Source organism: Ambystoma mexicanum, chromosome 6q (assembly GCF_040938575.1).
Source record: "Ambystoma mexicanum isolate Mex_15411 chromosome 6q, UKY_AmexF1_1, whole genome shotgun sequence".
NCBI classification, from domain to species: Eukaryota; Metazoa; Chordata; class Amphibia; order Caudata; family Ambystomatidae; genus Ambystoma; species Ambystoma mexicanum.
This window is the reverse complement of record NC_090937.1, coordinates 1,476,884,790-1,477,461,505: the sequence shown is the minus strand read 5'-3', so window position 1 is coordinate 1,477,461,505 and position 576,716 is coordinate 1,476,884,790. Positions and strand designations below refer to the sequence as shown.

Sequence of the window (576,716 nt, the reverse complement as noted above, 5' to 3'; positions counted from 1 at the left end):
ATCAAATTAAACACACAACAATGGGAATAACAAAAGAAATAGTCCATGTCCAATAAATAATGAAAATCAAGAAAACATAAGCAAAAGAAATCTAAAAAGAAATGTTGTCCAAAGTCACAGTTCAAAAAATCAAATCCAAGGGAAAATTAAAAGTAAAAACCATTGCTCCATGGTGAACACAAAAAAAATATCAAAAAAGATGAATCCAATGTAAAACTATGTACAATTGAAGAATCCAGGTTCCATGAGCCCAATTTAAGAAATGAAACCTACCAAAAACTACTACCTAATAAAAAAACTATATACAAAAATGTGGTCCATTGTCCAAGTGGTCCAAAATAAAGAAAAAACCAAAGGAAACCTAATACTAACTAACTAACTATTTACAAGGGCAGCAGGCAAGTCCAACGGCTCACATGTTGTGGCGGTCCTCTTCCATGGCCCCGAGGGTTCGCAGGGACAATGACATCTGGAACTCCAGGTCCCTGCGAATGGCCTCGAGGCACTCGGCCCACCTCAGGGCCTTACGCATGGAGTTCTCCGCCCTGACCATCGCGAGCTGTGCCTCTTCCGCCCGCTGCCACTCCGCATCTATCGCATGGCCCAACCGCTGCCACACGGAAGACACTTACCGTCCAGGGTCCTCCTGCCCTCCGGCCGATGCCTGCCCCTCCGATTTTGATGGCGCTGAGCCATCATTGCTCCCACCTACAGCCTGGTCCTGCTGCTGCTGCTGCTGTCCATGTGCCCTGTCCGATGATGCCTGCACATCCTCCATCTGCTGGTCTCCAGTTGTGGTGCCCACCCCTGCTGGACCGCCAACTCCTGACTGTGGCAGGGATGGGATCTCCACCAAGCTGGCTGTGTTGGTCAGGCCAGGTCCACAGGGGGCCCTGGTGGAATCTGGGCCAGAAGACGATGTGGAGAACGACCGGCGCTTAGCCTCCACAGAGGAGGAGAGGTCTGCCAGAGTGCGCATCACATGTATGAACCCACCGACCATGGCCCCTCCTAGCAGTGCCACGTCACGACGCTACTCTTCGTGATGGCGTGCGTTCTCCCCCCAGGAAGAACGCACGTCATCACGAATGACACGCGTGCATAACGCGACACCAACCAGGACGGATCCCATATGGTCACGGGACCCCTCGCCCGCAGGTAGTGGAGAGGCAGGTGATATGGCACTCTCCCCTACCTGCGGACGGGCCTGGGACGGGGCCACCCTGCTGGTGCATGATGGTGCAGTCACAGGGTCAAGGACAGCGACATGCACAGGCCCCTCCGTGGTGACCTGTGCTGCCTCCTGACCCTGGCCCTGGACTGCACCACTTGCACCAGTGGTACTACCCCCACCAGGCCCCATGTGCGGCTCAGTAGCTGGCTCCTCCTCCTCTGTGGAGACCACCAACCTGGATGTCTCCACACCGTCTTCTGCCATTGGAAGCCCCTGTGGGGGCTCACCCAGCCCTTCCGCCACAGCCATTGTGGCAGACGCAGCACCAGCCCCCTCGCTCCCGGATGATGGTAATTCCTGGGAGGGTGGCTGTGCTTTGCGTCGCCGCCCAGTGGAGGCATCCCCGCCGCTTGGCTCCACAGCGCCGTCTCCGCCCTCTTCTTCACTTGACGCTGCATAGAGGGAGACATAGAAACAAGCATCAGGGTACAGTACAAAATACCCTAGACAGGAAGAAATAACACATGAGTGGCACTGTCAAATGTCACTTCCATTATGTCATTCCACAACACATGGGTGAATGCACACAACACACATGCAGAAACAGTCCTGGCGCCTGCAGTCAACATCAACATCCATGTAGAAGGGCCCCTGTAAACTAAGATGTTGCCTTAAAAGACACATGCATCCATGGCGTTTCAAAGTCACACACACACTTCTCAGGCACACACACACACGTGCACCATACATGTACATGACATCAGCACCCATTCCTCACCCCCCCTCCATGTCCAGGAACAGAGACAGCCATGCTTTCATGTGTGCATTCCACATAGAGCTCCCCATGTTGCATTAAAACACATGCACCAACCATGTGGTTCACACATAACTGGTCTCACATGCATGACCATGATGTCCCTGCACACACACATCCATACATGGCCTATGTCACACATACAGGCAAGCATCAGACTACCAGCACACTGCAACATGTCCTGTCTCACACAGCAATGCTTGGCCACTTACCGCTGAACTCCAGACGGGTCTGCCTCCAAAGGATCTGGACGTGGATCGCTGGGCCTACGCATTCCAGGACCCTCATCTGGATGGTACTCAGGCGTGCCCGGCCTCCCTCCGCGAGGCGCCGGGCCTTGTGGAGGGTCCTGGACCTGAAGTCCTCCCAGCGCTTCTTGATGTGCTTGATGTCGCGGGTTGCCACCCCCTCCGCCTTGATGTCAACCACTACGTCGTCCCAGATCCTCTCCCGTCCTTCCTTGTTGGCGCGTGATGTTCCGAAGAGGGCATCATAATTCCCCAGGACATGCTCCACCAGGACACCAACTTCGGTGGCAGTGAAGCTGGTGGCCCTCTGCCTCTCTGGCTGGGGGTTGCCAGTGGTGCCAGATGGAGATGTGCCTGACATGGCAACCTCAAAGGCAGGAGTGGGTGGGCAACTGGGTCCTGGGGCTGGGCTGTGGAGCGATGGAATCCCAGTCGGGAGTCTCCTGTTCCAGCAGGGGTGGACACAGCAACTGGACCCCTGCAGATGGCTGACGTGCAGGCACCAAATAGCAGGGCACTTGGGCAGCAGGTAGACAGGCAGCAGCAGATGGCTGGTGGGAGCGTGCTCGGGGCTCTAGGAGACAGGAAAATGGCCTTCTGGGCAGGAGCGTGGTCTTCCGTGTGTGTACGCATGGCCAGCTTGATACGGAGTGATTTGGCACGTGAAAATCTTGCACATCAGCGTGTAATTCGAGGAAAGGCCTTTAGTGCGTGAGCGCGTCAGCACACGTACGCGATATCATTGGATCAAAGGCCCTTAGCGCGTAAGCGCGTCTGTGACGTATTGTGCACGGGCGTTGCCCTTTCGCATGTAAAACTTGCCGCGCACCCCTGAAATTCACGTACTCCCTCGACCAGGGCCCTTTCGCTTTTGAAACTTCACACGAACCCCCGTAATACACGTACCCTGCTGAAATCACGGGTGAAACTTCACGCGAACCCCGTAATACACGTACCCTGCTGAAATCGTGGGTGAAACTTCACGCGAACCCCAGGAATACATGTACCCTGCTGAAATTGCGGGTGAAACTTCTTGCGAACCCTGTAATACATGTACCCTGCTGAAATCGCGGGTGAAACTTCACGCAAACCCCAGGAATACACGTACCCTGCTGAAATCGCGGGTGAAACTTCACGCGAACCCCAGGAATACACGTACCCCGCTCGCTCGCACAGGGCCAATATTTGTTTCACACGCGATTTAGCTGTCAGAGCGGGGTACGTGAATTTTGGGGGTGCACAGGGAGTCCTACACGTGAATTGGCAGTGTGGGTCCTCCCAGGTGTTCCCTCTACACCCTCCACGGCCCCTGCAGGCAGACCACACCACAGGGGACTACCCCGCACCCCTGATCATGTCCCGCAGGCAGCCCATCCACCATGGCCATGCACCCCAGACAAGCCACCTGTCCGCTTGCACCACTGATCACCAACTCATGTCCCCCTGCACCCCCACACCCCCAGCAGTCAGGGGCACCTGCCAGCAGGCCCCCACTCATGTCCCCTTGAACCCGCACCCCCCCAGCAGTCAGGGGCACCTGCCAGCAGGCCCCCACTCATGTCCCACTCATGTCCCCTTGCACCCCCACCCCCAGCAGTGCAGGGCACCTGCCAGCAGGCCCCCACTCATGTCCCACTCATGTCCCCTTGCACCCCCACCCCCAGCAGTGCAGGGAACCTGCCAGCAGGCCCCCACTCATGTCCCACTCATGTCCCCCTGTACCACCACCCCCAGCAGTGCAGGGCACCTGCCGGCAGGCCCCCACTCATGTCCCACTCATGTCCCCCTGCACCCCCACCCCCCAGCAGTGCAGGGCATCTACCAGCAGGCCCCCACTAATGTCCCCTTGCACCTCACTCCCCAGCAGTGCAGGGCACCTGCCAGCAGGCCCCCACTCAAGTCCCCTTGCACCCCCACACCCCAGCAGTGCAGGGCACCTGCCAGCAGGCCCCCACTCATGTCCCCTTGCACCCCTACCCCCCAGCAGTGCAGGGCACCTGCCAACAGGCCCCCACTCATGTCCCACTCATGTCCCCCTGCACCACCACCCTCCAGCAGTGCAGGGCACCTGCCAGCAGGCCCCCACTCATGTCCCACTCATGTCTCCCTGCACCCCCACCCCCCAGCAGTGCAGGGCACCTACCAGCAGGCCCCCACTCATGTCCCACTCATGTCTCCTTGCACCCCCACCCCCCAGCAGTGCAGGGCACCTGCCAGCAGGCCCCCACTCATGTCCCCTTGCACCCCCACCCCCCAGCAGTGCAGGGCACCTGCCAGCAGGCCCCCACTCATGACCCACTCATGTCCCCTTGCACCCCCACCCCCCAGCAGTGCAGGGCACTTGCCAGCAGGCCCCCACTCATGTCCCCTTGCACCCCCACCCCCTGCAGTGCAGGGCACCTGCCAGCAGGCCCCCACTCATGTCCCCTTGCACCCCCACCCCCCAGCAGTGCAGGGCACCTGCCAGCAGGCCCCCACTCATGTCCCACTCATGTCCCCTTGCACCCCCACCCCCCAGCAGTGCAGGGCACCTGCCAGCAGGCCCCCACTCATGTCCCATTCACGTCCCCTTGTACCCCCACCCCCCAGCAGTGCAGGGCACCTGCCAGCAGGCCCAGACACATGTCCCCCAGCCAACACATCATCACAATCTAGATCCCTGGCCCTTATGGCCAGCCTCCACATGCCAAAGACCCACCCAAGTATTGCATCCACCCACATAGAAATGCCAATTACATGATACAACCCCAATGGCAATTATGTAATCAACACATGTCCGTCACACACACACAATGGGTGCAAGTGAATGTCAAAACCCATATCATGACATGCATGAAACCAATGAGATAATACCACACATGGAAGTATGAAGAAAAAAATGTATTAAAAGCAACATGAATAGAATTAAAATCAAACAAACAACAATGGGAATAAAAAAAGAAAAGCTACATGTCCGTAAAAAAATGAAAAACAAGAAATCATAATCCAAAGGAAAGGTGTCCAAAGTCACAGTCCAACAAAGCAAATCCAAGGGAAAAACAAAAGTGAAAACCATTGCTCCATGGGGAAATCCCCAAAAAAAAGATGAATCCAATAATGAACTATATACGGATGAACAATCCAAGGTCCATGATCCCAACTGAAGAAATGAAACCTATCAAAAAGACTACCTAATGAAAAACTATATACAGAAACGTGGTGCATTGTCCAAGCGCAACCAAAATAAAGAAAAAACCAAAGGAAACCTAACAATATCTAACTATTTAGAAGGGCAGCGGGCAAGTCCAACGGCTCACATGTTGATGTCCCGGGCCAGGGCATCATCGAACTCCTGCTCGATGTCCCGGAGGCGGTCCTCTTCCATGGCCTCAAGGGTTCGCAGGGACGATGACATCTGGAACTCCAGGTCCCTGTGAATGGCTTCGAGGCACTCAGCCCGCCTCAGGGCCCTACGCATGGAGTTCTCCGCCTGACCATCGTGAGCCGTGCCTCTTCCGCCCACTGCCGCTCCGCATCTATCGCATGGCCCAACCGCTGCCACACGGAAGACACTTCCCGTCCAGGGTCCTCCTGCCCTCCGGCCGATGCCTGCCCCTCCGATGATGAAGGCCCCGAGCCATCATGGCTCCCACCTTGTTGCTGCTGCTGCTGTGCCGCTGCCTGTGCCCTGGCTCCTGCTGCCTGCACATCCTCCTCCAGCTGGGGTGCAGTTGTTGAGGTGGCCACCCCTGCTGAACATCCGACTCCCGACTGTGGCAGGGATGTGTCCTCCACCAGCCTGGCCGCAGGGTCAGAGGCAGCTCCACAGGGCACCCAGGTGACACATGGATGGGAAGATGGAACAGTGGACGACTGGCGCATATGGGGTTCAGTTGAGGAGGGGGTCGGAACAAGGTCCAGAAAATGGAGGAATCCGGCCCTGGTGAGCTGTCCCAGTGGGTCAACGCGGTCAACGAGCCATGCGAGAAGACGTGCAGTCTCCTCATGAAAAGACTGCAGGTCAGCTTGCATGGCACGTTGACGCAACGCCACCCCACCCAGGACAGGCTCAACCCGGTGCCGGATAGCCACATCCGCAGGGAGAGGAAGGCCAGTTGGTGTAAGCCAATCCCCTCCCTGAGAACGGGTCTGGACGTAGGTATCCCTGCTGGTGCAAGATGATGCAGTCACAGGATCGCGGACAGGATTACACACAGGCACCTCCGCGGTGGCCTGTGCTGCCTCCTGTCCCTGTCCCTGCACTGCACCACTAGCACCAGTGGAATCCCCACCTCCAGACCCCGTCTTTGTCCCTTGCACGGCCTCCTCCTGCACCAAACCCCCCACCAACCCGGATGACTCCGTGCCATCTTCCTCCGTCGGGCCCTGTGGGGTCTCAGCTGCCCCTTCGGCTGCCGAGGAGTCCAACTCCAACCTCCGCCTCTTGGACCTCCCTTCGGCAGCTGCGACCTGGGACGCGGCACCGGACTCCTTACTCCCCGACGAGATGACAACCTGGGAGGGGAGCCGGGCCTTGCGTCTCCGGCTGGTGGTGCGATCCCTGCTGCTGTGCTCCACAGCACCTTCTCCGCCCTCTTCATCAGTTGACGCTGCAGACAGGGAGAGATAGGAGACAGGCATCAGGGCACTGTACAATGGACTCATACACACATGACAGTTGTACATAAGTGGCATTGTCAAACTTCAGACATGGCATAACAATCCCCAACACACATGTCATTGCAACTCACACACATGAGCTATTCCACAGCCATATTGCAACAGCCAGTACCATCCATACACATACAACAGCATGAGCAGCCAAAGGTGAGCCAGACATCACATGAAACACAGGGAGTGCACTAGACATGCACACACGCCACCAGAATTACATGCATGTGTACACCTCCGCCGCAGTGATGAGATTGGCATCCATGTCACATCTGGCAATCAGTCTTCTACATATCAGTCTCACGTGCATCCATGTTGCATCACTGTTGCACCCATGTCAAATACACACACATGCACATGTACACGGTGCAGATACATGCAGCTGGAACTAACATCCATGTGTGACACCACAACCATGCCAACTTACATACACAGTAATCCAAACATGTGTGCTCACACATCTGCATTTGGCCTGCATGCTTACCCAAACATACACCATCCATGTGTCTCACACATGAAAGGACTTGCATGTGTCAGCCTCACAGCCCTGTACATAAACATCCATACATGGCCCTACAAAACCACATGTACAACCTGCACACTACTGGCACACCACCACACGCACAGCTTCCAATCAGTATGCATGTACACTTACCGCCCGACTCCAGATGGGTCTGCCTCTCAAGGACCTGGACGTGGAGCGCTGGGCATATGCGTTCCAGGACCCTCATCTGATGTTCCGACACGTGGCCCCGGCGCCCCTTAGCATCCGCTGCCTTCAAGAGGCGCCAGCCTTGTTGAAGGTCCTGGACCTGAAGTCCTCCCAGCGCTTCTTGACATGTTGGAAGTCGCGGACTGCCACCCCCTCCGCGTTGATGGCAGTCACGATGTCCATCCAGATCCGAGTCCGTCCTTCCTTGTCGGCGGCCGACCTTCCAAAGAGGGCATCATACTGCCCCAGGACTTGATCCACCAGGACACCAACTTCGGTGGCAGTGAAGCTGGTGGCCCTCTGCTTCTCTGGCTGGGGGTTGCCAGTGGTGCCAGATGGTGTAGTGCCCAACATGGCAACCCCAGAGGCAGGTGTGGGTGGGCAACTGGGTCCTGGGGCTGGGATGTGGAGCGATGGAATAGCAGTCGGGAGTCTTCTGTTCCAGCAGGGGTGGTCTTAGCAACAGCACCCCGGGCTGACGTGCAGGCAGAAAATGGCAGGGCACGTGGGCAGCAGGCAATCAGGCAGCAGCAGATGGCAGGTGGGAGCGTGCTCGGGGCTCTGGGGGGCAATAATTCAGCCTTCTGGGCAGGAGCGTGGTCTTCCGTGTCCGCATCTGTGACGTGCGCTCGCGGGCGTTTCCCTGAACCCGGGTGCATGTTACACGTCCAAGAACTGCATGTCCGAGTGTCAGCTTGTGTAATTGGAGGATAGGAGCTTAGCACGTATACGCGGAAGTGACGTTGGACGTGTGGGCCGGTTCAAAAGGTACGTGTAGGACGTCATTTCCTTGTACGTGCTTTTCGTGGAGAGTGAGTGGGTGAATTCTGTACTTCTTGTCGGTTCACACGCGATTAACTTCACAGCGTTTCTAGTTCATACTCCCTGTTACCTCTGACAGCTTTTTTCTGATTTTCTGTTGGGCCTGTTTCCTCAAACAGCGTTCACTTCTTCTTTTGTCCTGTCTCCTCAGGCAGCGTACAATTCTTCTTTTGGCGGGGGTGTTGCCAACGCGCACACGCGCGTATTTTTCAGGCTCTTTTTACAGGCAGACGGTGAGTCGCGCACATATTTACCAACTGTGCTTGCCCCGTGTGTTGCGTACCCCTTCAGAGGTCATTGTAGGCTGCGTGAAACACGCGTACGTTCATTTTTGTGTTTCTGGGTGCCACAGCGTAGTGCGGGTTCATTTTTCCACGCACGTGGTCTACGAGGGGTTGCGCGCATGTTATTTTCTGTTTGGGGTGCCTGTGCGTTGCGTGGCCCGTCATCTTTCCCCAGGGGTCACATACAGCCTTGCTAGAGCACTAGGGTACGAATTCCATCTAGGACCCTACCCCTTTGACCCCAATTGCCCAGGACAATAGTTTACTGCAACTCCCATACGCACAACAACATCAATGCCATGGTTGGGAGGCGACCAAGCGGTAACAGTGGCAAAGGTGGCCGAGCCTCAAGATGTGGGCGTGGTAGGGGACGTGGCCGGGATTTGCAGGGTACCCCTAGCCCCCCATGTGTGGAGGACCAGTCAGGGACACCCATCCCCCCCATGGTTGAGGGAAACATGGCTGACACCATCTCTGCTCAGCCCTTGTTGGACCGGCCCATTGTGGCACCTGACCTGGCACAGGGTGACTCCCAGGCTGACTTCCAAGTCGCCAAGTCTAGGCCACGTGTGGCGGTGCAAGTTGAGGTCACCAGGCCACGTGGATCAGGGGCAGCTATGTCATCTGCTGCCCGAGTAAGCAGGGTGGGGAGGCTGCAGGGGCAGCTGCAGCTCCATCCACCCCAGCTCTGACTCTCCCAGCCAGGGCAGTGTTGGTCCCAGTCCATCTTGCTAACGTTCCTCCTGACTACATCACACTTCAGCCAATGCCTGCACCAAATCCCATGCTCAGTGTGCATTCCCACACTCCAACTACCCAGTCCACCAATGCTCCTGCCCCTAGTGGCCAGAGCGGTGTAGGCCACTCAGGATCCCCACCACCTTCCAAAAGAAAGAGGAAGTGTGCTCGTCCAGTACAGGCTGATACCCCAGACACGGCTACGCAGTCCGGCACGCCAAGGAAGCCTAGCTTCAATGATGCCGAACGTCATGCACTTGTGCAGTATGTGTCTGCACATGACAGCGAAATGTTGATCACTTCAGGGTGCAAGACCACACCTGCTCGACATCAGGCACACTGGCAGACTGTCGCGGACATCATAAGTGCCCTTGGATTTGTGAGGCGCACAGCTGGTGAGTGCTACAAGCGCTGGAATGACCTTAAGCGCAGGCCAAAGAAAAAGCTGGTCTCAAGTCATGTCGCTACTCTGGTGACTGGAGGTGGGTCTCCACAAGAGGACATTGAACCCACTGTACATGAGTCTGTTGCTGGGACCTACGTCACAGAGGAACAGATCCAAGGTGTGGGAGAACTGCCAGATTACGAGGCATTGTACGGTGAGTGCACATGCATGTGTGTGTGATCCATGTGTATGTTGTGTGTGTGAGGGGTTCTGATTGAGTGCCAGGTGAGAGTGTGTGTGCCTGAGTGGTTTGGGTCACCCATGTGCTTCATCCAAAACATTCTGCGCCCCTGGATTTGGGTATTACAGTATCCCTTCTGCTCACAGGAGACATTTTGTGCAACATCACGCCAGTTGCCCTTTAAGTGGCATCTTGCAACAACATTGTTCTGTATTTCTCAGTGTTCATTCAGGCTGATTGTTTCAATTCCCACACTTTCACTACGCATTTCTCAGCCCTATTGTCAAACAATATGTGACATGCCTATGGTACATACCATCTGTGTGATGGCATGTGTCATGTATGTGGATTGGACATGCCTGATGGCACTGCTAGCCAGCATGCAGCTAATGTGTTGCTCTTCCATCTTGGTGTCATCAGTGTCTGACATTTTCCTCCCCTTCAAACTCTGTGACAGTGCATGCATGGGAGGGTTATAGTCATGTGGGACATGTGTCAATCAAGTACTGGTTCTGTAGCTTGTCAGGCCTAATTGTGTGCCATGGTGCTAATGCCTGTTTCCATTTTTTGTCTTTCGTGTTTTTGCAGGGGACGACGCACTTGATGCTGTTGAGGGTGAGGAGATGGTGCAGACCTAGGAGGGATCTCAGGCACGACCAGGCACCAGTGGGGGACGGGGTGTGGTGGTGGGAGAGAACCCACTCTTGCTGCAGACCGTTCTCTCCAGGGGTGTCTCTGGGTGCACCTCCCCAGACCTCTATTCAGGTGTTGATTCGGATGATGAGACCTATGTGGCTTCACAGGTAGGTGTTTCTGGAAGGGATTCTGTTCTGTACGACCCACCTGCACCAGGGGTACAGTCCACTATGCGGATGTCAGTGTTGGTAGGTCCGCCTTTGGTGGTTACGGATGCAGGGCCACACTCTGCAACATCTGATCCCGTTCCTGGGCCAGCAGAATAGAGGGGGAATGCAGTCCTGCAGCCTCAGGCAGTGCCGACACAGCAAGGCACAGTTCGCCTTGCCCCAGACAGGTGTGGTACCCGCCAACGTGGTGGCCGTACGCCACCAGGCAATACCACATGGGAGCATTCCATATACGGTATGGCAAACCAACAGGCAGCATCATCTGAGATGATGGCTCAAGCAATGGAGAGGGTGGCCACTTCCATTGTCCCCCCAGAAAGACAGATGGAGCAACTACAGCAGGCAACAGACTCCATTTGCCAATCACTCAGGGAGGACATGTTGGCATCCAACAGGGACAGACGGGTGGCCCTGGACACTCTGCGGGAAGCCATTTCTTTAGAGTCCCAGGGCCAGAGGGAAGCCCTGAGGGTAGAAGTCCATCACCTCAGGCAGACTCTTGTGGACCTTGAGGCTTCCACTGTCACGAGGACAGAACAGCTGCTCGAGCGGGTCACACGTACGCTCTCAGCAGAGATGCAGGCAACTCGGGAGGAGGTCCGGGCATCACGTCAGGTGGTGCATGGGGATCTCCACACCATATTCCTCCAAAACGAGACCTTCCACACCAGCAGGCTTGGTGCCATGGAGGACCAGACTAGGGCTTTGCGTGGGCTGCCTCCCATAGCACCACCACCTCCTGTGGCGGCAGCAGCACAGAGTGATGAGAGCGACCACAGAGATTCTGAATCTCTCACGATAGCGTAGCCGTGCACGCCATGAGCCCATGGAGGTGTTTTTTTTTCACAACATCCACACAGGTGGCTGTTGGTGTGCACTCTGTCCTCGGACCTCCTGGGTGGCCTCCCCCAACCCCCTGGCCATTTTTCGATTTTTGATTTTTTGTTACAGTGTGTTGCCTTGTGTGGCTCCCGTGGGCATCCACTGTATTCCGGCTGGGCACATGCAGGCTTGTCCTGAGTTTGGGTTAGATGCTTGGGTTCGTGAGACACACACCCCTCCTGCTTCCCATTTCCATGGGCTTGCAAAGGGTGTGCCCAAGTGACAGTGACTCACACAGTGACGTTGGACTCCCATGACATGTGTGGGCAGTCTGTAGTCAATACTGTGTATACATTCCTAGTGCATATTGTTGTAGTATTGTACACTGCATGGTGTATTGATGTGTGCTTGTGCATCCATGTCTCCCTCCTAATTTGCAGGTTCATTCCTCATGTCTTCACAAGGCCGTCTACTTTGGAGATGGAGTTCATGTTGTAAGCAGTGCACTTCCAGATTTGCGTGGCACCAACACTGTACAGTTGGAAGTGGTTGATGTGCTAGCATCACCAGGTTGTAAGACTACGTATCCTTTAACTTATGTGAATGCTATGTTTGGGGTTGGGTAGCTGCACTGTAGTTTGGTAAGTATTTGGTCATGTGTGTTGTCAGTTCTACATTAATGGGATCATATTGTGTGTGGCCAGTTTCCCTTCGGACACTGTACTTTGTGACACTTGTGTCATGTTTTGGGGATTCCTTTGTTTGCTCTCACATAGCATGACATGCCATGGAGTGTTGGGTGGCGGTGCTGGGGAGGGGTTGGGTGACATGGCACTGTTGTCATGTTGTATCTTGCAAGGGGGTAATGATTTTAGCAGCATAGAAGTGTGTCTTTTGATGACACAGCATTGGTGGTGTATGTGTAGGTAGGGATGCACACAATGGAACACTTCCAGGTGAACAATCTCAGGCTGGCATGGTTGTGACAGTTGACTGTCACTTGACTCATCGTCATTGATAGTCAGCTGGTATGTGCCAGGGCTGTGTGCACTCCACAGGGGTGTGATTTTAGGTGAAGTAATTATCCACCAGCTGCGTATGGGCTACCTCACCCCGTGTCCTTTCCCCTCCCATGTGCAGCGGGCATGCATGTGGTTGGGGATGTGGGGGCACCACCATGTCCACAGCCAGGCCCCGGCGTGTTGCAACGTTGTGCAGGACACATGCTGCCACTATGATCCTGCACACTACTGGGAGAGCGTATAACAGCTGCCCGCCAGAACGGTCAAGGGAGCGAAAGCGTGACTTGAGCACTCCGAATGTGCGCTCCACTATGCCCCGGGTTGCAATGTGGGCTGTGTTGTATCTTACCTGGGGTGGCGTGGTGGGGTTCTGAATTGGCATCCTCATGTGGGTGCTCAGAGGGTAGGCACTGTCCCCTGGGGAGGTGGTGATGGGTATCATTAGTGGGGTTGCGACATTACTCAGTATCTGACATGCATGCAGGTGCAGTGGCATTTATACTCACCAAGCAGCCATGTATCGCCATGCCGCCCAGCTTCTAGGTCTCGGATTAGGGTTGACATTCTGTCAATGAAACTGTCGTGGGTGGACCCTGGATAGTTGGCATATACTGAGGTGATGATTCCCTTGGCATCACATACTACCTGGACGTTGATGGAATGGCAGTGCTTGCGGTTTCTATAGATGTGCTCAGATGCGCTGGGGGGACGTAGAGCCACATGGGTGCAATAAATGGCACCTAGCACTTTGGGGAATTGTGCCACCCCGTAGAAATCCTGGGCAGCAGCCTGGCTTTCTGCAGGTGTTCTGGGCCTGATGGGCATGTAGTGATGATGGCCAAGACCTGGTGTAGGCACCGTGACAGCGTGGCCTGTGACACCCCCCCCATTATGGCACTTGTCCGCTGAAATGATCCAGTGGCCAAGAAGTGCAGTACATTAAGGACCTTCTCCAGGGGGCTGAGTGCTTGGGAGCACAGGGTGGGTGATGTGAGGTCATCCTCCCACTCACTGACCAGGTCGAGTATTATGTGAGGTGGAAACCTGTACCTCCCATACACGTGGTCATCAGGCATCCCAAAAAGGCTGGTTCTGGGTGTAAAAATTCTGGACCTGACTATCCTCCTCCTCCTCCTGCGGTATCCCACGGCCACTGCTGCTAGGAACGGTATATTCATCCTGGCGTCTGAGCTTGTTTGTTGTTTGTGCGCACTTTTATAATGCGCGGGTCGATGTATGCCTGCTTCCTGCTGGCCTACGTGTTTCCGTCTTTTTGGGCGCATGCCTTAGCCACGTTCGATTCCATGAATACGTGTTGTAGGCGAGCGTATGAAACTTCCCGCGCACCCCAGTAATACACGTACCCTACTCGGCCAGGCCCAATCGCGTGTGAAACTTCACGCAAACCCCTGAAACACACGTACCCAGGACAATCGCGTGTGACACTTCCCGCGCACCCCAGTAATACACGTACCCGACTCACCCAGGCCCGATCGCGTGTGAAACTTCCTGTGCACCCCTGGAATACACATACCCCACTCCCGCAGGCTGATCGCGTGCAAAACCTCCCACGCACACCCGGAATACACGCACATGCTATTTTTCACACAGCGGGTGTCGCTGTTTGTCACGTACCCCTTTGCACGTCATTTGTCCTAGGGGGCCACAGTATGGGGCATTCATCAGAGCTGTATAGTCGTGATTTTTGTTAGCGCACATTTTGGTGCACATTTTTTTCCAGCGCAGGGATGCTACCGCCTGCCTTTGTGTGGTGGACGGGTTTGGGTCTGTGCGCGTCTTTGCTCGTGCGTTGGTTTGCCCTATTTGATTCCATGAATACGTGTTGTAGGCGAGCGTGGAGGCGTTCCGCGCACTTGCCTCCTGTACTTCCCCGGTGACGCCTACATTTTCACGAGTTGTTCCCCATTCCGAGCGTTACGCCCCATGTTCCGCCTACTTTTGTTATGTGCGCCGCGCTATGTGCGCTTTCGCTGTGGCCTTAGCGCACGCCGTTAGATGACCTGTGCGCCGGCGTGCGCCGCGCACTTTTTCAGTGCACATCCCTGATTTTACTCCTGCACTGACTTCCATGAATAGATGTGTGCTGGTTTCCCTGCAATATTTGCACTTGCACTGCGATTTTCGCTCTTTCACTGCGAATCGCACGTTTTCACACGCTTGCGCCGAAATTTTCAGCGCACATTAATTCCATGAATCGCCCTGTTAGCGTCTATCTAGAGCAGGGGTCTCCAACCTTTAAATTGGCGTGAGCTACTTTCAGTGGAGGGCCAACAGTGGAGAGCTACTTGTGGGCGATCGGGGGTGGGGGATGTTCATAATCATTGGAACTTGTATGTATTTTTTTTTATCTGTTCATTTTCTCTTTATAAATAAACATATGGCTTCACGATTATGTTAATAAAGTTCAAGTTCTGGTCATTTCCTAAGTGTCGCAGGCTAAAACAGTGCCTGTGTGCAAGACGGACACCGTTTCAGCTTGACACACTTAGGAAATGAGCAGATAGTCACTTGTTCAGGCTATGGTACAGCCGCGCTATAGCCAAATATTATTCAAAGTGCAGTAATTTTCATTTGCGATTGCGCGCCACTTTTTCTTTGGTGCATGTGTCGATTTTGGGCCCTATTCATTGAATATTTGTCCAGTTCAAAGTGAATTTGCATTGCTGTAAAGTGACTTTGCACTGCCGACACAAACCCTGATTCATGAAACTGCAGAGACTGTATTTTTGCAATACAAAGTCAGGGCAAAAATGACTAGGCGCTGACTTTGCCCGGACTTGCACTGCAAAATTATACTTTGCACGGTGCCAAGAATCAGGGTTTGCAGTGCAAAGTCACTTTTCAGCAGTGCAAATTCACTTTGAAATGTGTGCCCTGCTGGTGGGAGACTTTACATGCCAGGAGACTTCAAAGTGCAGCCGCCGCTCATGTCAGCGAAGAGATACAGATGAGTGATAAGAAAGGCAGGTAAAATATGCTTTCTAGAATCTTGAAATGAAATAACAGGTTAACAGCGCTGAATAGCATCAAAGTGGAATTTCATAAATATGTCAATAAAGCCATGCTATGCACCTGTTGCATAGATCATGCCAGCAGAAACGTGTGAATCTTTGGGATAGCAGAAAGTTGATGGAAAACTTTTAGGATGATAGTAAAAACCCTGAAGGGAGCACATGCCTTATTTGCGAGGAATGAGTTTTGAAGAAAATAGTGAAAGTAAAAGAAAAAGTAACTTGCTGGAGAATGCAGGCATCGATCCCACTACCTCTCGCATGCTAAGTGAGCACTCTTTCATGTGAGCTAATCACCCTCCAGTTGAAACGTCCTTGATGCACAGCTCCAGAACTAAAGCACAGTAGACAGCGCACACTTGTTTGGCTGTTCAGGCACCCGTAGTGCATAAAGTCGCTTCTCTGTCTGCCACAGGGGAAAACTCAATTGCACCCTTTTGACCAAGACAAAATACCCATTACCTTGTTTTCAAAAGTCCAAATGGGGCTTATGTAATGCAAAATGAGCTCAGAGTCGAAACAAGGCATGCAGCTATCATGCTGAATGTCTCTGCTTCACTCTGGGCTCATTTTCAATCAGATGAGTTACTATTAGAAACGGCAGGGCTCTGGCGAGGAAGTCCTGAGGGGGCTTGCTCGCCAGAGCCCTGTCATCTAAAAGTAGCTTACATGATTGCTAATGAGCCCAGGGTGAGCGGAGACAGTAAGCATCATAGCTAAATGCTCCATTTCACCATGGGCTCTCTGCCGAGCGGCCCACCCCTCCTCCTATGGCACAAACCGATGTGCACACATGAGAGGAGGGGCCGCAGTAAGGCACACAGACACACAAAAAAACAATAAATCAAAATCACCACCTCATCCGACCCACCCAACCTCACCTCAAATTCGGCTTTAGGCAGCCTCTGTCCACACTTTAGAGCCCCAGGGCAGCTCCAACATGAAGAAAAAAAGTGTACCACGGCCCAGGGTGCTTTTAAAAGAGAAAGCCTGGGCTTACCAACAAAGCACAAAAGGAAACAACTGTGGCCAATGGCAGAACAGCGTGCAGCAGCAAGGAGCTTGCTCTGGCCAATCACAGGACGCATTCCTTATGCTTACAGATTTGCAGGCCTGTGATTTGTCAGAGCACTTCCTTGCATCTTTTTTTTTCTTTCTGAAAGTCGAACATGAGCGACCTCAGAGGCTCCATCGAGCTACCGGTCGCTCGCGATTGACCGTTTGGAGACCCCTAATCTAGAGAAACTGTCGGTACCGACTCAGAGGTAGATTGAGGTTATTGAAAAATAGTGGTTTTCAGCGGGAATTGTTAGAGCGCGCTCATATTTGTTGTTTTCATAAAAGTATTTATGTAAATGTTGGTAAGCATTGACAGTCAATTGAGAATTGTCACAATGGAAGACATTACTCCTCTGATGCATTTATGCAAGACATTGCCAAAACACATGTCAAGCTCAGTGCAGAATGTGTGAAAGGCACAGCAGATAAGATGTTAATGCCATGGCCACAAGGGGGATCATTGTAGAAAGCAATATCGCGAAACATGACCACATACTTGCACGCTGCGTACACAGGAATGAAAAGGTTAGCTATTTTAGAGCTTTGGAAAATGTAGCAAAAAGAGAGAGAGGATCTGCCACCTGAGGAGTAGATGCTTGACCAGTGCTAAGAGGAAGGTGTCGAGCTTTCTGCTCTCCTTGCCTTCTCTGAGGTAAAAGGCTATAGTATAGAAAACGTAGGATTGTATCCGTTAAAGGAACTGAAATCCGATATTCGAATTGCCTGCTTATAGTAGTGATGATAGTCCAGAGGAGACAAAGAGAAAAGAAGAGATATTTAAAGTCTTACAAACAGGGAGGAGAAAAGCGACCAATTGAATGTATCAACGGGCATAGAACAAGAGATCAAGAGATGGAAAGGAGACAAGGATAAAGCTGATGAAGTAACGCTCGTACAGAACGGATATATGGGAGGACAGATATTAGTAAAGCTAGATGAGAAGAGCATTGAGGAAGTTAGGCAAAGGGAAGATCAAGAGGAACAGGATAGAAAAGACAGGGAACGAGAGAAGAGATTGAAAGAAGTCGAGCATAAAAGGAAGAGCAGACAGCAGCGAGAACAGACGTATCATGAGGAGCAACAAAAGAAAGAAGAAAGGGCAGAGGAGCAAAGGAAGTATGACAACACACAGAGAGCAACAGAAGAACAGGATAAGCAGGAAAGGAAGAGAGAAGAGAAGGATGCGCAGAATTAAGAGATAGAGGAATATAAAGATGAAGAGAAGAGGTAGAAAGAAAAGCCGGGTTAAGGAGAGATGAGATAAGACAGGAAGAGGAAAGAGTTAGATGGGAAGCAAAAAAGCAAAGAGAAGCAGATGAAGAATTAGAACGAAAAAGGAGACAGCGGGAACGCGAAATGGATTGCATTCAAAAGGAATACCAAGCCAAGTCCAGTAATACAATGGAGCAGTATAGAAGAGTTCCTGCCATTGCAGGGAGAACTTCAGGGCCACCTTGAGTAACCCTAGAAGATGACTTTGATATAGGGAGCATCGAAGATAGCATTGATAAAGCCTATCAGGACTTAAGAGAAGGTGGCAAATCAAGAAGCCGAGGGAAGGGAGATCAAACCCTAGTCTTCCAATCATGAAGCAAAGAGAACAACCCATTCAGTCCTGATCATAGAGCCTTGTCTTTAAGTAGACTGAGTTTAGACAAGTGTGAAGGGGATAAGAGTCACTCTAGTTGGGGACCAGATATGTCAGACGAGGAGAAAGAATACTTCCATGAGGAAGAGGGAGGAGGTGCAGGTGCCCCTGAGGGAGACCTGCAGGCAGATAAGGGAGTAATATGGACTGATCTAGAGCAAGCTAAGGAAAGGACATCAGATCCTATAGCATATGCAGAGGGCCCTAAAGGACAATCGAACAGCCAGAAGAGAGAGTCACCACCATGTGTAAGCAGGTTAAGGTCATTGCCAGGAAGAAGGCGATCAGGAACCATTGTTCCCACTATGGATAGGCAGACAATGGGAGCCGATTGTGAATTGAGATTTATGCAGTTTCCTTTATTGGGAAAAGGGAAAGCAAGACAATAGTATATTGCATGGCCACAGATGGTTAAGAATAATTTAAGGTGCAAACTCCCCAGTTCAACAGCGGGTGCGGAAAAATGGATTCACGAGTTAGAAAAATGACAGGAGGCAATTCCTTAGAAATAGGAGATATTAAGGTTCCTAGCAGCCTTTTTTGGGGAAAGAACTGATGACATTTGGAAGCGAGCAGGCTATTCAAGTGTCACGCCACAAAATACAGTGCACAATGGAACGCCATTTAATCATTTCACAGCAGATGTCTGGCGAGCTCTCAGAGTACAGCATCCTGATGTATCTGACATGAAAGATGAAGGAAGACGATGATCTGCTTCCTTACATTCGGGACATTCAGGAATGGTGGACTCTAGAAATGTGCGAGCTGTGGGGAAAACGGGGCAGTATTTTACCACATTTTCAGGCCGATTCATGGAATAATTAGCGCGGCGCAAGTGGGCAAAAACGTGCGAATCGCAGTGGAATAGCGAAAATCGCAGTGCAATAGCGAAAATCGCACGAAAAGCAGCGCACGTCGATTCATGGAAGGCCGTGCGCGAGAAAACCAGCGGATGTGCGATAAAAAAGTGCGCGGCGCACGTTGGCGCACAGGCCATCTAACAGCGTGCGCCAGGTCACAGCGAAAATCGCACAGGCCACAGCGAAATTCGCACATAGCGCGGCGCACGCAACAAAAGTAGGCGGAACACGGGCGTAACACTCGGAATGGGGAACAACTTGCCAAAACGTGGGCGTCACGGGGGAAGTACAGGGCACAAGTGCGCGGAACGCCCACACGCTCGCCTACAACACGTATTCATGGAATAGAATAGTGCAAAAAAGCGCACGCTCAAACCAGCGCACAGGCACAAACATGACCGCCACAAGAAAGCAGGCGGTAGCGTCTCTGCGGCTGTAAGAAATGTGCGCCAAAAGGTGCGCCAACAAATAGCACCTATATACTGCCATGATGAATGTCCCATACTGTGGCCCTCCAGGAAAAATGACGTGCAAAGGGGTACCCACAAACACGGACACCCGCTGACTAAAAATACGTGTGCGTGTATACCGGGGTGCGCGGGAAGTCTAACACGCGATTTCAGCAGGGTACGTGCATCACAGGGGTTCGCGTGAAGTTATTCACGCGATCGGGCCTGGGGCAGCGGGCTACGTGTATTACAGGGGTTCGCGTGAAGTTCCTCACGCGATCGGGCCTGGGGGAGCGGGCTACGTGTATTTCAGGGGTTCGCGTGAAGTTTCACACGCGATCGGGTCTGGGGGAGCGGGCTACGTGTATTTCAGGGGTGCGCGTGAAGTTCCACACGCGAATAGCCTGGGCGCGTGTATTTCAGGGGTGCGCGGGAAGTTCCACACGCGAATAGCCTGGGGGCGCGTGTATTCCAGGGGTGCGCGGGAAGTTCCACACTCGAATAGCCTGGGCGCGTGTATTTCAGGGGTGCGCGGGAAGTTCCACACGCGAATAGCCTGGGCGCGTGTATTTCAGGGGTGCGCGGGAAGTTCCACACGCGAATAGCCTGGGCGCGTGTATTTCAGGGGTGCGCGGGAAGTTCCACACGCGAATAGCCTGGGCGCGTGTATTTCAGGGGTGCGCGGGAAGTTCCACACGCGAATAGCCTGGGGGCGCGTGTATTTCAGGGGTGCGCGGGAAGTCCCACACGCGAATAGCCTGGGCGCGTGTATTCCAGGGGTGCGCGGGAAGTTCCACATGTGATTTGACAGTGTGGGTCCTCCCAGGTGTACCCTGTACACCCTCCACGGCCCCTGCAGGCAGCCCACACCACAGGGGACTACCCTGCATCCCTGGTCATGTCCCGCAGGCAGCCCACCCACCATGGGCATGCCCCCAGCAAAGGCACATGTCTCCTTGAACTAATGAACACCAACTCATGTCCCCTTGCACCCCCACCCCCCAGCAGTGCAGGGGCAGCCTCCACAAGGCCCCCACTCATGTCTCCCAACACCCCCACCCCCCAGCCACCAGGGGCACCCTCCACCAGGCCCCCACTCATGTCTCCCACCACCCCCACACCCCAGCCACCAGGGGCACCCTCCACCAGGCCCCCACTCATGTCTCCCACCACCCCCACACCCCAGCCACCAGGGGCACCCTCTACCAGGCCCCCACTCATGTCACCCACCACCCCCACACCCCAGCCACCAGGGGCACCCTCCACCAGGCCCCCACTCATGTCTCCCACCACCCCCACCCCCCAGCACTGTGGGGCACCTGCCAGCAGGCCCCCACCCATGTCCAACTCATGTCTCCCACCACCCCCACCCCCCAGCCACCAGGGGCACCCTCCACCAGGCCCCCACTCATGTCTCCCACCACCCCCACCCCCCAGCACTGTGGGGCACCTGCCAGCAGGCCCCCACCCATGTCCAATCCATGCCCCCCTGCACCTGGGTCCCAACATTCCCCAATCATGTCCGTAATGCCCATCCTCCACTGCCAAAAGGCCCAACCAACTATCACACCCACCCACATATCAAAGGCAATTACATGTTACACCCCCAATTTAAATAATGCAATTGAACACATGTCTGTCACACACAATGGCTGCAAGTGAATGACAATACACCCAACATGACATGCCTGAAAGCAATGAGATGATACGACACATTGAAGAATAAAAAAAATAATGTATTGAACAGCAAGTAGAATGGAAATGAAATAAGAAAAAACACAAAGCAAATCAAACAAAACAAGATGAATGTCCAGGAAAATAATCTGAAAAATAAAAATAAGCCAACGAAGAACCATGAAGAAGATCATCCTGGGTCCATGAGCCCAACCAAATTAAACCTAACTATGACTACTAACTAAAAACTGAACTATATACAAAAAAGTGGTGCATTGTCCAATCGCTACCAAAAAAAATCAAAAAAACAAAGGAAACCTAACCCTAACTATACAACTATATACAAAGGCAGCGGGCTATTCGGACGGCTCACTGGTTGTTGTCATGGGCCAGGGCATCATCGAACTCCTGGTCAATGGCTTGGAGGTGGGCATGTTCCCTGGCCCCGAGGTCCCGCAGGGATAACGCAGTGTCAAGCTCAAACTCCCTGCGAAGACCCTCGAGGCACTCAGCCCGCCTCAGCGCCCTCCGCATGGAGTCCTCCGCCCTGACCATCGTGAGCCGTTCCTCCTCTGCCCGCTGCCGCTCTGCACCTATCCGCTGGCACAACCGCTCCCACACGGAAGCCACTCCCATTCCAGGATTCTCCTGCCCTCCGGCCGATGCCTGCACCCCTGATGTTGATGGCCCCGAGCCATGATGCCTCCCACGTTGAGCCTGCTGCTGCCTCCGACGCAACTGCCTGTGCCAGCACGACGGCATCCAGGCTGATGGAAACCACCGACGCCGTCGTGCACGTGCCCTGCCCGATGATGCCGTCACATCCTCCATCTGCTGGGGTCCAGTTGCTCTGGTGTCCACCCCTGCTGGATCACTGACTCCCGACTGTGGCAGGGATGGGATCCCCACCGAGCTGGATGCATTGGTCGGGGCAGGTCCACAGGGGGCCCTGGTGGCATCTGGGCTGGAAGACGGCAAGGAGAACGACTGGTGGATAGCCTGCACAGAGGAGGAGAGGGCCGCCACATTGGCCAACACATGCAGGAAACCCCCGAACATGGCCGATCCCAATTGGGCCACGTCGGCACGGTGCACTTCGTGATGCCGTGCGTGCTCCTCCAGGGAAGCACGCACGGCATCACGAATCACAGCCGTGCGCATTGCGACCCCAATCAGGACCTTCTCCGCACGGCCAGGGGTTCCCACGTCCGCAGGTGGAGGGGAGTCAGGTGACATGGACATCCCCTCTACCTGCGGACAGGCCTGGGACGGGGCATCCCTGCTGGTGCATGGTGGTGCACTCACAGGGTCAGGGACAGCGACATGCACAGGCCCCTCCATCGTGACCTGTGCTGCCTCCTGCCCCTGGCCCTGGACTGCACCACTTGCACCAGCAGGGATGCCCCCACCAGGCCCCATGTGTGCCCCAGTGGCGGCCTCCTCCTCCTCTGTGCAAACCACCAACCTGGATGGCTCCTCACCGTCTCCCACCGTAGCAGGCCCCTGTGGGGGCTCACCCACCCCTTCCGCTGCAGCCGTGGGGGCATCCCCGCCGCCTTGCTCCACAGCGCCGTCTCCGCCCTCCTCTTCACTAGCCGCTGCGTAGAGGGAGACAAAGAACACAAGCATCAGGGCACTGTACAATGGTCCCCTAGACAGGAAGCAAAAGCAGATGAGCACCACTGTCAAAGTACACTTCCATCATGTCCCTCCACAACACATGGGTCAGTCCAGGCAAAACACACACAGTAACAGGCATGGTGCATGCCATGGACATTTCCATGCATGTCCAATGGACTCTTGGAACATTCAATGATATGGAACTCACATGCATCATGGCTCATGCCTATCACATGCACACACTTCACCTCAGTCACATCCATCTGGCCCCAAACACACCAAACACAGCGGATACAAGGGTAATTTGGCTGCTTTACTGAATCTGTGCATTGTCACACACATGTGTCATGCATCCATGGCATGCACAAGTCACAGACACGCAGGTCAGGCACACAGACATGGCTACCATATATGTACCTGGCATCAGCACCCATCCCTCACCCCCACCCATGTCCAGGTACAGAGACTGGCATGCTCTCATGTTCTAAATCTGCATAGGGCTCCCCATGCGGCATTTCAACACATGCAACAACCATGTGGGTCACACATCACTGGTCGCACATGCATTACCATGATGTCCCTGCACACATACATGCATACATGGCCTATGGCACACATACAGGCAAGTATCATAGAACCAGCACACCGCAACATGCCCTGTCTCACACAGTAATGCATGGACACTTACCGCTCAACTCCAGACGGGCCTCCCTCTCAAGGATCTGGGCGTGGAGCGCTGGGCGTACGCGTTCCAGGACACTCATCTGGATGGAACTCATGCGGCCCCGGCCCCCCTCCACGAGGCGCCGGGCCTTCACAAGGGTCCTGGACCTCAAGTCCTCCCAGCGCTTCTTGATCTTCAGGACGTCGCAGGTTGCCACCCCCTCCGCGTTGATGGCAACCACACAGTCGGCCCAGATCCTCTGCCGTCCTTCCTTGCTGGCGCGGGACGATCCAAAGAGGGCATCATACTGCCCCAGGACATGCTCCACCAGGACACCAACTTCGGTGACAGTGAAGCTGGTGCCCCTCTGCCCCTCTGGCCTGGGGTTGCCACTGGTGCCAGATGTGGAAGTGCCCGACATGGCAACCCCAGAGGCAGGTGTGGGTGGGCAACTGGGTCCTGGGGCTGGGCTGTGGAGCGATGTAATCCCAGTCGGGAGTCTTCAGTTCCAGCAGGGGTGGACACAGCAACTGGACCCCTGCAGATGGCTGATGTGCAGGCACCAAATGGCAGGGCACGGTGGCAGCAGGCAGGCAGGCAGGCAGCAGCAGATGGCACGTGGGAGGCTGCTCGGGGCACGGGGGGCAGTAACTCGGCCTTCTGGGCAGGAGCGTGGTCTTCCGTGTGTTTTCGCGTGGCCAGCTTGATAAGGAGTGATTTGGCACGTGAAAATCCTGCACGTCAGCGTGAAATCCGAGGAAAGGCCCTTAGCGCGTAAGCGCCTCAGCACGCATACGCAATTCTATTGGACCAGAGTCCCTCAGCGCGTAAGCGCGTCTGTGACGTGACCCGCACGGGTGTTCCCCACTCAGCACGTGATGACGGGGCACACGTGGAGATACTGCACGTCAGAGTGTCATCGCGTGTAATTGGACAAAAGTGCGCGTACACGCGATTGGCCTATGTACGTGTATTTAATGGGTGCGCGGGCACTTACACACGCAAGTACGTCAGCGAACCTGTATCCCGTGGTGCGTGTGAATTTCCACACGCTATTGGACTGGGAACTGGATTCCAGGGGTGCGCGGGTCACACGCTGTATCCCGTGGTGCGTGTGAATTTCCACACGCTATTGGACTGGGAACTGGATTCCAGGGGTGCGCGGGTCACACGCTCGCCTACAACACGCGCAAAGCATACATTTGCGGACTTTAACAATAACAAGCTCAGACGCCAGGATGAACATACCGTTCCTAGCAGCAGTGGCAGTGGGCTACCAAAGGAGGAAGAGGAGGATAGTCAGGGCCAGAATATTCACCCCCAGAACCAGCCTTTTCGGGATGCCTGATGACCAGGTGTATGGGAGGTACAGGTTTCCACCACACATTATATTGGACCTGGGGAGTGAGTGGGAGGATGACCTCACATCACCCACCCTGTGCTCCCAAGCACTCAGCCCCCTGGAGAAGGTCCTCAATGTACTGCACTTCTTAGCCACTGGATCATTTCAGCGGACAAGTGCCATAGTGGGTGGGGTGTCACAGGCCACCCAGTCACGCTGCCTACACCAGGTCTTGAATATCATCACTGCACGGCCATCAGTCCGCAGGCACATATACCTGCCCAGAACACCTGCAGAAAGGCATGCTGCCGCCCTGGATTTTTACGCTGTGGCACGATTCCCCAAAGTGCTAGGTGCCATCGACTGCACCCATGTGGCTCTACGTCCCCCCAGGGCATCTGAGCACATCTATAGGAACCGCAAGCACTGGCATTCCATCAACGTGCAGGTAGCATGTAATGCCAAGGGAATCATCACCTCAGTATATGCCAACTATCCCGGCTCTACCCACGACAGCTTCATTTACCGAATGTCCACCCTAAGCCGGGACCTAGAAGCTGGGCGGCATGGCGATACATGGCTGCTTGGTGAGTATGTATGCCACTGCACATGCATGCATGTTGGATACTGAGCAAGGTCACAACCCCACCAATGATACCAATCACCACCTCCACAGGGGACAGTGCCTACCCTCTCAGCCCCCACATGATGACGCCAATTCGGAACCCCACCACGCCACCCCAGGTAAGATATAACACAGCCCACATTACAACCAGGGGCATAGTGGAGCGCACATTCGGAGTGCTAAAGTCACGCTTTCGCTCCCTTGACCGTTCTGGCGGGCAGCTGTTATACGCTCCCCCAGTAGTGTGCAGGATCATAGTGGCAGCATGTGTCCTGCACAACGTTGCAACACGCCGGGGCCTGGCCGTGGACATGGTGGTGGCCCCACATCCCCAACCACATGCACAGCCGCTGCGCATGGGAGGGGAAAGGGCACGGGGGGAGGCAGCCCGTACACAGCTAGTGGCTAATTACTTCACATAGAAATCACACCCCTGTGGAGTGCACACTGCCCTGGCACATTCCATCTGACAATCAATGATAACTCAACCTGACACTGATCCTGAATGTCTGGAGAATGAACCGTCAAAACCATATCAGCCTGAGATTGTTCACCTGGAAGTGTCACAATGTGTGCATCCCTACCCACACAGACACCACCAATGCAGTTTTGTGAAGTTACACATTGAAGCAGCTAAAATGAATACCCACTTGCAAAATGCAACAAGAGGACAGTGCCATGTCAGCCAACCCAACCCCAGCACCGCCACACGACACACCGTGCCATGTCATGCTAATTGCAGGTAAACAAAGTAATCCCCACAACATGACATCAGTCTCACTATGTACAGTGGCACTATTAGAAACCTGCAACACCTGAAATGCTCACAGCAATGCCGGAACAACAACATACTTGAGCACGTAGTAACATTAACATGACATCACAAATGTTACATATTAGTAGTCTCACCACCTGGAAATGCCTGCACTCCCACCACTACCAACTGTGCAGTGTTGTCGCCATGTAGAGTTGTAGGTGCACTGCTGCCAACATGGACCCCATCTCCAGACTAGAGGTCCTTGTGTGGACATGAGGAAGGGACCTGCAAATTGTGAGGTAGACACAGAAGAAGAGTTACACATCAATGCAACATGCAGTGTACAACACAACAGCAATATGCACTATGAATGTATACACAGTATTGACTACAGACTGCCCACACAGCTCATGGGAGTCCAACGTCACTGTGTAATTCACTGTCACTTGGGCACACCCTTTACAAGCCCATGGAAACGGGAAGCAGGAGGGGTGTGTGTGACTCAAACCCAAGCATCTGAACCAAATACATTACAAGCCTGCATGTGCCCAGCCACAATGCAGCGTATGCCCACAGGAACCACGGAAGCCAACAGATCGTCCCAAAAAATTGGGAATAAAAGAAATCAAAATAAAAATGAAAATAAGAAACAATCAAAAATGGCCATTGATGGGCCCGGGGGGGTTGGGGAGGCCACCCAGGAGGTCCGAGGACAGGATGCACACCAGAACCCACCTGTGTGGATCCTGGGAAGATAAAACACCTCCATGGGCTCATGGCCCACACGGCTACCCTATTGTGGGAGTATCACTGCTGTCGCTATTATCACCCTGTGCAGCTGCATCCGGAGGTGGTTGCACTATGGGAGGCAGCCCACGCAAGGCCCTAGTCTGCTCCTCCATGGCTGCAAGCATGGGGGTGTGGTAGGTCTGGTTCTGGAGGATGAGTGTGCGGAGGTCCCCATGCAACAACTCACGGGATGCCCGGACCTCCGCCCACGTTGCCTGCATCTCAGCTGAGAGCGTACGGGTGAGACGCTCCAGCTGCTGTTCTGTCCTTTGGTGTGTTGAAGCCTCAAGCTCAACAAGAGTCGTCCTGAGGTGAAGGAGCTCCTACCTCAGGGCTTCCCTGTGGCCCTGGGACTCAATGGAGATGGCCTCCTGCAGAGTCGCCAGTGCCGCCCGCCTGTCCCTGTTGGACCCCAACATGTCCTCCCTGTGTGACTGGCAGATGGAGTCGGTTGCCTGCTCTAGTCGCTCCATCAGCCTTTCTGGGGGGACAATGGAAGTGGCCACCCTATCCATGGCCTGAGCCATCATCTCGGATGATGCAGCCTGTTGGGTTGCCATACCGTAAATGGATTGCTCCCATGTGGTATTGCCGGGTGGCGTACGGCCACCACGTCGGCGGGCACCACACCTGTCTGGGGCAAGGCGAACTGCGCCTTGCTGTGCCGGTACTGCCTGAGGCTGCAGGACTGCATTCCCCCTCTGATCTGCTGGCCCAGGAACAGGATCAGATGTCGCGGAGTGTGACCCTGCATCCGTAACCACCGAAGGCGTAGCTGCCAACACTGACATCCCCATGGAGGGTTCTGACCCTGGTGCAGGTGGGTGAGACAGAACAGAATCCCTCCCTGGAACACTCACCTGCGACGGCACGTAGGTCTCATCCGAATCAACACCTGAGTACAGCTCGGGGGAGGTGCAGCCAGAGACACCCCTTGAGAGCACGACCTGCAGCACTTGTGGGTTCTCCCCCACCACCACACCACGTCCCTCACTGGTGGTTGGTCGGCCCTCGGACCCCTCCTGGGTCTGCACCATCTCCACAACCCCAGCAGTATCAGGTGCGTCTTCCCCTGCAAAGACATGAAAACAAAGAAATGGAAACAGGCATTAGCACCATGGCACACATTGAGGGCTGAGAAGGAAGAGAACCAGTACTTGATTGACACATGTCCCACATGACTAAAACCCTCCCATGCATGCACCCTCACTGCATATGAAGTCCAGGCAAATGGCACACACTGATGACACCAAGATGGAAGATGAACACATTTTCTGCATGCTGCCTGGCAGTGGCATCACACATTGGCCTGTGATTGGCAGGTGAAACACACATGCCATCACACAGATGGCATGTACCATTGCTATTGAGTGAAGATGGAGAGGAGGGCAGCACCTATTCATTCAGTCCAGTTCCCGCATGTAATAGCTTTTCTAATTCTAACAGGTCAGATTTTTCACCTGGAGCTGCCAGTCTGAAATGGTCCAATTGCACAGGGACATGTGTGTACAAATGATATCCAGGTAACAGAGTCACTCAACTTTACCATACCCATGTCAGACATGTGACTAGTGGACAGCGACATGCCTAGCGAAAGTGGTGGAATGCAAACAAACTGACTGAATGAACAGTGAAAAAGAAGCAAATATGTTGTGGCAAGGTGACACTTCAAGGGCAACTGGCGTGCAGTTGGGCTAGATGTCTACTGTTGGCAGAAGGGATACTGCTATGGCCAAATGCAGCTGCGCAGGAAGGATTGCATGAAGCACATGGCTGACCCATACGACTCAGGCGCACACACTCTCACCTGGCACCCGAACAGAAGCCCTCACACACACACCATGCACATGGATGACACACACATGCATGTGCACTCACCGGACAATGCCTCGTAATCAGCCAGATCTCCCACGCCTTGGATCTGTTCCTCCGTGACGTAGGTCCCAGCGACTGACTCATGTGGAGTGAGTTCCATGTCTACTACTGGAGACCCACCTCCAGTCACTAGAGTTGCGGCATGACTTGAGGCCAGCTTACTCTTTGCCCTGCGCTTTAGGTCATTCCAGCGCTTATAGCAATCATTGGCTGTGCGCCTCACAATTCCAAGGGCACTTACGATGTCCGCAACGGTCTGCCAGTGTGCCTGGCGTTGTGCAGGTGTGGTCTTGGATCCTGCAACAATGACCATCTCGTTGTCATGTCCGGACACATACTCGACAAGTGCATTCAGTTCGTCATCCGTGAAGCTGGGCTTCCTGGACGGGCCGGACTGTGTAGCCGTGTCTGGGGCATCAGCCTGTGCCGGACGAGCACTCTTCCTCTTCCGCTTGGAAGGTGGTGGTGATCCTGAGTGTCCTGCGCCACTCTGGACACTAGGGGCAGGAGCCCTGGTGGACTCTGTATCAGGAGTGTGGGATTGCACACTCAGCATGGGAGTTGGTGCAGGCATTAGCTCTAGTGTGATGGTGTCAGGGGGAATGTCAGCAGCATGGACTAGGACCGACACTGTCCTGGCTGGGTGTGTGAGGGCTGGGGTGGATGGAGCCGCAGCTGCCCCTGCAGCCTCTCCGCCCTGCCTCCTTGGTGCAGCAGATGACCTTGCTGCCCCAGATCCACGTGGCATGATGGCATCAACGTGCACCAGCGCACGTGTCGTAGCCCTGCTGACCTGGAAGTCAGCCATGGAGTCAGCCAGGTCTGGTGCCACAATGGGCTGGTCCAACAAGGGCTGAGCATGGATGGTGTCAGCCACATCAGCCTCAATGGGGGGGGGGGGGGATTATGGGTGCCCGTGACTGGTCCTCCACACATGGGGGGACAGGCTCACCCTGCAAGTTACGACCACGTCCCCTACCGGATCCACCACGGCCACCACTTGTGGCTCTTCCACCTTTGCCACCCTTACGGAATCCTCGCCTCCCAGCCATGGCACTGATGTTAATGTGCGTATGGGAGTGGATGTAGACTATTGTCCTGGGCAATTGGGGGTCAAAGTGTTGGGTACCAGATGGTAATTGTACCCTAGTGCTCTAGCAAGGCTGAATGTAACCCCTGGGGAAAGATGATGGGTCACGCAACGCACAGGAGGCCCAAAAAAGGGAGATGACGTGCACGCAACCCCTCCTAGACCACGTGTGCAGAAAGAAAAACCTGCACTACGCTGTGGCACCCAGAAACACAAGAATGAACGTATGCGTGTCACACGCAGCCTAGAATGACCTCTGAAGGGGTAGGCTACACACGGGGCTAGCACAGATGTTAGATACGTGCGTGACTCACCGTCTGCCAGGTAAACGAGCGTGTAAAATGAGCACGTTTGGTTGGCAACACCCCCGCCAAAGAAGATTTGTCTGCTGTCTGAGGAGACAGGACCACAGTAGAAGGGAACACTGTTTGAGGGAACAGGCCCAGGTAAACCAGTAAAAGAGAAAAAAGAGAAAAGGCTGTCAGAGGTAACAGGGAATACGAACTAGAAACGCCGTGAAGTAAATCGCGTGTGAAACGACAAGAAGTACAGAATTCACCCACTCGCTCTCCACGAAAAGCACGTACAAGGAAAACGTGTTCTACACGTACCTTTTATACAGGGCCACACGTCCAGCGTCACTTACGCGGCGTGTACGCGCTAGGGCCATTTCCACCTATTACATGCTTTGTCACTTCTGCGTGTAGGGCCATTTCCACCAATTACACGCTTTGTCACTTCTGCGTGTAGGGCCATTTCCACCAATCACACGCTTTGTCACTTCTGCGTGTAGGGCCATTTCCACCAATCACACGCGATTACACTCTGACGTGCAGTCTTTCCACGTGTGCTCTGTCATCACGTGCTGTGTGGGAAACACCTGTGCGGGTCACGTCACAGACGCGCTTACGCGCTGAGGGCCTTTCCTCAGTTTTCACGCTGACGTGCAGGATTTTCATGTGCAAAATCACTCCGTACCAAGCTGGCCACGCGTACGCACACGGAATACCACGCTCCTGCCCGGAAGGCCGAACTACTGCCCCCCAGAGCCCGAGCACGCTCCCACCTGCTGCTGCCTGACTGCCTGCTGCCCCTGCACTGCTGGGGGGTGGGGATGATAGGGGACATGAGTGGGTGCCTGGTGGAGGCTGCCCCTGCACTGCTGGGGGGTGGGGGTGGTGGGAGACATGAGTGGGGGCCTGGTGGAGGGTGCCCCTGGTGGCGGGGGGGTGGGGGTGATAGGGGACATGAGTGGGGGCCTGGTGGAGGCTGCCCCTGCACTGCTGGGGGTGGGGGTGGTGGGAGACATGAGTGGGGGCCTGGTGGAGGGTGCCCCTGGTGACTGGGGGGGTGGGGGTGGTGGGAGACATGAGTGGGGGCCTGGTGGAGGGTGCCCCTGGTGACTGGGGGGGTGGGGGTGGTGGGAGACATGGGTGGGGGCCTGGTGGAGGGTGCCCCTGGTGACTGGGGGGGTGGGGGTGATAGGGGACATGAGTGGGGGCCTGGTGGGGGCTGCCCCTGCACTGCTGGGGGGTGGGGGGGTGGGAGACATGAGCAGGTGTGCAGGGGAGTCCCATGTTTTGTGGGCTGCCTGCAGGGGCCGTGGAGGGTGTACAGGGAACACCTGTGAGGACCCACCCAGCCTAATCGCGTGTGTAACTTCCCACGCACCCCTGTAATACACGTACCAAGCCAAATCGCGCGTGAGAATTCCCGCGCACCCCTGAAATACACATACCCTGCTGAAATCGGGTGTAAAACTTCCCGCGCACCCCTGAAATGCATGCGCCCAGGCTATTCGCGTGTGGAACTTCCCGCGCACCCCTGAAATACACGCACCCAGGCTATTCGCGTGTGGAACTTCCCGCGCACCCCTGAAATACACGCGCCCAGGCTATTCGCGTGTGGAACTTCCCGCGCACCCCTGAAATACACGCGCCCAGGCTATTCGCGTGTGGAACTTCCCGCGCACCCCTGAAATGCATGCGCCCAGGCTATTCGCGTGTGGAACTTCCCGCGCACCCCTGAAATACACGCGCCCAGGCTATTCGCGTGTGGAACTTCCCGCGCACCCCTGAAATACACGCGCCCAGGCTATTCGCGTGTGGAACTTCCCGCGCACCCCTGAAATACACGCGCACAGGCTATTCGCGTGTGGAACTTCCCGCGCACCCCTGAAATACACGCGCCCAGGCTATTCGCGTGTGGAACTTCCCGCGCACCCCTGAAATACACGCACAGGCTATTCGCGTGTGGAACTTCCCACGCACCCCTGAAATACACGCGCACAGGCTATTCGCGTGTGGAACTTCCCGCGCACCCCTGAAATACACGCGCACAGGCTATTCGCGTGTGGAACTTCCCGCGCACCCCTGAAATACACGCGCCCAGGCTATTCGCGAGTGGCACTTCCCACGCACCCCTGGAATGCACGTAGCACGCTGGGAGACATGAGTGGGGGCCTGGTGGAGGGTGCCCCTGCACTGCTGGGGGGTGGGGGTGGGGTGGTATACATGGGTGGGGGCCTGGTGGAGGCTGCCCCTGGTGACTGGGGGGGTGGGGGTGGTGGGAGACATGGGTGGGGGCCTGGTGGAGGGTGCCCCTGGTGACTGGGGGGGTGGGGGTGGTGGGAGACATGAGTGGGGGCCTGGTGGATGGTGCCCCTGGTGACTGGGGGAGTGGGGGTGGTGGGAGACATGGGTGGGGGCCTGGTGGAGGGTGCCCCTGGTGACTGGGGGGGTGGGGGTGGTGGGAGACATGAGTGGGGGCCTGGTGGAGGGTGCCCCTGGTGACTGGGGGGGTGGGGGTGGTGGGAGACATGGGTGGGGGCCTGGTGGAGGGTGCCCCTGGTGACTGGGGGGGTGGGGGTGGTGGGAGACATGAGTGGGGGCCTGGTGGAGGGTGCCCCTGGTGACTGGGGGGGTGGGGGTGATAGGGGACATGAGTGGGGGACTGGTGGGGGCTGCCCCTGCACTGCTGGGGGGTGGGGGTGGTGGGAGACATGAGTGGGGGCCTGGTGGAGGGTGCCCCTGGTGGCGGGGGGGTGGGGGTGATAGGGGACATGAGTGGGTGCCTGGTGGAGGCTGCCCCTGCACTGCTGGGGGGTGGGGGTGGTGGGAGACATGAGTGGGGGCCTGGTGGAGGGTGCCCCTGGTGGCGGGGGGGTGGGGGTGATAGGGGACATGAGTGGGTGCCTGGTGGAGGCTGCCCCTGCACTGCTGGGGGTGGGGGTGGTGGGAGACATGAGTGGGGGCCTGGTGGAGGGTGCCCCTGGTGACTGGGGGGGTGGGGGTGGTGGTAGACATGAGTGGGGGCCTGGTGGAGGGTGCCCCTGGTGACTGGGGGGGTGGGGGTGGTGCGAGACATGGGTGGGGGCCTGGTGGAGGGTGCCCCTGGTGACTGGGGGGGTGGGGGTGATAGGGGACATGAGTGGGGGCCTGGTGGGGGCTGCCCCTGCACTGCTGGGGGGTGGGGAGGGTGGGAGACATGAGCAGGTGTGCAGGGGAGTCCCATGTTTTGTGGGCTGCCTGCAGGGGCCGTGGAGGGTGTACAGGGAACACCTGTGAGGACCCACCCAGCCTAATCGCGTGTGTAACTTCCCACGCACCCCTGTAATACACGTACCAAGCCAAATCGCGTGTGAGAATTCCTGCGCACCCCTGAAATACACGTACCCTGCTGAAATCGCGTGTAAAACTTCCCACGCACCCCTGAAATGCATGCGCCCAGGCTATTCGCTTGTGGAACTTCCCGCGCACCCCTGAAATACACGCGCCCAGGCTATTCGCGTGTGGAACTTCCCGCGCACCCCTGAAATACACGCGCCCAGGCTATTCGCGTGTGGAACTTCCCGCGCACCCCTGAAATACACGCGCCCAGGCTATTTGCGAGTGGAACTTCCCGCGTACCCCTGTAATACACGTTCCCTGGACAATCGCGTGTTGAACTTCCCGCGTACCCCTGTAATACACGTTCCCTGGACAATCGCGTGTTGAACTTCCCGCGTACCCCTGTAATACACGTTCCCTGGACTATCACGTGTTGAACTTCCCGCGCACCCCTGAAATACACGTACCCTGGCACCCTGGCTAATCGCGTGTATAACTTCACGCGTACCCCTGATATGCACGTTACCCGCTTTGCGTTCCTTGTTTGGCAGCCCTGTAAACTGGTCCAGGGTTAGCGCAGCCCTTTGCGATGATTTAGCGATTTTGATGGCTTTTCCTTGCGCGAGGGCGTTCTTGGGGGCGTTACTGGCGCTGCTGCAGGGTCGCTGCGATACTCTGCGCCACGGCTGGTTTGGGAGCCTAAAATCCATGAATACGCTGTGCGCGGAAATCGGTTTTAGCGCACGTGCCTGGCGCAGACAATCGCACGCGGACACTCTGCGCCAGCCGCTTGCGACACTTTTCTGCGAAATTCTATGAATTACCCTGTTTATGTCATGGATTGCCTGAGCAGGTACAGAGACAACTCAAGAAGCTTGTGGGAATAGAAGCAAAGCTATGGGTTAAAATACAGTTGACTATAGTGCATCATTTTTGGCTGTGAGAAGAGAGAAATAGGAAGAAAGACTGTGCTAGACCAATTGTGGAAGCCAAGTAAGTGCAGAAGAAATGGTCAAAATATGCCATAGAAGGGACAGTATTGACATGCAGAGAAGGACTAGGAGTACAGCAAGCATTGGGAACATCACAGGTGAATAATCAGCGCTCGATGGACCAAGGAGTGCGGAGTGATATAGCCCTGAATACCATAATTACAGACCGAAGTCAGGCTCCTCAAAATGAAAGGCCTGCGCTGGAGTAATGTGCAAAATGAGGCCCTGCAATGTCAAAGCAAAAAGTAGCAAAAATAGGCATCCAAACTTGGAGACGCCTAAACATGTTCATTGCCTCATCAAAGGGAAAGGGACAAGGCTATGTTTGCAAAAAGTCTCATATGGCTGAAGTGCTATTGGCAGAAATGGCAGTCTACAATATGTAAGTGAAAGTGGCAAGATTGTTTGAAAGCCTGCTCTGCAGAAAGGAGCTTCCACTGTGACAGAAATCATTATATGTAAAAATATGTTTTTCCCTTTCAATTAAAGATATGCTTCTTAAAAATGTGTGCAAGAGGTGCAAGAAATGAACTGGAGTTCTGTTCATGTGGAGCTCATCACAAAAGAATCCTTTAAATTACAAGAATCTACAAGGAAATGTGAAATTGCAACCGAATTGCAATGGCTGGAACTTTTCCCAGTAACATTACAATTGTGCCTATAACATTAACATTCTAAGCATTCAGAGGTGCAGCTAACATCTTGACATATATATTTATGTTGCCCTTCTGTCAGCAATGTTTCCAGGTAACCACTCTGCGAGGGTCTTACATGTTGAAATTGCACAATTCTAAGAGTTGATTTAAGAAGTAAAATGCTGCAGTGGGATGAAAATCCATAGTCTTGGTTTCAACTCGGCTGTGGGTTTTTCAAGTGTGAAACTAAATTCCAAAGGCCCCGTTGTCAGGGGGATGAGATGAGGAATCCTCCTGCTCCTGTGTGTATGACCAAAAGCACTTACGCTGTTAAAAAGCTGGCCATCAGCCTTTGAAGCTTTGGGGCTAACCTAAACAAAAGCCTCCCTCTTGATATCAGAGCTAAAGCCAGATATCTTCCGTGGGTAAGGAGGAGTTTCACACCTATTGCACAGAATATGAGATATGTTGTTTAGGGGATAACTTGGGAAATATTTATCGCACACACCATGGTCAGATTTCTGGAAAGCGGACAGTGAGCTGCTTCTGGTGAGTCAAAAATGATTTTGGTGACACCAACACACCACACGTTACAAGGTAAAACTTGGTGCTGGTCCCTGTTTAAGTGTGAGAACCATAAAGGTTTGAGGAAATGTGTAGATTACTATTCATATTCCGCCCAGCGAACGCCAGATTTTTCATTAATATAGATCTGGCATAAACGAGAAAATACTGTAGCTGCTCACCAGTAGGTTGCACAGACATCAAACAAGGTTTATGTGATTCACTGAAACATTGAGTATTCAAAAGTGCTAATATATGTGCTGTAATATGATGAGAAAAGGCATTTGTCATAAGTGAGATTTCCATGTAAAAAAACAGACCCAACCCCTCGTCTAAGTAGATGATGGATGGGGTAGCCTCCCCTGGCTTTCCAAAAGACGCCCACTTTATCTGCACCTATTGGCCCACAGATGGGAGGGAACCCTTGACCACTGCCCTATCAATTCTGCTAGAAATATGGCAAATCAATTATGTCATTTGCCTTATAAGTAAGTCACTCTGCCTCAAATCAGGATTCTCACAACCATATCCTGAGGTGTGCAGCTGACCAAATATAAAACCATCCTTGTAGAGTTGGGCCTAACTCTTGGAGAGAAGCCAGGAGCCGTAGTAGGTGGAGCAGGCCTCATGTGGGACAGAGAGAGGCCTTGACTGATCCCATGATTGTCCCAGCAGTGAGGCCCTAGTGCTCCCCCCATCAAGCATCAATGTATAGACATCCCCAGAAATAGATTAAATTAGCCCTCTATTCTTCAGCATTGCCATAGAGATTCCCCCATGGTAAAACCCCTTATCTTCTTGTGTTTGTGTACTTCAGTCATTTTCCCATTGAAAGATATTACACTTGTCTGTGCATTATATTAATTGTTTCCATTAAAAATCTGTTGTTTACCCGTGCATTTCTGTCATTTCCCATTGAAAGAATTCCAGTTGCTTGTGTAGATCCCTAGTATATTTTTCAATAAATTAATTAATTTCCACATTATTTCACGAGATCGGTATAGTTGGAATTCGAAACTAACGATTCCTTCCCAGTGTCCTGTGAGCCATTATAAGTATAAAATGCTTCCCCAAAGAATTAAATTCAGTTCGAGCTAAAAAACAAATTGTCTGCATGTTTAAATGGAGTTTTGCAAAGTGAGTCCTATTTACATCTGTCAATTTAAACCCAAACCGATTTTCCTATTGTGGGTAATCCCTTTGCCCTGAGCCTAAACGTTATGTGCCTCTGTCATTTTAACTGAAAACCGATTTTCCTATGTGAGTTTCCCATTGCTTAAAGCTTGTCTGTCATTTGAAGCCGTAGTAAAAACAAGTGTCCTTTGCATTTTCGTTTTACTGGAAGTTTCGCTTAACCTGTCTAAAAACATTTTATCCCTCTTCCCCTACTATATTCTGATAAAGGATTTACAATTGCATTCCCTTTTTATTTTTTTCATGTGTTACATGTACTAAAATCGAGTTTCCTATTGTGTGCTAGCTAGTCTGTTCTGCAGCCCTATTTGTCTACTAAAAACCAGCAGCACAAAGTGCCCTTGTGTGCTGGCCCATAACAGTTGCCCTAATAAAGTAAAAACCCATTTACCTGGTGCAGAAAACAAATTGTCCCATTCGTTGGTGGCCCCCTATTGTTTCTGAAAACCCCATTTTAAATCCGATCTGAACCTGGTGTTCACAGTCCTTGCCACTGTCTTCCCTTCAAAACTGACAGGCCTAGTCAAGGTCTAGGGGGGTGGGGGGATGAGGGTTGCTGGGACTCAAGAATCCAGTTGGGTGTGAATGCACTTTCCTGTGGGTTGCATTCCTTTACATGGTGTTTTGAACTGTTGATTGTAGTGGTGAAATCAGTAAAGCACATCTGTGTGCCATCCATGTTTGAGTTGTCAGTGTGCCATTTGACTAAGAATACTCTGAAGCTTGTGTTGCTGCCCCCTGGTGGTCGTTGTAACTGTTTATTAAATCTTCCATTAAAATCATAAATAGATAAAATATTAATTTTAACGGCCTGGTTCCTGGTCTACTGACCTTGAGGGGCTTGGGGAGGTGGGTGTGATATGAGTTGGAGGCCTCCTTAAAAGAATCTGGTAGTGAAAATAAAAAGCGATTTTATTGTGCACACACTCAGTGTGGGGGAAAGAGATCCCTGACTTGCTTGTGCTGTATAATAATATATCATGGTAGGAGGTAACAGGTTTGTACCACAAGTTAGAGGCATGGGCTACAGAGAACTGGTGGATTTCAAAACACTCAAGGTGGGTTTCAGAATGCACAGAATAAGAATCAAAGGAGGGTTCAACCAAGCAAGACTTGTCAGAAGGGGTCCTCCTATATGTTGGACATGTGGGATGACAGGGCACATGTGCGGAAGCCAAGGGTATGTACAAAATGACCAATTCTCAAGAGGGGGGACAGCTTATCCTCCAGCATATAGCTCACAGGCTAGGGAAGGATTTGCCCAAGATCAGACAGTGTACCAGACACAAGGGCCACAAATGCAACAGGCACAGCAACCACCATTGAATCCACTGCAAGGGCAGTTGCAGCACACCCCATGCAGATACAGAAGAATGCAAACACATGACAATTATTGACACCTAGAATAGGGTGTGTCACTGTAGTAGGAGGGAATCCTTTCACAGGTACTGGGGTATGCATGTATCCATAATAGCACAGCTCACAGGGTGACTTGATGTGTTCAGTACTATGTGTGACACCAGACCCCCACAAGGAACCAAGGACGATAGGAGGCAAATTGTTTTCGTTTCTAGTAATAATAATAAAATAATTTTGCATTTATATAGCGCTACGAACCCTCAGGCATCTGAGCGCTGCTTATTATTACCCACGCTGTGTGGTGCTCAATTATCAACCTCTGAATGATGAAAAGCTTGGTTTGGCCCTGCCGGGATTCGAACCTGCATCAGCAGGCTCTGAACTGATGTCAAAGCGAGCAATCTACTCACTGTGCAATCTGACCAGCTAAGTAGACACTGGTGCAACTCGTTCATGTATACAAGAGGTAAAATATCCAATGTTGGGAATGCCATGAATGCTCAAGGATTCTCTGGAGCTATAAGTCAAGTTCCTTTTACTGATGAATTACCAGTCTCTATAGGAGAGTGTGCCATGTCTTTTCCATTGCTGTATTTATGACTGACACCAGTTAATATTTTGGGAAGAGACTTAATGACAAAACTTAACATGCCGATTTCCTTTACTGACGAAGGTATAGTATGCTCCACTCTTGTGATACAATATATGAATGTGGGCACATTTATATTGGCATTTTCAGGGCAAATGGCTCTGCGGGATGTGCCGATGGAACCCAAAGTTTTCCTTTATGGGGTGAGCATTCTGTTAACATGGCTACCTGGCTTAGTGGGAAAAACTACGAGGATACCTGATTAATTTTTATTTCAACCACAGATACCTATGGAGGAAGAGGGGGGACAGACTATCCCCCTAGAGTTAGATGCAGCCATAGTATGAGGGGAAATGGCAATGCTCGAAGGAACGGATGATGAGAACAGTGTTTGCAATTGGGGAAGGGTGCAGATTGAGTGACCTCACTGATGATGACATGTTTGGGGATGACCCAATAGATGATGCAGTAGTGTTCTTTATGAGAATTACATATTGGGCCTCATCACGAGTCTGGCGGTAACCCTTAAATGCGGCGGTAGCACTATTACTGCCGCATTTAAGGGACTGCCAGATCATGGCCTTGGCGGATTTCCCCCCAGCTTTAAGCTGGGGGGAAATCTGCGGCAAAATTGCCGATTTTTGGCGCTATTACCACCGGCGGGAAATCCGACCAGCGGTAATAGCGCAAATTTTCCCCATTGGGCTCAAAGGGAAATGAGGAATTCCCGAATGAGCCCAATGGGGAATGGGCAATAACTCTTCCACCAAACTCATGATCCGGCGCTCATAGCGCCGGGGGGTTTGGCGGTAGGGCTATTAGCGCCTGCGCTAATAGCGCCGGCGTTACCGCCCAACTCATGATGTGGCCCATTGTATCCAAATAGAAAAAAGGGAGATCCCATAGCACTTAGCACATGGCAATAATGAAGCAGCACCCATCATATTTTTGACATTTTACGGACTGGTATCCTCGCCTCAGACGCATTGCGTTGCTACTCTCATTCCGAGTCTGGTTACGCTCCGTAAGTATGCCTAACCTACTCTGTACAACTATCTTGGAAAACCTTGTTTACCTTCTTTCCCGCTATTTCTTTTCACGTCTTACCCATTCTTTTCCTTTAGCCGAACTGCCATCAACTTGTTTACTTCCATTCGCAGAAGCCGTCATCCCAAACTGGGTTTCGACGGAAGGCTTTAGGTGAGCCGCGCGGCAGTATGCTTTATTGCTTTTCCTGTTTCGCAATCTTACCGTTTGTGCTGCATTTCTAGGCGAGTTCACTTTAAGACTCAGACACTTCCAGCGTCTTTAAGAGATCCGCTACCTTTAGTCTTCCGGTTTGGCATCCTGCCGGTACGTTCTTACAAAGGCTCTTTAATCCATCCTGCATAGAATAATTAGAACTCTCCATAACTAATAAACTGACCTCTTTACTACCTCGGGTATTTTCCCAGTGATTCCGTCTCCTCCTCCAATGGATCACCCTTTCTTTGTATCCTATGGTAAGCCTTCTTTATTCAACTCCCTTTCAGTTTCCATCCCTCTTTATTTCTATAATTAACCCTCTTACTCTCTGTCCATACCATCCCAGATTTCATCCTGGTAATCATCCTCATCAGGATACATTCACGAGTGAACAGCATCCCAGAATTCCAGCTGCCTTCCGGAGTCCTCGTACTCAAGCAGCACTTCACAGGGTTTTTTCCCCTTCGGGGGTTTTCCCTGGAGACTCCACTCTGTTCCCGGTTCATCGAGCGGGACCATTGAGGGTTTTCTAGGCGAAACCTTATTACTTAAAAAAAAACACAGACCAGGCCTCCGTGTGAAAGAAAGAAGCACGAAGGTGGGTGTAAACTTGCATGCTGAACCCTGAGCCATATTGTTTACTCCTTAACGTATGACAGACCTTACAGCTAAGCGCTTTATGGACTACAGGCCCTTGTGATGTAGGCCTACTAAAAGGAGTAGGAGAGGTTAAAATAAAGCTGAAACCAGTAGCGATTTTACCTCGAGCAAGACAATACACAATGTCTCGAGAGGCAGATGAGGGCATTTTCGAGACTCAACACTGATGGTGCAAGGTATTCGGGTACCGTCAGAATCATCGTGCAATAATACTGCATGTACCCTGTGAAGAAAACAAAGGGAGGGTTGCGGCGATTCATACAAGATATGAGACCGATAACCAGATTGTAGAGGCAGAGTTTCCTTTAGTTCCTAATCCAGCGACGATATTATGCAGTATCCCAGCAGAAGCGTGATATTTTAAGGTGATTGATTTGAAGAATGCTTTTTTCTCAATCCTGTTGCATAAAAACTCACAAGACTTGACTTTGTTTACTTTTCGTCAAATTCGCCTGAAACACACTAGGCTGCCTCAAGGGTACTGTGAGTCCCCATTGATCTTTAACAGAGTCCTACAGATGGAGCTAGACAATATTGATTTGAATAGCACTGTGATACAGTACGTACATGATATTTTGATTTGTAGCTCAACAGAAGATGAGCGTAGACACGACTCAATCCAGTTAATGACTATTCTAGCAGACAAGAGATACAAAGTAGACAAAGGAAAGTTACAATATTGTCAAGAAGTGTTGTACATAGGCCAGTTGATCTCACATGAGGGAAAGAACTTCACCTGAAAGAGCAGATGCGATCATGAAAACTGCAAAACTGCAAACGGTGAAGCAGATGCAACCATTTTTGGGATTATGTAATGATGTGAGAGTATGGGTGTTTGACTATAGTTCATACACAAGAAAGGCTTGAAAGAGAAAATAGAATGGACTGAGGAAATGGAGGGAGGTTTTAAAGAATTGAAGAAAGCAATTTGTTCAACTCCTGCTTAGGAAGTCCCAATTATGCTGGGCAGAGTTTTTCTTATTTTCACATAACAATGGGACAGGTATGAAAGCAGTGCTTACACACAGAATTTCATTAGGATACAAACCTCTGGCATATTACAGTGGGATTTTAGACCTAGTTATGAAAGAGGATTTTCCTTGTGAACAGTCATTGGCAGCTGCCGTGTTTGCAATTGAGAAATCTACATGTATTGTAATGGGTTGTTCTATGCCGCTTTTTGTCGAGCAAGCTTGATTACAAAGTAATGTCCTTTCTGTCCATATGTAAATCATTTATGTCACACAATTCTGAGACCAACATTCAGCTTTGATGTGGGTCCTCATTTATATGCATACTGCCTTTGTCTTTCATTTGCATAGCTAAATGAAATGTACTACTTTAATTGTCTTAATATAATGTTACTTTATAACATGTAATTAAATTTGTGTACCCTTTTTGATACCTATGAGACTATGAACAGGATTGTGATTTATTCCAAACTAGCCTCAGCACTTGATTGCATGTGAGGACTAGAAGAATACTCTCATGTTGGGTTTTTGGTGATTTTGTAGAACACTGATCTAGCTCTATCAAAATACTATAACATACATCATTAAAGGTATGTTCTAATTCAAAACCGGCAGCTACACCCGCCCCCAGTTATACACTTTTGTAGCTAACCCAGTGGTGGAGGGCGAGCATTTGCATGACTGCGCAAACTATGCATACTTTTATAACGATATACCATGCGTAAAACATAACGCATTGTCAGGAGGGAAGATTCTCTTCATTGGTGGTTTTTTGAGAATTTATCAAACAAGTGGAGAAAGGCATTCTGGCGCAGATGTAGTGAGGCATAGAGCAAATGGTGAATTTGAGGTTGTAGCAAGTGCAAAACTACTGTCTCACATTTCAGCGCAAGCGGCAGAATCGGTAGCGTTTATTGTCATGCTCGGAAAACATGAAGGGCAGGAAGTGAAGGTGTACAGTGACTCCACCTATGTGACGTCAACTGTACCCGCTGGGGTAGCACGTTGGAAAAGGAGGGGCTATCTCCGAGCGGACAGCACTCCAGTGCAACACGCATCATTATTGGACAGACTTATTAAGGCACTACAGCTCCCAGTAGCCATAGAAATAGTTAAATGCGCAGTGCATACTTAGCAAATTGACTTTATCTCTTGCGGGAATGAAACCGCAGATGCAGAAGCCAAAAGGGTTGCATATTCTTCAGATATTTCATGTTTTGACACTCCAGATGTTAAGGAGAAGGTAGTTACGATTATTGTAGTGAATGAAGGATTTAATCATTTACCAAGAGCCCAGTTAATTTCAATGCAGCGCGAGCACCACAGGAAGAGCAAGAATTATGGAGCGAAGGGGGTGTTCTCTATCCCTGACAGAAGCATTGAGGTGACAGGACAGCACTGGAAAACCAGTGATGCCAGTAGCATTGTTCAAGGAAGAGCTTGAACAGCTGCACTACCCTGCGTATGTAACTAGGGAAAGTCTTGCTGCAAAAATTGCAGAAGACCGGTATGTACCAAAACTGTTACAAAATGTTGCATTTTATGTAGTAAACGCATTGTATGTCAAAGGTTTACCACTGGGCATACACTGCAATTAATAAGAGAAGTAATTCCTCGACCAAATGGTCTTTTTAAGCATTCACATATTTATTATGTTGATATGCTGCAAGTATGCAATGGATAGAGATATCTGCTAGTGGTGGTGTGTCCCTTCTCCAGGTGGATCGAAGCAGGTCCTTGAACAGTCCCTGATGCCACTTGTGCGGCGAAGTTTTTATTACGTGAAGCCTTTCCAAGATGGGGAGTGTGTGAAGTGAAGAGATCTGATAATGGCCCACATTTTGTTAATAAAGTATTTTAACAAATAGGATTAATGCTGAATTATAAGCACAGGTTTTCATCTGCTTATCACCAGCAAGTGAACGGAGTAGGTGAGAGACTCAATGGCCTTCCAAAGGAAAGAGTCACCAAGCTTAAACTGACACTGAAAAAGGGATGGCTATATTGCCTACCTCTAGCTTTATATGCCCTAAGGAATCAGCCCTGGTCTGACCACCACCTCACACCCCACAAGCTAGTGACAGGAAGATGAATGAGAATGCCTTTAACTCCTCCATCGAGGAATAGAAGTAATGCCCACAGCACAGCAAAAATGTTAGCAAATGAATTAAATGAATATTTGAAATGTATGACCGCTAGTATCTCTGTCATTTCAGATCAACTCAAAGAGTCAGGGGGGTTGATCTCAGAACACAGATGAAAACCATTCAGCAACTGGATTTTCTGAATTATTATCAGCACCAAAACTGTTTGCTGGAAACACTGTGCTATCCCATAACTTTACTAGGAAGTGGCATGAGCCAAGATTCATCGGACCGTACATAGTGGCAGATGTTGCTCCCTCAGCAGTAAAAGTTCAAGGCAGACAAGCTTGGATTCACCTCAATGACATCAAGCTCTATACCAAGTGAGACTGTTGCACCCCCAATGATCGATCCAGAAGCAAGAAAAGAAAAAGAATTTCAGCATGTCCCGATTCGATTGATGACGAGTAAGAAGGACGATAAACCAACGGATTGACAAATAAATGCAGATTTGAATTTTGGGCTGTGGCTCTCACTGGACACTCCTTATAGATACTAATTTCTTGAGCCAAAGAATTCTTTGAAAATTAACTCTAGAAAGTTGTTGATACATCATAAATATGCCTGAACTAGATTTCCAATTCAGTTTTGATAATTAGAAACATGAGCAGTACACCGATTCACTTCTTACTGAATACCTGTTTGACTGAGTTTATGGTTCTCCCCGAAAGTAATGTGCATCGTATTGTGCTTTCAATTTTTGTTTTTATTCTTCAAGCTTATCCTGCACTTGTTAGAAGAGATGTGGATATCCACACGTTTTTACGGGAGCCTAAAAAATACCCTATAATAAGAAGTCTGCTTATAGAAATCAAGGAGGAGCTACTACAAGTACCAAATATACTCCAATTGCCCGGAGTAGTGTTTTTCACTTCCTTAAATTGAGCATAGCAAAAATGAGGAATCTTGAAAATGGTACAATTTCAGAGAATGAGCAAGCTCAAGAGATACCAGAATGGCACAAGTGGTGGGGACTAATATGTTGGTTTGCAATGTACATATGCACAGTTATGCTTTGTGTCCTTTTGTTTCTTATGATTCTTCTTTTCTATTATTATGATCTAGACAGAAGTTCCTTTGATTCTCCCCACTCCAGAAACTAATGTTGATTTACCCATTAACAAGGAGTTAAGGTCTCAATTGTTTTTTGCCCAGAGCAGAGCTGCTTTAGAGTTTTTTCCATGGGCTGCTAACATTTTAAGGGGAAGGCACAGGAGAAGTGCAGAGGAAGATGATAATGGGATTAACACATAAATAGACTGTACAGCACATTTGGGTAATAACATGTGGTATCAGCACATGCTAAAAGGTGGAAGAGAGAACTTCCAGGGAGAGTTGCTAGGTTTGTGCTCATATACCGTATGCTCTGGGGACCTCCAAGATATTCATAGATACAGAGGTACCAGTGCAGAAAGCTCATTGCTTAACACATCTCACACTCTGCCAGACACAAGGGGCCTCATTACGACCCTGGCGGAGTGGGTTTACGCCAGCGTTATTCGCGGCGGACCCGTCCGCCCTACTACGAGTTTCCGTAGCGCCATGGAACGTAATCCATGGCGCTACGGGACCTTGTTGTTAATTACGCCACCGTAGTTTACGGTGGCGTAATTAACGCCTTCCCCACTCCCATTATACCCTATGGGGCAAAAATGGGAATGGGGAAGGGTAAAATGGGGAATGGGGATTTACCGCCCCGCCAAGGTCGGCATGGGGCGGAAAATCCGCCAACCTCCATGGCGCTATCGGCAGCTTTCCGCCGTGCTCCGCGGTGCATTTAGCACCGCGATTTCCGCCAGGGTCGTAATGAGGGCCAAGGACAGTTCCAGGGTCGAAAAGCATCCTTGATATGGATAACTGAAAAGGCATCCCAAAGAGAAGATAACTATGTGCAAGATTTGAAAACAAAGGAGAGACCAGAAACACAGAATTTAGTGATGAGATATGAACAGCCTGGAACAAACAGAACAAGAATTAGAAGAGAAGAAAACAAGATACTAGATTTCCAGGGCAAGAATAAAGAAGAGATTTGGAGATAGAAGGAAAGAGGTCAATTGCAAATCAAAGGAACCGTGTTGACTCCAGAAGGGTGGTCGGAAGGCCTGATTGTGTGCAACGCAGCAGCACTAACAGGATATTATGAGCCTGTTATAGATAGTGCAGAGAAAGAATGCAAGCACCACTGGCCGAAAATTGTGACGTTGTTGACATGGGTCGACGATAAAGGAGGACCGTTGCAGATAGTACCTCTGGCCTGTGTAGCTCTGTGTTTCAGAAACAATGTCACAAGGAAAGTTGTAGTTAATCATCAGTGTGGCAGAATGTTTGATGTACCAGGCATGAAGGATGGGACAGTAGTTCTAATGGATCACTATTGGGCCTGTGAGTCCAGAGCTTACATGAAGCTTCCTAAGGATTCGGGAGGGATGTGTTTATTCATTCAAGTGTTTGATTCCTCAAAGAAACCTGAACATTGGAGAGTTTACAAAAACTCTGGTCAGATAGCACAGCGAGTAGAGCACTCGCTTTGACATCGTGCAGAGCCTGCTGACGCAGGTTCGAATCCCAGCAGGGCCAACTCAGCCTTTCATCCTTCCGAGGTCGATAAATGAGCACCACACACTGTGGGAAATAAGCAGCGCTCAGATACCTGAGGGTTCGTAGAGCTATATAAATGCCCAAACAAAACAAACAAACTAACAAAACAAAAGCAGATGCCCATTTGAAGAGGAGATGATCACTTGAATTCCTCAATCAAACAAGGAGGGAAAATTATTTCTCTGCTAAATTGATGGAAGCCTTTGGTGCTATTCCGTATGAGCATAGGCTATTCAGCAAGACTCTCTTGGTCTTCGTGACTATCTTCATGCTAGGGATCCATATGATGGCCAATCCAAATTGGTTACAGATTACCAGATGGGAACTCATGCAGAATATCAACACTACCATAAGTGGATTCAATGCGATCAAGAAAGAATTAAGGGCTATAAGGCTGATGACCCTAAAGAACAGATATGTCCTTGATATGATCACAGCAATGTATGGAGTTGATTGTGCCAACATTGGAGAATCATGTTGCATGTTCAAACCTTCTCATGATGATGAGAATGAGACCTTGACAGAGGCCATAACGTTGCTAACAAAGCTACACAACAAGTTGGAAGATGTGATAGAAATATTGCAAATGACAGCTGGATTGTGTCTATCTTCTCATGGGTTCCACAATGGATGTTGAATATCTTCAAATTCCTGGGAGCAATACTGGTGATGAGGATGTTTTGGATTCTGTGTGATCAGGATAATAATCAAACAGTGTAAGAAGACAACAAATAAGGCAGTAGGAATGAAGATTGTGATCGATGATGGATCAGGGTTTGGACCCAAGGAGTTGACAGATGAAGAAATCATTAAATATATAGAGGACAGCATCTTAGCACCAGAGGGAACAAAGTTCCTGCCTCCAAGAAATCACAGGAGGTATGTGGGATGATGGATCTACTGTCATCCGAATGGACAATGCAGCCATATGACCTGGAGCGTTGATGAACAAGTAAAATCAGTAGGAGTGGTAAAAGTCTGGACTGCAAAGAAGTGCTTTTTCAAGAGAAAAGACCAAGATGTGCAGACTGGTGAAGGAGTGGTCGATAAATCAACCAGTGGGGGGAATGTAGAGGTGCAGCTGAATGCCTCTGCAGGAAGACCCACCCCTATTCTGCCTATATGTTGGAAACCGGAAACTGCGACATGTGCCACACCAGTAATGGTACCTATACCACGAAAAGCTTTTGAGACGAAGTATCCACTGAGGAAACCCTATATGATGTAACCCGGAAGAGATGACGGCCACCTGAGGGAGATCCCTGAAGAAGTGTGAAGATGTGAAAAGGAGAGGCTGGTGACATCACAAGAAATTACGCTCTGAGAAGGATGACCAAAGAAGAGAATGCATAGACCGTATAGAATCTTATGGCGAAGTAAAGAATCGAGAAGATTTTCATGTGCGGAATGAAGATTGCATGTGTGAAAATGTACTGCAGAAAATGCAAGCTGTTTTATAACTGTACAGATGCTGTAACGCAATCTATATATATGAAATCTGGACATTCGATGTCACAATTTTAGTAAGCTCATCCCATGGAGAAAGGAGGATTGATAGCTGTGTGTGGGTCGCAGCAAAGAAATAAGCTGAGGCTCGAAGATGGACAAAAGAAAGACTGCTTGGCCTGGTGTCAAAGGCTAAGGCAGCCAAGACTGGTTATCAGTCCCTAAAGAACAGTGAATGTGAGACGCTGAGGCTTCCCTTGTTAAGTTGCAAAGAGAGAACACTGTGAGCATCAAGTTTCTTTATTCAAGACAATTAAATTCTATAAAATGGGCTGATACATGGTCTCCTGTCAAGTGAGTCCAAGATGGCAATAGAAGTAAGCATGCACGCCTGAACCTTGATAAGAACATGCTCACAGTCCTTTATATTCCCAGAGAAGAAAAGCTATTACAAGTCCAAGTTCAAAGACAAAGGCATGAGTAATGAGAGATGATGGACGAATTGGGTGTGGAGGTATGGTCAAATCCATCCACTAGCACCTGGGATAACAGCTTACGTGCTGCTAGAGAATCGAATGTTCCAGAAGGGTGCAAGTGTGCCAACCAATTGTAGAGGGCCTTATAACGAAAGGGCCTTATAGTTTGAGAGCCAATGATGTATTGTGTTTCTAATCACTGTCGAAGATGACTTGTACTAAGGGAGGGCATAAGATGCCCGCCTGACTATAAGACCGAATCACAATCCAATCCCTTATAAAAAGTATACTTAGATACTCCCCTTAGTCCAATCACAATCCCGGATAGGTTTTTGTAGTTTTCCATGTATTATGACGTCACATATGATGCGTTTTTGCTATAAAAGTAATGTTTTTTATGAAATGCATTGAGACCATCCTGTGCGATGTCCGTTAATGTCCGTTGTACTCCCTGTTTTAGATAACTGAGAATAAAACAGACACTTTGCCAACTTCCTGAGTCAGTCATCTTATTGGTGTGAGAGTTATTCTCCATCCCATCCATCGTACGATGTGCTATCTTAATTGAAAGGACCATAAGGGTTCATAGAGAAAAGAGATTTTAGAAGAGAAATAATTAGTGAATTCATATGCCGAAAGTGGAGAGAAAGAAGCAGGGTCAGTAGGAGATGGGGAAAGGATATGATTGAGATTACAGAATAGGTGGCACAGATGAGGTGAAAGAGAGGCAAAGAGGTTATTAAAGTATTGTTGTTTGGCAGAGAAGAGCAAGGAATCATGTAGAGAGTGACGAGAAGAGAAGTGTTCCAGATCAGAAGTAGCCTTTCATTTACACCAGCGTTGCTCAGCCCCATGCTTGGTACGGCGTGTGGAACATACATTGTGGGTCTTCCATGGCTGGCAAGGTTTGTGAGAGGGAAAGAAGAGAATGGGGGGGTAGAGAAGATCAAGAGTATTCACAAGGCTGGAGGAGAGAACTGAAGCAGTGACAACAGAAAGAGAGACAAACATAATAGTAAAAGGGAGACGAGAGGTAAGTGCAGAAGAAAAGGTAGATACTTGAAATGCCCGCAGATCATGGCAGACAAAGGTAATGGAGGAAGGGGGATGACAGAGGTAGGAGGGAGAATGAAATAGAAAGAAAGAAGATAATGGTACAAAGAATAGTAGGGTAGAGCTGAGACTGAACAAGAAATAGGAATATTGGAAAAGATTAAGTTCAGTGAAGATCTGGGGGCATCAGAAAACAGAGTAGAGATTTGTAATAGACGATCTGAGTCGAGAATAGATAGCTAAGGCACTGCAGAGGGCGATTAAGAAAGATATAGATTAAAGTTGTCCAGATGAAATAACTGAGAGTCTGAAGGAAGAAGGGAGGAGAGAAGTGCATCAAGATCATCCCAGAAAAAAGACACAGGACCCGGAGGACGATAAATATGCAGGAATGCAAGATGAAAGGGTATTGATTCTAAAAAGGAAGAAAACAGTGGCGACTAATAAAACCTTGGACAGGAGCCAGAGAAAAAAAAGTATGCCAATGCCAGCACCAAGACCAGATGGTTTGGGATGTGTGCAAGAAGAAAGAAGAAGATAACACAGCAGGAGTAGCTGTATTAGAAAGTGTGATCCAATTTTCTATCAGAAAGATAACATGAAGGTGGAAGTGGGAGAATATATCTAAGAAAGAGTGTTCCAGAGAACAACATTGACTGACTTAGAGAGGTCAGTTAGGGGGGGTAGATAACGTTGTCAGTATTGCAAGTGGACATGTGGTTAGGAGAATGTAACTGGAATAGGAAAACATGTAGGGTGTAAAGATGAGCCAAAGACCGGATGAGAAAAAAAATGTCCGGCTGACCGGCTGAATATGGAACAGGGCAGCAAGGTTGCGGAGAAGAATGGGAGAAGATAGCATAGTGAAGAAGGACAGAATAAGCTGCTTCCAACTGCGGACACCTGTAGACAGCTAGAGACTCTGCTGGACCTAGCTTGGGGCTTTGTCCCTTATGTGATGTTCAAGCTTCCGAGGGTGGTGGGCAGTTTGGAGGGGGCGTGGTTAACTTCCAAGGAGGTGGATGAGGAAGGAGACAGTCCACTGAGAAGTCGGCCCGCTCTGAAGCGATGGGCAGCTCGTGCCGGTGTCAATGTGGGAGCAGACACAGCAGGTGAGAAGCAAACATTCTTGTCTATGTGATGATGGTTACACAGGGAAACTCCAATGGATGCGACAGTACACAGGGCCAGAGCCTACATGAAACCACACCACGCTAGTCCTAGCAGGCAGCTAGAGGCTTTGCTGGATTATGTCTGGGGCTTCGCCCTGGATGTGATGTTAAAACATTTAAGGATGTTGGGGGTTTGCCGAAGGGCGTTGCCAAATGCCAGGGCAGGGGAGTGAGGAAAGAGAAAGTCCACTGAGAAGCACGGTAACTCTGTAGTGATGGGCTCGATAGGTGCAAGCGTCACTGTTGGAGCAGACACAGCAAGTGAGATACAAACATTCTTGCCTATGTGATAATGGTGACACAGGGAAACTCCGATGTAGTTGACAGTGCACAGGCCCAGAGCCCACACGATACCACACCACGCTAGTCCTAGCAGACAGTTAGAGGCTTTCCCAACCTACGTCCCTGTCATGGTTGGGAGAGGTGGTCTAGGCATCAGCCTGAATCCAGGAGACCATTCAGCATCAGTACATTTATAGTACTGGTTTGTTGTAGCCAAACCTATGCAACTCTGATATTCATCATATAATATATTAACAGGCCAGATGTATGTCAGTGTTAGGGAGAATTCTCAAGATGTGCTAATTTCCCTTACCTTTTGACACCCCCAGCAACTTTGCTGGATTTCTAGGATTTGATTTTTTACCTGGGAAGAGTGTGAGCTTTTTTTTCCACTCTTCCATGTATTTTGATGTGTGTTTTACTTTTGTGTTCTTTGGTTATGGGGGTTTTAAAACAACTCCATAGGCATCATCTTTATCTCATGTGTCACACAGCACCTTCAGTGCAGTGGCACATGGATGTCTTTCTGACTTCCCAAGGTTTAAATACCTTCTCTGGGACTGACTACTGTCTCCCAGAGCCTGTAAAGTTAAATTGACTTTACAAGCATTTTAAAATGTACAGACCCAGCCCACACTATCTTACTATAGAGTGCTGTAGGGGTTGCCTATCATCCCCAGAGTCTGAACACTCAAGTAACAGTCAGATGTTACCCTTTCTACTTTAAATGGCTGGTGGAAGTGGTTTTAAACAAAATACCATGTTTTTCCCAACTGCGAACACTGGTAGCTAAAAATCGGGTCAGCCATGTTTTCCAATATGGCGCCCAAGACCTATCTGTAAAAACATACTCTGGTTGACTTTTTCGCCATTTCTTTTAGGAAAGGTCCTTCTAGTGTCCAACTCTGCACGCCAAACTAAGTTTGGTTCCTTTGTTCATTGGCGGGCTTTAGTGCTGAAGCCCTCCTCTGGCACCTGAGTGTCTGGGGTGGACAGGATGTGAGGGAGGTGCCCGAAACTCCCTGTGCTTAGTCTTCTAGGGGACCTGAATGCACTCTGGCGTGATTGACTGGCTGGCTGTCCGTCATGGACAGCCACCCTGCTGTGTGAGTGACAGCCAGACTGGAATGAATGGGGGAAAACTGTTTAAAAGCAGGCTTCTGGGGCTTGGACAGAGTCGACCACTGGAACGAAACAACCGAAGACCAGCTGAAGGAAGACGACTGCTGCAACTCCTGGTCCACCGGTGAAGCCCTGCTTCAGGTCCGAATTGCCTGAAACTCCATCGACAGCGAAGCTCTTCAAAGTTAACTTCTTCCCTTGAGTTTGGTGGGAACAATCAACTCATAAACCGCCTGACACGGTTCTCATACTAGTTGAAATTTGCTGTGGGAAACCGGATAGCCAGTGGGAAGCATACCAGTTTGCGGTTTTTAAGGCACTCACACCTTAAACCGATGTTTTGCCAAGCTTGTGGCCTCTTCCCTGGGCAGTGCAGGAACCGCCCAACGTCCTCCTTCTTGTCCCCTCGACTGAAGCTCAGTAACAGCGAGATCTGCAGGAACTGCCAGGAACAACTGCCTCAGCTACAGCTCTTCTTCACTTTAAAGGTACTGTGCAAATGCGGTCAGGAAATCTTTTACGGCCGCAGTGAAAGTTTGTGAAACTTTCACAACTTTGAAGGCTTGTCCTTCCCTAAACCAATATCTAACTTTTTGTCTGACCAAATTCTTCTAAGATCCGTGGCAAAGACTTAACCGTTTACTACCAGAACTGTGCTATCCTATACAAGACTCTGAACCATTGACTTTGGCCTAGGCCTATTGAATTGAATTGCTGGTTGTAGTGAACTGAAACTCTTTGCCCTGCCTATGAAAGTTATTGTGCCTTGATTTCTTTTAAGCTTGTCTTTTTACTCCTTTTAAAAGTAATTGAAGTGCCATTTTGCTCCCACTTCAGGGGAGCTGAACTTGTTCAATATCTTATTGGTTGTGTATTTGTAGTAGATTAGTATATGATATTGAGCTCCTTTTACTAGTTTAATGTTTTCTAAACGACTGTGTAAATAAATGTTTATTCTTTTACCAAGAAACCTTGAGTAACTGGTTTTTTGAATCATTGTAATTGCTGGTCCTTTGTGTAATCCCTTGTACTGCTCAATTTACTCTTGAGATAAGTCTGGCTGATCAGCCACTGCTATCACAATACTGTGTAGTACAGGCTTGTACCAAAGGTGAAATTGTACTGACACTTGTACAGTGGTGAGGATAAAAGTATAGTTGTTACATTCAGAGTGCTACTCTTACCTGTGTTCAAATAATCTTTGCAAGGCTAAACAACACTAGAGAAGTGATTGTTTTATCATGCCTGACATGGAATGCTACAGACAGACGACCCTAATCACTTTAACAGTTGATCAATTGAGAGAAATGTGTAAAGTTAGGAATCTCACTGTAAAAGGCAAAAAGGTTGAATGGATCGAAAAGTTGTTGGAATACCAAAGTCTGAGGAGTGGGTCTGAAACCCCTACAGCAAATGTAGAAAATGATTATGAGGATGATAATATGTCTGAGCCAAGCTCTAATGTTATTGATGAGTTAGATGAGGCAGAGGAGTCTCACAATGTAGGCCCTGTTTTACCTCTACCTGCTCATAGGCCTCAACCTTCGACCACAGGGACCCCATCAGGTCCAACACTAAGTCCTGAATTTGTCTCACTGGAAATAGTGAGACTTGAATTGGAATGTAAAAGAATCCAAGCCCAAACTGAAAGCAAACATCAAGAATTTAAGCTCAGAGAAATGGAATTGAATCATGAACTTGAAATGAAAAGAATTTTCTCTTGAGAATGGTTCTCTCCCAGAGTCTTCTAGATCTTGCAGTCCTAAGAGGCCTCGCATGCCTAAAGAAGCAGTAGGTATGTATGTGGTTAAGCTTGATATTTTGGATTGGCTGGCTACATTTGAGTATAACCAAGGGATTCCGAAAGTTTCAGGGAATCAGCCTATATCCTTGGCTCTTTTCTTGCTCCCTTTATTGCATCTGCTGTTGTAATGGAATTGGTGAAGTGGAGAGAATGGAGTATGAAAGTGTGAAACTAGCTTTGATAAATAGGTTTGGGAAGACCCCTTCCCAGTATCTTAAAAGGTTTAGGAACCTCAAAAAGCATGATGGTACCCCTTGGGCTACTTGGGTGTGTAACTGTTTCAAGAACATAGATGATTAAGTTAAGGGTTACAAAGGTGACACTTATGAAGGTATGCGAAATCTGTTTATGTTAGAAACTATCTATGAGCCCTGCTCTCCTGAGCTGAGACAGCACTTGGCTGACTCTAAGGAATTACATCCAAAGAAGTTAGCAAGGGCTGCTGACTTGTGGGTTGCCAACAGGGCTACTCCCAAGGATTCTGGGGTAACTCAGAAGAGGAATGAGGGAAAACAGCACAAGAAAGATAACAAGTAGAATTCTAATACCCCAATCCAAAAGAGGGCCCCAAGCATAACAAGGGTAAGCCACAAGGAAAACTGAATCAGGCTAGTGTACCTCCTGGTGCCATACCAGAAGGAGGTCAGAACAAAGCCCCATTCATAATGACATTTGGGAAAAGTTTTGCTTGTGGGTCAACTGACCATGTGAAAGGGGATCCCAGGTGTAAGGGTAAACCTTCAGGGGTCCACACTGTCTCCTCAGCCTTTTCCTCAGAGGATGAAGTACCAATGACAAGTGGAAACTTTCACTTACTGGCTGAGGAACCCATGAAAGTCTCAGCCAGTGTTTCTTTAGTATCCCTGGGTCTGTCGGAAACTACAGAACTTAGATGTCTACAATTCTATTCCTGACAATACTAACGAGTAATACAAAAACAGTGTTCTTGTGAATGGTCAGGAGACCCCTGCCATCAGAGACACTGGGGCCAGCATTACTGTAGTTGATTAATCTTTTTTCAAGGTAGAGGATGCTGCTAAGGCACCCAAATACCTTACTAAGCTTGCTGGAGGCCCTGTCCAAATGCTTCCACAGTTACCAGCTCTCATCCAGTGCAATGACATGACTGTCAGATACCTGTAAGTGTGCAGAGTGAAGTACCTGGGAGAGTCCTGTTGGGGAATGACTTAAAAACTCTTGGAGTTGTATCAAGCACCCCCAGGCCTCCCAGAAAAAGGAAACATGAGCAGACTAGGAAGGCCAGAGAGAGTACCTTAAAGGGCTCTCAAGAGGCGATTATAGAGGAAACTATAACTCCCAGTCCACATGACTTACTGACTGCAATCTCAAAGAAGAAGGAGGAAAAGAGGAATCCTAAAACCTCCAGAAAGAAACCAGACAGCACTCCTGTACTACCAAAAAGAATATCCCCTAGGGGACTGTCCAAAATCACACCTGTGACTCTTCCACCAGCTGAGGCTGAGTATGTGGAACAACCTAGTGTGGTTGAATCAGCTGCTGAGGAATCAGAGCTGGAGGACGATCTTGCTCCTGTTGGAGATCTGGATCTTGCAGACCATCCTGAGCTGCAGTCTTTACTTCTGCCAGTAGGGTAGACTTTAGCAGAGATCAAAGAGAGTGTCCTACTCTTGAAGGTCTTTGCCAACAGGCAACTTCCCAGCTGGACGGCAAGAGCCAGGGAAGCATATGGCCTCTTCTACAGTGAACCGACTGAGTCTATCCCAAGGGACTACAGAAGACGTGTAGTGCCTCTAGAAAGCAGACTCCATTTCCTACAGTTTGCTCATGAGATACCTTTGGCTGGTCACTTGAGCTTCAATAAGACCAAGGAAAGGCTCTCCTTACACTTCTACTGGCCTAAATTGGAGTCTGATGTAGGTAACTTCTGTAGGAGCTGTCACACTTGCCAAACCTCTTGCAAGAGTGGAGCCAAGAATATGGCACCCTCGGTGCCTCTCCCAGTGGTGGGAGTCCCTTTTGAGAGGGTAGGAATCAACATTGTTGAACCCTTAGACCCTTCAACATCTTCAGGAAACAGGTTTATCCTGGTTGTAGTAGACCATGCTACTAGGTATCCTGAAGCAATACCTATGAGAACTGTTACAGCTCAGGCTGTTGCTAAGGCCCTACTTGGTCATTTTACCAGAGTAGGTTTTCCTAAGGAAGTTATCTCTGACAGTGGATCCTATTTTATGTCCCACTACATGCAGGCCATGTGGAAAAACTGTGGAGTAATTTACAAGTTCTCAACTGCCTACCATTCTCAGACAAATGGATTGGTAGAGAGGTTTAATCGTACAATGAAGAGCATGATAGGTGCTTTAGAGGAACCCCTTAGAAGAAAGTGTGACCTTCTACTACCATGCCTTGTCTTTGCTTATAGGGAAGTCCATCAGGAGGGAGTTGGATTTATTCTCTTCAAACTTCTTTGTGGTCATCCAGTTAGTGGTCCCTTGGCCCTAATAAAGGAGGGGCTGGAGAGTGCTCCTTCCCCCAAGCCAGATAGAGTCACTGACTATGTGATAGGACTCCGGAGGAGAATGTCACACATGATGGCAGAGCCATCAGATAACCTGAAAGCAGTTCAGGCTCTGGTGAAACATTGGCATGGCCAGAAGGCCAACATGGGTGAGTTTACTCAAGACCAGCTAGGTCTAGTTATGGTACCTACAAGACAGAGGGCCTTACAGGACAAATGGATAGAACCCTTCAAAGTTATGGGTAGACTTGGAGAGGTCAACTATCAGGTGGATTTAGGCAATCCTAAGGAGGCTCCCAGAGTCTATCACACCAACCGTCTAAAAGCTTATGTCTCGAGACCAGAAGTATGAGCTTTGCTTCTAGCTTCAGCTCAAGAGGAGGAGGAGAGTGAACCTCTAACTGACGTACTCAGAGGACAGCCTTTAGATTAGAAAATAGAAGGAGTTAATCTCACTTCTTATTTGACACCTGAACAACAGGAGAAGTGAAAGTTTCTGTTAAATCAGTTTGCCTCCCTGTTTTCACTATCACCAGGCTTGACCCCTTGGGGCCAGCATGATATTCTCACTGGTGACTGTTTACCTGTTGAAAGCAGAGGTTACAGGACATCAGATCATGTAAGATCCCACATAAAGGAGGAGGTCAACAAGATGCGTGATCTCGGGGTAATAGAGCCCTCTACCAGTCCATGGTCTAGTCCAGTTGTACTAGTGCCAAAGGCAGGATCCGAGGAGTTGAGATTCTGTGTGGATTATGGAGCTCTTAATGCATTCACAAAGACTGATGCCCACCCTTTACCAAGGACAGATGAACTGGTGGACAAACTCGGTTCAGCCAAGTACCTCAGTACATTTGATCTCACTTCAGGCTATTGGCAAATAGCCCTGACCGACCATGCCAAGTTGAAAACTGCATTCTCAAACCCAGCAGGCCTCTACCAGTTTCAGGTAATGCCTTTTGGACTAAAGAATGCACCTGCAACATTCCAAAGGATGGTTAATCAGGTTCTGAATGGAATGGAGGACTTCTGCATGGCATACTTGGATGACATTGCAGTGTTCAGCCCTACTTGGAAATAACATGTTGACCACTTAAGATATGGTTTGCAGGCTCTTGAGCAGGCCCATCTGACCGTAAAGGCGAGTAAGTGTCAAATTGGTCAGAGTAAAGTGATCTACCTTACCTTGGACATGAGTTGGAGGAGGTGAAATGAGGCCATTGCCTAGCAAGGTACAAGCTGTACAAAACTGGGCCACACCTACTACTCAAACCGTGGTGAAAGTTTGTGAAACTTTCCCGACTTTGAGGTCTTGTGCTTCCCTAAACCAATATCTAACTTTTCGTCTGACCAAATTCTTCTAAGATCCGTGGCAAAGACTTAACCAGAACTGTGCTATCCTATACAAGACTCTGAACCATTCACTTTGGCCTAGGCCTATTGAATTGAATTGCTGGTTGCAGTGAACTGAACCCCTTTGCCCTGCCTATGAAAGTATGTGTACCTTGATTTATTTTAACCTTGTCTTTTTACCCCTTTTAAAAGTAATTGAAGTGCCATTTCGCTCCCACTTCTGGGGAGCTGAATTTGTTCAATAAAGTATTGGTTGTGTATTTGTAGTATATTAGTATATGATATTGAGCTGCTCTTGCTAGTGTAATATTTTCTAAATGACTGTGTAAATAAATGTATATTCTTTTACCAAGAAACCTTGAGTAACTGGTTATTAGAATCACTGTAATTGCTGGTCCTTTGTGCAACCCCTTTTACTGCTCACTTTACTCTTGAGATAAGTCTGGCTGCTCAGCCACTGCTACCACAATACTGTGTAGTACAGGCTTGTACCAAAGGTGAAATTGTACTGACACTGAGGCCCATATTCTCATCTTGACGCAGTGAAGGTGCTAAACAGCACGATTCACTGCGCCAAAAGACGATGCCCAGGCTCTACTACTATTCTCAAGTGGGCCTCGGCGTCCTCAGAGAGCACAACAGTGATTTATGTGGATTGCGCCTGTTTGAAGGGGTTACAGACGCAATCCAATCTTGGCTGCATTTTTCTAAAATAACGACAGATTTGTTATTTTACGAAAATGCTGCCGAGAAATCACACGTACCACTGTTTACAAATAGAAGTGAAAGCTTCCATTTGTAAAGGCATGAAAGAGGTGAAAAAAAAACAGAAGGCCATAAAGGACAGAGCAGAGGCTCATAAAAGGGATGCCAGAGATCTGGCAGCAAAGCCTGGAAGTGTTGTTGTGGACACAAGGCCATATGGTAGGGAAGCACATGAAAAATCACATGATTCTCTGCAGATAACAAACACAGGAGAAAGCACAGGGCAGATAGTGGAACGTGTGAAAGGCACCATTTTGTTCTTGCTACATATCTTGTTCTACTTGTAGCCTGTGTGTTTTGTGGACATTTTCTGCATTTAACATTACATGTGTACTGTGTGTGTGTGCACATGGTACTTTCTGTGTAAACTGTGCAGTCCAGCAGTGCATTTTTTGGCACTTTTGCAGTAAGGGAAGAGCAAGGAGCTGCAAAGAAAGGTGCGAGTAAATTAGATACTGTCATGATGGCTGAGCAACATCTGGATGAGCACATTGGAGGCCGCAAACGTAAGGCGAAGTTCACAGATGCAGCCCTGGGGGTACTAGTGGACGAGGTACTTGCCAATGAAAGGGTACTTTTTGGAGCAATGGCACACCGGACACCACTTTCTGTGAAGAATAGCCTTTGGGAAAGCATTGCAAACAAAGTCAATGCTGTGTCCAATACGCTGCGTACAGTGGATGAAATGAAGAAATGTTGGTATGATGTGAGGCGCAGAGTTCGGGAAAAGTACATACAGAGTAAAGAACACAGCAAGGGCACTGGGGGAGGATCGCCCTTAGAGCCTAATTATTCGGCCATTGAATTGAAGGTGCTTGCAGTCATGGACTCAGGGAGCCTTGAAGGCGTAGGTGGCATGGACACACTGACCACAGGTAAGTGGAAAGTCTTGTGACATCTGGGCATGTGCAGAGGATGTGTGTACATGTTCCTTGCAATTGCATTGGCCCTCCAAAATGTTGGGTAAATCAGATTGGTAGTGATCACTTGTGTAGCAGGTATGTCCAAGTTTGTGCAGGTGAAGTGCAGCACAGGTGCTATTGGCGGGGACGGTGGGGAGGGCTTGAATGTGGCATCGAAATCTCCGTAACTTCCATGGTAGGGTACAGGTATATATGCTGGTCAAAGCATGTGTAACAGTGAGAAGGCAGACAGGGGTAGCGGGGGTTCACTGCCTCTACAGACGTTGCTATGTAAAGCAGGTCAAGACAACCACTCATCCACCACTGTACTTTTAGGACAGGAATGAAGGAGTGGACAGCATAGGTGTGCTAATGACATGCATTGTTGTAGAATTTCAGCATGCAGAGAAGGCCCTGTGTTAAATTATTTTTAACAACATGTCTTTTTGTGGACAGGAACTCAGGCATCAGGGACTTTTAACGACTTACAGTATTCTATCCATGAGGAAGATCACACTTTGGCAGCATCAACTGACTTAGAAGGCGAAACTGAAATTACTCTTTACGAGTACTTTGAGGGCGACAGCACTGCAGTGACCATGCCTACTGTAGTGGATGATGTAGGCACTGAGTACTCTTTTGTAGAAGAAACACAGTTCACCCAGCTGCCACTGACGGTTGAAGAGCCAAGTGTAACAACAGGACAGGCCATTGATGATGACTGTTGTCTACTGGCTGCCACAGAGAAGCAAACTGCGGCACTCATGCAAATGCGTGCTCACTTCAAGACGTAGCTGAGCATTCTTAAGAAGGGAAATGCAGTTGCACATGCGGATATGGCATGTGCAACTTGTGGCTTAAATGACATCCAAATGAACGTAAGCACCCTGTGCACATCGATCATTAGTGTGGCAGAAGTGTTAGTGAAAAGTGTGGAGATGACCATTGAATTGCAGAAGCAGAATGGGGAAATTATGAAGGTGTTGACGCAGGCAGTGGAAATGTCCACCGACACAGTGAAGGCCAATGCATTGTGCTCGCAAACATTGACAAATCTGTTGAGAGTGCAAGAACAGGAATACTCCCTGTTTTCGGCCAGTATGGTTGAGCCAGTTGCAGTGGAGGCCCACACAGGAGATAAATCCTTCACCATCATTCAACCATGCACTTCCAACATCAGTGAGGTGCATGTGGCTGCACAGCTCAGTCGGCCTCAGAGACAATGTAAACGTAAGCATGAACAAACCAAAAAATAAGTGCATCTTGAGAAATGTTCTAGTGGTTGAGTTGTTTGTTTACAGGTGAACATTTCACATTGTATGTTACGGTCATGTTGACCATACTTTAAGAAGTGCATAGTTCAAGAAGTTTGAGGAAATGAGGAAACAAATGTGATGTAGATGTTCAAACATTTATTCCTTGAAGTTTAGTGTGTTACCAGTTGTGAATAAACATTTAAAAAGCATGGCGACAGTCTGGCTTCCACTTAATACAAATATTTAACATAAACACGTAACATATGCATACCCATAAATACGTTGTGAATTTGCACTCGTTGGCAATCAAAATGTCACAGGAAGAAACTGTGAATGACTTCAGTGCGAAATTTCCATCCATCATCTGCAAGGTCGTCATTGTGGACATGTACTTCGTCCTCATCTTCCTCCTCCTTCGATACTGCATCCTCTGGGTCCGGCAGTCGCTGCTGAATGGCCATGTTATGCAGCATGCGGCACAACACTACAATTTTGCAAACTTTGTCTGGAGCATACATGAGGTCACCTCCAGACACATGCAAACACCTGAATCAACTTTTCAGAAGCCCAAATGTACATTCAATTGTGTTCCTTGTCCTTATATGTGCAGCATTGTACTTTTGCTCAGGTGCAGAGCTTGCATTCAAGACTGGTGTCAGTAGCCACGGTTTTAAGGGGTAGGCGCCATCTCCAAGTAGCCAGTTTCTGTCATTAACAATCCACTCATTACCAACGGCAAACTGTTACTACGTAGAATGAATGCATCATGTGCAGATCCAGGGAAGTTGGCATAGCAGTGCGTGATTTTCAAATCCGCAGAGCAGGTCATTTCGACGTTCGATGAATAGTGCATTTTGCGGTCCCTAAATATTTGCTCCCTTTCACATGGGGGAACTATGCACACATGAGTGCAGTCTATGGCCCCTAAAACATTTGGAAAGCCAGCTGGGGAAAAAAAGCCAGATTTTACTTCAGGAAGTTCATTTGGCGCAAGTGGGAAAGCAATGAACTTGCTTATGTGCTGCAGCAGTGCCGCCATTACCACCTGCATAATTTTGCAGAAACTTGCCTGCGACATACCAGCTGCCATTGCAACAGTGCTTGGAAGGATCCACTAGCACAGAAGTGCAGCACAGCCAGTACGTTCACTAAAGGTGGTATTGCAGTACTCTTGTTGGTGCTTCCTTCCAAGTCCCCTTTTATAAGCTACATCAAATATATTATTGCATCACAATCCAAACGGTACCGCTGAATAATATGTTCGGCCGACATGTTAAACAAATTGACCCTAGTGTGGTATATACGCTCTTTATTTGTCCGCCTTCTGCGTTGCCTGGGAGGTGTAACCTCAGACTGCGCATTCCCCACTAGGGGTGGCACGGGTACCTGACCATTGGTACGCTTGTGACGAGTTAATGCGTATGCTATGGCAGCAGTTGATATAATTCTTGAAACTGCACGACACACTGCAATTATTTGAAGGTGACAATACTATTGATTGTTGTTGTCCAACTGTCGCTGTTCATGTAGCACCTGCAGAGTAGAAAATCAAAATTTCAATTACACCTAACAGAGAAGTTGTTATTAGAAAGTATGCAGGTAGGCATAGATGCAAGATGGCAGGTGCTGCCATCTTTTCATGTTGCCCTGTGTGTTTGTCCTGCGCACTTTTACTCCATTTTTGCCTCAGGGTCCATCAGCATTGCTTGTTTGCATTGTTCTCGCCTTGGAAGCAAGATGACACGGAGCAACAAGGGGTCGATCCCCGGGTCCGCGCTTACAAACCACAACCTATCATATCATATCCCCATAGGGCTGTGTTACCTGTGCCTCTTCTTTGCAGCAACCTATTTTGCCCACACATGTTCCCCAAAGCAGAACTTTTGGCCCATGCTTCCATTTTTCCTTTACTATTAGGACACCATCACAAGTGTTTACAGTCCTCCGTCCACCCATGAAAACCCACGTTTATCCCATTGCATGAAGCAGGTGCAGAAATGTCTCTATTAGGATATGTTTCAATATTGAAATGTATCCTAATAGAGACATCTGCAATTCCTTCACATAGCTTTGCATGGGTGGACAGCACTGCAGATTCCCTGCCTTCCTCAAGCTGCTCACCTGCACTGGCTCCGACTTTTTTGTGGCACTCTTCCAGTTTAACGGCACCGAAAGGGTACCGTATTTGTGCGCATGTTTAGCGCACATATTAAACTGGCGCAGTGCCACACAAATAGGCTTCCAAAAAGCCAGTTTCCGAATGTGGCGGTTGCTAGGTTGATTTCCAACCCATCTCAGCAAACACCACATATATTGCGAAATTGGTGCATTCCTTCCGACTTCGGAGGAATGCGCCAACTTCAGAATAGGTCTCAAGTACCGAAAAGGTCGTTAAGCCTTTTAACGTCCTTTTTGGTACTTAACACCTACATGAGTATAGGGCCCTGATAGTCTTAATTGCATGTAGTGGTCCCAAAGGCCTAACAGTCTGTCGGAAGCCGTCCTGCCCGCTTTGCCTGATATGAAAGCCAGAGGGAGCTGTTGCCTTATCTTTACAGGCAAACAAAATGTGTATTTCATGTTATCACCGATAAAGGGAGGTGTTGCCTTTCGCATACAAAAATAAGACTTCAAGTTCATCTTCCAAGCAAACAAAATGTCTACTTCAACAATGATGACATACAATTAGCAGCAGAAAAGGCCCAAGACAGGATGCATGCAGTAAGGAAATATATACATTTTAAAAAGAAACATATACACGGAAATTCATTTGATTAAGCACTATTCCTCTAACAAAATAAATCACTTTTGTAATGTACTTATCTATTATGTAATTATTCATTGTCATATTTCTTAGTATGTATTATTATATCAATAATATTCTTTATGTACATTTTAAACTTTATTTGACTTCAATTTACTTTATTTTATGATCTCATGTCTACTTCGAGTCATGCTGCATGTGAATTGTATTGCTCTGGCATCCCTCAACATTATATATGTGAGCCCAAAACCCCTAAGTGGAACCCAAGACAATGAGGAGCAGATACAACAATTGGCCATATGTACTATGTTGAACTTTCAATGTATTCTGTGAGATTTTGTTTGAGGTTACTGGTCCTCCACGTAAAAGGAGAAAGACTCTTAACACATTTCTTTTCTTCTATGGCCATTAATTACGTTAAAATACACCACATAACATATTTACACTCTGAAAATGTCTTCCTTTACGCACATCAGCCTGTTTACACAGGCTTTCCACTAGTTTTTAATATTTCAGATGACATACTCCTTAGAATTTCACCCGGCTTTCTGTGTAGGTAAGCTGGTGCCCAGGTCCAGCACAAATAAACTTGAGGAAATGCAATTTTAAAATGTAGGATTTATGACCCTGATCTGAAAATGATCTGCTAAGAAGGGGTGGAGGGTGTCTTGCCCACCTAAAGGGGGCTCTCAGATAGGATTGTTGCCCAATTTGGCAGTACCTTGTTTTAAACATAAAAAACTGGTGTTCTTGTGGCATCATTCCTGTCCACTTTCTCCCGGTTTCAGTTTAAGTGGTGCTGGGAATCTGGTTCAGAAAGGCAGAGGAAAGTAAAATTGCATGCATGTTGCATGCACCCAGATTTTCTGTGGAGAAATGTATGTGTTCTTGCGAGCTCTGGTTTTGATTTCCTATGATTATCCTATTCGCTCCTCTATCTCTAACTCCTCGGGGTCAGTCGTTTTTCAAAGAAACAAGCTGGGGGTTGATCTTTATCTTCGGCTGGGCCTCCCTCTGGAACAGCCTCCCTGCCACTATAAAACTTGAGTAGAACCATTCCCGGTTCCGGAAGCACCACCAGACCTCCCTCTTTTCTTCTGCCTTTGCTCCCTCTCTCCCCTGCTGATGTGTTCTCTCTTGACACTGTGCACCTGGCCACCATCTGTCCTCTGTGCCCAGGTACAGGCTCACCCTGCCACTCTCACACACTGCCTCCGGGCCACCCCTTCCGCTGGGGTATGTATCTGTACCCATACAGCCCCCCCTACTTTTTCTTCCTGCACCTATCAGACCTACCATGTCTGCTGCCTTAAACCCAGCACTTGCTGGCTGCACTACCACTGCTTGTTGCCGTTATTATTTATGTATTATTATTTATCTGTTTCTCCTTTGCTTCGCACTTTTCACTTCTCCCCCTTCCATGCACTTTTGACCCTCCCCCTCTCCCGTGATTGTGAATAATTGCTAGTCCACAGATTGTAGCACTAAATTTTTGGCTGCTGGGACCTTTTGCCTTATGAACCAAGGATCCAGAGATTGGTGATGTGTCGAGAGTATCACATGTTACTGGGTTTTTGCTCTAGGCCTCCATTTGGATTTTTTCAGACAGCTGTGATGTGTTGCAGCATGATAGGCTACCTCGCCTGGAGCGGATTGCGCGGCAAATTAGTGTTAGTGATCAGCTGACCTTTAGCAGGGATTTGCTCAAGAGGAGACTTCTTGGGCAAAACCTTCTGTGCCTTATATTTTTTCTCAAGCAACTGTCGTGTGATAAAATCTGATCTTGAGGACCAACAAGAAAATTGAACAAAGACAAGTACTAACTTGCTTATTTTCTGGGTTGCCCGAGGAACACCCCTGCATTGGCTAATGAAAGGGGAAAAGATGTTTCATTGTGATGAAGTGCACTTATCCAAAAAAGGACATTAGGAAGAGTGCACTTCTCTGTAGGCTGGCCAGGTTGTTTGTGGTTATATTACTAAGTTTACTGTCACTGTTCACCTCTTCTCTGATCCCCATAGTTATTTCACCATCGTACACTGCTTCTGGGCAAGAGCTGGCTTTTGGTGGCGGCCCCATTAGTTGTAAGTTGGGCAATGTTCTCAATGTCTGTGGGCCTAGTAAGATCGTTGTTTTTGATCTCCCCTGTTTCCCCTCCCGTTCCTGGTTGCGCTCTGAAACACTTGTGTACGAGCACGATATAAATAAAATATCATACCATATCATATTATTACCCCAACAGCTGGCACTGATCTGTTCTGTCTATAGGGGTGAATTGGGTTTGGGTTCTGTGACCTTATTTTCCCCCCTGCATCACCACCGCACCTCTCCTATGTGGTCCTATGTGGTCCTACGCATAATTCAATTGTCTTACCATCCCAAATTATGAGGTGTTGGTAAGGAACACCCTGATCGCTTTTTTTTTTACAGCATTCTATAAGATCTATAATGTAGAACAGATAAAATATGTGCCCTTTTTTTGCAATAAATTTGGTCATACGTTTACGACTGCCAATTTATGTATGTTGTGTCTCGGTCCTTCAGTACCATGTCAAGTTTATTTTAAAATGTTTATCTCTTTATAGATTTCAACGTAAAAATCGATTATTTTAATGAATAATAATGTTAGTTAGCATTTAGAGGGGTGTTGCAAAAGGCTTTTGGGATGGCACTACACGCAGAAAGAGCATGAATTTTGTGCAATGCCAATCGCAAATTCGCCCTTAGTGGTTGCACATGCAAACACATTTTTAAAGTGACGTTACCTCAACATACCGCCAATTTTTCAATTTTCCACATACATTTTCCGGGCTAACGCTCTGTTTTTGTAAGTGACGTAACAGTATATTATCGTTTGCACTAAGCAACAATAGTGTTGTGGCTAGCGCCACACAATATAGATTGTCTTTGTGCTGTGACTGCCACAAATCCTACTCTAGTATTACCTAGATTTCTCAGTATATGTTGTTAGTAAATCTTAACTCATATGCATATTGAAATGAATTCAGATTCACAAGCTTAAAAAAGAAAAGTAGATTTTGGGACCTTCTTAAAGAACAACTAAGGCATGTGACGAAGTGCACTGTTTTTCCGAGTTAGTAGATGGTGAGGCGGCCCTCAAAACGGGCACTTCGTCATACGGTGACGGTCACCTCTATGGCCCCTTCGAGGAGCGTCCTTCTCAAGGGGCCTGCAGCGATGATATGACCAGCTAACCTCGTGCGGGTTCTGAAGCTACTGCAGATTCCATTTAAAGAGCGAGAGGGGATTGCAAATTCCCATATGGCAGATAGTGTTCTCATAGCCGATGTCCAGATTCATCGAGACCCATAGAACTACGATTCCCAAGCTTCCCATGCAAAATCGCCACACCTGATACCTATTCCACCAGAAGGGCGCTGGTAGGAGGGGCAAAGCTCTATAAAACCCGAAGGGCTCCGTTAGAAGGTGATGGTGGTAGGTAGGAGGAAGAGCACCTTCGGTTTTGGCAGCAGATGCTGGGGAAAGAGCTGGAGGCTGTAGACTGGAGAAGAGTCTCTGGAGCCTGGGGAAAGCCGAAGGCAGAAGGCTGGAGGAGAAACCCAGAAGGCTGGGGTACGGGAGAGACAAAAGTCCTCAGGGATGCCCTTGTAGACAGGCCCTGGAAGTTGGGGAACAAGTGAATCAGTGGGCTGAAAGGAGCAAAGGTACGAAGGCTGGGGAAGAAAAGGTCAAGGGGTGGGGAAAAGTGCGACCTACAGATGCAGGTGAAGGAATTACGAGAGGAGTGGATGAGAGAAGATACCCAAAGGGGTGATGAAGAAGAGAACTTGAGACTTGATATACAGGCAGTGCCAAAAGGGGTGAAGGAAGGGCCCAGACCGGTGAAGAAGGTGAGCCAGCAGAGGAAAGCGATCAACCACCTGCCTTCTGTTTAGCAAAACGCTTTACACACAAAGAGTTGGTGCCAGAGGAGCACAGGGGTCTGGAGTGGGAATGTGTAGTAATAGAGAGTTGCAGATAGTGTAGCCCCCAGCCCCAGACAGCCTTGTGGATGATACAGAGAGATTTGAATTTAACCTATGAAGCAACCGGGAGCCAGTGAAGGCTTTTTAGGGCAGGAGAGATGCAGTACCTGGGCTTGAGGCCAAGGATAAGTCTTGCTGCCCTATTCTGGATTAGCTGGAGAGGTCGCAGAGTGGAAGAGGGGAGATTCAGAAGGAGGCTGTTGAAGTAGTCAAGCCTAGAGAGAACGTGGGCTCGGGTAACATTGAGCTTCTGGGGGAAAGTGAGAAAAGGTAGAATTCCTTTGAGAAGGAAGAGCTGAAAGTGGGACTTCTTGGCAATGTCCTAAGTGTGAGGGAGAAAGAAGAGAGAGGAGTCGAAGATGACTCCAAGTTTTCTGGCTTCTGAAATGGGAGCTGGGGGAGAGCCCATGGAGGAAGGCCAGAGTGAAGGGAAGAAGTCGGGAACAGGGAGCCCAATGGGAAGGATCTCCGTTTTGCTGGCATTTAGGCAGAGATCATTGCAGGTGCACCAGACCTGGATGGCGAAAAGGCAATCCAGGATGAAGGAGGGTGTAAGAGGGTAAGCAGGGAGTTTGAAGAAGAGTTGTATGTCATCAGCATAACTAAGTTGGGGAGGAGGAGATGAGGAGTGCCAGCTGAGAGAGGTAGATATTAAAGAGCCAAGGTGAGAGGATAGAGCCCTGGGGGATGCCACAGGTGGAGAAGGAAGTAGGAGACGAGAAGGTGCCCAAGATGACTTGAGAGGATCGATCAGTAAGGAAAGAGGTCCGTCAGTGCAGTGCCTGCTCCGAGATACCAAGGGTGTCGTGGAGCCTTTGTATGAGGTTGGAGTGGTTGACTGTGTCAAATGCAGATAGAGATCAAGAAGGATGAGGACAGCTGGTGAATTGGAATCAAGGAAGCATGAAACCCTAAACCCTTAAAATCCAGAACTGTGAGCCCACAAGTGTTCGGGGTATTTGCTAAGGACATGCAGTCCCTGCACTTGTATAGAACTGGCAGAACTATTGTTTATACATTTTACTTTCACGCGAGACACTTTTTTAAAATAGGTTTTCCCACAGCTCTACCCCACCAAGATCTGTCCCGAAAATCTGGAGTTTAATGCAGATGTTATTTGCTTATTTTGTCCAAGCCTTTGCGCTTTGGTAAATAAAACCCTTTGTTACCTTTATTCCCTTGCCTGGCCTATTTGTAGATCAATGTCCGTTTTGTGACACAGAAATGCAAAGATGGTGGAGTAAATAAGACTTCAGGACCAGACAGGTACTGTGCTATACCGTCTGAAACGGGCATTCTTTTTTGGACTTGTACAAGTACAGGCAAACTTCCAGGCCATTTTAGTTTGGTTGGGTATTGACTACTGGGACCATGTGTGTTGACACATGATATGATATGATATAATAGGATATGTCATTTATAACGCGCCTATACGCAAGTGTTTCAAGGCGCGACGAGGAAAGTCACTCTGATCACAGTGAGCATGGGGTCCACGGCTGGAGGACCCTAGGAAATCTAGGGTCACTAAACCTAAGTTCCTTAAACAGTCCAAAAATAGTCAAAGGATCCCCTCTGCAAGAACAAACTCGGCTAAATGACCTGTTCTTTGGGAAGGTACCCACTTGAAGGTTTGCAGTCAAACTTTAGCTCACTGTAGCTTTCACAGAAGGGAAATATCCATTTGCATATCAGTCTTTGTTTCCGCACACATGGGCACTCCAGCACCGAAATGCTATGGCAATTCCCTTCTGAACAAGAGTACCAACAGCAACCCCATACACGTGTTTCGCCTTGTTGGGCCTCAACAGTGAGGCCCAACACTGATGCCTGGTCCCTGGGCTCTGGGTTAGCTCCTCCTCACTTGGAAACGTGAAGCAGAGATGGAAATGTATTGGCAACTTACCTTCCTCAGTTCAGCCTCCGCCCAACACTCTGAAGGTCATGAGTGCCACTTGGAACTTGATGGAATAGAGGCTTTCAAGGTCCCATGTATGATTTTGCACATCATTCATAGGGTACTGCAGGCACTCGCTGGTGCTGTCATACAGAACACTCCATGTCCTATTTACTGATGGGGGGGGTGCTCTGTATAGCAGGCAGTGATTCAACCTCGAAATGGGAGGGAACTGCCCTCTCGCCCGTTATAGCTGGTGAACCGCTTTCCTCTGTTTCTCATCATGCACTGGTAGGACAGTCAAGAGTGTCATCTTCCCCAGAGTCTTCCAGGAACATTGTAATATTGTGTTCTTGCCTCAAAGCTGTGTCTAAACATTACATTAGAACCTTGTACAATGAGTCCTAGACTACATTCACATATTAAGAAAAATGCCTTCTGCCGGGATACTGTGGCTTATTAACGCTATGCTAAATAGCCACGCTAACACCGCATTAGCACCCCCAAATGCAGTACTGCACATATGCATATATGAGGACATGGATGCATGGAAGATGGACCGCACATCACTCCAATCCCAGAAACACAGCCTGCAACTTCAACCAGGATCTATTTTAAAGACGTGAAGTCTGGAATTCCATTTTGGCAGCAATGCCTTACCTGGCCATGATGTTAGTCATCTTCATTGGCACTTCCTCCACTGGAAGCAAAAGGATCACACGCCTATAGATGCAACCTTTCTACTGTTATCTGCATAATTTACAAAACTGATTATGTATTTAGACACAAACTTCCGAAAACCCATAGATACCTACCTAGGTGAACTGAATCCAACAATGGCCAGTTAATAGTACAGCTCTATAAACTCGGGAACTATACTGTTTACAGCGACAGACCATACTGACCCCTCTTCTTGCTACCGCTATCCTCTATAATGTACATTTTCTATACCTGTTAAGGACCCAGATGCCTTTTGTGTTATTAGTTGTGCTGTACACCACTGTGAATACATGCCTTTGGTGTTTTATTTGTCAGGTGGTGGAATTAACATATACTTTTTTAGATTTCCCTAAGTCTGTATGTATTTCCTTTTATTTCACAAAGTGTTCAGCATGAAAGGTAAGTTGTGCAACAGTTGAGCCTACCATGCATGCGCTGTATTTTCCCAAAGACCATATTGCATGTGTGGAGAGACCACACCCTCACAGACCTTCTGATAGAAGCTTTGAGGTTCTGAGATTTCCTTTTTTTATGAACATTTGCATTTATTTTCATCGGGACTGTTTTTGAAAGAACATCTTTGTGGTTACTGTATTTTTTGATGGCCTTATTTTTTAGGCAAAAAGTATTCCTAACATGCTTTTCTCTAGAATTTAAGAGGAAGTTAGTAAAGGCGTGTGTCCATTTGTATGACTTTGTTTAGGCTCTTGAATGCTTTATTCTTTTAACTCTATGGCTTTTTGTGTGATCGTCCTTCCATGCACACCCAGGATTTCTTATCAGGGTAAGCTTTGAGCTCAGCCTGCGCTACTCAAGGTTCAGCTAAAGGAACTTACAAGGTGCAACTCTGGAACCCGGCCAGGATATTGTCTAAACTTTAACATGTTATGTCAAAAAGGTTTCTGATTCTTCTCCCGACAGCGTACTTCCTGACAAAATCAACACTATTTTGTATCTATTAAAATCAAAAGATTCTCAGTAGGGCAGAATATTGAAGTCATGGATAGGTCACGGGGGATATTTATACTCATGTCATTGTGGGCACAGTTTTTCCAAGAACTCGATTTAAACCAGAGTTTGAAAATATTCATAAGGAAACCACAAGAAATGGAAAGCCAGCCAAGCATTCCAAACTCCTCACGGTAAAAAAAGGTAGTGACCCAGGAACACTGCATGTATCTGAGAGGAAGAACGCCTAGCACATGTGTAAGGGTGTTGCTTGCATTCATTTTCACTGTTTGACTCCACCCTAATGTTGCAGGGTTTGCAGCATATGACATAACACCTTTTGACTCTCATGTGCAATCGTGCACCCCCGATTGTGCTGCTACCACAAACTATCACTGCCAAATTACCCAATATGTAGATACTTGCAAACTCCTCCCGTGGTATGGGGAGGGATTCTGTGTGTCCTTGGATTTGAGGTGGCTAAAATTTCAATGGGATTACTGAGCCCAGTACTGGGAGCCTCTAAGGTAATGCTCACATAAGGCGTATTCCAACTCTGTGAATGCCATGTTTTGGCAGCCTTTGTTATGTTCAACACAGCCTAACTGATCTTCTATTTCCCATGTCAGGGGGTTCTTCTCCTCCTCAATGGAGCATAACCCTCTTCTGGGCTTTAGGGGGTTCTCGTTCCTTTACTGGAGCACACCCCCTCTTCTGGGGTTAAGGGGCATCTTCTCCCCTCACTGTAATACACCCCCCCATCTGGGTTCAAGGCGTTCTCCTTCTCTGGTGCTCGCCAGCTCCCTCCACAATCTCCTCTCCTCAGCTCCCAGCTCATTGACACTATCTGTAGCTCTTAGCCTCAGTCTTTAAAGCCCTCACCATCCTCGAATTGGCTGAGGCAAAAGATGTACTTGATTGGTTAATTGACTTCCTATTCCAAGCCAGGGACAGACGTTTTAGAAAGGCTTGCAGCCATTTTGGGTAGCCTGCTGCTCTGCACCTACCTTGCCTTCTGAATATTCCTCTGCATATAAGTTGGTTTTGTGTTTGTTTGGTGTTTAAAGGCCTTCACAAGGGACACAAAAATCTGTAGTAAGTACGCACCTGTGCAAAATTGTTTTCCTTTGGGGAGGGAGAAGGAAGAATGTCTTGCCTTATTGGCTGCAGCTGCACGTGAGGGAGAAAACCATTCTCTTTCACTAGCACTGCTGTCTGAGGGGGGGTTGTTAGAATTCTTCACTTCGAGGATCCAGACCTGTTGACTAAGAGGTCCCTCTGGATGTGCCTATAATCTTCTGCATACCTGAATCCATATGATCTTCTGAATCCCTGAAAGATATTCCGGAATCCGCTCCCAGTTTTGTATTTCTAAACCTGATTCCTCTTGGCAGATGCAGTCCCAAATACACTGTTTCTTTGGGACCTGTTAATTCCTAACTAGTTTATTCCTCGGGGGTTTCGGTAATAGTTCAGGACTGGTCCAGCCACTCCCACTCTCAGGCAGATAGTGGGCTGCATGCAATATTGGCATTGTGACCTTGGCACAGTATCGTGCAGGCGTACTTTGCTGAGTAACATATTGACACATGGTGACCATGACCACATTAATTGGTGTGATTTGTCTGAAGGTGTTGCTACATAGATGCATAATTTACCTCTGAACTTCTTCTGGCATTCTGAGGCTCATATCCCCATCTGTGTTTCCACTGCCATGTTGGCAAGGATGTCCAGCTCTCAGTTGTGAGGGTCTCTGGATTGAAATCTGAAGGTCCGACTTGTTACTCTGTGCCCTGGTAGGTTGCAGAGTTCCCTGCTGTGCTACAGACCTAGTCGCTGCTTCCATGAAGTTGGCTTCTTCTGGGTATCCTCTCCACTGGCCATCATGAAATGGAGGAATCACCATCTACTGTGAGCTCTGTCTTAGGGAGGGATTGTGGGAGAGGGATGTGTGCACTTGCTAGAGATTATGATTACACGTGATCTTCATCTGGTAGAAATACCATGAGCCACTACTGCATGTCTGCATTAGTTGTGCACCACTTTTTGTGATGCTGTTACCATTTCAACACTAGGTGGCTCCTTGCCATCGAAAACAGTTGGGAGCGCCTGCTCCTCCATATCGTTGCCCTGGCTGCAGGTTCCTTGCAAATGGGAGAAGAAGGTGACGTAGGTGGGAATAAACTCCTACCTAGTGTACCATGAATAATGGGGGCCTAGAGTACAAACCTTGTGTGGCCTCCTAAATTGGGAAACTGCCTCATCAATTGGGTGCCCCTTAATCAATGGATGCAATCATTCAAAGTGTTCGTAAATCCATACGTTTTAAATCTGTGGCATTCATTGAGGATGCACTGAGTTTGCGCTCCTGGCTTTGAGTTGCCCCAGCCTTTTTGAGTGTTTTTTCTGTAGAGATTATTTTCTTCTTATTGTTTGTATTAAAATTGCTGTGGGGCATCAAAACAAAGAACCAAAATACATTTATAAAAAAAAGTCCATTCTACAGGGCGTGTGGGCAGAGGTGGGAATTGAGCAGAGCTCTCGCCGCTTCACAACTAGGCCTGTGATGATTACGCCTGGAAAAGCATCCTTACATGTCATGAAATAATCCACCACAAAGTGTCAATCACTTTCCAGAACTCGGTTTTGTGTTATGGTACAGTATAGTGTACACTCCAACCCCCCGCCCCCCACGCCCCTGCCCCCACCATCACACCGGCAACACATTTAGCACAATTTATGGACATTTTGCTTCATTACATCACACCTGTTTAGGGTGCAGACATTTGTGTCTCTTGTGACTTGCTATCCCGCCCACCCTGCATTTGCATTTCCTCTAATCGCCACTTCTGTCTGCTCCCACACTAGACCAGCTTATTCACACCTGGCGCTAAACCACTTGGCTACTCTCGGTAAGGGCGCTCTACCAGGACCCTTGTTAGTGAATGAATGTGTGTCAGGCACCACTGATTTTGGCCCTCCATTTTGGAGCCTTCACTTGGAGTCTCATGAAAGCCATAATTAACATTGCTACCCTTGCCCCCCCACCCCCCACAGACCTTTAAGTTGCACCGACTGGCTTTTAACTCCTTGATGTGCAGTTGGCAATATTTTAACAAAAAATGGGAAACCAGACTTAAGACAACACAGTTCACTTGCATTACTCATCCAAGAAATGTTCTGTGCTCGAAGAGTCACTCATAAGAAAACATAAAGGGGTGTCTAATGTTTGTCAATGTTTATTACCAATACAGTGAAAGATAAGTACATGTTTTTATGACAAAATCTAACAATTGTGAACAATATTTATAAATTATGTGAGATAAAAACTATACCAATAATAAATGAGAGAAAATATAGTAAATGAAGAAATAAACAAAAGAATGCATGATTCTCATAAGTGCTCCTACGTAGTAGACTTCTTTCTACTTCGGGAAACCGTCAGGGTCCCTATTTATGTACTCCTGATTGTTTGTTTCTTTATATGTATTTTGCTGTATTCTGAAAGTATGATCAATATATGATCATGTTTCTTAAGCTGCCAATGTGCATTTGGCGCCTGCTCCCAACCGGCGCCTGTGGTCGCTGATGGAGTTGGGAGGGGCGGGCAGTTGGGGAACAGATATTTCCAAGCATGCGTTCATTGCAACATTAAATATTGAGCTGTAGATAATACCATTGTTTTTTTAACGGTCTTTATCACATTACATGGTAGCATGAGCAATGCAATACTAAACGCTGAAAGCCACAGAGTATGTGATGAAGAGCTGAGATCTTTTACACACAGCTTCTGTTCCATCAAAGGATAAGATTAGCTTGGGTGATTCCAAAGGGAAGGTTTCAGTTGCTGTATATCAGAGTAGGAAGTTAGTCAGGGTTCATAAAACCTCAGCATTCACAGACTGGAAGAGTACACCTGAGAGCATCAAATGCATACCATTCTAGGGAGCTTTCTTGCAAGTGCACCCATCATACCTCTATAACCTTCCCATCTCCAGATGCTATTGACTGCCACTCGCAGTCTCAGCCAGCATGATCAATGGGGAGGGTTCATGCGAGCTGTATTACAAAACATTCACTGAGGCACAGGTTGCAGCTCTCAACTTGTACTGCTATAATATGTGCTTACTGTACAGTCTATACGCCAGATATCCGCATTGAAACCCTAGCTCCGGTGCCAGGGGTCTCCATTCTGGCATTCCCTAGCTGGGATCGGCAAAATATAAAGTTGTGTGTACACAGCATTTCTATACTGATCTGTGGAAGGCGCATACTAGCATATGCCGTCTAAAGGGCTGTAAATAAACCTACAGTAATGTGCTATGGCCTGCCTGCATGCGTACACTGTTAAAAGGTCATGCCTGTTCAAAATGCATCCACTTCCTGCGCCTGTATATAAAATGAATGCTGAATGCTGAAGGTTATAGGTCAAGGTACTCCATGCTCATACTGGTGGTGCACCTGTCCATCAGGCAAGAAGGCCACAGCACATTGAAATGCATCGGAGGGTTGTTGCTTGCGTCCAGGGCAACGTTGCGTGAGGCAGGTTAACTAAGGTAAACTAACGTAGCACATCTAATCAGCACAGTACCTCTGCAACTACTTGTGTATTGTAAGTTGTACACTGTTAATTGGACTGTAGACTCTGTAATCTGCTTTGGAGGATATCTGAAAGTGTATCTCGCATGTAACATCATTTTCGCACACACGCCCTGTGAATTTTTCAAAGCAGCGTGTTCTGTAAATGTGCGTATTCCTAGTTATTGCTAGTGTTATACATCCGCAGTGTATGTATGATATATATGATAGTTTAGTTATATAGCGCCTATACACAATGTGTTTCAAAGCGCTTCAAGGCAAGGGAGGGAACAAGGGAAAATACAATGACATTCTTACAGGCCAAGAACAGTAAGGATGTGAAATTAACTTTTCGTACTCGGCCTGACGACATTTCAGATAGTGCAAGAGCTAAGACATAGATAAGGAAGGGTGGGGGAGATTGGGAAGGAAATGGAGACAGACAGGCGACTACCGTACTAGGCCTGATGACATTTCTGGTAGAGCCAGAGAAAAACAAGAGGTGATGGAGAGGGGTGCCGAAAGGGAGGGGAGGAACAAAACAAGCGACTATCATACTAGGCCTGACGACATTTCAGATAGTGCTGGAGGGGTGGTGGGGAGGAAAACCCCAGTAAGGGGAGGGGGGAGGAGACAGACGAGGCTACTATCAAACTAGGTCCACAGATGATTCTGATAGAGTAAGTGCATAGAAGAAAGTAAGGGGAGGGGACAGGAAAAGGGAGAAGGGAAAGGAGGAGAGAACAGGAGCGTTAGCAGTCAAAAGAGTGGAGAAGCAAGAGAAGAGAGTGAATACAATTGCAGAAGTCAGTAGTAACACATAATGTTGCAAGCCAGGATACAAGATGAAGATGGGAACAGCATGATTCAAGGCCACCATGAGTACAAGATGCAAAGGAAGTCCAGCATGAGAGTTGAGAAAGGGTGACGCACTGTGAGTGAATGAAGTCCATAAAAGACAAATCCAGCATTGGTCACAAGACGGTGATGATGAAACCAGAATTTATCAGTACAGACTCCTGCAGAAGTAGGCTTGAGGGGACTAAGGGGAGAGCAGGGTAGAAGAATCAAGCAAAATAAGCAACACCTGTGTGCGAGAATGGTGGGTGCACAAGGGAACATCATGGGGGGACCAGAGGGGGTGGGGATGGCCTGTGGGGACAGAGGGCGTAACACATGTTGGTGCATGCTTACCTGCTGTCTGAGCAGGGGGTCGGGCCCTGGGTCCTCCTGGTCCGGACAGGTCCAAACAGGAATTGCCCTTTTCTTCGTCTGCCCTTCACTTAGGACGGCCGGGCGAGAGATGCCCTTGATCTAATATTTAAGAGCTGGAAGTAAGAGGCAGAGCTAAGCAGGTGGGTAGTGCTTGGGCCAGGTGACCTAGATCCACTTGCACCTGCTCCCCATCTGCAAAGGAAAAGAGGCTGAGAGCTCCTCAAGTAGGGAAAAAGAGCGGCAAGCAGGAAGGCACCAGGTGGGCGGGGCTTGCTAAGTGGTGAAAAAGAGCGGCAAGGAGGAACACACCAGGTGGGCTGGGCTTGCTAAGTGGTGAAAAAGAGCGGCAGGCAGGAAGGTACCAGGTAGGTGGGGCTTAGGCCAGGTGACCTAGATCGACCTGCTCCCCATCTGCAAAGGAAAAGAGGCTGGAGGGCTCCTTAAGTAGGGAAAAAGAGCAGGAAGGCACCAGGTGGATGGGGCTTGCTAAGTGGTGAAAAAGAGCGGCAAGCGGGAAAGCACCAGGTGGGCGGGGCTTGCTAAGTGGTGAAAAAGAGCGGCAGGCAGGAAGGCACCAGGTGGGCGGGGCTTGCTAGGTGGTGAAAAAGAGCGGCAGGCAGGAAGGCACCAGGTGGGTGGGGCTTAGGCCAGGTGACCTAGATCCACTTGCATCGGTTTCCCAACTGCAAAGGAAAAGAGACTGGAGGGCTCCTTAAGTAGGGAAAAAGAGCGGCAAGCAGGAAGGCACCAGGTGGGCGGGGCTTGCTAAGTGGTGACAAAGAGCGGCAGGCAGGAAGGCATCAGGTGGGCAGGGGTTAGGCCAGGTGACCTAGATCCACTTGCACCTGCTCCCCATCTGTATCATTCATTAGCACGTGAACTGTGTCTTGGTTCATGGCTAGCATTACCATTGCACCGGCAGCGGTCTGAATGAGGCAGTATCCCTTGTTGAACAAGAACTCCAGGTACTTCAGCTCCCAGAAGACCCGGCTGGCTATAAGAAGATACATCAGGCGCTTCAGCGCCGGTGCTTCAACAGCCAAGCCGGTCTTCGCAGGTCCTCGCCGTCCACTGCGTTGTGGACCAAAACCCTGGTCTCCCCTTCTCAGCAGCCTAGCTCAGTCGTAGAGGTAAGAATGGCTATAAAAAACACAGGGAAATCGCTGTTCGAACTTCAAGGCCTCCTTCGCATGCGGACAGTGCAGCATATAGTGCTGCAGGCCAGGGAAAAATCAAGTCCCAGACACATGATACTACTTACTGTATTATGCACATGGCACTACACTCTATGGCACGGACTAACGAAACAGATAACCGCCATGCGCAGAGAAACTCAGTTAAACATAAAAAATCTACCAAACCTGTCACCGCTCCTCAGGGAAACATCAAAAAAGAACTTAAAATATGTCTACTGAATACCCGCTCCATGAATAAACATGCATTTTGTATCCATGACCTCATATGCGAGGAAGAGCTTGATATCGCATGCATTACCAAAACATGGCTGCAAATCCCCATAGGCCCCACTTGCGCCATCGCAGTACACTATTCACTATACTAACCGAGAGATGGGTCGGGGGGCGTCGCCATGATAATCTAGGATTCCATCCACATGTTATCGTTCAAAACGAGATGTACTGGCTGTGAAATACTGCATTTGAAACATACTCTGTCAGATAATTGCAGCATCAACATAATACTAATACACAGACCCCCATCACTTGTATCTGAGTTCAATGAGGACTTGTGCAACAGCTCAATCTTTTGATGGGCCCCAACACCGCCACATTGGTGCTATGGAAATTTCAACCAATGGCGCAGTAAGTCTAAAGACAAGGAAGCCATTAATCTTGAAAAGTCCTTGAATAACATCCATTTAAAAGTCTCGAATACAGACCCTACCATGGCAAATGGTAATCAACTTGACTGGATTGTGATACATACCCTAGAGACGAGCAGGCATAAGACTATGCTGTGCATCTGGACAGATCACTACAAAGTGTCATTCTCTATGAATATGATACACCCAAACAGAAAATCACCAATGAGATGAAGATGTTGCAAAGCAGGAACTATAAGAAGATCGAAAGGGTACATCTAGAACAATGCATTAACGAAATGTTGAGGCAACACAAGGAGGAAGACTTCTGCAAGGCGCTCATTGCTCGTTACTCCCACCATGTTAATATGTTGCTTGACCAGAGGACACCACTAAAGACAAAATCCGTCAGACAAAACAGTAACCATCAAAAATGGTTTAACACTGAACTAACAGTGCTAAAGAAAGAAAAAAGGAGGCGAGAAAGCAGATGGCAAAAGAAACCCTTGCCGACCAACAAGGAAAGTTGGAGGGAAATTGAGAAGGAATATAAAGGGAGAATCTGTGAGGCAAAAAGGAATTACTTCAACGATCAAATTAGATCTGCTGCAAACTCCACCAGTAGATTATTTGACATTTTGAAATCTATTGAAAAGCCCAAAGCACTTACTGGTACATTTGTACCATCTCAGATAGAATGAGATAAGGTTCAGGCAGACATTTCAAATAAAATAAAAAAGGCAAGGACTCGATAATAGATGCACAATAAACATCTAAGGCCAAAGCCAACCCATCCATAACAAGAAAATCAATAAGTCCTCCGGAATCTTTTAGCTTCCATGACATCACGACTGAAGACATGGTGCTAGCATTGTCCGCAATGAAACCCACCTCATGCGCCGAGAATGTGCTGCCACCTATAATAATCTTGGAAAACTCAAATATATTTGCCCCTCTACTCATGAAGATTGTCAATGCTTCATTTCGCGACAAGTTTGTGCCATCTAGTATTAAAAGGGTAACCATTACTCCCCTGTTAAAGAAACCAGAATTGGACCAAAGAGAACCCGGAAACCTAAGGCCAATCACTAACTGTAACTTCCTCCTTAAGGTGATGGCAAGGTAGCTACGGCCCAGTTACAGTCCTACGTCGAAGCAAATGAGATCCTACACCATCAACAGTCTGGCTTCCGTGCAGCGCATAGCACGGAAACGGCTTTGTTAGATCTACAAACACACATGCTGAGTATAATAGACAGGAGAAACACGGGACTTCTCATTCTCCGCGATCTAAGTGCAGCATTTGACCTCCTCGACCATTATTTGCTCCAACGGGCACTTGAGAAAGTGGAGAATTGCTCTTAGGAGGCAACCAGATGGTTGGCTTCCTTCTTAACATATAGGAAGTCCAGGGTACACTGGGGAGACAAATTCTCCAGTTAAATTGAGATCTTATGAGGCGTACCGCAAGGAGCAAGTTTGTCACCACTCCTTTTTTAATTTATATCTCAGATTCCTCTGTACAGTTCTGGATAACATCGGTGCATATTTTGCTAACTACGCCGATGATAGCTAATTGGGGGTGGACCTGAGTGGTGATTATACAAAGGACAGCACCACAGTAAAGAGATTGTACAACACAATTGAGTCCTGGATGGATAATAATTGGATAGGCCTAAACGGCAATAAAACGGAACTGATGGTTTTTGGTTCCCATCAATCTCGGGCCAAACTATCCTCCGAATATGAGTCTTTTACTACCAAAGACTCCTCCATCCAGGTTGTGGACAAGGTGAAGACCCTAGGGATGATATTGGAACCTTCAATGTGTGCTCAAGCACAGGTTATGTTCATTAGCAAAAACTGATCATACTATCTCAGGCTCAGCAGAGCAATCAAACCCTACCTGAGTAAGGAAAACTGCGCAACAATCGCCAGAGCGACTACACTGTCACAGTTAGACTATGGGAATGCACTTATGCTAGGAGCCAGTAAACAGTGCATTGCAAAATGCCAGCTAATCCAGAACAATGCAGTAAGAATAGTGAAATAAAAGTCTAAGAATGAGCACATTAGCAAAGATAGAGGAGACTTGCACTGGCTGACAGTGGGCGACAGGATACATTTCAAATCCATGACACTCGTCCACAGATACCTTTATGGTATAGCACCAGCGTACCTAAAAAAAAGGATTGTGAGCTACCTACCAGGGTGAGCCCTGAGATCAGAAGCCCTCGGACAAATATCAGTGCTTCCACACAAAAGAACAAACGGTCTTGGCAAAGCGTTCCCTACGGCAGCAGCAACCAAATGGAATAACTTGCCGTTACAGTTGAGACTAGAACCTAAATACACCATATTCAGGAAAAAACTCAAAACCTACCTATTTAAGTAAATAATTGATTAGGTTAATCAGTTAATCGGGTAGCTTTTATATCATGTTTATGCCATGTGTCCTGTCTCACGTTTTGTCTATTTTTCTGCATTTTTATCTTGCGCCCTGAAGCTTGCAGGCTATCGGCGTGGTACAAAAAAACAAATACATAAAAAATGGTCTCCCTTCTTGCATTAGACAGAGCACAGAACACATAATCGAACAATATATAGCCACTGTCCTCACTCGTCTCCCCAACCAAAGATAAAACAATGGTCATTTAGAAAAAAAACTAAAAACTTTTCTCTTCAGATCTGACCTCATGCCATAGTTTTGGTGGTTTCTTTGTTTGTTTTATTCATATTTATATAGCGCACAACAGCCCGTGAGCATCGTGGCACTTGTTACAAGACAATGCTTAGTTACAGAAAAATATGAAGTCGGCATTTGTTACATAGTGAGCAGTTTGAGTACAGTGGGATTACATTTGTGATACAATATATATACAAAGATTACATTATAATTATATTACATTTGTGTTTATATTACAATATACATGTCATAGTTTGTTAATTTAAGGCATGTTAGGTTGGGGAAATGAAACAATTTATAAATATGTAAATTGGATGTAAATATATTGTTCATTGTGTAATATGTAACAAAATGTCTATCATTTAGGATCTGCAAACCTGTAACCATATCATTAAGCAGTGCACAGCGCCTAGTTGCCTTTGGGCTTTGTGCGCTCTACAAATGAATAAATAAATAAATAAAATAGGACAGTCATTCCTTCTTTCGACCCCCAGCCATCCCAAATTTAAGGAAAACCATATTTATTGCACCGACATTCCTTGCTTCGAAGCCTCCTTGCTTAGCACCTCACTTTTGGCTCTGCTCCCCTTTGGGTGAGGAGGGGCAGCAACTGGCATAGGAATGACACAACATCCCAGATAACGGCCATAGTGTGCTTAAAAACAGCGTCGTACTGGGGCATATAATTGTCTCGAGCACCAACGAAAAATTGGCTCACAGTTGCAAATGGGAATTCATTCCTTTTCTGGCGCTGTTTGAATAGTACTCAAGGGGGAGGCTTTTGATAAAATGTGATGCAAATTGTACATTTTAAAGAATATTTAGTCAGCAACACTGGTCCAAACTATTAGCCGCATAATAAAGTAACTCATCAAACTGGCTCACATTGGCCAAATAAAATGCACCACTTTGGCACATAAAACTGACCCACACAAGAATGTTCCGTTTTGGTTCGGTCTTGGGCCGATTGTTCTATATGGCAGTCTGAGCCCGATTAAAAAGCCAGGCAATATTCCAAAGCATCGCCGTTCTTCTCTGTATTGAAATGTACAACGACCAAGAAAGTAAAGTACAGTTAAGAGGCTTGTGCCCTGCCATGCAAACTCTGCTTTGATTGCCCAGAATTTGGAAGACCACTACTACACCCAAAGCCCAAACAAGCCCCGACGCCCAAACATGCTGAGAAGCCATTGGCTAAGGTGGCATGGAAGAGCAGGGTGCTCAGCACTGAACAGAGTGATAGGCACTGTACTGCTTTCTCCTCCTCTTTACCGTTACTGTTCAGTAGAGTGTGGTATGTTACTATACAGTGTATACCGCACAACATGGACAGTGCCAGTTGCAGCCAATGTCCATCACCACTGCGCCCACTCTCTACTTCACTATCTCTCCCTCTCGCTCACACCTTCTCTTTCATTTACAGTAACCCAGTGTTTTATTGCATACAACATGGCTGCATTACAGTATGCCATGTCACTATGTGTTACTGTGCATTGCATTCCGCACCCTGTCACAATGCCAAGAGCTGCCAATGTCTTTCTCGTACTGACGACCTGCTACTCTCCCTCACTCTATCAATCCTTCTCTCTCTCTCTCTCTCTCTCTCTCTCGCTTCACTCACTCTGGCTGACCCTTTCAATCTTGATCCCACAATGTTACTTGTTACAGTATATTTTATATTGTGATGTGCCCAAATATTGAAATATAACAGAGCCCCCCGCCCCCAAAAAAGTGTCAGCAATCTCCTGCCTGCAGAACCAGGACATTGGCTTCACCATCACCCTTCTGAGACACTGTAAATGGTACAGTACAGCCTTCCTTCATGTATGTTCTACTACTGTAGAGTATGTTACTGTGAGTTATACTGCACACATCTCTCTCTCTGCAATACTGCCCTCTCTGCTCTCCCTCTCTCGGCTCTCTCGCTCTCTCTCTTTCTCTTGACGTTGTTAGACTGCACCATGGAGTGAAAGGATCTCTCACACACACTGCTGAGTGGGCCAAAGCTGCAACTTTCCCACCCGAACACCAAAAACACACCACTCTGTATGCAATTGATACTCTCTGAGCTGGAGGTCGACAGGGGGGGGGGGGGTTGCAAAGTGGTGTCCGCAGTGCGCACTGCATCCTCCCACCTTTGAAATAGAGATTGCAGAGGAAAGTCAGGAGGGTCGGTATGGTGCCCCCATCCTGTACCCCATGCCTTGTCTTCACAGCCACTCTTGGAATCTCTGCCTTCTCCTCAACAACACCCCCTTTGCAGACTCTCTTTCTCCTTGCCCACGTCCACCCCTGATGATCCGGCCTTCTCCTTACCCACGCCCGCCTTCACATTCCCTGCCTACTTCTCACCCACAACTATGCTGGTCCCACTAGCTCCTTTGGCAGTACAGAATTCCACCTCCTTTCCCCTTTGATGCCCTGTACCTGTCACGCTCCCTGCTGCCACTGTGTGGCTCAGTGGAAGAAGGGCAGTGGTCTGCCCTTGGCCAATTACACGCTGAAAGTAATTTCTGCACCAGATGAGCAAGTGATTATTAATAAATGTAGGCACTGCCCGAGTGATGTGGCATGCACACTGTTCAAACGCTTAGACACTTTTGAGCACTATTAGCAGTGGTGCAGAACAGTGAACCTTGATGGACCGGACAACAAGGCGGGACTTCCTCTTTTTCAGAGGAACAGTATTTTGCCTTTGTGCAGACAGTGTTCGAGTGGGAAAGTGTTGTGAGGTATAGTGGATGAGTGGGGTGAGGCAGAGTGGGGTGTGGTAGAGTGAGGTGTGATGTGATGTATAGTGCAGTGATTTTGTATGAGGTTGCGTGAGGTAGAGTGTTGAGAGTGGATTGAGGTAGAGTGGGTTGAGGTACAGTGGATGAGTGGGATGAGGTAGAGTGGGGTGAGGTAGAGTGGATGAGTGGGGTGAGGTAGAGTGGGGTGAGGTAGAGTAGATGAGTGGGTTGCTGTAGAGTGGGGTGAGGTAGAGTGGATGAGTGGGGTGAGGTAGAGTGCATGAGTGGGGTGAGGTAGAGTGGGGTGAGGTACAGTGAGTGAACGATACAGTAACTGATCTCCACTTCCAGCCCAGAGACCATCGAGCATGGTAGATGTCACCCATGTGAATATCGATCCTGTGATAAGGCAACAGGAGTGCCTTTCGCTGCCAAAGCATCTTCTGTGGTGTTGTTGCAGTAGCTCATTTATGATCTTACACCAACGCACCAAGGAAAGGATCGAAAAAAAAGGAATGTTAAGGTACAGCACTGTAGCCTAAGATTAAAATACACTTTCATTAGGTAAATGTCTGACAATGTTTATGGATGTTGGCCATGCATGTACAGTACCGAAGAGTAGAGTTCTGCAAGGGATAGTCGCTACTTCAAGAATGATATATTTGCTTTCAGAAAGGTTTGATTTTTTTTTAAGTATTCAAGAGTGCCGAAAAGAAGGAACTCCCTGTCGCAATTCCCACATAAAGCCAGATATATAGCACAGAGAGAGGGAGTTACAGGAGCGACATGAGCAGGAGGATAAAGAGCAGAGCTGGAGTGGAGGGAGCCAACGAAAAAAGACAGAGAGAATCAAGGAGAGGCATCAGAGACCTTGCACTTTGAAGGTCCCAAGTGGCAAAAGGGAGCACCATACAGCCGTAACGACATGGCGCCTTAATCACATTTTAAATCTTTCAGCCCCACATAAAAATATCACCATTTCAAAAAGTGGGAAAATCTTGCAAATGACCAAAGCCAGTGGCAGGCGTTCCATAGAAGGTTGACATCTCCATATCCGAGGGGCGCCCTTACCCCAGTCCGATGGGAACAGAGGACTCACTGGAAGAAATGCAGCGTGCCTTTTAATGAGACAATGGGCCTCATTACGACCCTGGCGGAAAGTGACTGACCGGACCGCAACAGCGTAAATAGCGTTTCCGCCATTGCACGAAGGAGCAAAGTGCGGCCAATCACGACCCATCGGGCACGAGCATTACGCCATGGCGGAATCCGAAAGGCTGCGATGGCGGAAATGACCCCAAAACGGCCCTTACCGCCGCCGTACGCTGCACCAGGTGCAATACCGCCACCCATCTTAGCGGTCACCGTAATGAGCGGTCACCGTAACGAGCGTGCACCGCAAATTACGGCCACCGTAAATATACGGAAACGGAAGTAAAAGCATGTGGCCGGAACGGGAAACAGCACGCCGCACAACTATAAAATCCGAATCCCAACACAACCATTAAAAATCCGACCCTGACACACATCCCAACCCGTTAGCAACCCCAGTTAAAAAAATAAATATGGGAAAGGTAGCCAAGAAAGCGTGTGACCGCAAGCGGCAGGTACACTTCTCCCGAGAGGAACTGACCGTGCTCACCGAGACCCTCCAGGAAAATTCCGCCGTCGTCTTCTCCAGTCAAATGACCAGGACGGCCCTTGCCAACAAGAAGGCCATATGGGCCCTGGTGGCACAGCGCGTAAGTGCGGTGGGGACAACACCCCGCACGCCACAGCAATGTCGCAAGCGGTGGGACGACCTGCGGATCCGCGTACGCAGCATACTTTCTGCGAACAGGAACATCGCCACAGCTACCGGGGGGGGTTCAGAGTCGCCCATCAAGTTGACCCCCTGGGAGGAAATCTGCGCCTCCACCATAGGAATGGAGAGCATAGAGGGAGTCGGAGGGATGGAGAAAGGAGTGCCGACATCCGGAGAATCAGGTAGGTTGGCCAAGAGAAACAATGCGAAATCCACAAACCACGAACATGTGCAGTACCATGTGACCCCATAGTGCAATACATACTTTGCCCTGACAGCGCCCTCTAAAAGTCAGAATGAACAAACAAATCAATCAAGAAGCCATAAACAACCCCTACATGTGCAGCATGCACCCCCTAACTGCAGGCAGCCAAATGAATGCATCCTCAATCCACACGAAAATGAGACCACCTCCAAGGCCCAGTCCCAAATCAGCCTCATGTACCACCCCAATGCATTTGATACGTTGCCATTCCAAATCCGACAGACCCATAACTAACGCTCGCCCCTCTTTACTCCACCACAGGGTCCGATACCAACGACGAGCTGCAGGACACCCCTACCAGCACGCCTGCAAAGAGGGCCAGGACCAACGTCCCAAGAGCCTCCACCTCAGGTGCAAGGATCAAGACACGGCAGCAGCAGGAATCAAGTGGCAGCACACTGGAGGGGACTGCAACAGGCACCCCAGCAGCCAGCAAGTCCACAACCCCAGCACCACAGGTCCCCCCCAAGAACGTATCTGATGGCACTGCCTCTGGTGGTAGCAGCACCATAGGTGACACAGCTGTCATGCCAGCATGCTCCGACACGGAAAACAGTGCTGGCGACGTAGGTACCATCCATGACCTTTCCCAATCCCCCTGCATGTTCCATCCCCTACACCATGACGAAACCACGCAGGGGCACCCTGAAGACGACGACTGGCCAACCCCCACTAGTCCTGTGCCAAGGCAACATGTGTTGAGCAGCCCCCCTGTCACACCACCGCAAATGTCCATGGCCCAGCAGAGGCAACAGTCCCTCGACCTGCTGATCGAGCAACAGCAGGAAGCGTCCACGCTACTCAAGGACCATGCAAATGAATGCGGGGGTTCCAGGGCAGCCATGGAAACATCCACCGAGACACTCAGGGCACAAATAGAGAAAAGTAGTGAGAGCCTCAGGGGAGAAATGGAGAGAAGCACCGAGAGCCTGAGAGCACAAATGGAGAAAAGCACCGAGAGCCTGAGAGCACAAATGGAGAAAAGCACCGAGAGCCTGAGGGGGGAACTGCATGCGACGTCCAAAGACGTTTGTGCTGAACTTGCTGCTGTGCGCCGTGTGCTCTCGGAGCTCTCACAAACCCTCAGAGACATGCATGGACGCGAGCAGGCAGAGACATCATCCGTGGCAAGTTCCGTCCAGGGCAGCCCCCAACGCAGATCTGGCAGGAACCTGCGCTCCACGGGCAGGGGTGCCCCTGATACCCGTAGAGGGGGCTTGCAATAGCGTCTACCCACGGACAGCATGCATATTTGGACACTGGTGTTGGGGGGGGAGGTAGTAGGGTGGAGGGGGTGTGTTGGGCTTCACTGGGTGGCGGGTCCATAGGGTGTATAAATCAAATCACATTAACAATACAGCACCTCATTATCATCCAATGACATGTGTGGACATTGATATTTGCGTACGAGGCCTTCATAGGCGTACAGTCCACAATGTGCCTGTACTACACACACACAGTGCCACAGGTCCCCTTTCCGTGTAATAGGCACCATGCGTGGTTGCTAGAAGCATGCATCTATGATGCTCTGTCGGATTGCACGTGCATCCTGTGCCTCATGGACTCCTTGAGGTGCCTCCACATCCCCACCCTCATCATCATCATCATCTTCAGGTGCATGCAGTACAGCGTCAGGGGGCATGGGCACATTCCTACGTATGCACATGTTGTGCAGCATGACACATGCCATGACCATCTTAGAAACCTTCTCATGGATGTACATGAGGGCCCCGCCAGACCTGCTGAGGCTGCGGAAACGAGCCTTCAGTAGGCCGAATGCCTGTTCAATGACCACACGGGTACGTGAGTGGGCATGGTTGTAGTCCTCCTCATGCTCGTTCTGTGGGTTCCGGATTGGTGTAAGGAGCCATCTCTTCAGTGGATACCCGGCATCACCTGTATGAGACGAATGAAGGGTGTCAGTGGAATGATAGTGCTAAGTAGCCCCCCCCCCCCCTGCAAGGTCATTGACGCATCAAATGGGCCACGATGTCATGCATGGAATGAGACTCACCGAGTAGCCAGGATCTGTGCCCTGCGTGTCGCTCCATGTAGCGTGGTATTCTTGTGTTCCTCAGGACCATAGAATCATGGGTAGATCCTGGAAATCTGGCACAACAATGCGTAAATATCTTGTTGTAGTCACACACCATTTGCACATTGATTGAATGAAATTGTTTCCGGTTGCGGTACTGGACCTCCATGGCATGTGGGACAACCAATTCAACATGGGTGCAGTCGATGGCACCAATGCAACCCGGGATGCCGCCAAGTGCATGGAATCCCACTTTAGCGTTGGTAATCTCCTGGTACGTGCGTGGTAGTGTGATGTGGTCGTCGGCGTGCTTCAGGAGGGCATCGTGCACTTGGAAGAGTGACCGTGAGAACAGTGGCTGTGAAATGCCATGCAACTGTCCCACTGTGTGCTGGTAGGTGCCTGTGGCCAGGAAGTGGAGTGCAGACACCACCTTCAGTAGGGGTGGGATGGCGGTTGGGCTATCTATCATGCTCACGAGGTCAGCATGTGTCATGTCCACAATGGCGATTATGGTGTCCCGGTCCAAACGGTAGAGGGTGTGGATCTGCTCAGCAGTGAGGTTGAACGGATCGGCTCGGAGGCGTGGGATTGCGGGCCGCCTGCGTGGTGGTAGTGGCAGTGCTTGTGGGCCTTGCTGACCCTGCCTTGCCCTCCTCCTCCTCCTTCTCCTCCGTCTCCCCTGTGCGCCCGGTTGTTGTACCTGTTGTTGTTCGTCGTCTTCTTGTAGTTGTAGCACTTGCAGTGCTATCTGGTACCCCAGGCCCAACATCGCTAGTCCTGCCGGTAGCATTTTGGAGTGGGAGTGGTTGTGGGAGGGGTTTGGGTCTGCAATATATGTGCTGTCGGCCTGTATGGCCTCCACCTGTGCTGATTGAATGAATCTGTGGCAGATGCAATCCCTTCTGGTCGAGCACGTCCCGCACGTAAGGCTGCATTTGGCCGCATGGCATCTTGGGATTTGAATCATGTATCTAATCCCGATGGCAGTGTGATGTACTTTGACTGATTTTCATGCTATGCTCCCATTGTTACACATGCTATGATTGCAGCCGCTTACATACCTGTGAAGAGTCAGTGGTATGTAGGGCTCGATCGATGGCCGACCCTCATGCAGCACAGTAACGTACTTCACCGACGGGCGTGGCGTCCCATTTGTGATTGCAGCCAGTTAGCATCATGACACACAGCCGCACTACATTGATGTAATTGTGAATGCAAGCGTTCACAGAAGCCTTTTCGACGTAATGTTGCAAGTGAGGAATTCGAAGGCCAGCATTTTGGGTTTTGAAGTAGCGGCGAGGATACGCCCACAGGTCTGGCTGGAAATGTAACGTTCTATTGTAGAATGTCCTTGGGACATGGCCCATAACGAGCAGGCAATGAATGATATGAATTGAATGGGATGCGCAATAGCGTAGTGGACGATAAGGCAGGACGTTCCCAAATCCATCTTGCTTCACAACACTACAGATCCGGCCAGGGGCACAGTGGTTTTTGCGGACTGCATTACGCACAGACGCGATGGAAGTTTCACATATTATGTGAGTGAATATTCATGCGTTTTCATTGCGGGATGAGGGAATGATGTGTGGATGCATGGACTGATGATTCCGTTTAGGGTCTGCCATGTACATGGGTTTTTTGATTCACTCCCCTTCCCCTGCGTTATGTGATGCAAGGCTGCCATAGTGGGACATACGTCTATCTGCCCTTGTCGGATCCTCCCTGTCTCGACGCGCCTTCATACACTTGTGTCTAGGCACGTTACTAATCCCATGTCATGGGTTCTATCTTGACGGACGCATGCACAGTAACCGACGTTGCCAATGGTGTATTTAGCTCGATTGGTTTCGTTATGATTCGATACTGATTTAGGGGTGTGTATATTCCTTTGGAGTGGGCTAGCATGCATATGGGTGTGGATTTGGTGTGTTGAATGAAGATTGTAATGCATCATGAGTCCCGTAATGCAATCGGTTGATTTGTGTTTCTTTTGGGTGACAGGTATCTCCTGCCCTATTGCAGATGCCATCTCTACGCCACTCCTCCAGATGGTTTTTACTCTCGACTCCTGCAGCTTCGGGTGAATCAGTGGAGCACCATTTCGATCATATGGGACGATCGCCAATGGGCCACATGCCCTTACGCTGTACTGGTGGCTAGGTGCAACATTTCGGCCTTTCAGCTCGACTAGTGCCTGCCTCATGGGACGGACCTGCGGTTCTTGCCGCTTCCATGTTGCCTTTTGGAACGTTGATGTAGGCCCTGTGTGCCATGATGGTACAGGGCGTCACACAAGTGGAAGCCGGTCAATTGTTGCAGATGCAGCCCTCGGTGATGATGGTTGTTTTGGTGGTATTTTGCAAATTGCTGTGGGGCCTTTGTCATTTGGGTGTGCATTTAAATTGTATTCCGATATTTGTCGTGTTGCGTTGTTCTTTGCAGGTGATGTGGCGATTTTCGCTTTGGGGCGGTATGTATTGCGTGATGATCTGCATTGTGTTCCGCCTTCTGAGTTGAGTTGTGTGGTACAGTACTGGCCGCGTTTGCCTACGTAGCACAGTATGGTCACGGATAGAGGCTGCCATTGTGACTGTTTACATGATGTGCTGTTCAGGGGCGGGGGATTGGCTTTTGGCCGACTGGTGCCTGTCAGCCAGGTCGATTGGTGGAATGATGGGTTGTTCAGAATGTGGCTGGTCACAGGTGACTGTGTTTGCGTGCGTTTGTTGGAGGGGGACTGGGGTCATGTCCATTGGAATAGCTTCTGTATTGATGCCATCTGTGCCCTGCAGCTCCCATCGGCCCCTCTTGGGATGAGCCTGGCTGCTCAGTCACTCTGCCGACTTGTGTGGTACATGCTTCTGCTGATGGTTGGTTTGTTTACTGGCATGAGTACAGGGCTGGTGCAATCCCCCTCAGGATGCTGTTTTGGATGTTGCCTTGCGCTGGTGGCAAGCGATGGGGGACTACTGTTGTTTTGTGTCATGTGTTCTTGATTTTCATTTTGATGTGTTGTACCTTCACATGCCTGTGCTGCGTCAGTACGGCTATGGTGACATGCCGTACATGGATGCCCACTCACGGGGCGCTTTGAGCCCCTGCATGCTTTTCTACGTTGGCATGCATGGGTGAATTGTGGATTTCACTGGTTGCATAGTGTGAGTACATTGCGCCTGCCAGGAGTTGTGCAATGAGGCCAGGGAGTGGAGTACAGGCACTCAGTGGGCCATTTACGGTTGGTTCGCGTTGCCGTATTTCTCGCCATGGCGGAATGGTACTTTACGACGTGCTTGATGGCGTTCAGTACATGTCCGCTAGGGTCAGAATTCGCGTACCGTTGCGCCATGGCGGTGATTCCGGTTTTGCAAGGCGCGCGTGCGCGTACTTGGTGCAGTTAGCGTTGCCGTTCACTGCGGTGTCGCTAATGGCATCGTACTTTACGGTGACGGGTCATGATCGCAACGAGCGGTGTTCGATGGCGGTATTGCATTTCCGCCATCATTTTTCCATTTCCGCAAGGGTCGTAATGAGGCCCAATATGCGTATTGTAACCATTGATGATACACAAGGGATACCAGCCTTGAAAATACCACATGGCCAGAAAATCCCAGCTGGACCATGGCAGCTGCAATACAAAGCAAGAACACGTTGTCTTGCATGTGGGGATGGGCGGATGCTCTTCCAGGCTTCCCTTGGAATTTGCCAGACCGCTAGTGTATTGTAATGCCTATTTTTGTTTTTTTTCATTGTTTCAAGCACGGTCCTAGCTCGAGAGAGCTGTACAGAGTGTGGGTCACCAGCATTTGGGCTGGAATCTTTTGGCTGGATTTTCCCGGACCTGAGATTCGGCAGAAAATGTCTCCCTGGATCTCGGAAATGTACTTGTGCTCATTAGTGTTATCGATCTGTTTTGCAGGCTGAAACTTGTGCTCGAACTCAGCTCCTCAGGGCCAAAGTCGGGTGACTTACCCACTCCACTACTGGAATATCTTGTTAGAACACGTGTCAGTCAGTATTCCTTCCTAGACTGTACTCTGCAGAAAATATTAAAGTACAGCTTGGTACGTTTCAAAGATGTGCACCTTTTCTAATTTACTTTGAACATTATAGGGAAACCTCCATTTTTTTAATACTTTATTAACCAATCTCTTGAAATGTAAATGTAAAGTTTTATTCATGGGAGAGTTGAGAAAAATCTCCTGAGTTCCTCTCTCCAACTAACTTACAGCCCCCCCCCCCTCCACCCCCCACTCCCATGCCCTCCTGTGACTGGTGGGATCCCGCAGGTATGAATTCCCACTTCCAGCAGTGACAGTAGTGCCGTGCTGTGGTTTGAGGCCTGTGCATCGGTGTGTGCCTCCTCTGGAATTAGTCCTTAGTCAGGTGTTGTTGAAAAAGCCATGTTTTGAGAGAGTTGCAAAATTAGATAATCGTTCAATGCCCTTGGAGCGAGCGAAAGTGTAGATATAGGAGAGCGGAGTGTGACTTAAGTCTGGAGAGTGGTTGAGAAGTGTAGATATAGGAGAGCGGAGTGTGACTTAAGTCTGGAGAGGGGTTGAGAAGTGTAGATATAGGAGAGCGGAGTGTGACTTAAGTCTGGAGAGTGGTTGAGAAGTGTAGATATAGGAGAGCGGAGTGTGACTTAAGTCTGGAGAGTGGTTGAGAAGTGTAGATATAGGAGAGCAGAGTGTGACTTAAGTCTGGAGAGGGGTTGATGTTCCGCCATTCTCCCGGCCTTATCTATAAAATCAAGCAGTGCAGCCCGTGCCAATGTTTGCAGAGTAAACTTTGACTTTTCAAAAGCAACTGCATTATTAAAGCAAGTACAATATTGAATGGCGGACAGAGGGTTTGACATACGATGGACACCATAGAATGCAAACTAGCAGGCCGTGCTGGCCTTTTCCCCTCGGCCATCCAGACTGCAAGGTTAGCTGCAGACTGCACTGCCTGGCATCAGTCTGCTTATTTTACGTCACCACTCACATGGTCTGGAGGACAAAAATGTCAGCATGGGCAGTGTGGTTCCCGCCAAGCATCCCTCCCTGGTGAGAGTGGAAAGGTGAAGTTACTTTCTTTTTGGGCATATCGATGACAGAGGTCTTACGACAAGACAAGGGGTTCGACATGGAACCAAAGGGTGCATCATATGCAGGCCCACATGTTAGTGCATGTGGACAGTCACTGCACGTGTACCCGGCACCCGCACAAACCTAGAAAACCGGAATTTGGCCATGTAAGTAAACATATGACAGAAATAATGTTCTCTTTATTGACAGACATATGGAAAAGGGCAAATTGATGGAAAATATACCTCGGTGTTATGATTTTAAAGTCATTAATATGTTTCACTGCTATTTCAGCCTTATGCTATAGATTTAAAAACTCTTGATTCTGCATTAGTAACTGATGTAATACTTATTTGCCATTTAAGTCGCATAACATATCAGTAATCCATTATTTGATACACATCACTCTCATATTTACAAACTAACTGGCAAAATAATACTTTTATTGCCCTTGATCTTAGCGTCCTTCTTTCCGTTTTCATTTTCAGAACCATTTTTTTTACTATAAAAGCGATTTCAAATGTACTTTTCACCATCTTTTCTTTTGCAAAATAGAGATTGCGTTAGAAAGGGAGATTGTGAGGTCCATTTTGACAATCGGAAGATTTGAAAATCATGATTTTATTTTTTTTTGTTTTTTTTACATTTATATAGCGCACAGACAGCCCAGGGTCATTGTGGCGCTGTGACTTGTAGGAGACTTAGTGACAGTAGGTACATGTTCAAAGCATTAGACAGCATGGATGTTATGCATTGAAGGCATACACAATCGCAGTACCCCTGGTGAAGGGACGGTAGTCATGTCAGAAGGTAGGGTTGATCAGGCGAACAAGGTGGTTTTCATGGCCTTACGGAAGGCAGTGAGTGATGGTTCGGCTCGCAGGGTAGTGGGGAGGGCGTTCCAGTGTAGGGAGGCCTATTATATATTAGATATTGGGCCTCATTACGAGTAGGGCGGTAAGGGATACCGGGCACCAGTAAGGAGACCGGTGCCGGTAATCCCTTACCGCCCTACTACGAGTTCCCTTAGCGGATCCCTCCTTTAATGCCTGGTCTGACCAGGCATTATGGACGGGACCCGTTAAGGGAAATCAGAGCCAATAACGGTACCACAAATTGCGGTTCTGTTATTAGCTAATTCCCCATTCCCATTGAGCCCTATGGGAATGGGGAATGTTTTTTTCAATGGGGACTTACCGGTCCCGCAAAGGTCAGACTACACCGGTAAGTAACCTTTGTACAAGACCGGTGCAGGTACCAGTGCAAATAGCGCCATGACTACCTCCAATCTCGAATGAGGCCCATTGTCTTTAACACCAAAACTGTACTTTAGTATAATTGGGGCATTAACCCACAGTAGTAGCAGATATGTATGTCTCTGCGGTATTAACTTTACAAACATTGCAGTGTGTTCCCAAAAGGAACACACGTTTAGTGGCCAAGGGACAAAGGTCTCTGGGCACCACACTGTGGACAAAAGGTCAGATTTTAATAATAATAATATTTATTGTGTTATAGTTTAAATTGTAAACTTTACACAAACCCTTTAAAATCACAATAACAATTGATATATAATCTACAGTACAAATAAGGAGTACAAATAAGGAAATAAATTACTTGCCTAAAAAGAAAGAAAGAAAATTTAACATATGAAAAGAAATCTATCCACATATATTACATAGATTCAATTTGCAGTGTTCTATACAAAGTTAGCCTAAAAAGTTATGCCCAATCTAACTTCAACACTCAGCCAAATGGTATAGAGAGCTGTCAACAGACGCATACTGTTCGAGTTCATACAATGGTGATATACTCAATTTCATGCACAAAGCTGCCAAGTAGGGGGGTAATTGTACTAGCCATAACAGAGCATTCAGTCGAAAGGTGTTTTGCCGTCTCCAGTTGCTCTTGGATTTTACATATACGACAAGTTCGCAACTCAACAGCAATTCTTGTCTTTTATCCCCGTGATCATAATTGTGGGTAGTTGCTCCAATCTGAGCAATAAAATGAACAGCCTGAGTCTGGCTGATGGACAGATATTTAAGTATCTCTGAGGTTTCTTAAACTCATCTAATCTATGTTGGACAAATTGATAGCTTCTCAGGCCACTAAGATGTTCAAAATTCTCGAGCCAGTCCCAAAGATCTATATGTTTGCTCAGAGCTCTATTTACTTCATCTGAGAAGCAAACCTCCCTGGTTTGCCAGCCTATTTCATGAAACAGATTGGCCATTTGTTCAATAGTTGGACATATCGAATTCTCTTTGTCCATTTCCTGATGGCCCGTTGTTAACAATTCATTTTTTGGAGTGCTGGTCATTCTTAGATACAACGAGGCCCGCCTCTTTAATACTAATGCCTTCAGAGAAGTCAAGCCAAGTTCTAATCTAATAATGGCCATGGGGATACAGGGTGGTAGACCAAGAATGCAACGCCAGAATTTACCTTCTATCACCTGTGACCACTTTAGGTCAATCTCAAGGAGAGCTTCCAACCCATAGATTATTGCCGGGGAAATAGTTTGTACATACAGTTGGCGTGTGTCCCACAATGTAAAGCCACCCTGTTTAACAGTAAACCTATGGAATAGGGCAGTCACTTGTGCTGCTCTGATGTTGCGAGATTGTTTACAACCCGCATAATCACCAGAAACTTCAAAATCAATGCCCAAGTATTGATACTGAGGGGCGTAGGAGATGTTCACCAAACCCACTGTAAGTTGGACACGGGATACCTTCTTTTTTGTAAATCTCATGACCTTCATTTTCCCTAGATTGATACTGAGGCCATTCAGCTCTGCATACTCCCATAGAGCAGCCGCAGATCTTCGCATCCCACTGATGGTATAATTGAATATCACCAAATCATCCGCGTATGCTAATACGGGACAGGTGGCTTTGCCAATTTTGGGAGGGCAGTTACTTGCTGCAATTATTGCTTCGCCGTGACACAGCCTTGTTTTACTTCCCTGTTTTGGGGAACGCTATCAGTCGTATGCCCTTCCTGGTCTGTTATGTTATGTTACACCCACTTGTAAAGCACACGGTCGCCAAAGTCATCATGGCGCTGGTGTGGAAGCTGCAAACTGAGTGGAGGCAATATAAACAGAGAGCTAAAACAGAGTGGTCTTTAAAGCTTTCCTGAAAGCCAAATAATTAGCAGAGGATTTAAGTGATAATGGAAGAGTACTCCAAAGCTTGGCCGTGGCAATGGAAAAGGCTCTGCCACCAAGTCTTTCTCGGTTAAACCTGCGGACGGTAAGAAGGTTGGTTGTAGAGGAGCGGAGATTACGTTCCGGAATATAACGGGAAAATTTAAATTGAAGAAATTCCGCTCCTAAGCCATGTATTGCCCGGTGGACAATACATAATGACTTAAACTTGACTTTCTGTGCCACCGGAAGCCAATGGAGTCGGTGAAGCACTGGTGAAATATGGGCACCATAAGGGGAGCCAGTGGCCAGTCTGGCTGCCAGATTTTGCATACGTTGGAGCCGTTGGAGCAGGCCAGTTGGTTGGGATAAGTACAGGGAATTACAATAGTCCAGCCGTGAGAGGACCAATGCCGCTACCACGGGGTGCGCATGGCTTCTGGAATCATAGGCAGGACCCTTTTTAAAACCCTGATCTGATGATGAGCGGACTGACAAACAGCCGAGACCTGGTTTGACATGGAAAGGGAGGCAGAGAGGATAACCCCCAGGTTCTTTACCTTGTTGACAGGACAAGGTAGTGGGCCTAGTGAAGTGGGCCAGAAGGCGGGGGTCCATAATGAAGGATTAGGGGGGCAGCCAACCAGCATCACTTCCGTTTTATCGCCGTTGAGCTTTAGCCAGTTTTGGTTCATCCAGGCACCGACCGCTTTAAGGCAGTCATGAAGACAAACTGAGACCACAGGTTGATCCTGATCAAGCCGTATCAGGATTTGGGTGTCATCAGCGTAAGAATAACAATTAAGTCCATAGGAGCGAATAAGGCAGACCAGTGCCCAAATATAAATGTTGAACAAAATCGGGGAAAGAGAGGAACCCTGAGGGACACCACAGGTAAGGACACAAGGGGCAGAGAGAAAGGGAGGCATAGAGAGGGTCTGGATGTGGTCTGAAAGAAAGGAGATAAACCAGGCAAGAACAGGACCGGAGATCCCAATCTGTGCAAGGTGTGATAAAAGGATAGGATGGTCCACCGTATCAAATGCGGCAGACAAATCAAGTAGAATCAGGGCCCCTACTCCACCCGCATCGACTGATCTAGACATATCATCTTGTACTGAGACAAGCACACTTTCCGTCCCTCTCTCTGGCCTAAAACCTGCCTGTGCATGGTTGAAAATATTAGAGGATTCCAAGAAGGAGGACAGAAGAGGCGTGACCAGAGATTCCAAAAGTTTAGCCAAAAACGGAAGTAGAGAGATAGGGCGGAAATTAGCAGGGATGGTGGGATCAAGTGAAGGCTTCTTGAGGAGAGGAATAACTCTAGCAGATTTCAGTTCCGGGGGGACCAGTCCGGATTGGCAGGAGTTATTAATAGCCGTGGTAATTTCAGCCAGAATGTCAGGGGCGATCGTTTTCATGAGGATAGCAGGAAAAGCATCCTCAGGGGAGGACGATTTAATCTTTAATATGGCTGCCAAGACTTCTACCTCAGTAAACAGAGGGAAAGTTGACCAACTGAAAGAAGAATCAATCAGGGGGGGTGGCATAATGCTGGTGGTGTCAGGAGACAGTGTCGTCAGAGATTTAGCAATGTTTAATCTAATCACATCAATTTTAGTGGTGAAAAAGGAAGCAAGATCATTGCACAATTTTTGTGATGGCTTAACCATAGAAGTCAGCGGTTCAGAGGAAGCAAGGGAGTGAACAATAGAAAATAAAGCTTTCGGCTTGAGCAAAGCATTTTCGATTTTTTGGGCAAAAAAGTGGATTTAGCAAGCTTAACCCTAGCTAGATAGGTAGAAAGACTGGTCTTGTAGAGGTCTCTAAGCGTCGGATTGTGGGTAAGCCGCCGCTTACGTTCGGCTTGTCTAAGTTGAAGATGAGCGTTTTTTAGTAAATCAGTGAACCAAGGCTGAGACGGTAGCCTGCGGCCTTGAGTAAGTTTCAGTGGAGCAAGGCAATTTGCAGCAGACGCCAATGACTGTGAAAGTGTAGCAAGTGATAGGGGCCTCAGGGAGGTACAATTGCAGGCTATATGGGAACTAAGTGCCTTGGGATCAACAGAACGCCAGGAGCGGAGTAGTGTCTTAGAAGGAAGAACCTTGCAGGGGGGGGACTGACTGAAATGAGCACATGACCAAATAGTGGTCAGACCAGGTCACTGGCTCAATCAGGCCAGGGTCAAGCAGAGCATCTTTGGCAAATGCCAAGTCAAGAATATTACCATGAAGATGGGTAGGGCCTTGAATCAGTTGACAAAAGTGAAGATCAGAAAGGCTATCGAAAAAGGAACCGAGTTCACCTGATCTCGGTAGATTGAAACGTAAATTAAAATCACCCAGTATCACAAGGTCTAACTTCAGTTTGACTGAATTATTGTGGTGCAAGAGTCTTAGATAATATATTAAACCTTCCGGGCATCTCATTAGTTGTAGTTTACTCCACAGACAGCTTCTAGGTATGGAATCAAAAACGCTGTGAAGTCAATATAAAGGGCATATAATGGAGGGCCCCCCCCCCTTAGTGCTCTGGTTTGTAAAATGTCCATCACCATTATATTATGGGTGGTAGAATATCCTCGTCTGAACCCACTTTGAAATTTAGACAATACACCCGAGCCCTCTGCCCAAGATTGTAACTCGTTAAGCAAAAATTAGGCAAATATCTTGCCTGTTGCGTCTAGCATAGACAGCAACCTATAGTTACTAGGGTCGAGTCTATTTCCCTTCTTAAACATGGGGATTAGTATTGACGTTTGCCACGAGTAGGGTATTTTACCTGAGTTTAAGACTTTCTCAAATAATATACCCAGCAGACTCGCCCAAAACTGAGGGTATGATTTCATAATAATATTGGCCAGTCCGTTCGGTCCCGGTGCTCGTGAGGATTTTAACTCTTTAATTTTATTCAGAATGAGTTCATGTGATATAAGAACCTGGGCCAATAGAGGGGGACTACTCAGTACTGTTAGTTTGTTATCCTCTATGTTCCGATTATCCAGGAAATTCACCCAGACTCTAGCCTCGATGAGATTGGCAGGGCTCCCTTCTGAACACCTCGCACCTCGCCCAAAAGGGACCAGATGTTACGGGTCTTTCCTTCACATATGGTCTTAATCAATCTTTGCCAGGAAAGTCTTATCCACCCTTTTTTTGCCTTAATGGCTGACCTGTACCTATTTTTAATCTCCCTGATTTTTACAAAGTATCTTTCTCCAGGGGCCATAGTTTTTTTTAGCCTTTCGTAGCTCTGCTCTGAGATTCCGTTTCATATCTCTGATCGTTTTATCATAAGGCAATTTTTTCCCCTTCAGACCCAACATTGCCCCCATGGATGTCACTGCATGTTTACCTACAAAGGCATAGATCCAGTATTCTATGGAATTGATAGACATCACACTAAAATTAGGCAACTTGTTGGTTTCAACTGCCCCCAGAGCTTCAGTGGCAAGTGATATGTTTTTATCTGACCAGGAAATCCTGGTACCTGCTTTATTAGTTTTCACCATGCCTATATTACTGGGTAGGGACCGTACTCCGGACCAATTAAACACACATTTCAACATTGCATGAACACTCCATTCGTTAGGTATAACTATCATATCTTCTCCCTGTTGTTGAGACCTAGGACATACAAATATATAATCCAGCGTGCTATATGAACTACCGTTTGACCATGTATGTTGCCCAGGATAGTCACTGTTAGTTCTGCCGTTGAGCATATCCATGTCCCAGGACTCAAACAAGTATTCCCATGCTCCACCCTCAATGACATTTTTATTGTGGACCATCGCTCCCCTTTCTTTCAATTTAGAGTTCGACATTTTACACTCCCGCCCTGTCATGTGGCAATTAAAGTCTCCAACAACAATTATCCCAGCATCAGTAAACCTAGACAGCCAATTTGCCAATAAATCCTGGAGAGCGTCCTGAAATTGTTCTCTTAGTATCGACCCAGGTGGATTATATAGGGTCACCAGAAGAAATGATCCCATGGGGTCCTTGTTATCTAGGATCACTTCGACTGCAATCATATTGCTTTCAAGGTTGCAGTCAATCTGCCTCGAGCCCAAAGAATTAATCACTCCTGTGATTAAACCACCAAACGGCCTGCCTTTTTCACCTCTTTTGGCCGCTGAATAATACAACCACATAGCCGTCTAAAATTAGGGGATCTATAGCCCATGTCTCTTGTAAACAGAAACAGCTGTATTTATCAAGCAATTTAGTGGAGCCCTCCGATGAGAGGAGGTGCGCGAAACCCCTACAGTTCCAAGATAGAATGCATAGATCTCATTGTTTAGGCTAAAATCTCAGGAAGAACATCTACCAACCATTTTAGAACTTGTTGGACTTCAGCTGCGTCCACCTTCTTTTCATTTGATACATTTGAACAGTCTACTGTTAACAGAGGGATTGCTGCCTCATCCTCCGGGCAATTCAGTTCAATTTCATTTAAATCGGCATTCCACTTCGATGTCTACTGTTTTTAATTCCTCTTTATAGCTTCTAAGCAGTTTGGCAGTAGCTAGGAACTTACAGTGTAATGCAGATACTTTAGGATTAGGGCCTTTCAGAGGTTCCACAAATTGAAAGTCGTCTGATTTGAGAACCCGCAATTGTGGAACTGAGTAGAGTCTTATCAAAAGCTCGGAGTGTGATAGCCATTTGTTGACCTTACCCTGATATAGGTTCTTGATCAACCATATACAGCTTCCTTTTGTCTCCCTTATGTTGTCCGTGGTGGTAGCTGCTTTAATTCCTGGATCTTCCAGCACTATGGGTTGACTTAGAGCCATATCCAAGTCGGTGGTCTCACCATTGCGTACTTCCTTCACCTCCACGGTCTCTATGCCCTCTTCTGACTCATGGTCAGCGGCTTGTTCGGGCAGAAGCCAGCTAGTGAGATAACCATCACTGGCTGCCTTCCTTTTCTTGGCTCTTGCTAATCTTTTCCTGCTCTTCTTGGTGGGCATTCCCATCACACACTGCTCTGAGGTCGTTGGTAGCGTAGAACTAACTCTTTTGCCCTTGCCCGCCCTTCTTGCAAGCCTCTTCTGTTTTTTGGAAAAGAATGGATCAGGACTCGCCACATCTTGTTCTCTCTCCAAGTTTTGCTGCTCTTCTGTGTCGTTTGCAATATGGATAGCTACAAATAGATTTGCTTCCGCATCTTCTGCAGATATCAATCTCCCCTTCTTTTCCATATTTTGTGCCTCCGTATTGGCTAAAATGTGCCCCGACATTTTGAGCAAAATCTTGAGCGCAAATTGTAGCGATGCTACTAAGGATTAGATCTCAGCTATCTCCTGGGTGAGGTTTGTCTAAGCACTCTGATTTGACCTCGGGCTCATCCTCCATTGAGGCCATTGCTAGATTTGGTGAAATCGATAGCCTATCCAAACCTCCTCCCGCTGTAGCTGGCCCTGGCGGTGAGGTCATCAGCATGTCTGCCTGTATTCCGCTATTATTACTCAGCCTTACTTCAGGATGTGGGGTCATACTTCTTTGAATATTTAGACATAGATCTAATAATGAATTATTATCTATGTCATCAAAATTAGATGCACTCAATAAAGCATTTCCACATTGATCTGGTATCTCTTCCTCAATCGCGGTGGAATTTATTTCCCGAGGTGGATTTAATGGAATCACACCTTGATTGACAGGAGAGGTTTTCTTTGCTTTTGTTTTAGACCTTGCTTTTTCCATATCAACCTCCTTATTCACAGGGCCGCGGGTAATTGCCCTCGCTTTGGTTTTTCTTAGGTTGTATGTGGTATGATTCCGCTCCTTTGCTGCTTGCATTGAGTGATCCACCCGATGTACCCCTTACAGTGGGATGTTTTAATTTCCCAGGCAACTCAGTACCTGCAGGCTTTCGCTCTCAGTTAGACTAGATTCTGTCAGCGGCTCTCACTTTATCACAGCACATTTCCCATCAGGATCAAAGTTACGCCAACAGTCTCCTGATGTTGTTCTGGTACCGGGTAATTCCACAGGTGTAAATTGCGGCCGTTTCTTAACTAGAATCCCTAACGCCCCCTCCCAGTCACTCTGACCGCTCCCGTGACCAGATTTTAAGCTTTTGTGTATGATGTGATGAAATTACTACTGTTCGCAGGATGAATAGTGCTTTCGAAACTTATACTTAGCCATCAGCAGTGATCTCAATCATACAGGTGAAACAGCAAAACCATATATTGTGGTCACTCATTCATGAACTGTTTCAAAATGCAGTGCTGGCATATATTGTGGGTACAGTGATCATTAAAATGTTTTAAGATGCAATGTTTGCATATATTGTTGGCACAATGGTCATGAAAGTAACTTTATCTATGGAGTTCCCTTGACTTTATTTTGTCGACTCACATTCTGATGAATTTTATTTACCGCTTTTACCATAAAATGTCACAGGAATCATGAACATTTCCTCAGTAACTAAGAAATCTATTGGATTTCTTCTTGTTACCACACCAAAACAATTGTAAATTGTATCATTTTTTAATACATCATTTTCTCAATTATTGGGGGTCTTTTCCTACATTTCATGGAGATGTGCATATGGGCGCCCAATTCTCAAAAGGCTGCAGGTTCAGAATGCACGAACGCCGTTCCGGTTGCTTAAGAAAGAGAACATGCCCGCAGGAGTAGCAAATGGGTGCAAGGGCAAGAGACGTGTAGCCAGCCCCTTCCTAAGCAGTCATTCAGTGTGTTCCTGACAAGTACACATATATTGTACCACACACTCGTGGCTGCTGGATGTGCGTTGTCAGTGATCGTTTGTTTTTCAGAGGAGGAAATTGAAAAATAAATGGAAATGCTCATGCCAAGCATGAACGTTGCTATTTGGGACCAGTTATTGAAGGCAGTGGGTTGAAATTATTCTTATCTACATTGTATTTTCCTGTGTACCTGGCCTCCAACCGGGGAGACCAAGCTCATAGAAAAACAGAGCATTGCATCCCTGACGGTATCGCACTGTGACTCAGGAGTGCACTTGTGCATGCTGCAACTACTACCCCAGAAGGGCTTCCAATTAGACAGTTTACGGATGGTGCAAGGGACTCTAGTCAGCAGTTTTGACTGTGTAAATCACACAGCCGTAAAATGTGGTATTTTTTCACACTTGCACGTGCACTTATTATCACATGGTAAAATACATTTGTGAATTGGCACCCATTGGGTCTGTAAAGCATGTGTACATTTGAATTCATTAATTTACCCTGTCTCAGGGTCCACGATTACAAAATGTGCAGAAAAGGAGGTTAACTACATAGTGCTGCATTACAAGTATGGCGGTGCGATAGAAAACAGTGGAAACTCCATTACCACTGCATTACTGCCACATTACCACACTACTCTGCTACAACATTAGTGGTGATGTAGAGGAAAAACCTCCAGTCGAATGCTGGAGTGATTGTGCTGCCTTACCGCCAAATAGGCAGAATTACCACTGATGGCAGCGGTAATTCCACCAGAATCTCCATGGAGTCTAAAGGACTGCACAAATGGGTACTAAGGGACTCATTACGAGTTTGGAGGCTGGCTGTCTCCAAACTCGGGTCCGGGTTCCCTGAATGGGGAAATACCGGACCATTCCGACCTTGAAGGGCCCGGTATTTCCCCATTCAGGGAACCCGGACCATCTGCCTTCCCATTTGAGCCCCAATAGGGCTCAATGGGAACGGGGAGCATGCTAACAACGGGCCCGTTAATGCTGGGCTGCTCGCAGGACCCGCTAAGGATGCCTGGTAAAGCCAGGCGTCCTTAGCGGGTCCTGCGAGCAGACCTCGTAATAGGGTGGTAAGGGGTTAACGGCTGCGGCCCCTTTACCGGCGCCGTTAACCCCTTACCGCCCACCTCGCAATGAGGCCCTAAAACTGCCATAACACTTCTTGTAATCCGGTGGTAATCCTGCTGGCCAAGTAGCAGTAACAGTAATTCCGTGTGGCGGTACTGCGGCAGATTTACCACCGGAATTGTAATGAGGCCCTAGCGCCCACCCGGGGGTCTCTGAGCTATGTCCCCATCTGAACCTGGTGCGGAAGAGGTGGGGAGCTGTAGGTGTGATGACCCTCGGTTGCTACGTGGGATAATGTAACCTGCCATCAATACTGCTCCCCCTAGGCTGACGTTTGCACTTTCAGCAAATGTCTTCTCACGTTTCCGCTCCATCCCTCAGCACTCTGACCCCGAACACCCCAGACCGCCTGCAACCCCCGCGAGTGATTACGATCAGCCTCCCTGGATCGCGTGCCCAGGCCATGCCACCGTGAAAATGTCCCAAGTGAGGAAAGGACTTGCACGGGCAGGGCCTGCAAGTCCCACGGGAAGTGGAAGCCGCCTGCCCCTCCAGCCCAATACACAATGGCCGCCGACGTGGGCCCAGTGATCGCTCACTGACACGTCCCGGGCACGGTAAACAGCGCGGCGCGCGGGCCAGGCCCGCTGCAGAGTGATGAGGGGCAGGGCAGTCATCGCCCCCCCTCGAACTGCTCACCTCAACGCGGCAGCTTTGCAAAGACCCCGCAGAGGGGAGTTCCTGGAGGTCAAATGTAGGACTTCAACCGTAGCTGCGTTTATGCACATGTTCCCTTCTGTTTAAAATCGTGCACGTCGCCATAATACATACTTACTGTGTAACACATGCGGAGTCTCATTACACTGGACAGATGAGGAAATCCCGTTCGCATATAGAGTGCCATGCCGGATTCCTCTGGCTTCTAAGCACTGTATCAGCTATTATTATCTAATGTAACGATGCTCGAGCGGGCCTGAGTTGTGAAGGCTGAACATGCATTACTGGGGAAACTCCATGAGCTTTCTTGCCGCAAAGAGTTGTTATCTTCACAAATAAAATAGACATTTACTCAGACTTTCTAAGAATTGCAAAACAATAAATACACCCCCAAAATGATTCCATACAAATGACGTGTATTCGTGGAAGGTGGTTCATTAATCCATGTATTCTTCTCGTCCGAGTAATGGATCACATTCTTGGGCAAAAGAGACCAAATGGAAGGAAACACGTCTCTGAAGCTGTGCCCGTGTCATCACTGTCGGCAATACTCTTGGGAAACCATTACGAGTTTGGCGGTATTTCCTTTGGAAACACCGCCAAGCTCAAGTATCAATACCACGTGCATGAATGGGGCAGTAACAGGAAGGTTACTACAATTGAGAGTCATGGGGTCCCCATGACTCTGAATTGTAGTAACCTTCCTGTTACTGCCCCATTCATGCAATGTGGTAATGATACTTGTTACTCAGTTATTCCCCCATCTCTCACTCTCTAGCCCTCCATTCTAGACAGGTGGGTTCTTCTATGTCACTCCATCATCAAGTAGTTTTTTTTCGTGGAGTTTTTTATGCTGTCGATTTGTGGCTGAAAAAAACTCATTGAATGTTTTGTTTTAATTAGAGGAGGGTTCCGGGGGGGGGTCCCCCTAAACCAACTTTCCCATTTTTGTATTACCTATTGCTCCTCCCCCAATCCCACCTCCCCCATATTTTTCTATACGTTTTTTCGGCCAAGAATCAGTGGCAAAAAACACTGAGAAAAAAAAAAACGCTGGCGGGGAAGGAAAGTAGTACTGACATGTGTAGTGTACTGCGCTTGTGTGGAGACTGCTAACTCCAAACAAAAGTAGGCAGTTTGTAAGAGTTTCTCCAACAAAGCGGTAATTTGGCAGAGTTGTTAAACGGACGGTGTTTCCAAATACCACCTGTTTTACCACTACCACAACCTCTCCACCAGGCTGAAAATCATTTCTGGTTTTCAGACATTGCAATGCTTGCTGTAGAGACACGCAAGAAAGAAAAAATGGGCGGATCCCTCTTTTTTTGGGGGCATGACTCTAGAGGGTTGAGAGATGCAGTAATAAAGGGCGGGGGGTAGAGTCAAGTCATATGTTAATATATTGTGACTGTGAACAATGCATGGAATAGTTTTGTCACTTACTGTACTAACCCACCAATATGCAGACTATAAATGTACTTTAGCATGCATATACCATGTGCTACGGCACATAAATTCTGTAAATATGTCTTCTTAAATATGTTTTCTAGTTGAAATAAACCTTCCTGTTCTTTGTGCTTTACGGTGATCTCTTTTTAAGCTAGTAGCAACCTAGCTCCCCTGCAGGGTTTTGTTGACCCCCTGTCACGCCTTTGGCCAGGGAAGCCTTTGACTCTACCCCCCCCCTTTATTACTGTAGAGACACGCATACACAATCTCCTAGATGACATCACTAGATTGCCGTTTCCTATGGGGATTCATATATAAAAATAAACATGTTTGTTAAAGATCAACATAGAAGTTGTGTGTGGATAGATTTCTGTAACATGACTCTTGCTAGGCAATACGTTTGCCACCTTATTACAATCGTGGGTACACCCCCTTTCGGCGCCGCCGTTTCGCCGCGGGCCGGTTCGGCGCGGCCAGTTGGCCGAAGCGGCCAGTTCGCCGCCCCCATTTCGGCGCGGGAGCCTTTCTGGCGCCGCCGATTTGGCGCGAGGGACGTTTGGACGTGGCTGACATTGCAGCCACGTCTAAACTTCCTCACGCCAAATTTAAAAGCATAATTATTTTCAAATGCAGCACGTTGACAGGAACTGTGCCTGACAACGTGTTGCATTTGAAAATAATTTGGGGTCACTGGGATATCAATCCTAATTTAACTCCTATGATTGAACAGTCTAATAAAAAAATAATAAAGCATTTGGGCAAAGAACCCCCTGCCCACTACCACCTCCCCCCTCCCACCACCTGCCAGCTACCACCTCTAACCCCCTGCCAGCTACCACCTCCCCTCTCCCACCCCCTGCCCACTACCACCTCCCCCCTCCCACCACCTGCCACCTCCCCCCTCCCACCACCTGCCAGCTACCACCTATAACCCCCTGTCAGCTACCACCTCTCTCCTCCACCCACTGCCCACTACCACCTCCCTCCTCCCACCACCTGCCAGATACCACCTCTAACCCCCTGTCAGCTCTCTCCTCCACCCCCGCAAGATGCCACGAACCCCCTGCCCACTACCACCTCTCGCCTCCCACCACCTGCCCACTACCACCTGTAACCCCCTGTCAGATAGCACCTCTCCCCTCCACCCCCGCAAGATGCCACGAACCACCTGCCCACTACCACCTCTCTCCCCATGCCAGGGATTACAAGGATTCGCTGGAGGTAGTGGCCTTGCGGTAAGTTCTCTACCCCAGAGTCTTGCAGGCCATGGTTTGTGGATAAACTGAACCTTTCTTTAATTTCCCCTTTTAAATAAAAATAATGTGATATTTTGCAAATACAATCAAATTAAAAGCTTTAGCCCAGCCACGAACCATGGCCTGCAAGATTGTGAGGCTTGGAACTTAACCACAAGACCAAACTGGCCTTGTGCCTGGGGCAGCAAAAGTTACATATTTAACTCCCATGATTGAACAGTCTAAGAAAAAAAAATAATAATAAAGCATTTGATATGATATGATAGTTTATTTATATAGCGCCTATACACAATGTGTTTTATGGCGCTATATAAATAAACTATCATATCATATCAAATGCTGTATTATTTTTTTTGGGCAATTCACAATAAAAAATACTGAACGACGCAAAACAATGACAATTCCCACCCCCCCCCCGTGCCAAAACATCCCCGCGCCCAAATGTCGCAGCGCCTAACTGGGCGCGCCAAATTGGGCGCGCCCAATTGTCTCCTGCGCCGAATCGGTCGCGGCGAATCGGCCCGCGCCGAACTGGCCGCGCCTAATCGTCCTGCTCCGACAATCGTAACTAACAGTTTAAAAATCAAGGCGGCCCTGCCACCTAGTGTTCTTTTGTGGAAAGGACTCTTGAAATGCTTTCTTCGAATAAATGGCGTTCATGTAGCGTGCTGATTAGGGGTTCTCGAACTTTCCAAAATGTGCCCCGCACGAGCACTTTTCTGGGTGAATTCGATGCACTCTGTGGGATTTCTTACGGGTCAAACCATGCCGCAGGTCTCGCAGGAGGGGTTTGAGGCCCGAGACTCCAGAGACGAGTTAGACCAGGAAATCAGAGGCCCTGAGCTTTTGTAAAATCGGTTTGAGGGACTTTGAATGGCTGAGCTTGCGCCTGCTTCCTTTGTGGGTTTTATTTTCCCGTTGAATTAGAGTGGACAGGCCAGGGTCACAAATGAACGGTTGGGGAGAGTTTGAGTGTTGTGGAGAAGTTTGCTAGTTGTAATTGGTGTGTTTGGTGTGTCTTGATCATTGTTGCATTCTCATTTGTCTGTCTGTGCGTGCTCTTTAGGCTCTCCCTCAGCTTTCCTTTTTACCAATTTTAAAACAAGTAATAGAAAACAAAACGTATCTTTTATGTTCTGCCCCCTTTGTACCACCGAAACATTTTAGAACCCAAACATTTCCTAACACCTTTACGTGTGAACCCAGTCCTGTGTGTACTCCGTCCCCTTCCCTATTGTTTCAAGAACCCTTTCCTATTGTGCAAGTCTTGCAAGAATTCCTTTGTCTTGGTCACTTGTTTTGTTAATTACAGTTTAATTCCCTTAGGGGCATTTGTGTTTTGCACATTGGATGGGACCGTAGGCAGTGTGTCCTTTTATTTGGAGGAAGTGCGGAGTCCGCCAGCACGGGAGAGACATAGCGTGTGGAGAAGATGCTCCTGAGGCTGAAATGAAGCGCACTGTGGTAGATGTGGTGGGTGAAGAGGGAAAGATGGTTGCGGAGGTGGAGAATGAGAAGAAAGAGGATCTGGCTACCAATCTGGAGGAGTTAGAGGCAGAAACCCTGGGAGTACCTGCAGAACATGGGCGAGTACCTTGAACTTGGAGTGGTAAGAAGGAGGAGGTACTCCAGGAGCAGCAGGGTGAGGTTAGCCGCAGAGATGAGATCCGGTGGTAATTGTGTAGACCAAAAAAACAAGTTGGAGGAGCCAGAGATTGTCCCAAAGCAGATGGCTCTGGAGGAGACTTGTACCTCTGCACAATTGACTAATTGACTGCCCATGCGGAGGCAAGGTAGGTTTACGCTTTCCTCAAGAGGGTGAAGTTAGGTTCGAAGACATCCTCAGCCATGACATCTCTGCACTGCTGGTCATGTGGGTGGGAGTACTTTAGCTTACTGGGGAATGTGTCATGGGAAGACAGTGTAATGTGCAACCTCTTAAAGCAGAACATTGATCAGTATAACCCAATTAAGAGACTCTTGGCACCTCCTCAAGGTGCAAGCACTTTAGGCTGTGGCACGTGATGTGCCCAAGGACTACACATCACATGCCACAGACGCAGCTAGAGCAGGACCCTCCTGCAGCAGTGGCAGGTGCTGCAAGGGAGGGTCGGATGACATTCCAGCTCATCTCCAGTCATTCGGTAGCAAGAAATCTCCCTTCCACACTGACTCTAGGCCAGCCAAACTGTCCACTGCACTATTTCTGTTCCTGCACAGCCTAACCAAGTGGCACTATTGACTAACAGGGCCACGTATCACCACTATCAGTGCAGCATCCTGTCGGTGATGGTATGATCCAGGACTTGGTGCCATGTGGGTTGAAGAGGTGAGACAGGGCATTGAGGAATGCAGGCACCTACTGTGTGCATTGTATGTCTGTTGACAGTCAGTGGGAGCTGGATGGCAATCCAGTAGCGGATGCCACGGAGAAGCTCATGTCCCTGTACTGATCCACCCTCTCCTAGATGACTGGCAATGAAGATAGGAAAAGGGAGGTAGAAAAAAGGAATTAGTGTCTTAGCTGGTTGGAAGAGCCACATAAAATAAGACAGAACGACGAGGAATCCAAGGTTGGTGTTAACTGGACTGAATAAGTTAAGAATGTAACACTACAGGATGTTGTTTGGCTCCACTGGCTGTAACACTAGAGGATGTTGTTTGGCTCCACTGGCTGTAACACTAGAGGATGTTGTGTGCCTCCACTGGCTGTAACACTAGAGGATGGTGTGTGGCTCCACTGGTTGTAATACTAGAGGATGATGTGTGGCTCCACTGGGTGCAACACTAGAGGTCGTTGTGTGGCTCCACTGGTTGTAATACTAGAGGATGGTGTGTGGCTCCACTGGTTGTAACACTAGAGGTCGTTGTGTGGCTCCACTGGTTGGCAGAGCTAAACAAATTGAGGCAAACCTCCAGTTTAGGAGAGCGGTACTAGGACGTGGAGAGTGGCCGGGCTTTTATGTAGGGACAACTGCAACGAGGATGCTGGAAAAACAAAACCCTTTCTTTTGCAATGAACTTAACCACCACTATCAGAGTCAAAGTCTCAGACATCTTTCTACATGTCATTCCATCCGCATGACCGTAGCTGGCACGCATACAAACTGCATCTGAGCAATCTGCTGTGTGGTCTTCCAAGTGATGGGCCAGGTGTTTCCTTCCACCCAAGTCTCCAGCAATAAGGTGCTCGTTTCATTTTCATAAAAGAGAGCCCTCTCACATGTGGGTCATTGAGGCACCTCGGGTCCTCTGAGACAATATCCTCAGCAGCACTTAAAACCTGCTCATACTGCACTCCAGTCGAGAGGCAGTTTAAGCTCTCCACGGCTAAATGAACAAGAACGGATCGCCGGACTGACCACTTGCCGAACCACAACTGAAGCACATCTTCCACCTGAATCGCTTTAGAGAAAATAGGGATCAACCATCTGGTCTGCAGCGGGCCCATTGAGTTCTCAGAGGGATCCTCCTACATATAGCAAGCCAGATGATGGGGAGGAGTCTGTCCTACAGCCTCGTATCTTTTACCACTCTCTGAAAGGGCAGCCTGCTGCCACCTGACATAGTGCCAGGAACAGGGTGAATGAGTGGGCACTCTTTGCTGAACATCCTTGCTGTGGCTTGTGTGTCACGGTCAGGGGCCTGGCCCTGTCAAGGAAGTGTGAGGACCCCTCCCAACATGGTTCAGAGACCACCAAGGGTGTTTTCCATACCCAGTCCTGCCCTAGAGATGGGATGAGAGAGTTTAGAGGTACCCCGTCGCTGTCTCCTCCACATGGGGCCACAATTGCAGATGATCACTTTTGATCATCCCATATTTGCCGCACAACATGCTCATCACTGTTTCTTTCAGCACCTCCGAGACCAGAATTCCTGTCAGCAGAAGACAGAGCATACAGCCCAACAGCGAGAGATGTGGCGGCGACCATCAAGCTTGTAGAATGTGGTTTACTGCAGACCGGCAATCCAGCCGTTTATATGCTGCTGAATAGGAACTTGAAAATTGACTTTGATTGCAGTGGGCTGCCATTACAAGACACCAGCTGACCCATGTTCAAAAAGGGGGCATGGTATAATGGCCACTTTATGGTTTTCCATCTTTGTGACCTGACCCCTGGAGGATAGCAACGCAGAGACCCACTTCTGCAAAAACGTCCCCTGGAGGAAGGCAAGGAACGGGTTAGCCTATGGAATCAGCTGAGCATGAGGGCCTATGGAATGGGGGAAGAGGATAAAAAGGCATAGGAAGAATGGGGATTGTGGGCTATTAAAGTGAGGACAAGGGAAGAGAAAGCGGACCAAGAGACACTGTGCAGGAAAGATGGAGAAGAGCAGCATGGACGAGACTTAAGAAGAGCATGTGGAAGGTGCGGTGTTGGTTGTGAGAGAACGTGGCCATTGGGCGTGAGAGTGCTGTAGGGTAGGTATGGCGGATGAGTGAGACTAAGAGGGAGTGCTGGGTAGTAAGTGAAGCTGAAAAAGAGAGTGAAAGGAGGCTGACTGTAGGAGAAGGGAAAATTGAGTGTAGAGTAGAGTGGGAGGAGGGAGTAGTGGATCATGGGAGGGAGTAGTGGAAAGTAGTGGGAGGTGGGAGCAGTGGGAGGAGAGAGTAGTGGAGTGTGGTTATGGATGCGAGACAGAAGAACATTGGAGGGGCAGGGAGAAGAAAGGAATGGGAGAAAAATAGGAGAGTAGGAATCGGAGAACGGATAGTAGAAGGAAGAGAGGGGTAGGAAAGAACATCAGTGCAAGGTGTACGAGAGCATGAAAGGTAAAGATCAAGTGAAACATGGGTGGTTGGAAGGCACCACTGACTGATATCATTCTTCTTGTGGGACCCCAGGATAGGATCCACCTGGAAGATCCAGGAGGGATTAAAGTGATAAGGCAATTGCCTTTAGGTCCTCACCACTAACCAGTCACATTCTAGATAGTAGCTGGTTCCTGATCTCTAGTGACCACCTTGGAATTTAGGGAATTCTGCTCTAGGTTAGAGGGGGACACAGGGAAGATGAGGGAGAGCCTTTAGCTAGACCCATTCAAAATCCTTAATAGAAACTCATGAACCATTTTTGAAAATTAGTGTGTTTTGAGGCCATCTGTGACAGTTGTTGAACACTGACCTTCTCCTCTCTCTCCTTGTTTCACCTGGGAATTTAAACATCTCTTTATTGCATCCTAACACATGATAGCACATCAGTTTGCATTTGCAATTTAAATATTTCCGCATTGACTTTAAATCATGGGCCAAGCAAGGTTTCCAGGAGATACTTAATTCCCTTCATCCCGAAAATGTGTCAATCCTGTTGGAATGTTAGGAGCAGATCCGTAGCCAGTTGCCGCTCAGCTTCTGCATCACCTGGCAGTACGTGCATTATGTTGGCTACTTTTATATTGAACAGATACACCAGTGGTGGCCCCTGGCTGGCTGATGTAGCATACAAGCTAACCCCCTGGGCTATCTCTTCAAATGGCTGCAGTAAATAACAAACATTGGCCAATATTTGCTACTGTGTAAGTATTTAGCAAGCACCATCCATTTGCCAGCTTTGTCTACTGCACTAATCGGTCACTACCTTGCACTGTTCTTGAAGATGCTCCAGCATATGGAATGCTGAATTTCACTGAATCAGCATTGCCGTTTTTAGCGCGTTGCAAGGGAGATGGTAGCGTGACTGCAATTTTCCTAACATATTCCGGGTACTACAGGAGGACTTAAATAGACGCAGATCTTGTGGGCCTCGCTTACAATCTCACCTGGTGGCAAATTCTGGTTTATACAGCGGGCCACCGCAGGATGTAGGATATGGACAAAGTGGGGCCTGAGCATGGTGTTGCCTATCCTCCGGCAGCTGATCCGTTATTAGCTGCCTCAAAGTCCACATGTAGTCCATGGGTGTAGCCAATGTACCTCAACCTTGTTTACCTTCTCACAGAGATCGATCCCCTTGTGGGACCAGCTTTCATACCCTATGATACACAAGATGGCGTGCTGATGAATGACATGTAGGTAGCAACTGCTGACCTGGGTCCTGCTAACAAAGGTATGTTGCAAGATCACCCAATGTCTTAATGGCCATGAAATCTATGCCTGAGCACTGGTCCACATGTCCATTGTAAGGTGGACTTTGTAACTACACAGTGGTCCTGTGCCATTTCCTCTGCTTCCACAATATGGTCAAAGTGTGTTACTGAAGTTCATGCAAATTACTGGCAACTTAGAATTTCCAAGTTGAGATCAATGAGGCCAAGGAGTCGTCTGATTCCAAGATTTCCAACAAAGGGTAAGGAGAGTGCACCTATTGGCAACATTACACTAATGTTGCCATTGAATCGACAACACTTTCATTATCCTTTGCAACATTTTGTGACACTATCAAAAGCCTCAGCAATAGTGGGCTGTCACACTGAGGGGGAAACAAGTTGTCCGCATGCCATAGATCTGCAAGCAAAGATGGGTTTCCAACAGAGCTTGTGAAAATCTGTTAATCAGCAAGATTCTCTGGTGTGGTGGAGTGGGATGGTGGTGCAAATGTGCCCATTGCCTGCTTTTGAGGGATGTGTCTCTGACTCCCTTTCGTTTTGCCAAGTATGCAGATGTTGCCATCTCACATGGGCCCTCAGTATAATTGACCCCAAATGGGTACTCGGCTTCCCTCACAAGACACTATTCTTACATACATGGCATGTGGGAAAATAAGTGTGTTGCTTTTATAATCTAAAATAACGTCACACTCCTGATTTTCTGGCAGGGCAATGCACGTAGGTTTATAAGTCATTTGGCCTTCTCCCACCCTGAGTAAAGGCATGAGGGTTTCTATGTGGTTTGTCCTTCTCCTCAGCCTTTGATCTGCTCTGGCCTTTCCTATACCTAGTAAATAAACATTATGGTTCTCAGTGCTTTGATCTTCTACTATGACTATTAAATGCACAAGGGGTTCTCAGGGCTTGGACCTTTTACACCCAGCAAATACATGTGGGTTCTTAGGGCTTTTGGATTTCTACTGTACTTAGTAAATGGGCTTGAGGTCCTCAGTGCTTTAGCCTTCTCCCACAACTAGTAAATACAGGTGGGGTTCTCAGTGCTTTGGCCTTCTCCTGCATCTAGTAAATTAATGGTTGGTTCGCAGTGCTTTGGCCTTCTCCTACATCTAGTAGTTTCAAATGGGGTTCTCAATGCTTTGATCATCTCCTACTACTAGTAAATACACATGGGGTTCACAGGGCTTTGACCTTTTACACCTAGCAAAAGCATGTGAATTTCGTAGTGCTTTGGATTTTTACTCTACTTAATAAATGCACTTGGGATTCTCTGTGCCTTGGCCTTCTCCTCAAACTAGTAATTTCACATGGGATTCTCAGTGCATTGGCCTTCTCCTACATCTAGCAATTGCACACAGGTTTCTACATGCTTTGGCCTTCTCCTACAGCTAGTAAATGCATGTTGGGTTATTATTGTGTTGGCCTTCTCCTACATCTAGTAATTGCACATGGGGTTCTCAGTGCTTTGGACTTCTCTTACATCTATTAAATGCATGTGTGGTTCTCAGTGCTTTGGCCTTCGCCTACATCTAGCAATTGCACATGGGGTTCTCAGTGCTTTGGACTTCTCTTACATCTATTAAATGCATGTGGGGTTCTCAGTGCTTTGGCCTTCGCCTACATCTAGCAAGTGCACACAGGTTTCTCCATGCTTTGGCCTTCTCTTACATCTGTTAAATGCATGTGGGGTTCTCAGTGCTTTGGACTTCTCTTACATCTATTAAATGCATGTGGGGTTCTCAGTGCTTTGGACTTCTCTTATATCTATTAAATGCATGTGGGGTTCTCAGTGCTTTGGCCTTCGCCTACATCTAGCAATTGCACACAGGTTTCTACATGCTTTGGCCTTCTCCCAGAGCTAGTAAATGCATGTTGGGTTATTATTGTGTTGGCCTTCTCCTACATCTAGTAATTGCACATGGGGTTCTCAGTGCTTTGGACTTCTCTTACATCTATTAAATGCATGTGGGGTTCTCAGTGCATTGGCCTTCGCCTACATCTAGCAATTGCACACAGGATTCTCCATGCTTTGGCCTTCTCCTACATCTAGTAATTGCACATGGGGTTCTCAGTGTTTGGACTTCTCTTACATCTATTAAATGCATGTGGGGTTCTCAGTGCTTTGGCCTTCGCCTACATCTAGCAATTGCACACAGGTTTATACATGCTTTGGCCGTCTCCAACATCTAGTAAATGCATGTTGGGTTATTATTGTGTTGGCCTTCTCCACAGCTAGTAAATGCATGTGGGGTTCTCCGTGCTTTGGCTTTATCCTACATCTATTAAATGCATGTGGGGTTATCAGTGCTTTGGACTTCTCTTACATCTATTAAATGCATGTGGGGTTCTCAGTGCTTTGGACTTCTCTTACAGCTATTAAATGCATGTGGGGTTCTCGTTGCTTTGGCCTTCGCCTACACCTAGCAATTGCACACAGGTTTCTACATGCTTTGGCTTTCTCCAACATCTAATAAATGCATGTTGGGTTATTATTGTGTTGGCCTTCTCCTATATCTAGCAATTGCACATGGGTTCTCAGTGCTTTGGACTTCTCTTACATCTAGCAATTGCACGTGGGGTTCTCAGTGCTTTGGACTTCTCTTACATCTAGTAAATGCATGTGGGGGTCTCAGTGCTTTGGCCTTCGCCTACATCTAGCAATTGCACACAGGTTTCTACATGCTTTGGCCTTCTCCAACATCTAGTAAATGCATGTTGGGTTATTATTTTGTTGGCCTTCTCCTACATCTAGCAATTGCACATGGGTTCTCAGTGCTTTGGACTTCTCTTACATCTAGCAATTGCACGTGGGGTTCTCAGTGCTTTGGACTTCTCTGACATCTAGTAAATGCATGTGGGGGTCTCAGTGCTTTGGCCTTCGCCTACATCTAGCAATTGCACACAGGTTTCTACATGCTTTGGCCTTCTCCAACATCTAGTAAATGCATGTTGGGTTATTATTTTGTTGGCCTTCTCCTACATCTAGCAATTGCACATGAGGTTCTCAGTGCTTTGGACTTCTCTTACATCTAGCAATTGCACATGGGTTCTCAGTGCTTTGGACTTCTCTTACATCTAGTAAATGCATGTGGGATTCTCAGTGCTTTGGACTTCTCTTACATCTATTAAATGCATGTGGGGTTCTCAGTGCTTTGGCCTTCGCCTACATCTAGCAATTGCACACAGGTTTCTACATGCTTTGGCCTTCTCCAACATCTAGTAAATGCATGTTGGGTTATTATTGTGTTGGCCTTCTCCTACATCTAGCAATTGCACATGGGGTTCTCAGTGCTTTGGACTTCTCTTACATCTGGCAATTGCACACGGGGTTCTCAGTGCTTTGGACTTCTCTTACATCTAGTAAATGCATGTGGGGTTCTCAGTGCTTTGGCCTTATCCTGTGCCTAGTAAATGCAGTTGGGATTCTCAATGTGTTGACTCCCCCTATGCCTACAAAATGCAAGTGGGCAGTACTGCCTGTCCACCCACAATTCACAACCCACCCACATATCATGTGCGCTATACCCAAAAGAACTGCAACCTAACTCTATTTTAGCAATCCCTTCCCTAACAAGCCTGTAGAATTCTGTGGGTACAAGTATTGTCCAAACCGTCCAATCATATTTTACTTTTATTTTTTGTGGACTTGTCTTTACCTTGTGGCTATTCTTGAATTAAACATGTTTTCATTTTGCAACAATATTTTTGTCTCTTGAATTTTAGATATTTAAACAATTTCTATTAATATTAATGTAATAGCTTGTGATTGTTGTTTATCAGCACTGTAAATATTGGGTATTATTATTACTCCACTTTGCAATTCTCAATTTAACAATCCCTGGATAGAGACCCACAGCAGTGAGCACTTCACACAGTGAGGTACATGCAACAAGCACCAACAAATCAAATAGTTTTGACTTTTGAATAGGCATTGGTTAGCCATTTGTCAGGCACTGCCATCATGCACCCTACTACTCACACCATTTGCCAGCTATTAGCATCTTTGGGCATGGTAATACCTTCCATTTTCATGAATTGCTGTGAAATAGCCAGCCACCCATATCATACATCAGTATGGCCGGTTCGGCTATCACATACCAGGCATTGACATCAAATGCTCAAGTACTAACATCATTGGCAGTTGTTGTCTTTGAAAGCCTGATACACACAGTATTGTAACCAGAATGGCTCAGTGTGCGTTCATGTGCACCACAAGTGTACTGGGTGCTGTCGAAAGACTGTATTGTCTTTTTCTTGTACAGGCTTGGTCTTCAATTCCTCATTGAAGTTAATTTCACATCCTTACTGTTCATCGCCTGTAAGAATGTCATTGTATTTTCCCTTGTTCCCTCCCTTGCCTTGAAGCGCTTTGAAACACATTGTGTATAGGCGCTATATACATGAACTAACATATCATATCATTAATAGGGTCACTCAGTTCACCACCCCCAAGACATTTTAAATCTTTCTGTAGAACTTGCTTCCATAGTTGGCCTTCTTATCCTCTGCAGTCACTTTCAGACATGGGTCTTTCCTAGAAAACCACTCCCATAACAGCTTAATTAAAGGTCTTCAGATTGCCTTGCTGCCCTTAGACGTTGCTTTTTGGAGAAAGCGGTGTCTCTCTTACTCCCAAGCCCTAAGAGACTACTTTTGTAGTATTCAAGCACTGATAGAGAGAGGTAGAGTCAAAGGCTTCCCTAGACAAAAGCGTGACAGGGGGGTCAACAAAACCTTGCAGGGGAGGTAGATAGCTGCTAGCTTGAAAAGAGATCACCGTAAGGTACAAAAATTAGAAGAAGGCATATTTACAGTAGTCTGCATATTGGTGGGTTAGTAAATATAGTGACAGTTTATTTCATGTATTGTTTAAGACCTTGTTAAAAGAGATGGGTGTCTTAAAGTTTAAGAAAGGGGGGGGGTGGAGACTGCGTTAGTTGATGGTGATCAAAATAGATGCCAACTAATGGAAGAAGCTGCAAGGTTGTCAACCCCATTCTGCTCGAGTGTTGGTGGGACGGAAGACTGGGAAGAATGGACACTGGGAACCTCACACTGTACCCCTGGTGAACTGTATATGAACTTCATGACTGGTCTGCTCTGCTTGCAGCACGAGCATCAATGTTCTTATCCTGAACCGGCTGAGGGTCATCTCATGCAACAGTATCTCTTTCTTTCAGCAGTGTTATGTGAAGGGATGATGGATTTGGGTTCTGGACAATTCTCAGTGAGGTCTTGCGGGAAATGGTAATAGGTTCAGGTCCTTACGGGAGTGTATGGACATGCAGGTTTGAGAATCTACACCTTTGACGACAGATCAGGTGACTAGCAATGCCACATTGATCGCTTTCCACATTGGCGGCATCTGCTTGTAGATGGCCTTCCACTGGTCTCGACATCGAATGATCTCTAGCTTTTGGGGCTTAGGCCAGCGTGGTGTCGTTCCGATCTTCAATGCAGATTCACTGCAGTCTGATCACAGGCCGAGTGGATGACAGCTCCACAGCCTTCTCGTGATATAGTGACCTTGTCACTCAATGGGGGCATGAGATTACATTGCAAGGTCTTGAGGCTTCTTACTTGTCCTTCCTCACACAGGCAGTAGACTGGGAGCTCACCCAGGAGATTCCCTATAACGAATGGTTGAGTCTCCAACTGTTTGCCAACTTGTTTCCTCTCTCTTCTACCCAGTCTGCGGGTCAACACATGATCATCAGGCTGAATGCCGTGGAACCTAATATTGGCATAATGGAAGAGTTTGCTACTCTATTGTCTGTGGCAGCCCGGGCAAGCTAGTAGGCTTGCTCCAGTTGTTATTGTAGCCATTTCACACAGCTTGCATAGTTATCGCTGTCTGTTCCATCTGCAGACACCCGAATACACAGGTATACATGCAGCAAGGCGTGTGCTACAAACATCATGTACTGCAGCTGAAATCAAGGGACATCATTCTTCATACAATCATAATCATGGGTGAGGGTAGCCACACACTGACTCCACCTGGTCTTCTCCTCGGGAGCAGGTTGCCGGTATCTCCAGGAGAGTGTGAATGAGCCCTGATACCTATGCCTGAGTCATAAAGGTCTTCTTGGTACCAGCCAGCTCCAGAATCTGATAGAAGATTGTCATCTCAAAGTCTGTTTCTTGATCTGTAGAGTGTATTCTAGCAGGGCAACCGTAGCACACAAAATAGGGACTCTTTATGTTGTTTTTTGTTGTATGTCCTGTGATCGCACTGAGGCCTTCGGGGGAATGGCACAATATACAAATCATATAAAAACAGAAGTGATGTAGTGATCTTTGGTGGGAAACATTTGCATGTGCCATGCAAAGAGGTCTGCCACCACTAGGATGTTCTGTGCTGTCCCCATTGCTGATACATCTCCAAGCAGAGGAAGTTGTTGCATGCCATGGGCCTGGTGCTCTTCAGGTGACAGAGAGGCTGCAAGACAATACGATGTCTTCCTGGTGACACAGCTGGGGCATTGCTGGCAACAGCACTTCATGTCAGTGGATAGTTAGGCCAGAATACCGTTGAGTGGACAAACTCAAGGAGTTTGTCAGTGCCCACATGTCCAAGCTCTGTACAGTTTGGCAGAATTGCTCTGGTACCACCAGGCTATGTGATGTCCTGTCTCAAACATAAGGTTCTTGGTACAGCCTTCTGTAGGAATGCCTTTCACTCTCTTAGCAACTTAGCATGTGCAAGGTTTCATGGGTCATCTCTGGGCGCATCCTCTCCTTTGGTCTTATCTTGAAGGAATGAAGAGATGCCACGAGATGCTCTTTGGGATAGTCATCTCAGATCAAGGGCAGGTGCATCCAGACTGGTGATGTTGCAGTACAAGGCTTGTAGAAACCTCAGCCAGTGATCATAAGAAGCCCATACTCCTGCCTCTGTCTGGTTATTTCTGACTTGCAAACTGGTAGAAAGCTCTATCTGCTGTAGACTGGTCCTTCTGTGTTTTTGATACAGATGAAGTTTTTGGGATCACAAGGACACATAGAGGGCATTGATGTTAGTGCACCCACATCAATACTGAAGATTGAAGTTGTATGTGTACATTGCTTCGAGCCATTGGTGTCCCGTAGCATCCATCTTCAACAACTTCAGAAATATCAGGGCATTTGTTGTCCATCCTCACTGTGATGGCAATACTGTAAAGGCTATCTAGGAACCTCTCTTTCAAGGCCTTCTCCAATGCCAGTACTCAAACCTTTGAACAGGGTAATTTGTTTCTGACGCATGCAGGCCTCGGCTGTGAAAAGCGTGAGGTCTCATTGCTTGTCTCCTGATACAGGATTGCACCCAATCCTTCAAAACCTGAGTGCAGTGGTGTAAATCTGCTAGAGATCCATGTAGGTCAGAATTTGTGCTGTGGTGAGGATCTGCTTGAGCTACTCCAAGGCTGCTGGAGCACTTCGAAGGCCTGCAGGAATTGGTCTGTACATGTCTCACCAAAGGTGTGCAGGGGATTATGTAGATGTTCCTTGGGACTGATGGTATTCCTCCTCCTCCTCCTCCTCCTCCTCCTCTTTTATGTTTTCTCATATCCACACGTTGTCCAAATGTGGTTGGGCAAGGTTGGCAAATCCTGCAGGAAACCTCCCGTAGAAGTTACAGAATCTCAGGAAACTCGGCAACAATTTCAGGGCCCGAGGTCAAGGCCAGGTGTGGAGAGAATCTTTGGCAGTTCTAGCTATGTGTCACAGTAGGTGGAGTCATGGTAGGTGTCCTCTGGACCTGCATGGAGTGAGTGGCCTATCTCAACTCCTCTACATAATGTCTCAGGTAGTACTCATGGGTAGTAGATGTGGTCATCAGGTGTCTGGGTAGACTGTAAATCATACCCTCCATCTCTCCCTCCAGGAAGCGAACCCCATAGATCAGTTCCTGAAAGGATGATGGCTTTTGGGTCTGTTCCCAGAGTCCCACCTGCATCAGCGGAATGAATCTTGCTCCAGGAATAACTTGTTGCAGCATGACCAGGTTCAAGCTGTTTGGATCTCTCCCCTTATGCTGAAATGCAAGCTGGAGCATGGGTTCAATCCTAAGTAGGTACAAGGTAATCTGATAACATCTCATTCAGTTGGAGGGGTGTGTGGCTCTAAATACTTCATCAATTGTATACATGATGTCTGCAATGTGGACTGGATGAGTGGCACAGAGTGCCAGGATGACACAAGAGTACAGAATCTCTGACTTGACACCGCTTCTCCTTGTCAGGGGATTGTGGGGTACATTTACCAGCCCTAGCAGAAATTCCCTTCACCACAAAACCGCATTTCAACATTTCACGCAAAAACAGTGGTGTTGTGTTCTCCTTGGCACATGTGTGGCGAGCTTTGAACACTGCCTCCACAGAGAATGGCTGAATTTATTTAAACACCACCAAGTTTTGCTCCATTAAATACAGCGCTGCATGGATATTTCATCTGATTGTCATGAAGGGAGGCAATACATTTCCAGAACGGCATTATTTTCACTAATAAAGTCCAGGAAGAGCAAATAATGCTGTTTTCAGTCAACACAGCTTTGATTTCCTTTTGAAATAAACCGGTGCACTCAAATACTGCTAAGGAAAGCAATAGTGCCGCTTTCTCTCTTGTCTCTTGTCAATTACAATGAAACTCTTTGCAGTATCGCTTCGTGTCCATGAACCTACAGTCTAAGGTATAAGCCCTCCAGAAGGTTAATTAACAAGGAACTGTGTGCTGCATAAACCACATTTGTGAAATTGACATGAAAAGAAATAAATACACGTGCAGATCTGGATAATGCGGTTTTAAAACTAAATGCTAAATGACACCCTGTGCTTGCACAGAAACATGATTGTATATGTGGGTGGAAGGGCTGCAAAGCCATGTACATTATGCTCCCCCCCCCCCAAAGACTTCAATCAGCCTGGCTTAGGCCCAGGAATTCCAGTCAAACCAGTTTGGCAGGAAGGCTTGCCTCCCACCTTCACACCTACAAGTGAACTGATGCTGCAAGGCCATGCGCTTGGACTGACAGTGTGGATAATTGATGGTTCTGCTAGGCTAGCAGGCAGAACTGCCCAAAAGACAAAGGAAGGGAGTGAAGCCCTGTGTTGACCCAGAGGTGTGATTTCCTTCAGCACCCCTCTCCCAGGAAGCCCTTTGTTGCAAACCAAGCCTGGCAGAGACAATTTGGCTGTGGGGGCTTTGCCAAACCACCCACACAGTGACTCCTCCTACCCATTGATTTTAAAAACTGTTGAATATTAAGACATTTTCGATAAGTAATAATTCAATATTATGCCAGTATTTCATGGGATTTTTGGACCAGCATAAAGAGAGCCAGTGCATGTTCCTGGCACGTGTTGAACTGGAATGGAAGGAGAAATGCAGTTCGGGCTGGATTATAAATGGCACAGACATGAAACTTGGAGAAAATATGCCAAATACTAGTGGGCATGTGTGCAGAATTTTAAATAGTATGATTTTCATGAAAATGACAAAACTGTGCCAAAGGACGATGCAACATCACACAGAGTTGGCGATCAGACTTTCCAATTACCTGTGACATATGGAATCTGCATAGCTGCTTATTATGATGGTGACAAGTATAGATTTGAAGTGTTGCTCCCTAACTCATTTTGTCAAGAAATAGGCTTTGTGAGACAAAGAAAGTCATAAATGCACACACATAAAATGATGTCATTTCCCCTGAATCAATCAACCCAGGGAAAGGAGGGAACACAGGAAGACTTTCCTATTACAGCACAGGGGTAAATCCAGGGTACACCCCCCCAGATTGTAAAATTCTATGATGTCACTTTGGCTATATAAGCAGGAGACAGAGAAACACAAGGGATATTCAGACTAAAAAACCAGAGGCAGCTGATTCCATCCAGATCAAGGCAGAACCATCCATCCAGATCCAGGCATACCCAAGCATCAAGGGAGAAAAAAGGAAAGGCAACTGATCCCTTTAGGAGAGCCAAGTGACCAGACCTTGCCCAGCTGACCCATCCCGCTGTCCACAGTGACCAGAACTTGCCCAGCTGATCCCATCCAGGAGAGCCCTGCTGTCCCAGGGAACAGATCTCACGTCCCACTGTCCCAGTGACCAGTTTCCTTGGCCCTGCTGTCCAGAGACCCCGCTGGCTGTCCAAATTCCCACGCTTACATTGTAAGTATCACCTCACCCAGTCCCAAAACTGTATATCCAGCTCTTTTAATTTTGCATCTCATAGAAAATCCCATTGAAAGTCCCATATTGCACACCCATCTCTTTTGAATCCTGCATCTCTTAGAAAATGTTATTGAAAATCCAAAATTGCCAGTATCATCGGTTTGCTTTTCCATAGAAGAATCTGGTTAGTCTATGCCCGTTAGCGCATTCCTTTTCTATTTCTTTCAGTTATCTATGTAAGTCCCTAGTATCATTTGAAGTAAATCAATTAATTTCCACATTGAAAATTGGCGTTCATTATTGTTGCCCTTCGAAAGTAACAATTTTGTCGAGTGTTTTTACTAATGGTAGCCATTAAAATATAGTCTTAAAAGAACTAGTCATTGTGCTAAAAAAAATCCAAATTACCTGTGTATTGCGCTTTTTAAAAAAATCCGATTTGCATTTCCCATAGAAAAACCCACACCATAATCCTATTAAGAGTAATCCCTTCTCCTCAGAATCCTATCTGTCATGTGCCTGTGTTTCTGATCCACAAAACCGGGTCTCGATTTTGACAGTCCAGCCCTTCTCAGTGGCTGCCTGTCATCACAAGCCTATGTAGAAAAAAATTGTAATTCTGCCACGTGTGTTTCTTTTGCATTCTGTTTTACTTCCCAAAATCGATTTTCTTACCTGTGTTCACATTGCATTGGTGCCCTGCTCAGTAGTCTGTAAGCTTCCTTATCATTTAAGTTCAGCCACGCACATTCCTGTCCTAGCTATCCCACTGCATTTGTAAACTGATGTACAAGTAAAGAGGCCCCAATTCCCTCGACACATAAACAAGCACTGTATTAAACACACTGGCATGGTAATATCTACATGTAATTATACAGTCAAAACACTGACCAGTTTTGTCTGGTGTGTTGAGCTCTTCAGTGATTACTTTTCTCTGTCTTGTCTCCACAGGGGCTCAATGGGAATGGGGAGGTCGGATGCACCGGCACCATTCAGAATGGTGCCGGTGCATCTGACATGCTGTGCTCGCGGGTGCCGCTCTGCCCGCCAGGTCCGACCTGGCGGGCAGAAGGGCACCCGCGAGCACAACTCGTAGTTTGCTGGTCCGGGAAATACGGTACCGGCAAGCTTACCGGTGCCGTAGTTCCCGAACCGGCAAACTTGTAATGAGGCCCAATGAAGCTAAAACCATTGTCATTCTGCATAATATGATTTATATTGGAATATGTGATTTGCATATTTTCCAAGTCAGTTCTATGTAATGGGATTATTTTAGTTCAGGGTAAGAACTAGAAAAGAAAGTGCTAAAGTGCAGAAATTGCAGAGCGGGTGAAAATCCCAGCTTTACCTCTTAACTAATGTGTGATCCCGGGTATCTCATTTAATCTTGTACTTCCTCACCTGTCAAAATTGCCAGTCTCTAAACCTTTCAAAATTGTCAGCCCTTCAGAGTGATTTTGTTCTCAGGGTATGATCTTTAATAAGACTCACTCATGGTTTAACTGGCTGTATAACACATTGCTTCCTCTATAATAAAAGAGAGCAATACTTCTTGAAAACCATGTGCCTCTTCTAATCTCAGTCTGTCTGTATACACACACCTTCCTGGTATCTTCAAATTGTCATCCACTCTCTATGCTATGGTATGTGTAATGTTCTCCTTGATTCTCCTCCGTCGCCTGTATCCATGCTTGAGCATTGCTGTCTGTGAGGCAGCTAATCTGAGTCATGTGACAATTATGGATTATGTGCACCTGTCAGAAAATCTGTGTCCTGCAGTTATACTATGTCCGGTATACCTTCCTCGTAGCTGATATTGATGAAATGTTTGCTGTACCTATGATAGAACACAAGTACCCACGCCGTAGACTGCTAATGTTGCCCTTGAAATGCTACTTGTTTACATGGGCCAAAGTTCAGGTTTTGATTTAACACAGTAGGACCACTATACATCCTAAGCCAACATCGCTCTCTAGCTGTGACAACATGCAAAGCTATGCAAATTGGCATTTTCGCTATATATCCTAAAGCAACAGCTCCCTCTAGTGGTAACAGGCAAAGCTACTGCATTGGACACACATACAGGGACAAACATACATCTGCCCTTTTATTATATTGTTAGATAAGACACTTTAATACAGTCAGAACATGTCCAAAGGAGATGACAGCTCTAGCAGCTACACCAGCACCAGGTCATGCTCCAGCTAGTGAAGAAGCGGACATTCCATTCCGTACCCTCAAAGCTCTAATGAGTTCAGACTCAAAAAAGTAAGAGGACATATCCTGATGCTACTCCACTAAATGTAATTAACTTGAGGCAGCATGTTCTCTACTCGCTTTATAACAAAGACATAGATCACATGCCATGGTCAGCCCAGCAGGATGCAGTTCTCCTTTGGAAAACTGCGATAGCTGGGTTTCAGTTTTTAGTTGATTATATTTGGAGCTGACAGGCACTCCTTCAACACAACATTAACCAACTTCAGCTCTGAGCCTAGGGTTAGCGATAGATAGAGGAAAATATCAAATGATAAAAGGGAAATAATGCAATTCCTTAAAGGAGAACCTACTAGACCAGAAGTTGTAAGGGTAATGACTTTACATCCTAATGAAAATGAAAGGAAGCTCACATGTGGAGACATTGGGCCTCTTTATAAGTTTGCCGGTCCGGAAACAAGGGTGCCGGTAAGCTCACTGGCACCCTTGTTTCCGGACCGGCAAACTCTGTGTTTGCCTGCCGTGACCACTGTGCCGACAGGTCTGACCCTGCTGGGTGCAGCGGCCATGGCAGGCAAACACTTCACAGCACTCTATGGGAATGGGGACTTGCATTTTGCCGGCGCCTGAATTGCCAGGCCACCAGAGTTGCAATCTCCTGATGGCACCAGGAAGTCAGGTGCCGGTAAAATATTACGTGTCCGGTGGCAACCCGCCGGTAGCACCGGCAGGGTTACCACAGACCCTTAATGAGGCCCATTGTATCAGCCACATATAAGTCACTAGATTACCTGTGTAGATGTTCAGGAGCAGGATATACAAAAGAAAGGAGAAAGGGGAATCACCACATAGTCAATTTTAAAAAGCCAGGACTACCTTGCAAGCCTACCCAATATAGCAGAGGAGGATTGCAGAGCTAACGGCACCAACCCTGGCACAAGGGGGGGATTCATGCATCAACCAGTATGCCCTTAAAGACAGCACTGGCTCACCCCAAGATAAGTGTCAAGTCATCACAAGAACACAGCCCCGTGAACTGTCATTAAATTCTACACTCTGCACCATGAGTGCAGTAGGGGTTTAGAAATGTGCAAGTAGATTTTATTTGATGCCCGAAGACTCCTTCATCGTCCAGTTCAATACAATATTGGGGCTCATTATGAGTAGGGCGGTGCAGTAGAAATTGGCATTAATGGAGTGGTAACTCGGTTACCGCCCCATTACTGCACTACAAGTTAGGCGTTGATGTGGAGGATTCACCTCCAGCAGAAAAAGGCAAAATCAGCTGAATTAGATTCAATTGGATTCATTCTCCAACTGCCAGGCAAAATCACCTGAATTACCATTGCCGCTAATTCTGCCTAAATCCCCATGGAGTCCCATGGCCTCCAATAAATGGGGACTTACACTGCCTGCCACCACTTATCTAAATCCGCCAGACCAAGTGGCGGTAATGGTAATTCCGTCTGTGTGGTATTCCAGCAAATTTACCGCTGGTATACCACCAAACTTGTAATGAGGCCCAATATGCTCTCTTGTGCCTTGGAGAGGGTAAAGCCTGATCAGTGTCACCCATGTGGTCAAGTGTTGTGGATCCATTCTCCAACTGCCAGTTCAGGCCGAATGCAGTGAGCCAAACTCAGGCAACTCTAGTTTAGTTTGCATGGGTGTGGCTGAATTTGGCACATCTCAAGAACGTCAAGGTAACAGTTGCCAGCACAACTGAGACATGCCAAGAAGCAACTCAGAAAGCAAGGTGCCTGAACAAATCCGCCTGAAAGGTACAGAAAACCTGATCTTGTCTTGAACCTCTTCAGTTCATGGAGAAGTCACATATTAGGTTGAACACACTGTCTTCAGCACAGGAGCAGGAACTTCCTGTCAATTCTGGGCACTGGCATTTCACTGTTAACATAACTGCAGTTGGAGTAATCATGGTTCTCCTCATCTTTGTCTTTAGGAGCAGAAAGTGACAGAAAACGTGATTGCTTAAATCTTTATTGGTTTAATGGTATATAAAACTGAAATGCAACAAGGCAATACTGATGTGAGGTTAGCTACTTCTGCAAAGACTCTGGAAAATGTCTTCTTGCTGTAATCACAGCTGCAGAGACAAAGTAAGACCAATCTCGACATTCCTCATCTCTAACTGGGCAAAAACCAGCAATTGGCAATCCTAGTAAGAAGACTCGAGTGACACCATGGCTGCTAATCTGTTGTGCCTTCAAGACATCACAGCTCCTCCTGTATGTTTCCTACAGAACACACTGCGGGAGTGCTTGATGCTGATTGCAGACCATGGGACTGAACAGCTGCACAGACGGTACCGCTGGACACGTTGTTACGCAGACTGAGGAAGACGGTATCTACCTGGAAATGGGAACAGTCCATCATGCACACAGGCATCAATAATGGCTGATGAACCGTCATCCTCAAACGTTGGTTCCAGAGGTATATAGCAGGATGTGCCTGACAATTTTTACTTTGTACATGGACAAGCACCAACACGCAGAACAAGATCTCTTGGCCATTATGACTCTCCTAGGGGTCTGAGCCGGGGAAATCTGTCAGGATCATCTAAACAGTAGGCTGAAATGGTTATCCTATTGTGAAGTCTACATGCCACCATCTTAACAGACCTGCTTGCCACCATCTAAACACAAGGTACTTTTTTGGTCACCTTCGTTTGCACGTACAACAAAGGAAGATACATTCCTGCATACTTCCTACAGGGATACAGCTCCAAAGTGGCCCAAAGAGAGGCACTGCTTCATGCCTTCCTATGTAGCTGATAGAAAATATCCAAGAATTTGCTACAAAGTAGTTGATCATTCCCATGTTTCTCTCTACTATCACAGATGACACAAAAATCACACAAATTCTCAGAGGTGGTTTCTAAGGTTTTTATTGAAAAATCAGTGAACCGTAGGACGGTCCTTCTCTCTTCTTGCCTCCAAGTACCTCCTTGCTAGCCCTGACGTCATTAGTCCCAGATTAGTAAATAGTGATTGTTACTCCCTCAGTATGCTAATTGCTAAATAAACTAAGATGCAAACATAAAGGCCTTCTCTCTCTAAACTACCTCAGGGACTTCCTAACTTTCCCTAATCTAACCAATGGTTAGTCTTCTATAGGGATGTGGAATAATGCCTTGCACAAGGGGGGGATTCATGCATCAACCAGTATGCCCTTAAAGACAGCACTGGTTGATGCATGAATGAAAACAGTATGCCCTGTTTGAGTCAAGCTATTCCTTTTATGCTCACTCTCCCCTGTCCCTCTCCTTGTCCGGTCTTCTCCTCTCCTGCCTCTATTCACTCCTCTGACTACGCTCCTGTCCCTCGTATCTCTTTCACTCCTTCTGGTCCTTGCCTCCACCCTGTGATGTTACTGCCTACTCTTTGTGGTTACTACTCCCTCATTCCCTACTTCGACTCACTCCTCCACTGTATGACTCCTTGTTCCACTCTTTTACTTCCTCTTCCATTCTACTACTACTCAGACACCATCCTTTCCCTCATACACCTCACAGTCACTCCTTGCATTATCTATCCTAAACCCAGCCAATACACTAACATGAACACTCACACTGCAGTACCACTTTTAAGCAGTAGCCACTGCCTCACATTTCCCTTCCACCCTCCTGCTTGTCATCAACCTCCTCTGATCTCACCCAAATAACCTCCTCTTCCTGTGGTCCATTTTTATTTCCCTCCCTGTCTCTCGGTTGGCTCTCTGTCTGAGTGGGTCCTCTGCATAACAATGGTAGTGTGGGAGGCTGAGTATTCAAATTCATATGTGGGGGCTTTGTGCCTTCGGTCCTGAAGGTAAGTTCCATAGTCAGTGGGGTTTGTATCCTTAGCTTTAGTCCCAAGTGGTCTACCAGGCAGACAGCAGTGATTTGCGGCTCTGCTTGTGGCTGCATAATAACTGTACTTCTGGTACATTAGCTGTCTTTGGTCGTTCTCCCTCCTGGCAAGGGACGCCTGTAGTGTGGAAGTGCAGAGGGTTGCTAGTGCAAATGCATGTCTCAGTCTCCTGCGGTGTCTGGGAAGCGGATGGTGCTGAATGGTTTTTCACTCCTTGCTGCTGCGGCTCCTGGTTCACAACAGCTTTGCTAACTCTGCAATAAACTGAATGAATCTGTCGAGCATGTTCTATATGAGGCCTGGTGTGAGACAATTGTGGACACCATAGAAACAGACTGGCACTAGGGGTGCATGAATTGGTTCACTCTGAACTGCCATCCTCCTCATGGTTAGGACTGACTTCAGAGGTCTGCCAGATAGGTCTTCCACCCCTCCTTGAGAAGAGCTTCCCTCCATTTTTTACAGGCCCTGGGTAGTGTACTACTCTCAACTTTCGCAGGTACAGGATATTTTAACTTTCCTTAGAGTGTTTCACTGTTCATGATGTGGTGTCAAACTGCATAAATATGCTTAAGAAGGAAGGGGGATGGGTCCAGGCTACCTCTTCCTCTGACACACTTACAGGTGTGGCACAATAATCATGCAGCAGATCCTAATACATAAGATCTGCGTTTTTGTTGTAGCAGAACACAGCCTTTTTAAGGTACAAAAAGCATTATTTATTTACACAGACAGGTAACGTGAGGGATCTACAAGTAGACGACGGTGCACATTTTTTATGTACCCACAGCTTCTCCGATCCCACGAGCAACATGTGGAAGATTAGACTATACTCTGCTTAATTTAGTCCTGAGGAAAGCTTCAGAACATAACATCATCAACACACTGTTATGTTCCTAGCTGGAAACACAATTTAGTGTCGACTCGATAGATGCATGTTTAGGAACATTGCATTCTCAGTCACCATGTACTAATCCTCACCTTGTTTATGTCTCTAAAACAGCTACATTATATGATGTTATAATATAATGAAAACATGGACTTTTAGTGAATTTTCTATGTTTGTATGTTAAGAAAAGAAAACAATTCCTTGTGTGTAAATAAATAATGCTTTTTGTACCTTAAAAAGGCTGTGTTCTGCTACAACAAAAACGCAGATCTTATGTATTAGGATCTGTTGCATGATTCTTGTTCCACACCTGTAAGTGTTTCAGAGGAAGAGGTAGCCTGGACCCACCCCCCTTCCTTCTTAAGCATATATATCCTCCTGATTCAGGCCCCTCTATAAAATAAAAGAGGACCCTCCCCCCCCTTACAACCCAAACTGCATAAATATACATGCGATTTGAGAATGTCTCAATCCAAGACAAGCCATACAGACCTGTAACCTTACCTTTTGCATGCATTTTACTTTGTGTGTTACAGTTATAAACCTTTCATACAATTACTACAAAATAAGTCAATGTAGAAAAATAAAAAGCAATTTAAAACATCAAATATCATTACTTCATAAAATACACACTAACAACAACACTAATACATATAGATACACATCAGAACACCCACTATGCATAACAAACTTCCTACAACAGGATTGGTAAAATGCATGTTGAGATTCATTCTAAGCTATTGACCTTTGATATTTTTTTTCAAGTGCAAGTGAAAATATACAGACCACTATTTAACCCCTTCAAATTGCCTGATAAACCAAACATTTTCACTACAAGTCACATGAGAGGGTCCTGACTTAAATTTAGACAAGCAATGTGGATGTAATATACATTTTGTTTATGCAAAAAGCACAGAGATGGAGATATTACTAAAAGGGTAAAATAGACGTGCATAATAACTTATCTTTTAGTCACCTCACTTCGTAATGGAAACACAAAGAACGCGCCGATTGAAAACAGCACAGCTAACTGTTAAACACAAGATTTATTCAGAAAAGTTTCCTTATACGCTGTATGAAAAGTATGTTTACATTCTTGCAAACAGCATGGTTTTGTAAATTGTAAAATAGTCAGTTAAATTCTCCTTTTAACAGATCCATGTTACACACATTCTGAGAAATCCACCATATTGAAATGTGACTCGTGCACACCGTCAGTCATAAGAAGCAGATGCTAATAGTCTTCAATTATAATTAGAGATTGGACACGTCCTAATTTGAAGTTACTTATGTAAACATGTAGCAGACTTTATTTCATGTATTGCATTTATCGGTACGGGTAGTATAGCTCAGTGGCAACGTGCTCGTCTTGGAAGCAAGAGGACGCAGATAGAAACCTCATTGGTATTAAGCGTGTTATAATAAAAATAATTATAATTATAATGTCCGCTGCACAAAACCCAGAAAGTGCATTGTGCAGTTAATAAAGTGCAGTCACGCGAATAAGAGTTACAAGGTATGTTACACAGTCTGGTGAAGCCACGCCTCATCAGGTGTGCAAACAAGCATAAGGTCAAAATCAGTGGGTGTGCAGTCTTGTAAAGCCTCGCCTCATGGTACAGGGGTTACGTCAGGCATGCAAGTGGTCAAAGAAAACAACATTTTAAATGGCACACATACTGGTGACAGAGGCGCTGATGCCATAGATATCCCCCTGAGTGGAGAGTTGTAGGGGACATGTTAAGAGTTACATAGTAAGATTGGAGTAGCATAGTGTAGTGCATAATGACAGCTGTAGAGCAGTTAATGGTCAGCAGATTATAAAATGCATGCAAGGCAAGATTAATCATTACTTAGATGTGACAGATGCATGTTATAAACGTAGTGGTGTTTCGGATAAATGTCACACAGAGGGCCAAGAGCAACTTCAGTAAGAGATGAAGTCGTGCATGAAGTGGCAGCATAGACGATTATAGACGTACTCCAGGGATTATTGAGAGAATAGTCAACACATTCAAAGTATATGTAGCTGGAGTAAATGCACGAGACTGTAAGCGGCGCAGGCGTATGTGGAGCAGAGAGTCAAAGTCAAGGTCTGGGAAAGCCACACTCAATGGCCAGTGAGATGCTTCAATCGAGGGGAGTGAGATGCTTTCCTGTTAGTTAATGAGAAGTGAAACTGAATGGCACAAACATTGAAATTTATTGATTGATTTATGTATAATAAAGTACAGGGAAAGCAGTGTTTTTTCAGGCACAAAACTGCTTGCAGAATTTACCATTGATAACAGAGCGGAGGACATTGGTCCTTTACAATGGGATGATAGAATGTGATTTGATGATCAGATGTTGCAAGGGAAGGTCAAAACATAAACCAGGGATGAGAACAAAACAGATTGACATAGGAACTGCATGGTGGAGAAAGTGTTCAATTAAGAATGGAGGTTGACGGAAAAGTGTTGTAGGGTTATCCATCAAGTAGGGAGAGAGGAACACAGGGTGATACAGTAGCGTACAGTGCTAGGAAACAAGTTCATCAGAAAAAAGGAAAGCTTTGAGTTTGGATTGAAATAGACGCAGACTTGGAGAGGAAGAGTATTCCAGAGTAGGGGAGGGAGGTGAGAGAGAGCACATGGAAATGAAAGGAAGCACAGGGGGCTCAGGAGGTGGCAAGGAGGTGAGCTGTGGATGCAAGCGAGGAGGAGAGTAGGGAGTGAAATGAGCAGATAGGTGGGGAGGGGAAAGTCCATGGATAGTTTTGAAGATGATGAGAAGAAGTTTATACTTATCTCTCTGTTTCTTAGATAGCCAGCCAATCTGGCAATGGGCAGAGGGGTAGAGATAAAGAGAGACAGGTTGAAAAATTTGCAGAAAATGAAGTTGAGGACTTTGTCCAGCAGACGGGCACAGTAGTCAGATCTAGAAAGGACCAAGGAGGAAATTAGCTGATTAGCTGTTTAGCAATATTGAAAGAAAGAACGTGTCCGATATTTCTCATATTGAAGCGGTTGAGTCTGGCTTCAATGGTAGATTTGGAGATGAAGAGCTAGAAGTTGTGTGAAGGTTACGAATGGAATCAGAGTAAGATAGGTAGTCACGAGAGAAGACGAGTATGGAAGAGATAGCCTGTATGGCTGGGAAGTAGAGAACCTCAGTCTTAGTGGAGTTGAGCATGAGCAAGTGAGATGTTATCGAATATTTAATGGCAGAGAGACAGTTTGAAATGTTTGACAACAGCTCCTAGGATAAGGTGCGAAACAGAAGCACACCTGCATGTTGTCAGCAAATAAGTGATAGGAGAAGCATTAAGAGGAAATCATGGCACGAATAGAGGAAGTATAGAGACTGAAGAGAAGTGAACTAAGGACCGACCCTTGGGGAACTCCACAGTAAGGGGGGTGAGTGGGGAGATATAGCTTTTTCCAGGCCACTTGAAATTGTCTGGGGACAAGGTATGAAGCAAACCAAGAGAAGGCCTTATCTCTGATGCCAAGGAGAGAGAATGTAGAGAGAAGGTCAGAATGGTCGCAAATATTGATGGCAGCAGGGAAGTCGAGAAGAATACGAATAGAAGAAAGGTTTGTATGCCGAGTGGAAGAGACAAAGTTGCTGACGCTAAGGAGAGTTGTCTCAGTAGAATGCAGAAGTCCGAAGCCCGATTGAAGAGGGTCCCGGAGGTTGCGAGTATCAAGGAACTCAGTGAGATGATTGAATACCACTTGCTCTAGGATATTGGAATAGTGTGGTAGAAGAGAGACAGCGCAAAAGTTGGCAGGACAGTTAGGATCTAGATGCCAGTGGATATGTTTTTCAATGGACAGCAATGCTACCGTTCTGTTCACTTTATTGAGGACAGTCGATAAGAGACTTGGGCTTCCATGTTGGAAGATAAATTATCCTAGCTTTCTGGGCTAAACACCTAAATAAATGTGTGAAACTGACAAAGTAAACTTGGCTTCAATTCTTTGAAAACTAACAGGAAGATTAGTGCAACTGATTGAATGAATGACACCCACTTGTTCTGATTTGATTTGCTAACAAGGAAACAGGGATGGACCCGATCAGTGAGGTCCTACTCCTTTATAATCCACCTGTACAAGACATCAAGGAATCACTTCATAGAAGCAGCTAGAGACCACATCACTTCACATCCAGATGAGGGCAGAGTTTGGAGGGCCCAGTTTATACCACAAGACATGACTGCCTGGGTAAGAGAGCAAGCAGCTAATTTAATTGTTAGGGTACGATTGTAGTTCTAGTCTATGGGCCAAAAACTGGCATTTTGCTATTTTTTCCAAATCTTATTTGTAATACTTGGAAGTAAACTAAACTAAAGAGCTAAATCATCCCATAGACAGTAAACATGGGGCTAACACTTGACACGTTGCTTATTTAGAAAACACATCATACAGATAAGGTGAATCTAAGCTTTACTTTGCACATAACTTGCCTGAATATATTTTCTGTGTGCATTTGTTACTAGTAAGTCTAATTGGATCCCGATATCTACCCTTGAACGCCTAGGCACATAGCTAGATTGAATCCTTATGCTAGCCACACATCTGTATTGTTTATTACACTGCTGCACACAACCTAATCCGACTCACAGTGTTTTGTCTGCTTACCTAACACATAGACATATACAATAATTTGAATGTATATGCACACCATAACTGTCTAGCTTGTGTAATCTGTCCATGAACACCTACCACTGAGTCATAATGAATCCTTATGTTGGCTGCACAGCAATTTTAATTGGTGTAACTCACTATATTACTGACCCATAACTCTTAGCTATGTTGACCCTTGTTTTTGCCTGACATTCTAGCAAAGATCCTGACTTATTGTGTTAGACGGCATGGCTAGCAATTGCCTAAACTGTACAGCTAACTACATTTGCTGCATGCATACCTAACACATAAGCTGCTCATCATTGAGTTAGTCATCACAACAATTTAGCTCCTCACCATACATATTTCCCACTGTAAATGCCTGCATACCAAGCACATAGCAGAATAGACTCTATTGGTGTGTGCGCACACACACACATACACACACAAAATACAGACAGAATACAGAGCTAGAAATATTGTGTTGACTCCACACTTTTACGGCTCTTTTATGCTACAACCTGCATATCTTGCATATAACTGAATTATAGTCAACACATCTGCTAAGTTGACTCACTACATTGCCTGCTAAATAGATTAAGTTGATTGCTTTTATACATGCATTCATAAACAAAGGTTAACCTTCGTATCGAAACAGGAACACCTAGTCCCCAGCCTGATTTGATCCTTTGCATATCTTTGTAAACTAAACTCATTAGGAGTCTTTCTCATAATGCTTTGCTTATTACATCTGTATCATAGCTTTACACAATTGTGCACCTCTTAACTATTACATAGTTCCATTATGTGCCTGCATCCTTAGCATTTAGGGATGTTGAGTTGGTGTGTGTGCCTCCACAATAACTGCATACTTATTACAGCTGCCTGTATAACTAGTACATAACAAGTTTACTTTTACGTGTGCCTACGAAATAAACACATACAGTAACTGGATACCAATCGCCTACAGACCTTAACTCACTATGTTATCCCCACAATAACAGTGTAGCTCATGGTATCGCTTCTACACTCCAAACAAATAGATGGTTTACCAGAGCAAGCAGCACCAAGCTAAATCAACCATCTTTACCTATTCTGTTGTATTTAGTCCTATCTCACTGAAAGTAGGCAGCTGATAAATAAAGTATCATACACAAAAAGATCCTCAAAAATTTTGGAATCGGGAAACCAGTAGGGGGTGCCGACAAATATGGCTGCTTGACTGAAGAGCTGCAGCATGCACAAAGGAGGGTAAAGCAGCCACTACCGGTGCTACACCGGAGCCTTGTCAGTGGGGGCAAACACTGGAAGAGTCAGGGAATGGCGTAGGAGGCTTCCTGCCAGCGACAGGACTCGGGGGTGGTGCTCCGCTGTCGGTGCTCCCTGGTTGGCGACGGAAATGTGCTGTATGGCCTTTGGTGTGCTGGGCCAGAGTGCGTAGAGCGCCGGTGTCATGACCGCCGAAGGAGGAGGGTTGGAGGTTGATCCTGGCAGCTGTAGGAGCCCGTGAGAAGTGCAGCTGGTGACAGAAGCTGAGAGGGGGTGCAGAGCTGAACCATGCACAGCGGGCCGGTTATGCAGAAGAGAGGAAGGTTGTGGAATCCAGGCCTGTGGCACGGCATAGGCATCTACTGGCGGGGATACAGTGAGAGGCCCAGAACAGAGTAATCGCAATGAGGGAAGTGCAGCGGCTAGCGGACTCAACTGGAAGGCTGACAGCGGGTTCACCGGGCGGGAAGAGTGAGACCCCTCAGGGACAGTGGTGCTGCCAGATCCATCTGAAGTGCATCCTTACCAGCAGATGAGCCTAAAACACACATGGGCACCACATCAGTGGCGGGCCCGGGGAAGGGTGCTCTGGAGACCCAGCGCATGGAAGTCACGGTAGAAGAATAACAAGGAATCAGCAGTGGTGGGGGTGGGGGCCACTGCCCTGCTAATGTGTATGGATTAAAATGAAGACTGACCTGGGGTAGGGGAGTGGTGTAGTCATGCTGCTGAGCAAGACAGGGACTTAGATGTAACAGCCAGACGACGCTCAAGATGCTCTGAGGTGGGAAGTAGGGTAGCATCACATGTGAGGAGGGAGGTCCAACAGTGATAATATAGTCAGCGCTCAGAGGCCCTGGGTCCCATGCAGTGAGAAGGAAGAAATGAGTGTGGATGAATGTGCTGCAATGGAGGCCTGGGAGGACATTAGGACATTTAGAGCATTCTTCTGGAGCTGAGAGTGTGTAGGGCAGAAGATCAGACATCTTTGGGAGCCACCCGAGAGCGAGTTGTCAAGGTGGAGGAACGGGTGGAGGCCTTCAAAAGCAACCAGCTCACGACAGACGTACTGGAAGCAAAGCTGAAGATGAGGATAAAGAGCTGTAAAACAGGAAAAAAAGAGTCCAGGAGAAAATTCAATGATGTCAAGAACAGGGAACAGAGAAATAATTTGAGAAATTTGAGAACTAATTGGTGAATATGGGACCTCCCAGAGAAAGACAGAGAATCACTTAATGATCTGGAAACGCTCCTACAACAGGTCCTGGAGAAATCCGCTTTGATAGGCTGCACAGAGGGACGAGAGCCAAGTGCCACTACTACAGTGATAAGGAGGAGATACTCCAAAAAGCACAAGTGTAACGCTCACCTGACTCCCACGGAGGCGCTGGCCTGGTTCGCGCTGCTGTGACCTCTTCTAAGGTGATGCGCAGGGTTCAGAAGACGGACTGGACCGGGCCCCCAAATCTGGCTTGTCTGGCTTGCAGAAGTATCCTTCTGTAGGCGAAAATAGGGGATTAACTGTCTGCGGGGTAATGCAATCGGCCTCCCACTTTCCCCTCACCCTCCTCGAAACCCTTCTGTGATTCCTCGTAGCGTCTCACCTTAGGGTCTGGAAGGACGAGCTCTCCATCCTGCTTCTGATGCAGGGGCACGTTGGTATCCAGTTACTTCACCGGATTTTCGGATTGGTGAGAACCAAACTTGCTTGGCTTCCAGGTAAGTTTTTTTGATAAGAGGTTCCCCTTGTGTCCATGCATTAATGTACTAAGCTAGTGTCTTTTTCCCAATAGGGGCCGGGGTACGGAATGCCGGGGAACAGGCACCGACCCGAGATGAGAGGTGAAATCCTTGTAGAAATCAGGTAAGTCTTTAATGAGCGTTTTTTGGTAATGTCTTTTCATTCGCTCATTAACGCTGATGTCTCCTTTTCCCCTTAGGGGCCGGGGTCCGGAAATGCCAGGATGTGGCGCGGACCCGAAATGGAGAGGGAATGAATCAGCAGGTAAGTCTTAACATGGAGATTTAGCTTTCCTTATTCCCTTCTCTCTCTCACCTTTTGTTCTGGTCTTTTTCTCCCTAGGCGCTGGGGCGTGACTGCGAATCCGGATGATCGCTGCTGAACATGGAGGTGGCCTGTAAAGGTGAGTGGAATGCGGCGATGCAGCAATCGACGCGATGAGCTTTTAAATAAAAGTCTTCCTTTTCAGGATTGTCGGCGAGATGTCTCCGGGATGCGGTTTTAGCAGGTAAGGACTTTTCCTTCTTCTGTTCTCTTCTTCTCTTCCTTTGCAGGTGATTCAGGATGCTGGCAGGCGTGGCAGAAGTCAGGATGCAGGAGCAGACATGGTGAGCGTCCAGCTGCTAGATGCAGAACAACGCGAAGCACGTGTGGCTGTTCGGGTGGGGTTTAAATAGCCTTGGAAGAAGTTCCAGGTATGTATCCTTCCTCCAATCAGGTATGTATCCTTCCCCGACCACGCCCGGATGGTAAATTAGTCCCACAGGTAAAGTAGTTCCTTTCAGGCCTCAAGGAGGCCGGGATCCTGCAGCATGGTCTGCATCAGGTAAGTGCACCCAAGCACTCCCATAATGAGCCTGGCGCCTATGGCGCCAGGACTGATGTCTTTTATGAGCCTGGCGCCATAGGCGCCAGGACACTGTCCAAAGTGCCCCTATATGGGGTTGCTGGGTCCTTCCTTGGGGACTGGATGTCCGCTTTCTGGGACGCAGGGCTTGATCCGGCTCCCCGGGAGCGGGCATCATGACAGCACTCCCCCCCAAGGCCCCTCCCAAGGTTGTTCCCTCCGGGGGATTTGGTTTGTCTGGGAAGAGTCGGTGGAATTTCCTGACTAATCGAGGTGCATGCACATGGTCGCTGGGTTCCCACAACCTCTCCTGAGGTCCGTACCCCTTCCAATCAATTAGGTAGAACAGTTTTGACCTAAACATTTTTGAGTCTAAAATGTTCTTCACTTCGAATTCGGGCTCCCCATCTATTAGAATAGGTTCTGGAGGTTTGAGTAGTTGGGTTCCGGGTACCACTGGTTTCAGAAGTGACACATGAAAAACAGGGTGAATTTGCATACCAGCTGGTAAATCAAGTTTAACAGCCACTGGGTTAATTATTGCCGTGATAGAATAAGGTCCCAGATATTTTGGGTTAAAAGTTCGGGGCCCTTTGAGTGGTAAATGTCTGGTAGCTAACCACACTTGATCCCCAATCTGATACGGAGGTGCTTCACTCCGATGTAAATCAGCATTCTCCTTGTATTTTCTCTTGGCTTGTTGTAAATGTGTAGTTGCCTCTTTAAAGGCTTGGGTAATTGTAGAATGCAGATGTTCTACTGCAGGCATTCCGAGGTTCTGAGGTGAGTCAAGGTTTGAGGTTCGAGGGTGATGCCCAAACAAAGTATAAAAAGGACTGTGGCCAGTTCCAGAGTGCACCGAATTATTATATGCGTATTCAGCTATCCAAAGAATGTCTTTCCAGTTGCTTTCAGAGTGCTGTAACATACACCGTAAGTACTGCTCAAGGGTCTGATTTGTTCTCTCGGTCTGACCATCGGTCTGAGGGTGGTGACTGGTCGATAATCTTACGTCGATCTGCGCCATTTGACAACATTTGCGCCAGAAGTGGGAAATGAATTGGCTTCCCCGGTCAGAGATTAGTATAGATGGGAATCCATGTAGCCGAACAATATTTTCCAGGATTTCTTTGGCTAGGACAGAAGCTGAAGGTAAACCTTTCAAAGGAATAAAGTGGGCCATTTTGGAAAACAAATCCACAATTACCAGAATAGTATTGTACCCCGAACAAGGAGGCAGGTCCGTAATAAAATCCATTGATAGGGTGTGCCAGGGTGCTGGCGGTATGTCTAGAGGTTGAAGGAGACCGGCTGGTCTTTTTTTTTTACTTTTATTTTGGGCGCAAACACCACAGGACATCACAAAAGATTTAACATCTTTTCGGCAAGAGGGCCACCAATATTGTCGTTTCACCTTTTCCTCTGTCTTGGCAATACCGGGGTGTCCCTCTATTAATGTATCATGATAACCGGAAATAACTAGTTTGTGTAATTCCTTATTTGGCAGGAATAAGCGTCCTTGGAAATAAGGTAAACCATTATCTATGGTAAAGTCTGATCCCTTTTGTATCCAATCCTGTAAGGTTGTAGGATCCAGGAGTTGTTTCACTCTGGCTTGAATGTCTTCAAGCGTCTGTAACAAAGTCATGCCTAGAATCCTCTGTTCGGGAATTATTGGTACTGGTTCTGAGTTTGTATCAGATTCTCCCATTCCAATTTGGGATAAGGCGTCTGCTTTACCATTCTTGCAGCCAGGTCGATAGGTAATCACGAAATCAAATTCAGCGAAAAACAAAGCCCATTGGAGCTGCCGTGATGACTGAGCCTTGGCGGTTTTCAAATACTGTAAATTCCGGTGATCAGTGATCACTGTGATGGTATTTCGAGCGCCAAGCAGATAATGCCGCCAGGATTTAAAAGCGGACTTAATGGCTAACAGTTCTTTGTCCGTGATTGCATAATTAACCTCGGGTGCCGAGAATTTTCTGGACCAAAATGCTACGGGATGCAGTTGGTTGGTTTCGGGATCTCTTTGGGACAGGACAGCTCCCATGGCTAGGCTGGATGCGTCAGTCTCGACGACATAAGGGAGATCTGGACGCAGGTGTTTCAATATAGGTGCAGAGGTAAACTTAGCTTTTAAATCCTGAAAGGCCTGTTCGGCTTCTTCAGACTATTCAAATCGTTTATTTTTCCTCAAGAGTGCAGTAATGGGTTGTACCACGCGTGAAAATTCCGGGATACACCTGTGATAGAAATTGGCAAAGCCGAGCATGCTTTGAACCCCTTTTACAGAGCTAGGTGATGGCCATTTGAGGATGGCATCCACTTTTCTTGAGTCCATTCGGACTCCTTTGGGTGTCAGGATGAAACCTAGAAACTCGACTTCTGTGGTATGGAAAACACATTTCTCCAATTTAGCAAATAGTTTGTGTTGGCGCAGTTTTTCAAGTACTGCCCTGACATGTTTTCTGTGATCAGATTCCGAAGAGGAGTACACCAGAATGTCATCGATATATACGACAACACAAACATCGATGAGTTCCCAAAGGACATCATTCATGAAGTATTGGAAGGCCGCCGGCGCGTTACACAATCTGAAAGACATCACCTGGTACTCGAATAATCCGTATTTAGTACGGAAGGCAGTTTTCCATTCGTCGCCTTCTTTTACTCGTACCAGATGATAACCCCCTCGGAGATCTAACTTGGTGTATATGCAAGCGGCCTTCACCTGGTCAAGGAGTTCAGGGATCAGAGGCAGAGGATAATGGTTTTTAACTGTTATCTGGTTCAATGCGCGGTAATCGATACAAGTTCTAAGGTCGCCTCCTTTTTTGGGCACGAAGAACAAAGCCGAGGATGCCGGGGACTTTGACGGGCGAATAAAACCATTAGCTAGGTATTGATCCAAATATTGTCTCAAATGCAGATTCTCACTTTCGGTAAGGGCATAAATCCTGCTACATGGGGGTTGTGCACCGGGCACCAGATCGATTTGGCAATCGTACGATCTGTGAGGAGGTAACGTGTTGGCCTGTTCCTTTTGGAAGACGTCCTGAAAGTCTTGGTATTCCGGAGGTAGTTGCATGGAGGCTGAGGTTACAGATGCTAGATTAATCTTCAAGTTTTCTGGGTAGCAGGTTTGTGTACCATCCGGGAAGGTTATTCTCTTAGCTCGCCAATCAATTCGAGGATTATGTGTCTCTAACCAAGGGATTCCAAGAATAACCTGAAACTGTGGAGCCTTGATTACATCAAACACAACACCCTCCCGATGGCCGTCGGGACCAATAAGAGTCACCTCAGTAGTGGAATGTGTTACCGGTCCAGAGGCAATTTCAGTTCCATCGACTGTGGTGATGACATCTTTGCTGGTTTTAGGACGGAGAGGGAGGTTAATCCTAGAGACCAATTCACGATCCACATAGTTTCCAATAACCCCACTATCGATGTATGCCTTTATTGCATGCAACCGCTTAGGCTGTTCTGGATCTACGAGAACAATTGGCACAATGAAATGCGAGGTCTGAGAGTTCGTTTTCAAGCTCGGCAAGCGGACCCCTACACTAGTCGGGCGGAGTCGTTTCCCGAAACAGAGTCTTCATGGTTTTTATCAGCGGCTCCTACCGCCTTTCGGGGCGGTTTTGCCAGGCAATCTCGTAGAAAGTGTCCAGAATTCCCACAATAAAGACATAATTTTAACTGCCGCCTCCTTTCACGTTCCTTTTGAGTTAAGGGTCCTTTAACCCCTCCAATTTGCATAGGCTCAGAGACATCAACTCCCTTGGGATTAGCATGGGTCTTGACCAACACCCGGATCTCAAACCTGGACCGATCTGCTTTTCTGTTTTGAAGTCTGTGATCCAATCGGACCACTAAGTCTGTATACTCTGTGCATTCTTGGGGCGGATTTACAACTTGGGCCAAGACATCTTTAAGTTCTCCACGTAGGCCTCAATAAAACAACGTGACTCTTTTATCCTCTGGCCATCCCGTTTCCACAATTAGTCTATTAAAGGTTGCAATATGGGATAGGAGGTCCTGATTGCCCTGTCGCAGGGATAGAAGTTTGCCATCCAGCGCCTGCCCCTGAGAGTGTCGAGCAAATAACCTTTCATGCTTGCTTGAAACCTTTGAAAATCACGGATAATCAGGTTATCTTGAGTAACCAGTGGAACTGACCGATCGGCAGCGCAGCCGCTGAGATATGACAATACAAAGGCTACCTTGGTCTGATCATTAGGGAAGGCCCCAGGTCTGCATAGGAAGTGCAAACGACACTGATTCATGAATACGGCGAATCGTTTGGGGTCCCCAGCAAAGCGTTCGGGTGGGGCCAGCGGCATGTTTCTAGGTAGATTAATCTGCACAGGGTTACTGGAAACCACAGGAGCGGGGTTCCCTCCGGAACCGGGTAGAGGAGTTTGCCCAGCTTGACCTTGCAAAAGCTGTCTGGCCAGGTCATCAGTTCTTTCCTTTGATATTATTAATTCCCTCCTGAGGGTATTAGTCTCTTGACGAGCGGCATGTACTTCGGCCCGTAATTCCCCCAGTAATTGGGCCAACTGATCAGTCTCGGAACTTTCCATAGCGTCTGGGTGGGAATTTGTAGGAAGGCTTCGCGTTCTGTAACGCTCACCTGACTCCCACGAAGGCGCTGGCCTGGTTCGCGCTGCTGTGACCTCTTCTAAGGTGATGCGCAGGGTTCGGAAGACGGACTGGACCGGGCCCCCAAATCTGGCTTGTCTGGCTCGCAGAAGTATCCTTCTGTAGGCGAAAATAGGGGATTAACTGTCTGCGGGGTAATGCAATCTGTCTCCCACTTTCCCCTCTCACCCTCCTCGAAACCCTTCTGTGATTCCTCGTAGCATCTCACCTTAGGGTCTGGAAGGACGAGCTCTCCATCCTGCTTCTGATGCAGGGGCGCGTTGGTATCCAGTTACGTCACTGGATTTTCGGATGGGTGAGAACCAAACTTGCTTGGCTTCCAGGTAAGTTTTTTTGATAAGAGGTTCCCCTTGTGTCCATGCATTAATGTACTAATGCTAGTGTCTTTTTCCCCATAGGGGCCGGGGTAGGGAATGCCGGGGAACAGGCACCGACCTGAGATGAGAGGTGAAATCCTTGTAGAAATCAGGTAAGTCTTTAATGAGCGTTTTTTGGTAATGTCTTTTCATTCGCTCATTAACGCTGATGTCTCTTTTTCCCCTTAGGGGCCGGGGTCCGGAAATGCCAGGATGCGATGCGGACCCGAAATGGAGAGGGAATGAATCAGCAGGTAAGTCTTAACATGGAGATTTAGCTTTCCTTATTCCCTTCTCTCTCTCACCTTTTGTTCTGGTCTTTTTCTCACTAGGCGCTGGGGCGTGACTGCGAATCCGGGTGATCGCTGCTGAACATGGAGGCGCCCTGTAAAGGTGAGTGGAATGCGGCGCTGCAGCGATCGACGCGATGAGCTTTTAAAAAAAAGTCTTCCTTTTCAGGATTGTCGGCGAGATGTCTCCGGGATGCGGTTTTAGCAGGTAAGGACTTTTCATTCTTCTGTTCTCTTCTTCTCTTCCTTTGCAGGTGATTCAGGAAGCTGGCAGGCGTGGCAGAAGTCAGGATGCAGGAGCAGACACGGTGAGCGTCCAGCTGCAGAATGCAGAACAACGCAAAGCACGTGTGGCTGTTCGGGTGGGGTTTAAATAGCCTTGGAAGAAGTTCCAGGTATGTATCCTTCCTCCAATCAGGTATGTATCCTTCCCCGACCACGCCAGGATGGTAAATTAGTCCCACAGGTAAAGTAGTTCCTTTCAGGCCTCAAGGAGGCCGGGATCCTGCAGCATGATCTGCATCAGGTAAGTGCACCCAAGCACTCCCATAATGAGCCTGGCGCCTGTGGCGCCAGGACTGATGTCTTTTATGAGCCGGGCCCCATAGGCGCCTGGACACTGTCCAAAGGGCCCCTATATGGGGTTGCTGGGTCCTTCCTTGGGGACTGGATGTCCGCTTTCGGGGACGCAGGGCTTGAACCGGCTCCCCGGGAGCGGGCATCATGACAACAAGAAGTTTGCATGATTGAATGGGAAGGTGCTTCAGTAAGAATATATCAAGAGCTCTCTTCCAACACACTTGACTAATGATGAAAATACAGGCTCTTAACTTCATGGCTACAAGCAGAGTGTGTTAGATACCAGTGGACGATTACCTTTACCCTTTCCTTTTAATATAGAGGTGAACGTTATGAGGTGAATCAGGGGGAGGAAGCAGAACATTTACTTCGGATACTGCCGAAGGAGGGGGAACCTCAGGATCAGAACGGTAAACGTCAATTGAGGGAGCTGCTCAAAGGTGCGTTTGCCCAGTCTGTTGGGTTTCAGAAGGATAGCAGAGCCAGGAGGTCCAGAAAGAGTGCACCTTTCCAGTCGAAAAACCACTAGATGAACCCTCAGACTGGTGTATAAAGTGATGGATAACTTTAGGGGCTGCTGAAGTGTTGTGATGCTTATTGATATGCCCTATGGACTGGAAGTGGAATCTTTACTAACCCAGCGGGCTGGAATTGCCCGGGCATGTCAACATGTTGGGGGTTTGAGGAATGGAACAGTGTTGGTTAATGCTAATGTTAATGGAAGTAAAGGAAGGGGGACAATAGGCAAAGGGGCCTCTTTCACACACGTTTTTGAATTGTTTGTGTGCAGAATGTCATACTCGCTTAGACGGAAGCAGAATTGGAGAATGGTTAACATCAGGGTAGCAAATATAGATGTGAAGGGGTGGAATTCCACCAACAAGAGATTAATGTTCTGCAGAATGCACCTTGCGATTCTCCTGCTGCAGGAGACTCACTTTATGAAAGGGGGGAATGGCGGATGAGATGTGGAGGGACTGGCAAATGTTTTGGGCCTCACACAAAGACTGTAAGAAAGAGGGGGTAGGAATACGGCTGGCAAAAACCTTCCCAATGAGAGGTGTGCAAGGCAAAAGGGAACAAGAATGGACCTCCTGCTGGTCCCCCGGGAGCAAGATCATATAGCCACAGACCCAGTGGTAGAAGCAGTCATCTAGTCATACCATGAGATGGTAACAGCAGGGGGTGGCACTTGGAGACACGCAATGGGGGTACCCCGAGATATAGTGTAACTATGTCCTCCTCAGCGATACGTTTTTTAAATAATTTGTCAAAAAGGAGCTTCAGAACTACTTTGAAGCTAACGATACGGGGGAGGTTTTCCAGAAAGACGTGTGGGAGGTGGCTAAGGCAATGGTGAGGGGACTTCTCATCTTGGAGGGGGCATGGAAAAAGACGGATCGCGGTTTGGTAGTAGCTAGGCTACGGGAAGAGTTCAAGGGGTTGAGACTGCCGATGACTAGAAGAGAAGGGGAAAGGGAGGACATCATAGCGGCTATTAGAGACAAGCAGCAGGATTGACACTCTCTTTTGGGAGGGGAGGTGGTTAAAAAGATGAAATGCACAAAGAAGAGATACTACAAGAAGGGGTATCCGATGTGTACGCTTTTGGCTAACAAAGTTAGGAAAGTCGGAAAGGAGGGTGGACAGTATTAGGAATGATAGCGGGAGCTTGGTAGAGGCTTGACAGGGTATACCGGATTACTTTGCAGACTACTACATGGGCTTATATGACCAGGGATCAGAAGCAGACGAGGCTGCAATTCGGGATTATCTGGATGGGCTTCCCCTTCCCAAGCTGATGGTGCTAGAAAGGAATAGGCTGGAGGCTAGCATTAAGACAGAGGTAGTAATACAAGCTATCAAACAATTAAAGCCAGGAAAAGCCCCCGGGGAAAATGGATATACCTCAGATTTCCACAGACAATTCCAGGACGTCTTGGTGGGACCCCTGGTCAAGGTGTGCAATGCTTAATGTGGATGTTAAGCTGTTCGCTTGGATATTGGTCTCCAGGCTGGAACTCTTTCTCCCAAGGTTGATTCAGCCCGACCAGATAGGGTTTATTTGTCACAGGCAGGCCTCAGACAATTTGAGGAAAACCCTTCATATATTGACCTCAACAGCTTTAAAGGAGAAGGGAGCTTTGATGCCATTGCTGGATGCTGAAAATGTTTTTAATAGAGTCAGCTGGGCCTTTTAGAGGGGTGTTCTTCTAACAGTCGTAATGGGGCTACGGTGGATGAGATACATTGCAGTTGTTTATTCTGCATCTAGGGATAGGGTGGTGGTGAATGGGGGGGAAACTTACAAACTTTCCCATTGAGACGAGGTACAAGACAGGGGTACAACCTCTCGCTGTTTCTCTATGCGTTAGGCATGGAGCCATGAGCACTAGGGGTGAGGGAAGACCACGGGATTAGGGAGGATAGGTTGGGAGTTTGTGAATATAAGCAGAGTGTTTTCACAGATTATGCTCTGCTTTCCATCACTGAGCCGAAGGGAACCATACCATGCCTGCTTAAGGGACTATCTAGGTATGGTGAGCTGTCAGGATTTAAGATAAATATTGCGTTTGCAGTGGGTAACTTGGGGCAGATTGACTGGGAATATGTTGATAAGCTTTCATTCCAGTTTTAGCGAGGGGCAGTTTAAGTATTTGGGTTTTGGATTTTTAGAGATTTTAAAGAAGCATTTGTCAAAAATTTCTCCCTGCTCCTCTGGTACAAGATAAAGTTAGACCTGCAAAAGTGGGAAAGGCTTACTATATCGTGGATGGCAAGGATTAACACTATATAGATGATGATCCACCCAAAATTATTTTTACTGTTACAGATGCTTCTGGTGGTGGTCCCTCTAGCATTCTTTGTGGCAATAAAAAGAGATGTGGTGAAGTTTTTGTGTGCAGAGGCTAAAGACAGGATAACCTATAAAAATCCAGCAAGACCGTGTGATGAAGGTGGGGTGAGCTTCCTGGATCTGGGGCTATAACATAAAGTGGCACAATTGTGAATAATGATGGATCACCTCTTCTTCATGTCCCGGAAGCAATGAGTTGACATGGACAATGCAGTGTTGGCACTGGTTTCACTGGTGTAGTGGTTCTGGGTTCCTCACAAAAGAGTGCTGCTACAACTCTATTGTGAAAGTGTTCTGGTCGATCTGGAGGGAAGGGGGAGGCACTCAATGGTTGACCACATGGCCCGTGCCCCTTAGTTGTTTATGGGCTCTCCCACTAAGTGATCATATAGGGGAACCACTTCAATTCCAAACATGGTACGAGGGGGGCCTCAGTAGAGCGGGCCAGCTGTGGGAGGAGGGCAGCCACTGGAAAGGTTAGCGGAATGCCTACAGATAGGCTGACTTTCACTGTATTGATTTTTGCAGCTCAAGGGGGCTCTCACGTATCTTAGATGGGGGAAAAATCTCCAGAAGAGGTTACTCCAGGAGATGAGTATGAGGGGCCTAATATCAGGGCTATACACAGAATTGCTCTGTGCAGATGTTATGTTGGGAGTAATACTCACAGACTTGGGTATATATATAAATGAGTCACTTTATTAAGCTCAAATGGACAGAGACCCCCAGCCGGGGCAATACTGCCTTCAACTGATCCAACATAGAATTTCAAACACATACATGGTTCTCATTCTATTGTCTGAACATTGGAATGACTGTATATGGCAACAGTAACTATAATAACACTGAACATTCATATTTTAATAACTATGTACACATAACTTTGCTCATGTCACACATGAGATTAATTACACACTGCTAACACCTCCCTTCCTTCTTATTCTACACAATTCTGAATGTCATCATTCTGCCAATTGCCAAAACAACATACAGCCCTAACACTACTAACAACATACCGTCCTCACACTCCTCACACCTCCCTTCCTCCTCCTCCTCTTAAGGTAGTCAAGATACCTCTCCTGAGCACAGCTACTCTTTCTTTATTCCACACTCCTCCACCTTTAACCAAAATGGAAGAACCCAAATCTTTACCAACCTCCATAGGTTCTGAGTAAAAATAGGAACCCTTCCGCACTTTAATAAGTAACTTCACTTTTATCCAATCACCTTCTCTCACCTTGAAACTCCTGCAACTGTGTTTCTGATCATAGCGTTCCTTAGATTTGACACCACTCAGCTGTATCTTCTTTCTCAGACCTTCAACATCCATACTCACTAATCTTGATTTCTCCATCCACCCCGGACACATATGCGAGTTGGGCTCCCTTCCTCGCAAAACCTCACAAGGAGACATTCCAGTAACACTGTGAGGAGCTAATAATACTGAAAAGTCCTTTCCATCACAGTGTGTACCAAATCACCTCCTGTAGCCACTGCTATCCTGATGGCCTCCATAAGCGTCCTGTTAAAACGTTACACACATCCATTGCTCTGGGCATGATAAAGAGCCGTGGTAACTTGTGCCAAACCATATTTGTCCAAAAAATCCTTGTACTCCCTGGACACCAATTGAGAGCCATTGTCTGACAGACATTTCTTAGGGAATCCTTCCCTCCAAAATAACTGTTCTAAAAAACGAATTATACTTCCACTTGAGATGTCCTTTAAAACACATACCTCAGGCCATTTTGATAACAAATCAACAACCACCGACAAATAAACATCTCTGGCTCCTCTAATGTTAAATGGTCCCAAAAGATCTAAGGCTACTTCATCCCACGGTACTCTGGGGCAACTTCTTACTACCATTGGGACTTTCGGCACTGTGAGTCCTTTATCTCTTTCTACACACTCCATACATGCCACCACCAGCTCTTCCACATCTCTATCTACACCAGGCTACCAAAAATCAGACCTCACTAGTCCTTTTGTCCTGGCAATCCCCAAGTGACGCACATGGGTTAAAGTCCACCACCGCCTTCATCATCTTGCATGGTACCACCAACTGATGTCCTCTATACAAATAATACTTTTGTACCCAGAGTTCGTTTTTCACTTTGCCATATCCCTACATAACAGCATCCTTCTTTTTGATGTCATTCTTAAGACTATAGTCAATTATTTTTTTTAAACTGCTGTGCACCTGAAAAATCTCTCCTGCCTTATCGTCATCTTGCACAGACTACACCGGATTCTCTGAATCGTCTTTCCTCTGTTCCACCGACCTAGACAAGGCATCCGCCACCACATTATTTTTGCCTCGCACATGACACATTTAAAATTGTAACCCTTGCAACGCACTCACCCACTTCATGATGCGCCTGGATACGCCTTCCAATCCTCCCTTAGAAAAAATGCTTACTAACGGTTTATAATCCGTACAAATAATGAACTCCCTTCCCCATTGATACCTCTTAAATTTCTCTACACCCCACACACAGGCTAAGGCTTCCTTTTCAACTACAGAATATCTACACTCGGCATCCTTCAAAGTTCTAGATGCAAATGCCACTGTATGCAGTCCTAGTTTATCCACTTTCATCAATACCGCTCCCAAACCATAGTCACTAGCGTCCACAAATAACAACATTTTCATGTCCTCCTCAAACTTTTCCAAAACCGGTGCATTATATACTGTTCTCTTGACCTCTTCAAATTCTATCCTGCCCTCCTCATTCCAATAAAAAACCACCCCACTTACAAGTGAGTTTCTTCATGTTCCTAGTTTTATCTGAGAGACCTTTTATGAACTTACCATAAAACTCCACCAAACCTAAAAACGATAGTACATCACCTTTGCCTTTGGGCGCTTTCATATTCCTTATTGCTTCTATGGCATCCTCTTTTGGTTTCACACCTTCCCCTGAAATTTCATGGCCAAGATAGACCACCTTGTTGGCCTTAAAAGTACATTTTCCCATGGCTATTGGCAATCCTGCTTCACTCAGGATTGTCATCACTCTCTTCAGCCGCTCATCATGCTCAACTTCATTTCGTCCACACACCAACAAATCATCCTTATAGCACATAACTCCACTTTCACCTCCCAACAACTTGTACATTATACTCTGAAAAACACTTGCGGCAGAAACTAACCCAAAACGCATTCTTTCACACCAGAACAAACCTTTTGGAGTAATAAAGGCTGTAAGATCTCTTAACTCCTTGTGCAGTTCAATTTGATGGTATGCTGATTTAAGATCTAATATTGAAAACACTTTCGCTCCAGATACCCCTAGTAACAAATCATCAATTCTCGGTAGTGGAAATCTGTCCGCTATGACCATGCTATTCAAATGTCGGAAATCAATAAATAATCTGATCAGCGCATTTGATTTCCTTACCACTACAATGTGGCTGACTCATTCTGATGCCTGTACTCTTTCAATAATTCCATCTTTCTCCATTTTCTTCAATCCATCTTCTACTTCCTTTCGTAGGGCTAGAGGTTATGTAGTTTCAATACTTTTGGCTCTGCTCCCTTCTTCAATCGGATTTTGTGTACAAAACCTCTCAAACAACCAAGCACATTGGCACTTTGTTTACTTCTACCCTTCTCCCCGTTCTGTTTTGTTCCTACCCCTGTCACCGTCAACACCTGATCTGGATGATTCACATCCATTTTTTTTTAATTTGGTTAGATGTTAAAAACAACTTTTCAAATCTTTAACATTTTTACACAAACAAAGAAAACATATGACAATCTATGAACCTTACAAATTTACACTATAGTTAAATGTTTCCTCTAGCAAAAACAAAACCTAGACAATACCACAAATAATAAATCACTAAATCACAAATTGATCATATGTCCTCAACATCAGTTGGTGGTATTAAAATAAATAAAATAAAACATTGTTGTGAGGATGAATAAATGCCATCTATTGTTAATACATCTCTCTTTCCGGAGAGGATTTTCTCTCCTTGACACTATATTCCTTTATGTGAATGCAATTTCTGGGGCGACGGCCTCCAGAAAATGTACAATCGCGACCATTAGAGCCAGTCTTGGGCTTGTTAAAAGTAATTTCCATAGTGTGGTTTCGTCCATCTCGGAAAAGAGTATCAAAACATTTTGAAATAGTTTAATGCACATAGAGTTTAGGCAGGGACATACAACAACCAAATGTTGAAGAGTTTCTATTTGTTGTTGATCTAGACAGTATCGGCAGACATTTTCATTTGGGGCAATTCATTTTCTCCTCTGTAATACTTTGCGGGTGTGCCATAAATTGAATCTAAATTTCATATATTGGCGTTGTATGTGAGGCGAAGGGGATATATTTAAGTATTCCGCCAAGACTCTCTATCTTTGTGACCCAAAAACTGCACTGTCAAAGTCCTTGTATGTCTGACAAGCTGCTAAATTCCTAATCCAATCACATTGAAAGATTTTCTTTTTTGCTAAATCTGGGTTGGACACCAGAATCTCGATGCTTACCGCAGCCTCAGCCATTTCATTATATAATAATGTGCACCACTTATTGGGAAGTCCAATTGCATTTGAGAGCAAGTACTGTGCTACTATGCCCAGTATGTTCGATACATTAAGACCCAACAGACACTTCCGCAATAGGACACACATTTTCCACAATGCCTGTAAATACAGGGATACTGCGCCCAACTCAAAACTTATCATAGGGAGTGGTGTGCAATTAGGTCGTTTTAACACTTGTCTCCAATATTTGGCCTCTATTTTTCCCAATATAATCGATTTCGCGGACTTCCGGCTTCAACTCCATATAATAATATTGGGACTGCCTTCATGTGATAAAAGGATAGTGCATGTTTGAATGATAAATTTACCAACTCTAGCAGCAAGAATCCTAGTCTGAGAGGTCAAGGTTTGTAATTTGTCACGTAGTTCCCAAGTCTCAATCTTTGATGTAATGGAATTAGTAAAGATGAAACCTAAATATTTGTATTGTTCCACCACTGCAAGAGCCTTGCCCTGAATTGTCCAAGTTTAAGAGAGTTGTGACAAACTAATACTTGTGATTTGGTTGGGTTTATTTGCAAATGATTGACTCTCGTATACTGGTTTAGCCTATGTAACATTTGTTGAAGGCCATATGGTGTTTGAGACAGCAGTACGAAATCATCTGCGTAAAGGAGGTACCTAACTTTATCGCTGCCCAGTTTTGGAGGATCACAGCAGATGGTGGTAAAGATGTCTCCCATATCAAAGATGAAGAAATTAAATAAACTTGAGGCCAACGGACAACCCTGTTTCAATCCTCTCATAGTCACAATGGCTGTGGATAATATACCTTCAAAGGTTAGGCGTACCTGCATCGTGGTATTTGAATGTAATAACATCAACAGAGTTAGTAAGTAATTAGGACAGTTATGCCTTTTGAGTTTCTCATAGAGCAGAGCCCGATCTATAGAATCGAACGCTGCCCGAAAGTCGATAAACGCCAGATAAAGTGGCTGTCCTCTAGCTGCATAGTGCGTTTTAATCAAATTCAGGCACATTATATTTGGTATTGTACCCAAACCGGAGAAAAAACCAGATTGATAACTGCCTCTTACTTGAGCCTGAATGGTCCATGCAATGAAGTCCTTCAATAGCACTCTACAAAAAAATGTTCCTGGAACATCAAGAAGGGAGATCGGACGATAGCTGTTAGGCGCTTGCCGATCACCCTTCTTGAATATCGGAACAGTGATGGAATGTGTCCATGTTTTTGGAAAGACTTGAGCTGCATTAATTGCTGTGAAGATAGAATGTAATATCGATGCCCACAACTCTGGCTGCAGTTTTAGGATGTAGTTTGAAAGACCATCCGGTCCAGCTGCTTTGGAATTGGATGCTGTTTTAATTAATGACAGTATGTCCTCATAATCAAACTCCAGGTTAAATCGTCCACTCAAGTCAGAGGCATCAAATGAGGTAACACCTTGTGGAACTGAGTATAGGTCAGAAAAGTATTGTACCCAAGTTTGTTCAGATACCGCATTAGATTGAGCCGCATTTTTGCAGTATTCTTAGTTGCTAGTGTACTCAACATAACTGCGCCATCGTGATGATACATCTTTGCACGATGACCTTTTACCCAGTTAGTGTATTTCAACTTGATTTTCCTTACAAGTAGGGCTCTGATGTCCGGAGGATGCCTAGCAGCTTGCCTCAGTTTGGCGCGCTTTTTCGGTTTTCCTTAATTTCATATCCAAATCAAAAGTATGCAGATGTTTGGTTTGTGGTCATGTGTTCAATTTTCGTTTCTGGAAGAGTTGCATTGTGTTGCTATACTGCATACCCATATTATTCACATCAGTGGGGTTTTGTTGAATTGATTTTTACTAAGTATTGATTAAATTGATATAAGGCATCCTCCGACCATCAGAGTCTATTTCGCCCCGAGTTCACAATTAGAGCATTTTGAGGTTGACCAGTGTGATCAATTTTTCTAAAGTCCTTCTGCCACCATTTCATTGCTAAGATGTTATTATCACTTTGTTTAGCATCAACAATCTCAAAACTCAATCATGGAGAGCAAGGAAACACTCAAAGATATAATCAATGACTGATTCCATTTGACCATTACGCCATGTTGCCCTTGGGGGTGTGACTTCTTTAAACATACCATTAAGCATATGCAAGTCACAAGATTTGGTTAACATATGCCATCTATATGTTCTATCTCCACCTGATAAGTTTTTCTTACTAAGGAGATTGATGTTTAAATCTCCAGCAAGTATCAGGTGAGTGACTGACTTATCTAGGGCAACCAAATCAAGTAACATTATGACATCGTCAAGGAATACATTATCACCTATAGCAGCAGTATTACAGTATACATTAAGGACAACATACTGTGTCCCATCAGCTCTGACCTTTACCAGAAGCATGTGTTTATTTGGGCAGGCCCATAATTCCAATGTCACTCCCTTTCAGATTTTAATGGTTGTAAGAAGACCAGAAGATGGTCTACCAGAGGAGGGTCTGTAGGCAGGATTAATGTGAATATCAAAGCCATTCCAAACTGGAGGATCTATGAGCCAGGTCTCTTGTAAAAGAATTAAGTCATACGTTCCAAGCTGATTTGGGTCATTATTCAGAAGGTGAGTATACCCTCTGGTATTCCAGCTCAGCAAGGAGATTTGTTCCTCAGTATGGTCAAGATCTAGTTACAGTTGCTCCTGTGAGCATTTACAGTGACATGTATTAGTTTTTCCAAATTCCCCCTTTCTTCTCTGCTTCAATATTCCCCGTTTGTGTCACTGGAGGAACGTGGTGATTGGTAGAGTGTCATTTTCTATGAGTTCAAATCCTAGGCTAAACAAATGGGCTTTTGTTGACCAAATTAGATTTTGCACCACCCCTGAGTTCAACCACAATCTCACAGTATTGAGATTCTGATCACTCATAAACTCCACATATTCAATAACAGCTGAGTTAATATCCTCCAGCTGCACTATCTCAGAAAATATGGCCATGACAGATCTTCTATTAAGGTCATATTGCTTACAGGGTGCTTTTCTGCATGCCAAAATTAATGAACATGGTGCCAGTCTTTTTTTCCCCTGTGACTTTGTCATGGGGAGTGAGGATGTCTGATTATTACTGTGGTTATCTCTCAGTGATTCATTTTTTTTTTCACCTGAATTTGTTTTAAGGCAATCTCTACAAAGCCCATCATCTATGACGCCATATCAATTCCCTGTGGATGTGGGGCTTGTGTTGGTAAATTCTGATGCCGACTTTCCCTTGAGTCTAAATCAACTCCTGGTACCGTGGCAATAGATGTCACAGGCGGTTGTGCTATAGGCAAGTTCAGTTGTGTGCCACTCCCTCTAACTTGCGGGGGGTCTATACTTTTTGAGATGTTTTTAATCTGACTCAAACCTTACCTCCTTCTCCCCCACTCTACTAGGTACAGAGACTTGTGTTGTAGATTCATTACCTAGCCTTTATGCAATTGACAAGCAGTGATCAGACATGTATGCATCAACTGCCGTTCTGATTTCATGTCTGTATGCCTTCTTCATTTCTCAATTGTGTCAGGTTAGCCATGGATCTATTAGAATACTTCAATGGCACCCTCCTGTTGCTTTCTGTTGGAGTGAAGCACTATGAAGGTTCACTTCCTCCATCAATGCATTCAGAGGTGCATAGTCTGCAGTCTGAGATAAAGTATTAGACTGGATAGATTTGACAAGCATCTGTTGTTTATATTTTTTCCTTATTGCTTGTGATGCCACAATCATACTTTTCTTGAGAAGTGCGAGTGCCTTATAAAATAGCTTAGAGCTTGAATTTGGGACAATTTTGGGAGCACTCTGGTTTTTGGGTAACTTACCATTGGGTATATTTTTGTTTGTTTGCGGGGGCAAAGATGGTATAAACCTTTTTTTTTTGTTGATGTAGTTGTGGGAGCCACCAGATTGACTTCAGGAACACTCTCAGGGTCGCTAACAGGCAACGAGTTCCCCTTTGTGGTGGTCTCCACAATAATCCCGTCAATAAGCGGAATAGCAAAATCCAGTTTTTGTATTATTGTAGAGGTTTGGGCAGCTACTGACAGCATCGTTTTCATGTTATGTTTAGGTATACTTGGCATGTGCAATTCAGCGCTAATTGCCATCCCAGTGGTATTTTGCCAAATATACATATGTTCCAACATCACAGCTTGCATCGTTAATTTAGTGTCAAGTGTCTCAAATAATTTCCCTAATGTTTGTATGGCAAAATTCATGGCTTGCAAAGTGGCTTCTAACATCCGTTCATTTTGCGAACCTGATTGAGCCATACTCTTTTTAGTTAGGGGAGATGTAGGTCTTCTTGCAGTGGGTCGCATAAAGGTGACACTTATAGGGGAGCTTGTATAATTGGGTTCCGGTGTTTCAAACAGAACTGGTGACGCCGACAAATTATCAGGTAATGTGTGCCCAGAGAACCCAGACCCCTCATCCTCAATGTCAATTACCTGTGCATCCTGTAAGCTTTTCCCCTCCAAATGCTTTGTATTATTTAATTTTGCAGTAGGAGGAAGGGCTTTTAACATAACGCTATTGCTTACAGACAGAATGTTAGATAGCAATTTGACGTCATTAGATACATTAGAGTCACTCATATCATTCAACTCAGAAATGGAAGAAGCCGGCAACTTACACCTCTCAGCCTCATCTAGAGGGTCACGTTTTGTGTCCATATGCGCCTTGGCAGCCACTGTAATTGCAATTGCAGTCTTGGGAATGTTCACCATTAACTTGGCAGATTCTCTTGGTGCCAAATGTTTAGTGGTTGCACGAGACCTTCCCGTGATGTCCTTATAGAAAGCATGAATGCCCGCGTCCCTTAATACTTTGTCACTGGAATGCAAGGTTTTATTGTTAGTACACGCGACTAGCTTGGAAGACAGAGGAGCGGTTACAGGCGAGCGCCCATTCGGCATCAACATGCCTCCCCCTCTAGTTGAATGGAGACCTATACCGGGCTGCAATAAATTATGTTTTGACGATCGCTGCATCACACGATTCAATCACGGAACGCCAGCACTGGAAGCACCTCCGCGCCGCACCGCCACAACTCAGCGGCGAAGAGGCAAAGCGGTACTTCCGGTACTTCGCCTGGTGCGCGCGGACATCTGATTTTACCGCTTCCTGCCAAAAGGGGCAGAGCCACTGCAAATAAAGCCTTATAACGGCAATTTGGGCACTAAAATGAGTAAAGGAAAATGCTATAAGCAATTATAGATATTGGAAGGTCCAAACAAACGTCTTCAGTGTTGTAGCGATGATATATACCAGTAATTGCAACAAAGTCAAACACGGCTTCCAAGACGTCCAGAGCAGCGTGGGAGGCAAAGAGGTACTTCCGATACTTCGCTTGGTGCGCGCGGGCGCTGGTACACGCGGACAGCTGATTTTATCCGCTTCCTGCCAAAAGGGGTGGGGCCACTGCAAATAAAGCCATATAACAGCTATTTGGGCACTAAAATGAGAAAAGGAAAATGCTATAAGCAATTATAGATATTAGAAGGTCCAAACAAATGTCTTCAGTGTTGTTGTGATGATATATACCAGTAATTGCAACAAAGTCAAACACGGCTTCAAAGACGTCCAGAGCAGCGTGGGAGGCAGAGGTACTTCTGGTACTGCGCCTGGTGCGCGCGTACAGCTGATTTTATCTGCTTCCTGCCAAAAGGGGCGGGGCAACTGCAAATAAAGTCGTATAACGGCTATTTGGGCACAGTAATTGCAACAAAGTCAAACACGGCTTCCAAGACGTCCAGAGCAGCGTGGGAGGCAAAGAGGTACATCCGGTACTTCGCCTGATGTGATTCACATCCAATCTAATTTTTAGTTCTGCCTGATCATTCCAAGAGAGGTTTGCCTCCTCTTTTTGCCACATAGTGCCTATGGCTTTCCTTCCTTTGAACTGCAATTCTCCTTCAAAGTTTCCTATGCTGTCTATTGGCACTTCACCATATGCATTAGCCTTTACTCCATCTTCCTATAATGTACAGCATTGAAATGTTTTCCTCCACACCTGCACACTAATCAAAGTATAGTCTGCTCCACTATCAATCAGCATGGATACAGGCACACCACGAATCATCACCACTGCGTACGGCTTAGGCTTCTTCACTTTCCTACTAACAGCATTCACAGAATTCACCACCTCTCTCCCCACATCATGATAATACTCATCATCGCAATGCATAGTAACTTCATGAGCTTGGCCACTTGCAAAATTGAAATTTCTACATCGAGCGAGATGTCATTTTCTACCACTCACGACATAGTAAGTGAACCGCCAAACAATCTTTGTCAAATGCTAGGTGTGACAGGCTACCACATCTATAACATCTCTTTCCAGGTGCTCCTCTGACATCTCTAGAAGACCCTAAATCTCTTGAAGGAACCCTCACATCTTTCAAGGTAGTCCACTGTTTACCCATGACAGCCTGAAAAAAGGCAAAAGGAAACTAGAAAACAATGGCAAAAAAAAAACAATCTGAAGAAAATAAAAAGAAATGGAAGGACATGGACACCCAGTACAAAAACAAGCTTATAGGGGCTAAAAAAGACATCTATAATAAACAAATATCTGGGGCTGCTAACTCAGCAGGAAAACTTTTCAAAATTTTAATATCAGTGGAAAAACCCACATCCCTTTCCCCCTCCTTTTCAACCCACTCAAGTTGAATGTGACAGGGTTCAACTCGCCTTTTTCGAGAAAATACAAAAAGCTTGCAAGCCCATCGACCTCTGGCAGGTATCTAATGAAGCTAAACTAGCTGTGAACAACCTTGAAACCTCCACTTCACGAGAGGACAAATTTAAATGTACTCCCCTCACCATAGAAGAAATGAAGAAACGTCTTTCCTCTTTGAGACAGACATTCTGTTCGGCGAACATTCTACCCCCGAAAATCGTGCTAGAAAATATTGACATTTTCGCTCCATTGTTCTGCAGAATCACAAATGCCTCATTCAGAGATAAAATAGTCCCTAAAGCTATTAAAGTAGTGACGGTCACCCCACTGGTCAAAAAACCACGGCGAGACAAAAAAGATGCCTCCTATCTCCACCCAATTACTAACTGTAACCTCCTACTAAAAACTCTCGATAAAGTAGCAACCAAACAGCTACAAATCCATGTGGGCAATCAAAATCTACTTAACCTCCAAACCAGAATGTTAAACATCTTGGAAAAGGGAAAGAATGGCATGCTGATGCGGTTGGATCTGTCAGCAGTGTTTGACCTGCTGTACCAATGCAAACTCCAAGAAGCCCTGGGATCATCAGGAAACTGTTCCCAGGAAGCCATAGATTGGATTTATTGCTTCCTAACAGACCGTAGTTCCAAAATACACTGGGGTGACAAACTCTCAAAACCCATAGACATAAACTGAGGTGTTCCACAGGGGGCCAGCTTATCGCCTCTTCTTTTCAACTTATATCGTTGCCGCCTGTGCGCCCTCCTAACCAACTAGGGCGTGCAATTTACCAACTTTGCTGATGACACTCAGTTCATAATAGAATTGAATGGGTGTCACAACAAAAACAGCTCCGAAATCACAAATATTTCCAACATAATCGAAGCTTGGATAAAAACAGACTGGCTCTGTTTAAACAGCAGTAAAAATGAGCTCATGATCTTCGAATCTCCCTAGGCCAGGGCTAAACCTAGCCCAGATTATGCCAAATGTAACATAAAAAACTCCAGTATCCCAAGTTCTGATAAAGTAAAAACATTAGGAGTGTACTTGGAATCTACACTAGGAACAAAAGCACACGTAGCCTACCTAAAGAAAAACTGCAGATACTACCAAAGACTCCTTAGGCACTTAAGACCGGTCCTAAATGAGAATAATTGCACAACCATAGCCAGAGCCATTATTCTGTCAAGACTCGACTATGGAAACGCCTACTTCTGGGAGCCAACAAAAGCAGCATATCCAAATGTCAAGTCATACAAAATGATTCAGTGAGCATCATTAAGAACAAAACTAGAAAGGATCATGTCACAGAGGACAGAAAATCCATACACTGGCTGGCCATCGAAGATCGTATCACCTTTAAGTAAGTTTCAATAGTTCACCACTGATTCTAAGGCACTGCCCCAGCATACCTAAAAGAACAAATATCATTGTACCAACCAAGACGATCCCTATGTTCAATGAACCAAGGCTTAGTGAATACCCCTCGTACCAAAAAAAAAACAATGGCCTAGGAAGACCCTTTCCAGTTAAGAGATGCTACTAGCTGGAATAATCTTTCTGCCATGCTCAGACTTGAACCAAACTTCACGGCATTTAAAAAGTAACTCAAAACACTTCTTTTCAAGTAGTTACTTAGAACATTACCAAATGTTGGCCATGCCCTGTCCTGTCTGTACCCACTATTATATGTTCGTGCCCTGATGCCTGCGGGCTACGGTGCGCTACAAATAAATAAAATAAAATGACCTTGTTGCCAGAAACTCTGCTCCCATTATGTTCATCTGCCCTCCTATCATACTTCTCGTATTTTTTCACAGGACCACTTGTAGATTGTTTTTGCACAGATCTGGAAACTTTATGTATAGCCCCATCCTCCACTTTTAATTTGTCTGAACTATGTTCACTGCTCCTATCCAGTTGAAGCGTTTTAATGCATTTTTCTGTATGTTCCACAGTCTTTGCTATTTCTATTGCCCTATCCAAAGTGGGGTTTTGTTCCTTCCACAATTTATTCCTAATGTTGTCATTAGAACATTTAATCATTAGCTGGTCTCTTAAATGTTCATCATGACAATGTGTAAATCTGCACTTCACAGCTAATCCCCTGAGCGCAGTTATTAATTCCTATATGCTTTTCCCAGGCTTCTGCTCTCTGGTGGCAAATTTGTATCTTTCCAGAATTACATTTTCTTCTACCTGGTAGTGTTTATCTAGTGTCGCTCATGTTCTCTCATATGGACCAGCCTCATCCATGTCACTCGGTTCTGGCAGCTTTCTCAAAACATACGGCCAGCTGGCCCCAAACAATGGAATAACAGTGCTTCCTTTCTCGCATTTGAATAATTGGCACCAAACATAGCCAGCGCATATTTTACAAACCCATCCTTCCAGTCAGACCAGTGTACTCTAGGTTCCCCTGCACTTGACACGAAGAACACTGGAGCCGGAATGTTGGCCATGTTCCTGGTTAACACAAACAACCTGCTTGCAGTAGGAAGTAACAAATCCTTGATATCCGTCACTGTAGAACACACTGTGGTGGTTCTGCACTCCCAAAAGGAGAAGGTAACCACTGCTCTGTAATACGCCCCAATAAGACAGTCACTCACCAAATGCTTGGATGAATTGTTTCTGATGGGCACTCCACGGATCAAGTATGGGTAACCCTGATGAAGGATCTACCCCTTCATATGTGTCATAGATTCACATGCTCCAACAAAGCACTCACCATTTGTGTCAGTGTTCGCTTTAGTTAATCATCGCTCCCTGCATGTCGGTATCCGTCCAGGTGATCACTGCTTTCAAGTTGTTGCAACAAACATGTAGCGTACAGAGTGACGCGCTTTTCCTATGTCCCGTAATATCGGTCACCAGTACGACCAATGTCAAAGATGGCCGACACGTAAGGCACGTTGCCAGGTGCTTTCCTTTAGTATATTTGAGAGGCTCCAGCGTTGTCTTGGAAAAGCGATGCGAAGCAATGTGTCCACTTCCACAAGCCGTGCATTCGCCACCTCTGTTGCCTGGGACACCGGTGCTTCCAAGGTAAACAAAGTGACATGTTCACTTCCGCGAGCCTTGTGTTCACCGCCTCTGTTGCCTGGGACACCAGCGCTCTCAAAGTAAAAAATAAATGACCTGGTCTCACCGGCTGTTCCGTAGCCTTCCTTTAATCGTCTAAATGCCCAATCGTCCACTTGTTGGCCTGCTTTTCCACCAGCTTCCGCGGTCACCTGTATTCAGGTCCACTGACAGGGACCTTCCGCTTGTTGGGAACAGCAATTGCTCTCAATCCAAGGCCGACCCCAAGGGCACACTTCCCGCAGATTCTACTCCACTCTCAGCTCCACACAGAGCACGCTGGGGGTCGTTAGAGAGGCTGCTTCTTTGTCGCCAATTTGTTATGTTGGGAGTAATACTCACAGACTTGGGTATATGTTTAAATGAGTCCCATCATTAAGCTCAAAAGGACAACGATCCCTAGCCGGAGGAATACAGCCTTCAACTGATCCAACATGGAATGTCAAACACGTAAATGGTTCTCACTCTTTTGTCTGAACATTGGAATGACTGTATATGGCAACAGTAATTATAATAACACTGAACATTCTTAGATTCAGATAACTACGCACACATAATTTTACTCATGTCACACATGAGATTAACTGCACACTACTAACAGCAGAGCACCTGGACAAGTTGCTGGCTCAAGAAAAATGGGCAACAGATCTCGACAGGCACTTCTGGGATGAGCTATGGTCTATGATATGCAGGAGCGTGTCCCACTCAACAGTTCACTTCAATACTGGTTGCAAGCGCTGAAACCTATTCACAGGTGGCAATACCCGCCCGCTGAAGTGGCAAGAATGTTCCCAGGGGTGGATTCACATTGCTTTGTTGGTAGGTAGATAGGACTACTATCACGTGTGGTGGGGATGCAAGTAAGCCCAGAAATACTGGAAAGGGGTTTGATCATGGATAAAGGGACAGATGGGATCCAAAGGTCAATCTCCCTGCGTTGATACTGTTTATCATAGAGGAGAGGGTAGAAGAAGAAGGGAAAAATATAGGGCACATGGTGAGGACCCTTTTGGTGGCCCCTATATGCTTCCTGGCACAGTTCTGGAAGAGAAAGAGAAGTAATGGGTGCAAAAGGTGCAAACAATTTATAACATGGAATTCTTGACGCACCTATTGCATGAATCAAGATCAAGTACTGAGGGGGCATGGCTTCCATTCTTTGATAAGTACAGCGATAACTCCTTCTACAGGCGAGACCACAATGTAAGCTTAGGTTTGTTGTAGACATTTGTATATGGTTTGATGAAATAGAAAATGTGTTGGGTGGGGTGGGGTGGGGACAGATGAGTGGACTTTGTGGGTTACAAACGGAGGCGTGAAAAGGGTTTCAGGAGGGAAGATTGGAAATGTAAATCTGTTATGTTGATGTTGACATGAAATAATGTGCAATGGGTGTTCTTATGATTACAAAAATGACAGTAAACATTGATTCTGAAAATAAGAAATTCTGGAATTACTATAACCATAGCCGCATACACTGCTACACTGAAGGAACCCTTTTCTTTCCATAACCTTCCCCCTAAAAAATCATCACATCTGTATAGTCTACAAGGCAATTTACACAGTATTCTTGGAAATGTACCATAATCTCCCAACTAACCATCGTCGCAGGTATAAGGAAATCTTTAAACAAACCAACCACTAACTTGTGCCTGAAGAAAAGCAAATGGTAAACATCACACCTCCCATCTCTCCCTACCATATCACCCTCTCTATCCGATCCTCAACAACTACAGGGTGAAAACACAGTGATAAGATACCTAGAAACTATGAAGAAAGCAGAATCAGAAAAGAAGAAAGAACAAGGAGAGACCCCTAAAGGCATCTCACCTCCTCAACTCAAAGGACCATTGATGGTTTTTATCTCCAGATACCTCCTGAAGCACCCCCCTGCACCCCATTACTTTGGCCTAACATTGCTCCAGGAAAAAGGAATCATCAACGACTGAACATCCTTGCCTGCATTTACCCCGACAGCCATTCAACCAACCACGTGACGGGCCTGCAAGAAACAATACCTGATACTACATTCACCACTAGACACTGGGCACCATCAACCTCAACCATGCAGCAGGCACTGAGAGATATGCCAGACTCCCAGAAGAGCCTGCTAAGCGTCATTGAATCTGACAGTCTTAACCTGGAGCCCCGGAAAACTAATGAAAGCAACTTTGAACAATTCAGCAGCACTGATCAAAGGAGCCAAACTTTTCCACTTCCACTTTTCAGCACATACAACCCTGTGAGGTCCTACATTCATGTTCCATATGTAAGCATGCTTATGACATTATCCCATCACTCTAGGCCTGTATTATCTGTACTATTATGTCTGTGTCATGTCTCAGCCCCACTTCATGCCGCTTTGGTCTTTGTCCACATCATCCAGTCACTCTAATTGAAACATACTCCAGTCTTTATTTGTAAACACATCCTACTCTGGGGATGGCTGTGCCTTCTACTGCTCCCTATGTCATAATTTATGGTCGAAATGACACACCAATATTTCAATAAAATGAATAAATGAGAGAACTTTGGTGACAGAGTAACTCAGAGTAATATGTTGTTAGACTATAAGATAGCTCTGTTATTACTTTTCAGGGCAAAATAAACTATTTGTACCACTTCTGCAACCCATTAGATTGAAAGAAATAATTGCAATGTATGATATCAGAAGTTAAACAGCCAACAGCTGCCTTCCTCATCTACTGATAACATGAAACTTTGTTTAACTCTCTCTCTCTCTCTATCTATCTCTCTCTCTTATTGTGCAGAGGATAGTTTGAATGCTACCCCTCTACTCTTCATAACAGTAGTTTTGCATACACCACACTCTTTAAACGCCTGTGTGGTGAGTGCGTGGAATTTCCCTTCCAGTGTATGGGGTAGTTAATGGATTGGTTTGAAATGTATCCCAATTACTAGAGTTGGGTTGGTAGCGAGGTACACACCCAAAGTGTAAAACGTCTGGGTGGGATTTCCCTTCCGATCTATGGGGTAGTTAATGGCATAGAGCAACAGCGCACTCTTTAAACACCTTGTAAATGGTGAGAGTATGGGACTGATACTTCCGGTGTGTGGCATAGTCATTGGTAGAGTAACACTGTGCTCTTAAAACATCTGTGTGATGAGAGTGTGGGACTACCACCTTCGTTGTGTGGGGTAGTTGATGGATTGGTGGGAAATGTATCCCAATAACTAGCGTTGTATTGGTAGAGGGGTACACACCCAAAGCGTTTCCAGAGCAGCATCACTCTCAAAACAGATGCACTGGATGAGCATGTATGTGTGTGTAGGTGAAATTGTGTCAGGAGCATGTTTGTGTGTGTGACATATATGTTGCAATGTTGGGCAGTATGTGGTGTGGACTGTAAAGTAGAGGATATGTGTTGTATAGTGTTGGATGGTATGTGGGGTGGCCTGGAAAGGTAGGGATATGTGTTCCATAGTGCTTGGATAGTTTGTGTGGAACCTATGATGCAAGATGGAATGTTAATTCTGGAGTGAGTGTTAGAGGTGGACGTTCTATACTGAAGCAGTTAGAGGTAGACAAGCCTGGGTGATGGGAGCCGGTGAGCTCCTGAGCTATAACTTAATGTAACCTAACTAGAAGCAATAAAGAACTTACCTGTGTGTTGCCTTAGGTGTGTACCGACCTGCTTCATTTCACTAGGTTACACTGAGGCAGCACCTATGAACCACAACTAACAAGGATATCAGAACAAAATCATACAGACCTGTACATTGATAGAGATAAACCAGGAAGAACCAACACACATCATACAATACATGTAAGTCTTCATCAGAGGAGTATAATGCCAGAGCTGGTAACTGAGAAAATATGACATAATGAGGAACATGGCTAGATTTATCTGTTGAAGACTATTTGTCATGGACTCAATGATGATATTGAGTGGAACCAACGGATTATGTAAGTGGAGACATTAATTAAACCATGAGCTGTGAAGTTATCAGCATATGATGTTACACAGGGATGTTATTTCCATGCAAGTGAACCTATAAATTGTACACACTAACATTCTCCTATACCAAACTAAGCACTGTGTTTCCTGAATGAATCCAATCACGAGTGACTCAGAGTGGAAAATGACACAAATGGGGTGATGAATAGAACCCTGAGTATGTCAGCAGCGTATGTGTTCCAAGAGTGGCAGTCGAACTTGTGAGCTAAAGTATGAATGTCCGGTGGAATTGTGATGTAAGAAATAATGAGCTACCAGCTGGTTGCAACTGCCCGACATCTTCATTATTTTGCATATGGTCTAAGCTTGTGGAACAAACACTTTGGGCTACAAATGCAAATAAATAGCATTGATGATGTAACATAAAATGTTGCCTCATCAAAATTCCACCTACAAAGATGAGGATGGACGCAAAGATAAATACATTTTGCAGTGGCTGGTATGCTAGACACAGGAAAACCACATTCATTGGAGATGTTATTGTGTGGGATATTTGAACAAAGATTAAAACAACAGATCAGTGGGCTACCTTTCCAAACAGGACTTTCATAATTTAAACCACAGTCATACATATCTCCATTAAGGTTCCTGGTGTAGCTCAATTTACCATGAACAGCCTGGTTGTTTACCATGAGTAATGTGCCAGTGGTGACCTAAAAATGATCTTGCTTGACCACCATCTATGAATACTTTGCACTATTCGTAGAATCGTCTGAGAAGCGATGTGGAGGAGGAAGGGTAGGCAAATATTAGTTTCATTTAGACAGGTTGTGAATTTGTATTTGCATTTATTGGAGAAAGCTGTGAAATATGTATTATTTTAGAAATATGCATTACATAGGTCAATAAATGATGGTAGCAACCCCAGCTTTACAATTTGAAGACATGTTGGGGGTGAGAGGAAACAAATGGTGGGGAGCAGGTGGGTGAACAAGACTTATCAATTTAAAGAATCAGGGAGAGACCGAATGGGGACACACATGACCAGCCAGTGGTTTGGGGGTGGGGTTGGTGGTGACAACCAGAACCAGCCAGATGGTATTGACTCTGCCACTTACCAGAGGAGGCAGCTCAATGTTTTCTTGTTCATCTGGGTTTAGTTCAACTTAGACGCAATGTTTGCAGGCAGACGTGAGAAATCAATTTTGACAATGTAGTACCAATCTTTAATTGTTTCACATAGTTTTCAGAGCTTTTTATGGGATAAGTAATAATACATTTTTGTTCTTGTGTTTTATATACAATTTATAACCTGTCCTTCAGATGAAATGCATCATAATATCTAAAAGAGTTTATAGTGATTTTTTCGAATGCCATATTTTCGAATGCCATTTTCTCGAAGCAATTTTACCGACATTTGTTTTTTAATGTTTATTTTTTTTAATTTTCTTTTTGAAATGGGGAGTTCCCCCCAAACTCCTTGTTTTTTTTAACACTTTTTTTTACTTATGAAACAAAAAAAAACGTTTAAAATAAAAAAAATAGAACATTCGAAGAAAAACAAATTCGGCAAAATGTTTTCGACAAAATGGTGCTTCAAAAATAAGTTTTCGAAAAAATGACCGGACACCATCTAAAAGTAATGTAACTGCAATGAAAACACTGCTGGACAGTTTTGATTGAGTATGCGATCAGTCTGCACTCAAACTCATTTTCTATGTACTGCTTAATATCTCGTGCAGAAGGGATGTGACCAAGCAGCTCGGGCTAGACTGCCCCTTTTGGGGTGGGACCAACCCTGATTTGCATATGGTCTTTCCCCTTTTGTAATAGCTTGGCAGGTGACGAACGATGGTCTGGAGGGTCGCCCAGAGCAATGACAGAGGTTAGGATTCATTCCAAACCTTCCAGCCATCACCTCTTTTGTTTTGTGTAAGTCACCCCGAGTGGGACAGGTATGCCCAGAAGTGGGTATCGTGCCTGCTGGGTCTAGAGACCCAAGCTACTCCTCACTGATGAGGCCCAACAATGCCAGAACGTGGCTGGAGATGCTTGTGGTCTCGTGCAGAAGGGATGGGACCAAGGACTTTGGGCTGAACGGCCCCTTTTGGGTTGGAACCAAGCCTGATTTGCATATGGTCTTTCCCTTTTAGTAATAGCTTGGCAGGCAAAAAACGATGGTCTGGAGGGTGGCCAAGAGCAAAGTCAGAGGTTAGGATTCATTACAAACCTTACAGCCATCACCTAGTTTGTTCTGCTTAATATGACATAATAATGTTTTAAAAGAGAAAAGAAATAAACATAATGATAATTAAATAAGATGTTGCCAGATTTGTGAACCTTTTGTAATTCACTTTAAAGATTATATTATGTTAACAAGAAGCAAAGATATATATTTGTTTGAAAGGGTTTTCTGTTTGACGCTGCCGCTGGCATTTTCAGTTTTTGCAAAACATGGTGCAAGAGAAGTATGTATGAAAAATTATAGGAAGAAGAAAACGGTGGCTTTGATGGTGTAACTTCAGTAGAAGCACTGGTGCCAGGTTGTTGGAGAGAGTAAAACAGTGCATGTTGCTTGGTGTGTCACTTCTCCCCTGGGGGAAGCCACCCTGTGAGGCTAGCTAGGTGAGCGCACTGCGCAATATCCTCCCTATGAGTAGAGGCAAGCAGGAACTCACTGAGATAGACACCCCACATGGGTCTGAGTCACATCCCACTAAACCTTCTCCCAGAACATCTTGTGAAGAAAGTGAAGAGGAATTCCTCAAAATGTGTTATTGTTATCCAAAAACTATGATGGTACCTATAAAGGAAATCTTGAAACATACTGAGACAAAGAAAAACAATGGACAAGTAATGATCATGAGTCAAAAACAAAGGAAGGACTTCAACCCTACGCTGGGGAAGACCAACTGTAGCATAATAAGAGGAGGCGGTGAAATACACAGAGAGATCTCCTGCGATCGGCTCGAAATGAGAAGCAGAATGAAGATCCAGCATGCATCATCCAATGCATACCAAAGCCCAGGTACATCAGTAGAAGCCTGGCCACGAAGAGGAGAAGAGAAGCAAATTATTGATAGAGATAGGAGGCATCCCTACCTAGAACGAGGAACAAGTTATGGCATGACCAAAAAACACGCTGTGTTGGAATAGTCAGTCCATTACCTACGTCTACACCACTTTCGCCGAGAGAGAGTGAAGCAAACTGAGGGAAGAAGTGGCAGAGAGCCTGCACAAGAAACTGCAGAGAAACCGAAGAGCTGACCTGAGAGCTGACGACAAGGTTGTACCACCCGGTGACTTTATTCCTGAAGAGCTCAGGTAAAGGGGAACAAGGGAGACCCGGGAAGGTGACCAAAGAAGATATTGAATGGAACATTCCTACTCGTCCAAGTCCACATAGGTTTTAGAGAATGTATGAAAAGAAAGAGAGTTATTATTGGGATGCTCATACTCGTCCAGTTGAGATATCGTATCAGGAGTCTGTGAAGAGCGTAAGGAGCATTACTTGAATGCTCATACTCATCCCAGTTAAGATAAAGTATCACAAATCCACAAAGAGAATGAGAATCACCACTGGAATGCTCATACTCGTCCCAGTCAAGACGAAAGATTAGGAACATATGAAGAGAGGATAATCATTATTTGAACGCTCATACTTGTCCTAGTCAGGACAGAGTATCAAGAATAAGTAAAGAGAGTGACAAACATTACTGCAGTATTCCCATTCCAGAGAGTCAATGTAATGGGTGGACATTGAGTAAAACAAAGCCTTTATGTCAGAAAGAAGAGAAGAAAAGAGAATAAAGAACCACGAAATAAGACAGGATAAATGTGTAAAGGAGAAAAGGAATAGTCAAAGAGGAAGGATACGTGAAACTTTCATAGATCCATTGTCAGAACTATGGGATTTGATAAAACCTATAACTACTTAAAGATCCGGCACTGAACTGAACATGGTGAAGAACCAGCTCACAGGAGAAGAGTCATTCTCCTGTGCTTTATGTTGTGCTGTTCTAGTAGTGATAGGGTCAGAGTAGGGTAGATTTTGGACAAAGGACTGATATTGATTTTGGACCGACGACTGACGAGGACCTTAGTTAGTGGGAATGTTAGGAGTTTTTTTCATTTTTATCTAATAAACCTATACTGAAATAGCAGACCAGCGTCCCTGTCCATCTTCTGACCCGCCACAGCACTTTGATTTTAAAATGAAATATTTTGCCATAGAAAGGTTCAAGAGTAGGCAGGTTAAGGATACCAGGATGGCACTACAACATTTTGATCTAGAATATGGTGGCTATGCTAAGCCACCATTGGTAAATGATTCAGATAAAGACTGCCCTGGTATGTGCATGGGGGATAAGGTTGACTGCTATTCGTACAACTAACATAAAAACACATGGAGAATTATTCTTGGCATCCCCATGAACCTCATCACCTCAGTGCACTTGATTTGGAGGGAGATAGGACTTGGTTCTAGGCAGGTGGCAGATAGCAAAGGCTTTCTTCTATTCCATTAGGCAATCACAGGGGAAACATATTTGATATTACAATGATGTATTTATGGAGAGTATGGTGGTTAATATGAACTCTACAAAGATTGATGGAACAAACATGCCTTTTCAGATAAATTCCACATATAAAAGTTCAATACTTTAATTGAGAAGAGATAACCTAACTAGTTGGATGCAAACTTGTGAACTATTACCAGGTTTGTTCAAGGCGTTAACTAAATCAAAATGAACACGATAGGCCATAGTCGGGGAAAACCAAGGATTTACACATTACCCCCAGTTAAAATTTGTCGAAAAAATGGAAGTTGATGATAGGTGCTGTCTGTAACTCCCATTTGCTAGGTATTCTTTTTTTATTACGTTTTTCTTTAATCAGACATGCACCCCAGAAGTAGAAGCTAAGTGGCAAGAGAGTGCTAGACACGGGACATACAAGGCGAGAGAACATATTTCCCCTACTTTGTGAATGTGAAAATAGCGTTCGTTCATGCAGCGAAAGATCTGGTGTTCGAAAGAACAGATTGCATAGTAAACTATACACTCCCAGCAAAAACAACTGTTTATCCTATCTGCACATCCAGCAAAATACTACTTCCACATCCAGCAAAACACAACTCAATGTATATATCCTACCTGCACATCCAGCAAAAAATAACTCACTATGTCTATCCTACCTGCACACCCAGCAGAAAACAACTCAATGGGCCTCATTATGACTCTGGCGGTAGGCATGGTGGTAAAAATGGCACGGATGCCGTCGGAGTAATTTTTTTGCCGGCGCCTGGCAATGGGGACTTACCGGCAATGGGGACAATGGGCCTCATTACACGGAAGGCGGTAATCCAGGGTGCTATTAGCACCCTGGACCATGCCGGTAAATTACCGGCACCGCCTTGGCGGAAAGGGGATTTACCGCCCCATTCCAAGGTTGGAGGGGCGGTAAATCCCCTTTCCGCCATTGCCCTTCCCCATTCCCATTTCTGCCCCATAGGGCTCTATGGGAATGGGGAAGGCGCTAATTACGGCACCGCAATTTTGCGGTGCCGTAATTAGCTCCGAGGTCCCTTAGCGGGTTGGTACTTAACGCCTGCAAGAAGCAGGCGTTAATTCCTCCAACCCGCAAAGGGACCTCGTAGTACGGCGGTAAGGGTTAACGGTCACCGTTGCCATTAACGGTGACCGTTAACCCTTACCGCCGTCCGTGTAATGAGGCCCAATGTGTCTATCCTACCTGCACATCCAGCAAAAAACAATATCCTACCTGCAAGTGGGGAATGATTTTATGATAAGACATGTGATGCACTGCACTCTGCATGGACATAAATCTCACCTGTAATGTCAGAGTGACATTGTAAACTGGTTTGCAAACATGTCGAGCTATTGTTAAGAATCTGTAGCTCTCACTAACTAACACTGCTTTACTGTTAAGTAAGAATTAATATTGTGTTTATTTACATATGGTTATGCCTTGTAAAATCCTTGCACATGGTGGAAAAACATGTTATTTATGGAAGGAGGATAATTGTGGGTTAGGGAAATGAAGAGGTGACTAAAATGGACAAAGGACATTTTATCTATCAAATCCTATAAAAAATGTTATTCATCAAACCATGTGCGCTGAATTTGACAATAGTGTCAAATTGAACAATCTGGAAATATTGTACTTATTTATTGGGCTTATGTACAGTAAATATGTGAAAAGTACATATTCATGTGATAATAACATGATAATGTATTTGGTTCATAATACAAGCGTTATAAATGAATTACACATTTATTATTTTATTTTAGTAAATTGAAAAATCAACTTGCATACTATTGTGGCTTTCATAAGTTGCTATGCAAATGTCTGGGCCTTCTTATAAACACAACATGGCTTGCCACATTGCTAAATTGGAAGGTAACCTTTCACTAAACATGGCAACAACACCTGAGTGGAAACGTCACGATCAGCAGCGCAAACCCAATGTAAGATTAAAATACACATTCTAAACTCTCAAATCAGTCACACGGACCACACCATTCTTTAATGATCCAATGTATGTCTGAGCCCACCTCTCATGTTTTATGTGGACAGACTTTAATAACGTGAAGACAGATGGCCAAGAAGTATATGAAGCGCCTTCTGCATGTAGGGGTAAAGAAATGGCAGTAAGGCGCATACATATCGGGCATCCTTCGCCCAGTCATGGCAAAGCAACCTTTGCAACGGTAAGACATGGAACACAGAGATGTGTACACTGACCTGACCAGCCTGACACTCACCCAAGGTCATACACAGACACCCACACCACCCACGATCTCAGGATACAAGACATCTTCCCATTTTATATGGAAAAGAAAAGAAGCTGGCACAAGAGGTGGAAGCAGGAACCGAAGTGGCAGGGCTCATGAGCAAGGTCCAGCAAAATAAAAATCAAGCAGAAGAAATCAAAACCTGTCTTCATGGACTAGCAAAGAGGAAAGGTAAAAAGAAGCATAGGGAGAAGGAAACCCATTGAAGACGGAGGGTCCATGACACTTCAACACAACGAGGGAAAGCAACTAACACAGTAGTAGCGTGGTGCTTGCATTGAATATAGCAATGCAAGCTTTGGAATGTACAGCAGTTGTGGAACCCTGGGCTCCCTCAGGTTTCGGGAATGTCAGTTAGGTATTCAGGGTGGAAGTCACAGCTAAAAGGATGACATTACCTGATCTCTCTACCTCCTTCATATCCTGTAACTCAATAAAGCTCTTCTACTTTTGTGCTCACTGGCTTTAGCATCTTCACTGCACCTTACCTGTGTATCCTGTGACCTCAGACACTATAAATTGGCGATGAGGATGAGAGAGACACCAGGAGCCCCAGGAGCACTTGCCAGGTAATGCTGCCTGTGATGCTTAAGTTGCGTGACCCCGTGCATAAATTGGAGCATGGCCGAAACTCCTTCTGCTATTTCTACATACTTTCTCCAACCTTCCCCTTCCCCTCCCTCTCTAAAATGTACTGGCACGAGGAAGAAGATGGCCTGCCCTCATGAAGATTACCTTCTAAGTACTGAAGATGACCTTGTAAGTACTGGCCTGAGGGAGAAATACAGAGGAATGAAGATTACCTCCAGGAAACATGCTGAGCATTCTAGCGGTTTCCAGTTTCCTATTGGTTCCTCCCAGTAGGGTGTCTTTATCGGAAGACACTCCCAGTACAGCAGAAGGAGGTAAGCAGAAGGCAGGTATAGACTGACGTACAGGCCCCATACACCTGCCACACTCCCATTCTGCCATACACGCAGGCAGGCAAGGCATGCTACACCACAGACGCTAGCTAACACTGTTTCGATTATACATACGTGTAGGTTTTGCTTTTTCAAACGTTTTGATTTGACATTTTAATTACATACAATGCGGACGTTCTCGTTATGGAATGTGTGGTCCCTCCTTCTGTTTGCATGGCAGATGCCCCCTGCGATACAACTCCAAAATCAACATTTCTCTAGTGAAGTAATGCTTAATAAAGACTTTATGTCCAGTGCCATAGAGCCTGCAAGTGTGCAAGCACTTTCTGCAATCAATAAACATAAACACAGAAATCAAAGAAACTATTTATATGATTATATCAGTTGGAAGAACGCATGCCTGAATACAGTGGCAATGCTCAGGGCCTTCTTCTAAGCGTGTCCTAAATGCACCGAAAAAACTGTCGAAAATAACACGAGCATGTGAATCCACGCCAGGCCCCATGCTGGAGAATTAGGTAAAATCCTTCCTTATAAAAATGAAATGCATTCATTTTCAAGTCAATGGTTCTATTTTGGCAGTGATTGTTGATCAGCTCTGAGCAATCCACACAATTAGAACTCGTACTAGGCCTGCCTTTTATGGTAAATGGCCTCAATTTTGTCCCTCAGTGTTTGTTCCCAGTCCTCCCCTCTTTCCAGCGAGATTGACCTGGTTTCCATGTTTTCCAGTGCCTGGATCTCCGGGGGGATTTCTGGAATCAGCTGGGCTCTCCGCACCACATGCTGGAACTTTGCTGCCGAAGCAGGCGCCAAGCAGCACCTGGGGCTGAACGAGAAGAAAAGAGCATTGAAAAACGAGTAAGCAAATGACCTTTCATGCAAGATAAAGGAATGGTTACTGATGGATCTTGGGCACAGCAGGCGCAGGAATCGCTCAGGTAAGAGTCGGGACCCAAATAAGTAGAAATAGAACGGCTTCTTTAATGTTGCAGGTTACAGTTAGAAAGATAAAACAGGAGCAACAGGTAGGTGCATTTCATGGTCAGTGCTCCCATTCTGTAGTCCCCAATCGATATCCCTGGAACCCTCAGGGCCCTGCAAATTCCCCATTCCATTCATTCTATCACTCACGCACACACACGCTACAAGATAGGGTCCAAGTCACAACGGCTACCCAAGTAATTGCAGCGCTTCTAGCGCCCAATTCATAAAGAACAGTTGGAAGTAGGAACATGTGCTAATATTGCAGAGCCAAGTATTTAGAATTGCCCTGACTGGCTGCAGATCAGCTTAGGGATGGATGGGGAATGCCAAGGCACAGGATGAGTAAAGACTCAGGCCATGAGCATCCAGTCTAAAACATCCAGTCTAACAAGTGGACGTATTCTCTACTCAGATCTACCACAGCGATCCGATGCTCGGTTTGCAGCCTGGGCTGCAAGGATCAGACAGGCATAAGACTCAGGCCATGAACATCCAGTCTACCAAGTGGACGTATTCTCTACCCACACCGATCTGATGGTCGATATGCAGCCTGGGCTGCAAGGATCAGACAGGCATAACTAAAGACTCAGGCCATGAACATCCAGTCTACCAAATGGATGTATTCTCTACCCACACCATCCGATGCTCGGCATGCAGCCTTGGCTGCAAGGATCAGACAGGCATAAGTAAAGACTCAGGCCATGAACATCCAGTCTACCGAGTGGACATATTCTCTAGCCACACCGATCCGATGCTCGGTATGCAGCCTTGGCTGCAAGGAACAGACAAGCATGAGTAAAGACTGAGGCCATGAACATCCAGTCTACCGAGTGGATGTATTCTCCAGCCACACCGATCCGATGCTTGGTATGCAGCCTTAACTGCAAGGATCAGACAGGCATGAGTAAAGACTGAGGCGATGAACATCCAGTCTACCAAGTGGATGTATTCGCTAGCCATACCGATCCGATGCTCGGTATGCAGCCTTGGCTGCAAGGATCAGACAGGCATAAGACTCAGGTCATGAACATCCAGTCTACCAAGTGGACGTATTGTCTAGACACACCGATCCGAAGCTCGGTATGGAGCCTTGGCTGCAAGGAACAAACAAGCCGGAGTAAAGACTGAGGCCATCAACATCCAGTCTATCAAGTGGACATATTCTCTAGCCACACCGATCCGATGCTTGGTATGCAGCCTTGGCTGCAAGGAACAGACAAGCATGAGTAAAGACTGAGGCCATGAACATCCAGTCTACCAAGTGGATGTATTCTCTAGCCACACCGATCCGATGCTTGGCATGAAGCCTTGGCTGCAAGGAACAGACAGGCATGAGTAAAGACGCAGGCCATGAACATCCAGTTTACCAAGTGGACGTATTCTCTAGCCACACCGATCCGAAGCTCGGTATGCAGCCTTGGCTGCAAGGATCAGACAGGCATAAGTAAAGACTCAGGCCATGAACGCCCAGTCTACCACGTGGACGTATTCTCTAGCCACTCTGATCCGATGCTCGGTATGCAGCCTTGGCTGCAAGGATCAGACAGGAATAAGTAAACACTCAGGCCATGAATATCCAGTCTACCAAGTGGACGTATTCTCTACCCACTGTTAGGAAAGATTATCTTTACTGCACCTTTCCTTCCATCTTTATGGAACCCCCAAACCTTTTGCTTTTATTTTTCAATATGACCTGTACATTTTGCAGTGCAGTGGAGCCTTAAGCTTCACTGTACTGGCATTTGCTCACATGATATGGGGAAACTGATATGTCCTTAAGGCTATCAGTACTGGGAAACAGTGTTTCCCTTAGTCTTGTGACTATGTTGCTACTTGTGGTTACTTTTGTATCACCTGTGGTAACTTTTTATCATTGCACACAGCAGCGTACACTGCAGTGCAATGGGGTTCATTTTTGTTTTGCCCTAGACTAACACTCAAAGGATTTTTTGGTTACTCTAGAGGTGCTTAAAAGATGGGCTGTTGGCAGCAGTGACTTTCCCCCCCCTTTTCAGGGAATTTTATTTTAGCTTAGCCACATTTACCACGTTTGGCTACTTACTGTGGCTACTAGTCAAACATGGCTGTGCCACGAGGATTTTCGCCCATTCTTTTTGCATCTTGTTCTTTAGCCTTCTTCCTGGCATCATAGGCCAGAAAGATCCTTATAAGGACTTCCAGTGCCCGGGACAGCAGCAGCGTTTGGAGGGCAACTGGAGGGCTTTGTGTGTTTGCAGGCAGGATGTGGACTGGGTCAGTCTGACCCTTATACACATCCTGGTTTCTGTGTGTCTGAGTGGTATGCATGAGTGTTCCCGCCAGTGGTCCTGATTGGACCACTGTGGTCCTGATTGGACCACTGTGGGGTGTGTGTGTGGGCTAGTTCTGCCGTTGGCTAGTGGGAGTTTCGACTCCTACCTGGCTTTTAGGATAAGAAGAGGGCCCCAGCATGCATTTCTCAGAGATCCTGGAAGAACCTGAAGGAGCCAAGAATCCGTCCAACTGAGAAGACCTGCAAAGAAACCTGTAAGGAGGCCTGGCAACCAACTTCTGCTGCAGTCCTGCTGGAGCCCTGTCTGTCTCGTGATCTCCAGAAGGCCTGCGAAGGTGCTACCACCCCAGGGGTGGAGAGACCATCCATTCCCGAAGCCTACTCGGTGCCCAGCACAAAAACCGTCTTCGGAAGTGCCCCGGAATCATCCTATGGCTGACCAGCTTCGTTTTTGGCCTACCAAGTTATCTTTGTTTCCGGAAAGTCCAACCGCGGCTACTGAGCCATGCTGCATCGCTGTGCGTTGTGGGATGTATTTACCCATGCATCCGGGCCCTACCTCAAAACTGTGCAGTACTGGCATTGAAAACATCATAATGGCCAGAGCTTCCCAGAAAATGCACAGGGAAATGCATGAAGAATAGGCTGCCATTCATTTTTGCCGATGTTATGGGCACAGAAGGAAACTGCCTAAAACCACCATTGGACTACCCACACAGTAGTCTGAAACCATTGGGAATGGCAATGCTGATTGCCAAATGCAACCTAGAATTGTTGGGAATTCATTTTCTTAAATCCCAAAAATGGGTGCAGTACCAGTACTCACCACTATCCAAAAGCCGGCAATTTAAAACCACACCAGATTTTACTTTTTTGTGTAAAACTGAATGAACCCAAAGCAGGCTAAAGAAAGACTTACTGAGAGGTGGATCCAATGTAAAGTTATATTCTGAAGTGACTTGAAGGTTTATAACAAGACTGGCTGCGCTGTGGATTTCAGCAGTTTAAGTAAATTGGGACTGAAAGACACTAAAAAAAAATCTAAATGTTTAAATTGACTGAGTGACCTACTTTGGAGTGTCACATAGGTTGCAATTGTTTAAATGTCATAGTTTTAAACTTAGAATCAGCCTTCTAGCTGCATATGTGAAAATGTTTAGTTTTATTTGAATGCAGAAACTGGGGAACAGAAATGACAGCTTAAAGAGATTCCAATTTGCCTGGCAACTACCCCCATCAGGAGTGAAACTTGAGTCACAGCTGTGTTCCCAGGCCTAGCTGCCCTTTTGCTGCTCACACTAAGGATATGCCATCTATCTGATAATTGAATTACCTGTGCTCTGCAGGAGAGTGAACAATGCAACTCCCTTCACCCAGGCAGAGGGTTTATTGAGAGGATCATAAATGGCTTCCTCTTGAACAATGAGCCTCTCCTGACTCAGGCAAAGGTTTTATTACAGCAGTCGTAAAATGTAGCTTCCTCTTGGCAGAAGCTGGGAGGAGCACTGCCTGTGAGAGCAAGCTGGCTTGGCAGAACTGGATAAACCAGTATTTCTACCTTGTGCTGAGAGGAAACCACACCCCTTTGGAGCCAGAACATAACTTTAAAAAGATGGATCATTCATAGAGCGGACATGTGAAAATTTTATAAATGATACCATAATTCTTGTGATTTTTCTGCCCACAGTTTAAGAGGTTTTTAGAACCGGTGGTATGTTCAGGGGGGTTTTAGCGGAAAAGTGGATATTACTCTAAATGTATGCATGTTAAAAATCTGAAACTTCATCAGTTAATGTCCATACTCCCTGCACACATGTATGTAAAGTTGGGTCAATGTCAGAAAGTGAAAAATCAGTTAAAAAGTCAATTATGTGCCATTTCTGAATGCAAGCTCTTAGAAACAGCAGATTTGGACAGAGACATGGCTAAATTCAGCCACACCATGTATATGTAATTTCAAGCAACTGTGTAACTGTGAAATATGTCTTTTATTATCAAATATAGAATGTGTGCAATCTGACAGAGGAGTGTCCTATCTGCAAGCCATAAAATGACATCCCTCTGACTCACAGTTCATTCCCCAATCAAATGATAAATGGAAGTTTGACCAATTAGAAGCTGAGAGAGAGGTAGGGTCAGTGATGCTAGAACACACCCACATTCTAAACACATAAAAGCAGACAGACAGGACAGATAGGGACCTTCAAATCCATCTGCCGCTGGAAGCTCTGCCGGAAAAATCCATACTTTACCTCCATCAAACCTCCAGAGAGCCAAACTAGAGACTTCAATCTATCCAGAACTAGAGACCCAGACCAGAGAACCAGAGAGAGCTGACCCAGATCACTGTGAAGTGCAGAGACCAGAGGCGAATTTAAACCCTGACCAGATCCGTGATGAGGCCCATTTCACTCAAGAATATAGTGTGAGTACCTAGAAAACTGTGCAGAACCAATCTCCTAGTTAAAATAATATAATTCAATCTATTTAATCTAAGTAGAACTGCCTCCTAACTGTCACCTGTCATTTGTAAAGCTGTCACTTGTCATTTCCTAGTTGCAAGCTGCACTTGTCTTTTTGAACTTTAAAATTTCAAATCTGAAAAATGACCTTCACAAAATCGCTCATATCTCCGCAACCGTTTGTGCTAGAGACTTGCAATAACTTTCATCTGAAAGGTTAGAATCGTGGCTTTCCTAGGAACCTAGAACCGCATTCCTACCCCTTATAGTTTTACCGCAATCGCGGAACACGCATTCGCGAATTTTACCGCGATTTGCAAATTTCTTCACATGTAAAAACTGCTGCTGCTTGCCTTCCATTTGCCAGAAATTCGTTTAACCTGCTAACTATCCCTGCATCATTGCTAGTGTGAGCCTGGACTAATATTAACTAGATACCACTCACCCTGAACCTCTGAAAGGGAATTAAAAGCATTTCCAGCATATTTCTCATCCATTGCTAGCACATATCAAAGCATTTTGCCTGTGTTTTCAAAACTCCTATCTGTTTTCTGTAGTGTAAGCTTGCTGGGGTGAACTGATTTACATTGATTGCATTTCTGAGAACTGTGTGTTTTCCTTCCATTTCCTTGCCTTGCATCAAGGGGGGGAGGGGATTGCCAGAGAAAAGTGATTACATTGTTTGGTTGAAATCATATTGAGTATTTTCTGTACTGCATTCATTGAATATTGCATCCACCTGAGCTTACATAAAGCATCCTCTACCACATTATACTTTTGTTCCTATTTACCAGTGTGCTATCTTATCCATTTCATCTCAACTCATTAGTGATTATAAAGAAGCGTGCTAGTGCCAGATTCTCCGTTGTTGATCTTTATCATATCAGATTAAGTGTGCTATTCAATTATTAATTTATTATAAAGTGTGATATATATATATTTTAAATTATCAAATAAACCTTTTCAACTTGCAAAACAGAACTACTTCTTGGCTCAGTGGGGTCAGGGGGATTCCAAGAGAGGGGTGTTATATAGGGGTAGTCATCCAGAACGCATGAACTGGACATAAAGATATATCAATAAGGGTTTTCATTCAGTATTCTAGACTAGGCGTTAACTTAGCTGTAGTGCTGAATTGAATCCTCTTACAAATTGGGGGCTCGAGCCGGACGTTTGGGTTAGAATACCACTTGTGCAGCTTAATACAGTGTGCTAACTGACGGGATACATACATCCAGTCGGATCACCACGCTGCATTACGCTGTGAAGCATTCCTTAAAAGGGACGCTCTAGGAAACGGTCTGTTTTGCAAGAATAAAATACAAACTTCTGTAAGTCAGGACAGAGACCAATCTCTAGAATGACGACCCTAGTAGACATGAAAATAGCCAGAGAGCACTTCTTACATAAGTTATTTGTGAGAGGTGAGTGGACTCACCAGGACCAAACAGTCTGGTTGCAGGCCATCACGCGACAGGTCACTGAAACAGGGTCAGACTGATGGAGAGATCAGGGTCCATTACATGTGGCCCTGAGTGAACTATATATGGCTCCTAAGGCCAAAGATGAACACGACAAGATTGTTAGGATAGCGGCATACCTGTACCTATATATGGGAGACATGCAGGATAGATGTGCTGAAAGCCAAAATCTGGCAAATAGGCAACAGATGGCGTTAGAGAAGGTCCAATCTGACCTGGTCTCTTCTGAGCAGAGGCTGCAGAGGAGCCAGGAGTCAGAAGATGATAGTAGGCAGCACATCATTAAAATAAAGAAGGATATGGATGTGCTGCAACAGGAAAAGGTAGAACGGGATACCAGATTTCTGGCCTTGCAGAAGGAATACCAAGAAGGTTTGGACTCCCTACTGCAAAACCAGAAAAAGCTGGAGCAACAACTGGACTTCAACAGGGTATGTGCTGAGCAGGTAGTCACCCTGCAAGGCCACCTAGATAGAGTGAAGGCAGAGAGCAACAAACTAATTCTGAAAGACCTGGATTCCCAGGCAGAGTTTGATCAGGAGCGCCAGAATGCTGGTGCCTTCCAAAGGCAAAGGGACGACCTGGCGGCACAGATGCAGGCTCTTAGTCAGGAAAGGGATACCTTAGGCCAGGAAGTCTGCCATTTAAAAAGAAAAATGGAAGAAAATCACCTGGCCCTCCAGGGGCTGGGTGACCTCCAAAAAGAAAACCAGAACTTGTTAGAGCACACCAGGAGGGTGGAAGAGGCTCTGGCAAGAAAGGAGCAGGCCAATAGGGACACAGCTCAGGAGGTAAACCTCCTGCAGCAAAGACTGGCCCAGTTCTCCAGGACCAACCAGGAAGCACAGAGGGAAAATGAGGCCCTCTGTCAACACAATGATAGGCTCCAACAACAGGTAGCGATGCAGGAGAGACTGATAGAGTCTAGTAAGGCCTTGACTGAGGAACTGAAAGCACAAATGCAGGCTCTTGCATTGCAACAGGGAGCAGGGGCGGATAGAGATGAGGTCCGCTGGGAAAGAGAGACTCCTGACCATAACCGCAGGAGCCCTAACATCAGGGGCCTTCATCTCCCCCAGTCCCTGGACTCTACCACCCCCATGTCCCCTGGCGCACATGAGCACAGGGCCACAGGGATGGCAGATTACTATCCAGCTAAGAGTATGGGGCTCATAGGCCAGTACCACTCAGGAATGGAGGGGTGGGCATCCGGGTATGGGCACCCAAGTACAGTACAGTTCAATGGGGAACCCCAGGAGAGTAGGCCCATTAAGGGCATCCTGAAAACCTCTGCCCAGTTAGGTCAGTGGAGGGGGTACCCATCAAATCCTGGCAGCAAGGAGGAATCTGAAGACTCCTCTGAACTGCGCAGGACACAGGAGACCAGGTCCCCACATTCTGCCAGCCATTCCCAGGCTCGCAGAATCCGGGAAAACCTGGAAGAACAGACGGGAACCTCTGGGAGCAGTGCCTCTGAGTCCGAGGAAGAATGGACAAGGGTTACCCGAACCAAAAAGGCCAATAAGGCAAAAAGGGCCTTGCTTAAGGACCCCTTAAAGCAGATTAAGGCGATCAGGAGCGTCATCACGCCTTACCATAAGAACGCTAAGTATTCTGTTTGGGAGCACTTAGAGTTGTTTGAACAAATGATGGAGACGTTCCATTTGAAGGACAGCCAAAGCTGTATTCAATATGTAAAGTGGACCTTCTCCCCGGAATACTCCAGTTTCTTTGCGGGGCTGGAGGACCAAAATCATTTAAGATGGTCCACCTATAAGGCGGCCATCTTGAAACATTTTTCTGTTCACAGAAATCCTCAAGAGGCTCGCAAGGCAGCCTACAATTTGCAATGTGGGGAGGATCAGGCCCCACAAGAATTTGTGCAGGAGTTAAAGCGGGCTTTTGCACAGACCACAAGAAGGGTGCGCACGGATAGCAGGGAATTTATTAATACGTTTTTCCATGCCTTGCCCAAATATATCATGACCCAGCTCGTGAGGGATTTTCACGAGAAAAGATCTTTAGACTGGGTCATTGAACAGGCTACCCGGATCTATGAGGTGCAGAAACCGATAGATAGCAAAAGTAATGCCCAGAAAAACCCCAAAGCCAACAGCACCCCTGCTGCTGCCAAGGTGGCAGAGGTAAAGGTCACCCCCGTTTTGGATTTGGAGATGGGGGGGCCTAAAAACCTACCTGCACCTAATAATGCTAGGCCCAGAAGGTCTTCGGGCCAGTCACAGACAGGGAGCCAAGGAGGCAGCCCCACAAATGGGGTCCCTCGCTCTCCTGATTATGTAAGTCCCCGTTACAAGGGAAATCGACCCATCCTGGGTTATGTGTGGACTCCTCCAGCCCAAGGGGGGGGATCCAGCCAAGCACCTAACCCAGGGAACTTCCCTCCAAACTTCCCACAGGAGGGCAGAAATTTACCAAACCCTGGGCAGAACTTTTTCCCCAGATATCCACCCGACTTTCAGCCCCAAAACCATCCATCCTTCTTTCCCCAATTCCCTGAGCCCAGACCACTGAATCCGGGAGAGGGGAGGCCAAGGGTGGAGGGGTACCCAAATCTTCCCAACCAGGGGTACTACCAGAGGAGGGACAGCTACCCTTCCCGGGATCAGCCCAGGGGAGAAAACAGGGCCCCGTATCAGCCTGAGCGGGTTTCCCAGTTAGAGCGCCAGGTTCAAAACATGGCGCGGGATCTGGGTCACATACTGAGGGCTCAGCAGAACCCTCAGATCGGCGTGCCGGCGCAGAACGCACCCAACTCTGGACCTGGTGCTCCAGAACAATGACGGGGGCAGCACCCCGATAACTCACCGGTTCCCCGGGAGGAGGCACAAAGGGAAGGGGGGTGTAAAGCCTTGGAGGAAGCTTCCTTCCTCACTTGTAAACAGCCCCTGGAAACCCGTCGAGGGGACGGCAGATTTGGACATTAAAATTGGGCGACATAAGTTGAAACACCCGGTCATAGTTGTGACCCCAGAGGGCACCCCTTGTTTACTAGGGAATGACCTCCTGAGAAGGTTGTCACCCCTAATAGATTGTGTAAACAAGGTCCTCTGGACCCAGACTAGCAGACCAATAAAATTAAAACAGAGTGTCAACCATGTTAGTTTAAACGGCACCTGCCACATGGTTGAACAAAAATCTGACCAAGTAGAATTTCACTTCCAGAATAACCAAATTCCAGACGTGACAGTAATAGCAGTAGGACAACAGACTGGTGATGGGGGGTCCTCTCTATTTCTGAAAATTAACCTTCCTTCCAGTCTAAAGTGGTATTCCACGCTGGAAGGAAACACTCTGAAATTCTATACTAATCCACAATCAGAAACTCCCACTCCTATAGTCCAGAAAGATGTGAAATCAGCTCAGAGCCTGGCTGATATTCAGCAAATTGGAGAGCAGTTGTTCATCCCTGTTCAGTTAAATGATGGGAAGGACTCTGTTCTCGCTCGAGTGTGTGTGAACAACGGTAAGAGCTTCATCAGCGAAGCCATGTTTCGCCAACTCCCAAAAGATCCAGCCATTCCCACATTCAAACTGATAGACAAATGGGAAATGGACCTGGAAGCACCTAATTCCAAACATCTCCTGCCAAGCAGGTGTATGCTCAAAATCTCCATTGGCAACAAGAGCATAGTCCATAATTGTTGGGTCGGGCGAGACGTCACTGCCGCCTTTTACTTAGGCAGTGACATTCTCAATCGCTTTGCCATTAGTTTGGACCTAATAAACTTCAAAGCTTGGTCCCGATTAGTGGATAATCCCATGAGCTTTGATGATCCAGAAAAAGCATTTAGGTCAGCTCAATTGCTACCTTATGCAGTTAAAATTCAGGTTAAAGAGGAAGTCACCATCCCAGAAAGGACCCGACAATTCTCCCTGGAAGTGAAAGTTAAAAGGGGACAAGAGTTGAAAAACCCTGATGCTTACATACATCTAAATGCTTCTCTCCAACAGCAAGGGTTGGGGGTAAACCCAACACCATTAGTCAACATAGAACATGACACCATTCCAATAGAGGTGGATAACAGCGACTTAAAGAGTATTACTCTAGCCGCAGGCACCATTATTGGAATGGCGGTTGATGACCGACATTTCTCCATTGATCTTAGAAATGAACTGTTAGGACCAATCCCCAAGGACTGTTTTGACAGTGACAGTGATGACAATACAACACCAGACAGGATTTTTACCCGGCATGGGGGGAACTTCCTGGTGTACACTTCCTGCCCCTATGGTAAGGAAGATGTGACGTGTGACTTCAGGAGGGATGAGGTGATTTTCCAGGTACATGAGGGCTGCCTTTCCCACCTGAAGCCTCCGGTCCAAATCAACACTCTGACCAGGGACTTCTCCACCCAGCTGGAGGAGGCCGCTGAAATAGCCAAACCAGAAGTCTTTCCAGGCTTCAGGCAGATGGTGGAAGAGAGAGTCAACCTAGCTGATGCCTGTGTGACTCTGGAACAAAAGCAAAAGTTGAAACAAGTTTTCTTGGATTTCCAAGATCTCTTTGCGGTAGACTCATATGACTGTGGTCGCACTGACATCCACACAACAACAATCCCCACGGACCCTGGCATGACTCCTGTGTTTGTGAAGCAATATCGCTTGCCTCTCGCATCAATGGAGTCCCTTACTGAAATAATTAAGAACCTTGAGTCCCGGGGAATAATCCGTCCAGTCCACAGCACCTTCAATAATCCGGTGCTGGGGATATTGAAGCCAAACGGCCAGTGGAGACTCTGCGCCGACCTCAGGGAGCTCAACAAACGGGTCCATACTTCCCGATGGCCTCTGCCCTACATTGACCAAGGGCTGGCCCAGATCCAGGGGTCACAGGTATTCACTGCAATAGACCTGACCAATGGATACTGGACTGTGCCTGTCAGTAGGGAGGACCAATACAAGCTGGCTTTTACCTTTGGGGGCCAGCAGTACACATGGACCCGGACTCCCTTCGGATACCTCAACTCCGGCAATGAATTCAACATTTTTCTACACAAGGCCATGCCCGACTTGGGTGCAAGGGGTAACCTGGCTTATGTAGATGATGTCCTCATCAAAAGCTCAACTGTTGAGGAACACATAGCGGAGATCCGTTATGTTCTGACACAGTTGAGGGCCGGAGCAAAACTTTCCTTTCAGAAAGCACAGTGGTGTAAAACCCGTGTTAACTTCTTGTGGCATGAGATTACTCCTCAGGGTCTTTGTCCCCAGGAAAAGAAAGTGGAAGCACTTCAGAAACTGAAAGACCCCACAACGCTGCGGGAACTAAGGAGCCTCCTTGGACTGACTAATTACAGCAGAAAGTTCATTGAGGGCTACACAGAGATCACCAGACCCCTGATTCATCTCCTGAAGGGGGGGTCAAGTGGGAATGTGGTCCAGAACAAGCCGAGGCAGTAAAACAACTCAAAAGAAGCCTCTCACAAGCGCCTTGCCTAGCTTACCCGGTCAGAAACAAGGAGTTCTTCCTGGAGACGGGGTTCTCTAATACGTGCTTGACGGCAGTATTATACCAAAAGCATGACAAGGTCAATAAAGTAATCTCCTATGCGAGCAAAACTTTATCCTCTGTGGAGGAAAAATTCAACGATTGTGAGAAGGCACTCCTGGCAACGGTGTGGGCATTGAAGAATTACCGCCCGTTTATCCAGGGGGAACACATCATAGTGGAGACTCCACACCAGCCTCTGCAATATCTCCAAAGTGACAGAATCCGGGCCGGAAATGTGAGTAATTCCCGAATTACTTCCTGGATTCTGTCAATGCAAGGCTTTCCTGTGGAGGTCCGATATGGCCAAAACAAGAAGAGTCCCCTCGCGCAAGGTCTGGCTGACTTGCATGATTGTGCCAGAGAAAACTGTCTCGAGGACGAAAGTCTAAAAATCAAGGACAACATGGAGGCATACCTTAATTCCCCCCACAAAGTCTTTGAAGAAGACAAGTGTGAGGGAATGCCCACTGTGTATGTGGATGGATGCTCTTACCATGTTGACAACAACGGGGAGAAAGAACTGGTGGCTGGCGTAGGGAATGCATGGGGGAATGAGTCCCCAGAACCCTCCGCTGGATACAAAATTGGTCCCCGAAGTAGTCAGGTGGCAGAATTGATGGCTGTGCATCAGGCCATCCTCACTGCTGTCCAGCATCAACTCCACGAACTGGTCATAATCACAGATTCGGATTATGTACGGAACGGGTTCGTGGAGCACCTGGTTAATTGGAAAACCAGAGGCATGTTATGTGCTAACAACAAACCCTTGAAACATGGGAAGTTAATCCAAAACATTGATGATCTGGTCACCTCGAATGGGATGACCATCTATTGGAAAAAGATTAAGGGTCATTCCAAAGTAGAGGGACCAGACAAAACTGGAAATGACTTAGCTGATCAGCTGGCCAAAACCGGGGCCATCCAAGGGGGTCTAATTGAGATTGAGTCCCTGTTGGGGGAAATCCAGGTCACTGCTATCACTAGGTCCCAGACAAATGCTCACAACGACCTTTCAATTGCACAATGGAGTAAGGAGACCCCTGATGCTGATTTGATTACAGCTCAGAAGGGGGATCCAATAATTGGTAAATTTTACCAGCACCTTGAGGACCCTGAGAACTTTCCCCTGACGGATACCGATTACATTGGGAAAGAGGACCTAAGAGTGTTGATGAAATGTCCAAAAATGTTCCGAATCCAAGACGGTTTGCTGGTAAGGAATTCCAAAGCTGGCCACGATCAGTGGGTGGTTCCTACCTCATTCCGAAGCCTGATGTTAAGTCACGCCCATGATGCGGCCACTGCCGGTCATAGGGGGTTTCACACAACATTGGAAATCTTAAGAGAGGTTGCATACTGGCCACACATGGGGCAGGACCTCGACCAATACTTGAAGGGGTGTCTTGTGTGTGCACAATTTCAGCCATCATCCCTCACGCATCGTGCACCTCTCCAAAAGAGGGGGATGACACTGAAAATGGTCAGATTTACAAATCGACTTTGTAGGCCCCGTGATTCGCTCTGCTAGGGGGAATAAGTACATGTTGACCGTCACATGCTTGTTTACCAAGTGGGTGGAATGTCTCCCAGCCCCAAATTGCAAGGCAGAAACGGCAGCTGCCTTGATGATTAACCACATCTTTTCCCGTTTTGGTCTACCTCAAAGGATTGAGTCAGACAGAGGTAGCCACTTCACCAGTGAAGTAATGACAAAGATGTGGGAGATACTGGGGGTCAAGAGAAAGCTGCATATTGCTTATAGACCAGCTTCTTCTGGGGCAGTAGAGAGATATAACCGGACAATTGTGAGCATATTAAAGAAGTTTGTGGCAGATTCTGGGCCAAGTTGGGATATCCGATTACCTCTGGTCCTAATGGCCATCAGATCTACCGCTTCATCTGCAACCAAAATGTCACCATTTGAGTTGATGACTGGGCGCAAGATGGTGCTTCCTCATCATTTGCTCTATAGGACCCAAGAGCAGACACTGATAAATGCCTCCACTACTCATGAGTATGTGGAGAATTTAAGGAAACACCTCCAACATGCTTTTGCTTATGCTCAGCGGAATCTAGAAAGATCAGCTGATAGCATGAAGACCCATTATGACCTGAAAACTTCCAGGAAGGAATATCAGGTGGGAGACCGGGTCTATCTATACAACTTCCAAAGGAACCAGGCCAAGCAGCGCAAATTTTTGCCTACATGGAAGGGACCCTTTGAGATCGTCGATAAGATCTCCCCTGTGGCCTACAAGATCCGCATCCCCAAAGGCGGTTCGGCGGAGGGGGAAGACAAGTGGGTCCACATAAACCAGTTGAAATGTTGCCATCCCAGGCACACTCTGCAACAACTGGAGGAATCCTCTGGAATCCTAGCGGGTACTGTATCAGACTAATTCAGTTCCAATCATAAAACATACCACATCTAGTCTCTAACATACTGTGATTTGTATGAAACTGTCTCTTAGTCATACTGTTTTTATTAAAATAAGAATGTAATGTTTCGTTATGATAAAATGCATATGCTGCCCCACTATCTCAACAGTGGTGGGAAAAAAAAAAAAAAATCGTCTATGAGTAGATATTGCCGCTTTTGCTTTATCATCCTAGGAGAGATGAAACCATGAAGAATGACCAAGAAGGACGATCCGGAGACCGGGAACGAAGATCCAATGGGCCCAGTGGACCGCCCAATACTCCCATCAGGACCGGCGAGGAGAACCGATCGATCCGACCGGATGGAGGAAAAGATACTGAACTGTGCCATTTATCGGAAGAAGAGGAGAACTACATCCCAGATCTTGCGGGTCCCATTAGTGAAGGATCAGATGGCCACCGCAAGAAGGGGGGCTTGTGGGATGTATTTACCCATGCATCCGGGCCCTACCTCAAAACTGTGCAGTACTGGCATTGAAAACATCATAATGGCCAGAGCTTCCCAGAAAATGCACAGGGAAATGCATGAAGAATAGGCTGCCATTCATTTTTGCCGATGTTATGGGCACAGAAGGAAACTGCCTAAAACCACCATTGGACTACCCACACAGTAGTCTGAACCATTGGGAATGGCAATGCTGATTGCCAAATGCAACCTAGAATTGTTGGGAATTAATTTTCTTAAATCCCAAAAATGGGTGCAGTACCAGTTCTCACCACTATCCAAAAGCCGGCAATTTAAAACCACACCAGATTTTACTTTTTTGTGTAAAACTGAATGAACCCAAAGCAGGCTAAAGAAAGACTTACTGAGAGGTGGATCCAATGTAAAGTTATATTCTGAAGTGACTTGAAGGTTTATAACAAGACTGGCTGCGCTGTGGATTTCAGCAGTTTAAGTAAATTGGGACTGAAAGACACTAAAAAAAATCTAAATGTTTAAATTGACTGAGTGACCTACTTTGGAGTGTCACATAGGTTGCAATTGTTTAAATGTCATAGTTTTAAACTTAGAATCAGCCTTCTAGCTGCATATGTGAAAATGTTTAGTTTTATTTGAATGCAGAAACTGGGGAACAGAAATGACAGCTTAAAGAGATTCCAATTTGCCTGGCAACTACCCCCATCAGGAGTGAAACTTGAGTCACAGCTGTGTTCCCAGGCCTAGCTGCCCTTTTGCTGCTCACACTAAGGATATGCCATCTATCTGATAATTGAATTACCTGTGCTCTGCAGGAGAGTGAACAATGCAACTCCCTTCACCCAGGCAGAGGGTTTATTGAGAGGATCATAAATGGCTTCCTCTTGAACAATGAGCCTCTCCTGACTCAGGCAAAGGTTTTATTACAGCAGTCGTAAAATGTAGCTTCCTCTTGGCAGAAGCTGGGAGGAGCACTGCCTGTGAGAGCAAGCTGGCTTGGCAGAACTGGATAAACCAGTATTTCTACCTTGTGCTGAGAGGAAACCACACCCCTTTGGAGCCAGAACATAACTTTAAAAAGATGGATCATTCATAGAGCGGACATGTGAAAATTTTATAAATGATATAAATGATACCATAATTCTTGTGATTTTTCTGCCCACAGTTTAAGAGGTTTTTAGAACCGGTGGTATGTTCAGGGGGGTTTTAGCGGAAAAGTGGATATTACTCTAAATGTATGCATGTTAAAAATCTGAAACTTCATCAGTTAATGTCCATACTCCCTGCACACATGTATGTAAAGTTGGGTCAATGTCAGAAAGTGAAAAATCAGTTAAAAAGTCAATTATGTGCCATTTCTGAATGCAAGCTCTTAGAAACAGCAGATTTGGACAGAGACATGGCTAAATTCAGCCACACCATGTATATGTAATTTCAAGCAACTGTGTAACTGTGAAATATGTCTTTTATTATCAAATATAGAATGTGTGCAATATGACAGAGGAGTGTCCTATCTGCAAGCCATAAAATGACATCCCTCTGACTCACAGTTCATTCCCCAATCAAATGATAAATGGAAGTTTGACCAATTAGAAGCTGAGAGAGAGGTAGGGTCAGTGATGCTAGAACACACCCACATTCTAAACACATAAAAGCAGACAGACAGGACAGATAGGGACCTTCAAATCCATCTGCCGCTGGAAGCTCTGCCGGAAAAATCCATACTTTACCTCCATCAAACCTCCAGAGAGCCAAACTAGAGACTTCAATCTATCCAGAACTAGAGACCCAGACCAGAGAACCAGAGAGAGCTGACCCAGATCACTGTGAAGTGCAGAGACCAGAGGCGAATTTAAACCCTGACCAGATCCGTGATGAGGCCCATTTCACTCAAGAATATAGTGTGAGTACCTAGAAAACTGTGCAGAACCAATCTCCTAGTTAAAATAATATAATTCAATCTATTTAATCTAAGTAGAACTGCCTCCTAACTGTCACCTGTCATTTGTAAAGCTGTCACTTGTCATTTCCTAGTTGCAAGCTGCACTTGTCTTTTTGAACTTTAAAATTTCAAATCTGAAAAACGACCTTCACAAAATCGCTCATATCTCCGCAACCGTTTGTGCTAGAGACTTGCAATAACTTTCATCTGAAAGGTTAGAATCGTGGCTTTCCTAGGAACCTACCCCTTATAGTTTTACCGCAATCGCGGAACACGCATTCGCGAATTTTACCGCGATTTGCAAATTTCTTCACATATAAAAACTGCTGCTGCTTGCCTTCCATTTGCCAGAAATTCGTTTAACCTGCTAACTATCCCTGCATCATTGCTAGTGTGAGCCTGGACTAATATTAACTAGATACCACTCACCCTGAACCTCTGAAAGGGAATTAAAAGCATTTCCAGCATATTTCTCATCCATTGCTAGCACATATCAAAGCATTTTGCCTGTGTTTTCAAAACTCCTATCTGTTTTCTGTAGTGTAAGCTTGCTGGGGTGAACTGATTTACATTGATTGCATTTCTGAGAACTGTGTGTTTTCCTTCCATTTCCTTGCCTTGCATCAAGGGGGGGGAGGGGATTGCCAGAGAAAAGTGATTACATTGTTTGGTTGAAATCATATTGAGTATTTTCTGTACTGCATTCATTGAATATTGCATCCACCTGAGCTTACATAAAGCATCCTCTACCACATTATACTTTTGTTCCTATTTACCAGTGTGCTATCTTATCCATTTCATCTCAACTCATTAGTGATTATAAAGAAGCGTGCTAGTGCCAGATTCTCCGTTGTTGATCTTTATCATATCAGATTAAGTGTGCTATTCAATTATTAATGTATTATAAAGTGTGATATATATATATTTTAAATTATCAAATAAACCTTTTCAACTTGCAAAACAGAACTACTTCTTGGCTCAGTGGGGTCAGGGGGATTCCAAGAGAGGGGTGTTATATAGGGGTAGTCATCCAGAACGCATGAACTGGACATAAAGATATATCAATTAGGGTTTTCATTCAGTATTCTAGACTAGGCGTTAACTTAGCTGTAGTGCTGAATTGAATCCTCTTACAGCGTGGCATGCATGGTCCGAAACCTGCTTTTCTGACTCGCCTCCAGTTCCGAGAAAGGGTGCTCCATCATTTGTTTCTGCATTTCTTCATCAAGAGTCCTTGCACCAGCAAAAGATCCTAACTGGAGAATCACTCGAACCTGCAACCTGTGAAAATCGAGGACTATGGAATTCGGCGGAAAAAGCAATCCAGGACACCCTTCCTTTGTTCTGGAAAGTCTTGGGAGGATTCGGAGTGAGGGGGGTAAGTTACTGAGCTTTTAACATACCCCTACACCCCCATTATAAGTCAATGGACTTATAATATCCCTTATCCTAAACATATTGGCTTTGCCAAAACTTGCCTTGGCAAGACTTCTAACTGTTGGGGGGTAATTCTGAACACTTGTCTATCTTGAACCCTGGCTCTAAGAATCCATCACTGGACCCCAGAGACCCTACCTACATTTTCTCCTGCCTCCTGAGTGCTGTGTCTTTGTATCCTGAACAATAGGGCACAAGGCCCCAAGCAACTTAGGGTTGGACAATATTAGTTAGGGACCATATCTGTGGACCTTTTTGTGTGTGATACTCACCTATTCATTCCTTTACAGGAGTATTTTGATTTGTATTATGCACTTGAACCTGCGACTGCATATATGTATTTTAGTTTCATGGTATTGCTTGATAAGTCTACCTGCTTGTATTCATTTTTCTTATAGCGTGTTTGGCCATAATTAAATAACTGTAGTTTTATACATCCTGTCTAAGTGTAATTTGTGACTCCCATTGTGTGACCTCATTGTGGACCCTTTACACTCTCACCCCTCTGAAGAACTTAGCCTATACCGCCTGACACTGCTACCATAAACTAGTTTGGCTACAGCTTTCCAGAGTTGTCCCTGTCACAATATAGGTTGGCCTTCTATACATCTGTCCACCAGGCCGGAGTATAGGAAATCAGTCTTAACAATTTGGTGTGCAGCGGTGGGATGACCCTCTCCACATAACATCTGGGTGTTTTGTGAACAGGATCAGTATTGGGTACCACAGTGTAGATCACTGGTGGTGTGTCCAGATTATACTTACACAAGACACTATAATAGTTGATTGCCTTGTGGATATAAGTCACCTACTAAACTAAGTATCATGGAAGCAATCACTTTCACCATTTTGAGTGCCTTAAAAGTAGAAGAATTGAGAAAGTTATGTGTTGATAGAGGCTTGACAGTCTCTGGCTTAAAAGCTAAATTAATAGTAGAAATTCTGAATTTTGAAAGAAAAAAAGTTGTGCCCATCTTAACTAATGGTCCTGATAGTGGAGCTTGGGGTAGACCCAGCACCAGTAATGTCCTTACTGTCACTCTAGTGACTGGTGTTGAAGATGAGGAGGGAGACAGTGCTTACTCCGAACTTCTGGTTGAGGCCTACTCTAATGCTGAGGCATTGTTCATTTTGAAGAAAGACACCCTCAGGTTCAAGGAAAAAGAACTTGAGTTTGCCATGGCCAAATTGGAAATGGAGAGGGTTGAGAGGCAGAAAGACAGGCATCACCAGCTGGAGCTTGCCAAGATTCAGGCTTCACAAGGTTCTTCCAGAGGATCTGGAGATGGTTCTGGGTCCTCCTCACATCCTAAGTTTCCTAAAGACCTCCTCAGTATGTATGATGAAAAGAATGATATAACTGACTGGCTTGTAACTTTTGAATATGCTTGTGAGGTACAAGGAGTGAGTGATGCTGACAGAATTGCATGGTTGATGAGCAGATTGCCCCATTCTGGCTGTGGTGCCAATATGGAAATGTAAAAGGCTGATAGGGTAGACTTTGTAAATCTTAGGAAATCTCATGTCCTCATTTTTGGGAAGACTCCTGCCCAAACTTGAGGAGGTCTAGAGAATATAGAAAGAAAGAATGTATGACCTATGTAAGTTTTGTTGCAGATTCTCTGAAAAACTTGAGTGGCTGGAAAAAAGGCTATCAGGTAACCACCTTTGAGGGCATGATTCATTTGGTCATGCTTGAACATATTGTTGCCTCTTGTTCCCCAGAGCTTAAGCAGCATTTGGCTGACTCAAATGAGTTAAATCCAAAGAGGCTAGCCATTGCTGCTGAATTATGGGTTTCACATAGAGTGTCTCATAAGGACAAGCCTGCTTCAGGTAAGCAGGAGGAGAGAAAGAAGCAGAAAGAGAAAGAGGGTGGGGATACTGATAAAACTATGTCCAAGAAGACCCACAAAAAGGTTAATAAGGGGAAGTCATCAGAATCAGGTTACGGTAGTGGGACTAACCCTCCCAAGCAAGTAAGTGCCTACTCTAAGCATCCCTATGTGTCAAGTGCCAGTGGGGCTTGTTACACCTGTGGAGCAAGTGACCACAGGAAGGGGACCCCAAATGTAAGGGTAAGACCTTAGGGGTCCACTCTGCCAGTCTGGCCTTCTCTCAGTAGGAGGAAGTAGAGATGGTAGGGGCGTCCTTCCCTTTAGACTCCATTCCCTCAGAGGAAGAGTCTGAAGTTTGTCTAGATTCCTTGGAAACTAGCAGTGCTGGATCCCTGGCTCCCATTCCTGTCGTATTGCATATTGTCAATTCTGTTAAGGATAGTGTTCAGGTAGTAGGTGTAAGTACCTCTACTGTTAGGAACACTGGGCCCAGTGCAACTGAAGTAGCTTCCTTCATGGCAAACCCACAGGTTCTTGCCAGAGTTCCTGTGGGTGATACTCAGTTGCCCAGTGGGCCCTCTCTTAATTTTCCAGTAGCACCTGTCATTCAAGCTGTGAATAGAGAAATGGTCAGGGCATCTGTCAATGTCAGGAGAGTGATTCCTAGAAGAGTGCTGGGTGAGTTGAGCCTTCAAGACTTAGGTCCTGATAGGCCCTCGCCAGACCCTTCAAGCACTATGTCTCAAAATCAGGCTGTTTTAGCCAAGCCTAAGAGAAAGCCTAGGCCTAAGGGGAAACCTATGGCCAGTGGAGTCAGAAAAACAGGCAGAGGAAAGGAGAATATTCCCCCTGCCTTACCTCCAACCGATGTTGAGGTAGTTGAAAGTGTCCCCAGTCCTAGTTTGGAAGAGGGACCCCAGAAAACCTTGCATCCTATGGGCCTCCTCAGCTGCCTAGTATACAGGTAGAGGAGAGTCCTAGGAGAACAAGAAGTATGGGCCAACAGAAAAGGAAACCATTATGGTTAGGCCTATGGAGAAAGGCCTGCTTCCAATTGGAGGATTCTCTTCCAGTGAAACAAAGAATTCACCAGGAAGGTGGGTTACTGCAAAGTAAGCCCACAGAGCCCACCACAGAAACCATGAGAGGTTGGTGGTTACTCAGGTTATGAGGCCCTTCCTCCTACAGTTGGTGTGTGACATTCCCCTTGTGATGCATCCTAGTGTCAGGATATCAACTGTGTGGTCTAACACACATTCCTGCTGGCCCATGATGGGGGTCCCAGAGGAAAACCAATGTAGGGGTCTCACTCTCTATAACCAGATTGACAGAAATTAGACAGGAATTCAATTACTCGAGAGTTCACTTTTAGGAGTGAACGCATTGTTACCAGAAACAAGGGATAATTGTATTAGCCCGTTGACTCTGGAGACCTCAGGCAATAGTTTCTAATCAGGGATTACTGATCATAGTCCCATATGCCCTTATGCCAACCCACAGGGAATGACTGCCAAGTCAGTCATTGACACCAAGTTGAATGACAGCTACAGAGGTAGCTCCTCTGCTGTCATCAGAAGTGGTCAGACCCAGTGGAGAGATGGTGAAGTGACCTGTCAAGTGTCACTGAGCTGTCATCCACAGGATGGTCTGACAGAGAGATCTGTCAGATCTCTAAGGAGTTTGATTGGAGCTCTCTGTGAGCCCCAGAGAAGGAGGTGGGACCTTCTCCTGTCAAACCTGTTCTACAAATCCCTGACTACCTGTCAGCAGTCTGGGACTTGCCATGTTTCACAACTTGGCAAGGTAAACTATTCTCAAGGCTTTGGTGAACCTGGACAGGTTGCCATACAGTTTCCTGTGAATAGTATGGTAGATTATATCTTGAGAGATACAATTGGAGCCCTGCTTATAGCTATAGAGTGGGGGCCAGAGAAATCTGTGGTGTGTCTACCTACCCTGTGTCAAAGCAGCCTTTCAAATGGCTTCAGTGAGGATCGCCTAGTGTCTCCTCACCTGACCCAACATCAGAAAGGCGAGCTGGAGAGTTTGCTGCGGTAATCTCCCCTCGTGTTGTCACTGACACCCTTTATAACAGGATGGTGGGAATCAGACTGTATACTGGAAATAAGTGAACCCACCAAGATTGAGCATTATGGTGGTTCAGAACCAAGAGAAAGTTCTGATAGTTGGTGTGAGAACCATCCTGTGTTGGAACAAAGAGTGTCAGATCATTCTAGCTCTCAAGAGTTCAGTTCGGAGGAACTGGAGGGATATACATCCAGAGCAAGGCCCTTCCTGCTTGCCCCTGTTCGCCTCTGGAGTCACTGAGCTAACACTCCCTCACCGAGGCCCTCCCTGGACTCGAAGGCTACGTGAGTAGAACACTTCACACCAAGACTGCTCTGCATTGCCCCCAGACTCTGAATTGTGTAAATCACAATATGATTCTATCTTGTAAGCCACCCCGTGTACAAGTACCTTTGCCTACGTTTGCACATGTCGCAATGCAATGCTAAAATCTCATATTCATGATTCAAAATGTCTCATTACGTACTTGTAGACAGTGAATGCTTTTTGCACATTTCTGCCATCTGATATCCTCTAGGCAGTTAGCGTTTCGCACGACCAGAACCACCGCTGCTCCATCCCGCCTCCCTGCATGTGCACAACAAAGTACTCCAACATGTTACCAGGGCTGCACCACCAGATTAACACTCTACTACTCATAGGCACACTTCTCGCCACCGCAATACATGGACGACAGTATCTACACTCTTGCTTACCTAGCTCCAGCATCATGACACAGTCCAACACAAACTCCACACCCTCTCACTCTAGTCCCGACACCACGCATCCTCACACCTCTATACCTAATAGTTGCACCAGACTGTGCAGACGGAGGACGCGCACGCTACCCAGGTCCTTCTCCTCGCAACACACTCCAACATCACACAGAAACCACAGACTAGGTTCCTGCACATCCGTCTCTCACAACCTTATGCCCAGCATTCCTCACGTCTTCACACCATGTACTAGCTTCACACCCACTCCTAAATCATCCATCCCATCCAACTTCAAGCAAAAAAAACAAACAAAACAGCAGCCTCCTAACAAAAGTCAGGTAGCGCCAATACTGAAATGTGCATTACTTAACACTCGATCGCTCACTGCCCATGCCTTAGAAATCAATGAGCTCATCTCCAGTCTCGACCTAGACCTGCTAGCCATCACAGAGACCTGGCTACATGAAGCTTCAGGCCCCACCATTACTTTGGCCGTGCCAGAAGGCTACTCCATCCTTAGGCAAGACAGACCAACAAAATCAGGGGGGGGTTGCCTTAATCTATAAAGACATCCATCATATCAGACCCACACCCCGCACATGGGAAGGGAATGCAGACATACTATTGGCCAAACTACCCCTCTCTCACAACAACACCATTAACATCCACATCATCTACCGGCCCCCAGGACTCCCAGCTGAGTTTCACGGGCAAATCACGCACATTCTCAGCAAAAACTTAAAAGAATCCTCCAAAACCTTACTCCTAGGTGATCTTAATCTAGGCTATAACGATCCCAAGGACAAAACAGCAATCTCCTTCCTTAAGGACCTCTCCAACTTAGACTTCACACAAAAAATCGTGTCACCCACCCACACCAAAGGCAGAACTCTAGACTGGCTAGCCGACCATAACTGCAACTCCTCTATCACATCCAATACATTCCTCCCCTGGACAGATCACAGCTGCATACAATTCTCTAGCCCCACGATACCTACCAAAAAAACACTAGTGCATAAATCTGCCACCTTAGCCAGAAGCTCCAAAAAATGAACTGCAGACAACTTACGCCCCCTTCTCAACACCCCATGCCTCGCCCCACCTTTCGCACAAGATCCTAACATTCTAGCAGAGTCCTCAAGGATACGTTCACTAATGCTATAAATTCCATTGCTCCTACAGAAGAAAAAAAAAAAAAGTCTTTCCATTCCAACGCAGGGCTCAAAGAGGACATCCAAGCTCTGCGTAACAACAAGCGCCAAGCACTTAAAAATTGGCAGGCCAACCCATGCGACATCACCAAAGACTTATTCAAAGACATCACAAAAAAATACAAAACTGCCATCTTCAATGCCAAATATGAGTCATACAACTGTCGAATATCAGACTCGAAGTCGCACTCAAGAGAACTCTTCTCCATCTTTAAAGAGCTCACAGTGCCTCCCACTTCCACTGACGAGATCATTAAGGATGAAGGCTGGTGCAACAGTATCCAAGCCGCCATGCTCAACAAAATAGACCTCCTACAAAACAAAATCCGTGACCACTACAATTTCCTGCTGAAACAGAGTCGGCACTAACATTCTCAATCCTCTAGCAAAACCATTAACATCCCCAAATTTGCCTTTAACGAAGTTTCAGAACTGGAAGTCCTGGACATTCTGAAACATTTGAAACCATCGACCTGCAAAGGTGATACATGCCCACCAAAGTAAATCAAGGACTGCGCTGAACCACTTGCCCAACTCATTACCGCATTCATTAATGCTTCATTCAAGACCTGATCCGTCACAGACAGTCTTAAAGAAGCTTGGGGGCGCCCACTTCTAAAAAAGCCCACTCTCGACCCCAAGGTGCCCAACAACTACAGACCTATAACGACAGTCCCTTTCCTTCTCAAGATTTTAGATAAAGTGGCACACAGCCAAATCCAACTATACCTTGAAATTAACTCCATCCTAGGTACCAGACAGTCAGGCTTCCGCAAAGGTCATGGAACAGAGACTGCTCTGCTGGACCTTAAAAACCAAATAACTAAGATACTGGACACAGGTAAACCCGCCCTTCTACTTCTCCTTGACCTCTCAGAGGCATTCGACATAGTGGACCGCAAGACCCTCACTTCACACCTCTCCCATTCTGCACACTTCTCTGACCAAGCCACCTCCTGGATAACATCATTTCTTGAAGGGAGGGCCATGAAAGTCTTTTCTAACACTTCTAACGCAACACCATCCATAATACACTGCAGTGTCCCACAAGGCTCTTGTACAACACCTACGCTGTACAACCTATTCACTAAGCCCCTTTTCGATAAACTGGATGCACTTGGGATTGCCTACACCAACTACGCAGATGACACCCAAGTGCTCCTCCCACTAACTGGCTCATACCACACAGACGCCCTGGCTCTAAAACATATATACGCCACCATTCAAGCCTAGATGGCCACTAAGGCCTATGTCTTAACGGGGATAAGACTGAAATCCTTATCCTCGGCCAAAAATCCACACTGGCCAGGCTAGATAGTCGCTATGCCAATTTCAACATTGACAACTGCACTATCCCAGTCCTATCTTTTGTGAAAACGCTAGGGGTCTACATTGATGAAACCTTGTCTATGGACAAACAAGTTAGTGCCATTGTCTCCGCATCTGCACTAAGCACCAAATTCATCAACGCCATCAAACCATTCCTCTCCAAAGAAAACTGTCTATCAATAGCAAGAGCTACCATAGGCGCTAAACTTGACTATTGTAACGCACTCCTAGCTGGCACTTCTGAAAAAAACCTAAACAAACTTCAGGTCACTCAAGATAATGATCTAAGAGCAGCCTTAAGCATCTCCAAAAGGGACCACATCTCACTTGCAAGACAATCTGTTCACTGGCTCCCTGTCAAAGAACGCATCACCTTCAAGGTACTGACTACTACCCACAAATGCATCCACCACACTGCACCATCATATCTCTTAGACACTATTCTCAGACCGACCTCATCCAGACCTACTAGACTTTGCTACACTAACCAACTCACGGTACCACACATCAACAAGATTACAGTGGGAGGTCGGGGTTTCCCCTACATAGCACCTAGACTCTGGAACAATCTCCCTCACGCTCTACAAGCAGACTGCTCCCCTACCTACAGCCAAACAGGCACACATTACTAATATTGTTATTGTCTAAACCTGTATGCTTGTATGCCTCTATGTTGTAACTAAGTCGCGCTATTTCTGTAACCAGCGCTATTTCTGTAACCAGCGCCACGATGCCTCAGGGCTGACTCTGTGCGCTTAACAAATACGAACAAATAAATAAATAATAAATAATACATGTAAAGCCAGTTTTGGATTATGTATGGACACTAGAGATCAGGGTTCTGTCCCCAAGACAGAAGCACACTCTTCACTAAAGGGTAACACCTTAGTGGGTCAGCTCTGTATTGAGAAGCAGAGAGGCTGTGATGATCTCTCTGCAGGGTATGGCAACATATCCCTGTCAGTCTGTGCTGAGGAGGCGACAGCAGTTTTGGCCTTTTCAGAGCCCTACTTCAGTGTAAGGTCTTCTGGATTGGTGGCTGCAACTGACACCTGTCAACCGAGTTTAGCCCCTGTTCTGAATAGTAAAATGGATCCCAGCAATACATGTCTGGATGACATGGCAGATTCAACCCCCACTTGGAAGGAACTGGGTCTGACTCAAGAGACTGTGTGTCAGGACCTTCATCAGGCCAACTTGTTCAGGAAGACAGCCAAGTGTCAAAATGAACAGGAGCCATTGGCCTTCCTCATGCATGAAGTTGGTGTATGTGGGGACAAGATGCAACATCTTGTCAGTCAAGTGCTTCATGTACACAACTGGGCAACCTCCACTACCAAAGCCCAAGTGAGGACTTTCCTGGGCCTCACTGGAAAATACAGGAGTAAAGTGGCTGCATATAGAAATATGGCTGTCCCTCCGACTGCCCTCACTGCTCATAGGGGACCTAAAGAGTCTTATGGACTCCTGAGTGTGAGAAGGCCTTCACTGGCCTGAAAGAATCTCTAGGTTAGGCCCCTGGTCTAAGGGCACCTGATTAGAGAGACCTTTCATAGTGCAGACAGATACCTATGACACTGGGTTAGTTGGAACACTTTCACAGCTTAATGACAAAGGTGAGGTACACTCTATATGTCTAGTCAACTACCAGTTTAGGAGTGGGCTTTTCCATTGTATGGTGCCTTAGGAAGTTGAGGTCCTACCTCTATGGGACTCACTTCATTGTGTATGCTCCCCCTCAAACCTTGAAGTGGTTGATAGATGTTAAGGGAGAGAATCCAAAGAAGCTCAGGTGGTTCATGAGTCTTCAGGCCTTGAACTACACTACTGGGCATAGGCCAGATCCCAAATTTAGCAATGTTGATGGGCTGTCCAACAGGGTTAACCGACTGGAACAGAGGACCCATCCAGGGGTGGATTAGTTTCCCCTGTCCCTTAGTCTAGGGGGGCGGGGGTCGTGTGCTAGGAAAGATTCTCTTTACTGCACCTTTCCTTCCATCTTTATGGAACCCCCAAACGTTTTGCTTTTATTTTTCAATCCAACCTGTACTTTTTGCAGCGCTTAAGCTTCACTTTACTGGCCTTTGCTCACATGTTATGGGGAAACTGATATGTCCTTAAGGCTATCAGTACTGGGAAACAGTGTTTCCCTTAGTCTTGTGACTATGTTGCTACTTGGCGTTACTTTTGTATCACCTGTGGTAACTTTTTATCATTGCACACAGCAGCTTACACTGCAGTGCAATGGGGTTCATTTTTGTTTTGCCCTAGACTAACACTCAAAGGATTTTTGGTCACTCTAGAGGTGCTTAAAAGATGGGCTGGTGGCAGCAGTGACTTTTCCCCACTTGTTGGGGAATTTCGATTTAGCTTAACTGTGTTTACCGCGTTTGGCTACTTACTGTGGTTACTAGTCAAACATGGCTGCGCCACAAGGTTTTTTGCCCATTCTTTTTGCATCTTGTTGTTTAGCCTTCTTCCTGGCCTCAGAGGCCAGAAAGATCCTTATAAGGACTTCCAGTGCCCGGGAAAGCAGGAGGTTTCGGCTGGCTACTGGAGGGCTTTGTGTGTTTGCGGGCAGGATGTGGACTGGGTCATTCTGACCCTAATACACATCCTGGTTTCTGTGTGTCTGAGTGGTATGCATGAGTGTTCCCGCCAGTGGTCCTGATTGCACCACTGTGGGGTGTGTGTGTGGGCTAGTTCTGCCATTGGCTAGTGGGAGTTTCGACTCCTACCTGGCTTTTAGGATAAGAAGAGGGCCCCTGCATGCATTTCTCAGAGATCCTGGAAGAACCTGAAGGAGCCAAGAATCTGTCCAGCTGAGAAGACCCGCAAAGAAACCTGTAACCTGTCTGAAGGAGGCCTGGCAACCAACTTCTGCTGCAGTCCTGGTGGAGCCCTGTCTGTCTCATGATCTCCAGTTGGCCTGCGAAGGTGCTATGACCCCAGGAGTGGAGGGACCATCCATTCCCGAAGCCTACTCGGTGCCCAGCACAAAAACCGCCTTCGGAAAAGCCAGAGAATCGTCCTGTGGCTGACCAGCTTTGTTTTTGGGCTACCGGGTTATCTTCATTGCCGTTCCGAGTTTCAGCCTGGCACACTCTCAGCTGCCATTGCAACGACACCCTCTGCGAAATTTTGGCGTTCTCTGCAGAAACAGTAAACCAGGACACCCTTCCTTTGTTCTGGAAAGTCTTGAGAAGATTTGAAGTGAGGAGGGTAAGTTACTGAGCTTTTAACACACCCCTACACTCCCATTATAAGTCAATGGACTTATAATATCCTTTATCCTAAACCTATTGGCTTTGCCAATACTTGCCTTGGCAAGACTTCTAACTGTTGGGGGGTAATTTTGGACACTTGTCTATCTTGAACCTTGGCTCTAAGAATCCATCACTGAACCCCAGAGACCCTACCTACATTTTCTCCTGCCTCCTGAGTGCTGTGTCTTTGTATCCTGAACAATAGGGCCCAAGGCCCCAGGCAATTTAGGGTTGGACAATATTAGTTAGGGACCATCTCTGTGGACCTTTTTGTGTGTGATACTCACCTATTCATTCCTTTACAGGAGTATTTTGATTTTTATTATGCACTTGAACCTGTGACTCTACATATGTATTTTAGTTTGATGGTATTGGTTTATAAGTCTACCTGCTTGTATTCATTTTTCTTATGGTGTGTTTGGCCATAATTAAATAACTGTATTTTTATACATCCTGTCTAAGTGTAATTTGTGACACACATTGTGTGACCTCATTGTGGACCCTTTACACTCTCACGCCTCTGAAGAACTTAGCCTAGACCGACTGTCAATGCTACCATAAACCGGTTTGGCTACAGCTTCCCAGAGTTGTCCCTGTCACAATATAGGTTGGCCTTCTATACGTCTGTCCACCAGGGCAGAGTATAGGAAATCAGTCTTAACACCCACACCGATCTGATGCTCGGTATGCAGCCTTGGCTGCAAGGATCAGACAGGCATAAGTAAAGACTCAGTCCATGAACATCCAGTCTACCAAGTGGACGTATTCTCTAGCCCCACTGATCTGATGCTCGATATGCAGCCTTGGCTGCAAGGATCATACAGGCATAAGTAAAGACTCAGGCCATGAACATCCAGTCTACCAAGTGGATGTTTTCTCTAGCCACACCGATCCGATGCTCAGTATGCAGTCTTGGCTGCAAGGATCAGACCGGCATAAGTAAAGACTCAGGTCATGAACATCCAGTCGACCAAGTGGACGTATTCTATAACCACACTGATCCAATGCTCGGTATGCAGCCTTGGCTGCAAGGATGAGATAGGCATAAGACTCTGGCCATGAACATCCAGTCTACTAAAAGGATGTATTCTCTAGCCACACCGATCCGATGCTGGGTATGCAGCCTTGGCTGCAAGGATCTTCTATTGCTAGTGAATTTCCCAGATGGCCAATCTAAGTAATTCTGGAGAGCCCACTCGGAAGGGAATTTGAAATTAAGTATCTGGACTAGAATATCAACTTCTGCTCTTATTCCTTTGTTGTTCCCCAGCATTTACCTTTTGGTCCTTTGCTTTTCCATTTATAAACAATCCCTCTGACAGACATGATAGCTTCTTTCGCTTTTCTTTCACTTTCTCATTCGGATAACTCTTAAAAGGATCACCGTTGCTTAAATTACTCCCGAATTAACTGCTCTGGGCATATGTTTTTACTAGAATGTGCATCAATATCACTGAAAACTAAGTTGTTTGAGCTTCTGCCTTATTTTCCTCGTGCTTCTGGAGAATTTTGTACAGTGCCTCGACGACTATTATTCATGATTGTACCATTTTGTGTAAATCCTGCTCAGCGTTTGGATGGGAGCACTACATAAAAAAAATAAAGAATAACATACAGTGATAGGGATAGGATCAGATAGGGATAAGTAAAGACTCAGAACATGAACATCCAGTCAACCAAGTGGACGTATTCTCTAGCCACACCGATCTGATGCTCGGTATGCAGGCTTGGCTGCAAGGATCAGACATGCATAAGTAAAGACTGAGGCCATGAACATCCAGTCTACCGAGTGAACCTATTCTCTAGCTACACTGATCCAATGCTCGGTATGCAGCCTTGGCTGCAAGAATCAGACAGGCATAAGTAAAGACTCAGTCCATGAACATCCAGTCTACCAAGTGGACGTATTCTCTAGCCCCACCGATCTGATGCTCGATATGCAGCCTTGGCTGCAAGGATCAGACAGGCATAAGTAAAGACTCAGGCCATGAACATCCAGTCTACCAAGTGGATGTTTTCTCTAGCCACACCGATCCGATGCTCAGTATGCAGCCTTGGCTGCAAGGATCAGACCGGCATAAGTAAAGACTCAGGTCATGAACATCCAGTCGACCAAGTGGACGTATTCTATAGCCACACTGATCCGATGCTCGGTATGCAGCCTTGGCTGCAAGGATGAGATAGGTATAAGACTCTGGCCATGAACATCCAGTCCACTAAGAGGATGTATTCTCTAGCCATACCGATCCGATGCTGGGTATGCAGCCTTGGCTGCAAGGATCTTCTATTGCTAGTGAATTTCCCAGATGGCCAATCTAAGTAATTCTGGAGAGTCCACTCGGAAGGGAATTTGAAAATAAGTATCTGGACTAGAATATCAACTTCTGCTTTTATTCCTTTGTTGTTCCCCAGCATTTACCTTTTGGTCCTTTGCTTTTCCATTTATAAACAATCCCTCTGACAGACATGATCGCTTCTTTTGCTTTTCTTTCACTTTCTCATTCGGATAACTCTTAAAAGGGTCACCGTTGCTTAAATTACTCCCGAATTACCTGCTCTGGGCATATGTTTTTACTAGAATGTGCATCAATATCACTGAAATCTAAGTTGTTTGAGCTTTTGCCTTATTCTCCTCATGCTTCTGGAGAATTTTGTACAGTGCCTCGACGACTATTATTCATGATTGTACCATTTTGTGTAAATCCTGCTCAGCGTTTGGATGGGAGCACTACATAAAAAAAATAAAGAATATCATACAGTGAGCCCAGGCTGCACACCTTCTGAATGGAAACTAGGGCTTGCTTCTTTGATTTATAGAGAAAGAAATGGAGTCTCAGGACGTCTTGCCTGTGTTTTCCTCATGACGGTAGAATATCAAGAATGCACACTAGGGGCAGTGCACCAATATGCTGAGAGCTTTCTAAGACATTTTCAAATAGCTGCCTTCTTTATTAAAAGAGTTGGTAATCCTGGCCTGGGTATTGGCGGGTTTTCTATCCCTTTCTGTTATTTAATACACAATACAATGCACCATATACATAAAATGAACCTCACCTGGTCTTAATTGACCAGCTAAACAATACTGAACATGTGGCACTTTTCAAATACACATTAACCTTGGCTTCTTGGTTACCAATAATAAGGATTTCAATCAGGCGACACACACCTTGGTCTCGGCCTAGTATGCAGCACACGACAGAAATGCGTATCTCTTTATATTATATAGATTTAATACTGAGATGGTACACAACTCGGATCACACCCCCTTTTCAAATACCCAGGGTCACTATGGACCATGAACCAAGCTAGTTGGCAAAATGCAATATTTATTTATTTTAAAATTCAAAAGAAATCATACATTTTTTTATATGGGGCAGCAATCACTGATGGGGTGATAATTACAATGAGAATGTGTGCAATGCACGGGGTTTAACCTTTTAGAGGAACATATACACAGCAGAGCGGAATAGGAGAACTTTTTGATTTAGGAAATATAGCACCCAAGTTATAATTTCCCCCTGCAATGTTCCCTCAACCCACAAATAATCAATTATGAGTGAATAAAAAGAAGCAGGTAATCAGGAATAATAAAAAGGAAACGGAATCCAAATCTGACCTCCCCTCCCCAAATAAGAGAGAACCCCTTGCAATGTTATGAAATGACACTCGCAAATGGACAAATAAATAATGAATGGGTGTTAAAAACGTTGAAGCAAATATAATTCCTTACTAAAGCAACAATGCAAAGACACTAACAATCACAAAGAATGGATTACCAAAAGCATACATTTCGAAAATGAGTGGAAAGTTTAAAACAGATTGCAGCAAAATGACACGTTGGAAACTATGCAATTTTTTCAATTCCAGCCTGGAATTACCCAAACGTTTTTTAATAAAATCGGGTGAAATACACTGATTTGGAGTGCGTTTTTTGGGCTGGGGAATAGGGGTATATCCCAGGGATATTCTAGAAGTGAACGTAGGCCTCTAGCTATGAAACTGGATGAGTTATGCAAGATCTAAAAAGGTGCGCTTTGAGTAAAATGAAGCTGTGAAATAGGAAAGGAAATCAATTGTGACAACAACAGTTTTACTTTAAACTAGAGTATTCATGCTAGGCCATCAAAGAAGGACACAGTAGGATCCAGGGCTGATTCGTGATTTCAACCCTGTCACTCCAGCGCCTAACCCTGGCGGAAACTAGTCCGATCACTCGAAATGGATAACACAAGACAAAATTACTAAAGAGATGGCGCTAGCACTAGAAATCAAGGGCATGGTTGCAAGAACGAGTCTGACAGTTTCAACAAGTTACCAGGATAAGGATAGGATGACTTAGAGAGTGCAATACTATGGATTTCTATGGGGTGGTGATCTATACTCACAGTCCACCTTTTAGTTTTGGGATTTTTGGATCATCAACAGGTTCTGGTAGTCACCACACGGCGGCGCGCCTGGCAAACAGCTGGGCAGTTCTGGTCACTGGATGGCACTTCTGGACTGGCAATTCTGGTCACTGGATACTAAAGGTCAGCTGGATGGCACGATTGCAGTGGGCATGCAGTTAGAGGGCAGCAAGCCAGGCTAGTTCAGGATGCAAAAAGGACCACAGCTCTCCCCTTTTTCATGGGAGATTAGTGGGTTTTCAGAATTGAGGCCTTGCTGGGATAGGATCAGCACTGCTTGGGTTTTGCAGTGGGCCCTGGAGTAGGGTTGGCCTTGTTGTTGGGGTGGATGGAACAGGAATGCAGCGCAGGAACATCAGGAAGAGTGTGTGTCTAGAGTCTTGTCAGGGACTTTTATTTATAATGCATAGTGACATCATCAAAGAATATGGCTGGGGAAGGCTTAACTAAACACGCCTCTAACAACGGGATTGGACAAGGGTGATAATCTCCGCCTCGCTCTCAGCCGGTTGGATTTCAGGAAAATGATGTCAGATTTATGATGTGAGTTTTACAATGTCCAAAACCTCCCACAATTACTTGACTTAAAATCAATTTTTGCCCTAAATGGCACCTTCATACAGTGGAAACATCTAAACACTTACATAAGCAGGTTACATATTTTATGCAGCACATAGCAGTTCAATCCTCCAGTTTGTGAGACCTTGGTTTGCCCTTCTACCAGTTTTTCACGTTTTTCAATGGGATTTATATTACTTAAAATTCTATAACTTTATACATGGGTGTGGATGAACATAAGGGATGTATGTACAAAACTTTGCATTTGCAACATGGATGCTTTTATTGTAATCCGCAACACTTTACCATTTCTGTCCCCAAAGTGTCAGTGTATTCTACCATGACTTAAAATAAATCCCATACAATCACTTTTAAACTACGAAATTGTTACATTTTTACAAAGTCTTGCTGCAGAGATAAAAGTCCTTGGAAGCAAATGGCAATCCTTTGTCACTGGACCATTTTTGTTTGTCTTTAGTAGCCACCAACTGTCGCTTCAGCCCTGTGTGGGGAGGAGGGTCCCAGTTTGATTGAAGGTTTTATGGCCCCCTCTCCTTTACAGGTTAGTGTCCCAGAACTTCTATTGTCCCAGCCTGGAGCACAGACGAATGTCTGTCGAGCGTGTGAACATTCTTTGTCTTGGTCCATTCAAAGTTTCTCAAGCTAGCAATTATCACTTTTGTGTCCTGAAAGTTTATGATGGCTCCCTTCCTAGGGGGAAGCTTTAACTCTGCCAACCAGAATAACCTATTTTTGACAGCTTGCAAATCCAGCCAAGGCGGTTTAAAACCTTTATTTTCTGATATTTGGTTGTGATTTAAAACTAGCCTGTGGAATAAAATAGCCCATGTGTGTATTATTACCAGCAACAATCCCTTTACCTTTGTAGATAAGGCAGGCTTTCATTCAACAGTTTACATTTTAAACAGGCATTTTTAGACAAGCCCATTTTTACACATGTGGTGCAAGCTGCTAGCATTTCTCTTTAAATTCAGTTCTGCATCTCCATCAGATTCCTCCTCTGTCCTACAGCTATGATTTTTTCTTGTATGCAGGAGTTTGGTTTGAAGTACAGATGCATTGAAACTGACATGGCTCAGATAGCTGGAGTCTCTTTTGAATTACTGAGCTTTGATACATTTGTAAAGAAATGAACGCGTTTTCCCATGCGGAAAAAGTGAAGCGCCTTGTTGATTTTTCTCAAAGGGCCTGTCATTCAGAAATCATGCCCGGTTTTGCTGAAGCACAATGCGATATCCTGGGCATGGCAGGTCCTTATTGATCACAGTGGTTTAAGAAAGCATAGATGGAATTAGTGTCAAAGCAGCATTTCTTTTAAAGGTGAAAAAGTTTCTTTTTCAATGGGGATTTTGGGGTTTTCAGTAAAGCAGTGCTGCCTTTTCACTTTCTTCCTTTTGTATATGTCAGAACACACTGGCACGGTCTTTCACTGTGTCCCCATGTTCCATCCTGCCCAATGAATGCTTGGCAAGAAGGTGCAGCCATCTTTTTATTGCTTCAAAATGCAGTTTTCAGGCTATGGCGCTCACAGGATCCAGCACAGCCATTTTGCTGTTTCTGCGCAAATGCAGCTTGGTGGTGTGGGGAAATACTGTTGAGTGGGTCAATATATCCCACACCAACCTGGAAAAGATAAGACAATAGACGGAAGGGATACGGCTTTTTCCACTTGAATGTGGAAAAATAGTGCTCAGGATCTTGCATTTGGCATATTTACTTAGAGCAGATGTGGTCTAGAGGGCAACTTGATGCTTGATATCAACACCTGGAATCCTGGATTCGAATTCCAGTTTAGGAAATCGACCAAAAATAGTGTAATTATAGGAAAATCATTGAATCTCTCTTTGCCTCAATTGCAGCCATGTCTGCTGTAAATACTGAAAACTACCTTACACCATTCTGTCCCACCCTCCTCTTCCCACTGCATTCTGGTTGGAAATTGTGAGTAGAATATCTATGCTGAAGACTTCCAAAAGTTTGAGACTGACGTCTGATATTAGTTAATGCAACAAGTGAAACTTAATACTGCCTTAAATGGTGGGAGGAAGAAAATCACCCTCCCACATATAATTGCGTAGATATGTGCACTTCGGAATTCAGCATTTTTGAGTTTGGCATTTTTTGCTACAAAAGTATAAGGCGATAGCTAGTGATACCTAATCCGCCTTGTGGTCTTTCTTTTGGACCTTGTTTGGCTAGTTTAACATAAGGTGAAAAGATGTTATTATACAATGGGACACAGCCAAGTTTCCTGTAAAAGAATGATGCCATAGTCAGAGAGGTTAACAAGAACCTTCAATGTTGCTTAACCAATGACTATGGCCTTAGATGTTCCACAAAAAAAAAATGATGTTCCTTAAACTAAAAGCTGGCCTCTTGGGTGGGCATGGGCTTAGTTAAGGTTAGAATTGTAGGTAACGACGGCCGATCGTCTAAATTGGAGACAGCACTGGTTACATCTTTAACCATAGAGAATCGTCTACACCCACTTTTCCACTGCTCACATGTGGTTGGTGTAAGTGAGATTGTGGTCTACTTTCAATGTCTTGGTTTAGAGTTCTTTTATAATGATGAATCATATCAGATTTAGAGTATAGGTCAATACCCATAGCACTAAAACAATTAATTTTCTCCCAAATCATATGGGCTACGATTTTTGAGTGGAAGTAAGCAACTATTTTAGAAAATTAATGAATTCATCTTTTGTAGCGCACTAATTACCGAAGACCAGCCTCTAAGCGCGGGACCAGGAGATTCGAACCTGTGATGTTCTGCATTGTCTTGCTTCCAAAACAAATGCATTGCACCTGAGCTACCCACATGGCACAATAACAACTCTCATTCTGAAATTTAGCCACATCGATTTCCAAAGAGTTAATCAATCGGTAAGGCAGAATAAGTCAGCACATTTGTAGTAGTTTAGTGCAGCTTAGAGGATAGTAGTCCCTATCTTGCAGAATCTCCTCTCCCTTTCCTTAACTCTGCTACTCAGCCTTCTAGAGTGCCTCTGGTAGAGATAACCAATGTTAATTTCGATTTCTCTGATATAACTATGACTTCTGTATTAAGCATTGCTTGCTCTCTCTTCTTCAGTACTTATAGCTGTTTTATTCATGATTTCAGAAGCGCAATTGGGTCAAAAAACGTTCATTCTGTTTGGTATTCCTCTGGGGGAGTTCTTTTTTAATTTTGGTTATTAGGTGGCACTAGAACACCACTTATCAGACAACAGTAATGTATTAGAGTACAAATAGGGAGCAATGGTATAAGGAGGGACAGAAAACGTGTATGTGCTGTTTGATTATTTACCCATCCATTGACTGCACATGGCTATGCTAATCCCTATAGCCATTCCCATCCACTTACCGGCCCTTCCCACCCAAAACATATCCTCCTAGGATCTGTTTGAACAAGCTTTATCAAGCTTTAAAATCAAACCTTGTGCTCAAATTGCCTGCCAGTGTTTTTTCAAAGCAGTCTTCTGAGTGTTAAATGCACTACTGGTGAGATAGAAATGTCTCCACTAGGTCTGCCTTCAGCCTGTCAATTTATAAGCACTATGCATGTCCTTCACTTAACACCTGTTAAAAACAAGCATTGGCAAAACCAACAATTCTGGCTCGCGTACAAGTATTAGGCATTTGCCAGGAACTGCTATTATATGCCCAGGTACTCACACCATTTTGCAGCTGCTACCATAAACGGCCAGATAATACCACTAAGCCTGGCAAATGCCTTTCCTAGGCCTACACAAAAGCCAAAACTGTTGTCATTGCCAATGCTTCTTATTTTTAATTTTCCTGTGTGGCTTCCAGTGATGTTGGCACTATGTGAGTTGTTGGGTGTCCTGACCCACGTTTAAGCTATCATGCCACAACATTTGGTGCTGTGGGCTTAGAAAATTCAAGATGGCGGAAAACCCACATGTGCGCCGAAATCCAGGAAAGCTGCGCAGTTTGTGCGCCCACCAAAATGGTTGCCTCACTTGCCACCCACCAGTGCGAGAATGAAAGGCCGGGTTGCCATGAGGGAAATGGGTTGCCAAAGGAAAAACAGTAGCGCCGGTTAGCTTCAAAGCGCTTTAAAACCACCATTGGACTACCCGCACAGTAGTCTGAAACCATTGGGAATGGCAATGCTGATTGCCAAATGCAACCTAGAATGGTGGGGAATTCATTTCTTAAATCCCAAAAATGGGTGCAGTACCAGTACTCACCACTATCCAAAAGCCGGCAGTTTAAAACCACCCTGTGTTTCTCTGAAGGCAGGCTCAAACTGTCTATTTTCAAACATTGCAATATGTGCAAAATATTCACTGAACACCAGCAGACATTTGGCAGAATGGAGTTTTGTGTGCTTACAAAATCGGGGAAATGAAGAGCCCAAAACAATGCTTATGACAAAACTGCTATGGAGTCAGCAGTTTAAGTTGCACTGGATTTAAAGACACTAAAATCGAAAATGTTTAGATTAAATGAGTGACCTATGTTTGGTGTCACATGCCTTTGTAACTGTTGAAATGTCATAGTTTTGCACTTAGAATCAGCATTCTAGCTGCATGTGTAAAATTGCAAGTTAATTTAAAAAGCAACAAAAAACATGACAGTTAGCTGAAAGTCTGGCTTAAGGAACTTGATTCTGCCTGGCAACTACCCCCATCAGGAGTGAAACTTGAGTCACAGCTGTGTTCCCAGGCCTATCTGCCGTTTTGCTGGCCACACTAAGAATATACCATCTATCTGATAATTGAATTACCTGTGCTCTGCAGGAGAGTGAACAATGCAACTCCCTTCACCCAGGCAGAGGGTTTATTGAGAGGATCATAAATGGCTTCCTCTTGAACAATGAGCCTTTCAGGACCCAAGCAAATCTTATATTGCAGGGGTCGTAAAAGTGGCTTACTCTTGGCAGAAACTGGGAGGGGGAGAAACTGGAGACAGAAGTTGGCTTGGCAGAACTGGATAAACCAGTATTTCTACCTTGTGCTGAGAGGAAACCACACCCCTTTGGAGCCAGAACATAACTTTAAAAAGATGGATCATTCATAGAGCGGACATGTGAAAATTTTATAAATGATACCATAATTCTTGTGATTTTTCTGCCCACAGTTTAAGAGGTTTTTAGAACCGGTGGTATGTTCAGGGGGGTTTTAGCGGAAAAGTGGATATTACTCTAAATGTAGGCATGTTAAAAATCTGAAACTTCATCAGCTAATGTCCATACTCCCTGCGCACATGTATATAAAGTTGGGTCAATGTCAGAAATTGAAAAATCAGTTAAAAAGTCAATTATGTGCCAGTTCTGAATGCAAGCTCTTAGAAACAGCAGATTTGGACAGAGACATGGCTAAATTCAGCCACACCATGTATATGTAATTTCAAACAACTGTGTAACTCTGAAATATGTATTTTGATCATATATAGATTTGGGTGCACAGATGACAGGGGAGGTTTTTCAAGAGATCATAAATGGCTGACATCACTCTGACACAACTTAGTTCCCCAATCAAGTGAGGAATGGAAATTTGACCAATGACAAGGGAGAGGGGCAAGTTTAGTTATGACCAACACACACACCCACTTGCAGAACATATAAATGGACCACTGAAACTTAGGTAGAGACCTTCAAATCCATTTGCAGCTGGAAGCTCTGCCGGGAAAATCCATACTTTACCTCCATCAATCTCCAGAGAAAGCTGTGCAGAAAGATCCAGACTTTAAATCCCTCAATCTTCAGAATCCAGAGAGAGAGCAGACCCAGATCACTGTGAAGTGCAGAGACCAGAGTCCCGTCTAAAACCTGACCAGATCCATGGCGAGGCCCATTTCACTCAAGAATATAGTGTGAGTACCTAGAAAACTGTGCAGAACCAATCTCCTAGTTAAAATAATATAATTCAATCTAGCTTAATCTAAGTAGAACTGTCTCCTAACTGTCACCTGTCATTTGCAAAGCTGTCACTTGTCATTTTCTAGTTGCAAGCTGCACTTGTCTTTTTGAACTTTAAAATTTCAAATCTGAAAAACGACCTTTATTTAATCGCTCATATCTCCGTGACCGTTTGTGATAGAGACTTGCAGTAACTTTCCCCTGAAAGCTGAGAATCGTGGCTTTTCTACGAATCTAGAACCGCATTCCTACCCCCTATAGTTTTGCCGCAATCGTGAAAAACGCACCCGCGAATTTACCGCGATTTGCAAATTTCTCAACGTGTGAAAACAGCAGTTTTCTTGCTTCCATTTGCCAGAAATTCGTTTAACCTGCTAATCATTCCTGAATCATTGCAAGAGTGAGCCTGGACTAATATTAACTAGATACCACTCACCCTGAACCTCTGAAAGGGAATTAAAAGCATTTCCAGCATATTTCTCATCCATTGCTAGCACATATAAAAGCATTTGGGCCTGTGTTTTCAAAACTCCTATCTGTTTTCTTTAAGCGTGCTTGGGGGGGATTGAACTGAATTACATTGATTGCATTTCTGAGAACTGTGTGCTTTCCTTCCATTTCCTTGCATTGCATAAAAGGGGTGGTGAATTGTCCAAGAAAGTGATTACATTGTTTGGCTGAAATCCTATCAAGTGATTTTCTGTACTGCATTTCATTCAACATTGCATCCATTTGAACTCTATGAAGCATTCTCTATCACATTATTCTTCTGTCCCTATTTACCAGTGTGCTACCTTATCCATTTCATGTCAACTCCTTAGTGATTATAAAGAAGTGTGCTAGTGCCAGAGTCTCCGTTGTTAATCTTTATCATATCAGATTAAGTGTGATATTCAATTATTAATTTATTATAAAGTCTGATATATATATCTATTGTTTAAATTATCAAATAAACCTTTTAACTTGCAAAACAGAACTACTTCTTGGCTCAGTGGGGTCAGGAGGATTCCAAGAGAGGGGTGTTATATAGGGGTAGTCATCCAGAACGCATGAACTGGACATAAAGGTATATCAATAAGGGTTTTCATTCAGTATTCTAGACTAGGCGTTGACTTAGCTGTAGTGTTGAATTGAATCCTCTCACAAAGTGGGGGCTCGTATCCGGGATTCTGGGTTAGAATACCACTTGTGCAGATTAATACAGTGTGCCAGCTGACCAGATACACATATCTGGTCTGATCACCACGCTGTGTTACGCTGTAAAGCATTCCTCAAAGGGGACACTCCAAGAAAAGTTCTGTTCTGCAAAAATAAAATACTAACTTCTGTAAGTCAGGACAGAGACCAATCTCTAGAATGACGACCTTGGTAGATATGAAAATAGCCAGAGAGCACCTCTTGCATAAGCTATTTGTGAGAGGTGAATGGACCGAACAGGGCCAGGATGCCTGGTTGCAGGCCATCACGCGACAGGTCACTGAAACAGGGTCAGACTTATGGAGAGATCAGGGTCCATTACATGTGGCCCTGAGTGAACTATATATGGCTCCTAAGGCCAAAGATGAACACGACAAGATTGTTAGGATAGCGGCATACCTGTGCCTATATATGGGAGACATGCAGGATAGATGTGCTGAAAGCCAAAATCTGGCAAATAGGCAACAGATGGCGTTAGAGAAGGTCCAATCTGACCTGGTCTCTTCTGAGCAGAGGCTGCAGAGGAGCCAGGAGTCAGAAGATGATAGTAGGCAGCACATCATTAAAATAAAGAAGGATATGGATGTGCTGCAACAGGAAAAGGTAGAACAGGATACCAGATTTCTGGCCTTGCAGAAGGAATACCGAGAAGGTTTGGACTCCCTACTGCAAAACCAGAAAAAGCTGGAGCAACAACTGGACTTCAACAGGGTATGTGCTGAGCAGGTAGTCACCCTGCAAGGCCACCTAGATAGAGTGAAGGCAGAGAGCAACAAACTAATTCTGAAAGACCTGGATACCCAGGCAGAGTTTGATCAGGAGCGCCAGAATGCTGGTGCCTTCCAAAGGCAAAGGGACGACCTGGTGGCACAGATGCAGGCTCTTAGTCAGGAAAGGGATACCTTAGGCCAGGAAGTCTGCCATTTAAAAAGAAAAATGGAAGAAAATCACCTGGCCCACCAGGGACTGGGTGACCTCCAAAAAGAACACCAGAACTTGCTAGAGCACACCAGGAGGGTGGAGGATGCTCTAGCAAGAAAGGAGCAGGCCAATAGGGACACAGCTCAGGAGGTAACCCTCCTGCAGCAAAGACTGGCCCAGTTCTCCAGGACCAACCAGGAAGTACAGAGGGAAAATGAGGCTCTCTGCCAGCACAATGAGAGGCTCCAGCAACAGGTAGCGATGCAGGAGAAACTGATAGAGTCGAGTAAGGCCTTAACAGAGGAACTGAAAGCACAAATTCAGGCTCTTGCATTGCAACAGGGAGCAGGGGCGGATAGAGATGAGGTCCGCTGGGAAAGAGAGATTCCTGACCATAACCGCAGGAGCCCTACCACCAGGAGCCTTCATCTCCCCCAGTCCCTGGACTCTACCAACCCCATGTCCCCTGGCGCACATGAGCACAGGGCCACAGGGATGGCAGATTACTATCCAGCTAAGAGTATGGGGCTCATAGGCCAGTACCACTCAGGAATGGAGGGGTGGGCATCCGGGTATGGGCACCCAAGTACAGTACAGTTCAGTGGGGAACCCCAGGAGAGTAGGCCCATTAAGGGCATCCTGAAAACCTCTGCCCAGTTAGGTCAGTGGAGGGGGTACCCATCAAATCCTGGCAGCAAGGAGGAATCTGAAGACTCCTCTGAACTGCGCAGGACACAGGAGACCAGGTCCCCACATTCTGCCAGCCATTCCCAGGCTCGCAGAATCCGGGAAAACCTGGAAGAACAGACGGGAACCTCTGGGAGCAGTGCCTCTGAGTCCGAGGACGAATGGACAAGGGTTACCCGAACCAAAAAGGCCAATAAGGCAAAAAGGGCCTTGCTTAAGGACCCCTTAAAGCAGATTAAGGCGATCAGGAGCGTCATCACGCCTTACCATAAGAACGCTAAGTATTCTGTTTGGGAGCACTTAGAGGTATTTGAACAAATGATGGAGACTTTCCATTTGAAGGACAGCCAAAGCTGTATTCAATATGTAAAGTGGACCTTCTCCCCGGAATACTACAGTTTCTTTGCGGGGCTGGAGGACCAAAATCATTTAAGATGGTCCACCTATAAGGCGGCCATCTTGAAACATTTTTCTGTTCACAGAAATCCTCAAGAGGCTGGCAAGGCAGCCTACAATTTGCAATGTGGGGAGGATCAGGCCCCACAAGAATTTGTGCAGGAGTTAAAGCGGGCTTTTGCACAGACCACAAGAAGGGTGCGCACGGATAGCAGGGAATTTATTAATACGTTTTTCCATGCCTTGCCCAAATATATCATGACCCAGCTCGTGAGGGATTTTCACGAGAAAAGATCTTTAGACTGGGTCATTGAACAGGCTACCCGGATCTATGAGGTGCAGAAACCGATAGATAGCAAAAGTAATGCCCAGAAAAACCCCAAAGCCAACAGCACCCCTGCTGCTGCCAAGGTGGCAGAGGTAAAGGTCACCCCCGTTTTGGATTTGGAGATGGGGGGGCCTAAAAACCTACCTGCACCTAATCATGCTAGGCCCAGGAGGTCCTCGGGTCAGTCACAGACAGGGAGCCAAGGAGGCAGCCCCACAAATGGGGTCCCTCGCTCTCCTGATTATGTAAGTCCCCGTTATAAGGGAAATCGACCCATCCTGGGTTATGTGTGGACTCCTCCAGCCCAAGGGGGGGATCCAGCCAAGCACCTAACCCAGGGAACTTCCCTCCAAACTTCCCACAGGAGGGCAGAAATTTACCAAACCCTGGGCAGAACTTTTTCCCCAGATATCCACCCGACTTTCAGCCCCAAAACCATCCATCCTTCTTTCCCCAATTCCCTGAGCCCAGACCACTGAATCCGGGAGAGGGGAGGCCAAGGGTGGAGGGGTATCCAAATCTTCCCAACCCGGGGTATTACCAGAGGAGGGACAGCTACCCTTCCCGGGATCAGCCCAGGGGAGAAAACAGGGCCCCGTACCAGCCTGAGCGGGTTTCCCAGTTAGAGCGCCAGGTTCAAAACATGGCGCGGGATCTGGGTCACATACTGAGGGCTCAGCAGCAGAACCCTCAGATGGGCGTGCCGGCGCAGAACGCACCCAACTCTGGACCTGGTGCTCCAGAACAATGACGGGGGCAGCACCCCGATAACTCACCGGTTCCCAGGGAGGAGGCACAAAGGGAAGGGGGGTGTAAAGCCTTGGAGGAAGCTTCCTTCCTCACTTGTAAACAGCCCTTGGAAACCCAGGAACCGGAAACAAAATCTCTTGCCCCTGAAAGTCTGCCTCCTAAGGAGCAGAGGGGGGGTAGGAGAAACAAAAGACCCAAACAGACTCAGTTTGAGGAGGAGGTACAGATCTTCCAATTTGAGGGAGAGGGATCCTCAGAGGATCCTGGGAAAAGGATCTTCTCCTTCAGAGAAGGGGGAACTCCTCCCAAAGAAAAATGGGTCCCTAGGGATGCAAATCCAGACTGGGGAGATGTGGAGACTGAGCTACCGCCGCCCACCATCTCATCCCAGAACCAACAGCAAGAAAATCCCCGGGTTCAAACCCATACTGGGGACTGCCTCCAAAAAGGGGGGGGCGGCCCAGAACTGGAACCAGGGGAACCCACAATGGCTCTGATCTCCAGTTGCCAAATTTTTCTTTCAGATTCCCAAGGCTCTCCACAGAATTCTGCCCAAATCTCTTCGCTAGCGATGTCCAAAACCAGAAAATTAGCCCATCAGTTGTCCAAAAATGTACATTATCTGTGCCCCCTTGAGGAGAAGGAGGGAAGATATTATGCCCCGGTACAAGTACAGGGGCAGGGTACAATCTTGGCACTGGTGGACACTGGATCTCAAGCTACCCTTCTGTCCAGAAGGGCTTTTGACGAACTGAATGCAGGAAGGGGAGAGAATTACCAAATTCCTCTCACCTCTCTTCCTGGACAACTACAGAACTTTGACGGGAAGGAAATTCCCGTTGAGGAGACTGCAGACTTGGACATTAAGATCGGGCGACACAAGTTGAAACACCCGGTCATAGTTGTGACCCCAGAGGGCACCCCTCGTTTACTAGGGAATGACCTCCTAAGAAGGTTGTCACCCCTAATAGATTGCGTAAACAAGGTCCTCTGGACCCAGACTAGCCGACCAATAAAATTAAAACAGAGTGTCAACCATGTTAGTTCAAACGGCACATGCCACATGGTTGAACAAAAATCTGACCAAGTAGAATTTCACTTCCAGAACAACCAGATTCCAGATGTGACAGTAATAGCAGTAGGACAACAGACTGGTGATGGGGGGTCCTCTCTATTTCTGAAAATCAACCTTCCTTCCAGTTTAAGGTGGTATTCCACACTGGAAGGAAACACTCTGAAATTCTATACTAATCCACAATCAGAAACTCCCACTCCTATAGTCCAGAAAGATGTGAAATCAGCTCAGAGCCTGGCTGATATTCAGCAAATTGGAGAGCAGTTGTTCATCCCTGTTCAGTTAAATGATGGGAAGGACTCTGTTCTCGCTCGAGTGTGCGTGAACAATGGTAAGAGCTTCATCAGCGAAGCCATGTTTCGCCAACTCCCAAAAGATCCAGCCATTCCCACATTCAAACTGATAGACAAATGGGAAATGGACCTGGAAGCACCCAATTCCAAACATCTCCTGCCAAGCAGGTGTATGCTCAAAATCTCCATTGGCAACAAGAGCATAGTCCACAATTGTTGGGTCGTGCGAGACGTCCCTGCCGCCTTTTACTTAGGCAGTGACATTCTCAATCGCTTTGCCATTAGTTTGGACCTAATAAACTTCAAAGCTTGGTCCCGATTAGCGGATAATCCAATGGGCTTTGATGATCCAGAAAAAGCATTTAGGTCAGCTCAATTGCTACCTTATGCAGTTGAAATTCAGGTTAAAGAGGAAGTCACCATCCCAGAAAGGACCCGACAATTCTCCCTGGAAGTGAAAGTTAAAAGGGGACAAGAGTTGAAAAACCCTGATGCTTACATACATCTAAATGCTTCTCTCCAACAGCAAGGGTTAGGGGTAAACCCAACTCCATTAGTCAACATAGAACATGACACCATTCCAATAGAGGTGGATAACAGCGACTTAAAGAGTATTACTCTAGCCGCAGGCACCATTATTGGAATGGCGGTTGATGACCGACATTTCTCCATTGATCTTGGAAATGAACTGTTAGGGCCAATCCCCAAGGACTGCGTTGACAGTGACAGTGAGGACAAAACAACACCAGACAGGATTTTTACCCGGCATGGGGGGAACTTCCTGGTGTACACTTCTTGCCCTTATGGTAAGGAAGATGTGACTTGTGACTTCAGGAGGGATGAGGTGATTTTCCAGGTCCATGAGGGCTGCCTTTCCCATCTGAAGCCTCCCGTCCAAATCAGCACTCTGACCAGGGACTTCTCCACCCGGCTGGAGGAGGCCGCTGAGATAGCCAAACCAGAAGTCTTTCCAGGCTTCAGGCAGATGGTGGAAGAGAGAGTCAACCTAGCTGATGCCTGTGTGACTCTGGAACAAAAGCAAAAGTTGAAACAAGTTTTCTTGGATTTCCAAGATCTCTTTGCGGTAGACTCATATGACTGTGGTTGCACCGACATCCACACAACCACAATCCCCACGGACCCTGGCATGACTCCTGTGTTTGTGAAGCAATATCGCTTGCCTCTCGCATCAATGGAGTCCCTTACTGAAATAATTAAGAACCTTGAGTCCAGGGGAATAATCCGTCCAGTCCACAGCACCTTCAATAATCCGGTGCTGGGAATATTGAAGCCAAACGGCCAGTGGAGACTCTGCGCCGACCTCAGCGAGCTCAACAAACGGGTCCATACTTCCCGATGGCCTCTGCCCTACATTGACCAAGGGCTGGCCCAGATTCAGGGTTCACAGGTATTCACTGCAATAGACCTGACCAATGGATACTGGACCGTGCCTGTCAGCAGGGAGGACCAATACAAACTGGCTTTTACCTTTGGGGGCCAGCAGTACACATGGACCCGGACTCCCTTCGGATACCTCAACTCCGGCAATGAATTCAACATTTTCCTACATAAGGCCATGCCCGACCTGGGTGCGAGGGGTAACCTGGCTTATGTAGATGATGTCCTCATCAAAAGTTCATCTGTGGAGGAACACATAGCGGAGATCCGTTATGTTCTGACACAGTTGAGGGCCGCCGGAGCAAAACTTTCCTTTCAGAAAGCACAGTGGTGTAGAACCCGTGTTAATTTCTTGGGGCATGAGATTACTCCTCAGGGTCTCTGTCCCCAGGAAAAGAAAGTGGAAGCACTTCAGAAACTGAAAGACCCCACAACTCTGCGGGAACTAAGGAGCCTCCTTGGACTGACTAATTACAGCAGAAAGTTCATTGAGGGCTACGCAGAGATCACCAGACCCCTGATTCATCTCCTGAAGGGGGGGGTCAAGTGGGAATGGGGTCCAGAACAAGCCGAGGCAGTAAAACAACTCAAAAGAAGCCTCTCACAAGCGCCTTGCCTAGCTTACCCTGTCAGAAACAAGGAGTTCTTCCTGGAGACGGGGTTCTCTAATACGTGCTTGACGGCAGTATTATACCAAAAGCGTGACAAGGTCAATAAAGTAATCTCCTATGCGAGCAAAACTTTATCCTCTGTGGAGGAAAAATTCAACGATTGTGAGAAGGCACTCCTGGCAACGGTGTGGGCATTGAAGAATTACCGCCCGTTTATCCAGGGGGAACACATCATAGTGGAGACTCCTCACCAGCCTCTGCAATATCTCCAAAGTGACCGAATCCGGGCCGGAAATGTGAGTAATTCCCGAATTACTTCCTGGATTCTGTCAATGCAAGGCTTTCCTGTGGAGGTCAGATATGGCCAAAACAAGAAGAGTCCCCTCGCGCAAGGTCTGGCTGACTTGCATGATTGTGCCAGAGAAAACTGTCTCGAGGACGAAAGTCTAAAAATAAAGGACAACATGGAGGCATACCTTAATTCCCCCCACAAAGTCTTTGAAGAAGACAAGTGTGAGGGAATGCCCACTGTGTATGTGGATGGATGCTCTTACCATGTTGACAACAACGGGGCGAAAGAACTGGTGGCTGGCGTAGGGAATGCATGGGTGAATGAGTCCCCAGAACCCTCTGCTGGATACAAAATTGGTCCCCGAAGTAGTCAAGTGGCAGAATTGATGGCTGTGCATCAGGCCATCCTCACTGCTGTCCAGCATCAACTCCACGAACTGGTCATAATCACAGATTCGGATTATGTACGGAACGGGTACGTGGAGCACCTGGTTAATTGGAAAACCAGAGGCATGTTATGTGCTAACAACAAACCCTTGAAACATGGAAAGTTGATCCAAAACATTGATGATCTGGTCACCTCGAATGAGATGACCATCTATTGGAAAAAGATCAAGGGTCATTCCAAAGTAGAGGGACCAGACAAAACTGGAAACGACTTAGCTGATCAGCTGGCCAAAACCGGGGCCATCCAAGGGGATCTAATTGAGATTGAGTCCCTGTTGGGGGAAATCCAGGTCACTGCTATCACTAGGTCCCAGACAAATGCTCACAACGACCTTTCAATTGCACAATGGAGTAAGGAGACCCCTGATGCTGATTTGATTACCGCTCAGAAGGGGGATCCAATTATTGGTAAATTTTACCAGCACCTTGAGGACCCTGAGAACTTTCCCCTGACGGATACCGATTACATTGGGAAAGAGGACCTAAGAGTGTTGATGAAATGTCCAAAAATGTTCCGGATCCAAGACGGTTTGTTGGTAAGGAAATCCAAAGCTGGCCACGATCAGTGGGTGGTTCCTACCTCATTCCGAAGCCTGATGTTAAGTCATGCCCATGATGCGGCCACTGCCGGTCATAGGGGGTTTCACACAACATTGGAAATCTTAAGAGAGGTTGCATACTGGCCACACATGGGGCAGGACCTCGACCAATACTTGAAGGGGTGTCTTGTGTGTGCACAGTTTCAGCCATCATCCCTCACGCACCGTGCGCCTCTCCAAAAGAGGGGGATGACACTGCCATGGTCAGATTTACAAATCGACTTTGTAGGCCCTGTGATTCGCTCGGCTAGGGGGAATAAGTACATGTTGACTGTGACATGCTTGTTTACCAAGTGGGTGGAATGTCTCCCAGCCCCAAATTGCAAGGCAGAAACTGCAGCTGCCTTGATGATTAACCACATCTTTTCCCGTTTTGGTCTACCTCAAAGGATTGAGTCAGATAGAGGTAGCCACTTCACCAGTGAAGTAATGACAAAGATGTGGGAGATACTGGGGGTCAAGAGAAAGCTGCATATTGCTTATAGACCAGCTTCTTCTGGGGCAGTAGAGAGATATAACCGGACAATTGTGAGCATATTAAAGAAGTTTGTGGCAGATTCTGGGCCAAGTTGGGATATCCAATTACCTCTGGTCCTAATGGCCATCAGATCTACCCCTTCATCTGCAACCAAAATGTCACCATTTGAGTTGATGACTGGGCGCAAGATGGTGCTTCCTCAGCATTTGCTCTACAGGACCCAAGAGCAGACACTAATAAATGCCTCCACAACTCATGAGTATGTGGAGAATTTAAGGAAACACCTTCAACATGCTTTTGCTTATGCTCAGCGGAATCTAGAAAGATCGGCTGATAGCATGAAGACCCATTATGACCTGAAAACTTCCAGGAAGGAATATCAGGTGGGAGACCGGGTCTATCTATACAACTTCCAAAGAAACCAGGCAAAGCAGCGCAAATTTTTGCCTACATGGAAAGGACCCTTGGAGATCATCGACAAGATCTCCCCTGTGGCCTACAAAATCCACATCCCCAAAGGTCCTTTGGCAGCGGAGGAAGACAAGTGGGTCCACATAAACCAGTTGAAGTGTTGCCATCCCAGGCACGCTCTGCAACAACTGGAGGAATCCTCTGGAATCCTAGCGGGTACTGTCTCAGACTAATTCTGTCCCAATCATAAAACATACCACATCTAGTCTCTAAAATATTGTGATTTGCATGAAACTGTCTCTTAGTTATACTGTTTTTTTTTTCAAAATAAGAATGTAATGTTTCGTTATGATGAAATGCATATGCTGCCCCACTATCTCACAGTGGTGGAAAAATGTCTATGAATAGGTATTGCCGCTCTTCCTTTGTCGTCCTAGGAGAAAGAAAACCTTGAGACTGGCCAAGGATGACGATCCGGAGACCGGGAACGAAGATCCAATGGGCCCAGTGGACCGCCCAATACTCCCATCAGGACTGGCGAGGAGAACCGATCGATCAGTACCGGATGGAGAAGAAGATGCTGAACTGTGCCATCTACAGAGTAGGAAGAAGATTATGCGGACAGACCGGTGCGTGGGTCAAAACCCTTGGGCACGCGACTCCCCATCGACTCAAATTCAAAGTGCAGTCGCGTGGGGGGGCTTGTTGGGTGTCCTGACCCACGTTTAAGCTATCATGCCACAACATTTGGTGCTGTGGGCTTAGAAAATTCAAGATGGCGGAAAACCCACATGCGCGCCGAAATCCAGGAAAGATGCGCAGTTTGTGCGCCCACCAAAATGGTTGCCTCACTTGCCACCCACCAGTGCGAGAATGAAAGGCCGGGTTGCCATGAGGGAAATGGGTTGCCAAAGGAAAAACAGTAGCGCCGGTTAGCTTCAAAGCGCTTTAAAACCACCATTGGACTACCCGCACAGTAGTCTGAAACCATTGGGAATGGCAATGCTGATTGCCAAATGCAACCTAGAATGGTGGGGAATTCATTTCTTAAATCCCAAAAATGGGTGCAGTACCAGTACTCACCACTATCCAAAAGCCGGCAGTTTAAAACCACCCTGTGTTTTCTCTGAAGGCAGGCTCAAACTGTCTATTTTCAAACATTGCAATATGTGCAAAATATTCACTGAACACCAGCAGACATTTGGCAGAATGGAGTTTTGTGTGCTTACAAAATCGGGGAAATGAAGAGCCCAAAACAATGCTTATAACAAAACTGCTATGGAGTCAGCAGTTTAAGTTGCACTGGATTTAAAGACACTAAAATCGAAAATGTTTAGATTAAATGAGTGACCTATGTTTGGTGTCACATGCCTTTGTAACTGTTGAAATGTCATAGTTTTGCACTTAGAATCAGCATTCTAGCTGCATGTGTAAAATTGCAAGTTAATTTAAAAAGCAACAAAAAACATGACAGCTGAAAGTCTGGCTTAAGGAACTTGATTCTGCCTGGCAACTACCCCCATCAGGAGTGAAACTTGAGTCACAGCTGTGTTCCCAGGCCTATCTGCCTTTTTGCTGGCCACACTAAGAATATACCATCTATCTGATAATTGAATTACCTGTGCTCTGCAGGAGAGTGAACAATGCAACTCCCTTCACCCAGGCAGAGGGTTTATTGAGAGGATCATAAATGGCTTCCTCTTGAACAATGAGCCTTTCAGGACCCAAGCAAATCTTATATTGCAGGGGTCGTAAAAGTGGCTTACTCTTGGCAGAAACTGGGAGGGGGAGAAACTGGAGACAGAAGCTGGCTTGGCAGAACTGGATAAACCAGTATTTCTACCTTGTGCTGAGAGGAAACCACACCCCTTTGGAGCCAGAACATAACTTTAAAAAGGTGGATCATTCATAGAGCGGACATGTGAAAATTTTATAAATGATACCATAATTCTTGTGATTTTTCTGCCCACAGTTTAAGAGGTTTTTAGAACCGGTGGTATGTTCAGGGGGGTGTCAGCGGAAAAGTGGATATTACTCTAAATGTATGCATGTTAAAAATCTGAAACTTCATCAGTTAATGTCCATACTCCCTGCGCACATGTATGTAAAGTTGGGTCAATGTCAGAAATGGAAAAATCAGTTAAAAAGTCAATTATGTGCCATTTCTGAATGCAAGCTCTTAGAAACAACAGATTTAGACAGAGACATGGCTAAATTCAGCCACACCATGTATATGTAATTTCAAGCAACTGTGTAACTGTGAAATATGTCTTTTGTTATCAAATATAGAATGTGTGCAATCTGACAGAGGAGTGTCCTATCTGCAAGCCATAAAATGACATCACTCTGACACAACTTAGCTTCGCCAATCAAGTGAGGAATGGAAATTTGACCAATGACAAGTGAGAGGGGCAAGTTTAGTTATGACCAACATACCCACCCACTCTCAAAACACATAAAAGCAGACAGACAGGACAGATAGAGACCTTCATTTCCATCTGCTGGCGCTGGAAGCTCTGCCGGAAAAATCCATATTTACCTCCATCAAACCTCCAGAGAGCCAACCTAGAGACTTCAATCTATCCAGAACTAAGAGACCAAACCAGAGAGCGAGCAGTTCCAGAGACCAGACGCTGTGCCCAGAGAGAGACCAGAGCCCAGTCTAAAACCCTGACCAGATCCGTGATGAGGCCCATTTAATTCAAGAATATAGTGTGAGTACCCAGCAGAACTGTGTAGAACCAATCTCTTAGTTTAAATTCATCTAATTCAATCTATTAACCTAAGTAGAACTGCCTGATAGCTCCAAATCGGTCACCTGTCATTCTAGCTGCAAAATCTGTCACTTGTCATTTTGAGCTTTTAAAATTTCAAATCTGAAAAACGACCTTTATTCAATCGCTCATATCTCCGCAACCGTTTGTGCTAGAGACTTGCAGTAACTTTCCTCTGAAAGTTGAGAATCTAAGCTTTTAATCGCACTAGGAACCGCATTCCTTCTCCCTATAGTTTTGCCGTAATCGCGGAACACGCATCCGCGAATTTTACCGCGATTTGCAAATTTCTTCACGTGTAAAAAAATCGGCTGCTGCTTGCCTTCCATTTGCCAGAAATTCGTTTAACCTGCTAATCATTCCTGAATCATTGCAAGAGTGAGCCTGAGCTAATATTAACTAGATACCATTCACCCTGAACCTCTGAAAGGGAATTAAAAGCATTTTAGCATATTTTTTAATTCATTGCCAGCACATATCAAAGCAATTTGGGCCTGTGTTTTCAAACTTCTGTAGTCTAAGCTTGCTGGGGTGAACTGAATTACAGTTGATCGCATTTCTGAGAACTGTGTGCTTCCTTCCATTTCCTTGCATTGTATCAAGGGGGGGAGGGGATTGCCAGAGAAAAGTGATTACATTGTTTTGTTGAAATCATATTGAGTATTTTCTATACTGCATTTCATTCATTCAACCTTGCATTTCCTTGAACCCTGTAAAGCATTCTCTACCGCATTATACTTCTGTACCTATTTACCACTGTGCTACCTTATCCATTTCATGTCAACTCCTTATTGATTATAGAGAAGCGTGTTAGTGCCAGATTCTCCGTTGTTAATCTTTATCATATCAGATTAAGTGTGATATTCAATTATTAATTTATTATAAAGCGTGATATAATATATATTGTTTAAATTATCAAATAAACCTTTTAATTTGCAAAACAGAACTACTTCTTGGCTCAGTGGGGTCAGGGGGATTCCAAGAGAGGGGTGTTATATAGGGGTAGTCATCCAGAACGCATGAACTGGACATAAAGATATATCAATAAGGGTTTTCATTCAGTATTATAGACTAGGCGTTGACTTAGCTGTAGTGTTGAATTGAATCCTCTTACAGAGTGTCTTTCTCCTTGTCCTCAGGAAGCAATACAGGAATTAAAAGTTTCCTTGAGGATACTATCCCTTTTAGTTTGGGCAATTAGGTGGCGCTGAAAGCGCTACCTTTAAGCTGAAACTATTGTAATTAAAATAATAGCTCTAGCATATGAGCTTCAAATATGGGCATTGAATGAGGGTCTGTAATAGTTTTCCAATGGAGATGGCATTTGAGGAGGGATACACAGTTTGATTATTGAATCTCTACCATTCCCTACCTCTAGCCAAGCTAATTCCTATGGCTAATCCCACCCATGCCTGTCCATATCGGAATTCTTTGAGCTCGTTGCTCTTCCATGGAGGCAGCTAGCTTGGATGACTCTCTCTAAGGACACTGTCTGGAAACAAGTCAAAACTAGCAGCTACTGAAAGATACCATACATCATCCTGTACTTTTGTTACCTCTAGGTATCACCACCTGATCTGTGTCTTCCACACAGATCAGAGGGGCACGGCCTCCAATTCTTTTTTATCAGAGTTTGCACAACAACTAATTAATTTTCTGATATTGCCGCTGGTCCACGGTAGTAACTAAGCACTTCTAGAGCTTCCTTAGAAACTATTAATTGGGCCGAACAGGGCGATACAGGGACTCCTTCACTTAAATTCTATGGTCCTTCTTTTATAGCCTCGTTCTTCTGCTGTACATGTGACTGTGTGTTGTTGCGTCACTCACAAGTCGCTTTTCACTTTGTGTCCATGGGGAAGATGGTGTCTCTTGGAAAAACAGCTAACCGTCCCCTGCCATCTGTACAGTGGCTCACAGACCTGGGTGTAGAGGAGCACCGCCCAGCGCCGCAGACCCGGCCCCAGGAGGGGAGGAGCAGAGAGAGGCAGAAGCAGGCTGAGTGCACAAGCTTAGACAGAGCTGCCATTTCACAGCAGCCTGACCTTACTGGTGTTGTGGCCTGGGGAGGCCCCGTGGTGGCGTGCGGGCTCCCCAGGGTCTGAGTACCAGCGCGCGCGGGCGGGCGCGCAAGAACGCACGCCGGAGACGTCTGTGTGTTCCGGTGCTCCGGCGCGAACTGCCCGGGCACCGCCTTAATTAACCTAGCGCACATGCGCCGGCCTGGCGGCCGCGCATGCGCACTTCGTGTACCACGTACACAACACCTGGCCTGGTTTTACACAGGCCGTGACTCCTCCATCTATATTTGTGCGCCAGATGGTCTGTTGTCCGTGGGAACAAACCAGGCCAGGTTGGATGTGAGTCGATTGCTTTCCTCTGTTTCCTGTCTCTGTGTCTTGTTGCTTTGTGGTAAAGAAGAGGCAGGTTTGGGTGGCAGGGATGCAGTACCTGGGCTTCTCGCATGCTGCCGCATGCACGGCCATTTCCAGTCTGCACCTGCGACCGCTGTTATCTGTGACCAAGCTGCACTGTGGCGATCGGGAGTCCCCAGTGCCTAGAGCAACCACTGGCCACAGCCATTGCCTGCTTATGATTCACTAATGTGAAGGGTCTACCCTCCAGTGGGCTCGTGCCTTTTTAGGAGGGGTGGGGGCAGGAAGCTCTTTGTGCGTGCTTTTATTACGCAGCGATGGGTTATTAAAAAGTGCTTATGGTGAATGAAGTTACGCAGTCCTGTAATTTCTGCATAGGCTCTGGTATTAGTCGTGTTTCCTGGTGACCCCCCTCACCCGTCGGCCCCTCTCCTAACAGCGCAGCTGACTGTCACATGCATCAGATTCCGAGAGCAGCCAGTGACAGCTCACCTTCTTTTTTCCTGAACAAAGCTCACTGGCTACCCTCTGAGAAACGGACACAGGTCCCTGCCCTTCCAGCTGCACACCTGCACTGCCTCCTGGCAAGCCTGCACTTGGGGCTGTATCTGCAACCCTTCAGTCCTCCTACTTGCACTTATCTTACACTTGTTGTCTGCACCTACCCCTGCACTGCCACCTGCTGGCCGCACTTCTTTTTCTAGGTCTTGATCCTATGTCTCGCATTTCTCCTCCCCTTCCCCTGGCACTTTTTCCCTTCCCTCTACCCTGGACTTGCGCGTTCTCAATGTCACTTGGCCTAGCAAGATCGTTGTCTTGTCCTCCCTTGGCTCGTGCCTTGAAACACGTGTGCATAGGTGTGCCATAAATAAAATAAAATATTTCATATCATGGGTTGCTGTTTGTGCTCGTGTTGTATGTTTTCGTGTAAATGTTGTAAGCTCTTTGTATAACGTTCATGTCAAACTGAGCCAAAGTCTAAGGTCCTGCAAGCCTTTGCAGTGACTTAAGTGCGTCCAAACGTATATAAAAGGGATTTGCGCCTAATCGTGTTTATTTTAGGTGTGTGAAATGGCTGTTTTTTATTTTTATTATTTGATATAAAACCTAAATGGGTTGTGGGGTTTATTAACCGTTCTGCTGTGGAATATGTTATGGCGCAAAATATGCGATTGCCCGTTATGCTTCCACATAAATACTCTTTATTTATGCTTCAGCTGCTAATTTCGAGCTCCATTTGCCCTCTAGGATTGATTCTACAATAATTTACATGAATAAATACCCTGCTGCGTTGTGAGGCCACGTTATTTTTATATGTAATGCCTACATCAAAAATGTGTTCTTTAATTGACAAGACATCTGGTTGGGCGTTTTTCATAACTGCGCAATGATAACATTGCTGAACCTTAACCCAATCAATAAGTGTGATGTGCTGGAGTGGTGATTACACACACGGCCAGCTTGCCGGAGACTCTGTTGGGCTTTCTTGAGACTACTGAAGCAACATTAGGTGGAATGAACTCTCATCACCCCCAACATCCCCAATGGAACATGCGTTATAGTACCCTATCTTAAAGATTTCGAAGCAGTGTAATCTTGTGTGAATTCTGCTAATAGGCGTTTTATTTTGTGGCTGCTTGTGATTGACTAAACTTTAACCTATAAAAACGGCAACGTGTGTGTCTGATCGCCACTCTGTCAATATAAAATTCATGGAAATATTGCGATACTTGTTTGACAAAAACCTTAGGAAAATATCATTATTCCAGGTCGGTTGGCAGGAATTTCTGCATTTTGGACGTTAGAACTCCAGTGCATAACCTGATTTGTATACGTCTGAGCTGTTCCCGCTAACGGATGCTGTGGACAGACCTCCTGACTTGTTCGGGTTGTCTTGGGCGCCATCTGAAATACGGTATTTGGAGATCACTATAGCAGGCCGCCTCACAGCACCACTAGGGAGCAACTACACAACATATCTTACGTGCCAAGATGGGTCGTGGGGGAAATAGCATTGATTAAAGGGACAGTTTTGCCTGAGATTCTTTACTTCTTTCAGAATATACCACTATGGGGGGGGGGTTCTTTGCAGACTTACAGGCTGCCATCAGTTCTTTCCTGTGGCATTCAGGGGTGGTGTGCCTTAAATGAGATACCCTTCCACTGCCTTATACCCGCAGATGGTGTGCGGCCCCTGACGTCAGGATTTACTGGCTAGCAGCAAAGACACAATATGCTGCCTACTAGTTTGCGCCAGAGGAGGCTCTCCCGCATGTCAAGCTGGAAAGACACTCTGCTGGTAGGCGGGAGGTTAGATCCCTGGTGGTGGCCACCTGTTTGCTGACCCTTGCCCATTTGATCCGGCGAGCACCACTGCCCGGGACTGGTGTATGGTGTGGAAGTTGGGTGGTGTTTCACATCCTTATCAGGAGAATTACCTGTTGTGGAATTGTACTCTGACTTTTCCCATTGTTGATGTGATGTCAGAGCGACACTGGGTGCTTGAGCGAAATGACACGTTGGGGAGCATGTTTCGCGGCGGGAATTTGTTTCCACAATTAGATGATCCAAATCTTTGCACTGGTTGCATTTTTTGGGGGTACTTAAAGTCTTTAAGAGACGATGGGTGTGTTTCCCGACTAAGCCGGAGAATGATTCTTAGTTGGGGTACATTGTGGAGGTTCACGAAGCATGGTCCCTTCTTTGTATAGACTAATCTAGTATTGTGCATTGACGTCCTTGTCCAAACTCCTCACGAAATGGGCACATTATTTGGATTGAGACATCACAGATGAGATGTGGGGTGAAATGTGTGCACAGACCCGGGAGGTCTCTTATAATTCCCGGTTTTGTCTCATTCAACTAAAGGTGTTGCTCAGATACTACTATACACCTGCCCGCCTGAGGCGCCTACAAACACCGGCCCGAGATGTGGTGAAGATGATGCAGGATATTACCATATGGTGTGGCGGTGCTCCAAACTGGATGAGTATTGGAGGGATGTATGTAACATGCTTACAGACATGACTGGTTACAGGTTGGAAGCTGCTCCCATGCAATGCCTTTTTCACGTATTTGATGATCACATTGGCATATGAGTAGGCTAGTGGGTGTAAGTTTGGTACTTGTAGTGTGATGTCTGTTATTGCATTGGTCACACCCTTCTGTACCTACTACTGACCAGTGGTGGCGAGCCATGACATGGCCCAGTGATACGGAAGAGATCTGAGCCACTATGCAGCCGGTGGCGGCCCGCCCTAGAGACATATGGCAGCCCTTCAGGGACTATTTTGCACGCGCACTGGTTGATCACACACAGACTAATGATGGGCTACGGAAATGGGACCCTTCAAGGTATCCCACTCCCGGATGTCAGGAGTTTCACCCACAATGCCATGTGCCCCATTGTTCAGTGCGTAGTGCTCTTTGTCGTTTCACTTTTGTATCTTTCTCCGTATGTACATTCCTGTTCACATGTTTATACGTGTGATATGAACAATGCTGATGCTTTCCACACTAATGTGTATAGATTATGTATTGTCTTAACCAAGTGCTTTAATAAAGAAGAACATGTTACTTACCAACTGGGAACGTTCTTTCGACTGGATGTTCCGCCAACGTATTCCAAATCTTTGACATGTAATGTGCACAGCTGTGGACATTACATGTCAAAGATGTGGAAGAGACCCATTTCGGGATTCAAATCATCAATACAAGAACGCATCGACGGCGCTTCACAAAAACAAATTATAGGTCAGGTAGCGCCTAATTGAGCACTGAGCCGCCTCCAGGTGGTACGTCAACAAGACGGTACCTCATATTGAATTATGATAGGTAATGCGTCATGTCAGTTGCTCCAAACGGACTATTAAAACACTTGATTACATCAATGTCTCCTCAAAATTAATTCCAGCTTTGAGGAAGGGGGTGGCAGCTCCTGTGTCATCACAAGGAATTCTAGTGTAACAGATACTGTGCGCGTGGAACAGGGTGTGGAGGGTTGGTGCGTTGCACAAATTCACAACCCACAAACGCACACAAGAGCGGGCCAGCCTTTTAGTGTTATCTATAGCACAGCTTCAATCAGGACAAAGCTAAGGATAAAATGTATTGTACTGACTGGATTGAAACCCGACAATTGTGCTTGCAATATAAAAACATTGACAGCCACAGATTTCCGCCTAAAAGCTGTCGCACTATGGAACAATATCTCCTTAAATCTCCATCTCCAGAGTTTCGATCGCTTTCCTACGCCTAGGTTAGAAGTTCAAGCAATACGGAAACTGATAACTGCCCATCCAAATTTTTGTCGTTTTTGTCAAAATCATGATTCGAAAGAATCTCTTGAACATTTGATTTCGTGTTTCCCAGCTCTAGTTGGAGCCAGATGAACTCATTCCTCGAAGCACTATACTTATGTGAGCTCTATGGATGATAAGCAGAGGTGGGCATACATTTTATGTTCTTCTTAAGTTCCTATTCAAATTGCTACATTCAATTTATTAAAAATGTTGAAACTAGATGTAGATACATGAATGCCATTATGTGAAATATGTTTTAGGATGAATTTTGTCTAGACATAGTTTTGTAAATTTAATTTTATTCTATGTAAAAAGATGATTTAGTAAGTTTTATTTTGTATGCAGTATTGAAAAGTTGATTTAATTCAGCTACATCAATAAAAAATGTTTTAAAAAAATAGCACAGCGTGTAAGATAGAGCAGTGCGTCAATGCACTTATCACAGAGATGTTGAAGCGCTTTGACTTTCACCAGCCGCATCTAAGTAATAAAGTGCAGCGAAGCTTGCACTCCCTGTGTACCGCCTACTCGGTACGTAGCAGCACGCACTAACTATTGTGTTCTAATGTGCCGACTTTGAATGTGCTACACAGCATAAAACTCACAAACAAAACACCAAACCAGTATATTTTCTAGCGCTCTAAGAGCTGAATCGCCTCGAGGACCTATAGATATGATGCAGGCTTAAACATTGTGATCCCTTTAGTTTGTTCCTTAAAAGCGATTGTGCCTGATTGTGCAGTTTCTTTTTCCAATTTATTAATGTGTTAAAATGGCTGCACATGTTTACTGGTCTCTTCGTGCAGCAGCAGGTCCATCCTGCTTGAATTTACAAAACTGAAACGAGCCACGAAGTTGGAAAAAATGTTTTAGGCCCTGTGTCCCGCTGTTTTGGCTGTCAGGAAGTATTCTAATGTACCTTTTGCTACAGATCGGAGTAAAATGGGCCTTCTCCGTTTCTGTTGTTTTCTTTGCTTGGTTAATCTCTTCTCTAATCTCTAACCACTTCTCCTGGTGCTCTGAAAACCTCCTACCTTTTGAGGGCGCTATTGTGGCATCCGATACTTGGACCTTTTCTGCGACGTGTGGAATGGAGTGACGAGTCCTCCTATGGGTGGCAATGTGTCAGCCATCACGAGCTGGTTGTGCCTTCATCTGAAGGCTCTACTTGCCCCCATGCCTATGAATTATTTCAAGGCAACAATAAGCCAGAGGCAGGAAATACAACTGTTCTTTAAACAGCCAGACCTCCTCCCTACACTATACTTTACCTATCCTGATCTCCATCTTAAAAAAAATTGTAACTTCTTTTTTTTGCCACCCCCCTTTTGTACTTGCTTGTTTTCTCTTTTTTGTATTTTTGTTTTGTTTTTGGGCCTGAAACCACTGATTTCATTGTTGAGTGACATAACTGTATAGCAATTGGGGACTCTGCTCTAGAGTGTCCTGGGCCAAATTAAACTCTTCTGGAGTAAAGATCAGTCTGGCTTGGCAATCATCTTCATTGTCAACCTCGACTACTTCCCTCCTTTTAAACGCCCATAACGATGCTGAATTTGGTTGTAAAGGCCATTCATTGATAGTGTTATCTTCCAAATCAAAAATGTATTTCATATCATGAACTTTAATAGGAAGTGTGACACCTTTGTCCTGAACCCGTACAGATAGAATTTAGTAAGCTTGAATTGTGTTGGACTGCTTTAATATTGTCATATAACTGGACAAGAGATTGTAGAACTAGATGGAGAGCAGATATTGACGATGGCCCCAAAATGTCCAAGAGTCGAAGATCAGTAAAACTGTCTCCCTCCTGAGGACTCCTAATGGGGGTTTCTCCATTTGCTTAGAAGACATGGAACAAGTTACTTACCTGTAACTGTTGTTCTCCAGCATGGGTCTGGCATGGATTCACATGCTCATGAATATTCCCCGTCGTCAGGCTGGGAATCCTTGGTAAAGAAAAATCAGTATCAGTTTAGTTTCTGATCTGTCTTTCGTAGTAGTAACCAATCACTGATCTCTGCGTCATACTGACCACAGCCAATGACTGCCCTCTACCTAAGCCCCGCCTCTGGCAGCCATCTTCAGATTTGGTAGCACGTGAAGTGGCAGTATGACCAAGTGAAGAGCCGCAGAGGGGTAGGCAGGAGGGTTCGCATGTGAATCCATGCCAGACCCATGCTGGAGAACAACAGTTACAGGTAAGTAACTTGTTCCTTCTCCAGCATGGGGTCTGGCATGGATTCACATGCTCATGAATAAAAGAATACATAGCAGTACACACATGCACAACCACGGGAGGTGGCAAAGGCTCAACATTAAGCATTATATCCAAACTCAACATTAAGCAATTCTTACCTCCTCACCAGTCTCACCTTAGGCGAACAGGTTGCGCAGCACTGCTTGGCCGACCCTGGACTCCTCCCTGAAATCCCGATCGACACAGTAGAATTTCGTGAAGGTGTGCATCGACCTCCACGTAGCAGCCCTGCAGATGTCCAGCAAGGGCACACAAGATAGGAACGCCGTGGTAGCTGCGATCGCTCTGGTGGAATGGGCTCTCGGACGGCCAGGCAGCGGTCGGTTTGCCAACCGATGACAGTACATGATACAGCCGGAGAGCCATCTGGAAATGGAGGCCTTCAAGAGAGCCTACCCCTGATTGACAGGTCCAAAGTTCACAAAAAGTTGTAACGTCTTCCGAAAACACTTCGCGCGGTCCACGTAGAACTTCAGCGCTCTAGCCACATCCAGCGAGTGCAAAGTCCTTTCAGCCGGCGACGAAGGCGACGGGAAGAAAACAGGCAACACCAAGGGTTTGTTGAGGTGGAAGTCCGACGGCACCTTGGGCATGAAGGAGGGGTGCGTCCTGAGCACTACCCTCATGTCGTGAAAAGTCAAGTACGGGGGCTTGCAGGAAAGGGCCTGGATCTCTCCCACCCGTCGTGCGGAGGTGATGGCCACAAGAAACGCTGTTTTCCACGACAAGAACTTCAATGGAGCCGAGTGCAGAGGCTCGAACGGAGGTCCCATGAGCTTGGTCAGCACCACGTTGAGCTCCCACGCCGGGACCGTAGCCTTCACCGGCGGGAACGATCTGAACAGGCCCTTCATGAATTCTTTCACCAGACGATGAGACCACAAAGACGTCCGTCCCGTGGTTCTGGTGTATTGGGAGATCGCAGCAAGATGAATCTTGATGGACGCGTGCGCCAGTCCAGCCTTGGCCAGCGTCAGTAGGTACGGCAGTACTTGGGGAGCCGTAATCCGTAGAGGGTTAATCTTCTCCGCGTGGCACCAGACAGAGAACCTCTTCCATTTGTGTCCATAGCATTTAAGAGTTGAGGACGCCCTGGCCTTTGCAAGAACCTCTCTGCAGTCGGCCGGTATGTCGTAGCCTTCAAACTCTAACGCTGCAGGAGCCAGGCCTGCAAGTTCAGCGACTTCGGGTCGTGATGGAGGATGGCGCCTCCTTCCCTGAAGAGAAGATCCGCGTCCACTGGCAGCTTGATTGACGGGGACGCTGACAAGTCCAGAAGGTCCGGGAACCATATCTGCCTCGGCCACGCAGGTGCGACGAGGATCATCCTGCACCGCGACCTCTTGAGCTGGTTGATGAGCCGGATCAGCAACGGCAATGGAGGGAACGCGTATAGAAACAGGCCCTCCCAGGGGAACGAGAAAGCATCGCCCATGCTCCTCGGCTGGGGAAACCTGCTGGCGAACCTCCGGCACTTGGAGTTCGTCGCCATCGCGAACAGTTCGATCTGGGGTGTGCCCCACCGTCGGAAGAGGCGGTCCACTAGATCCTGTCGTAGTTCCCACTCGTGGCACGAGCGCAGCTCTCTGCTGAGCGAGTCGGCGATGGTGTTTTTTATTCCTGCCAGATGAAACGGCACCAGAAACATCCCTTGGGCGACGGCCCAATGCCACAGATCCTGCGCCTCCATGGACAGGGCTGGGGATCTGGTACCGCCCTGCTTCCTGATGTAGAACATGGTGGTGGTGTTGTCGGTGAAGATCCTCACCACCTTGCCCTTGAGGGACGGAAGAAAGGACCTGAGGGCCCAAAACACCGCACGGAGCTCCAGGACGTTGATATGGAGGGACTTCTCCGTCGGAAGCCAAAGGCCTCTCGCGTGCAGATTTTCGGTGTGCGCTCCCCACCCTTCCAGGGAGGCATCCGTGGTCACTGTCTTCTAGTGGCTGGGGGTCTGGAAGTCCATGCCCGCCGTCAGATGCGCGCGGGTGCCCCACCACCGGATCGCTCGTCGGAAACTCTCGTCGAGTGTGATCCTCTCCTCGAAGCTGCCCGTCGTCTGGATCCAGCGCGCGTCCAGGAACTCCTGCAACGGGCGCTTCCGGAGCCTGCACAGGCGGATGAGATAAACGCAAGAAGACATCATTCCGAGGAGGGACTTGATGGACCTCACCCTGGCCGCGTCCGCAACCAGCATCCGCTGCACCTTGCCCAAGATGGCCCTCGTCCTTTCCTCCGACGGAGAGGCCAGAAGCGACACTGTGTCGAGCTTCGCTCCCAGAAACAGTGCGTCTTGCGCGGGCACCAGGTGGGACTTGGCGTAGTTTATGGAGAATCCCAGGTCCGTGAGTAGTTGGACGGTCCTTGCCGTGTGCTCCACGGCGAGCTCCTTCGTCTTCGCTCGGATGAGCCAGTCGTCCAGGTAGGGGTAGAAGTGGATCCCCTCTAGGCGCAACCGCGCCGCCACCGGTGCAAGGCACTTGGTGAACACCCTGGGTGCCGACCTCAATCTGAAGGGAATGGTTCTGAACTGGTAGTGACGCCCTTGGACCACGAATCTGAGAAACTTTCGGTGTCCCTTTAGGATGGGGATATGGAAGTAGGCATCCTCCAAATCCAACAACGACAGGAAATCGCCCTCCTCCAGTTGACCCAGGATATGTTGGAGGGTGACCATCCTGAACTTCTGTGCCTTGATGAATTTGTTCAGTCGTCGTAGGTCCAGGATGGGACGCCATCCTCCCGTCTTCTTCTTCACGAGGAAGTATCTTGAGTAAACTCCGGAGCCCCGAAGCCTCTTTGGGACGAGCTCGATGGCGCCCTTCCTGAGCATCGCCCTTACCTCCAGAGAAGTTGAGGGACGTGATGTTTCCTCCTGGCCACAGGGGGGACGCGCGGGCACCTCTTTAGAAACTCGAGCGCGTGACCCTGAGCCAGGGCGTCCAGCACCCAACGGTCGGTGGAGATGGACTCCCACACGCTGACGAAGCTCGCCAGCCGGCCTCCCACCGGGGTGCTTCGGTGGGGGCCCGACCCCACGGCCGGTTCAGTCCTGCTTTGACGAGGCTTTGCCGCCTTGTCCTCCTTGGCGACGACAGCGGGGTCTGCCCGACTTGCCTCGTCCCCTGTAGGCTTCCTGTGACAAACAACGGGCCGCTTGACGATAGGTGGAAAATCCGCCGCTGGAAACTTTGGAGGCACCCTGTTTGCCTCTGCCGGTCCGAAAGGGCGGTCGTCGTTGCTGGAGAACACCAAGAGCCCGGGCCGTCTCCGTGTCCGCCTTGATGGCTTGTAGGGAATCGTCCACTGTTTTCCCAAACAGGTTGCTCCCGTCGAACGGCATGTCCAAGACTCTGGTCTGCACGTCCTTGACGGAAGTCAGTAGCCTTGAGCCATCCACGCCGCCTAAGGCACACGTCGTTGCCCAACTGGCGAAATCCAGTGTCCGCGATGTCCGTCGCTATCGTAATGGCGTGGTCCGACGCCACTTCTCCTTCCTGCAAGATCTCTAGGGCCTCCACCCTCTTGTCGTCTGGTAGGAAGTCCAGCAGGGGGGCGAGTTTGTACCACAACTCCCTGTCGTAGCGGGCTACGATAGCCAAGGCGTTGGCAGCCTTAATCGTCGTCGCTGCCAATGAGATGACTCTGCGTCCCATCGTGTCCAATTTCTTTCCCTCGCCGTCCGGCGGGGAGGTTGACGTAGAGGCCGCGCCCCCCCCGCTTTCTTCCTGGCCGCCGCGGAGACAACCGAGTCCGGGGTCGGCTGTGCTCGAAGGCACAAGGGGGCCGCGTCTCTGGGACCCGGTACTTCTTCTCGTACCGATCCCTTCTAGCCGGCGTTGTGGATGGGTTCTTGAGGAGGGCGAGACCCTCATCCCAGATATCGTCCAGCAGAGGTACAACGAGGACCGTCTTCCTCTTGGTCTCGCGCCGTTGATGAAGGAAACCTTCCTTCTTCTTCTCTTCCAGGCAGAGCTGGAAAAGCTCGGATGCCCTGGCGATCAGCGCGTGAAACGATCTCGTCGGGCGGGGAAGCCCGGGTGGGAGGTGACGATGGGAGATCCTCGTCGTAAACCTCGTCGTCAGTACCCGTCGCGGCCGTGTCAGTCCCCGTATCATCCCCACGTGTGGTGGACGGGGAGGAGGGCTGAGCAGGGCGCGAAGGTTGAAAAGGAGGTGGAGGATGAATCCTTCTTCTCTTAAGAGGAGGGCTCCCAGAAGGGCCTGGCTCCGGGTCCCCCGTCGGGAGCGGTTCCTCCGTTGGTGGTAACGGCAGTCTCGTCCTTATCTCCGAGCATAAGGACTGTATAGCCAACAAAATGGCCGCCGAGTTGTCTTGCGGCACTGGTTGAGGGGGTTCCGACGGGCGATCAGGAGCCCCGTCGGCACCCTCAATGTTCTCGTCGTCTCCCACGTCGGGATCCCTCCCGACAGGATGGTCTTCTTCCATGCCAGTGCCGTGGCCTAAGACTTCGATCAGCTCCTCCTCAGAGGTTGAGGCCGAATCCATGACGACCTCCTGCCCCCCCTTTTTCTTCTCCGTCGGAGGTTTCACGGGGGTCCTGTCGATGGGCATGAAAGAGGACTCCCTCCGCGGTGGCAGGGAGATTCTGGGCCCCGAGGTCGCCACCACTGGTGTAGCCTCCACAGGCTGAGCCAGGGCCGCCGCGACTGTCTCGATAGAGGCCTTGGCCGGATGGATCAAGGCTTTCACCACCTTAGGTGCGCTCACCGCCTTCTCCTTGGGGGGAGGGTCACCACCTCGCTCCCCCTCCGATGGGGCCTTCGAGCACGACCGGGGTCTCTCCAGGAGCTTCGCCGGGTGCTCGGCCTTCCTCTTACCCGAGCCAGAGCGTTGGCTCGTGGTTGATGGCGCCGGGGAGGATGCGCCCTGCCTGGCGCCCGCAGAGCCCGACCGTTCGGCGCGCCCTGTGCCAGCGGACTCGCGGTGCTTGGCCTTCTGTTGGACCCCCGTCGCCGGGGTGCCCTCAAAGGTCTTTGAAGACCGCTCGGACTTAGAAGAATCCGACACGGGTCCCCGTTGATCGGATAAAGAAACGGTGGAGCTTGAGGCTCTTTTGACCGAAAAAGAGAAAAATTTTCCTAAGAAAAAGCGCGAAAAAAGCACTAACGCTCGAGAGCAATAGCACGAGGATCCCAACACTTGAACGTGCGGTAAAAATCTGAAGATGGCTGCCAGAGGTGGGGCTTAGGGAGAGGGCAGTCATTGGCTGTGGTCAGTATGACGCAGAGATCAGTGATTGGTTACTACTACGAAAGACAGATCAGAAACGAAACTGATACTGATTTTTCTTTACCGAGGATTCCCAGCCTGACGACGGGGAATATTCATGAGCATGTGAATCCATGCCAGACCCCATGCTGGAGAATAGCTTTTATACAAAAGCCCCCCATTGGTCATGTTTGGATGTTTTAAGGTATAAAAATGAAGCGTCCAGCGGGTTGGATTGGGTACTTAATTATTCACCGCATGAACGTAAGAGAGTATTTGGAGAGCATGTTTCTTCTGGCAGAGGTGACGGAGATCTATCCCTCTTGTTTTTTTGACTCTCCATGTGTAATCACTTCCACCACTTTTGTCCCGTTGTCCCCACTGCCCCCTCAGATTGATTATGCTTGTTCCCTGGGCAGTGCCAGTACTCACCAGTCTAGGTTTAAGTGGGTGGGGGATCAGCATCAGCAGGGTCCAAAAATTGCTTCCATGCTGCCATGGCTGTAAAGAAGAAAACGGATCAGCCTAAGAAACAGAGATGGCGCTCTAGGTGGATAATATTGAATCGATTGACAGTTGAAAATGAATTCAAGATGCTGCAACTGAGGGATGCCACAGAGGCTGACCTGAGCTCGGAAGACTGAAAAGGGAAAAAGCTCTCCTGTCGCGCTTCTCAAAATAGAATAATGACACTAATGATGAATTACAACAAAACAATTTTTTAATTACAAGTCATTGGATTTAAGCATAGATGGAATGGACAAATCTGGATGTAGAAACAAAATCAAAAAAATTATTTTTTGTACTGGTGCTTGGGCAAAATCCAGTTAGTTTTCAAATTGTGATGTCCTTAGTTGAATGCACTAAGTATTAAATATTGAGGTAAAGATCCTGGTACCAAAAAGTTTCTGGCGTAAAGACTTCGAAAAGAAATGTGCTCATTGGCTGAAACTTGAAGTGTGCTCAGTTATCGTCACTGAGTTCACTGATGCGATGTTGTAGTCCAATTAAATTCCAAATTGTAATATCCTTAGTTGTATTCACTAGGTATTGAAATAAAAGTTCTGGTTTCAGCAGGATGATTTGTAAGAGTGATTGAGGCTCGGAAGGTTGTGGTTTTGGCAGAGCGAAGCTATATGGTTCCTCAATCCAATTAAATTTCCAAGTATTAGTGTCCTTAGTTATATCCACTAAGTGATGTAGTATGAGTCCTGGTTGAAGCAGTGTAGTTCCACTTGAAAGGTTGTGGTTTAACAAAATGGAAACAATATGGTTCCTCTTGGAGGATTGTGGTTTGAAAAAGCGAAAACAATATGATTCCTCGACACGTGTTTCCCCGCCGCTGATGTGCGGCGGTTCTTCAGGAGGATTGTGGTATAGAACAATTGTGTTCAAATCTGAGAGAGAGGAGGAAGAAAAGAGGAAAAAGAAAGGAAACAGATAACGATCGGTGGGAAAGCAGTATGGTATCTTGTTTAAAATATCACATTGTATCTCAATACGATGTCACAAGTAAGGCAGGATGAGTACTTACTTATGTATAAGATCAATGGTGTTGGTATAAAGGTTCTCACTCTGTGGTAGAATACGTTGTTTGGTCTGTAGCACAGGGTCTTATCTGTTGATAAATGGATATATAAGAATACTTGTGTCATGAGATTAGTGTAAAAATATGTGAGGTTATATGGTACAAGTACAGGTTAGACCCAAAAAGGTACTGAGTTGAGAAAAGATTTAGGTGCACTTGTATAGAAAAATAGTGTGGGTGTGCATGAATCAGATGGAGAAGAGGGGAGGTAAAGAGAGTTGTATGAAGGAAGTAATTTAAATAGTGTAACAAGGGTGGAGGTAAATCCAGTCTAGCTTGATTCTTAAGAGAGGTGAAGAAATATAAGCTGCTTACCACTGAGTGAACAATGTCCTGCCCGTTCGGTTTCTGCTGCCGTACTGACAGCATACAGTCTTGGCGAATATATGTGTATTCGCGGGCCACCGCAATGAAAATTTTCCATATCTGTAGTGCAGTAGGATTCCTTGATTAGTTAACGCTGCGAGTTTCTCTCGAATAAGGGTGTATTGTGCTTGTTCATTGCAATTTTTATTTATCCTAATACCCAGGTAGATGGAAGTATCCACTACTTCAAGTTTCTCTTGATCCAGCATCCATATCTGTCGTTTCCCTGCAGGTTTTTTCCCACGACTCGATTTCATGCACAGTATCATTGATTTCTTTACATTGATTTGCATGTCATTTTCTTTCAGGTATTTGTTGAAAGCTTCAATTCTACGTTGCAGACCAATAGGGGTCTGATATGCAAATACTGCATCATCTGCGTATAACATCCACGGGACTTCCATACCGTTCACTTTTGGAGGGAACGCACGGATCCTTTCTTGGGATGTCTTCATATCCGCCATGTAGAGAACAAATAGAAAGGGAGCCAGAGCACATCCTTGTTTGATTCCCCGAGTGGTATAGATTTTTCTAGATAACCCTCCATTAGCAGTAATTTGGACCTGGATTGAGGTATTAGTATACAGCGCTTGGATTGCTGCCAACAGGGCGTTCGGGCATCCCCAGCTTCTCAGTTTCGACCATAGTCGCTCTCTGTTGATACTATCAAAAGCCTGTTGAAGATCAATAAAAGCCAGATAAGTTGTTGCTTTGTCTTTCAAAGCCTTAGCTTTCAAAAGGTTTAACAAGAACAGGTTTAGAGATGTCCCCACCCCGCTTATAAAAGCGGTTTGTCTTTCATCTAGGATGTTGATTCTTATGGCCCATTTTTTTAAGTTCATTAATAGAATGGCCGCAAAGAGTTTCCCAATAGAGTCTAACAAGGCTATTGGCCTATAATTTTTGGGGTTAGATCGATCCCCCTTTTTGAAGATCGGAACTATATACGCCTCCGTCCATGTTGTTGGAATTTGCCTTTTTTTTGCTATTTTTTTGAAAAGGGCATAGATCAAATCAGTCCAATCTCCGCAGTTCTCTTTTAGCTTTTTGTTGGAAATGCCATCCGGACCAGTTGCCCTGGAACTGCTGAGCTTTTTAATAAGCATCCGTATATCTTCTCTGTCGAATTCAAAATCCCATGCTGAAGTCGTATTTCTTTTTTCTGGGGGTGTACCCATGGTTTTCCCCTTAAACAATGCATTATAGTGCCGATACCAGTCCTCCTCTGAGACTTGATTTACACCAATTGCCGACTGATTCAGGTCTCTATTATTAATTAAGTCCCAGGTACTTCTTGAGTTGTTGGTAGATAGTGCCGCCAACATTTTTTCAGCGTCTCTTTGAGTTCTTAAGAAGCGGGTCGAGCGCAGCCAGTTTTTATAGGTTTGCCGGCATTTCCTCAGGAGAATCTCTTTCACCGGGGAATTTTCTTTTTTAATACGTTTAAGTTCCGCTCTATATTGCTTCCTTTTAGTGACCACAGAATCATCGTACGCATGCTTTCTTTCAATTTTATTCACTTTTGCTGGTTCATACTTAACTACAAAGGCTTCCAGGAGCCATTTATATTATACTGTCTCATCGCCTTTGTTACCCGCTTCTTTAAAGTCTTTCACCAGCTTCGGTATAACTTGATTTTTGTGTCTCAGTCGGTTTCTTCCCCAGGATACTTCCGTTTCCTTCCATTTTTTCATCGATGATGTTAATGTGATATTCCATGCTAGTTCAGTTCTCAAGAGGCTGTGATCGCTATTTGCTTGTTTGATTATTGTAAATGTTTTGATCCAGGGTAGCGTGTTGTTTCCGACAAAGCAGTAATCTAAACAGGCTCCTGTTTTACCGCCATGCCATGTATTCGCACCCAATAGATCACCTTGGGTCTGACTATTTAACATCCTCATGTCACGAGTACACATTACCTTCGTCCAGAGACTTTCTTTACCTCGTAGATTTTCTATATCTCTTATTTTTCCTTTCTTGTCAAGGAGTTTGATATTCAGATCCCCATTTAATAAAATTAGCCGTTCTTTGTCTTCAATCATAGATTTATCTATTGCATTCATGATGGTTTTTAGATAATTTTTCTGGTTCGGCATATTTTCACTCCAATAGGTATTGATTAGAGTCATCGTCATCATTTTTTTTTTTTGTTGATTATTTGTCATATTCTCAGATTTCTCCTTAGTGTCTTCTTTAAGGTTGATTGTTAGTATCTGCACATAGGGATTTGGGGTCGTATGTTCCACAACTTGTAGTGGCGAGTCCAATTTCTTTAATACCATGAGGCCTGCATAAGGTCTACCTCTAGGGCCTTTCTTAGCCGGATTAAAGTAGACTTCATAGCCTTCGCACATAGGTGCTTCACGCAGCCACGACTCCTGGATCGAAATTAGGTCGTAGTCAGCCAGGAAGTCACTTTCCTTAGAGAATAAGTGTTGAAAGCCTCGGGTGTTCCATGAGGCACAGAAGACCGATCTTTGCTGGGCCTCCTCACTCTATTGCTTCTTCTTAGTGGTGCTCGTATTCTTTGGTTCAGGCCGCTCATTCGCTTTCAGGCCTTTTTTGTTCAATGTATAATCACCCTTCTTTGGGTTATCCGAGTTGTCCACCGTAAATCTCAGATTTTTCAAATTCTCATCTGAGAACTTCAGCGAGGTGGCATTTGCTTTCTGAGATTTAGCGTCACTCTTTATTTCCACCTCCTTCACTTTGTCACTTAGTTTTCTGGGCCTTTTCCCCAACTCCTCCATATCTCGTCCTTTATTATTATGGTCCTTCACCATATGTTTTTTATTATTGCCGTCCTCCATCCACACTTCCCTGGGTCTCCCTTTGCCCCTTGTTGTTTCTTTTGGATTCTTCAGTTGACTACTCCAATCTACGTCCTCCAGTCGATAGCCCTTTAGTTTAAGGCAGTCTTCAGCCTTTAGGAATTTTTGTTTTACTTCCTTTGAGACGAGATGTAATATTACTTGATCCATCCTACCTTCTTTTGGGAATTCCACAATTCTTATATCGTCAGCTGAAATCGCTCTGAGCGCTGGAGTTTGTTTGCATAGAGACATCACATAGCATCTATTCAAGAGGACCTTCCTCGGCCCCTTCGATGTAGTTCCCAGTTTCACAAAGTGGTCTTTGGAGGAGGGTGTTTGCTTATCAGTTAACGACTTTCTACTGTTCTTACTGCCCATACGATCTTTTTCTCTACTGTGACTTCTTTGTTTTAGACTAGGCTTCCTTGGTTCAAAGTGGACGGTTTTTCCCTTATGAGCCAACTCCCTCCTTTTTTCTTCTAGTGTTTTAAACCTCGAATATTCTATTTCCATGTCATAATCATTCCGAGGAGAAATCGTACTTTTTCCTGTTTCTTTCCTAGGTTTACTAGATCGATCCTTTTTCTCTGTCTGCTTGTCCTTCAGATGGCAATTCAGCTCGTCCCTATCCCAGTTGTCAATTGTTTTCCATTCTGACGGCGTGATGTTTCCCCACCCCTCTTCATCGCTGTTATTTGAGAAAAGTTCGATTAAGTCACTCAAAACGGCTGATTGTTCCAAGTCCTCCATTTTTTCATCTGCTGATGGCACAGATGTTTTAGATACAGTTTCACCCTCGGCTTCTATGCAATCCAAGAAACCCATCACGAGTTCTCTTCTTGGCTTCTTGGTACACTGTGGGTTTTCCCTTCTCGGTGGTGTTCTTAAATTCCTCAGGAATGCTCTTGATCCATTCACCATTCGTTTAAGTGTTTCGTTTTTGGTTTTTTTCCCCTTTTCTTTAAAATTGTTTGCAGGCAAGGTTTCAGGTTGATGTTCCTTGGATTTATTACCCGTACCTGCAAAGATAGCAAAGCTCAATTGCTCTTTTATGGGGGAATTGTCTTGTTTTTGGCCCTCCTTACTGCTCGGGGAGATAAGAATTACATCTCCACATAGCTGTTCTGGTTCGATGGGTTTAGTGACTTTTCCTTGTTTCAATTTCATTGGCCCGTTACCTCGGTTAGGCTGTTCAACAACTTGCAGGTCCAATTTACTTTGTTTGTGCTGGGATCTCATCCATTTACAGTCTTCTAATACTGCTTCCATAAGGAGTGATTTATCACTAGCGTCCCTTCTGGCCAAGTCACCCAGACGATTTTGCCAAGTCTGTGTTTGTTCTGCTTCTTTATCTACTCTTGAATTTAAATTCTGTAGAGAGAGACCCGTTTGCTGATTTGCTTCCTTAATTTGCAGAATCATCGTGGTTACCTCTTGGACTGAATCTTTAATGACTTCATATAGTTTCAAAAAAGGAGCCAGCGAAATATTCAATGAGGTCATCACCACTTTTTGAATATGTTCACTGTCCTTAGCTCGCTCGATTGAACAGGCCTCACTGATCAGTTGTATTATTTGATCTTTTTGAAGGAGAGCTGGCGGTGTCATTACCTCATCTATTATCGAGGTCTGTGTCATTTCAGGTGCCCTATTGTGATCGTTGACCATTGATTGTCCCTTAGGGTCTTGATATCGCTTATCTGAAAAGGAGTTGGTTTTCTCGAAGTTGGTCATTTGCAGTGGATTGATGGGTGATTGGGAGTTCAAAGTAGTCTCCACGTCATCCATCATACAGGGTCTCCCTTTGGTTTGATCCCTGTCCAGAGCGGCCATCCTCTCATTTATTAGGGAAAAGCTTCTCCTTTTTTCCCTTTCAATTTTCCCTGTCAGTATCATGATATCATACTTGATTTTATTTGCCAGGCTTAAGTTAGTCAATTTTATTGGTGATTGCATCAAATTGCTGCTAGTCCCCGGAGTACCTGGGAGGGTCATCCCTTCCGTTTCCATTGGACCTCGCTTATCTAGACAATTCTTTGGAGGGTAGTTCTCATTACAAGCGGGCATTTCAATCGTTAACTTTTCTAAGTGCCCGTATGTACAACCCCTCTCGGTGACTTCTTTTGGTTTTGAGTCTTGTTGTGCTACCTGGTTTCCATCTTGTGTTTTCTGAATACTTTTGGCCTTAGGTAAGGGAACACAGTTTTCTTCTCTATAGGGTTGAAAAATGTCAAAAGTTTCTAAATTTGACCCCCTTGGGTTCAATTGTGATATATTCCCCTCCTTGACAGTTGTAGAATCGACGTGGGCTTTTTCCCATTGGGCCAGTTCATGGTCTTCCCAGGAGTCTCCAAAGTCCTCAAACACTTGAGGATCCTTGCTCATGTAATTGGGTGTTTCCCTCTCCACCTGCAGATTATTTGCTGGTTCTCTTGGTAATTTAGGGGAGGCACTTATACGTGGCTTTTCCCCTACCTCTTGTGAGCCTTCCATACTTACCTCAAGTTCGATGCCTGTTTGATTAGATCTTTGTATCGGGTCATCACCTAGTTCACCCGAAGAGGGGGTTTCTTCGCTAGGAGGTCCCGGTAACGCCTCTCTCACCTCTAGGTTGCTTTCAGGAACCTGTCCTTCGATTATTTCCTCAAGTCCCATATTGTCTAGGTTATCCAAGGTCTCCCCTGGTCGATCTTCCAGTGGGAGATGGGGCTCAGCTGGATTAATAGTATACTCATTAGGAGGAGTGACCCTCTCACACTGGTGGTTTCCTTCTGGCTTCCCACTAAGGTGCGAACATCCATTTACATAATCTAATGACCTTTTGAGTGTTATAGGTTGAGCTTGACTTCCGATTGTCTGGGGTGTTGGCCCACCAAGTGAAGGAACCGTACAGGCCATTGGTTGAGTCGGGGTATTTGGTACTAATAAGAGAATGTCTAATTTTGATCTTATAGGGGGACTAATACTCCCCATGTCTATAATATCCCCCACAGAACCGCTTTTTCGCTTTTTACAGAAAGGTAGACGAGTCTGTTTCAGCATTTGCGATTTTTGGGGATATTCATTGCTCTCAGTCACCCCTGGGAGTGACGCCAGTCTTTGCCTTACCTGCAGCCTTGTTCTCAACCCCGTCTCCGGCTTATTTGAAGCTGCAAGGAATGATTTCATCCCAGCGACTATTTTAAGTAGGGATCAGGTGTAGGGGTATGCGCAATCACCACGCCACCAAACAGCCACACAACAGCCGACGCCCTCTACTCCTATCGGGCTCAAAGCCGCGAGGGTGCGCTGTCTCTGCTTTTGTGGCAGAGGATGTCACGTGAGCGGTCACGTGAGCCACAAAGCTCCGCCTCCTCCAGGAAGCGAGCAGTTGTCTGTGACTGCCTGTGGGTGCGCGAGTGATGACAACTCCGAGCGCTTACTCCAGGCACAGGCGCAGCGTCCTGAAGGTCCCAATGGTCAGGTAATGCGCAGTTGAAGGTCCGTTTTCTAAAATGAGAAATGCGCCGCTCGGCAGCGCTGTCTCTGCTTTTGTGGCAGAGGATGTCACGTGAGCGGTCACGTGAGCCACAAAGCTCCGCCTCCTCCAGGAAGCGAGCAGTTGTCTGTGACTGCCTGTGGGTGCGCGAGTGATGACAACTCCCAGCGCTTACTCCAGGCACAGGCGCAGCGTCCTGAAGGTCCCAATGGTCAGGTAATGCGCAGTTGAAGGTCCGTTTTTCTAGGACTGTTAGGAGGTACGTGTCCTGCCTTCGGAAAAGTATTCTATACAAGTGCACCTAAATCTTTTCTCAACTCAGTACCTTTTTGGGTCTAACCTGTACTTGTACCATATAACCTCACATATTTTTACACTAATCTCATGACACAAGTATTCTTATATATCCATTTATCAACAGATAAGACCCTGTGCTACAGACCAAACAACGTATTCTACCACAGAGTGAGAACCTTTATACCAACACCATTGATCTTATACATAAGTAAGTACTCATCCTGCCTTACTTGTGACATCGTATTGAGATAAAATGTGATATTTTAAACAAGATACCATACTGCTTTCCCACCGATCGTTATCTGTTTCCTTTCATTTTCCTCTCTTTTCTTCCTCCTCTCTCTCAGATTTGAACACCATTGTTCTATACCACAATCCTCCTGAAGAACCGCCGCACATCAGCGGCGGGGAAACACGTGTCGAGGAATCATATTGTTTTCGCTTTTTCAAACCACAATCCTCCAAGAGGAACCATATTGTTTCCATTCTGTTAAACCACAACCTTTCTTGTGGAACTACACTGCTTCAACCAGGACTCATACTACATCACTTAGTGGATATAACTAAGGACACTAAAACTTGGAAATTTAATTGGATTGAGGAACCATATAGCTTCGCTCTGCCAAAACCACAACCTTCCGAGCCTCAATCACTCTTACAAATCATCCTGCTGAAACCAGAACTTTTATTTCAATACCTAGTGAATACAACTAAGGATATTACAATTTGGAATTTAATTGGACTACAACATCGCATCAGTGAACTCAGTGACGATAACTGAGCACACTTCAAGTTTCAGCCAATGAGCACATTTCTTTTCGAAGTCTTTACGCCAGAAACCTTTTGGTACCAGGATCTTTACCTCAATATTTAATACTTAGTGCATTCAACTAAGGACATCACAATTTGAAAACTAACTGGATTTTGCCCAAGCACCAGAACAAAAAAATATTTTTTTGATTTTGTTTCTACATCCAGATTTGTCCATTCCATCTATGCTTAAATCCAATGACTTGTAATTAAAACATTGTTTTGTTGTAATTCATCATTAGTGTCATTATTCTATTTTGAGAAGCGCGACAGGAGGGCTTTTTCCCTTTTCATGCTGCCATGGCTGCCTGCCCCATTTCTATTAATCTCACTTTCTGGCACTCATTCCGAGGTTGGCGGTATCCCGTCGGTAATTCCGGTGAGATGCACCAAAACGGAATTAGCATTCCTGCCGCCTAATATACTGGTATTACCAGGATATTGCGGGCGGCAGGAGTGCAGGTAACTCCCCATTCCATGGAGTCCCAGGGGACTCTATAGACAGGATTTCCGCAATTACCGGCACCAGTAATACAGATTCCTTGATTTGCAGCATTTTTTTGCCGGTGCTGGCCTGATCTACTGGCATGTCAGGCCTGGAGGTAGATCCATGGCCCCCACCGGCAAACTTGTTTTTCCCTGGTCTGGAAAAAATGCTGGTGCCTGCATTTTTCCCCAGACCAGGGATACTGTAATGAGCCTCAGTCCTTCTCTAGTTGTGTAGTTTTTTATTTGACTCACCATTCATGTGTACCTCACTCTTTTTGTCTCGCTCTCCATGACACTCACTGTCTCCCCTTCTATTTGGCTTTTCCACCCCTCACACTTCGTGATAAGTTCATTGTAGAAGGATAAATGACAGCGAAGTGCACGGAATTCATGGATTTGAAAATCAGCAAATCATTTAACAGTCGCACCTCTTCATGCGGGGGAGCTTGTCAGTGGTGTGAGTGGAGTGTCGAATGATGTGCATGTGCCCTGAATGTAGGATGCTGGCTGCTTTGCATAAAAACAAAGTGCATTTTGGGAACATAAGAATGACCACCAATTGATCAAACATGTCTGTGGTAGTAATTCAAACGTCCATTCCTTCTGAGCATGCAGTGCATACTTAATATGGTGTTCATTTCGTCTGTCCGAATAGTCATCCTAAAAGTAAAATATGTGCAATGCATGAGACATATATACAGTTTTGGAGGGTTTCATTATTGGAGTTTGTGCTGTTGAGCATATGATGACTTTCAGATGCAGTGCTGCATATCGCCACTGAGCTGCATGCATACAAACACTGTGCCTGGCACTGTGTCTCTATGCAGTGCAGCTGAGTGTCGATATTTCCTGAATGCTATGCCTCAGACACAGCGTTCAGGAGATTCACGGCAGTCAGGGGCAGAGAGCTTCCTCGACTTGGGGGGTTTGGGCCTCTTGTGTACACGGAATGGTGCTCCAGCAAGACAGTGTTTGCCAGAGCACAGCTCTGTGTTGTTCCAGCCCAATTCCTCCCCTGATCCTGTGGCCCGTCAAAAGAAATCACTTGATCATAATGAATCCAGACTTGCTGTGGTAGTGAGATCAAACCTATTTATTTATTTAGTGGTTCTTTAAAATACGCCCATTAAGAAAGCAATGGGTACGTTTGGAACGAGGCTGCTTCAGGCTACATGATCTTAAAACTGGGCGGCCACCACAGCATTTAAGTTTGCACAGAATATCTCTTAAGAGGGTCTAGAGTGCCGTAAAGAAGTGATGATGAGAAGAACATGAGGCATGGCAGGCGGTATGAGGTGGGGTCCTCCTGTAAACGCTCAGGCTTCCCCTGCCTCTGTTTTAAATTGTGAATGCGATCTGGTAAGAAGACTGTGGTGGTATCCAGCTAGCGGAGAATGGAGAATCCCAAGGTGGGGTGGGAGTGGCCAACGGACGGAAAGTGGATGAGCGGAGGACGGGCGAAGCAGGTGGAGTGTGGAGCGCCTACTAACCATGTAAGGAACAAGTTACTTACCTGTAACTGTTGTTCTCCAGCATGGGTCTGGCATGGATTCACATGATCATGAATATTCCCCGTCGTCAGGCTGGGAATCCTCGGTAAAGAAAAAGCCAGTATCAGTTTCGTTTCTGATCTGTCTTTCATAGTAGTAACCAATCACTGGTCTCTGCGTCATACTGACCACAGCCAATGACTGCCCTCTACCTAAGCCCCGCCTCTGGCAGCCATCTTCAGATTTGGAAGCACGTGAAGTGGCAGTATGACCAAGTGAAGAGCCGCAGAGGGGTAGGCGGGAGGGTTCGCATGTGAATCCATGCCAGACCCATGCTGGAGAACAACAGTTACAGGTAAGTAACTTGTTCCTTCTCCAGCATGGGGTCTGGCATGGATTCACATGCTCATGAATAAAGAATACATAGCAGTACACACATGCACAACCACGGGAGGTGGCAAAGGCTCAACATTAAGCATTACATCAAACTCAACATTAAGCAATCTTACCTCCTCACCAGGCTCACCTCAGGCGAACAGGTTGCGCAGCACTGCTTGGCCGACCCTGGACTCCTCCCTGGAATCCCGATCGACGCAGTAGAATTTCGTGAAGGTGTGCGTCGACCTCCACGTAGCAGCCCTGCATATGTCCAGCAGGGGCACACCAGATAGGAACGCCGTGGTAGCTGCGATCGCTCTGGTGGAATGGGCTCTCGGACGGCCAGGCAGCGGTCGGTTTGCCAACCGATGACAGTACATGATACAGCCGGAGAGCCATCTGGAAATGGAAGCCTTCGAGAGAGCCTTCCCCTGATTGACAGGTCCAAAGTTCACAAAGAGTTGTGACGTCTTCCGAAAACACTTCGTGCGGTCCACGTAGAACTTCAGCGCTCTAGCCACATCAAGCGAGTGCAAAGTCCTCTCAGCCGGCGACGAAGGCGACGGGAAAAACACAGGCAATACCAAGAGTTCGTTGAGGTGGAAGTCCGACGGCACCTTGGGCATGAAGGAGGGGTGCGTCCTGAGCACCACCCTCCTTTCGTGAAAAGTCAAGTATGGTGGCTTGCAAGATAGGGCCTGGATCTCTCCCACTCGTCGTGCGGAGGTGATGGCCACAAGAAACGCTGTTTTCCACGACAGGAACTTCAACGGGGCCGAGTGCAGAGGCTCGAACGGAGGTCCCATGAGCTTGGTCAGCACCACGTTGAGCTCCCACGCCAGGGCCGGAGCCTTCACCGGCGGGAACGATCTGAACAGGCCCTTCATGAACTCTTTCACCAGACGATGAGACCACAAGGACGTCCGCCCCGTGGTTCTGGTGTATCGGGAGATCGCAGCAAGATGAATCTTGATGGACGCGTGTGCCAGTCCAGCCTTGACCAGCGTCAACAGGTACGGCAGTACTTGGGGAGCCGTAATCCTTAGAGGGTTAATCTTCTGTGCGTGGCACCAGACAGAGAACCTCTTCCATTTGTGTCCGTAGCATTTAAGAGTCGAGGACGCCCTGGCCTTTGCAAGCACCTCTCTGCAGTCGGCCGGTATGTCGTATCCTCCAAACTCTAGCGCTGCTGGAGCCAGGCCTGCAAGTTCAGCGACTTCGGGTCGTGGTGGAGGATGGCGCCTCCTTCCCTGGAGAGCAGGTCCGCGTCCACTGGCAGCTTGATTGACGGGGACGCTGACAAGTCCAGAAGGTCCGGGAACCATATCTGCCTCGGCCACGCAGGTGCGACGAGGATCATCCTGCACCGTGACCTCTTGAGCTGGTTGATGAGCCGGATCAGCAGTGGCAGTGGAGGGAACGCGTATAGGAACAGGCCTTCCCAGGGGAATGAGAAAGCATCGCCCATGCTCCTCGGCTGGGGAAACCTGCTGGCGAACCTCCGGCACTTGGAGTTCGTCGCCGTCGCGAACAGGTCGATCTGGGTTGTGCCCCACCGTCGGAAGAGGCGATCCACTAGGTCCTGACGTAGTTCCCACTCGTGGCACGAGCGCAGCTCCCTGCTGAGTGAGTCGGCGATGGTGTTTTTTATCCCTGCCAGATGAAACGGCACCAGAAACATCCTTTGGGCGACGGCCCAATGCCACAGGTCCTGCGCCTCCTTGGACAGTGCTGGGGACCTGGTTCCGCCCTGTTTCCTGATGTAAAACATGGTGGTGGTGTTGTCGGTGAATATCCTCACCACCTTGCCCCTGAGGGACGGAAGGAAGGATCTGTGGGCCCAAAACACTGCACGGAGCTCCAGGACGTTGATATGGAGGGACTTCTCCGTCGGGAGCCAAAGGCCTCTCGCGTGAAGATTTTCGGTGTGCGCTCCCCACCCTTCCAGGGAGGCATCCGTGGTCACTGTCTCCTGGTGGCCTGGGGTCTGGAAGTCCATGCCCGCCGTCAGATGCGCGCGGGTGCCCCACCACCGGATCGCTCGTCGGAAACTCTGGTCGAGTGTGATCCTCTCCTCGAAGTCGCCCGTCGTTTGGATCCAGCGCGCGTCCAGGAACTCCTGCAACGAGCGCATCCGGAGCCTGCACATGGGAATGAGGTAGATGCAAGAAGACATCATTCCGAGGAGGGACTTGATGGACCTCACCTTGGCCGCGTCGGCAACCAACATCCGCTGTACCTTGCCCAGGATGGCCCTGGTCCTTTCCTCCGACGGGGAGGCCAGAAGGGACACTGTCGAGCTTCGCTCCCAGAAACAGTGCGTCTTGCGCGGGTACCAGGTGGGACTTGGCGTAGTTCACGGAGAATCCCAGGTCCGTGAGAAGTTGGACGGTCCTTGCCGTGTGCTTCACGGCGAGCTCCCTCGTCTTGGCTCGGATGAGCCAGTCGTCCAGGTAGGGGTAGACGTGGATCCCCTCTCGGCGCAGCTGCGCCGCCACTGGTGCAAGGCACTTGGTGAATACCCTGGGAGCCGACCGTAGACCGAAGGGAAGGGCTCTGAACTGATAGTGACGCCCTTGGACCACGAACCTGAGAAATTTTCGGTGCCCCTTTAGGATGGGAATATGGAAGTAGGCATCCTCCAAATCCAACAACGACAGGAAGTCACCCTCCTCCACCTGCCCCAGGACGTGCTGGAGGGTGACCATCCGGAACTTCTGTGCCTTGATGAACTTGTTCAGCCGTCGTAGGTCTAGGATGGGGCGCCATCCTCCCGTCTTCTTCTTCACGAGGAAGTATCTTGAGTAAACTCCGGAGCCCCGAAGCCTCTTTGGGACGAGTTCGATGGCGCCCTTCCTGAGCATCGCCTTTACCTCCCGGAGAAGCTGAGGGACGTGAAGCTCTTTCCTGGCCACAGGGGGGACGCGCGGGCACCTTCTTTGAAATTCGAGCGCGTGGCCCCGGGCTAGGGCGTCCAGCACCCAACGGTTGGTGGAGATGGACTCCCACACGCTGACGAAGCTCGCCAGCCGGCCTCCCACCGGGGTGCTTCGGTGGGGGCCCGACCCCACGGCCGGTTCAATCCTGCTTAGACGAGGCTTTGCCGCCTTGACCTCCTTGGCGACGACGGCGGGGTCCGCCTGACTTGCCTCGTCCCCTGTAAGCTTCCTGAGACGACGAACGGGCCGCTTGACGGTAGGTGGAAAATCCGCCGCCGGAACATTTGGAGGCACCCTTGCCTCCGCCGCTCCGAAAGGGCGGCCGCTGTTGCTGGAGAACCCCGAGCGCCCGGGCCGTCTCCGTGTCCGCTTTAATGGCTTGAAGGGAATCGTCCACTGTTTTCCCGAACAGGTTGTTCCCATCGAACGGCATGTCCAGGACTCTGGTCTGTACGTCTTGACGGAAGTCAGTAGCCTTGAGCCATCCACGCCGCCTAAGGCACACGCCGTTGCCCAACTGGCGAAATCCAGTGTAGGCGATGTCCGTCGCAATCGGGATGGCGTGGTCCGACGCCACCTCACCTTCCTGCAAGATCTCCAGGGCATCCGCCCTCTTGTCGTCCGGTAGGAAGTCCAGCAGGGGAGCCAGTTTGTACCACAGCTCCCTGTCGCCTCATGTAGGCAGTAAAGACAAAAGGAGTGTTCGTCTTCCTTAAAGACATTTTGCAGCTGGCATCCAGGGCAGACCCTGAACAGCTTTCCGGGCGTCGAGCTTCCCTTCGGTTACCAGACATTTGGTCGAAAAAAATTGGTCGACCAGACAAATGGTCGAACCAATTTGGTCGAAAACCAAATGGTCGAATTTTTTTTTTTTTTTTTTTTTTAACCCTTTTTTTTAATTTTTTTGGGGGGGTCCCCCCCCCAACCCCCTTTTTTTCTCTAAAAACCCCTTTTTTTACAAAACGAAAACCCGAAAAATAAATATATAAATAAAAAAAAAAATTCGACCATTTGGTTTTCGACCAAATTGCGCCGACCAAATTGCAGTCGACCAGTTTTCAGTCGACCAAATGACTGGACACCCTTCCCTTCTCCTGGGCCATGACCGAGATGGGCCTGAGAAACTTCTGGAGTCCTCCAAAAGCGTAGCTCGACGAATCTTCACCCTTGAGGGGCGTGGACGAATCCGACACGGGTCCCCGTTGATCGGATGGAGAGTCGGTGGAGCTTGAGGCTCTTTTGACCGAAAAAAACGAAGTTTTTGAGAAAAAACGTGAAAAAATAGCACTAATGCTCGAGAGCAATAGCACGAGGATCCCAACAGGTATCCAGTCATAATGTCGAATACAATAATGTCGAAAGTCAAAATGTCGAAAACATTTAGTCGAAAATAAAAATGTCGAATTACAAAAATGTCGAATTTTTTTCGATTTTTTTCCGAATTAATGTTTAAATAAATAAATAATTAATTATAGTTTATAAAACATAATTTTTTTAAATGGTTAAAGGTATATCCATGGTGGGTGGGGGGATGGGGAGGAGGGGGGGTTGGGGTAGGGGTTTGGGATGGTTTTTTTAATAATTAATTATTTAATTGTTTTATTAAATACTTTTTTAAAAAAAATTAAAGGTATATCCATGGGGGTGTTGGGGGGGGATGGGGAGGAGTGGAGGGTTGGGGTAGGGTTTTGGGATGGGGGGGTTGGGGGGGACCCCCCCCAATAAAAAACGTTAGTATGTGTGACATTTTAGTTATTTTAACATTGGTTTTTCGATTTTTTTTTCGACATTTTATTTTCGAAATAATGACTTTTTCTATTATGTGTTTTCGACATTTTTGAATTCGACATTTTTTTTCCGACATTTTTGTAATTCGACATTATTTTTTCGATATTATGACTATAAACCATCCCAACACATGAACGTGCGGTAAAAATCTGAAAATGGCTGCCAGAGGCGGGGCTTAGGTAGAGGGCAGTCATTGGCTGTGGTCAGGGTGACGCAGAGACCAGTGATTGGTTACTACTACGAAAGACAGATCAGAAACGAAACTGATACTGGTTTTTTCTTTACCGAGGATTCCCAGCCTGACGACGGGGAATATTCATGAGCATGTGAATCCATGCCAGACCCCATGCTGGAGAACGTAATAAAAAATAGTTATGACCTACCTTCGGTGTCGACCCTGAATACTACAAAGACTGGCATGGGACTTTCGGTGGCCAAGGCTGCAAGGTGCCATACAGGCATGGGACACAGAAGGTGGACGCGTGAAGGGGCAGGAGACGGCAAAGGCTCTGGGAGTCATGGCATTACAGTTTATGCAATGCTTTTTTTTTACACTCATCATGAGTACCAGGACTCTCCTTCAGCTTGGAGAAATCCTGGTACTCAATATTAACAGTGGTGTGCTGGATTCCTGAAATGAAACCATTTTACTTCTTAGGTTGTAATCTGAGAGTTGTGCTTTTGACATGGAGGAAAGCAGTTGCAAAGGATATACGAGCACTTCAAATGCTGCTCTCTTGTGGGTATTTCCCTAAGACTTTCTCATCTTACTCTCTCCCATGACCAAGCACCTTCAGCAGAGAACCTGCAGATGACTGCACTTCAGGATCACGGATGGTCCGCGTGCTCCATGCAGGAAGTGAGTTTATATAAAAGCTCATCCTTGCGTTGTTACCAGGGAAAGTCGCTCATTAGGAAACCGAGCCTCACAGCGGACTGCACTTCAGCATTGCACTTCCGCCGTCGCAATTGAGCGCTTTCACTGGATCGTCTTCCTGTGGATCTGGTTCTCTTTTTAAGATATTTTGCCCTTTATGGCCGAGACAACGGAACAGTTATGCATCCTTCCTATCATTTGAATAAAACAGCCAGGACGTACTCAAAGGGCGGTCAAGTGTTGTGGTGACACAGTGGCGCTGCAGATAAAGCGCGCCACCAGCTCACACAATGTAAAGTGTCACATAAAGTGTCAGTCAATTACTTTCTTTTAGTGAGTCACTGACTGATACTTTACATGACAGTGAGTGACAGAGGCGCAGCACCAGCCTATTCACGAATCACGCTGCACCTGGGGCGGGCCTAACCACACTACAACCTGTTCACGGACATTTCCTGATTTGCTGAAGTGTAGATCTTTGTGTCTCTTTCAAATGCAGCAGCACCCTGAAAACATTGTCCGCCGCGCCCCAGAGAAAGGGGTGAGTACATGAGCAACTATTCCTATTACCACCGCGAACTGTACTTTTTTACTTCTTTTCATTCCAGTATTTGTTTGTAGTCTACAGAACTTTGAGGGCAGTGGGGTGCCCAGAAACCGCACACAGGGCGCTGGTAGACCTGGGGCCGGCACTGCACGTACTTATCCAGTACTTCCATTTTATTTTAGGCTCACCTGCAAGAGGCAAGACTAGTGATGGTCCTGGTATGTTGGCCATACTCACAATCACTTCATCTTGCAATGATGGGTTTGTAATACATGCAACATTTTTCTTCACACCAATTGTACCATTGTATGATTGCAGTTACTTATGTGACCTGTACAGGGAAGCATTGCTCCATGAAATTGGCCCAGCACTTTGGGCGCAGGTCCCTATTTGGCGTGCCCTGCTGGCCGCGGCCAGTAGGACGCAGGACCTATTAGTGCCTGAATATTATAGGTTTTGCTGACATGTCATGTATGCAAGACAAAGCAACATATTTGTACATAGTGCGTTCACTTACAGAGCAGCTCCATATACTGCCCGTGAAGTGTTTCCCTTTATACATTGTTACCCGAATCAGTGTATGTATATAGTGCTTCCGGTGACAGTATATTTAAGGAAAACATATAGCCAGGCGGGGATAGGTCCCTGCACCCTGCTGGCCATGGCCAATAGGGCGCACCTAAAAGGCCGGTGCCAAAACAGCGAGGACCTAATTCCTGCTTCGCCCTGGTTAGTGCACCTTCTTACAGCGCGGACCACTTACTAGGTCTGTCAGTGAAAATGTGACAACACGTGTTTAGGAAGGGGCTCAACCCAGACTCCTACTCAAGTGGTGGCAGTAAGGCGATCCATTGCTAGGTTTTGGAAATGTGCCATAAACTTTGCATTGCATGAAGGGACTGGCCACGGGGGTCTTGTTGCTCGTTTAAGCCAAGCTACCACCAAAAGTCCATGCACTGTACATGTAACTCACAACATGATGTACAGTAACACTGCATAGTTCAGCCACATGGACACACTTTATGTACAGAAGCGTAAAACAGGTGTACTCTTCTATGGCTTAATGGTGTTCATATTCTATGTATTCTTGTTGTTATAATGTAAAGCGCATTGGTGTAAAGAGCTATATAAACATAATAAATACAAATACTCCTTTCTTAGTTTAATATAACACACTGAAACAAAAGATTTTGCATACCTGTTATTCTGGCTGTCAAGCTGCTTATAATGGTAAAACACCGCCACAGCAGAATGCGGACAGAGCAGGTAGTGGTTTTCCTCCCAGCAGCGCACCATTGTCCCAAGAATAGCATCATCAGATGCGGAAAATGAACTCAATCCTTCCGTGATCTGCAAGAGTCGCATTAAGACAGACATCAGGCTTCTCAGGTGATCGCACAGAGAATGCATTTATTCCAGCCTGGCATGGACACTTAGAACACATATTTACTGAATTTGGTTTGAGAGAAGTCATCACAACTGGACCCCAGTTTCCTCTCCTATAACCGTGCAATCTTGGGCAATCCCGAAGATCCTATGCCTCACTAACTCCAAGTCAAAGAGGGAGTGTGTGGTATTTTATTTATTTATTTGTAATGCGCCGAACAGCCCGCAGGCATCGGGGCGCAAGCATTAACATAAGGGACAACATAAGCACGGGACAGTGGAAAGCACTAATAGACCCTAGATGTTATAAGGGCAGATAATAAAGCATAGAGTCCAAGAGTTCACCTGAAGAGGTACGTTTTCAGGGTATTTCTGAAATGATTCAAATTAGATGTCGCTCTGATTGCTAGGGGTAAGTTGTTCCAAAAAGAGCGTGCAATAGCCCAGAACGATCTGCATAGGCCCCTAGTTCTTTTGACTCTGATTCCCTGCAACTGAGAGAGAGAGGAAGATCGCAGATTTTTTGCCAGTTTGTGGGGCATGAACAGTGCTTTAAGGTATTCCGCGGCCTTACCATAAAGTGAGCGATGTATTAGTAGGCCCATTTTGAATTGGATACATTCCTGTACTGGTAGCCAGTGTAGCTCTTTCCTAGAATTGGATATGTGATATCTTCTTGGAATGGCCATTGCCACACGGACTGCATCATTCTGAATAACCTGGCAGACCAGGAGATTAGATTTTTAGACTTCACTTAACAAGATGTTACAATAATCTTGCCTTACCAGAATAATTGCACGAGCGATGGTCACTGAATTCTTTTTACTAAGGTAAGGGTGTATGGCCTGAAGGTTTCCTCAGGTGATAGTTACAAGTCTGCAAAGGTTTTGTACTTGGGCATCCGAGTTCAGGGAGGCCTCTAGGAAAAACCCCAAAGTATTAACTTTCGATTGGGTCCTGATCTTGTTACCTTGTAGCATGAAATTTACATAGGCAGTGTCCAGTTTTGAGTGAGCCTGGGGAGAGCCAAAGATCAGTAGCTCGGCCTTATTGCTGTTAAGACATAGCCAGTTGGTGGACATCCACCCCTCAATGTCATTGTAGATGGTATTTAATGTCAATGAGTCCTGGGATTAGTCCCTACTCAACTCGATGACCAGCTGCGTATCATTGGCATAGTTGGTAAAGAAGACCCCTAGGTCTTCCCCAGTGATCAAAAAGACCGCATATAAAGGTTGAAAAGGAGAGGCGACATCGATGCTCCCTGGGGAACCCCATATTTGATGGGAGAAACAGGAGAGATTGAATGTTGGACAAAAAGGACTTCACCCAATTTACTGCTTCGAGAGAACAAGCCCCTTGATGTCGTAAGCACATGAGCAGATGCTCGTGGTCAACGAGGTCAAAAGCCGCGGACAGATCTAACAGGATCAACATCCCGGCTTTCCCTGTCTTCACAATATCTAATAAATGGGATTGGAGATCCATGAGAGCAGTTTCTGTGCTATAGGAGGGGCGGAAACCGGATTGTTGGCTCTGTAGGTTGTTGTTGGATTCCATAAAAGCTTATAGCTTAGCCGTGGCAGCCTTATCCAAGATTTTCAGTAAGAATTGGCAGTTAGTAATTGGACTAAGATTACTGGGGTCAGTGTGATCCAAATTCTGTTTTTTGGGGATCGGAGTAATGGTGACTTTGAGTTCTAAACAAACCTGTTCATCTCTAAAGGAAGCATTGACAAACTGTGTAAGGAAAGGTGCAAACAGATTTCTATGTTGCAGGATAAGTTTGGAGGGCAGAAGATTGAAAGGACAGGAGGTTGGATGCATGGAGGAGAGCATAATGGTCATATCTGTATATTCCTAGGGCTGGGGTTCTATACCGTAGAATAGCCTTCCTTTTAATTAACAGGTCTGTAAAGTAGCGCTGTATGCTGATTTGCTGCTTAGAAAGTGGTTTTTGCAAAGTTGATTTATCTTGGGAGGATAGCTCAAGGGCAACGTGCTTGCCTTGGAAGCAAGACGCTGCGGAGCAACACAGGTTCGATCCTCGGGTCCGCGTTTAGAAACCTCTGGGTATAATTAACCAGTTATAATATAATTATTTGGTGTTGATCCATATACAACTCTTTCCATCTTTATTTTGTTTCGCGCTACATATTCCATGAATTGTCGATGTGTATTTTCCGATGCACACCTACAGATCTGAGAATTACCAGGTTTTCTGGATTGTGTAAAAAGGGACATATTTGGAGGGCGCATCTGAAGGTTGAACTGCTATTGCATGACCCACACCCGACGTTAACACTTACCTGAAGTCACACTGTTTGGTCTGTTCCCCATAAAGAAGAAGGAAGCCTTAATGATATGACATGATAGGTTATTTATAACGCGTTTAATACCCACAGGTTTCTAGGCACGGACCCGGGGATCGAACCTGTGATGCTCCGTGTCATCTTGCTTCCAAGGCGAGCATGTTACCCCTGAGATATCCTCCCAAGATGAATCGAATGAAATGTATGATCACTGATGCACTAATTTGATTTCTGCCCCTTTAACAGGGTAAGGCAAAATATGCAAGGCACTGAATTTCTGCTCCAGATCGGTGAAGGACAACCAATGAATATCAAGAACTTGTGTTTTGATATCACCTACATATTCATTAAGTGGGATGATAGTGCAGGATTGTGTTATTCAACCACCTCATAACAATGTGCCGGTATTCTCTGTGAATCACAGAAGTGTTTGCGATTTTTGAAGATGTTTGTGAATCAAGCTCCAAATACTTTAATTGGCCCACAGATTTGCGTGGAAACGGCTCCGGCTTCTCCATCCTGTGAAATGTCTGGAAAGGGAATGTGGGCAGTAATATTACTACGAATAGTTGATCTCAGAGTCCCCGGAGAGAAATAATGGACATCCGAACAACGGGTCTCTGGGAAATATCCTCATTCATCTCTTCATTCTAAGGTTTCCAGCTGCTGCTATGCTGACCAATCCTGGAACACCTCTCACTTTCTCTTCGTTAACTCTAAAATTGAGCTTACCTTTTTTCCAAATAATACTCAACCTCCCCCTCTTTCTCCACTAGGGATGTAAAGGTATACCGGTATACCGTTAAAGATACCGTGAACCACTTAATTGAACAATAATAACCGTCACATTGTTTATACCGTAAAGTGTGCTTTTCAATCTGATTTGGAAAGGCTGCAATAAGCAAGTGCTGCGCAGTCTTGGTCTTGCACTGTTGGATGTGCCGTCTGCCAAGTAGTTTCAGTTGGAGCAGTTTTTAATGCCATTCCATAAACCACACGTGCCTGACACAAAATCAAAATGTTAGCAATAGGAAGAATAGATACAGTGCCAAGAAGGAAAAGGGTTTACTTTGGGTTGGCGGCTTTGGGGTTTATATATTTATAATGGATAATGTTCTCTAAACATATGGCAATGGGGGATTTCCCTGGTTCTATCATTGAATTTACATATAATAAGTCATACTGCGAAATTCACTCATCTCTGTGGGTATTCCCTGCTGCTATACCAAAGGGTAACATGTCTGTGATTACTGAACACCTTTTGGCCCGCAAGTAAACTAAAGGGGGGGGTGTGTGTGTGTGTGTGTGTGGGGGGGGGGGGTGTGTGTGTGTGTGTGTGGGGGGGGGGGGGGTGTGTGTGTGTGTGTGTGTGTGTGTGTGTGTGCGTGTGCGTGTGCGTGTGCGTGTGCGTGTGTGTGTGTGTGTGTGTGTCTCTATATGTGCACAAGCGTATACTACCATAAGCCTCCATTGATCGGTGGCATGCAGGTTATCAAGATGGCAACATGTTCATCTTCAACAGTAGCCAGTGGGGGAGCATAAAGCCTGAATGACCACTTAAGAAAAGCTATTCAGTTTGCTTTGCCAGTTGCAGCAGGGCTCCCCCCTCCTCCTCCTCTCCACACGTGTGTTTGTGTTTGGTGGAAGCAAGGCATTTCAGTGGGAAGTATGTTGAAAAGCCCAATTCTGGCCCTGGGTGCCTCGTTTTGTTTGTGATGCTAAATCTGTCAATTTATGACCTTTTAGAAAATATTTGTTAAGATTATTTAACTCCACCTGCTGTACCGCGATAGCCATGATATACCGTCATTTGGCAAGAAGGTTATCGTACCGTCATAAAACTAATACCGTGACACCCCTATTCTCCACCCTCTCTCCCCCTACTCCTCTTACCTTGTCTTCTGCCAAAACTGTAGCTGCCATCACCAAACCTTCTGTTTCCATCTCTGCTCACATTTCTAACAAAGCTCGGGTCTGCCGTTTCCATCTCTAAATCGCTGTCACGCTCGCACTTTTCTATCCTCCTCTTATTGTCGCACATATTTTTTCCCATATTGACTATTATGCTACCCTGTTAGTCTGTCCTCCTAGCTCTCATCTTACACCACTCATTTTACACCACTCAGTTCTATTTATAATGCTGCCATTTGTCTTCTCTTCCTTCTTGGCTCCCGCACGACCCTCACTTCTTTGCTGTTGTCTATTTCTTTTCTTCTCTTTGATCCTCGTCTCCTGTTCTACGTTCTTGTCATCATCTTTAAGTGCTTCCATGGTCTCGCTCCTCCCTACTTTTGCTCTCTTATTTATCTGTAGACTCCTTCCAGCACTGTGTGGTCAAAATCTCAATTCTTCCTTGCTGATCTCGCTCCTCCTCTTCTTGTTTCAGCTCTTTCTCACTTCTCACACCTAAATTCTGGAACTCACCCCATCCAACTATTTGCTCTACTCCTTCGTTGATTATCTTCCGTACCCGTCTCAAAGCTCATGGCCTCCCTACTCTTTCAAACTAATTTTATACTTCTTTTCTTCCCTTATTCTTTCTTATAAATTTCATATTACATAATGTTTGCATCGTTACAATCAAATAGTACAGTGCTTTGGCGAAAGCACATTATTAGCTTAAATTAATACAAATAAAATACGTTACGGTAAAACCAAAATTCAGAATGTCGCTGAAACTCAAAGGAAATTTAAAAGAAACACCACGATAATAAGCAACATACGTCACCTGTTAACTGCTAAAGAGAAGCAATAGCCACATGCCAGAACTATTGTACGTTCTATTACATGGAAAAGATTGCAGGTGAGCAGCAAAATATTTATGAATGAAATTAAGCCAAGATTTAAACTTGTTACCACTACTTGGTGATAGAAAATACTTTATTGCAAGCAAATCATTATTTAATGTCAAAAGCTAGATTTAAGGTAGGTAGAAAAAGCAATTTGCTAGTAATTGTGCAGGAAGGATAATGGAATAGGGTAATACAAGTGTAAAGACAATTTACACTTGCTATGCTTATGCAAAGCCCAATTAAGACCCTTTTGAATTTAGGACTAATTCTTAACAAATGTTATCACATTAAACATACACCCTGTGTTGATCTTTGATCTATGCTGTGTACAATTTCTCCAGAATGAACAACTTGTCAAACCTTCTTGTGGAGTATCTCAGGAAGTTTGAGGTTTTTGGTACGTTGGAATTCCGTCATGATGTTTTTGATCATAGTGCTGTCTGAGTCCATCAGCAACCAGAAGATTCGCTCCATGTTGTAAGGTTCCTGATGAAGGGGAAGTGTGGTAAGGAGGAAACAGAAACATCTATTTAAAACATATTACCTACAAAAAAACATACAGTATTGGAGGATTAAAAACATTTACTTTGAATTATAAATCAAGTTTCATCTACTCACAAATGTATGTACTCTTTGGGCTGGGTGATATTGACCAAAAGTCATATCTTGATATTTTGGGGTGAATATATATCTCGATATTGCTTATGTGGGCTAAATGCTCAGTTATAAGCCGCCAACTACATGTGAGATGTCACAAATACCTTTAATTATAAGACATTGATCAATATAAAGTGCAAATACAGGGTTCCCCTTCCTGTTTGAGAATACATACAGCTGTGTAAATATAGAAATGTAAATACAAAAGTGCATTATATGTAATAATGTATATATATCTATATTTCTCAATGTTAACGACATTGTCTCATCCTGTATCGATTTTGAAAATATATCGATATATCTCCAAAACTAGATATATTGCCCAGCCCTACATACTTGTGATTCACCAAAAATATGAGCGTGTGGTGCAATGCATATATATATATATATGCATTGCACCACACGCTCATATACTCGGGTATATATATATATATATATGTATATATATATATATATATATATATGGACGGCATACGAATATTTGCGTAAATGCACACACACATAGCTGGGTTGTCGGCTATAAAAAGTGCAGAGTCCCTGCAGAGGTCTGGGTGTATTAAAGGGTTGTGTGCTACTAGACAATAGGTAAACACTCACATAATTGTAACTTTACGTGTACTAGGAAACAGTTGAAAGTGTTGTGAACACACTTGACTTAAACCGAGACATTCTAGTTTTGAGTGTTGTACCAGTGGGTTGCATGAAAATGAAAGTAATGTGTGGCATGTGTGGAGTGAGAGTGGATATGTGGTGTAAAATATTTTGAAGTGGGGAACATTACTTTTCCTTTGCCTGGCATGGTTTCAGCTTATTCTGGCCAACAATAGTGGCATATATGGCATGGCCAACTTCTGTGAATCAAACGTAATTTACATATTTTTCTACAATAGTATCTTATACCTAATTTCTTTGTGGATATCAATTTTACTCGAAAGTTGGAAACTGTCATATGTGTAATTTATGTATAAATAGATTCTTTGTGAACTAACCCTTAGATCAAACTTTCAATTCCACAATAACATATTTTATTTAACCCTTTACTCCAAAGAATATCCTTGGAGTATATGGGTCTATTGTATATTGCAACATATCCCCTATTTGCAGGCAGCATCTCCCAGTGTGTTTTTAATAGTTGTTTTTCATTGTAACACCAGAACATATTCAGGGAGAAGTTTAAATAGATTCTTGGTAAAAATCCCTGACCTTGGGTTATGATTATTAACCGTTTCATTATTGAATAATATTTACCTCTCATAAATAGACAAAGCAAACTGTTACTTAAATTCCTTGCAATTGAAATAAATGGCCTGACATCAAGGAAGCACTGACTTATACTAGCCCCCACCGCCCCGCCCACAAATCCAGGGGACAAACTAATGAGCTTTAATGTTGAAGTTAATAGTACGTTTACATCGCGAGCATGGCTTCATCGCCTTGTCTGAGCACCACCAGCAAACAATTCACAAACAGCTGCCCGAGTAGGGGAGAGTAGGCTAGCGTAGAGTAGCTTTCTTCTAGTGTCCTCTGTGACATGGAAATACCCCTTTCCAGTATTATCCTTTCCAGTTGTACAAATGTTTCTCCATCTAAGAGGCTTCCCTGAGCATTGGGTCCATAGGGCAGGAACGATAGCAAAAACACATTAAAGTACCATTCCAAAGAGTAGCGATGCAATTTCACCTCAACATATGGCTTGTTTACTGCTTAAAAAGTGTGTTTTTAAGTTATATTTTCCATTCTTGGAAGTTTAACTGGAGATTCACAATTTGTCCACCTCCCATCCTCATCCACTCCCATTCCAATAGCCCACACCTTCAACTTGTGTATTTTCGACATCAACGCTCATTTTTTATTATCAATTTAATTTTAGCATTCTCGTGCAAAAATCTGTTATGTATGTATTTTCAGTGAAATATACTTAATTGATCACTTTTGTATTGAGTTTGATTTTATTGAATTCTGTTTAATTAAATAGTATTTCAATTTCACAAAAGGGAGATAGCAGGACACCTTCAAATACAAGCCCTTTTTACCAGTAATATTTATTAAGAAGGATTTTATGGGACCCTATGTCGAATTCTGGAGTGTAAAGGATAAGGCCTGTGGTCTGAATTAGGCCCCTCAAGCTCCTTCCTCAGGCCCTCCACACACTGCGCACATTTCAGAGGGATGTACTGCGGCACGGGCAGGTCAAACACAAGCCCCTCCCCCAGCACAGAACCCGAGGGCAAGGCACCGCCAGCTTTAGTGGATTCTCTGCCCAGCATCCAGGGTGAAAAGCACCAATGTCTTAAGAGCAAAACATGAGAAAGGAATGGTGAGTTAAAGCAAGGTAGACAACGCAATGCACGCATAGAAGTAATCAGCCCCCCCCCAATTAAATGGGGATTTCCTTTTCACTAAACTTTGAATGGTACTTTTTTCTACAGCCACAAGAAAGAAGGACTTTGGCACCATATATAAGCAAATAATGCAATTATTCTGCACTCAACAAGACACACAACAATTCCTACAGAACTTCACTTCATCCTGGGCCATATCATTACTAGGAGGCCACACCCTACACCTGTTAACTCTATGCAACAATGATGAATCTACAGTGACTATGATTAACCTCCCAGCTCAAGTTCTTTAGGAAGTCTACCCCAATGTGGCTGTGTAGATTAGTGCCACGCCTCATTATTATCCTGTTAATTTATATACGCCCTATGGTGAGGCCTGCGAGCAGTGCCATTGAATCCAAACCGGCCCACTGTGGCCAATGCTACTCAAAATCAAACCCCGACCCACGCCCACTTATCCATTGAGGAAGGAGGTAGTTGGATTTTTTAGATCAATTTGCAGTGCAGGGACCTTGACCGGGGCACTGCGCTGACCTGATCCCCTGCAAATGGTAGAAGGCGCAAGACTACAGTTAGATAATTTTGAAAGGGCAGGAAATCAGGAGTCAAAAATGAGCAACTAGAAAGATTGAAGCATCTTCCCCATCATGCTTTTATGTCGACCAAAGATGCAGTAAAGCATTGCAGGCATGGTGAGAAACATGGCAGTCCAAGCAAGGCATGACACCTTCTGATTGAGGCATGCCTCATGAGATGGAGACCATGCAACAGAGAACTTGGTTTTGGATCGATGGATTAAGTTGGTCGGGAGGATAGCTCAGGGGCAACGTGCTCACCTTGGAAGCAAGACGACACTGAGCACCACAGGTTCGATCCCCGGGTCTGCGCTTAGAAACCTGTGGGTATTAAGTATTAAATAACCTATCACATCATATCAATATCCGTAACGCTTTGGATGTTCTTCCGCTTACTTCACAGGGAGGCATACCTGGATATCCATGGCAGACGCCAGGGTCGATTGAACACCACCTGCAAGTGAGAAATCGCCATGCTGAATAGTCCTGTGAACAATGTCATTGCTATTCACGCCAACGACAAGGCGAATCGGAAGACCCATCTTCTGCGCAACGCATCCGGCTGGTGGGGAAAAAGCATACTTTAGTACCCTACTTCACTTCTGTGTAGTAGCTGGAGTTGATATACATATAATAACTAAGCAATCATGCTACATTCCGTGGGTCATAATCAGTTGGAAATTCACATCATCTCAAGTTAACAGGCCAGAGCGAAGCAAGTCCCTTTAACAAGGGCCAAAGGACATTACCACTTTGTAATGGCGCAAGGAGGAGAGAATGCATGTATGGAATTTATAAAATGCAAACCTAGCATGGAAGCACAAGGAGCTGTACATACATAGTGATGCACTCAAGGCTTTACAAGTAAGGGTGCAATTGCCCGGAAGACCTGAATCCTGATTGGCTCACACTATTCTTAGATTCCGTTCCAGATGATAACATACTAAGGGCCCGATTCATGGAACAGGTGTCCAGTTGAAAGTGAATTTGCACTGCTGAAAAGTGACATTACACTGCCGACACAAACCCTGATTCATATAACCGTTCGAAGCTTTTTTTGCCGTCAAAGTTATTTTCAACTGCAAAAATGAACCGGGCAAATATTCAATGAATCGGGCACTATATCTGTGGCATTAACTACATATAGCACCAGTCGGACGTCTGGCATTTCCTTTAAATGGTTTGCAGATCCAGGCAGAGGTCCAGTCCAGTCTGGGATGTGTGCACTATCAGTTCTGGGAAAGGAAAGACAGTGGGCCTCATTACACGGAAGGCGGTAGCCATGGCACCGTTAGTGCCATGGCTACCCCCTTACTGCCGTCGGAGGCCAGGTTCCCGGAATAGGGACTTACCGGCCTACTTCAACCTTTGCGGGACCGGTAAATCCCCATTCCGGGAACCATTCCCCATTCCCATTTGAGCCCCCATAGGGCTCAATGGAATTTGGAAGGAGCAAATAACGGTACCGCAGAAGTGGGTGGCAGTGCGGGTGGGTGGCAGGGTGAGCAGGTACCTGGGCCTGGAAGACGGAGGGTGGGCCAGGTGCAAGGCGCTAAAAGAGAAAAGATCAGCAGGGGAGAGGATGGGCGAAGGCAGAAGCAAAGAGGAAGGTTTGGAGGTTCTCCCGGAAACCAGAGTGGTTCTCCTCACATTTTAGAGTGGCAGGGAGGCTGTTCCCGAGGGAGACCCTCCTTCCGAAGACAGATCTACCCCCAGCTCATTACATTGCATATTCTCGCAAATTAACTTAAAATGTTTTGGAACCTCATTCAGCTGAAATTGAAAACACAAGATTATTATTAATATTATTATTATTATTATTATTATTATTATTGTATTTATTGAGTGCAGACCTAGCTTCAAGAAGCAAAGCAGCACTTTACAGAGGTATACAACAATACAGATACATAACGCAGTGATTTACAGAGGTGCACAACACTACAGCTGCAGAACGGAGCGCTCGTTGGGAAACACAAGTGAATATTCTGGTTGAGACCTGCTGTTGAAAGGCCAATTCAGACAAGCACAGATTGGTGACAATTTAAAAGAGGGAGCCGTAGAATTCATGGTTAGAGCCGAGTCATGGAGAATGGCCTGATTCTAATCAGGGCTTTATTACAAGTTTGGCAGTGTTGGAAAAAGTGGCAGTAATTCCGTTAAGGACGGGACCCGCTGAGGGACATCGTAGTAGCGCGATGGGGATTACTGGCATCGGTGCCCTTACCGGTGCCGGTAATCCCCTACCACCTTCCGTGCAATGAGGCCCAGTGACTTCTATAGAGCATGTCAATACATGCAGATCTGGCCATGTATAGCTCTTTCATCCTCACACTGATTAACTTAACTTGCATCTTTCACATGCCATCATTCATGGCCTGTGTCTCAATAACGTTACCTGCCATTCTTTAAAAGCGGCATTAGTCTTTCGATAGGTCTGTTATGATATGATATATTTTATTTGTATCACGCTTGTACACAAGTGTTTCAGAGCGCGACAAGGAAAGGGAGGGGAACAAGGGAGAACAGACAACAACGATCTTACTAGGCCCAGTGACATTGAGAATGTGCAAGTGCATGGGAGAAGGAAAGGGGACAAGTGCATGGAAGGGGAGGAGAAGTGGAAAGTGAGTAGCAAAGGAAAAACAGATAAATGGTAAAATAAATAAATAAAAAAGGCAACAAAATAGTGGTAGTGCAGCCAGCAAGTGGCAAGTGCAGGGTTGAGCCAGCAGATAGGGTATGTCTGATAAGTGCAGGAGGGGGTGGGGTCTGTATGGTTACAGATACAGACCCCATTGCAGGGGTTGCCCGGAGGCAGTGCGGGTGGGTGGCAGGGTGAGCAGGTACCTGGGCCTGGAAGACAGAGGGTGGGCCAGGTGCAAGGCGCTGAGAGAGAAAAGATCAGCAGGGGAGAGGATGGGCGAAGGCATAAGCAAAGAGGAAGGTCCCGGAAGCGGAGATGTTCTCCTCACATTTTAGAGTGGCAGGGAGGCTGTTCCCGAGGGAGACCCTCCTTCCGAAGACAGATCTACCCCCAGCTCATTACATTGCATATCCTCGCAAATTAACTTAAAATGTTTTGGAACCTCATTCAGCTGAAATTGAAAACACAAGATTATTATTATTATTATTATTATTGTATTTATTGAGCACAGACCTAGCTTCAAGAAGCAAAGCAGCACTCTACAGAGGTATACAACAATACAGATACATAACGCAGCGATTTACAGAGGTGCACAACACTACAGATGCAGAACGGAGCGCTCGTTGGGAAACACAAGTAAATATTCTGGTTGAGACCTGCTGTTGAAAGGCCAATGCAGACAAGCACAGATTGATGACAATTTAAAAGAGGGAGCCGTAGAATTCATGGTTAGAGCCGAGTCATGGAGAATGGCCTAATTCTAATCAGGGCCTTATTACAAGTTTGGCAGTGTTGGAAAAAGTGGCAGTAATTCCGTTACCACTACTTTTCCCACACCACCAAATTATAATTTTGGCAGCTTTACTGATGGTAAAATTACTCCTTTTTTTTTTGCTGGCGGTAAATCCTCCACTTTACCTCAAAAAAATTGGTAGATTTACCAGAACGGGAATTCCGCTAACAGTAAATCCACCAAAAATCCCCATGGAGTCCTATAGACTCCAAAAGTGGGGAATTACCCCCCACCTGTAACCCTGTGGTAACAGTAATTGAGTTTCACAGTATTTCAGCGGATTTACTGCCAGACTACTGCCAAACTTGTAATGAGGCCCCTTAAGCGCCAAACACGAGACGACTCGGCAAAGTAATGTTCATGCCAATACCCGCTGTCCTGCCTCCACAGCTCCACCTGGCTTGCCCACCTTTAGTTTGATCAGAAACAAGATGGAGGCCAGGCTCAGATCTATGATTTGCGAGGCCACGTGGTGCAAAATAAGTGCAGGCCCCATAATTAGCAAATACATTCACATTACCAGAAGTGACATCACAGATAATGTCATCACCGGGAGTAATATCAGTCTTTCATTCTGAAGGGCATCACAGCATGTTAAATTAGAAGAGGTTACCATGGGATGGCCAAGAAACAACTATCTGGGTCCATGTTAGAGAACACTTGCAGCAGTGCAAGTCTACATTTCCATGGTATTAGCAGTAGGGCAAAATTGCCATGGTGCAAAAATGCATTCAAAGTATCTGTTTTGCACCAGGGTAAAATTTATCACAGTGCTGATACCAAGCAAAATTGCACTGTTGCAAATATTCTATAATACGCCTCCAGATATGCAATACACAATATCTAAACGCTCAGTATTATTATTTTATAGAGAGCAGCACTATAGACTAATAAACAATGATTAAGGTTGTTGTTGAATAGTGGATACAGTGAATTAAATCACTTTCAGGGAATCCCCTTTCTGGCAGATAGGATTTTCCAAGAACCACACAATTTAGTGGTGAAACATGGATTTGGGCCAAAACTACAATTAAGACACCTGACCTCATATCTTATTGGCAAAGTTGGCACAGAAATGTGTAAAGGTTTGGTGTACACCGGGTTTTAAAAAAAAAATATTTAAAGAGCTTACTTAAATAAATTCAGTGAAAATGAAGTTCACCTCCTGAACAGAAGACTACAAGGACAGCAAAGTAATGTGGCCCTAAGTACTTTCTTTTGGGCTTTGTAACAACTTTCAAGACCCACCAGAAGTGAATGTTTGTGAGAAGGTCACCTGCTTAAAGTCACTGACGGACAGAATCTAACAGATTGCTATTATTCACAAGATCATGAAAATTGAAAGTTTCACAGACAACAAACCCTTTCTTTCCGTGTAAGAAAGACTTCACAGAGATCACTGCACTAGCCCACATTGTTTTAAAAATGAGAGTGTGTGCAGTTTGCCATTTGGGAATATGTATGCTTGGGTAGCTGCAGAGCTGCAAGGCTTTCCCATCACACTCCTTTTCACTAAACACGCACCTTTTCTTTAGCATCAATTAGGGTTATGTTGTCCCAGACTGCGCTACTCAAATGCATTGCCCTAGTTCTGGACACTGATTGTCAGTGCTAGAAGGATGCTTGCTGTGCCCGTTTTACAAAGACTGGGACAGTGCAAGCCTGATCTATACATTGCAGACGGCCGGAGTTCGTAGGAGCAGTGATTTTTGTTGTGTTCTTGCGTATATCGGGCAGGCAACAAGATGGAGGAGCACGGCTCCTCCTGAAATCATGTGCTGGAGGTGGGTCTTAAACACGGGTGAGTGCGGCATTGGGGGGTATTCCACTGGAATTACTCAGGCCGTTGCGGAGTGTTGGGGGACATTTTTGAAAATGTAATTTACATGTTTCTGACATATTGGGCTCAGCCTATGATTTGCCAAGGCAGTGGCTTGAAACTTTCCGAGTCAGCCATGCCCAAGCCATGCCCAAGCCCCACCATGCTCCCGTACCGCTACTATTTATTTATTAGGCATATAGCTCAAATACATGAACTTTTACCAACTCTAAAATACATATATTTGACATAGTATATAATCACAAAAATAACCTAATGCATCCACACAATTATAAAAGAAAAATAGTCGCGATAAATATAATACAAATCGCCTAAAGTGGCCGACATTACTACAAGGTTAGTCGTTTTAAGAAATGCACAACTGCAATAGTTACAGTTACATATAGTCCATTGAATAAAATTCCCCACCATTGGGCTACAATTGTATCGAAATACAAAGATCTCAGGTTGCCTAGACCCTCGCACTCAGTCCAAAGATGGCAGAGAGTTTCTAGAGCTGGTTTACAAAACCTACATATTCGATCAAACGTTCCGCTCGTGCCCCCAAAAACGTCCCCAGTGCAAGCAGATTAAAGCTTACTCTTAAAAACATGTTCCCGCAAACGCGGCTAGGCATCTTGCCCAGATAGTCGGGCAGCACATTGAGGGATGTGCCATCTCCTCCGAGATCCTCAAAGATCTTCTATTTCTCACAGACAGGCTCCGTCATCAATCAATCCTTGATCCACAGTTTACCCTTAGCTTTGACTGGATTATTTAGAAGTAGATCTATATCCATGTCTGCCTCAGTCACAGCCGCCACACCCTCTAGTTTCCAGCCTGCTAGTAAACAGTCACAGGTCATTTCAAGCGCTTGTCTCAACCTGAACAATGGGGAGCTAGGCACTGCAATTTACTGCAACCCTTTCCAAACAATTTTGTGCATTTCCTCATATATGACGAGCAAACGGTGGAATTGTTGGATTTCAGTAAAAGGTACTGCCCTCTCCTGGAACTACGGAGCCCTGTATTTACAAGACGACAGCTATGTATCAATTCACGAGGAAAGGGGGGACCGGTTTTCCAGTAATGGCACCTAAAATCGGGAACTCCCTCCCCTCGCATACCAGAAATGAGCCATCTCATCAGAGGTTTAAGAAGACATTAGAAACCTGTCTTTTTAACAAATACTAGATCAATGGCAGGCTCTATTATTACCTGAGGAGCGACACAACCCTGGGCTACGCATGAGCTATTCCCACTTACTTCCCTGGCCTACCTGTCCTGTGATTGTGCTCGTGATTTATACTTGCAATGTGAACAAATCTGTACTAATTGTAACCTCTGATTCCTCACTGTCCCAGAGAATCAATTGTGTCACCCTTGCCATGCTTTGTATATGAAACCCAACACATTGTATGAAATGTAACTATTTTCTCACTGTAACCAGAGATACAAGCCTTCTGTAGCCTACACAGTGATACCCCTATGTTTGGACGTATAACAAATGCAACAAATAAATAAAATAAATAAGACCCTTCAGTAGTTAATACCCATCTAGCATAGCCCTAGGGTGGACCTACATGCCACACTATCTTGTATGCAGCAGGGGGTGCTACAGTGCCATACATTTCATGTTGACTGCTTCAGTGAATTATGCATTCATTACAAATTTCTCCTCCAGATAGATGTCCAAAATTACAAAAAAACAAACGATGCATTGGTGTATAGATATTGAAACAAAATTCACGCTTATTGTTTTTCATGAACCTTATTTTTAGAGCAATGAAAAATCAGGTATTGAACAGCTGCAATTAGAAGACTACTTTCTAGAGGCGGAGGAGACCGAGAATTCATGGGTAGGGCCAATCCAGAGCCAAACCAATGGACTGGATTGGCTGTAAGAATAAAATGCCCTTGCTCGGGTGCAAGCATGCCTCCAAGAGTTAGACCATCGCAAGGCTCAAGAACAAACTATGCACAAAGACGAAACGGGAAACAAACATTTTCTCGCTGCACATCACCATGCTCGAATAAGAATAATACTAAAATGTCGCCCCTAAAATTGGGACATGTTAATGACCACAACTTTGCCCAGTAATAACATGTTGACCCCCACTACACCGACTAATTGGAGCAGGGATTGTGGGGGGAGTCTCCCTGCTCCCCTTTGTCAGTGTAGTGGGGGTTGGGGGTTGGCCCCCGCTTCCATTATGTTGGTAGCTGGGACAATAAAGATAAAAAAAAATAAAAAAAGGACCCTGCACCACCAGTTCAGACCCACGTTAGTGGGCGAGAACTGACGCTGCAGGTCCGGAGGAGAGACATCGGCACACTTCACGGTGTGCCAGCGAAAAAGTAAGTGGGTAGGGGGGAGGCAGTTATGGGGATGCAGGGCACAGTGATTTATGTGATCACTGCAACGCTCCATAATGGGAGCCGGCAATTTAATTGTCGACAATATAGAAGGCGCAGTGATCACATAGATTCCTCGAATACCATCCTGGTCACATTTGGGATGGCCAGTGCTGCTGCAGTTCAGGAAGAACCTCAAGATCTCATGATCTTGCTCTTTGGTGTGACCTCAAGATCTCATGATCTTGCTCTTCGGTGTGACCTCAAGATCTCATGATCTTGCTCTTCGGTGTGACATCAAGATCTCATGATCTTGCTCTTCGGTGTGACCTCAAGATCTCATGATCTTGCTCTTTGGTGTGACCTCAAGATCTCATGATCTTGCTCTTTGGTGTGACCTCAAGATTTCATGATCTTGCTCTTCGGTGTGACCTCAAGATCTCATGATCTTGCTCTTCGGTGTGTACCTAGGCCGCAGCTAGGGTGCCCACCTCCTCTTCCCAGGAAGAATACACCACGAGAGATGTGACCTCCTAGAGCATCCGCTGACACTGGTCCCCACTGGGGACGGCTTACAGTCCAATGGTCTTCAACCTTTGGCTCTCCAGATGTTTTGGACTACAACTCCCATGAGCTCCCTCCATTGGTTACGCTGATTAGTACTGATGGAGTTGTAGTCCAACACATCTGGAGAGTCAAAGGTTGGAGAACCCCGGCTTACAGTGTGCAGCTCTCCTATCCAACCAGGTTTGTGTTATATAAACCCAAATGCAAATGCAGGACATGCAAACACGACCTGAACCAGAAAAACAATTACTGTGTAAAGCAAATACCACACTCCAAGCATCTCAGCCTCGAATGCCCCAGTAATGCCATCCAATTCCTGTTACTGCTTCATGTGAACTCTGACACACAGCCTCACATGCACCATATGTAAAGTTACCTTTATAGGCTTTGCCATTGCACAAAATAAGCACTACAGTAGTTTCAGGGCCCTAGGTTCTGTAAATGGAGTGGCATTCTGTGCCCCCCACCAGGGGCCCACACCTTAGTCTGCTGGATGAAAGAAAGAAAAGGAGAGGGGCAAGATAAAAGGACCAGAATGCAGGTCATAAATGCTATAGGGATGCAGGGTTGCTGGAGGAGGGAATGGGGGTTGGGATACTTTGTGATGGCACGGAAGTATATCAGTCTTGTTCGGTGGACCATACTTCTGCAAAAGGGAGGAGGAGGATAGGTCCTTAACATAAACGACCTGTTGCTGGTGGGTTGTGATGACAAGGCATTTTTGTAGAAATGTAAGTTTGCACACGATGGTTGGATGCAAGAGGGGTTCAAGAGTATGTTTGAGCAACACCGGAAGTTGGGTGGCTTATGCCAAGCACTCCACCCTCCAACCTCCTAGTAATGCCATCCCATGTCAGATAATTCCTCATATGCAGGGTATGGTCACCATACATAAATCACAGCCTTTCATGTACCATTTGTCAACCATACCTGCCTCAAGTGCTGCAGCAATGCCATACCATTCCAATGAATGATCGGGAGGATAGCTCAGGGGCAACGTGCTCGCCTTGGAAGCAAGACGACACGGAGCAACACAGGTTCGATACCCGGGTCCGCGCTTAGAAACCTCTGGGTATTAAGCGCATTATAAATAACCTATCCTATCATATCAATGCTTCATATGCAGAATATGGTCACATGTAAGGCGCAGCCTTATTGCGCCATAGGCCAATTACTTCCAGCTCAAATGCCCCAGAAGTGCAAGTCTTTGCATTTGACGGGCAAAGCAGTTTTGACACTAACATTTCTGTACACCAAGAAAATATTTTGCTTCTTCAAAATGATGAATACAGTATACATTTTGGTATAAGAAATACTTTAGTTTTTTGCTAATACAATATATTTCTTAAATAGGAAAAGTTGATGTTCAAGAGGCAAGAGCAGGTATCTCCCATCAAGAAATGTTCTTGTGAAATCTTTGCTACATGGTCATTTCTTTTGTTTTTTGGAGCATCATGTTGTGCATTTTCAAATATTTGAATGCGAGGCGCACAGCAGCTTCATCAGGGACAGCAAGGAACAAGTTACTTGCCTGTAACTGTTGTTCTCCAGCATGGGTCTGGCATGGATTCACATGCTCATGAATATTTCCCGTCGTCAGGCCGGGAATCCTCGGTATAGAAAAAAAATCAGTATCAGTTTTGTTTCTGATCTGTCTTTCTTAGTAGTAACCAATCACTGGTCTCTGGGTCATACTGCCCCCAGCCAATGACTGCCCTCTCCCTAAGCCCCGCCTCTGGCAGCCATCCTCAGATTTGGTAGCACGTAAAGTGGCAGTATGACCGATTGAAGAGCCGCATAGGGGTAGGCGGGAGGGTTCGCATGTGAATCCATGCCAGACCCATGCTGGAGAACAACAGTTATAGGTAAGTAACTTGTTCCTTCTCCAACATGGGGTCTGGCATGGATTCACATGCTCATGAATAAGAGAATACATAGCAGTACACACATGCAAAACCACAGGAGGTGGCAACAGGCTCAACATTAAGCAATACAACAACTCAACATTAAGCATCTCTTACCTCCTCAACAGGCTCACCTTAGGCGAACAGGTTGCGCAGCACTGCTTGGCCGACCCTGGACTCCTCCCTGGAGTCCCGATCGACGCAGTAGAATCTTGTGAAGGTGTGCGTCGACCTCCACGTCGCAGCCCTGCAGATGTCTAGCAGGGGCACACCAGACAGGAACGCCGTGGTAGCAGCGATCGCTCTGGTCGAATGGGCTCTCGGACTGCCGGGCAGCGGTCGGTTTGCCAACCGGTGACAGTGCATGATGCAGCCAGAGAGCCATCTGGAATTGGAAGTCTTCGAGAGAGCTTTCCCTTGATTCACAGTCCCAAAGTTCACAAACAGCTGTGACGTCTTCCGAAAACTCTTTGTGCGGTCTACGTAGAACTTCAGCGCTCTAGCTACATCCAGTGAGTGCAAAGTCCTCTCGGCCGGCGACGAAGGTGACGGGAAGAAAACTGGCAACACCAAGGGCTCGTTGAGGTGGAAATCCGACGGCACCTTGGGCATAAAGGAGGGGTGCGTCCTCAGCACCACCCTCGTGTCATGAAAAGTCAAGTATGGAGGCTTGCAAGATAGGGCTGGGATCTCTCCCACTCATCGTGCGGAGGTGATGGCCACGAGGAAAGCGGTCTTCCATGACAGGAACTTCAGAGGCGCCGAATGCATAGGCTCGAATGGGGCCCCCATGAGCCTGGTCAGCACCACATTAAGCTCCCACGCCGGGGCAGGAGCCTTCACCGGCGGGAATGATCGGAATAGTCCCTTCATGAATTCTTTCACCAGGCGATGAGACCACAAGGACGCCTGTCCTGTAGTCCTGGTATATCGGGAGATTGCAGCCAGATGTATTTTGATGGAGGCGTGAGCCAGTCCAGCTTTGGCCAGCGACTGTAGGTACGGCAGTATCTGAGGGGCCGTAATCCGCAGAGGGTTAATCTTCTGTGCACGGCACCAGACAGAGAACCTCTTCCATTTATGTCCGTAGCACTTGAGAGTTGAGGACGCCCTGGCCTTTGCAAGAACCTCTCTGCAGTCGGCCGGGATTTCGTACCCTCCAAACTCTAGTGCTGCAGGAGCCAGGCCTGCAAGTTCAGCGACTCCGGGTTGTGGTGAAGAATGGCGCCTCCTTCTCTGGAGAGAAGGTCTGCGTCCGTCGGCAGCTTGACTGGTGTGGACGTTGACAAGTCCAGAAGGTCCTGGAACCAGATCTGTCTTGGCCACGCCGGTGCGACGAGGATCATCCTGCACCTGGACTTCTTGAGCTGGCTGATTAGGCGGAGCAGCAACGGCAATGCAGGGAATGCGTATAGAAACAGGCCGTCCCAAGGGAACGAGAAAGCATCGCCCATGCTGCTCGGCTGTGGGAACCTGCTGGCGAACCTCTGGCACTTGGAGTTTGTCGCCGTCGCGAACAGGTCGATCTGGGGCTTGCCCCATCGTCGGAAGAGTTGATCAACTTGATCCTGGCGCAGTTCCCACTCGTGGAACGAGCGCAGCTCCCTGCTGAGTGAGTCGGCAATGGTGTTTTTTATTCCTGCCAGGTGGAAGGGAACCAGTAACATCCCCTGGGGGACGGCCTATTGCCACAGATCCTGGGCCTCCTTGGATAGGGCTGGGGATCTGGTGCCCCCCTGCTTCCGTATGTAGAACATCGTGGTGGTGTTGTCGGTGAAGACCCTCACCATTTTGTCCTTGAGGGACGGGAAGAACAACTCGAGCACCCAGAACACTTAACGGAGCTCCAAGATGTTGATGTGAAGAGACCTCTTCTCCGGGAGCCAAAGGCCTCTTGCGTGGAGATCTCCGGTGTGGGCCCCCCAACCCTCCAGAGAGGCGTCCGTAGTCACCGTCTCCTGAAACGCCGGGGTTTGAAAGTCCGTGCCCGTCGTGAGGTGAGCCCGGGTGCCCCACCATCGAATCCCCCGACGGAAGTCCTAGTCGAGGGGGATCCTGTCCTCGAAGCAGCCCCTCGCCTGAAACCAGCAGGCGTCGAGGAACTCCTGTAGCGGACGCATCCGAAGTCTGCAAAGGGGTACAAGGTAGATGCATGAGGACATCATCCCGAGAAGGGACTTGATGGACCTCACCCTGGCCACGTCCGTGGCTAACAGGCGCCGTACCTTGCCCAGGATGGTCTTGGTCCTCTCCTCTGAAGGGGAGGCCAAATGCTCCACTGTATCGAGCTTCGCCCCCAAAAACAGTGCTACTTGCGATGGAACCAGGTGGGATTTGGGGTAGTTGATGGAGAACCCCAGCTCCGTGAGCAACCGGACGGTCCTCGCCGTATGATCGACGGCGAGTTCCCTTGACCTTGCCCGGATTAGCCAGTGGTCCAGGTAGGGGTAGACGTGGATCCCCTGCAGGCGCAGCCGCGCCGCCACTAGTGCCAGGCACTTGGTGAAAACCCTGGGTGCCGACTTTAATCCGAATGGTAGGGCTCTGAATTGGTAGTGGCGTCCTTGAACCACGAACCTGAGGAACTTCCTGTGCCTTTTTGGAATGGGGATGTGGAAGTAAGCATCCTCCAGGTCCAACGACGATAGGAAGTCGCCTTCCTCCAGCTGTCCCAGCACGTGACCATCCTGAATTTCTGCGCCTTGATGTATTTGTTTAACCGACGCAGGTCTAGGAAGGGGCGCCAATGTCTTCTTTCTGAGGAGGAAGTACCTTGAGTACACTCCGGAGTGTCAAGGGTTTTGACCCATGTTGAACTATTAGACTGGGTAGATGTGGGGATGAGCTGTCGCCGCCCATCATTCTATCCCAGAACAAAACTAAATCAATAGACTGGGTAGATGTGGGGATGAGCTGTCGCCGCCCATCATTCTATTCCAGAACCAGGAGAACCGCGCAGTTTTGCGCACACCAAAATGGTCGCCTGACCTGCCACCCACTAGTGCGAGCGTGATAGGCCAGGAGTGCCATGAGTGAATGTGCCATGAGTGAAATGTGTGCCAAAGGAAAAACAGCAGTACCGGTGGCTAAAAAGAAAAAAGCGCTTTGAAATCACCTTTGTTTCTCTGAAATGCGAGCTAAAAATGCCTATTTTAAACATTGCAAGATATTCAAAAATCTCAATGAACACCAGCAGACATTTGGCAGAAGGTAGACTTGTGTGCATACAAAATCTGGAAAGAGAAAGAGCCCAAAACAATGTTTATAACAAAACTGGCTGAGCTGTGGATGTCAGCAGCTGAAGTGAAATTGGACTGAAAGACACTAAAATCTAAATGTTTAAAATAAATGAGTGACCTACTGTTGAGCGGCACATAGTTTGCAACTGTTAAATGCCATGGTTTTGAACTTAGAATCAGAGTTCTAGCTGCATGTGTAAAAATTGCAAGTTTGGTTTGAATGTAGAAAACTGGGAACTAAAGTGACATTTAGCTGAAGCCTGGCTTGAAGAGAGTGAATTCTGCCCGGCAACTACCCCCGACAGGAGTGAAACTTGCTCAGCCACTCTTCCCAGGCCTGGCTGCATTCTGCTGCCCCCACCAAAAGGAGATGACACCTCCCTGATTGAATCAGGGGAGGAGCACCTGGGGACTGCAGGAAACTAAACAAAGCACTGTCCTTGGCCCAGGCAAATGTTAAATTAGGGGGGTCGTAAATGGCTTCCTCTTGGAAGGAAACAGGGAGGGGCACTGCAAGTGAGCAAGCTGAGGTTGGGGGAAGTGGATAAACAAGAAATTCCACCATGTGCTTTGGAAAACCCCACCCCTTTGGGGCCAGAGCATAATTTTAAAAAGATGGATAATTCATAGTGCGGACTTGTAAAAATTATATAAATAACATCATCATTCTTGTGATTTTTCTGTGCACATTTTAAGAGGTGTTAGGACTCTGGGGTATGTTCTTGGGGATACTAGTGGAAAAAAAGGTTGTTACTCCAAATGTATGTATGTTAAAAATCGGACACTTTATCTTCTGAAACCCATATCCCTGGTGCACATTTGTGTAAAATCTGGAAAGGTTTAGAGGTCGTTATCTGGATGAAAAGGGGAGATTTCTGTCATAAGTGGACACGACATCTTACAAAGACAGAGATCGGATGGTTTGGTGCTACAGAAAATATGTTAACTGGACATATAATATTAGAAAAATGGTACATAGATAGATATGTATTGGATCAGAAATAGATTTGTGTGCAATTTGACAAGGGGAGGATCCTCTGACCATAAACCTACCTCATCACTCTGACTCACGACCCAGTTCCCCCAATCAAGGGAGAGAGGAGGAACTGGCCAATGATAAGTTGAGAGGGTTGGGCATAGAAGATGAGCCGACCCTCCCACTTTCTAAACACATAAAAGGAGACTGTGCAGGACAGGTAGGGACATTCACTTCCCACTTCAAGCTGATTTCTTGCGGAGCGTTTTGCCGGAAGACACCAGATCCAGCACTTAGACTTCAAATCCAGACAGAGACCAGAACTTTGAATTCAGACTTCAGAATTTGTCAGCAGTCCTCAAAATCTTTTGCAAACTGATTTACCCCAGACTTCCAAGGGGCACATCAGAGTAAAACAGCCGGGCTGAGCTGTTTGATTCTGGCCTAAAACCCTGTGCCAGAAACACCCAGAAAGCAGAGCTGTACCCGTAACCAAAGACCAGACCTTTGTGAAGCGCCGAGTGCCAGACCAGACAGCAGAGCAGAGCTGACCCAGACCGCTGTAACCAGAGGACCGGTACTAAAGACCGTCCGTGGCGAGAGAACCGCAGTCAACCTGACCAGACCTGTGACGAGGCCCATTCCTTCCAAAATATAGTGTGAGTACCCAGCCAGAACTGTAAAAAAACAATCTCTTAGTTTAAAATAATCTAATTCAAACTATTTTAACCTATTGTGAACTGCATAATAGAAATCGTGTCATGTCTTTTGATTCAAAGCTGCAAAACTGTCATCTGTCATTCTGAAACTTTAAAATTTAATTTCTGAAAATCTACTGTATCTCTTGAACCGTTTGAAAGCGAGATTTAACTTTCATTTTGAAGCTGAGTTTCTAAGCTTTCGGACAAGCTCTAAACCGACTTGCTACTCCTTAAACTTCCTCCGTAATTGCGCTCGACGCAAGCAACTAAATTGCCGCGATTTGACATTTTGCTTCATTTCAGCCACGTGTAAAAATATTTGTCCTTGCTTTCCTTTGCTGAAATTCGTTTGCAACCTGACAATCATTCATAGAGCATTGCTAAAGTGATCCTGAACTAATTTAAAGTAGCTATCACTCACCCTGAACCTTTAGAGGGAATTAAAATAATTTTTAGCATATTTTTCCCTTCTTTGCATACCATCTTTAAGTACTTTGCCTGTGTTTAAAATCATCCCTGTTGATCTAAGCTTGCTATGGGGGAACTGAATTGGGATTGTACTGTGGTTGTATTCCTGAAGACTGTGTGTGTCACTTCCACCTCCTTACATTGCATAGAGGGGGGGTGAATTGCCAAAAGGGGAAAAGTGATTATATTATGTTTTACTGAAATTATATCAAGTTTATTCCTGTGTTGCTTCTTTTCCACCTTGCATTTCCTTGTACCATATAAAGCATTCTCAGCTACCTTATCCTCTATACTACTCCTAAGTAATTACCCAGTGTGCTAGTATCACATCATCCATTGTTGATCACTCACTGTCATATGTCTAAGTGTGATATCAATTATTAATTTATTATAAAAGAGCGATATATATATATATATTGTTTAATTCTCAAATAAACCTTTTAAATTTGCAAAACAAACTTACTTCTTGGCTCAGTGGGGTCCGGGGGATTCTAAGAGAGGGGTGTTATATAAGGGTTGTCATCCAGAGTACACGAACTGGACATAAAAATATATAAATAAGGGCTTCCCTTGAGCAATCCCAGACAAGGCCCTGACTTAGTGGGACTGCTTGATTGGAGTCATTTAACAAAGTGGGATTAGATCTATCACTTGTGCAGATTAATACAGTGTGCCAGCTGACAGGATACATATCCGGTTAGATCACCACGCTGTGTTACACTGTAAAGCACTCCTCAAAGGAACGCTCTAAGGAAACGGTCTGTTTTGCAAAATAAAATACAAACTTCTGTAAGTCAGGAAGGAAATCAAGTCCCAGAATGACGACCTTGGTAGATATCAAAATAGCCAGAGAACACCTCTTACATAAGATATTTGTTAGAGGTGAGTGGGCTCATCAGGACCAGGCGGTCTGGTTGCAGGCAGTCGCACCCCAGATCACTGAAACAGGGTCAGATATATGGAGAGAAAAGGGTCCCTTACATGTGGCCCTGAGTGAACTATATATGGCCCCTAAGGCCAAGGATGAGCACAACAAGATGGCCAGGGTAGCGGCATATTTATATTTACATATGGGAGCCATACAGGACAAATGTGCTGAAGGCCAAGATCTGGCAAATAGGCAACTGATGGCATTAGAGAAGGCCCAATCTGACCTGGACTCTTCTGAGCAGAGGCTGCAGAGGAGCTAGGAGTCAGAAAATGATAGTAGGCAGTATATTATTAAAATAAAGGAGGACATGGATATCCTGCAACAGGAAAAGTCTGACCAGGATAACAGATTTCTGGCCTTGCAGAAGGAGTACCAAGAAGGTTTGGACGCCCTACTGCAGAGCCAGAAAAAGCTGGAGCAACAACTGGACTTCAATAGGGCATGCACAGAGCAGGTAGTCACCCTGCAAAGCAACCTAGATAGGGAGAAAGAGGAAAGCAATAAATTGATTTTGAAAGACCTGGATACCCAGGCAGAGCTTGATCAAGAACGCTAGAAAGCTGGTGCCTTTCAAAGGCAGAGGGACGACCTTGCGGCACAGATGCAGGCTCTTCGCCAGGAAAGGGACACCTTAGGCCAGGAAGTCTGCCAATTAAAAGAAAAATTGAAGGAAATCACTTGGCCCTCCAGGGGCTGGGTGACCTCCAAAAAGAGCATCAGAACTTGTTAGAGCACACCAGGAGGGTGGAAGATGCTCTGGCAAGAAAGGAGCAGGCCATTAGGGATGGGACTCAGGAGGTAACCCTCCTGCAGCAAAGACTGGCCCAGTACTCCAGGACCAATCAGAAGGCACAGAGAGAGAATGAGGCTCTCTGCCAGCACAATGATAGGCTCCAGCAACAGGTAGCCATGCAGGAGAGACTGATAGAGTCTAGTAAGGCCTTAAGTGAGGAACTGAAAGCCCAGGCTCTTGCATTGCAACAAGGAGCAGGGGCTGATAGAGATGAAGTTCGCTGGGAAAGGGAAACACCTGAGCATAACCTCAAGAGCCCTAGTACCAGAGGCCTTCAGCTCTCCCAGTCCCTGGACTCTGCCACCCTCATGTCCCCTGGCGCACATGAACACAGGGCCACAGGGATGGCAGATTACTATCCAGCCAAAAGGATGGGGCTCATAGGCCAGTACCACCCAGGAATGGATGGGCAGGCATCCGGGTATGGGCACCCAAGCGCAGTGCAATTTAGTGGGGAACCCCAGGAGAGTAGGCCCACCAAGGGCATCCTGAAAACCTCTGTTCAGTTAGGTCAGTGGGGGGGTACCCAGCAAATCCTGGTAGCAAGGAGGGATCTGAATACTCCTCTGAGCATCACAGGATATATGAGACCAGCCCCCCACATTCTGCCAGCCATTCCCAGGCTCGCAGAATCTGGGAAAACCTGGAAGATCAGACGGGCACCTCTGGGAGCAGTGCTTCTGAGTCGGAGGATGAATGGACCAGGGTTACCCGAACCAAAAAGGCCAATAACGCAAAAAAGGGCCTTGCTTAAGGACCCCTTAAAACAAATTAAGGCCATCAGGAGTGTCATCACGCTGTATCACAAGAACTCCAAGTATTCTGTGTGGAACACTTGGAGTTCTTTGAGCAAATGATGGAGACCTTCCATTTGAAGGACAGCAGTAGCTGCATCCAGTACGTCAAATGGACATTCTCCCCAGAATACTCCAGTTTCTTTGCGGGGCTGGAGGACCAAAATCATTCAAGATGGCCCACCTAAAGGGTGGCCATCTTGAATCACTTTTCTGTGGATAGAAATCCCCAAGAGGCTCGCAAGGCAGCCTACAATTTGCAATGTGGGGAGGATCAGGCCCCACAAGAATTCGTGCAAGAATTGAAGCGTGCCTTTGCGCAGACCACCAGAAGGGTGCGCACGGACAGCAGAGAATTCATCAACACATTTTTCCATGCACTCCCCAAATACATAATAACCCAGCTCGTGAGAGATTTTCACGAGAAAAGATCTTTAGACTGGGTCATTGAGCAAGCCACCCGCATCTACGAGGTGCAGAAACCGGTGGAAAATAAGAATCAGACCAAAAACCCAAAATCCAACAGCACCCCTGCTGCTGCCAAGGTGGCAGAGGTAAAGGTTGCCCCCGTTTTAGATTTGGAGATGGGGAGACCCAAAAACCTGACCTGCACAAAATAATTCTAAACCCAGAAGGCCCTCGGGCCAGTCACAGACAGGGAGTCAAGGAGGTAATCCCGCAAATGGGGTCCCCCGCTCCCCTGACTATGCAAGTCCCCGCTATAAGGGAAACAGACCAATCATGGGTTATGTGTGGACTCCTCCAGCCCAGGGTGGGGGATCCAGCCAAGCACCTGACCCGGGGAATTTCCCTCCTAACTTCCCACAGGAGGGCAGAAATTCCCCAAACACTGGGCAGAACTTTTTTCCCAGGTATCCACCCGATTTCGAACCCCAAAACCATCCATCCTTCTTTCCCCAATTCCCTGAGCCCAGACAACCTAATCCGGGAGAGGGGAGGCCAAGGGTGGAGGGGTACCCAAATCTTCCCAACCCAGGGTATTACCAGAGAAGGGATAGCTACCCTTCCCGGGATCAGCCCAGGGGAGAAAACCGGACCCCGTATCAGCCTGAGCGGGTTTCCCAGTTAGAGCGCCAGGTTCAGAACATGGCACAGGATTTGGGCCGCATGCTGAGGGCCCAACAGAACCCTCAGATGGGCATGCCGGCACAGAATGCACCAAACCCTGGACCTAGTGCTCCAGAACAATGACGGGGGCAGCACCCCGATAACCCACCGGTTCCCAGGAAGGAGGCACAAGGGGAAGGGGGGTGTAAAGCCTTGGAGGAAGCTTCCTTCCCGACTTGTAAACAGCCCCTGGAAAACCAGGAACCGGAAACAAAATGTCCTACCCTTGAAAGTCTGCCACCCAAGGAACAGAGGGGAGGTAGGAGAAACAAAGTACCCAAACAGACCCATTTTGTGGAGGAGGTACAGGTCTTCCAATTTGAGGGAGAGGGATCCTCAGAGGATCCTGGGGAAAGTATTTTCTCCTTCAGAGATGGGGGAACTCCTCCCAAGGAAAAATGGGTCCCAAGGGATTCCAACCCAGACTGGGTAGATGTGGGGATTGAGCTGTCGTCGCCCATCATTCTATCCCAGAACCAACAAGACCGAAAACCTCTGGTTCAAACCCATCCAGGTGACTGCCTCCAAAAAGGGGGGGCGGCCCAGAACTGGAACCAGGGGAACCAAAAACCGCATCAATATCCAGTTGCAAACTTTTTCTGTCAGATTCCCATGACTCTCCACAGAATTCTGCCTAAATCTCTTCTCTCGCCATGTCCAAAACCAGAAAGTTAGCCCACCAGTTGTCCAAAAATGTGCATTATCTGTGCCCCCTTGAGGAGAAGGAGGGAAGATACTATGCCCCGGTACAAGTACAGGGGCAGGGTAGAATTTTGGCACTGATGGACACTGGATCCTAAGCTACCCTTCTGTCCAAAAGGGCCTTTGATGAACTTAATTCAGGTAGGTGGCAGAAGTAACAAATTCCCATCACCTCTCTTCCTGGACAACTCCAGAACTTTGACGGGAAGGAAATTCCCTTCGAGGGGACTGCAGATTTGGACATCAAAATTGGGCGACACAAGGTGAAACACCCGGCCATAGTAGTGACTCCAGAGGGCACCCCTTGTTTACTAGGGAATGACCTCCTGAGAAGGTTGTCACCCCTAATAGATAGCGTAAACAAGGTCCTCTGGACCCAGACTAGCCGACCAATAAAATTAAAGTGTCAACCATGTTAGTTTAAACGGCACCTGCCACATGGTTGAACAAAAATCTGACCAAGTAGAATTTCACTTCCAGAACAACCAAATTCCAGATGTGACAGTAATAGCAGTAAGGCAACAGACTGGTGATGGGGGGGTCCTCTCTATTTCTGAAAATCAACCTTCCTTCCAGTTTAAGGTGGTATTCCACACTGGAAGGAAACACCAATCCACAATCAGACACTCCCAATCCTATAGTCCAGAAAGTTGTGAAATCAGCTCAGAGCCTGGCTGATATTCAGCAAATTGGAGAGCAGTTGTTCATCCCTGTTCAGTTAAATGATGGGAAGGACTCTGTTCTCGCTCGAGTGTGTGTGAACAACGGTAAGAGCTTCATCAGCGAAGCCATGTTCCGACAACTCCCAAAAGATCCAGCCATTCCCACATTCAAACGGGAAATGGACCTGGAAGCACCTAATTCCAAACATCTCCTGCCAAGCAGGTGTATTCTCAAAATCTCCATTGGCAACAAGAGCATAGTCCATAATTGTTGGGTCGTGCGAGACGTCACTGCCGCCTTTTACTTAGGCAGTGACATTCTCAATCGCTTTGCCATTAGTTTGGACCTAATAAACTTCAAAGCTTGGTCCCAATTAGCGGATAATCCCATGGGCTTTGATGATCCAGAAAAAGCATTTAGGTCAGCTCAATTGCTACCTTATGCAGTTGAAATTCAGATTAAAGAGGAAGTCAAAATCCCAGAAAGGACCCGACAATTCTCTCTGGAAGTGAAGAGGACAAAAATTGAAAAACCCTGATGCTTATATTCATCTAAATGCTTCTCTCCAACAGCAAGGGTTAGGGGTAAACCCAACACCATTAGTCAACATAGAACATGACACCATTCCAATAGAGGTGGATAACAGTGACTTACAGAGTATTACTCTAGCTGCAGGCACCATTATTGGAATGGCGGTTGATGACCGACATTTCTCCATTGATTTAGGAAATGAACTGTTAGGACCAATCCCCAAGGACTGTTTTGACAGTGACAGTGATGACAATACAACACCAGACAGGATCAATACCTGGCATGGGGGGAACTTTCTGGTGTACACTTCTTGCCCTTATGGTAAGGAAGACGTGACTTGTGACTTTAGAAGGGATGAGGTGATTTTCCAGGTCCATGAGGGCTGCCTTTCCCACCTGAAGCCTCCAGTCCAAATCAGCACTCTGACCAGGGACTTCTCCACCCAGCTGGAGGAGGCCGCTGAGATAGCAAAACCAGAAGTCTTTCCAGGCTTCAGGCAGATGGTGGAAGAGAGAGTCAACCTAGCTGATGCCTGTGTGACTCTGGAACAGAAGCAAAAGTTGAAACAAGTTTTCTTGGATTTCCAAGATCTCTTTGCGGTAGAGTCATATGACTGTGGTCGCACTGACATCCACACAACAACAATTCCCATGGACCCTGGCATGACTCCAGTGTTTGTGAAGCAATATCGCTTGCCTCTCGCATCCATGGAGTCCCTTACTGAAATAATTAAGAACCTTGAGTCCCGGGGAATATTCCGTCCAGTACACAGCACCTTCAATAATCCGGTGCTGAGAATATTGAAGCCAAACGGCCAGTGGAGACTCTGTGCCGACCTTAGGGAGCTCAACAAACGGGTCCATACTTCCCGATGGCCTCTGCCCTACATTGAGCAAGGGCTGGCCCAGATTCAGGGGTCACAGGTATTCACTGCAATAGACCTGACCAATGGATACTGGACCGTGCCTGTCAGTAGGGAGGACCAATACAAACTGGCTTTCACCTTTGGGTACGAGCAGTACACATGGACCCAAACTCCCTTCGGATACCTCAACTCCGGCAATGAATTCAACATTTTCCTACATAAGGCCAAGCCCGACCTGGGTGTGAGGGGTAACCTGGCTTATGTAGATGATGTCCTCATCAAAAGTTAATCTGTGGAAGAACACATAGCGGAGATCCATTATGTTCTGACACAGTTGAGGGCCGCCGGAGCAAAACTTTCCTTTCAGAAAGCACAGTGGTGTAGAACCCGTGTTAATTTCTTGGGGCATGAGATTACTCCTCAGGGTCTCTGTCCCCAAGAAAAGAAAGTGGAAGCACTTCAGAAACTGAAGGATCCCACAACTCTGCGGGAACTAAGGAGCCTCCTTGGACTGACTAATTACAGCAGAAAGTTCATTGAGGGCTACGCAGAGATCACCAGACCCCTGATTCATCTTTTGAAGTGGGGGGGTCAAGTGGGAATGGGGTCCAGAATAATCAGAGGCAGTAAAACAACTCAAAAGAAGCCTCTCACAAGCGCCTTGCCTAGCTTACCCTGTCAGAAACATGGAGTTCTTCCTGGAGACAGGGTTCTCTAATAAGTGCTTGACGGCAGTATTATACCAAAAGCATGACAAGGTCAATAAAGTAATCTCCTATGCGAGCAAAACTTTATCCTCTGTGGAGGAAAAATGCAACGATTGTGAGAAGGCACTCCTGGCAACGGTGTGGGCATTGAAGAATTACCGCCCGTTCATCCAGGGAGAACACATCATAGTGGAGACTCCACACTAGCCTCTGCAATATCTCCAAAGTGACAGAATCCGGGCCGGAAATGTGAGTAATTCCCGAATTACTTCCTGGATTCTGTCAATGCAAGGCTTTCCTGTGGAGGTCAGATATGGCCAAAACAAGAAGAGTCCCCTCGCGCAAGGTCTGGCTGACTTGCATGATTGTGCCAGAGAAAACTGTCTCGAGGACGAAAGTCTAAAACTCAAGGACAACATGGAGGCATACCTTAATTCCCCACACAAAGTCTTTGAAGAAGACACGTGTGAGGGAATGCCCACTGTATATGTGGATGGATGCTCTTACCATGTTGACAACAACAGGGAAAAATAACTGGTGGCGGCGTAGGGAATGCATGGGTGAATGAGTCCCCAGAACCCTCCGCTGGGTACAAAATTGGTCCCCGAAGTAGTCAGGTAGCAGAGTTGATGGCTGTGCATCAAGCCATCTTCACTGCTGTCCAACATCAACTCCACGAACTGGTCATAATCACAGATTAGGATTATGTACGGAACGGGTTTGTGGAGCACCTGGTCAATATAAAAAACCGGAGGCATGTTATGTGCTCATAACAAACCCCTGAAACATGGGAAGTTAATCCAAAACATTGATGATCTGGTCACATCAAATGGGATGACCATCTACTGGAAAAAGATCAAGGGTCATTCCAAAGTAGAGGGAACAGACAAAACTGGAAATGACTTAGCTGATCAGCTGGCCAAAACCGGGGCCATCTAAGGGGATCAAATAGAAATAGAGTCCCTGTTGGGGGAAATCCAGGTCACTGCTATCACTAGGTCCCAGACAAATGTTCACAATGATCTTTCAACTGCACAATGGAGTAAGGAGACCCCTGATGCTGATTTAATTACGGCTCAAAAGGGGGATCCAATAATTGGTAAGTTTTACCAACACATTGAGGACCCTGAGAACTTTCCCCTGACGGATACCGATTACATTGGGAAGGAGGACCTTAGAGTGTTGATGAAATGTCCAAAGATGTTTCGAATCCAAGACGGTTTGTTGGTAAGGAAATCCCAAGCTGGCCATGATTAGTGGGTGGTCCCTACCTTATTCCAAAGCCTGATGTTAAGTCGGGCCCATGATGCGGCCACAGCCGGTCATAGTCGGTTTCACACAACACCTGAGATTTTAAGAGAGGTTGCATACTGGCCACACATGGGGCAGGACCTCGACCAATAATTGAAGGGGTGTCTGGTGTGTGCACAATTTCAGCCATCATCCCTCACACACCGTGCACCTCTCCAAAAGAGGGGGATGACACTGCCATGGTCAGATTTGCAAATCGACTTCGTAAGCCCTGTAATTCGCTCGTCTAGAGGAAACAAGTACATGTTGACCGTCACATGCTTGTTTACCAAGTGGGTCGAATGTCTCCCGGCCCCAAACTGCAAGGCAGAAACAGCAGCTGCCCTGATCATTAACCACATCTTTTCCCGTTTTGGTCTACCTCAAAGGATTGAGTCAGATAGAGGTAGCCATTTCACCAGCGAGGTAATGACAAAGATGTGGGAGATACTGGGGGTCAACAGGAAGTTACATATTGCTTACCGGCCGGCTTATTCTGGGGCAGTAGAACGCTACAACCGAACCATTGTGAGCATCCTAAAGAAGCTTGTGGCTTATTCTGGGCCAAGTTGGGATATCCGATTACCTCTGGTCCTAATGGCCATCAGATCTACCCCGTCATCTGCAACTAAAATGTCACCATTTGAGCTGATGACTGGACGCAAGATGGTGCTTCCCCAGCATTTGCTCTACAGGACCCAAGAGCAGATGTTGATAAATGCCTCCACAACTCATGAGTATGTGGAGAATTTAAGGAAACGCCTCCAACATGCTTTTGCCTATGCTCAGCGGAATCTAGAAAGATCAGCTGATAGCATGAAGACCCACTACGACCTGAAGACCACCAGGAAGGAATATAATGTGGGAGACCGGTTTTATCTATACAATTTCCAAAGAAAATAGGCCAAACAGCGAACATTTTTGCCTACATGGTAGAGACCGTTTGAAATTATAGACAAGGTCTCCCCAGTAGCGTATAAGATCCGCATCCCCAAAGGTAGTCTGGCGGAAGGGGAAGAGAAGTGGGTACATATAAATCAGCTAAAGTGTTGCCATCCCAGGCACACTCTGCAGCAACTGGAGGAGTCCTCTGCAATACCAGAGGGGACTGTTCCAGATTAATTCAGTTCCACCCTAAAATATTCCACATATAGCCTATAAAATTCTATGATTCTTGAAAATGTTCTTACCTCCTGATTTAAAAAATGTATATGTTCATGTTTTGACTATAAAATGTATATGCCGCCCTACTATATCAATAGTGGGGGAGAAATGTCTACGAATAGGTATTGCCGCTTTTGCTTTATCATCCTAGTAGAGATGAAACCATGGAGACTGACCAAGGAGAACGACCCAGGGACCGGGAGCAAAGATCCGAGGGGCCCAGGGTACCGCCCAATATTCCCATCAAGACCGGCAAGGAGAACCGATCGATCCAACTGGAGGAAGGAAAAGATGCTCAACTGTGCCATCTACGGAATTGGAAGAAGATGATGCGGACATACCAGCGCGTGGATCAAAACATCCTTTGCACCTGACGCAGTCGGGCGGGGCGGCTTGTCAAGGGCTTTGACCCATGTTGAATTATTAGACTGGGTAGATGTGGGGATGAGCTGTCGCCGCCCATCATTCTATCCCAGAACAAAACTAAATCAATAGACTGGGTAGATGTGGGGATGAGCTGTCGCCACCCATCATTCTATCCCAGAACCAGGAGAACCGCGCAGTTTTGTGCACACCAAAATGGCCGCCTGTCCTGCCACCCACCAGTGCGAGTGTGATAGGCCAGGAGTGCCATGAGTGAAATGTGTGCCAAAGGAAAAACAGCAGTACCGGTGGATAAAAAAAAAAAAGCGCTTTGAAATCACCTTTGCTTCTCTGAAATGCAAGCTAAAAATGCCTATTTTAAACATTGCAAGATATTCAAAAATCTCAATGAACACCAGCAGACATTTGGCAGAAGGTAGACTTGTGTGCATACAAAATATGGAAAGAGAAAGAGCCCAACACAATGTTTATAACAACACTGTCTGAGCTGTGGATGTCAGCAGCTGAAGTGAAATTGGACTGAAAGACACTAAAATCTAAATGTTTAAAATAAATGAGTGACCTACTGTTGAGTGTGCCATAGTTTTGAACTTAGAATCAGCGTTATAGCTGCATGTGTAAAAATTGTTTGGTTTGAATGTAGAAAACTGGGAACTAAAGTGACATTTAGCTGAAGCCTGGCTTGAAGAGAGTGAATTCTGTCCGGCAACTACCCCCGACAGGAGTGAAACTTGCTCAGCCACTCTTCCCAGGCCTGGCTGCATTCTGCTGCCCCCACCAAAAGGAGATGACACCTCCCTGATTGAATCAGGGGAGGAGCACCTGGGGACTGCAGGAAACTAAACAAAGCACTGTCCTTGGCCCAGGCAATGTTAAATTAGGGGGGTCGTAAATGGCTTCCTCTTGGAAGGAAACGGGAGGGGCAATGTATGTGAGCAAGCTGAGCTTGGGGGAAGTGGATAAACCAGAAATTCCACCATGTGCTTTGGAAAACCCCACCCCTTTTGGCCAGAGCATAATTTTAAAAAGATGGATAATTCATAGTGTGGACTTGTAAAAATTATATAAAAAAAACATCATCATTCTTGTGATTTTTCTGTGCACATTTTAAGAGGTGTTAGGACTCTGAGGTATGTTCTTGGGGATAGTAGCGGAAAAAAGGTTGTTACTCCAAATGTATGCATGTTAAAAATCTGACACTTTATCATCTGAAACCCATATCCCTGGTGCACATTTGTGTAAAATCTGGAAAGGTTTAGAGGTAGTTATCTGGATGAAAAGGGGAGAATTCTGTCATAAGGGGACACAACATCTTACAAAGACAGGGATCGGATGGTTTGGTGCTACAGAAAATATGTTAACTGGACATATAATATTAGAAAAATGGTACATAGATAAATATGATAAATATGTATTTGGATCAGAAATAGATTTGTGTGCAATTTGACAAGGGGAGGATCCTCTGACCATAAACCTACCTCATCACTCTGACTCACAATCCAGTTCCCCCAATCAAGGGAGAGAGGAGGAACTGGCCAATGATAAGTTGAGAGGGTTGGGCATAGAAGATGAGCCAACCCTCCCACTTTCTAAACACATAAAAGGAGACTGTGCAGGACAGGTAGGGAGATTCACTTCCCACTTCAAGCTGATTTTTTGCGAAGCATTTTGCCAGAAGACACCAGATCCAGCACTTAGACTTCAAATCCAGACAGAGACCAGAACTTTGAATTCAGACTTCAGAATTTGTCAGCAGGCCTCAAAATCTTTTGAAAACTGATTTACCCCAGACTTCCAAGGGGCACATCAGAGTAAAACAGCCGGGCTGAGCGGTTTGATTCTGGCCTAGAACCCTGTGCCAGAAACACCCAGAAAGCAGAGCTGTACCCGGAACCAGAGACCAGACCTTTGTGAAGCGCCGAGGGCCAGACCAGCAGAGCAGAGCGTACCCAGACCGCTGTAACCAGAGAACCGGTACTAAAGACCGTCCGTGGCAAGAGAACCGCAGTCAACCTGACCAGATCTGTGACGAGGCCCATTCCTTCCAAAATATAGTGCGAGTACCCAGCCAGAACTGTAAAAAAACCAATCTCTTAGTTTAAAATAATATAATTCAAACTATTTTAACCTATTGAGAACTGCATCATAGAAATTGTGTCCAGTCTTTTGATTCAAAGCTGCAAAACTGTCATCTGTCATTCTGAAACTTTAAAATTTCATTTCTGAAAATTTACCTCCACAAAATCGTCCATATCTCTTGAACCGTTTGTGATAAAAGCGAGATTTAACTTTTATTTTGAAGCTGAGATTCTAAGCTTTCCAACAAGCTCTACCGACTTGCTACTCCTTATACTTCCTCCGTAATTGCGCTCGACGCACGCAACTAAATTGCAGCGATTTGACATTTTGCTTCATTTCAGCCATGTGTAAAAATATTTGTCCTTGCTTTCCTTTGCTGAAATTCGTTTGCAACCTGACAATAATTCATAGAGCATTGCTAAAGTGATCCTGAACTAATTTAAAGTAGCTATCACTAACCCTGAACCTCTAGAGGGAATTAAAATAATTTTTAGAATATTTTTCCCTTCTTTGCATACCACCTTTAAAGTACTTTGCCTGTGTTTAAAATCATCCCTGTTGATCTAACCTTGATAGGGTGGAACTGAATTGGGATTGTACTGTGATTGTATTCCTGAAGACTGTGTGTATCACTTCCACCTCCTTACATTGCATAGAGGGGGGGGTTAATTGCCAAAAGGGGAAAAGTGATTATATTATGTTTTGCTGAAATCATTTCAAGTTTATTCCTGTGTTGCTTCTTTTCCACCTTGCATTTCCTTGTAGCATATAAAGCATTCTCAGCTACCTTATCCTCTATACTACTCCTAAGTAATTACCCAGTGTGCTAGTATCACATCATCCATTGTTGATCACTCACTGTCATATGTCTAAGTGTGAAATCAATTATTAATTTATTATAAAAGAGCGATATATATATATATATATATTGTTTAATTCTCAAATAAACCTTTTAAATTTGCAAAACAAACTTACTTCTTGCTTCAGTGGGGTCAGGGGGATTCTAAGAGAGGGGTGTTATATAAGGGTTGTCATCCAGAGTACACGAACTGGACATAAAAATATATAAATAAGGGCTTCCCTTGAGCAATCCCAGACAAGGCACTGACTTAGTGGGACTGCTTGATTGGAGTCATTTAACAGGAGCCCCGGAGCTTCCCAGGGACGAGCTCGATGGCACCTTTCTTGAGCATCGCCTTTACTTCCAACCGCAGTTGAGGGACGTGATTCTCCTTCCTGGCCACGGGAGGAAAGCGAGGGCACTTCTTTTGGAATTCCAGCGAGTGCCCGTTGGCCAGGGTTCCAGCACCCAACGGTCGGTGGAGATGGACTCCCACACGCTGACGAACTTCGTCAGCCGGCCTCACACCGGGGTGCTTCGGTGGGGTCCCGACGGCATGGCCGGGTCAGTCTTGTTTGGAGGAGGCCTTGCCCTCCTTGACGACGACGGCGGGATCCCCCTTGGTTGCAACGACCTCTGTAGGCCTCCTGGGAAGATGAGCGGGCCGCCTGGCGGTAAGCGGAGGAGCCACTGCTGGATCCTTTGGAGGCACCCTGTCTGCCTCCGGGGCTCCGAAAGGGCTGTCGCTGCTGAAGCACCCAGAGGACCCGGGCCGTCTCCGAGTCGGTCTTGATGGCCTGTAGAGACTCATCCACCGCCTTACCAAAGAGGTTGTTGCCGTCGAACGGCATGTCCAACACTTTGGTCTGGACATCCTGGCGAAAGTCTGTCGCCTTGAGCCATCCCCGTCGTCGGAGGCAAACTCTGTTGCCCAGTTGGCGAAATCCGGTATCAGCGATGTCCGTCGCCACCGTTATGGCGTGATCCAACGCCACCTCGCCCTCCTGCAGAATTTCTAGGGCCTCTGCCCTTTTGTCATCAGGCAGGAAATCTAGCAGGGGAGCTATCTTGAACCAGAGCTCCCTGTAGTAGCAGGCCACGATCGCTAAGGCATTGGCCGCCTTAATCGTCGTCGCCGCCGACGAGTTGACTCGTCGTCCCATAGAGTCCAACTTCTTGCCCTCGCTGTCCGGCGGGGAAGTGGAATTTGAAGCCGCCGTGCCTGCTGCCTTCTTCTTAGCCGCTGCCAAGACGACCGAGTCTGGCATGGGCTGGGCCCTGAGGCACAAGGGGGAGGTATCGGGGACTTGGTACTTCTTCTCGTACCTGTCCCTCTTGGCGGGTGCCGTGGCAGGGTTCTTGAGGACAGCAAGCCCCTCGTCCCAGATGTCGTCGAGTAAAGGCACCGCGAGGACCGTCTTCCTCTTAGCCTCTCGTCGTTGGTACAGAAACCCCCCCTTTTTCTGTTCTTCAGGGCAGAGCTGGAAGAGCTCGGATGCCCTGGTTATCATGGCATGGAAAGAGCCAACCTCGTCGGCTGGGGACGCCCGCGGGGAGGGGTGACGACGGGATGTCTGCTGTGTCATCGCCGCCGTCATCGTCCGTCCCCGTGCCATATCCGTCGCAATATCCTCTCCCGGCAAGGGGGATAAGGGGTCCACCGGTCTCGCAGGCACGAAGGGCGGAGCGGGGTGGACTCTCCTCCGCTTGTTCGGAGGGCTTCCCGACAGGCCTGGTTCTGGCTCCTCCGTCGGGGTGCGTGGTAATCTCGTCCTTATCTCGGTACATAAGAATTGGATTGCCAACAAAATGGCCACCGAGCTATCCTGGGGCTCGGGCAATGGCTGCGACGGACGGGATGGCCGCTCCATTGGGCCCTGTTTGTCGTCGCTATCTTCGATCACGTCAGCAGGGACCGTCCCCTGGGATCAAACCTTCTCGAACCTCTCGTTGAGGTTTCTGAACCTCTCGTTGAGGCCTATGGACCTTTCGTTGAGGCCCTTCTCGGTCTCCACCAGTTCCTCCTCAGAGGCTGATTCCGAGTCTGTAATGGCCACCGGCCCCCCTCTTTTTCAGCCGAGGGCTTCACGGGGGTCTTAGCGATGGGCTGGAAAGAGGATTCCCTCCGCGGCGGCAGAGATACTCTGGGCCCAGAGGCCGCTTCCATTGGCATAGTCTCAGCCGGCTCCACCAGGGTCGCAGAGACCACTTCGGTGGAGGCCTTAGCCGGGTGGATCAGAGCACTCACCACCTTAGGTGCGTCCTGGGCCTTCGCCTTGGGGGGAGGGTCAGCACCTCGCTCCCCCTTTGAGATCGACCGGGTCCGCTCCAGCGGCCTACCCGGGTTCTCGGACTTCCTCTTCCCCGAACCAGAGCGCTGGCTCATGGTCGAACGTGCCGGGGAAGTAGCGCCCTGCTTGGCAACCGAAGAGCCCGACCTTTCGGCGCTCCCGGAGCCCGCGGACTTGCAGTGCTTGGCCTTCTGTTGGGCCCCCGTCACCGAGGCGCCCTCAAAGGACTTAGAAGCCCGCTCAGACTTCTTCTTTGCCTTCTCACTTGCTGTGCCCTTCTCCAGCCAGGTGGCAAGGCGGGAACGACGATCTTGTTTGGTCCGTTCCGAAAGGTTCTTGCAGAATGCACAGTCCTCCACGTGCGTCTTGTCCCCATGGAGGCAGTAGAGGCATCGCGAATGCTCGTCCTCCTTAAAAACGTTATATAATCCGCATCCAGGGCAGTTCCTGAACAGCTTGGATCCGAGCATCAAGCTCCTCTTGTCCTGGGCCATGTCCGTTGAGGTAGGCCGCAGATCTTCTGCAATCCTCCAAGAAGTGTAAACTCGACGAAAACTTCACCCTTGAGGGGCGTAGAAGAATTCCGAAACGGGTCCCCGTTATCGGAAGTAGAAACAGTGGAGCTTGAGGCTCGATTAAACCGAAAAAATGATAAATTCCCCTAAAAAAAGCGTGAAAACGCAGTAAAAAAACTCGAGAGCTAAACACGAGGACTCCCAACACTTGATCGTGCGTTAAAAATCTGAGGGTGGCTGCCAGAGGCGGGGCTTAGGGAGAGGGCAGTCATTGGCTGGGGGCAGTATGTCTCAGAGATCAGTGATTGGTTACTACTAAGAAAGACAAATCAGAAACGAAACTGATACTGATTTTTTTCTTATCCCAGCCTGACGACGGGGAATATTCATGAGCATGTGAATCCATGTCAGACCCCATGCTGGAGAACCCACTGCGACCATGATGGTAGTGCAGTCACTTGAGACTTGTAGTTCGACTATGACATCTGTTGATAAGCATCTCTTGTGTGCCTTCGGAATAGGAATGTGGGCTAGGCCATGACGTTATTGCATTGATTTTCTTCGGGTCTCTTGATATACCTTCAAGTGATAAGACATAGCCAAGATATGAAACAGACACACGGTGAAAGATGCATTTTTCTGGTTTGGCTGATAGTCTGTGGTGCCACAGTCTACGTAGTACTTCCTGACATGTGACATATTCTAGGTCGGTGTTCGAAAACACCATTATGTCATCCAAGTAGATGATCACGGTATGGAAGAGGAGATCTGACACATGATCCATGTAATGCTGGAAAATCGCTAGAGCATTCGACAACCCAAAGGGCATTAGACAATTTTTGTAATTCCTGAACGGGGTACGAAAGGCCATTTTCCATTCTTCCCTGTATGCATACCAGGTCAGATTTCGTGAAGACTCTGGCCCCCGCACCCTGTCTCAGAGACGAAATCAAGAGTCTCATGGACCACGCTTTAAATGAGTCATGGATTGAACCAGAAGAACATCAATATCTGGTTAAAACAAATCCCACAATCCTTGCTTTTTCTTTACTTCCTAAAGTCCATAAGAACGCGTTGACACCCCCAGGTAAACCAATTGTGTCGGCGATAAATTCCATTTTGGAACCCTTATCAGTGTATTCAGATTGGTTTTTGAGACCTTTCCTGAGAACCATGAAATCTTTTCTAAAAGACACCACGAGTATGGTCAATATTATTCAGAACCAAGTGTATGAAAACAATATCCTCCTTGCAACATTTGATGTTACTGCCTTGTACACTAGCATACCGCAGGCCGAATGTCTTAAAGTGGTTGAACAATATTTCAACAAGCGTGCCCCCACCCTGGAACAAGTTCCGACAGCATTTATACTGGAATTTATAAGAATTGCCCTAACAGAGATTTTTTTTCTATTTGAGGGAACTTTATATCGCCAAATCCATGGAACTAGTATGGGGGCCCTTTTGCCCCAGACTTGGCAAATCTGTTCATGGATAACTATGAAAACCTATCCATCTATAACATCATCAACCCCTTTAAAGAACAAATAGGCCAATGGTATTGATACATCGATGATGTGTTTATGGTATGGAAGGGTAATAAGACCGCACTTTTCACCTTCCTAGATTGGCTTAACAGTCAAAATGAACATATCAAATTTACGATGTCTTTTGATGTGACGTCAATTCCCTTCCTCGATCTCTTAATCTGTAGATCAGATACGGCACATCTCTTTACTAAGCTGTATCGCAAGCCTACAGACAAAAACACACTTCTAAAATATAATAGTTTCCATCCGCTGGCCCTACGTGATAACCTTCCGATTGGGCAATTTTTAAGGATCAGAAGAAACTGTTTGAATGTATGTGACTTTATTAAGGAAGGTAAGGACCTAAAATTAAGACTGAAAATGCGAGCATACCCAAAGAAAGTAATTAATTCTGCCTTTAAACGGGCTCAACATTCCAACAGAGAGCGGTGTCTAGACCCTGAACCAAAAATAAAAGAGGATAAAATCACATGTGTAACAACTTTTAGTCCAATTAGTAATAAGTTGAGAAAGAGTATCAAGAAGAATTGGCATATTCTGCAAACAGCAGACTTCAATCTCATCACACCGCACTTTGCCTTTAAGTGCCAAAAAAACTTTAGAGACATGTTAGTACACACATATCCTTAAAAAGCAGAAATATCTAGTCAAAGCACTCTCTGGCACCTTCCCCCAGTAGTAGGCCATTTCAAGTGCGGACACTGCGTGGTTTGCTCTCTAACCAGTAATTTGAAATCCATTGAATTAAATGGAAAAAACTGGGTCTTTCGAGACTTCTCTAATTGTGCGTCTTCATGGGTCATCTATGGAATTAAGTGTACTTGCAACTTAATATACATAGGAAAAACAAAAAGAAGTGTGAAACAGCGTATATGTGAACATTAATCATGCTTGAAGAACAAAGTGGCTAATAAGCCACTGGTAGCACATTATGAAACTTTAAAACATAAATATACTGAAATGTTCTGGTTTGTACTCCAACAAATTCCCTCAAAAGAAAGAGGAAATACGGAAATGTTGCTTAGCATGAGCGAACAACGCTGGATTTATTCCCTCAATACTGCAAACTGTGGCTTAAACCTAGCCGTAGAGTGGAATTCCCTTCTGACATAAAAAATCTGCCTAGGCCTTTCCAGCTGTTTTCTGAATTTAATGAGCTGTTGCATCGTTGTTTCCGCACGTAACCTGCTGTGTTTTTGATTTGGTATGGTGCATTGTGGGCGTTGTATGCGCCCCCTGTATGCCAGCAAGTGTGTGTTATTTTGCCAAGTTAATTATAAAAACTTGTGCACTAGGGCTAGAAATAGTGCGTTTGTCATCTAGAGTGTAATATGTATTGCCATCGGTTCGTTTGATAACTAGAGTGCAAGTATGTACTTTTACTGTTGGTTAATACATAAAGTACACAGCCTCTTTAAGATACTTAGGGTTTTAGTAGATCACCATCACATGTTACTAGTATGTGAACATATATAAACAGACACAGCTTTTCCATGATTTCGCGCTTTTTCCACCACAGTAACCCTGAGATCGCGGCAGCACGTCTGACGGATGATAGAAAGGTATGTCTTGAACAACACAGTGCATTAACGTTAGTCCGCCCCTCGAGCTAGAGTGGGTCTCCTTAGAGACTGTAATATTGTTTACTCGTACCATGAGGAATGTCCTTTGAACATTATGTGCTTTCTCACACACGCGAGAAGCCACGCTTCTAAGGGCGCTGATTTAACTGCCTTCAGGTCTGCCGGGACGGCGCACATTTAAAGAGACGCCTGCTTCCATTTCGTGTCATAGGGATATACGGATCCGGTTTTCATGATCATTGTAGAGGTCACCCGGGTCGGGCACTAATGGCCCTTAATTGAGTTTGTTACACTTTGAACGGACCTCAAATTGGAGATTGATCCCCATCGTGTTTTGTTGACAGGCGAGGAGTTTTCAAAATACACAAGCAATGACGCATTCCTTTGCCGCTCCCTGAGACTGGATGCAGAGAATCTATAGACGATCAAACCCTTACCTTCAGTGTATAAAGGTAAGATTTCTCTCAGACAAACAAATATTAGTCCATCAATAAATCAGTTTAAACCTGTAACACTCCCTTTGAAGCCAAAAAGACAGAAAATAATGACTTTAAAGCTACTATAGTACACATAGGGTTAATTTTGGTAAAAACAAACATAAGGATGTGGGGTGAAGAATATGAACCAATATAATATGAGGTGGATATCTTTAGTGAAGACAGAGTATGAGGTTAGTAACACTGAAATATAAATATTATTATTGTGCCCTCCCTCTCCCTTTGTCTAGGTTCCTACTAGATGTAGGTGTTAAAAGAAATTAAATTGTGGTTGGAACAACATATATCCAATTAAGATAAGAAGTTGTTTGGCTATTGGTGAACAATAATTTCTGGAAATTATGAATGGCACAGGCTACAATTGAGCCGGTGCTTACTCTCGCCTATATTGAATATAAGTAAGTGTTGAATGATGTTCTTTGTTTCCCCGTGTTTTTACAATAATATGCATGTAATAATAGCATTAGGGTGAAATACGTATTGTGCAATTCTTCTGGACAAGGTTCTCCTACCTTGGAATGTGGTAATTCAGTGTATACAATAAGATATGTGCACTCTCCCCAATATTGTGCTAACTAACAAATTAATAATGAAAATGAGTGTTTACCCATCTGAGAATTATTAGAAACCTAAGGGGGATGTAGAGATGATCTGAAACCACCATCTAAAGATAACATGCTGTTTTTAAATGTTTTCTTCTTTTTAGATATGTGCATTCTTGTATGTGGGGTATACAAAAGTATTAATACCATACTGAAGAAATGTATTTGTCCTGAAGAAGGCCATTAAATCAAGGGTTCAACAAGCACTAGAGATAGTGCCCAATCTTACCCAAGGGCCGAAACATGTTGACTACTGTCATAAGACTAGAGAACAACTGAAGTCTAATATCTACCAGCTACAACTCGACTTAGTTTGTTGTATTGATGACAAAGAACCCCACTACAGATATAGCTATGTTTTAATTGTTTTGTAAAAATCGTGTTGTAATATCATGTATTGTTTTTATGTCTATATATATATATATATATTTTGATATTGAATAAAAATTGTTTTTTTATAAGGAAATAGTTGAGTGGTTCATCAGCAATGTGGTTGTTAAGTGTGTTTTTGAATTGTTGTGCTACAATTGATGTTTAGTTTGAAATTGAAGGAGAAATTGATGTCCGTTATTTTGCAGTAGAGAATATCACCCAACCCTATATTTATAGGCGGAGAGTGGGGTAATATGTTTTCTCATTTTTGTTATACCCCATGAGGACCTCCAAGATGTCGGGAATGAGGGGCAACGGATATTTATCTTTAATCATCACACCATCCAAGCACCAGTGATCCAAGCAATGGACGGAGTTTGGAACAATCCTTCTTGGGGATGAAAAGTAGCGACACGCCAGCTGGGGACTTAGATTCGACAATGAGCCCATTTTTCAAATTGCGATCTAGATATGTACACAATGGAGCTTTCTAAGTTTCCGAAAGTATGAACATCCTTCCAATGGAACAATTGCATCAGAGATTAGGTAGCACAGACATGGGGTCATGGGGAGGAAGTCGTTTGTCCTGATTGGTTTTAAATACATCCTTAAATGCTAATAGTGGGTAGGATATGTTTTAAGCACACAGACAGTGGAATGTGAACAATGATGATCACTCGTATCTGAATTCACTTCATGAAGAAGATGGCAAGAGGGGCAGTACTGAACACAATATTCTGAACCAAGAAATAAACTGCTGTTGTCCAGTTTATATAAGGATTGTGTCTCTTAAGCCAAGGAATTCCTAGGATCACTGGAACATGTGCTGCCTTAATCAAATACAAAATGAGAGATTCAAAATGTACACGTACATCAAAAGGATGGGTTTCTTCTTGCACAGTGTTACAGAGTGAGGTTGGCTGTAAACTCCATCAATGGGAATGACAATCTCCTTTCTGCATCTCGGCAGGCCAAGATCAGCAGCCCAGTGACCATCTATGGAATTTCCTGCAGCTCCAGAATCAAACATAACTGGGACTTGAAGAATCCTAGTAGTGCCCCATTGCAAGGAGGCACGAATGATCATCAAACCATTTGCCGCCACGAGATTAGCAGGAGGCGAATTGAGTTGTTCCGAAATAGCGGAGCCTTCTTCACCCTCCACAGTCGTAGTCCCCATTACGACTGGCAATAAAGGTTTCCCAACCGATTCCTTGGAGTGTGCAGGCATTCTCTCAACAAGTGCTACTTGTTCCCACAATACAAACAAAGACCAAGAGTTCTACGACATTCCCTTTTCTCAGGAGACAAAGGACCCCTTGTTGCGCCCAGCTGCACGGGTTCACAGTCGTCGTTATTCAAAGCAAGGAAACCAGTGGTTATTGTAGCATTGGGAGTGTTAGAAATTTGTGAAGAGTTGAAAGTGGGCTTCTTCAGCCAATTGGTTTCCTCAGATAGTTGTCTGAAACAGATGATGTAATCCAAAGTACTGGAAACCCCTTGACAATAGTCCAAAAGGCTTTCTTGAGCCGTATAAGTGAGTTCTGGATGACCAAACATCTCACAAAGTGCACAGATAAAGGCATTGTAGGAATCCAGCAAGGGGCTGGCTCTGGTAACAATCGGTGTAGCCCAAGCTAGAGCACTGCAAGTCATGTGACTGAGCCAAAGTGGAATCAGTAACAAACAGTAGTGGTTGGAAGATGAAATAGATTAAGGCGACGTTCAAGAATTGCATTAATTTCTTAGGATCTCCTGTATATTCTTCACAGGGCAAACCTAGCAAGGGAGGTTCAAATGTGAGTTGGTCTTGTGTAGTGACCATTTGACAAAGTACAAAGAGAGAAAAAGAGGATCCAAGCTGGAACCCTCCCGTCCACTGCACACCGTGATTATGCGTCTCATTGACGACTTAAAGTTCCTTCAAAAGTACAATAGTTGCAATTCACATTAGGTAATTTCAGATGCAAAGGCAATTTAAACTAAGGTAGAAATGATGCAGATAGATGGCAACATGTAAAAATACATGGATCATTTATTTCCAAACGCAGAGGCCAGAGAGAGTTCAATTCATTGAATATGGCTGACGCGTTTCGAGAAATTAAGTTCTCTTCTTCATGAGCCAAAGATTGTGTACATGAACTGGATATCAGCAATGTAAAAAAAAGGAAAAAGGAAAGCAAGTTACAATCAAGGTAATATGATGTAAAGTCAATAACATATTATAGGTACAAAGTCCCATCATCAAGATTCCATTATTGATAGTTACAAATGTCATAAATGGACTCCAAATATCCCCAAAATGACAATTTACAGTGTCAAATCATACAGAACAGAGTTCAGTTACATCCAAAGCCACATAATACTTGAGCGGAGGAAGGCCAATAAGCCAAGAAAAAGTGTTATATCTGTCAAAGGGAAATACATACTCATAAATGTGCTCACCCCAGGTCGAGGTTCTGTGTGTTAATATAGGCAGGCCACTTTGCTTGGGCGGTGGAGAATCCAAATCTTAACTTCACCAAGTTGGAAAAACCCACAGAGGAGGGAAGCCCTCTATGTTAAAGAAAATAAACAAAGGGTCTATGGTGAGCCGTAAAACTACTAAGGATACGTATCAGGATAGAAGGTCAAAAATGACTAGCACTTACCACCCTTCTGGTGGGTGTCCTAGCACCGATAGTGAATACTATGTCTAGGAAGAGCCACTGCTGGAGTCCTGCCGCGAAGTGCGGTATCACGGAGACCAAGCGTCTGGATCTAAAAAAATGTAAGTGCGCGTATTTGTCAGTTGCGGAAAGTACGGCTCAACCAGAAAACAGCTCGAAAGTTACAAAGTACATAGATCGCGTGTACGTAGCGATCAAACTTACAGAGTGCTGGTGTGTACAATGTGTTCATCGAGTCACGGGTTGGTAAGTAGAATGAGGGTCGCGTCACTCCACTGAAGCAGCGCGTGTATTACAGTTGCTAGGCGATAGACGCTTCTCAACAGGGGGTAGACCCTCGAGCGCGTCGTCGGCAGTATATGGTCCATATTGCATAAACAACAACGACGGACTGGAGAACGGACTTAAAATGTGTGGAAGGTTCAACACAAGATGTAAAAGGCGGCGGCCATCTTAGAATGGATATTACGAGCGAGTCACACATGGTACAATGACTAAAGAGTTGTACTGGGTGAGTCAAAAAAGTGAAAAAAGGAAACGTAGACAGGTTGTCAGTAAGCTCTACTGATAATAATTGTAATATTAATTATTAATTACAAAAAAGGTGATCTAGAGTGCAGTTAAAAAAGGTAATTGCACCGGGACTTATTATGCAATATCGGCCTTCTGGGTTATAGTATGGTGGCTTTGGATTTACATGGGTAAAAAAACCGAGATGTGAGTCAAAAATATAGTTGAGGACATGTAGATATTCAAAATGAATAATAATCCATACACATTTAGCATGTAATCAGGTGATGGCATAGTGTGGTATTGTTTCCATGTGCATATGAGGGCAACCAGTTAGGTTTATAGTAGAAATCAGATTAGTTGGAGAGGTGTGGTAAGAATGTTATTACCAAGTTAGAGAAAACATTTCAGAGAAAACTCATCATTAAGACCCTTGGGGATTAATGTACTCAATGTATGGATCCAATACTTCTCACGGCGTGAGAGCATGGATGCGTAATCACCACCTCTGTAGGGTTTTTTAACGACCTCCAACACTTGAAATTTCAACTGGGCCACAGTGTGGTTATTTTCCATGAAGTGTCTAGAGAGGGGTGATCTAGTATTCTTACACCTAATATTGGATTATGTTCAGTGAGGCGCTCTTTCACAGATCTTGTAGTTTGTCCAACATATAGTTTGCCACAGGGGCATTTAATAGCGTAAATTACCCCTGTGGACATACAGGTGGCAAAATGTCGAAGTTTAATCTTTTTGCCTGTGCACGGGTGAACAATATTATCACCTTTGGTTACATTATTACAGTGCTGGCAACAGAGGCAGGGGAAAGTGCCCATTTTCTTGGTTTGTAGAACCAATTGTTTGTCCTTCGGTGGTATTTCTGCTTTCACTAATCTGTCCCTGAGATTCCTACCTCGCCTGAAGGCAATCATAGGTGCTTTGGGGAACAGTTCTTTAAGTGTCAAATCATTGTGTAGAATGTTCCAGTGTTTCCTGATTGTTTTGCCTATTTGAAAACTCTGTCTGGAGTATTTGGTAATGTGGAGCAACGGTATTTCCTTGGATTTGGTCTTGGGTATGAGGAGTTGTTCTTTGGTAATAAGTTTGGATCTTTCTTTGGCTGCCTCTAAGGTCGTGTTTGGATAGCCCCGGGCTTCAAATTTCTCAAATAGTTTACAGTTTCTGTGTCCAAGCCAGCTGGATCTGACACTATCCGTTTAAGTCTGAGGATCTGACTGTATGGCAGGCTGTTCAACATTGATTTCGGGTGGTGGCTTGTGAAATGTAACAGATTGTTTGCATCTGTCGGTTTGTGGTAAACAGTAGTGCAGATCCGGTTCTCTTTGATTTCCATGTCTACGTCAAGGAAGTGTAAACGTGGTGCACCTGTTTCCATGGTAAACTTGATGTTATTGTGAATGGTGTTCATGTAGTTGAAAAAAGAATCCAATTCCTCCCGTGTCCCGCACCAGATCCCGAAAATGTCGTTGATGTACCGCTTCCACATCAAAATTTTGTATGACCACTCCGGGTGGTCTAAAACATGCTGGTGTTCAAACTTGTACATGAAAGTATTGGCGTAAACTGGGGCCATGGAGGAGCCCATGGAGGTGCCAGTAGTTTGTAGAAAGAATTTGCCCTGGAACCTAAAGTAGCTGTTGTAAAGAATAATCTCCAAGAATTAAAAAATCAAGGTGATGTTACCCATGTCATTAGAACTGTTAGAAATTAGCCATTGGACCGCACGTAGACCTTCATCGTGGGGAATGGATGTGTATAAACTACACACATCCATACTGAAGATGATACAATCAGCACTCAGAGCTGTAATGCCATTGATACAATTGAGAAAATCGGTGGTGTCTCTTAGGTAAGTGGGGGTATCTTGGACAAGTTTTTGGAGAGATCTATCGACATAGATGGCAAGTGGGTCGAAGATGCTGTCTGTTCCAGCTACTATTGGCCTCAGAGGTGGATTGGTAGGGTTTTTCTGAATCTTGGGGAGACCGTAAAAGACGGGAGTGATCGGATGTTGGTTGAGTAGAAATTCTCCAGTTTTGACGTCTATCCATTGGTGATCCAGTGCTTCTTTGATGGTTTTGGTGATTAATGTTTTGATCTTAAGGATGGGATCTCCATCTAGTTTGGAGTAAGTATCCACATCGTTGAGAAGTGCGAGGCATTTGTCTGTATAGTCCCTCGTGTCCATTATAACAATTGCTCCCCCTTTATCAGCCGGTTTGATGGTTATTTCTTCATCTCTGGCTAGAGCTTCAATGTGGTCAAGTTGACATTTTTTCACATTGCTAGGGGTTGTTTTTTGATAGTTAATCCTTTCCAGGTCTTTGGTCACCCTGTTCTCAAAATATCTACATATCCTCAACTATACTTTTAACTCACATCTCGTTTTTTTTTACCCCATGTAAATCCAAAGCCACCATACTATAACCCAGAAGGCCGAAATTGCATAATAAGTCTCGGTGCAATTACCTGTTTTAACTGCACTCTAGATCACCTTTTTTGTAATGAATAATTAATATTACAATTATCATCAGTAGAGCTTACTGACAACCTGTCTACGTTTCCTTTTTTCACTTTTTTGACCAGTACAACTCTTTAGTCATTGTACCATGTGTGACTCGCTCGTAATATCCATTCTAAGATGGCTGCCACCTTTTACATCTTGTGTTGAACCTTCCACACATTTTAAGTCCGTTTTCTAGTCCGTCGTTGTTGTTTATGCAATACGGACCTTATACTGCCGACGACGCGCTCGAGGGTCTTCCCCCTGTTGAGAAGCGTCTATCGCCTAGCAACTGTAATACACGCGCTGCTTCAGTGGAGTGATGCGACCCTCATTCTACTAACCAACCCGTGACTCGATGAACACATTGTACACACCAACACACTGTAAGTTTGATCGCTACGTACACACGATCTATGTACTTTGTAACTTTCCAGCAGTTTTCTGGTTGAGCCGTACTTTCCGCAACTGACAAATACGCGCACTTACATTTTTTTAGATCCAGACGCTTGGTCTCCGTGATACCGCACTTCGCGGCAGGAATCCAGCAGTGGCTCTTCCTAGACATAGTATTCACTATCGGTTTTAGGACACCCACCAGAAGGGTGGTAAGTGCTAGTCATTTTTGACCTTCTATCCTGATACGTATCCTTAGTAGTTTTACGGCTCACCATAGACCCTGTGTTTATTTTCTTTAACATAGAGGGCTTCCCTCCTCCGTGGGTTTTTTCTACTTGGTGAAGTTAAGATTTGGATTCTCCACTGCCCAAGCAAAGTGGCCTGCCTATATTAACACACAGAACCTAGACCTGGGGTGAGCACATTTATGAGTATGTATTTCCCTTTGACAGATATACCACTTTTTCTTGGCTTATTGGCCTTCCTCCGCTCTAGTATTATGTGGCTTTGGATGCAACTGAACTCTGTTCTGTATGATTTGACACTGTAAATTGTAATTTTGGGGATATTTGGAGTCCATTTATGACATTTGTAACTATCAATAATGGAATCTTGATGATGGGACTTTGTACCTATAATATGTTATTGACTTTACATCATATTACCTTGATTGTAACTTGCTTTCCTTTTTCCTTTTTTTACATTGCTGATATCCAGTTCATGTACACAATCTTTGGCTCATGAAGAAGAGAACTTAATTTCTCGAAACACGTCAGCCATATTCAATGAATTGAACTCTCTCTGGCCTCTGCGTTTGGAAATAAATGATCCATGTATTTTTACATGTTGACATCTGTCTGCATCATTTCTACCTTAGTTTAAATTGCCTTTGCATCTGAAATTACCTAATGTGAATTGCAACTGTTGTACTTTTGAAGGAACTTTAAGGCGTCAATGAGACGCATAATCACGGTGTGCAGGGGACGGGAGGGTTCCAGCTTGGATCCTCTTTTTCTCTCTTTGTGTATTTTGGTAGCCTTGTGCCAGGGCCACTTGTCCTACCCTGCACCCAACATATGATGTAATTTCTCTTTACCTTTCAAAATAGTTTTCCTATAAATCGGCGAGTGTGCTCCTTCTATCCCCTTTTCATTTGACAAAGTACCACATTTTCTTGACGTAGGCCTTGTACCTCTTCAGTCAACGACTGTACAACGGCTAACAACTGTTAATCCTGTTCCATGTCATCAGGTTCAATGGCGGGTTGTTTGAGGCACCTGTTTTTGTCAAGGGCTGGCCTTATCGGTGGCCATGGACAACCGTGTTATGTGAAATGCGGTCTTCCGTCTGAAGAAGCCACTTTGTCAGAAGTAAATTGACAATCCGGTTACCCCAAAGGAGAGAAGTCAAAGCTCCAACAGGAAAAAACCCAAGGGGAAAACACCCACATAACGCAGTATCTTCACTGACACTGAATGGAGCACGTGAAGAAGCGATCAGCGAGGCAGCCAGCAGAACCAAGAGGCAGAAGGATTCAAACTTCTGCATATTCAATAATGCATCAGCCATGAATAAATGAGGAGCCAAAAACAAAGAGGAAGAATTAACGTGGAAAGGGGAAGGGGAGAGTTCGGGGCAGGAAGGAAGGAGCTAGGAACAAGCAGCAAGAGCACGGCAAGGAACAACAAAGAGACAGCAACTGCACACAACACAAAACCCTACGCTAACAAGGAGCGGGTAGCCACAGGGTGATCATCCATAAATCCTTTTTTGCGACGTTGTCCGACTCTGTGAAGCCCCGATACTGGAACTGCTAGTCCTAGTGACGAGGACCAACGTCGGTGCCATCTTGGAATTTGGTGCATCGCTGCTATGTACCACAAGATTTTCTTTCACATTAAATTGATTTGTTCCAAGCTCAACAGCTGCTAGGAGTGGGGTATGTTTACATGTTTACTTTACTGGGTACTGCAACTGCTCAGAGAAATAATGCATCTGCTTCTTTATCACTTTTCTATTGACGCTGCCTTTTCTGACCTTTTTGTCATTTTCCGCAGGGTTAGTGTTTAACGAAAACAAAACATGCATTCAAAGATAGAAAAATAACTAGAGTGCATTACGAGCTAAAAATAATAATAATGTGTCCTCTAACAAAGGGCAGTATCAATGTATCCTCTATTGTTGTGTTTATTAGGCAAGGTTACATGGACAAGTACGTGGCTTATCATTAAGGGCTTATGTATAGGCTCCACGATTGTCAAATAGAAACTTTAATGGCAGTAACTGGTTCCAGTGGAAAGACCTTTTACATTTTATATGGTTTCTACTGGATTCAGATGTGGACATATTTTGCACGAATGCATTTACAGTGGTGATTTTTTCTTTTAATGAATTATAAAGGTACATTTGACGATCATTGTATCAGGGGCATTTGAGGGTGCACTTAGACTATGTTGGCAGCAGATGCTCATGTGGAGTTGTACCTTAGCATATGGGGACAATGCGAAGCATATGACACCAGCATGAGGCTTTTGAGGGTGCATTTGTCATTTGCCAGTCCAAAACCTACTGGCCTATTTTATAAAGTCAAAAAATATAGTTTGGAAAATCTTATCTCATTTTGTTAATTATTCATTTGAAATTACCCGTACTAACCAAATGCACTACACTATAAATGGTCAATTTCCATAAATCCTGTAGCTAACAATTTTTTTTTTTTTAAGTGATATTAATTATTTCTAGATCGGCAAACCTATTTTTTTCCTGAAGTTCCAGAGTTAATGTGGAGAAATGATTCTTCTCACCTGCAATGTTTCCTGCTCCACCCGTGGGTACTATGACTTCTACATCAGGCAATGCGTCGGGCCCCATGGGCGGAGCACACCTGAAATAGGCGTAGAAAAAGTGGGACACCTGGATCAAAATCCGAGACCAGTTGACGGAGTTCAAGCTCATCAAATTATGCTTCACAACAAAGTCATGGTCTGCAAACAGCTTCTTGATTGGTACATCCAGGTCATCTGAGGTGCCGTCAACTGAAAAAAGAAAAAAGAAGACACATACAATTATTAGAATGATACATGTGAGTCTTTATTCCATCAAGTGGTAATGTCTACTAAAGAAGAACCTCTGACATGCAAAGAGAGACTATAGAAAGAGTTGAGCGATCAACTCTGACATTCCTTAACATTCCTTCTGCCTATTAGCAGAGTGTAGGGTGTATGGAACCTATGACAAAAGTTATGTCAATATATGTTTGAGGTAACGCTTAAGCATAAGGATGGTGGTTGTCCATTGCTGCCACATCATAGTACTAGAGGACCACAATCCATTGATGATGGACTCAAAAAACAGACCCCTCCACCATCCCTCTTCTATTGCTGCCTCCTCCCAAGCCACCTTCCTAACTGGTTTCCTAGGTGCCACGGGGAACAGAGAACACCTGTGCATGAGCATGGCAGTACTTCAGGATAAGCCACCAGAGGGCAGCTGGGAAAGGGTGACTGGAGTCATGAATTCCTTTTTGTTTTGGAGTCAGAAGAGAAACATACAGGGGAAGGCAACTGATATCAGGAGAAACCAATCACATTTAATTCAGGCATGGGTCACTCCTGGCACACCGCCATGTCTCTCTACTCTGAGACGTCATTTCAGCGAGTGAGGCAGGGTGGAATATGAGGGTGGAGCAAGTTGGTCTTCTGCAACTTGTGCTTTCATTGTGCGAAAGATAACTTCAGGCACGTTTTTGCTGTGTATGACACACTCAGGAAATTGATTGGGAAACAACCCTGCTGTGGATTATGAGTCCCTAATAATTGCATATATTGCTTTAAAGCACCCCTTTCTCTGAATTTGTGTTATTAAGAAAAGTAATGGAAGACATGGAGGATATCTTATTCATCCGAGAACATGTTTTCATTGGATGTGTGCCTAACCAATTATGATTCCCGCAGATGAGGTTTGCTCACAGTTGATGCAATTAACACAGATAGCTCTAATAATTTATTTGCCTATGTTTGTTGATTCTTTTTAATGCACTTAAATATTTTCATTATTCCATTGCTCTCCTTTTAATGTATAATATCTGTTTGCCTGTACACATCGCACAGTGATAATTAATAAAATATGCCATTGATGTATGAAAATCTATATGAAGAAAGATATGCAAAGAAAGAAAAGCAACATTTTAAAAACAAGACTTTGACCATGTCTCCTCATCCAATTAGCCCAACATCTCTCATGCCTTCTGCCATTCAGATTGTCTTTGAACTCGGGCATGCAAAGTATCCTTGGTCCTGGGAATAAAACAGAGTGTGAGCACACGCTATCTTAAGTCCAGCACAGCATGCCCACCTTCTATTTTCATACTTAGCTCACATGACAGGTGACCGTATTTCGGCCTGTTTTGCAGCATTTAATTGTTTTTAATTAATAAACTTGGCATTCATGGTTCATTGTGTTTTTTCCTTGTACCTTAAAACGAGTCGATTCAGCGTCTCACGGTTACTGTTTTTTTCAGATAGATAACCAGTTCTTGGCTACTTCATCCTTTGACACCAGGCAAGACAGCTCTTCCAGTCCTTTACATTCTCTTAGCTTCATGTTGCTGCGACACAGCTTTTCCGATCGTTCTATCTTCGTGGGTCCGAGCTTACTAAATATGTGACACCGATGTCCATACTGCTATATAATGGTGGTATGCCTGCAGTCTATTCACTACGTATAGCCAGCCTTTAAGATCACTTAGTCTACTTGCATTTCTGCAGCTATACAGTTATAAAACAGATTGCATTTTCTGTAGTGCTCTTCACACATGCAATCTTCATTCCGCATGTAAGTTTACTCGATTCTTTACTTCGTCATCAGATTCCATAACATGTATACATCCTCCTCTTCAGCCACTCTTCTCAGTGCGTCACGCTCACTTCTTGTGAGGTCACCAACTTCTCTTTCTTTCATCTTCATATCCCTTCGGGGATCTCCTCCAAGAGATTGTCATCTTTATGGGGATACATCAGATATGGTTTTCTCAATGGATACCTTTTCTGGAAAGCTCTTCGTGGAATAGGCACAATCACTGGTGTCGTGGATGTCACGACTTCTGGCTGCCAGAATATAGGAAGGATGGGGGCAGGACTTCCTGCAGAGGCATTCAGCTGCTCCTATACACTCCCCCCTCTGGTTGATTCATCGACCACTCCTTCATCAGTTTTCACATCTTGGTATCCTCTCTTGAAGAAGTGCTTCTTCGGAGTCTAGATCTTCATCACTCCTTTCAGGGACACTGCTGATTTTACATGTTCATCAATACTCCAGGTCATGTAGCTGCACTGTCCATTCGGATTACAGCAGATCCATTGTCCCACGTACTTCTTCTGGTTCTTTGGATACAGGAACTTTGTTCCTTCAGGTGCTACAATGCTGGTCTTTATGCACTCTCTGATTTCTTCATCAGTCAACTCCGTGGGTCCAAATCCTGATTCGACATTGATCATTATCTTCATTCCCACTGCCTTCTTGACTGTCTTCTTGCACTCTGTGATGATTATCCTGATCACACAGAATCCAAACATTATCATCACCAATACCGCTCCAAGAAGTTTAAAGATGTTTGCCATCCACTGCGCAACCCATGAGAAGATAGATGCAAACCACCTGTCATCTGCAATATCTTCTGTCTCATCTTCCATTTTGTTGTGCAGGCTTGTCAACAACGTTATGGCCTCTGTCAAGGTCCCATTCCCGTCATCGTGAGAAGATATGAACGTGCAACATGATGGCCCAATTTTGGCGCAAACTCCTCAATCCATTGCTGTAATCATATCAAGGACATATCTGTTCTGGAGGGTTATCCATCATATGGCCCTCAATTCTTCCCTGATCACGTTGAATCCCTTTATGGTAGTGTTGATTGTCTGCAGGGGCTCCCAGCGAGTGATTTGCAACCAATTTGCATCGGCCATCACCTGGATCCCAGGCATAAAGATAGTTGTGAATATTGAAACAGTATTACTGAACAATCTGTGCTCGTATGGCACAGCATCAAAGGCTTCTATTGATTTATTTGGCTGAGAAATAGTCCTCCCTCTTTGTTGGATTGAGGAATTCAAGGGATCTTCTCCTTTTCAAATGGTCATCCGCTTTAGGAAATTCACCAATGTTCAGGTCACTCTGTGGAATTACTAACGCTGGAACATGGATCAATACCAAGGAACACATTCCTCCCAATCCTTGGGCAGCTTCATGTAGGCTCTGGACACACAAGCCCAATAATGATCCATTAGGACGACTGTCCCTTCCTTGATGCCTGGTACATCAAAAATGTGGCCACACTGGTGTTTTTCTCCAACCTTTCTCGTACCATTATTTCTGAAACACAAAGATGCACTCTTTAGAGGTAGTATCTGCAATGGTCCTCCTTTGTCATCGACTTATGTCAACAATTCCATAATTTTCGACCAGTGATTCTTGCATTCATTTTCTGCAGTATCTATCTATAACTGGCTCATACTGTCCAGTTAATGCTGCTGCTATGCACACTGTCAGGCCATCGGCCCATCCTTATGGAGTCGGCACTGTTACTTTGATTTGCAATTGACCTCTTTCCCAGCATCTCTGTATCTCTTCTTCATTCTTGCCTTGACAATTTAATATCTTAGTTTCTTCAACCTTGATTTCAGCTCCATTTGTTCCCGGCTGCTCATATTCGATTACCCGATGCCTTGTTTCTTGCCTCTCTCATAACTTTAAATCTTGCACATAATTATCTTCTCTTTGAGATGTCTCCTTATTTACCTATACCAGACATGCTGTTCTTCCTTGGAACTGTCCTCTTGTCTGGCAGAGTGCAAGATGCGCCAGGGAATGGGCTTTTTTGCACTGGTACTTCTGTAGCTATAAATATCTTGTAGGTTTGCGCATGGCATACGTTATCAGGGAACACACATAGCAACTCTCCTTAATCACCACCACTTATGCCATTCTGAAACTTCTTGAGCTTGCTAATTCTCCGAAATCATACCAGCTTCAACATCTCTCATTTTTACTGCAATTTAAGGAAGGAAAAACACTACTCTGGTAGTTGTAATGAATTTGGTAGTAGCAGTAATTCATCTACTATTGCTACAAGCAGCCTTCTAATTACAAGGCCATTCTTAGGATCCTGTTTAAAAGTGTGAATGTCCACATCTCTTCTGACAAGAGCAGGGTAAGCCTGAAGAATAAACACAAAAACAGCAAGTACGAGTCGATGCACATCTCTGTCTGACAAGACCATAGAGCTAGCCAAATAAATGCTCAGTGGAAAACCAGTCGGGGTACTGCTCACATATCCAGTTATCAAACTTGAAAATCCAAATCAGACATATTCTTGATACATCAATGTTTTTCTCATTTTCATTTTTCAGAATTCCTGAGAATCCTGGCAAAGATCTGCATGCCTGCTCCTTCAGGGTCAGTCGCTTCTCCAAGCAACGAGTTGAAGGAAGATCTCTTTCCTCAGCAGGGCCTGCCTCTGGAACAGCCTCCGAGCATCTATGAAACTTGAGAACCATCTTCGGTTCCGGAAGCACCTCAAGACCTTCTTCTTTGCTTTAGTCTTCACTCTTCCTCTCCCCTGCTGATCTGTCTGCTTCAGCACCTGGTTATACCCTGATTTTTGGGCCCAGGTCCCTTCCCACCCTAGCCACACACCCGCGCTGCCTCCTGGCATCCCTTGCACTTGGGTCTCTATCTGTAACCCTACAGTCCCCTTACCTGCACTTTTTAGACACCCCTGTCTGTGCTTTAACCTTGCACTTGCCACTTGCTGGCTGAACTACCAATTGTTGTTTTACCCCTTGCTCTGCACGTTCCACTCCTCCCCTGCCTATTACACTTTTTCACCGTCCCTCACCCTGCACTTGCACGTTTTCAATGTCACTGTGACTAGTAGGAACATTGTTTTTGTCCTCCCTTGTTCCCCTCCCCTGCCTTGTCACGCTCTAAAACACTTGTGTATGAGCGCGAAACAAATAAAATATCATATCATATAATATCTATAAGGAGTGTCTAAGGGGAGTGACAGTCCAAATGCAAATGTGCATTTATTAAATCAGCTTGTAACTTTATCGTCCATCTTTTTTGTCATCAATCGCGTCTGAACACGCTGAAATTCTTCTTCACGTCTTGTTTCTGGACTGGTGACTGAGGGGTGCTGCGGTCTCGTCGGTGTGTATTGTTACCTCGTTCAGGTGTATGCACACTCATCTGCCTTGGACTTTTACTGCTGAAGGAGTAACATTTTCTACAACAAAGGGCCCGTAAAATCTTGATCCGGTTGCTGGATGGTTTTCATCTGTGTTCTAAGACTGGCCCTCTCTGGCGCTTGAGTTGATCTGAAATGAGAGAAATACTAGTGGTCATACATGTCAAATGTGCACGTAGCTAATTTTCTAACATTTCTGCTGTACTCTGGGCAACACTTCTACTCCTTGATGGAGTCTAAGAGGCATTCTCATTCACCTTTCTGTTACTAATTCATGGGGTGTGAGGCGGTGGTCTGAACCAGGCTGATTCCTTAGGGCAAATGAAGCTAAGGGCAGGCAATATAGCTACCCCTTTTTCAACGTAAGCTTGAGCTTGGAAATCCTTTCTTTAAGGAGGCCGTTGAGTCTCTCACATACCCCATTTGCTTACAGGTGATAAGCAGAAGAAAACATGTGCTTACCATTCAATAATAGTGCTATCTCTTTAAGTACTTCATTGACAAAATGTGGCCCATTATCGGATCTCAGCACTTCACACACTCCCCATCTTGGAAAGCCTTCACGTACTAAAAACTTTGCAGCGCAAGTGGCGTCAGGGTGTCTACACGGACCTGCTTCTAAATACCTGTATCCACAACACGCAACATATCATCATAGTCAAAATGTAAATGTTGAAACGGACCATTCGGTCGAGGAATTACTCCTAATTGTTCACAGTATATGCCAAGCGGTAATCTTTTGACATACAATGCAGTTTACTACATAAAGTGCAACATGGTCTAACAGGTTTGGAACTGACCAGTCTTCTGCAATTGTTGCAGCAAGACTTTCCCCAGTTACATGCGCAGGGTAGTGCAGCTGTTCAAGCGCTACCTTTAACAATGCTACTGGCATCACCGGCTTTCCGGTGCTGTCTTGTCGCAATGCTTTGGTGGGGGAAAAACAAATACCCCCTTTGCTTCCATAATTCCTGCTCTTCCAGTGGTGCACTGCCTTGAATCTCCACTAATTGGGTCTTCAGTGATTTATTAAACCCTTCTTGTATCACCATAACTGTGACTACCTTTTCTTTGAAATTTCGAGTATCAAAATTTGAAATATCTGGGGAATATGCAGCCCTTTTGGCTTCTGTGTCTGCAGCTTCGTTCCCACAAGAAACAATGGGCCTCATTACGAGTCTGGCGGTAACAGAGGCGGTGAAACTGCCTGGTTACCGCCGGACTCGTATTACCATTCTGCCTCTGTGACTCCCGGAAATACCAGGGCATTACAACCCTGGTGTCCCGGGAATTCCGGAGGCGCAATGGTGTTAATCCCTATTCCTAACATTTTACGGGGGGAACAGGGATCATGGAAACACCGGCACCATCTCGTGATGGTGCTGGTATTTCCACGTCTGCCTGCAGGCGGGCGGTGTTAAACCCGCCAGGTCAGACCTGGCGGGTTTGACGCCTCCCCTTGCAGGAGTTGTGATCGCCCAGCATGGAAACAACGGTGGCGGCGGGTTTACCGCCACTGTTGTTTCCATACCGGGCGATTTGTAATGAGGCCCAATGTCTGTTTGCTTAGTGTGAGAGGCACATTTAACGACTGCTATGGCTACTGGGAGCTGTAACACCTTATTAAGCCTATCCAATAAGGATGCGTGCTGTAATGGAGAGCCGTCTGCAGGGAGGTAGCCCCTAATTTTCCAACAGGCTTGCTCTGCGTGTACGGTTGACGTCAAATAGACAGAGTCACTGTACACCGTCACTTCCTGCCCTTCCTGTTTTTCAAGCACGACAATAAGCGATACCAATTCTGCTGCTTTCGCCGAAAAGTGAGACAGTAGTCTTGCACTTGCTACAACCTCAAACTCACCATTTGCTCTATGCCGCACTACAGCTGCACCAGAATGCCTTTCTCCACTGATTTGATCAATTTTCGAAGAGCCATCAATAAAGAGAATTTCCCCTCCTGACAGTGAGTTCTCTTTTACGCGCAGTATATCACCATAGAATTCTATATAGTTTGCACAATCATTCACATGGTCACTCTGTCACTGGCTCAGCTATAAACATAGCAGGATTCACTATTTTACATCTGACAATTTTAATCGCTGGGTTTGAAATCCTCACTTCGTAAGCAGAAGCTCTCTGGGATGTCAATGTACCTTTGGCTTTCTCTAAAATGGCAAACAAAGCATGTTCCACAAAAAGAGTCATGGAACAACCCATTACAATGCTTGTAGACTTCTCATTTGCAAACACGGTGGCTGCCAATGACTGTTATCAAGGAAAGTATCCCTTCATAACTGGGTCTAGAATCCCACTGTAATACGCTAGGGGTTTGTACCCCAATGTGGTCCTCTGCATAAGCACTGCTGTCATAACTGTCCCATTCATGTACGAGAATAAGAAAAACTCTGCATAATTCAGAATTTCTAAAACAGGAGCTATACAGATTGCTTTTTTCAACTCTTCAAATCCATCATCCATTTCCTCAGTCCATTCTATTGTGACTTTATCTACCTGTGCTTTATTTAAAGCCTGCAAAAGGGGTTAAAGGGGTTTTGTATATGAACTATGGTCAAACACCAAGGCTCTTACATAAATGCATAGCCCCAAAAAAAATGTCATCTGTTTTACTATATGTGGTTTGGTAGTTTTCATAATCGCCTCAGGTGGCACCTTCTTTCCTCCATGTGAGTTCAATTGTCCTTTGTAGAACACCTCTTCTTGACAATATTGTAACTTTTCCTTGTCTACCTTGTATCCCTTGTCTGCTAGGATAGTCATCAACTGAATCGAGTCCTGTCGGCACTCATCTTCTGTGGTGCTACAAATTAAAATGTAATCTACATGCTGTATAAAGGCACTTTTCAAATCAATATTGCCTAGGTCTATTTGGAGGACCCTGTTAAAGATCGATGGAGACTCACAGTACCCTTGGGGCAGCCTAGTGTGTTTCAGATAAGTCTGGCGGAATATAAATGAGCTGAAGTCTTGTCAGTCCTTCTATAACGGGATTGAGAAAAACACATTTTTCAAATCAATCACCGTGAAATATCCTTCTTCTTGGGATACTGCATAGTATTGTCTCTGGGTTAAGAACTAAAGGAAACTCTGCCTCTACAATCTGGTTAATCGGTCTCATGTCCTGTATTAATCTTCACGACCCTCATCAGCCTCTCTAGACATGGGGTATTGTTTTGCTCGAGGTAAAATTGCTCCTGGTTTCAGATTTATTTTGACTTCCCTTACTCCCTTTAACAGTCCTTCGTCATAAGGGCCTGAGGTCTATAGGCCCCTTGGCACCTTCTCCAAGTCTTTGTCAATAAATACTGGCCACTGCTGTTTTATCACCATTGTTTGTGGAACTTCCCTTCTCTCTATCCTTATCCAGAAAGTGACACTCATGTAAAACACTACTTCATCGACTGTGGGATCATACCTAAATGTGTCATCATCAGTATGTCAGTCAGCCTATACCCTTCTTCGAGAGCTATCACGGTCCTCCATGGACTACCCTCGTCATCTGTTCCTTCAAGCATTTCCCTTCATATTATGGCTGCATCTAATTATATAGGGATGGTATGTCCCCCCTCTTCGTCGATAGGTATCTTTGGTCTAAACAAACATTTGTCAGGTATTCTCATAGTCTTCCCCACTAAGCCAGGTTACCATGTTCATAGAATGCTCAACCCCATAAAAGAAAACCTCTGGCTCCACTGGATTACCTTGCAGAGCCACTTGCCCTGTGAATGCCAATATAAATTCACCCACATTCATGTAATGTATTCCAGGAGTGGAACACATAATACCTTCATCAGTAAAAGAAATTGTCATGTTATATTTTGTTATCAAATCTCTTCTCAAAATGTTAACTGGTGTCTGTTGTGAATACAACAATGGAACACACATGTCACACTCTCCTATAGAGACTTGTAATTCATTAGTAAACTTGTAGCTCCAGGGAACCCTTGAGCATTCATGGCATTTCCCGTATGCATGAACGAGTAGCCCCAGTGTCTACTAAAAAAAAGAAAGATTTGCCTCCTATTGTCACATCGACCTTTGGTTCCTCTTGGCTGTCTGGTGTCACAGATAGTACTGAACACATCAAGCCACCCTGTGAGCTGTCCTATTGTAGGTACATGCATACCCCTGTACCTGTGAAAGGATTACCTCCCACCACACTAACAACCCCTTTTCTAGGTGTCAATTATTGTCCTGTGTTTGCATACTGTTTCATTTGCATATGGGCGTATTGCGAATGCCTTTGCAGTGGAATAATTTGCGCTTGCTGTGGTTGCTGTGCCTATTGCATTTGCGGTGTCTGTGTTTGATACTCTCTGATCTTGTGCAAATCCTTCCATACCTTGTGAGCTATATGCTGGAGGATAAACTGTCCCCCTCTTGAGGATTGGCCATTATGTACATTCCCTTGGCTACCACATATGTGTACAATGTGTCCTGTCATCCCACATGTCCAACATACAGGAGGAGGCCTTCTAATTAGTCCCCCTTGGTTAAATCCTCCTTGCATATTCTGATTCTCATTCTGTGCATTTTGAAACCCACCTTGATCATTTTGGAATCCACCCCTTCCTCTATCCCCCATACATTTACCTCGTGGCACAAACCATTTCCTCCATGGTCCATCGGGCGCTGATGATTTGCCTGCGATGAAACCACTGCTTGCTGTATTCTCAGCCCTTCTCTGCTTGTCAATAACGCCCCTTAAATGGCATACTGTGACAATGTCTTCTGAACTAATTTGGCTACTCCATGTTTCCTGGCCTCGTCTTTCTTATTTTTCACTTGTAATAGCCGACAGTGATTCACTATCATCAGCTGTATCTCAGCCCAAGGCTTACCTTCCATCCCCATTAATTTCTTCATCTGTCTCTGCGCGTGCTCTGACGGCCCTTGACATAAAATGTGGTAAAATAGTGCTGCCGTTTTGTCCCATGGCTCTTTCGTTTCAAGAATCCAAAGCTCCTGAATATCCTGAATGTAAGCAAGATCTTCATCTTCTTTCATCTTACATGTCATAATTTCACCCATGTCCGATGTGTCATCATACTGTACCCTAAGAGCTCTCCACACATCTGCGCTACAATTATGAAATGGTGCTCCATCGTGCGCTGTATTCTGTGCTGTGACACTTGAATACCTGCTCTCCTCCGTATGTCATGAGCTCTTTCTCCAATGATGGATGCCAAGAAACCCTTCCCCTATGGCCAACGTAGTTCCTCTTGTCATTTTTTCTAGTTCATAAATCCATTTTCCCACACCCAATGTCAAACTCGGGAGCTTGCATCTTAAATTATACTTGTCCATCTGTGGCCATGGAATATACTGCGGTCTTGCTCCCCCTTTTTCCAATAAAGGAAACTGCGTATACCCTAACCCGCAATCGGCTCCCATCGTCTGCCTATCCATGGAGGGGACTGTCATGGGTTTTGACCCATGTTGAATCAATAGACTGGGTAGATGTGGGGGTGAGCTGTCGCCGCCCATTATTCTATCCCAGAACAAACTAAATCAATAGACTGGGTGGATGTGGGGATGAGCTATCGCCGCCCACATTCACGCCAGAATAGGAGAACTGCGCAGTTGGTACGAGACCACTCCAAAGATACAACCTTCTTGTGGGGGGGTTCCACATCACCACTCTACTGTGAGGATGCCATCAAAACAATGTTAAGCAAGGGTCCTATACTATCAAGCAAAAGACCACTCTATTGAAATGCAGTATTTCAAGACAACTCAAAAAAATGCATGCAGTACCCGCTTTGGACTCGAGGTGGCGCTAGCGGTCTAAACTCTGACAGGAGAACTGCTACTTCAGAAGCTAATCAGCCTTCTGTGACAATTGGGACTTCAAAGCTTGTTAGGTAATGGAAGATCTAACCACCTGCTGTTCCCAGAGACAATCTGATTTGATTAACAGGCCAAAAGGCTGGGAAACCTTCTCACCTCAGAAAGCCCAGGATATCACATGGTCATGCTAACCAAATGCAAAGTGGCCCCCTGGTCTGTTGACCTCAGCTTGCTGGAGCCCACACAAAAGACCTTTTCCCTTGAATAGGATATGGTGATTTTGACTGTTTCCTGTCAACAAAGATCTGCCAGCCAGGAGAGACATGTGATCACTGTCATCCCCAAACTTTGGGGGCGGACTCAAACACTGCAGTACTTTGAATTGAAAGCAAATATATATTTTACAGAAACGCTGATAACTCTTGGTAACCAGATGACAGAAAAGTAAAATTTGGGGATCCTTAAACTGAAAACTTTGCCCACAATTCAAGCCCAAACTCCAATTTGTGTGATGTTCTGGGGCAAAACCCCACTATCTATTGATACTACAGACTCTGTGTTTAAACTAGAGACATGGGAATTTACTGGAGTATGTATGGACAGGCCGTGTATATGTGTATAATTTGTAATGAAAAACCAATGTTGTATAACCCACTAAAATCAAAAATAAGTTGCCATTTCTTTACCCAAGCTCCTAGAAACACCAGAGTCGGAACAGTGCCTACCTCATGTGATATATGATGTGTGTAGGTGATGTAAAAACAACTGTGTATTTGGGAAAATATGTATTTGGATCAAATATAGATTTGTGTGGAAAGATGACAAGGGAGGGCCCTCTGGCCATAAAATCTACCTCATCACTCTGACTCACAACTCAGTTCCCCCAATCAAGGGAGAAAGTAAAGCTTGGCCAATGATACATTGAGAGAGGGGCTGGCTTAGTGATGCTGCGCACACACCCACTTTCTAAACACATAAAAGCAGACAGTGCAGGACAAGTGGAGATCCCTTTTTCACTTTCCGCGGGACGCTCTGCCGGGAGACTTCAGACTTCAATCCATCAATCTTCAGAGACCAAGACTTTACTTCAGAATGTGTAAAGAACAGGCCTCACCCACAAGCTGAGTTCTCTTCAGCAGGCCTCAAAATCATTTGCAGACTATTCACAGCCGGGCTGAGCTGTTGATTCTGGCCTGAAACCCTGCGCCAGAAAGATCCAGAAGCAGCGCTGTACCCAGAGAAAGCAGAGACACCCAGAAAGCAGACCAGCGATCCAGAGAACTACAGGCCGCTGTATCCGGGGAGCTGACCCAGACGCTGTGAGCAGAACCGGTGCCTGACAGACCCAGCAGAGCGATCTGACCCAGGAGCTGCGCGCAAAGACCGTCCATGGCGAGAGAATCGCAGCCAATCCTGACCCGATCCGTGGCGAGGTCCAGTCCTTTCAAAGCTAGGAGTGAGTACTTAGATCAGATTGTGACAGAAATAAACTCTTAGTTAAAATAATTTAATCCAACTATTTTAATCTGATTAGAACTGTCTCCTAGAAATCGTGTCATCTGTCATTTTCAAAGCTGTCACCTGTCAATTTGAGTTACTTTAAATCCGAAAAACGACCTTTACAAAATCGTTCAAATCTCTGGAACCGTTTGTCCTAGGAACTTGGTTTAACTTTCCTCTGAAAGCTTAGAATCTCAGCTTTCCAACGAACCTAGAACCGACTTGCTACTATACTTTTGCCGTAATCACGATTCACGCACTCGCGAATTTCGCCGCGATTTGCGATTTGGCCTGATTTCTTTACCTGTAAAAAGATAGCAGCTTTTTGCTTTCCTGTGCTAAAAATTCGTTTGTCTCTTAATAACCATCCCTGAATCATTGCTAAAGTGAGCCTGAGCTCATCCCAAGTATCTCTCACTCACCCTGAACCTCCTAAAGGGAATTAAAAGCATTTTCAGCATATTTCTCACTTCACTGCCGCCACATTCAAAGCACTTGGGCTTGTGTTTTAAAACTCATACCTGTTTTCTCTAAGCTTGCTGGGGGGGAACTGAATTTCGTATTGTATTTGATTTCATTCCTGAGAACTGTGTGCTCCTCTTTCCATCTCCTTCCATTTCTTACATTGCATAGGGGAGGGGAGTGAATTGCCAGAGAAAAAGTGATTATCTTATCTTTTGCTAAAATCATATCAAGTATCTCTGTACTGCATTTTATTCCTCATTGATTTTCCCTTAAAATCATAAAAGTATTTTTGCTACTTTATCTATCCTATACTAACTCCTCAGTGATTGTAAAGAAGTGTGCTAGTGCCAGATTACCCATTGTTGATCAACATCATATGTCTAAGTGTACTATCAGATATTAATTTATTATAAAGTGTGATATATATATATATATTGTTTAAATTCTCAAATAAACCTTTTAATTTGCAAAACAAACCTACTTCTTGGCTCAGTGGGGTAAGGGGGATTCTAAGAGGGGGTGTTATACAAGGGTGGTCATCCAGAGTACTGAACTAGACATAAAAATACATTAATAAGGGTTTTCCTCAGCATCCCAGACTAGGCAGTGACTTGGCTGTAGTGTTGATTGAATATCGCTTACAGGACAATAGTCTCTGAATTTCTCCTCCCTGGCAATGATCTTAATCTGTTCACATATGGCGGTGACTCTCCCTTGTCACTATGAGATCATCCTCTGGGACGCTCTGGGTATGCTATGGGATCTGGTGTCCTATCCTTAGATTGCTACCATCATACTTCCTTGACTGTCTGCAGGCATCCCTCTGGGGCACATGCACCTCCTCCCTCTTCCCCACAGAAGGATTCCCTCTCCTCATCAGACATTCCTAGTTCCCAACTAGTATGACCTTCGTCCCCTTCACCCTTATCTAAGGTCAGTCTGCTTAAGGATAAATCCCTATGCTCAAGACTGAATGGATTTCCTCTTGCCTTTGTAATTGAAATATAGGGGATTTTTCTCCCTTCCCTCGGCTTCCCGATTTGCTACTGTCCCTTAATTCCTGATAGTCTTTATCGATCCTATCCTCGATGCTTCCTATATCAAAGTTCTCTTCTAGAGCCGCTCTCGATGGCCCTGACAACACTCTCTTTAACGAAAGGAACTCCTCTGTTCTGTCCCATTGTATTGTGCACTAGGACCCCAACCGGCCAATAGAGCTGGGGATTACTCAATAGCACGTTACGATGAGGCAGCAGCACCCGTGAGATGGATGGGGATGCAGATTAGTACTCTCGCATCAAATCAATAATGACAACTCAACGGTTTGGCAAAGGTAGTCTGTTTAATGACAAGTACAAAAAAACGGGGAGTTAATGAATATCAGCAATCGCTCAATCTTCCTTCCTGCTTGAACTCCAATTAATTACATAAAAAACACAATAGTTATACTAAAAACTCGTCATCGCTGATGTGTAATGCTTAAAATGTTGCATGCAATTCTACTGGTTCTAGGAAGGTAACTTTAATATAGGTGCTATATCTATATATGGTAACGAAATTAAGGGATTGGATAAATAGTGTCAGGTGGGGCATCTAAGACCTTCCTTCAAAATGGCTACTGTAGACGTCACTAAAAGTACGACGTCTCATTGGTTCTACTAACTTTAGGAACCTAGATTACTTGGCCCACTAAGATTGGGTTGGCATCAACCCCACTCATACATTTCCACTAGCCTAGCAGCGTGCAGAATGGCCGGCCAGGTGCATGGAGTTCGTCTGCACCCCCAACCTCCCTCCAATTATTGCAACAACCAATCATCACTTCAGTGGTCATGTGTCAATTATTTCTTTGTATTTTGGCCTTGAGACTGCTTCTTGGTCTGGAAAGGTTAAGGCGTCTCAGCATGGCACAAGTCCATGCGTAGGTGTGAAAGTTTCATCCCTTCTGCTTGCTCAGTCACGTGATTCCGACACCGTGAAATTGTCTTATCTCCATGTAATTCGTGTATTTGATTTCATTTTGTCAGCCATCTGCCTTCTGTGGCTTATCTTGACCTTTAAGAATAGGATACTCTGTTCTTCTCTTAATTAATTATATCCACTATTGGGCTATTTCAGCTGGTATGACCTTGGCTTCTTGGCATGAATTGCCTTTGTCTGAGTTTCTCTCTGTCTTTAATTCTCGATTTGGTTGCTGCGAAGCTCTCCTCTTGAGACCTTAAGTAATCTTTGGTCGGTTCTGCTCTTGTGCATATTGGAAATATACTTATATAAAGTGCTCCTTTTGAGTTATATATGTATATAAGTGGTGCTTGCCGCAATCTATCTAACTACTAAGCTTAGCAAGCATCATGAATTCTTGCTTCTTGCGGTTCCTTGCATATGTACACGTGTAAACTGGCTTAATATGCTCATCGCGCTCATGGCATAAGTTTCTGACATTTGACATCAATTATTGCACTTCAAAGTCAGGATGTCATTTACCCATGGTGTTTTGTCTCTTTTCATTATTCACAGGTCTTCATAGCTTCTATATGTGAGTCAATCGAGGTTCTTATGACGTCATCATTCGTCTTCTTTTAGTATCTTTTTGGCTTCTTCCGGTATTGCATTTTGACAATAATCATTCTGTCTCATTTGTCAATATGGTTTTCTCAATGGGTACCTCACTGTCCAGGTTTTCTTAGGTGTTGGTACTTCAATAGGTGCTGTCAGTCTGATAGGTACTGGACAGAGCCCCACTGCGGCTCTCTGCTGGTTTATCATACGTCACATATTTCGGCGTGAACGTTCATGGTACTTCAAAATGGACAGTTGGAGTGCGAATCGTGCTTTGGACCGCCTCAACAGTATTGTAGGACGTGGTTCCATCAACTCCTTTTGAATACGCTTAATATCAAGCTCCCATTGTCTCCTCTTATCTTCGAATTCTTCATCTAATTCTCTTTGCTTTCTCGCTTTCCCTCTAATTATCTCCTCCTCTTGTCTCATCTCTTCTCTCCATATTCCTGCTCTCCTTTCTTCCTCCTCTCTTCGCCTCTGTATTCTTCCCTTAATTTCTGTGCTTCCTCCTCTTCTCTTTTCCTTTCTTGTCTTTCTCGTTCCTCTATTGTTCTCTGCCTGTTATCATAATTTCTTTGCTCCTCTGCTCTTCCTTCTTTCTTTTGTTGCTTCTCCTGATACATCTGTTCTCGGAAGATTTACCTGTCATCCCAACATGTTCCGGGGGAATTCAACTCGCTAGCAGATGCTCGGAGCAGAGATCCCCCCAAGAGGAACAAGAGTGGGGACTACACAAAGAGGTCGTAGGAGACCTTTTCTCTCATTAGGGTTTCCCCACTATTGACCTATTTGCCACAAGCAAAAACAGGCAATGCCCAAACTTCGCATCTAGGTTCCCCAGCCAGGATTTCAGGGGAACGCCCTATGGATGACTTGGTCAGGGATATTTGCCTACGCTTTCCCACCAACCCCTCTGATGAGGAAAGTGGTGAACAAGCTCCACAGGGAACCGATGACACTCATCCTGGTTGCTCCTATGTGGGCGAGACAACCATGGTATCCACACCTGCGCAAACTGCCGTTGTGCAACCCCATCAAACTATTGTGCCGGTACAATTTACTCTCCCAGCATGAGGGGCTAACAGTGCATACTCAGCCCAACTCGATGAACTTGGCAGCATGGCTCCTGAAGTCATAGAGTTCGGACATATCAATTTACTGCAGAGATGTATGGATATCTTGAAAGAGTCAAGAAAACCCAACACGAGGCACTGTTACTATGATAAATGGAAACAATTCGTAATTTGGTGCCAGAATAAGCAAATCAGCCCCGTTGATTGTACTCCTTCTAATGTTCTAACCTATATGCTCCACTTACTGGATGCAGGGTTAGTGTTTAACTTGCTAAAGGTACACCTGGCAGCTTTGTCAATCTACACCACTTCCCATAACAAGGTGTCATGGTGGAAGGTACCAGTCGTCAAAACATTTATGGAAGGGGTAAAGAGACTCCACCCTACAATTTCTAACCCACCGACAGGTTGGGATCTTAATGTGGTACTCGCTAAGCTCATGGGACCACCCTTGAGCCCATGCACAAGTCTAGTCTCAAACAGTCTGACTTATAAAACTGCCTTCTTAGTAGCCATCTCTTCCATAAGAAGGGTCATTGAAATCCATGCACTGTCAGTGCAGGATCCTATCTTTACAATACATAAGGACAAACTGGTTTTACGCACTCACCCTAGGTTCTCACCTAAATTAATTTCCAAATTCCAGGTTAACCAGTCTATTGAGCTACCGGCTTTCTTCCAGGAACCCAAAAGCTCTGCTGGGGTAAAACTCCACACAATAGATGTGAGGAGGGCGGTCCTCTACTACGTAGACAAAACCAGACTGCTAAGAAAGACAGATCACCTACTGTTCATCTCCATAGCGCCAGGAAGATAAGGAGATTGCATCTCTAAAAATGCCATCTCTAGGTGGATAGCCAGATGTATCCAACTGTGCTATTCCCTTTCAGATAAAACAATGCGTTTTAGGCCAAGGGCCCAGTCCAGAAGAGGTACTGGATCCACTCTGGCTTTCATTGCAAATGTCCCCTTAGACAGTATTTGAAAAGCAGCTACATGGAGCTCTGTTCACACCTTTAATCAGCACTACTGCATTGAAACTCATTCCAAGACAGATACACAAGTGGGGCAAGCGGTTCTAAGACATTTGTTCGCTCATGACCATTCTCACATCCCACCTCCTTCTTCTAACACTGCTCGCTAATCTATGCACAGCATGTGATCTAAGCAGATTCACAAACATCAGAAGGGATACATTACTCACCGTAATCGTATTTCTGATGCTTGTATCTGCTGAGATTCACATGCGTCCACCCTTCCTCCCCTCTGAGAGAAGGTGCATGGATGCTTGTAGTCTTATCTATCTTATCTGCTTGGATACCCTGTACTCACGCTACTCCTCATGGTACCTCGTGTCAGGTAAAAATACAATCTGAGGGTCCTACACACGTGAGGGATGGATCATGGGTACAGGGGACGTCACACTAGGGAAAGTATTAATAGCACGCCCTATTCGACGTTCCTTTTCGAGTTTCGAAAACAAACTGTAATACTCTGCAGCTTCCACTAGGTGTCGGTGTATGCACAGCATGTGATCTAAGCAGATTCACAAACATCAGAAATCAGATTACTATAACACATCGCCACTTTCAGTTACTTTAAAGGATACAATCCTATGTCTGCTGTACTATCGCCTTTTATTTCCGGCGAGGTAAGGGGAGCTGAAGGCTCAACACCTTCCTCCTTACACTGGCTAAGCATCCACTATTCGGGTTGTGGATGCTCTCTCTCTTCCCGGTACATCTTCCAGAGCTCTAAAATAGCCAACCTCTTCTCTAATTTCTTTCACGTGAATGCAGCATGCAAGTATGTGGTCATGTGTTCAAATACCGCTTTTGACAGCAATCCCCCTTGTGGCCATGGCATGAACATCTTATCTGCCGTGCCTTTCACCCATTCCGCACTATACTGTTTGAGCTTGGGCATGTGTTTTGGCAATGTCTTACATAAATGCATCAGAGGAGTAATATCTCCCATTGTGACGAGTTTCATTTGACTGTCAATACTTACCAGAGTTTATGAAATACCTTTGCCGCTTTTTTAATTCTTAAAAGAATAAATATGAGCTTGCTCCAACAATCACAGCTCAAAACCTTTATTTCTCCAATTTTCTATGTCTACCTGTTGATTGGTACCAACCACTTCCCTAGATAGATAGTATAACTTCTTAACTTTTTCTCAATTCTCGCACAACTGTTTGTGTCGCTCCTCGACACCTTAATTCAACACAAATACATAGACAGACAAACTAGTTGACTCTTCACATAAAAACCCTGATGATCACACTCATTCCTCTTTTGCCCCTAGTTAATACTCTGATCACAGAATTTAGATTGTCACTTTATGCGGACCTGTCCTGCACATAACCTAGTTTACTCTGATTGGAGTGTGAGATAACCTCTTCTAAAACCCCCTTGGGTTAGGATCTTTGGCAATATATACCTCTCTCTTTACACAATATTTCCCATTACTCCCATTATGTTTGTTACTTTCGTTACTTTTTAAATTATCACAACCCCATACCCTTAGTTTGACATTCCCATCAGTCTACTCACCATTCAATCGCTCTGGCTCAAGGCCTTCGGTATCGTCTCCTCCTCAATCGACCACTTTCACCTTCCGTCCACAAAGCGCCTGTGGAAACCAGGTAGGGATTTCGTCATAGAGGGACCTGCCCCCATCTCGATTTTCTTGCAAGATTTCTATTCGGCTGCTCTCCACAGGAAACCTGCGATCCTCTGGCTAGATGGCGGAGGATGTCTGATCGTCTGGAACACTGGTGTTCTAACAGGTCAATGGGTCTTCTATTAAACCATCCGACAATGCTACCATGTGAACCCGGGGGTCCTTAAATCAGTAACACGCTGTGCACGGATGGGATGCAGAATAACTCTTACACCAAATAATAAGACCGACTCAGGAAGTTGGCAAAAAGTCTCCTCCAACTGTTTTAATATCAATTGTCTAAAACAGGGAGTTACAACGGACATCAACGGACGTTCGCTTAAGTTCACTCAAAGCATTTAATAAAAAAACATTTATATAGCAAAACTTTGTCATATGTGAACTCATACTATGTGGCAAACAAGAAAAACCTACGGGGGTTCCGAGACACTCAAAGGAAACATCCAAGTATACTTTCTATATAGGGATGGGTTGTCATTGGGTTTCTAAAATCAGGTGGACAACTTATGCCCACCCCTAGTGCAGGTCATCCTCATCCGTTATTAGATAAATAGTACATTATTGGCTCTCAAAATATTTGGCCCTTTATTATACGGTCCTCTATAATTGATTGGCACACTTGTAGCCTTCTGGAACATTTGGCTCACTAGCAGCACATAAGCTGGTACCCTAGGTGTTAGCGGGTGGACTTTCACCATGTATCCCCGCCGAACATCTCTCATCGCTCATATCTACTGCCATTCAGATTGTCTTTGAACTCGGCCTTGCAAAGTATCCTTTCTCCCGGGAATAAAAGGGAGTGTGAGCACATGCTATCTTAAGTCCAGCGCAGCATGCCCACCTTCTATTCTCATCCTTAGCTCACATGACAGGAGACCGTATTTCAGCCTGTTTTCCAGCATTTAATTGTCTTTAATAATAAACTTGGCATTCATGGTGTTCTTTCCTTGTACCTTAACACGAGACGATTCAGCATCTCATGGTTACTGTTCCTTTCAGATAGATAACCAGTTCTTGGCGACTTCATCCTTTGACACCAGGCCAGACAGCTCTTTCTGGCCTTTCCATGCTCTTAAATTCATGTTGCTCCAAGACAGCTTTTCCGATCCTTCTTTCTTCATGGGTACGAGCTTACTAAATATGTGACACTGATGTCCATAATTCTATATAATGGTGGCATCGCTTGCACTCTATTCACTACATATAGCCAGCCTTTAAGATCACTTAGACTACTTGCGTTGCTGCATCTGCACAGTTATAAAACGGGTTGCATTTTCTGCAGTGCTCTTCACACATGCAATCTTCATTCTGTACATGAAAGTTTACTCGATTCTTTACTTCGTCATCAGATTCCATAAAGTTTATACATCCTTTTCTTCAGCCACTCTTCTCAGTGTTATAAAGAGCGAAGTGAGTCAAGGCTACCTCTCCCTTGTGGCGCTAGGCGGGGGTTGACACAATTCTAGAGACTAGTGTAACATAATTAGATCACACTAGTGAAACACACAGCTAATTAAAACAAAATGTATTCTTAAACAGATTGGCAAAGTGATAACATAAAAACAGAAACAGGACATGATCATCTGTATGTAAAATTAGATTCAAATTTCAACCACAGTGCTCGGTACAGAAAAGTATGTTGAATTGTACACTAATACATAGCACGTATCAACTTTTATCATCTGTATGTGAATGATCAGGTTTGATTCAACTTTTTCACAGTGCTCAATGCATGGAGATTTTATGAGCTACAGAGCAGTACATAACATATATCAAAACTAGTCGACACTGTATTCAGTGTTTCGAGTTCGGACAATTTAGTTCTAAGGTAAAGTCAAAAAATAGCATAATTCATAGAACAATTCTGAACTTTCATCAGGACTTATAATCCTTGTAGGCACAGGAGTGGAATATAGTGTTGGTAGATAAATCACAGTTCAAAACATCATCGCTACTAAGTTCGTTGGTATGCCGTCTGATGTATAATGCGTCCACTGGGTCCCATCACCCAGGCAGGGGCTCTCCAAATGCCCGAGTCTGGAACCTTAGCTACAAGCATTCTCTCACTCACACCATAATGTTTTCTCATACATCACCAGGCTCCTGCATCCATCCCAAGCACTATACAACATATCTCCCTCCATCCCTCCCTCCCTCCCTCCTTCCCTCCCTCCCTTCCTTCCAGATCTCACCATATCACAATGAAGCACATCACAACACATCTCCTTTCATCACATAAAGCAAGCATCCATCACACACACGTCCACACGGACATGAACACATCACACACACACACGCACACACACACACACACACACACACACACACACAAACACACACACACACACACACACACACAGCCTTTTTATTGACAGGCGCAACTCTGAAGCGAAACATGATGGATGGGCCCCTCGATTTCTACCCATGCCCAGTCTCTACACATTAACCATTCTCAGTTAGCAGAAGGCACACTTACCCCACTATCTACACAGGTTGATGGCACACGACAACCACACTCACCACTCACATGGCAAAAAGGTAGTCCCACACTCACACCATATACACATGTACCAATGACCACCCCACACACCAGAAGCACGGTCCCATACTTACCATAAACACATCCTTTAAAGAGCGTGATGTCACTCTGTGCCAATGACCAACCCACTCACCAAAAGAGTGGTCCCATACACCAGCCATACACATACATCCTTTAAAGAGCGTGGTGCCGCCCTGTACCAGTGACCTCCCCACACACCGGAAGGGATGGTCCTATACCTTCTCGATTATGATGGCTGATCAATGAACGTGGTACTGCTCCACTAGACCCACACTCAGAGGCCTGTTGCAGTCCCTTACACTCTAACATGTGTCACTGCTTGCCCACAATATTCAAAATATTAAATATTCAATATTCCCTAAAATACCCACACTATGACATTAAAACATCTTGTGATAGTCCTAAAAGTTCATAGCTGAACACAGCTTTAAACCTGAAATTCCTCAAATGGGTTATTTCTTGCCCTCACACTCAGGTTCTCCACATACTACACTTTATTCAACATCTTAGTTTCAAAGTCCAATGTCTTCCAAAACGATTAAGTCTGTACCTAAAAGTGCATAGGTGACTTGCACTCCTAACATGAAAATTCTGTAAAGGTTATTGTTAACACATTGACCCTCCTGCTACATTACCAAACTTCTTAATAACCTAGCCACAAGGAGATTCAATGCCATTGTGGGATGTTTTTACCCATGCATCCAAGCCCTACCATAAAACTGTGCAGTACTGGCATGGAAAACATCATGATGGCCAGAACTCCCCAGAGAGTGCACAGGGAAAACATGAAGAATAGGCTGCCACCCATTTTTGCCTATGTTGTGAGCACAGGAGGGCACTGCCTAAAACCACCATTGGGCTACACACACAGTAGCCTGAAACCATTGGGAATGGCAATGCTGATTGCCAAAAAGCAACTCAAAACTGTGGGGTATTCATTTTCTTAATCCCAAAAATGGTTGCAATACCGGTACTCACCACTATCAGAAAGCCGGCGTTTTAAAACCACCAGACTTTTGTGTAAAACTGAACAAATGAACCGAAAGCAGGCCAAGGAAAGACTTGCTAAGAGGTGGAAGAATGTAAAACTATATTCTGAAATGACTTGAAGGAAGCAATTATTTAATGTATAGGTAAAAATTGTAAGTTTGATTTAAACTGGGAACAAAAAGTGACATTTAGCTGAAACCTGGCTTAATGAAACTGGATTCTGCCTGAAAACTACCCCTGACAGGAGTTGAAACCTGCTCAGCCACTCTTCCCAGGCGTAGCTGCATCCTGCTGCCCCTTGCCAAAAGGAGATGACACCTCTCTGATTGAATTAAGGGAGGGGACCTGCAGCCTGCAGGAGGTTGAAAAAAGCACTGTCCTGGGCTCAGGCAAATGTTATATTGGGGGGTCGTAAAGTGGCTTCCTCTTGGGAGAAGTGGGAGGAGAAGTGCCTCTGGGGGCCACCCGAGCTGGAGGCGGGGACAGGCAGAAGCTTCCCCCATGTCCGTTGGAACCTAAACCACACCCCTGTTTGACCAGGGCACAATTTAAAAAAAGATAGATAACTCCTAGTGCGGACTTGTCAGAATTATATAAGTAATATCATTATTCTTGTGATTTTTCTGTGCACATTTTAAGAGGTGTTAGGACCCTGTGGTATGTTCCTGGGGATAGTAGCGGAAAAAAGGTTGTTACTCCAAATGTATGCATGTTAAAAATCGGACACTTTATCATCTGTAACCCACATTTGTGTAAAATCTGGAAAGGTTTAGAGGTCGTTATCTGGATGAAAAGTGGAGAATACTGTCATCAGTGGACACGACATCGTACAAAGACAGGGATCGGATGGTTTGGTGCTACAGAAAATATGTTAACTGGACCTATAATATTAGAAAAATGGTACATAGATAAATATGTATTTGGGTCAGAAATAGATTTGTGTGCAAATTGACCAGGGGAGGATCCTCTGACCCATAAACAGACCTCATCATGATGACAATCCATTTCCTTCCCCCAATCATGGGAGAGGGGAGAATTGGGCCAATGACAAGTAGAGAGGGGCAGGCTTAGCTAGGCCCAGGCACACACCCATTTTCAAAACACATAAAAAGAGACTGCTGGGACAGGTAGAGACATTCAATTCCATTTGCTGCGGAGCATGCTGACCGACAACTTCACATCCAGAGATCCAGACTTCAAATCCATCAATCACCAGAACCTGTAGCAGAAATTAACTCCAGAATTTGTAGCAGAGAGGCCTGAATCCACCAGCTGAATCCTCTTCAGCAGGCCTCAAAACCAACCAAACTATTCAACAGCCGGGCGAGCTGTTTGAATTTTTGCCAAGAAATTTTGCAAGAACCTGTAGCAGTATCCAGAAAGCAGTGCTGTATCCTGAACCCGAGAGAACCACAAACCAGACCGTGGTGAGCAGAACCGGTGCCTGATTGACCCGCCGCATCCAGAGAGGCTAGACCAGCAGAGCAGAGCTGACCCAGACGCTGTGAGCAGAACCGGAGTCCAGTCCAAAACCTGACCAGATCCGTGGCGAGGCCCATTCCTGCCCAAAATATATTGTGAGTACCGCCAGAACTGTGCAGAACCCAATCTCTTAGTTAAAATAATCTAATCCAAACTATTTTAACCTAATAGAACAGCCTCCTAGAAATCGTGTCATCTGTCATTTTTAAAGCTGCACAACTGTCACCTGTCAATTCTGCAACTGCAAGCTGTCACCTGTCATTTTGAGTTTTACTTTAAATCCGAAAATCTACCTTTATAAAATCGTCCGTATCACTTGAACCATTTGGGCTAGGAACGAACTTTAACTTTCATCTAAAAGCTTAGAATCTACTCCCTATACTTTTTCCGTAATCGCGAGACACGCACTCGTGAAATTTACCACGATTTGGCCCGATTTCTTCATCTGTAGAAATCAGCAGCTTTTTGCTTCTCTTTGCTAAAATTTGTTTGCAATCTCCTAATCCTTCATAGAGTATTGTTAAAGTGAGCCTGAACTAATATAAAGTAGCAATAAAATAGCCATCACCTACCCTGAACCTCTAGAGGGAATTAAAAGCAATTTTAGCACCTTTTCACTTCCTTGCAAACCACATTAAAGTAATTTGCCTGTGTTTAAAATTCATCCCTGTTTTCTCTAAGCTTGCTGGGGGAACTGGAACTGTGTATTGCATTATAAAGTGTGATTTGTTGGGATTCTTGAAGACTGTGTGCTCTCCTTCCATTTCTTGTATTGCATAGGGGGGGAGTGAATTGTCAAAAGAAAAAGTGATCATATTACCTTTTGCTAAAATCATAACAAGTTATTTCTGTACTGCATTTTATTCCACTTTGCGTTTCCTTGAACCATATAAAGCATTCTTTCCCACCTTATTCTTCTGTTCCTATTTATAAGTTACCTCTTGCGGACTACTGCTCATATTCACAAGTGTAATATTCATTATCAATTTATTTATAGAAGTGTGATATGGGATACATTGCTCACCGTAATCGTATTTCTGATGCTTGTATCTGCTTAGATTCACATGCTGTGCATAGGCCGACATCTAGTGGAAGCTGCAGAGTATTACAGTTTTTTTTCGAAACTCGAAAATGGGCGTCGACACAGGGCGTGCCAGTAATACTATCCCTAGTGTGACGACCACCTTACCCAAGATCCCTCACGCGTCTAGGATCCTCAGATTGTATTTTTTCTGACATGAGGTAGCATGAGGAGTAGCGTGAGTACAGATAATCCAAGCAGATAGACAGAAAGGTAAGACTACAAGCAATCATGCGCCTTCTCTCGGAGGGGAGGAAGGGTGGGTCGCATGTGAATCTAAGCAGATACAAGCATCAGAAATACGATTACGGTGAGTAATGTATCCCTTCTGAGGCTTGTGGAATCTGCTTAGATCACATGCTGTGCATAGATTAGCGAGCAGTACCAGAAGAAGGAGGTGGGATGTAAGAAGGGTCATGAGCAAATAAGTGTCTTAGAACCGCGTGTCCCACTTGTGTATCTGCCTTGGAATGGGTGTCAATGCAGTAATGCTGAGTAAAAGTGTGAATAGAGCTCCAAGTAGCTGCTTTGCAAATGGTGTCAAGGGGTACATTTGCAATGAAAGCCAGAGTGGCCCCAATGCCTCTAGTAGAGTGGGCCCTTGGCGTAAAAGGCAGAGTCTTTTCAGAGAGTGAGTAACATAGCTGGATACAGTTAATAATCCACTTCGAGATGGCACCTTTAGGGACGCGATCCCCCTCTCTGCCTGTAGCTACGGAGACAAACAGTTGATCTGTTTTCCTTAGCGGTCTTGTTTTATTTACATAGTAGAGGACCGCCCTACGCACATCTAGGGTGTGTAGTTTCACCTCAGCCGAGCTTTGCGGGTTCTGGAAGAAAGCCGGAAGCTCGATGGACTGGTTTACATGGAATTTTGATATAAATTTAGGTGAGAACCTAGGGTGTGTGCGTAAAACCAGTTTGTCTTTATGGACAGTAAAGAAGGGATCCTGCACTGACAGAGCCTGCATTTCGCTGACCCTTCTTATAGAAGTAATAGCTACTAAGAAGGCCGTTTTATAAGTCAGGTGTTTGAGACTGCTTTTATGCATGGGTTCGAAAGGGGGGCCCATGAGCTTGGCTAGCACCACATTAAGGTCCCACCCTGGTGGTGGGTTTGAAATAGGAGGGTGAAGTCTCTTTACTCCTTCCATGAAGCCTTTAACTACTGCTACTTTCCACCACGAAACCTTGCTATGGGAAGTGGTGTAAGCCGAGAGGGCTGCCAGGTGTACTTTCAGTGAGTTAAAAAACAATCCTGCATCTAGCAGGTGGAGCATGTATGTAACGATAGTGGAAGGAGTGCAATCAACCGGGTTGATTTGTCTACTCTGGCACCAGATAACGAACCTCTTCCACTTGTCAAAGTAACAGTGCCTTGTGTTTGGTTTCCTAGATTCCTTTAGGATGTCCATACACCTCTGTGGCAAATTGAGGTGTCCAAACTCTGTGACCTCAGGAGCCATGCTGCCAGGTTCATTGAGTTGGGTTGCTGCTGCACTGTTTGACCTTGGTGCTGGGACAGTAGGTTGTACCAGTCTGGAAGTTTGATGGGCTCGCACACCGCCATCCTGCGTAGGTGTGGGAACCACGGTTGTCTTGCCCACATGGGAGCAACTAGGACGAGCGTCATCGATTCCCTGTTCATCTTGTTCACCACTTTCCTGATGAGAGGAGTTGGTGGAAAAGCGTACGCAAACATCCCTGACCAGTTCATCCACAGGGCGTTCCCCTGGGAGTCTGGTTGGGGGAACCTGGATGCAAATCCTGGGCATTCTCTGTTTTCACTTGTGGCAAATAAGTCTATAGTGGGGAAACCCCACTGAGAGAAGATATCTTCTACGACCTCTCTGTGAAGAACCCATTCGTGTTCCTCTGGGAGGGAGTCTCTGCTCAGAGCATCCGCTAGGGAATTGAGCTCCCCTGGAACATGTTGTAATGACAGGAAGATGTTCCGTCTGAGTGGCCATATCCAGATTTTCTGGGCAAGCTTGGACAGATTTGGCGAGCGAGTCCCTCCTTGCTTGTTCAGGTAGAACATGGCTGTAGTGCTGTCCGTCCGGATTTGCACTGACAGGTTTAGTAGATGGGGCTCGAACGCCTGAAGCGCTCTGAATACTGCCAGAAGCTCTAGCAGGTTGATGTGGTTCTTGGCCACTGAGTGAGACCAGAGACCCTGAGCTGTGTGGTGGAGATGGTGAGCTCCCCACCCCGTCAGACATGCATCTGTAGTGACTACTGCCTGTACTTCGGGATCGTAAAAGGGTTTCCCCTGTGCGAGATTCTCTCTTGTCCACCAGTGAAGGCTTTGTACCAGTGTTGGCGAAACGACCACTAGATCGTCCCACTGACCACTTGCCTGAGACCTCTGTTTCGTCAACCATTCCTGCATGGGACGCATGCGCAGGCGCGCGTGGGGGACCAGGTAAATGCATGACGCCATCATGCCCAGTAAACGCATTGCTTTGCGTACCGTTATTTGTTGACCGGACTGATAATGCGGAATTTGCAGTAGTATATTCCGAATTCTTTCTTCTGAAGGAAAGGTCAACCCCTCCTGGGTATCCAGGATTGCTCCTAGGAATTGTTTTGAGGTGCTTGGCACCAGGCTTGACTTCTTCTCATTGATTGAGAAGCCTAACTCGTATAGGAGGTCGATAATCCTTTGAATGTTTGTCCTGCAAATTCCTGGGGTTTCCCCCGTTATGAGCCAGTCGTCCAAATAAGGGTACACTGGGATTGCCTCCCTGTGCAGGTGTGCAGCCGCCACCGCCAGTACCTTGGTGAATACCCTTGGTGCTGAAGCTATCCCGAAGGGCAGTACCTTGAATTGGTAGTGGCGACTGTCCACCTTGAAGGGCAAGTACTTTCTGTGCGCTGGGAACATGGAAATATGAAAATAAGCATCTTTCATATCCAAGATTGCCATGTAATCCCCCTTTTTTAGGAGGGGGATTACCTCTTGTAACGTGGTCATACGAAATTTTTGGGGCTTGACATACTTGTTGGCAGGCCGTAAGTCCTATACTGGGCGCATTGTCAAGTCTTTCTTTGGCACAAGGAAGTAAGTTCAATAAATACCCTTGTTTACCTGGTGTCCCGGGACGAGTTCTATCGCGTCCTTTTGTAGAAGAATGGCGATCTCCTCGAGGAGAATCTTCTGATGTTCTAAGGAGTGTACTCTTTGTCGTGGAGGATGGTTCCGGGAACGCTGCAGTAGCTCTATACAATATCCTGTGGATACTGTTGACAGCACCCATCTGTCTGATGTGATCCCTTCCCAAGCCTGGGTGAAGTTTGAAATGCGTCCCCCTACTGGGGTTGCGTGAGAAGGGACCCTGAACTGAGCGTCACTGCTTTGGTGGAGGCGTGCCGCCTCCCTTGCTGGGGCTGCCTCTGCCTTTACCACGACCTCTCCTATTACCTCTGCCGTAACCCTGGGTAGACTGTTGGTTGTTGTTCCACTGTGTACCCTGCCCCTGGGAATAGTTAGATCCTCTCTGGGAATTTTGGCCGCGTGGGCGACGAAAATTACTATTCCCTCTCTGGTTAGGGGGTTTATTGGTTAACTGGCCAAGGGACTTGAGTGTCTCGTATTCGTCCTTGGCATTTTTCAGTGCGTCTTCGACCGCCTTACCAAACAACAGATCGGCTTCCACCGGTTTGTCCAACAATGATGCCTGTGTTTCTGCCTTAAAACCATACTGCCGTAACCACGCATGTCTCTTGATAACAGTACCTTCTGCTATCAATCTGCCTGCGTTGTCCGCGGCGTCGAAGGTTGCTTTCAAAATGCAACCAGACACGGCTCTACCCTCTGTGGAAATCCGAGCTAATAGGCCCTTTAACGGTTCAGGAGCAGAGGCTATGAGAGCCACGACTTCTTCCCACTGATGGCAGTTGTAGCTGGCCAACAGGGTGGTGGAGTTAGCAATCCTTGCTTGATAGGCGGACGTTGAGGGTACCTTCCTGCCGAAACCGTATAGTTTTTTGCTCTCCTTGTCGGGAGGAGCTTCTGACGAAGACAAGGGTGTCCCAGCCCTCTTACAAGTGTTGGTGACAACTAGGGAGTCTGGCTTCAGATGTCCTCTTATATAGAGAGGGTCAGACTGTGCCGCCCTGAACATTTTTTCAACCCTGGGATTGACTGCTCTGGTGAGGTTTGGGTTCACCAGGGATGGATCTATTCTCCGCTGAATGGATTTAAGGATAGGGATGGTCTGGGCAACAGGCCTCCTTTCTCCCACTAACTCTTCTGTGAAATCCCTTTCCTCCTGTACACCGTGGGTGTCAATGTGGAAATGTTCTGCTGCGCGAGCGAGAACCTCATTTAGGAGGGGTTGGTTATCGACCGGGGAGTCGGTAACCGGGGCTTCGTTCTCTACCGGGGAATCTACTCTGTATGTTTCCGGGTCATCCTCTTCTTCTTCCTGGTCCTCATCATCCCCATAGTAGCCCGTCCCGGTTTGCTCTTCTATCATACCAAATTCTTGGTCTTCACAAAGGGAAGCCTCTCCTTGATACCGTGAGTATGGTGTTGCGTAAGGTTGTACCTCGAAGGGTTCAGACCTCATCAGGGTTTCACACCGGGCCTTCTTACTCGGGGGATAGGATCAGTGGAGCCTGAGGGTGTGGCCCCTTGTGGATCATACGAGAGGAAATGTTCTGGATTTTTATCATAGAAATCAGCCAAAGAAGACATTCTTGACATGACCCTATCTATGTCTTCACTGGACCATTTTTTGGAACTGGGAATGACTCTCTCAGCAAGTCTATGGGATTTATCTTGAGTAGCTTTGCTGGTTGTGGACCTATCAGCAGACCTGGGCTTGTCTGTCTGTTTAGGGGGGGTGGAGTGTTTCACAGGTGTGGAAGAATGTACAGGTAGTTTCTTCTGCTGTTTTCCCCCCTCCCCGTGCATAGAAAAATGTTTTCCCTGTCCCTTAGTGGCTCCAGAGTTTTTCGACGCCTGGTGTCGAGGATCGGGAGAGGTGTCCCTGTCCTTCGAGCGTGGGGCCTCGCTGGCTTTAATTGCGGGCTCCGACTCCTGGAGCGCGGCCTGGGGGTGGAAGTCGTCTTCGTCTTCCGACGATCGAACTTCTGTTAGCCTAGGGAGCTAGGCACTCTTGGCAAGAGTTGATGATTGCCTGGAGTCATGCGGCGATCTTGATCGAGAGCGCCCAGAGGACACTGAATCGGACCGTTCTGTCTGTGCCTCTTTCCGAGAACTCGACGTCGTCGAGTCTCGGTTGGACTTAGTGTGTTTAGTGTGTGTAGTATGTGAAGCACTTGTGTCGCCGGGGGTCTTCCCCATAGCCGCCCTGCCGGACGACCTTCCGAGGTCGGGGACCTGCGCTCGGCTGTCTTTCGACGCCGTAATGCCCTCGCTGTCTGAAAGTACGGCGTCGCTGCCATCGCTGAAGGTGCCCTCCGCTGCCATGGCCGCCTGCCTGGCGTGGTGGGCCCAACGCTTCGTCGAACGGTCCTTAAGTGTCTTAGGTTTAAACCTACTACACGCTCTGCAGTTCACTTCGGGGTGGTCCCTCGGCAAGCAGAGATTGCACGTGGCGTGCCTGTCCACCCAAGGCTATTTGCGATTGCACTTGGGGCAGAATTGAAAAGGGGTACCCTCCATACGCCCCTTGAGGCAGCGGGCTGTTAAGTGTAGGAAATGTATAAGGTGTACCTATATACCAAGTACCACCCCCCACTCTCCCTACTTGCAGGGCCCAGGCCAGCGGCCTACCAGGCCCGGGCCGAGGCCAGCGGCCTACCAGGCCCGGGCCGAGGCCAGCGGCCCAAATCCGAGGCCCAAATCCGTCGTGCAGCAGCCGACGGTCGATTTCTTCTCCAGCCGGCGTCGAGTGTCGAAGTTCGACGTTGGGGTGGGGAAGGATGTCAATAGATTATTATTTTAAATTTTAGCAAAAGTATGGCTAAGACCAGGGGACTCCGCAAAATGCTTCCGACCAGTATGGCGGAAAAAAACAATCTGAGGATCCAAGACGCGTAAGGGATCTTGGGTACAGTGAACGTCACTCTAGGGATAGTATTACTGGCACGCCGTGTCGACGCCCATTTTCGAGTTTCGAAAAACAAACTGTAATACTCCGCAGCTTCCACAAGATTTCGGCCTATGCACAGCATGTGATCTAAGCAGATTCCACAAGCCTCAGAAATATATATATATATATATATATATATATATATATATATATATATATATATATATATATATATATTGTTTAAATTTTCAAATAAACCTTTCAATTTGCAAAACAAACCTACTTCTTGGCTCAGTGGGGTCAGGAGGATTCTAAGAGGGGGTGTTATACAAGGGCTGTCATCCAGAGTACTGAACTGGATATAAAAATACATCAATAAGGGTTTTCCTCAGCATCCCAGACTAGGCATTGACTTAGCTGTAGTGTGGATTGAATATCGCTTACAAAAGTGGGGGCTAGGAGCCGGGATATTCTGGGTTAGATTTACCACTTGTGCAGATTAATACAGTGTGCCAACTGACCAGATACACATATCCGGTTAGATCACCACGCTGTTTTACACTGTGAAAGCATCCCTCAAAGGAACGCTCTAAGGAAACGGTCTGTTTTGCAAAATAAAATACAAACTTCTGTAAGTCAGCAAGGAACTCAAATTCCAGAATGACTACCTTGGTAGATATGAAAATAGCCAGGGAGCACTTCTTACATAAGCTATTTGTGAGAGGTGAGTGGACTCATCAGGACCAAACGGTCTGGTTGCAGGCAATCACGCAACAGGTAACTGAAACAGGGTCAGATATATGGAGAGATCAGGGTCCATTACATGTGGCCCTGAGTGAATTATACATGGCTCCTAAAGTTAAAGATGAAAACGACAAGATGGTTAGGATAGCGGCATATTTGTATCTATATATGGGAGCCATGCAGGACAAATGTGCTGAAGGCCAAGATCTGGCAAATAGGTAACAGATGGTGTTAGAAAAGGCCCAATCTGACCTGGTCTTTTCTGAGCAGAGGCTGCAGAGGAGCCAAGAGTCAGAAAATGATAGCAGGCAGTACATCACTAAAATAAAGGAGGACATGGATATACTGCAACAGGAAAAGACAGACCAGGATACCAGAATTCTGGCTTTGCAGAAGGAGCACCAAGACAGTTTGGACTCCTTACTGCAGAGCCAGAAAAAGCTGGAGCAACAGATCAATTTCAACAGGGCATGCACAGAGCAGGTAGCCACCCTGCAAATCCAACTAGACAGAGAGAAAGAGGAAAACAATAAATTGATTTTTAAAGACCTGGATACGCAGGCAGAGTTTGATGAAGAACACCAGAAAGCTGGTGCCTTTCAAAGGCAGAGGGACGACCTGGCATCACAAATGCAGGCTCTTGGTCAGGAAAGGGATACCTTAGGCCAGGAAGTCTGCCATTTAAAAAGAAAAATTGAAGAAAATCACTTGGCCCTCCAGGGGCTGGGTGACCTCCAAAAAGAGCATCAGGGCTTGCTAGATCACACCAGGAGGGTGGAGGAGGCTCTGGCAAGAAAGGAGCAGGCCAGTAGGGATGGAACTGAGGAGGTAACCCTCCTGCAGCAGAGACTGGCCCAGTACTCCAGGGCCAATCAGGAGGCACAGAGAGAGAATGAGGCTCTCTGCCAGCACAATGATAGGCTCCAGCAACAGGTAGCGATGCAGGAGAAACTGATAGAGTGTAGTAAGGCCTTAACTGAGGAACTGAAAGCGCAGGCTCTTGCATTGCAACAGGAAGCAGGGGCGGATAGAGATGAGGTTCGCTGGGAAAGAGAAACTCCTGAGCATAACCTTAGGAGCCCTAGTACCAGAGGCCTTCATCTCTCCCAATCCCTGGACTCTGCCACCCCCATGTCCCCTCGCGCACATGAGCCCAGGGCCACGGGGATATCCAGCTAGAAGTATGGGGCTCATAGGCCAGTACCTCCCATGGATGGGCGGGCATCCGAGTATGGGCACCCAAGCACAGTGCAATTTAGTAGGGAACCCCAGGAGAGTAGGCCCATTAAGGGCATCCTGAAAACCTCTGCCCAGTTAGGTCAGTGGGGGGGGTACCCATCAAATCCTGGCAGCAAGGAGGGATCTGAAGACTCCTCTGAGCATTACAGGACACAGGAGACCAGGTCCCCACATTCTGCCAGCCATTCCCAGGCTCGCAGAATCCGGGAAAACCTGGAAGATCAGACGGGCACCTCTGGGAGCAGCGCTTCTGAGTCGGAGGATGAATGGACCAGGGTTACCCGAACCAAAAAGGCCAATAAGGCAAAAAGGGCCTTGCTTAAGGACCCATTGAAACAAATAAAGGCAATAAGGAGTGTCATCACGCCTTATCATAAGAACGCCAAGTATTCTGTTTGGGAACACTTGGAGCTCTATGAGCAAATGATGGAGACTTTCCATTTGAAGGACAGCCAAAGCTGTATTCAATATGTAAAGTGGACCTTCTCACCAGAATACTCCAGTTTATTTGCGGGGCTGGAGGATCAAAACCATTGAAGGTGGTCCACATACAGGGCGGCCATCTTGAAACATTTTTCTGTGCCCAAAATCCTCAAGAAGCTCGCAAGGCAGCCTACAATTTGCAATGTGGGGAGGATCAGGCCCCACAAGAGTTTGTGCAAGAATTAAAGCGTGCTTTTGCGCAGACCACCAGACGGGTGCGCACGGATAGCAGAGAATTTATCAATACGTTTTTCCATGCCTTACCCAAATACATAATGACCCAGCTCGTGAGAGATTTTCATGAGAAAAGATCTTTAGACTGGGTCATTGAACAGGCTACCCGGATCTATGACGTGCAGAAGCCCATCGAAAATAAAAATAACGCGCCGAAAAACCCCAAAACCAACAGCCCCCCTGCTGTTGCCAAGGTGGCAGAGGTAAAGGTTGCCCCCGTTTTAGATTTGGAGATGGGGGGGCCTAAAAACCTGCCTGCACCAAATAATTCACAGCCCAGAAGGCCCTCGGGCCAGTCACAGACAGGGAGTCGAGGAGGTAGTCCCACAAATGGGGTCCCCCGCTCCCCTGACTATGTAAGTCCCCGCTACAAGGGAAACCGACCAATCCTGGGTTATGTGTGGACTCCTCCAGCCCAAGGGGGGGATCCAGCCAAGCACCTGACCCGGGGAACTTCCCTCCTAACTTCCCCCAGGAGGGCAGAAATTCACCAAATCCTGGTCAGAACTTTTTCCCCAGGTATCCACCCAATTTCCAGCCCCAAAATCATCCATCCTTCTTTCCCCAATTCCCTGAGCCCAGACAACCTAATCCGGGAGAGGGGAGGCCAAGGGTGGAGGGGTACCAAAATCTTCCCAACCAGGGGTACTACCAGAGAAGGGATAGCTACCCTTCCCGGGATCAGCCCAGGGGAGAAAATAGAGCCCCGTATCAGCCTGAGCGGGTTTCACAACTTGAGCGCCAGGTCCAAAATATGGCACGGGATCTGGGTCACATACTGAGGGCTCAACAGAACCCTCAGATGAGTATGCCACCGCAGAATGCCCCAAACTCTGGACCTGGTGCTCCATAACAATGACGGGGGCAGCACCCCGATAACCCACTGGTTCCCAGGGAGGAGGCACAAGGGGAAGGGGGGTGTAAAGCCTTGGAGGAAGCCTACTTCCCAACTTGTAAACAGCCCCTGGAAAACCAGGAACCGGAAACAAAATCTCCTACCCATGAAAGTCTGCCACCCAAGGAGCAGAGAGGAGGTAGGAGAAACAAAGTACCCAAACAGGCCCTGTTTGTGGAGGAGGTACAGATCTTCCAATTTGAGGGAGAGGGATCCTCAGAGGATCCTGGGGAAAGGATCTTCTCCTTTAGAGATGGGGGAACTCCTCCCAAGGAAAAATGGGTCCCCAGGGCTGCCAATTCAGAGTGGGGAGATGTGGAGACTGAGCTACTGCCGCCCATCATCTCATCCCAAAACCGACAATACCAAAATCCCCTGGTTCAAACCCATCCTGGTGACTGCCTCCAAAAAGGGGGTGGCGGCCCAGAACCGGAACCAGGGGAACCCACAATGGCTCGGATCTCCAGTTGCCAACTTTTTCTTTCAGATTCCCAAGGCTCTCCACAGAATTCTGCCCAAATCTCTTCGCTAGCAATGTCCAAAACCAGAAAGTTAGCCCACCGGTTGTCCAAAAATTTGCATTATCTGTGCCCCCTTGAGGAGAAGGAGGGAAGATACTATGCCCCGGTACAAGTACAGGGGCAGGGTACAATTTTGGCACTGGTGGACACTGGATCCCAAGCTACCCTTCTGTCCAAAAGGGCCTTTGATGAACTAAATGCAGGAAGGGGGAGAATTACCGTATTCCTCTCACCTCTCTTCCTGGACAACTGCAGAACTTTGACGAGAAGGAAATTCCTGTCGAGGGGACTGCAGATTTGGACATCAAAATTGGGCGACACAAGGTGAAACACCCGGTCATAGTAGTGACTCCAGAGGGCACCCCTTGTTTACTAGGGAATGACCTCCTGAGAAGGTTACCACCCCTAATAGATTGCGTAAACAAGGTCCTCTGGACCCAGACTAGCCGACCAATAAAATTAAAACAGAGTGTCAACCATGTTAGTTTAAATGGCACCTGCCACATGGTTGAACAAAAATCTGACCAAGTAGAATTTCACTTCCAGAACAACCAAATTCCAGACGTGACAATAATAGCAGTAGGACAACAGACTGGTGATGGGGGGTCCTCTCTATTTCGGAAAATCAACCTTCCTTCCAGTTTAAGGTGGTATTCCACACTGGAAGGAAACACCCTGAAATTCTTTACTAATCCACAATCAGAAACTCCCACTCCTATAGTCCAGAAAGATGTGAAATCAGCTCAGAGCCTGGCTGATATTCAGCAAATTGGAGAGCAGTTGTTCATCCCTGTTCAGTTAAATGATGGGAAGGACTCTGTTCTCGCTCGAGTGTGTGTGAACAACGGTAAGAGCTTCATCAGCGAAGCCATGTTCCGCCAACTCCCAAAAGATCCAGCCATTCCCACATTTAAACTGATAGACACATGGGAAATGGACCTGGAAGCACCTAATTCCAAACATCTCCTGCCAAGCAAGTGTATGCTCAAAATCTCCATTGGCAACAAGAGCATAGTCCATAATTGTTGGGTTGTGCGAGACGTCACTGCCGCCTTTTACTTAGGCAGTGACATTCTCAATCGCTATGCCATTAGTTTGGACCTAATAAACTTCAAAGCTTGGTCCCAATTAGCGGATAATCCCATGGGCTTTGATGATTCAGAAAAAGCATTTAGGTCAGCTCAATTGCTACCTTATGCCCTTGAAATTCAGATTAAAGAGGAAGTCACCATCCCAGAAAGGACCTGACAATTCTCCCTGGAAGTGAAAGTTAAAAGAGGACAAAAATTGAAAAACCCTGATGCTTATATTCATCTAAATGCTTCTCTCCAACAGCAAGGGTTGGGGGTAAACCCAACACCATTAGTCAACATAGAACATGACACCATTCCAATAGAGGTGGATAACAGTGACTTAAAGAGTATTACTCTAGCCGCAGGCACCATCATTGGAATGGCGGTTGATGACCGACATCTCTCCTTTGATTTAGGAAATTAACTGTTAGGACCGATCCCCAAGGACTGTTTTGACAGTGACAGTGAGGACAATACAACACCAGACAGGATTTTCACCCGGCATGGGGGGGACCTTCCTGGTGTACACTTCTTGCCCTTATGGTACGCAAGATGTGACTTGTGACTTCAGGAGGGATGAGGTGATTTTTCAGGTCCATGAGGGCTGCCTTTCCCACCTGAAGCCTCCAGTCCAAATCAGCACTCTGACCAGGGACTTCTCCACCCAGCTGGAGGAGGCCGCTGAGATAGCCAAACCAGAAGTCTTTCCAGGCTTCAGGCAGATGGTGGAAGAGAGGGTCAACCTAGCTGATGCCTGCGTGACTCTGGAACAGAAGCAAAAGTTGAAACAAGTTTTCTTGGATTTCCAAGATCTCTTTGCGGTAGACTCATATGACTGTGGTCGCACCGACATCCACACAACAACAATTCCCACGGACCCTGGAATGACTCCAGTGTTTGTGAAGCAATATCGTTTGCCTCTCGCATCCATGGAGTCCCTTACTGAAATAATTAAGAACCTTGAGTCCCGGGGAATAATACGTCCAGTACACAGCACCTTCAATAATCCGGTGCTGGGAAGCCAAACGGCCAGTGGAGACTCTGCGCCGACCTTAGGGAGCTCAACAAAGGGGTCCATACTTCCTGATGGCCTCTTCCCTACATTGACCAAGGGCTGGCCCAGATCCAGGAGTCGCAGGTATTCACTGCAATAGACCTTACCAATGGGTACTGGACCGTGCCTGTCAGTAGGGAGGACCAATACAAACTGGCTTTTACCTTTGGGGGCTAGCAGTACACATGGACCCGGACTCCCTTCGGACACCTCAACTCCGGCAATGAATTCAACATTTTCCTACATAAGGCCATGCCCGACCTGGGTGCGAGGGGTAACCTGGCTTATGTAGATGATGTCCTCATCAAAAGTTCATCTAAGGAAGAACACATAGCGGAGATCTGTTATGTTCTGACACAGTTGAGGGCCGCCGGAGCAAAACTTTCCTTCCAGAAAGCACAGTGGTGTAGAACCCGTGTTAATTTCTTGGGGCATGAGATTACTCCTCAGGGTCTCTGTCCCCAAGAAAAGAAAGTGGAAGCACTCCAGAAACTGAAGGATCCCACAACTCTGCGGGAACTAAGGAGCCTCCTTGGACTGACTAATTACAGCAAAAAGTTCATTGAAGGCTACGCAGAGATCACTAGACCCCTGATTCATCTCTTGAAGGGGTGGTCAAGTGGGAATGGGTTTCAGAACAATCCGAGGCAGTAAGACAACTCAAGAGAAGCCTCTCACAAGCGCCTTGCCTTGCTTACCCTGTCAGAAATAAGGAGTTCTTCCTGGAGACAGGGTTCTCTAATACGTGCTTGACGGCAGTATTATACCAAAAGCATGACAAGGTCAATAAAGTAATCTCCTATGCGAGCAAAACTTTATCCTCTGTGGAGGAAAAATTCAACGATTGTGAGAAGGCACTCCTGGCAACGGTGTCGGCATTGAAGAATTACCGCCCGTTCATCCAGGGGGAACACATCATAGTGGAGACTCCACACCAGCCTCTGCAATATCTCCAAAGTGACAGGATCCGGGACGGAAATGTAATTCCCAAATTACTTCCTGGATTCTGTCAATGCAAGGCTTTCCTGTAGAGGTCAGATATGGCCAAAACAAGAAGAGTCCTCTCGCGCAAGGTCTGGCTGACTTGCATGATTGTGCCAGAGAAAACTGTCTCGAGGACGAAAGTCTAAAAACCAAGGACAACATGGAGGCATACCTTAATTCCCCACACAAAGTCTTTGAAGAGGACAAGTGTGAGGGAATGCCCACTGTCTATGTGGATGGATGCTCTTACCATGTTGACAACAACGGGGAGAAAGAACTGGTGGCCGGCGTAGGGAATGCATGGGTGAGGGAGTTTCCAGAACCTTCCGCTGGATACAAAATTGGTCCCCGAAGTAGTCAGGTGGCAGAATTGATGGCTGTGCATCAGGCCATCCTCACTGCTGTCCAACATCAACTCCACGAACTGGTCATAATCACAGATTCGGATTATGTACGGAAGGGGTTCGTGGAGCACCTGGTTAATTGGAAAACCAGAGGCATGTTATGTGCTAATAACAAACCCCTGAAACATGGGAAGTTAATCCAAAACATAGATAATCTGGTCACATCGAATGGGATGACCATCTACTGGAAAAAGATCAAGGGTCCTTCCAAAGTAGAGGGACCAGACAAAACTGGAAATGACTTAGCTGATCAGCTGGCCAAAACCGTGGCCATCCAAGGGGATCTAATAGAAATAGAGTCCCTGTTGGGGGAAATCCAGGTCACTGCCATCACTAGGTCCCAGACCAATGCTCACAATGATCTTTCAACTGCACAATGGAGTAAGGAGACCCCTGATGCTGATTTGATTACAGCTCAGACGGTGGATCCAATTATGGGTAAATTTTACCAACACCTTGAGGACCCTGAGAACTTTCCCCTGACGGATACCGATTACATTGGGAAAGAGGACCTAAGAGTGTTGATGAAATGTCCAAAGATGTTCCGAATCCAAGACGGTTGGTGGTAAGGAAATCCCAAGCTGGCCATGATCAGTGGGTGGTTCCTACCTTATTCCGAAGCCTGATGTTAAGTCACGCCCATGATGCGGCCACTGCCGGTCATAGGGGGTTTCACACAACACTGGAAATCTTAAGAGAGGTTGCATACTGGCCACACATGGGGCAGGACCTCGACCAATACTTGAAGGGGTGTCTTGTGTGTGCACAATTTCAGCCATCATCCCTCACACACCGTGCACCTCTCCAAAAGAGGGGGATGACACTGCCATGGTCAGATTTGCAAATCGACTTTATAGGCCCTGTAATTCGCTTGTCTAGAGGAAACAAGTACATGTTGACCGTTACATGCTTGTTTACCAAGTGGGTGGAATGTCTCCCCTCCCCAAACTGCAAGGCAGAAACAGCAGCTGCCCCTGATGATTAACCACATCTTTTCCCGTTTTGGTCTACCTCAAAGGAGTGAGTCAGACAGGGGTAGCCACTTCACCAGTGAAGTAATGACACAGATGTGGGAGATACTGGGTGTTAAAAGGAAGCTACACATAGCTTACAGGCCAGCTTCTTCTGGAGCAGTAGAGAGATACAACCGAACCATTGGGAGCATATTAAAAAAGTTTGTGGCAGATTCTGGGCCAAGTTGGGATATCCGATTACCTCTGGTCCTAATGGCCATCAGATCTACCCTTTCATCTGCAACTAAAATGTCACCATTTGAGTTGATGACTGGACGCAAGTTGGTGCTTCCCCGGCATTTGCTCTACAGGACTCAAGAGCAGACACTGATAAATACCTCCACAACTCATGAGTATGTGGAGAATTTAAGGAAACACCTTCAGCATGCTTTTGCCTATGCTCAGCGGAATCTAGAAAGATCAGCTGATAGCATGAAAACCCACTATGACCTGAAGACCACCAGGAGGGAATATACTGTGGGGGACCGGGGCTATCTATACAATTTCCAAAGGAACCAGGCCAAACAGCGAAAATGTTTGCCTACATGGAAGGGACCGTTTGAAATTATAGACAAAATCTCCCCTGTGGCCTACAAGATCTGCATCCCCAAAGGCGGTTTGGCAGAGGGGGAAGACAAGTGGGTCCATATAAATCAGCTAAAGTGTTGCCATCCCAGACACACTCTGCAACAACTGGAGGAGTCCTCTGCAATACCAGAGGGGACCGCTCCAGAATAATTCAATTCCAGTCCTAAAATATCCCACATATAGTCTCTAAAATATTATGATTTGGAAAGAAAATGTCTTATAATTGTATCTTGTTTTGGTTAAAATAAGAACGCAAATGTTTGGACTATAAAATGTATATGCCACCCCACCATATCAATGGTGGGGAAGAAATGTCTAGGAATGTGTATTGCCGCTTTGCTTTATCATCCTAGGAGAGATGAAACCATGGAGACTGACCAAGGAGGACGACCGGGGACCGGGAGCAGAGACCCGAGGGGCCCAGGGTACCGCCCAATCCTCCCATCAGGACCAGCAAGAATAACTGATTGATCGACTGGAGGGAGGAAAAGATGCTGAACTGTGCCATCTATGGAATTGGAAGAAGAGGAGGCGAACATCCCAGATCTTGCGAGTTCCATCAGTGAAAGGACAGAATGGCCATCGCAAGAGGGGGGGGCTTGTGGGATGTTTTTACCCATGCATCCAAGCCCTACCACAAAACTGTGCAGTACTGGCATGGAAAACATCATGATGGCCAGAACTCCCCAGAGAGTGCACAGGGAAAACATGACGAATAGGCTGCCACCCATTTTTGCCTATGTTGTGAGCACAGGAGGGCACTGCCTAAAACCACCATTGGGCTACACACACAGTAGCCTGAAATCATTGGGAATGGCAATGCTGATTGCCAAAAAGCAACTCAGAACTGTGGGGTATTAATTTTCTTAATCCCAAAAATGGTTGCAATACCGGTGCTCACCACTATCAGAAAGCCGGCGTTTTAAAAACACCAGACTTTTGTGTAACACTGAACAAATGAACCGAAACCAGGCCAAGGAAAGACTTGCTAAGAGGTGGAAGAATGTAAAACTATATTCTGAAATGACTTGAAGGAAGTAATTATTTAATGTATAGGTAAAAATTGTAAGTTTGATTTAAACTGGGAACAAAAAGTGACATTTAGCTGAAACCTGGCTTAATGCAACTGGATTCTGCCTGACAACTACCCCTGACAGGAGTTGAAACCTGCTCAGCCACTCTTCCCAGGCCTAGCTGCATCCTGCTGCCCCTTGCCAAAAGGAGTTGACACCTCTCTGATTGAATTAAGGGAGGGGGCCTGCAGCCTGCAGGAGGTTAAACAAAGCACTGTCCTGGGCTCAGGCAAATGTTATATTGGGGGGTCGTAAAGTGGCTTCCTCTTGGGAGAAGTGGGAAGAGAAGTGCCTCTCGGAGCCACCCGAGCTGGAGGTGGGGCAGGCAGAAGCTTCCCCCATGTGCTTTGGAACCTAAACCACACCCCTGTTTGACCAGGGCATAATTTTAAAAAGATAGATAACTCATAGTGCGGACTTGTCAGAATTATATAAGTAATATCATTATTCTTGTGATTTTTCTGTGCACATTTTAAGAGGTGTTAGGACCCTGTGGTATGTTCCTGGGGATAGTAGCGGAAAAAAGGTTGTTACTCCAAATGTATGCATGTTAAAAATCTGACACTTTATCATCTGTAACCCATATCCCTGGTGCACATTTGTGTACAATCTGGCCAGGTTTAGAGGTCTTTCTCTGGATGAAAAGGGGAGAATATTGTCATCAGTGGACACAATATCGTACAAAGACAGGGATCGGATGGTTTGGTGCTACAGAAAATATGTTAACTGGACCTATAATAGTAGAAAAATGGTACATAGATAAATATGTATTTGGGTCAGAAATAGATTTGTGTGCAAATTGACCAGGGGAGGATCCTCTGACCAATAAACAGACCTCATCATGATGACAATCCATTTCCTTCACCCAATCATGGGAGAGGGGAGAATTGCGCCAATGACAAGTAGAGAGGGGCAGGCTTAGCTAGGCCAAGCACACACCCATTTTCAAAACACATAAAAAGAGACTGCTGGGACAGGTAGAGACATTCAATTCCATTTGCTGCGGAGCATGCTGACCGACGACTTCACATCCAGAGATCCAGACTTCAAATCCATCAATCTCCAGAACCTGTAGCAGAAATTAACTCCAGAATTTGTAGCAGAGAGGCCTGAATCCACCAGCTGAATCCTCTTCAGCAGGCCTCAAAACCAACCAAACTATTCAACAGCTGCTGTTTGAATTTTTGCCAAGAATTTTTGCAAGAACCTGTAGCAGTATCCTGAAAGCAGTGCTGTATCCGGAACCCGAGAGAACCACAAACCAGACCGCGGTGAGCAGAACCGGTGCCTGATTGACCCGCCGTATCCAGAGAGGCTAGACCAGCAGAGCAGAGCTGACCCAGACGCTGTGAGCAGAACCGGAGTCCAGTCCAAAACCTGACCAGATCCGTGGTGAGGCCCATTCCTGCCCAAAATATATTTTGAGTACCGCCAGAACTGTGCAGAACCCAATCTCTTAGTTAAAATAATCTAATCCAAACTATTTTAACCTAATTAGAACAGCCTCCTAGAAATCGTGTCATCTGTCATTTTTAAAGCTGCACAACTGTCACCTGTCAATTCTGCAGCTGCAAGCTGTCACCTGTCATTTTGAGTTTTACTTTAAATCCGAAAATCTACCTTTATTAAATCGTCCGTATCTCTTGAACCGTTTGGGCTAGGAACGAAATTTAGGCTTTCCAACAAACCTAGACTCAACTTCCTATACTTTTTCCGTAATCGCAAGACACGCACTCGCGAAATTTACCGCGATTTGCGATTTGGCCCGATTTCTTCATCTCTAGAAATCAGCAGCTTTTTGCTTCTCTCTTTGCAATCTGCTAATCCTTCATATAGTATAGTTAAAGTGAGCCTGAACTAATATAAAGTAGCCATCGCCTACCCTGAACCTCTAGAGGGAATTAAAAGCAATTTTAGCACCTTTTCACTTCCTTGCAAACCACATTAAAGTAATTTGCCTGTGTTTAAAACTCATCCCTGTTTTCTCTAAGCTTGCTGGGGGAACTGGAACTGTGTATTGCATTATAAAGTGTGATTTGTTGGGATTCTTGAAGACTGTGTGCTCTCCTTCCATTTCTTGTATTGCATAGGGGGGGAGTGAATTGTCAAAAGAAAAAGTGATCATATTACCTTTTGCTAAAATCATAAGTTATTTCTGTACTGCATTTTATTCCACCTTGCGTTTTCTTGAACCATATAAAGCATTCTTTCCCACCTTATTCTTCTGTTCCTATTTATAAGTTACCTCTTGCGGACTACTGCTCATATTCACAAGTGTAATATCCATTATCAATTTATTTATAGAAGTGTGATATATATATATATATATATATATATATATTGTTTACATTTTCAAATAAACCTTTTAATTTGCAAAACAAACCTACTTCTTGGCTCAGTGGGGTCAGGGGGATTCTAAGAGGGGGGTGTTATACAAGGGTTGTCATCCAGAGTACTGAACTGGATATAAAAATACATCAATAAGGGTTTTCCTCAGCATCCCAGACTAGGCATTGACTTAGCTGTAGTGTTGATTGAATATCGGTTACACCATCTCCCAGCAACCACAGTATGGCACCAATTTATATCAACTTTCTTCATGCTACCCCTTTTTTTTAAAGCCACAATGCCGACAACTTATACTAAAATGTCATACACATCACTGACACCCTTGATATGGCCAACCATTACTCCTGTGAGCCTTCTTGCAAGACAATCTCAAATTTCCATGAAATCAGTTCCTGAACCTGAATAACGCGCACCTATCTCCATAACAAGCTTAGTTCTTCCTGTGCCGCAGATTCAGCATTCCTACCATACCTGGAAGTAACCTCCGTTCTTCCTGTTTATCCGCTGACTATAACCCATCGTCTGGTAATCATCATGGCGTACGCCGTGGCTTCTGCTCACATTACTGCATCATCGCTAAACACGAGCCCATGCACTGAGTGGGCATAGCATAAACCTGCCCTACCCGATACTGACATCACCACGTTTCATCAGCGTTGACGGGTGCTTCCCTCTCGCATATCAACCTCTTTACTTCCCAGATCAACAATCCTGTTCTCCATGACGAGGATCGGAATGTTGATACGTTCACCATGGTGAGAATCGGAACAATGATGCGTTCCCCATCACCCTGCACTGACTCGATGCCATCATTTGTGCCCTGCTCACCAAGCACGTCAGAGCTCTCCAGCCCCAATGGCTTCTCGTTCACTACATCAGCACTAGTGTCCCTTCCTCACCTCTTAGATATACTACATAACGGTAAAGACAGCGTATTCTATTCAGCACCCATTTCTAAGCTATAATTTCCTTGCTGGGCACCTTCTTCTCACATTTCTTTTGTTGTGCCCATCACATGGGAAATAACTCTCTGCCTCTTCTTTGCCAAGGCTTCGGGCCTGGAATAGGACCATTACTAATGCACTGCACACTCTGCTTCATCTTTACACATGTTGCCATATTACCAAGTCAGGGAACTTCTGCTTGCTTTGCCTTACTTTCATAGCCATGGCTTCACCCTGGGACATTTCACAGCCAGTTCTTCACCCTTGGGACATTTCACAGCCAATTCTTCACCCTGGGACATTTCACAGCCGATTCTTCACCCTGGGACTTTTCAGTGTGCTGTGGGTAGCCCTCCTTCGTCTCTGGGTATCACAGGGGTGTTCTCTTTACAGCTGGTACCCCTTCCTCTGGCCACTCTTCTTCACCCTGGGTCTCTTTGGATACTGCGCACATTTCCCATGCCCTTGCACTTCTAATGGGAACACAGCATCCCCTTACTTTGCTTTCCTCTGGGTCTTCCACTGTGGCAGCAGCTCCCTCTAAACTTTGCCCAAGCCCTCCCCTCCTTCTTCTCCATGGTTGATGGTGACTTACTTGTGGGGGCAGTGGTTCCTCCTACTTCTTTTCTGCACCCCCTGCAGCAGACATGTAACTTTGAACTTCTTCTCCTTCCACGTAGGTACGTCGCCAGGCCTCACACACAGAGACCAGCTTGTCGCCAGTGAAGTAAAGTAGGATCCTGAGGCACATCAGGTAGGTTGCAGCAAGTTACTTTATTCCAGTTACATGAAGTTAAAACACAATGACACTGTGAGAACCACTAGCTCCCATCACCCAGACAGGGACTCTCCAACTGCCTGAGTCTGGAACCTTAGCTACAAGCATTCTCTCACTCACACCATAACATTCTCACTGTTACACCAAACATTCTCTCATACATCACCAGGCTCCTGCATCCATCCCAAGCACTATACAATAATATCTATATCTCAGAAACCGAAGATGTTAGGAAAGGTAAAATTCACATTTTAAATCTTCATTATATTCTTAAAATTGGTTGCAGAGTAATGTTTGAGAGAAAAAATGTCATCCCTTCAAGACTTCAGTTCCCCTTAAAGGTTTGTTTTGGCATGACCATCAACAAATCTCAGGGACAGACTTTAAAGGTAGCAAGGATTGACCTTAAGGGAAGACTGCTTCTCGCATGAGCAGTTTTACTCAAAGATTTTTTTTTTAGGTTGCAGATGCCAAATTAGTAATTTTGATTTTTTTGTCTGTCTTATTGTCTGTAATTACAACACAACAAGATTTCTGGATGCTAACCAATAGAACAACTATCTTTGTTTTGTAGCCAATATGCCCCGGCTAACATCTGCAATAAACATTGCTTATTACATTAAGACATCAACATCTCTGGGTCCCCTAAAACCCCCCTTTGTACCGTATGTCCACAATATGCTTGAACAATTTGCTTTACATTTAACATGTGTATGCCTTGTGTTGAACACAATATGCCTTTGTCTGTATATGAGATGGTCATGTTTAGTCTGCTCATGATGTCTTGTCCCAATATATTTACAGGTGTCTGTCAAGAGTAAAGCAAAGGTAGTGATAAGTCGTGATCTAAGGAACCACTTCTTGAGCCCCAGAGAATGCTTGATTATTCATGGCATCCCTTGACAACATAAATGTTCCTTCGCTAATGCATGACCTAGTCGCCCCAGTGTCAACAAGAAAGGAAACAAAGTTGTCACCTATCGCCACCCCTATGCGAGGTTCCTTTGCAGGGTTGGGTGTGATCGACAGGATGGGACACATCAAGTTCGTCTCTGGGCTTTCCTATTGGGGGTACATGAATAACCCGTTCCCTGTAATTCCCCACCATGGTAACTCCTCCCATTCGTCAGATGGGTACTGTTGCCACTGTGTCCATGGGTGCTGGTGCGTCTTCATTCTGTATCTGTGCTAGTTGTTGTGTGCTTCCTCTTGTCTGTGGGGCTTGTAGATACTGTGTTATCAGTGCTGACATCTGTGGTACCTGCATCTGTACTTGTGGCTGCACTTGTTCCTGTGGTTGTGTTTGTGGCATCTGTAGATCTATACCCTGCATCTGCCCTTGCGACTGTTGATCTTGTGCATAGTAACCTTCTTGTCACCCTTGATATGGCTGCTGGCCTTGCTCTCCCCAATTCTGTTGCACCCCTCTAAATCGACAAACCCTTTAGATGTGCCTAGCTGCCCGCAAGTCCAGCACTGTGGTGCTCCCTCCCTTGTCCCTGAAAACGCCCTGAAAAATCTCCTGAGTTCTGTTGCATCTGTTGTCCATACTTCTGAAACCCTCCGGAAAACCACCCTTGGTTGTGAAGCATCTGTGGCCTGAAGCCATGCCACCTTTGTAGGCCGCCCCTTCCTCGGAACCCATGCTCTGGGCTGCCCCGCCCCATGTATCCTCCCCCATGGGCGGTGCAAACTGTTGTTGCTGATGTGTCTGTGGGGTCGGACTAGTTATAACCGCCCCTTCCATTGCATACTTTGATAGCTTTCTCTGTACTAGTTTTGCTTCATCTGCCTTCCTGTCTTCCGCTTTTTGCTTAACCTTATCCTGCCATAGTCTACAATGATGCACTATTGTGATCTGTATCTCTGCAATCCTTTCGCTTCCATTCCTACTAATTTCTTCAACCTCTTCTGAACTGGCTTTGGTAGTCCCTGCACTAATATGTAATAAAATATTGCTACTGTTTTGTCCCAACGCTCTCAGGTTTCAAGGCGCCAAAGCTCTTGAATCTCCTGAATGTACTGCACAGGATCTTAATCTTCCCTCATTTTACATGATGTAATCGCTCCAATGTCTGATGTGTCTGGGTATTGTGTTTGTAATGCTTGCCAAACTGCTGCCCTCCAGTTTGCAAATGGTGCCCCATTGTGCGCTGTGTTCTGTGTCGTCTCCACTGGGAACCCTGCCCTTTTCCATACGTCATCAGCTGCGTCTCCTAATATCGATACTAACAGTCCCTTTACATCACCCACTGCTAGTCTGTGGCCAGTTGTCACCTTCTCCATCTCATAAATCAATTTCCCCGCTCCTGAGCTCAATGACGGTAACCTACACTTCACATTTTCCTTGTCTGTTTGCTTCCATGGCACATACTGAGGTCTCACCCTCCTCTCTCTAATAGAAGTATCTGTGAGTATGTCGTCACCTCCTCAGGTGTCCTTCTGGTCAGTCTAATTTTCGTGGACCTCTCTCGGTCTCAATGGCTGTGCATGCACCTATTGGTTCTAATGTAGGTACCCTCCTGTTATCGTCATAAGCTCTAGACAATCGTCCTCTTGAACAAGCTATGGCTTTCTCCCCCGTACTTCGTCCTGGGAGATCCCTTAGTCTATTAACGTATGTGTTGCGTGTGGTGCAGAGGTTGTTCATCAGCTCTGCCTGCTCTTCTGAATCGGCCCCTCCTCTCCCTCTGTCGCGCTCCTGCCTCGTAAGTTTGTGCTATCTGGCTCAGCTAGTTTGTCCTCCTCGCATCTATTCTTTTGCCTATCCAGCGATGTCTGTGTCCTCAATTATCTTATTGCTCGCTCATCCTCTTCCCTGCACGCACATTCCCCCACCAGTCTGTCCAACTGCGAGTTCCTCTGTTCCCTCTAAGCCAACTTACGTTTCTCTTGCTCTGCTATCTCCCTCCGTCTCTCTGCCATCTCCAGTTCTCTCTCCCTTTTCTCCCTCATCTCCATTTCCACTGTCTTCCTTTCCTTGAGATCACTCTCGATTCTTTCTTCCCGCTCAATTTCCAAGTGTTTCCTCTCTTCCTCTCTTCTTCGTTCCCTGTCAACCTCCTATAGATATCTCCTCTCTCCTCTCTCTGTCCTCACGCTCTAATCTCACCTTAATGTCCTTCTCCCTCCAATCCTCCTTGACCATTAGTTCTGCCCAGTCTGTCGTATCGCTGTCCATTTTCAGGTTTTCTATCAGATTGGTTGCCCCTTCTGCCTCTCTGTTTGTCTTTCCTTGAAGTTTCAAAAGTACTTGCGCTGCTATCCATTCATTCGTGCCTATGCCCTCGAACTCCTCCTTCATGCATTGCTGCACCTCACTGCTCGCCCCTGCATCACCAGCTGGCTGGCCAGCGCTTTTTGGCTTATCCTCCTTAGTGTATGGTGGTGGCTTATACGTCGGATTTGAATACTCCTCTGCTGCCCTTAGTTCTCTCATTGGCTACATTCCCTGTTCAATGTCTGTATCACCGGATACTACACTCGGAGGGGCAGGTGGAGGTGCGGACGGATGGGTCCCTTGGTCCTTCACCTCCTGCTGACTAAGCCTCGACTGATGCCTCGCAGCATCACCCTTCCCTCCTGAAACATGCGCCACATCTCGAATATGGGCATGCATTTGGTCAATTACTTCCCCTTATAGGTACCCTGTATGTGTGTCAATAGTGATTGCTGCACGTCTTTGGAGAAACTTCCACAAGGTGCTCATGGTTTTGTTAATTTACATTCTGTTTTTTAGACCATTCTATGCTATAATTGCATATCTTTTCCTTATAAGGTGGAATTGTTTTATACAAGTGATGAACGGGAGTAGTCCCCCCACGGTTACCTTGATACATATCAATACCTTTTACCTGACCTCAAGTCGAGGGTTTCAATAATCTGCTGTTTTGGGATAAAAGTCACAATGCAATAATGATACTTTCCAGTTTCTACGAGCCTCTCTGGCTCTACAACTTATCAGGCGTGCTCCGCGCACTGCTCCTTGTTCACAATCGCTGCCTCCTCAGGCACACAACCACAATCGGCCACTGGTTCACCTTGTCTGCCAATCCCACGTTCTCAATACTAGCTCCTCACCGTCTCAAGCTCTCTGTGTCCTATATGCAAAACTTAGGGTGACGTCACCAAGCTAACAAAACGACATGGGTAAATCAAATATTGCACGCACACTATAATAGCCCATTACTCCCAAACCCACACGAAAACCCCACAGCTGTCTTCCTGCTTTCTAGGCAGAGTATACCAATATTTTGTTGTGATCGAACTACACCCGTTGCATCGCCTAACGTGTGAAACGCCTCACTCCAGGAGAATTAACCAGCCAACTCACCTTTCGCAATCTAGGCTAGCTCCCTTGGGGATACCATCATCTATGACCCCAGCTAAAACGCCCAACCCACAGGAATACCTTATTTACATAACTTTTGTCATCCAAGCCCTCAAATCAATAGTCTAGGTTATTCACCAGAACCTTTTACCTCGAATACCGAATGTGCCCTAAACATGGAAAAAGGACTTCTAACACCGGTCCTATCCCTACTCACTATAACAATACTAAACACAATACTTCAACAATACTCGGCAATACTCCACAATACTCAGTAACCTCAGGTTCGGTGGCAAAGGAGCCAACCTGGGGCCGGGCTGGCGCAGCCAACCATCCTCTGTGCTACCAACTTGTTGGGATAATCTCTGGAGGTATGCAAGAGGGCCATTAGGCTTTTGCAGACTTGTGGAAGGCCAAACACCTTCCCCAGGAGGCACGTAAGACTCAGGGCCTCATTACGAGTCCGGCAGTAACCGAGGCGGTAAAACCGCCTGGTTACCGCCAGACTCGTATTACCATTCCGCCGCCGTGATTTACGGAATTACCGGGGCATTACAACCCTGGTTTCCGGGAATCACAGAGGCGGAATGGTGTTAATAATCCCCATTCCCATTGAGTCCTATGGGGATCATGGAAACACCGGCAGCATCTCGTAATGCTGCTGGTGTTTCCTCGTCCGCCTGCAGGCGGGCAGTGTTAAACCCGCCAGGTCATACCTGGCGGGAACATCACCTCCCGCCTGCAGGGGTCGGGATCAGGTGGTCCGGAAACAACAGTGGCGGTAAAAACCTATCGCCATCCCCTAAACATGTTATTCTACTGGCTCTCCCATGTCAGGCTGGCCTGATCTGTCCCCAAGTCTCTATCTATAACAAAGTTGCAGTGTAAGGGTCTTATCATTAGTTCTTGTCCGTTGCTACCCACCCACCCCTACAATACTGATCTGTGGTTGGCTAGAGCTGACGTCCCCAGGCCTGTGATCCGCAAAGATTCCCAGTTCTTGATGTACCTTCTCAAGGTAATAAGAATGACTTTGTGTCTGCATTGTAACTTGTGTGTACCACTTTAGTCTCTCAGAGTGTTCTTCTGCTCCGTGCAACTCTTGTGTCACATTGTAAGATCTTTGTTGCAACCTTTGTTCTGGTGGCATGAGGTCGGCTCCCTTTCCCAGCGCTGGTTGTTGTCCATTGTCTGTGTCGGCCGGGTCCCATGTTCAGAGACCATGATTTGGAGCTGTGCAGCTTTGAATTATGAAGAATTATTTTCATTTACTGCAGCTGGTGTTACTGTCGTTCAGGGAATGGAATGTCATCAGTATCTGGTGGCCTTGGCAGTGGGTCCTGTCTCACACATTTTCTGTTGTCCAGCCTGAATTCAACTTAGCTCAGCTCTTGCTGAGAGGCTTGTGGCCTGCTGAAATTTTCCTAAACCTTAACACGGTCCCTGAAGTGTTCGCGCTATGCTATATTATCCATAGGTCAGTCACACTTGGCTCTGTCAGGCCCCATAGGTGCTCCTGCAGTTCCATAAGGTTATTCATGTATAAGCATCTGCAGGCTTTACTCAGGATCTATTGCTTCTTTCGGCTTCTGTGTTGCTGTTTTTAGCTAATGGCAAAATAATAAAAGCAATGGCAGTATGTATATGTATCTGTCCTCCAACTATAGAACTGTACACTTGTGTTATTCATGTATTCGAGTGTGTGTTCATGTCCCGATGTCCGGATGGCATGTGAGATTCATGTCTAACTCTGCTAAGTCGTGGTGTCTCTATCGATGTCAGCAACATGGCTTTGTGGTGCTTTAATCAATACTGTCAATTGAGGTCTCATAGTTGCCGCCTGAGGCTCCTCGACCAATCTGTGGTAGACTTGTACCGCACCTGGCCTGTAGGGCTGGCTGAGGGGGTATCTCTTGCCATACTTATCAATCATTGGAGCACTAAGAATTGGGCAGAAATAGTATGGGCGATCTCGGTATCTCCTGGCCTTCTTCCGCGTCATGTATGTTATAGGAAAGGGAAGGAGGGGGCGAACTTCACCAGCCCTCTTCAAGAGGAAGGAGGCCGAAGGATACGTTTCTTTATAATGTAACAGATCACGGAGGTGATTGGAAATATCCTTTTTAAATAAAGTAGGGGGTATTTTACATCCATAAATGGCCACACCTTCATCTCCTTTAACACTTGCTTACTCTTATGCAAGAGGTCTTCTACTTGTTGATACTGTGACGAATCCTTGGATGTCATCACTTCTGCCCGATAGGGAGGCCCTTTCCATGAGACGAGGGAGGTGAGGCGACCCAAGAGGACTGAGGTAGATACAGAGGTGCTGCAGAGAGCCACCAGACTCCTGCTGGGACTGGCAGGTAAGCCCAGGAAGCAGATAAAGCCAGAAAGGGTTGCCAGGGAGACCCTACCAAGAAGGGAGTCATTCTTCTGGACCAAAAAAATCCAATACTTCATTAGTTTAGTTGTATAGTTGTAAATGTAAGGGATAGAAATAGCTTTTTGACACAGGATGGTGGACACTTGTTTTACATGGACATCCTGACTGAGTCCCTAGTACTTTAGTTGAGGTCGGGAAACCCCTCTTAGACTTAGGGAGAGGTAGGGTTTCTCTTTATTTTCTGTTAAAATAAAAGTGTATGACAGTCTCGTCCTTCTGCACCCTTACAATATGCATAATCAATATAGAATCTGATGGGCTGAATTAAAATAATAACATGTAGCTTGTGATTTGTTGCAAAGCAAAATGGAGTTTAATACAATGCACTCAAAAGTCCTTTTCTATTCAGATAGATTATTTCTCTCCTATGCTAATCTTCCAGCTGTGTACAAAACAATAATATTAACATCAACAGTTCCTTATTAATTGATGGTTTTTAAGTGAGACACAAAGCTACTTTAGAAGAAAGGAATCTGAAAAGCTTGTCATGGCTTTATTTATTTATCAATGCCAGAAGTAGCCCACACACACAGCCTTCCAGTTGTCCAATCGGGACCACTGGCCGGAACACTATGACTCAGACATACCAGAACCAGTTTGTGGATTGAGTCCAGACAGTCCCAGCCTACATCCTGCCAGCAAACACACACAGCCCTCCAGTAGCCTGCCAAAAGCTTCTGCTTTCCCTGGCACTGGAAGTCCTTATGAGGGTTTTCCTGGCCTCACATGCCAGGAAGAAGGGTAAAAGACAAGATGGCTGAAGGACAAGCGAAAAACCATGTGGCACGGCCATGTTTGGACACTAGTCACAGTTAGTAGCGTAATGCATTAAACACGGGAAGGCGAAAACGAAAAGTCCCAAAAAGTGTGAAAAAGTCACTGCTGCCACCAGCTTATCCTTTTAGCACACCAAGAGTAACCAAAAATCATCTGAGTGTTAGTCTAGCGCAAAACAAAAAGTGTACTGCATTGTGCTAAAGTGTAAGCTGCTTTGTACAATGATAAAATGTACAAGTGATACAAAGTAACCAAAAGTAGTAACACAGTAACACGACTCAGGGAAACAATGTTTCCTAGTACTGACAGCCTAAAGGACATGTCCGTTTCCCAATAACATATGAGCAAAAGCCAGTGTAGTGAAGCTTAAGGCTTCAATGCACTGCAAAAAAAGCAGGCCAGCGTCAAAAATAAAAGCATCAAGTTTGGGGGTTACATAAAGATGGAAGGGAAGGTGCAGTACAGAGAAATCTTTCCTAACAACCGTGTCAAAGGCAGAGGAGAGATCAAGTAGGAGGAGTACAGCTGGGGAGTTGGAATCCAGTCATGCAAGCAATTCTTCACGGGTGTTCAGTAGAGCAGTTTCCATGTCTCTGGATGCTCAGAATACAGATTGATGGTCATGGAGACCACCTACAAGTTCAGTGTGAGATTTGAGTTGGGGCAAGGCCAACTTCTACAACTTCTTTAATTAGCGCTCCAGTTGCCTCTGTATGGCAGCCCCAGCAGCAGGTATTATGACGTCAAAAGTCATCAGCCGAGTAGTAATGTTGTAGTATTCTGCATACTGAAGAACAAACATGTAGAACACTGAATGTAGAATTGTATGGATGTGCCTCTTCCATTGGAATGTGCATCTTGGGAAAGGCAGAGTAAGAGAAAGAAAGATGACTCTGAGGAAGACAGTGGGGCGTACATGAAGCTCTTAATAAAACAAGAAGAAAACATACTTTATGCGTCTGCATCTTTTCAATGGCGACAAGCTTGTCAACGCTGAGGCCTCACTGAGTACTGGCGTTGTGGACATCTACTACTGGATCCTTATTGCTGCCGGATTGTTTCCTGGGACTTGCAAGGATTTTCCAGTAAGGACCTTCACTTTACTGTTGGATCCTGTTGGAGCAGAGCCAATATTTGCCGCAGCGGCTTGTGAGACGTGTTAACGGGCAATTCCTGTGTTCTTTGCTCTACATGGAGGACGGAGCACTACAATCCATTGCTGAATGACCCTGCGTTACCTCCGATTCAAAAGACTGCCCATATTTGCTGCGAGGGAAGGAGCGCTTCATCGTGCTCTGGGGAACAGACTTGTGACTTTGCAGACGGCACATTGCTTTGTGCCCTATTTACTGTGGACTTTGAAGTATCAGAGCTTTGTAACAGAACTTCAATTTAATTTGAACTTGTGCTACCCGGTGCACTGCAATCAGAGTAATTCCATGCTTCTGGGGTGCTTGTTGTGCTCATTTCGGGCCGCAAAACCTGCTTGTTTTGTTAAGTGTTTAGAGCGTTACATTGCCACAACGACACAAACGCACTTCTAAGCACGCTAGCGTCTGTTGCCACGACGACCTGAATAAATATTTGTTGAAGACACTTCTAAACGTGAGCATGTTGGCCGACATTTTCTTTTTCTCTATTTCGTTTAACCTTATCAGTGAGGTGACAAACACTGGAGTGAAGAAGCCATTGAAGATACACAAGTGGGTCAAATTCACTGCTTCGATGAATGCTTTGTGACTGCAGCTACACGCTACCATATTACTGTATTAAAAAATATATTGATATTGATATTTTATTTCTATCGCCCTCGTACACAAGTGTTTCAGAGCGCGACAAGGCAAGGGAGGGGAACAGGGGAGAACAAAACAGCGATCTTACTAGGCCCAGTGACATTGAGAACGCGCAAGTTCATGGAAGAGGCGGATGGGAAAAGTGCATGAAAGGGGGGGAGAAGTGGAAAGTGTGAAGCAGAGGAGAAACAATTAATAATAAAGAAATAAATAAACAATAAAGGCTACAAACAGTGGTAGTGCAGCAAGCAATTTACAAGTGCTAGGTTTAAGGCAGCAGACAGGGTAGTTCTGATAAGTGCAGAAAGAAAAAGGGGGGCTGTATGGGTACAGATACAGACCCCAGTGCAAGGGGTGGCCCGGAGGCAGTGCGAGAGGGTGGCAGGGTGAGCAGGTACCTGGGCCCGGAGGACAGAGGTTGGACAGGTGCACGGTGCCAAGAGAGAACAGATCAGCAGGGGAGAGGGGGAGCGAAGGCAGAAGAAAAGAGGAAGGTCTTGAGGTGCTTCCGGAACCGGAGATGGTTCTCCTCAAGTTTTAGAGTGTCAGGGAGGCTGCTCCAGAGGGAGGCCCCAGCCGAAGACAGAGATCTAACCCCAGCTCGTTTCTTTGAAAAACGACTGACCCTGAGGGAGTTAGAGGTAGAGGAAGGAAGAGCTCGAGAGGGGAGGTATTTGCGCCGGGACAGCTGAAGGTATTTTAGATCCAGGTCCCAGAAAGCCTTGTGGACAATGCAGAGGGTTTTGAATGTAATCCTTGCATCCACTGGGAGCCAATGGAGAGATTTCAGAGCTGGAGAGGTATGTGTGCTTTGATGGCAATGATTTTTTCGATAGCAACAAATATTTCTGTATAGGATCCAACAAGAGGGGTCCTTTTATAAATTGCTGCAGGAAAAAAGAAAGAGAATTTTGGATGTGTAGATGAGTTATGTGATGATCTCGGAGAATGTATGTATGCCATAGAGGAAGAAATTGTTAATAGTATTGCTGATGAGGATGCTGATATGGGGAAACCAATGTCAACCATTAAGATACAGTTCAAAGACTTTGAAATGGACATAGATTCTGGTGCAAAGTACACCCTAATGCCAATGAAAATCTTTGAGACTAATCTACATAAGAAGTGCAATCTTAATGAAGTGGATATCAGACCTGTGGCATATAGTGGGAAACACATTGAACTTCTGGGTTGGTGTTGGACTACAATGCAGTTTAAAGATAGAACTGTCAAAGGAAGAGTCTATGTTTCAGATAAAGGAAGTCTTCCTCTACTGATCTGGTCTTATCAAAAGAGATTACAAATAAAACTACACCCCAACACTGAGGAGGCGGTGTATGCTGTAGATGGTATGAATGGAAAATGATCATCTGTTGGTGGGAGTCATGAGGTTTTCTGGGAGGATTTAGGTTGGTTTAAAGGCTACATGCAGAGGATAAGGATGAAAGCTGATGAAAGTGAGGTCTGCTCCCATAAACCTCAGACTTTCTGTAAAAAAGGAACTTGGAGTGATTAAGAAGACAGACTTCTGAATGGGGTTTCCCCCTTGTAATTGTCCACAAACCAAATGGAAAACTGAGACTCTGTATTGACTTGAGGTCAGAAAATCCTTCTGTCATATCTGATAGACATCCATTGCCAAATATTATGGAAATGTTGGGCACTATAAAGGGAGCCAAGATCATGAGTACATTGGACTTGAGGTCTGCATAACATCAAATAGTACTACATCCAGACTACATGAAAAGCACTGTGTTTATTACGCTTTAGGGCTTATTTCAATGTAAATGTATGCCATTTGGTCTAGTGTCTGAGGCGGCCGTATTGCAACGTGTGATGTACCAGTTATTCCATGATGTTCTAGGAGTATTATTTATTTATTTTTAGCATTTTTAAAGCGCTCACACAGCCCACGGGCATCGAGGTGCTGTTACAGGAATTTTTTTTTTATAGCGTAATTTTTTCTTTTGTCTTAGTTGCGTTATTTATAACGCGCTTAAACACGCAGCGGTTTCTAAGCGCGGAACCGGGGATCGAACCTGTGTTGCTTCGTGTTGTCTTGCTTCCAAGGCGCGCACGTTGCCGCTGAGCTATCCTCCCGGGAATTATGTGTTCATGATGATGTATTAGTATATGCAGAAACTGTACAAGAACATGATAGGATATTGAATTGAACAAAGTACTAAACATTTTTCTAAAATATGGTTTGACACTTAGTAGGGAAAAATGTAAATTTCATAGAACGGTATTCTAATATCTTCGACATGAGATTTCTGAGGTATCAGACCAAACGAGGAGCTTGTAAATAGTATTTAGAATTTTCCTTGTCTGTGTGATAAATTGCAAGTTGTTTCATTTTTAGGAGTGGCTAAGTACTATTCAAAATATATCCCAGGCCTAGCAACAAAGTCCATGAACAAATCAGGAAACTTGCAAAGAAGGGTGTTAAATTCTAGTGGGACAATTCGTGTGAAGCAGAATTTCATGACATCAACGCTGCTTTAAACAAAGCCCTGACTCTAAATAGTTCTGATTCAAGTAGGAGGACTGTGGTAACCACTGATGCCAGCAATCATGGGTTGGGTGCAGTATTATCCCAAATGAGTAAAGGGAAGGAATACACTGTAACATTTGCCTCCATAGTATTAAAAGAAGCAGAACAGAATTACTCAACAATTGAAAAGGAATTATTAATGGTAAAATGGGCGATAGATACATTTGTTCATTTTTGTGGGGTGTGAAGTTTATCATTTACTCAGATCACACAATCTTAAAGGAGATTTTGACTTCCAAAGGTTTAGATGAAGTATACTCCAGAATTAGGAAGTGGGTTGCCAGTCTTCAGGAATATGTATGGGATGTCAAATATGTACCAAGAGTGAAATATTTGGTGGCAGATTGTTTATCTAGACTAACCAATGTGATTAAAGAACAGGATTTGAGTGATGATGAAATGGATGATCAAGTATTAAAAATAGAGATGGATCAAGATGTAGTTTCAGAAGAAGAGTGGCAGGAGGCCATGTTGAAAGATGTTTTGAGAGACACCAAAGCACATATTGATTGTAGGATGAAAAGTTATCAAATAAGGAGAAGATCTATCCCTGATGCTGTAACGTTGGTTTTCGATGAGTTACCTTGTAAAGGTTGTATGCTGATGAGGGGAGACAAGTTATTTCCTCCGGAAGGAGTAAGGAAACATTTTAGCCAGAGCCCATCAGGGTCATCAAGGTTTGTCAAAAACAGAACAATTATTAGGCAAGATTTCTGGTGGCAAGATATGGACTTGCACATGGAGAGATTATTCAGGGAGTGTCAGGTTTGTGAAGAATCTGGGAAAAGTTACGTTATGAGAATAGAACCCATGACACGTATGTCTATTCCTGAGATTCCGTAGGAACATGTGCGACTAGACGTTCTAGGACTGGTACAGTGACAAGGAAATTTAAAGTATTTTATTGTTTTGGTTGATATGGTTATCTCATTGGGTTGAAACTTCATGGGTACAAATCACATGTACAAGAGAAATAATCAAGTTATTGGATTAGATTTTCAGGAGAGAAGGCTATCCATCAATTATTAATATGGATAATGGTGTGCAATGCTTTTGGAGGAATTGGAATGTTTCTAAAAGGAAATGGGATACAGGATAGAACAAGTTCAATTGATCATCCGGAGACAAATGGAATAGTAGAAAGATTAAATAGATTTACCAAAGACAGTATTAGAGGTGCCATTGCTGAACGCAAGGACTGGGGAAAAACTGCTGATGAGGTGGTAGTAGCATATCGATTTACCCCTTATTCCACAACTTATTTTACTGTTTAAGATGCTCTGGGGAAGGAAGCCCAACACCAGAGTATGCCACCAATGGTTTGGTAGGGCAGGTATGAGAAGAATTGATTTTCTGACTGTTAATAATAACATTAGTAAGAAACAAATACAAAATAAAGAGTGTTTTGATATAAGAAAAACCACAAGAGGAGGATGTTTGACGTAGAGGATGAAGTATGTATTAAACTTCCACAAGGGAGGAAAGAAGGAGTTTTGATTGGTCAGTGCCAGTTAAAGTAGTGCAATTATTACATGGGGCTGTAAGGATCTCAGATGCTAAGGTCTGGAACAACAATAGAGTTTACCACAGTCGAACCAAATGCCATAATGAAGAGAAATTGAGGTCAAGTAATTGACCACACAATAAAGATGACTACGGTTGCCCAAAGAGAGTGTAGACCTTCATATGTAGTATGTAGACTGATTATTTAATACTGTGTTTCAAATGTAATTCAAATGTAATTATCCATAATGTTGTGGACGCATTCATATATCAAAGTTATGCTGCAAATCAGAGAAAATGTGTTTGGTTATTTTTGTTATTATTTTTATTTTGTATTCTGTATTGTAAAAATCTGTAAAGAAGGGAGGTGTGTAGTATTCTGCATATTGAAAAACAAGAACAGCACACTTTACTGTGCCAAATCTGGACGCCCAGGCTCCACCACTATTCTTAAGTGGGCCAGGGAATCCAATGAGTGCACAACATTGCACCGCCTGCATTCCGCCTGTTAGTCGGGAGAACGGGCAGAATGGAAAATCTCGGCAGCACTCTCGTTAAATAATAAGAAAATCATTATTTTACGAAAGTGCTGCCAAGATCACGGTAGCACCCGTAGAGGAAGAGACTAAACTTTAGTATTTGTATCCTTTTTTTCTTTATTGGGAAACCCATTATATCCTGTCATGTTATGCTCATCCTTCCTATTGTGAATGTTACATCTATTGAACGATAGTGACTCTCTTAATCCCTTCATCACATAAACCTATAGAATGCTACTTAATTAAACTATTTCTTATTACCTTCTTTCATTCACATATGCCTCTTCCCGTATTAGGCTACATCAAGACTGTGTCTGTGGTGCTTTCCTTACAGACTGCTGGACCCATTCTGCCTTACAGGTTCTGTCGAGGAAGTGTTATGGAAAACAGAGGTCTATGGTCACTTTAAACGACCAACACTTTGGAAATCCATGTCTTCCAGGAGTAAAGAAATATCTCACTGTTAACTGTGGTAAGAACATTCATCGATCTGTCCCCACTATTTACCCACCCAACTGCACTGAATGAGCGGCTTCCTGTGGCACTTCTCCACACAACCGTCACAAACGTTCTACTGTATATGTGTGCCACTTTAAGGCACATTCTAAAGTGGAGGAGTGCCACAAGAATAGCTGTTTTAAATAGCAGTTACCGAATGTGACGGACGGTTGCTAGGTTGGTTTCCCGCCCATCCTAGCAACCACCACATTTATTCTGAAAGTGGTGCATTCATTCCGACTTCAGAAAAGAATGCGCCACCTTCAGAATAGCTCATAAGTACCGAAAAGGTTGTTAACGCTTTCTCCAACCTTTTCGGTACTTAACGCCCACTTCAGAATCGAGCCCTGAATGTAGAAATGTATGGATTTGTATCTTCCATTGAAATGTGCATCTTTGGAAAGGCAGAGTAACAGAAAGAAAGCTGACTCTGAAGAAGCCAGTGGGTGTATATGCAGCTCTCCATAAAACAAGAAAATGTACTTCATGTGTCTGCATCTTTTCAAATGTCATTTTCTTATCACAGGTGAAGGGTAATGTCACAACACCATGTACCAGATTTTATACAGATATTGCAGGCTGTCAGGTATTATAATGACTAGAAAAGATAACAAAAACCATATACAAACCAGAAAAAACATGGACGTTCTCTTCAATAACAGTCGTCATCTGGAGTTCCTGAACGGGAGTGCAGCGACCTCTTGGCAGCAGAACAATGATGTCTATATCTTGGACCCCTCGGACGCTTTCAATAGCAGAGCTGCCGGTGTCCCCCGAGGTTCCTGTTTAAATTATACATGAATATGCAAATGTTGAATTTCCCAAAATACTTGAAATTACGTAAATGCTTCAGAGGCTTAACATATCTGAGACATGTACACAGAAATGCTTGCAAAAAGAAAACAAAATCCTTAATGCTGCTTTCCCTCTACCGATGTGTATTGCAGATCAATGACTTGTTAGGGAACTCCTTTTCACCCTTTCACTTTAACTTTGGGATCAGGACAGCATATACGAGTGATAGTCAATTGCAATACTTCTATGGACATTATATGTTTTTTGTAGAGTGCTTGTTGGTCACCAGTTTCTTTGCTCTAGACACCAATTAACAGGCTGGCCTTAGTGTATCCAAGATGCATAAGAGGACTAATGTGTAAATTAGCCATGGTTTAATAGCAATATGATGGTACTTGATAGACCAAAGACAGAGTGGACCTGTAGTGTGATATGTTCTGGTAAATACAGAGTGTCGTGAAGTAAAGCCTCGTAGCAACTGGCAGCCAGTGTTATCCAACATCACTGCCCACTGTGCTACCAGTAACGCAATGCAGGGTTGATCTATGCATGTATGTGTGAAGCCTAGACATATCATTCTCTATGGCACTCTGTGCATTGAAGATGAGGCATACTCACAACTCTAAAACTCCCAAACCCAGTAAAGCCCCACTTATATGAGAAAGGGACCATAATCCCACGGAAACAAGAAGCAGGACAGCTCTGGAATCCAAAGGAGTACCAAATGCCGCAGCCATTTAATCCCCACGTTAAAATCATGAGGCTGATTGAATTAGTATATATGGTTCATAATTAGAAACACGTTAATGATTGGGTGAATGTTGTGAAAAAGGAAATGCGTGCCATGTCATCCCAGACATACCTATTAAGTATCAAGAACTTAAAGAGCGTTAGCAATATTTCAGTTCTGAAAATGTTACTTGATTTTATACAAAGCAGCCAGGATCCCTCATTGGTGCTATATGCCCTGCTTCCGCTACAAGTCCACAATTTCAAAAGAGTAGCATATTAGTGTATCAGAATAGGCATCTTGGAAGGGTAACTTTCCATCAGAAAATCATATTTTCAATAGACTATTTTGCTCAGAAAACACACCATGTTGTCTCTTAATCGACTTCAATTCTTGGGGAAGGTCTTGCTCGGAATAAAACTAATAATATGTTTCTGTGATTAAGAAGAAATAGAAAATAAATGTAATTATAGGTCCTGGAACATGCTCCTCTTGTCGCGTATCCCGTCTTGGGGTCACCCTGGTCAGCCAGAGCTCTGAACTTAAAGGGGGTCTTCCCCCCTCGCCTCCTAGTTTAGTTAAGAGTAAGATCTAGCGCTTTGCTATGCAACAGGAAAGCCATCGGTCACTGATTTAGAACCCAGAGAACGTCTTCTCTCATTTTATATTCAATTCCGATATGTGCTCTTGCTACAGTGATTTATAATTGGGTTTGGGGGTGTGAGGCATCTCAAGGCGTCCTCACTTCTTTTCCCCAGATATCCTCCTCCAGGTAAAGGCCATCACTAATGGATCCTGATCCTGGGGTTGGACATGCGAGGGAGGACTACCTGGGTGGAGGGGAATTGGGGAGTGGAGGCAAGACACCCCTGGGTTAGACGCAGTATTCTCCATTTCCCTTTCATAAGCAGTCCAACATCTCCCAAGCCTTTATCGGCTATTACCAGTTCCTTCCCTATTTTTCCATTAAAACATCCCCCAAGAGATACCAGTTAGATACTGGGATGGGGAAGAGTCAAACCAAAGCAATACATCCTTTGTTTATTCTCTCTCTCTCTCTCTCTGTAGAGCTGAGCAAATGGCAACATGCATATGAAAGAGAAGCTGTTAGGAAAGATTTAATAATTGTATGTCATTTTCCCTCCATGTGGCAACCCCCAAAATTTTGCTGTTGTTTTACACCCTGATCTAGACTTTGCCAGAGAAGCGCAGCCTTCCGCAGCAGTCCTCTGGGCTTTCGCTCAATTCTTATGGGGAAACTGACATGCCCTTATGACAGTCAGTACTGGGAGACTTTGTTTCCTTTAGTCCTTTCCACATGTTGCAGCTTTTGTGCAACATGAAACAAGAGTGCACCGTAACTTACATTACTGCACTCTTGTGTCTCTAGTCATTCCAAAGGCCCTAGAAACTCTCGATGGACTTATTATGAACTGTGCAAGTGTGTCACGGATGGGACTGGTGGCAGCCATCGTTTCTCTTGTGTTTTGAACCCTTTTTCGCCATGTATCCGTGCTTACCGCGTTTGGCACGAATAGGTGGCCTGGCTCCCAAAATGGCCATGCCACGAGGTTCTTTGTTCTGTCCGCTGACCGTCTTGCCCCTTCACCTTCCCCCAGGTCGAGCCGACCCGGGGCAGTCCTTATTTGGTCATGCACTTCCCTGCGAAATACAAACGCTTTTGCGGGCTTCTGCATGCCTTGTGTGTGCCTCCAGAATGTGGGCTGGGATGTCTGTTCCCAATACACACCTGAGTGCCAGAACGTCTAGAGTGTCCTGAATGCCTCGGACCACCATGGTCCGTGATAGGTCCACATATGGTGTGAGTGTTTGTGAGCAGATCTCCCATTGGGTCTTCTCCGTTTTGGCGCAAAGGGAACTTTGGATAAGAGGAGGCTGGAAACACCACTACCATGTCGATCTCCTGAGTTCAGACCGAACGAGCGATAAGGAGCCAAGTATCCTGCAATAAGAAGCTGAGTCAAGGAAGCACTGATGACCCGCTGAAGGTTTGGCGACCTGAACTGCTGTCGTCCTGCGAGACCCCTCTGAATCTGATCGTCCTAGAAGGTCTGCGAAGGCGCTTCGACCCATTGGAATAGTGGGATCCGCTATTCCCAGCACCTTCATCAAACCCTGCAAGTAAGCCTCTTTGGAAGTGTCCCTGGGCCAACCAGTGGGCTGACCAGCTTAGCAGGACGCTTTGCTCTGTCACCGCCGCCGTTTCGGGGAAGCCCTCGAAACTTGGTTTACTGCTTGCTCTGCGTCCACGGCACCCTCACACCGAATTCGTACACTTGGCATTCCCAGGTCTGAAGTGAGACGGGTGCGCCGGGACCAGAGTAAACGCATTGCCGTGTTGCCCTGCTGTGGTAACAACCTGTGCACGTCCGCTGCATTTGGGACAACCTCGACCCTGCATCCTGCTACGCAGAATCTACACGGTGTCGAGACGTCCTGATCATCGCAGCTGAACCTGCCAGCAACGTGAACTGAACTGGAGAAGTCTGGGTCTGCCTGCGTCGGGGACCGGCGAGTAGTCCATACCCCAACCGGTGGCCCCTCGCGCAGGAGCCCGTTTCTTTTCTACCGCTGTTGCGAAATAGCGACTCTATCCCGCACTCTCACTCTGCCTCTGCCCACAAGTGGAGGCCTTGCTTGAGTAGCGGGGACTTGTTCTGCATCGCTTCATTCACCTTCCTGAACTGCCTGATATCCTTAAAGAGGCCCTCTTTTGTCCATGGCACCAGCATGTGCAGGTACTTTTGAGCATAAGGCTCCTCTCTTCGTAGGGCTCGGACTTCCTCCTAGTTAGATGTATGATGTCGAACTGGGTCTAATGATTACTTGCCCTGCCTGTTTTCCTCCCCATCTGGGTGGTCTACATATTACGTGCTCCTAACTCCTTAGACCCCGCGGTCTTGTATATATATTGTATTGATAGTGATGTGTTGGTTTACTTTAGTATTATTGTGATTTTTTGCTATGGTCGATGTTACAAAGGCCTTGTAATAAATGTGTCTATATTTTTAATATAACACCTGTCTGGAGTAATTTGGAAGTGTCCTTGCTTTGGGTGCTCATTGAGGTCTTTCCGTCACCCTCACCCCTCTTGAGACTTAGTCTTGACCGCCGCCATCGCTACCCTGATTGGTCTGGCTTTTTCTAGAGGTTACCCTGTTCCAAGAAACTAGGCTGGCCTTCTGAACCTCTGCCCCTCCAGGTCCGAGTTCAGAAATCCATCTTAACAGAAGCAAGTAGGTGTGTCGGTTGCATAACCTATAATGGGGGAGCCGTGTGGTCCGACAACTGCGCCTAGACCGAGTACACCCACCTGTGGAAAAGCCACTTAAAGGATAGTTCCAGGACTTTTTTTTTATTGTCCCTACGGTTCGGCCATGTGTTTTTAAGCATAACTCGGTAGATCGTAGAAAACTTTCCTATGGACCTTACCCGATTTTTCGTCCATTAACGCACTCGAAATCAGCCGCCATTTTCTGATAATCCTATCATTTCCCCCCATCGCCCTGGCTCACCTGCTTTTGCGGCACTAAATCAAATCCCCCGCCCCTGAAACAGACTTTATCAAAACATTCATATTCCCCGCCTCTATCCGTGACGTGACTGAGCTGCGTAGGCAAACGCGCCCATGCGTCTTCTACGCGACTCCACACAGAACCCGGAAATCAACACAGATGAGCTCACACAACACAGCGCGCCACAATTGGGAATATGAAACTGTACTTTTAAATTAAACCGCAAGATTGTAAATTTGGTAAAGTACATTTATTTGACATCAAATGTTTTGAGAATATTCAGCGATTTTCATTTTTATTTGCTCACGTTCCAAAAAGTTTGTTTTGAGGCACGCGATGTTCCTTTGCTGTACACAGGGTTTTAGATCATCTCACAATACAGCGCCACAATTCGGAATATGAAACTGTGGTTTAAAAGCAAACGGCAAGATTGTACATTTGGCAAAGTACATTTATTTGACATCAAATGTTTTGAGAATATTCAGCGATTTGCATTTTTATTTGCTCTCGATCCAAAATAGTTCGTCTTGAGGCAAGCGATGTTCGTGTGCAGTACACAGGGTGTTGGTTTACGATAAAATAAGCTCTTCGGTCGCACTGATAATCGCATGGCTGTTCCAACAACGAGGCACTAGGCCACCACAACGGTCTGTATGTTGCATCTAGCCGTTAGTACCGCGTAAGGGCATACTTGTACTTGGCGATCGTCCCATAAAATGGTCAGGGTGGTAACGTTGTTCACGCGGAGAAGCAGCTGGCGGTTAAAAAAGCCATCCGCCGGTGTCTGGTAGTCGTGACACATACAATAATGAAGGATGTACCTGTTTTAAAAACATAAAAAATGAAATTAGTCTCACCATCAGATCTTTATTAAAATTATTTATTTTATATATTAGGTCGGGAAATTATTTCATAGCTAGGACAGTGCAACTGGGTATTATACGTCAAGGGGGGGCTGTAGGATACTGAGACAGTCCCCCATTGCAGGGGTTGACAGGAAAACAGTGCAGGTGGAGAGTGGAAGGGCCCAGGACTGAGGTCGCAGACAGTGGACCAGTTGTAGCAGGGGAGAGGGAGAGAGAAAGCAGAAGCAAAGAGGAAGGTTTTGAGGTGCTTCCGTAAAAGGAGATGGTTCTCCTCAAGATAGTGCGCGGTACAAAACAATATGCCACATAGAACGAACAAGTACAACTTAACCCGTCTTTAAAGCTACTGTATAGTAATTAAATTGCGGTATAAACTCATCTAAAGAGTTACTTACATTATATTTGCATTTTCCATTGTGTAGGGCAGCCCCGAAATACCACTCCTTCTATGCCGACGTTATTTCTTATCATGAACGAACATTAAATGGCTTTCGTTTCTGAAATTATATTCATTATCGTTTCTTACGTTATTGCCCCACACCCCCAAAAAGAAGTCTTTCGGGATGGTCCCGGCCTGTCAAGGTCAAATAACAATAGAACCTTATACTGAGTCGTGGGCCATTCCGGCACCCGAGCAAAAAATCAAAGCAGCTGACCTTCACTCTGAACGAGCACACATTCCTAGTTAGCTACATTCAGTGTAAGGCCATCTCACAGGACTTGAAATTTACACTCCATCTTTGCATTTTGTCTGCGTGCATTTGCAGCCCCAGAGAACCATAAATACGGAGACATTCTATATTTTTTGAAAAATGATTTATATTACTGTTTGGTTTAATTTAATACGCAAATGAACAAGGTTGGATAGACACATTGCATGTACATTGAGCAATCACTTTTATTTACACAATACATAGTTACACATATTCAATGGGCCTGCAACATGAGGAGACTCCAGAGCAAAGTCACAGGTGACACCCGGGTGGTTCGCATAACTGCACGGTGAAGGGAGGGGCAACGGTGGAGAGACACATTGCATGTACACTGAGCAATCACTTTTATTTACACATTACATAGATACACATATTCAATGGGCCTGCGACATGAGGCGACTCGAGAGAACAGACAATCAAATTACAATCATTTAAACCGTGATGTGTATTTCTCAATGAGCTCTTCTTTAGGTGGACATGGAACAGAGGCAATGTTGGGTGGCAATGCAGTTGTCCCCTGCACAGGTTCGTTCACAACTCCATGTATGTGCCTATCTAGGACATCAACAATAAGTCTCTCAATAAAGTCATATTGCATATCCTCAAACACTGGTTTGATAACCCATTGTTTACTTCTTTTAGTGAAGGCCTTATTGTAGCGAAGCGTCCCTAAAGTTCCGGTCGTTCTACTTTGTTGACGGCCAACATTATGGTTATGTGCCAAGACCGCTAGAAGAGTCCGATTTATCATGCCGTCCATGCCAAAATGCAATCGTTTTGGCCTGTACTTTAGGCACATATTGTGGAACACCTCCAAATCTCCTGTGTGGCAGAATTCCGTGAGTCCCCTCAAATCTCTTGTTATAGTTTTATCAAATACAATCTTTTCAATGGCTTTGTGAGTGGGTGATGAAGGAATCAATCACTTCTTCTTCCGTGCCTCCTCTGTGGACAAATGGCCATGTTCACAATTGTGGAAATGTTGGTTTGTGTTCCAGCGGTGAACGTTGCTACAGTGTAGCATTACTGACCGCCATTTTTCCAGTAGAATTTCCAACGACCCTCCACATGTTTTTGAGCTCCACCAAAGATGGTTGCTGATTGACTTGGACCACTGTGAAATACCTTGCATATCTTTTTTTTTACCTGCAGCCGACATTTTTTTATTGATTGTTTTTGGAAGATGCCAAACGTCAAATTGGCGATTTATATTTTTGTACTCTTCTCTCATTGTCTTGGCAATTGAAACGTGTCTGTCCGTGGCTATCAGGTCGATCACCATTCCCCGCGATTGTAGTTCTTGCAATGATGCTACAAAGCCAACTTTCTCCATGGCCACTGAGGATGTACTTTGTGACACCTGCACGACCACCGAACTCACAATTTTCTTACTTTCCATGTCCTGAAAGTGGTAGGTGCAGTACTTGGCTGAAAATCCTGGGCTGTCGCACTGTCCATCACCGGCTAGCCTGAACCGTTTGCCCGCGAATGTACTATCAATAGACATTTTTTCCATTCTCCAAGCTTCGCTAATGGCTGGAAATAGATAATCGGTTTGGTATTTGTAGAACTGAGTTTTCGCAATGAAATGGATTCCCACAAACTGAAAGAAAGACTCTAACTTTTTAAAACTTGAACCACTAAAAAGTGCAGCCGCTGCACAAAGTAGATTGCCTGCTGGCAGTTGCCCCAGCATGGGTTGTGCAGACCATGAGAAAGGATGATATTTTGTACAGGTGGCATGTATTTTAAGGTTAGTGCCTCGAATTGCACGAGTCACATTAATCAATGGCTCCCCACATACTTCCCCACCAACCGAATGCCCACATTTCATCCGAATAATAATATCAATCAAACAACTATCGAATACAATGAATTTGGCCTCTTTCCTTATACTGTCACTCTGCATCCCAGCTGGTTCGGCCTGTAACGTTGAGGACATGTCACTCACATGAAAGGTAGAATCTCTGATATCGTCTTCCGCTATGTTCAGTGATATTGATGGTGTTTCATTGTCGTCCACTTCATTCTCTTCCATTGCAACATCTGTTCTTTCTCCGGCGATGGGTGAATAAAACAATTTCTTCAACTTTCTCCCGGTCTTAGTTGTTGCGGGTGTGGATTCTGTGAATTGATCTCTGACTGTATCCGAACTACCAGGAGGACATTCACTATCAATGGCTGGTGGTGGTATAGCTACGTTGTCAATCACTTCATATTCTTCCCATTGGCACGATGCATCTCCAGTCTCAAGTCCCTGCCAAAAGGTTTGACAAGCAACATCTCTCGTTCGCTTCACTGTCTGTGTAGATCTAGTTCGTACACCCACTCGCAACTAGAGGACAGATTGGAAAAGGGATGTTCAGTTTAAACACAACTTACAGTATTGAACTATTAACAGTGAAAAACAACATAATATAGTGACCAGGACACTAACCTTCTTTTGCTTTCTTTTCTTTGAAACTTTCTTGCCTCGAACTTCAACATCAAGGCGCTGTTGCTCCGACTCGTGTGTGCATGTCTCCACTTCCTCTTGTGCTGCAACGACTATATTTTCATGATAAGCACATCCATCACGCACTGACGCTCCATCGACTCCCTGAAACATAGAACTTTCATTAGTATGTATAATAATATCGAAAACACAAAATGTACTTGGGGACCAATACCCACGTACATCTCAATAGCAAAACACGAATGAACGCTTTGTGTAGAACATTCAAACGACAATTATTCACGCATTGTTGATCTAGTTAGATGGAACTGTCAAGATCCATACCTCGGGCTCCTCATAGACTTCCATTGATGATATTATTGAAGATGATGCTTCAGTAACTCCCTGAAACACAGTAATTGCATTAGTATGGTTTTCTATTTTGTTAAAAAGAACATAAACTTTGTGCAGGCGTCAACGGCTCATCTAAATAGACCTGTCTAAAATAAATAATGGATATGTAAATATGATTCGATTTGCTCGATCGTTGGAAGTGTCACCACCCAGAGATCTGCATCAACTACTAGGGGTGATGTTCTTGTAGAAGAAGCTCCGTCATCTCCCTGAAACATAGTACTTGCGTTAATAAAGAAGGAAGTATAGCGGATGTAATCACGTCATATGATTTCGCTTGATCGAACTGTCAGTATCCATACCTCGAAATGCATAAGAACATCAAGGGACGATGTAACTGAGGTGCACACTTCTGCAAGCTGTTGCGCCGACCCGTAACTGCATGCTCCCCCTTCTTCTTGGACTAATGCTCCATCGACTCCCTGAAACATAGGACTTTCATTAGTAATGAACACAATATTGAAAAAAGAAGACACATAGGAGGGTGACGACAGAAGGACATATCAATGGCTAAAAACGAAAGAAACATTGTGTGTAACAATCACGCTACAAGAATGCAAGATCTGATGATCTCCATCGATGGAACTGTCCGGAAACGTACCTCGAGCATCTGAGTGACATCAACGGTTGTCGTCAATACGTTGGACTCCTCAGCATCTCCCTGAAAGACAGTATTTGCATTATTTTGGATAACAATAATTATAACTGAAAACAAAGACTAGAGGACGAGTACAAGGGTGTACCATTAGGTAAAATAATTACACGATAAATTAAAACTATTGATTTACATGCCTAAAACAAGTGAGTGGCAGAATAGCTAAGTAAGATTACCCGATAGGCACTTGAAGTGGCTGATGACTGAAATAACGACACGGATGGAGAATCTTCCGCCTTCATATTGAGTGGATACATAAATGGGGAAATTATTGTTAGCTAATGCTACACACTACCGCAAGGCCGAGAGATAAATACGTAAACTTGACTCACCAGTGGAGGGATGTGGACGAATAGAGTGGGAATAGCGGTTGAGAGCAATTTTCGCCTCGCTCGCGGTGTGTTCTTCTTTATTAGCAATGATGTGGAGTACATGTCTGAGCTAAAGTGCCTGCTGCAGATGCGGTATCGATCATCCCTCTTGTCCGCAAAGACTTCTAGGACTCTACTTTCAAGCTCAGACGGTGGATATCCGCAATATCGGACCCATTCTCTTATCTGATCTATTGTCTTAGAGAAAACATGCATTATAGTACCTTCAGATTTATTATGGGTCTTCGAAGGGCAACCGCCAATGGAACAGGCAGGCATTGTGGAAAGTTCTGAAAAGTAAAGATCAACAATTCTCTATGAATACCAATGTAAACTCAGAACATGTGACTAGTTCCTTGCATGTACTGTCTTGAACGAAAAGAAATTGGACGCAAAATGATTATGGTACATGGCCTTACCTTGACGAACAAACAGTTAGATGCAGGGATCAGAGTAGTTTCTTGTCGTAGAACAGGGAGCAGTTCACAGGTTGCAAACTGACGAGTTTCCTCGAAGTGGTCACGGAAGTTCACAGAGACGAAGAGCAGATAACCAGCACCTTCACGGGTTGACTAGCAAAGCGCAAAGAAGTTCTCATTAGAAATATGAAGTGGGTTATAAAGAATTCGAAACAGGGGTGTGTTTGTGAATGAATGACGTGTATATATCGTGGCATTATGCGGTTTGCAGGGGGCCGTCCAGCATGAAGGGGGATGCTTGGCAGGAGACACGGGGTCTGGAGGTAGACATGGGAACAACAACCCATGCTCTATAGACCACTTTGAAGTGTACATGGTCTTTGGCACCTCTTGGCCTTTATCGCTCCCTGACAGCTCCACTTGGCAGCACAAGTACCCCGGTGCGAACTGCCTTTGATAGGGCGGGGGTGGATTGGGGCGGTGGTCGTGCAGACAAGACACAGGAAGACTCGTGAATGGAGACACACTTATGTGGATTGCAGGGGGCCGTCCAGCGTGAGGGGGGATGCTTGGCAGGAGACACGGGGTCTGGAGGTAGACATGGGAACAACAACCCATGCTCTATAGACCACTTTGAAGTGTACATGGTCTTTGGCACCTCTTGGCCTTTATCGCTCCCTGACAGCTCCACTTGGCAGCACAAGTACCCCGGTGCGAACTGCCTTTGATAGGGCGGGGGGTGGATTGGGGCGGTGGTCGTGCAGACAAGACTCGTTTGCCGCAGGGCCTCACCAAGGAGAGGCCATCTAACTGCATGTAAGAGGCAGGCTGCAGGATCTAGTATATGGAAGGCAGGGGGGTGAGTTTATAAATACCTCACCCTCCCAGGAGAATATATGGGTGCAGTTCACCCTGGAGACCCTGGATGCCTAGGCAGTTAGTCAGTAGCAGGCTGGCCTGTGGTGGCAAGGCGGCACGGGCCAGAGGGGGTCATCTCTGTACCCGGTGCCCAAAAGGATGATTTATTATGATCAACCATATTGATTATTTACCTATAACCATGTTTTGTATCAATAAAATCCAACTGCCTTCCTTTTATTGCCAACGCTTGAACAAAGTGGTGTGGTAAGTATTTTTGGGGGAGGAGGCAAGGCCGGGAGGCTTGATGCCAACCCGCAAAATAACATATGTATGTCTGCTGCATATGGGTTCAACGGTTATGTGGATTGAAGGTGGGCGGCCAGCGTGAGGGAGGATGCTGGCCGGAGACATGTGGTGTGACAAGACAAGGCACAGGAAGACTATTCAATGGAGACACACTAGATTCATTTAAAAAATCAAAACAACCATTGTAAAAATATATGTTGGGTTTTATTTTAGATCTTAATTTCAATTGAACATAAATAATAAACATTACACATTGTAAAGTTCCGGTTGCAGCACATCCAGGGAAAATCTGCGGTATTGTCCACTGTCGCTGGGGAAATGTTGTCTAATGGCAAATACCGCACAGGCAGGTATTACTCTCCGAACGCGGTGTCCGAGCCTCCCGTGAAGCCACCAAGTGAAGCAACGATAGGCCACGAGCCTGTACCACCTGTGAAAACGAAAGATGCAAACTGTATTAAAATGACAAAACTTTCTTATCACTGTCGATTCAGGTAAAAAATGTCATTCTGCTTTGAAAAAAATTCTATCTAGAAAATGCACAATATGGAACCAATTTACATGCATTCGAATGATATGTAGATGTAATTTTATATGTGGGAGACGACCATGACATAGTAGTGGCATCACTGACATCAAAACCAGAGTATACTTACTCGTTACTCGGATTACGCGGACGAACAGTGCCGCGAAGTTCGTGCATAAGCACCATCATCATCCTCAACACGGTCCGTGAGAGGCAGGCTTCCCTGAACTCTGGCAGCTCGGTGATGCATTGCGGACTTGGCTCGCCTTCCGAAATGTAGGCCAAGCACCCGGAATTTTCACGGCAGCAGCAGTTCTCCTCCTCAGTTGGCATTAGCTCGCACCGGTTGCACGTGCACCAGGTGGAGACGCCGTCCATGCAACATGGTCCAGGCTCTTCATCCGTTGACTGGTCCTCCCAACTGCCGTCCGAATCCCCATCGTTTTCACGTGCTTGCCTTTCCAGTAGTTCTTGCTCGGTGTACTCAGGCTCGTACATATACGGCATTATTGTAGCCATTGTGTGGTAAAGAAAGTAAAATAATTTACAGAGATGGTACAGGTGTTCACAAGGCCTAGAAGCGGCGAAGGTAGCTGACCAGAGCACAGAAACGAGTCACAGAATACTCAAAGTAACACAGAGAGAGTAATGGAATCGAAAATCTGCTGCTGTGTGTTGTGAAACGGTGTGTTTATACTTATTGAGGAAAGAGGCGTCCTGCCATTTCCATGGCGACACTTCATTAGCTGAGGCGCAGCGATTGTTGACACGAAACGTGCTTTGGCGTTGGGAAATGGGCGGTACGCGTCTGCTGATGTCAGGTTCAGGGGCGGGGGATTTGATTTAGTGCCGCAAAAGCAGGTGAGCCAGGGCGATGGGGGGAAATGATAGGATTATCAGAAAATGGCGGCTGATTTCGAGTGCGTTAATGGACGAAAAGTCGGGTAAGGTCCATAGGAAAGTTTTCTACGATCTACCGAGTTATGCTTAAAAACACATGGCCGAACCGTAGGGACAATAAAAAAAAAGTCCCGGAACTATCCTTTAAAATCTCTGCAAAGAAGCTTGTGATTGAATATAAAGAAAATCATGTGTGAACTGAAATTAAGGAGCTGAACTTGGTGAAAGCCAAACAAAACAGGAGAGCTCAGAAATATTACAAATAATCATGCTTTTGGAAAAGTTAAAAGACTATAAAGCTTGGGGAAGGGAAACCCCTTTACAACCAAGAGCTGGAAGAAGCTCTGAACTGTTATTAGAACACTTATATTTTTGATACTGACATCCCTACACATTGTTTACAAATAGATGTGAGGGCAAGTGTAGGTTTTGGACAGAGACAGAAATTTACTTTGGACCTCCTGACATAGACTATCCTTAGTTTCCTTTAGGTAGGGAAATCCCACCTTAGCATAGTGCAAGCTAGCCCTTTTTCCACCCCTCTTTATGGTTTGATAAAAGTTTATAGGTCAAACTTGAGTTAATTTGTCTGTGTCTACTTCATGATGCCTTCGCAGAGGCTCAAAGTGTATTTCCCTCCACAACTCATTCCCACATGTATTAGTGTACAACCCTTACATCCGACTTACTCACTGGTTCTGCAACACATTCAAAAAAGGTCCTTGTTGCACCTAATGCACAAAATAAATAGAGATGGAGAGACGGAAGGACTTCAAGGAGAGAGGCATAATGCATCACAATACCCAGTGTTGTTCATTAGCATCTCACTATATCAACGCATCTCAGAGTCAGGAATGAAGCAGTTTATCCCTCGATATATTCCCTCTAGACCAAAACAACACTCATCTTTAAAGCCCAAGCTTTCTCACTACAATAGTATTCAACCACATTTGTTTCGTAAATAACAAGTCTCTTGTCTGTAATCAAATCAATCTACAATCAATTTGCAATCAAGAGCCTCGATCCAGTAAAAAGCCCTTTCCACCCCCACATGGGGTATAAATCACATTTCCTTTTGACAGAGGCACAAAGCCATGCCCATTCTTATTCTTTCTGCTCAGGAAAATTAAAGTCATGTTTCTGCTCAATTCACTTAGAACTGAACTATATAAAGACATTCAACCCTACTCTATGGTTATCAAACTAAACCAAAGCTTCAATCAATAAGGCCAGCAATGTCATCTCAATATACAATCCAAAACACAATTCACTGCATCAATCATAAAAATACCAAAATTGGAGGGGCTTGGCCTGGAGCGCCACCAATGAGGCTGCTCCTCTAATGGCCTCTGTGTGAAGCCCGCCTTGCATCAAAAAAGCTGCAGTTCCCGTTTTCATATCAGGCAGAGAAAAGAAAACTCGGGATCGGAATGTCTTTTGCGTGGCTGGTGGTGAGTTGAGCCTCAGGCGCTCATTCACTCTCCCGACCGGAGCCGATTCTTAGAGCTCCTTCGAAGCATTCCAAAATGGCGGGCAGACTTCGTGAACTGAGGAGGGAGAGACGCATCAACCCCACGCCTATCTGACCTGACCCAAAGGGCTCTTGGGTGGCAACTACATCTGATCAGGGTTTCGTACTCAACTGATTGCCCTCCATAACAGAGAAGAGGTCCTGTCTGGCTTCCCACACGTGGGGGATGGCTCACCATTGCCCCACGCCACGTAAGAATGCAGCCTATGGCTCACGGGCGAGAGGCGCAGCTGAGGCGGTGATCGCCAGACAGCTTCTGCTGCCCGCCCCCTCTGCGAGCAGCAGACCCGTACAGCAGCGCTTCTAGCCCTAACAAGTCTCACCTCCTCACAGCAGGTCCTGCTTCTACAACCACGGGTTTCCCAAGGATTTGTCAGACATCATGGGCATGGCCAGTGATCCCTCGGCTTCCCGCGTGACAGAGGGATGGCCACCGGTCTCCAGATGCTACAGGTGGCCAGGACCGATCCCTCCTGCACACCTTTGAGTCTGTCACTCGAGTGAGCGGCCGATTGCTGCAGGCACGCCTCTCCCAATAATATTCTGCTCAGCCCTCGCCCCGGACTATATCCTGCAGCCATAATACGGCCGCTTTATTGCACTCTTCCACTGGAGCAGAAGGGGGCTCCCGACTCTTAGTGCCACACGGAGGTGCAGACCCTGCTCCCTAAACGTGACAGCCAGCAGGGATCATCACCATTTAACTGCCCTAGAGACCGGGCGCCTCATTTGCGCTGGACCAATAAACTACAGCGACCAAGAAGGGCTCAACTACTTCGAGTTCTGCTGCCTGACTCCAGGTCCCAAACTCCACCACTTGCTTGCTGGAAGCACCCACGAATAATTCGACCGAGTGTCCAGATCAGCCGGCCCTGAAAGAAACACAGTAATTTACCTAAGTTTCATCCCCGGATCTTGGGAGAGGGGTACTCCTGCCGAACCAAGGCTCACTGAACTGGGACTCTGGGTCTCTAGCGGCCCTCCTCACTCTCCCCACCCACCGACAACCAGAGGGAGGAAGATTGAATCCTTGGGGAACTTTAGCAGCATCTGACACGCCACTGAGTACTGGCTGGTGGGGCTGCTGACTCCTTACTTCCAGAGGCCACCTGATAACAAAAGCAGCAGCGCGATCCACGGCCATAGGTGATCCAGGGCTGAAGCTCATATCAAGGTCTGCTGGATTTGGCCTGCGCCTCCGAGAAGCCACTACACACAGATTGGCAGAGGCGACCACCCCCTCACCCTGAAAAAGAAAAGTCTTAAACTGTCCCCATCTGCCACATCTGGAAAGTAGCATATTGAATTCTACTGAGATCCCGCTAAAATGTCCAAACCTCTTAAATCTTCCAAAGGTGCCCCCATCACTACTATGTTGCTCCCGGCTGAGAAAGGGAAAAAGCCTGAAACTCCGAAGTCCTCAACTCAAGCGTCCTTTGAAAGTGCTGGTCAGCTGGCAACCAAGGGGGACATTCAGCGCTTTATACTGGACATTAAAGCTGAGTTTAGATCCTGTATGGGGAGGTCACTACTAAATTATAACAGATGGAGCAGAGGGTCATGGAGGTGGAACAGAGAGTGTGAGAGGGAGAGGACTTAACTCAAGAACACTCAGTGACACTCCTGGATGTACAATGCTCTATCCAGTCCCTAATCAATAGAAACGCAATCCTAGAATATAAACAGGAGGACCTTCAGAACAGAGCCCACCAGAACAACCTACGTATTCGGGGGGGTTCCATCCTCGATCATGGATCAAAATCTTGCGGAATACGTGGGGGACCTTTTTCAATCCTTGCTCCCCCACCTGGATAAATCTCAACTCATGTTGGACCGTACCCATAGACTGCGCCCCTGATGGGGGGGTTGAATCCGACGCTCCCCAGATTAAATCACCCGGACCCATTTCTATACAACCAAGGAGGCTATTCTGGCAATAGGTCGTTCCCGGGACAAATTAACTTTCCAGGGCTCCCCCCTTTGGATCTTCCAGGGCCTGGCTGTGGCGACAATACAGGAGCGGAAGGCTCTGAGGCCCTTAAGATTATTTCTTCTGGACTAACATCAGATACCGCTGGCTATTCCCAACTGCACTCCAATTCTCTTACAAAGGGGTATCCCGGATGATCGGACAACTGGAGGATGCAGAATAGATCCTACATCCTTACTCGCCTGGGGGGAAAGAGGGCGCCTTGTCAGACTCTGCAGAAGGGGTCCCTGAGAAATCTCCCCCTAAACCGAAACGCACGACCTGGACGAAGGTGCAGTAAGGTCAGAATGCAAGGTGACCTCCATCCGGGAACCAACAGGCTAAATGGCGATGGGCTCCCTCGGCCTTAATGAGCGTCCCTTCATTGTGCTTCTGATCTTGAACAAGCGATCCATCTGACTCAGAAATGCTAAGGAACGCAAGTCTCTAGTTATCTGTAGCGGGCTTCGTACGGCTCATGCCTAACTCCAAGGTGGATGTCACCCGAACGCCCTTGTAGTGTAGTATAGACCAAGTCGGTTAAGGAAATCGCCAACAAATAAGGGTCGGGTTCCTACAAGGTTACTGTTAGAGCTTCACGTTGGAAGCTCAAGTTAAAATCCCGGCTGCACTGTGGAGGCATGATGACAAAAGACCTAGATGGCGACTGAGTCACACCAGGCCCGGGCCCCGCAATCACGGAACGCTGATGCCCCAGGAGGACCCCCACCACATCAGAAACTGAATTTCATCTCGCTGAACATTAAAGGCCTGAACTCCCCCTCAACCGAAAATCAGCACAGAAAACGGCTCCAGGATATGGAAGGCTTGGTGGTCTTCTTACAAGAAACACATCTGCTGCCCTCAAATTTCACACGCCTCCGCAATAGACATTTCCTGCTCCAATATTTGGCTTCTAATGGGACCAACAAAGGGGGTACAGCTATCCTCTTTGCCAGGAGTGTGCAACCTAAGATATTAGAGACCCTACTGTGCCCAGAGGGACATTACACGGCAGTCAAGGGCTTTGTATACGGACAGCTCTATCGTTTCATCTTGGCTTCCGCCCCCAATGAAGGACAGGAAGCATTTTATGAGGCACTGGGCGAGACCCTCCACCCCTTCGTTGAAGGCCAAATTATCATAAGAGCAGACTTCAATGGGGTCCGAGACCCCTCATGGGACAGATCGCATCCACCAGCCCCCAGAGACTTTAAGCTTGCCACAAGCCTTCTCCATCTGTTCCGAACTCTGAGGTGGTGGATGCATGGAGAGTGCTTAACCCCGGCGAAAGGGACTTCTCTTTCTTCTCACATGCACATAGGACTTCTTCCCGAATAGATCTTGTGTTGACCTCCCCACAAGTTCTCGCCTTTGTCGACGACGTGACCATAGGAACAAGGGTACTCTCAGACCATGCCCCGATTACACCGATTGTCCGAGCCCACGACCCGGATCCACCTCCTCGACGCAGCTGGAAACTATATAACCCCATCCCGAATGAAATGCCACAGTGATTAGGAACTTTTTCCGGGAAACCCCGACCGAAGACACTTCCCCAGATAACACATGGGATGCCATGAAAGCAGTAGTGCGGGGAGAACTGATCGCACACAGGGCAGCATTCCATAAACATAAGCAATGGACCCATATGGAACTTGAAGGAGAGGTTCAAAAAGCCGAGGCCCATCATAAGCGAAAATGTCTGGTTCCTGAGGACCCAGCACGCCCTACAGACAGCCCGGAAGAAGTTGGAAGCCCATTACACTGAAAAAACAGCGCACTTACTGGCCAAATCCAAGCAAAGGTATTATGCTAGGAACAATAAAGCGAACAAACACCTGGTGGAGAAATTGGCTAAGGTGACGAGAAAGAATACCATAGTGGGCCTCTGCGATCCCCAGTGCAAGGTCCAGTACCCTGACCAAGATAAGCTATGATTGGCAGCGACCCATCTCTCTGAGACAATGTCGACGTCGCCCCGAGACAAAGCAGAACAGCTGCGGTACCTGCAAGGTGCCGCCCTTCCACAACTTGAAGTGCCCGAGGGACTGGACATCCCAAACACAGGTGAGGAGGTGGAGGCAGCCATAAAATCCCTAAAGCCTAGAGCCCGAGGCCCATATAGGGTCACAACAACATTTTATAAAGTGTTTCTCACCCAACTGGTAGCCCCGCTAACAGCCCTCTTTAACTCATTTGGTGTCTCAGGCTCCATCACTCCGTCAATGCAAGAAAACATAAAAGTGCTGTTGCTTAAACCCGGCAAACACCCCAAGGAAAATAGCTCATACAGGCCCATCTCTCTACTAAACAATGATGCTAACATTTATTCGAAAGTCTTAGCAAACCGCTTGACGGACGTCCTGCCCAATTTAATAAACCCAGATCAAACAGGGTTCATATTGCATAGGTCAACTGTAGACAACATCCATAGGGCCCTGAATTTAGTGGTATATCGTAAACCACGACTCGCACAAACTGGACCTGCTGGCTTTGATAAAGTAGACTGGACCTTTCTACAACTTACCCTGGAAGCCTTTCATTTTGGTCCGAACATTCGAAAATTAGACCTGGCAAAACTATCAGTCCCCTAAGATTCTTCTCTGGGTTAACTATCACCTATCAGATCCAATCCCCTTAACCTGCGGTACCAGGCAGGGAAGCCCCCTGTCCCCTCTTCTGTTTGCCCTGGTAATGGAGCCCCTCGCCCAGCGGGTACGGCTGGACACGGGCATCGAAGGCCTTCCCATCGGCACCTCCCAGCATAAGATTTCACTCTGCGCTGATGACGTGCTGCTAACCATAACAGACATTCGGCCTTCCCCAACATCAGCCCTTCAAGAGCTCTGCGGAATTGGGAGTGTGGCAGGTTTTGACATCAATTTCGGGAAATCGACAGCCCTGGGGGTAGGCCTGGAGTCCGGGGAGCGAGAGATCCTAGAACCCTTAGGCCCAAACCAATGGAGCGAGAAATCCATTCCCTACCTGGGGGTCCAGATCCCTGCCCATCCTAAAGACATATATCTATTGAACTTCCCCAGCTCTTTAAAAAGCTGGAGAAGGAGCTTGAACGATGGACCTCATAGAAGATCTTACTTATTGGGTGGATCACTGCCGCCTGCAAGATGAATCTCCTTCCACGATTCCTCTATGCCTGCTCCTCCCTCCCCACTACGATCCCACTGCCCCACCTCCTGCGTATGCAAAGGAAAATGCTTTGGTTTATCTGGAAAGGTAGAAAGGCGAGGATATCCCCCCAAAAGGCCATGATGAGCAGTTCCTGATTTGGGGAGGGGTCCCCGACCTACGTAAATACCAAGTAGCGTCACAACTAGAGCATGTTTGCACATGGGTCATCACCACTGCAGGTCCAAAATGGGTGGAGCTAGAACAGTCCAGCCTCACACTCCCCCTTAGTTTTCTTCCACACATTCCGCCCCCATTATGGAAGACCTGTGCTGGAACCTTGGCCTCCACTAAACACACCCTTAAAATATGGGGCTGGGCATTAAAACACAAGGGTATCCCACATGGCTTGGGTCATGTCTCCCGATCTTCCACAACCAAGCCTTTTCCCCTTGGTCCCACCCACTGAACTTCAAACACTGGACTACTGAGGGGCTTGAATCCCTAGAACATTTCTTCGAGAATGGCCAACCCTGTTCATTTGAACAATGCAAATCAGCCCTTCAACTAACTGAAACAGACAGGTCCTCTTATGCGCAACTTCGATACTGGTGCTCCCATCCTCAAATTCGACAAGCAGCTACATGTAACGTTGGCCCTCTTGAACTTACCCTGAAGGAATTGTTGCTAAGGTGGAAAATCTCCAATCTTTACAAGGTGTTAGAGGAGGATGCGCTTACCACCAGAGCCCTCTATATGGCACAATGGAAGGCGGACCTGGGTCACCCTCTGGAAGACCAATCGTGGGTGGATATATGGTCTAGAACCCACTCCTCCTCCTTCTGCATTACTAAACGGGAATGTGCTCATAAACTGCTTCTGCGATGGTATTACCCTCTAACCCGCCTGCATCACTTTAATCAATGCCCTTGAACCCCATTTCTGGAGCAAGTGTGGACAGCCCGGATCATACTTTCATATGTGATGGTCTTGCCCCACCGTACAATCTTTCTGGGCCCAATGCATCTCTTCTATAGAAGTTATCACTCATGTGGTGATCCCCAGGGAGCCGGAAACCATTTTACTAGGCGCCCCAGCTCCAGGGGCTTCCCCAAGATCGGGTAGAACGTTTATTGCATGACACAGTAAATGGCATAACCTCAGATTTAGTCCAGTTGACATTGTACCCAGACGCTCGATGGAAATCAGATATGATATCCATAAGTGCAGGCAAAGAATTCTCCAAATCCCTCAAGATCAAAAGCAGGTCATCTGCGTAAAACCACATTTTCTGTTCAAGTCCCTACCAACTCAAACCGCTCAGCCTATGCTCTTGTCTAAGCGCAATAGCCAGAGGTTCCATAGCAATGATGAATAAAAGTGGTGACAGACACACTTGCCTCGTGTCCCTCTGCAGTTCAAAAGAGCCAGATCTTAATCCGTTAGTAATAATGTCCGCCGTCAGACTGCAATATAGTAATCTAAACCCACGAGATAAATTTCACACCAAACCCCATCTCAATCGTCACTGAATACAAGTAATTCCAGTTGATGCAGTCAAATGCCTTTTCCGCATCAAGTGAAAGCACCGCGATATTCTCCCTTGAGTCCATAGCACACAACATCGTCTGAAACAGTTTATGAATATTACTTGAGGTTCTTCTTCCTTGAATGAAACCTGACTGGTTAGCATGAACCAACCGCAGAAGTACGTTTTGCAGCCTGGAAGCTAATATCTTAGATAAGATCTTATTATCTGTATTTATCAAACTAATCGGGCGGTAGCTCGAAGGCAGGTTCTCATCTTTTCCTTGCTTTAGAAATACCGAAATCATTGCATGGCTAGTGGAGCGTGGTAAAAGCCTAGTCTTCAAAGATGAATCGAACATCTCTTTCATCAACAGCAGAGCCAAAAAAGGCAACATTTTATAAAACTCTACAGGGAGACCCTGAAGATTTGCCTGTATTCAAACGACCAATTGCCCGTTTTATCTCATCAATTGTAATGTCTTCTTCCAAGGATTTAAGGTAAAATTCCAAAAATTTGGGAATCTCCCATCCACTAAGAAAGTGTTCTCCATCGCCCGTGACTTCTGATTTGTTTTTATATAAGGCCATGTTAAAGTTCTTAAAGGTGTTATCGATCTTCACAGGATCAAATGTGATCACACCATCTTTGTCCTTTATCGATGTAATAGCTCTTTCTGAATTCATTTTCCTCAGTCTGCATGCCATCCACCTTCACACTTTTCTTCTTTCTCATAATAAGAAAATTTCAGCTGATAAAGACTCCTTTCGGCTCTTTCTGTTATCAGGGCATTCAATTTTGACTTCAAGCCCTGTAATTCCTTCAATTTCTCATATTGTCCTGGCGAATCCATAACATCACGTGATAGAGCGCCCAAATCTTTGAATCCAGATCTATTCTATCCTTCTCAAGTCTCTTCTTCTGTCCACAAGACAAACCAAGAAGTATCCCTCTCAGAGTACACTTAAAGGCCTCCCATACTAACTGTGGTTGCAGTTCACCAGTGTGATTTTCTTCCACCAAAAAATCCACCTCTTTCACAATTCTCTCAAAAATGTTCTCATCTTTCAAAATGGAGGTATTCCTCTTCCACATGAACGACCTATTGAGTGTAAAAGCCAACCTCAAGCACATGGAAACAATTGCATGGTCTGTCAAAATTATATTCTCAATTTGACCAGTACAGTCATTTTCTGCCATCTTTCCCGCAGTCAACAACATATCCAATCTAGAATAGTTAGAATGTGCCCCAGAGTAAAAACTGTTTTCCTAAGCGGAGGGATGTTCCAGTCTACAGTTATCCTTAAGATTGTGTTCCTGTAACAAATCCTGTAGAGACCAATAACGATTATCTCTTTTCCTGTGTAAGGTACTTTGGCTTTTATCCTTTTCCATATCCATAACCACATTAAAGTCTCCTCCAAAAATGATATCCGGCGAGCCCAAGTCCTGAATTATCTGTCTAAAAAAGGATCCATCATCTAGTGACAATGTGTAAATATTACATAGAATCACCTTTGCCCCCTGAATATTCACCAACAATGAAATTACCCATCTTCAATGGGTTTCAAATGGTGTCCCGACAGGTTGCGATACATGGGAATATGGTTGACACCTAAGATAGAAGATATTGTTCATACAAATCTTAAGGATTTGTGTAGAGATTTCAAATCCGATCTGGAACGTTGGAGGATGCTAAAGCTTTCTCTGTGGGGGAAAATGAATGCCCTTAAAATGAATTCAACCCCAAAGATGAATTATGTACTTGGGATGTTACCTTTAAATATCAACTCAAACTATTGGAAGGAACTGGATAGACTTGTGTAGGAATTTATATGGGATCTTAAACCTCCCAGATTGAAGCTTTGGAAATTGCAGCTGCCTGTAGAAAAAGGTGGTCTGGGGGTCCCTAACTTCCAAGCTTATCACCTAGCATTTATGGCACCATTTGTTGTCCCTTTTCTTGATGATATCCCTGACAGTTGGGCAATTGCTGAGGCTGGCATTTCTGGGCCTCTGCCTCCAGAGGCCTTACTTTCTACTGTGACAAAATCGGGTCGTGTGAAGAATATCACCACAGAATTCTTACGTAGCACCTGGAGAAGACTTTGTGAAATTATAAAGATTGATGCACTCAAAGATCCAGGGGCTTCGATCTGGTTGAATGAGGGAATTAAGGTGGATGGGAAGACTGTTTTCTGGCCTGAATGGTTTTTGGGAGGAGTCATGTGGATTGCAGACCTGTTCATTCATTTGGATCGATGATCTCGGACTACAGAAAGCTCATGAGAGCCATTGGTGATGTGGTGGTGGACAATGGTTTAAATCGGGAACTTTTCACTACAAAATCTAAAAAGGGTGAGGGAGGTTGGGCTAGCTGTATTTATCGTCAGATTGTTGCAGAATATGAGGAGAATGTGTTGCTGAGAAATAAATGGAGCCGGAGAATTGGTTGGGACATATCGTCAGCGAGTTGGATGAGGTTATGTCAGAATGTCAAACTCTGTTCTTTCAAGCCTGGGTGAAAGATCCCGGCAAATTAAAATTTTAATCATAGTGTATTGGACACCAGAGAGATTGTATATGAGAAGCCTTTCTGATACCAGTGATTGCTGGGGTTGTGAGCATCAAGTGGGAACTCTAGAGCATATGATGTCGGATTGTGTAAGGATGTGTGTTTTTTGGCGAGAGTTTGGTGTGATTGGCGAGAAGGTACTGGAGGAGAGGATACATTTTGATTTTAAAACAGTGATGTTGGGGAATGATGAATTACTTGAAGACATGACTACTAATAAGAAAAAAATGTTGTTCTGTGGTACTATGATGGGTAATAAATTGATTCTTAATGGCTGGAAATCAGCTGTTATGCCGAAGATTGAAGTCTGGATTGAGGAGATGCTCAAGTTGGCTGGCATGGAGTGACCTATCTACAGAAGAGATAATAAAAATCACATTATTTGGAAACATTTGGAGGAAATGTTTGCAATTGTACTAGACTTGATTGAACTGGATATGGGGGGATGTTCAGAATTTGATTTATGTATATAGTTCTATGTATCCTTTTTGATTATCTGCTATTGCATTGTTGATGCTGTTGATCTATAATGTTTGGAATTTTCTTTATATTATCTGTATGACTTGATTGGACTAGATTTGGAGGGGGACAGGGTGGGGGATCTTCAGAATTGGCTTTATGTGTAGAATTCTATTTAACCTTTTTAATTAATATGCAATTGTATTGATGATGTTGTTCTGAAATGTTTGGAATTTTGTTTTATGTTTATTTGTATCTGAATAAATGAAAATAAATAATCTAAAACAAATAAAAGATTGGGGAGAACAGCCAACATCCTTACGCAACCTTTACTGGCAGGGAAAATTACAATTGCCCATACCTGGAAGACTATAGAGGGCCCCTCTATGACTCTTTAGTGGATCAAACTCTGGGACATCTTGGTTGCAGAAAAAGTTACGGCAGCCAAGGCAGGCCTCTTACACCAATTTGCAGACATATGGGCCCCACTCCTAGACTATGTCCGGAACTTCCCGGCGATGACCCATAAAGCCGATCAGCCCGATGGGCCCTACATTTGAGCACTGAGCCGATTGCGGACATTCCTGCTCAGCCGGGCCAGGATCAGTTTTGAACTGGGAGGGGGGAGAGAGTTTGGGGGGGAGCTTTGGGGAACCCGGACTATGCTTACTCAGTCTTACTTAACTGGAACTTTAGGTCATTCTGTGTTTCATGTATGCCTGTATTGTTTCCACTTGTGCAACCAGTTTTAAAAGAAACATGCTAAATAAAAATTAAAGAATTGGAGCACAATATTCCATTAAGCAAATCCAGAGCAAAATTACTCATAGGTGCTACTTAAAACTATGCGCCCCTGCAGACACTCAGCTTCTAACTTAACTTGTATAGCATTGAAGCTAGTTCCTTCCCCCATATGTGTGATGTAGGTAAATAATATGAGAAGCACTTCCCCTTTAGAAAGATGCCAATTAACCAGCCTTTAGAATGCGATGTAAATATCAGAGCTTCGCAAGTTGCACTGAAGCATCTTGCAATTTCTATCAACTCTCAGCGAGTGGCTCCGAATCATCTCTCAGAAATATCAATATAGGACCTAATTCAAGGACTCTTTGGTTGTGTCCTTGCTCTTAGGCAGACGGTCCTTCATCTCTTAATATGGAGAATAAAAATAGATTCGATTTTATGGCCTACTAGCACTGCATGTAAGCATATGGGGTGCTTGCACTGAGCTGCTTAAAGCTACATATGTGAGCATTGTTGCATGCATGCATGCATGTATGAATGCATAGGCTGTTTAAGCCTGCTAAGCACTTCGCTATAATAAATCATTGCATGAATCTGTGAATAGTAACACATAAAATCTCACTTCTTGCTATGTAGCTGCTTTGCAATATGAGGCTGTTATATGAGGCTGTTATAGGCCTCTTGGGGCCTCTTTGAGCATTAAAGATTACACGTCTGCTGTTTGAAGCACTGTGTTGCTATTTCCAAATATGTCATGTTGTAGTAAAGACTGCCCTTTAGGCGTAGAGCACATTACATGCTTACACGTTTCAAGGCACTACATTGTACAAGGTCTTGTCAAGTCAATGCTAGTTTACTTATATGAGGAGAATTCTGTCATGAAATGGTATCTCACCTTTTGCTCTGTTCCTTTCTTTTTCATCATTTGGCCCTGCTTTATCTTTCAGTCCACCATAGGTTTTTGATTTATAATATCGATCCAGACCTTTCTATTGATGGGATTTGTAACAATGGCAATATATAATCGATCCAGACCTTTCTATTGATGGGATTTGTAACAATGGCGGCTCTCAAGATGTTCCAGATTCTTTTGGCGACATCCTGTTTCAGTATTTCAATCACCTGCCTCCATTGAGGGTTTTTAACTGACATTAGTTGTCTTTGTCAAATTTTTTAAGTTGCATTTGTATTTCTTTACTATGAAAAAAACCTTGCTAAGAGGCAGATCTAGATTTTTAGTTCTTTTCTGCCTTCTGAGTAAAATCTTAGCTGCTCTAATTTCAGGGTCACACGGCCGGGCGTGATCCTGGGCATTGCTTAATCACATAGTTAGCACATATGATAGTATTGCTGGTTATGAGCTTCCCAATCCAGCCAATAATCTCGTCTGAGGCTGAGTTCATCATATAACACAGTGTATCAGTTGCAATGCACCTCATCTGGCCATCAAATCCACATACACCCTTTTCAGCCCATGTAAATCTAGTCTTCCCAGAGTTTGCATCAACATCTCCAATTTGTATCTCACTATTCCTTTGCCCATCTAGTTTTAGGGGTATACTAAGCAATGCACAGTCACTGCGTTCATTCAGAGTCACTCTTAGGCACACAACATTGTCCACATTCTCCTGACTTATCAAAAAATTGTCAAGCATGGCCCTTTTCTTGCCAAGCCACCCCGAATTTCACCTGGAGCGTCACCCAGCAATCTACCATTCATCATTATTAGGCCCCAGTTTTTTATGAACTGGAGTCAGAGCCTGCCTTGCGAATTTAGAGCACTGTTGATCTTTCTCTAACATTCACGGTTTTGTTTATGATTTGATCATCTATGCAATGGGCATTTAGGTCGCCAGCCATTAATGCCATATTACCATTGTTGTCTATTTGCCAATCAATCAAAATCTCACCAATGGTATCCTAGATGCCCCTAGTCAACTTACCCGCTGGAGATTCATATACAATAATAAGTAATAGTTTCCTATTGGCACCGTTTCCCTTGTAAACCATCTCTACAGCCATTACATGGTCCTGGTCCTCACTTTTATTTTGCTTCCCTCAAGACCATTCATAATTCCTTTCATCATACCACCCACAGGTCTGCCCAAGTGGCCTTTTTTTTGCCATTTCTTAATGTACATAGTACCATCCATGCACGCCATGGATGTTAGCCATCTTTCTTGGATTCAAAATCTATCACTCCCTTGTAGCACAATATGGGACATTATGTGTCCCAGGTTGATTTATAAAATGTGTATGGCCACGGAGGTTCCAAGTTGCAATATTTAGAATTCAGTTTTTTTTAGTGCATTTACTGTCTGAAAGCCAGCCAGCCAATTCCATTCTTCATCACAGGAGGCGTCTTTATGTTAATTTATAACAGTTTGCCCTGTTTTCGTAGCTGTAAGCCCTAGTCCACCGTCTTCTCATAAAACTGAACCTCTTGAGTCTGGAAGCAGAAGTCTTTGTGACCCTTTGCTTATGTCGCCCTGTGGACACCCAGTCGTAATTTGGTTGATCTACTGATCTCCTTTTTTCTCTCCAGACCCAAAAACAGGAGATTTGTGTTCTCTACTGGTTACATCTAGGTCGTAACCCCTTTTAAAAAAGTTGTACGAATGAGTGCTCGCCAAATATCAACTGTCTCGTGGCATAACAGTGCACTTTGGAGAAAAGTCTCTTTCCACTCTCTACCAGTTCAACATAATGGATATCGCCAGAGGTATCTGACGGGTCATGTTAAAGAGCTGTAACAGTTTGGAGCGATTTGTCAGCCGGTCCTCTGGAGAAAGGAACAGTCTACGAAAAGTAAACATATTCCTCTCTAGTATTTTTGATTTCAGGTGGACAGCGACTTCCTCCTTGGCCGTTTCCTTGTTTTTTAAGCTGTTTTGCCTGTCGGAACAAGGATTAGAATTTTTTTTTCATCTCTTCGTTTTCTAGGGTCGAACACATATCTATTATAGAAAAACCCTCCCCCTCCTGAATCGATTCCTCCATTCCCTGGTCGTCTTCATTAGTCTCTCTCTCAGTTTGTGGTTTTAGAAACCAACTTGTTACCTTGTCTTTTTTACTTCATTGGTCAATTATTTTCACCCTTTTCCTTTCTGTTTTTGAGTTCTGTAGTTTTCTACTAGTGCTTTCCTTTATCTCGTTTTCCTCGGAGTTTGGTGAATTTTAGTTTGCTCACTTTTTTGATTTTATAATGTTCACATGTTTATACAGCGTCTCTCCTTTCGTGTCTGATGAATTCAGATTTCGTCATCATATTCAGTGTGATTGCTCTTAGGTGTATCCTCTGTTGAGGAAATCGTTTCTACATCCATTTTTGTACTAGGCTGCTCGTGAGCAGCATTAGCGACTCTCAAATCTGACAAAACACACATCTTGTAATTTCTAATCATTCCCACTGCTTTTCCCTCTGACTTGTTCGTTTTTGCACGTAATAAAGGAATCCAATCTTTAATAACAAAGTTCCTTGCTGACGAATGTCTCCATGTATTTGGTTACATAATTTTAACAATATTTTTTACTTCAAACTGTAATGTTTCTAATTCCATATGACATGGAGTTGTACTCAATAAGGGTGTGGAAGGAGGAGACTGACACTTAGGTGATATGGTGGTTGGTATAAACATTTATTTTGTTAAAATAAAGTAAAAACCCTAGCTGACCCTACTACTAAGAGGGGATTCCCTGCCTCAACTCTATACTAAGGATGGGGCAGAGTGTTCGTAACCAAACGTTCTACCGTCCTATGTCAGAACCTATTTCCTTTCCTTACATCTCTAAGCAAACTAAAAGTTAAGTTAGTCTTCTTAATGCAGAAGAATGGCTCCCTTCATCTGTGGAACGAACTACCATGCCAGTAGTTTGGAAGCACTATTTCCTGGAGAATTACCCTCTTCCCCAGGATGCAGTTCTTGCCAAAGGCAGCACACAAAATTCCAGATTGAAAAATTTCAATTCAAAAACAAAGTTCCAATTGAAAACCTTGGTACCAAGAGTGTGACTCCCATCTCCCGATATTTCTCAATTCCAACAAATAAAGCAATGTTCCAAATGCAAAGCCTTGATGTCAACAGAACGACTCTCTTCCCTTGGTCTCTTGAGGCTTCTCAACATGTTCACTCACAATGCCAACAGAATGGCTCCCTTCTCTTGACCTTTATTACAATTTTCTCAAACACCAGGGGGAATGACTCCCTTCCCCTGGTTCTCTTTAGACGGGTCCCAGATCCCTTCACACTGGTTTCTTATATGCGAGTCCCAGGCCCCTTCACAATGGCTTATTATATGTAGGTCCCAGACCCTTTCACAATATCCGGGGGTATGCTGCTTCCCCGGGCCTCTCTCAGGCTTTCAAAGTTGTCTTTCTCAACGTTCACGGCCCACCTGGTGTACTACCCTGCCAGGTACTGCGACTATGAAAATGGCTTTGGAGGCAGTTCCTCATAAATTAATGCAGGTCCCAGACCCCGTGAGATTCTCTTCTCTTGACATGGTATACTCTCGTGCCAGGTACTGTGACTATGAGGATGGCTTTGGAGGCAGTTTGTTACTTGATGTGGATCCCAGACCCAACCCTTGCGACCTTTCCGCCCCTCTGGGTTCCCACCAACAGTCCCAGCTATCCAGACTGCTCAAGGCTTCTTACCGGTGATCTCCGATTGTCCATGGTCTTCTCTCCCCCTCTCAGGTCTTTCAGCCGAAGAAGCTGCGTTAAAAGCAAAGAAGGATGTCACAAGATATCAAGCTCGTCCTGTAAGAACCGGGAGACGGAGTGCGCTTCAGGGAGAAGGGAGGTAGACAGTGGAGCCAAGCATGGAGGAGGTCACCGTCAAGCTGGTCCGGTGTGGAGGCACAACACAGTGAGCAGCAAGGAAGAGCTCCTGGCATCCCCAAAGGTCGGCATCTTTGGAGAAGTCTGAGTCCGTAAAGGAGGAGACCGGCACGGCAGAGCAGCTGGTCGACCGAGGAGAACATCACAGACCATGAAATAAGGTAAACAGATGGGTGGGGAGGTGCTGAGATAGTGGAACAGGCAAACAAGCCCCAAGAGCCACATGAAAGGTTCTGAGACCCTGTTATAAAGACAAATACATTCAGAGAACTTAATTCACTAAATAATACTTGGCAAATCTGGGAGCCAAGTTTAGCAGGATACTGCTGGGGACCCGCTGTGCAAGTCTGGGAGCCGCACCCACGCAAATTGAACTGTGAAAGTGACATTTACTAAATACAGTACTTGGCAGGCGAGTTAACCAAGTCTGAAGGTGATACCATAGCTTGAGGAGTGCATCCAGGCTATTCTCTTTCGTCACAGTACCTGGTGGGAGAAAACCATGTCTGCCAACCAGGGTCAAGGACCAACCACAACTTGGGGAGTGCATCCAGGCTATTCATCTTCATTGCAGTATATGGTGGGAGGAACCAGGTCTGCCAATCAAGGGCAGGGACCCAGAGATAGAAAAGGATGCCTAAGAAATGGCAACAAGGGAACGATCTCCCCAACAATTGTTTATGGTTTGTGAAAAGGCCTGTTGTGCATGGTGAAAGGACCCAGGTCTACCGGGAAGAGAGGATTCCCCAACAACTCTCTCAACTTTGCAAAAAGCCTGAATAAGGCTGGGGAATGGATAGTCTCCAACAGATGTTTACTGTATTTTGCCAGGGAAAGGGAGCCACCTCTTTGTATTAGAAATACCTTCTTTTCATTTAGTTTAAACTTAGAATATGAGGGACAGAGTTGGGATTCTGACATTGGACATTGGGACTTTTGCTTTGGACATTCTGACACTAGTTATTTTGGTTAATACAGGGAAACCCCTCTTAGAGTTAGGGCGAGAGAGGGTTTTCTTTTCCCTCTTGCACTCTAATAATCCTCATGACCCTTCCATGTCAATGTCTTACTTCTGCACCCTTACAATGATGTGGTGTCAGAAGCGGGATGTAGCCTGGTTGATACACACCAGGGAACCCCTTAAATTTACCAATTTAACAGACAAGACCATCACCCCAACAGTAGCCACCCGGGAATCCATTTGGTTCGACCCCTATTTTAGTCAGGATCTAACCATATGTTAGTGGTGCTTACGAACAGGATCAGAGATTTGAAGGTCAGTCTTCTCTAGGACGGACATAACCCCGGACCAAGATTTGGGTTCTCCTATCTCAGGGTAACCTTTCACTTGAAGCACTGCTCTGCCTGTTTTTAGAAGATCACTGGCAGAGATGCGATTCAACTGAAAGAGCAGAGGTAAATACCGCCCAGGTATGCGCCAGGCTGTAAAACAAATAAGGGACACATTTAGTAGCAATAATAATGGGAATACGCACCTAATGAATGTAAGGAGATGACATTAACCTGAGTAAATGGGCGCTAAGCTTTATTTGCAATGGATGACCTGATGGCAAAAAAAACTCTGTGGGAACTCTCAGAAAGTATCGAAGGAAAATCAAAAGGAAAACATAATCCATAGGAAGGAACAAGGAATGGAAGGGAATGGGATATTAGTATGATTAGTAGAGAACTATCCCGGGTGGCACTAGGGCACAGCTAAAAAGTCTTTCCTGTGCACATTTTCTGCATAGAGTCCAAAGTACTGTGCTCTAATCTAAATCCCAGGAAAGAACTCTTAAGTACCTAAGTGCCAATATGAGTTTGGGCAGGAAGGATCACATTCCACACAACAAAACGAGAATACAAAGGCAATCCAGGGCCGGAGCAAGAGGGTCCTTACCGTGAATAGCAGAGAGTTGACGGTACAGAATCGAAATCCAAAGAGGCAGTCAAGTTACACTTTCCGGGTAACAGAAGGAATCAGCAGGAGTAAGGAAGTAGGCAAAAAAATAACTGCAGCGCTGTCTTTTAATCAGAAGTGCCGGCGTCTCAGTGATGCAGGACTTTATGGGAATCACGGAAGTCAGACAACGTGTTTCCGTAGCACCTTGCGTCGGGTTAACCAAGGCGACTTGATTTCTACTCGGAGCGTACGCAATCACGGCCTTACATCACGTTTGTTCACAGCGTCTGTGTAGGCCCAATGACAACTGCCAACGTTGCAAAACTGAAAAGAAAGATCTACGCGGTTTGCATAAATCATGTCTTCCATAGCCCTAGAAGAGAGGCAGAGAATACCAACTACTCAGGCTCTGACCCACCTCCAGGTACATGCATCCAGCTAACGTCTTAATCCGGGTTAGCCTGGAGGTATGGGTTGGACGTACTAGCAGGAGTGGTAGACCCTGTTTATACAGGGATGTAAAAGTACTCCTACAGAACAATAGGAAACACTCCTACCTGGTTAAACTTGGTGATAAAGTGGCCCAAGGGATTTTGGAAAGGGCAGTATTCCATGATAGTATAGAAGTCCCCCACCAAGATCACACAGAGAGGGACACAGAGATTCTGTGAGGCTAACCAAGCCCCAACCCCAAGTATAGAGACCCCATGCCACAAAAGAGACCATGAAGGGACAGAAATAATCCCAGACCTGGCCTTTGCGCAACAAAATGATCCCATATTAGCTGAGGCATTCCACAAAGTAATATCAGAAGAGGAAGGAAGGAAGAAAAAGACCACTTCTTTTTCATCATACAAGGGTTATAGATGGGACAGTACTAGTGAGAGAGTAACTCGCTCCCAGATAGTGGTCCCAAAAAAGCCATTGTTGGGTGGTTCTGGAGATAGCCCATGCTCACCTTATATCTGGGCACGTAGGGACTTTCAAGACCCTAGACCAAGTCATTAACAGGTTTTACTGGCCCAGAATGTTTGTGAGCATCATACATTTTGTTTTGATGTGTCCACTATGTCAAATGACTGACTCACGAAAACCCCCTCCAGCACCCTTGCAACCCTTACCTATTAACGATTTCCCTTTTTCCCGAATAGGGATGGATATTGTGGGACCCTTAGAAACTTCCAAGTTTGGGAATCGGTATATACCTGTCATACTAGACTATGCCCCCGTTATCCAGAGGGTTTCCCGAGGTGAAGCAACACCTCGCAGCAAATCTTGAAACCTCTAATTCCATTCCTATCATGGGTAGGGCTTCCCAGGGAAATTCTTACTGATCAAGGTACGATGTTCATAAGCAAAATCATGGCTGATATGAAGGAAATCTTTCACATTAAAACCCTCAGAATATCTGTATATCACCCATAGACAGATGGTCTGGTAAACGATTCAATCAAACATTTAAAAGAATCCTTAAAAACTATTTGAAGTATATAGGAGAAACTGGAACATGATGGTACCATGGGCCCTGTACGCCATCTGAAAAGCCCCTGGGATTTTCACCCTTTTAACCTTTATGCTGGCGAGATCCCAGGGATGTGTTGGATATGCTTAGGGAGACCTGGGAAGAGAGGGTGGGGTTCATATTACCCCCTAACTCAAGCTGCGTAGAGAATCAAAGATCATATGGCGCTTGTTAGGGATATAGTGAATTCCAATTTAACCTGAGCACAAGAAAATAAAAAGGGCTACGATGATAAAAAAAGACAACCAACCGCTCTTTCTCCATCGAACAAAAGGTCCTTGTCCTCCTCCCCACACCAAAACACAAAATGCTGTCCTGTTGATACGGTCCTTATGAGATCCTAGAACAGACTAGACCATATAATTACCTAGTCTCTCAACCTGCCAGATGCCTTAAATCTGCAGTCTACCACATAAATCTCTTAAAGGAGTTGTGACAGGATCTTGTAGAGTCATCCTCAGTGGTTATGGCTAGTCTGTTAGCTGAACAGAGCGATAACTAGTATCTAATACCTAATGACCTCCCGTTACTGCAACAGAAAAATCTACAAGACCTTTTGAATCTGTTCCAAAATGTGTTTAGTTGTGTACCCGGGAGAGTCAAGGGAACTTATCACATCCGCACACCCCTGGGGCGGTTATAAATGTAAGACCATACCAGAGGCTCGAAGGGAGATAGTCATTCAGGCGGTGGAGAAGATGTTGGCAGATGATATCGCAGAGCCATCACAGAGTCCATGGTCTGCGCCAATAGTCCTGGTAGCCAAACCATATCAATTGTGGCGATTTTGAATTGATTTTCAAAAATTAAACACAGTGTCCAGTTCGATAACTATCCAGTGTCAAGAAGTGACAACCTCATTGATCTGACAAAATGCTATTGGTAGGTCCCTCTGAACCCTGATGATAAAGAAAAGACAGCCTTTTCCACCCTCAGAGGACTATTCCAGTTCAAAGTCCTCCCCTTTGGGCTTCGCAGTGCTCCGGCAACCTTTCAAAGGTTAATGGATCAGTTGCTTCAGCCATATTCAAGTTTTTGTGTGGCCTACCTAGACGAAATCTTCATAGGAGGAACTTATGCCGCATCTATACCAGATCATCAGGCCCCAAACATCAGGCCGGACTAACCGCCAGCCCAAAGAAATGCCACCAGGCCCAGTTGGCTGTAAAATACCTGGGTATCTCTGTGGGTAACGAAATGATTCAACCTCAGCTAGAGAAAGTCAAAGCCGTGAAAGAAGCTCCCATACCCAAGACCAAAAGGGACCTACGGGCTTTATTGCGATTAGTAGGCTATTATAGAAGTTTCATTCCCAATTTTGCATCCATTACTACATGCCTAACTGACAAACTAAAAAACGGATAACCACAAAAGATAAAATGTGAAAAGGAAGATCATGCTTGCTTCAATTCCCTTAAATCTTTGTGTAGTGAACCCCTCCTCAACGAGCCCAATTTCAACAGGTTTTTACTCCAAACGATGCCTCAAATATCGGACTGGTAGCAGTTCTGTCTCAGGTTTATGATGAAGAAAACATCCTGTGCTGTATATCGGTCAGAAGATGGTCCCTAAAGAAAGAAACTATGCGACGATAGAACGTGAGAACTTGGCAATCAAATAGGCAATAGGACATCTCCTTTATTACCTCCATGGGCAAAAATGAATTCTAGTTACTTACCATTCCCCTATCCTGTGGCTAAGTTTGAGAAAAGACACCAACCCCGGGATTATGCAATGATTCCTCGAGCTACAGCCTTTCTGTTTCATGCTGGCACATTGAAAGGGTAAAGAACAGGGGAAGGTGTATTTCCTATTACGGTTTCCTTTAAGAGTGGAGGTACCAGACATGAGGGAAGGGTATGTGAAGAATCCCAGGATGTCGTCACTGCTTTCAAAGGTGAAGCCTCATCCCATGAGGCCAGAGAGGTGAGGCTGCTGCCCGATAGTCACTCAGCGGGTGGATCTCATGGGAGGGGAAAGCTCCTTTGGGACCAGTAACGACTATTGTGGAATAACGCAGCATCCTTACAGCTCTGCTACCTCTCCTTCACCTCCTCCCTCTCCACCCCTACCCTTCTATGCTGCTGCTCCACCCTCCTCTTCTGATCAACAGTGAAGATCCAGACTGGACGACTTCCTCCCCAGGGCTGGTTGGCCTAACCAGTCTTGAAACAATCTGAATTTTGAGCCGTTCCTCGAAGAGCTACGACCATCCTGAGCTGCAAATCCCCAACGCCCTGGGACCTGGACCAATTTGCTGTGCAGCGGCTACTGAATTGCAATTTCAGATGGGACTTAGTGGGCATCCTGCTAGGCCTCCAAGGACTCTTTCCCGCTCTGAGACGTCTTCCCTTTCAAGTCGGGGACTGAGAAACAGAGAGAAGCATGTCGTGTGACAACCGTCACTGAACCGAAGCCTGTGTCGAGTCCCAACAAGCAAGCATTGTGAAGATCATCTGCTCGGCATCCCATCGCACGAAGACCATCTGCTCCTGCCAAAAGTTCCTTCTTCAACCTCCAGTCCAGGAATCCGAACGGGAACTGCTGTCGCCTCACCTGGGGACCTACTGGTGATACAGTCTTCTTTCTTCATGAAAAGGTACTGGCTCGCTCCTAGGTACTTACCTAGGTGCTTGCTGTGATTAATTGGATTTCTCCTGAGCTTTCTGAGACACACTGTGTTCTCCCAGGCCCAAGTGTTAAAACCCTCCAGGGGGTCTGCCTGATCTCCCTGAACCACCTTTAAACTAAACATTTTACCTACCTGCAACATAGAAGAAACCTACTATTTTGACAACTTTGACAGTGGCTGACTTTCTTTGTTCTTCCGTCCATAGGCCCTGTTCACTCAGTGTCCCAGCTGACTTTGAGACTCTCATTTACCGATAGGGTGAACTTTCTAAAGTATGCCTAAAAGTACTTACCAGTATCTATGTTGCTTTCTTAAAATTTTGGTTATAAGAATAGATTTGCTAAACTTGAATGCTACCTAACAAATCCCCAACGCCCTGGGACCTGGACCAATTTGCTGTGCAGCGGCTACTGAATTGCAATTTTAGATGGGACTTAGTGGGCATCCTGCTAGGCCTCCAAGGACTCTTTCCCGCTCTGAGACGTCTTCCCTTTCAAGTCGGGGACTGAGAAACAGAGAGAAGCATGTCGTGTGACAACCATCACTGAACCGAAGCCTGTGTCGAGTCCCAACAAGCAAGCATTGTGAAGATCATCTGCTCGGCATCCCATCGCACGAAGACCATCTGCTCCTGCCAAAAGTTCCTTCTTCAACCTCCAGTCCAGGAATCCGAACGGGAACTGCTGTCGCCTCACCTGGGGACCTACTGGTGATACAGTCTTCTTTCTTCATGAAAAGGTACTGGCTCGCTCCTAGGTACTTACCTAGGTGCTTGCTGTGATTAATTGGATTTCTCCTGAGCTTTCTGAGACACACTGTGTTCTCCCAGGCCCAAGTGTTAAAACCCTCCAGGGGGTCTGCCTGATCTCCCTGAACCACCTTTAAACTAAACATTTTACCTACCTGCAACATAGAAGAAACCTACTATTTTGACAACTTTGACAGTGGCTGACTTTCTTTGTTCTTCCGTCCATAGGCCCTGTTCACTCAGTGTCCCAGCTGACTTTGAGACTCTCATTTACCGATAGGGTGAACTTTCTAAAGTATGCCTAAAAGTACTTACCAGTATCTATGTTGCTTTCTTAAAATTTTGGTTATAAGAATAGATTTGCTAAACTTGAATGCTACCTAACTACTTACCTGTATATCATCTAATAGTTTACTAATGAACTGAATAATGCTTAACAAAAGTCTTACTGTATTTATATTTGAATATGTTTACTTACTTGTAATTCTAGCTGTCTTAGTGTTTATAATAAAGAACACTATTTTGTGTATACGTGTATTCTTGACTATAGGTGTGCCTTGAGGTCTTTGTACTTACCTACAGCTCTTCTCCCTCCTAGACTAAGCTTGGCTGCTCGTTCATTGCTATCAAACCTTTTGGGTAGTTCAGGCCAAACCTAAGAATTCTAGCCCTGTTACACATAAGAGTGAGTCTTCTTCATTCCTACCATAGGTGGACTTTAGTAAAACTCCCTAACAACTAGCACTCACTTTTCCCACCTAATTGTTTCATTCCTACCATCGTTTCATAAAACATGGGTCGAAACAGAACTCTTACATCATGTTTCTGAAGCACTGGTATTGATAGCACATCACTTTACATTCCTGTTTAGTTTTATATATGTAAATGGACACGGACCAGACTGCAATGCAGTTAGTAGTTTTCCACATTTATTTAAATGTTAAATTTCCATTAGTGCTTGAATTCCTCTTTTGGGACATCCATAGATGTGGGATTCTCCATATCACGGGCAAATTCCGCTGTAACACAGTTTGAGTACTACTGCCTTAAAACAGGGAACTCAGTATTAGCAAATAAACACAAAAAATTCACAATTTTACCTCAAACAGCAACACGTATCGCTAGATGTACCTTTTTCCTTGCAAGCTGGGGGTCACACGGATTGTCTTTTTTATATAAACAAACACACACATATACTTTATTTATTTTCCCCATTCTAATTCTAAGGCTACAATTACCAGCACGCAAAGTAATGCTAATTGAAATAAATCTAAAGAAATACAGTGAGACTGAAACCATCAAAGCCCCAGCATGCAGATGTATGCACCCCTACCCTTTCTAATCAGCCATCATTTGAGATGAAAAGAAGAATTAAATAATAATAATAATAATAATAATAATAATAATAATAATAATAATAATAATAATAATAATAATAACAATAAACACCTCTAGGTGACAATGGCCACAACACACATTTCCTTTTACTTTTGTCATTGATAGTTAGCCCATTGTTGGGACACTGCCCGAGCCCTTCAAGCCTAGAGGCAGCCCCTCTGCTCATCGTACACACAGACTCTTTGCTTTTCAGAAAGATAAGGCAAGAGGGAAGAGCCAGGGAAAAGGCCCAGGGACTTAAGACACCAAAATAAGCCCACATTGCTCATTTTTGGGTCTGATCCAAAGAGCTACAGGGAAGACTCTGGCAAGCTACCAGTAAGTTGCGATCTACTGGTTGGAGACCCTGGCCCTAGAGAGTGAGGTCACTATACAGAAGAGGGGAACGTAGGAGATTAGCCCTCTGCTTGCCGTGATGATAACCCCAGAGGTAAAAACCAAACCAAACACCAATGATTCCCTTATCCCCAATTTAAACAGGGAGCGGAGTCTGAAAATACTGAATGGACGGCTTAGGTTACGAAGTCTGAAAATACTGAATGGGCGAGGACGATGACAGAATGAGAATAGTCAGCGTAATAATGATGTAGCCTGATTGGACTGGTAATGTAAAGAGAAGAGAAGAGCGAAAGCGGTTATCTGAACTAAAACAAATTCCTCCCAACTGCAAATACAATTGGCAAGAAGGGTCTAAAAGACAGAAAGAATGAAGGTACAGAATTGGAGTATGAAGATGATTTTAAAGGCAGCAAACATGAGGTGGGGGGGGGGTTCAGAAAATAGTTGCAGGACACAGCAAAAAGGGGAGCACTACGCAGAACATTTGGAGGAAGAATGGTGTGGGGGTTACATGGGAGGCTTAAACAGTAGAGTTGTACTGACTTTGGATGAACTAGAGAAGGTGCTGATTGGGCAACATTCCTCAAAAGGCTCCCGGTGTATATGCCAATGTATCTCTTGAACATGAGGTAGGTTTAAGGGCACCTCTCCCAACGGTTTAATTTAATTTAATTTTAAGTTCTGGTACAGTATCATCAGGGTTGAAAAATGAGTTTATTGTGACATGATGTATAATATAGGTGCTTGCCTGGACCGTTCCGCTCAATTGCCCTCCTCCCAGTGCCCTCCAAAATATGCCTCATTCTGAAGACTACCAGAAGAGCAGGAGGAGCAGAAACCTACGTGCAATTCCAACGTAGGTCTTAGAAATAGGCTGGGTGCAATACATTAATCATTCACAAGTATGTTTTGGCCAGAAGACAAATGTGTATGCTGCTGTTGTGGACTTATTGCTTTTGATTTTGTGAACTGCTCATTACTATGGGATGCATTAAAGAGAATAGGTAGGCCAGAGAGTCTGCTACAGATAGTAATGGGATTACATAAGAACAATACTGCTAGAGAAAGGTACAGTCCAGATGGCGACTGGGGTGTTTCCTTTTCACAACGCGGCGCAACAATCTTGCGCTCTTGAAGTGACCTTGTTTAATCTACACACAGTTTCTTTGTCAGAAGTGTTAAGCTGCAGTACCCCTGATGCGCCAAGAATTGGGGAAGAGTGTATCCCTGTACTTAGATATGTAGATGAGGCTGCTCTATTGGCATGAACTACAACGTACACACATGATACAGCTAGCAAAGATCTAAAAATGAATTCCAACAAATCTAATAGAATGGTTTTTGGAAAGAAAAAGTGAAAATTGAATTTGATGAAGGTAGCTGAGGAACAGCTGAACAGCTCCAGGAAATGGGTTTATCTCGGTATTAAGTTTGATTCACTAAGTCGCTGGGAGGCTTATATTACCAATCATGTTCTTAAAATGTCCCAAGCGAACAGAGCGATAAAAACTTTGATAAAAGAATATTGGAATACAAGTAGTTAGAAAGATTCTAGAGGCGTACAAGGTTAAGATTGTAGTGTTAGGGCTCTATGGTTCGGCAAGCTGGGATATCGCATGGCTCATTGCAATATGCAGAGTTTTGAAAGTAATTTATTATGATCACTGCCGGGTCTACCCAGGGTGCAATCAAACTACCCGGTCTATAAAGAAGTAGGTTTAATTTCAGAAAAAGCCGGTAGGATGTGGACCAAATCATGGCTCAATGAGGAGGCAGGTCTTACAAAATCACTGGTTACAGATGTGATGGACAGTTTATTTATTTTTATTTATAGGGAAATATATACAAAATCCAAAACACAAACAGATAAAACAATTAATGGCTTTTAACACTATTTACACAAAACAAAAATCACAGAACAGAGGGAAAAAAATTAAAAAATTCATAAAAGACAATTTCAAGAGGAGAAAATTGATAAAAACACAAATGCAGACAAAAAAACTAAAAAAAGAGAGGCCTCAAAGCATATACACACTAAATAAAAACAAACAATGCAGCTACAAATTGGTCTAACTAAAAAACCAGTTTCACCAGTAGCTAGATTCCTTGGTACACACCATTAGGAAGGTGCCGCAATTAGTACATAATTACGGTATTACCATGGCCGTTCAGGCTTTGATTAAAAAGCTGTTGATAGCAAGACTTAAAGAAGAAAGAGAGAATAAAATGACAGGAAACTGTATGGTATGGCATTATCCATATGCCTCAGGGAAGGGACCCGAGATTATTTGGGATGGATGTTGTGGTAACAGAATAGGAGAGTGGGAATGTTACTGATAGCCACCCTGCCTTGTCGATGGAAAATAGGGAGAAAACAGTGCATATGCCCTTGCAACCAGGTGATACAAACATGACAGCATTTGATCTTTTTTTGGCCATTGTATAAAGATATTAGGAGGACAAATCTGGTGGTTTTATGGAGACAACGCAATGCTATAACTATGTGTACCGCGTGTAATCTGATAATGGATTGAAGAGATCACTGTAGGACCTGGTCGGTCACATCCTTTTTAATATGGCACTTAAATTAAGTTAAAGGTACTTATATAGTGCACCGTCACCAACGGAATTGGTCCCCAGGCGCTCTTAAGCGAAGGGAAGTATATTAAGTATGCTAAACTAATTAATATTATCTAGTATAAGAATGAACACAACCACACTGCGCAATTATTAATAGGATGAATACAGCCGACCCGTCTTTCGACCATCAGGTCTTCTTCCAGGCTGAAATTACTCTTATTGGACCCACTCAATCGAGATATGGGCTAGTAAAATTCGTTAAATCCGCTAATGCACAGAGGAAAATCTGCAATGCCTAGCGTTAACTATATATGAAGCCGCGAGTGCGGAATGCTGATCTCTCGTTTGAAGGCTTTTCAGCTTCTCACATTTGTTTATATTATTTCTTGGACACCTTGGGCAAAGGTTCCTCCCACACACAACCATCCGCAGCAGTTACAGAACTGGTCATTAATTAGTTAGGACCTGTTTTACAAAGCGGCTTTGCCGCAACAAGCACATAGGGTTCTAGTGTGTTGCCCCGTATGGTTTTGTTCACTAATTAATGTTAAGGTTGTTTGTAAATGTGATGTAACATGTATGGATTTTTAATCTGAATAAAGTTTTTGTTGAATTGACTTGAACAGTGAGCTAGGCTCCCATTCCATCTTTAGTGTTATATCAATGTTCAGTACTTCCTGCATAATTGTCTTTCAAGACATAACCTGATATTCTGGGGAAACGTGCCAACAGCGCCACCTTTCAGATTTTACATCTGGTGGTGGCTTAAGGAATAACCTCTGACTCAGCTGGAAGCGATGTCAAAGGAACAGGATTGCAAACTATAAACAAAAAAAGTGATGGGTGGAAGGTTTTGAATCAATCTGAACCACTCGCACTGCTCTGGGCAACCATCTATTCCTTCTTTAGCCCATCTGCATAATTTCCAAAGGACACCAGCCATATGAAATTCAGTCAGGTACTGCCACCAATGGGAGCAGCCCAGACCAAACTGCTAGGCCAGAGCCCCTCTGCACAGAAACAGAAGCAAGCTCAGGCATGTTTCGGCCTTGCTGGGCCTCCTCAGTGAGGTGCAGCTTGGTTCCCTATGGCACAGGAAGCAAGGGACCCTCGTCTGGGCATACCTTCTCTCACAAGGGTAGACCGACTTACCAGAAAACATGATGTATGGAAGGTTTTTAATGAATCTGAACCACTTGCATTGCTCTGGGTAAAAACACCACCGTTTGTTAGCCCGTCTTTGCCATTACAAGGCAGTCAGCTGACCCAAACAAAAAGCAGTAGGAAGTATTTTTGGACTTCGAGTGTGTCCCTTGTTAGCTTGGGCAGGCGAGATGTTACCACCTGAAGCCCACAGATCGTTTCCTGGTGGGAAGAGAGTAAATGAATCCTGGACATTGACTGGTCATATGTATGTAGATGTATGTCACATCACAGTGTAGAATACATGCATTGTTACTCCAGTGGCATTATTGTGCAATCTAGTGCCTCATGTAACATCTTCCAGCAAAGACTAACACTGTTCACCAGCAAAATCGAAAGGCCGGCAGCCACAACAACTATGTGTGTTCTTATGCCATAAGAAATTCAGCACAGACACCATATACACATTTACTATAAAAACATGAGGCACAACAACTCTGCTCTGTCTGCATTTCCCTCAACATAACTGTGATGCTGGAAATGCATCAGAGGGACAGGGCCTCCGTATCCTTGTCCTTTACTGCTTTTTATCATGTGTTCTGTCATGATTTCCGCGCAGGAGTTCCTGTGGGACCCCTGGCGGTGCAGCTCTCTCTTTTGGTTTGGTGTACAGACCCATGGGATACCCTTATGGAACCCATGGGTGGGGGTACAACCCTGTGCCCCTAGTGTATGTTTTTGGGCACCTGTGTGTGGCCCACAGAGCAGGATATGGGCTGGTGGCAGCTCCATCCTGAATTTGAAAGGTGCTCTGAGTATCCTCCATTTTGGGATACCCAGGCCCTAACATTGAAATCAGTTGATTCCTGATAGGAAACAAGATGGCCCCTGTGGCCTCTTGCTTTCTATTGCCTGTTACCTTGTTTTCCTAAAGTCCTGGGAAGCCCTGACTCTGTCCCTTCCCCCTGACCGGCTGTTGGGTGGCAGTTCCATATATAGTGTTGTTGTGAAGTCCAGGCCAGATTGGCTGGAGCCTTCCCCGTGACTGTATGTTGTGGGTACACCCTGTGGGTGGGACCTGGGTGAATGGAGTCTGTGACGAATAAGCATTCTGTGTTGTGGGTGTCTAGTATCTGGGGTTTGACACAATGACTGAGACAGCCCTGCCCGAAACTGGTATGAATGCAGTGTGGAGTGTTGAATGGCTGGGTACTTGTCCCAATACACATAACTTGTTGTGAGTGTCTGGAGAGGAGTGAATGGCCTGAATGCACTATGCACCTGATTGGATGCCTGAGTGTGACCCAGCAGAATGAATGGGGGATCAACTAGTATATCTGGGGGCCTCTCACTGCTAGAAATCGTGTTCAGAAGCTGAAGAGTAACTGGAGTGAAACTGAAGCTTAACCTCGAAGCCCTACTGGAAGAGAAGAATTGCTGTTCTTCTCCTTCACAATCTGAAAGCTGCTGTGTCTCCAAGAACTGACCCAGAGAGGACCTGGTAAGGCGCCCTCTTCCAGAGCTACGAGGGACCATCGTGCACCAGCTTATCTTTGTCAAAGCTCCCTAGTAGACAGACCTACAACAGGCTGCCAACCGGAGACGGGGACTGCCGCGGAATCCCAAAGAGAAGCGCCCGGACTGGAGCCGCCGTGTTACCGTTTTGCCTAACAACTTCATTTGATCCAAGGATGCTCTCGTCTGCATCACCACCCGCTTTATCCCGCTGGAGAAGGCCCGACCGTCGACGCGCCGATGAACATCCATCAGTGGGTTTCCCGCCACCTAAAGACCACAGAGATGCCGATGACTCGACGCCCTTGCTGGGCCACAGTTCTTCATCATCTCTTTGCGGTCCAGAACTATCGTCACGGAGTTGCCCCGCACGCCTCCTCCTTGCAGAACGGCAACGCTCCGTCGTCGACGAGCACCGCTAGGAAAGAAGCTGCCACTTCACTGCCGTAGTTCACCCTGTTCTCCGTTGGACATTCGACAACCCGTGACTCCTGCCTTAAAGGGGGTGCACTCAAGAAGGGCCGTCGATTTCCCGTCGACGAACGCTACAATTTCAGGTACACTGGGACTGTAGAATTATTGTAGAGGGAAGTAAGACTCATAGAACAATATATGGACTGGGCTTGTGATACATCTTTGCTTTACAGGTTGCCAAGGTGGGGGGATCTCCACACAGAACTGTGCTTAACGGTAGAGGCCAGTATTCTGCCTATTGTTTCAAACATCTTGCTTTCCTTCCTATTTCTATTGCTGGGTTCCTTGTTATTGATCTGTGTGACATTTTGACAGTATAGTTGATGCACTTTAATGAGATCTGATAATAATTGTGGTACCACTTTAGAGCTGTATATATTTACCATTATTGATTTTCTGAGCACAAAGTGAGTTATTGTGATAAATAACCTTGAATATTAATTATATAAAGACTGTTTTTTAACTAATACAGTGTGTGGACATTCCTTTGTGGGGGTTTGGGGACTACACTGTACTTAAGAACTAGCCTACATCACCTCCTGAGAAGCTAGGCCTTGATTGCTCGACCATAGCTACCAAATAGAGAATCTTGGCTGAGGTCATCTGTGCCTCTCCTCTACCAAATAGAGAGCAGAAGCACAGACAACCCCCTCCAGTCTTTACACTGGTGGCAGCTGTGGGATACTTATGGTTTTAAGAATCATTGTATAACCGTGCCACTTACAAAGGATAGCTGCACTTTGTTAAATTAAGGTTTAGTTGTGTACAAGATAACTGCACTACAAGCAATGGAATCTATTACGAATGGTAAATTGACTCGGATGAGCTTAGAGGCTCTCCAGAGTGCTTGAGAAGCCAGGGGTTAGACTTTGTGAATAAGTCTAAGGCTGAGCTGATAGCTGCCCTGGTGGACTACCAGACTGATTATGAAACTCTTGAAGGGGGGGATGCAACCAATGAGGACTCTACCCAGAGGGTTGTCTCCGAATCTGATTCTGGGAATGCCACCATTCCTGCTGCCTCTGTTCCGAACCCCAGCAATTCCTTGGAGCTTGAGTTATTAAGGATGAAATTGGCCTTTGAATATCGCAAGTTGGAAATAAACGCTAAGTTTAAGAAAGAGGAGTAGGCACAGCAAGTGAAACTCAAAAATAGGGATCTTGAACTCAAAGACAAGGACACTGAATGTCAGCGAATCCAGTTAGAGAAAGCTCAAGTAGAGACTTCATCTAATCCAGTTGAGAGTGTTAGGTCTCCAGCAACCAAGTTTATGAAAGTTTTGGTTGGTATGTTTGTGGAGGGTTCTGATATCCTCCAATGGATTGAAGCATTTGAAATGGCTTGTGAAATTCATGATGTTGATAAGAGAGATTGGGCTAAATGTTTGTTAAGCAGAGTGCCTCAGACTGGATATGACTGTATTCTGAAACTGAGTGTGGAAGAAAGGGGTCAATATGAGTGCATGAAGTCTGCTTTGATTGCCAGGTTTGGCAAGGCACCTACCCAATACCTTAAAAGGTTCAGGGATTTTAACAAAAGAGAGAATGTGTCTTGTGTTGACTGGGTGAGTGCTGCGCACATGAACATGATGGTGTGGATTGATGGTTACAAAGTGAAAACGTTTGTTGAATTGTCTCACCTTTTGTTTTTTGAGCATTTTTCTGAAGCCTGTTCAACAGAGCTGCTTACGTAAATTGCTGACCAGAACATTTTGGATCCCTTTAAGCTAGCTAGTTTGGCTGACAAGTGGGTCTCCCACCGGGTGTCCCCTAAGGACTCCAGTGGGAAGGACAAGGACAAAGAAAAGGCGACCTCTCAGGAAGCTGGAGTCGTCCCAAAAGCAGTCACAGTCGGGTAAACCAAAACCTTCCTCTCCTAAAACCCGAAAATCTAGTGGGGATAAGTCATCTGTGGGTGGGAATAAGAGTAGTGGTCCACCTGCTGCAAAGCAGGCTCCCAGTGGTTCCAGTACTGTACCCCGCATTCCCGGCACTTGTTGGTATTGTGGGGCTCTGGATCACAGAAGGGGTGACTCCAAGTGTAAAGGTAAGGCACTTGGAGTACAGGCTGTCAGCCTGAGCTACCCTTACCCCATGTCTGAGTGTGAGGCCACTGTGCTCCCTTCCTCTACAGGAATAACATTTGGTGCTCCTGTAGAGATTTCCTTAGTGTCCCTTGGGGCCTGGGACCAGTACGCAGAAGTACTGGCGACTATCCCACAGAACACCCGTAGGTTTGTGAGGAGTGTACTCTTGAATGGACAGCCTTCTACTGGTTTGAGATACACTGGGGCAAGCATGACAGTGGTGGACAGTACCCTGCTCAAGCCAGAGGACAATGTAGGTGCTCCTCTGAGAACCACCAGGTTAGCTGGTGGGTCGCCCAAATTATCGCCTGTAGCCTTAGTCAACATTATGATTGGAGACAAGACAGCAAAGCTTCTGGTCCTGGTTCAGGACAACATGCCTGCGAACATTTTGTTGGGAAACGATTTGGTCGAGTTGGGGATGATCACGGATGGCCTACCCATGGCTGCTGTGGCGCTCTCCCGATCGCAGGTCACACAGGATCTGGCTGCGAGCCCGTTATCCTCGCTGACGGGGAAACCCAAGGCACGAAGGAAACGGAAGAGTAAGAAGGCCACCGCTGTTGAGGGAGCCCCTGCTCTTCCTGCTGTTCCAACAGCACCCATTGGGATCCATGCTCCAGACAGGCTGGATCCAGTGGTAAACCCCATCTCAACTCCTGTGGGAGAAGAGCCAGAAGACTCTCCTGTGGGCGAGGTTCTCAACCCGGAGGATCACCCCGACCTTCAATGCTTGTTAGCTGAAGGGGGACCCTCCCGGGCAGACTTCTGTAAGGGACAGAGAGAGTGCCACTGTCTCGAGGGTCTGAGGAAACAGGCCCTGTCCCAGTCACAAGGAGAAGTGCCTAGGACATTCCGGATCTATTGGGAGGGTGAGCTCCTTGTTAGTGAGCCCACTAAGCCTGAACCTAGTGCCCTCAAGAGGTTGGTGGTACCCCAGGTTTACAGGCCCTTCCTGGTGCAGTTGGCGCATGAGGTGTCCTTAGCTGGTCATCTTGGGACCAAGGAGACTAAGCAGAGGCTCTCTGCCCATTTCTACTGGCCACGGATGGGAGTATATGTGGAGTCCCACTGCAGGACTTGCCCAACTTGTCACTTGTCTGGCAAGACTGGAGGCAGTAAATGGTTATCAATAGGTTCACACCTAATTATCTGTCACTGTGAAGAGTAGTAACATAAACATTTTACAAAATTCCGGGTGCTGGGGAGGAATACAGACCCTGACACTGGAGCCTGTGTAAAACATGAACTAAGAAAAGTGTCTAAATTTAAAGACTCTCCCGTCCCCTGCACACCATTAGAGCTGAAATAAATCAGTCAATACAGTATTTATATTTTCATAAATATGTAATTCAGAGTAATCAACTCAAAGTAAAAGTATATATACATTTCGTTTAGCAAATGAATTTGTACAAACAATAGTAATTTGCACATAAGGCCATCATAAAAAGCAAAGGAAAAACCAAACAAAATGTTCTTATGTTCAGGTGTGATTTCCAACTCTACGCATTTCGGGAAACTCCCCTTCTTCAGGAGCAATAGAAATCTGCAATTACATATATACATACAATTATTAATCACCTTTTCAATAAATGAAACCTCAAAATCCATTAGACAAAGCATTCACATTATACATTTCTAACTTAATGTAGAAAGAGAAATAGCTCATTCCCTATATGTTTAACTTGATGGTTGGTGAACCATAATCCTAACACCGGTATGACTCCAAAAGAAGAGAACTAAAAAAGCAATAGTGTAACAAGTTACTTCAACTGTGTCTTTATATGTAGTCTGCCACACTAAATGAATATTATACAACTCATGAATATCCACAGCTGTCTCTAATCTATGGGGAAACCATCAAGGATATCTAATTTAGACAGGAGGTCATACTCACTAATCAAAAATCAGAACATCAAGTTCTGATCCAATCAATCGTCAACCAAAGATATGTAAATCAAATATTATATAAATAAAGACCCAAGTGCTTACCCAAGGGTTTGGAAGATAGAGAATAATTCCATATGGAACTTTAGTAGGAAAAACAACCGGGTTGTGCAATCTCCATTTTAGATATAATCGAAGTATCCTAAGGCTGGCAGAAGTCCTAAATGATTTTAAAAACTCACAGTTAGTGTTGATGTCAAAATTAATCTAAATGAACGTATCGATATCTCACTAAGGACCACCCTTACCTCAGTGAAGTATCTGTTAAACATACAGTAACTCCAAACTAATCGACAAAGATAATTCGACTCGTCATAAATGGATGACACCAGTGTTCCAGTCAAACGTCTAGCCACTTTCAGACTCAAAATCATGTACTGTTAGATTCTAGAAGGGGTAAGCATAAAACAATGCTCATTATAATCCAGTGAACCACAATGGCCCATGTCAAATAAAGATCCAGATACTTCTAAATGAAGTAACCATCGTAATGCTTACAAAAGATGAAAACGATCTTCTGCTCAGGCAAAATCCAGGAGATTAAGTGTAACGTGCACCACTCGCACGTGTCCGCGTACTGAATGAGCATTTTTTGCCGGATTTCATGAAACCAGGAAGAGGTAGGTCACATGACCACGTCATGTGACCCAGAAACTTCCAAGAGGGACAAATCGTCACCTGACCGCATCACTCGTCTCTGAAAGCCCAAAGCATTGCTTTCCGAGATGCTAATAGAACTCAGGTAATGGTGATGCTGATAATCAAGATATAACTATTGACACTAGATCCAGTGCTTACATAAATATATCTATCGTACGTGCGGCTGAGATACACAGTCACATGACGCAGAGATATTCCTGCAAGGCCAGGGAAAACTACCTCTCAAAAACTTCTAAAAAGATGATTCGAACTACGGAAATGTGCAATAATGGATGCCACTCCAGGTGTGGGAAATTAACAAGAATGAAGAAAGATAGTATCACAAAATAGGTCATGATGCACAATCAAATTCAAACCCTGAAAATAAAAAACAGAGTCAAGAGATGTTAAAGGAAAAGAAGACCTAATCCACCATTCATGAATATATCTTACGTGAGTGTGACTGAATTACAGAGTCACATGTCGGTGTCACGTGCTAAGAAGATAATTCGAACTGCGGAAATGTACAGAGATGGATGCCAATCCAGGTAGGAAAGAAAACAAGAGAGAAAACATTTTTTTTTGTAATGATGCACTGTAAATTAAAAACAGAAAAAAAACAAGATTCCAGGGTCAAAAGATGTAAAAGAATACCTAATCCACCAACCCTTTCCATAACTATTTTACAGTCAAGGATTTAACTTGACCCAAGATCAAAAATCAGTCATCACACACGGAAACTATGAAGAATCCTACAGTGCCTACACCAGTTCCAATTGAAGCCCATCTAAACAGTTTCTAAAAGTAAACAGAGATGTTGTGGCCCTACTTATATATGCCTAGATGAAACAGTTGAGGGAAAACTCCTCGTTCAGACCTCTCGGTGAGATAGTGTCCAAAAGATCAATCCAAAACATCTCTCTTAGTGCCAAATTCCTTGCATAGTCACCTCCTCTATGCGGTTTTTTGACTACTTCCAGAATATTGAAGTATATTCATACTTCAATATTAACTGAGTCACATTATGTCTCTCCTTGGTGAAGTGTCTTGCTACAGGGGATTTTTCATTTTTACACCGAATGTTTGATTTGTGCTCTGTCCATCTTTCACAGGCCAACCTTGCTGTTTGGCCAATGTGCATAAGGCCACATGGGCACTTAATGCTGTAGACAACCCCTGTGGTTCTACACGTGGAAAAATCCTTAAATTTAATTTTCCTCCCCGTCTGAGGGTGTAGAATATATTCCCCCTTTGCCACATTATTACTATGGCTACACGTCAAGCACTGGAATGTTCCCTTTTTCTTGGTTGCAAATGTGGATTGTGTCTGTTTAGGTACCCTTTCTGCTTTCACTAAGCTGTCTCTGAGGTTAACACCTCTTCTGTACACCATCATGTGAGGTCGTGGAAACAGTTCAAGTAGCGTCGGGTCATGGTGTAGAATAGACCAATGTTTCTGTAAAATTCTTTTTATGTGAAAACTTTGTCTTGAGTACTTTGAAATGTGTAAAATCGAAGCTGGGTTTTGGAGTGAGAAGTTGTGAGAAGTAAATCCCTTACTGTGAATCAACTCAATATTCTCAACAAAGGATTGTCATTTGTTCCAACAAGTAATTCTACTTTGTTTGAATAGAAAGTGAATCTTCATTTACTATTACGTAAAATTAAACTGAAATAATTTTTTGCCACACAGACTATGGATACAGTAGATGAGGATATGGAGGATACATTGGAGATGAAACCCAAAAGTTTGTTTGATCCGCCAATTGACAATCCGGTGATTAACATGTTCAAATTTAAAGTTAAAAATGATTTGAAGAAAATAAAGTACAACCCAAAAGTTCCATTTAACCTTAAGGACTCTCAACTTAAAGAAATTGAATCCTTGTCGAAAGATCTTGAATTAACAATTAAACCTGCAGATAAGGGGGGTGCAGTAGTAGTGATGGACTCCTGCTTCTATCATACCCAATGTAAGGACATGTTGAATGATAACAGTACTTACCTTCGGTTAGATAGAGATCCAACTGCCCAAATCAGGGTTATAATTGAGGACTGAGTAAATAAAGCATTTGACAATGATTGGATTAATGTTAAAACGAGGTCCTTTCTACTGAAAAAGTATCCAATAATTCCAGTCCTGTATAGACTTCCAAAGATCTACAAAAATCAACTTCACCCCCCGTTAAGACCTATCGTGGCGGATACTGATAGCATTTTAGACCCACTGTCCAAATATGTGGACAGGATTTTACAAGCCCTGGTTCAACTAATACCACATTATTTGAGAGATACCACAGACTTCCTCTTGAATATCAAAGAGAACACTTGTTTGTCATCAGAATGTATTTTATTTTCAATTGACGTATGTAGCCTATACACCTCCATCCCACATCAGGAGGGGATCGAAGCTGTAGAATGGCTACTGTTACAATCTCAAAATGTGAAATGTGATCCTCAGTTAGTGTTGGAATGTATCACAATTATCCTGCACAACAGTTACTTTCGATTTCAAGGACAGTATTTTGCACAAGTGTCTGGAACATTGATGGGGTCAGCAATGGCCCCTGCATATGCAAACATTTACATGTACTGGTTTGAACAACAGCTTGTATTAGATGTAATTGAATGGTCTACTAAAATCGTTGTTTGGAAAAGGTATATTGATAACATTTTTGGGGTCTGGTGTGGCTCCGAAAGTGAACTGGAAATGTTTTTGACTACCTGAACAATGTGCATTCACGTATTAAATTTACCTTGGAGATTGGCGACCCAAAATTACACTTCCGAGATGTTGAGTTGGAAATTGTCAACAATCAGATTAAAACATTATTTCACAAACCAACTGATGTCAACAACTTACTGCGTTATGCTAGTTTTCATCCGAAACCAATGATGTCAAGTTTACCGTATAGTCAGATCTTACGTCTCAAAAGAATAATCACAGACCCAGATGATTTCCAAGGGGAATGCAATGTTTTGACCGATAAATTTACCTCCAGAGGATACCCTAAACTTATCCTAGAGCAAGCACAAACTAGGGCTCTACCCATCACAAGGGAACAACTTCTCACTCCAAAACCCAAGGACGAGTCAGCTTCGATTTTACACATTTCAAAGTACTCAAGACAAAGTTTTCACATAAAAAGAATTTTACAGAAACTTTGGTCTATTCTACACCATGACCCGACGCTACTTGAACTGTTTCCACAACCATGACCATGACGGTGTACAGAAGAGGTGTTAACCTCAGAGACAGGTTAGTGAAAGCAGAAAGGGTACCTAAACAGACACAATCCGCATTTGCAACCAAAACAAAGGGAACATTCCAGTGCTTGACGTGTAGTCATTGTAATAATGTGGCAAAGGGGGAATATATTCTACACCCTCAGACGGGGAGGAAAATTAAACTTAAGGATTTTTCCACTTGTAGAACCACAGGGGTTGTCTACAGCATTAAGTGCCCATGTGGCCTTATGTACATTGGCCAAACAGCAAGGTTGGCCCGTGAAAGATGGACAGAGCACAAATCAAACATTCGGTGTAAAAATGAAAAATCCCCTGTAGCAAGACACTTCACCAAGGAGAGACATAATGTGACTCAGTTAAGATTCAATATTCTGGAAGTAGTCAAAAAACCACATAGAGGAGGTGACTATGCAAGGATTTTGGCACAAAGAGAGATGTTTTGGATTGATCTTTTGGACACTATCTCACGAGAGGTCTGAATGAGGAGTTTTCCCTCAACTGTTTCATCTAGGTATGTATAAGTAGGGCCACAACATCTCTGTTTACTTTTAGAAACTGTTTAGATGGGCTTCAATTGGAACTGGTGTACGCACTGTAGGATTCTTCATAGTTTCCGTGTGTGATGACTGATTTTTGATCTTCGGTCAAGTTAAATCCTCGACTGTAAAATAGTTATGGAAAGAGTTGGTGAATTTGTTATTCTTTTACATCTTTTGACTCTGGAATCTTGTTTTTTTTCTGTTTTTAATTTACAGTGCATCATTAAAAAAAAAAAATGTTTTCTCCATCTTGCTTTCTTTCCTACCTGGATTGGCATCCATCTCTGTACATTTCCGCAGTTCGAATTATCTTCTTAGCACCTGACACCGACATGTGACTCTGTAATTCAGTCACACGCACGTAAGATATATTCATGAATGGTGGATTAGGTCTTCTTTTCCTTTAACATCTCTTGACTCTGTTTTTTATTTTCAGTGTTTGAATTGTATTGTGCATCATGACCTATTTCGTAATATTATCTTTCTTCTTTCTTGTTAATTTCCCACACCTGGAGTGGCATCCATTATTGTACATTTCCGTAGTTCGAATCATCTTTTTAGAAGTTTTTGGGAGGTAGTTTTCCCTGGCCTTGCAGGAATATTTCTGCGTCACGTGACATTGTCACGTGACAGCGTCATGTGACTGTGTATCTCAGCCACACGTACAATAGATATATTTATGTAAGCACTGGATCTAGTGTCAATAGTTATATCTTGATTATCAGCATCACCATTACTTGAGTTCTATTAGCATCTCGGAAAGCAATGCTTTGGGCTTTCAGAGTCGAGTGACGCGGTCAGGTGACGATTTGTCCCTCTTGGAAGTTTCCGGGTCACATGACGTGGTCATGTGACCTGCCTCTTCCTGGTTTCATTAAATCCGGCAAACAATGCTCATTCAGTACGTGGACACCGTGCGAGTGGTGCACATTACACTTAATCTCTGGGATTTTGCCTGAGCAGAAGATCGTTTTCATCTGTTCTAAGCATTACGATGGTTACTTCATTTAGAAGTATCTGGATCTTTATTTAACATGGGCCATTGTGGTTCACTGGATTATAATGAACATTGTTTTATGCTTACCCCTTCTAGAATCTAACAGTACGTGATTTTGAGTCTGCAAGTGGCTAGACGTTTGACTGGAACACTGGTGTCATCCATTTATGACGAGTCAAATTATCTTTGTCGATTAGTTTGGAGTTACTGTATGTTGAACAGATACTTCACTGAGGTAAGGGTGGTCCTTAGTGAGAAATCGATACGTTCATTTAGATTAATTTTGACATCAACACTAACTGTGAGTTTTTACAATCATTTAGGACTTCTGCCAGCCTTAGGATACTTCGATTATATCTAAAACGGAGATTGCACAACACGGTTGTTTTTCCTACTAAAGTTCCATTTGGAATTATTCTCTATCTTCCAAACCTTTGGGTAACCACTTGGGTCTTTATTTATTTAATTTTTGATTTACATATCTTTGGTTGACGATTGGTTGAATCAGAACTTGATGTTCTGATTTTTTATTAGGGAGTATGACCTCCTGTCTAAATTAGATATCCTTGATGAATTCCCCATAGATTAGAGACAGCTGTGGATATTCTTGACTTGTATAATATTAATTTAGTGTGGAAGACTACATATAAAGACACAGTTGAAGTAACTTGTTACACTATTGCTTTTTTAGTTCTCTTCTTTTGGAGTCATACCGGTGTTAGAATTATGGTTCACCAACCATCAAGTTAAACATATATGGAATGAGCTATTTCTCTTTCTGCATTAAGTTAGAAATGTATAATATGAATGCTTTGTCTAATGGATTTTGAGGTTTCATTTATTGAAAAGGTGATTAATAATTGTATGTATATATGTAATTGCAGATTTCTATTGCTCCTGAAGAAGGGGAGTTTCCCGAAACGCGTAGAGTTGGAAATCACACCTGAACATAAGAACATTTTGTTTGGTTTTTTCCTTTGTTTTTTATGATGGCCTTATGTGCAAATTACTATTGTTTGTACAAATTCATTTGCTAAACGAAATATATATATATACTTTTACTTTGAGTTGATTACTCTGAATTACATATTTTTGAAAATATAAATACTGTATTGACTGATTTATTTCAGCTCTAATGGAGTGCAGGGGACGGGAGAGTCTTTTCTTAAGACTGGAGGCAGTGTCATTGCCCCACTGCAACCATTGCCAGTGGTTGCCACACCATTTGAGAGGGTGGGCATCGACATTGTCGGTCCCCTTGACCCTCCCACTTCAGGTGGACATCGGTTCATCCTGGTCTTGGTAGATCATGCCACCAGGTACCCTGAGGCTATACCCTTTCGGTCTGTAACTGCCAAAGTGGTTGCCAGGGCTCTCCTGGGCATTTTCACCCGTGTTGGATTCCCTAAGGATGTTGTCTCTGACAGAGGATCCATTTTATGTCAGGTTACATGAAAACCATGTGGAAAGAGTGTGGGGTAACCTACAAGTTCTCCACCTCTTACCACCCCCAGACCAATGGTCTGGTTGAGAGATTTAATAAAACTCTCAAGGGCATGCTAGACACTTTGGAAGAGCCCCTAAGGAGGAAATGGGATCTCCTCCTGCCATGCCTGCTGTTTGCTTACATAGAGGTACCTCAAGAGCGTGTTTGTCTCAGCCTCTTTGAGTTACTCTTTGGACATCCCGTGAGGGGGGCCCTTGCCTTAATCAGAGAAGGTTTGAAGGCCACCCCTCCAGGTCCCGCCAAGCAAGTGGGGGACTATGTGTTAGGCCTCAGACGGAGGATGACACAGATGATGGGTCAAGCAACAGCAAATCTCAAGGCCAGCCAGGAACTGAATAAGTACTGGCATGACCTTAAAGCCTCGCAAGTGGATTGAACTCCGGGACAGGAAATCCTTGTGATGGAGCCTACCAAGCCTCGGGCTTTGGCAGACAAAGGGACTGGACCCTTCAGGATCATCTCCAAGATAGGTGAAGTTAATTATCTGGTTGACATAGGAATCTCTGGGGCAGCCCCTCAGGTATTCCATGTTAACAGGCTCAAGCCTTTCCACAGGCGAGCAGAAATCTCATGTCTCTTGCTAGCTTTAGAGGAAGAAGAGGATGTGAGTGAGACCCTTCCTGATTTGCTGCATAGCAACCCTCAGGATGGCTCAGTGGAGGGAGTGCATCTCTCTCCCGATCGAACAAAGCAGCAGAAGGCTTGCAGGGCTTTGCTCCAGCAGTATGCCTCTCTGTTTTCACTGACACCAGGCCTTACACTGTGGTGTAGGCACAAGATTGACACTGGTGACAGGGTGCCTGTCAAAAGCAGGTGCTACCGTATGTCAGACACAGTTATGAACCACATCCAGGCTGAGGTCGCCAAGATGTTGGATCTGGGTGTTCTTGAACCCTCAACCAGTCCCTGGTCCAGTCCAGTGGACCTTGTCCCCAAGACAAGTTCCCAGGCAGGTACCAAGTATTGGAGGTTCTGGGTGGACTACAGAGGAGTCAATGCCGTCACCAAAACTGATGCGCACCCATTGCCTAGGGCTGATGAGCTCGTGGACACCATAGGTGCTGCCAAATTTGTGTGCACCTTTGACCTTACCTCAGGCTATTGGCAAATAGCTCTGACGGACCATGCCAAGGAAAAGACGCCGTTCTCAACACCAGAGGGACTCTACCAGTTTAGGGTCATGCCTTTTGGGTTGAAGAATGCCCCTGCAACCTTCCAGAGATAGGTCAATCATGCGCTCAGTGGGCTGGAGGCCTTTTGTGTGGCCTACCTAGACGGCATTGCCGTCTACAGTTCCACCTGGGAAGAGCATTTGACACACTTGGATAAGGTGTTGCAGGCCTTGAAAAGGGATAACCTCACTATCAAGGCCACCAAGTGCCAGGATGTACGTGACTGGGAGACTCCCACTACTCAACCCCAGGTGAGAGCCTTTTTGGGCCTCACTGGGTACTATCGCAATTTCATGGCAGACTATGGAACCATAGGTGCACCCCTGGCAGCTCTGACTTCACCCAAACAACCTAGGAAGGTTAATTGGACTGAAGACTGTCAGAGGGCCTTTGATGGCTTGAAAGAAAGTCTGTGTATGGCACCTGTGTTGTGTGCACCTGACTACAGCCGACCCTTTATCGTCCAGATGGATGCCTGCGACACCGGAATTGGAGCTGTCTTGTCCCAGTTAGATGACAAAGGAAGGGAACATCCTATCATATTCATCAGTAGACAACTCAAGGGTAGAGAACTTAGGTGGGCTACTGTTGAAAAGGAATGTTTTAGCATAGTTTGGAGCCTTAGGTGTTTTAGGCCCTACCTTACAGGGTCTACCTTCAAGGTCCAAACAGATCATAAGCCCCTGAAGTGGCTTATACAGATGAAGGGTAAAAACCCGAAACTGCTCAGGTGGTCTGTTAGCCTGCAAGGGCTAGACTTCACCATAGAGCATAGACCAGGGAAGAGTCACTATAACGCAGATGGCCTTTCCAGAAGGTATGTTGACCGTCTGGATGAGGGTGTCTATCTTGTGGGAGATTAGGCACCCTAACCTCAGTCTGCGGGGGTCGACTGTGATGCTGGAAATGCATCTGAGGGACAGGGCCTCCGTATCCTTGTCCTTTACTGCTTTTTATCGTGTGTTCTGTTGTGTTTTCCGCGCAGGAATTCATGTGGGAGTCCTGGCGGTGCAGCTCTCTCTTTTGGTTTGGTGTACAGACCCATGGCATACCCTTATGGTACCCATGGGTGGGGGTACAACCCTGTGCCCCTAGTGTATGTTTTTGGGCACCTGTGTGTGGCCCACAGAGCAGGGTATGGGCTGGTGGCAGCTCCATGCTGAATTTGACAAGTGCTCAGAGTAGCCTCCATTTTGGGATACCCAGGCCCTGACATTGGAATCAGTTGATTCCTGATAGGAAACAAGATGGCCCCTGTGGCCTCTTGCTTTCTATTGCCTGCTACCTTGTTTTTCCAAAGTACTGGGAAGCCATGATTCTGTCCCTTCCCCTTGACCTGCTGTTGGGTGGAAGTTCCATACATGGTGTTGTTGTGAAGTCCAGGCCAGACTGGCTGGAGCCTTCTCAGTGACTGTATGTTGTGGGTACACCTTGTGGGTGGGACCTGGGTGAATGGGGTGTGTGATGAATACGCATTCTGTGTTGTGGGTGTCTAGTATCTGGGGTTTGACACAATGACTGAGACAACCGTGCCCGAAACTGGTATGAATGCAGTGTGGAGTGTCGAATGGCAGGGTACTTGTCCTAATTCACATAACTTGTTGTGAGTGTCAGGAGAGGAGTGAATGGCCTGAATGCACTATGCACCTGATTGGATGTGTGTGGGAGCGAGGGGCCAATGGGCCCCTCTCTGCCATCACTTCACAGTACAAAGCTCGGACCAAGTGCCTCCAGTGATGGGTACGCCCCTCGCCCTTATGCAATGTTAACTTTGGGCTACATTTGCGTAGATGGAAACACTGAGCAGGACACGCGGCATCCATCTTTTGTACCACCTTTTGACTCCATCTTGGTGACCAGGCCTCACTGCGATAGTACAAAATGCCTCTCTCCCTTTCCCCGCCGCAGCAGCTTGGAGCACATGGCCCCCACCCTGGTTCCCACTCTGACTGGAAACCTCTGCAGCTCCATTCTCACACTGAAGCCGGAGATGCTGGCAACAAATAATAAATGTAACACATCTCTTTTCCTTTGAGATCACTGTCCTGCATGTGAATCAACATGAGCCAAGCACATAGCTCATCCATCTCCACAAAAGTGTCCCTGCCCTCTTACCCTTGCCAGTTGAAACTTATTGCCATTCTAACCTTGTGTCCCTACAAGATATTCCTTTCATGTGCCAGACCGCTGACCATGCTATGAAGCCCACCCAACAGACCCCCAACTAACATTAGACCCCTGCTGCAGTATATCGTGCCCAATACTAACAAATGTCACATATCTGAGATTCTTGTGAGACTAACCCCACAGTTCAATGAGAGTATTATAGTGGTCAAGACCCGTAAACCTGTGACCAGTATAACCCAAATGCCATGCATGATATAGATACCTGTGTGATTTGTACAATGACATGATAAACTACTGAGGGTCTTTTGATCAACCATTATTTAGTGCATGCATTATTTAGAATGTATTTTCTTAGCTTAGATAGTGACCACCGTGTTTCACAGTGACCTGACCTTCACCCATCTGGAGCACAGATGTCTGACGTCAATCCTCCCGCCAACCAAGCAACCAACCCGGAGGAAGAGATGATACCCACACCTAAGACACCACCCTGGCTGACCAATCCAGGTCCAACGTAGCATCATATGTTAGATATGCCAATGTGCTTATATAAATGTGTTGTAACCTTGATGTGGTCAGAGCGTTCTCAGAGATCTAGATAAACTCTTCCTTGAACTCTCACAGTCTGCTCTTTTGTGCCTTCTTCCCTGTCCAGGCAGTGCCTGTTTTATTCATTTTTACACGTCAGGGAGGGCACAAACATTTGGTGACCCCGACGTGATCGGAGAGGTGCCTCGAAGCCGGCGCCGTGCGGCGAGATCCGGGACGCCCCCCAGCAAAACCATCGCCTCCGCGGCCGACCAACCTGTGCGCACTACGAAGAAAGGTCAAGGGTTCCCGGTTGACGAATACCCGACTGAAAAGCTGCTCGCCGAGGCGGGCCACGGCTTGGTTGGGGTGCGAGCCTGACTGGGGTCGGACTGCGAGCGGTGACCCTTGAGTCACCTGACTGAACATGTGAGTGCCGGTTGCGAAGGTTACTAAGGAAAGGTAAGGGGGAAATAGGGTGGACAGGTGGTAATGGGTTATAGGGAAGAGTAGGGCCTGTGTGAGTGATGATGAGGCTTTTCTGATCTGTCCTTTATATGGCCATTAGGTTTTTGTGAGAAGTGAAGAGAAAAAGAAAAGTGTTATCCTAGCCCGAACGGGTTAGAAGGCGGCGCCGCGTAGCATTGTCTGGTCCAGTGCAGAATAAATAAGTGAAGATATAGAGAAAACAGTAGGAGTCTCCTATATTGAGTAGACTCGGAGTAGTTATTTAGAACATTCTTTTTTCTGGGTAGGAAAGAATTCTTGGAAAAGAGTAAGAGGGTGTAAGAGGTGGGGAGTGAATGAGAAGAGTAGGCGAAACGGGGAAGGGGTGGTAAAAAGAACAGACGGGAAGAAAAAGCACACAGGTAGTGCATGTGCATGATATGTGTTATATGTCCTTTGTGTTCTGTCCATTTTTGTCAAGCATATCCAAATACTGCGTGGTTAAGAGTGGCAAAATATGCAATAATGAACTGTTGAATTTGAACATGCAACCATTATAAGGGTAACATTGAAAATTGATTTATATATACATATTGATACATATATGTTCATACAAACTACAAGTAATTGAGAAGATTTGTGGTATATTGTCCAGCTAGAAGGAAAGAAAGGCCAGTGAAGAAGTGATTAAAGGGAAAGAGAGGTTGAAGGGCAAGTACAGACAAAGGGAAAGGAGAAAAAATATCGTCATGGGGGGAGTAACACCACTAGCCCATATTTGTCAGCACCTTCCGTTATACAGTGAGAAGACACAAAAATACCACGATCAGTGGTTGACGGAGATAAAAGGAGACAGTGTGACACCAATTTGGCCAGAAGGTGGGTCATTCGATAAAAGGGTGTTAGATTTAGTGTCCGCACACTTGTTAGCAAGGTATAAGGGGAAACAACTACTCGGAAAGCAATGCTTTGGGCTTCGGGAAACTCCCCTTCTTCAGGAGCAATAGAAATCTGCAATTACATATATACATACAATTATTAATCACCTTTTCAATAAATGAAACCTCAAAATCCATTAGACAAAGCATTCATATTATACATTTCTAACTTAATGCAGAAAGAGAAATAGCTCATTCCATATATGTTTAACTTGATGGTTGGTGAACCATAATTCTAACACCGGTATGACTCCAAAAGAAGAGAACTAAAAAAGCAATAGTGTAACAAGTTACTTCAACTGTGTCTTTATATGTAGTCTTCCACACTAAATTAATATTATACAAGTCAAGAATATCCACAGCTGTCTCTAATCTATGGGGAATTCATCAAGGATATCTAATTTAGACAGGAGGTCATACTCCCTAATAAAAAATCAGAACATCAAGTTCTGATTCAACCAATCGTCAACCAAAGATATGTAAATCAAAAATTAAATAAATAAAGACCCAAGTGGTTACCCAAAGGTTTGGAAGATAGAGAATAATTCCAAATGGAACTTTAGTAGGAAAAACAACCGTGTTGTGCAATCTCCGTTTTAGATATAATCGAAGTATCCTAAGGCTGGCAGAAGTCCTAAATGATTGTAAAAACTCACAGTTAGTGTTGATGTCAAAATTAATCTAAATGAACGTATCGATATCTCACTAAGGACCACCCTTACCTCAGTGAAGTATCTGTTCAACATACAGTAACTCCAAACTAATCGACAAAGATAATTTGACTCGTCATAAATGGATGACACCAGTGTTCCAGTCAAACGTCTAGCCACTTGCAGACTCAAAATCACGTACTGTTAGATTCTAGAAGGGGTAAGCATAAAACAATGTTCATTATAATCCAGTGAACCACAATGGCCCATGTTAAATAAAGATCCAGATACTTCTAAATGAAGTAACCATCGTAATGCTTACAACAGATGAAAACGATCTTCTGCTCAGGCAAAATCCCAGAGATTAAGTGTAATGTGCACCACTCGCACGGTGTCCACGTACTGAATGAGCATTGTTTGCCGGATTTAATGAAACCAGGAAGAGGCAGGTCACATGACCACGTCATGTGACCCGGAAACTTCCAAGAGGGACAAATCGTCACCTGACCGCGTCACTCGACTCTGAAAGCCCAAAGCATTGCTGTTGGGTGGAAGTTCCATACATGGTGTTGTTGTGAAGTCCAGGCCAGACTGGCTGGAGCCTTCTCAGTGACTGTATGTTGTGGGTACACCTTGTGGGTGGGACCTGGGTGAATGGGGTGTGTGATGAATACGCATTCTGTGTTGTGGGTGTCTAGTATCTGGGGTTTGACACAATGACTGAGACAACCGTGCCCGAAACTGGTATGAATGCAGTGTGGAGTGTCGAATGGCAGGGTACTTGTCCTAATTCACATAACTTGTTGTGAGTGTCAGGAGAGGAGTGAATGGCCTGAATGCACTATGCACCTGATTGGATGTGTGTGGGAGCGAGGGGCCAATGGGCCCCTCTCTGCCATCACTTCTCAGTACAAAGCTCGGACCAAGTGCCTCCAGTGATGGGTACGCCCCTCGCCCTTATGCAATGTTAACTTTGGGCTACATTTGCGTAGATGGAAACACTGAGCAGGACACGCGGCATCCATCTTTTGTACCACCTTTTGACTCCATCTTGGTGACCAGGCCTCACTGCGATAGTACAAAATGCCTCTCTCCCTTTCCCCGCCGCAGCAGCTTGGAGCACATGGCCCCCACCCTGGTTCCCACTCTGACTGGAAACCTCTGCAGCTCCATTCTCACACTGAAGCCGGAGATGCTGGCAACAAATAATAAATGTAACACATCTCTTTTCCTTTGAGATCACTGTCCTGCATGTGAATCAACATGAGCCAAGCACATAGCTCATCCATCTCCACAAAAGTGTCCCTGCCCTCTTACCCTTGCCAGTTGAAACTTATTGCCATTCTAACCTTGTGTCCCTACAAGATATTCCTTTCATGTGCCAGACCGCTGACCATGCTATGAAGCCCACCCAACAGACCCCCAACTAACATTAGACCCCTGCTGCAGTATATCGTGCCCAATACTAACAAATGTCACATATCTGAGATTCTTGTGAGACTAACCCCACAGTTCAATGAGAGTATTATAGTGGTCAAGACCCGTAAACCTGTGACCAGTATAACCCAAATGCCATGCATGATATAGATACCTGTGTGATTTGTACAATGACATGATAAACTACTGAGGGTCTTTTGATCAACCATTATTTAGTGCATGCATTATTTAGAATGTATTTTCTTAGCTTAGATAGTGACCACCGTGTTTCACAGCGACCTGACCTTCACCCATCTGGAGCACAGATGTCTGACGTCAATCCTCCCGCCAACCAAGCAACCAACCCGGAGGAAGAGATGATACCCACACCTAAGACACCACCCTGGCTGACCAATCCAGGTCCAACGTAGCATCATATGTTAGATATGCCAATGTGCTTATATAAATGTGTTGTAACCTTGATGTGGTCAGAGCGTTCTCAGAGATCTAGATAAACTCTTCCTTGAACTCTCACAGTCTGCTCTTTTGTGCCTTCTTCCCTGTCCAGGCAGTGCCTGTTTTATTCATTTTTACACGTCAGGGAGGGCACAAACATTTGGTGACCCCGACGTGATCGGAGAGGTGCCTCGAAGCCGGCGCCGTGCGGCGAGATCCGGGACGCCCCCCAGCAAAACCATCGCCTCCGCGGCCGACCAACCTGTGCGCACTACGAAGAAAGGTCAAGGGTTCCCGGTTGACGAATACCCGACTGAAAAGCTGCTCGCCGAGGCGGGCCACGGCTTGGTTGGGGTGCGAGCCTGACTGGGGTCGGACTGCGAGCGGTGACCCTTGAGTCACCTGACTGAACATGTGAGTGCCGGTTGCGAAGGTTACTAAGGAAAGGTAAGGGGGAAATAGGGTGGACAGGTGGTAATGGGTTATAGGGAAGAGTAGGGCCTGTGTGAGTGATGATGAGGCTTTTCTGATCTGTCCTTTATATGGCCATTAGGTTTTTGTGAGAAGTGAAGAGAAAAAGAAAAGTGTTATCCTAGCCCGAACGGGTTAGAAGGCGGCGCCGCGTAGCATTGTCTGGTCCAGTGCAGAATAAATAAGTGAAGATATAGAGAAAACAGTAGGAGTCTCCTATATTGAGTAGACTCGGAGTAGTTATTTAGAACATTCTTTTTTCTGGGTAGGAAAGAATTCTTGGAAAAGAGTAAGAGGGTGTAAGAGGTGGGGAGTGAATGAGAAGAGTAGGCGAAACGGGGAAGGGGTGGTAAAAAGAACAGACGGGAAGAAAAAGCACACAGGTAGTGCATGTGCATGATATGTGTTATATGTCCTTTGTGTTCTGTCCATTTTTGTCAAGCATATCCAAATACTGCGTGGTTAAGAGTGGCAAAATATGCAATAATGAACTGTTGAATTTGAACATGCAACCATTATAAGGGTAACATTGAAAATTGATTTATATATACATATTGATACATATATGTTCATACAAACTACAAGTAATTGAGAAGATTTGTGGTATATTGTCCAGCTAGAAGGAAAGAAAGGCCAGTGAAGAAGTGATTAAAGGGAAAGAGAGGTTGAAGGGCAAGTACAGACAAAGGGAAAGGAGAAAAAATATCGTCATGGGGGGAGTAACACCACTAGCCCATATTTGTCAGCACCTTCCGTTATACAGTGAGAAGACACAAAAATACCACGATCAGTGGTTGACGGAGATAAAAGGAGACAGTGTGACACCAATTTGGCCAGAAGGTGGGTCATTCGATAAAAGGGTGTTAGATTTAGTGTCCGCACACTTGTTAGCAAGGTATAAGGGGAAACAACTACAGAATAAAAGAGAAGTACTAGACCTGTGGCGAATGTTTGAAGAAGTTACGTCTACAGCAGAGGTAGGTAAAGAAAGAACAAACGAAACCCAGAAAATGCAGGAAGAGGTAAGCGGAACGCCAAAGGGCGAGTGCACAACCACTACAGCTGAAGGCGATACAACAAAAATATATCCTTTAATGTCAAGACCAGCAGTAGGATACAGCGAGCCCCTGTACATACCAGCATGTCTCACCCCGCACCCTCAACCGGAGCAGTCGCCACGGCACCGCCGCCCTATGATAAAGGAGGTTTGTATGGTCGGACAAGTGCACCCCCCGTGAATTTGGCACACTTAACTGGAGAATTAGACCACCAGCTAGCGCATGCACAGATGGAAATAACGCGGCTAAGGGCATTGTGCGATAGAGGCCAAATGCTGCCAGGGGGGAGGAGAGGTGTCACCGCAGATCTAACGCCAACATTAAGCACAGCAGGGGAAGTGGTGCAAGCAATCTCAGAGCCAGCGCGATCAATATCATCACAAGGAACACGCATACCACAAGGGCGAGAGAGAGTGGCAGTCAGGGGAGTTCCTGTTTCATCTAAATGACAAACCTGTGAGGATTGTCCGCCCGCCCACCCCAGAAAGTGAGAAAGGAGAAGGACGTGAAGAAAACAATGAGCAAGAATCAGAAATAGAAGAGGTATGGAGTGACTTAGACGAATATGAAGAGCCAGCTGCCGAGGCCGGGTCCCCACTGCCAAACCGCCGTTACCCAGATACACCATCGCCACCACTATGGCAGGAAAGATTAAGACAGCGAGGGAGGAAATATGATGGTAAGTAAAATAAAGAAAGGTGCGGTAAGTAATATAGGAAAGAAACACAAGTTACAAATGCCATTGATACATAAAGGAGCAGGTAGGCCACAGTACATTCCATGGGCCCCAATGGATAAAAACAACTTGCTGAAGGTCCTCCCCCCACTATTGGGAGGGGCTGGGAAATGGATACACGCCTTTGAGAAAAACACGGCAGGAGTGCCACTAGCAATAGGGGATGTGAAAAGTTTATTAGTGTCAGCAATTGGTGACCAAGCAGACGCAGTGTGGGAAAAGGCCGGATTCCCCGGGGTAACGATGAGTTGTGACCACCCCGATGGGTCGGCGTTCAACAACGTTCGAGCACAAGTGTGGGATGCATTGCGGCGCACGTTTCCAGATATTCCAGATTTACATTTAGTAATGCAGTGTACAATGGAGGAGAACGAGGATCCCACGCAATTCAAACTGCGGGTGCAGGATTTATGGAGAAGCGAAACTGGCACGGCGTGGAACCAGTCCACCGCCTTGTTGTATTTTATCATCAAAAAGGGGCTCCCGAAGGAGGTACAGAAGGCCTTGGACAAAATAGCTGGGATAGAAGCCAAGGGATGGCCTGAAATACAGAGCATAATTGTGCACCACTGCAGGAAGATCAAAGAGAGAGAAAAAGAGATAGCACAAAAAAGGCTGGCAGACGAGGCGAAGCTGGTACAGAATAAATTAGTGAAGGTCGCCGCCATCAACCCCAGCGTAGCCACAGACAGAGAAAATGAGGGGGATGAAGGAACGCGAAACAGACCAGTAACAATAGCGGCACTACCGGCAACAGGAGGACAAGGACTGTGGAACGGAGAAGAGCAATACGGCGGACAACAGTGGCAAGAAAGACCAGCAAGAGGAAGAGGTGGGTACCGTGGCCAGAGAGGGGAGTTTGGAGGTATGGGGAACAGAGGATTTGGTGGTCAAGGAATGAGAGGCGGACCACAAGGGTCATGCTGGAATTGTGGGAGATGGGGACACTATTCCAGAGATTGTAGAATGCGGCCTTCAGGGTATTTCCAGGGGCAACAGCCCATGGAGAACAAACAAGGCTGGGGTGCCCACACCCAGGTAGCCCCTATGGACTACCGATGGGAGGAGGGAGACAGCAGGACCCGTGCTATAACGAACCTCAGATGCAGCAAGGACAGCAACCACCGCCACAACCTATGGTAAAACAAAACGCAGTAGGAAACGCAAACAATAATTGTTTTGCAACAGCCGCAAACGGTGCGCCCGCACCATACCGTGGCGTGACCGTGGTTGGAGACAATGTCTTTTCAGTGCCAGGGCAAGAACGACATTCAGATTAGGACAGCCCACATGGAACACTTGCGTGTCCAGTCCTATCCACCACCCTACGTGCAGAAGAGGAACCACTAGTGGGGGCAGAGATAGGAAATAAGCAGTTTATCTTTATGGTAGACTCAGGAGCAGAGAAGTCATGTCTTATGGAAGGGCGGTTTCCGCTCTCAGGGAGGAATTTAGAGACGCTGGGGTTCTCTGGGGCTATTTTGAAAGTTCCTTACACTAAATATCTTGATATAACGGTGGGGGGAAAAAACATGCGCGCACCCTTACTGTACCACGAAGACGCGCCAATCAATTTGCTGGGGAGAGATTTGTTAAGTAAACTAAATATGACCATCTCGTTTACAGAACGGGGAATAGTATGCTCAACCCGAGGAGTGTGCCCAGTACAAGCTATGTTGATTATCAGCACAGTGATGAATGAAGTTGTGGTGCGAGGAATACCGATTGATATAAGCATGTTTATTTATGGCATTAAGGTATTAGCACGAGCGGTGCCAGAGATAACGAGAAAAGAATGGAGAACACCATCATATTTCATATTCCGCCCAATTGCACACACAGATGTCGTGCCAGGCACGATAATGTCCATATACATCGAGGCAGTTCAGGTATCCAGCAAACGTATTGTGGTCATAGTACTGGACGCGCATGGGTGCGAGTGGAGAACTGTGTTATGCATAGACCCAAACATAATGCTATGAGACATAACAGACGAGGAATTATTCACTGATAGTGAAGATGACGGAGAAATAATAATGGAAATAAGTATACCATGTGATATTATGATCCAGTACAGAGAGGTACACAACCCACTCATGGCTAGTGTTAATGCCCAACTGACTATATTTGAGGAAGACATGGCAAAGTTAGCACCTGAAATTTGGACCACAGGGCCCCACGATGTAGGGTTACTGCATGAGGTGACACAAATAAAAATAAAACTCAAGCCAGGTGCAATACCGCCGAGAGTAAAACAATATCCCATATCGAGAGAAGCAGAGGAGGGAATTAGGGAAACCATAAATGCACTCCTAAAACAAGGCATCATAGTGCCATCAAGCTCCCCATGTAATACGCCAATTTTCCCGATGAAAAAAACAAAAGGAGGGGCGTGGAGGATGATCCAAGATCTCTGCCCACTCAATGACGTCATTCAAAAAGAGTTCCCATTAGTGCCTAACCCGGCATCAATATTGTGCAGCGTACCAAAAGAATCAACATGTTTTACAATAATTGATTTGAAGAATGCTTTCACCTCCATACAACTCGACCCAGGATCCCAATACCTGAGAGCGTTCACATTAGGGAACAACAGGTATGAACATCGCAGACTCCCACAAGGGTATTGCGAAAGCTCCAGCATTTTTAACAGGGTGTTACGTGAAGACATTGGAAACATAGATGTAGAGAGCACCATCATCCAATACGTAGACGATTTACTCGTCTGCAGCCATACAAAAGAAAAGTGCAGAGAAGACTCAATAGCACTACTGAATGTGCTAGCTACCAAGGGGTACAAGGTGGACAAAGGAAAATTGCAATACTGCCTCGCCGACGTTGTATACCTTGGACAGCTGATATCAAAAGATGGGAAGCGAATACTCCCAGACAGAGCAGCTGCTATACGCAACATAATAATCCCAAAAACTGTGAAAGACATGCAAAAGTTTCTTGGCATTTGTAACTATTGCCGAGCCTGGATCCTTGATTACGCGACATACACACGTCCCTTACTACAAGCGTTAAAAGAAGCACAGAAAAATAGAGCCGCAATAAAATGGACGCATGAAATGATGACACAGTATTTTAATTTAAAAGACCTCATTGCTGATGCCCCAGTCCTCACGGACCCAGATTATGAGGGGGAATTTTTCTTGTTTTCACACTGTAATGGAACACTGATGACGGCAGTACTGACACAAAAAACATCTTTAGGTCACAAACAATTGGCTTATTACAGTGGGACACTAGACCCAGTAATGCAAGGCCATTTCGCGTGCGAACAGGCGCTCGCAGCTGCAGCCTTCGCGATTGAAAAGAGCGCCATCATTGTCATGGGATGTTCAGTAACGCTATATGTGGAGCATTCCCTATCCGCCATCCTTGAGCAATCAAAATCAACACTAACAACACAGAGAGCAACAGCGTATGAAATAATAATTTCGAGCCCCAACGTACACGTTGTAAGGTGCAAAACAGTAAACCCAGCAACATTCATCACAGAGCCATGTACGACAGAGGACATACAGGAACACGATTGCGCCACATATGAGGGGGAAGGTGATGACATCCCAAAAGCAAGTGAAAATGCCCTGAAGGAGGGAGAAATATATTTCATAGATGGGTCAGCATCAATAAACCCCGAAACAGGGGAAAAACACGTAGGGATGGCAGTAGTGCGTATGGAGGAAGATGACTATGAGACGATTGTGCAAAAGCACCTCCTATCCCATTACTCTGCACAGGCAGCCAAACTAACTGCACTGATCGAAGCACTGCACACAGCCAAGGGATGTGCGGTGACAATATACTCAGACTCAGCATATGCAACTACCACAGTCCACTCAGGGTTGTCACGGTGGCGTAGACGGGGATTCAAGAGGGCAGACGGTTCTCCAGTACAGCATGCGACATTGTTGAATGAGTTAATAGATGCATTAGCAGTACCATCGGTAGTGGCAGTGGTGAAATGCCAAGCCCATACCAACAACACAGATGCAATCTCATTGGGAAACGTGGCAGCCAACGCAGCAGCGAAGGAGGACTCGTATTTCAATGTAACACCAACACTCGAATGCGTTGTAAAAGCAACCATTACAGACCCACTAGAAGAAGCCTACAGTAATACAACAATAGCGCAGATAATAGAGTTACAAAGTAGAGCACCACAGGAGGAGCAAGAATTGTGGAGCAAACGGGGATGTAAACAATCAGCCACAGATCTCATTTGAAGACAGGAGACAACAGGAAAGGTAGTAATGCCCGTAGAGTTACTAGAAATAGCATTCCAACAGCTGCATTTCCCCGGCCATGTAGCAAAACAACACATTGCCGCAGACATCCAGGAACACTGGTTCGTCCCCAATTTGCAAGAGCACCTGTCAAAATTGATTTTAGAATGCATAACATGCCAAACATATAATTCAGGAATGACATTGAGAACACTGCGCGGTATCCTGCCCCGACCAACAGGGCCATTTAGAGAGCTCCATAGAGACTATGGTGATATGGGAGAACGGTGTAATGGAGCAAGATATTTGATTGTGGTGGTATGCCCCTTTTCAAGATGGGTGGAAGCGGGCCCATGTCCCCACCCAGACGCGAAGTGTGCGGCAAGGTTCCTTGTTCGGGAAATGTTTTCCCGATGGGGAATATGCGATGTCATAAGATCAGACAACGGTACGCACTTTGTGAATGACCTCTTTAAGGAAGTGACATCACTCCTTGGGATAAAACACAAACTATGTGCAATTTATCATCCGATGGCGAATGGGGTGGTAGAAAAGATCAGCGGATTGCTGAAGAGTAAGTTATCCAAGTTGTGTAATACACTGAAGAAGAACTGGGTGTATTTCTTGCCCCAAGCACTGTTCCAACTCAGGACGCAACCATGTAAAGACCACCATCTGAGCCCCCACGAAATTGTAACTGGGAGGCGAATACACACGCCAGTGTCCCCGATTAGAAGAGCATCGGATGCGCACAGAGCTGCCACAGTGCTGGGGGAAGAGTTCAAGGAAAACCTGACCCAGTTAACACGCGCAGTACGCAGCATAGCGTGACAAATAGCACTGCCTTTTACTGAAAATGTGGTGACTGATACTACCACACCGGCCACAGACAGTTCAAGCGGGCCACTGATGCCAGGAGCACACGTGTACGTCCGCAGCTTTGTGAGGAGGTGGAATTCAACTAGGTTTCATGGCCCTTACGATGTCATCTATAGCACACCCACTGCAGTGAAGGTGAAAGGATTGAAGTATTGGGTGCACTTATCAGATGTGAGGAGGGCACACGATAGTACAATAAACCAAGAGGAGCAAGATGGTGCCACTGGTACCACAAATGAGGTTGAAAAGGGATAACCAAATTGTCGGTAAAGAGAACCTGCAGAGATAAAAGTTATGATATATATCTTGTTCGGCACGACTTATCTCAAACTTCCTTCTTTTCCATTTTTCCTTTTTTTTTCTTTTTTGATTATTCAATATCCTCTCCATAACTCTCTACTCTCTCTCTCTTCTCCCCTTCCTTTCGATTGTTGTTCAATGCTTGCCTCCATCGCCTTTTCGCTCTCCTCCTCTCCATAGCAAAAGTAAATGTGTAATAGAGAAAATTAGCAAACATGACTAAAAATGATGATTAAACATGAAGTTGAACAAAAAATGTAAATACATGCATATATTGAGGTGACTTAACAAATTTATATCGCCCCTCCAGGTGACAAATGGCCCAACGAACTACAATCGCGGAGAAAAATTAATGTTAGATAGTGATAGGGACGCCATTAGGGCTAAAAGGTTCAGTAATGTTGAATGTGTTTTGAAATGTGCTGCAGTTTTGAAGTCAGTAATGTTGTTTTTTATGGTTTGGTATTATACCCTACTATCTTTGGTTAATGACATGCACAAAGGGGGGAGCGGGGCTAACCTGATATGAGAAGGGTTGCACTTGATATGGACTGATGTAAAGACTATATGGAAAGAATCACATGAGATTAACATCAACGATACAGATGTGATGCAACCTTCAGAACGCACCGCTGTAGGATCAACAAGTGTATCATTGTTACGTCTGAATGTAAATATGAGCAATGCTTATGGATATAACGAATATGATGGAGATTATTATTGGCTAAATGATTTAACTAACACTAGTACTCGTTCACAGACAACCATACACCCTACCTCACGCAACATTGCTGCTACTGATGACGATACACATGCCATATTGAATAACAATGATACAACCTGGGCTGGAATGTTTCCAATACATTACAAAAAGGTGAAAAACAATAACAAGGAAGGGAGAAGGAGGAGAAAAAGGGGGGCGGGAGGGAAAAGATATGACATTTATCATGACCTGGGTTAGACGAAATAGAAGATCCCTGCCACCCTGATCAATCAAACAAATGGTATTGCGACATGAGTGCCACGGCGAAGCAGGCAACAAATGAAAGTTGCTACCTCTGTTCACTCATTCCGTATGCATCAGGAACACCGAAAATGTTAGTACCGCAGGAAGTGCCCTTGTCGGAGGCCCAATGTTTAATTCATCTGGTTTTATGCAGAATAAAGAGCACGTTCCATGCACACACCGTCACATTGAAAAAATTGGAAAATGAGAGAACGTGCACAAGCAGACGCCAAGGAGTAATTTGCCTCAAGAAACCATTTCTTGTCATCAAGGGGACGCGATATGCAGAAAATAAGTGGCACGAAGAAACTATAGAATGCAAAGCAGAAGCACTTTGAGGCCTATCCAATGACACTTTCCAATGGATAAAGGAGATATGTGACCCCATCTGGTCACAACATGTCACAAAGCTAACGTGGGTCACAGCATTAGAAAAACCTATCAAAATACAAAAAGAAGTGCCACATGAACTGTGTTTCCATGGGGAAGGAAGAGTGAACATGGGGGAGACAAGGAATTGTAACAAAAGGGTAATGATACCTGACATGAAGAAAGGCACCGCTGCACTAATGGATATGTACTGGATTTGCGGCAAACAAGCTTACCTGCACCTCCCCGCATCGTGGAAAGGAACTTGTGCTCTAGGCACACTCCACACAGCCCTGATGGTAATACCAGAGAGCCATATCCAAGGGTCAGCAGGACAATCGGCTAGCATATCGGCAGCAGAGCAATCGGCTGGCATATCGGCAGCAGGGCAATCGGCTGAACCATCGACAGCGCCCCAACTAATGACAACAGAAGCTCCAGCATATGAACTATTGTCAGAATATGAACTAAAGAAAAGATTGACACGAAGTAAAAGATCCTCCGATTACATCTAATCCGAATGATCGAAACTCCTTGCTGAGATCCCGCAGAAATACAAGCTCTTTTCATCAGCAGAGACATTTTTCGCCTTACTTCTTGTCCCGGGACTGCAAGCATGAACAAACGCCAAATGGTTGCAGATAGTGCGCTGGGAGCTCCTCCAACTGGCTAACGACACTGAAGAAGGGTTCAACGTGATAAAAATAGAGCTCCGCGCACTGCGCCTAATGACAATGCAAAACAGATATGTCCTAGATCTCCTCACGGCGATGGACGGTGGTGTTTGCCGAAAAATTGGGGGGGTGTGTTGCACATTTGTTCCAAATGAAGATGCTGATAATGGGACACTCTCACATGTGATAACAGCAGTACACAATATAGGAGAGAGGATGAGAACAGAAGGAGGCGCAGAAGAAAGCACGTGGTTCGACAATTTGTTCAGTTGGATACCATCATGGGTAAATGTGGCAATGAAAATACTGGTCCCCATCATCGTGTTCATGCTCCTGTTCTTCTGTGTGTGCCAACTGGGACTACGGTGTTGTGAGAAAAGTATGCCAACCTCAGCTATGATGGTAACAATGGGCTGACCGACAACAGTAGCTACCAGGATAGATGCACAAATGCAAACAGGGGAGTACACTACACCACAATACAGGATGACAGCAATTTACAGGCAATATGGGGATATAGTTGATAATTTGCATCATACAACAATAAAAGAACCAAGGGAGTTGCAATGGTACCGAGAAGTATGGGTGGATCTAGATGGGGATGGAGGAATTTACTTAATGTGTACACCAGACGAATATGCCAGAAGAGGAAATAGCTTAAGAAGTGTATGCAGAGCGTGGATGCCAATAAAAGGCACCCCTGCGTGGGACGTGGCTGTGGCGGAGGCTGAGTACTACCGAAGGGAGAATGAAAAGAATAAAAAATAAAAGTATTTGTTACTTTAGATGTACCGAAAGGGGGGAATGTGTGGGAGCGAGGGGCCAATGAGCCCCTCTCTGCCATCACTTCTCAGTACAAAACTCGGACCAAGTGCCTCCAGTGGTGGGTACGCCCCTCGCCCTTATGCAATGTTAACTTTGGGCTACATTCGCGTAGATGGAGCCACTGAGCAGGACACGCGGCATCCATTTTTTGTACCCCCTTTCGACTCCATCTTGGTGACCAGGCCTCACTGCGATAGTACAAAATGCCTCTCTCCCTTTCCCCGCCGCAGCAGCTCAGAGCACATGGCCCCCACCCTTGTTCCCACTCTGACTGGAAAACTCAGCCGCTCCATTCTCACGCTGAAGCCGGAGATGCTGGCAACAAATAATAAATGTAACGCATCTCTTTTCCTCTGAGATCATTGTCCTGCATGTGAATCAACATGAGCCAAGCACATAGCTTGTCCATCTCCACAAAAAAGTCCTTGCCCTCTTACCCTTGCCAGTTGAAACTTATTGCCATTCTAACCCTGTGTCCCTGCAAGATATTCCTTTCATGTGCCAGACCGCTGACCATGCTATGAAGCCCACCCAACAGACCCCCAACTAACATTAGACCCCTGCTGCAGTATATCGTGCCCAATACTAACAAATGCCACATACCTGAAATTCTTGTGAGACTAACCCCACAGTTCAATGAGAGTATTATAATGGTCAAGACCTGTAAACCTGTGACCTGTATAACCCAAATGTTATGCATGACATAGATACCTGTGTGATTTGTACAATGACATGATAAACTACTGAGGGTCTTTTGATCAACCATTATTATGTGCATGCATTATTTAGAATGTATTTTCTTAGCTTAGATAGTGACCACCGTGTTTCACAGCGACCTGACCTTCACCCATCCGGAGCACAGATGTCTGACGTCAATCCTCCCGCCAACCAAGCAACCAACCCGGAGGAAGAGATGATGCCCACACCTAACACACCACCCTGGCTGACCAATCCAGGTCCAACGTAGCATCATATGTTAGATATGCCAATGTGCTGATATAAATGTGTTGTAACCTTGATGTGGTCAGAGCGCTCTCAGAGATCTAGATAAACTCTTCCTTGAACTCTCGCAGCCTCCTCTTTTGTGCCTTCTTCCCTGTCCAGGGAGTGTCTGTTTTATTCATTTTTATACCTATAAATCAGGGAGGGCACAAACAGATGCCTGCCTGCATGAATGCCCTTCTGACCGATTGGTTGCCTGAGTGTGACCCAGCAGAATGAATGGGAGATCAACTAGTATATCTAGGGGCCTCTCACTGCTAGAATTCGTGTTCAGAAGCTGAAGAGTAACTGGAGTGAAACTGAAGCTTAACCTTGAAGCCCTGCTGGAAGAGAAGAATTGCTGTTGCTCTCCTTCACAATCTGAAAGCTGCTGTGTCTCCACAAACTGACCCAGAGAGGACCTGGTAAGGCGCCCTCTTCCCGAGCTACGAGGGACTATCGTGCACCAGCAGATCTTTGCCAAAACTCTGTGGTAGACAGACCTACAACAGGCTGCCGACCGGAGACGGGGACTGCCGCGGAATCCCAAAGAGAAGCACCCGGACTGTTGTCCGCCATGGTCGACGACCGCTGTCGCCGACTGGAGCCGCCGTGCTCCCGTTTGCCCAAGAACTTCATTTGATCCAAGGACACCTTAGTCTGCATCACTGCCCTATTTATACCGCTGGAGATGGCCCGACCGTCGACGTGCCGAGGAGCATCCGCCGGTGAGTTTCCCTCCACCTAAAGACCACAAAGACGCCGACGACTCGACGCCCTTGCTGGGCCACAGTTCTTCATCATCTCTTTGCGGTCCAGAACTATCTTCACCGAGGTGCCCCGCACGCCTCCTCCTTGCAGGACGCCAACGCTCCATCGTCAACAAGCACCGTGAGGAAAGAAGCTGCCACTTCACCGCCGTAGTTCACCCTTTTCTCCGTTGGACTTTCGACGACCCGTGAATCCTGCCTTGAAGGGAGGGCACTCAAGTAGGGCTGTCGATTTCCCGTCGACGAACGCTACAATTCCAGGTACATTGGGGCTGTAGAACTATTGTAAGGGAAGTAAGACTCATAGAACAATATATGGACTGGGCTTGTGATACATCTTTGCTTTACGGGTTGCCCAGGTGGGGGGGATCTCCATACAGAACTGTGCTTAACGGTAGAGGAGTGTATTCTGTCTATTGTTTCAACCATCTTGCTTTCCTTCCTATTTCTATTGCTGGGTTCCTTGTTATTGATCTGTGTGACATTTTGACAGTATAGTTGATGCACTTTAATGAGATCTGATAATAATTGTGGTACCATTTTAGAACTGTATATATTTACCATTATTGATTTTCTGAGCACAAAGTGAGTTATTGTGATAGTGTACATAACCTTGAATATTAATTATATAAAGACTGTGTTTTAACTAAGACAGCGTGTGGACATTCCTTTGTGGGGGCTTGGGGACTACACTGTACTTAAGAACCAGCCTGCATCACCTCCTGAGAAGCTAAGCCTTGATTGCTTGACCATAGCTACCAATAATAGAGAATCTTGGCTGGGTTCCTCTGTGCCTCTCCTCTACCAAATAGAGAGCAGAAGTACAGACACCCCCCTTCAGTCTTTACCCTCAACATAACCCCCCATTGCTTAACTGTCTCTGTGAATGAACTCCGTACATATTTTCAACATACACCAGCCCAAACTACTTGTTTTGTCAAACCGTGTTTTTATTTATTCATTTATTGGTAATTTATAAGCCACCTATAAAACAAATGGTGTTTTAAGGCTCCTTCAGCATGTTGCAATCATGTCTGCGAAAAATCATGATTGCACGTATTCTTTCTGTTATTGTTGACAATCGCACAGTGCCAGTCACTTACCCACCACAATGGTGACATGCTTATTCCTTTTCTTTAGGAAATACTGCAAAAACTGCCCCACGCATGACATGGCCAGGTCCTTGAAGGCGTGAGTGACACCATGCCACATCTCCAGGATGTTTAAGCCATTCCTCAGCCGGCACAGGTGGACAATGTCTTTGTGTCGGAACCTCTTGAATGCACCATCAATGAGATCTACGGAATAAAAGAGACCCTTGTGATACACCCTTAAAAAGACATTGAAGACAATCCAGGATCCCAAATCATTTGCATTTTAACATAGGTACCAGCAATGGTTGAACTTTGGACTTTTGCGCGAGCCCTTAAAGAAATGTCAATATGCAGAACCAGGCAGATTCCTAGTGGGTGCTGAAGAGAGCGTCCACACATTAAATTGTCCAACTCCAAGCCTTGAGGATCGGATCCATGTTGGGTTTTCAGGATAGCCCTCATTAAAATTCATGAGATACATTTGCATACAATGATTCTAAATGTATGAACATTTTTCCTCATGAATATTAATGAGGGATATCCTGAAAACCCATCAGGATCCCGGACCTCGAGGCCTGGAATTGGGCTAGAGCAGAACACCCTGCCATAGTTGCGTACATTTTGGCACATGCACAAGACACCTCATTCCTATGCACTGCTTAAATTAAAAGTGCAAAGTACATTTACAATGAGAAACATGCGGACGTCAGCATAAGTTTGCTTGCATTAATTAAGCAATAGGCCCTGCGCAGGGGGTGCATTAGCGCTTCAGGTAATGCCCCAGGGCCCATAATTGCAAGACCGAGCAAAGTGAGGGCTTTAACGCATGCCCCGTGGCATTATATGAAGTGGTACTGCCCCCCCTGCTCAGAGCTTATTGCTATTAGTATCCCGGCCCGTAAGACCCGGGTACTAAAAGCTTTTGCTTTAATTTGCAAAACGCTTGGTTGTTTCTCAACTGAGAAAAAAACAACAAAAAACAGCTGCCAAGGAAGGGAAAAGAAGGCCGTTCTCCCTTTCGATGGCAGCCATTGTAAATAGTAAACAAAATTAAACAAACAAAATGGCCACCACAGAAAGGGAGAAGTGGCTACGTGCAGTCCCGTCTGCCTTTCCATGGTGGTGTGTCGTAGATCAGGAGCGGATGTGCTGGGGACAGAAGTGTTCCCAGCGCGTCTGCTCCGGAAAAGGATTAAAAAAGCAGGTAGGTGGGGGGTGGGAGGAGGGAGAGAAGAGAAGGGAAATCTGGGGAGGGGGTTTGGGAGAGCACTTACCTCATACCGCAGTGGGGGAAGGTGGCAGCCTTCAGCCCTAAGGAGGCTTGGAGCGGCGGGATTACCATGAGGTAATGCCCCCCCGGTCCGAGCCTTCTCATTGGCGGAGAGGCTGCCACACTCCTTCTCCCCCACCAGATACTAATTTATAATAAACTCATAGATGTTTTACAATGAGGCAATATTATGTGGAAATTCCTTAGAGCAGAGAAAATTATTTATATCAAACCACAAGTCTGTTATCCTTAATTGAAGATAATTTCTGCCATCGGAAACTGTTGGAGCTTTTCCAACAATCTACTTCTTTTACTCTGACTAGAACTTCTGTAACATAGACAAGCTGGAAATTATAGGGCTTCCTTGGTCATGTCACAATTAAAAACACATGGGAAGTGAAGGAACATGAAAGTGCTCTGTGGCTAACACAGATGTGAAGTAAGGGAGCAGCCCTCAGGTCCATTATCTTAAATTGGCTAAAATAACTTAGCAGTTGGCTAATCAAGTCAATACAAGAACAATACTTTTGCTAAATGCTGGGGAAAGCCATATTAGCAGCTAATTAAGAAGACATGTATTTATTTATTTATTAATTAATTCATTTATTAGCATTTATAAAGCATGCATCAGCCCTAATGCATCGTGGCGCTGTTGCAGAGATAATTGCTGGTTACATATGAAAAAACGTAGAACTTATTGTTAACAGAGTATGCATAAGAACAAGACTTAGTTACATGATCCTGGTGCTGTTCACAGAGTATGCATAAACCTGCCTTAGTTACAAGAATCGGATGCTAGGTGGGGGGAGGCTAGCTGGGTGGGGAGGGACGCAGTGGGACTGAGAGTGGCTATATGAACAGGGTGGTTTTAAGGGTTTGCGAAAGGTGGAGAGTGCAGGTTCAGCTCTGAGTGAGTTGGGTAGGGCATTCCATAGTTTGGGAGCTATGTGTGGGAAGCTGATGCCTCCTGCGTTAGCTCTTTTGATGGGGGGGACACAGAGTTGCTTGTCGTGATTACTTAGTTTGGGGCGTGTGGATGGGTCTCTGGTAATGGTATCTGTTAAGTATGGTGGGGCAGTGAGATTGATGAATTAATGTATTAGGGTGAGTATCTTGAAGTTGATCCTTTCCTTGACTGGGAGAGAGTGGGCGGCTCGCCAGCCTGGGTGGCGTCGTCCCTTTTGGGGATGCTGAGGGCTGCGCAGAGCGCGTTGTTTTTGTACTATTTGCAGTCTGTGGAGATTTAAGTTAGAGGTGCCTGCAAGGAGAGCATTACAGTAGTCTAGTTTTGCTCCTATTGTGGCCCGGGCAATGGAAAGGCAGTTTGGTGGTGTGGGCAGAGGCCGAGGAAATGGCACTGACCTGACGAGTGATCAAAAGGGTCGAGTTCAGATAGACTCCTATGGTCTTTACGGTGGTAGAGACAGGTATGATGGAGTTGTCAATTGAGCAGAGACCATTGGCTGCCATCCAGGTTCGGATGGTAGTGTAGATTTGAAGGAGGGCTGCTGCGTCCTGGTCGTATGAGCCATTGAGAGGGAGAAGTACTTGCGTGTCGTCGGCACAGTTTGTGAAGGCTATGCCGAGTCCAGTGTGTCGAAGAGAGGCTTCATGAATAGGTTGTAAAGGGTAGGTGCGGTGCATGCCACCTGGGTCACTCCGCAGTGAATGGTGGTGGGAGGTGCATTAGCCTGATAGGAGTAGACCTTCATGTCTCTGCCCTCTAGAAAGGAAGTTATCCATGAGGTAGCTCTTGTGGAGAAGTGGGCTGCGTTGGAGAGATGGGAGGTCAAGATGTTGTGATCAACCAGGTCAAACACGGCAGAGAGATCCAAGAGTAACAGGAGGGCTGGTTTGCCCTTGTCCATTATTTAGGTGATTTGTTTTTTCAAATCTAAAAAGGGTGGTTTCTGTGCCGTGGCCTTTGCGGAATCCGATTGTCTTTTTCCTAAGATGGCGTTAGATTCAAGGTAGTGTTAGATGTGGGAGTGGGTGGCTTTATCGAGGATTTTGAGGAGGAAGGGGACTGTGGTGACGGGTCGGTAGTTGTTGGGGCAGGCAGGATCTAGGGACGGCTTTTTTAAGAGGGGACGGACCCATGCTTCTTTTAGGCTTTGTGGTATAGTATCTGTGGAGAAGGAAGCATTGATAAATGCTGTGATGATCGGGGTTAGCGCTTCGGTGCATTGTTTGATGATGACAGGAGGGCAGATGTCTCCTTTACAGGTGGACGGTTTGATGTGTTGGAGGAAGTCTATAGAAGTATAGGTGATAGGTGTGTGCATATCGTATTGTTTGGGTAGAGCTTTTCTCTGTGATTGAATTTAATCTCGGTGTAGTTTGATTTTATTAAGGAGGGCTGCCTGAATACTAAAACACAATGCTTCGTCTTTGTTGATTTTGTCTGGGCTGGTGGAAAGGGTGATGAGTTCTTTAAAGATCGAGAACATTTCTTTGGATTGGCAGTGGAGATTCTAAAGTTCAACGATTCAGATTTGGCTCTAAATATTGCTTTTTTGTATGTAGATGTGATGTCTTTGAATTCTGTCAGGGTGGAGAGGTTAGGTGTAGTTTGCCACTTAGCTAGGGCAAGGCGTTTGTTGGCAGGTAGGGTTGATCGTTCATCCGTCAACCAGGAGTTGGTGTGCATGGATTATTTTTCCTTCTTCTCCTCAAAAGGGGAAATAGATTTGATGGCTTTGGTGAGGGTGTGCGAGTAGATGTTGGCAAGAGAGGATGGATTCTTCACAAATGGGGGTTAGAGTTCTGGGATGTCAAGAAGAGGGAGGAGGTTGGCTTTGGTACGTTTTTTGGAGCTTCGGACTTTAGCTACAGGGGCGTATGATAGCATTTTGGGAGGAGGTCTAGTAGGAATAGAGAATTGGATACAGTGGTGATCCGTCCAAGAGTGTGGAGCTATGTCAGTGATGGCGGATGGGCAGTTGTGGTCTGCAATCCAGTCAGTGGTGCAACCTTTACTGTGAGTTGGCTCAGTGACTCTGTGGGTGAACCCTAAGTCTGAGAGCTCTTGGCAGATGAGGCGGCTGCTTTGTCCTTTGGGTCATGCAGGCCTAGGTTGAGGTCTCCAAGTAGGATAGTTTTAGTGGAGCTTTTTAGGTTGTTTCCTAGGATATGGAGGAGATGTTTTTAGTAGTCTGGGGCTATACCAGGTGGTCTGTATGTGATCAGAATATTTATGGTATAGGTCGGAGATAGTGCTAGTTTTACATTAAAAAGGTCGGTGTTATTTTCCTAATGTTGGTTGCAGTGTCTGATGGCAAACGTTTCTTTGGCGATAAGAGCTCCACCTCCGCCTTTGGATGTCTTACGATCCTGTCTCAGGATGGTGTAGCCTATGGGGAGGGCTAGAGAGATGGCTGAGCCTAAGGCTTCATGGAGCCAGGTTTCCGTGATGGCCAGTAGGTCAAGGTCATTGAGGTTGATGAGGTCATTGATTTCGAGTGCGTGAGTAGGGAGAGAGGGAGCATTGATAAGAGCCCATTTGAGGGCAGAGCTGGGAGGGGGCTTTTTGAGGGACGGGGTGGGATGTAGATTGGTGGTAGGGGGCGTGGGAGGGGCCAAAGTTGATCTGAGAGGAAGGGTGGGAATGACGCTGGGGAAGGTGAGCAGAAGGGGGGGGCTGGGTATGGTGAGTCAAGAGGGATTATTGTAGGATTGGTGTCTGTTGCAGGTGGGAGAGTGGGGGTAGGCAGGAGCGGGAGCTTAGACGGTAATTTCTAAGGATAGTGGTGATAGGTGGGCAAGGGTATAGACTGGGTTCTGAGTGTGCCCAGGGCCTTGAGAGCATTGATTGTAGAAGGGTTTGACTCTCAGGCTTGGCCAAGTGGTGGCAAGGTATGGAAGTCGATGAGGTGGATGTGGTAGTTTGGTGTTGTAATGGAGAGGAGTGTGTATAGGTGAGTGGCAGCCTGCTGGTGGTGAGCCAGTAGGTGGCTAGGGTGAGAGTTAATGATAGTGTGAGGAGATGAGGGGTGAAGGAGCTGAGTGTGTATTTGCGGGATTGGGAGAGGGCTGGTATATGGGTGGTGGTGTGATACATTTGTATAGTAGGATTACAGGCAGTTTTTAAACAATAGAGGGCAGATTGGGCGCGGTGCATGAGCTGTACAAACAATTGCTCAAACTGTTCTAGGCAGATTGGGCGCAGTACAGGAGGCAACAATTCTGGGCAGATTTGGCAGGCTCTGTGAGACGTACAATCAATTGCTCAAACAGTTCTAGGCAGATTGGGCGCAGTACAGGAGGCAACAATTCTGGGCAGATTGAGCAGGCTGTGTGAGACGTACAATCAATTGCTCAAAATGTTCTAGGTAGATTGGGTGCAGTACAAGAGGCAACATTTCTGGGCAAACAGCGCACATTGTAAGAGGCATATAATCGATTAATCAGACAAATCTGGGACAATTGTGCAGGTTGTCTGAGGAATACAGTCAATTATTCAAATAATTCTGGGCAGGTTAGGCAGGCTGCATGAGGTGTGCACATCAAGGATTAGGGATTTGGAGCGTTGCTGCTTGTTCGTAGAGTGGCATGCTGCAGTAGGCGAGTCAGAAGATTATGCTTACCTCGTAGGTGTACAAGGAATGGGGCCGGCACTGCGCTTCTATGCGTGAAATAAGGGCAAACAGGGCCTTATCTCAACGGGCCTTGCCGAACACGGGCCGGCTTCCGCCTACTTGCGGAAATATGGAATTAAAAGCCGGCCGCATTGCCTAGCAAGGAGACGCTGGCCTTTCTTGGAGGGCTGGCGGCCATTTTAAGAGCAGGCAACAGCCTTGTATTACTACCAAATGGTAGCGTGGATCATCATCATCTAGAATATTTGTGGCAGGTAGTTTGGTCAAAAGCAGATTTTTTGTGACTGCAGCAGGCTCACCTTTCAGGTGGATAGTGCACCAGAGGTGACCTCGTTGTTCCGGCCGCTCCTGCAGCACGAGGGGGTCGAGGAAGGTGGCTGGTGATCCGCAGGCGATGCAGTGAGAGATCCTGCCCTCTCCTTGATACGAGGGTGAGTGTGACCTGTGTTTTAGGGTTGGCTCTGTTAGTCATTTTAAAAGTATCAAAGATGGCAGGGTCAGCATTTAAGATATGGCCCCCTGTACCAAAAACTACAATAATAAGTACTCCATGATGGTGGCAGGCTAGACTCTCAAATAAAGCTATGCCTCAGTTTAGGCATAGTGCATGGCGTGACTTATGATCATGGCCCCAACTTCCAAATTGATATCATACATGTGTCAGCTCCTGTGAGTCAGCTCTGCTGTGAAAGGTAATGTGTATTCCGGCCAGGTGGATTGGAACCTGGAGGACCAGGCCTCTTCTTTGTTCTCTTTGTTAGGGCAGGTAACACCCTCTGCCAGAGACAGCCACACAGCCAGCAGCTGTCGTGGGCCAGGGCATCAAAGGAACACACCCATTTCAAAAGAGTAGTCTCACACTGGAGTGCTGCATTTCTAAGGGCCTTTGCTTATTTTTTCTATTTATTTATTTATAACATTTTTGAAATGCCCATACCCTGGTGTATCACAGTGTTTGGTACAATAGTCAGTGACATAAGGTAAACAGGTAGAATTAATCGTATTTGTCAAACAGCAAAGTTTTTACAAGCTTTTTAAAGGCAGAGTATGATTGTTCATTTCTAATATCGGCTGGTAAGGAGTTCTAGAGTGTAGTAGCGGTAATGCAAAAGCTGACCCCTCCTGCTCTTTTGTTCTTAAAACAAGGAGTGAGTAGGGTGATGCTTGAGCTGGAACTTTGTGCGCGAACAGGGAGTTTCTGGGTGATGCTGTTGTTGAGGTTGCAGGGTACTTTACTGTAGATGCATTAATGCGCAATAGTGTTTTGATGTCAATACGCACTTTGGTTGGTAGCCAATGGGCTTTGCGTCTGGTTGCTGAAATGTGATCAGATCTTTGAAGGCCGAGGGCGGCTCGAAGGACTTTATTCTGTAGAAGTTGAAGTGTATCCATATTAGATGCTTATGTGCCCATCCATAGCACATTGCAGTAGTCAAGTTTGGTGAGTATAAGAGCTTGAGTGAGAGTGAGGCAGTTACTCGGGACAGGAATTGCCGGCTTAGTGAAATGAGCTTGGACGTGTAGGCAGTGGAAGATGTTAGAGCATTAATGTGCCTGGTTATAGTAAGTTCTGCTTCAAGGTGAACACCCAATGTTTTGACCTGTTTCAGGACAGGAATGATGGATCAGTCGATGCAGAAATAGAGGAAAGAGGAGTCAAGGTTTTTTCGGCTCATGGGGAGAACCCACAATGAGGAGCTCTGTCTTATCGTCATTAAGACAGAAGCTGTGGATAGCCATCCAGTTTTGTATGGTGCTGTAGATTATATTGACTGTGGCTGTGTCCCAAGGGTAGTCACCTGTGATGGGGGATGAGTATTTGGATATCATCTGAAAAGTTGGTGTAGATGATCCCCAGTGAGTGTAGGGGGTTGCACAGTGTCTTGGTGTATGTGTCATACACTGTAGGTGATAGGCAGGTGCCTCCTGGGACACCTAGTGGTGCAGGGATGGGGTCAGCTGCATTCTGACCAGTGAACATTCTGGTGGTGCGTTCACTGAGGAATGATTCGATCCATGATGTGGCTTCCGTTGAAAAGTGGAAGTGATGGCTAAGGTGATGGCAAAGGGTGTCATGGTCTACTAAGTTAAATGCAGCAGACAGATCTAGTAGGAGAAGGATCGCTAGGTTTCCTGAGTCACTGATCTTATTGATTTGGATTTTCAGATCGGGAAGGGCAGTTTCCATGCTGTGTTTTGGGTGGAAAACTGATTTTCTCATGCCGAGCATATGATTATGCTCTAGGAATTGTTTGATTTGTGCGTAGACGAGGCGGTCAAGTACTTTGAGTAAAAACAGGACCGTGGTAATGGGTCGATAGTGGGAATGGAGGATCCTGGGAGGGTTTTTTAGGAGTAAGGTGATCCAGGCTGCTTTGTTATTTAAGGGTACTTCACAGGCCAGGAAGGAGGCATTGGCAAAGTTTACAATTGGAGGGTTTAAGAGATACGATGGTAGCTAAGACTTGTGTGAAATGGTTGAATTTGAAGGAAGGGGCGATGCTGAGTGGGTCACACTTGTGCGGTTGAGAGCGGTTTGCATGGGTGCTTTGGCTAAGAGCATTGCTTTATTAGCATCGGTTTCTTTCCTCGCAGTGACTCAATTTTAGAGGAAATGGCATCTTGAATTGTAGTACGTCAAGCTTTGTTAGTGTGGGTTATAGTGTCCATGGGTTTCAGTGCCTCCATTTCTCTCAGAATGAAAAATAGTTATTTGGTATTGGAGACTGCCTTGGAGATCCTCTCGTTATAAGAGCTGGCTTTAAGGTGACAATCGCTTTCATATAGGAGAGGGTGGCGATGTCGAGCGAATTGCAGTTGCTTGGGGAGGTGTACTTTCTGAAAAGATGTTCGAGGGCTTGTTTGTTCCTCCTAAGGTGACAAGATAGTCAGAGAACCAGGAGTTGTTTGGCTTATGTGGTTTGGGAACTTTGGCTTTGATTGGGGCATGTACAGCCATAGTGTGGAGGAGACAGACATGGTAAATGTTGGTTAATTCCTGGGGGTTCATGTTGGCTGGCAGGGAGTGTGCATTGAGCCTGGCCAGGACAGTAGGCTTCAGTAACTCACGAGTCCGTTTACAGATGTTCCGGACTCGTACTGGGTTTAGCAATGGAGGGATAGATTAAAGTGGATGAGGAAGTGGTCTGACCACGAGATTACATTAATTGATGCAATATCAATGGTAGCATTGCCTGTAAGGATCCAATCCAAAGTTTGCCCTGTGATGTGGGTAGGTGAGTCAATCAATTGGGTGAAGTTCATGTCTTTTAGTGCAAGAGCAGTAGCTTTAGGGTCTAATGGATCATTGAAACCCAGATTGAAATCACCCAGAATGATACATTTGGTAGCGGGTTTCATAAGTGGTGTAATCGGGATGGGGATGTCTAAGTCAAGCCAGCCAGGTCCATTGGGCTGGTGATAGAGCAGTAGTAGGTTGTATGCGATTAAAGGGTTAGTAGAAAGCTTAAGTAGCAGCATTTTGAACCCTGGGGTGGAGGGAATGGGAGTGGATCTGATCTGAAGAGATGATTTTGCTTTTCCGCATTAAGGCGATCAGTCCTGAAGATGGTGTAATTGGGTGGGGTGGCTAGGGTGAGAAGTGGACTTGAGGCGTTATGAAGCCAGGATTTCGTAATGGCTAAGATGTCAAGGTGGTGTTCTGCAAGAAGATCATGGACATAACTGGCATGTGCTCCTTGCTCCTGGCAATGGCTATCTCCTGGCAATGGCATTGTTCTTAGTGAGAAGGGATGGGGGCATGATTAGAGTAGGCAGGAGTGCTCTCCTCAAAGGAAGGACACTTCCATCATTTTGGTTCTCTCTGTCTCCTTTTCTCTTTCCTATCCCCTCCACTCCCTCTGGAGCAAACCACTTTGGGTGTGAAATCAGAAGGGCACAGTACACTCCGATCAAGAGCAGGAATTGGACCACTAAGGCAGGCTAGCTTTATTTCAATCACCGGGGACTTCCGCCTTTAAAAGAAGGGTGTTCCACTGCTTCTTCGGAGCCTCTCAAGACTCTAAAGATTTCCTCTGAAACACCTCAGAAGAACTCACTGGATTTCCTTTGGGAAAGTTTCACTTTTCAAAGCCCTCAGCCCAAGATGAAGAAAGAGCTGTGCAAGGTAGAATAAAGGTCTATCCCTCCAACCCCTCCCAGGGCAAACTGGGAGTGACCTTCAGTGTGGATGAAGCCATGCCACTCTGAACCAGATTCTCCTAAAGCTGGGAGAGCAGACCCTGAACGGAACCACCCTGTCCCCGAGTCCCTCTGAGTTAGCCTCACAGCAGCCAGAGGACCAGACCAGCTAAATCTCACTGCTCTGCCGCATCGAACTGGTTGCACTAAGTTCACCACACCTTGATCAAGAGGGAAGGAGCTGGTGCTGGAATTTGCGCTCCTCCCACAATCCAATCTATTGCTTGCACTTCAACCTGCTCCACGCTTCATCATGCCCTATCTGAGCCCGACACCTGTTAGACGAATCAACTGCTCAACACAGAGACCAAATCTGAATCTCTGGCGAGTCACACACCAAATCTGACCAGGGGTTACAACCACGGCTCTCTCCGGAAAGCCCTCGAGTGGCTGCTTCACTGACCTGCACATCAACGCCCCCAACAATCCCCCTTCGACTCCACCCAATGGCTAAAGCCAAACTGGCCTAACTGGATTCCACTGTTCGGCTTCACAATGCGACCGCATTTGCTCCGGTTCAACACCCCATGCTGCTAGGACCCACATGGTCCAACGTACCCAAACTGAGCTTGATCTGCTTGCATCATCGTTCGACACTTGGTTCGATATTGTCAACCCACCCAAGAACTAAAACCATGTCGCACTTATACTGTGTTTAACTATTTATCCACTACACTTTTCACAATAGGCTGTAGGAATTGAGATCTATAGGAGTTGAGATCTATTGAACAAGTTTTAAGCTTGACTTACCTTGTGCAACTCACTGTAGAACCAGCCAATGTGGCGGTATGTACCCGTTCCACAGGCAACTCTGGGGGGTAACGGCTCATGGCCCCAGTTACCAAGCTGAGTGAAGCGAGGGCCATTAATGTTGGCTCAGGGCTGTTAGCCCCCAGTGTTGCCTATGCAATGGATACATAAGTCCATTTGCACACCAGGTTACAAAAGTGGCAACCCGGGGTGCTAAAAAAAAAGGATTTTCCTTCCTACAATGGGACACTGCGCAGGTCCCGTTGTAGGAAGGAAGATCTTTTACCAAGATGGGCGCAATGGAAAGAGAAGGCGGGGATCCGTACGGATCCTCTCTTCCCTTTCCATGGCGGCCGTGGGAAGCTGAGAGGAAGGTGCGGCTGGGGTGGCAAGGGCCAACACAGATGAAACAAGGTAAGTTTGTGTGCAGGGGGTTAATAAAGAAAAAGAAGCAGGGATGGAGGGCGGGGAGAAAATAACGACGGGGAGAGCCAGCCGCAAGGCGGCTTGGAATGCAGGCTTGTTCCAGCAGTTCTTAGCCACCTGATTGGCTGGCTCACCCGCCCGCAGTGCTAATGTATGCAAGCAGAAGAAACTGAAGTCTAACCCATAAATAAAGGTTTTACAAATTGTACCTTTTGTGTCAGTGTCATGCTTGTGATACCATGCCCTCCTTTCAAGACAGAGACATTATTTAATGTCCCATCCTTTTTTTAGAAACCATTTTATTTCACAGATGGGAACTGTATAATCATTTTGGAACTGTTTGATTTTAAGACCACGAAATCTTCATTTGTTCATTTAGTCAATTTCAAAACCTTTATCAAACACATAAGTACTTTTCATGTGGCATTATGTACCCGTTCCACGGGCAACACTGAGGGGTAATGGTCCGCGACCGTAGTTAACAGCCCGAGCAAAGCGATGGCCATCAACATCGGCCTAGGGCCGTTAATCCCTGGTGTTGCCTGTGTAATGGGTAGAACAGGTCATTAACACCCCAGGATACCAAAGCGGCAACCCGGGTTGCTAAAAAAAAAGGATTTTCCTTCCTACAATGGGACGCAGGGTGCGGTCCGTTGTAGGAAGGAAAATCATATACTAACATGGCTGCCATGGAAAGGGAAGCTGGGATGCGTATAAAGCCCCGCTTCCCTTTCCATGGCGGCTGTGGCGGCAAGAGCCGCCACAGCCGGAATGAGGTAAGTGGGGGGTTAATAAAGAAAAAAAACAGAGACGGAGGGTGGAGGAAGACGGCGGCAGGGAGAGCCAGCCGTCAGGCGGCTTGGAAAGCAGACTTGTACCAGCGGTTGAAGCCTGCGTTCTTAGCCACCTGATTGGCTGGCTCCCCCGCCCGGGGTGCTAATATCTAATAATTGCCAGATGGCATTACTTCGAATTCTAAATATGCCCTGTGATTGGGAGGTTTTACTTGCCACTGTCAAAGTGTACTCTGTGTTGAGAGATCTAAATTCCAATCTCAAAGGTCAGCACAGGAACCAGACGGTATGAAACCGATACTGTACACATATGGAAGGTTCCTCACATGAGATGCATTCTCTAGATATTACTTGACCAAATGACCTGCTTCATTCCTCCCATTTTCTTTGACTCTCATCAGGGTTGTGCTGGATTGATGGTTCTAGGTTCAAGGTTAAACTTCTACCCAATAAATCCTAGGTTGTAGAAGTCATGGAAAAAGGTATTGAAATAAAGGCTCTGTAAACCATATTGGAATTAGGTTGGTTTATTGAGATGTGGGGTTAGCCCACCGGCTCTTCTACAGCACACGATTAACTGATCTCTACTTTGCATCGTTCCCTTAGCATTCCACATTCTCTGTTCCACGCTCCACGCAGGGAATGATGGAGGTATGGACACAGAACATAGAATGCAAGAGGTATCTTTCCTGTCATTGAGCATGAGGGAAGTGGAACGCTCTAGAGATGGGATTGACGTGACTCATAAGAAATCCTGTTGTGGTGGGCTTAGAGTACTGGAGTGGATTAGAGTAGTGGTGTGGCATAGAGTAATGGGGTTGGGTTCAGTAGTGGGGTAAGTGGTGTGGTGGGTGTTAGGGGGAGAGTGGTGGGGTGGAGTAGGAGAGTGGTGGGACAGAGTGGTATAGAGCGGGTGGGGTACTGTGGATAGAGTGGGTGGAGGTAGGGGTAGAGTAAGTAGAGGTAGAGATACTCTGGTTGAGCTAGAGTAGTGGATTAGTATAGAGTGGTAGGGTACCGTAGTGAGGTGGTGGTGGAGTAGGTTGGGGTTGAGTGGGTCGAGGCAGGAGTAGACTTGGGTAGGAGTAGAGTTGTGGTAGGGATAGTGGGGTGAGGCGGGCTAGAGTTGGGCTGGATATAGGGGTGTGAGGGTAGAGTTGGGTGGGTAGAGTGGGGCTGGGGCATAGGAGGCGGGAAGGAATCTTACAAAAAAATAAAGCGCCCCATGTGCTTCTGACACTGGAGGCACATGGGGAAGGTGGCAGGGGACCTTCAAAACACAGAACAGGCCTTTCATTTGGAGGGGACGAAAGGGGCAACTAGAGGAGCAGGCTTAGTCTGTCATAAGGCTGCAGCCAATTCTATCTCTGTAAGTAAAGACATCATGTGTGATCACTTTGCTTGGACCCGCTTCGCAGCATAGACCCAGTACGCAGCTTCATGTCTCAGAGTTCCTCATTGGGAAGAAAACAATTTAACGGTTAAATGTGATTTTATCAAATTATGAAACAAAGAATCTATTTTGAACGAACCCAAAACATCTAAAAAAAATAACCTCCACTCCAAAAACTACTATTCCCATTCCCAAGCACATTGCTAAAAAATAAATGTTTAAATATTTTTTGAGGTGTTTCGGGTTGTTCAAATTTGATTCTTTGTTTCATAATTCGATAATATCACTGCATCCCACTGCATACCAATTAAACACGTAATCATTGGATTGTATGGTGGAATGTAACAAAACATGCCATTTAGTGGTTCGGTGATTTCATGCCACCCCATTGACATTTGCAATACCAGACAATCTGCTTCCTGTGGCAATGGTCTAGGACTCATTTTGGTAACTGTTCCAACAATATATGCAAAAAAGAAAAATAGCAGGATGGTGACTTTTTGCACATAGTGACCTACAACAAAATGGGTTGGGTTAGAGTTAGTAGTAGAGGGGGTAGCATGAGTTGCTGATGTGTGCAGATTGGAAGAAACCACTCTGTGTGTAGGTAAACTTCTATTTGATTTGTAGTCTTTTGTTTGCGACCTGGGTTGGGCATAACCTGCGGTGTGCATGCATGCTAGCAGTTGTGAGCGTGTGTGGTGACCCAGAAGGGTGCATGTGTTTGTCATGTCGAGTGTGTTTGGCATGGAGGATGCCAGTGTTATAGAAGTGTGAATGGATAGGGGGGAGCACTAAAGGTTAGTTGCTAGTTAGTCTTGGCTTTAGTCAAAACGATGCCATGGGCGGCCCCACGCCTATCTGGTCCACCAGGGCATAATGAACAGCATTGAGTAAGTCAACGGCATAATTTGAATCATTTGCCATGTTTAAACTTTGCAAATGGGCATTACCAAAACACTGTGTGCGGAATGTCATTAACAAACCAGCAGACAATAATAGCCTATCCCTTACCAGCACTTGTCTGCATGGTAAGGATAATGGTGCAGTCTTGATGTGTGTGGTTGCAATGTGGTGCGCGGTTCCCTATGTCAGTTGCATGTCCTTACGCATTGTATCATCATTTCATTTAAGCCTGTCTGGCACCAATTAAAGGAGGAAGAGAACAACTCGAGCTTGAGGAGAGGGACTCTGGAGTGTGCATGAGGGATGGCAAACAAGGGGCGAGTTCTGAGTGAAACTGATGCAAACCAGTAACAACAAGATGTTGGCAGGAAATACAATTATAGTGCTTGCACACTTTTAACTGTTCTTTCCCAGAAAAGTCCCAGGGTGCCATCTTGAAAGCTGCGAGTTCAACACTTCTGCAGCGATCAAAAACATAGGCCTTGTTCATCATAATGCATTATATTCCATCTCTCTCTCTGCCTCTCCCTCTCTCTCTCTAAATATAAAAACAAAATCAGACTAGCAGACATAATCATGCATATCAAATAGCAACAACATACAACACCAAACATTGGCATGACTCAGAGACAATGGGCCTCATTACGACTGTCGCGGTAAGGCAACAACGGCGCCGGTAGTGCTACCGGCACCGTTGTTGCCATGCCGCAACATTACGAGTTTGCTCATGGGTGCAGCTCTGGATGCTTGGTCAGACCAGGCATGCAGAGCGGCATCCGCGAGCAGACCAGGATGGTAGCAACGGTAACGTTATAAACTGTACCGCTGCTACCATCCTCCCCATTCCCATAGAGCCCTATGGGGGCTCAAATGTGAATGGGGACATACCGGCTCCGGGTCCCGCGAAATGGAAATTACCAGGCCCTCCAAGGATGGAATGGCCCAGTAATTCCCCTTTCGCGGGTCCTGGAGCCGGACCCGAGTTTGGGGGTAGCCTTGTAATGAGGCCCAATGGCACCAGTACAACATATAAAGGTGCACATGATCAACCCTATTTTCCACGTCAACTCAACAAGCACTGAAAGTTACCTACGTTCGAGAGCAAATGTATAATTTTATTTCTCCAGTGGTAGTTATGATGGGGTGCAGTGCAAGCAAGAAGGGGCAACAGTACATAGCAAAGTGAGAGCTCATGCCTCAACATGGTCATCCCTGGTGGTGCCACACAGCGTGTCAGGCCCAAGCATGACATAGTTTGACCCTTCCGGATAATTTGTTCATGGGGAACTCACTGCATCGACAATTATGGCGTATTCGTGGAGGAGGATGTACGCGTAGCCCTAAACCGACGCAGCGCAGGCCGGGATCTAGAAAAAGGATGCACGGTCACTCTTGCACGGATGGGCCGATAAAGGTAGACCCATGTGCTATTTTGTCTTTTATTTCAGACTGAGGAACAATAGTAATCCTCTGTCCGTTTCAAGATCCCGGCCCGCACTGCAACGTAAATAGTATGTAGTGGGGGGTGGAGGGTTGCGGAGACGTTGGGGTTGCAGGCGGGGCTTTAAGTGGGATTAGAAATCGGGGTAGGGCTCTCGTTATAGGTACATGCGTACTTAGGCCACGCCCCCAAATAAGTGTCACTCTCCTTCGCCTATGGGCGGGCTGGTAAAAGAAGTAGAGATGGGGTGCACTGGCATTATCACCTTTGACGCGCCCAACCCCTCCTTTTAAACAAAATAAGGGGCTGGGTGCTCCAAAGGTGTGACACCAGTGTGCCGCAGCTTGCAGGCAGCCCTTTCATTCAAGGAACTGTGTGGTAGGCAATGCTTTAACCACCGGCTCCTTGAGTCAAATGTCTGCCTGCTGCTGATGTATCTGAGCTCTGAAAAAGGAGCGGGCTGGATGCTCAGCTCCTCTTTTGATTGCAATTAAATGGTCATCACCCAGCATGAAGCAAAGGGGCTTCATGCTGGGTGGGGACTATTTACTCAGAAATAAAGGGAGGGCTGGTTAGGCATGTCATGCCGCAAACCCTACAACTCACCCTGAATGGTTGCATGTGCTGCACCACATTGCAAAGCAGGTCATCTACAGAGTGGGACCATATAGCAAGGCCAGGCCCCTCTGCATAACTACCTGCTGCTTCAAGGAAGCCATCTCCAAATGACAGGCCTGCCACATGCCCCGTGCACACGTGGAACATGTGCCCCGGGTAGCAAAGAGCTGCCCTGACAACCTACTGGCAGCAGTAAAATGCGAGTCCCCTCCTCCAACACAATAGGGGTCAGATTTATTTATTATTTTTTTTTTTTTTTATTGTTACAGTTGATAAATCAACTTTTCAATATAAAATACAGAAATAAAAAGCATTACATATCAATTCAATTCCACCTTGATAACATGACAACATAGATTAAAGCTTACAAAGATAAAAAGGAGAACCATAAGCATAACCATAATCATAACCAAAGCCTTGGCCAATGACTGAATCGATCCTCAGATCATATCTAATCAAACTAAATCCTTAATGACACTAACTATTAAAATTTCATTCAACTCTCTATTTACAATACAGCCCACAGAAAAGTAAAAGGACAGAAAAGTAAGAATGAAAACTAAATTAAAAATTCCTTCCTGTCTTCTTTATCCTTACAATGCAAGTGAAAATGAAAACTAAGTTAAAAGTTCCTTCCTATCTTCTTTACCCTTACAATACAATTTATTCTTCATTATTTCAGCAGCCAACGCCCTTATACGATTTCAAAGTTAAATACATTTAATATAACCAAGGCATTGATTGAACACATTCTTGCTTAATGATCGTACTCAACTATCACATCAAACATTGGATCATTTGTTGTCATCAGTTAATTTCAAGGCCAATAAATAGTTGACTATTGCAATTCTGACTTTGGTCAGTCTGGTATTATATAAATACCACCACAGTGATTCCTTCGACAATAGTGTGTAATCTTCGAAATGAGGTCTAAAAAACACAGTTCTTTTCTCAATTAAAGAGGGGCAAATGACTATTAGATGATGTAATGTTTCCCTCACTCCAGTAATTTTACAAAATCTACAATAGCTCATCTTTTCAGAGATTAGTTTCCATTTTGCTAATACATCCCTCGTATGCCAGATGTTAAGCCTAAATCTCAAGAACATGTCTCTATGTCTCGCACCCGGGAATTTCATTACGTATGATTCAGCTGTTCTTAACTTCTTTATCTCCACCTTATACACATTTCCTTGTTTACTATTTATGCATTGGTCATAAGTCTTCCACCAATCCCATAATTGAATTTTGGTCTTTGCTTTCACTGGATTAGTGATCAACATATTATCAGATACGTCAGTTTTTATCAAAAAATCTCGAACCATTCGCCTCCACAATGCCATCGCATGGTGCTCTGTCGTTAGAATATATGTTGACAAGATATGCATGATTGAGTCTTCTACTATTGAGATAAGAAATTTACGATATATGCAGCACATTTTCCACATATATATTGTGTAGAGTGATGTCAACCCAAACTCATATCGAATTAAATGTATTGACACCGATTTGGGCAGCTTCAAGATCGATTTCCAGTAAATACCCTCTAACACAGACCAAAACCTATCATCTCTCCAGGATCTCGTTTCAGCACCATAGATCACTGTTGGTACTGCTTTCTGGCAGTAAAATATGATAATAGGTTTCCATGTAAACATTCCATATTTATGATTCAATAAGGTAGCCTGGGCAGTGGCTGTTTTCATTTTCTGTCTAATTTCCTTATAATAAGGTGTGTCTGCCTCAGTTGTATTTACATTGAGGCCAAGGTATTTATATTCCTTAACATTTTCCAACCGCTGTGAATGCAAAAACCAGGAGAGATGAGCGGTCTTTCTCTTGTACTTATTTTCAATCGTCATAGTCTTTGACTTTGCCAAGTTTATACTCAATTCATTTTGCTTGACAAAAGTTCCTACAACTTCCAGCAGCCTCTGTAACCCCCTGGCTGTTTTTGACAGCAGAACCAAATCATCCGCATAAAACAACCAGGGGATCACACTTGCAGCCAGCCGTGGAGAGTCCGCCACCACAGTCTTAAAATCCTCAGCTATATCAGCTATATAGAAATTGAATAAGGAGGAGGCCATTCGGCACCCCTGCTTCAAGCCTCTAAAGGTAAGAATGTTGCGAGTTAGGGTGCCATCGAGTGAAGTTCTCACTTGAATTGAGGTATTCGTGTGAAACTCCTGAATCCAATGTTTCACATATTCCGGACATCTCCTACGTTCTAACTTCCTGAATAGCAGAGGCCTAGAAACAGAGTCAAAGGCGGTTTCGAAATCTATGAATGCCATGTACAGGTTTTGATTCATCTGGAGTTTTTAATGGCATGAAGGACCTGTAGATTAACTCCTGTTCCCAGCCCCGGGCGAAAGCCCGTCTGAAATGGATCATTAATTCCAGATTTTACGGTCCATTGGTTAAATTCTTCCAACACAAAACGGGCAAACACTTTCCCAGGTGCATCCAATAATGCTACCGGCCTATAATTTCTGGGATTAGTTCTATCCCCTTTTTTATAGATAGGGATTAGTATCGATTTCTGCCAAGAGGTTGGTAATTTGTTTGTGTAAATTACTTGATCAAATATTACATGCAGAATGGCAGCCCATGCTTCAGGATGTTCTTTTAACATGGAATTTGAAAGCCCATCCGGGCCGATTGCTCTTGAAGAGCTCAATTTCTTTATATAGTATAAAATATCTTCCTCCAGGATTTTTAGTTGTACTAATCCCTTAGGAACCTGACCTGGTGGATATTTAGCCCAAGTACTACTCGCATATAAGAATGAATAATACTCTGTCCAAACTTCCTCCGGCACAGCATTAACTTGGCTAATAGATTGAACAGGAACATATACACTTTTTATCAAACCCCAAATCAAAGCAGAACTTTTAGTTGTCAATGAGTATAGCATGATTTTTGCATCTTGAGAAATCATATGAGCTCGATGCTGTTTTAGCCAATTTTTATATGAGTTCTTCATTTTAATAGTTGCTGCTTTACGTAGTACAGGATCCCATGTCTTGATTCTATGTATCTCCTTCCTGAGTTGTGTTTTTCTTAAGGACACCTCATTATCACTCACGTGTCTACGTGTTTTATAATCATTCTGCCCCCCATTAACGCTATTCTTTTTGAATAAATGCAAGGCTGGAAGATAGTTCCCCTCTTGATATAATAGGTTTGGCTCCAACATATCTTTTGGATATGAGATGATTTTCAGTAGGTCTGATAACATAGGCAGCGTCCATCTGAAACGATTGCCCTTCGCAGAAACCACTACGGAGTTGTGATATGAATCCTTGGCTTTCCCCATCAAATCGACATTCCATTGCCATTTAATTGCCAATATGCTGTGATCACTCTGTTTAAGCTCTAAAACTTTGAGCTCAGTCAGCATATTGAACATATTATTATCAACAAATATGTAATCAATTATAGACGTTGATTTGCCTCTTCACCAAGTACACTTAGGGGGAATGTCTTCAGATATTGCACCATTCACCATATTTAGACCTCTTTCACTCATCAGCAAGTTCCATTGTCTAGCAGTTGCCGATAGTTTTCCCGTGTCACTTCCCAAACAATTCATATTCAAATCACCCGCCACAATAGTGTGGTTAATCGTGGCATCCCTTGCTATTAAGTCTAAACAGTCCCCCATGTCATTTAAAAAGGTGCTATCTTTAATATCCAAATGATTCCAGTAGATATTCACACAGGCTATGTTTTTTTGGCCATGCGTAATTTTTACAACTTGAATATGCCTATTTGGGGAGTGCCACGGCATCAACTTCCATCCATTACCAGTCTTGAGTACCACCAACAGACCCCCTTTAGGTCTACCACGATTTTTACTAGTCGCTGGTATCAGTTCCAGTTGATGGTTTTCCCAGACTGGCACAGATTCCAACCATACTTCTTGGAGCATTAATAAGTCATATTGTTCTAACTGTATCTGAGACGTGGAGGACAAATGAGCACTACCTCTCGTATTCCAAGATGCCGCCCTTACAAGTTGTTTTCCTGTGATGTTATTTAGCTAACATCTCCTCTGCATTACTTCATTAGCTGCAAAGGTGACTACTCGTGATTGTTTGACAGGCATATTGGAATACGAGACTGAGACCGGATTTTGCCTCCATGGTTTACCTTCAGGCATGTTGAACAATTTTGGTTGAGTTAGTTCACTTCTCTGCGTATTCTCAGCCAAATTCAGTAACATGAAACCCATCTGATAGATTTCCATTCTTTCTTGCCAGATTGCATCCTTTACCATATCTGATGTCATCCAGATCTTAACCACCGTTCTATCATATTCATGAATGAATTCAATCTGAGCTAAATCTGATGACTTCACACTTTGTAGCCGTGGAACATTTCCCAGAATATTTAGAACTGATGATCTATTTAGATCGTGCACCCCAAATTCCCCCCCCCTGCACTGCATTATCAAACTTACATGAGTCAGCTCATTACAGTTACCATGTCTGCCGTTCATTCTCTCATTCTTTTCATTGTTTCTCCCATTATAAGTTCTATTAATGCTAGGAGTGTTCTGGGCACAGGGGATCAGAGGTAACCTCACCTCTACTTGCCTGCCGACAACCCCCCTATTCAATTCCAAATGACTCGACGGAGCGTTCACAGGCACATTCATTCTCCCCTCTTTTAACCACTTTGGAGGGTTTTCATCCATGTATTTAGGGGTCATTACCGGTTGTGTCAAATATTGGCGCAGTGATTTTTCAATTTCTTCTCTGCGCTCTTCTAATGTTAGATATTTCTCTGGTCTAGGCAGTGCGAGTAATCCAACTTCTGAAGATTGATCAACCTCACCAATTCTAGCCTCAGTTCTTTTGTCTACCTCCTGTTTCTCGTTCATTTTACCAATTTCTAGGACCAATTTATCCAACGGGGCATATTTTAGTTCAGATTGAGAGGTGTCTGATTTCTCCTTCACTACCTGAGAGTGTAGTGTTGATAGACCCTTTATTTTGGCTATTGCCGCATATTTTCTCACAATTGCAGCACTTTTATCCTGCAATCGTTTATCAGGCAAGGTTAATAACTTTATGAATTGCCTGGAGTTTTTACTTTTTTGCAGCTTTGTTATTTTCTGATTCTTTTCCTTCTTTTGTGATAGTACTTTAGTCCTATGAGCAGTTTTTTTAGAATGTATCTGCAGATTCTGAGCAGAAAATATATTAAAAACTGGAATATCTGATGTGACCACCTTATGCTCTGTAGCATTAAAATGTATTTTATTTTGTTCTTTTTGGTCACTTATCTCTAGAATTTCCTCCCCTTTTTCTTGATGCATCGCACAACTATTTGTTTGTTCTTTACATTTTTTCTTTTTTGGTTTTGTAACGATTGCCTTTACCTCATTGGCTTGATCTTCTTTATCTAAACACATTATCGCTCGCACAACCTCTACTATTTGAGTTTGTATGGTTTCCTTTTGGTTATTGTCCACTTGTATCATCGGGACATTCCTTACTTCACGTTGATCATTTATCGATCTTGATTCAACCAATTCTTTTAGTAAAAAGTTTTGGTCTGTAAGACGAGAGTCTAAGGATTCATATAGTCTGGCCAGTGTAAAAAGGGCAGTATTCATAGCCTGTAGTGTAATTTCTGTCCCTAATGTTGCAACTAGCCCTCCACCTTCATTTAGGTCTCTTTCTTTAGTCCTGCCCTGTCGTGGTGTAGGATGCGTAAAGGAAATTGATAGTACTGAGGACTCATGTTGTGAGTCAGTAAACATCACTGGTGATTGCGAAAGATGGTCTCCTTCATCCAAATCACCAGCTTGTATGTCCTGATTATTCATATTCGAATTCAGAGGCCTAATGGCCTCCTCTATACAAATATCAGCACATCCATTCTCTGATTCCTTACACACGACAGTCACTCCCATCGCTCCTTTGGTACCATCTTGTGGACAGGTAGTTACCGGTGCGTGTATTAGTACAGTGGTTATTTCATTTACTGGGGGTGGTACAATCAGACCCGTTTTAGCTGGCACAACAAATTCACCCAAAAGGTCCTTCTGACTGAAGGCCATCATCAGGGAATCAGAGGGGGAGCATAAGTCTATTGCACAATTTGCATCACCCTCCACTTTCTCAGTTACATTTTGCACTTCCTGCCCAACATTAGAGACCACTACTGTTGAAACACTTAAGGGTGGGCTTTCTTGGTAAAATTTGTGAATATCCGGCATATTCGATAACAATCTGGCGCGTGATACGTTCTTGCGAGGAGCGCTCGGAATGCTGTTAACACGTTTGGGAGTAACCAATGCAGTGTCAAAATCATCATTTCTAGCGCCTTTAGGTGGCATGCCTGTGCATAAGGTAAACATTTCACCAAGTTAGTGGGAGACTTCACAACACTTCACTAGAAGCAACCAAGGCTTGCCACTTATACAACCAGTTAAAGCAGAAAACAAGTCAATTTTTATAATGTTGATTCACCCCTCGCCACTCGCTAGCTCAAACAGCCGTAACAGCCCTTTTGATAGCCCTATCACATATGCACGTCCACAATACGCGTGTACTACTCCCAATGTAGGGTTTGATAAGAATTGGCTGACTGGGGAAGTCGCAGCCAAAATATCACGTGAAACTATAAAACACCACGTATAGATAAGTTTTCACAATACCTTCAAAATACAGGTTGTAGGAAACGCTTGCATTCTCATGTTAACCTAAAAACTTCAAAAGGACCATAGATTTTCTATTCGCTCAAACCAGCCAACCCAGCCTCACCAGCGAACAGCCAACAGTACTTTGCTGTACTTTTCGCGGGTGCGCAGCGCGTGTGCGCTAGGCTGCGTGATTTTTAAAGGGCAGGCAAGGCGTCATAGGTCAGGGGGCAGGTCCATCAACCAAAACACACCTTAAAAATAAAAACCAAGAAGGGAATTGTAAGTGAACTGCTTCGTATTACACGATCATCAAGAAGCCCACAGTGTTCTAGTATGCTTCTATGTAAATGTAAATGTCAGCACACAGTCACCTCCTTTTCCCTTTGTAGAAGTCCAGGCAGACCAGGTGTCTCTGTTAAAGACGTCCTCCAGTGCCAAATGAAATGAAAGCACTCGATCGTACTGAACGCTTTGAAAGCACAAATAAAGTTGAAAGGCTCAGATTCCAACAGCAGTCAAAAGCCAACACAGCCAACAGTACTTTGCTGTACTTTTCGCGGGTGCGCAGCACGTGTGCGCTAGGCTGCGTGATTTTTAAAGGGCAGGCAAGGCGTCATAGGTCAGGGGGCAGGTCCATCAACCAAAACACACCTCCTTTTCCCTTTGTAGAAGTCCAGGCAGACCAGGTGTCTCTGTTAAAGACGTCCTCCAGTGCCAAATGAAATGAAAGCACTCGATCGTACTGAACGCTTTGAAAGCACAAATAAAGTTGAAAGGCTCAGATTCCAACAGCAGTCAAAAGCCAACACAGCCAACAGTACTTTGCTGTACTTTTCGCGGGTTATTTATTTATATACAGGAAGGAGCAGTGCTTTTCTGAACACATAAGTATGTAAAATAGATAAGAGATTAGATTTGACAGGAAGCAGTGAGGGGGAGTTTGAGGTACCTTCTGACCAGGTTGTGGAGGTGAGTAAATGGAACAGTCACTGGGGACAAAATGTGGACATACATAGATTAAGGACAATCGACATTAGACATTTTCTAGGTGCAGGAAGGCCGTTCAGCCAGCTGTGTTAGAAATTTGACCATGATGGATGAAGTGCTAGAGCGGAGGCAGAGAAAGTGAGGGACAGAGGCAGGTTAGAGGCAAGGGGAAAACATTACATGGAAGGCAGATGAGAGAAAGGTTAAGAGGGCAACTCAAGGCGAGTAGGTAGGGTTTTAGTTTGGTTGTGAACATGGTATCCGACAACAGAACCTGCAGATTCAAGAGTGTAAGAGGATTCAATTCAACACTACAGCTAAGTCAATGCCTAGTCTGGGATACTGAATGGAAACCCTTATTGATATATCTTTATGTCCAGGTCATGCGTTCTGGATGACTACCCCTATATAACACCCCTCTCTTGGAATCCCCCTGACCCCACTGAGCCAAGAAGTAGTTCTGTTTTGCAAGTTTAAAGGTTTATTTGATAATTTAAACTATATATATATATCACGCTTTATAATAAATTAATAATTGAATATCACACTGAATCTGAGCAGTAATCAATAATGGATAGTCTGGCACTAGCACACTTGTGAATAGGAACAGAAGAATAAGGTGGTAGAGAATGCTTTATATAAATTCAGATGGATGTAATGTTGAATGAAAATGCAATACAGAAACTACTCAATATGATTTCAACAAAACAATGTAATCACTTTTCTCTGGCAATCCACTCCCCCCCTTTATGCAATGCAAGGAAATGGAAGGAAAGCACACAGTTCTCAGAAATGCAATCAAATGTAATTCAGTTCACCCCAGCAAGCTTAGACTACAGAAGTTTGAAACACAGGCCCAAAATGCTTTTACATGTGCTGACAATGAAGTGAAAAATATGCTAAAATGCTTTTAATTCCCTCTAGAGGTTCAGGGTGAGTGGTATCTAGTTAATATTAGTCCAGGCTCACTCTAGCAATGATTCAGGGATGGTTCTTAAGAGGCAAACGAATTTTTAGCAAGGAAAGCAAAGAAGCTGCTGTTTTCACACGTGGAGAAATTTGCAAATCGTGGTAAAATTCGCGAGTGCGTTTTTCGCGATTGCGGCAAAAGTATAGGGGATAGGAATGCGGTTCGTTGAAAAGCCACGATTCCCAGCTTTCAGAGGACTGCAAGTCTCTAAGACAAACGGTCACGGAGATATGAGCGATATGGTAAAGGTCGTTTTTCAGATTTGAAATTTTAAAGTTCAAAAAGACAAGTGACAGCTAGCAACTAGAAAATGACAGGTGACAGCTTTGCAAATGACAGGTGAAAGTTAGGAGACAGTTCTGGTTAGATTAAAATAGATTGAATTATATTATTGTAACTAAGAGATTGGTTCTGCACAGTTCTGCTAGGTACTCGCAATATATTTTTGAAATAAATGGGCCTCGCCACGGATCTGGTCAGGTTTTCTTCACTCGCCACGGACGGTCTCTGCGCACAGCGTCTGGGTCAGCTCTACTCTGCTGGTCTGGTCTGGGTCTCTGGTTCTGATCAGGTCTGTGGGTCCGGATACAGCGGTCTCCGGCTCAGCTGGTCTCTCTCTGGATACAACACTGCTCTCTGGCAAATGGCAAGGGTTCTTGCAAAGAATTCAAACAACTCGCCTGGCTGTGAATAGTGGCAATGATTTGAGGCATGCTAAAGAGGGATTTAGCTTGTAGTTGACCTCTCTGCTACAAAATCTGAAGTAAAGTCTTGGTCTCTGAAGGTGGATAGATTGAAGTCTCTATGTTGGCTCTCTGGAGGTTGATGGAGGTAAAGTATGGATTTTCCCGGCAGAGCGTCCCGCAGCAGATGGAATTGAATGTCCCTATCTGTCCTGACTGTCTGCTTTTATGTGTTTTGAAAATGGGTGGAGAGGCTAGCTTCCTAGGCCCTACCCCTCTCCACTTGTCATTGGCCACTTCCTCCTCTTCCCCTTGATTGGGGGAATGAAATGAAGTGTCATCATGATGAGGTCTGTTTATGATACAGAGAACCCACCCCTGTCAAATTACACACAATCTATATTTTGACCCAAAAGACATATTTGCACAGGTACACATTTGTTTAAAATTACATGCACCCATCACATATCACAGGAGGTATACCCTGTCCAAATCTGCTCTTCCTGAGAGCTTGCATTGAGAAATGGCAACATTTTGCACTTTTTAACTGGTTTCGTAATATCGGACATTACCCCAAATTTATACACATGTGCGCAAGGAGTATGGACATTAATTGATGAAGTGTCAGATTTTTAACATGCATACATTTTAAGTAATACCCTCTTAACTACTAGCTTGCCCCCAGATCATACCACCGGTTCTAAAAACCTCTTAAAATGTGGGCAGAAAAATCACAAGAATTATGGTATCATTTAAATAATTTTCACAAGTCCGCTCTATGAATGATCCATCTTTTTAGAGTTATGTTCTGGCCCCAAAGGGGTGTGGTTTCCCCCCAGCTCAAGGTTGAATTTCTGGTTTTTCCAGTTCTGCCAAGCCAGCTTGCTCTCACAGGCAGTGCTCCTCCCCTTTCCTTCCAGGAGGAAGACACTTTTACGGCTCCCCAATAAACCATCTGCCTGGGCCCTGGAAGGCCCATTGTTCAAGAGGAAGCCATTTATGGCCACTTAAATAAACCCTCTGCCTGGGTCCTATGTTTAGTCTCTAGCAGTCCCTTGGTAATTCAATCAGAGAAGTGTCATATCCCTTTTGGTGGGAACAGCAAAAGGCAGCTAGGCCTGGGAACACAGCAGTTGTGCAAGTCTCAACTTCTGTCGGGGGTAGCTGGTGGGCAGAATTCAGTTCCTTAAGCCAGGCCCCAGCTAATGTCACTTTTAGTTACCCAGTTTTCTGCATTCAAATAAAACTAACCATTTTTACATATGCAGCTAGAATGCTGATTCTAAGTTTCAAACTATGACATCTAAACAATTGCAACCTGTGTGACACTCAAAAGTAGGTCACTCACTTCTTTTAAACATTTAGATTTTTAGTGTCTTTCAGTCCAAATTTACTTAAACTGCTGAAATCCACAGCTCAGCCAGTCTTGTTATAAACCTTCAAATCACTTCACAATATAACTTTAGATTGTATCCACCTCTCAGTAAGTCTTTCTTTGGCCTGCTTTGGGTTCATTTATTCAGTTTTACACAAAAAAAAAAAGTCTGGTGTTGTTTTAAAACGCCGGCTTTCTGATAGTGGTGAGTACTGGTAATGCACCCATTTTTGGGATTTAAGAAAATGAATTCCCCACAATTCTAGGTTGCTTTTGGCAATCAGCATTGCCATTCCCAATGGTTTCAGACTACTGTGTGGGTAGTCCAATGGTGGTTTTAGGCAGTGCCCTTCTGTGCCCATAACATCGGCAAAAATGAGTGGCAGCCTATTCTTCATGCATTTCCCTGTGCATTTTCTGGGAAGCTCTGGCCATCATGATGTTTTCAATGCCAGTACTGCACAGTTTTTTGAGGTAGGGCTAGGATGCATGGGTAAAAACATCCCACAAGAGAATAACAAGTACCAAACTGCAGGCAAGTGATGGTCTGGATCCTGTCCACTGATCGTCAGCCAAATAGAAAAATACTAACCACCCCTCCTCCTCTTCTCCCACATACTACACATGCCCAAAAGTGCCAGCTAAACAACACTTCAAACACACCAACCACACACCCAGTTCTAACCACACCACAAGACCAAACAGTTGCAAACAACAAACAACCCAGGCACTGGATGCTAACCTTCCGGACACAACAAGCCCAGTGCACACAACGAAGCACACCAGAAAGCTGACATGATACGATAGGTTATTTATAATGCGCTTAATACCCAGAGGTTTCTAAGCGCAGACCCGGGGATCGAACCTGTGGTGCTCTGTGTCGTCTTGCTTCCAAGGCGAGCACGTTGCTCCTGAGCTATTCTCCCGAGACATGACCAGACGTCAGTTTCTCCTGGTTCTGCACGCATCAACAGAAGAGCCCAACCTCTAAACTATCCCTCTTCCCTCACTAACCAACTCCAGACACTTTCTTAGAGTCACATGCGCCCCTAGAGACCATGCAAATGGCAGTAGTGATGAACACAAATCATCATAACATAAAATAACATCCTCCTCTACCGTGTCACGGTGTTCCCCTCCTCGTGACGGACTGGAAGTCTGAGGGCGTTGTCCTCCTAGGATAGCCACGCATCCCCCAAGGGATGGGCGGGGGAGAAGGGTTCTCTTTCTCTGCATGCCTATACGCCAACGCAGATGTTGCAAGGAAGACAAAAGTACAATCCTGAGAAATGTTAGCTTAAGAACTGAGGTGCGCAGGTGCACTTAGCTGGTGATAGGTAAAAGCTATGTACACGGCAAGCACACAATAGTGACACAGCTGAATACCCAAACACAAATGGACCATCAGTACATGTAAAAAATGACACCATACTGGTCACCAGGGAGCGCAGAAACGAACATGGTCCCTGCGTGAGCTCCGCCGCCACGGCCCCGTTAAGTGGATTGAGCCCCCACTTGATTCCCCCCCGCCTTGGATGCAATCAAGCGAATGACATGGGAAGATCCCCTCGTCCTCTGACTGAAATACTGAAAAAAATCGGATCAGAATTCGTTCTGAAACCACACCTGAAACACAAGCCCCCCTCGGCCCAGCGAAGCTTCAGGAAACTTTCACGTGCGGTGCGACACAGAGCGACTCCCAAACTGGAAAACAGGCCCTGAAGTGGCCCTCGCAGCACAAATAACACAAGATCTTCTGAAGAGAGAGCAAGCGGAGGCAGGATTTGCTCTCATACGCACGATGCCCAGCGTTTTGGAGACCGCAACCCGCCTCGAACGTACCAGAAAACCAAAGGAGGCCCAGCTCTTTCTGGGTGCATCTCCTTTGAGGTAGCGACTTGGAAGTAGAGCCTTCGGATAACGCGGCTTGCCGGACACCCCACAGGCCCCCCTCCGCTGGTAGGAAAGTGAACACTAAATATTTTTGGTTGCATTTGACTAGAACTTGCACCCCCATCGAACGGTGTAGGCCGCAAAACAGGGAGACTCAACGTGCACTTCTCCGACACTGTGAAAACGGAGGGCAACTCCGACAACGCCCAGAGTCTCATACCGGAGTAACCTCACGGCGAATCGGAGGGAACGGAAAAGAACACAGTGGAGTAAAACCCCACTCCACTCCATTACCCAGCCGTGCCATAAACCTCCATAAACCTCCTATGGACGCAAAACATAAATTGGCCCAGTTTGCCTACACCCACATTCCCGCAGCTTCCAAACCTAACATGGCAACCAGTGAAACCACAGAGAATGAACTCGCCGCCACAAAAGGAGACATTGCGGCCCTACTGGGAGAAATTAAAAACACGAGAGCCAATATAGGAAGCAAGATAGATAAACTCATGCAAAGACTGGATAAAATGGAGGATAGACTTGAAGGAGTGGAAAACCACCAGGCTTTATAGATACCTTAGAAGCACAACTTGATGACAGGATGACAGAATTGGAACAACGGGAAGAAGATTTTAAGCACAAGTTGGATGATTTGGAAAACAGAGAGAGACGGCACAACATACGTATCTTCGGAATTCCAGAGAAAGAGGGAGAGACTGAAGCAGACCTGAAGGAAATACTCCATGATATCATCAAACTTTTGGTCGCAGATGATGCCATTGATGGGCCCCTAACCGAACGAATTCACAGGGCCGGTGCCACCCCAGGCGGACCGTGGTCGGTCCTTGCCCGATTCCATTGCTTTCAAGACAAGGCCCGAGTACTCGAGAAAGCCAGGAAAGGTAACACTATTACGTTAGGTAGTGCCCATATTACAATATACCAAGACCTCTCTGCACTGACACTTGCCCTCAGACGGATGTACGGGACTCTCACGAAATATCTAAAAGGGAAAAACATTTGATATAGATGGGTATACCCCTTCTCTCTCTCTCATTTGAATACGATGGAACCAAATTCAGACTAAGAACTGGAAAAGACATCAGGGCGTGCATCTGCGATCTGCTCGGCCCCCAAGGTGAAGGAAATAACCATGACGAACCCAAAAGAGAAGATCGAGAATGGCAAACCCAGGACCCCAGAAGGAAGCGGGTGAAGGGATCAAGCAAATACAGGAGAGGTAACCTCTCCCCAGAGGCAGACAACTGATCAACTGCATCCCTGGTAAGATAGAACTCAAATGTAAACTTTTTGTGGAAGATGCGACCGGAACGGTATCAAATCACGGACATTCCGCTAGTCGCAACATGAGACTTTGGGGGGGACACTAAGAGGGCTCAATTGAAACTGTGATATCGTAACAGATTAAGGGGCGTGACATAACGGTCCCCACAGGTGGTTCGACGTAGATCCGGTGCAGTTAACCGGGCTCGATCGAACGCCATCGACAGGAGATGGGAGGAAGGAGGGGGGAGATAGAGGGAGGCAGGGGGAAAAGCAGGGTCGAAGCAACATTCATGGAAACTCGAAGCAGTCACAGCAGCGTACAATTTATAATGAAACTACACTGTTGGTCATGCAATAAGAGCCATCCTCTCAGAAAAATGTTTAATGGCGTTAGAGTCTAACTCAAGAGGAAGGGACTCTCTACGGGTAGGGACACTTAATGTGAAGGGGCTCAATTCTCCAACAAAATGATCACTCGTGGCCAGATAATTTCAGAGGTCTAAGATGGACATCCTACTGTTACAGAAGACACAATACGTGAAGGGTGAAGAACGGAGAGTCCTAGGAAAGCGTTTAGGAACATAATTCTGGGGTTCAGGCCCACTTAAAAAGGGAGGTGTAGGTATTCTGGTCAGAAAAGGATTAGAGTTTGTCGAGATGAAAACATGGTCAGATGTAGAAGGTCGAGCATTATTGGTAACTGGCAACATAGGCAAGGTGAATCTAATGATCGCAACATTATACTCCCCGAATGCAGGACAAAATAGATTCCTTCGCAAAGTAATCCCCAAAATACTCTTAGAAGCCACAGGCCACATTATTCTTGGGGGCGATTTCAACCAATGGGCGGACCCAATCAAATATAGAAAGCTGGGTAATCCGGACAAACAATGTCAGAGTAGAGATGATCCAACTGAGATGGCAAAGATGATGGAAATATATAATATGATAGATGTGTGGAGGAACATGCACCCCAATGCACAAGATTATACATTCTATTCCGCCCACCACAATATATACACTCGTATTGATTACATATACCTGTCCAGAGAACTCGCCAACACCACAACACATTCAGTAATAACCCCAATCACATGGTCTGACCATGATCTGGTGCTGGCTGAAATCCAATGGGAAAACTTACCAACCAAGGGGGGGAAATGGCGCTGCAATGAGAGTCTTTGGAAAGACGGAGCCTTCAAGGCTGAAATGAAGACTGAAATCACTGAATTCCTCAAAACAAACAACACTGGTGAAGTCCCCAAGCAGAAAGTGTGAGAAGCGGGGAAAGCCACTTGGAGAGGGATCTTAATAAGGGAAGGGGCAACCAAAAAAAGGGAACGAAATATAATTGAGCACAGATTAAGATCCGAAATTTGTCAACTAGAAGGTGATATCAAAAAGGGTGGGGGAATTGACCATCTAAAAATCAAAGAGGCAAAGGATAAGAGGGAAGAATTGAAATTACTGGAACATGAACAAATAGTCCGCAAACTCAGAATGTTGAAACAAACCTTCTATGAACAGGGGGATAAGGCGGAGGCACTACTGGCTGCTAGGCTCCGAGAGCCAAGAGCAGAGCGGAAAGTGATGGAGATCGTCGAAGATGACCCTAAAACAATGTACACTCACCCCACCATTCCCAAATGCTTTGCTAACTTTTATGAGAGCCTATATTCCTCAGAAACAAACCACGACCAATCAGAAACAGACTCATATCTGTCCCTGATCAATATGCCCAAAATACCAAGACTAGATTCAGAACAGCTGGAATCCTATATATCTGAACAAGAGGTCCAAGACGCAATAAAGAGATTAACTTTGGTCAAATCCCCGGGGGAGGATGGCTATACAGCGGGATTCTATAAAGCGGTTAGGACACGGCTCACGCCATTTATGACCGAACTCTTTAATGAAGTAATAAAAACTGGGAACGCCCCTGATTCCTTCACCCGTGCACTGATTACAGTGATTCCTAAGGAAGGGAGGGACCCCAATAAATGTGGATCATACCGCCCAATTTCCCTGCTCAACCTAGATGCAAAAATATACACGAGGGTCCTAGCTGCGAGGTTGGAAACACTAATGCCACAGCTAATACATTCTGACCAGGTTGGGTTTATATTAGGGAGACAGGGAGCAGATACAATGCGTAAGACCCTTCATCTTCTCCACACATCACAGACATTAAATAATGACCCAGTCCTCTTTTCGATGGATGCAGAGAAAGCCTTTGACAGGGTAGAATGGGGATTTCTGAAAGCAGTACTACGTAAAGTAGGTATAGGCCCAATATTTAGAAGAGCAATACACTCAGTGTAAACGACCCCCAAAGCATCTATTTTTGTGAATGGAGAATACTCCAAATGGTTTAACCTGGGACGTGGAACCTGTCAGGGATGCCCCCTCTCCACTATTCTTTTTGTACTCTCCCTAGAGCCCCTTGCACAAGCCATGTGAACAGACCCCAGGCTAGAAGGTATTCGTCTAGGAACTGTGGAATATAAAGCAGCTCTCTACGCTGATGACATACTCCTGCATATCACTAACCCCATGACATCCATCCCCCGAGCACTATCAATGCTAGAAGAATATGGTCGTCTCTCAGTGTTCAAAATAAATCAAAATAAATCGATACTCTTTCCCTTACAAGGACAAAAAGAAGAAAATGAGGTAGAATTCTCCACACTAGATTTTAAAATTGAACATACTAGATTACAATACCTGGGTATACAGATTACCAGACGTATAGACGATCTTTACGAAGCAAACTTCCCCCTCTCCTTCAAAAGTTTCGTGCAGACCTAACTACATGGAACAAACTGTCGATATCTTGGCTGGGACGACTTAACGCCATCAAAATGGTATGCCTCCCCCGATTTCTATATCATTTACAAATGCTACCCATTAAGATGCTTAGAAGCTTGTTCACAGAAACCAAGAGAACCATAGTTAAATTCCTCTGGCAAGGGAAGAAAGCGAGAATCCTGTATGATACCCTAACACTGCCAAAAGATAAAGGTGGGGTAGGACTCCCAGATGTACGAAAATACCATGAAGCGTCCCAACTTCAGTACTGATCCCTCATTTACGTAACCACAAAGACATCCAGTGGGTTCAAATGGACAACCATTACCTGTCACCTGCCACAATATCTGAATGGCTATGGTCACCCAGGAAAAGGCTTCATATTAGAACCAAAGGCCACCCAATTTTGAGCGTCATATGGGACATCTGGAAACAGAGCACAAATATGCATAAAATCACCACATGGCCATCCCCCCTAAGCCACTTATGGTCTCCTGGTATCAATAACCACATCCCTAACGTAGGACGATTTCAATCATGGTATGAGGGAGGCTTGGAGAGAGTGGGGCAATTACAAAGAAAAGACTCCTTTATAACATTACCAGACTTGACGGAAGCTCTGGGAGTAGGCCCTCTGTCCACATTCCAATACATACAAATAAAAGGTATCCTAACGAAACCAATATGGAAGCCCAAATTAATGAGAGACCTCACTCCCCTTGAGAAGATATTGGATACGAGAACGGAAATGAAAGGCCTAATATCGGTACTATATAACGAGTTGATTATTGCGGGTGGAGGGTCCACAGAAACACTCAAAGGCCGATGGGAAAGAGGCCTAGGCGAACAGATTAGTGTAGACACGTGGGAAACGATATGTGATGCCGCCACCCATACTTCTATTTCAAATCAATACAAACTATGAGCTATCAACCTCTTACACAGATGGCAGTATGACCCCGTCCGGCTTTCCAAAATGTTTGAAACAGCTAACCCAAAATGTTGGCGAGGGTGTGGGGAAAACACCGATTATTGGCACATGTGGTGGGGATGCGCCCAGATAAAGATTTTTTGGGATGAGGTCCTGGGATGGATCAAGGACATAGATAGCATATCCCGGGTGGCTGACCCCTACCTTATATATACTGTTTGGTCTAGAGAGGGACGAAGAAGACTGGAATAAGATTAGAGGCCTAGCGTCTCAGCTGCAATTAGATGCCCGAGCAATACTTGTAATGAAATGAAAATCCGTTGACCAGCCAAAATCTACGACTACAATGTACACGAGGCGGCTAGGTGATCAAAGCAAAGAAATGCAACAGCCTCACGGACAACTGTCCTGAAACAAATCCCTACATTCTGAAAACATTTTAAAAGACTGTGACCCTTCACAAGAACACGCCAAGACGACCAAGAGCTTTGTTATTCGACCTGCAGGTGGGAGGGGGGAGGGGAAAAGGGAGGGTGGAAAAACGTCAGGTAAGACTACAATAGCTGGATGGAAGAAACATGTAAAAATAACTCTGTAGCATTATTGGAATTCCTGGTTTCGCTATGTAACTCTGAGATCGTAATTGTGTTATGTAACGTGACTTTCAATTTAAAAATGTTAATAAAACCAAATTTACAAAAAAAATGACGCCATCCCCCACGCACACTTCTGACTGGTCCAACACGGAACACCACATGGTTAGCTCGCCAAAAAGCATACCGAACAGGTACATCGACTTACAGTTGCACACGCTTGCTTAATCAAGAGGGAGCCCAGCACCGGCACATGATACGAGTGCGACACCCAGTGGCCACATTAAATATTGAACATGATGGATGCATACCGGCCAAAATGTTGAAATCGCCAAGGGTGGGTGAGGGGTTGGGGCAAGAGAAATACATTTGCCATAAACTGCCATAGTGCATTCCTCCACCCCCCCCCCTCCCGCAAAAAGCGTCGGCACTCTGGCTTGCTACCACAAAGCCTGACAAGATGTGGCATATCGGCGAGGGTCGCGTCCTGCGGGCTATGGGACTTGCAGCGCCCTGCTGTCATGAAGCCCACGGGTATTCCCACCACTGCATGACTTTAGTCGTTACATTGCCAGAGTTTTCTCGCGCTGGCTCTGCGCCTGGCCTGCCAACACTTTCCTTACCATAGTGAGTGCAAGTGTTGGTCATATTTGACTTCACGCGGTATTAACTTGCCACCATTTTATAAGCAATCATCACACTTGTGCAAAATATATGTATTGTTGTATTTGCTTTTCATCCACGCTTTCCCTCCTTGATGCCCTGTGAGCGCTTTGAAACACCATTTACTTGATGTATACGCGCCTTACAAATGCACAATAAAAAATTAAAAACATGTATGACATGTATATCATTTGGATAATCATAGCAGCGGATTGTTACATGTCTTTTTTTTATTTTACGTCCACATTGTCGGGGAGCGTGTTTTGCTTAGCGCAGCTGACACATGATAGAACCAGCTGTTTCTGTGTTAAATGGGCATAATGGAATAACGATTTGCTGTGTTAACTGGGCAGATCAAAATCTGGTTTTGAGGGATTAACTGGGCATAATTAAATCAGCTCTTTAAGTGCTAACTGGAAATAAAAGACTGGCTAGACCTTTATAGAACATGGCCTTGCTATGCTAACTGGATATAATAGAGCATGTTCTTGCTGTGCAACTGAGCATGATGTGAAATCGCTGGGCATGATGCAATCTGGCCCTCCTCAATAACTCTGCATACTACAACCAGGCCTGCGCTTTCGGGAGAAAATGCAATCTTTTCATCCTGTGCTAACTGGCCTAATGTGCACTGGCAAGCCGTGCTTCATCCACCACATATAAGCTGTCCATGCTTTGCCAATTATACCTATGTTAATGGTAATGTTTATTTATAAAGCGCCTATACACAAGGCAAGTGTTTCGAGGCGTTATATAGTGCACAGATCATGCTGTGCTACACAGATCTAAAGGAAACATGTGGCACTGGGCATAATCAACGTGCCCATGCTTTTCGAACCATGCACAATTCAGTCTGGCCATGCTTTGCTAACTGGAATAAGGGAATCTGGACATAATGTGAAAACTGAACATGATGGCATCTGACCGCGGTGTGCTGAGCAGGATGAATTCTGACCATGCAATGGTAAGTAGGCAGAAGTCAAAGTTAAAGGAAAGTGCTACTAGGGCATAATGGATGGCAACTCTGATGATCAAGAACGCCAAAATGGCAAAAGGACATGATGTGCTTAATGGATAGGATTAAGGATTAGGATTAAGGAGCAGCTGGGCATATGATGGCAAAACTGGGCATAGGGGGTGGGTAACGTGAACATGGTGACAATGCCTGGAGCAGTGCTTTGAGTTGGGTAAGAAATCGAGGCAGACCCTATACCATCATGATGCAATATTTGGGGGCACGTCCTTATACGGGTCGCGCGCAGCGTCACTCCCCAAGTAGATAATAAACCTTTAAAAGAGGCGGGCCTAAGTAACTGGAGGATTGACCCCCCAGAGTCACTCAAGATGTCATCTGTGCAATGAAAAGGAGTCCGTTTTGCTTTAAAAGATGTATTAAAATATAATTATGTGTGAAAATATTGACCATATTCAAATATAAAATAGAACATTAACTCAAAATAGGTCAGCGGGCCATGCCATCCAGCAGCGCTTATGAAAGAAATCCATGATTCTTACCAATGAAAATCATTGTAATGACAATTATGTAATATGTGCTTTAAAAATAAAACAATGTATTTTGGTATCATTTCCATTCAGTGTGAAAAGAAGCACATTTCGTTAACTTATGTTATGATTCTAAGCGTGCCTGAAAGGGACACCTACTGTTGAGCAGTATTGGCACTCATTTTCATGTGATATTACTGCAGGGAACACATCTGGTCGGAGAAGTAAGTTTGGGGAGCCCTAGCAGAGCCCTGCCTCCTTGTCAATATGAGGATATTGCCGGTGCCGAGCCCTGGCCCACTTAAAGCCCTGCACTGGAGTACACTGGTGTATCTGAGATAAGCATGGTGATGCTTGCCATTGGCATGCATACCTGCGGCTTAAACGCCAATGGTGTGAGAACCTTCGTTTTGATGGCAGCATCTTGTAATGTTGTCAGCACCTGGGCAACAATACCCGTCATACGATGTCTGTAGGAGTGTCATGTTATTCAAGCTTTCAGACAAGGTTTTTGTAGTGAACTACCTAAACGAGACCATGCTTTCCGGAAATAAGTGAATTCATATTTTCTTTAGTGCAGAATAAAAGCATTTGCTTAAAGCAGATCAGCTAGCATATTGTGGTATTCCAAACAGAAAACTAATATCCAGTGATAAAGCATAGCACATAGAAGCGCCTGTGTTTCTATCGGCATATGGCGCCGTCTGAAAATAACCAAGAAGTGATCACAAAAGTATTTGTTTAAACACAGAGATCACTATATCATATGCACAGATCATACGCGTTGGCATTTACATATTTACATAAACGTGACGTTAACTCTGAACCTATCATTAGAGGCCATTTAGTGAGTTAACGGGTGCCTACATTCATCCTTTGACAGTTTGGAATACTGTTACTTAACACAAGAGGCCCTACAGAGTAGAGCACGATGTGTGCGGGCTGTGATATTCAGCCTGCCTAGCTTTTTTCAGTTATTTGTCTATTTATTCAGTCATGTGTGCTGTACACTAACACTCGCCACTCTACCCGGTTTTGACTCATCTCGCCCTTTTTCCATTACTCAACACCTTAACTGATTTTCCGGTAAACGTACAACCTTACAGGAACGATACTCGGGCTTACATCAGGGCCTCGAGGGAGAGCGAGGGATATGCAGTGTGACGTGACATGCCCGGGAATCCCCACAGTCACTCCCTGCAATTGAAGAGTTCAAAAACGGAATGTGTTCTCTTTGGCACTAAGAATTGTCTTATGGGTATTTCCATTCCACCACTTCTGCCCTCACCCTTCCACTGAGCCTGGTATTTATTTATTTATGTATTGTACATTTATAATGCGCCTATACACACGTGTTTCAAGGTGCAATTTGTCTGTTGGCAAACCTTCGAACACTATACAACCTTAATCACTCCAGGCCTAAATGATTGCTCTTGAAATTCCTACTGGAATTTAAGTCTAGGCCCCTCTACCTGGCTGATAGGAACTAGCGTGAGAAAGAGAGACGGGGAGTGAGACACAGAAATTGACAGTGACGCTATAAAACAGAGAAATATGACTTGTCTGTAAGAGGCCAGTGGTATGAGTTCACAGTGGTGGAAATGGAAAAAATGGGGTGAGGGATCCCACAACACAAGGGCCGGTGTGGGGCAGGAGTTAGTAGGGGGCGGTGCCCGAGGGGGCGTGGTCTAGAGGGGCGGGGCTCGTAATGGACATCCAGCAATGCTGGAACTCTTTAAAAAAAAAAAAGAAAAAAAAAGCGCCTGCAACAGCAGCATTGCCTTTTACCGCCGGCTTTGGCACTGGTGTGTAATGCACAATGCTCGCTACATGTACAACTGAAAGGATCAATGCACAATGCTCGCTACATGTACAACCTGTAATGCACAATGCTCGCTACATGTACAACTGAAAGGAATCAGTTGCACATGTAGCGAGTTGTACATGTAGCGAGCATTGTGCATTACAGGTTGTACATGTAGCGAGCATTGTGCATTACAGGTTGTACATGTAGCGAGCATTGTGCATTACAGGTTGTACATGTAGCGAGCATTGTGCATTACACACCAGTGCCAAAGCTGCGGTAAAAGGCAATGCTGCCATCGCGGGGGCTATTTTTTCGTTTTTTTTAAGTATTCCAGCGTGGTTGATGGGCTTGGGGGGCTGACTCTGGCTGGATCCTGAGATCCGGTTCCATATCTGGTGCCGGATCTCAGATCCGCCGAGAGCCGGCCCAATGACCACCGCTGGGAGTTCATGGTTGCAGACTATTCTGCTTTCTAAGGCCTACTCCCCTCTTCCCTTAACTAACTGCCTCCCCTGGAAGATCTCCCATAGGCCTAGCCATTAGCGCATGAACACTAGTCGAGCCATGGCTAAAGTCACCTCCTCAGCTGTATCACACCCTCCCACGATAGCGGCTAACCACATCCAAAGCGCTGTTGCCTAGCAGACATGGGCCCTGCCAAGTATCTCCACCAAGCCCATGGAGGGCGGATGGGCACAGAGGAACCAGGTACACCTCAACACCACAGGTTGCACATCTGCCTCTCCCACTGTCACACTTACGAAACCCCTTCCCATTTCCTTACACAGCCACAAGCAACAAAGCAACCAAATATGTCAGAAGGCCGCTATGCAAGACCACTATATCCAGGTCATTAAAGCACCCGCTTGCAGGATTGCTCCTTCTTGCTGTGTGATTTGACAGGTTTCTGTTGGAAACCTCTTTTCCCCAATAACTACAAATGCACATCTCACCACACCATGTACCAATCTATACTAAAGGCACCGATCAGAAGTACCAGAAAGCACAGATCTGACATGCATGCGCGGATGCAGGTCACCACGCAAACCCATGCCTGGAGCAAAGACCCCATGCCATTGAGCACCCCACGCAACCATAACACAGAACCATAACAGACATCGTCCAGATACAAAACGTGCATAGCCACTTTGCCAGCAACACTGGCCCTGGGGCGGGGCTTCCTCAGTCGCCGGCGAGAGAGCACCATTCTAGCAGGGCCCGAGTCAAGAGCGAGAGAGAAAGCAAAGGGGAGGGTCGAGAATGAACATGCTGTAAGCAGAATACATGCATGGAAAAGAAGAGCTGTCTTCCAGTAAAGCAGAACAGCCAATGCCTCACTGGCAAAAGTTCAGGTTGTCCAAATGGGTATATATGACTGATGGTTTGATGTTATTGTACAATTAAGATGTTCTCAAACATGAAATAAGCAGCATGGCCAGTATGCCTTATGTGCTCGCAAGGGTTCCAGGCTCGAGTCACTGTCACAGACATTTTATATAATGTTTCTCCTACTCTCGCATACTCTCCAGACTACCTCTCAGCACCCATCCACATGCTAGCTTGACATGAGTGGCTGGCAGGGACTTGGTCACCCCTACCAACCTGGTATTACCCGATTTGACCAATCACAATTGACCTTTTGACCTAATTGACCGAATTACAGTGGTCCTAATTGACCTTCTGTACAATTGACCTTTTAATTATTATATATATATATAGTGGGTTGATTTTGGTTTATAACAATATAAGAGGATTGGGCAGTGGGTTTTGGGGGGTTTGGATTGGGTGGGGGGTTGCGGGGAGATTCCCCCCCCCCGCATATATGTCCTAATTGACCTTTTAAATTCGTTCAATTGTCAATTCGGTCAGTTGTGAAATGGTCAATTTGTATACAACCACCAACCTTCGTATTTGTTAAAATGCACACACTTATTTTAAACTCCTCTGACAAATGTCCCATGCCTGGACTTGGGCGTTCAACCTACAGTGCGTAGGGACCATTCCAATGGTGAAAGGCGCTATACAAATGACACATGAAGATGATATAAACATTTGTGGTCATGGTTATGTTCCCAAAAAGCTCTTTGATTTTATACAAATCAGCAAGTCGGCAAGTAGCTTACATTTGTGCTATTTGTCCCCCACCCCTTTCTCATGGGTGGTTTTCAGGTGCAGCTGAAGATGCATGGGTGGTGGGGGCCATTTCAACATGATGTTTGGGGGATCCATCAGCCCCACATTCCTGAGGCAGTCATGCATAGCTTAAAATGGGGATGTTTAATGGGGATGTTTTTCCCAATGCAAACTTCTGAGAGTTATTTCCATTGGTTTGTCGGGTGTAATACCTGCCAGTTATAGGTTAACATTTTAAAAAGGTCTGTCTTTGGCCAGCAAATTCACATTTAAAGTGACACAGCCTTCAATCTGGGAACACTGATGCCTCCTTAAGAGAATATCCACATATCATCATCCCCACCTGCGGCTTCATTCAGTGTCAAAATCCTGTATAAAGCAACAGAGGAGGGGGTGGGTGGCTGCAGATTAACACAGGACAGATATATCGCCCTTGAATGGCAGGACAAAGAAAGGCACACAACAGGGAAGCTGAAACCCTAAATAATCAATTTAAGAAGAGTTTAGTCAGCTGTTTATGACACGTACCTGGGTCATTTCCTTACCTAATGATGGCGATGTCCTCACAAACTGAATTTTTCATGAACTGAGTGAGAAATCGATTGATTTATAGAGAGCGATTTACTTACGCTATGCAAACTGGATACAAACAAGACCACTTGAGGCAATGCGAAGTCACACAACATACATGTTTGCAGGGACACATGATGTATTGTTTGTGGCAGCAGGCCATTGCCACATGACCCTCATTTAGGCCACGCCCAGCACTCTTGGTCATACACCCTTGTTAGAGGCCCCCTCAATGTCAAGTCACGCTTAATGCATTGCACCTCGGGATGTACCAAGGACAGGTCCCAATGAAAACTGGAAGAGCACCCATCACACATTGCCCGTGTCCTTGCAATCTGCATGCAGCTGTTCAGCAGCAAAGAAACCGTGCGCGGCTTCCTCTGCAGCGTCTAACGAACCCCAACCCACAGTCCTGCAGGTCCCAAAGTGCTAAGAGGCAATGGAAATGGCAGCAGTGGCGCTATAGAACATCCAATAGAATAACATGATGGCGGCATCTGCGCCTGTCAGGCCACATAGGGCATATGATGATGATAACAACTGGGTGCGCGAGACTGTCCTGGGCATGCGATGGGCACAGCTATCAACATATGCCGGGAGTGGCATTCAATAAAGCCAGACAGACTGGCTTGTTCATTGCTTGTAAACAAAAATTATACAACTGAATCACAAAGGTATACAACAGCTAAATAAATCATGAGATCATTAGATGGTGTTTTACAAATACAAACTTGAGAACATACAACACTTCTGAGTGAATATACCACTACAAGTAATGTATCAAAACATGGGCATACCAGGAGTTGCATAACACTAGGGCCTCATTATAACTTTGGTGATATACCACAAAAGCGATATTACCGTTACCGGCACCATGCCGGAATTGCTGACAAATTACTGGTATGGTTATGTATTGCCCATAGGACACCATTGGGGGGAATTGCTAGGAGCTGCAGGTAAATCCGGCCACCCCACCACCAAGTCCGGAAACGTGCCGGTAGAAGGAATTACTGGCACCTTAATTCCGGACCAGCAAACAAATATCTTTGATAGGAATGTTTTCATTGAAACGAGTTGAGATGGTTGCTGGAAGCCTGCCTCATTTGAGAGGCTGAGCCAGCAGCAAGAACCTAGTCACTGGGACTTGCGTGGTAATAGAAAGGTCTTGGCGGACGGCAGCAAGAACCTAGTCACTGGGACTTGCGTGGTAATAGAAAGGTCTTGGAGGACGGCAGCAAGAACCTAGTCACTGGCACTTGCGTGGTGATAGAAAGGTCTTGGAGGACATCTGCTGAAGAGATCGGGAATTGCATATGATGAACGTATGAAAAAGATTTGCAGGAAACTGATCATATCACTTTTAGGCGATGAGAATTAACTGTGATAAAGCCAAGGAACAGACCATCTATTGTCCTCAAAAAGGTGTTCAAGTGTTTGGTTCGTTATGAAAAAGGAGGAGTGTGGTGTGGGACCCTCCCATGTGTTTTGCCCTTTTAACATGGGCTATGACTGCCTCATGGACCAAGCTAATAAAAGGAGCCTCTGCAGACACGCCCACCAAAACGGCTGCAGACTCCCAAGAGGAATGACTGAGTCCATGTCTCATTTATGTAGGCCTGCAGGTTACACGTGTAGGCACAGGCCAGTTTTGCCCGGATGCCGTGGGACCCTCGTGCCAGGACGGTGGCAGAGGTCTGAATGATCATGGGCATGGCTGGTTGTGCCCCCACCCACGATGGTGATTGCGTCCTATAGAACCATGGGGCTTGCCGGATGTCCAGGCCCCCACCCCACTGGGCTCGTCGAGGGCTGATGGTCACAGCACCACGGGGGCCTGCCGGATGTCCATGGCAGGCCACCCACAACAGCTCTTGAGAATTCAATGTGCAAAACTACTGGCAAGAATATCAGCTTTGGCCCTGAGCATTGCATGAGGGATATGGTTTGAAATCAAATCATTTTCAAGTATGCGTGCTGAAGTCATAGGTGGCACAATAGTGGGGCAGATAGGAATACAAACATCTGCTGGAGTGACGGAAATAACATTCCGCTGGGACCTGTTAGCAAACAGAGCACTCAGGGCATTAGATCTGCAAAGGCATTGGAGTTACATACTGGCAATGAATTGCTATGGAACAGGCAGAGAAATGCTGGGGACCCAGTATGAAAGGCTGGAGAAGTTAATGAGGAGCTGCACGTGCCCCAGAATGCACATAGTCGTAGCATTAGAACGCCAAAGATATCAGAGCCTAAAAACACAAACCTACTGTGCGCATAAACTCTCCTGCAGGGCCTACACACAGACCCTCTTATTCACAAATGCGAGTAGAGGGAGGGCTGGGGGAGCAGTCTGGTCTTCCGTGCATATATTCATTTGTGCCGGCTGAGCATCCTGCACTTAGATGGGGATTGCCTACGGTGACCAGATGTCCTGGTTTTGCCGGGACTGTCTAGGTATTTGCACCTTCGTCCCGGGGTTTTTGTTTAAAAACCCTGTCCCGGGATTTGGGGATCGAGTGGATACCATACCGGTTTTTGGCCGGATATCATGATTTTTCCATCGGTTTGCCAAAAACCTGGATGGTATCCACCTGATCCCTGAATCTCGGAGGTGGGTTTTAAACTTAAAATAGCCTTGGGACCCTGGGCGCGGCAACATGACTCGGGACAGGGCACAGACATAGAAGTAGGACTACAGTTTCACCGCTGAGAGGGTAATTCCAGCATCCTTTTCTATGTGTTGGGAGTATGATTCTCTCTTTCCAGCTAGGGGGGACCATGCCAAAACTCCCAATGTGAGAGAAAAGTGTATGAGGAGAGTTGCCCCATAGCTCTGGGGCTAGCCGCAAAAGCCCATTACAGTTGCCATCTGGGCCGACTGCTCGAGATACAGGTAGTAGTCATCTGATCTGTTTGGTAATATCAGCAACTGTGGATGTACATGACCATATTGCACAATCAGACACATGTGGTTCTTCCTTGCTCTCTCCAGATCCTAGTGGGTTTTTAATGTGGGTCTCCCATCCTTCCTCGCTCACGCTATTTATCGGGAGATTGGTTTTGGCCACTCTCTTGATAGTGCTCCAGATCGCTCTATTATTAGTTGATCTAGAGTGATGCGCCAATTGTAACCATATATACTTTTTGTGTTCAGCTTTATACTTCCTTAGCCATTTACGATATGATTCTTTAAGTGCTTTGATACTGATAGAAAGCCCTTCCGACTGCAAGGTCTCAGGGCTAGTTCTTAATAGGTCAGCTATCTCAGTACAGAAACGCTGTTTGGATTTGATGATCAAATTTGCCACTGTAGCGTGAACCCCGATTCCAAAGTTCACTTGGGCTCTTATAGGTTCTCTTTCTGGCAGTGGTGTCTTTAATTAAGCAATATGACCCTCGCGGCGGGGGCATTACCGACTCAGGTAATGCCCCTGCCGCGAGGGTCATATTGCTTTTAGTACCCCAGCCCGCATTATATGCGTGACAGGGGCACTAAAATGGCCGCCGGGAAAGGGAAAACGGGAGTCTGTTTTCTCTTTCCATGGCGGCCTGCAGACGCGCTGGGAACAGTGTTCCCAGCGCGTCCGCTCCCGAAAAAAAGAAGCAGAAGGTAAGTGGGGTTGGGAGGGAGGGGAAGGGGGGGGAGAAAAAAAAAAAACGTACCTTCGTCCCTGCCAGGGGACGATGCAAGCCTCCAGCTGTGTGGAGGCACTGAGTCTCCACACTGCTGGAGGCTGCCATCATCCCCCACCAGGGACGCAGGAGCAAGAAGGTAAGTGGGGTGGGGAGGAAAAAAAAAAGCTTACCCGAGTCCCCAGCGGGGGGCGGAGGCAGCCTCTCAGCCTCCAGCAGTGGGGAGGCTCGGAGCAGGGATGGCCCCGCTTTGAGCCTCCTCATTGGCTGAGGGGCTGCCACGCCCCACCCCGCCGAGGACAAGGCAGCTGGAGTCCCGGCCGAGAATCGAAGGATTCTCGGCCGGGTAAGGACTCGGCGAGAGCCAATCAGAATGCGTGTTGCATTCTGCTTGACTCTCGCCGGGTACTAATAGTACAAACGATCCTAGAAAATTCTGTCAAGATCTCTGGGTTTGAGCTATCATTCATTTGGCACCATTTCTCCAAAAAAGGAGGGAGGATGCTTCCTGCTATGGCGTTGGCCTTATCAAGGTTGGAGGGATTCCATCTGATGCGATTAGCACCATTGTTAGTATAAATGTCACCATTCAGATCGTACTGCTTAGTTCCTCTCTTAGCTTTGATAAGTGCGCGCACTGGTAAGTGGTTGCTCTCCTCGCAAGCAACCACTGCCATGTCGATCACCATGGCAAAGGTCTTATTATTAACTATAATATATTCTAAAGCGGAGCACTGCTTGCCGCTTCTGCACATAACAGCTTTTCCTGCATCACCAGGGCAATAACCATTTAGCATAGTCAAATTGTATGCACTAAATAGGTTAGCCCATCCATTACCTTGCTTATTAGAGTCCGAGGTAATGTATGGCTCAGATGCGGGTTCCTCATTTTGCCAATTGTTACCAATGAAGCAAAATGAACTGGAGGATATGTGAGAGTTGATGGAAGCACAAAAAAACAGGACTGCCACGCTTGATTAAGTGGTTACTGTGTACCCTGCTGCGTGTGGTTGGGTCCACTTAGGACAGTGCCCCGCTGTCCTTGGCTGGAAAATTGGAATTGGGGTTTGAGACCATTCACGTTTGCGCCAGGTACTGTGATGAGATTGAGAGTGTACTCTCTCTAATGCATACAAATTGGTTTGGCATGGGTATGTTCCTTTCCTTTCAGTGACCTGTTTTTTCATCGCTGATCTGGTTTTCACTAGTGTGTCTCTTAAATTTGCACTCCTACTATAAGCAAATATCAGGGTTTCTTTAAAGAGATATTCCACTCTCGCATCATTTGTCAGCGTGCACCAATTCTTTTTGATCGCGGACTTGATCTTATTGCTCTGTAATGAGTAGCAAGAAGCATATGCTATGGTTGGTGTAGTTTTTTGTGATGTAGTTTTTTGTGGTACTGTTGTCTTGTTTTGTGTGGCTGATAGCCATTCCTTAGCTTCCCTTATCTCTTCTGATTTGTATCCTCTCGCCACAAATCTCTGACCCATATTCTCAATCTCTCTCTCACACGTTGTAGGATCACTCACCATCCGCTTTACTCTCATCATTTGGCTATAGGGAAGATTCCTTATCAGACTCGGTTGGTGAAAACTCAGACGATGTAATAAGTTGTTGCGCTCTGTTTCCTTTCTATAAATGTTGGTCAAGTAGTTGCATTCATATATCTGAATCTGGACATCTAAAAAATGAATGTTTGTTCTCGACACTTCATATGTGAATTGTATCCGTGGATCAATACTGTTCAGATAAGTAAAGAAGTTCTGTAGTGAATCTTCTGTGCCGGTCCAGATCCCAAAGATGTCGTCTATGAATCTGACCCACATCAAGATTTGTGACCTCCATTCTGTTTTCTCTTAAACCCTTAAAATAACTGAATAATATGATCTGAGTTAGATGCATCAGATAATAATCAAGTCCAAAGAGTGAGCCCTCGCTCCAATGTTGTACTCAGGCATCCAGCCAAAGTCAATTGTAGACAAACCAACAATTGTTTAGTTTATTCCAATCGGAATGCTCCATGCAACATCATTAGGATATGTTTAAGTAGAGACACTACTATCAAGTACATGCGTGCAATTTATCCGCTCAATTTGCCAAGGTTAATGTAAATTCGCCCACATATTGTGCAGATACTTCATTATACCTATAATAGGAAGTGCATATCATTACAATATGAGACACTAACTAGATACAAACACAAGCATGCGCATTAGCGATTGAGTATGACACTAACTTCGCGCACATGCGCATAGGTTTCTTATATTCTTATACTTGTAATTTCAAGAGTAATGTGATTTAATCGGAATATGGCCATAGACAGAGGAATAAGGTACGTGCAGTATATTATACTTGAAGTTAGTAGCAAAGATCGCAATCGACAAGAAACACAGGATCGAAACACGCATGCGTGGAGGAGATCATTGTTATTTAACTGCATCTATGATAGCCGGCAACTCTTTGGAGCTGTCACTCGGCATTAAGTCACGGGGAGACCATGGAGGTAAGCGTTCGCGCAGAATGAGAATTCCAGTTTATTTAAGGCAGGAGGGTGTTACTAATTAGGATATTGCTTGATCTTTCTAGATAGAACAACCATAAGGATCCACACCTCAGTAAGATAACAGAGGTCACACAAACCAATTTATATATGGCATATTTAGATGGTAAGCTAAAATAGAAACAAGTATCATATTATTTTTCTGAATTTTACTGTGTACAGCGACACAGCTCAGTGAAAACAAAGAACCACAGGTAGGAACACGATTCGAGTATGTCTTTTAGTCAACAACAATTCTGTCAAACAAAGGTATTGATCTGAGTTTCTATTTTGTTCCTTATTTTTTCAAATCCTCTTGTGGACTGCTACAATGATCGGGTACGTGCAATCTTAATTGGTCTTGAATAATGGATAATGGTACACCACACATATGTGCAATGTAATGTCTTTTATGTGGATTTGAATGTGATTGGCCATACAATAGATTTATGTGGACACTGTATTATGATTGATAATAGATGACCAGTAATCAGTGCCTTGGAGCCCTGACGATGGACACAGTCCGAAATGCATACATCACGCTTTACTTTGCTTTATTAATTCAAACAAAGTATTGTGGAAAGAATTAAACATAACAAATATTGAAATACTCCAGAAGGAATATCATGAGAGAGCACACTCAGGAACGGATGGTTTTCTGTTCCTATTTTTCGAGTTTGTACTTGATCTACCCCACTTTATTGTATATTTAACTTTTTGGCAAACCCCTTTAGGACTCGGTTGTTAGCCAAGGCCTCTGTGCGGGTTCATAAGGGCATTAGCAGCCGTCCCAAATGCTGCGACGGGGCTAATTTACAGTATTTTTCTACCACGAACGGGACACCTCGCGGCGTCCCGATCGCGGAAGGAAAATACTATTCGTAGATGGCCGCCATGGAAAGGGAAGGCATGATACCATATGGAGCCCCCTCTTCCCTTTCCATGGCGGCCTGCGGGAGCTGGGATGAAGGAGTGGCACCTGAATTGAAGTAAGTGGGGGTGGGAAGGAGTGGGGAAAAACAACAGGGACACAGGGTGGGGGGAAAGATAGCGGCAGGGGGATGGGCCATCAGATGGCATGGAACGCAGGCTGAGATCGCCAGTAACATCCCGTGATCCAAGCCACATGATTGGCTGGCTGCCCCCACCAGGGCGCTAATGGTTATTAAACAAGGCTACAGAAACGGGAGAATTTACTCATAACAGTCATCGATATAGAGATTGCTGAAATGTTCCATTTCTTTGTATTTAGCTGAACCTTTACTAAGATGTGGCATCTGTGCCATCTGGAGAACACTTGTGGGATGTTTTAACCCACTAGTTTATGCCCTGCAACATTACTGTGCGCTGCTTGCATCAGAAACATCAGAATGGCCGCCGGAAAGCATTATGCGCGCTAAAAACCGCCCAGAAGTGTGCAGGAAAACCTGAAAAATAGGCCGCCAATCCACTTTTGCCTAGGTCAGTGGTAACACAGAAGACCACTGCCAAAACCTATCATTGGGCTACCCACAGAGTAACATGAAACTACTTGCAAAAGCAATGCTGCCTTGCAAGGGAAACACAAACTGTTTCAAAAATCCTTTTTTCCTTGGCTGTTAAAAGTGCAAAAATCATGGTTCTCAAACATCACAAAAGATCCAACATCCTTGTTGGGTGTTAAACATCACTTTATTGAAAGAATCCGCCTAAGCACAATGTCAGCAGAAACATATTTTATCAGAAGAAAATCCACATTTAAAGATGTTTGCTTCGAAAAATATGTCAAAACTGGGCGTAGTAGCGCCGCTCGCCAGTGTCAGAAGCTGGCTTTTACTTAACCTGTCATTTTAAACTTCTACATTAAAATCAAAGTATGCAAAAGAAGAGACTTCCTATCATAAGCAATAGAGGTGGATACAATTCAAAACTATATTTTAAAAAGACTGGGACTAAGAGATTTGTGGATATATTTGTTTAAAATGTAATTTGTATTTTAGGAAAAGACTATTTTAAACATTGTTTTAAAAGTGAGTAAAGTTAGCCATACTGAGCTTCAAAGACATGCCACACCTTCTACCCAACAAAGGAATCTTCCCCCCTGCTCTACTGAGAAACTGGCAGGGAGGTGTGAAAGGAACTGGGAGGGGGACTTTGGCCTGTTGCTCTGCTAGGAGACAAAAGGCTCCCTTGACTGAAAAGAAAATGTTAATTTGGGCGTCAATAGAAACCAGCTGCTGGCAGGAACAAGCTCAGGTTGCATCTCTGGCTCAGCCAAGCCTTGGAGGCGGAGCCAAACTGAAATGTGGATCTGGAACTGAAGAAAATATAGGTTTGAGAAAAAGACTTCTAGAAAACTGTGCTAAACTTGTAAAAATCTGGAATTTATAGATTCTACTTGTTGCTCACAAGTAGAAACTACTCTGGAATTGCAATGTTCAGATACTGAACCACGAAAATGTTAAGATTGTAGCAATTGTGAAAATGTTAGGAATATGAACATTTACAGGAATATGCCCAGATGTTATGCGCATGTATGTGGAAAAATGTGTACAGATCTGACACTGGGTAACTGACTAAAAGCACGAAAAACTGTCATTTGTGAACCGAAACTCTTAAGAAGATGGGACTTGAACAGATACGTGCCTTATTTAATTTGGGATGTAAAGATGTAGTATTAGTAACTTGGTGATATTATAAATATGCTTTTTGTGAAAAATAAGATATATTGTACAGAAACAAAGGGGAGGGTTTTCTTCCTGGACCATAAACATGACACACTGTTCCTTCTCAAATCAGGAGAGAGGGAATACTTGGACCAATCATTTTCCTAGAGGGTGGGCATAGTATAATCAGCCTATCCACCCCCTTGGGAAATACATAAATAGGGACTGTTGAGGGCACAGAGACACACACATTCACCCATCAACTGATCTACTGGCGAAGCGCTCTGAAGGAAGAATCCAGATCCAGACTCCAGAATTCTGAAGCAGAAGGCCCAATTCCAAAGCTGAACCCTTCTCAGCTGGCCTTTAAAATCTTGCAACCTGATGTTAACCCCAGACTTCCAAGGGGCACATCAATTTCAACAGCCTGGCTGTGCTGTTTTTCTGCTTCTTGCCAAGAACCCTTGCTAGAACCCAGAGATCTAAACCGGTAGAGCAGAGCTGTAACCCAGAACCAACCCATCAGATCCAGTCCAAGAGGCTGTGCAGAGACCGGGGTGCCTTGCTGAGAGCAGAACCAGAATCAAGCACCTGAATCCTGTCTGGTGGCGAGCAGATTCCAGTCCAAAACCCTTGACCAGTTCCTGACGGGCCTATTCCGATTCCAAAACCATAGTTGTGAGTATTTAGCATAGAATTGTCCATAGCCAATCTCTTATCCTTAAGTAATCCAATCCGACCAATTCCATCATATCCAGACTACATTGTAGAATCTCTTTTGCCTGTCCTGAATCCTTCTCTCATCCAAATAATCATGTGATAATTGTAGTGATAAATAATCTTTGCACTAATATATATTTTCTGAAGAAAGGCAAGTGTCGCAGCGGACAAAGATCAGACAGAGGCGCCTCTAGACTGGTGGCTGTACCGTTGGTATCTCGCATCTTCATAGCCTCCCTTTGTGTTAAGAAATCCTTGTTTGTAAATCTTCAAAAGCGCATCTTCATTTGAAATCTTGACTCTTTTCTAAAAAAATCGACCTTCACAACTTCTGAACCGTACATGCTAGAAACAAAATTTAAATTTCGAATTGAAGCTAACACCCTCAGCCTACAACGAACTAAGAATCGCACTCCAACTCCTTATGGTTTTTCTGTAATCGCATTACTCGCACGCGGAAAAGTTTGCCACGATTCTGCATTTGGCTCAATTTCACCCCATGTAAAATAGCTATTTCTTGCATTTAACCTCTGAATTCAGATTCCTATCTGCCAGTCATTCAAACATCATTGCTAGTGTGTACCTGAACCATTCCAAAGCGGCTCTCACTAGTTTTGAATCAATTTAGCGAATTAAATTAATTTTGAGTGTTTTTCCTATTCATTACAAAACCACATTCAAAAGCATTTGACCTGTTTAAAATCTTTCCTGTTCTCTAAGCTTGCTGGGGGAACTGGGATTGAAACTGCATTTGTTGATTGTATTTTCCTGAAACCTGTGTTCCCTCATTCCATCTCTTCATACTGCATATTAGGGGCGGGTGGGGATTGAGTAGTATCAGGGGGAAAGAGTGATTATATTGCATTAGATTGAATTCATATCAAGTTTTATTTTTGTGTTGCATTAATTTCCTATCATTGCATTTCATTGCACCCCACAAAGTTATTCTATGCTACATTATTCTTTTCATCCATACTCCTATTGATCGAAGAGATTGTTGACTGTAATTTTACCCATTGCTGATCAATGTAAAAATGTTAATAGTGTGATATCTAGATATTGTTCATAATTCATAAAAGTGTGATATATATATATTGTTCAATCCATCAAAATAAATCTTTTAACTTTGCAAAACAACCTACTCTTGGTTCAGTGAGACTGGGGGGGGATTCAAAGAGAGGGGCGTGATATAAGGGTACATCGTTCAGAAATAAAAGAACTTTGACATAAAAATATATAATTAAGGGTTCCAGCTGGGCATCTCACGCTAGGCATTGACTTAGTTGGAGTGCTGGGTTGAAACCACTTACAACACACACTCCTCACAATCGGATTTGAACTGGAGAATGTTTTCTAATGCACAGCTTATAGTGCTTGTGTAAGTATCCCAGCCTCATTCCTCACAGTACTGTGCTACTGTTAAAATATGGCTTCCCAAATGCAGGCTACTCACATTCTGTACAGCGCTCCACTGCTCTCGAGCTAGGTCCGTGCTTTAACAATAAAAAATAAAAATAAAATTCCTTTAGCTATTTTGATGTAAATACCAACAGAAAAATAAAGACCTGTCTTTGCTTTTCATGCCAGTCAAGTGGCTTACATCTGTGCCCTTTCCCAATATTCAGTGGCTTTATACAATACTAGCAAAAAGTACCCATTCTCCAAACGGGTTCTGTAGACAGACATGACAACACTCTCATCAATGGTTGAAAATCAATAATCCTGCAGGCCACTGTTCCGATTCCCTTATCGCTTGATGTACTTTGCACCCTGAAATAAATTGCTCTGAGAATGGGCGTGTGTGGCTAGCTGACATACCCCAGAGCGGGGAGGCGAAAGTTGGTGCACTGCTGTGCATACTGTGACCTTCTGTGCTCTCTCCCCACCTGTCGCCTCACCTTGTCGTGGTGCAGTTTGTTGTGGTGCATTGCAGTGCAAATATCTCAGAAACTGTGCATGCTAGGACCTTGAAACGTGGTTTTCGAGTCCTCGAGTTTTGTTCCTCGTGTCGAGACCGGTCCTACAATGACCACATTGACGTTTTGCCGATTTCAGGCAACTGTCTCATGTGTGAAGGTGCTAAAATCCAGAGAAAGGAGTGTGGTCTCCAAATGACATGTAGCCAGTAATGTCCGAAGGGTCCTAACAAGTAACTATCCAAAATGTGGTGTAGATTGGTGAAACGATGTGGAATTGTATAAGGAACAACACTTCTCCAAGCCATAAACCCACGAACAAATTTTGACTTTTAGCTGAAATACGGGGAAAGGGGTGGGGTGTCCAAATGTCTTGTAGCCAGTAATGTTCAGGGGGGGAGGGTCCTAACAGGCAACTATGCAAGATTTGGTGCAGATTGGTTAAACAGTGTGAAATTGAATAAGGAATAACACTTCTGCAAGCCACAAACACATTTTGACTTTTAAATATAGATAAATGGTGTCTGCTCCTGTTGGGGTAGTTTATGCTTTGCAGTTCTTTTCATAAATTATAAACGCAGTTCAATCTGATCACTTTGGCCCCACGTACAGATACAAAAAGAATTAATGCATTATGTCGTGCTACATGTCACCCATTTTCCTAAATCTTAAATGGCACTGCCTCTGGGTATTTGCACATTACATCTCACATGGCAGGGCCTTTTTGGGTTAGTATGGTGATAGTATCACATATACAAACAAGGTGAAAAAGCCTAGTTGTGTTCTGGGACGCGGATCTAGGAATGCAGTCACATTAGGGTGGCAGTCAAAATTGCTTTCTTTAGTGTGTGCCAGCTCTGTTGGACTCCCCTTTCCAGCCTAAAAGTGATCATCCAATGGTTGGTTGAGCTCTGGTTGAGCTGGCTAACGATAATGTTCTTTATGTAGTCTGGGAAGATAGCTCAGAGGCAACATGCTCACATTGGGAAGAAGAAAGTACTCTGCAACATGGGTTTGATCCTCAGTCTGGCGCTTAGAAGCAGGATTGAACACACACACAAAAGAAAAATGCTCTGCTTTTTCAGTAATAGATAAGCCAAATGACTTTTTGGGTTTGGCTTGCAAGACAAATGGGCAGCACTCGGCCTCAACATCTTCGCATCCAACTAAATCGCCTCGCCGTCCAGATGCACCCCTTTTCTATATTTTGAAATGATCCACCCTAAAACTTCGAGAAGTGCCAAGTGGGCCTTTCGGCACGGTATTCCTGCCTCCCACTTTAATAAAGAAATCAATTGTCTCAAGGGACTAGTCTGTCCTCACTATTCATAGAGATCTTCTGGGTAACAATGGCGGTTCAAACGTATTTCCGGTCACATCCTCCTCAGATGAGGAGCTTAAGGCCTCCACCCAGGCAATGACGTCTGGCGCCGATATGAAGCCCATCCCCTGGGCTGGTTTAGACCATTACGATCCAACTGCTCAAGTTCAGCGACTTTGCCACTGTAACCCGGGGAGGATGAATGTCTTTGCTAAGCAATTTAGGTGCACATGCGCTGTCCGAATTATTGTGTTCAGAAATACCTGCAGCCAATAGGGGCAGTAGTAGATCCTAACCAATCAGTTTTGATTTAAAGGAAAGTAATAAACATTATGGGCCTGATTCATGAAACTTTTAGCATGGTGCAACGTGACGTTGCACAGGTGCAAAGTGACTTTGCACTGCCAACAGACACCCTGATTCACAGAACGGTGCAAAGTGTATTTGTTTCAGTGCAAAGTAACTTTGCACTGGTGCAAAAGAGGTGAAAAGTCACTTTGCACTGCAAACATACACTTTGCACCACTCTGTGATCAGGGTGTTTGTTGGCAGTGCAAAGTCACTTTGCACCAAGCTAAAAGTTCCACGAATTAGGCCCTTTGTATAAAAAGATACGAGGATGAAATCATGATGGCGTATCCAAAAATGTCAGTGCAATCCATAAAGGAAAACCCTAGATCCCACCCCCCGTAATTCTCCGTCTTGTCTATCTATTATTACTATATTATATTTATTTATTTTAATTTCATTTGCTGGCGGCTGCGCTCATCAAATTTAAAGACTTCGGGGAGTCCATCTTTATTGACATTTTTCAAACAGGGACTCCGTTGCTCACTCCCAGCAAGTCCCCTCCAGCTCGTACTGTGCCAAATGATCACTTAGAATTTTCTGCCTTACTTTTTAACATGTTTATGGGGAGGCCCACCATCCTTTGAGCAATAAAATAAGTTTATGTCCTTCTTTGAAATCTGTGGTCCATCACATAACAGTTGCTTGGTTCTCCTAAATCTCTCTGTGAGTCCAGGTGACGTTATGCTTTCTTTTGAAAGTCTGCAGTTTGGTCGTGCCCTTTTGGTTGCCCTGAATTCGACCGCTCTACCCACACTCCGATTCCCTAACCCCCCATCAGCCTACTCCCTAACCCCACATACACATACACATGTATATGCAGTTGATCGATTCAACCAAATGTGCACGGCGAAAGGGCAGACTTTCAAAAGAAGGGGGCTCATTCTAAATTTGGCGGTACAGTGAAAAAGTTTCGGTAACAAAATTCCAGCAATTTTTCTCGCACTAACCACAAAAAGTAGACGTTTTGGCAGAATCACCACTTGGAAATTTGGTACATTTGGAGGAAAAGTGGAGTATTCATCTCCAGCATTAACACTCCGCCTAAATCCCAGACTCCATAAATGGGGACTAAAACCACCCTATCACCACTTGTAATCCCGTGGTAAACCCACGGGACCATGTGGCAGTGACGGTATTCAATTTCTGGCAATAATTCAGCCGAATTACCACTAAATTACAGCCAAACTCAGAATGAGAGCAGAAGTCTTTTGAACCGTGGGATACCACCAGATGAGAATGCAGATTTCCAATTCTAGCCACTTGCTTTCGAGAGCCTTACATTGTGTCATTTTTGGTATTAGTGAACTCATGAAATTCTGCAAAGAAGTATACATATTTCTATTCTGTTAACTTGCCCACGTTCTGTGCTTACAGTGTCTGCACTTAAGTAAGCATTGCTGCTGCGTGGTGTAAGTAAATAAGCATAAGCATAGGCATAAGTAGATCAGGTATGCACTCAGAAATGCAGACTCTTTTCCATGCCCTGGAACCTGGATTTTTCATAATAGACAAAACAAAATACATTGGTTTAGTGATTTGCACATACACTGGTGCACTTTCTGAATTACCCCACTGCAAAAGGGAATTTACCTTCTTGATTTGGCTTGGCTCAAACCATTGCGTTTGCTGCACTGGGATAAAAGCAATGGAGGTAAATTAAATTAATTGGGTACAAGAAAAAGCAGGATGCACAGGCAGTAAAGGAACTATGCTCAGAGAAACAGACTCCATCTCTTGAAACATAAACAATTGCAATGAAATGCTGAGGTCTCAGATTGAAAGGCTGAGAGATCTTCGAAAGAAGTCTTGAAGCTACAGCAGAAATGACATGCTGGTTCACTGGCTGTAAGCCACTTTGATGATTGAATGTCCTCAATAATCACATTGCAATGCATTGCAATTATGACATAAAGGCATTAATAGAGAAAACATTGATTCAATGTGCCTGAAAAGCATTTGTACAATCAGTTCTTTCCCTAACCTCACTGATATTTTTCGTCATATTCCATATCAGTGGGAGAAACGAAGGGGGGACAAAATAACCATCTTACTAGACCTTGTGTCATTCAGATCCATGGGCGTAATTATAGGGTGGGCATGGATTTATGTCCCCCCCAACTTCTGTGGCATGACTTTTTGTCCCCCCCCAATCTTTTGGAGGGAGGGCGGGGGGCCGCAATCATCAATTATGTAATTGGACAGCGCAAGCCTGGCTGGGGTGCTCAGCAAGGCTTGCGCTGTCTCATTACATAATGCAGAGATGCCTGGCAGCGGCGCCGCAACACATTCAGGGCTGGGATGCCATGCGTGGCTCAGTTACCCACCCTGGCTGGCCTGACTCAAAGTCAGCAGCCAGGATGCTGAATTGGGTGTTGCAGGGCCTGGTGCCTCTGCTGTCACGCTAGCAGCAGCACTTCTGGGGGCCAGCGGCACAGAGCATCGCTTTACGGCTTCGTGTTCGTGCGACACACAGACAGGAAACTGGGAAGCTCATTCAGCTTCCTGGTTTCTGTCTGGAGGCGCTTGAGTGCGAAGAGGTTAGGTCGGTGTAACATGAGTTGTGGCCCGGGCAGCATTTGAAAGCAGGGCAGAGGTACTTTAAAAAGAAAATGTTTGTGTATGTTTGTTGGGGAGCTCTGTCCTAGCCTTCCGAGGCAAAATACATGCAAACTTTCTAATTAGCATATGGATTGCACCAACAGAAGTGACTTCACAGAAAAGCACATTGCAGGGCGCATCATCAGTCTTTGATACTTGGAGGCACCATGGAAGTGACTTTAGAATAAGTTGCCATAAATAAGCCAAGTGATGAATAACTTTGTGGTGCAAAATACCTAAATTGCACTATTGTTATATGTAATATGTGGAGCAACTCTATAGTCATTAGGCTTTTCCATTATAATACCATGATACATTAACATAAGCTTTGAAGCGAATCAGAATCACTTACAGAGCTGCAGATAAGGCACAAGGTGATTAGACAATTTGCTTAGGATCACACACTTGGTTAAATGGTGAAACTGGGATGTGGACAATTTAAGCGACTGTGCACCTCTTTCTAGGCTTAATTTATATAGATATTTACAAAGGTTTTGCTTTACATTTCATGTGCTTATTATGTATATAATACATATAACATATAATTATTTATAGCAATGCATTGGAAGCAAACCACATTGCATAATAAACTATTTCATAGTAAACTAACCATACACTATATACATTGTCATAGAAATATGTTGAGCAATGGGAGTATGGCTTTAGTTTAATTCTCCCCATTCTGCATGCAAAGTCACAATAGCATCATGCAGATTAATGTGAGCCTAACAAATCCTCTTTGGGTTTTAAAGTCATAGTAATTATTTCATAAAGCATGCAACATTATGCACCCTTCTCACTTCTGATCACTCCCTCCCATTCACATTTCTAAAAGTACCATAGTCCCTGCTAATGGTGATCCCCTCCCTCCAGTCAGTGCCTAATGGCTTACATTGTAATACTCTGTTGATACAGAGCAACGTGAGGACCGTCTGCTGCCCGGCGTTCCTTGGGACATTGTCCTAGCAGCGGGACACCTCTACCATTCGGAACGGGTAAGGTGTCCTGCGCCCAGGACAATGAGCGTGCTAAGCAGGAATTGCTCAGCACACATTGTCCTGCCAGCGGGACACTTTTGCTGTTGGGCACCCTCTTTGTGGTGCCGAATATGAGAGGTGTCCCAATGACAAATGTCCCGGTCTGGCTCTTAAAAGAGCAACGGGGGGCAGCTTGGCCAGCCCCTTGCGACTCTCCCGCTCGGTACTCTACTGCTTGGAGCCATTTGAACACAGGAAAACATACCTTAATTTTAATCAGTCAGAATCTTGCAGAAAAAAATCTATCAGCGCGTAGACATATAAGATGCTGTGCAGAACCCAAGTTTGGAGATATATGGCATTTAAAAATCTATACCAGTCACCCACTGCACTGCATTAACCAATGGTTTCTGCCTTTGAATGAAAGGAAAAATCAGGCAAATTACTGACATTCCAGTGAATCTGGTCCTTTCGGCCATGGCTTTATAGTTCAGCGAGTTGGAGTCAACATAGCCCAAAATTCGAGGTATCAGGGCGTGATAAAGTCTGGTCTGCACAATGGACGTTGCGCCACTGTTTCCATGTGTTATTGTAAATGTACATATAAATGTTGTGTGCACACAGTGTATGTCAGTGGAGGTGCTGGGTGATTTTGAGTGTGAGTGAGAGTGTGTGCAATCATATGTGTGTTGACTTTTGTGTCTGAATTTAATGATAAATAATGCATTGTTTTTATATTCTAGTGGAATTAAGTTTTTGAATGTTACGCTGTGTCACTGGGTGCATGGCAGGACGGCTGAAGATGTGCGGGGGCCCAATTGAATTTTAAAGATACGCCACCAGTCTTATGAAAGTTACAACAGAGCATCAGCAATGGACTCTTGTTGTGTAGTAGTTTAGTGTTATCCCTCAGGGATTTAGGTTGTTTGACCGACATAAAAAATCACGGCGGAATTAACCATAGACATTTTCTCTGCGAATACGTTTTTACCTCAGTACAAAAAACCAAGCCATATCCCCTTAAACCGCCAGTACACCCATAAACCCCCCCCCACTTACCTTTTCTCCATCCGCTGCCTCTCCTGTAACCTGCAGTGTCAGATCCATCCCTTTAACGCGGGTCGGATTTCACGCTGCCACCAAGGCTGAGGAAGTGGGGTACACCCCCGCAACCGCCGAATCCAAAAATACTGAACATGTGCTGATGGGGCCACCCCTGCAACCACTGCTCTTCATGTTCAGTATCTTCGGCTTCGATCTGATGGTATTGACCAAATTCGGTCAAACATACTATTCGACCAATTTATTTTAACAATTTGTTCAAAAAGATCCCTCAGAGCCACCATCCGCCCTCCCTTCACCCCACCCTTCTCCTTCAGTTGTCATGTCCCCCCCCAACATTTTCAGCAAAGTTACTCTACTGTTCAGATCTTGCACATTCGGGGAAGTGGGAAGGGGAGAAATGCCAGGGGGGAATGGAAGTGGGAATTGCAGTTAAATCACAAGTGCAGCCAGCGGGTGGCTCATAAGTGCAGAGAGAAGGGACTGTAGGGTTGCATATACAGACCCTTAAGTGCTGTGGAGCCGGAGGCAGTGCAAGGGCAACTGGACACGCAGGAGCCTGGGCCCGAGTTTAGAGGGTGACCAGTGCAGAGCAGTCAGGTGAATCAACAGGGGAGAGGAAGAGAGAAAGCGGAGGCGAAAATGAAGGTCTTGAGTTGCTTCCGGAACCAGAGGTGATTCTGCTCAAGTTTCAGTTAGGCAGGGAGGCTGCTCCAATGGAGGCCCCAGCCGAGGAGATAGATATGCCCTGAGCTCTCTGCTTGGAGAAGCCTCTGACCCTCAGAGAGTTGGAGGTGGATGAGCAGAGATTATCAGCTGGTGTGTCCTAATCAGAGCCTATTGAAAGTGGTTATGTGTTTTCCGATTGTCCCCTTTTGTTCTCTATTCTTAGTTCGGACCTCTGTCTGCAAATCGAAGTAATGTCTCCCTTTGTTACTTTCCCCCCACGTTTCTTGCCACTGTGCTACTACTGCGAGGAGCAAGTCGCAATACAAGTCGCAGTTAGGCAGTTTGACTGCAGTGGCTGCCATGACTGTGTGCCCCGCACAGCCTCACAAACCGTATTAAACATTTCTTACATGGAGCTTGATGAAAGATGCTCAGGGTGCTCTGCAGGGGCCAAGTAAAAACATATTGAGCGTGGGAAAATTACCTCCTTCTTTACGATGGACCAAACAGTTGTCGAAGTCCATCCACCCCCATTGGTACAACTTGATAACAACTCTTTATTAGAGCTCTGTTACTCATTACAGAACTCTGTGGCAAATAGAGAAATAGTTGAAATAACGACCAGCGATCCTCTCGTGATTGAAAGGTTGAGCAATATGGCTACACCTTGGGAGCACCCTACGGAGCGTCTATCAACAACGCCAACTTTATATCCTGCCTCCCCCTTCTGGGGAGGCAATTCTTTTGATGCAGATTCAGTGGATCTACCATCTAGTATCGCCACTTTGCAATTCGCAGTCAAAATACTGCCGAAACTCTGTGGCCGGGACATGAGGCACAGCAGGGTCATGAGGATATTTTTCTACATTTTGAGCAATCAACAGAAGATAATATCCGCTTGACAGTAAAGGTAACCCTGCGACTTTGCACAGGACTCCACTAGTGATCCAGACTACTGAGGCCGTTTCTGTAACCTCATGTCACAGTGTGGATGTTAGTGACTCTTAGAATAGTTCTATTATATATCTCACACGCAAGTTGGGTAGATTGGCAAAACAGAAACTCATTTGAAAAGGCCAAGAAAAAGGAAGTTATTCTGGTGCCACCGGTGGATCCCTTAAATTCCACAAGGATCACAGAACCTATTAAAATTGCGAAAAAAAGCTGACAACGTGAAAAGCATTCCATGCTTTTGGGCGAGAAAACATAAGGAACATTGACCAGTTGGGCTTATAAAAGACAGTAACACTGTTGAACCACTCCCGTTGAAGTCTAGGTGTAACTCGAAAAATAACAAAATAAAAATATCAGAGCCTATTTTAACTGCTGTAATTGAACAGGATGTATCTCTTTCCTCTGATGCCTTAACAAGTATGTCTTCTAGTTGCTCTAGGTCACTGATACAATCTCCAGTAAAGGCGGGGAATATACATGATTCGATCGAACATTGCAAAGTCTTTGTCGATACTATCTCCAGGCACCAATAGTTTTGTGCCGCCTCCCTCTACTAATCCCTCTGCTAGCTGGTCCACTTTCCCTCTGTTCACTGAGGCAGAAGTTTTAGCGGCTATCTTAAAGATTAAATCCTCCTCTCCTGAGGATGCCATTCCTGCAGTCATCATGAAGACGATTGCCTCTGATATTCTGGCAGACATCACGTCACCTATTAATAATTCCTGCCAGTCCGGACTGGTACCTCCGGAGTTGAAATCTGCGAGGGTTATCCCTCTCCTTAAGAAGCCCTTGCTTGATCCCACTATCCCCGCTAACTTTCTCCCCATTTCCCTGCTCCCGTTCTTGTCTAAACTTTTGGAATCTCTGGTCACGCTCCTTCTGTCTTCCTTCCTGGAATCCTCAAATATTTTCAATCACGTGCAGGCAGGTTTTAGGCCAGGAAGACAGACGGAAAGTGTGCTTGTCTCACTGCAAGACGATATGTCTAGACTAGTTGATGCGGGTGGAGCTGGGGCTCTGATTCTGTTGGACTTGTCTGCCACATTTGACACGGTGGATCACTCTATCCTTCTTTCAGGTCTAGCACAGATTGGTATTTCTGGCTCTGTCCTTGCCTGGTTTACCTCCTTTCTTTCAGACCGCACTCAGACTCTCGCTATGCCCCCTTTTCTCTCTCCCCCCTGTGTCCTTACCTGTGGTGTCCCTCAGGGATCCTCTCTCTCCCCTATTTTGTTTACTATTTATATCTGGGCGTGGTCTGCCTCATTCGTTCCTATGGACTCAATTGCTATTCCTACGCTGATGATACTCAAATCCTGATCTGTCTAGATCAGGATCAAACTGAGGTCTCAGCTTGTCTTCATAACTGTTTAAAGGCAGTCGGCGTATGGATGGACCAAAACTGGCTCAAGCTCAACGGCGATAAAACGGAGGTGATGTTGGTGGGTTGCCCCCCAAACCCTCATTATGGGCCCCTGCTTTCTGGCCCACGTCGTTGGGTCCTCTGCCTAGTCCAGTCAATAAAGTGAAGAACCCGGGGGTTATTCTTTCTGCCTCATTATCAATGTCAAATCAGGTTACGGCTGTGTGTTGGTCCACTCACCACCAGATCAGGGTTCTAAAGAGGGTGTTGCCTATGATTACGGAAATCATGCGTCCTCCCGTGGTGGCTGCACTAGTCCTCACACGGTTGGACTATTGCAACTCCTTGTACCTGTCCCAACCAGTTGGCCTTCTCCAACGGCTTCAACATATGCAGAACTTGGCAGCTAGACTAGCCACTGGCTCGCCCTATGGTGCCCATACTTCGCCAGTGCTCCGCCGACTCCATTGGCTCAGCAAGTTAATTTTAAGGCACTGTGTATTGTCCATCGGGCAATCCACGGCTCAGGAGCGAGTTCCTTCAATCCAAATTTTCTCGATATATTCCAGAACGCAATCTTCGCTCATCGGCCTCCAATCTACTTATTGTTCCGAGGTTTAACCGGAAGAGACTTGGTGGCAGAGCCTTTTCCAAGCAAAAATAGTCCCAATCGGCCAACTGTGATCTCACGCCCCGCGACATGAGTTTCCTAGACCTCGAGGGACGCAAGAGAGCGAATTATGTACATCAGTTACATATATACAAAATGCATATCATACAATCAGCTATGTCATGTTTAACACCCCCCTTTATTAAGTTTCTTTGAACTCGGGATGACAATGGACATTTCCGACGGGTATGACAATTATGACACTTTCGATGTCTATTCTAGTAACAATGTGCAATTAGAAAGTGCGGAGGCATCTTTTAGTTGTTGAACAGAACACAGTGGTTCTGTTCTTGGAAGCAAGCTGCACACGGGGGAAGAGTCACATTCCAAGCTTTGCTATCTATGAGATACTATTCGTGTCCTGGGAGCCAACACGCTCTAAAGGGTTTTGCGAAGGGGGGCCGTAAGAAAAGCATAATTCAAGCCTTTAGCTGCTTTATTCTAACATATTCTACCACAGTACGAGACTGGCTGGCAGCTGTGAAATGATTAAATGCCCTGCAGCTCTCCCTCAAGGCTACAGAGAGGGAGCGTGAGCATTCCTTTCTGGGCTACTCATGAGGAGTTTCAACGAACTCCTCAGTCCCGCGACCTTGCCCTTTCATATTCAGACAACAATGTTAACAGTTGAGCAGAGTAAGCAGAATTCGCAAGAATTGCAAGCTGCAAAGCAGTTTTAGACAGAAAGCAATGAGCAATGGTTAACAAGCAAAATGGCGATTCTTGCTACGTTTAAAATGGCCGCTTGTTGGTCAAGCATAGCAGTCTGTATTTCTATAATACAGTGCATAAGACGGTTGGCCTACGGCCATCAAGTTACGTCCGTCATTCAAATGAAGGGTACTCACTTTTCCAGATTGACAAACCCTCCTTTTGGCTGTATGCCAAACGTCTTATTCATTCATTGTATCCTCCTCCGATGAGGATAAGTCTGGGGTATCTATGTCTGAACCTTTCATGCTATCATGAGCATCATCTTCTTCATTAATGTCTATAGCCATGAATTGTTTTACTGTTTTTGTTTCATCAGTGTCTCTGTCATTTCGGCCATGCGTTTGTTTTCCTCTCGACACCATGTGCATACATCCCTTAGTACATCCCTCAGTTATTTCATTGCAAACTATTGGTAAGCATTGTATGCAACAGCAACAGGTTATGAATATGCCAAGTACCACCATTAGTATCGAAATTAACTTCCACCCCCAGGACCGCAATAGTCCCCACAACCAGGATCCTATCCCACGACCCCCTTCTTCAGTATAGAATGTGGAACTTAGGACATGTAATTTCCGGATTGCTTTAAATATCATAGGGGAGTAATCATCTATATACACACAACATGCAGTTTTTACGAGTTTGCAAACTCCCCCACTATCAATTAATATTATATCGAGAGCCATCCTGTTTTGTAGGGCCATTAGTCTTATTCCTTTCTCTTCTAACGTCATATTTAATAAAATATCCGTTGTTGAATCTATTGTATTTTTTAATATTCTAGACAGTTTTCTTATATTGTAGGAATTTTCTATTTGGGACAAGAATGGTATAAATGATTTGGCTATATCTATTGCTATCATTCCATCCTTGCTACTCCTTTGAGTTCTACTTTTTGTTCGTCTAGCTACTTCTGCTGTTTCTAAGAGGAACACTCCTGGAAACAGTAGACCTGGGTAGCATGTACCTCCCCAGTTCCTAGGTAACCATGGATATGCTTTTTTCCCCACATATAAAGTAAACAGGGTCCCCTACGTACACGGGTTCTATTTCGTGCTTTAAAACCACCGTGTTCAGGCAGTTGCTAAACGTTCCTACTTTATAGGAACCTTTTTTCTGTAAGCATAGGGGAGCAGATTCGGGGCTGTGATCCACTGTATAGGCAGGGGGCACAGCATCTTTATTCCATTCATCCCTCATTCGAAATGTCATTACTGATGTTTCTTCCGCTGGTGGGGTCGGTCTATTCTGCCTATGTAATCTATCTAGTCTTGTTGTCTTTCGTGTATTCTTCCTCATGGGATCTGGTGAAAACACGCGAGCTTTGTGGAATATGGAACAACCCACAGGTCTCATGATCACTTCCTCAAATTCATTCATATTGGTCTCATCTAGCTGACCCGTATTACTCTACATTGCACTCAACGATACTTCACATGAATAAACCAATGGTAATGGTTGTACATACCAGCCTTTCCCTTTCCCACCGTGCAGTGGTAAATGGGCAGAAACCCAGCAATCTTTTGTCTTTAAAACCGCATGGGTCATGTTCATGATGAGCAACAATGTATTGTTGCCATATCCTTCTCTATGTCTTTCTTCCATTGGGGACAAAGTACCAGTGATTACATGAACCGGGCTTTCAGTAGCTGCTTTTGGCAAAAGTGTTTCTAATGGGTGCGCGGACTCCAGGAACCATAGTGTAATAGCTATTATTGTTGGTACTACCATACTTAGGAAACACAGGACCAATGTCCAAATCAGTACCTTATTCCTTTTACCATGCTTTTTTCTTAAATTTACAGTCTCTAAATCTAACATCTTTTCAGCAGGGGTGCAGGAGGAGGCTGAAACCGGTCTTGAGTTGTTCTTCATCGCCCTTCTTCTTGCTGGCAAAGTTCGTCGCAAATGTCTCTCGTTCTTGATGCCAGAAAAGTTCAACGAAAATGTCACAGTCAATTCTGCCAGCCCTTTCACAGCCTAGATCACTTATTCACTCCGAGCAAGATTAGTTGTTCTTTCTCCCACTGCTCAGATGATTTCTGAACAATTCTTTATTGATAGAGTACTATGTGCATCCAGCCTGTCCCGCTCTGGCTTAGGACACATGTACTCTATTAGCCTTAGTACTTATGTGCGTCCAGCTTGTCCTGCTCTGGCTCCTGACACATGTACTTTTATAAGCGCACCAAGGAGCCGTTAGTCTTGAATTGTCCGACTTGCACAACTCTCACACTTCTCTCCTCTACGCCCCTGGCTCCTACTCCGTCCGTGAGTGGAACCAAAAGCAAAAGAAAAGCACCAAAGATCTGTGGATCACTTTGCCTGTCGAGGCCGCAAATTATACCGTTTCACTCCTGGTATTGTATGATCCGTGAATAGTGCCGTTGCACTTCCAGTATCAGGCTCCGTGTCAGCCTGCGTCACAATGATGGGTAGCGATGAGCGCCGTAGCAATGATGTAGTTTCTTTCTTTGGCTTTGGTGCATTTGCAGAGACTGGCGGGCGCCAAAGGGGTGCACGCGTTGTTTCTGCTCGTGTTTGCAATGCAGGGTTTGTGTCGCTCGGCAGTGATGTTGTTTCTGCTGAGCAACGTTGGGGCATTTTTCGCCCTTTCCCCTTACTGGCAGCCTCCTCAGGCTCTGTTTCGAGTTTCACTTCTCGCTTGGGCTTTGTTTCAACTTTCACTTCTCGCTCAGGTTGATGCTGTGGCAATGGACTGGCAACAGTTTCTTTCGTTTCCGAGACTGTTTCCTTTCTCTGGTCGTCGGGAGTTGTCAGCAGTCCTGGGAATCTATTGGCATGTGTCGCATGGATCCATGCCTTCCGTCCGTCCACTCGAACGGCCGTTTGCGTTGCCAAAAGTACTTGGTAGGGGCCGCGCCACCTGGGTGCTAATGCTGCCTTCCGCTCAAATTTTTTAATCAGGACTCGTCTTCCAGGCTCCAGCGAGTGCCCCGGTCCGGTGCATCGCACTGGTAACGCCTCCTGCACCTGCTGATGAATTAAACTCAACTTCTGCATTAAAAGGCCACAGTATGTGCATAACATAGGATGCTCGACCTCACAATCTTTTGGGCTGCGGTGCGCACCATACATTTGCCGGTCTCCCCATTACAATTTCATAGGGGGAGAGCCCAGTTTTAGCCTGCACAGACGTGCGCATGCACAATAGCGCTAGGTGTAATGCATCCACCCAACTCAACTTGCTCCCAGCACAGATTTTAGCTATCTTTGACTTTAAGATACCGTTATGTCTCTCAACAAGCCCGGCAGAACTGGGATGCCTGGAACTGTGGAATCGTTTCTCTATCTGTAGACCTGCACAGATCTGTAGTACTACTGCGCCCACAAAGTGTGGGCCGTTGTCTGACCACAGGACACGGGACAACCCGAACCGGGAGAAATACTCTTTCAACATTACTTTTGCCATTGACATGGCAGCACAGTCTTTTAAAGGATATGCCTCCACCCACGTGCTAAATGCACAAATCACCACTAACACATATTTGTAGTTCTGGCACCTTTCCATTTCTATGAAATCAAAATGGATCACCTCAAATGGCATGGAGGGTGGGCCAAAACTACCTACTGGAGTCACGGTTCCCTTCCCTACATTGTGTTGCAAGCACGTAATACAATTCTGCACTAGCCTTTCTGCATTCTTTTTTATGTGCTAATTTTTCCATACTGTGGATAAATGCAGTACCATCTTCTTCGCGCACATGTGGGTAGGGCTATGCGCCATTGTAACCATTGCGGTTACGTAACAATTTGGCAACATCCAGTTCTTGGTCTCTTTGTCCACCCAACATCCTTCCTAATCTAACTCAGCAGAGCCCTCAGCCCACCCCTGAATGTCTTCGGTCGTGGCCTCAGCCTGCATTTCTTTGACTGTGGCAACTCCATTCTCTATCATACAAGGTACTTCCTCAGTCTTTACTATCATCATCTTATTTCCCAAATCTGTGGCTGTTTGTTTTGCAATCCTGTCTGCAAATGCGTTTCCCTCTCCCACTTTACAAGTTACTTTTTTATGCGCCTCGCATTTCACTATAGCTAGGCGCTTTGGAAACGTGAGTGCAGACAACAATCGCACAATCAAAGGCCCATGCTGTATCCTGGTCCCATGTGATGTCAAGAAACCCCTCTCAGCCCAGAGTCGGCCAAAGTTATGAAACATGCCAAAGGCATACTGGCTGTCAGTATAAATGTTCACATTCAAATTCTCAGAGAGTTCACAGGCTCGGGTCAGTGCTATTATTTCTGCGGCTTGTGCCGAATTGTAGGGGATTATTCTGCTTTCTAAAACACTCTCTAGGGTAGTAATTGCATATGCGGCCGTTGATGTGCCATCAGGTAATTTAAAACAAGAGCCGTCACAAAACAACTCCCCATCTGGCTCTTTCTGTGGGATGTCGCTCAAGTCAACTCTTCCCTTTGTTTCTTCTTCAGTGACCATTAAACAATCATGGGGTGGTGATTCGTTGTCACCAAATTCTGCTATGGGCAGTGGCATTAATTCTGCAGGATTCAATGCGCTACACCTCATAATTTGGATGTGGGGTGCAAACAAGATGAGCTCATATCTTGTTAGTCTAGCAGAAGTGAGGTGTTGTGTCTGTGTTCTATTTAATAGAACGTCTATAGCATGTGGCACCATCAGAATTAAAGTGTGCCCCAATACCATTCCTTCCGTTTGTTTCACTGACGCAGCAGTCGCTGCGACGGATCGCAAACATTGTGGTAGTGCGCGCGCTACAGGGTCCAGCGCGGAAGAATAATAGCTGCACAGCCTATTTCTTCCACCTTGTTCCTGTGTCAAAACCGCCAATGCACATCCTTCACTCTCGCTCACAAATAGTCTAAAGATCTTTTTATAGTTAGGAGTGCCTAAAACTGGCGCAGCACACAATGCAGCTTTCAATTGCTCAAACGCTTTCTGACATTTCTCATCCCACTGTAAAGGCATCTCTGCATCCTTTTCAGTTAAGTTTATCATCGGCTTCACAATCAACGCAAAATTACTGATCCACTGCGACAATAAGAGGCCATGCCTATTACAGCTCTCACTCCTTTTTGAGTTTTTGGAATAGGCATACTAGAAATACTTTCTATGCGTTCTGGTGTTAATCTTCTCCCTTCTTTTGAAAGTAGGTAACCGAAATAAGACACCTCCTTTTGATTATACTGGAATTTCTTCAAACTTGCCTTGTGACCATGGGTCGCTAGGTGTGTCAATAGTAATATAGTACTTTCTTTGCAGATCTCTTTTGTGTCAGCAGCTAGTAATAAGTCATCTATGTACTGCAAGAGTACGGAACCTTCGGGTAATTCTAACATGTCTAGCTGCTCTTTTAGCGCTCTGCTGTAAATGCTAGGGCTTTCTGTGTATCCTTGTGGAATGCGTGTGAATGTGAATGATCGACCTCCTAGAGTGAACGCGAACAGATATCTACTGCTTTTATCCACTGGAATGCTAAAGAATGCGTTCTTCAAATCAACTACACTAAAGTATTCTGCAGTGGCCGGTATCATTGTCAGTATTGTTGTGACATCTGGGGCCAAAGGGAATTGTGGGTCTACCACTTTGTTCAATGCGCGCAGATCAATTATGAAACAATATGGTACTTCATTGCCTCCTTTCTTGTAAACTGGAAGGATCGGACTGTTGCATGTGCTACCTGCAATTTCTTCAACCACCCCCAATCTCACTAGGTCAGTAACAATACTCTAATCCCTTCTCACCTTCAACAGAAATTTTATACTGGGGAATTCGTGGTAATGTGACACCTTCTTTCAAAGTTATTTTTGCTCGCTCTATTTTCAAGCATCCTACATCGTTATCATGCATTGCCCACAGACAGGTTGGTACTCTACTTAGCTCTTCTGGTAACGCTTTTGACATAAATTCCGTCACCGGTGCATAGTGAGGCCACATCGTGAGGAACACCCCATCTGCCGTACAATGTATAACTGCCCCCAATTTTCTCAACAAATTTAATCCTAGCAAGTTCTCCCCACAATTTTCTGTCAGAAGAAATGCACACTGTTCCGTAAATGGTCCTATTGTAATTAGGACAGCTTCGGACATGGGGTTAATTACTGGTGTACCTGCGAACCCTACAGAAACATTCTTTTGCCCCGACAGTGGGATCTCCGGAACCAAGTGGTGGTCTATCGAACACTTCTGTGCCCCTGTATCTACAAGGAAACAGTGCTCCTTATTCCCGACTCTCATTTCTACGTAGGGTCCTCTCAGATTCACGGGAATAGACACTGGTTCCGACCCCTGCCGTGGGCTGTCCTATTGCAAAAATAACACATTGTCCGATGTGTAGTCACCGCTGCTGCTATAATAAGTGTTTGGTTGTGTATCAAAAATATTCCCATTTCCCCCTTGGTGTCCTCCACTCTGATCATTTCTCTGTTGGCCCTGCCCGCCCTGATTTTGGTTCGGAACACTTTGGTTCAATACCTGGTTCTGTTGAGCTTGATTTTGACCATAGGATTGGTTTTGATTACCTCCATTGGTATATCCCTGTTGCTGCTGTATGCTATTTCTGCTTGGGCCATTTGACCCCTGATGTCCTCTATGAGGCCTTCTCTGGCCAAACCCACCTCTATTCTGTAGGTGCGGGCATTGCGCTCGCCAGCGTCCTTCATCCTTACAGTACGCACATTGATTTACTACCAATGACACCCCGTGCACATTATTCAAATTTCCCCTGCCTTGTGCATTTCCTCTACCTTTATTGTAACCAATGACCTGCTGCAGTAACACTCCTACTATCGTTCGCATCGCTTCTTTTCTCATCTCCAATGGGTACCCATTACATATCTCACTTACTTCCTTCACTGATGTTCTTTTGTTCGACATCCATCGCATTGTTTCCCCCACCCATGCCCGCAATCTTTGTTTATCACCTATTTATCCCGGTACCGGCAAATGCTTTGCACCACCTGAAAAAACTCTCGGCCACGATTTTTGCATATACAACCTCGACGCCTCCTTCCTACCTTTCTTAATACACTCACTACTATATTCAGGTGTGGCAAACATTTCAGCATATCTATCTTTCATTTCATTTTTCAGTTCAATGAGTTTGTACACATGTTTTCTTACATCCTCATCTCTTTGCTCACTGCGTGCTAACTTATTCAAATCTAACAATCGTTGTGGCGGTAAATTCCCAAGTATCTTTTTCCATTCTCCCACCAAAATTTCCCCCATGCATTTAAACACTACCTGTCTCTCGTTGCTTCTTCGGTACCCATACAATGAGGCCAATGCTGCCGTCCCATCGTTTCCTTCTATGTACCTTTCTGCCTCTTGCTGTAACTCAATCTTTCTTTCTTTGCTGATCGCGCTTCGTGTTACCCGTCCAAATTCTGTTCCTTCAGCCCCGCCTCTCGCCTCCCCGGTCTCAATTTCGACTTCGGGAGGGGCGGATGGTGCTGAATCTGTTTCTGGAGCGGGAGGTGCGGATGGGACAAGTAACACAGGTGGCATCTGTGAAGGGCCTTCCTGGGTGCTGGGAAATTGTGTGTCTGAGGTCTGCGCTTGTGGGAGGGCTTGAGCTGTGGGTGGGGCTTGGGTTAATGCTTGCGTGAGGGGAAGTGCTTGGGCTTTGGGAGGGGGTATGAGAGCTACTGGTTGGGCCTGCGCAGTTACTACTGGCGTGTTTGGTTTCGATTCTGGTTTTGGGCCTCGACCCGTATTAGTTAGCAAATGTTCCATTAATTTGTCTGCTATGTGTAGTTCCTGCTGTGTGTATATTCCTTCTATGTTCATTTGCTCACGTCTCCCTTCCCGTCTTAGACTTGCCGTCCACTCCTCCTCCTCCTTTTCTTCTGCTACCTCAATTTTCGATTTGTGCCTACGCACATGCTTCTCTCTACTCCCAAGTCAGAGCATTGCTTCCCTCCTCCAATCTTTGACAGTCTCAAAAGCTACGGGTCGCGCTTTTTTCCTAATCAGCACCCTTTCTAGGTTATCTATCCTCGCAATCTCAAAACTACCATTAATTGGCCACTGATGGTCCTGTTGCTTTCTAGTTTGCCTATGCCAAATTTCACAAAATATTATCGCACCTACACCATATTTTGCATACATGTCATAAGCCGGCGTTCCCCCAGGCGGTGCACTTTGGCCATATTCCAAGGACTGTCTACCGCAGCGGAAAAGCCCGGCTAAAGTGGACAGTACTCCAGGCATGTTTTTAACCTTCCCCTTTGGTTAGCTAACCTTTACCTGGACGTTTGAATTTGCAAAATCAACACTCTACCAAAAATCAGGTTTTTCTTTGAATCGGGGAATGACTCACCTGATAAAACAAGTCACCTGTCCTAACGCATCCTTTCCCAACGTCGTGTCTGCGCTTCTCTAGCTTCTGCCTCGTCTCGGGACCCTCGCCTCCTTTGCCCTCTGGCCCGGTACGTCGATCAGGGATCAGATGTGTGCAGATCTGCGGAAGGAATCTCTCCTCACTTCTACAGGGTGCCCCGTACATCTCTTGATCCCGGCTCGATCGTCCTGTCCTCGCCGTTCTTCCGCCTTTACTCCGTTACAACGTATACGATGGGGAAAGTGGGGGAGGGTCCCTATTCGGGCGCCATCTTGAAGGGGCCCCTAGGAGTCCCTCGCGATATGGAAACAAGGCAATAACCATACACGAAAAGATGCGCCAGACACGAGGTTCAAATTCCCAATGCTAGGGTTTATTGCAAGCAAAAATGGTCCCAATTGGCCAACTGTGATCTCACGCCCCGCGGCATGAGTTTCCTAGACCTCGAGGGACGCAAGAGAGCGAATTACGTACATCAGTTACATATATACAAAATGCATATCATACAATCAGCTATGTCATGTTTAACACCCCCCTTTATTAAGTTTCTTTGAACTCGGGATGACGATGGACATTTCCGACGGGTATGACATATGACACTTTCAATGTCTATTCTAGTAACAATGTGCAATTACAAAGTGCGGAGGCATCTTTTAGTTGTGGAACAGAACACGGTGGTTTTGTTCTTGGAAGCAAGCTGCATACGGGGGAAGAGTCACATTCCAAGCTTTGCTATCTATGAGGTACTATTTGTGTCCTGGGAGCCGACGCGCTCTAAAGGGTTTTGCGAAGGGGGGCCGTAAGAAGAGAATAATTCAAGCCTTTAGCTGCTTTATTCTAACATATTCTACCACAGTATGAGACTGGCTGGCAGCTGTGAAATGATTAAATGCCCTGCAGCTCTCCCTCAAGGCTACAGAGAGGGAGCGTGGGCATTCCTTTCTGGGCTACTCATGAGTAGTTTCAACGAACTCCTCAGTCCCGCGACCTTGCCCTTTCATATTCAGACAACAATGTTAACAGTTGAGCAGAGTAAGCAGAATTCGCAAGAATTGCAAGCTGCAAAGCAGTTTTAGACAGAAAGCAATGAGCAATGGTTAACAAGCAAAATGTCGATTCTAGCTATGTTTAAAATGGCCGCTTGTTGGTCAAGCATAACAGTCTGTATTTCTATAATACAGTGCATAAGACGGTTGGCCTATGGCCATCAAGTTACGTCTGTCATTCAAATGAAGGGTACTCCCTTTTCCAGATTGACACACTCTCCTTTGCTCGCATCCATCGTCATTTGTCCGAAACTTGTTCACTGATTTGTTCACAGAAATCTGCCATTGATCAGTTGGGTTTTGTTTTGGATGGTCATTATGAATTGGCAAATAAGCTTTGCTGTACTTGTGCTGAAGGTCCTATGAAAAAAGCTACTTATAAAACATTGACCCAAGCCATGACTGTCGCTGGAGACAGTGCCACTTTGCGGGGCTGGGAATGGCGTTTGAGCTATCTCCCATTCAGACCATTCAAGGAGGCTTGATTTATCAGACTCATGAAATGGAACAGGCATGGCCATCCCCATCTTTTGGGAAAATCGGGCTCCATTGGTGTACTTTTAGTCTTATGCTCCAAGAGACATGGTTGATAGCTCCTTTTCAAATGGATGGTTATGTAATATACCAGACTCTGGCAAAAAAAAGGTTTAGTGGGAAGACCCTATGGTGGTTTAATCATGGGTATAAAAAACACAATTGGTTGGTCAGACATGTGAAGACCACAAGTGACTTTATTCTGGCTATTGATGTGTTTTTCCCTATTACTCCTAGTATGCATGTTCTCATCATTAATGTCTGTGGTCCTTCCAGTTCCCAGCATTCAGAATGTATTTTCGAAGAATTATACAACTTATTAATCAAATGGTTGGATGCTAATAATAGTGAATGTTTCCTGATGGGTGGGAATTTCACTGGTAGATGCGTTGACAAAAGGTCTGCCGTTAATTACACTCGCTGAATGTGTAATGGCTCATTAGGTTTTTAATTCTCAGGGAGCCCATTGGCTAGAATTCTGTAGGGTTTGGGAACTTTGCATGTTGAATGGGAGAACAGTGAGGGATTCTTCCGGGGCAATCTTGTGGTCTAATGGTAAGGCTCAGGCTACTTTGAACTCCTGGTTCGCCTCAGAAGTCATGCTTTGTCAAATAGAGTTTCTGCAAGTGGGCCCTATTAATTGGAGAGATCACGCTGGGGTCTCCCTTATTCTATCACAATGTACTGACCGCCAGCCTTAGCCAAAAACTGGTGACCTTGAAATTGATAATTCGGGAAACCGAAATTCCTGGACTGTGGCAAATTTGGTCAAAATTAACAACTATTGGTGCAATGTCAACATGGTTCCCCTTTCCGAGCTACTCCCTTTCTCTCCTAATGATATTGAGAAATGGCTTTCCTCTCTGTCTGCCAAGTTTGGTTCAGTCGCCGACTTTTATGCGATTCTTCCATAAAACAAGGGAAAAGTGTTTGATAAAGATATATGGGACGCTAAGAGATGGAAACGCAGCAAACTTTGGAAGTCTTTAGGTAGTAATCCTTTCAATCATAGGCCCTCGATTGGGACTAGATTATAGCCATAGGTCGTGTAGAATGTGTAAATATTCTCATATTCCTGAGTCTCCTAGACACGTGATGACTAGGTGTTTGAAATTAGGAAACGTCTATATATGTCCAACTTGGAAAAATGTGTACATAACTATAATGAAATCAAGAGTAAACATTGTTGGTGTTATTGCTTGAACTCAGGTCTGTTAGACTTACAGATTGCTTTATATCGAATCTGGGCAATAGTTGAAAAATCTTTGAACGCAGAATCTTCTTGAGTTGAGATGGAGTATTTGCCGGTATAATTTGTAGCTTATTTCAATTGAAGAAATGTATTACTATTATTGTTTTTATTTGTTTGCAGGAATGATATGTGAAACGTTCGGTATGAGCGCAACACATAAAAATAAAATAAAAAATAAAAATCTACTACTTTCAAGTCGATCAGTAAAATATAATTGTGTGCAACAAATGCTTTCACAATTCTTTATACTCCCATTAGTTTGGCTGAAGGAATAAGGGGCTAAGTATGCTCACGACCGGTGATTTATAACGATTGCCATTGCGCAACATGCATTACTTCACTTTGCGTGTACCAAAGCATCCGGATTCACAAACAAGAAGAAAATCCCACAAGGGGAAGGCAAAATCTGAAAAACATACCAATTTGTCACCAAAAATAAATGCCAATAAGTGATTCTTTTTGGTATAATGTAATTTGTTCATCTTTTATGAACCCTGCATTTTTCAAACACTGAAAAAATAAACAGGTAACCTTTTCACACATTACATTTTCTTATAAGTCTTGAAAGTACATTTTCAAAATTCAAAGGCTTTTTTTTGCCTTCTGCTGAATTGCATTCTAGTATTTGTAGTGTGCCATTCAAGATGGCGAAAAAAATGCCACATCTAAACCATTTTTGTCTAACATGTTTCTATAATGAATTACATATTTGGGTGAATATCTTCCATGGTCTGTGTACTTTTTAAGTCATATTTATACACACAGAGTAGCGTTCAAAGCCAAACATGGGGGTTAGAGGAAACGACGAGCGGGCAAGGAAGTCATTTATATATGCCCAGGATGTGGTAAGAGGTTGCATTCCTGGAGAGGTTAGTTTCCCTCTTTGTGGCTATATGTTGTTTTTTGGGCATAAATTGGGATTTTGTTAAAATGTGGCCACCTTTTTACACTTTGGCAGCGTGGTTATTGGTAAACCTCCCCTCTCAGGTCATTTTCCCAGTGTTGATTAATGTTTTTTAAATGCCACTGCACATTTGTCTGGTGCACTCGCTTCTAAGGGGAAAGGTCAATTGAAACAAACTTGTATATTTCACTTTAAAACATGTACACCTACTGTGCATAGGTTCATAGGGGCCAGCTTTTGGTTTTTGCTATGGGGCAAGATGTTCTCACACCTAGTGATGCGAGGGAGCCGTACCCATCCCATAGTCGAAACACCACCTTTTACAGCACATTTTGCAGCCGGAATGGGATAAAAGCCATATGATTTACAGGAAGATATGAACATAACATCTCAGCAACAGTCACCTGACCTGCTCAGTTGCTGTTGCAACATTCCATTATGGGATCCTGTGCTTCCCCTTTCAATTCCTGCACTTGGTCAAACAGTTTTGGCCTGCTCACCCCCTCCAATGAAGGCTCAGAGGGTACACTGGTGAGGCTCCCTTCTCATTTTGTCTGGTACTTCAAAATAAAGCCCCACATTGGTAAATGTTAACAGTGACAAATCATACACTGGATGTCACAGTGTATTTGTCCCCTGCCTTTCTCATGGCAACTTGTTTGATGTAACTTCCCATGGTATTTTGTGTATTAAACACACATTCTATGGAATGATATTCTGTAAAATCACAGGTCACCATTTATGCAAATAAGGTGGCCCACACAACCTATGCCACCCAGGGTCTGTCAAATCCTAGGACCGGCCCTGAGAAGGAAACATTGGCCCTCATTCCAAGTATGCCGGTCAGGAAATAAAGGTGCCGTTAGCAACGTACCAGCGCCCTTTCCGGACCGTCATACTATGAGAATGCCAGTAAGGGCCATGGATCCCCTGGCAGGCCTGACCTGCCGGGTTTTAAGGCTCCTACCGGCATGTCTCTTACTGAAGCACCAGCACTGTTAGCAACGTTAGCATGGAGTCCTACTCTACTCCATGGAAATGGGGATTAACCCTTACCGCCACTGCTTGTGATAGCCCGGTGGTACCGGGATATCAGGCGGCGCTAAGGGTGTTACGGGGTTGCCGGTAACCTGCCGCCTAGTGGCGGGTTTTACCGGCAACCCTGTTAAGAAGCCCATTATTACAAGGACCAAAAATGGTGGTTCATTCCATTTAATTTTGGCCAGTCACCGGAACTGATTGGTTTGTGGATTATTCGGTATGTTTAAAAAAATCTCAATGTGATCTAGGTAGATTTTAGATTTGAAAAACGACTTTCTTGTTGTGCCACACAATATTTTACTATTTGTATGTAACAAACAATATACTAACACTTGTTAAACTTTACAGTAGCAAAGCAACATGTTTTAAATAAGGGAATAGAATACAAATACAATACTGCCATTTACTGTACAATATATCAACACTTGTTAAATTGATACAGTTAAACTTTACAGTAACAAAGCAACATGTTTTAAATAAGGGAATAGAATACAAATACAATACTGCCATTTACTGTACCGTCCAGCTCATTTCTTGGAATGGCTTCACCGGGTATGTAGAGCGCGCACACGGCCTTCACCAGCTCTGCGTAGGAAAAGCTGCTCCATTTCTGTAGAGTGAGGCTGTCCAGTTTGGGAATGTCCTCGGGCATGTAAAGGCCACCGTCCGGAGCAAAGCCTGAAAAGAGGACCTTCTCAAAGTCTACGCCGCAGACTCCTCCTTGGGTGCTGGCATACTTCATGATGTCAATGTGGCTGAAAATCAAAGGGAACACACAAAGCCTGAGCCTTTCACAGGAGTACAAGCAAAGACCTCTGATCTATTAAATGTACCCTATGCACCACCATATGGGTAGGCATATCATTTTTTTTAAAGTATTTAAAGTTTATAATTAAGCGCACACCTTTAACCAAAATGGCCTTTAAGCACTATACAACATAACCTTTTTAAACAATATGAAAGAATAAACAATGCAATGAAAATGCAATTATAAAAACAACACATTTTATATCAGTGTCAAAGAGTAAGTCAGGCCAAGAGGGAAAGACTACATTTTGGGGCACAGGAACGTTTTAAGCTCTGGACAAAATACTATATTTTATTTATTGGATATTTGTAAGGCCATCAGAAAGTGTTTCCAGGCGCCACAAGACAAAAGGGAGGGGGGAACAGAGGAGCATAAACATTAATTTAATAAGCGGTCCTACTAGGCTACTAGGCCTTGTGGCATTTGGATTGTGAAAGTGCAGCAAGAGTAAGTGCAGGTGGGGGGTGAAGGGAGGGGGCCCCAGGAGCTGGGTAAGTGCTTGAGGGTAGGAGCAGGGGGGCTCCTGAAGGGCAATTGCGCAAGGGAGGGGATAGGGGTAAACAGTGCGAGGAGGGGGTTGGGCCAGACTCAGTAGTCCAGTCAGAGAAGGGGCCAGAAGGCAAGTGCTGGAAGGAGATACTGAGGTAAACTGGCCAAGCGACGGGCCTAGCCCCGGTATGACTCAGAGGGACCAGGCAACCAGTCACAACAGCAGGGCAGGATTTAACAAGGAAGGGGGAGAGGGAAGGAGGAGAAAAGGAAGGTCTTGAGAAGCCTCAAACTTAAGGTGATCCAGCTCAAGTCTGAGAGGGGCAGGGAGTCCATTCCAGAGGGAGGCTCCTGTTGAAGAAACAGCTCTACCCCCACTCTCTGCTTAGAGAAACGTCTGACCTACAGAGAATTTGTGCTAGAGGTACGACGTCCTTTCATCGCGGGATGTTTTTTCACAGGGTTTTTCGCCGCGATTTCTTTTCCGAAAAAAACCATCAAAATATTTAGGAGGGGGGTTAGTAAATTATATATATGGGGTGTGGGCATAAATACAAATTAAAGAAAATGGGGGGTTTGGAGGGAAACTCCATAAATAATTTAAAAAAAAATGTGATGAAATGACATGGAACCGAGCTAGAGGACCGAAGGATTCTAGCAGAGAGGTATTTAGGGAAAGAAAGTTTGATGTAGTGCAGCCCCAGCCCTCAGAAAGCCTTTTGGACGATGCAGAGGGTGTTAAATTGAATCCTTGCAGCAACCGGGAGCCAGGGGTGAAACTTTAGGGCTGGAGAGATGCGTCCCTGGGCTTGAGACCAAGGATAAATCTTGCAATCCATTTCTGGAGTAGTTGAAGAGGGCAGAGGGAAGAGAGACGAAGATTGAGAAAGAGTCTGTTGCAGTAGTCCAGCCTGGAGAGAACAAGAGTTCTGGAGACATTGGGTTTCTGTGGGAAGGTGAGGAAAGGGAGGATGCCTCTGAAGAGGTGAAGCTGAAAGTGAGCCTTTTTTCAAGGTCAGTGATATGTGGTGAGAAGGAGCTAGAGGAGTCGAAGATGACACCCACGTTTTTTACCTAACAGGAGGAGGCCCAAGGAGTGCGGCCAGAGAGTAAGGGGGAAGGAACGTGGGGAGTTCCAATGAGAAGGATCTCAGTCTTACTGGCATTAAGACAGAGATCATTGGCAGTGCACCATGCCTGAATAGTGGTCAGGCACTCAGGAATGAGAGAGGAAGTAGAGGCATGAAGCTTAAATAAAAGCCAGTATTAAGGTTACTGCTAGAGAGTTCCAAAATGTGCACATTACTCATTGGGCCTCATTACGATGTAGGTGGTAAGGGATTACCGGCACCTGTAAGGACACTGGTGCCGGTAATCCCTTACCACCCTATTCTGAGGTCCCTTAGCGGGTCCCTTCCTTAACTCCTGGTTTTACCAGGCGTTATGGAAGGGACCTGTTAAGGGACTTCAGAGCTAATAACGGTACTGCAAATTGCGGTACTGTTATTAGCTCTATCCCCATTCCCATTGAGCCCTATGGGGTCTCGAATGGGAACGGGGAATGGTTCCCGGGATGGGGATTTACCGGGTCCTCCAAGAATGGAATGACCCGGTAAGTCCCTATTTCGGGAACCCGGACCCGGAATGCGGTAAGGGGGTAGCCATGGTGCTAATCGCACCATGGCTACCTCCTACCTCGTAATGAGGCCCACTGTTTCCTTATTATGTTTCATGCCCAATTCCTAATTTCATAATATTCAATGTATGAACCTGAGAAGGATGAAGGGATGAGTCAGCCATGGCATGGGAAGTGCAGGTTGGCCCCATGTGAGAGCCCCGAGATGACTGTATGGGCTATTCACATGGACACAATTTATCGGGTCTTCCATTCTTATTACATTTTGCTCCAGATGATATTGTGTGGTCTAAAAGCAGAAAAATTGATGTTGATGAACCCTAAACAATGGCAGAATCTGCATATGCAGAATTGATCTTGCACCAATGAGCATAGGTCACAGTGGGCTGTGTGTACAAGACAAGGGCCCTCATTACGAGGTTGGCGGCATGGATTTAACAGAACCGGTAATGGTGCTGGTGCCGGTAAACCCATTCCGCCCTATTACGAGGTCCCCTCGCGGGACCCGCAAAGGGTGCCTGGTAAAACCATGCGTCCTTACCGCCTCCCGTGAGGAGACTAGGGAGCTAACAACGGGCTCGTTATAAACAGGCCCGTTGTTAGCTCCTTCCCCATTCCCATTGAGCCCTATGGGGGCTCGAATGGGGATGTACCAGGTCCGGGTTCCTCGTACGAGGAATTACCGGGTCCTCCAAGGTTGGGATGGCCCGGTAAGTCCTCATTTGAGGAACCCGGGCCCGGTATGCACTAAGGAGGCAACCATGCCGCTAATTGCAGCATGGTTACCTCCAACCTCATAATGAGGGCCAATGACCAGTGCTTTTCAATAGGTGAATACTTTGAGTTAATTCTAGCTTTCCCTCGTATTCTTTTCTCGGCATACATGCTTCCCATATCTTTCACTGACATGAATTTGTAAATATTTGTGCCACTCACACTAATACACGTAATTGCTTGGATTTCAACACAATGAGGAGTTTTCACTTAAGCTGCAATTATTATTGCTGTTGAACTTTGGCCGCATCCGACTCACTGCATTTTGCAGTGGGATATTTCACCTCATAATACTGTGGAAGCTTTGGGGAGGGTAGAGGGTGGTAAAATAGGGGTTGTGTCTTGGGAGCAGAGGCATAGTCCCGATTCATATAGTATTTTTATGTCACACCCATATTTTTTGTCCAAGTCTGAACCTGCGTATCATGGCAGCCTGTGTACCCTAGATCTACGATTTCATGTGGCCATGACGTTGAGCTCCAGACTTGCCCTGCAGAATTAGAGGCTAGTTTATGTCGAAGTCCTTGACCTCAAGCTAATATTCACCTGGCTGCTGGGTTTCTATTATACACAGAGCAAGCACGGGAGACAGGGTGGGCAGAAAGGGGGATTCAGCAAGTAGGTCCATGGTCTCCTTGGTCGCTTGTAAGCAGTAACCTGGCTGCTGAGTTTATTTTATACACAGAGCAAGCAAGGGGGAACAGGGTGGCAGAAAGGGAGGTTCAGCGAGTATGCCCAGGCTCTCTTTGGTCTCATACTAGCCGTAACCTGGCTGCTGAGTTTCTTTTATACCCAGAGCAAGCACGGGGGAATAGGGTGAGCAGAAAGGGGTATTCAGCAAGTAGGTCCATGCTCTCTTTGGTCTCTTGTAAGCAGTAACCTGGCTGCTGAGTTTCTTTTTTACACAGAGCAAGCAAGGGGGAACAGGGTGAGCAGAAAGGGAGGTTCAGCGAGTATGTCCATGCACTCCTTGGTCTCTTACTAGCAGTAACCTGGCTGCTGAGTTTCTTTTATACCCAGAGCAAGCACGGGGGGAATAGGGTGAGCAGAAAGGGGGATTCAGCGAGTATGTCCATGCACTCCTTGGTCTCTTACTAGCAGTAACCTGGCTGCTGAGTTTCTTTTATACCCAGAGCAAGCACAGGGGGAATAGGGTGAGCAGAAAGGGGGATTCAGCGAGTATGCCCATGCTCTCCTTGGTCTCTTACTAGCAGTAACCTGGATCTTGAGTTTCTTTTATACACAGAGCAAGCACAGGGGGAATAGGGTGAGCAGAAAGGGGGATTCAGCGAGTATGCCCATGCACTCCTTGGTCTCTTACTAGCAGTAACCTGGATCTTGAGTTTCTTTTATACCCAGAGCAAGCACGGGGGGAATAGGGTGAGCAGAAAGGGGGATTCAGCGAGTATGTCCATGCACTCCTTGGTCTCTTACTAGCAGTAACCTGGCTGCTGAGTTTCTTTTATACCCAGAGCAAGCACGGGGGGAATAGGGTGAGCAGAAAGGGGGATTCAGCGAGTATGCCCATGCTCTCCTTGGTCTCTTACTAGCAGTAACCTGGATCTTGAGTTTCTTTTATACCCAGAGCAAGCACGGGGGGGAATAGGGTGAGCAGAAAGGGGGATTCAGCGAGTATGCCCAGGCTCTCTTTGGTTTCTTACTAGCCGTAACCTGGCTGCTGAGTTTCTTTTATACACAGAGCAAGCACGGGGGGAATAGGGTGAGCAGAAAGGGGGATTCAGCGAGTATGCCCAGGCTCTCCTTGGTCTCTTACTAGCAGTAACCTGGCTGCTGAGTTTCTTTTATACCCAGAGCAAGCACGGGGGGAATAGGGTGAGCAGAAAGGGGGATTCAGCGAGTATGCCCATGCTCTCCTTGATCTCTTACTAGCAGTAACCTGGATCTTGAGTTTCTTTTATACACAGAGCAAGCACGGGGGGAATAGGGTGAGCAGAAAGGGGGATTCAGCGAGTATGCCCATGCTCTCCTTGATCTCTTACTAGGAGTAACCTGGCTGCTGAGTTTTTTTAACATTTATATTTTGTAGTGAGTGACAATGTAAAATGGTGCATGTCACTGTAGGCACACTCCATATTTGGTGCAATGCTGCCAGCCAAAGGCGAGTCATACACAGTGAAACATTTATTTGCAGAAAATGTAAAATAAAAGTTAAAAGTTTTAAACGTCCCCTTATTCGCCAGCAAGGTCAAGTACCATGCAAATTGTACTCGCCCTTCATAAAATCTCCCCGCCAATGCGAGTGGGCTAGTAGATTTTACAAGCTCTGATCCATACGCTGCATCTAACAGATACGTGGATTCCTAAAATCTCTGTAGCTGACTGACCATAAACTCTTCCGTCTGATAAGTAAAAACGCTATCTGTGAACTACTGAGGTAGTGTGCAGGGGCTTATGCAGGCTACTTCATTAGTGGTCTATTAACTTCCTTCCTCCAACTATCTGGGATTATTCCTACTTCTAACAAAACGTTTATAAGATACAGCACTGAGTTCGATATTAGTGGGATAATTCTTGGGCAAATTCTCGAGGTAACAGATCATGAGGGGAGCCAGCTGTTTTTGCTGATACAACTATTGAGACAATCTAGCTATTTTATAGTGCTGGCATCAAACAGATCAAATATAGCCCTCACTTGTCGCAGATCCATAATTGACCTCAAAAAAGTTTTCTGATTGAAGAGGTCAGATTTTATTTGATGTATTTCTGGATAAATTCCTCTATCTCCAATTCCTGGATAACAGTAAAACATTTCTTGGATCTAGTTGATGCATTATTTATTCTGTTTCCAAAATAGACTGTGTTAGCATTTGTGATCTTCTGTCTTATAAGAAAGTATCTGTCCCATATAGAGTGGAAATAAAGAGCGATCAAAATATGCCCTCCATATCCTGGATGACCTGGATGGCAGGTCTGGTGCCTATTGCTCAACCCTTCTAAGACAAAAGACCTCTACTTGCCAGATCAGAATTCCCCATCCCTTCTGCACTTCCAGAAATCCTTTCCCTTTGACCCACTGCACCATCTCCCAAAGCTTTCAAACTAAATATTAATGGGGAATTCCCAGAAAGCCCACAGAGCCCACTTCCACAACCCTTGCCACCCCAGGTTTTTCCATTGTGCAGGAAGGAGAGCATTACATTGACAATGATCCCCAAAGGTTTGCTAAAGAAAAACCTGGACCAGCATGGGAAATCCACCCTCGTGGTTATATGGACAGGAGAACTGGGGGAGAGCAGGCCAGCCTACGTATGTGCTGTTCAGACTTCAGGGAAAAAAGCACAAAAGGAACCCACACCCCTTGTCACAAGTGTGGAGAACGTGTACCCTCTCCCATTCTTAAAAAGATAGGGGAGAAACAAATATTTAGACTTTGGCTTTTTTCTGTGACCCACTATCCCCTTTGCCACCAGGTCAGAGGGGAGAACACAATAAGCCAAGCCCCAAACCCAGACCGGCTGAAATGTGAGGGCATACTGTGAGGAACTCGACCATTCGGACAGAAGGGGGTGCGCTCGCCTGGGCTTGTTTGAAGTTTTGTAAGGAAAATTAAATATGGGAGATCAACTTCAGAAAATGTGCAGGGCTAATCCACACACATTTTCCTCTACTCACCGCACAACAAACACATAGGGCCTCATTACGGGTTTGGCGGTATCCCTTATTTAAGGTATCCCTTAATAAGGGCATGGCTGCCTCCAAAACCGTGTCCGGGTTCCCTGAATGGGGAATTACCGGGCCATTCCGAGTATGGAGGGCCTGGTAATTCCTCCTTCAGGGAACCCGGGCCCAGACCTTCCCAATGGGAATGGGAACGGAGCTAACAATGGGCGGATTACGACCGGCCCGTTAGCTCCTTGGTCCCCTCGCGGGACCTGGTAAGGACGCCTGGTTTTACCGGGTCCCGCAAGGGGACCTCGTAATATTGCGGAATGGTGTTAACGGGCCCTCCACCATTAGCGGCGCCCGTTAACCCATTCCGCAATTCTCGTAATGAGGCCCATAGTGCCTCATTACAATACCGGCGGTAACCCTGCCGGTGCTACCGGCAGGCTGCCGCCGGACTTGCAATATTTACCGGCACCTGGCTTGCAGGTAACACCGGGGTATTACAACCCTGGCATTCCGGGAAGTCCGGGAAGTCAGGCGCTGGTAAATTGTTATCCCCATTCCCATTTGTGTCCCATAGTACTCAATGGCAATGGGGACCATGGAGGCAACGGCACCGCCAGTGTTTCCGTGTAACTCTGCGGGCGGGTGTCATTCTGTCCGCCAGATTTGACCCTGGCGGGCAGGACGGCACCTGCCCACAGTGTTGTACTGTGCCGGTCCGGTAACAACGGTGCCGGTAGGCTTACCGGTACCATTGTTACCGGACTGTCACAGTCAGAATGAGGCCCATAGTCATGTGTACTCTGGGGGGACACAGCCTACAGGCACAGTCCTCCCTGTCATATTTAGCTGGAAAGTGACAGCCATGGGTACATCAAAGCATCTCAGGAAGGGGGAAGGCAACACCTTCCTCCGGCCATAGCCAGCCTAATTAAAATATGAAAGGCTCCATGGATCCGCCCTGTTCTATTGTAGTTCTGTGTGGTGGCTGCACATAGTGATGAGAGTTAGTTGAAGCAGGACTGTGAAGGGACCTTTTACAGAACTAACAAAGGGCACGAAACACCGACACCTCTTTGATATGGAATGTGTCAGCTTGAAGCTAGCTCCCCACCCCTCTGTACGAAGGTCAGTGAATGTCATGTCTGGGACAACTGTTTACAGTAGGTAACCCCTGCAGGTAACCCCATTTCAGAGGGAAGAAGTATGTGATTTGATGGAGACAAAGTCTGTTCTCGCCATAAACATCAAGGGAGACCTGCGCTCTGATCAGGAATCACGGAGAGCTCAATTAACCAGAGAGACACTTTGATGCACAACAGACAGAAAATGGGTGGGACTTAGTAGTACATGTTGTCATCTCTTACCTTTCCTGTTGCAAAGCACTCTGGTTATGACCTCACGCATAACAGAAGATTGTTGGTGGAGACCCAGGATTGGATTAGCCTGCACCAATTACTGGGGACCATTTGGCTTTAAAAGAGGGCTGAGCCCCTCTTTTGGCAGATCATCCGATGACTTTGAAAGGAATAAGAAGAAGGACTCATTTGGACCCTGGCTGAAGGTACAGTCTGCATTGCAGTTTCCACCAGTGAAGGAAGGCCATGATTTCCAAGAGGGAAGCAAGATCTGTCCTCTAAATATCTACCAGGGAAAAGAGGGAGATACCAGACTCAGAGGACCCATCCAGCAGCTCCAGAATTGGTACCCAGCCAGCACTCAGAATGCCCTGCTCGGTTCTTCCAGACAGTTTCGTAGGTGGGAAGTGCCAGAGTCTCTTATCAAAAGACAAGGACGTTGCCTGCAAACACTCTCCTCAGTTTTGGGCCATCCGCCTTAAAGGATGACACAAGCCCTGCAAAGAAGCTAGGAGGGGTGCCACAACAAGCATCAAACAGCGTCCATCTTTTAAGGAAATTTTTGAGACAGTCGAGCCCTCGAACTGCGACTGGCTGCACCACTGACTGTTGTCACGCTGCAGTCACTAAAGCTGTCCAAGACGCCTCACCCAGTGTTCCAGATCTGCCAACCAGCACAGACACGATTCTTCACTCCGATCAGCCGTGTAGGCCAGCCTGCAGCTGTCCGTCCAGCCTCGCTTGCCGAACTGCCTGCCGTCTGAACCCCGCAGCTGTCTCCCATCTTGAACTCTGTCGCAGGAGCTGCAAAGCGTCCTAGAACTGACTCGACGATGTCGAGCATCAAGATCATCTCAAGCACCAGGTACATTCTGGTTGTGTGTCCCTGGTCCTTCTCCGAAGGCCACTAGTGACATTTACAACCCTTTGCTCCCTTGGTGTTGAAACCAAATAACCTTCAGTTAAGACTGATTGCTTTACTGACTACCCTCCTGCCAGTATCCAGAGTGCATCCCTTTCCTTTGTGAAACTGTCTGTCCTCTGTGTTCCTTTACAGGGTAGGTTGTATTTTGTAGTGTGCTAGAACTGCCTGTTGTTACAATAATAAAGTATATATTTTCATACAACCTTGTCTGGACAGTCCCTTATAACATTGGGTAATTGTATTTTCTCTTTGTTGCAACTAACCAACGATCCACGACCTTGCAGAGATAAGCCTGCCATTCCGTCTAAGTTACCAAAATTGGACGAGCATGTTTATGATTGGCTTGTGTTTCCAATCTGCTCAGATCCCTTCTGGTGTACTAGAGGTGTGGGGCTGATTGATGGTTTACAAACCGATATTCATCCCTGTACCACTGGTGCCCGGAAGTTGATTCGTCACATTGGTGGAAAGCGGTCAGATCAGTTGGAGCCTTGGGCACAGCTTAGTCACCCAACGATAAAAGTACTGTTGCAGGCAATGTTTAGTCACTGCTAGGTATTAGTAATAATCATGCATCCTGACATGGAGACTGTAAAAGGCAGGACCAAGGATGTCCTGCGCATCTTATGTCAAGAGAGGGGACTTCCCCACAGCACTAAGGTTAATAAACCTGAGTTGCTGACCAGCCTCCAAGCTTGGGTAGAAGCGAGGGCGGTGGGGTTGAAGACCCCAGGGGACGGGCTAGGCCTGTGTCCCCGAACGGACAAAACGTTCCAGAGGGGGAAAATGATGAGGATGACCGCATGAGCAGTGTTTCTCACCAATCATCCCCCGGGGGGCAAGTGTGGTTTCTCAACACTCGAGTGTGTCAGTAAGGACAGGGGCTAGTACAGTATCATGCAGGTCCCAGGCCACAGCAAAGTCTCTAAGTGGCCCAGTAATTGTTCCTGCTGGTAATGAGGTAGCAGCTAGGAAGCTCCTGCTCAAGGAAAGGAGACTAGCGCTAGAGGAACAGAAACAGCGTACAAGGTCACCATAAAGCAGGACATAGAGCAAGCCCTCGCAGGACAAGGCTGCGGCGTTGAGCGAGGGAAGTGCGCAGGAGACGCCGCCCGCCTATATGTAGCATGCTTTGCTACATCCACGCTTCCGTGCCTATAGGAACCGAGGGACGGACCCTCTGCGGAAAAGCCCTCACAGGATAAGGCCACGGTGTTAAGCGATGCAGGTGCACAGGAGACGCTGCCCGACTATATGTAGCACGCTTCTCTACATCCACGCTTCCGTGCCTATAAGAACCGACGTACGGACCCTGTGCGGCAAAGCCCTCGCAGGACAAGGCTGCAGTGTTGAGTGACGCAGGTGCGCAGGAGAAGCTGTACGACTTTAAATAGCACGCTTCACTACGTCCATGCGTCCGTGCCTATAAGAACCGAGGTACGGTCCCTCTGCTGTAAAGCCCTCGCAGGACAAGGCCGCGTTGTTGAGCGACGCAGGTGTGCAGGAGACACTGCCCAACTATACATAGCACACTTTGCTATGTCCACGCCTCCGTGCCTATAAGAACCGAGGGACGGACCCTCTGCGGCAAAGCCCTCGCAGGATAAGGCCGTGGTGTTGAGCGACGTAGGTGTGCAGGAGACGCTGCTGGACTATACATAGCACGCTTTTCTACATCTGAGGTTCCCTGCCTAAGAACCAAGGTACAGACACTCTGCAGCAAATCCCTTGCAGGACAAGGCCGCTGTGTTGAGCGACGCAGGTGTGCAGGAAGCGATGCACGACTATACGTAGTACGCTTCACTACGTCCATGCTTCCGTGCCTATAAGAACTGAGGTAAACCCCTCTGCGGCAAAGCCCTCGCAGGACAAGGCTGCCGTGTTGAGCGACGCAGATGTGCAGGACACGCTGCCCGACTATACGTAGCACGCTTTGCTACGTCCACACTTCCGTGCCTATAAGAACCAAGGTACAGACCCTCTGCGGCAAAGCCCTTGTAGGACAAGGCCACAGTGTTGAGCGACGCAGGTGCGCAGGAGAAACTGCTCTACTATATGTAGCACGCTTCACTACGTCCACGCTTCCGTGCCTATAAGAACTGAGGTAGGGACCCTCCGTGGCAAAGCCCTCGCAGGACGCAGTGTTGAGCAATGCAGTGTTTGGTGGCGTTGGGGTAGGGTGTAGACAGAGAGTGAGGATGACCTAATCCTCCTGTCTGGGGATGCCAGGTAAGAAGGTGCCGGGAGATTTAGCTTTCTACACTACACGCAACCCCTCTGACGTGGTGCCCCTTCTCTCTCTTGCACATGCATTGTTTTCCCCCGTGACTCATCCTCGCACCCGCCTACTCCACCTCTGCCCTGCTTACTTGTGCTCCCTCACATCCTAGGCCGCGTCCGCTCCCTCGCATCTTAGGCTTCGCGCACTACCTCACATCTTAGGCCGCGTGTGCTCCTTCGCAACTCTAGTCTGCGTGTGCTCCCTCGCTTCCGATGCCGCATGCGCTACCTCGCATTTTAGGCCGTGTGCGCTCCCTCGCATATTAGGCCGCGTGCGCTCTCTCTCTCTCTACTCGGCTGCATGCACTCATCCTTCTCCTAACCGCTGCGCTCCCCGCATTCAGGGCGTGCCCTCTCCCTCCCCCCTTTCTTAGCTCCCACCCCTGACCTATTGTGTACGGTTCTTGATGTTTAGCTTTCCACGGTTGTTGGCTAACATTGCATTGCCTGCATCCCTGCTGTGTTCATTCTTTACTTCTAGGTTCATTTTTTGATTCTCCACGGTTGATTGCTCACTTTGTACTGCCTGCATTCCTGCTGTGTTCATTCTTTACTTCTAGGTTCCTTTGGCAATTGACTTTTGTCTATATATTGTATCTGATTTTCTGTTATTGTTCTGTCCTCTGTGTGCCCCTCCTCTGTCCGTGTCCCCCCTGTGATGCTGGAAATGCATCGGAGGGACAGGGCCTCCATATCCTTGTCCTTTACTGCTTTTTATCGTGTGTTCTGTCGTGTTTTCCGCGCAGGAGTTCATGTGGGACTCCTTGCGGTGCAGCTCTCTCTTTTGGTTTGGTGAACAGACCCATGGGATACCCTTATGGCACCCATGGGTAGGGGTACAACCCTGTGTCCCTATTGTATGTCTTTGGGCACCTGTGTGTGACCCACAGAGCAGGGTACGGGCTGGTGGCAGCTCCGTGCTGAATTGACTGGTGCCCTGAGCGTCCTCCATTTTGGGATGTCCAGGCCCCGTCATCTGAATCTGTAGATACCTGATGGAGACAAATGGCCCCCATGGCCTCTTGCCTTCCATCGCCTGTTACCTTGATCTTCCCGAAGTCCCGGGAATCCCTGACTCTGTCCCTTCCCCCTGACTGGCTGTTGGGTGGAAGTTCCATATATGGTAGTGTGGGGAAGTGCTGACCAGACTGGCTGGAGCCTTCTCAACGACAGTATGTTGTGGGTACGCCTGTGGGTGGGACCTGGGTGAATGGAGTGTGTGACGAATACACATTCTATGCTGTGGGTGTCTAGTATCTGGTTGTTGACACAATGGGCCTCATTACACGGAAGGCGGTAAGAGTTAACGGTCACGGTAATGGTACCGGTGACCATTAAACCTTACCACCTTACTACGAGGTCCCTTTGGGGGTAGGTACTTTAACGCCTGCTGTTTAGCAGGCGTTAAAAGCCAACCCGCAAAGGGACCAGGGTGCTAATTACGGTACCGCAATTTGTGGCACCGTAATTAGCGCCTTCCCCATTCCCATAGAGCCCTATGGGGCAAAAATGGGATTGGGGAAGGGCAATGGGGGAAGGGGAAATTACCACCCCGCCAAACTAAGAATAGGGCGGTAATTCCCCTTTCCACCAAGGCGGTGCCGGTATTTTACCGGCATGGACCAAGGTGCTAATAGCACCTTGGTCCTCCGCCTACCATGTAATGAGGCCCAATGACTGAGACAGCCCTGCCCGAAACCGGTATGAATGCAGTGTGGAGTATTGAATGGCTGGGTACTTGTCCCAATACACATAACTTGTTGTGAGTGTCTGGAGAGAAGTGAATGGCCTGAATGCACCGTGTACCTGATTGACTGCCTGCCTGCCTGGCTGAATGCCCTTAGTCGTGATTGGATGCTTGAGTATGACCCTTCGGAATTAATGGGAGATCAACAGTATATCTGGGGACCTCTCACTGCTAGGAATCGTGTTCAGAAGCTGAAGTCCACTACGACAAGTAACTGGAGTAACTGAAGCTTGACCTTGGAAGCCCTGCTGGACGAGAAGAATTGCTGTTGCTCTCCTTCACAATCTGAAAGCTGCTGTGTCTACAAGGACTGACCCAGAGAGGACCTGGTAAGGCGCCCTCTTCCCGAGCTACGAAGGACCATCGTGCACCAGCATACCTTTGCCAAAGCTCCCTGGTAGACAGACCTTCGACAGGCTGCCGACCCGATACGGGGACTGCTGTGGAACTTCAAAGAGAAGCGCCCGGACGGACTGTTGTACGCCACTGTTGACGATCGCAGTCGCCGACTGGAGCCGCCGTGCTCCCATTTTGCCTAAGAACTTAATTGATCCAAGGACGCTCTCGTCCGCATCGTCGCTGCTGTATCCCGCTGAAGAAGGCCTGACCATCGACGCGCCGAGGAAAATCCACTGGTGGGTTTCCCGCCACCCAAAGACCACAGAGACGCCGACGACTCGATGCCCTTGCTGGGCCACAGTTCTTCAAACTCTTTGCGGTCCAGAACTATCGACACCGAGGTGCCCCGCATGCCTCTTCCTTGCAGTACGTTTACGCTTCCCTGTCAACGAGCACTGCTAGGAACAACGCGGCCACTTCCACATCGTAGCTCGACCTGTTCTCCGTCAGACGTTCGACGACCCGTGACTCCTGCCTGAAAGGGAGGACACTCAAGAAGGGCCGTCGATTCCCCGACGAGGAACGCTACAACGCCAAGGTACTGTGGGGTTGCAGAACTATTGGATAGTCTAGTGTGAACAATATATGGACTGGGCTTGTGATACATCTTTGCTTTACAGGTTGTCCAGGTGGGGGGATCTCCACACATAACTGTGTCTAGTTAAACGGAACCAGTATTCTGCCAATTGCTCAACCATCTTGCTTTCCTTCCTCTCTCTACTGCTGGTTTCCTCTTTATTTTGATCTGTGTGTCATTCTGACCGTATGCACTTTAATGAGATCTGATAACGTTAGTGGTACCACTTTAGAACTGTATATATTAACTATTGTTAATTTTCGGAGTACAAAGTGAGTTATCGTGATATTGTATATACCTTTGATTATTAATTATATAAAGACTGTGTTGTAACCGATACAGTGTGTGGACATTCCTTTGTGGGTGATTGGGGACTACACTGTACTTAAGAACCAGCCTGCATCACCTCCCGAGAAGCTAGGCCTTGATTGCTCAACGACAGCTACCGCATAGAGAATCTTGGCAGGAGTCCTCTGTGCCTCTCCTCTCCCAGATAGAGAGCGGAAGTACAGATGCCCCGACCAGTGGTTTCTTTACACCCCCACCCTAGCGTTTCCCCCTGCCTGTCTTCCAACGCTACCCACCTACCCCCCTACCTCTCCCTTCCCCCCCCACTCTTCCTTTCTGCACCTTCTTTGGTGCTCTCTGTCTCACCTACCTTCTCTAACTACTTTTATTTCGACTATCCTATCCTTCTCACTAAGCCTGGCAGGAGGAAGTTTAAAAGGGACATCCTGGTCTCCAACCCAGGCCTCCCTTACGTCACCTATCCCCACTGATTTTCTGCCATCAGCTCCATTATCCTGTCCCGCCTAGACTACGCAAATTGCCTCTACCTAACCGCTCCAGCGTTTCAACTAAGGAAACTACAAAGAATACAAAACGCGCCAGCACACCTGCTCATTAACCTACCCCACAGAGAATACATCAGCCCACACTAAAAGTCCTCCATTGGCTCCTGATTGGTCGACGCACTTCATCACTCACCACGCCAACCACAACACCGGCCGGGATGCCTTCAGGACAAAATCCTCCCCTACTTGCCCTCAAGGAATCTCAGATCTCGCACAGCATATCGCCTAGTGGTCCCACCCAATAACTCCTGCAGGCTGTGCAGATCCTCGTACTTTGTCCAAGCGGCAATTATCTGGAACTCCCTAAACCTACACATTTGCAACACTGAATTGCCTGGAATTCAGAAAGGCCCTAAAAACCTGGCTCTTCCCAACTCCCCCTAAACTCCTCCCCCTCTCTAAACTACACTGATGAACCCAATACACCAATCACAGAATTGATGCCAGCAGCATTTGCAGAGGCTCACCTAGACAAACTGTCACCCCATGCACAACAACACTCCCACCTGATAAATACTGCAAAACGACAACACGAACAACGACAGCATTAGCATTGGCTCTCCTGACAAACTATCGCCCCATGTGCAACAACACCCCCACTGGTCAAATACACCATGGAAGCCAGGAATAAACCTCCCCCACCCTCGCCGCTCAGACTGTCACACCAGAGAGACCATGAATAATGAAACCATGCCGTCCACACTGGACCAAGGACGCTGCAGCCGAACTACATCAAAGCATACTGTACATATACCTTTTAAGTATGCCTGTAAACACATGCAGCAGGCACAGCCAAACATCCATGCACCTGTAGAATGCAGCTATGGCTATGCCCATCCGGTCTAGCAGCGCACATAGGCGTCCACACTGAAACACCTGACGTACCTCAACATCTCTGCCACTAGCATACAGCGACTACCAATGAAAAGGACATTTGGTATAGCTGGCCACACATCAAATCTTCAACAATAGCAGTCTATCGCATACCACCAACAGCACCCACCCACATGCCTGACCTTTGGGTTGCTTAGTGGAGCCTAGCCAGCCACCAGCCAAGTCCTAAGCCGGCGAAAATGCACACACGCAACTCTTAATCTAAAACTCTTAGAACCTCTACCACATTGACTATGGTCACCAAGGGCATTCCAACCACAAAGCGCATTGAGGCCATACAAATGGGGAAAGAGCGTTATATAAATAACTGAATACAATACAATACAATACCTACACCAGTGCTTCCTCCAGACAGACCCATACCAAAATCCTCTTTGTCGCTCCCAGGACATCCCGTATGGTCTCTGTTCTCTCTCCTTTTTCCTTTTCACCCATTAATGGTGGCACCCGATGGGAGGCCCTCCTGGCCCCCTCCACTCCTCCAAGACCATCATTAATGTCTACCTAAACGGCACTGTCTTGGTCCAAGGCCCTCAGGCCAACCTCCTCCTTTTTCATAGACACTTCCCGTGCCTTATCAACTTCCTTTCTTCTCCTGCTGTCCCTCGTTGCCTTCTCGGAGCCTTCTCTGGCTCCTCTGCCGCCTCCATCCTCCACCACCTTTGCGGCTGTCTAATGCTGCTTCTCCGGCCACCCTGTTGCCTCCTTCGTCCGCCACCCCTCTGGCAAAAACCTCCTTCTACTTGACTACCTTGCCTTCTCCTTCCTCCTCTGTCCATCCTCGGGCACCAGTAAAACCTCTGCAGGGCGTACCTCTGACCTGTACCATTCCACCGAAGTCCTTCAAAGGGGGAAACCTGCTCCACATTGCTACTCTCAACTCTCACTCAGCTGTCAAACACTCCTCTGACATCTGCCGTCTCCTGGAAGAACTCGATTTGGATGTACTCGGTATGATCGAAACGTGGTTCTCGGCCAGTTCTGTCACAAGCTTTGACACTCTGCTTCCTGATGGCTACAAATCCTCTCCGAACCCAGAACGAACCGTCCCGATGAGGGTGTAGCCTTGATGTTCCCGGAGTGGATCCCTACTTCTACCATTCCTTTGCAGGGCTACTCCTCCTTTAAATGCCTGGTCTGTAGGCTCTCTATCTCTCTTGGCCTTTCTCTCACTGTAGCCACTATCTACATGCCGCCCTGCCAGGTCGCCTCCTTCCTTCCAGAAGCATCAAGAACCATCAAGGACCTTTTCTCCTAAAAGTGTCTGGCCTTCAAAACCTGATGCAAACAAACAAAAAAAAGAAGTTCTGTTCCAAATGTACATTGGGTGATGGCTTCCCCCTCTTCCGGGGCAAACCCCTCTCGAATATTGGCCTCCCTTCGTCGGGTTCACTCTGGCTTTTGCAAAGGTATTTTTCTTCTTGGCATTTCACAAATCTTAATGTCTTTTTAAACAGTTCTACATGGATATCCCTCTGCCGTGTTAACTTTTGTCAACACACTGTTTCTTGGGACATTAGACTTCACCCCTCTTTATGGCCATCGCTCCCTCAGGTTCATTCTTGCCATTTCACAATTCCTTTCTCTTGCTGTGGGATTTACGTCCCTTGCGTTTCTCAATGGTTTTAAGATCAAAGACTTTCGACTGTACAGTAATTTTGCTAGACCCTTGTATGACCACTTTGACCTATCCTGGCGGCTCTCCTACAGCCTTCTAATATCAGTATTTTCCTTCAAACATAGGATCAACCAGACTCTCTCGAGGGAGCACCCACGTGGTGCCAGACCTCTCTGCAGCTGGTCTTTCCTAAATTGTTTCTAGTTCTTTGAACTGTCCTCAATGTGCCTCTTTGCGTCTTTCATTCAACACGGTTCGGTTTCTTTATCGGTTCTCCCCTCGACTCACCGGCTGTGATGAACCGCTTGGTTTTCTTTGTATTGGGAGTCAAGGCTGGTACCACGGTAGCCGGTGTCTCCTTCTGTCCTGCTTATCAGCGTAGGCACGCTCTGTGCACTGTTGACATCTGCTGCAACACACTTGGGCTATTGTTCGCGGTGTTACGGTTCCTTCCATGGAGCTTTCACGGTCCTGGCTGGGAAAGAGCAAGGTTGCTTCTCTCCTTGTCGCCCCCTCGATACGCGCCGTCTTTCTCCTCCTCTTGAACTGCCGTACTGAGTTAGCTCTCTCGTTGTGCGGTCTGCCTTGCTAGTACTGTGCTCTCATGCTCTACCTTTTATTCCCTGTGGGGAAATGAAAGGGCTGTCCAGTGTATGTGATTCTGGTCAATTACATGACTCTGCCTGACCCTTGTATTGGGACATGTCAGGTAAATGGCTTTGGTGTTAGTCTGTTGTCTTTTGGGGTGTGCAAAAGTATTCGTGCAGAAAAAGGGGGGTAGTGTTTCTGAATGCTCTGTGCCCTCTTCCTGCTCCTAACTCTGAGGCTAAGAACCTTAGGGTCATCTTCGACACCACCCTCTCCTTCGCTCCTCACATCTCTGATGTCTATAAGGAGTCAAAAAATCAGCTGCACCTCCTCAGAGGTATTCTTCCTTTCCTCACTTTCCCCCAGAAGGTCACTGTCTCTAGAGTTCAGGTCCTTTCTAGGCTCGACTACTGCAACAGCCTCTTTCTAAATCTTCCTACTTCTACTCTCCGTCCTCTATACCTTATCCAGAACAGGACTGTGAGACTGGTACTTGGCCTCAAGCCCAAGTATCATATCTTCCCAGCTCTGAAATCCCTTCATTGGCTCCCAGTGGCAGCAAGGATCAAGTTCAAGACCCTCTGCATCGTCCACAAGGCGTTCAGGGACCTGGGACCACACTACCTCCAACTCTCTCTTCTAAAACATCTGGCTTCTCGAGCTCTCCACTCATCCACCTCCAACTCTCTGAGAGACAGTCGCTTTCCCAAGCAAAGAGTTGGGGGCAGATCTCTATCTTCAGCTGGTGCCTCCCTCTAGAACAGCCTCCCTGCCTCTCTCAAACTTGAGCAGAACCACCACCAGTTCCAGAAGCAACTCAAGACCTTCCCCTTCTCTTCCGCTTTCTCTCTTCCTCTCCCCTGCTGATGTTCCAACTGCTCAACGCACTGGTCACCTGGCCACCCTCTGAACTTTGGCCCAAGGTCCTGCATGTCCATTTGCACCTTGCACTGGCTCTTGGCTCCCCCAGCAAAGTGGCCTATATCTGCAACCATGCAGGCCCCTCTCTCTGCACTTATGAGACACCTATTGGCTGCAATTTATGTTTACCTGCACTCAGCCACCTGCTGGCTGCACTTTTGAGTTACCTGCACTTCTCTCCCCTACCCCTGGGCCTGTTTGCACCTTTGAAGAAGACATCACTCTTCTCCTCCCGAATAACACTAAGCCTGGCTCACCAATTATCCTACTTGGGGACCTCAACCTTGGCTTCCAAGATGTTAAAGACACTAAGGCCTCTACCCTTGCTAGCTATATCACTGAGCTAGCCTTCATACACTGGATCTCAGAACCCACCGACAACAAAGGTAGAACACTAGACTGGCTAGCAGACCGCAACTGCAACATCAACATCCTATCTAATTCACCTTGCGCCTGGACAGACCACCACTTGATATCATTCACCATAAAGGATGAAGGCATGCAGAACAAAACCTGCAACCTCGCCGCCCCTACTCAAACAAGGAATTCTCGCAATACAACAGTGGAAAAGCTGCTTCCATTACTACAACCACTCATCAATACCTCAAACACTAAACATTCAGAACCCACGGTCCTAGTGGACCTGTTTAACCACACCATACTAAACGCCATAAACACAATTGCCCCCCTCAAATTACGCAAAGCCAAATTATTGATAGAGCAGCCAATCTACAGATTCAAGAGCACTTAGAAACTAACAACCTCCTTGGTGCAGACAATCTGGCTTCAGGCCAAGACATGGTACCGAAATGGCCTTAATTGACTTAAAGACTCAAATTGAGGAGCTAAAAGACAAAGGGAAACTTGCCTTACTCCTACTACTCGAGCTGTCAGCTGCATTTGACTTAGTAGACCACAAATTCCTCTGCTCGCACCCGACATCAGCAGCTCCCTTTTCTGATAAAGCCACTACATGGATCCGGTCCTTCCTTGATAATAGATCAATGACAGTTTTTTTCACCATTAGCCTCGGCTGAGCCGGCACCAGTCATGTGCGGTGTTCCCCATGTCTCCCACACTATACAATGTATTTACAAAGCCCCTGTTCGATGACCTGGACTATCTGGGTGTCACCTGCACCAACTATGCAGATGACACCCAGATATTCATACCTGTCTCCGGAGACTACGATTTTGACGCTAAAGTACTTAACGACATTTATAGTGTCATTCAGGCCTGGATGGTAAACATGGACTTTGTCTCAATGAAGAGAAGACAGAGCTTCTCCTCCGAGGCTCCAAACTGAAACTCAACAAACTAGACAAACAATTTGATGCTTTTAATATTGACGGCAACTCTATTAAAGTTTCTAAAGATGTAAAAACTCTTGGCATTTACATCAACTCATCTCTAAACAGGTTAATGAATCGGCCCCCTCTTCAGCATACACCTATAAGTTTATCACGGCCTGCAGACCGTACCTCTCTACACCTAACTTTATCTCTATAGCTAGAGCTTTAGTACTCTCCAAGATAGACTACTGTAACACACTCTAACTTGGAACCAGTCAACAGAACTTGAAAAGATTGCAAGTTCTGCAAAATAATGCCATCAGGACAGCTCAGAATATTCCCAGCGCTCAACACATCTCTGATGTAAGACGCAACCTGAACTGGCTTTCGGTTAAGAAAAGCATCTCTTTCAAAACCCTCTTACTTACCCACAAATGTCTCGCTAACCTAGCACCAAGCTATCTAACCAGAAACTTCACACGCAATACTTCAGACCGCCCCATGAGGTTGGCGGAGGCACATTGCCTCAAAATCCCTAGTTTCAAGCTGCAAGAGGCAGGAGGTAGTACCTTCCCTGTCTTAGCAGCTAAATTATGGAACACCTTACCCTTACCACTAAGAACTGAACATACCTACCATTCATTCAGGAGAAACACCAAAACCTGGCTTCTGGCCCAAGAATCATAGTTACCATTATGCCCTACAACCTTAACTGCTGGCAGACTTACAAACTGTGTGATATGTAAGAAACACACTCATCTTGTAATCTATTCCTGTAAAACCTTGTAAATTATATCTTAGTCAAATGTATGTTTGTAAATTGTGTAAGACATAGTGCAGGCTTATGAAGTGGGGGAGTTTATTTTTTACTGGTTTGATGTGCTCGAGCTGGCTTTCCAGCTAAAGGAGGTGGATGTGGTACTGCGGGGTGCAGCCCTAATGAGTCGCTTACCGACACCAGGTATTGATGCAATTCTTTAGTTAACTCCTGAGGCAAGGCCCATTTATGAGAGCATGAAGGCAGCGCTCCTCAAGAAGTTCTGTAAAACCCCAGGATAGTATTTCAAGAGCTTCAGAGAGCTCAGAAAGAAAAGTGGGCAGACATTTGCAGTGTTCACACACTTGTCATTGGAATATCCGAGCAGGTGGGTGGCTGGTAACAAAGTTGACACATCTAAAGGGATGTACAATTTGATTGCATGTGAGCATGTATTGAAATGTTGTGACATTGACCTACACCAGCATCTTGTGGACAAGACTATCACAGACCCTAGAGCGCTTGCAAAGGCTGCTTACAGGTTTGTAAGTACTCAAGTCCAGAAAAGGTTTCAGGAGAGCACACCCAAACTGGAGGAGAAGTCGGCAGACGAAAAATTAAACAAGGATGGAAGGACAACGTTCCAACCCAAACCTATTCGAAGTCAGGTACCCAAAAGAAATAAGGGGAATCCCCAAACTCGAGGTCAGCCGTGCACACCGAAAAGAAGAGCAAAGGCACCCCTAACACTGGAACACCTGCGTTCTCACCATCCAAAGGTTGTTTCGTGTTTAAGGAGCTGGGCTATAGGAGAGGGGATCCTGCTTGAAAGGGCTTACCCAAGCAAGCCATAGTGGATGTTGGGCTTGTTGAAGAGGCCATCATTAGTGTGCCTCTTAGAGGAGAACTTCCCACTAGGCCAGGGAGTGGCCGAATGTGGATTGGTTACACTGAGTGGGAACGGTACAGGGTCTCCAGAAGAGACCCGAGTTCCCAATAATAATCATCTCTATCTAGAACATGTCTATATCAATGGACACAAAACTCTTGCGGTATGAGAAACCTCGGCTTGCGTCACTACTGTCACCCTGCGGTGGGTACAGCCAGGCCAGTATATTGATGGGCCTGATTTGTGCGTCTGTGGGTTTGACAGAAAGAGCAAGTGCCCCTTGGCGATAGTACAGTTCAGCTGGAGAGGTGAAACAACCCAGCGCTGTGTAGCGGTGAAAGACTCCATCCCTGTCCCATGTCTGTTGGGTAATGATTTTCCTGATAACGAAATAGTCGCACCAGCTACCCAATCAATGGCCAAAGTGAGCACCAGACTGAACATTCTGAGAGCCTAAGGGCCTGGAGGGCTTCCAGAGGGCTTGTTGGAAGGACAGACATGGCTGGTAGCCGCCAGTCCAGTTCCAGACTACTGAGTCACCTACTCCTGCGGGAGAGGAATTAGTAACCACTGAGGACACTACTTTGGTACCAGGGAACTCAGTGACTTCAGAGGTGCCTGGCGCAGCGCAGGAACCTTAGGGGGAGGACCAGGTGGGTGCAGATCTGAAGGGCCTGCCCAAGTTGGATGTGTTTGTATCAGCTGGGGGCCCAGCCCAGAAAGAGTGTCCCACTCTGGCGGATCTGTGGAAGCAAGCAGAGGAGCAGGCCAAGGGCGTACTGGGAGGATGGACTCCTGTAAAGTGAGCCAAAAGATTCTGAGGGTGAGGGCACCAGTAGGTTGGCGATTTCCCAATTCCACAGAAAGTTCCTTTTGGATTTGGATTACCAAATGCCTTTGGTGGGTCACTTGGGAGTGACTAAGGCATCAGACCTGTTGTCTGCACACTTTTAATGGCCGCAGTTAGGCGTAAAGGTTAATGAATTTGTCCATTCCTGCCCGACTTGTCAAGCTTCTGGCAAGTCAGGTGGTGCCACAAAGGCCCCCTTAATTCCACTACCCGTGGTTGGGCGACCTTTCGAGAGAATAGACATGGATATTGTGGGTCTTTTGGATCCTCAAACCAGCTCTTGGAACAGATACATCTTGGTGGTGGTAGATACCCTGAGGCTGTCCCTCTGAGGAGCATCAAAGTCCCTGTGGTTGCTAAGGCACGAAATGGGATATTCTCCCGTGTTGGATTCCCCAAGGAAGTCGTTTCTGACAGGGGATCAAACTTCATATCTGCGTTTAGGAAGGCCATGTGGGAAGAGTGTGGAGTCACCTACAGGTTCTCTGCATCCTTCCATCCATAAACAAATGGGCTTGTTGAGCGGTCCAACAAGATCCTGAAAGGCATGATAGGTGGCTTGGAAGAGCCCCTGAGGGAAACACTGAATATTTTCCTGCCATGCCTTCTGTTCACCTGCAGGTAGGTGCCACAGAACGGTGTGGGGCATAGCCCCTTCGAGCTTCTGTTTGGACACCCTGTACGAGGTCCCTTCAGTCTACTGAAAGAGGGATGGGAAAGTAAAACCCTCATCATCTACACAAGATGTGGTGGACTATGTACAACAATGATCCCATACACAAGAAGTGGTGGACTATGTACTCGGCCTTCGGTCTAGAATGGCAAAGTACATGAAACAGTCGACAAAGAACATAAAGGCCAGTCAGAAGCTGAGGAATCACTGGAACGAACAGCAGGCCACAGTGACAATCTATTCTCTGAGCCAGTGGGTGTGGATTATGTAGCTCGTCAAACCCAGTGCCCTTCAGGACAAGTGGACTGGGCCTTACTGTGTGCTGGATAAGGTCAGTGAGGTGAATTATCTCATTGACGTGATGTGCAGGGTCTTTGACGTCAACCAGCTAAAACCCCATTGTAGTCGGGAAGACTTGGTCATGGCATTAGTGACTGATGGAGAGACTGAGGAGGAGACCAAAACCTCCCAGACCGTTTGCACACTGAAGCCACAGATGGGTCAGTTGAATGTGTCAACCTTGCCATGGACCTGTCAGAACAGCAACTGGGAGACTGTCGCTGTTTACTGGGACCTTTTTCCCGTCTGTTTTCTCTGACTCCAGGTCACGCAGATTAGTGCACCCACGATGTGGACACTGGAGACAGTAAGTCAGTGAAGAGTAGAATTCACCGGATGTCCGATAAGGTCAGGGATACCATCAAGGAGGGCATTTCCTAGATGTTGTCCCCAGGAGTGATAGAGCGATTCCACAGCCCCTGGCATAGCCCAGTAGTACTGGTCCCTAAAAAGGCCAGTGTTGGGAAGACTGAAGTTCGCTTTTGTGTGGACTATAGGGGGCTCATGTCACAAAGACAAATGCCCCCCCATTCCTCAGGCAGATGAGCTCATTGACAAGCTCAGTGCTGCCAAGTGCATGAGTACCTTTGACCTCACAGTGGGGTATTGGCAGGTCAGCTTGACGGATGGAGCAAGAGGTCAGCATTCTCATCCCCGGAAAGAGATTATCAGTTCACTGTGATGCCCTTCGGATTGAAGAATGTTGGTGCCGCATTTCAGCAGATGGTTAACCGGGTTTTGTCTGCTCTGGAAAATTTCAGTGTCACCTATTTAGACGACATTGCTGTGTTCAGCCACACCTGGTAGGATCACTTATCCTACCTGAAACAAGTGTTTCAGGTGCTGCAGAATACAGGTCTGATTATCGAGGCCTCAAAGTGCCAGATAGTGCAGGGTATCATCACTTACCTAGGCTGGTTGGTAGAGGTGCGAAACAACCTCTTGAAGCAAAGGATCAAGCTGTGAAGGATTGGGAAATCCCCACCACAAAGACGCAGGTGAGAGCCTTTTTAGGTCTCACTGGGTACTACTGGTCGTTCATCAGAGGGTATAGGGTCATTGACATACCCCTGAATGATGTAACTTCCAAGAAGATTGCGAAGAAGGTAACTTGGATCCCCGCCTTTCAAACTTTCTTTCAGGATTTAAAGGATGGAGTGTGCAGGGCCCTACTTCTGAAAGTGCCAGACTATGGTCAGGAGTTCATTATCCAGATAGACGCCTGTGATTTTGGGACTGGAGCAGTGTTAGCACAGCTGAACTCTGAAGGGGTAGAGCAACCTGTCGCCTACATAAGCAGACGGTTGTCAACAAGGGAAAGGAGCTGGACTGTCATAGAAAAAGAGGCTTACGCGGTTGTGTGGGCCATAGAGAAGCTGAAACCCTACATCTTTGGATCTCACTTTATGATCCAGACAAACCACCAGACTCTGCAATGGTTAATGGCCATACAAGGCGAGAACCCTAAGCTTTTACGTTAGGCGATATCCCTACAGGGATTAGATATGGACATCCAGAACAAGCCAGGCTCCCAGCACGGAAATGCCGATGGCCTCAGGCGGTACTTTCTACTTGATGACGAACCAGACCCTCAGTAGGGTGGTGGTCCATATGTTGAGGCTGGGGGTCTTGTGAGGAATTCGACCATCCACATGGGAAGTGTGTGCTCGCCTGGGCTTTTTTTGAAGATTTGTAATGAAAATAAATGATGGGAGATGAACCTCAGAAAATGTGTGGGTCTAATTTGCACACATTTTCTTCTGCTCACCACAAAACGACCACATAGTCATGTGTACCCTGGTGGGACACAGGCTAAAAGCGCTGTCCTCCCTGTCACGTTTAGCTGGAATGTGACAGCCACGGGTACATCAAAGCATCTCAGCAAGGTGGAAGGCAAAACCTTCCTCTGGCCATGGCCAGCCTAATTAAAATTTCAAAGGCTCCATGGATCCACCCTGTTCTATTGTAGTTCTGTGTGGTGGCAGCGCATACTGATGAGAGTTAATTGAAGTAGGCCTGCGAAGGGGCCTGTTCACAGAACTAACAAAGGGCAGGAAACACCAACACCTCTTTGATATGCAATGTGTCAGCTTGAATGCTAGCTCCCACCCCTCTGTATGAATGGCAGTGAATGTCATGTCTGGGACAACTGTTTACACTAGGCAACCCCTGCAGGGAACCCCCTTTCAGAGGGAAGAAGTATGTGATTTGATGGAGACAAAAAGTCTGTTCTCGCCACAAACTTCAAGAGAGACCTGTGCTTTGATCAGGAGTCATAGAGAGCTCAATTAACCGGAGAGACACTTTGATCCACAACAGACAGGAAGATGGGTGGGACTTAGTAGTAAATGTTGTCATCCCTTACCTCTCCTGTTAGAAAGCACTCTTGTTAACACCTCACACATGACAGAAGATTGTTGGTGGGGACCCAGGATTGGCTCATTAAGCTAGGCCTAGCCTGCACCAATAACTGCAGCCCATTTGGCTTTAAAAGAGGGCTGATCCCCTCTTTTGGAAGATCATCCAATCACTTTGAATGGAGTAAGAAGATCATTATCTCCTTTCCTCCTATTTGGGGCTCCTGGGCCCTGTAACTGAGCCACGCCCTGCACTGCCAGCCTCCTTCACTGTCATTCAACCAATGAAGCGAGTGCGAGTTGCTGCTTTTGCCTCCACCTTCTTTGTGCTCCTGACTCTCCCTCTCCTTGCTAATCTGCATCTTGCCATCTCCAACATTCTCGCTATCCTTTCCCCTTCCATAAAGATCCGTCTAAAACCTGCCACCAAGAACAACATCTAGTATGACTCTGATCTAGCACCTCTGAAACGGAAGTGCAGAGTTCCTGAACTGACGTGACAGACCTTGGGCTCATCCTCTGACAAACTAGCCTGCCGCCTGCTCCAAAGGCAATAGCGCTTCTCTATCAACTCCATAAAGTGGACCCACATCCAAGCCTGCATAACTGGAGTCTCTAACACGGCTCAAATGTTTCAGAATCTGCAAGGAACTTGCCAATCCACTTGCAGTCTCCACCTGTCTCCTTCCTTCCCAAGCTCTCAGTAATGCCTTAGCCTACCACTTCACTCCCAAAACTCAGGACATCCTGTACTCACTTTCCTCCACCCCATCTCGACTTCCACTCCTACTCCCCTGCTTCTCTTGGCCCCCCCTCCACCCACCCCTCTCACTCTTCTCCCTCCTGCCCATAACACCGGACAAGTTCTCTAAAGTGGTCTGCTCTATGAAGGCCTTCTCAAACAGATACTCTCCTGCTCCTCCAGAACCATTAAGGACAACATCTCCTCTCTTGCCCCGGCCCTTGTAGACTTCTGTAACCACTCCTTCGACTCTGGCTGTTTCCCTCTATCCCTCAAGCACTCCCTTCTGCACCCTCTCTTAGAAATCCGTCTGCTGACCCCTCATGCTCGGCTAACTATCGCCATATCTCTATCACTCCCTTCCTGGATAAACTCTTGGAAAAGTTGATCCTCCACACTTATCTCGTTGGCTGCCTTCATAACCACCAATCTGGATTCCGGCCATCCAGAGGCACGGAAACTGCCCTTCAAAACACCAGTGAAACCATGCTCACAAACCTCAACACCAACTCTCCTGCTTTTCTCATTCTCCTCGATCTCTCCTCAGCCTTTGACACAGTCAACCATTCTGTAAAGCGACTCTGCGGCACCCTCGGCATCACTGGCCGGGCACTGGACTGGTTAACCTCTTTCCTCACTAACCGCACTCCCCAGCTGCAATTAGGCCATTTTGCCTCATCCACCACCCTCTCTACCTGTGGTGTCCCCCAGGGCTCTATCCTATCAACCTGGCTCTTCAATATATATCTCATCTGATCTCCTCCTTCTATCCCCATTTCCAGTGCTATGCCGATGACACACAGCTTTCTTTCAAACTTCCCTCTACTTCCCCCTCTTCCTCCTCTCTCATCCCTGACTGCCTGTCCGCCATTCAGGCATGGTGTTCAGCGAACAAACTCTGTCTCAATGCCATTGGGATAGAGATCCTCATCAGGACACCTGGCCCTCTTTTTCTCCTATCATGTGGGCACCCGCTTTGGGCCCTCTTCCCCCACCATCCTTTGAGAGCAAAAGCCTTGGCGTCATCTTCGACTCCACTTTCTCCTTCACCCCTCACATCATGGGCCTTACCAAAAAATCCCACTTCCAGCTCCACCTCCTCAGAGGCATTCTTCCTTTTCTCACCTTCCTTCAGAAGTTCAATGTCTCTAGAGCTCTGGTCCTTTACAGGATGGACTACTGCAAGAGCCTCTTTGTCAATCTCCCTCTCTCCCCTCTTCACCCCTTCCAGATAATCCAGAATACGGCTGCAAGACTTATTATTGTCTTCAAGCCCAGGGACTGCATCTCTCCAGCCCTAAAATCCCTCCACTGGCTCCCAGAAGCTGCAAGGATCAAATTCAAGCCCTCTGCATCATCCACAAGGCCTTCTTGGGCCTGGGACCACGCTATCTTCAACTTTCCCATCCTAAATACTCTCCTGTCAGAGCCCTATGCATCTCTAATTCCAACTTTCTGACTGTCAAACATTTCTCTAAGCAGAGAACGGGGGAAGATCTCTCTCTGAGGCTGGTGCCTCCTTTTGGAACAGCCTCCCAGACCCTCTCTGATTTGAGCCGGACCTCCTCAAGTCCTGTAAACTGCTCAAAACTCTCATTGTCTCTACCTCTTTCCCTCTTCCCCTTCCATGCTAATCTCCCCACTGCCGGTGTGACCGGTGGCATGATCCCCACAGGCCCTTCCTCCCAGTCATTACTAGCACCCCCCGCCACTGCACTACCCAGGGGGCCCCTGCCTGGTGGCTCCACACACCACCCTGAGCGCTGCCTGCACCAGCACTTAGCCTGAGGTGCTCCTCCTGGCTCCCCTTAGCACTTCCCTTGTGGGCCCTCCTCCAGCACTTGTCGAAGCCTCTGCTCCCCTTTCCATCCACCTCCCCTGCACTTCTCATCTATGCACTTGAATGCCACAAGGCCTAGTAGGACCACAACTGTATACATATTATTTCTGCTTGTTTGCTTCTTGCCACTGTAATTTATTTCCCCTGTTCCCTTCCCAATTAGCCTTGTGCCGCTTTGAAACACAATCCTGTTGTATAAAGCGCCTTACAAATTACAATACAATAAATGTAATAAAAAGAAAAGAGGAAGGTGATGGAGGTACAAGGTAGTAATAGCTGCAGTACCCCAGGAGCAACAGGATTAGGTAGCTTTTACTCAATTACATTTCTGGTAGAGAAACAGACCCAGGAAATTCTGACTTAATCACCACTTGAAAAGATTGAACTTGCATATTCCAACATATCATTTCAAGGTGGAATGTCTCCAAATACTCATTGCTCTAATCAGAGAGGAATGAAGGATCTCCAGGATGAATGCTTTCGTATTCCAATCAATCGGGCTGACCCAAAGTTCCTAAGGTTCTCAATTAAGGAGATGCGTGGTAAATTCAGAATCCTTCCATTTGGTCCAAAAAGGCACCCAGAGTCTTCACCAGTGTTGAGGCCGGTAATGGGTCATCTCCACTTAAAAGGAATCCAGACTATTCTGTACCTGGACGACTGGGTGATCCGGGCTGCACCCCAGGCACAATGAAGGAGCATGGCCAGACGTGTGCAACCCTGATGTCTCTGGGGTTCCACCTTGATTTGGGAAAATCACTACTAGAGGCCTCTAGGGACCTCCAGGTAACAGGGGCTAGATTCTGGACTATCAATCGAGGTCCTTATTCCAGAAGACCGTGCAGAGAGACTCCAATCCATGTTGGTTTAAATACTGTCTGCACATGTGGTGTCAGCCGGAGATGTACTTCAGGTCCAGGAAAGACATGATTGCCTGGTTGTTTGTGTTATTCTGGGTCAGATTACAGGTCACTTTCAAATATCCCCCCTCCACAGGTTCTGGAGCCAAGGCATACAAAATGGCAAGGCCCCGGTACCCATCAGTCCAAAATTAGTAGTCGAATTACAGTGATGGCTGGACAGGAAAAATCTGCTGAGGGGGTTTCCATTGTTGGAACACTCTCCAACCATAATTATAACATGTGCTATTTGTGTCTGGGTGGGTGGCAATTTTAAGAGAGTTTGGCAGCATCAGGAAAAATGAATCCCTCTGGAAGCAAACAAATGTTCTAATCGGAGGAACCAGCGCCCATTTTCTGTGCCTTGTTCGTGCTCGCCGCCAAGTTTCGGAACAGAGCAGTGCAAATCAGAATGGTCAATACATTAGTAATGGCTTATGTGAACAGGCAGTTGGGGACACGATCCGGACTCATGAAGCAGCTAGTATACGAACTGGCGACATGGGTGGAGGACAATCTCTGTCCCTCAAAGCTGAACATATCAGGAGTCGGACAATATGAGGGTAACCACTTGAGCACATGAGTTTCCCTAAATGCCATTGGAGTTGGTGCCAGAGAGATTTTTCATCTGATTTGCTCCAAGTTAGGTTTTCCGATAGATGTAGTTTTCCACTCTACAGAAAAACCCAGCTCCCCAAAAGGGTAGATACTATGACATTGCCTAGGAGTAGGAGATGCTCTATCCATTCCTGCCTCGTTTTATACTATGGGTGACCATCAAAATAAGGGACTTAGAGTCTGAGGTTATTCCTCTGGCCACAGTGCGGACGAGGGGGACCTGGTTGTCTCTTTTGGTGGAGTTGCTTGTGGCTCCAATGAGTTACCTTCCAATATCACCATGTCCATTCAAAGATTTCCAGAGAAGAGAAGAGGTCTAACTCCAGAGCTAGATGTAAAGACACTGGGCACTGAACAAATGTGTTCTCTGGTGTGAAAGAAATTCTCACTGGTCAGCTCAGTGTCCCATCCCTGGCATTATGTAATTACCTCAGAAGGGATTTGATAGGGGTTTGGCAATTTTAACTCTGAGCACCCAATGGGCAGTTATCCGTGCACTCAGAGATCCAAAGTCAACTAAACCACTGGTCAGAACAAGGTTACCTCATTGGGTTCTCCTTATGATGCAAAGTCTGAATAGGAGTCTCCATGTGGGCCATTGAAACAATTAAGCTCACGAAAATTATATTTTTAGACATGATTATATATGCCCTTCGAAATCTAGGCATTATTGTGCAGGCCTCCATTTCTTCAAATACAGTTGGAGGAATAGATTCTTCGATGAGACCAGTCATTCTTCCGCAAACTTTTCTCAAAATATCCTCAGATCTAAGACATGTTCTTCCGGCTTTCTTTCCCAATCCAGCCTCTCCATAGGACAGTGACATGCCTTTTAGACAGAATGACAGCTAGCATACAGACATTTACTCTGCATGTGAGCTTTGGTGGCCCAGGGCCAGGTGAAATGCTCCTGCTTCTACCAACAGTCGGTGATTAGACAAACATGGCCTACTCTCCACCTGATGTTTTATTGCCAGGAACTAAACCTGGCAAGGAGAGCATCATGGGTGGCGGCCCAGGAAGTGCCCATCCAGACATTTATAGCGCGGCAACATGGTTTAACCAGAACACATAAGTCATTGTCACTCAACTTGCACAATCTGGCATTAACCTTATTTGATTAACATCAGGGATGTTGAGTCAAATAAATTCAACATTGGGGCTGGATCGTGCAAGCAGCATACTCAGTGGTCTGTTTCATTTCCTGTGGGATCATTTATCTGGTATTTTTGTAATCCTCAAAAGTAAGCACTGGGACACAGAAGACATGGAGGTAAAGATTGAATTACTTACCGGTAATCTTCATTACTCCTAGACCTACTCTTCCTCGCCACAAAACTTACAAACCACGTCAACCACCCTAGGATGAAGTGGTCCATGGTGGCACAATTTGTATTAACTGGGCCATTATAAGTCACTGGGGCAGGTGAAAGGAAACATATAGGGGTTTCTGTCATGGAGATTGGTACCTCAAAAGTAAATAGTGTGATGAAGAGCAGTAGTACTAGGAGTAATGAAGATTACCAGAAAGTAATCAGATCAATAACAGTTTATCATATTAAATGATTCCTAGTGCTTCCATTTGCTTTGCAGATGTTTAAAATGAAGTAATGCGCATGTTGAGAAATGGTTGCAAGCAAAGCTAAACGTGAGTTATCAGTGACTCCAAAGTTCAGCTCATGGCTGAAAAATATTCAGTCACATGAATTTATAGTGACTCTCTGTTATGCAGTGATACACCGAAAACTCATACGCATAAAGCCCCTTTCGCCCGATGCCGAATTCCTTCCCATAGCATTCCAGCTGAGTGCATTCATGTGACATTTGTCTCAAGGCGACCCTCTGCCTCGGTGCTGACAGTCACGGGATCTAATACGAAACATCCGTATGATCGTCCTGACTGCATCTAACGCATTATGAAAGTTCAAAACGTTCACGTATCTCACACGGACTTACTTTTTTCAGTCACAGCGGGAGTACTGCTTCTCCAACCAAAGAACGTTTGTGCTAAATGCAAGGAGCAAACTCAGCAAGAAAAGAGCTGGCGTGCAGTTCATGTCATGTGACTGAACAGGCTACTCTGTCTTAAAGGTGTAGTAGTACTATTTCGTCACTCTTTTTCCTTTGTTAAACTCGTGGTTATCTGTTTGCCAGGATTTTATTATAGGCTGAGCATATATTTCTGGTTGCCCTTTTAGCTGTTTCAGGATAGAGCTTTACCACTCCAACAAACCTTTTGTATGCATAATCCATATTGACTGTGCTATCAATAAGCTTCTTTTTTAAGGATAGTGCTTCTGATTGGTCTGTTGCATCTTGACTTGGTCTCAGATTGGGCCTTTCAATCTTAGTTTGCCAATTTCATTTTTTTGTCATTTGTATCGCGCCTTTTGCCATAATTATGGTCCCAACGTGGGACTGATAAGTCAGAATTCCTATGTCTGACGATTCTAGGAGGATTTGTTAGGACCCCCCAACTGTTAGTGCTTTTCCTTGTGTTTTTTGTATCTCTGATTTCTTTTGGGTGGCTAGGGCACTTCTTCTGAAGTCCCCCTGCCATTATATCCCTTCATACCCTACTGAAGGTATATGGAATTGGGGCACTTCTAAGTTGCCCAGTAACAGAGGTACTTTTCAGGCTCCCCATGTTTGCCATAGGGAGATTATATCGCCCTGGGTGGCTTTTAGAGAGTAGGTGGGCGGCAGTTACACTTTACTTTTGGCATCACCAAGGGTGCAAGCTGTTTTAGCACACTAGTAGTAGTTGGGGCACAAATGAGTTTTTTTAAATTCCTGCTATCAGAACATTTTGTGTTTTAGGGCTTCTTTTCTTCAGGGTGATCAGGAGGTAGGCCCAGAATGCCTGTTCTGACCACTTGGGCTCTTTCGGAGCCCACAATGGCAGCCTCCCCATTGGTTTAGGCCAGTGTAGGTCCCTGGACTATACCTCTCGGTTCCTGGAGAGGGGGTGTTAGGCAAGAATTGATGTTGTTTCTCCTTGGGAGACTAAACAGCCTTGTCCTCTTGGTATTAGGTAACCCACCTATTGGTATAGGTCTGTATGTCTGTACTACACAAGCTGGTAGTGTCACTGAGTAGCCAGACTTATCTCAAGAAGGGTAAATGTGAGTTGTAGTATTGCAATTCCCCAATACAAGTATCCAAATAACACTTACACTCAAGGTTTTCTAGTAAAATAATTATTTCTTTCTTTAACGGTCACTTTTAAATAAGCATTCTTTAAAAAGGGCAATGTGCAACAATAGAAATACACTTCAAAATACTTTCTCCGAATGAAGGCAAACGAAGTAGATACTTTTTAGTGATGCTTCATACACACTTCCTAAACCCTGAGGGGACTTCACTAACTAGACAGTATTGGCATTTATATATCATTTTTGTACTTTGTAAAATTCTGAGGTTGGCAAAAAGTAAAGGTTAGAGAAAGGAAAAAGGTTAACAGGTTCTCAGAGCATGTGAGCACTTTTAAATCTCCCAATGAAGTCTAAATAAAAACATTTCCCAGCAATATTAGTTAAAAACCAATGGATCACCAATGAAGGACAGTAAGAATCAAAGTCAACAGACCAAAAGATCTGCAGGGAGCCAGGACAGCCAAAGCTAATTGGAGCAAAGTCTACGGAACTGAGGCACTTCAAAGATAGCAAAAAGTAATGCACAATGTTACTGAGTTTGTTGTAGAGAATCAATGTTCTGTCACACGTGTGAAAGTTAGAGCTGAAATCAACTCTAGAAAAGCAGATACTGCAAGTCTCAACCGAGAAGAGCAGAACTACAGACAAAGGGTAAGTACCCCATAGTCAGAATAGTACCTTTGGTTAGAAGAAGAGGATCCAGCTGGCTTCTGCCTGGTTGCAGTGTTGCAGATCCTTTATTCCGGAGCCTCAGTCGTGGGCACAAGAGAGGACGTCTGGAGGACTCCTGCACAGCAAGTCAAAAGTCAGCGGCAGCTATGGGCGCTCTCCGGATCAGCTGCACTTTGCGGTTTCAGCGCTCGGTAAACAGCAACACCGTGGGTCTTGGACACCAGTTGGGCTTCCTTCACTCCTTGAGTCCAGCACTCTGGTGAGGTGACTCGAGCTTCGGTCGTCCTGCTTCGGGAGGAACCTCAGGAGACGCCTGGAGCTTTTGACCGGTTTACAGATGTTGCACTCGACTACAGATGTTTCGACCCCTGGCAATCGGTTCCGGCAGCAGAAAAGAAGTACAGCCAGTTGGGGAAGGTATTCCAGCAAAGTTAGTCTTGGGGTTAGTCGGTCCCACTAACCCAAGGGAAGAAATTGTCCTTTCCGGAGCTTCTCTTATCGATCAATAAAAGGAGTTTCAGCACAGCAGCAGAGCTTCACCGGGCAGTTCAATGGTCCAGGAGGATGCAGCAAGCTTCGTTAGCGGTTTCTTCATTGGGTTGATCTTCCCAGTGGTCGACTTTGTCTTCAGTCCAAGAAACCTCACCTTGTAAGCAGGTTTCGCCAATTCATGCACAGCCTAGCTGTCACTTGCACAGCAGGGTGGCTGTCCTGCACGGACAGCCACCTAGCCAATCAGGACTGGATGTATGCATGTTGCCCTGGAGACTAAGGACAGGGGAGTTTCGCACACCTCCCTCACTTCCTGCCTTGCCAGACACACTGGAGCCAGAGGCGGGTTTCAGTACTGAAGCCCGCCAAAGGCAAAATTAATAAAAGGCTCAAATCTGGTATAGCGCACAGAGTAAAACCCAAGAAAGACTGCACAAACAAGAAATGGCAAAAAAGAAGACTGGGACCATTTTAACTCAATGGTCACCCATGGGGGCTATACTGCATCTGAGGATTCAGCCTGCAGTAGAAAACCACAATGGTAGGAGAATTAAACCACTGCCACCAGCCATTTAAAGCAGTGAGGCTAACACAGAGCATGTTACATGAGTAAGTATGAAAAGGGGCTACTCAGTAACCCCCAGCACTCCACATAAAATGGTGTGTGCTGGACCAACACAAAGAAAAGGTAAGTAAAGGCAATTTCACTTTACTATTCTTGGGAACTGTAGTTCACCCAAGAAAAGGTGTTTAAACCTTATGAGAAATCTAAAGGATTTCTCTGTGACACTGCACTGAAGGTGCTGGGTGTTACCATACAAAAGTAGATGCCCCTGGAGTTTGTCAGACTACAAAAACAAAGGAAACTTATAATCCAAATCAGATCAAAATACATGAGAGAGTGAGAAAAAGATCTCACTCGCTCCTGGATAAAAATTAAAAAGTCCTGAAGTCCAGCAAAATAGCTGGGTGTCTCTAAGGTTGAAGGGAATTGGAACAGAAATGAGGATTCTCCCTAACAGGGGGAGACTTTGGCTAAGTGGAAGTTCTATGGAACAACCCGAATGGGTGGCCAACTGACCCTTTGCCCCCAGGCTTCTTTAGTGACTGGCACGCTGGTTTTGGCCAGCCCCTTTGTGCAAGGGTGTTTAAGCTTTGAATTGCCTCTGCTTCTCTCTCTGGCTGCATTGTTCCTGCAAATTGCAGGCGACAGGTCTGCCGACCAGTTGGAGGAGTGCTCCCATGCTTCCCACCATTTCTAAAGTCCTCATTTGGCAAAATTGGCTAGGTGCTGTGGCTGACCATTTATTTTCTGCCTCTGGAAGTCCAGTTCGGGCTTTTTGAAGACTCCTGCTGACTCCCCACTTATGATGGGTCCGAGGCCTCTACACTGGAACCATTTTCTGGACCATTTATCACTTCATCCCACCATTGGCTGTGGGTGTCGTTAGTCCCCAGCGGGGTGCTGAGAGCTCACCACACTGCCGTTGTTTTATGTTAGGATTTCTGAGTCTGCCTGCAGCCATTGTCCCCATCCTGGAAATATTTTCTGCTGTGTTTCCTTCATCTTTTTTCCACCAAGTCTTCAGGAGCCATTGTTGCATGTTCCCATGTCTTCTAGAAGTCACAGAATTGCCCATAGTTTCAAAGGTCCCGGGGGCATTACCGAACGCGGTAATGGCCCACTGGCAAGGGCCTTATTGCCATTAGTATCCCAGCCCATTAGACCGGGGTACTAATGGTGTTTTTGTTTCGTTTCCAGACGCGTTGCATTTTGCAGCTGAAAAATAATTCTTTTTAAAATGGCATCCATGGACTGGGACATGTAGTCAATTTTCCCTTTGCGGCCATAGTAAAAAAAGAAAATGGCTACCATGGAAAGGGATAATGGACTACTTAGTCCATTCTCCCTTTTCATGGCAGCCATTAAAGTAAATGAAAAGAAAATAAGCAAATAAAATTGGTGCCATGGCACAGGGAGAAGGGAATATGTGACTGGTGCGAGGGACGCGCAAGAACATGTGTGGGCTTACCATATGGTAAGGCTCACAAAAGCACCAATCAGTGCGTTTGTTACATTTAACATAACCTGCGCCGGGTACTAATGTGAGGTATTTTTATAAGTCATTGTGATTTTTAGCATATTCTTCCTTACTAGTAAAATTGTTGGACCTCTATACCCTACCTGTATGTCTATATGTATTATTATTATTATTATTATTATTATTATTATTATTATTATTATTATTATTATTATGGTCTTTGTTCAGCACAGACCTAGCTTCAAAATGCAACAGAGCATTTTAGAGGTACACAGCAATACAGATACACAATGAAGGACTTTACTGAGGTATTCAACAGTACAGATGCATAATGGAGCATTTTTCAGAGGTAACAACAGAACAGACATACAGCGGTGAGTAGGATACAGAGCGGCGCAGAGCAGGGGTACATTTATACAGGGAGGCAGGGTGGATAAAGGACGGACAGTGTCTAGCGAGTCAGGTGGGGCAGGGGACAGCAGGATGGCCTAGGTGTTGAGGAGGAGAGACTCCTTGAAGAGGTGGGTCTTGAGTTCTTTTCTGAATTGTAGGAGCGTGGGGGTGAGTCTGATACTGACGGGAGGAGGTTCCATAGTCTTGGGGTGTAGGCAGAGAAGGCTTGTTTTCTGGTCCTTTCCTTGGTGCAGAGGCAGATTTCAAGTCTACACGTGTCCTGGCTTCTGGTGGGGCACTGTCCACTGGAGATGCTGAGTTTCTCTGAAAGGTAGCTGGGTGACTTGAGGGTGACTGCCTTATAGATCATGCAGCAAGACTTGAAGGTGATTTGTGCGTGCAGTGGGAGCCAGTGAAGGTTGATGAGGGCCATGGTGATGCAGTCGTACCTGTGTAAACCCTTAATGAGGCATGCAGACGTGTGTAGGACACTTCTCTGGGGCAAAAGGGAGGAGACAGGAGGCCTTCAAGGAGGGCATTGCCCCCATCCATGTAGGATAGGACCAGTGCTTGAACTGTGGATCTAAAGCTGTCCAGAGGGAGGAAGGGCTTGACTTTCCACAGGAGTTATAGCTGATACCAAGCTGTCAGAATGTTCTTAACTATGTGTGTCTTGAGGGAGGGGTGTTTGTTCATGTGGAACCAAAGGGGCTTGGCGCAGGAGGTGAGGTCGGGTATGAAGCACTCAGAGTTCATGTTTGATAGCCAGGTCTGTATGTTTGAGTGTTTCTGTGTTTGTATCTGTATTTGTATTTATCAGGCTTATATAGCACTTTATGCCAAAGAGCTGTACATTAACAACAACAGGATACATTTAATATAACAATAACAGTAACAAGAGGCAAATTACAATTTTGATTCAGTCAACAAAACAGCATGTAGAGCAATTTGACAGAGGGAAGGGGGAGAGAAGTGGAGCAGAGCTAGGGGGGAGAGGGGGGTAGCAGGAGGAGGAGGCAGGAAGGGGTGAGGGCGAGGATGGGGTGGAGGAAAAGAAGGGAGAGGCTTAAGGGGGGGAAGAGGGGAGGGGAGGCAGAGTGGGAGAGGGGAGAGGAAGGGGTATCATGGCGGGGAATGGAGAAGGATTGAGAGAGGTAAGGAGTTCCAGTGGAGTGTTGTTGTCAAGGAGAAGTATTCGGTCTAGGAGGGGTTGAGATTCAAGTATGCACTGGACATCCATGACTGGATCAGTGAAAGGCAGGTTGTGAGCCTGTGGCTATCCTTGATGGAGTTAATCTTGAGGTATAGCTGTGTGTCATCGGCGTATTGGTGAATGTGGATGTTGTATGTGGCTAGGAGGGCTCTCAGCGGCTCCATGTATAGATTGAAGATCACTGGGAAGAGGATGGAACCCTGCAGGATTCTACAGTTGATGGGTAGCATTGGCGATCTAAAGGAGTCCACCTGAATAAACTGCTGGTGGTTGGTGAGGTAGGACTTGAACAAGCATAAGAAAAAATCGCTGATCCCCATGCACCAATGTAGGGGGTCTGTGAGCACCTGTTGGTCGACGGGGTCAAAATCAGCTCAGAGGATGAGTAGAACCAGGAGGAAGGGGTGGCCGTTGTCAAGGATGTTGAGGGTGTCGTCGACCACCTGTGTGGTTGCCGTCTCCGTGCTGCATCTGGGTCTGAACCCAGATTGGTATGTTTGTAGGAGATTATTGGTGTCGATGTGTTGCTGCAGTTGCGTGGCTGCCGCTTTAGCGATTATCTTACTTAGGAAGGGAAGATGGGTAATGGGGCATTAGTTACTGAGGTTGTTGGGATACAGAGTGGGTTTCTTTAATAGACGGAGGATTTGTGCAGTCTTTAGGGTCAGTGGGAAGGTGTCTTTTGTTAGGGAGTTGTTGATGATCTTCAGGTAGGGAAGGAGAGCTTCTGCAGGGAGGGTCTTGAGGATGGATGCTGGGAGGATGTTGTCTGTATACGCTGTGGCTTTGAGAGTGGCCAGGTTTTCAACCAGCTCCTCTGTAGAGAGAGTCTTGAATGTTGTCCAGGGTGTAGAGATTTCGCGAGGAGGGACGTGATGTGGGGCTGTGGATGCAGAGCTGGTGTCATGTGTTAGCGAATATTGCTGATGTTGTCAATGAAGAAGGTGTTGATGGCAATGAATTTCTGATGGAGTGTGGTATGGCATGGTCGGGTAATGGGCTGATGGAGTGCTGGACCACTTAGAAGAGACCTCTGCTTTTGTTGTCAGATTCTGTTATGGTGTTCCGGTAGAAGAAGGCCTTGGCTGTGTTGATTAGTTGTCGTCCGGTAGCTCAGAGGTCCTTGAGGAGTGCCAGGTCAGATGCAGCCCTGGAGCAGCGCCAGCTTTTCTCTTGTTTCCTGATGATTGTTTTGCTGATGTTGAGTTCTTGCATGTACCAGGGTGCTGACGGTTTTGGTTTGTAAGTGCATTGTTTCAGAGGCACGTGTCAGTCGATGGAGTGTGAGAGGGCATTGTGTGCTTCTAGTACAGAGTCACAGTTCGGTTGGGGGTGTTCGGTCCATGTTGTCATACACTCACCGCTGCTCCGGCTCCAGCAATGTCCCGCAACCCTTTCCATAGGCCCACACGCACAACACTTGTTTCAACACGGATGGAGGTTGCCATGGCGCCTCAGGAATGCTGCACCACAGAAACACACACGTCAGCCTCAGCACTTCATCTGAGTTCTCCCGTGACCTGCACATGTCACGTGACAACTGGTACCAAGAAGCTGAAGGTATTAATAAATTCAGCAAGGGGACACCAGTACTTCTCAGCTTTCCTGCTATCAGCGTTTCATTTTTCTGTGCTTTTGCTGACTTGGATTGACCTTTTGGCATTTTTTACCTCTTGCATTTTCCTTTTGAACTGTTTTTGGATTGTTCCTGTGTTTTGGATTTTTGTTTACACTTCTCAGGATTTCTGTGACTTTGGACTTGGTTTTTGTCATCTGGGTTTGGCTCTTGGAAACTGTTTGATTGGGTTTGTTATCCTTTTCGAACATTGATTTTCTTGAAACTGATCTTCCTCATCCTAGGTGAGATCTGCTTCAATACTGGAACTGCAATACACATCATTAGATGAGCCCTTAGGGCGTTCATGGCAGGCTCTTTCCATCTCCTTGGGCCCTGGGTCATTTCCATTGCGCTGCTCTTCTCTTTCACTCGATAGGTGGCAATTTACTGTAAATCCCTAGTTGCTTTGTCGGGTGATTTCCCGGGGACCGGCAGAGCTATCCACGGGCCTCCAGGGCTGGGGACGACCAAACTCCTCCGCGTCCCAAAAGGAGTATGAGGCACACACAAGAGCAGGGTAGATACTGCTGTTTATTATGGTAACGGCACGGATAACTCTCAGACCGCATGCATCCGGAGAGGCTCTCAGCGTTATTGGGGCTCGCAGGCCCTTTTTACTGGGATATGACACGCTACTGACGTCACCTGGGAAAACTGTCCAAAACCTAACGCCACTTCGGTTTTGGCTCCCCGAGTGGTAGGGTCAGAAGGTTACCTATAGGAGAAAAGGGTTATTGGATAAGGACGAGTCAGGTGGTAGACTTGGGCTTTCCCTAACAGTTGCTACACCAAATTTGTTACAAGGGGACACTTGGTGATTGGCTAGCTAGAATGGCGTCAGTAATGCGCCCCTCGTATTCTGATTGGGTCACCCACGAGCCCCCAAGCATGGGACCATCGCTGTTCCCAGCTCGTGGTGTACCTGGTGCTGGCAACAATGTGCAACTATGTGTCAGTGGCGGACAAAGGACAGGTCTGACTGGTGGCTGATGTGCATGCCGTTCCCATCGCTGTAGGTGTCCAACTTGTCACTTCGTTGTTGCAGCTATGTCCCAGACATGGGACCCCATTGACTTCCTGTCTCGTAAGCTTGGCATCTTGTCAGTTCGGCTTGGTCACGTGTGTAGATACCGTGGCTGGAGCAGAATTATGAGCATTTGATTTGTATTTCAGCTCTGAGGAGCGTTTGGCATTGGCAGGTGTAACCTTGGTGCATGGAGCGCAGCATGTAGATGGCAACATTGTGGCCTTTGCTGCGAGCTCTTGTTGGGGCTCGTTCTGCGTGATCAGCACTTTGCATTTTCATCTGAGAGGATGTTTCATCTGAGAGGCTCCTGCCTGGGGACTCTTGCTTTGCGGCCTACCTTGGCCTAGTTTCTGGGTGGCGGTACATAGTCCATAATACAGGTGTCGTGAGGGGCGACAGAGCCTCACAAGCAGCACTAGATATATATATAGGATGGCGTCTTCATAGGGATAAGTAGCGAGAAAGCATCTGCAAGCATATATACACGAGCTCTTCAGACGTCTCACGTTTCTGCGGTACTGTAGGAGGCCTATGTGAAAAATAACAATGATGCGTGTCCGTGGGTGTATCAGTCCTCTACGTCATAGCACTGAGTATGTTCTTCATGTGGGTTGGTGTGTGAGTGACCAATGTGCATGGTGGCACGTGTGTTGGTTTATGTTGGCTATATTGTCATGGCATTTCTAACGATGATGGCTTTTGTGGTTACTTGTGTACAGGAGGGCGCAGAGTCCTCTCACAGGCCCATAGGTCAGAGCACACCCTCTAGTACCTGTAAACAAAGATAGATGCACCTTGAGGAGGTTGGGGTGCAGGATTCACATACTCCAACACAATTTAATAAGGACAACTCAATGGATCAACACAGAGACTGTTAAGTTCATAAGGGTTTATTTCATGCCACTGCTAGCACAGTGCACACCTATCCGCTGTGGTCAAGTTCCCTCACTCAACCACCCCACCAACATTACACAGAGCTCATTTTATAGCAAAATGTGAAGGAGCGATCTGCCCCCACCTTTTCCTGCACAGTCTTAAGCAACTTCATCGTTAAACATTAGCTCATTGGGCAATTATTTTTAATTGGACTAACCCTTCAGAATGAAATACGCTCTAGCATGCATTCCTGACTCTTCTTCGGTGCTCTGTTCAATTTATAATTTGTGCAGCTGGATTCTTCAGATAAGGTTTTCAGACACGGCCTAATTAAAAGTCTAGGTTCTGCCCATTCGTCAAGTTTCTGACAGCTTACCACCTTTGAATGTTTCAACTATAAAATGATCTCATTCTACACTTTCTGCTCATTTTAGCCACATTTTCAGTACATGCATTTTCATTAAAGGCATTTAGCCCAGGCGATTTTCTGTCTATGTACAGAAAATGTTATGGTCCATTCTGTGCCTTGCCACCTTACTACATCATGGTAATGACATGTTTCTACCTTATAAAAACGATGCTTTTTTGAATACTTGTATACACTAAAATTATGAATACCTATTTCACGTAATTACAACATCATATTAGTCCGTACGACTTTCTCTGCTTAGGTTTAAGTGGGGGAGGCCCTCCACTTCATTCAGCTGTTGATTCAATATATATTTAATTTGGATCCTCCATTACACTCCCCCATTTGAAAGTTCAGTTGTTTGTAAAACAACAACTTTAAACATATTCAATGTCTATTTCTCCTTAATATTTATCTAAACACATCTTAACACAATCTTATACTCCAGCACTTACTAACGTATTGTCATTCTTAAAACAAACATGTGTGTGTCATCTCCTTCCATGTAAGCCCTACTTCCTGTACTTGTGTGCTTTTAATCAAACTGTATGCCTTGGACGATTCACAGCCATTGTGAGACTCGAGAGGTTTGATCAAGCTTTGAGGTAATCCCTTAGCCCATTGTCTCTTCGTATGTCACACCTTGTCTGCAACTCCCACCCCAACAAAGTACAGTCTCTCCTTGATCACCTTCTCCCGCCCATGCATATTGTTTTCACTTTGTCCTTCCCTCTTTTCCACACACTTTCCTTTTCTGTGTCTTCCGTTGTAGTTGTCATGAGTTTGACGTTAGTGGACCGTCTGCGTCCCGTTGCCTTTTCCTTTCCATTGTGCTGTTTTCACAGTCTGTCTCCCAGGTTCTTTTGAGGCTTAGACCAAAAGTCCATTATTTTTTCTTTTCATAAGAAGTTCACTTTTTTCCAGAGTGTTTCTCTTTTAAAAGGGTTCATTGTCCAATAGGTTCACAAGAGGGGACGGTTCAGCATGGGGATGCAGGGCTGGGGGAGTCTTTTTTGCAGATGCAATTCAGCGTCAGGATTTCACTGGGTTCCTCTACGACCTCACTCTCTCCTCACGCGGTTCAACGTTAATTTCCCAAGGCATACAGGACCCTCGACGTGCACCTGTAATAAAAACGGAATGACTTTCTTTTGTAAAATAAACAGGTCTCTACTATTTAACACATTTCCTACCAACCCATTTCCGTAAAAACCTATTTCGCATTGGCTCTTATACCTTATTTCCTAGAAATTGCAAGAAATTCCCTCTCATTTGACACCCCTGCCTCCTAGACAAGCTACAAAACATTTCCTTTTAAACATTTCCCTTTTGTGGTCATTTTCTTACCATAACTAAAATACCCCCCATTCCTAGCTCTGTGTCAGCTGGCTTAGAAAATGATTTTTGTTTTCATCAACACACAATATATCACGTCCTTCATGGGACACATTTTCCCCTTCCGGGTGCCACATGCAACCCTAAGGAGACAAAACAATTAAAGAAAGATGCCTTCTTCTTTCCTGGTCTTCTAGGCACGTCCGTAGTAGATGACAGAAACGTCCTTGGGGATCCTCGTCGTCTGTAGAAAGTCAAAATAAAGGCAAAAGTAATTTGGGCATTTGCAAGGGGTCAGGTTTTCTTCCCGACTTTAACGCCCTTCCTCCTTTTCTGCTAGCAAAAAATACTCTCTGGGTCATTCTCCCCTATTTGTTGGTGCACATAAACAACTATTTTCCAACCACCACGTGGGGATACTTAATTTCAGCTTGGGTCTTTGCTCATTTTAGCTGCATTCTTCCAGGTTAGCAGTAAATTCTTGCTGCTTAGCTGCACATACTTCTTCAGTTTAGCAGTAAATTCTTGCTGGTTAGCTGCACATACTTCTCAGTTTAGCTGCCATTCTTCCTATTCTTTTATTGCCGTTAGTTGGACCATGGTCTATGCTTGTGCTTTGTGTTCATCCTAGGGAGATAAAACAGAGGCGTTTCGCTGCACACCGTCCCTATCTAACTTGATCTAGCCTTCCCCTGTCTTCTAGGACTACGGCACCAATTCTTACTATGTGCCTCCACCTTTATTGTTCCCATTAATGTTTGCCTATTCTAATGCTTGCATACCTCTATCATATCAATCCTTTTGACATTATGAACATGAAAAATGATTACTCACCTTCAATTTTACTTCTGTTTTCTGTGGTTGTCTGAAATGGCCATATTGACATCTATTTCTTTACTCTTTCCACACCTGATTATACCTATCTTGGGGAAAAACAGTGAACTTTTGAAGACCTTGTGTCTCTTACTATCGTTTTGCTGTTACTCACCTGGATCCTCTTACCTTTAGTGTTGATCAATTGCGTGTCCACGCCCTTTTGGCGTGAACTAGTACTTACCTTTTTATTTTTCTCCCTAGTTGAAGGCCATGCAGACAGAGGCGTTGCTAGGGGGGGCTGAGGGGGCTATAGCCCCGGATCTCTTGGTTGTAGCCTCGGATAAAAGCTCAGGGACTACAACCAAAAGGCTATAGCTAGCCCCGAGTCCCGCCATTCCCGACATTAGCGTAGCCCCTGATCTTTTCCAGACCTAGCAACATCCCTGCATGCAGACAATTTCTTGTGCTTTCACGCAAGAGGTCCATAGCTTGTCTGTAAAATAAATCAAAATTGTTACTGGCATTCACAAGTTGTTTTGCTTACTTCACCATATTTACTTTAAAATGGTTTCTGCAAGTTTCCTTTGTTTAATTGACCCAATTTTATCAGCCATACTCCTTTTCTTGGTCTTCATGGTCTCCTGATGTTTTTTATTGCCCAGCGCTCTTTTTTTTCTGTTTTCTAATTTTTGCTTTTTTTCGCTTTATGCTTTTGAGTGTATCCCTTATCCTTTTATTCATTTGCCCAATTGTTCCCATTTCTCAATTGTCCCTTTATTCATTTTTTATTCAAGATAACCACTCATTTTCAGTATTTCCTGATTGATTTATTTATTTATTTATTTATTTATTTATTTCTCTGACCAATCCTTTTGCGCTTCCTCGCCTCTTCTCTGACCCTATCTTCTTCCTTTTCTCTTTATCTCTACTTTCATTTTTCCTTTGAACTTCCTCATCCCTTCTTTCATTTACCTTTTACTTTTCTTCTAACCTTTGCTGTTTCTGTCTGTCACGTTCATAGGCTGCTCTCTGGTTTGCGATCAAGCTGCTTTTCTTGCTTTTCGCGATTAAGCTGTTCTCGCCTTAGCCTAACTTTCCTTCTTATCCTTCCATCCCTTAACTCCTTCTCTTTCTTCTTCCTCTGTGCCTCATCTAACTTCTCTTTAGGCCTCCCATCATCACTTTCTTTCCCATCGAGTTTCAATGAGATTTGTCCTCCCATCCGTTCGTCCTTTGTAAATGCTATCTCATCAGTTCTGTCTTCCCTTTCTTTCGTCTTCTTTCCCTCTCTCCCCTTGTTGAGAGATGCCCTTGTCTGTGCCTGATCCCCTCCTTCGTTAACTCATCATTGTGTCTCCCCTTGTCCCTTGGCTAGGGATGTGAGATTCTTGTCCTTAACCTTCCCTTGATTTTTGCTACTATTGTATGAAGGTGACTCATAAACGGGGCTACTACATCCTGTGGCTGCTTTTAGCTCTCTTTAATGGGTAGAGTCCCTCAGGCTTACTTCCCACGGTTCCTGTTTCAGGCGGGGCAGGTGTTGCTGCAGGTGTCTGATCCCCCTTAGGGCATATATATATATTTTTTGGTTTTATTGTTATTTTTTTTATTCCCAAACTGCTGGAGGCCTTTCCTCCTTTCCTTGTTCTTATATTTTTACAATTTGAGAACAGCATAGCGTTTTCTAACTTATTTGCTTGTATATGCGGCATGAAAGTAAGTTGCCATGCGTTGTAAAATGGCTTTAGGTGAAGACTCAAGATGTGGCGGCGGCATAACCATCTTGTGGGTGGTACCTTTAACCCACTCCTCCACTTGGAGTAATGTTTTCCGGGCTCAACTCTGTTTCTAACGACATACTTATGTGAGTCCAACACTCCCATTACTACGAGCGAGCACCAAATACCGCGAGCTCCAATCCAGTCTCTTCCCGCCAAATTATTTATACCGCCAATTTACTCAAGAACATCAATCTGTGTGCGATTCCCTCTCAACTATGGAATCGCATAAAACCCTTACTTGATTTCAACCAACAAGGAGACAAAATTCCTTACATGTGACTGTAACGCTCACCTGGTTCCCACGGAGGCGCAGGTCTAGTCTGGATTGCTGTGGCCTCTTCAAGCGTGATGCGCAGAGCCCGGAACACCGATTGAACTGGTTCCCCAAATCTTGCTTGACTGGCCCGTAGGAATATCCTTCTGCAGATGAGAAAGGGAATTAACCGTCTGCAGAATAGTGTGCTTGATTCCCCCCTTGTTCCCCTTCGTTCTCCTCTAACTTCCTCCTCCAAACCCCCGGTTTAAGCTCACCTTATGGTTTGGAAGGATGAACTCTCCATCCTGCGTCTGGTGCAGGGGCGCTTGTTAGTCCAGTTACTTCACTGGTTTTCAGAATGGCGCTGGCAAAACCCTCTTGACTTTTCTGAGCGAAACGCCGTAAGTATGAAGATTCAAAAGTTCAAGAGTGAGCCCCCTTTTATGTTGTCTTCCTAACTTGTGATCTGTCCTTTATTTCAGATGCAGAATGAAGACGATGCGTTGAAGGGGTTAATTGCCGATGGTAAACTCAGGTGAGTTAGTGAGGGCGATTCCTCTAAATGTCTTTATCATTTCCCAATAATGACTTTTGTCCTTTCCCCATAGGGGCCGGGCTGCGGTACCTGCCAACGGAGCGGCGCCGACCCGAAATATGGGATGACACCAAGAAAAGCTGGTAAGTATTATGGCTGTAAATTAGGCTTTCCTCCGGTGTTCCCTTTGATCATCTTTTGTCTCTTCTTCTCTCCCCTAGGCGCAGAGATGTGGCGACATGTGCTGACAGCCGCGATGGAGCCGGGAGATGTCTCGAGGACAGGTGAGGGAAGAGCGCGCTGCAGCGAGCAACGCGATGCTTTTAAATGGAAGTCCTTCTTCAGGGATACTGGAGTGAAGATTCCGGATGCAGGTAAGAAGTTTGAAATAGTTTGTGGTTTTCACCTTTCTCTTCTCTTCTTGCCTAACAGGAGTTCCAGGTTCGAGGCGGGCGTGGCTGGAGTCCAGGAGCAGGAGCAGACACGGTGAGCGTTCATCTGCTGGAATGCAGAACAACGCGAAGCATGAGCTGCTGTCTGGGCGTGGCTTAAATAGCCTCCAAAGAAGTCCCAGGCATGTATCCTTCCCCAACTAGGTATGTATCCTTCCCTGGCTACGCCCGAATGAAAAAATAGTCCCTATGAAAAAATAGTCCCTTTCAGGTCTCAGGAAGGCCTGAAGCGTGCAGCATGGTCTGCATCAGGTAAGTGCACCAAACACCTCCCTTTATGAGCCTGGCGCCAAAGGCGCCAGGACTGAGACCAAAGAGCCCCTATAAGGGGCCGCTGGGCTTTTACCCGAGGGCATGATGCCTGCTTCCGGGGGTGCTGGGCCTGGCCTGGTGCACCGGGGGCAGGCATCATGACAGCACTCCCCCCCAAGGCCCCTCCCAAGGTCGTTCCTTCTGGAGGTTTCGGTTTGTTTGGGAAATTCCGATGGAACCTTTTTACCAGCCGAGGTGCATGTACGTGGTCGCTGGGTTCCCAAGACCTTTCCTGAGGCCCGTACCCTTTCCAATCAATTAGATAGAAAAGTTTTGATTTTGAGATCTTAGAATCCAAAATGTTCTTAACCTCGAATTCAGGCTCCCCATCTATCTGAATCGGTTCTGGTGGCATTGTTAATCTGGTTCCTGGGTGCACTGATTTCAAAAGTGACACATGAAAAACGGGGTGAATCCGCATGTTAGCTGGTAGATCGAGCTTGACTGCCACTGGGTTGATTATAGCTTTGATCGAGTAAGGGCCTAAATACCTTGGATTAAAAGTTCGAGGCCCCTTGAGTGATAGGTGTTTGGTAGCCAACCATACTTGATCCCCTATTTGGTATGGAGGCGCCTCTCTTCGATGCAGATCCGCATTCTTTTTGTATTTCCCTTTCGCATGTTGCAAATGTGCAGTTGCATTCTTGAAGGCTTGAGTAATCGTAGAATGCAAATGGTCCACTGCGGGCATTTCAAGGCTCAGAGGTGAGTCCAAGTCTGAAGTACGAGGGTGATGTCCATATAGGGTATAAAAGGGGCTCTGACCAGTTCCAGAGTGTATCGAGTTATTGTATGCATATTCAGCTACCCATAAAATGTCCTTCCAATTACCCTCCGATTGGTGCAATATACATCGTAGATATTGTTCAAGGGTCTGGTTCGTTCTCTCCGTCTGACCATCGGTCTATGGGTGGTGGCTGGTTGAGAGTCTTACGTCGATTTGTGCCAGTTGACAACACTTTTTCCAAAAATGAGAAATAAACTGGCTTCCCCGATCTGAGACTAGTATGGACGGGAATCCATGCAATCGGA

General features: G+C 45.9%; 1 protein-coding gene across 1 annotated transcript; it reads right to left on the bottom strand.

Annotated features, from left to right (window-relative positions):
• Positions 1–174,604: 174,604 nt before the first annotated feature.
• THNSL2 (threonine synthase like 2) lies at positions 174,605–560,368 on the bottom strand. The gene is made up of 9 exons (XM_069632200.1): positions 560,257–560,368; positions 528,066–528,301; positions 451,036–451,230; positions 375,005–375,157; positions 313,908–314,138; positions 269,667–269,815; positions 266,040–266,165; positions 260,388–260,539; positions 174,605–175,079 (listed from the first exon to the last, which is right to left on the bottom strand). Exons 2-9 carry the CDS (start codon positions 528,286–528,288, stop codon positions 174,878–174,880), a joined length of 1,431 nt encoding a protein of 476 aa, XP_069488301.1. The 5' UTR covers positions 528,289–528,301; positions 560,257–560,368; the 3' UTR covers positions 174,605–174,877.
• Positions 560,369–576,716: the final 16,348 nt, after the last annotated feature.

Coding starts and splice junctions, on each gene's coding strand:
- THNSL2 (XM_069632200.1), bottom strand. CDS start 528,288: ATGAAGTATGCCAGCACCCAAGGAGGAGTCTGCGGCGTAGACTTTGAG. Junction 375,158..451,035: donor GCATGTCACCATTGTGGTGG/GTAAGTGACTGG, acceptor TAATTTAAACAG/GAACCTCGGGGGACACCGGC. Junction 314,139..375,004: donor GAACGTCCATGTTTTTTCTG/GTTTGTATATGG, acceptor TTCTTTTTTCAG/TTGACGGCACCTCAGATGAC.